General features: G+C 37.5%; 67 protein-coding genes, 1 long non-coding RNA gene, 4 other non-coding genes and 8 pseudogenes across 96 annotated transcripts; 39 read left to right on the top strand and 41 right to left on the bottom strand.

Annotated features, from left to right (window-relative positions):
* The first annotated feature begins 8,050 nt into the window (after positions 1-8,050).
* LOC147288665 (Gibberellin-regulated family protein) lies at positions 8,051-9,348 on the top strand. The gene is made up of 4 exons (XM_086242038.1): positions 8,051-8,161; positions 8,290-8,334; positions 8,589-8,916; positions 8,987-9,348. Exons 1-4 carry the CDS (start codon positions 8,105-8,107, stop codon positions 9,169-9,171), a joined length of 615 nt encoding a protein of 204 aa, XP_086098164.1. The 5' UTR covers positions 8,051-8,104; the 3' UTR covers positions 9,172-9,348.
* A 7,932-nt stretch (positions 9,349-17,280) lies between these two features.
* LOC147288664 (uncharacterized) lies at positions 17,281-19,117 on the bottom strand. The gene is made up of 3 exons (XR_015122058.1): positions 18,903-19,117; positions 18,002-18,092; positions 17,281-17,374 (listed from the first exon to the last, which is right to left on the bottom strand). It is a non-coding gene; the product is annotated as an uncharacterized LOC147288664 (long non-coding RNA).
* A 4,286-nt stretch (positions 19,118-23,403) lies between these two features.
* LOC147288663 (sulfatase and phosphatidylinositolglycan class N domain-containing protein) lies at positions 23,404-30,148 on the top strand. The gene is made up of 18 exons (XM_086240247.1): positions 23,404-23,718; positions 23,806-23,997; positions 24,076-24,231; positions 24,461-24,754; positions 24,867-25,084; positions 25,176-25,250; positions 25,440-25,506; positions 26,142-26,467; positions 26,674-26,907; positions 26,992-27,179; positions 27,464-27,605; positions 27,718-27,826; positions 28,113-28,215; positions 28,335-28,518; positions 28,725-28,823; positions 28,913-28,971; positions 29,313-29,418; positions 29,697-30,148. Exons 1-18 carry the CDS (start codon positions 23,463-23,465, stop codon positions 29,859-29,861), a joined length of 2,973 nt encoding a protein of 990 aa, XP_086096373.1. The 5' UTR covers positions 23,404-23,462; the 3' UTR covers positions 29,862-30,148.
* A 3,127-nt stretch (positions 30,149-33,275) lies between these two features.
* LOC147288662 (uncharacterized) lies at positions 33,276-36,791 on the bottom strand. Its single transcript, XM_086241031.1, has 4 exons — positions 36,764-36,791; positions 34,210-36,491; positions 34,065-34,124; positions 33,276-33,977 (listed from the first exon to the last, which is right to left on the bottom strand). Exons 1-4 carry the CDS (start codon positions 36,789-36,791, stop codon positions 33,771-33,773), a joined length of 2,577 nt encoding a protein of 858 aa, XP_086097157.1. The 3' UTR covers positions 33,276-33,770.
* An 877-nt stretch (positions 36,792-37,668) lies between these two features.
* Positions 37,669-40,454, top strand: SAG101 (senescence-associated gene 101). The gene is made up of 4 exons (XM_086241440.1): positions 37,669-37,857; positions 37,982-38,321; positions 38,422-38,979; positions 39,235-40,454. The coding sequence occupies exons 1-4, from the start codon at positions 37,847-37,849 to the stop codon at positions 40,042-40,044; spliced, it is 1,719 nt and encodes a 572-aa protein (XP_086097566.1). The 5' UTR covers positions 37,669-37,846; the 3' UTR covers positions 40,045-40,454.
* Positions 40,455-42,412: 1,958 nt separating this feature from the next.
* LOC147288660 (peroxidase 31-like) lies at positions 42,413-43,876 on the top strand. Its single transcript, XM_086240394.1, has one exon. The coding sequence runs from the start codon at positions 42,524-42,526 to the stop codon at positions 43,499-43,501; it is 978 nt and encodes a 325-aa protein (XP_086096520.1). The 5' UTR covers positions 42,413-42,523; the 3' UTR covers positions 43,502-43,876.
* Positions 43,877-45,608: 1,732 nt separating this feature from the next.
* On the bottom strand, positions 45,609-48,094 carry LOC147288659 (RING/U-box superfamily protein with ARM repeat domain-containing protein). Its single transcript, XM_086241114.1, has one exon. The coding sequence runs from the start codon at positions 47,443-47,445 to the stop codon at positions 45,739-45,741; it is 1,707 nt and encodes a 568-aa protein (XP_086097240.1). The 5' UTR covers positions 47,446-48,094; the 3' UTR covers positions 45,609-45,738.
* A 501-nt stretch (positions 48,095-48,595) lies between these two features.
* LOC147288658 (uncharacterized) lies at positions 48,596-50,149 on the top strand. Its single transcript, XM_086241030.1, has one exon. It carries the CDS (start codon positions 48,596-48,598, stop codon positions 50,147-50,149), a length of 1,554 nt encoding a protein of 517 aa, XP_086097156.1.
* Positions 50,150-55,355: 5,206 nt separating this feature from the next.
* On the bottom strand, positions 55,356-56,256 carry LOC147288657 (TATA-box-binding protein 1 pseudogene; annotated as a pseudogene).
* Positions 56,257-56,712: 456 nt separating this feature from the next.
* On the top strand, positions 56,713-57,695 carry PMZ (zinc finger (AN1-like) family protein). The gene is made up of 2 exons (XM_086240051.1): positions 56,713-57,001; positions 57,108-57,695. Exons 1-2 carry the CDS (start codon positions 56,897-56,899, stop codon positions 57,573-57,575), a joined length of 573 nt encoding a protein of 190 aa, XP_086096177.1. The 5' UTR covers positions 56,713-56,896; the 3' UTR covers positions 57,576-57,695.
* A 43-nt stretch (positions 57,696-57,738) lies between these two features.
* LOC147288655 (uncharacterized) lies at positions 57,739-61,023 on the bottom strand. Of its 2 annotated transcripts, none has more exons than XR_015121741.1 (7): positions 60,536-61,023; positions 60,019-60,155; positions 59,447-59,496; positions 58,811-59,343; positions 58,623-58,665; positions 58,274-58,336; positions 57,739-58,047 (listed from the first exon to the last, which is right to left on the bottom strand). XR_015121741.1 is itself a non-coding variant. In XM_086240050.1 (7 exons), exons 1-7 carry the CDS (start codon positions 60,578-60,580, stop codon positions 57,988-57,990), a joined length of 969 nt encoding a protein of 322 aa, XP_086096176.1. In that variant the 5' UTR covers positions 60,581-61,019; the 3' UTR covers positions 57,739-57,987. The 2 variants fall into 2 exon arrangements, 1 of the variants encoding a protein (XP_086096176.1); XM_086240050.1 differs by having other exon boundaries at positions 58,623-58,703; positions 60,536-61,019.
* Positions 61,024-61,356: 333 nt separating this feature from the next.
* LOC147288654 (ferredoxin thioredoxin reductase catalytic beta chain family protein) lies at positions 61,357-64,068 on the bottom strand. Of its 2 annotated transcripts, none has more exons than XM_086240054.1 (6): positions 63,782-64,068; positions 63,439-63,551; positions 62,920-62,969; positions 62,713-62,794; positions 61,786-61,846; positions 61,357-61,492 (listed from the first exon to the last, which is right to left on the bottom strand). In XM_086240054.1, exons 2-6 carry the CDS (start codon positions 63,498-63,500, stop codon positions 61,448-61,450), a joined length of 300 nt encoding a protein of 99 aa, XP_086096180.1. In that variant the 5' UTR covers positions 63,501-63,551; positions 63,782-64,068; the 3' UTR covers positions 61,357-61,447. The 2 variants fall into 2 exon arrangements, with proteins under 2 accessions (XP_086096180.1, XP_086096179.1); XM_086240053.1 differs by having other exon boundaries at positions 62,713-62,784; positions 63,782-64,053.
* A 5,949-nt stretch (positions 64,069-70,017) lies between these two features.
* CFM2 (CRM family member 2) lies at positions 70,018-76,051 on the bottom strand. Its single transcript, XM_086241108.1, has 13 exons — positions 75,313-76,051; positions 74,598-75,129; positions 74,393-74,523; positions 73,942-74,238; positions 73,697-73,853; positions 73,254-73,546; positions 72,719-72,778; positions 72,551-72,607; positions 72,332-72,448; positions 71,686-72,162; positions 71,372-71,603; positions 70,996-71,126; positions 70,018-70,834 (listed from the first exon to the last, which is right to left on the bottom strand). The coding sequence occupies exons 1-13, from the start codon at positions 76,000-76,002 to the stop codon at positions 70,616-70,618; spliced, it is 3,393 nt and encodes a 1,130-aa protein (XP_086097234.1). The 5' UTR covers positions 76,003-76,051; the 3' UTR covers positions 70,018-70,615.
* A 518-nt stretch (positions 76,052-76,569) lies between these two features.
* On the bottom strand, positions 76,570-78,908 carry LOC147288652 (Pyridoxamine 5'-phosphate oxidase family protein). The gene is made up of 6 exons (XM_086241354.1): positions 78,626-78,908; positions 78,085-78,120; positions 77,465-77,666; positions 77,298-77,376; positions 77,081-77,198; positions 76,570-76,903 (listed from the first exon to the last, which is right to left on the bottom strand). The coding sequence occupies exons 1-6, from the start codon at positions 78,796-78,798 to the stop codon at positions 76,867-76,869; spliced, it is 645 nt and encodes a 214-aa protein (XP_086097480.1). The 5' UTR covers positions 78,799-78,908; the 3' UTR covers positions 76,570-76,866.
* Positions 78,909-80,286: 1,378 nt separating this feature from the next.
* Positions 80,287-82,061, top strand: LOC147288651 (plant viral-response family protein (DUF716)). The gene is made up of 2 exons (XM_086241758.1): positions 80,287-81,581; positions 81,928-82,061. The coding sequence occupies exon 1, from the start codon at positions 80,573-80,575 to the stop codon at positions 81,578-81,580; it is 1,008 nt and encodes a 335-aa protein (XP_086097884.1). The 5' UTR covers positions 80,287-80,572; the 3' UTR covers position 81,581; positions 81,928-82,061.
* Positions 82,062-84,979: 2,918 nt separating this feature from the next.
* Positions 84,980-85,985, top strand: LOC147288650 (metalloendoproteinase 3-MMP pseudogene; annotated as a pseudogene).
* Positions 85,986-89,938: 3,953 nt separating this feature from the next.
* LOC147288649 (metalloendoproteinase 3-MMP pseudogene) lies at positions 89,939-90,895 on the top strand (annotated as a pseudogene).
* Positions 90,896-96,848: 5,953 nt separating this feature from the next.
* Positions 96,849-97,820, top strand: LOC147288648 (metalloendoproteinase 3-MMP pseudogene; annotated as a pseudogene).
* Positions 97,821-98,280: 460 nt separating this feature from the next.
* LOC147288647 (protein NRT1/ PTR FAMILY 5.9-like) lies at positions 98,281-100,648 on the bottom strand. The gene is made up of 4 exons (XM_086242140.1): positions 100,523-100,648; positions 99,990-100,207; positions 99,254-99,774; positions 98,281-99,127 (listed from the first exon to the last, which is right to left on the bottom strand). The coding sequence occupies exons 1-4, from the start codon at positions 100,572-100,574 to the stop codon at positions 98,281-98,283; spliced, it is 1,638 nt and encodes a 545-aa protein (XP_086098266.1). The 5' UTR covers positions 100,575-100,648.
* A 4,497-nt stretch (positions 100,649-105,145) lies between these two features.
* LOC147288646 (zinc transporter-like protein) lies at positions 105,146-108,801 on the top strand. Its single transcript, XM_086242444.1, has one exon. The coding sequence runs from the start codon at positions 105,356-105,358 to the stop codon at positions 108,374-108,376; it is 3,021 nt and encodes a 1,006-aa protein (XP_086098570.1). The 5' UTR covers positions 105,146-105,355; the 3' UTR covers positions 108,377-108,801.
* A 550-nt stretch (positions 108,802-109,351) lies between these two features.
* Positions 109,352-112,932, top strand: LOC147288645 (aminoaldehyde dehydrogenase 2, peroxisomal-like). The gene is made up of 15 exons (XM_086242627.1): positions 109,352-109,507; positions 109,608-109,750; positions 109,872-109,952; positions 110,080-110,228; positions 110,450-110,542; positions 110,628-110,751; positions 110,895-110,960; positions 111,050-111,116; positions 111,318-111,394; positions 111,493-111,606; positions 111,700-111,777; positions 111,871-112,022; positions 112,128-112,188; positions 112,371-112,477; positions 112,563-112,932. Exons 1-15 carry the CDS (start codon positions 109,396-109,398, stop codon positions 112,651-112,653), a joined length of 1,515 nt encoding a protein of 504 aa, XP_086098753.1. The 5' UTR covers positions 109,352-109,395; the 3' UTR covers positions 112,654-112,932.
* A 288-nt stretch (positions 112,933-113,220) lies between these two features.
* LOC147288644 (ADP-glucose pyrophosphorylase family protein) lies at positions 113,221-117,073 on the top strand. Its single transcript, XM_086239143.1, has 14 exons — positions 113,221-113,486; positions 113,581-113,678; positions 113,781-113,960; positions 114,056-114,116; positions 114,234-114,280; positions 114,388-114,480; positions 114,614-114,704; positions 115,165-115,213; positions 115,330-115,446; positions 115,545-115,692; positions 115,873-115,965; positions 116,061-116,129; positions 116,562-116,604; positions 116,714-117,073. Exons 1-14 carry the CDS (start codon positions 113,429-113,431, stop codon positions 116,812-116,814), a joined length of 1,248 nt encoding a protein of 415 aa, XP_086095269.1. The 5' UTR covers positions 113,221-113,428; the 3' UTR covers positions 116,815-117,073.
* Positions 117,074-117,235: 162 nt separating this feature from the next.
* Positions 117,236-122,077, bottom strand: GMII (golgi alpha-mannosidase II). Its single transcript, XM_086239142.1, has 4 exons — positions 121,419-122,077; positions 120,937-121,086; positions 120,644-120,676; positions 117,236-120,543 (listed from the first exon to the last, which is right to left on the bottom strand). The coding sequence occupies exons 1-4, from the start codon at positions 121,962-121,964 to the stop codon at positions 117,805-117,807; spliced, it is 3,468 nt and encodes a 1,155-aa protein (XP_086095268.1). The 5' UTR covers positions 121,965-122,077; the 3' UTR covers positions 117,236-117,804.
* Positions 122,078-123,656: 1,579 nt separating this feature from the next.
* Positions 123,657-125,522, top strand: LOC147288642 (Transducin/WD40 repeat-like superfamily protein). Its single transcript, XM_086240019.1, has 2 exons — positions 123,657-123,809; positions 124,348-125,522. Exon 2 carries the CDS (start codon positions 124,427-124,429, stop codon positions 125,330-125,332), a length of 906 nt encoding a protein of 301 aa, XP_086096145.1. The 5' UTR covers positions 123,657-123,809; positions 124,348-124,426; the 3' UTR covers positions 125,333-125,522.
* A 1,298-nt stretch (positions 125,523-126,820) lies between these two features.
* LOC147288641 (seed maturation-like protein) lies at positions 126,821-129,059 on the top strand. Its single transcript, XM_086239807.1, has 5 exons — positions 126,821-127,404; positions 127,493-127,754; positions 128,245-128,343; positions 128,453-128,667; positions 128,848-129,059. Exons 1-5 carry the CDS (start codon positions 126,956-126,958, stop codon positions 128,921-128,923), a joined length of 1,101 nt encoding a protein of 366 aa, XP_086095933.1. The 5' UTR covers positions 126,821-126,955; the 3' UTR covers positions 128,924-129,059.
* A 232-nt stretch (positions 129,060-129,291) lies between these two features.
* Positions 129,292-130,702, bottom strand: GATL10 (galacturonosyltransferase-like 10). The gene has a single exon (XM_086239805.1). The coding sequence runs from the start codon at positions 130,614-130,616 to the stop codon at positions 129,477-129,479; it is 1,140 nt and encodes a 379-aa protein (XP_086095931.1). The 5' UTR covers positions 130,617-130,702; the 3' UTR covers positions 129,292-129,476.
* Positions 130,703-131,451: 749 nt separating this feature from the next.
* On the bottom strand, positions 131,452-133,814 carry LOC147288639 (uncharacterized). Its single transcript, XM_086239808.1, has 3 exons — positions 133,525-133,814; positions 133,247-133,313; positions 131,452-132,469 (listed from the first exon to the last, which is right to left on the bottom strand). The coding sequence occupies exons 1-3, from the start codon at positions 133,585-133,587 to the stop codon at positions 131,649-131,651; spliced, it is 951 nt and encodes a 316-aa protein (XP_086095934.1). The 5' UTR covers positions 133,588-133,814; the 3' UTR covers positions 131,452-131,648.
* A 747-nt stretch (positions 133,815-134,561) lies between these two features.
* Positions 134,562-136,193, bottom strand: LOC147288638 (zinc finger BED domain-containing protein DAYSLEEPER-like). Its single transcript, XM_086242414.1, has 4 exons — positions 135,776-136,193; positions 135,357-135,666; positions 135,148-135,272; positions 134,562-134,695 (listed from the first exon to the last, which is right to left on the bottom strand). Exons 1-3 carry the CDS (start codon positions 136,082-136,084, stop codon positions 135,154-135,156), a joined length of 738 nt encoding a protein of 245 aa, XP_086098540.1. The 5' UTR covers positions 136,085-136,193; the 3' UTR covers positions 134,562-134,695; positions 135,148-135,153.
* Positions 136,194-140,313: 4,120 nt separating this feature from the next.
* On the bottom strand, positions 140,314-149,928 carry LOC147288637 (paired amphipathic helix protein Sin3-like 2). 2 transcript variants are annotated; one of them, XM_086239803.1, is made up of 24 exons: positions 149,591-149,928; positions 149,423-149,498; positions 148,564-148,749; positions 148,282-148,462; positions 148,034-148,132; positions 147,736-147,909; positions 147,355-147,652; positions 146,583-146,719; positions 146,280-146,355; positions 146,165-146,194; positions 145,799-145,989; positions 145,563-145,717; positions 145,150-145,277; positions 144,788-145,042; positions 143,974-144,654; positions 143,747-143,838; positions 143,031-143,651; positions 142,840-142,940; positions 142,613-142,751; positions 142,359-142,508; positions 142,064-142,227; positions 141,493-141,604; positions 140,859-141,028; positions 140,314-140,745 (listed from the first exon to the last, which is right to left on the bottom strand). In XM_086239803.1, the coding sequence occupies exons 2-23, from the start codon at positions 149,494-149,496 to the stop codon at positions 140,894-140,896; spliced, it is 4,179 nt and encodes a 1,392-aa protein (XP_086095929.1). In that variant the 5' UTR covers positions 149,497-149,498; positions 149,591-149,928; the 3' UTR covers positions 140,314-140,745; positions 140,859-140,893. The 2 variants fall into 2 exon arrangements, with proteins under 2 accessions (XP_086095929.1, XP_086095930.1); XM_086239804.1 differs by having other exon boundaries at positions 142,849-142,940.
* Positions 149,929-152,940: 3,012 nt separating this feature from the next.
* On the bottom strand, positions 152,941-158,925 carry LOC147288636 (ABC transporter B family member 15-like). Its single transcript, XM_086241152.1, has 7 exons — positions 158,595-158,925; positions 158,442-158,496; positions 158,163-158,341; positions 157,596-158,053; positions 156,945-157,485; positions 154,664-155,563; positions 152,941-154,588 (listed from the first exon to the last, which is right to left on the bottom strand). Exons 1-7 carry the CDS (start codon positions 158,829-158,831, stop codon positions 153,203-153,205), a joined length of 3,756 nt encoding a protein of 1,251 aa, XP_086097278.1. The 5' UTR covers positions 158,832-158,925; the 3' UTR covers positions 152,941-153,202.
* A 15,031-nt stretch (positions 158,926-173,956) lies between these two features.
* LOC147288635 (ABC transporter B family member 15-like) lies at positions 173,957-179,826 on the bottom strand. Its single transcript, XM_086241028.1, has 7 exons — positions 179,605-179,826; positions 179,442-179,499; positions 179,172-179,350; positions 178,636-179,093; positions 177,994-178,534; positions 176,874-177,758; positions 173,957-175,449 (listed from the first exon to the last, which is right to left on the bottom strand). Exons 1-7 carry the CDS (start codon positions 179,824-179,826, stop codon positions 174,064-174,066), a joined length of 3,729 nt encoding a protein of 1,242 aa, XP_086097154.1. The 3' UTR covers positions 173,957-174,063.
* Positions 179,827-180,676: 850 nt separating this feature from the next.
* Positions 180,677-182,974, top strand: LOC147288634 (spindle assembly checkpoint component). The gene is made up of 8 exons (XM_086242279.1): positions 180,677-180,767; positions 180,997-181,166; positions 181,246-181,308; positions 181,440-181,459; positions 181,572-181,616; positions 181,999-182,060; positions 182,263-182,396; positions 182,537-182,974. The coding sequence occupies exons 1-8, from the start codon at positions 180,695-180,697 to the stop codon at positions 182,639-182,641; spliced, it is 672 nt and encodes a 223-aa protein (XP_086098405.1). The 5' UTR covers positions 180,677-180,694; the 3' UTR covers positions 182,642-182,974.
* A 120-nt stretch (positions 182,975-183,094) lies between these two features.
* On the bottom strand, positions 183,095-186,728 carry LOC147288633 (type I inositol polyphosphate 5-phosphatase 8-like). Its single transcript, XM_086242278.1, has 8 exons — positions 186,362-186,728; positions 186,183-186,273; positions 185,981-186,091; positions 185,237-185,845; positions 184,534-184,797; positions 184,073-184,265; positions 183,855-183,954; positions 183,095-183,299 (listed from the first exon to the last, which is right to left on the bottom strand). The coding sequence occupies exons 1-8, from the start codon at positions 186,462-186,464 to the stop codon at positions 183,232-183,234; spliced, it is 1,539 nt and encodes a 512-aa protein (XP_086098404.1). The 5' UTR covers positions 186,465-186,728; the 3' UTR covers positions 183,095-183,231.
* A 3,880-nt stretch (positions 186,729-190,608) lies between these two features.
* On the bottom strand, positions 190,609-192,198 carry LOC147288632 (Putative membrane lipoprotein). The gene has a single exon (XM_086242225.1). It carries the CDS (start codon positions 191,306-191,308, stop codon positions 190,814-190,816), a length of 495 nt encoding a protein of 164 aa, XP_086098351.1. The 5' UTR covers positions 191,309-192,198; the 3' UTR covers positions 190,609-190,813.
* Positions 192,199-193,382: 1,184 nt separating this feature from the next.
* On the bottom strand, positions 193,383-196,833 carry LOC147288631 (uncharacterized). Its single transcript, XM_086241469.1, has 4 exons — positions 196,548-196,833; positions 196,202-196,378; positions 193,985-195,505; positions 193,383-193,567 (listed from the first exon to the last, which is right to left on the bottom strand). The coding sequence occupies exons 1-4, from the start codon at positions 196,563-196,565 to the stop codon at positions 193,535-193,537; spliced, it is 1,749 nt and encodes a 582-aa protein (XP_086097595.1). The 5' UTR covers positions 196,566-196,833; the 3' UTR covers positions 193,383-193,534.
* A 2,206-nt stretch (positions 196,834-199,039) lies between these two features.
* Positions 199,040-201,376, top strand: LOC147288630 (Leucine-rich repeat protein kinase family protein). Its single transcript, XM_086242178.1, has one exon. The coding sequence runs from the start codon at positions 199,222-199,224 to the stop codon at positions 201,037-201,039; it is 1,818 nt and encodes a 605-aa protein (XP_086098304.1). The 5' UTR covers positions 199,040-199,221; the 3' UTR covers positions 201,040-201,376.
* Positions 201,377-203,848: 2,472 nt separating this feature from the next.
* Positions 203,849-208,062, bottom strand: CLE25 (CLAVATA3/ESR-RELATED 25). The gene is made up of 2 exons (XM_086240180.1): positions 205,259-208,062; positions 203,849-204,218 (listed from the first exon to the last, which is right to left on the bottom strand). The coding sequence occupies exons 1-2, from the start codon at positions 205,507-205,509 to the stop codon at positions 204,179-204,181; spliced, it is 291 nt and encodes a 96-aa protein (XP_086096306.1). The 5' UTR covers positions 205,510-208,062; the 3' UTR covers positions 203,849-204,178.
* A 143-nt stretch (positions 208,063-208,205) lies between these two features.
* LOC147288628 (methyltransferase) lies at positions 208,206-211,868 on the bottom strand. Of its 11 annotated transcripts, none has more exons than XR_015121751.1 (11): positions 211,523-211,866; positions 211,328-211,425; positions 211,113-211,214; positions 210,901-211,005; positions 210,589-210,693; positions 210,257-210,395; positions 209,968-210,095; positions 209,835-209,891; positions 209,247-209,416; positions 208,935-209,034; positions 208,206-208,796 (listed from the first exon to the last, which is right to left on the bottom strand). XR_015121751.1 is itself a non-coding variant. In XM_086240177.1 (9 exons), the coding sequence occupies exons 1-9, from the start codon at positions 211,671-211,673 to the stop codon at positions 209,306-209,308; spliced, it is 936 nt and encodes a 311-aa protein (XP_086096303.1). In that variant the 5' UTR covers positions 211,674-211,866; the 3' UTR covers positions 208,876-209,305. The 11 variants fall into 11 exon arrangements, 4 of the variants coding, with proteins under 4 accessions (XP_086096303.1, XP_086096301.1, XP_086096302.1 ...); XR_015121752.1 differs by having other exon boundaries at positions 208,206-208,431; XR_015121749.1 differs by having other exon boundaries at positions 208,206-208,431; positions 209,154-209,416; positions 211,523-211,865.
* Positions 211,869-212,199: 331 nt separating this feature from the next.
* LOC147288627 (uncharacterized) lies at positions 212,200-215,167 on the top strand. The gene is made up of 9 exons (XM_086239026.1): positions 212,200-212,483; positions 212,584-212,664; positions 212,762-213,142; positions 213,286-213,421; positions 213,577-213,739; positions 214,012-214,140; positions 214,313-214,507; positions 214,617-214,739; positions 214,835-215,167. Exons 1-9 carry the CDS (start codon positions 212,348-212,350, stop codon positions 214,925-214,927), a joined length of 1,437 nt encoding a protein of 478 aa, XP_086095152.1. The 5' UTR covers positions 212,200-212,347; the 3' UTR covers positions 214,928-215,167.
* A 1,752-nt stretch (positions 215,168-216,919) lies between these two features.
* Positions 216,920-218,764, bottom strand: TDF1 (Duplicated homeodomain-like superfamily protein). The gene is made up of 3 exons (XM_086239027.1): positions 218,632-218,764; positions 218,372-218,501; positions 216,920-217,808 (listed from the first exon to the last, which is right to left on the bottom strand). Exons 1-3 carry the CDS (start codon positions 218,762-218,764, stop codon positions 216,920-216,922), a joined length of 1,152 nt encoding a protein of 383 aa, XP_086095153.1.
* Positions 218,765-221,235: 2,471 nt separating this feature from the next.
* Positions 221,236-224,160, bottom strand: LOC147288625 (putative prolyl 4-hydroxylase 7). The gene is made up of 8 exons (XM_086239782.1): positions 223,925-224,160; positions 223,745-223,831; positions 223,553-223,610; positions 223,302-223,406; positions 222,598-222,655; positions 222,324-222,499; positions 222,159-222,219; positions 221,236-221,732 (listed from the first exon to the last, which is right to left on the bottom strand). Exons 1-8 carry the CDS (start codon positions 224,029-224,031, stop codon positions 221,425-221,427), a joined length of 960 nt encoding a protein of 319 aa, XP_086095908.1. The 5' UTR covers positions 224,032-224,160; the 3' UTR covers positions 221,236-221,424.
* Positions 224,161-229,600: 5,440 nt separating this feature from the next.
* On the bottom strand, positions 229,601-231,136 carry LOC147288624 (glycerol-3-phosphate acyltransferase RAM2-like). Its single transcript, XM_086239778.1, has one exon. It carries the CDS (start codon positions 231,134-231,136, stop codon positions 229,601-229,603), a length of 1,536 nt encoding a protein of 511 aa, XP_086095904.1.
* A 2,381-nt stretch (positions 231,137-233,517) lies between these two features.
* On the bottom strand, positions 233,518-236,641 carry LOC147288623 (Protein kinase superfamily protein). Its single transcript, XM_086239779.1, has 2 exons — positions 235,114-236,641; positions 233,518-234,391 (listed from the first exon to the last, which is right to left on the bottom strand). Exons 1-2 carry the CDS (start codon positions 235,779-235,781, stop codon positions 233,518-233,520), a joined length of 1,542 nt encoding a protein of 513 aa, XP_086095905.1. The 5' UTR covers positions 235,782-236,641.
* A 607-nt stretch (positions 236,642-237,248) lies between these two features.
* On the top strand, positions 237,249-238,301 carry LOC147288622 (Pathogenesis-related thaumatin superfamily protein). Its single transcript, XM_086239783.1, has 2 exons — positions 237,249-237,314; positions 237,428-238,301. The coding sequence occupies exons 1-2, from the start codon at positions 237,251-237,253 to the stop codon at positions 238,141-238,143; spliced, it is 780 nt and encodes a 259-aa protein (XP_086095909.1). The 5' UTR covers positions 237,249-237,250; the 3' UTR covers positions 238,144-238,301.
* A 618-nt stretch (positions 238,302-238,919) lies between these two features.
* LOC147288621 (small nucleolar RNA Z199) lies at positions 238,920-239,004 on the top strand. Its single transcript, XR_015122179.1, has one exon. It is a non-coding gene; the product is annotated as a small nucleolar RNA Z199 (small nucleolar RNA).
* A 241-nt stretch (positions 239,005-239,245) lies between these two features.
* LOC147288620 (small nucleolar RNA U54) lies at positions 239,246-239,335 on the top strand. The gene has a single exon (XR_015122177.1). It is a non-coding gene; the product is annotated as a small nucleolar RNA U54 (small nucleolar RNA).
* An 80-nt stretch (positions 239,336-239,415) lies between these two features.
* On the top strand, positions 239,416-239,510 carry LOC147288619 (small nucleolar RNA R64/Z200 family). The gene has a single exon (XR_015122188.1). It is a non-coding gene; the product is annotated as a small nucleolar RNA R64/Z200 family (small nucleolar RNA).
* A 694-nt stretch (positions 239,511-240,204) lies between these two features.
* On the top strand, positions 240,205-242,269 carry LOC147288618 (AAA-ATPase At3g28580-like). Its single transcript, XM_086239780.1, has one exon. It carries the CDS (start codon positions 240,555-240,557, stop codon positions 242,070-242,072), a length of 1,518 nt encoding a protein of 505 aa, XP_086095906.1. The 5' UTR covers positions 240,205-240,554; the 3' UTR covers positions 242,073-242,269.
* A 2,352-nt stretch (positions 242,270-244,621) lies between these two features.
* LOC147288617 (AAA-ATPase ASD, mitochondrial pseudogene) lies at positions 244,622-246,456 on the top strand (annotated as a pseudogene).
* Positions 246,457-249,314: 2,858 nt separating this feature from the next.
* LOC147288616 (AAA-ATPase ASD, mitochondrial pseudogene) lies at positions 249,315-251,859 on the top strand (annotated as a pseudogene).
* A 14,219-nt stretch (positions 251,860-266,078) lies between these two features.
* Positions 266,079-269,837, bottom strand: LOC147288615 (Core-2/I-branching beta-1,6-N-acetylglucosaminyltransferase family protein). Its single transcript, XM_086240268.1, has 4 exons — positions 269,019-269,837; positions 268,825-268,900; positions 268,604-268,719; positions 266,079-267,069 (listed from the first exon to the last, which is right to left on the bottom strand). Exons 1-4 carry the CDS (start codon positions 269,596-269,598, stop codon positions 266,555-266,557), a joined length of 1,287 nt encoding a protein of 428 aa, XP_086096394.1. The 5' UTR covers positions 269,599-269,837; the 3' UTR covers positions 266,079-266,554.
* A 2,860-nt stretch (positions 269,838-272,697) lies between these two features.
* Positions 272,698-275,806, bottom strand: LOC147288614 (Tetratricopeptide repeat (TPR)-like superfamily protein). The gene has a single exon (XM_086240649.1). The coding sequence runs from the start codon at positions 275,649-275,651 to the stop codon at positions 273,582-273,584; it is 2,070 nt and encodes a 689-aa protein (XP_086096775.1). The 5' UTR covers positions 275,652-275,806; the 3' UTR covers positions 272,698-273,581.
* A 324-nt stretch (positions 275,807-276,130) lies between these two features.
* LOC147288613 (HIPL1 protein) lies at positions 276,131-277,345 on the bottom strand. Its single transcript, XM_086239875.1, has 4 exons — positions 277,318-277,345; positions 277,048-277,226; positions 276,700-276,941; positions 276,131-276,593 (listed from the first exon to the last, which is right to left on the bottom strand). Exons 1-4 carry the CDS (start codon positions 277,343-277,345, stop codon positions 276,185-276,187), a joined length of 858 nt encoding a protein of 285 aa, XP_086096001.1. The 3' UTR covers positions 276,131-276,184.
* Positions 277,346-277,711: 366 nt separating this feature from the next.
* On the top strand, positions 277,712-283,278 carry LOC147288612 (pleiotropic drug resistance protein 3-like). The gene is made up of 14 exons (XM_086241027.1): positions 277,712-277,812; positions 277,860-278,126; positions 278,219-278,379; positions 278,465-278,568; positions 278,664-278,817; positions 278,938-279,078; positions 279,202-279,272; positions 279,353-279,685; positions 280,012-280,299; positions 280,542-280,625; positions 280,717-280,850; positions 281,209-281,436; positions 282,953-283,124; positions 283,231-283,278. Exons 1-14 carry the CDS (start codon positions 277,712-277,714, stop codon positions 283,276-283,278), a joined length of 2,286 nt encoding a protein of 761 aa, XP_086097153.1.
* Positions 283,279-293,822: 10,544 nt separating this feature from the next.
* Positions 293,823-295,063, bottom strand: LOC147288611 (LOB domain-containing protein 27-like). The gene is made up of 2 exons (XM_086242573.1): positions 294,243-295,063; positions 293,823-293,925 (listed from the first exon to the last, which is right to left on the bottom strand). The coding sequence occupies exons 1-2, from the start codon at positions 295,061-295,063 to the stop codon at positions 293,823-293,825; spliced, it is 924 nt and encodes a 307-aa protein (XP_086098699.1).
* Positions 295,064-299,168: 4,105 nt separating this feature from the next.
* On the top strand, positions 299,169-300,378 carry LOC147288610 (actin cross-linking protein, putative (DUF569)). The gene is made up of 3 exons (XM_086241999.1): positions 299,169-299,786; positions 299,913-300,204; positions 300,334-300,378. The coding sequence occupies exons 1-3, from the start codon at positions 299,169-299,171 to the stop codon at positions 300,348-300,350; spliced, it is 927 nt and encodes a 308-aa protein (XP_086098125.1). The 3' UTR covers positions 300,351-300,378.
* Positions 300,379-300,784: 406 nt separating this feature from the next.
* Positions 300,785-302,449, bottom strand: LOC147288609 (pentatricopeptide repeat-containing protein At3g28660-like; annotated as a pseudogene).
* A 1,135-nt stretch (positions 302,450-303,584) lies between these two features.
* On the top strand, positions 303,585-308,130 carry LOC147288608 (FAD/NAD(P)-binding oxidoreductase family protein). The gene is made up of 16 exons (XM_086240202.1): positions 303,585-303,742; positions 303,848-303,973; positions 304,075-304,134; positions 304,227-304,340; positions 304,422-304,509; positions 304,821-304,963; positions 305,042-305,143; positions 305,288-305,359; positions 305,434-305,533; positions 305,642-305,724; positions 306,249-306,326; positions 306,420-306,518; positions 306,620-306,670; positions 306,770-306,826; positions 306,959-307,000; positions 307,459-308,130. The coding sequence occupies exons 1-16, from the start codon at positions 303,599-303,601 to the stop codon at positions 307,519-307,521; spliced, it is 1,422 nt and encodes a 473-aa protein (XP_086096328.1). The 5' UTR covers positions 303,585-303,598; the 3' UTR covers positions 307,522-308,130.
* A 1,840-nt stretch (positions 308,131-309,970) lies between these two features.
* Positions 309,971-324,194, top strand: LOC147288607 (inositol hexakisphosphate and diphosphoinositol-pentakisphosphate kinase VIP1-like). Of its 4 annotated transcripts, none has more exons than XM_086239429.1 (30): positions 309,971-310,324; positions 310,451-310,510; positions 310,792-310,838; positions 311,037-311,120; positions 311,771-311,834; positions 312,048-312,201; positions 312,638-312,708; positions 314,514-314,618; positions 315,225-315,317; positions 315,723-315,797; positions 316,307-316,392; positions 316,768-316,974; positions 317,055-317,154; positions 317,242-317,312; positions 317,519-317,600; positions 318,203-318,361; positions 318,564-318,606; positions 319,261-319,343; positions 319,521-319,583; positions 319,660-319,734; positions 319,880-319,999; positions 320,584-320,825; positions 321,113-321,157; positions 321,848-321,914; positions 322,229-322,300; positions 322,565-322,869; positions 322,954-323,011; positions 323,093-323,260; positions 323,450-323,524; positions 323,694-324,194. In XM_086239429.1, the coding sequence occupies exons 1-30, from the start codon at positions 310,256-310,258 to the stop codon at positions 323,955-323,957; spliced, it is 3,207 nt and encodes a 1,068-aa protein (XP_086095555.1). In that variant the 5' UTR covers positions 309,971-310,255; the 3' UTR covers positions 323,958-324,194. The 4 variants fall into 4 exon arrangements, with proteins under 4 accessions (XP_086095555.1, XP_086095554.1, XP_086095553.1 ...); XM_086239428.1 differs by having other exon boundaries at positions 309,971-310,342; positions 323,697-324,194; XM_086239427.1 differs by having other exon boundaries at positions 309,971-310,342.
* Positions 324,195-327,030: 2,836 nt separating this feature from the next.
* Positions 327,031-334,704, top strand: LOC147288606 (plasma membrane ATPase 1-like). Of its 2 annotated transcripts, XM_086239136.1 has the most exons (22): positions 327,031-327,110; positions 328,098-328,159; positions 328,264-328,383; positions 328,510-328,608; positions 328,799-328,936; positions 329,101-329,235; positions 329,332-329,511; positions 329,628-329,834; positions 329,943-330,062; positions 330,142-330,261; positions 330,369-330,491; positions 331,995-332,099; positions 332,206-332,350; positions 332,455-332,619; positions 332,774-333,012; positions 333,131-333,163; positions 333,271-333,352; positions 333,457-333,617; positions 333,712-333,897; positions 333,984-334,166; positions 334,252-334,430; positions 334,523-334,704. In XM_086239136.1, the coding sequence occupies exons 2-22, from the start codon at positions 328,106-328,108 to the stop codon at positions 334,617-334,619; spliced, it is 2,871 nt and encodes a 956-aa protein (XP_086095262.1). In that variant the 5' UTR covers positions 327,031-327,110; positions 328,098-328,105; the 3' UTR covers positions 334,620-334,704. The 2 variants fall into 2 exon arrangements, with proteins under 2 accessions (XP_086095262.1, XP_086095263.1); XM_086239137.1 differs by lacking the exon at positions 327,031-327,110 and having other exon boundaries at positions 327,784-328,159; positions 333,457-333,647.
* Positions 334,705-334,841: 137 nt separating this feature from the next.
* On the bottom strand, positions 334,842-335,624 carry TRX2 (thioredoxin 2). Its single transcript, XM_086239138.1, has 3 exons — positions 335,420-335,624; positions 335,197-335,319; positions 334,842-335,104 (listed from the first exon to the last, which is right to left on the bottom strand). Exons 1-3 carry the CDS (start codon positions 335,561-335,563, stop codon positions 334,970-334,972), a joined length of 402 nt encoding a protein of 133 aa, XP_086095264.1. The 5' UTR covers positions 335,564-335,624; the 3' UTR covers positions 334,842-334,969.
* Positions 335,625-336,857: 1,233 nt separating this feature from the next.
* LOC147288604 (NADH dehydrogenase ubiquinone complex I, assembly factor-like protein (DUF185)) lies at positions 336,858-339,839 on the bottom strand. Its single transcript, XM_086240295.1, has 10 exons — positions 339,519-339,839; positions 339,369-339,430; positions 339,135-339,278; positions 338,913-339,023; positions 338,610-338,805; positions 338,056-338,114; positions 337,909-337,961; positions 337,592-337,814; positions 337,380-337,488; positions 336,858-337,278 (listed from the first exon to the last, which is right to left on the bottom strand). Exons 1-10 carry the CDS (start codon positions 339,739-339,741, stop codon positions 337,019-337,021), a joined length of 1,440 nt encoding a protein of 479 aa, XP_086096421.1. The 5' UTR covers positions 339,742-339,839; the 3' UTR covers positions 336,858-337,018.
* Positions 339,840-339,914: 75 nt separating this feature from the next.
* TRNAA-AGC (transfer RNA alanine (anticodon AGC)) lies at positions 339,915-339,987 on the top strand. Its single transcript has one exon. It is a non-coding gene; the product is annotated as a tRNA-Ala (tRNA).
* A 1,685-nt stretch (positions 339,988-341,672) lies between these two features.
* On the top strand, positions 341,673-344,925 carry LOC147288602 (protein CLP1 homolog). The gene is made up of 10 exons (XM_086241256.1): positions 341,673-341,904; positions 342,043-342,111; positions 342,206-342,301; positions 342,637-342,878; positions 343,071-343,209; positions 343,336-343,392; positions 343,664-343,798; positions 343,904-344,139; positions 344,416-344,460; positions 344,551-344,925. Exons 1-10 carry the CDS (start codon positions 341,728-341,730, stop codon positions 344,636-344,638), a joined length of 1,284 nt encoding a protein of 427 aa, XP_086097382.1. The 5' UTR covers positions 341,673-341,727; the 3' UTR covers positions 344,639-344,925.
* A 5,487-nt stretch (positions 344,926-350,412) lies between these two features.
* Positions 350,413-353,804, top strand: LOC147288601 (serine/threonine-protein kinase PBL34-like). Of its 2 annotated transcripts, none has more exons than XM_086239323.1 (6): positions 350,413-350,908; positions 351,385-351,806; positions 351,951-352,086; positions 352,252-352,388; positions 352,471-352,594; positions 353,015-353,804. In XM_086239323.1, the coding sequence occupies exons 1-6, from the start codon at positions 350,734-350,736 to the stop codon at positions 353,527-353,529; spliced, it is 1,509 nt and encodes a 502-aa protein (XP_086095449.1). In that variant the 5' UTR covers positions 350,413-350,733; the 3' UTR covers positions 353,530-353,804. The 2 variants fall into 2 exon arrangements, with proteins under 2 accessions (XP_086095449.1, XP_086095450.1); XM_086239324.1 differs by having other exon boundaries at positions 350,419-350,908; positions 351,472-351,806.
* A 2,159-nt stretch (positions 353,805-355,963) lies between these two features.
* On the top strand, positions 355,964-357,618 carry LOC147288600 (hypersensitive-induced response protein 1-like; annotated as a pseudogene).
* A 956-nt stretch (positions 357,619-358,574) lies between these two features.
* Positions 358,575-360,960, bottom strand: LOC147288599 (mitochondrial outer membrane protein porin of 34 kDa-like). The gene is made up of 6 exons (XM_086239415.1): positions 360,801-360,960; positions 360,638-360,705; positions 359,865-359,975; positions 359,639-359,725; positions 359,329-359,537; positions 358,575-359,143 (listed from the first exon to the last, which is right to left on the bottom strand). Exons 1-6 carry the CDS (start codon positions 360,844-360,846, stop codon positions 358,837-358,839), a joined length of 828 nt encoding a protein of 275 aa, XP_086095541.1. The 5' UTR covers positions 360,847-360,960; the 3' UTR covers positions 358,575-358,836.
* Positions 360,961-361,739: 779 nt separating this feature from the next.
* PIN8 (Auxin efflux carrier family protein) lies at positions 361,740-363,993 on the bottom strand. The gene is made up of 6 exons (XM_086242723.1): positions 363,384-363,993; positions 362,748-362,922; positions 362,549-362,634; positions 362,308-362,465; positions 362,155-362,231; positions 361,740-362,065 (listed from the first exon to the last, which is right to left on the bottom strand). The coding sequence occupies exons 1-6, from the start codon at positions 363,892-363,894 to the stop codon at positions 361,999-362,001; spliced, it is 1,074 nt and encodes a 357-aa protein (XP_086098849.1). The 5' UTR covers positions 363,895-363,993; the 3' UTR covers positions 361,740-361,998.
* A 2,463-nt stretch (positions 363,994-366,456) lies between these two features.
* Positions 366,457-367,987, top strand: LOC147288597 (pectate lyase-like). 5 transcript variants are annotated; one of them, XM_086242718.1, is made up of 3 exons: positions 366,457-366,671; positions 366,753-367,419; positions 367,520-367,987. In XM_086242718.1, the coding sequence occupies exons 1-3, from the start codon at positions 366,457-366,459 to the stop codon at positions 367,985-367,987; spliced, it is 1,350 nt and encodes a 449-aa protein (XP_086098844.1). The 5 variants fall into 5 exon arrangements, with proteins under 5 accessions (XP_086098844.1, XP_086098843.1, XP_086098847.1 ...); XM_086242717.1 differs by having other exon boundaries at positions 366,457-366,692; XM_086242721.1 differs by having other exon boundaries at positions 366,580-366,675; positions 366,778-367,419.
* A 1,374-nt stretch (positions 367,988-369,361) lies between these two features.
* On the bottom strand, positions 369,362-375,138 carry HMG (high mobility group). Its single transcript, XM_086239958.1, has 16 exons — positions 374,978-375,138; positions 373,927-374,112; positions 373,486-373,591; positions 372,874-373,010; positions 372,570-372,653; positions 372,381-372,475; positions 372,107-372,215; positions 371,797-371,883; positions 371,581-371,673; positions 371,266-371,463; positions 371,023-371,168; positions 370,786-370,939; positions 370,203-370,301; positions 369,919-370,101; positions 369,731-369,809; positions 369,362-369,619 (listed from the first exon to the last, which is right to left on the bottom strand). The coding sequence occupies exons 1-16, from the start codon at positions 375,029-375,031 to the stop codon at positions 369,492-369,494; spliced, it is 1,938 nt and encodes a 645-aa protein (XP_086096084.1). The 5' UTR covers positions 375,032-375,138; the 3' UTR covers positions 369,362-369,491.
* A 1,989-nt stretch (positions 375,139-377,127) lies between these two features.
* On the top strand, positions 377,128-379,192 carry LOC147288595 (AP2-like ethylene-responsive transcription factor SMOS1). The gene is made up of 8 exons (XM_086240610.1): positions 377,128-377,363; positions 377,481-377,563; positions 377,697-377,705; positions 377,831-377,919; positions 378,040-378,113; positions 378,216-378,266; positions 378,364-378,440; positions 378,558-379,192. The coding sequence occupies exons 1-8, from the start codon at positions 377,128-377,130 to the stop codon at positions 379,190-379,192; spliced, it is 1,254 nt and encodes a 417-aa protein (XP_086096736.1).
* Positions 379,193-381,363: 2,171 nt separating this feature from the next.
* LOC147288594 (uncharacterized) lies at positions 381,364-382,059 on the bottom strand. Its single transcript, XM_086241072.1, has one exon. It carries the CDS (start codon positions 382,057-382,059, stop codon positions 381,502-381,504), a length of 558 nt encoding a protein of 185 aa, XP_086097198.1. The 3' UTR covers positions 381,364-381,501.
* An 83-nt stretch (positions 382,060-382,142) lies between these two features.
* Positions 382,143-383,537, bottom strand: LOC147288593 (uncharacterized). Its single transcript, XM_086241073.1, has one exon. It carries the CDS (start codon positions 383,535-383,537, stop codon positions 382,143-382,145), a length of 1,395 nt encoding a protein of 464 aa, XP_086097199.1.
* A 933-nt stretch (positions 383,538-384,470) lies between these two features.
* On the bottom strand, positions 384,471-387,697 carry LOC147288592 (uncharacterized). Of its 2 annotated transcripts, XM_086240615.1 has the most exons (9): positions 387,460-387,697; positions 387,131-387,364; positions 386,844-387,030; positions 386,619-386,716; positions 386,367-386,472; positions 385,865-386,082; positions 385,647-385,689; positions 385,289-385,539; positions 384,471-385,140 (listed from the first exon to the last, which is right to left on the bottom strand). In XM_086240615.1, exons 2-9 carry the CDS (start codon positions 387,343-387,345, stop codon positions 384,720-384,722), a joined length of 1,539 nt encoding a protein of 512 aa, XP_086096741.1. In that variant the 5' UTR covers positions 387,346-387,364; positions 387,460-387,697; the 3' UTR covers positions 384,471-384,719. The 2 variants fall into 2 exon arrangements, with proteins under 2 accessions (XP_086096741.1, XP_086096740.1); XM_086240614.1 differs by having other exon boundaries at positions 387,131-387,697.
* A 120-nt stretch (positions 387,698-387,817) lies between these two features.
* LOC147288591 (V-type proton ATPase subunit d2) lies at positions 387,818-391,452 on the bottom strand. Of its 2 annotated transcripts, none has more exons than XM_086240616.1 (11): positions 391,360-391,452; positions 391,019-391,237; positions 390,206-390,326; positions 389,825-389,932; positions 389,618-389,720; positions 389,371-389,451; positions 389,177-389,262; positions 389,013-389,072; positions 388,870-388,918; positions 388,391-388,525; positions 387,818-388,259 (listed from the first exon to the last, which is right to left on the bottom strand). In XM_086240616.1, the coding sequence occupies exons 2-11, from the start codon at positions 391,197-391,199 to the stop codon at positions 388,128-388,130; spliced, it is 1,056 nt and encodes a 351-aa protein (XP_086096742.1). In that variant the 5' UTR covers positions 391,200-391,237; positions 391,360-391,452; the 3' UTR covers positions 387,818-388,127. The 2 variants fall into 2 exon arrangements, with proteins under 2 accessions (XP_086096742.1, XP_086096743.1); XM_086240617.1 differs by having other exon boundaries at positions 391,338-391,430.
* Positions 391,453-400,659: 9,207 nt separating this feature from the next.
* LOC147288590 (2-aminoethanethiol dioxygenase, putative (DUF1637)) lies at positions 400,660-404,038 on the top strand. The gene is made up of 5 exons (XM_086239104.1): positions 400,660-401,287; positions 402,129-402,247; positions 402,342-402,504; positions 403,261-403,479; positions 403,602-404,038. The coding sequence occupies exons 1-5, from the start codon at positions 401,065-401,067 to the stop codon at positions 403,724-403,726; spliced, it is 849 nt and encodes a 282-aa protein (XP_086095230.1). The 5' UTR covers positions 400,660-401,064; the 3' UTR covers positions 403,727-404,038.
* Positions 404,039-406,379: 2,341 nt separating this feature from the next.
* Positions 406,380-407,348, top strand: LOC147288589 (uncharacterized). The gene has a single exon (XM_086241750.1). The coding sequence runs from the start codon at positions 406,482-406,484 to the stop codon at positions 406,974-406,976; it is 495 nt and encodes a 164-aa protein (XP_086097876.1). The 5' UTR covers positions 406,380-406,481; the 3' UTR covers positions 406,977-407,348.
* Positions 407,349-410,914: 3,566 nt separating this feature from the next.
* Positions 410,915-414,036, top strand: WRKY72 (WRKY DNA-binding protein 72). The gene is made up of 4 exons (XM_086239103.1): positions 410,915-411,479; positions 412,252-412,800; positions 412,909-413,022; positions 413,119-414,036. The coding sequence occupies exons 1-4, from the start codon at positions 411,396-411,398 to the stop codon at positions 413,944-413,946; spliced, it is 1,575 nt and encodes a 524-aa protein (XP_086095229.1). The 5' UTR covers positions 410,915-411,395; the 3' UTR covers positions 413,947-414,036.
* A 148-nt stretch (positions 414,037-414,184) lies between these two features.
* Positions 414,185-418,982, bottom strand: LOC147288587 (Small GTP-binding protein). The gene is made up of 12 exons (XM_086239101.1): positions 418,628-418,982; positions 417,603-418,353; positions 417,369-417,525; positions 417,189-417,243; positions 416,838-416,905; positions 416,658-416,762; positions 416,487-416,558; positions 416,040-416,153; positions 415,430-415,570; positions 415,282-415,341; positions 414,988-415,197; positions 414,185-414,628 (listed from the first exon to the last, which is right to left on the bottom strand). Exons 1-11 carry the CDS (start codon positions 418,976-418,978, stop codon positions 415,032-415,034), a joined length of 2,040 nt encoding a protein of 679 aa, XP_086095227.1. The 5' UTR covers positions 418,979-418,982; the 3' UTR covers positions 414,185-414,628; positions 414,988-415,031.
* A 5,553-nt stretch (positions 418,983-424,535) lies between these two features.
* LOC147288586 (uncharacterized) lies at positions 424,536-425,486 on the bottom strand. The gene is made up of 2 exons (XM_086242356.1): positions 425,118-425,486; positions 424,536-424,991 (listed from the first exon to the last, which is right to left on the bottom strand). The coding sequence occupies exons 1-2, from the start codon at positions 425,229-425,231 to the stop codon at positions 424,536-424,538; spliced, it is 570 nt and encodes a 189-aa protein (XP_086098482.1). The 5' UTR covers positions 425,232-425,486.
* Positions 425,487-428,036: the final 2,550 nt, after the last annotated feature.

Below are 428,036 nucleotides of genomic sequence, written 5' to 3'. Positions count from 1 at the left end.
TTAGAGCAGAAATTATCAAGACAACCCTTAACAATTACAGCCTGCTGCATAGTAGCTTCACTGAAAAGAATAATATCATCAGCAAACATAAGATGAGATATAGCAGGCCCAACCTGACTGACTTTAACAGGCTTCCACTGCTTCAATCTAACAGCCTCCAAAATTATATGACTAAGCTTTTCAACACAAAGGACAAAAAGATAAGGAGATAAAGGATCCCCTTGCCTAACACCTCTACCAGGAGTGAACTGATCAGATAACTCACCATTAACAATAATCCTATAATCCACAAGAGTCACACAAGCCATAATAAGTTGAAGGAGAGTACCTGAGATTCCAACTTCCATAAGCACAGTCCTAATAAAACTCCAGCTAAGCCTGTCATAGGCTTTAGCTAAGTCAATTTTCCAGGCCATCATACCTTTCTTAGCTTTAGACTTCTTAAAAGTGTGAAGCACCTCCTGAGCAATAATAATATTGTCTGTGATATGCCTACCAGGGATGAAACTTACCTGATTAGGACTAATCCAACACTTCATAAGAGGTCGAAGTCTAGAAACAATGACTTTAGTGACCACTTTATAAAGAGTGTTACATAGGCTAATAGGCCTGAATTGGGAAATCAACTGAGGCCCTTCAATCTTAGGCACAAGAGTAAGAAGAGTACTCCCAAGACCAGGAGGAATAGAGCCTTGAGAGAAGCACACTTTAACTAACTGAACAACATCAGAACAACAAAGGTCCCAGTGTTTCTGAAAAAAACCTGCAGGAAAACCATCAGGGCCCGGGGCCTTAGAAGCACCAATTGCAAACAGACTTTCCCTAACTTCTTCTTCAGAAACCACACAAGACAAAGAATCAAGCTCCTGAGTAGAGACTGAAGGAAAAAGAGATGGGAGGCCAGTAGTAGCGGCTTCATTTTCATCAGCCCCAAATAACTTCTTGAAATGACTCACAGCAATATGATGAATCACCCCTTTATCAGTTATCCAAGAACCATTATCATCCTTGAGCCCAACAATTTTATTTTTCCTCCTACGGATAATTGTGGAAAGATGGAAAAAACTAGTATTACGATCACCATCTTGGAGCCACTTGACCCGAGATTTTTGCTTCCAAAAACTATCTTCCTGATCTAAAATTGAATTATAGTCAGCTTGCAGCTTTTGCTCTAGATCCAATAAAAAATCAGAATGATTGGCACATAAGGCCCTTTGAACTCCACTGAGTCTAGCCAGAATTGTTTTCTTCCTGCGAAACAACTGACCAAAAACCTCAGCATTCCATTTCTTGAGATCCAAAGTAACTGAAGCAATTTTATTTAAAACCCCTAAATTAGCAGCAGACCATGACTCAGAAATAAAAGCCTTAAAATTCTCATGTAACATCCACATATTCTCAAAACGGAAAGGCTTCTTATTATGGTCCATCCTCCACGTACTATCCAGGCAAATTAGAATAGAACAGTGGTCAGAAGAAGTCTTAGGTAAATGCTTAACAAAAGCCTCAGGAAAATAATGTCTCCAGGAAGTATTACATATAGCTCGATCAAGTCTCTCCCAGACTAAACGCCCCAAATTATCTCGGCCCTTCCAAGTGAATTGAGGACCAGTGAATCCTAAATCAATGAATTGCCATTGTTGGATCCAATTTCTGAAGTTACCAGTTTTAAACCTCACTGAACCACCCTTTTTCTCACTACTGCAAGTTAATTCATTAAAATCACCAGCGATGAGCCAAGGAAACTGATGATTAGAAGCAATTATGGACAAAGCTTTCCAAAGAAACTCACGCTTGCTAATTTTAGGACTACCATACACAGCTGAAAAAAGCCAAGGAGTTCCACGAGGACTTTTAAAAGCTACAGTAATAACCTGATCCATCATATGTATAACTTCAACATCAACAACATTTTGACTCCAAAGGAGCCAAATTCCCCCAAAGAATCCATGCGCCTCAACCACCTTGAAATTAGGTAAACCAAGACCCTTAATAATCTTCAAAGCTCGATTACCACTAACTCGAGGTTCAATCACAGCAGCAACATCAACTTTATGAATACTAATTAGCTCCCTAAAGGAACTCTTGAAAATAGACCTTCCAGCACCTCTCACATTCCAACATATAACATTCATCATAAAAATAACAAGAGGGGAAGGAGAAAGAGGAAAAACCTCAACAGTTAGCAGCACCACCCTCCAAACATGGAGAGTGATCCACATACATGTCAGAAACAACATCATCTGCAGCCCCATGGGCAGCCTCAATGCTATCAGGAACACAAGAGAGAAAAGGATCTCCAGTATCCATGTTAGCATTAGAATCTACTCTTTTAGAGCTCCCAACATTAGAAGATTGATGGCCAAAAGAGAAAGCACCTTGTACAGAATTAGGGCCATCAAAATCCTCAACAGGCACCAAGGGATTAGACTTCCTAGTCCCATGTCCCAAAAAGCCAGTAAAGGCTGCATTCATAGTATCCCTGAGCTTTTGAACCTCAGTAGAATAAAGATCAACAGTCCCAATTCCAGCAGGACCAGTCCTCTTAACGCTAGTCTGCCCCACAACACCACCATGGTTTGAGATATCTGAAAGAGGAGGGCGCCCTCCAGGATTACTAGTCTTCTCCTTAGCAATCCAATTCTTTTTCCCCGTAGGACCTTTGCCCTTACTTCCAACAGAACTAAAGATAGCTCCCTTACCATTATTACCACCCTCAACACCATCGTGATTCTGCAAAACTGAAAACCTGGACCCTTGGCCATTACCCATAAACGGGGAACCCGACTCCTTACCTTTGGATGTAGTATTAGACTGCAGACCAGGACCCTTGTTCACTAAACCCTGATCCTTAGTCGCAGAATCAGTGCCCTCAACCACATTCTTGGGTTTCCTAAACTTTCTAACCTTAGCTTGCATCCAGGTACCAAGAATAGGCCCAGAACTCTTAGTCACATCCTGTAACTTAACTGTAGCTTCCTCTCTAATTACCTCCAACCCAGGGTTAACAGCATCCACCCCAACCTCCATATTTTCATCAGTCTTATCCTTCTTCCAGGTACAAGCCTCCTGTTTATGACCATAACGACCACAAGAGAAACAAATTTGAGGCATACCCTCATACTCCAGGTTATACCAAATCCCATTAATCTGAATAAAAGCTTCCAAAGGCTGAGAGAGGTCCAATTCAACACAAATTCGGGCAAACTTACCACGAGAGCAGCTATTAGTGAGGATATCAATTTTCAGAAGACGACCTAAGGCATTTCCAATTTTCTTCATAGCCCATGTGTTAAAAAATTCAATCTGAGCACCTGATACTCTGATCCAAACTGCCATACGGGTGATGGTATCAGTGAAGGGACAAAAACCAGTCCTCCACTTCTGAATTGTCAGATAATTACCTGCAATAATCCAAGGCCCCCCAGTCAAGACAAATTCCCGATCCTCTTCCAATTGGAATTGCACAATGTAATACCCATTTTGTATGTCAATCAATTGGAACGCCCCTTTGAGCTCCCACTTCTGCTTCAGCCTAGCCACCAGAAAATTAAAGGTATGAGACCTTCCAAGTAGCTTGATAATGAGAGCATGGCGCCAAGGTTGACTCATCTGATCTAGAGCCTTGTCTGAGAACCGAAAACTCAACCCCTTATCACCCCGAGAAATGACGCAGTCAGAATCATCTAGCCCCATGCCCACAAAGTCAGATCTACCTCCCAAAATTGGAGTCACAGAGTTCATGAGCTTGGATTTAAAGCTTGAAGGTGAACCACCCTTGCTCGCATTAGCTATTGGAGGAGTAATATAACTCCCAAAATCAGGATCGTCAGGACCTCGAACACGCTTCCCCGCTCGAGCATTCACAAAGTCAGGCACAGAAACGTTCACCGCCACATGATCCGGCCCCCCGCCACCCATACTAGGTTGGAGAGCCGAAAAAACTGGTCCCTCCGCCGTCTGCGCCACCACAGATCGAGAAGAAACCACTAGGAAACCAGAAGAAACCACTAGGAAGCCAAAAATACAGGAGCACTACAGGCGCGTCAAGCGCGTGTCTCAGATCTCAATTTTTTAGCTTTAGATTTGGATGAACATTCAATTCCTTAGATTTCTATTTCTATTGATGTATGAGTTCTTCCATGCTTTGAATAAGTTCAATAATATTTTTCTTATTGTTTAGATGAATTTCTCATATTTTTAATTAGAAATCAGATTTGAAAATGAATGGGTTTTTCTGAAAACTATCTAGCGGCATTGTTAATCCAATGAGTTCTTAAATTATTTCAGTTCAACTGGATCATAGGTTTTTCATTTTTAGAACAATTAAATACAAATTATTTTTAAGAATATGATTTTCAATTGGAATCGCAATGAATTACATAATAATGTAGGAAACACCCCGACGCCTTGGTGTCTCCATCTCTGATTCAAACAAGAAGTTTTTAATTCCTTGCTTTGCTTGAGGCCCGGTAGACCTGGGAGGTGATGATGAATGTAGGCTGTGCTGTGGAAAGGGGAAGGCCAGCCCTTTTCCTTAGCCTGCTTTCTTTTTTGGACAATGGGATCTACCCCAAAAACAATCAGATCCCTACACCTTGGGCTGCTCAATCTTGTTGGCTTTCTTTTCTGCCAAGTGGCGGTTTCCTTTTGAGTATTTTGCCAAACCAAGAAAGTCCTTGTCTTTTAAAAATTATTACTAGTGATTGTAATATTAAGTGATATGGTATAATAATATGATGTTATTAATTTATTATAATTATAATATATGTGTAATAATTAATTTTTAAAATCTTAAAATTTAGTAAAAAACTCTTAAAATCATACATTACATAAAATAATTTTTCGTTATCGTGCTTTTGTCTCTCTTTGTTGTTGTTAGAGATATGAAAAAGAGTATTATCACTCTTTTTCTTTCTCTGAAAAAGGATTTTAAATTCTATACTAGTTTTTTACGTTTTGGGCAAGTTTCATTTTTTTTTTTTTTCAGGTGAATGTTAAAAATTAGGTCCCTTGTATTTTATCATACAATTTGAATGAAATCTATAGTGTTGGAAATTTTTGTGAACAATTTGGTTATCAGCCAATAAAATTACCTCCTAGTTAAAGTTCAAAACAAATTTCCAAAAAATATCATGGTTTACAGTTAGTGAGGGTCAAAGGTTTTATTAGAGATGGGCTGGCTGCCTCTACTAGGTTTGTTGAGATTGTTTTTAGAAGAGTAAATTATGTGTTTGGTCCACTTATTATTTTATAAATTTTATTTTTGTCTACAAATTTTTTTAAGTTTCATACTGATTCACGAATTGTCTAAAGTGTTCTATTTTGGTCCAAATTGGACAATTTTGTTCCTCAATTTTGTACCAATGAATTAATTTTGAGAGACAAAATTATCTATTTGAAACTAAAATAGAACACATCAAATAATTCATGAACTAATATAAAACTTAAAAAAAATTATAAATCAAACAAGATTTATAAAATAATAAATTGACCAAACACATAATTTTCTCTTTTTAGAATGCAATTCTTGGTTTCTTTGTGAGGTGACTCATGAGTCATGGCACACACAACTGTCATTCAATATTAGCTATTGCTGAGTTTTTTTTTTTTTTTTTTTTCTCTCTCTTCTGGGTCTGATAGCTATAGCTATTTAGGTGTAGCCGTAGGTACCATATGGATAGCTTGGTGTAGAAGCATGATATCTACTACCGAGTACTGAGTGTACTGACCCATGTAAGCATGGGGGCGAAAGGCTGTAAAGCATGAACACGCTTATTGATACTGGCCCATGGGCCAGGGACATAATAATTTCATCCGTACACCTTTGTAGTATCAGTGTGTTAATAGTAGGTGGGCCTAAACCCTAATCATGCATTCACTCTGTGCTGCAGAGATCTGAAATCATATCCCCCAATCCACAAATGCAGGATGGGTCTTTTGGCGTTTCTCCTTGGAATGGACATGACTCAAAGGCCAAGCAAGAAGGGGGAATCCGTATGATTCTGATTCCAAATTGATGAATGAATTTCTTTTGACAAAAATCAAAATGATCCCACTATTCCAAATTGTGTGAGGAATCGGGATATAAACTTATCCTTATCCCCTTGGTCAAATGAAAATGGAAAGTGTTGAATTTAATTGGATATATCTACGTTTTACTAGGTCAAATTCAAATGGACCGTTTGTTTACTGTTTTGTTCTAACTAGGAGGATTCATTTCACTTATGCCAGTTCCTATATACACACAAATCACAATTGCACATTCATCAAAATACAATTTTCATGGCTTGGAGTGTATAATACAATATGTATTTAATTAAATAAATGCAACTTGGGTAACACTTGGTAGAATCTAGACCTCATATAAAATGGCAATAGTAATAATTTAACATACATCAAAGCGTGCGTATTATATGAGTTGAGTTGTTAAGGGCCCTAGGTGACACTGGAAGGCAGATATTGAAATTAATAGGATCTTTGTCTGACATATATCTATACCAAACACGTTACATATGTCATGTCCCGGTGGGTGGGTGGGTGATATTAAATTTGAAATTTTATTTCCTTTTAAGCTTTGATCAGATGACTGATTAGACATTAATAAGAGGTGCATTGTTAATGGTTTAGACTCTAATTCTCATGTTCCAGATACTATTGTATAATATTATGGGATCTGCATATACCTTTTATATCTAGTTTGGCGATATTTGGATCTATATACAAATATAGTTCGAGTGAGTGCCGGTGCAAATGGCTTTGAATTTTCATAATATATATTGAAATCATATGCTAGTTTCGAAATTGCACCTAGTACGAACATAAATGTATGGATCTTTTTAGGTCCATACATTAATTTATATATTATTATTATATATGGAACCAGCTAGCACTATAATCTAAGCTTTTCCTTGCTTTGCTCAAATGTAGTGTTATGGGTCGATACTCAATAAGATTGCTTGTTGGATCCTTAGCAGGAACCAGCTGTCTGTACTGTGAATAATGCCAAAATGTTCACCGCTACATGAATCGACTCATGTTTCGAGTGAGACAAACTGGGAATGGAAGGTCGATGAGATATACCTACAGGCTACAGATAGGCATTATTCGAAAAGCAATGAGATTTACGAGAGAGTTGGGATTCTGGGAAACGTAGCTAAGCTTGCAAGCTTTGGTTACAAGTCTAATTAGTTTTGAATTTTTCATGAGACACATAGACAGACCTCGTGTGAAGGATCTTTAATTTATTTTTTGGTACAGAGGAGGGCCTGAAGTATCTTTAATTTATTGGTGACACATATTTTGATGAAAAGTAGATATAATTGTTTAGTCAACTGAGGACACTGTACTCCTTGGGTTGGGGCAGGTGGGTCGTACTCTCAAATCACTCAGATTTTTCGGACACCAAGCTTTTTACTTATATATGTCTCTCGCTCTCTGCAGCCTGCAGTATCTGCTATAGCTGGCTGGCATTCACCTCTAGTTCTCATAATCTCATCTACTGGCATGCACCTCTAGTTTAATTGCATCACATTTATAATAAATAGTGGAATGGTATTCACGTTTTTCAATTTTTATTATTATTTATTATTCTTATTGGCAATATAAATTTTTTGATCAAAATTATTTATTTTTTAAATTTAATTATAAAATTTTTTTTATAAAAATTTAATAAAATAAGAAATTATTTATTTTGTAACTATAATAAAATAAATAAATAATTTTGATAACAATTTAATTCACTATTAACGATTATATAATTAAATAATATTTGATTTAATTGATTTTTGACAAATATAATCTTTAAATAATTATTTAAAAAATAAATAATTTAATTCATAAAAAAATATTGTGAAATGACAATAATAAAAAAAAAAAGTCGGTGAAAAAAATAAATTAAAAAAGCCGGATAACATTCCCTAATAAATATACATAATATATTTATCAGCGTGTGAAAATTTGTCTCCCCTAGTTCCCTATACGGCTATACCCACTTTTCAACAATATTTATACCACACTCTGCTTCTGCTAGAGTCATCCATCTGACTTCACTTCTTTAGCTCTTTGACTCTTCTAGTGTTCTTGGTATTCTAGCATTTGTAGGATGGCTTCCAAAGCCATGCTCCTCCTGTTTGCGACTCTTCTCTTAGTTACTTCAAGGGTAATTATATTTCTCTCTCTCAATATACACACTAGCATTGTCTTTCTTCTTTTTGTTAATATTACTAGCTAGTTTTCGTATATCTAGTTTGGGTTTGTCTAAATGTGTTGATATCCCTCTCCTTGTAGGCTTCATCTTATGACCTTCAACTTCAAGAGGAACTTGAGATAAAGGTATGGTGTTTGCTGTTTACTTAGTACTACATATTTTATATCTGGCACCAATTAATCAAAAACTTTAGCTAATTTACCAAAACCTCAAATCTTGAAAGAACTTGGTCTCCAGCTAGTTTGTTAATGAACTTTTAGATAGTTACATACTTTCATTAATTGAATTCATGACACAGGCTAAGTGTTACCTTACTGATTTAATAATAGGTTGAGATCAGTAAACTCCCTAGTTGACTTTTGTGTGGTTAATGCTGCAGGCTGCTTATGCTAAAGGCATAGTACCTGTACCAGCTCCTTACAAGGCTCCAATAGTGGCTCCAACAAACCCAGTGGTGAAGCCACCAGCTCCACCAAACCCAGTGGTGAAGCCCCCAGCTCCTCCAACCCCAGTGGTGAAGCCACCAGCTCCTCCAACCCCAGTGGTCAAGCCACCAGCTCCACCAACCCCAGTGGTGAAGCCACCTCCTCCAACAGCACCTCCAGTGAAAGCACCCACTCCACCCCTGGTGAAGCCACCAGCTCCTCTGCCCCCAGTGAAGCCACCCCCTTATTTACCACCAATGACCCCTGTTCGGTCCAAAAAGGGTAAATATCGAAATTACCCTTTTGTAAATTTTGTGTTTGTTGATTAATTTTAGTTTGTGTTTATGGGCAGATTGCATCCCATTGTGTGATAAGAGGTGCCAATTACATTCAAGGAAGAGGGTGTGCATGAGAGCCTGCATGACATGCTGTGACCGCTGCAGATGTGTTCCTCCGGGAACTTTTGGCAACCGAGAAAGATGTGGCAAGTGCTACACTGATATGCTCACCCACGGAAACAGATCCAAGTGCCCTTAGGACAAGTTTCAAATATTTCAAATATTTTATTTTTGAGGCCACCTAAAGTTATGTGTGCTAAGCAATTAAGCGTATGTAATTAATAAGTGTTATGAGAGAGGCGAGAAAATAAATGGTTTTCCACTGTCCTTTCTAGCTTGTAGCCTTGTAGTACTACTTCCTGCATCTATTAATTAAATGGACAACTATTATTTCAATCGGTTTCAATTTTAAAGTTTCATTTTTTTTTTTTACATTAGAAAAGATCAAGCAATTAACCATGCGATCCTTTTGAGCGTGAGATTTCACATTTAAGTTTAGTTTTAAAAAGTGTGAGATTTTATATTTAAGTTTATTTATAAAATGTAGCAAATAAGTTTATTTTATGTAGTTTTTTAACAATTTGAATTGTTTTATAAAATGGGCCTTGAGCCAGGAGGTCCAGGACATTATAATTTCATCTTACATTTTTGTATAACTGTGACATGTGTTTAAAGGTAGGCCCAAATCCTCAATGCAGTGGGCCTTTTGGTATTAATGATAGTTATCCTAATTTTTTGTTATTTTTCACAATCTCATTCAATGATTGGTGTCAAATTTTGGTATAAATATGTATATGATTAACTATTATAGGGTATATACTATATAGTACTAATATAGGTAATAGGTATAGAGTATATTATTATAGAGTTTAGGGTATTTTTAATCTTAAAACAAATATAACATATGTAATCAATCTCCCTAAAAATTCATAAAAATAAAAATTAAAACACAACATAGTTTATACTAGTATAAGGATTTCAATTAAACTAGTTTATATGTGTTTTAACTTTTAATTTATTTAATTAAAATTTTAATACTCTAAATTGCTAAAACTCTACAAATTAAAAATAAAAGTAAAAAAAAGAAATCTGGCCTTGCGATGGTTCGACCACAAGACCACAAGAAAGACAGGTGCCTTATCCACCAGACTGCAAATTTTCATTGAACTTGTTCTTCCAATATATTTATTGATATATATTTTAGATAATAAAATTAATATACAATTCACATATTATGTGCAAGTGGTTTAACCTACTGTTGTCTTCTTCTCTTTCACATAGCCTCCGTTATTACTCCCTCTCTCTCTATCTTCCTCTCCTTCTCTCTCTTTCTTTCACTTATCTCTCCCTCTCTCTCTTTCTCCTCTGCAACCCCTCTACTTCGCCAATCTCCAAACACTCTCTCAAGTTTCAACCCATTTGCAGATACTCAAACCCAAATCCATTCCCCATCCCGCCCGACACAAAAGCCACGGAAATGCGATCTTCAACGATCGGTTTGGCCACGGACGACGTCGTGCTCCGGCAGAAGCTTTTGATCTGCAAGGCCCATCTTGTGATAACCTGCAAAAAGGTATTGACCGACAAAAATAAATTGAAATTACAGCCGTCTAGGTTATTTTTAATTTATTACCTCTGTTCTGCAAGTGAAGCCGCCCAGAGAAAGAAGGGTAAATTGCTCTTTCAACTACCAATTTACTCCTTATATATACGTGTATATATAAATCTGTTTGTGCTTGCTTGGACTTCTTCATCTATGCTGCTTCTCACCGATAAACATAATAGATTATTTCTTTTTTAAAATTGAAATATGCAAAGACGAATACAATACTAAATTTAAAACCTGTAAGAGAACAAAATTTGCTTGATGATTTACATAACCATAGCATAGATTGTTAGATTGCTTTGCTGTGAGGGTATATACATATATAGTTAGATACCAGCCTGCAATGTATATCAAATGCTTTGCATTCTCAATGGCTTTTCTGAAAAGTAGAGCGATGGTGAGCACCTTGATAAAGTGGATCGCTGTGAAAATATAGTATTCCTAAGGCCCTGGAATTCACCATTATTAAGTATTTTTGGTTGAGTACTTTCTATTGTATTTGTTGTCTCTATTGTTTGTGTTGCATAAAAATTGCTAAGTGTTGTTTTATGCCTTGCATAAAAACTGTTGTGCCAAATAATTCATTTTTTGTTTCTTTATGTCAATTACAGGCTTCTTCCGATAGTGTTGATAGTGTTGATAATTGGAGATCAAGGAAAGTGCAGTAAGTATACAACCATATTTACTATATTTTTTCAATTATTAAGAATACCAATCTTAAATAAGATAAAATATTCAACATAAGGGTCTAGAAAATGGGTTTTGGTTACAATCATTAGTAGAAATGATCATTAAAGTATTTTTTTTGGTATTTTATATGATAAGACTGGTGCTGGGCAATGGCTCAACTGCGTCAATATAGGCTTAGTATGTTTGCATCAGTATCTCGTGCAATTATTTGTACAACAATTAATCAATTGTGTGAACCATGTAAAAAAAGAATAAGATAGTGTGGTAACTTATACACTATCGATCAACAATGCGTATGCGATGCTGATGACACAATGTCGCATCTGTATAAAAGTTGAGTATCTATTTGAAAGGAGAAGGGTGAAATGTCGATCAAAAGTAAAAGTAATATATGTAAATACTAATTAAATTTTTTTCTTATATATTTGTACTATTAAATACTATTAAATATATGACTTTGTGTTAGTTCTTTGATTTTAACCCTTTATTGATCAAAACTATTTAGGGTTGGAATAGAACAAATAATTGACACAAACTTATATATTTAATAGTATTTAATAGTCTAAATATATAAGAAAAAAATTAATTAGTATTTACATATATTACCTCTATTTCTGATCTACATTCCCCCCTCCTTCAAATGGATACTCTGCTTCTATGCATATGTGACCTTGCGTCATCAGTCACGCATATGCCTAGTTGATCGATAATGTATAATGTACAGCAGCCCACACTATCTTGTTTTTCTTTTCCAGGGTTTACGCAATCGATTAATTGTTGTATAGATAATTGCACGAGATTCTCATGCAAACATACTATTTTGGTACAAGCCTCTATTGCCGCAGTTGAGGCCATTGCCCAGCAGCAATCCTATCATATAAGATACAAAAAAAAATGTTTTAATGACCGTTTGTACTAATGATTGTAAACAAAACCTATTTTTTTGACCCTTTTGTTGAATATTTTATCTTATTTAAGATAGTGTTTTTAATGATTGAAAAAATATAGTAGAATAGGGTTGTATCCTTACTGCACTTTCCTTAATATCTCCATTGAGTTTAGAAAGGGTATTGTCTACTGTTTTCCTAACCCGAAGAACAAAACAACCACTCACGATTCTTCTTCAAATGATCAAAGCAAACTCAATTTAATTTTAGCCTTGCTAACTGCCAAGTTTTCAAGCTGTCCCACCAAAATACGCGAAGGATTGGAAACTTGTTCTCACGTGAATGATTGATACTTGTTTTAGATATAATCACTCCAATGTGATTAGCATATATAGTATTGCATTAGAAGATACAAACCTATCATTTTGTATGGGGCAGGTTTACTTATATGCCTTTTTCAACTCTTTTAAGCACTAGAAAGAATTAGCTGCCTTTATCACTATTTACTGCAAGTGATTAATTTGGCATCATTTCAGAGGAATAAGAATCATAATTAGGGTTTGTTATTTTGCTAAATTACTGTTGATGGGATGCCATAAAGCACCAATCTGATTTCCCTACACCACAGCATCTCGGGTTAAAATATTCTGGAAATAATTCAATAATATTAATGCGACGCATTGCTTGCAAGAACCAGGGATTGTCTTCATAAATTGTCAAACTTTACATTCTAAATTTTTCCATAAAAAGTGAAAAAAATAATACTTCTACTCGTCAAACAAATAAAATTACATTTGAATGCATCTGGTTTACACAGGCCTATATTGATGTTACACTGGAGGTAACACGCTAAAATGTAATAAGGGTTCAGGGCAGTGTAGCGTGAACTGAGTCACTTTGATTAGTATCAGTGCACACAGAATATACATTATTGGATAAATTGATATTGAACAATTCTACTTGAGTGGTAAATGTTGTCCTATATTGTCCACTCGTTCAAAGAGAATTTGATTAGTAGCAGTTGGCAGTAGTCTGTGTCATCTTGCTCTTGTACAGGCTGTGCCTTTGGGGGTCCAAAGGTTCTTGGATATCTTCCAGAAGCACTGCCCCCAGGTCTTCTAGGTTCTACATAAATCACCCAGCCATCAAAACTGTGATAGAAAAAGGGCAAAATGATTTCCAAGGTTAAAGTATCATGAAAAACAAGAGCAAGGTGACAATGTAGAACCTTTTGATCCATGTTTTCCAGACTTTAACCTTTTAGTGGCTTCGTCCTTGACAAGCCTCAGTGCCACGAATGGTAAATATAGTTAGAAAACCATGAAGCATGAATTAAATAAATATATCCAAATTGGTTAATGCCAGTTTAAGGACCAATGAGGATAGACATGGTATTTACCTTCAGCTATCTAGCCAAAGTTTGAAAATTCCTTTTACAAACAGCTTTCGCCAGTAGAATATGGCAAATCTGCATTTCAATATGCACAGTCATAACTCGGACGATCTTAGACAAAATTCCATACGGTTCTAAAAAAAGTGGGGTTTTCAGCATGTAAACAAAATAAGTCAATTGGCAGTATGAAGGCATTTAATTACGAGTCTACTGCTTTCTGAAAACATTAAAATGAGCATTCGGGATCATGAGGGTGTTTCCTTAGATGTCCTATGCTGGCAATGTGGGATGAGATGGGCTTAAAAGTCTTTTGGAGGGCCTTAGGGTGGTGGATGAGATGGGCTTCGACAAAGTGGAAATTGAAGGTGATGCTAAGGTAGTGATTGAGTGGATGAGGAGTGGGAGAGGAGGGTGGAAGTATCATAATATTTTGGCTCATATCCGTAGGCTTTTGGAAGGAAAGATTTTTGTTTTTAGGTGGATTAGGAGGAGTGGTAATTATAGGGCTGATTTTTTGGCTAATATTGGAAAAATCATTGGGGGCCAAATGGTCTTTGAAAGTCAAACACAAGTGAACGGTCAATACTGTAAGACAAGGTTTTCGTTTAAAAGCTTTCATGTTTCTCATCTTCACCAAGAGATCAGTTACTGCCATTGAACTTGGACTACTGAACTATATGGTCAAGGTATTGTTTTTCAGTACATTGAATTATCATCATCATCATCAATCACCAGATCATCACAATAATAGCTTCTTGTTCTTCTTATTCTTATACTGTTGTTGTTAATTTATCACTGTCTCTAAAATGACTATTGACACAACTCCAACAGAAATTTAAAAAGGAAGTTCAATAAAACAGTATTGTTTCTTCAAAATTATCTTCTTTTTTAAGAGTCTTTTTAGGTATTTCTATTGGTGAGGTTGACAAAACAAACTTCACATTGAAGGGAGGATGCAAGACAGTGGACAAACTTGGTTCGTCCACACTAACTAGTTATAGAGATTGGAACTTATCAACACCCACCCCCACCCCCCTCCAACACAACAAAAACACACACAAGCTATAGAGAATGGCACAATACAGACAAGATAACAAATTTCCCCAGAGATTCCAGAGTCATACACCAAGAGCAATATGATTTTTCTCAACACTCGTTTGTTGTCGTAATATTTGCTCAATCATTCCACGTTGTACCATTTGCTTAGTTTTCAATTAACGACTTATGATATCCTAAGAAACGACTGGAGATGCCCTAAAGAACGATTTGAGAAACTCAAGGTATGACTTGAGAAACGTCACAACATAACTTGAAATATCACTAGTACAATTTGAAATGCACTTAGGCCATAAACTTTTAAAATCTCTCGAGTTACGAATTGAAATTCTCAAGAAACGACTTGGGATGTCATAATGAACGACTTGAAAAATATTAAAGTATGACTTGGGAACCGTCAAAATATAACTTGGAATGTCACTAAGTACAATTTAAAATACTCCTAGGGTATAAATATTTAAAATCCTTTGAGTTACGAACTGAAATTCTCAAGAAACGACTTGAGATGCCTTAAGGAATGACTTAAGAAACTCTTGGGTATGACTTGGAAACTTTCAAAACATGATTTGGAAAGTCACTAGGTACAATTTGAAATGCACCTAGGTTATAAATTTTTAAAATCCCTCGAGTTACGAACTGACATTCTCAAGGAACGACTTGAGATACCTTAAGGAACGACTTGAGAAACTTTAAAGTATGACTTGAGAAACATCAAAACATAACTTGTAATGTCACTAGATACAATTTGAAATCCAACAAAGGTATAAACATTTAAAATCTCTTGAGTTACGAACTGAAATTTTAAATTAACGACTTGGGATGCCGTAAGAAACAACTGGAGATGCCTTAAGTAACGACTTGAGAAACTCAAGGGTATGACTTGAAAAACATCAAAACATGACTTGAAATGTCACTATGTATAATTTGAAATGCACCTATGCTATAAACTTTTAAAATCCCTCGAGTTACGAACTAAAATTCTCAAGGAACGACTTGGGATGTCCTAAGGAACGACTTGAAAAACTTTAGGGTATGACTTGGGAACCGTCAAAACATGACTTGGAATATCACTAAGTACAATTTGAAATGCTCCTAGGGTATAAACATTTAAAATCCCTCGAGTTACGAACTGAAATTCATAAGGAACAACTTGGGATGACCTAAGGAACGACTTCAAAAACTCTTGGATATGACTTGGGAAACGTCAAAACATGACTTGGAATGTCACTAGGTATAATTTGATATGCACCAAGGGTATAAACATGTAAAATCCCTCAAATTATGAACTGAAATTCTCAAGGAACGACTTCTGATGCCCTAAGGAACGACTTGAGAAACTCTTGGGTATGATTTTGAAATCGTCAAAACATGACTTGGAAAGTCACTAGGTACAATTTGAAATGCACCTACATTATAAACTTTTAAAATCTCTTGCATTATGAAATGAAATTCTAAAAGAACGATTTCAGATGCCTTAAGAAACGACTTCAGATGCCCTAAGGAACGACTTGAGAAACTCTAGGGTATGACTTGAGAAACATCAAAATATGACTTAGAATGTCACTAGGTACAATTTGAATTTCACCAAGGGTATAAACATTTAAAATCCTTCGAGTTACGAACTGAAATTCTCAAGGAACGACTTGGCACTACAAGAAAAATGTCGATAGATATCAGTCGTGGACTGATATCTATTTGGGTAGCCGTCTGATATAGCGCGTCGTGATATCTAATGTATGGTATTTTAGATATCAGTTTTAAACTGATATGTAAACATTGTTTATTATATCATTTTTCTTTTTCAACCTGATATCCTAAATACAAAATGGATATCAAATTTGATATTATTTCTGATATCTATAAAATCCAAGAACCAACAGGATTGGTCAATAGATATCGTATTGGATACTAATATTGACATATAACCCGATATCAATATCAGGTTTGAGGTAGAATACGATATAAAACTATGGTATCAATATCAGGTCTATGGTAGAATCTGATATATACACTTGATATCAATATCAGGTATGAAACATACCCTGATATCTAAACATTGTTTATATATCAAGTCAGAGAAAGAATCTAATATCAAAACGTTATAAAATATAAATTTTTAGTCCAAAACTGATATTGTTTAGTATGTCGGTTTCACAAAAGATAATTGGAATACAGCTTGCTATAAAATTTGGCCAGAAATTTGTGCAGCCATAAAATCTTTCATTCTCATTCCATATATTTCAATAATCACCAATAACAATATTCAAAGTTGCCTACAAATATATACCAAGATAACCATATATTTTTTGTTTTGTAGAGGTCTAAACATACCACCAGCCTAATAACTAAGGCAATATTGCCTAAACCTGCTTGTTAAGACCTTTACAAAACCAAAACAAGTTGTAATTAATGTATCAAACGCTGCCTACATGTACAAAATAGCATGACAGCACCTAGCCTAATTAATCTGTAAATCAGCACTATATCTAGCTAGCTAGTTCTAACTTCAATTCTTCCATCCTTTACAAAATATTCATGGCAGCATGTATGATCTAATTAAAAGCACCAAATCTTCAATCTTCTTCCATGCTTTGAAAAAAATGAGCATGCACGACAATTTTCTTCTATCCACAAAAAAGGCAAAACGTACGCCACCTACCAATTAACTCGTCGGTCTAAAGATAATTGTTCAGAAAATCTCCCCATTCCACCACACCTCATCTATTTGATCTTGTGCGTATCTGCTTCGCTTGGTCTTCATATTGGACCACTGAAAACATCAATGAAACATATATTCTTAAATTTAATCACAAACATCAAACATCAAATTTGTGTGTACTTTTAAGAAAATTGCTTATCCTTACAAAGAGACCACACTATAAGTGGATAAATACACTTACTCGGCATAAATACACTTCAAACACCAAAACTGCCTTAAGTACATTTCAAAACTGGATGAAATGTACTCCAGTCCTCAAAACTACCGAGAGTAAACGGCTTCAAATTGAATCTCCAAAACATTATTTCTAAGATCCCACTTTGTCCACTTTGTGGGAACTAGCACTAGTCTTGAACCTGTACGTACTAACACAGCACAAGAAATACGTATTTCCGGCACAAAGTTGAGAATGGTTTCTGAAAAAGAGTGCACAACAGTTACAAAATAGCACAAGAAAGCATACAATTCAATTGCAGTATTCAGAATACATATGTACACATATAGTGGGATAGAAGTTTTGGGTCAACAGTATTAAGAATACATATGTATAAATAATATAAGCATATTGAACTCATGTAAGCACATGCATGTGGGTATATAGGCCTAATATATGTACAATATACAGTAGGACTAACCAAGTAGATCAGAAATAATGTGACATAATGCAGCTGAACTTACTTTTTTCAATTCCTCTATGTTCTTGCCAGATTTCCTTATTATTGAGCAGATCCGAGCATGCAGCATAGAGCAAGCAAACAACAGTGTTTCCCTGCTCAAATAGTTTTGGAACAGTAGGACATATACAACATTAGTGCATACTTCAATGCATATAGGAAAATTAATTTGAACAAATAAATTTCTTAGAAAACCTTTGCTGATAGCTACAATATGCCGACCTTTGTTAATACATAATAACAACACCCATACAACAAGAATTTCCTCCTTTGGAACCATCAAATTTATTTTTAATTTGTCAATATTTAAAAGGCAAGAGAGGGAGGGAGGGAGGGAGGGAGGGAGAGAGAGAGAGAGAGAGAGATGGCAACAAAAAAAATTTCTCTAGCAGTTTGTTGTGGTAACTAATCAAATAAAGCATCCATAATGCATAAGGCGTGGCATATGATTTGGAAAAATACCTAATCAATTTAGAAGTAATGTTCCTGCAATCTTTCAATTCCTATATGATATGACTATCCTGAAGGGGAGAACACATACCATTTCATTCAAAGCCTATGCAATCGTCATGAAGCAGTCTCCTTTATGATCATACAAACCAAAGAAATTGTAATAATTAACTTATTTTATAACTTTTAAAAGCACTCTCAAGGTTTATATTCTTTTCATAGATATTCTAGATTCATTGCATCTCTTTTCTTTTTACCTTTTCAAAATATTAGTACCCAATAGTCAATTCGGTTATCTAATTTAAATTTTTTAAAAAATAAGCAAATGACAATGGAGAGAAATCATCTAACACAAGATTGACTTAACAAATCAAAAGGTAAAGCCACAACATTGAGAAAGGACAATTCCCTGACACAACGCAAAAAGCATGATACAAAAAGAATGGTCACTTTACCATTGCTTTATCAACAACAAAATTCCCAAGCTATCCTTGTTCAAGATATGGCAACTCCAAGACTCCTGGCAGTTAATTCTAATCCTTGAAATGAAGAGAGTGGCTAAGAGAGCCAAGAACACTCCTATTTACAAATAGTCCATGAAAATTTCAGCAACTTTGGAGCACCAGAAACTTCCTACAAATAAGAAAAAGTATGAACTTAATATTAATAACAAACTGTGGTTAAACATATTTTTGTTTGCAGAAGGAATTAAAAATACATAATCCCTTCCTTACTAAGTAATTAAAGAAAAAAAAAGGATAAAAAGGGTCAGGATGTCTATCTCTTCAGTAGAGGAAGGGATCAGCAACAAAATTACTTGGGAAACCAGCATCAGTAACTGAAGCACAAGTCACAACAGGGTTGGCCACGGGCCAAGCCGCACTCCTGTCCCTCCATGCATTCATCTACACCAAATTCCATCCCATTTTCATAATTCAAATCACCCAAAATCAATAATTTAACAGGTACCCATCTCAGAACAATTAAAAAAAATTCAAAGCCCAAAAAAAAAAAAAAAAATTAAAGAACATACCCAGATAAGAGAAAAATAAATTAATGCTTAAACAACGGCGACGGCCAGAGACCTGGAGTGGAGAGAGGCTGGGGTGCAAAGCAACTGCGACGGCCAGAGAGATGCCGGGGTGCGATGCGACTACAAAGAAGTCGCAACCAAGTCGACAGGTTCAAAGCGGCGAGGTGGCAGCGACGGTGGACCTCTGGACTGAGGAGGGCGAGATGACGGCGAGACAGAGGGGCGAGATGACGATGGACCTCTGGGTTTCTGGCTTTCTGAGAGAATAGAGAGTGAGAGTCTGAGAGAGTGCGATTTTTGGGTGAGGTAGATCGAGAGTGAGGGTCTGGGTTGATTTTAGTAATCGATGGAGGCTGAGAGTCGACGACGAGAGAGGCGACTGAGGGAGACAGAGAGAGGGCAGCGCAAGAGCGTGAGTGTTTCTGTTTTAGGTTTTTGCCTTTTTGGTGAGGTAGATCGAGAGTGAAGGGTCTGGGAGTTTGGCTAAATTGGGGCTAGACCTAGGTTTTTAATTTTTAGTATATTTGTATATGTCTAAGTGTTGGGACTTGGGAGTAGGACAAAAAAATTTAAGTCAGAAAAAATACATTACATATCAGTGTTAGGATAAAAAATTATAAGTATTGTTTTAAGATATCAGTTAACAATTTATACTGATGTCTTTATAAGTTCTTAGAAAAATGAAAATATTATATATCAGTTGAAAAAAACCATGTGATATCTAATAGAGTTTAGAAATCAGCTAAAAAATTATCTGATATTATAAGTTTTATAATATCAGTCATATTCAAATCTGATATAAAATGGGTGATATCTATTGACAATATTCTTGTAGTGTGGGATGCCTTAAGGAACGACTTAAGAAACTCTTTGAGTATGACTTGGGAACCATCAAAACATGACTTGGAAAGTCACTAGGTACAATTTGAAATGCACCTAGGTTATAAACTTTTAAAATCTCTCAAGTTTCGAATTGAAATTCTCAAAATCCCTCAAAGAACGACTTGAGACATCTTAAGGAACGATTTGGGATATCTTAAGGAACGACTTGAGAAACTTTAGGGTATGACTTGGGAAACGTCAAAACATAACTTGTAATGTCACTAGATACAATTTGAAATCCAACAATGGTATAAACATTTAAAATCTCTCGAGTTACGAACTGAAATTTTAAATTAACGACTTGGGATGCCGTAAAAAAAGACTTGAGAAACTCTTTGAGTATGACTTGGGAACCATCAAAACATGACTTGAAAAGTCACTAGGTACAATTTGAAATGCACCTAGGTTATAAACTTTTAAAATCTCTCAAGTTCCGAATTGAAATTCTCAAAATCCCTCAAAGAACGACTTGAGATATCTTAAGGAACGACTTGAGATATCTTAAGGAACGACTTGAGAAACTTTAGGGTATGACTTGGGAAACGTCAAAACATAACTTGTAATGTCACTAAATACAATTTGAAATTCAACAAGGGTATAAACATTTAAAATCTCTCGAGTTACGAACTGAAATTTTAAATTAACGACTTGGGATGCCGTAAGAAAAGACTGGAGATGTCTTAAGTAACGATTTGAGAAATTCAAGGGTATGACTTGAAAAACGTCAAAACATGACTTGAAATGTCACTAGGTACAATTTAAAATGCACCTATGATATAAACTTTTAAAATCTCTCGAGTTACGAACTGAAATTCTCAAGGAACGACTTGAAAAACTCTAGGGTATGATTTGGGAACCGTCAAAACATGACTTGGAATGTCACTAAGTACAATTTAAAATGTTCTTAGGGTATAAACATTTAAATGTCCTTGAGTTACGAACTGAAATTCTTAAGGAACGACTTGGGATGCCTTAAGGAACGACTTGGGATGCCCTAAAGAACGACTTGAGAAACTTTTGGATATGACTTAGAATCTCACTAGGTACAATTTGAAATGCACCAAGGGTATAAACATTTAAAATACCTCAAGATACGAACTGAAATTCTCAAGGAACGACTTGGGATGCCCTAAGGAACGACTTCAGATGCCCTAAGGAACGACTTGAGAAGCTCTAGGGTATGACTTGGGAACCGTCAAAACATGACTTAGAATGTCACTAGGTACAATTTGAAATGCACCAAGGGTATCTTAAAATCTCTCGAATTACGAACTGAAATTCTCAAGGAACGACTTGGGATGCTCTAAGGAACCATTTCAGATGCCCTAAGGAAATACTTGAGAAACTCTTGGGTATGACTTGAGAACCATCAAAACATGACCTTGAAAGTCACTAGGTAAAGTTTGAAATGCACCTAGGTTATAAACTTTTAAAATCCCTTGAGTTACGAACTGAAATTCTCAAGGAACGACTTTAGATGCTCTAAGGAACTACTTCAGATGCCCTAAATAACGATTTGAGAAACTCTTGGGTATGACTTGGAATCTCACTAAGTACAATTTGAAATGCACATAGGTTATAAACTTTTAAAATCTCTCTTGTTACGAACTGAAATTCTCAAGGAACGACTTTAGATGCCCTAAGAAACGATTTCAGAAACTATTGAGTATTACTTGAGAAACGTTAAAACATGACTTAAAATGTCATTAGGTATAATTTGAAATGCACTAAGGGTATAAACATTTAAAATCACTCGAGTTACGAACTGAAATTCTTATGGAATGACTTTGGATGCCCTAAGGAACGACTTCAGATGCCCTAAGGAACGACTTGAGAAACTCTAAAATATGACTTGCGAAACGTCAAAACATGACTTGGAATCTCACTAGGTACAATTTGAAATGCACCAAGGGTATAAACATTTCAAATCCCTCGAGTTACGAACTGAAATTCTTAAAGAACGACTTGAGATGCCTTAAGGAACGACTTCAGATGCCCTAAGGAACGACTTGAGAAACTCTAGGGTATGACTTGAGAACCGTTTAAAGATGACTTAGAATGTCACTAAGTAAAATTTGAAATGAATTTAGGGTATAAACATATATTTAAAATCTCTCGAGTTACGAACTGAAATTCTAAAGGAACGACTTGAGATTCCATAAGGTACGACTTGAGAAAGTTTAGGGCATGACTTTGAAACCGTCCAAACATGAATTGGAATGACACTTGGTACAATTTGAAATGCACAAAAGGTATAAACATTTAAAATCTCTCAAGTTACAAACCGAAATTTGTAAAGAACGACTTTAGGGACCCTAAGTCGTTCCTTAGGGCATGAAATGTTTGAGTAGGGGGTTGATGACATGGAATGTGGTATCACATGCATTATTGGTATTGCTTTCTTGTCCCACTACTGCTTTGCCCTAGCTCTTGACTTTGAATTTTTAGTCTTATTGCTATTAATCCAGCTGTTGTACGTTATACAATGGCCTTCAAACCTATGGTCCTCCTCATTCTCACTCATCTCATCGATCTCCTAATTAGTACAATGGTAATTAAATATATACATATTTCGCACGCATGCACGTGCATTGCATTTATGATTTATTTTCATTTTTCATATGATTAATTTGTTGACATCCTTTATCTTTGAAGGTTTCATCTACTAATGATCACCTTGACGAGAACCTCAAGGCGAAGAAAACTAAGTTAACGTTAACTTTTTATTTTTGTATAATTTTGATGCATGCATGCGATGCAACCAGTCAAAAACTTTAGGTTATTAATGGACTACAAGTCTTGAAATTAAGACTTTGCTATACTTATAAGAATGAGTGGCATGCTGCGACCGCTGCAAATGTGCCCATATTCAGATTATGGGCCTTGGCCCATCATAAATAAAATCTCCCACACCAGAATCCAGGTCCAATAAGTGAATGGGCCCATAATTCTTTCTGAGTAGAGAGTACGAAAATTACAAGAGAGAGAGAGAGAGAGAGAGAGAGAGAGAGAGAGAGAGAGAGAGAGAGAGAAGAGTTGAACGACGTTTTTGAAGATCGCGAAGAAAGGCGACGGAGTGAAGAAAGCGCGCAGAGCAGACATGCGTGGTGGGAAAGAAGGAATATTGGGGGAGAGTGAGGTAGCAGAAGGAAGCAGAAGCAGCAGAGAAAACTTAAAGAGCAGAAGGAAATGGCTGAAGAGGAAAGAGAAATGGCTAGTGGTAGTGGGTGTTGTTCTTCACGCTGTTTATATGCTCAGCATCTTCGACATCTACTTCAAGTCCCCCATTGTTCACGGCATGGATCTCGTCACTCCTCGCTTCTCTGCCCCCGCAAAACGCCTCGTTTTACTCATCTGTACGTCCATCGTTTTCACTCTCAACTTTGCTCTCTCTGTCTTTTGAGTATATTATGCCTTAAACTTCAGAGTTTGTGCTGCTGCAGCTGATGGTCTGCGAGCTGACAAGTTCTTCGAGCCCGATTCCGAAGGGAAATTCAGAGCACCCTTTTTGAGAAGCGTGATCAAAGAGAAGGGTCGCTGGGGAGTTTCCCATGCCCGTCCCCCCACTGAATCAAGGCCTGGACATGTTGCTATTATTGCTGGCTTCTATGAAGATCCCAGTGCTGTCACAAAAGGTTGGTTCTTTTTTCTATTTTCTTCTTGCATACAGACGAAAATGGCTTTATTAAAGATACCCAATTCGATTTTTGCAGGCTGGAAAGCTAATCCTGTTGAATTCGATTCAGTATTTAACCGAAGCCGGCATACTTTCTCTTATGGTAGTCCAGATATAGTTCCAATTTTCTGTAGTGCCTTGCCTCACACCACCTGGAACAGTTATCCTCATGAATTTGAAGACTTTGCTACTGGTTTGCTTTCAGTATTTCAACTCATTCATTCAGTTACAAAATACTATCTCTGTTTTTGTTTTCGATTTGTAAAATTGAGTTGGATTAGTAATTGAGTTCTTTTACTCATAGATTTTAAATATTTAGTAATTACTATTGAAACAACTATTGAACTGATAACACTGCTTTGCACTCTGTTATGGGGTTTTCACTTCATTCAATGCTTTATCAATTATATATGTTAATGCAGATGCTTCCTTTCTGGATGAGTGGTCTTTCGATCAATTTCAAGGTCTTCTGAACAGGTCCAAAGAAGACCCAAAGCTGAGGGAGTTACTTTTACAGGACAATCTTGTCGTATTTTTGCACCTACTTGGCTGTGATTCAAATGGTCATGCACATAGGCCCTATTCGTCCATTTATCTCAATAATGTTGCGGTTGTTGACAGTATTGCGGAAAGGGTTTATAATCTTCTTGAAGATTATTACAAGGACAATCGTACAGCATACATATTTACTGCTGACCATGGAATGCATGACAAAGGTTGGAAGTTCTTGCTAGTTAATTTCTTTTACATGAGAATTCTTCCAGTCATTTCTTTGTGCTGGGTTTTTTTCCTCACAATCATTCATACGTGTTACTATTTTACTGATAGGAAGCCATGGAGATGGACATCCTTCAAACACTGATACTCCCCTTGTTGTTTGGGGAGCAGGTGTTAAACATCCCAAGCCAGTCTCCAGCAGCAACCATTCTGACTGTGGTTTTCGTTTTATTGATGATCATTTGCATGACACACCAACACCTACAGAATGGGGCCTTCATGGCATTGAAAGGGTGGATGTTAATCAAGCTGATATTGCACCTCTCATGGTTGTACAATTTATTTTCCTGTTATTTTTTTTTTCCTTAAAACTACTCTCAAGTTTTATCACTCTTATACTCTGATTGACTTCTCTGGCAGTCAACTCTTCTTGGTTTGCCATGTCCTGTAAACTCAGTTGGAAGTTTACCCCTTCATTACATAGACATGAAAAAGGTATAGTCCACCAGTTTGATGGAAGACTTTTTTGTATTTGTTGTAAAGGATAAAATATGTTATATCTTATATGTTTGCCAACGTAATGTTAATATCATACATTTCAGTGTCCTACTGGTAATTGGTTGGTCCAACAAGATTATAAATAAGCAGACGACTGCGATATTTTCTTTTTGTTTCGTTGTCCAGGCAGAAGAAGTTGAAGCTGTGCTAGCCAACACAAAGCAAGTTCTCAACCAGTTTCTTCGGAAATCGCGTATCCTTTTCTTATAAGTTCATATACATTAGTGATATAGATCGCAACAAGGTGTTGCTTTCTTGAAGCTCTGACCATAGCATATGTAGTTTGATTCTAGCCTAAATGATTATCGATTTTTTTTTTTTAACTGAAGTTTTTGTCTAATTTTTTGATTATCTCTTGCAAGAAAAAGGCATCATGCATGGTATTTGTGTTTTCTGAATTTTGATCAGTGAACAATATTCAAGTGCCACTTTGAACTGTTAAAAATCTTAAGAGACTTTAAGATCTCTTTATGTTCATATACATTAGTGATATAGATCGCAACAAGGTGTTGCTTTCTTGGAGCTCTGACCATAGCATTTGTAGTTTGATTCTAGCCTAAATGATTATCGATTTTTTTTTTTTTAACTGAAGTTTTTCTCTAATTTTTTGATTATCTCTTGAAAGAAAAAGGCATCTTGCATGGTGTTTATGTTTTCTGAATTTTGATCAGTGAACAATATTCAAGTGCCACTTTGAACTGTTAAAAATCTTAAGAGACTTTAAGATCTCTTTATCATTTACTGTATCTGATTCCACTAAAGATTTTTGGAAGGGAAAGGAGGTGTGGTCTTGATTTTTATTAATGTTGGATTTCTTGACAAAAGTAGAAACAAAGCAGTCAAATTCATTTTATTTCAAGCCTTTCAAACCACTGGGCCAATATTCCTCCCTCTTGGATCAGATTGAGGATCTAATATCTAGTGAAGACTATGAAGCTGCAAGGAAGCTATCTGAAAATCTCCGAGACTTGGCACTGCAAGGACTTCACTATTTTCAAACTTACGATTGGCTGATGCTCATGACTATTATTATTCTTGGGTATATTGGTTGGATGACCTATATTGTTCTCCATGTGCTGCAATCTTATACTTCATTGGCAGGGGATATATTTAGAAAGGAGCAAGCAGATCACCGGATGGATAATTCCAGAAAAGTAATTTTGTGTAAGCTTGACCTCTTGTAAGCTGTAACAATGGATATTAAATTGAAGGAAGGATTTCCAAGAAACAAAGATGTTTTTTTTTTTTTTTTTAAAGAATCTAAAGACGTTTTGGAATAAATGAAATTTGAACGTGTATAAATTTTTCATTCTCTAAGTATGCAAGTAACTCACAAATCTCTTTTTATTTTTTATTATAGGTACAACTTTGTGGATGCCTGTTGCTGGGACTGTTTAGTACTGTACTGTTTCTGGAGCATTCTCCTCCTCTTTACCATGCATACACAACAATGACAGTATTTTTGTGGACACAAATATTAAGTGAATATCAGTTCATCAAAGCATTATGGAAGCAGTTATATGGAAGAAGAACCGATTATTTTGCTAAAATTCTAGCCACTTCTGCTGTCTCAGTATTCATTCTTGAAATGCTGGTACTGAAATCGAAATTACAAATTATCCTGCTGCAAGTCATGGTAGAATGGTTCTCTAAAAGCATAATTTGGTAATTTCTGCAGGTATTCAGCTTCTCTGAGAGGAAGCTCTACACTTGGTGTTTCCTGGTTTCCGGGGTCATAGCCTTTCTTTATCTCTTTAAGTCAATTCCATGGAGATCTGGGATACCATTCTATGTTTGTGCTGCATGTTGGTTCTTGTCTGTATTTACTTTGATGCCAGCAGAAATTCCCGATAATAATAATCTAGTGTAAGTCATCTTTTCTTTAATGCGTCCCTATGGGTGTGTGTGTGCGCACGTCCATGTTTATGGGTGTTAATTTTACAAACAGTTACAGAAATTTTATCGAAAATAACTTAAGGGTTGTTAACACAATCTCGAATTCAAACATTGTCTTTCTTGTACTCACATTAGTTATGGGAAACCTGGGCACAGTTAAAACAATATATTGTCTATCTTCTTTTTTGTGTCTATTAGTAACATTTGGGTTGGTGTTCAAATGATGTGTGTTTTGTGACAAATCATGTTTGCAGAATTGGGAGCGGAGTTATGATTATTTTGATAGGAGTGGCTGCTAGGTTGCTAGATCTGCGTACTGGAGGAAACAAGTATTGGCTAAGTATCTGTAATCATGACAGAAAGAAACCCAAATTACCCATGCTCTTTCAATTACAGGTGCTTAACCTGTTGCTGTCCTCTGTTTGTATGGATGCTTAATGCATAATGTAGCTTAACAGATCTGAAGATAAATTTTATTTTTGTGTTTTTTTTAATATTTGTGAATTAGGCTCTTTTGGTTGGATTATCGTCTGCGATGGTGTCAGTATCAACCTCTCATCGGACGCAGAAGCAAGAACTGCTTGGTTTGCACCAGATTATAAATTGGTCCATTGCTGGTATGCTTTCGGACTCTTCCCATTTAGGTTAATATATTTATACTGCTATTCAGGATTTCCAATAAGTCTGACTTCTACTTTTTTTCTTTTTTAATCTTTAATCTTTAATCTTTTAATCTTTTTTAAGTTCTCAAAAGATAGTTGTTCTTTTACGCTCTATGTGATACCAATCTTTATGGTTCTCTTTACAATTGGTATACCAGTGGATAGTTATTTAGTGCCTGAAAATTTAGAACTGCAAATTACATGTCGATTAATTTTCATCTATTAATTTGTCTTGTCATAGGTTTTTCGATGGTACTTCCATTATTTTCAGCAAATGGTCTCTTGTCCCGGCTTACTTCCATATTTCTCGGTTTTGCGCCCACATTCCTTCTATTATCTATTGGGTACAGGCCATTTATATGCTAATTGTCATGCTAGTCTTCATTTAACAGCTTTGTGAATGTGCAGAATGTTAGGATAATTTTTTTTTTAATCTATTTGTTTATTGTCAATACTTATGCAGATATGAAGCAGTCTTTTATGGTGCTCTTTCTCTTGTGCTCATGGCTTGGGTACTATTTGAAAACACACTTATTTACTCGAGTAAGGTGAAAAGGTTGTCAAGTTCCTTTAACAATATGGAGGATAATATCATACTTGATGGTAGATACTTGCAGCTGTCTGATGTGAGAATTCCTTTAATCTTTGTAAGTTTCTTTTCTTTATTATACTTCCTTAATATTTCTTCATCTATTTTGAACTTTTTGCAACTTTGCATTCTCAAATATTCAGCTTCATCACTGATCACGATTGTTAATCTGTTATATAAATTGAATGATTTACATTGCTCAGTCTTTTTAATAATTTAACTGGTAATGAGATAGTTATTATCTAATGGATTTTGTGTTTTTAGATGGTTTTATTTAATGTTGCCTTCTTTGGAACGGGAAATTTTGCAAGTATTGCAAGTTTCGAGATTTCATCTGTCTATCGATTCATTACTATCTTCAGCGTAAGTGAAGGTTGAACTTTCCTAGACAATTATAAGATTATTTGCCAGAATTCTGCTACTTATCTGATATGATTTGCTTTTAATTGCAGCCGTTTCTCATGGCAGCCTTACTTATCTTCAAGTTACTCATTCCATTCTTGCTTGTCATGTAAGTACGGCTGCAATTTTATGTGATAGGTGGTTACAAGCTGATTAAAATATACATCATTCTTCTTTCTGAAACTATGTTTGCGATTAATTATGGCATGAAAAAATGCAATTTTACTAGCATGTAGAGGCATCTCTCTCTCTCTCTCTCTCTCTCTCTCTCTCTTAAGCCATAAGAAATGTGAGCAAGGTATTATTGTTAGGGTTGTAATAATTTTAGTTATGTTTACTTATGGTGATTTAATGTTTCTTTATTCTTTCTGAGGAAGGTAAATTCAAAATTGGTCTTCTATAAATGGAAATTTGTGGTTCTCATACTATCTGTGTTGGACCGAAATGCAGATGTGTATTCAGTGCAATAACAAAACTTAACCGACTTCCGCGGCTGGGATGCTATTTTCTCGTCATATTTTTCTCGGATATAATGACTATACATTTCTTCTTCCTGGTATGGTTACTATATTATTCAGATGAAATTATGTTGACTTAATGTTAACTTTGTGTCATCGGTCTTCAGTTCCTTACACATGAAATTTCATTGCATTTTGCTAGAATTACCTTAACAAAGTCATGTTTAAATGATAGGTCTTAGTTAGAAATGTCTGATCCACACTGCATGCTGCTTTTACTATACATACTAGATGTGCATGGATTGACGCTTCTTATTATATACGCATCAGATCAATGTGTTCTGGCAAACCTACTGACCATTTTGATGGATGTCAGGTTCGGAATACAGGAAGTTGGATGGAAATTGGTAACAGCATCAGCCATTTTGGAATCATGAGTGCTCAAGTTGTCTTTGTGCTGTTGCTTTTTGCCCTCACAAATATATACACGAAAGATATCTACGTTGGTTCGGTGGACCGGTCCACCCGGAAAGCAATGTAAGTTATGTCAAATTGGGATATTGGGCATCAAAATAAATCCCCAATTCCCTGGAAGGTGAGCTTTAACGATGTTATGGCACCTCTGACGGATCTAAGAGCAGCTTCCCATTGTCTAATTTTGCCGTTTCTTCCTACCATTACTGATTGCTTGTATATGAGAGATTCAGAGCAATGGGATTTTCCTAGTGTTCCCCAAAGATTGTACAAGTTTAGATTGAAATTTTGGCACGCTTCTTACACAGCTTGATTCATTAATCCATTTTTACCAGCTATCCTGTTTACAGATCATTAGTCAATGTGTAATTAAATTTGCAAGCTGGGGTCTTCAGTTCTCAACCCAATACAATATAAAATAAAAATAAGATATATACACTCTGCTTTGGCTGTCTGAAATTTGACTGATTATAGAGTTAATTTTAGTTTGTACCCCTCAAAGTGTATAACAAATTTTGACCATCAAGTATTTACCATTTAGGCATTTACAGACCTTATCGTCAAATTAAGGCTCAAGTGCATTTATATCCACTAATTATATGATATATTTTAAATTGGTCTACGAATTATAAAATATTTTAAATTTTTTTATTAACTATAGGGTTCATTTCAAGTTGATCTACGAATTATAAAATATTTCAAATTTCCTCATTAACTATTGGGTTCATTTCAAGTTGGTCCACGAACTAATAAAAAACATATAGAATGATAGTCAAAATTAGGTTGACAAAAACAATCGAATCGAACTGGATTATTTATATTTATTTTTTTATTTATTATATAAACGTTCTATATTTTGAATAAAAAAGGTATAAGGTGTTTTTGGAACCCATGACTACTTGGGGAGAATAAAAGTGTGAATTCTCACTACATCATTTAGTCACTTATGATATTTAAGTACATGCAATATATTTATAGACATACTGATACTTAAAATATAATAATTTATAAAATTATAATTGGTATTCTACACCATAACCTTATACACTAAACCATAAAGTCTAAAAGCTTATACCTTAAAAATTAACCATATACTCTAATAATTTTAGTATATAAATTATAAATTATAGTTTTGGACTTTTAGTAATATGTTTACAATATAGAAACTATAAATTATATAAAATATAAACTAGTAAAATTTTTATACTTTTTGCAATGATAATATTTAAATAGAGATCTAAAATAATATCTTACAAAAAAAGAATAATATATAAAATATATTTAATTTTATAAATTATTATATTTCAAGTATAATATGCCTATAAATATATTGCATGTACTTGAATTTCATAAGTGGTTAAGTGGTGTAGTGAGAATTCATACTTTGACTCTCCTTACAAGGTTATGGGTTCAAACTCCAACATATGCAAAAAACACTTTGCATCTTTTTTATTCAATATATATAACTTTTATATAATATAAAATATATAAACATATAAAAATAATCCGGTTCGGTTCGGTTTTTTTGTCAACCTGATTTTGTCTATTAGTCTGTATATTTTTTGTTAGTCTGTGGATCAATTTGAAATGAACCCTATAGTTAATAGAGAAATTTGAAATGTTTTATAGTTCGTGGACCAACTTGAATGAATTCTATAGTTAATGGAAAATTTTGAAATATTTTATAATTTATGGACCAATTTGAAATGAACCATATAGTTGGTGATTGTAAATGTACTTTCGCCTCAAATTAATTACCTATCCATTTTTTTTAAAGAAAGATTATTGCGGAAAACAAAAAAGAAAAGAAAGGAAAAGAGAACCATATAGTATTTCTGGTCGCTGATGTGAGAAAAGATAAAAAATAGGCTTATTATGATTTTTGCCCCCTGAACTATGATTCCATTCCTAATGTGCCCCCTGACTTATTAATTTTATCAATTTACCCCCTAACAGTTACAACGTTAGTCTAATGTACCCCTTCGTCCAATTTCCGTCTCAACTTCCGTCTATTTTGCTGATGTGGCAGGGTATATTGGTCATTTCGACCTCCCTGGACCATTCAGCATCCCATTTTTTCCACCTAGACAGCCCCCAAATGCCACATACCCACATGTGGGACCCACCCGATGCCAGCTCAGCTGGCCCTCTTTATCTCCTCAAATCCCCATCTCTTTATCTCAGCTCGAGCTTACCTCTCTCCCTCATCAATTTTCTCTTCTCTTCAAAATGAGTCGAAGCAGCAGCCATCGAAGCTACCAGAGCAGGACGCACAACGAAGATGCTGATGGTGAATCATCACTGCGCTGCCACTGTGGATTGGTTGCACGAATATCCACCTCCTGGACAGATTTGAATCCAGGGAGGAGGTTTCATGGGTGTCCAAAGTGGAGTGGGGTGAGATTTATGGGTTGATTCTGGTTCATGGTTTATGTTTAATAATTTAGTTAGAGATAATAATGGTTGGGTTTGCAGAAAAACAACACGGGTTGTGGTTTTTTCGTGTGGCTGGATCCAAAGATGTGCGATCGTTCAAGGGATGTGATCAATGGGCTGCGGAGAAGGCTTAATGGTATTGAGGGTCCTAGAGTAATGGTTGAAAGAGAGAATGCTAGAGAAAAGCGCTTGTGGGTTGCCCTGGTTGTGTCCTGGGCAATTTTCTTGGCTATTATGCTATTAAGGGCATAAGTATGGAAAATATCCAACTGGGTTTGTAATGAAATGGACAATGTATGGTTGTCTCCTGGGGAATTTTGTTGGTTATTATGCTATTAAGGGTGTAAGAATTATTTATATCAATGCAGTAATTTACATTCCGTAATGTAACAGTTGACATCTCATATGGCAATTACGAAGCAGTCAAATGTCAATTGGAAATCAAATGCCAATTGGAAATCAAACTGCAGTTCAGATTACGTATGGAAAATATCCAACTGGGTTTGTAATGAAATTGACAATGTATGGTTGTCTCCTGGGGAATTTTGTTGGTTATTATGCTATTAAGGGTGTAAGAATTATTTATATCAATGCAGTAATTTACATTCCGTAATGTAACAGTTGACATCTCATATGGCAATTACTAAGCAGTCAAATGTCAATTGGAAATCAAATGCCAATTGGAAATCAAACTGCAGTTCAGATTACTTACTGTGCGGAAATCAAACTGCAGTTCAGATTACTTACTGTAACAAAGGGCATCAGTATGAGAAATTGTGATTGTAATGAAATTGACAATGTATATATTATTTAGATTTTCTTTCCATATTATGCAATGAATTTGATTAGGAATGGTATGAAAACGACATGAATATGATTATGAATAGTATGAAAAACTAAGGTGAATTGGCATGGGTTTGGACAGTAAATTGACATGAATTAATGGTTGATCCTATTTGAAATAAATTGACATAGATTTTCTGTGAAAATAAATTGACATGAATTTTGCAGTAATATGACATTATATATTGCAACCCCTGCATACCCTGCATACAATCATCCGAAAAGCAACACAAGCCTTCCAAGGTTCACAAAATGTGCCTAAAACCAAACATCCAAACATCTACACCTGCTTACAAAGTACACAAAACATGGCAATATGCAAGTTTTACAAAATGTGCCTAAAACCAACACAAGACATCCAAACATCTACACCTGCTTACAAAGTACACAAAACATGGCAATATGCAAGTTTTACAAAATGAGCCTAAAACCAACATCATCTTGACAATTGTCTGCCACCCATATCAAAGTTCTCAAAAAATGACTGGTTGTCTTAACATCATCAATCCAACCATCCAAATGTGGCCCTCTGCAAGTTCAAACACTTCTCCCTGAATAGCTGGTTTGCAGTCTTGGGCTTCTTATTCTTGCCCTTCTTGGTGCCAGGTTGGGCTTGCTGAGGCTGGGGGTCTCCATAAGGTTGGGCTTGTTGTTGGGGGTCTCCACAAGATTGGGATGGCTGAGGCTGGGATGGACCTTAAGTGGCTTGCTGAGATGGACCTTCAAAGTTGTCATATTCATATGGACCCTCAAAGTTGTCCTGCTGAGATGGCCCTTCTTTTTGGACATTATTTGAAGGCCCTTCACCCTCCTGATGGCTCATATGTGATACACATCTTGCCTTCCTCAATGGATTTGTTCTCTTTGATGGTCCCTCTCCATTGTTTTGGGTCTGTCTATTGAACTACATGAAACATACAAAAAAAACAGCCAAAGTTAAATGCTAAAGTGTCAAGTAACAGGACAACACTAAAGGGGCAAGTCCACTCACTGGTAGTTTGGTGGGCCTGCGTGCACTTCCATCTGTAGTGGTCCTTGCACTCTTAGCAGCCTGCATGTACACATGATAAAATGAGAACCAAAGCCCAACAATAGATTGCATATACATATGAAAAAATGAGAAGGCCATTATTTACCTGCTTTTTGCCCCGAGTCCCAACACTTGCTTTACAACTCCTAACATTATGCCCAATCTCTCCACAATTACCACACTTTGTGTGGAAGTTAAACTTTTGCAGCTTGTGAGCTTGACTTGGCCTTTTGGGGCTTTCATTTGGTGCTTTAACCCTTGACTTTTTAGGTCTACCTGGCTGCTTGTGGTAAAGTGGTGGTAGCATTGGGGCTTTTCCAGTCTTTTTCCACTGATCACTACTTGGCATTGGCTCAATCAGCTCCCTGTAGGTTCTTATGTAAGCATCTTTCTTGTAACAATTGTCCACATACTGAAGGGGATCCCCATTTAAGTAGCTTATAGCTGAGCAAGCATGAACACATGGCAGCCCACTTAGGTCCCAAGCTTTACATGAACAAGTATGCTGGACCAAATCAACCACAAAGCTCCTGTTGCCACCATGCTGGATAACCTGGTATTTGTGCTTGTCTGCTGGTCTTGGAATGCACCACCTTGCCTCATCTCTAATGTCATTCAATTTCTTAACCACCCTAGGACCTACCTCATGATGCCACCTCTCAACACCTGCCCTTCTAGTGGCTGTTAACAACATCAAGTACATTCTAATCCTTTCCAACAAAGTCAGAATGGGCTTATCTCTAGCCTCCAATATAGCCATGTTGAAGGCCTCACAGTAGTTGTTAAGCATCTTTTCACACTTGAATTGGGTACTGTAATGAGAAAGAGCCCAATTCTTAGGATCCTTTTCATGCAACCACTTAAAAGCAGCCTCATCCAATTCAAGCATCTTCTTCATTTCAGCATCAAACCACTCCAGTGTGGTGGCCCTTGCTATTTTCTCCATTTGCTTCTTCAATGCCAAACCTTTGTGCTTTTGACTGAAATTAGCATATAAATGCTTAAGGCAATGTCTATGCTCTGACTCGGGGTACTGATCCTTGATGGCATCTATAAGTCCCTTCTGCTTGTCACTTAAAAATGCCCAATGATGCGAATTTTCAATGTGCAAGTCACCCCCCAGCAGCTCCAGAAACCAGTACCATGTCTCATAATTCTCCACCTCAACCACAGCATATGCTATTGGGTACATGCCATTGTTGGCATCTATCCCAACAGCACTTAGAATCTGTCCAGGATGAGGTCCTTTGATGTGACACCCATCCAGCCCAACTACTTGCCTACATCCCTCTAAAAAACCTCTCTTCAAGGCACCAAGACAAATGTACACCCTCTGGAACCTAATAGCATCTTGCTCACCACCAGATGTCTTCAATATCACTGTGCTTCCCCTATTTCTCCTCAACAACTCAGCACAATAGTCCCACATTTGTCCATATTGTTGCATATATGTTCCCTCAAGTAACACAGTGGCCTTAGCCTTTGCTCTGTAGATCAATGAGGCTTGTGCATTTATCCCTGTCTCATTTAGGACCTGTTCCTTGAAAGAATTCAGCTCCCATCTCGGGTTGTAAGCAAGTTGAGTCATATACCTCTTTGCAAGCCAATCTGCAGTGAGATGCTTGCTCATTGTTTCCTTATTGCAAACATGATTGCCCACCAAGGTCTTCACATACAACTCAGAACTACCATTCTGTGAGGATGCAAACACAACAAACCCACACTTCTTCTTACAAACTGCCCTTACTGCATTTTTATCATTTTTCACAAAATCAATTTGTCTACCACATTTCAGTGAGAACTCTTTAACAGCCCTTCTAAACAAATTAGCAGTGGCAAACTTGTCTCCCAACTTAAAATGAGGGTCCTTTAGGTCTACATCCTCATTGAATTCATGAAACTTGGGCAGTCTCCTCTTTGGTCTTTTAACTGCAGTGCCCTGCTGAGGAAGATCTTCATCTGATGAGTTGTCTGGTGTCCTCACCTCATCATCAATTTCCTCATCCGAAACCACATTATCATCCAATTCAGCATTAGGGTCTCTGTCATCAGCAGTGGGGTCTATGTATCCCTCAAATAGCCTATCATCATCCCTCACTAGCCTAATCTCTTCATCACTAACCCCATAAAATTCATCCTCAAACAAAGGATCAGCTGCATCATCTTCCTTATCATCTTCAGACTCACCCTCCTCAGCATTAGCATCTTCATCTTCAGACTCACCCTCCTCAGCATTATCATCTTCATCTTCAGGCTCACTCTCCTCAGCATTATAATCTTCAGACTCACCATCATCTGCATTATCATCTTCAGACTCACTTTCCACCTCAATCACATTCTCCCTTTCGCCATCAGCAGGTTCCACCACCCTCCTCTTAGTTTTTTTCACTGCAAGTATGTTTAATGAAATTTATTAGGTGTAAGTGTGTAACAACCCTTGGCAGCATGTAAGTGTGTAACAACCCTTGGCAGCATATATTAAGTTTTTTTCACTGCAAGTATGTTCCACCACCCTCCTCATTTATGCACTAAAAGACACGACACCAACCAATCTAAAACCATAAAGTTGCAACACCAGGTAAAAGACAAATTTTGTTTCCAATATTGAATGGTAGATAACAACCCCCAATTAAACCCCCAACCCACTATTACACAAGTACACGACACCACACCAACCATGGACCACATTCGTTGAAAACTGGGGTCTAAAGCAATAAACAATTCCTAACACTTCCAAAAGTTCAAAAAAGCTTTAAAATGCAAAGAATCTTGCACATGGCACACCACTCATCGATACACAATAAAACAAACCAAACAGTTCCAAAAGTTCCAAAAGTCGAAAACCCTAACAGTTCCAAAAGTTCAAAAAAACTTACTTTTGTCTGGCAAACGAATCTTCAGACCTCACTTCACCAAATCACCTCAAAATCCCACAGAGAATCTCGGCTTCACTTCTGAAGAAAGGAGGCGATGGGCGATGCGATGATGGAACCCTAATTGCAGAGAATCTTCTGAAAACGGAGGGGATGCGATGAGTTGTTTGATGGAGATCGATCCAGTTGACCCAATAAGACTGGGTCCCTACGTGAGCTGAGCTGGCATCGGGTGGGTCCCACATGTGGGTATGTGGCATTTGGGGGCTGTCTAGGTGGAAAAAATGGGATGCTGAATGGTCCAGGGAGGTCGAAATGACCAATATACCCTGCCACATCAGCAAAATAGACGGAAGTTGAGACGGAAATTGGACGAAGGGGTACATTAGACTAACGTTGTAACTGTTAGGGGGTAAATTGATAAAATTAATAAGTCAGGGGGCACATTAGGAATGGGATCATAGTTCAGGGGGCAAAAATCATAATAAGCCTAAAAAATATGGTCAATGGCCATTTGCGTATGAAGAAGTAGGGACCACTGGACTATAGAATATGTTTACGCGTTAGAGAAGAAGACAGCATCTAGCAAAGGCCGTCGGAGAAACTTCCAAAAAGTTACTTGTGATCTAGTTGTGGACGTTGGAGAAGACTTGCTATTAATCGTCTTTGGGTGAATTTCGTACAGGTTAAGCTTCAAAGTATTTTGGCCAAAAAAAAAAGAAGAAGAAGAAGCTTTAAAGTATTTGGTGGGTTAAGCTTTAAAGTTGACGTTGATCTCATTATTCAGACTTTAAAAAGACCTCAGCATTCTGCTTTTCCATCATTCATTTTCTTGTGTTTCTAAGCAGATAGATCGGACAAAGCTTGAAGATGAGCTACCAGTAAGTTAACTCCAATGCTATTCTTCTTTCCTCACTGGCTCTTGTTTTTGTAAATTTCAGTTAGTTTTTAGCTTACCATCACCATGTCTTACTTTGTACATTGGTTTTTGTTGTTGATTGACAGATACTATGGTGGGATAGAATTAGCAAACTTGCTGGTGACCTCTGATCCTCTAAACCAGTCATGGGATGCGATTGCGAAGCAAAAGCGAGACATTAGTCCAAATGCAGAAGATCCTGATTTCTTATATATTAATGGAACTCAAGAATCAAATTGTACCACCATCATAACTTTTGGCACTTCATCCATGTGTCTTCAAGAACCACAAGGCTTGGTTTCTTCATCAACTCTTAAGGACTTTGAATTTCTGTGCAGCAAAAAGAATCCATCTTTCTCCATCAATGAAGCTGTAGTCAGCCTCTTTGACAGGCACCGTGAAAAGCTCTTTCTTCTGAAACAGGAAGTGTGTACCTCTCTAACTCTTCTTTGCTTTCTCATCAAACCCCTTTTGCTTCATTTAACAGCTTGTAAATTTGAATATGTAACTTTTTATAATGTTTCAGCTGGTACAAATGGCTGAAAGGAAAGATTCCCCTTCATTAATAATTATCACTGGACACTCTATGGGAGGTTGTGTGGCTACCCTCTTCACCTTATGGCTATTGGAGGGCCTCAATTTATCAAAAGCCAAACGGCCCCTTTGCATTACTTTCGGTTCACCCTTTATTGGCGATGAAGTCCTTCGACAATCTGTATTACAATTCTCAATTTGGGATTCTTGCTTCTTGCATGTAGCCTCTACCCAAGATCCTGTAGCCTATAAACTCTTCCTATCTCAAGCTACTAATGTTTATAAGTCTTTTGGAACATTCTTATTATGCTCTGCTTCAGGCTGTGCTTGTTTTGAGGAAGCAGATTCCATTTTGCAACTGTTGGTGGCAACCAACTCCCAAAGTGCAGCTCAAAACCTAGATCCTAGTTTTGATTATGGAGAAACTTTGAAACATCTCAAGCTTAAGGCACTTTGCAAAGAGATCTCCGAGTTGGATAAACCGGGAATAGATCCAATTAAAGCCGCCGTTAGCACACTTCTGATAGCAGTTGGAGTTGTCTGCACACAGGTACCACAATTTCAGTACATTGACCATATATTTTCAGTGTTTCATTCATGCTATAACTAATGCATACTTGTGCAACAACTATAAAAAGGAAGTAGCGTTCTCCTTTCTTTTTTGGGAAATGATATTTCTTGTAAGGCTAACAATTCCCCCTTTAGAAAGAAACAGAAAAAAAAAACTATTCCTTTGTTTTTTCTTTTGAGGATATTTTTGTTTCCAACTTCTTCCTGAACTCATTTCTAAATGTCATTGTAACAGGAACAACCCAAAAAAGACATCGAGAAAAGGATGGAAAAATATCACACCAAAATAGCAATTCAAAAGAAGAAGGCTTCCGAAACCTCAAGGAAATTGAATGACATGAAAATATACATGGCCTACATGGAGTGGTACAAGAAGGAGTCCAAATATTTTAAGATTGGATATTATGACAGGTACAAAAAGCAGCTTTATCCGAGTGACATTAAAGTTAACGAGTATACGAAGAAGCTGTCTAATTACTGGGAGGACACAGTTGCAGAAGTAGAGAACAATCCCCAAAAAGATGGAGCCACCTTTCGGACTCGCTGGCTTATGGCGGGCACAAACTACAGAAGGATGGTTGAACCACTTCACATTGCGGAGTACTACAGGGACAATGGCGCCAACAATTACCAGACTAAAAAAAGACACAGGCATTTCAAGCTGTTAGAGCGATGGCTGAAGGAAGAACCTGAAAAGAAACCTAAACCTGAAGCCAGAAAACAGGATGTGACTTCTTGTCTAACTGATGATTCTTGTTTTTGGGAACATGTTGAGGAGGCTCTCATCTCATGCAATGTGCTGAAGAATCAGGGGTCAAGTAATGAAGAGAAAGAAAGTTCCAAGCTGAAGTTGAAGGAGTTTGAGGGTTATGTGTTGGATGCCATCAAGAATTATGCAGTGACCCCTGACATTTTCTTGAGGGACAGCACCTTTATGACATGGTGGAAGGAGTATCAGGGAATTGGTGGAGGCTCATGTAATTCATCACTCACCCAACTCATGAAGCCTGACACTTACCCCTTGTATGAGATGGGGCGTCTATAAGGAGGTTTATGCTCGCAGCTATAATAAAATTTGTGCTTTCTTTTCTGTCTTTCCCGGTCTTGTGGTGATTCAATAAAATTGCTGCTGCTGATGTGCTAAGGGACTGCAATGGTACTTGGAAATTGGGTTTTTCTGCCAATCTGGGAATTGAAATGCAGCAGCTGAAGAGCCTTGTCACTGGTTGTGTTCAGCATGGCTAGGCTTTGGGCTCCTTCAGGGGTTAGCTAGGCCCATTTTGGTCACTTTGTTGGTGACACTAGGCCCGTTTGACTTGTTTGTAGTTTGTTAATTTATATTTTACCCATAAGAAAATAAGATTTTCAATCTACATTAGCTAATTATACGAAAAGTCAAAAGAGAAATGAAGAGATGAATCTAGAAATGACATTACATGTGAGTTTGGGATTCAATTAATACTTGGTAAAATTTGCAAACTGAAAAAAGACTCAAACATTTCATTCTTTTGGAGAAATGGCTCAAGGAAGTAGAGAAACCTGAAAACAGAACGTGGGGGTCTTGCCTGACTGATGATTCTGGAGGAGGCTCTCATCTGATCATCTCATGCAAGTTGCTGAGGAATCAGGAGTCGAGTTATGAAGAGAAAGAAGGAGCCAAACTGGAGTTGAACAAGTTTGAGGGTTATGTGTTGGATGGCATCAACAATTATGCAGTGTCCCCTGAGATTTTCTTAAAGAAGAGCAGCTTTATGAGTATAAGGGAATTGTCGGAGACTCATATAGCTCACCACTCACCCAACGAATAAGGAGGTTTATGCTTTTTGGTTTTTCCCTTGTCAGTTTTTCGGTGTTTGAATAAAATCCAGCACTGCTGTTTGTGTTAAAGCCTTTAAGTAATGACTCGTGGGAAACAAATGCTAGGAAAAAAAGTTAGGACTCTTACCATCTTCCAATTACACGAAAAGTTAAAAGAGAAAATGGAGATGAATCTAGAAATGCCATTACATGTGGGGTTGGGATTCAATTAATGCTTAGTAAAGATGTAGCTGTAAGCTGTGTGCATGATGCATGCCTGGAGTAATAAGGATGAGCTGTTGATTTAGACATAGCCGTACAAATATGATCACTACCGAAAATTAGGAAAATAGACTAAATAAATATGGGAACAACTCCAGCTTAGGTGGGACCAGCATGCACATGCTTCTGTAATTGTACAGCAACCAAGCTAACTCTGTAATTTCACCAACCTTTTTGTTTTGATTCAACATTTCAACCTTTTCTTCCTTCTTTCCCTGCTGTGCACTGGCATTGTGTTTTTTTTGTTGAAAATGACTCAAAAATTTCCACTTTATGAATTTACTGTCTGATAAAGAATGTAGAGGCCTAGAGGGTGAAACAAAAACCAAAAAGAAAGTAGAAAAAGTTGATGCCCCATGCAATTGAAGCATTGTGAGCATTTGATTCGGTGACTGACCAAGTCCACGTCTAATAAGTCCAGCACATAATTCGCCCCTGGATCCATTCATTCATAAATACAACAAGATCACCGCGATTTATGAACAGAACAGAACAGAGCATGGCATGGGACCCATTTGAACAGCCGTGCGATGCTGTTGTGTCGTTAAGGTACTGGCCATGTTGAGTTTTATCAATGCATGCTCCGTCATGTGACTCATGAAATTTGCGCCAAAAACAAAACCTACTCCCCTTCAGCTTTCTACCCAGTGGACCCTCCTGCTAGCTATTAATGGTATGTTTATTAATTCGTAATAAAAATTAAAATATAAAATTAAATTTTAATTATGAATTATTTTTTTATTTATTAATTATATAAAAATATAAATATAAATAGAGTCCACATGAAATTATGAATTCAACTTCTTAATTTTGGAGGAATTAGACTTTTGATGAAAGGTGATAATCTAATTCCTTATTTTGGAGGAATTCAATTTTTTATATATTTCCTATTATACATTTTCATTATTTACTAACATATAAAATAATTTATTAGAAAAAAGGCATTTTAGTAATCAAATATTCATGTGATATCATGATTTCAAATAATTTAGTAAACAACTTCAATGTAAATTCAATTCCTTCTCAATCTAATTCCTATTCAATTTAACTCCTTCTCAGCCTAATTCTTTGTCAATTCAATTTTTTGTGATAATGGGATTAGTAAACATAGATAAGTTACTAACTCAAATGAATTTATGGCAAATCAGCAAGGACATTTCCGTAATTCCAGTGAGCTTAAATATCCATCGATATGCGTAATCCACGCGCCCAAAAGCACGCTTCCCGTGATTGGTGGTGCATGGAAACGCGCGTGTACGCGCTCTGTCCCTCTCTCTCCCGTAAAACCCTCTTTAATCGCCAAAGCCATCGACCACACTCGCTCTCCGTCTCTCTTACATACACAGACAGACAGACACACACACACACTCTCTCTCTCTCTCTCTCACTGCCTGAAGCCTCTCTTCTCCAAAAGCTTAAAGCGAGCTACGCCAGCAACAACAGCAATGGCAGCGATCCTCATTGTCCTGCTCACATCTGTATTACTCGCTCTGAGTGAACCCACCGAGTCTCGACTCTACAGCAACTATTACCGCAAAAGCTGTCCTCGATTCAACCAAATCGTCCAAGACACGGTGACGAACAAGCAGATCAACAGCCCCACGACGGCCGCCGCCGCGCTCCGGCTGTTCTTCCACGACTGCCTCCACAACGGGTGCGACGGCTCCATCCTGGTATCGTCCACGCCTTTCAACAAGGCGGAGCGCGACGCCGACATCAACCTCTCCCTCCCCGGCGACGCCTTCGACGTGGTGGTCCGCGCCAAGACCGCCCTGGAGCTCGCCTGCCCCAACACCGTCTCCTGCGCCGACATTCTGGCCGTGGCCACACGCGACCTCGTCACCATGATGGGTGGGCCCTACTACAACGTCCCCCTCGGCCGCAAGGACGGCCGCCTCTCCAAGGCTTCCGCCGTCGAGGGCACCCTGCCCCGACCCGAAATGCCCGTTTCCCAGCTCATTCGGATCTTCGGGTCGAGGGGTTTCTCCGTACAGGAAATGGTGGCCCTCACCGGGGCCCACACCATCGGTTTCTCGCACTGTAATGAATTCAGCTCCGGGATCTACAACTACAGCAAGGCGTCGCAGTACGACCCGCAGTACAACCCGAGATTCGCAGCCGGGTTGCAGAAGGCGTGCGCGGACTACCGGAAGAACCCCACCATTTCGGTTTTCAACGACATTATGACGCCCAACAAGTTCGACAACAACTACTTCCTCAACCTCCCCAAGGGTTTGGGGGTTTTGAAGTCGGACCACGCTTTGTACAACGACGAGAGAACGAGGCCGTTTGTGGAATTGTACGCCAAAGATCAGAACACCTTCTTCCAGGCATTTGCTCGAGCCATGGAGAAGCTCAGCGTGTACGGGATCAAGACCAGTAGGAGAGGAGAGATTAGGCACAGATGCGATGAGTTTAATTAATTAATCAATTCGTTCGTTCAAATAATTAAAGGAAAATCAAAGGACTTGTTTTCGTTGTTGCTTTTGTGCTTTTCAAGTCACATTCAGTTGAATATGTATACATGTTTTGTATTAAGGTGGGGGTATTTGTTGAGCTTAAATATACATATTTATACATTCTGTGAAATCTGCGTTTTGGGTTTCAATTTTTCTTCATTCTTCTTGTTTGTTTCATCGCAACATTTTTGAATATTTGAATTTTGCAATTGAATTGATCTTCATGGCTCCTCGTATTGTGTTGTTTGTTTGTGTTTTATGTTAAGGTAATGGACAAATACTTGTGTTTACCGTTTGTTAATTTACTGTGATTGAATAATACAGATTTGTTTTAGGAAAGTGTGTTTGTGGAAACACGAAAGAGGTTCATTCAAGTAATGGCATGGATTGAATAAAATCAAGATTAAAATAATGTAACAAGTTAATTAAAGTAGGGAGCTTGCTGAAGTTTTCAGTTGAATTTTGTCTCTTGTTTATGTCTTTCCTCAAGAAATTGTTTAAGCGTTACATATTTTGGTAAAACAAACAAGTATAATTGGCTGGAGCCTATTTGCATGTGCCTTGCATATTTTATGGATATTATGCCAGACTTGCCTTTTATATATTGCTGGAACAGCTTCTCAAGTTCTAGGAAGGCTACAGTCAAACCAGCAACATCTGACACTCATGTGGGTTTTGATTATATTATGGCAATAACATTGTCCCTTCGATTATAAGACAACATATGGAAAAGAAAATCTCTATAATAATACGTAATTTTGGAGAGTTCATTTATAATAGAAACATTGCAGATTTAACCATAAAAAGATTTATATTTGAGTAGTGGAAATATCTGAAAAAATCTATATTCTTTTTTTTTTTTTGGCCAAAGAAAAAAAAATCTATATTCAAGTAGTGGAAAGACGTAGTTTATATGGCAAAATTCTCAAATTTGGGAAGACCTTGGATGCCATTCACCCAAGAAATCATTGCCCCAATCATGTCGAACTTAGTTAACTAATAATGTTATTAACAAGTATCCTAGATTTCTGGTCTTTATTAATCTATTTAAATCTTAAACAAGCTAATAAATAATAAATTGCCATATAAAATAGAAGATAGTATTAGAAATTAGCCTATGAATTTTAGTCCACTTAGCTTGTTTGCTGCAATTCAATTAAAGACTTGGTAGAATAGTTTTTTCTCAACATGGTTCCCATTACTCTTTTAATATATACTTATATCAATCTTTTATCCAAAAAAACAAAAAGACAAGGGCTATCAGTCCTTACTCTTTTTCTATCTGCGTGTATCATTGGATGTTGAAAGTTTGAAACCCAAAAGCCAGCTAAGGGAAAGTCAATGAAGGTTGGGCCTGCAACTATTAAGAAGCTGCAGGTGGACAGGCTTCGGCACTCGGCCTCATATGAGTTTGGACTCTTTAGCCCTATAATATCTCGTTGGGCAGTTTTTTTTTTTTAATTAATCAATTACCATTTGTTCATGAAATTTAAATTCATAACTTCTTGCAATAATAGGAGATTAGGTGCTATCTACTCAATTATTAGTTATATCCCAAAATTCAGATCAAAAGAAATACCATGTTGTAGTTAACATCATTTCATGTTCATTTAGAATCTAGAGGAGCAAGGCCACAAGGGGGATACAGGTCTTGTGCAGCTACAAATCCCACAAGTCCATTTTTTTTTTCCCGACCAAAAAAAATAATCAACTCTTTGATAAATGAAAATTCACGACTCACTTTTTGGCAAAAGCAAAAAGCAAGAGTCCTATACAGTGCTAGAAAGTAGAAAGTAGAAACGAGTAAGCTAACAAAGCTTTTATACAGTGCTAAAAAGCCCTTTTATTTACACTTTCACCATCTATAAACTTAGGTGAAACAAGTCATCAAGTTCAAGCCATTACTGCAAGATAAACCCATTCCGTAAAACCTCTCCAATAATCACAACAACCTGTAAAAGCCAAACCTAAAAAAATTTGTTTTTTTCAATTTAATGTTTTTATCTAGTCCCGTATTTACAACTGAACAATGTAAATGTTTAATTTTCAAATGGTTCAAAACAATGTGGTTCACAGTTTTTGTGATATAAACTTAAGTTTGAAACTATACATTGTTCAAAGGGGAAACATAAGGACTAAATTAAAACATTTCAAAAATTATAATGTTTAAAAATGTACTCTAAAAAACTAGAACTCTGTACTCAAAACTCGGACGAGTTGACTACAGACCCACCCAATCCACCACCGAGTTGACGCCGAGTTCGACTTCCCGATCTCGAGTCAAGCAATTCCTCCCAATCTACCTCCTCTTCTTCTTCCTTCTCTCTCAATCTCATCATCTCTGATATTCTCCTCGCCTTCTCCCTTGCCCGAACAGTCCCCGTTTTCTCCACCTCCCTTAATACATCCGTCACCCCGGCCGCCTTTGCCAACCCTTTAAACCTCAAACCCCCATGACTCAGTCCATACAATGTGGCCACACAACTCTCCTGAGTCAACCTCGAGTCAAACTCATTCCCTCTCAAAATACCCACCAAACATTCTACCCCACCTGAATCCAACATTGCGGCCCACCCGTCCGCACATGAACTCAAGTTGCTCAATATGAGCAATATCCGACCCGTCATATGACTCGACTTAACCATTCTCAATAGAACCGGAATGCACCCGAGTTTAACTAACTTAGAACGGTTACTCTGAACGAGTGAGAGATGGTACAAAGCAAGTGCCGAGTCATGCCGAGTCCGCTCACCCTCGGATCGGAGTAAGTGAAGCAAAGGTGGCAAAGCACCCAAAACGCCAATAGCGGTCTTACAATCGTCGTCAAGCGCCAAACTAAAGAGTGCACCGGAAGCGTGTTCCTGCGCCTCAGGGGATCCAGCCTTAAGCACATCAATCAGAGGAGGGAGAATTCCTGACCGTACGATCTTAATCTTGTTTGACTTTTCCAATGAAAGATTGACCAACGCTGCGACCGAGTTCACCTGAACACCGGTGTACCTGGACACGATCAGAGGTTTTAAGGAGGAAAGAATGCGAGGGGTGCAGAGGTGGGCCCGGGTGTCCTCTCTGGTCCGTGTGATCTTTCTCAGCGAAGCCAGAGCCTCCTCGATTTCGAACACGTGTGTGCTTTTGAGCTTGGCCAAGAGTTCGTCTTCCTCAGTGTTAGGGTTTAGGGTTTCGATTTCTGAGCAGGAAGACGACGGGGAAGAGTAGCAACTCGGCTGAGTCGAGAACGGCAGAGGTGGATTCAACAAGGTTGCGGCGGTCACCGATTCTTCCGAGCTCGAGTGGAAGTGAGTCGGACGCCGAGTCAACTCGGTGGCCGCGTGATTGAGATTCACTGTGGGTTTTTCCTTAACACCCTGGATCAACAACTCGTTCTCAGAAATCACGAGCTTCTGAAGTTTGGGTTTGCTTTTCATTTTGATTTCGTTCTGGGACGCCATGGACGCCCGGACAAGCTTCTCGGCGGAGTTGAAATCGAGTGGTTTGGGAGGGTCTACTGAGGAATTGCGGCACCAGTTGAGAATGGTGGATTTGAGGGCAAGATTGGGGATGACGGAGGAGAAATCGGGTGGGGGAGAGTCCATGAGAGTGGGTGTAAAGTTTAGAGCTTTGCAGGCTTGGACGCAGGCACGTTCGAAGGTGTGGCCTGAGGAGACGATGACTGGGTCAGCCATTAGAGAGCCAGAGATGGGACAAAGGAACTCTTTTGGGGGTTGGGGCTTTGTGGGTTTTGATGGTTTTGATGGAATTGCAGATGAGGACCTGTGGAAGAGCTTCCATTTCCGCCTGGGGCTCGAAGTGGTGGTTATCTCTGTCACTCTGTCTGTGTTCTCAAAAACCCATTCGTTTTCTATGGATTTGTGGACCATCAACTTCATCAAACCCTCTTGAAACTCCATATGTGAACACGTAACACAATCCCTTGTTCAACTTTGTAGGGAAGTACCAATGAAAGACCTGAGCTTTAAGCTCAAGTAATGATGATGATGATGCTGCTTAATCCCCATGATCTTTAATCCTTTGGGAAAGAAGCGGATTTTAAGACGCCAAAGACGAAGAGATTATGTTTCCGATAAGCAGAAATATCGAGGTTGCAGATATTGTGGACAGATTCAACAGAAAGAGAAGAGAAAAGAAGAGAAGCAGAAGGAGATTGGTAGGCTTTAGAGATAGAGTTTGTTGGGGATACGGTGGATGTGGGTTTGAATGAGAGAGAAACAATTGAATTGGAATTTGGGGTTGTATGCGGGTGTCTGCTGGAGCCTGGGAATGAAGGGAATGGGATTCAGATTCCTCTGCTTTCGGAAAATTAGCCCAACCAGATTCAGACCTATAAAACTCAACCGCTTGTTTCCTTCCTTCTTCAGCTTCACTTTCAACTTTCAGGTATTTACGTAAGTAATTTCCCCTTCATTTTTCTCTTTCCTGTTGGACTTTGGAGGTGGGAAAGTGAAATGTTACCATATTATGCTCTTGCTGTTCATTTGTACTCTTTCATTTGTTTAATGGAAGTTTCAAGTTTCTCATAAAAAAAATATTATGCTGTTGCTGTTGATTCAAGTACAAATTTACAATAATGGAACACGATGTTTTATATGAGTTTCACAGGAACTCAACAACTTATAGGTGTTACTTGTTAGTCCAAAAAAGAAAAAAAAAAAAAAAAACTTATTGGTGGACCCATTTCTTCTTCCCTTGCAGACCATGAATCAAAAACATTAATTTTCTCTGGTTTTTACATATATTTTTCCATGAATAATTTGTAAGCATGTCTGCTATTGAGGAAGAAGATTCTAAGTGATTGACATTCCTTGAATATAGGGATTTTATGTATATGGGATAGAAAATATAGAGAATGCTTTCCTATTCTAAGTAGACGTGTTGTACAAGAATAGGGTTGCTATTGTATATAAGGATGTAACCTTCTTTGAATTAATTGAATAGAAAATCACTTTCAACCATAAACTTTACATGGTATCAGAGCGGCTACGCTCTTGAGACCTGAAATTCTAAAAACCCTAGAGAAACACAAACACAAACCTTACCCCAATGGCTGAAGAGGATGCATCCAAAGCCGTGATTCAATCCGAGCCGCAGGGATCAAAGTCCAAAACGCCTTGGGAGAATTCGAATCATCCACTCTGTATCCTTCCTTCGGATCAGCCAGGGACTGTTCTTGCTGAAATTCTGGAAGGAGATAACTATGTGACATGGGAGAGTTCGATGCAGATGGCTCTCGTGATTAAGAACAAGATGGGGTTCATTGATGGATCCCAAGAGAAACCAACTCACAACCCTCCCGAGCAGCTGCAATGGGAGAGATGTAACACACTGGTGAAATCGTGGCTTATAGCTGCGATGTCGAAGGAAATTTCAAAAAGTGTGATTCACTGCAAGACTGCTAAAGCTGTTTGGGATGACTTAAAGGAGAGATTTGCTCAAGTCAATACAGTCTCTCTTTATGAACTGGAATCTTCCATATATACTTGTGAACAGGGGACGAGCTCCGTAACCACATTCTTTACGAAGCTTAAAGGCCTTTGGGATCAAAAGGAGGCGCTCTGTAAACTTCCAGCTTGTACTTGTGATGCGAATGAAGCTGTGAAGAGTTATGTAGACACTCAGATGACATTGAAGTTCCTAATGGGTTTAAATGATAATTTTGCTCATACCAGAAGCAACATTATAGGAATGGAACCTTTTCCCAATTTGAACAAGGCGTATTCTTTAGCACTGCGACATGAGAAGCAACTGGAGGTATCAAGTACCAAGCCAACTGCTGCAACTGAGAGTGCTGCGTTTGCAGTCAAGAAGTCTGGAGGAGAAGGGAATCGGTTCACTCGAGAAGGCACAAGGGCAAGAAGATGGTGTGAAAAGTGCAAAGTGGACAACCATGATACTCAATACTGTAGAGCACACCTAACGTGTACCTTCTGTGAAGGTACTGGCCATTCTTACAATTTTTGTAGGCGGAGGAAGAAGCTGATGGGGGAAACCACAAATAATGGGAAGCGAGAAGGACAGAACTCCAAGTCCAGGGCCAATTTCGTTGGTGAAGGAAAAGAAGGAGACATGACCGACTTTCCTCTTTCACAAGGGGAGTGTCAACAAATGATTGGGCTATTAAACAAGATCAAGAATGGGGCTGGTAATTCCAATGAAGGCAGACACCTATTGGAGATGCTGAATTCATCATCTTCTTCTTCCACAAATCTTGTCGGTAACATTCCAAATTATGAGGAGATGTCAGGTACAATTTGTGCTGTTTCACAAAATAATAAGCAAGTAGTATGGATATTGGATAGTGGTGCCAGTGATCATGTGGTATGCAATTTTGATTTACTCACCCATGCTAAAGCGGTACATAATCGCAGCGTGCGTCTACCTAATAACACCAGGTTGCACGTGTCACATGTTGGGACATGCAGTTCGTTTTTCACCCAACTTCACACTCCACAATGTCCTATGTGTTCCCCTATTTTACTTGAATCTCATATCTGTGAGCAAGCTAGTATTGGATTCTTTTTACGTGACTATATTCATTCGACGAGTTTGTTTTGTACAGGACCTTCGCTCGGGCGCGGTGATTGGGACGGGAGCTGAACGGGAAGGGCTTTACTGTCTGACAATGCCTAAGGAAGGAACATGCAACGTCGTCCACACCAAACAACAAGAACCTTGGCATGAAAGATTAGGCCATCCCTCTCGCAAAGTTTCATCGTTATTTCCCTTCTTGCACAATAAAGCTAGTGATTCAAGCCGTTGTTCCATTTGTCCTCTAGCCAAACAAACTCGCAATCCATTTCCTTTGAGTACATCTATTAGTAATGGTTGTTTTGAATTAATTCATGTTGATATTTGGGGTGGGTACCATGTTCCCACTATTTCTGGTGCTAAGTATTTCCTCACTATAGTTGATGATCACACAAGATGCACTTGGGTTTATCTTATGCATCACAAATCAGAAGCTAGGCAGTTACTCATTTCTTTCATTTGCATGGTTGAAACACAATTTGATATCAAAGTCAAAATTGTTAGGAGTGATAATGGTCCGGAATTTCAATGTGTTGATTTTTATTCTTCAAAGGGAATTTTGCATCAAACAAGTTGTGTTAACACACCACAACAAAATGGTATCGCTGAACGCAAACATCGTCATCTTCTCAATGTAGCTCGAGCACTCCTCTTCCAATCCAATCTTCCTAAAGAATTTTGGGGTGATGCCATACTCACTGCTGCCTATTTAATTAACCGTACCCCATCGTCTGTTTTACAAGGACAAACTCCATTCGAAAAACTCTTCCACAAAGCACCCACCTATACTCATTTGCGAGTTTTTGGATGTCGCTGCTTTGTTTCCTCTCATCCACTCAAACCGAGCAAATTTGATCCTCGCTCAAGGGAGTGCATTTTTCTAGGATATCCTAGTAATCAAAAGGGGTACAAAGTCTATTGCATTGAAGAACAGAAAACACTAGTTTCTCGGGATGTCATATTTTTTGAGCATGAGTTTCCCAGTCCAACTCCAAGTCTATCTTCTGAATCAGTTCCACCTCGGTTTACTCCTCTCTCCTTGCCCATCAGTTCCCACAACCTTCCTATTTGTGAGGATGATACTTCTGAGCCCATCCCTGAGCCAACTCCACTCCAGGCCGATCTCTCTACACCTTTTTCTCCTACTCCACACGCACCCACCCCTGCCGACACCCCATCTCCAGACATATCTCCATCCCTAGTCATCTCTCCACATCCTCTTGTGCCACCACCACATACTTCCGCGCCTGCTCCGCCTCCCCGACGGTCTAGCCGCGCCACCACAGTACCCACTACGTTGCAGGACTTCCATATTGAGGCCAAGCTTCCTTCCCGCTCCCCATCGTCACCGTCTCCGAGCACCGAAGGTTCCTCTGGTACGCCTCATTCTCTTGCTCAAGTTCTTTCATATACACAGCTTTCACAGGATCATAGAAACTTTGTGGCTAACATTTCCCTTGTCAAAGAGCCTCACACTTTTTCTCAGGCTGCCACTGACCCAAAATGGCGTGAGGCCATGAACAATGAGATTGCTGCTCTCCAACTCAACAAGACTTGGAGTATAGTTCCTCTTCCACCCGGGAAGAAGGCTATTGGATGTAAGTGGGTATACAAGGTGAAGTACAACCCTGATGGCACTGTTGAACGGTATAAAGCAAGACTCGTTGCGAAGGGCTATAGTCAGGTGGAAGGGATTGATTACCACGAGACATTTGCACCCGTCGCAAAATTGACTACAGTCCGGGTTCTTCTCAGCTTGGCTGCCATGCAAAATTGGCATGTTCATCAACTAGACGTTAACAATGCTTTCCTGCAAGGTGATCTTTCTGAAGAAGTCTACATGGACATTCCTCCTGGTTTTGGACGAAAGGGGGAGAACAATGTCTGCCGTCTGCACAAGTCGCTGTATGGACTCAAGCAGGCTTCCCGCCAGTGGTTCTTGAAGCTTTCCGCTGCTCTTCACACCGGCGGCTTTCATCAATCTTGGGCAGACTACTCTTTGTTCGTCCGCAACCAGCAGGGAAGGTGTACAGTTTTGTTAGTATATGTGGACGATGTGATTGTGGCAGGAAACAATTTAGAGGACTTGTTGAAGACAAAGCATTTTCTTGCAAAGTGCTTCAAGTTAAAGGACTTGGGCAAACTTCGATACTTCCTTGGCATAGAAGTGGCACGGTCGGACAGGGGGATGGTACTCAGCCAACGCAAATATGCATTGGAAATCCTAGAAGACTCTGGTTTCTTGGGAGCTAAAACTTCGAAAGCTCCTTTTGATCAAAATTTGCAACTGACACATGAAGAAGGAGCTGAGCTTGCTGATGCGTCTCAATACCGTAGGCTCGTAGGTAGGCTTATATATCTAACCATAACCAGGCCCGACCTTGCATATTCGGTGCATGTCTTAAGTCAGTACATGCATAAACCTCGAAAGCCGCACCTAGAAGCTGCATACAAGGTATTACGGTATGTCAAGCATACCCCAGGGCAAGGAATTCTCTTGCCTTCTTATGGACGGTTGGAACTAGAAGCCTTTTGTGATGCTGATTGGGCACGTTGCAAAGATACTCGAAGATCCACCACGGGCTATTGTATTTTCTTTGGTAATTCCCTTGTTTCGTGGAAGTCAAAGAAGCAGAGCACGGTGTCTAGGTCCAGCGCTGAAGCAGAATACAGATCGATGGCCACCACAAGCTGTGAAGTAACTTGGCTTCGCAGCTTACTTCAAGATCTATATGTTCCACAGAGCAAACCCACCAGGTTATTTTGTGACAACAAAGCAGCAATTCATATCTCATCAAATCCGGTTTTCCATGAGAGGACTAAACACATCGAAATTGATTGTCATGTTGTAAGAGAGAAGGTGCAACGTGGAGTAATCAAAACGCAGTACATTCGAAGTAGTGAGCAACCAGCAGATCTTTTCACCAAACCACTGGTTTTGAAACAGTTCAAAATGCTATTACACAAGTTGGGTGTCATCAATATCCACTCCAACTTGAGGGGGAGTATTGAGGAAGAAGATTCTAAGTGATTGACATTCCTTGAATATAGGGATTTTATGTATATGGGATAGAAAATATAGAGAATGCTTTCCTATTCTAAGTAGACGTGTTGTACAAGAATAGGGTTGCTATTGTATATAAGGATGTAACCTTCTTTGAATTAATTGAATAGAAAATCACTTTCAACCATAAACTTTACATCTGCATAAGTAAGTAATCTTTACTGTTTCCTCCCATTGATAAAATAATATTCATATTCCTAATTTACTTAGATTTAGAGTAAAGCATTGCATGCAGTGTTACACATGCCTCTATTGTAGTATGTCTAATGACTTTGGCCTTTGTAGAGTCAACAGTGAACTATGAAATGAAAGCAATAGCAGTCAAAACAATTGACTAATTTCTTAGACATAAGAAAAAAAAAAAAAAACTGTGGAGAAGAATATCCATGAAGTTTATTCTTTGATTTAGTACCAAGCCTAGCCTGCCACAAGCCAATCCAATTTTCCTCCATATTTTGTTACATGGAAAGGCCAAAAGCTAAAATACTTTATTTCTTAGGCTAAATAGATAGCCAATTTTTTGTTCTTTTCTCTTCTATACATCATTTTCGAAAATAGAAGACAATGTGAGAACTATTGATGGTGTTTAGGGAATAATGATATGGCAGTTCTGCAATGAATAATATGTTTTCAAAATTTTGGAGGTGACTAGAAGCTTTGAGAAGAACTGATGTGGCATTTTCTGGACCATCCATCTCATAGATTAACCTTCTCATTGCCAACTTTCTAGACAAAATACATGCTGCTCCAGCCGCTTGATCCCACCACTGAAAGCTTAAAGAAAAGGTGCTCTTCACCCCCCCTTTTCTTCAAAAATTTTAATTTTGTGGGCATACGTCTCTGACTACTTTGCATGGAGATATCCAACTAAATCACGAGAAACGGCACCACTTTCATCATTATTGGTTATACTTAATTGTTAAGTTTCTGTAGCCTTTGATAGTTACTTTATCAGTGTTCTAGGCTGGATAGTATCTCCCTTTCTTTACCAAAGTGATTGATTCCTTTTCCATGGCCCACCCTTGACATAAACCAAGTTCTTTTTCTTTTTTGTTTTTATTTCTCCTTCCTTTTTGCCAGATCTAAAACAAGTTCTTAATTTGAAGATTTATTTAATAATTTTATAGTATTTTTTCGAAGTTATAGTGGAACTCTCTCCATTTTAATTGGTTGAAGCCAACTTTCATATTCGCATGATGAGAGAGCCATCATTTGAGTATTGTTGTCGATAATAATCAGTTTTTAGGGTTGTCAAATTTGCATTGCATTTTTTAACAAAGTTTTGTTTCCAAAATGGTTTTTCTGTTAAACAAATAAGAAAAATTAATTATCTTCTTAGTTGGCATCTAACTTTGTAACTTGCTTAATTCTACCTTGGTTGCAGTCATAAATTACCTGCACTTTTCACGTGAGGTTATGTTAATATTTAAGCCGTGAGAGGGCCCAAGGTCAATGAGCTTTGTCTTTTAGAATAACATAACCTGAAAAAGGCTTGAATAAAAATTATAAAATGGACATTTGAGACTTTTGAGTTGTAAGCATGTATGATTGATTGTATGCTTTAATAAGTAGGACCCCTTCCCCGCAGCAAGTTCCAACCGTGTCTTTTGCTCTAATGAAAATTCCATTACCATCCAATTACAGCATCTGGAGGGATCTTGGTGGCAGTCTAATTGTGTACTATATTGCGCTTTAAGAATTTTGGTTCTTTCGTCTTCTTTTGATATCATGCATAGGGTAGATTGATAAGGATTTAAACTTTATGAAAGTGTGTTGTACCTTTACAAATTGGCATCAACCTTTTTGTTTGCTAATAATAGTCCATGATCTTGCCCTTGTGAATTGTGATTCCATGGCCATGGGTAGGTTACATCTGAATGGTAAAGGGCATTATTTTTGGCTTGCCCCATCCCCCTCTGGTCCTTCATTTTGCTAGCTAGGCCCTTATAATGGATCCCTACTATCAGTTCCTAGTTACCAACTTAGCCTTGGTGTTTATGAGAGTGCCAAAACAGAATAGTTATTATAAACAATTGGAAAGCAGCACAAAAATTAGTATATGTGTAATTCAACAGTTCACTTTGAGAAAGGAACGGTTCAACAGTTCACCTGTTTCAACACTTCTTATCCTCTTCCCAGTTCTCAACCTGGGTAATTGTATAGTTCACATTAGAGAGTAAAAGAGGACTTTTTTGTGGGGTCTTTGCAAGTTTGTGGAGCAGGGTATTGGATTCTCGGACTGCAGCAATTTGAAAAAAGGAAAAAGGGAGCACCTTTGCTCCTCCAATTTCTCTCTTTGACAAGTAGTGCTATTTTTTGAAAGTGATGATTCCTGTGTTTGTATCGCTGTAGTTTGTGTGTTTGTATGGCTTATTACTAGGTGAAACAAACCATCACCATGAATTTACTCCAAAAAAAAAAAATGAAAATCTTCATTGACACTGTTATTTACAATCTCCACCAATGAACAATCTCCGTTGTTTGTTATTTACAATTCAATCCAGACCCAACTGTTACACAAGAGTACCATGCATTCCACCTCAAAACCATCTAGTAACACAGTTGCTTGCTGTGCTTCAATTCCCAAATTGTGTATAAAGTGGGTATTAATGTTCTCGAAGGCCGTGCATGTTTGTTCTCTTAGCTTGGCTTCTGTAAGAATAAGTTTTCCAGACCCAAAGATACGCAGCACAATGTTTGGTTGCTTCATCCGGGAAGAGTTTGAATTCAGAACTTGAGAAAGCACGAGCACCAATGAATATGCCAGAGCTTCAAGTCTTATGGGGAATTTAACATCACAAGAAGCAACTATGTTGCGGATTAGAAGTACTTGAACTTGACTTGGAACCCAAGTTGCTGGATGATTCGAGCATACTTGCGTGCTCTGCGGATTGTTGTTTGCTCTTAGCTCCTGTACAAACCAGGTTACCAGATGCAAATACCAATATAGTGGTCTCGGGGTCTCTTAGTCTCATAACCACAGCTGCTGCAAAACACTGGGGATTGTATTCTGCATTGGGACCTCGCAATGCAACGCCCTAGGATCCAATTTGCAGTCCAACTTGGCTGTGGAGAAGGGACAATCAAGGGTTTCTTGAAGCTGCCATTGCCATTAGTAGAACTGTAGAAGTAGCTTGGAGAACAAGAGGGGAATGTATGCGCTATAGTGACAAATGATCATTAAGACATACTATATTAACCCCCTTGGTTTATATAGCGTTGAGGATCGATGTCTTTTTCCTTGTCCTACAAGGAAAAGAAAAGGAGTTTTGAAGTGAATGTATATCTTTCTTCTCATCTAAGTTTTGAATTATCAAGTGGCCAAAAAAAAAGTTTGAATTATCAACATCATGGTCGGTTAGCAATAAAAGTTATTATTTTTCTTTATTTTAATTTTTTTTTTTAAAATTGCTTGAATAATCAAGTGGGGCCTGGCCTATTTTTGCACGGATGGTCAAATAGGGTCGGGTCCTTCGCAGCGTTTGTAATGACGTGTACAAACAAACCCATCCATTATAAGGAGCGAAAAAGCATCGAAAGAGAGCGTGTGAAAACTAGAAACATCCAAATAGAAGATTAATTAGAAGTCTGGGTTTGGCAATCCGTCAAGGCTGGCCTTGGCTTTTGCTCCAAGCCAACCCCAAACCCTCTTCTCTATATATATCACTAACATAGAGGCCCTTCTTGTTTAAGTTTGGCCTCAAAATTGAAAATTGGAAATTATTGAAGCAGATCAAAGACGCATTAAGAAGATGACAGGAGGAACAGAAGCTTTTCCTGATTTGGGAAAACACTGCCAGCTCTCCCATTGCAACCAACTCGATTTCCTCCCTTTTCAATGTGACGGTTGTCATAAGGTAAGGTACCCCATAAATATATACGATTTCAATGTGACGGTTGTGTTATATATGTATGAATCAATCAATCGATGATTGATACATGCACAATTTGCACATGATGCAGGTGTTTTGTGTTGAGCATCGGTCATACAAGTCCCACGAGTGCCCCAAATCCGACCACAACAGCAGGAAGGTTGTGGTTTGCGAAATCTGCTCATCCTCCATAGAGACCACCGGCCACGACAGAGAAGAAGACCAGAAGGTGTTGTTGGAGAGGCACCACAAATCTAGAAATTGTGACCCCAAAAAGAAGAAGAAACCCACCTGCCCTGTTAGGCGCTGCAAGGAGATTCTGACTTTTTCGAATACCAGCACATGCAAGACATGCCAGGTGAAGGTGTGCCTCAAGCACCGCTTCCCGGCCGACCACGCATGCAGGAAGCAAATGAAGTCATCCTCATCGTCCGCGGTGGGTAATCACTGGACCGATAACTTCATGGCTGCTTTTGCTTCAAGAAATGGCAAAGAATGTGGGAAGAGCGAGCGTGGCTCCAAGTCTCCTTCCAGTACTCCATCTGTTAGAGCTTTTTGAGATTGCTCGTCAACTCAATTTCTGTGTGCTTTTTATTTCTTTTGTTTCATGTTTGTTTTGTTTCGACCATAACCCTAATGTTGTATTTGTGTTGTTCAAGCTAATTCAAATTTCCATGAATCAAGTCTATCCAAACGCACAAAACCAGAAGACTCATGTGCAATGTACAAAATAACTAAAGATTAATATGTTGGAACACTTGAGACATCGTACATTCATTTGCTCATGTCCTGCTTCTATATATGATATAAACCAGTACACAACTATTTTTCAAATCAAGAACCCTCAAATTATTCAACTAATGATCAACCCTCTCAAATCTCAAATTCAACATATAGTACACTAAATTTCTTCAACTATATGTATGAGAAGTACAAGCAACATAAGTGCTCTTCACATTGCAGCGTAAAGATTATGGTGGTTGCCGTTTAGTCCGGGCCAAAAGAGCAAGAAGAATCTTTTTTCTCGGTCCCTGCACATCAACCAACCTTTATGAGAACATTTTCATTTCCAATTGGAATTCACATGAAAAGGATGCTACTACACAAGTCAGCTAATGAAATTGGAACAGCAGTGAAGGATAAGTTTCCAATAACATGCTTGACAGGATGGACAAATTATCACCATATGGATCACAACAATTTTTTTTTTTTTTTTTTCAAATGAAGTCGAACAAGTTGTAGAGTTTATAAAAATACCATTGGTATACCCAACTCTTTGAGGTCCTTATCCCCCATCTGCTTCAAGGCAGCCATGTCTACCTGCAAATCAGATAATCAAGCAATAAGAAACCTGAAGTCCAACACCAAAAGAAAAAGAGAACCTAAAGTCACTTCTTTGTTCATACTAATATTCCTCATTGAATTTATCAGACTCCCCATTTGAAATACAAATAGTTGATATGAATTTTTTCATTTTGTGCTGTCTCAGAAATCAGAAAATGACAGTCTATAGTTTGTATTCCAATTATGATCAAATGCAGGAAAGCACACCTATATGAAAAATCTCATTCTAAATGTTTGTAAGACTTAAGAGTAGGTAGCTTACTTCTTCAGCCTGGAAAGTAATGGCATATTTTCCCAAACCAAGCCTATTCAACAAACCAGCAACAGTTAGAGGTTCCTCCCCCTGTACAAATGCAGAGAGAGAGAGAGAGAGAGAATACAAAACCATTAAAACTAAATCAGATTTCCTAAAAGGAAAGCTGAAGTGGTGCAAGAGCCAGAAAGTAGTACCATATGTGAACTTCTCTGCATGCTGGAACTTGCTGGTGCAAACTGTGCAACTGGCCTCACAGTTTGAGCGGTGGCTTTCGTTGTGAAAGGTAAGGAGTCCGTTGGCTGAGAAGCATCAACCATGCCATTTCTCAGGAACCGACCAGCTCTAGAAGCATCAACTGCCCTAAATGATGATGTTGGCTGCAGCTCATCAAATTTTCTTGGTGGTGAGAGCCCCGAAGAAGTTTTCAGAAAGATATTGGGGGATCTATCTCTGAACCCATCTATTGTTCGAGAAGAGTAGAAGTTCCTTGGTGGATTCACCTGGAATAAAGCTGTACTTTCCTGGGGAGGAATTTGCCTTGAGAAGCTAGTTCCATTTGTTTCTGACTTGTGTTGAGGCATCTGATATCTCAGTGAAGGATGAACAGGTTTTGACAGCTTTAAACGTGGGTCCATCTGTTCACGCTCTTCAACAACTCCCTCAATTTTCTTAGATGATCTTTTGCGCATCAATTTCAATCTGAGGTCATTTCGACTGATTCGTGAATCTTCACTTGTTTTAATGCACCAGAGTCAATAGTATCCAAAGAAAACATATAAAGAACAATAAATGATATAGAAAGGTTGGTAATATCACAGAAGATGGTTTACCATGCACTGTATTGTTATCCCCACTCCATTTTATAACATCTCCTCTTTGCCTGCAGGTTGATATTCAACACATCATGATAGAACTAAAGACCCATCTTCTGACATAACGAAAATAGCATCAACAACCAATTCTCATAATGGCACAAACAAAAACATATTACCGTCCTCATAAACAAAGGATGGTTTTTGTAAATTCGAGAAACATAGTTCTCTTGCTGTCAGTTTTATGCACCTAATTAAGAAACAAAATGCACCAGCCTACTTCCAAATTCCAATCCTTTGTGGTCAGCTTGCCATTTCGACCATTTACAAAATGAAAATGCTTCCAGAGTTGGTGGTGGCAGGGGTGGTGGTTTACACGGTACAAGAAGTGGTTGGTTGGGGGAGTGGCGCTAAAATAATTATAGCCATGGATAATATGGGTTCTTAGTAATAAGTAATAACAACAAAAGAAGGAACCAAACTATTGCAAAATCATAAACATTCTCAACATAAAGCATCTGAACAACTTCCCAAACAAATACTAAGTTGATAAGCCAGGTAAAAGTTAAAAGAGAGGCAGGGCAAGGTACCGCTTGTTCGCAGAAAACGAAAAACCATGAGCATTACTTCCAAGTCTGTCTCCCATGGATCGTTTACTTCCAGAAACCAGCCCACTATCACCACGCACTTTCGCAGACTCTGATACCGATCCTCCCCTCTCCACAACCTATGCAACATTTCCACAAATAAGCAACTAAGTGCACACACAACCACAAAAATTCGCATTCAAATCGGTCAGCCTAAGATATAAGCCACCCAAAAATTCATCAAAATTATCACAGCAAACATAAAATTTATTTCAGCTTCACAACAAACAGCTAAATAAGACGAGGAATTTCAAGCTCATTCATTTCAAAAACAGAAAAAGAAAGAAGAAAAAAAAAATTAAACCTAACACCACACCATAAAATGCTCAATTTCGGAGCTGAATCATGTGGAAAATTACAAAATGCTCACTTTCCCCTTCCCCTCAGATTCTATGCAAACAAACAACCGGCAATTCGTGCAGAAACAATAGAAAATGTAAGAATGTAAGAAGCAAAGTACCTGACCAGAGCGACCAAGTGTGATGGTGACCCTGGGATTCGACATATCCGAGACCGAAACTTGTAATTGAGTAAAGTGGTTTCGGAGATCTAAGAAGAACAAGAAAAACAAAGTAAAACCCTATCTATCTATCTATTAATCTATTAATCTATCAATCTATCAATCTATGATTCTATGCTGTGTGTTACAGAAAGGTATCCATGCGTGGCATTTCCATCTTCCAGGTTCTGTCGTTGCAAGGAGTTGCCGCCTGTTCAAGTCAATCTAATGGGCTACTTGACCCAAAAAAAAATCTAATGGGCTGGGCCAAAACTCAACTTCCTCTGAAGCCCATTGTTGTAGAATTGTTGAGGCCCATGTAGTTGAAGCACATTCTAATAGAAACTTTATTTTCTTATTTTACTGGTAAAAAAAAAAAATATTCTTTTGGATAGAAAATTAGAGACTATTTAAGCCATTGGGGTTGACCAAGTAGACCCATAAACCCATTTTATAATACATAGATTGATTACATTACACATGAAATTTGTTAGGACTAAGTTAGATCAATCCATGATTCCCTATGATGAAATTTGTTATTTTAATTTTAACCTTATGCAAATTAACTATAAAGAATGAACTCTTTTTTTGTTGAAAAAAAAAAAACCCTCACGAAAAAGTACACGCGCATCAAATCCTTATCAAAGTCAGATATTTGTTATGGGTGTTGCTTTAGACACAGCTATGTCTATGGGTACCACAGATCGCAAGAAATTTGTTATGTGAATAAAGACAGAGAAAAAGCATAGCCAGGTCTGTTTCAGACTAGAAAATACGTAAGACAATCAAAAGATGAACTTTTCTTCTTTTTTTTCTTTCAACAAATACAGAAGCGCAATGTTTACACATAATTTTCAATACACACTAAGCTTATTACATGTTTTCTGTAGATTCTCTGATCTCTTCCAAGGAGATGGTCTGCATCGCACACGAGTAACAGGGACAAACAATTAGATATACATGGAAAAAGCTAAATAGAAGGAACAAATGAACAATGACTACGATTAATAAATCAACAGCTTCGACAGCATAACATAAAGGGAGACGGAAGATGACAGCTTTGACAGCCATTTGAACTACATACATCTTGTTCCCAACAAAATTATAGAAATATAGGATAATCATAAAAATGCCATATTATGTTCTACCTAGCGTTAAGAGTACCCAAACAAACTACAATCGATGAACTAAAAGAATGGTATGTAAATTACCTGTTCCTGTCCGGCAAAATCATTATCAGGGGTGAGAAAGAGCATGCAGTGGCACTCCTTCCTGCCAAGACAATCTTACAATTTTAATATGAACCAGGTTTGCATATTTTTGAACTGTTTCCATATGATGATGGTTTGTCAAAGTTCAAATGTTAGAGTTAAAATGAGTTGATAAGCTTGTGATTCTCAAGCTGGATTTGAGCAGAATACACACATTACATAAAAATAATCCAAAACACATAAGGAGTATTCCCCAAATTTTGACTCAAGCATTCTGTTTTTATGCATTTCTCACACAATCCAATCTTTCTAATGCTATAAATAGTAAAATACTGATGATCAAGTCTTTATATTTGTACAACTCCACTTTTTTAACAGCATATCATTATATCTCAAAATAATATTACAATGATAACATAACAATACCATACTGCCTTATTTTGTGAACCAAAAAAATTATGCTTCCTAAATGCTTATTTAATAACTTTCCACCAAAACTTTTCATATGACCCATGCAACTATTTGCTACAATGGGTATCAAGAACACATCTTGGCATACCCAGGGCCATCGGGTTGCAACACAAGTATTTGTGCTTTACTGGAAATTTCTAAAGGCTTTCTCTTTCTTATTATATTTTTAGCCACAGTAAGCAATTTGCCATGAAGGCTATATAACATATTTAGCTTTGACTTCAATGACTGAGTGCCAAAAGTCTAATGCTCATAAGATTATATCACAATATCATAATTATAATCTAGTACTTTCCAGGTTTCAAGCTAAATTTGCTTCAGGTCTACAAATCTATAAAGTAATTAAAATGGCGTGCGAAACAAAAACCTTGTTGGTATTAACTTAAAAAATATACATCTATTTTCACAAGAAGGCCAAAAGGAAATGTTCTGCATAAATAATAAAATGATATCTACCTCTCTCTCATGGGAACACATGGGCAGTTCCAAAATCCTTGGCCAGCCTCGGCAGCTTTGTCATCATAATGCCTGCAACACACTGAGTTAAGCATGACACAACATGAACATGAATCAATTTTGACACTAGTATTTGGGCTATGAACTGGTTAGGAGTTTGAAGTACAGGACAAAGTAAAAACATCCTAGCCAAGAACAGATATTTACCGACAAGGGCAAAGTGGTGCGCCCAATGCATCTTTATGGTCTGCCAATCCCTGTTGAAATTCCAAGATAAGTTTCTTTTACATATATTATTGAATAAATACAGCTCAATCAGATGCAGTGGTTAAGAATTAAAGAATCCAAGTATATAATCTCAGGATGCCATATCCAAAAGGGATCGTTTCTCCCTAATAAAACTTCTCATGTGATATAAAATTAAAAGAACTACAGCAGCAAGATATTGAACTGAAGAATTATGCTTATGGGGGGTCAATTTGAGGAAGCAACTTAAGCATGATGGAAGCTTATAATAATTACCCAGGTTTTGCAGGCCCACCACCCCAAAGATCATCAAAAACAAAACAAAATCCAGAAAAAACAGAAAAAAGAAAAAGAAAAGGAAAAGGAAAAGGAAAAGGAAAATAAACACAAATGTAAGTAAAGGGTTTTGAAGCGATACAGTGAAAATAACTACGCAGTTCTTATTGAGCATACAGTGAATTACATACAGACATACAGTACCTTGATAACAACAGAAGTGACTCCCTTATCAACACAGAAATATGTCCCAGACTTACGAGCATACTGCTCAGAGAACTTCCTCATAATTTCAACAGACTTCTCTGATGGTTCCGCTGCCAGAACAAAATATTTATACTCTAAATTAATGCAACGTTCACATTTTAAAATCAAAAAAATATGGTTTCCTAATTCAAGCTGGTTATGCCGTTCAATATGGCATTACAGGAACGTTAAATTAGGGTTCTGAATCTGAAAACCCAAAAATTATAAATGATAATACAGTGAAAATATGAAGAAACAAAAAAAGAAACAAAAAAGAAAAGGATGTTGAAGAATTGCTAACCTTTAGCTCGGATTACAGGGCGACGAGTGGAGCGTCTGAGAGGAGAAACAAATGACGAAATGCTGAGGCGGAAGGACGGAGCTTGGAGTTGGAGAGTCATGGCCTGCGAACTCTGTAACTCTGTGTCTCTGTGTGTGCCTGAGAGTGAGCACTGCGAGAGTGAAATTAATTATTTTTGAGCCTAATAATCTGTTTGTTTATATAATCTTTGGGTTTGTATTTTTGGAATTTTGCGATTTCTGAAATGGGTAATTGGCATTCAATCAGGCTGTGACTGCCCGCCACTCGTTGCGAATATCGGTTGAGGAAACACTCCAACCACTCGGTCTGCTGCAAATGAATCCGTCCCTCTCTATTCGGGCTTTGGGCCTGTTTTCGGGTAATGAGCCCAACCCATCCATATCTGGACCCAATTTTAACCCAAATAATTGACAGGGTTGGGTCTACTTGCCCAGCCCACGAAATTAACTTTTATATTAGCTTGATTCTCAGATTCCGGTGGGTGAATTTTCTCTAAAAAATTGATTAGACAGTCCAAATTCCATGTGTAATTTCCTATTTTGAAATTCATATACTATTTATTTTTCTTCCTTTTTCACCTGAAATAATACTTGTCTCAAAAACATCCGTGATCGATATGTATAAATGTCTGAAGACTCTGAACCTGAACGTACTAGATCTGAATCATGCATTTTGGCTCACACGGAACATGCATGCATGTCTGTCTTGCATTTATGAAAACTAGACAGTCACAATGACCCAAGAGCGTAATAATGTGGACTTTGGATTTCACTATCACTGTATATTTATTGTGTATGCCGAATCGCCGATTGCCGAAAGCAGAAGCACACTGGTGTTCATGACATGAATGACATGAAATCATGATTCATCATGAGACCACCAAAAGTAGATGAAATTAAGCTAGCTAGCTAAGCTCCAAGCGCATATTCACACCAATTATTAAAATTTTAAAAAATTAGTTTCATATATATATATATATATTATAACAGGTGATTTGGTTGATTTTTTATAAAAATAATTCTTTAAAAGAAGCCTAAAACATAAAAAATTTCGATTATCAAACTACATTATCGTTTACACAGAGAGGATGTTCGAACTGCATTGACATCCTTACTTGAAATTTTTTCTATATCATGGGCATTCATATATCCACGATCGCTAGCTAGCTAGCTAGGGTAAGCTCATGTCATGTCACATATGTGTATTATATATTATGTGATATATATATATGCTTAATTACATCATTATCGATCCGTCTAATTACATGAGTGTCAAAAAGGAGATCATGCTCTTTTTAGTCACTGGGTTCGAAATAAAAGGGAATACATATTATATAAGAGATTCTCAGCAAGTGCAGTACATGCAGCTGCATATATCTGACTGCCCCAGAATATATGAAGGGCGCGCACCAGCACCACTGGAGTCTGGATCCATATGTAGCAAAACCAAGACTACAACATTATCCGAGTGCCTATATTAATTAATCCAGACAAATTAAATACAACACATATACATTTAGGAAAAACTCTGGAATTAATTAATTACTACTGCTCAAATAGGACAGATGCCCGGGTAGTAGTGCTATGTTTAATAAAATTTAATTATATATGCATGTAATAAAGATGTTGAAGCATGTAACAAATTAAATACTCTACATCCTAAAATTAATGTTCAATCATGTTAAAAATGACTTAAAAAAATGTGATAAAAAAACCAATGTCCATTTTTTAACGTACTATAAATATATATATATATATATATATATGCATACTCTTTCTATTAAGATATATTACAGTTTATTTAAGTTGAAGTATATTTTTGTTGAAGCTCACACGAGTCGTTTTGTGTCGATCGAACCATTCGCAAGAATCATCTTCATTAATTAATAGATCATCCTTACAAAAAATTAGTCAAATCAAAAATTATTTGACTATCTAATTTTGATAAAACATTGATATATATATATAGGTGCAAATCATGATGGATATATATGCAATTAATATATACTTACAGCAATACATGGTATAATTAATTTCCTTTTGCTACAAATTAAGAGCATATATACTTTTATTTATGTGTGGAAAATACTTTCAGAATTTATAATGCTAACAGGTCGATTGAAAATTAAGACGGTGTCAATACCTGCATCTTCAAAGTTTAATTAATTTTATTTATATAAGGAAAAGGGTATACTTATTTCATCTTTTTAAATTCCCATATGAAAATCTCGATCTTAATTAATTATATGCAAGCCCTAATAATGTGGATCCTATAGGTAGATGATCAAGTACTTAGAAATCAAGTAGGAAGCCTTAAGAACATATATAACAATCTTTATGTTCTCTGGTTGGCAATAAAATCAAGTTTTTTCAGCAGTGAAATTAAGTAGAAATCAATACTTAGGAATCAACCATATACTAATTATCAATTGGATAAGACATATCAATTTCCATTTCATCATGACATTAATTTGAACCATACAAATCCGATATCTTCAAAAGCATATATATATAGTAAGCTAGAGAGAGAGAGATAGCAAAAGACTTCCTAGCTACCAGCTGATCAGAGATGAGAGAAGAAAATATCTTACCAAACAGGTGACTTGTTCTTAAATAACCTAGCTTAATTTTAACACAAAACCAGGAACAATATATATAAATCCTTACACCTACCTAAGAAGATCCAAAGTAGTAGTACGAACTTAACATAATCAAAACAAATTAATTAAGAAACCCATCTATAAATATATATATAATATATGGAATAATAGAAAAAGGTGCAGGCAAGAACTTGATAAATCGATTTACTTTGATCTAAACACTAGATACGGCAAATCGTCGTCGGACCAAGATGCTTGATTCCCCAAAAGCGCATCAAAGACTAGTTGAAAATCTTTGAAACACGTACGTAGAAGTCGATCTTTGTTATGTTGTTGACTCACTAGCTAGTTAGGCTAGGGTTCCTTCTGAGCAAAAGCTTTCTTTTCGTTTCCTCTTCCTTTTCTTCTTCTTTGTTGGTGATAATGATGATGCTTTGGGTATTGAGGTGGGGTGGTTGAGGGTGAAGCAGAAGATGGTGTGGGAACAATGATGGCGATAAAGAAGGTAAGGGGAGGACATCATCATTGCTCTTGCCTTCTGGCGTTGAAAGATAGAAAGGCAGCAAATTCTAGGTTTTTTGTTCTCTCTCTCACTCACTCTCTCTCTGACATCTATAGTGAGAGAAAAAGAGAGAAAGTTTATGTGTGTGTGTGATGATGAGAGAGAGAAAGAGTATGTGGTGTGTGTGATGATGATATTCATTCATGAAGCCCGAGACTCTTCAATAAAATAGGTCACTTATTAGCTAGCTAGGGAGAGATCATGGCCATCTTCATCTGCAATCAAGGCGCGTGTGAAACAACAACACTGTCATTTTCATTTGTTTCGGATCGAGCTGAGCCACTCATGTCTTTAACAGTATAAATGCAACATGTTGTGCATACAACAATTGGTCACACGTTTTGCTAATCAATGTTAAGCTAGTTCTTAGTTAGTGTTTGTGGATAAAAACACGTAGATTCAATGGCCAATCACATACCAACACGTGGCATGACAGGTTTCACTTTTGTTCTAACTTTTCAACAGTCAACTTGGTCAGACCAGTCATCTATGTCATCATGTCAGCTCAGCAATGCCAACAAACATGCACATTTGAGATCGGCTCTTACTTTCGGGTTACTCATGTCCAATCTGAACCAACATTGGGATCCACCAAGAATTCGAGGGACCATCTTTTTCGGACACCATCATTTTGACTCGGATCTGGGGATCATCTTTCTCCAGTCACAGCTCAACCATCAAACATTCTATTAGAACCTGGAACATCACTTCCATGTCTTCAGCTCGGATCGGTTCGGCCAGACGAGACCATGATTGTACATCTTGGTTCGACTTGGCCAGATGAGATGACGATTGTACAACTTACTTTAGCTTGGCTCAGCTCTGGCCAGATCATCATTTTGTTGATCAAACTAGACAAGATGATCATTGTACACGAGTCATTTACAAAGTCATATGTTCGGCTTGGATGTTCCAGTCCACCGCCTCAGAGATCCTACATGGTACCTTGACCAGTCAACGGTTGACCTGGTCAGCCACCCCAGTTGCCTTATCACTTCGGCTTGGCCCCCGAATCAATTATGATCGAACTGGCTTGGACAATCTTGCCACCATCGGATCACCTTGACCATTTGGTTCGGCTCGGCCCGGCCCAATGAACGATTATGATCAGACTTGCTTTGACAATCTTGCCACCATCGGATCACCTCGACCATTTGGCTCAGCCCGGCCCAATGACCTACCTTTCAAATCCGGCACATCTGATTGCATTATACATGGAAGATTCACGAATGACATGTGTTCGGCTCAGCTTAAGGACTGCCTCCCGCCGATCCGAACCGATCAACACTGTTGCTTTACACTTAGAGAAATCCATCATGAAGTGGACACCCAGTTCGGCTCGGCATTTGGTGATAATTCTCTCAAATTCCAGTCACAGTCGGTTTACACTTGAAGGGCTCACTACACTATCTACCTGATTGGCTCAGCCCGACTTGTCCACATCCGATCCGATTACACATGGGGACATATGTGTTCGGCTCGGCCTCCCACTACCATTCTAAGAAGATCACGATTAGGATGAACCGCTATACTCAAGTGCACTTGACATGACTTCTGATAGATGAGACATCTCAGCTCACAACCATGACTATTAGGGCATTCCACTTGATCTTCCATATTTGCATTCAATGCAGTATTGAATGCAGAGATAGGGGCAGCTGTGCATGCTACTGTTCATGACCGAATGCGTGGCCTCTTCTTAGCCATTCATCCTCATGCAGGTAACTTAACATTTACCACTTCCTTTGTCTATATAAACTCACTTATATGCACAAAGGAATGGGTTCACAATTTGTTTACAATCTCTTACACGCTACACACAACCAACTGAGAATATCCCAGAAGATCTTGCATTGTTCTTCCATATTTTCTCAAGTTCATCACTTGTTCTTCCTTGTTTTTGCTTGTTCTTACCTAAACACTATCAAATACATATCACTGACTTCATCATCGGCGCATATTTGGCTGGTACCACATCAGTCCATCTTATTTGATCTTGTGTTCATGCAGGAAGATCTCATCAGCAACAACCAATAATCCAACAAGTCTTGATTATCACAAGTTATCATCCGAATCATCATCCAACAAGGCTTCTCCATCAGTCAGATCATCCATTTAAGTTGTTGCACCTCTCTCTTATGAATTTTTGCATCAATAGTTAGTACTCCAACAAACTAGTCACACGCTTTGCTAATTTAGCATGTAGATCTAATTAATGTTAAGCATATATATATATATATATATAGTTCTTACTTAGTATGTGATGAGATAATTAATTAATTGTTCTTCACATTCTATAATTTTCACACAAAGTAAAAGCTAAAGCATATGTTAAGTAGTATCTTTCATTTAATTAAATACAGAGAAGAATGTGAGAGGAGAAAAATGAGAAAAAAAAAAAAAAAAAAAACTCTCTTTCAATTCCTTGCTCTCATCCATCTTTCATTTATTTATTCATTGTTTGCAAGAACAAACCAAAGGTTATGAAACAAGCCTTAATATGGATGAACCAATGGGCATGGCGTGGTGGTAGGTAGCTTCGACAAATTACAATCATGGGATTCTGAATTTGTCCTTCCCACAACAAGAACTTGCAAACGAGAACCACATGGTTCAATTCGTAATATTGGACGTATTGGTGGTCCATTCATTCAAAGGACCAGGTCAGGTAGAAACCGTACAAATATGTATATTACCTTCTTACCAGCGCCAGTTTGTGTAGTACTTAAAACTAGTAATTGACTAATTTGGGGGCGGACAGTAAAAGAACATGCTCTAGTCATGGGACTAATTAATCAAAAAGTTGCTTTGGGACTAACCAATCAAAATAACATACCGAAGGGCAATGCGGATTAGACAATTCTAAAGCGTTAAAGGTCAAAAAGAATGAGGAAGAAAAAAGTTTTGAATATTCTACAACAGCAAAAAGAAGGAAAAAAGGCAAGCAGGCTTGCAGCAATGGCGGGGCCTGTAAGGTCATATAGTCCATATCTAGGCTGGATGGGTCCACACAAACCGAAATGAAAGACTTCTTGTCGGATGTACCTGAAGAGATGAAATTGAAATCAGGCGGTTTTGGCCTCCACCAGGCTCCAAATAAACACCTTACTCACCAATTTCAGAGCTAGCATTACCCACACCTTTACATTAACATTTTTCTTTCTTTCATGTATGTTTATAAATGTTACAAAAATTCAAAGCTACAGAGGCTGGATATGCTGGATTTACAACAATTCAATTTTAGTCTAATCTGAACCTCAACTCAACCCAAAACCAGCTCTCTGGATTTCCAATGTAACAATATCAGCCATTGGATGTCATGTCAACAGAGCGCCTGTATTTCTCTTCTTGCAGCAAACGATCAATGTATATACAGAGGGTACCATCATCAATTTAGCATACAAGCAATAACTAAAGAGCTAACATGCTTGTTGATTCTTCCAAAATTATCCCCTCAAAATATCCTGGATTACCGAAAAGAAGTAAGCATGGAGGAGTTTCCGGATATCTTCACGCTCTACAGATGATCATCAGCTTTGGTGACTGCTAACTAAGCATTATGGTGAGTGTATGTGCATGCTCTTTACAGTAGACAATGATCAAGGGAGGGATGATTGCAGTGCTACCTTCTGGCACAAGCTTATGTTCCAACCTAAGCACTTCCATCTTCTTTTTTGTGACACTGCAAACCACACTCAAGTCTTATTGCCGCCAAGAGTTCAGGTGACACAGCACCCTTAGTAGCAACCTTTCTCCCCATGTTACCTGCATTCTTCTTATCATTATTGCCAGGATTATCTCCAGCACCCCAACCCCTGTAAAGTATAACTTTGCTAGGCTCCTGGGAGACTAAAACTGCACCTGTTGCTTGCTATATGAGAGAGAGAGAGAGAGAGAGAGAGAGAGAGAGAGAGAGAGAGAGAGAGAGAGAGAGAGAGAGAGAGAGAGAGAGAGAGAGAGAGAATCAGCCAATTTATAATGTAAATGCATAATGGGGAGGAAAAGAAAGAGGAGGAACTTGGGCGTGCTCACCTCCAGTTTAAAAACCACTTCCCTGACTGAGGTTCCTTTTGCTCTGCCTTTGACATTCACTATGGCAAGAGGATGCTTCTCAAAGTGCGCCTTGATTGCTTTTGCAACACCAGTTACAATATTGTTTCTCCCTACAAAATGTTGAGGTCTCATAAGGGGTAGCAGTATATATAATTGCTGTATAAAAATGTAAGGTTCCAAACTTTTCTGTCGTTACAATTAACTTATATTAACTACTAATGTAGCAGTATTAAGCATATACAAATAATGGGAAAAAACAGTGGTGCCAAAGTTGTAGAAGTTTCCTACCAAATAAACAACCGTTTTAGCATGATAGACTAACAATAAGAGGGAGGGAAAATGGAAATAAAATTACCAACTGCAAGCACAGGCCGTTTTTTCATCTTGAGGGCTTGCTTTCTCAGAAGAAGCCTCTCGTTGTTGGAAAGAGGCACAGCTCTTGAAGGCAACTCATTTAAAATATTTCTTACCATTATTGGGACTGACGGTTCTGATTCACTATTGCCAGACCTACCCGATGAGTCCATGACCTCATTATCAGAAACATGATGCTGCTCAACAAATGGAGAATTGCTCAAACCATATGACTGAAACATAAATCATACACCATCAGGAGTTGCCAAATGAAAAAAGATCATGAATACAAACACACATAGGACTTCATATTACCGTAACATCTTCAGGGTAAGATGTAGAGACGAAAGCTCCAACTTCTCCATTTATATCCTTGAACAAATTTGCATGGGTTTCATTTGTAACTGGTTCATTTGAAGATCCTGGCTCATCTTTACCAGTCTCATCTTCATCGCAGGTTGAAGAGCAACTAATCACCTTATCTTGTTGTGTGGCTAATTCGTTCACCACAGCACTCATTCCATCATTTGAATTCATAGGAGTCACATGAGCTTCTTGTTTATCTCTAGCTCCAACTTCTCCATTTATATCCTTGAACAAATTTGCATCGGTTTCATTTGTAACTGATTCATTTGAAGATCCTGGCTCAACTTTTCCAGTCTCATCTTCATCACAGATGGAAGAGAAACTAGTCAAGCTATCCTGTTGTGTGGCTAATTGACCATTCACCACAGCACCCATTCCATCATTTAAATTCATGGGAGTTGCATGAGCTCCATGTTTTTCTCTAGCCTTGAAAAATAAAACATGCACTATTTCAGACGCCAATTTTGAAGAAGATACTAAGAAGGATGTACTAAATATTTAAACAGAATGAACACCAAGTCTCACATATTAGCACATATCACTAAATATTTATACAGAATGAACACCAAGTCTCACATATTAGCATACTCTTTACCTCAACATTCTCTTCATGAAAAGCAGGTTCAACAGAATGAGAGAAAGAACCATATTTATGTTCAGCATCTGATCTCAAACATTCTTCTGATTGGACATAGTTCACCTCCTCTGCGACCTAATTTTTATGCCAAAACTGTTAATTTTATCTCAGCTTATAACATTTAATTTGGTTTGAAGGGCATAGAAGTACATACACAAGAGATAGCTCACCACTCACCAGTTGATTTCCTGATTCATTAAGGGAGTGCAAATTGTCTGCCTCTTTGTCTTTACCCTGGTTCGAGAAAATAATGCATAATTTTCCCCATTTCAAATGGGCACAACTGGAATAGGATTTTGAAAGAGAAAAGGATAAATAGAAATATAGAAACACAGGACAACTCACCACCAGAAGCTTCAATTCATCTATGTTTTTGTCAAGCCTTAAAACATGAAGTTTCAAGGACTGCAGGTCAAAACGGGAAAAAAAGAAAGAAAGGAGGAATCAGATGCTGAAGTAGATATGAAAATGGAGAGAACATAAAATGGGAAATAAACAAATAAATATGTCAATAGTTTGTCTTCAAAATATAGAAGTCTAGATTGAGCAAAGATCCTTATAATAAATTTTACATGTCAGTGTAACTAAGTACTTCACTTGACAGGTCCACCGTAACCTTTTAAAGCAGAGTTCCAACCAAAAAGGCCAACCCTTGTCATCAGTTTATAGGGGGGGATCACCTTGTATGTGTTTAAGTCTTTAACTTGGCCATGGAAAATTATGGAATTAGATCACTTGGCCATCAATCCATTCTCTTTGAGGCAGGGTGTGTGGGGGAATTTGTATTTAAAATTTTTTTAAACAGTTTAAGCTGGAGGAGACGGGTTGATAATGGAAAATAGCTGAAATGCACATGAGAAGCTGGAAAAGCAAAGTTTACCTCACGGCGCTGTGCCTCAATAGAACGCTTCATTGCTTGTCTTTTACTCAGAAGTGTCTGAGGTCTCAAACTAGCAGGCCGGCTATAATTTTTTCCACGATACACAATGATTGCATAACCCTTATTCACTCTCTCCACTGCCACTAGAACCCCACCACTTTCTGCCTCTAAGGTTTGTGCTACTTGGTGAACAGCTGCAATGCTTTTCTCATTAGCTATTATCTTAACAAGTTCCCTATACTTCCAATGAAGATGCATGTTTTCAATTGTCCCATCAAATACTCCTCGTCTACCTGAGCAATAAAAGAGAATACTTATCAGAACCACTTCGAAAGGAGCCACATATTTTGATGGATTTTCAGTATGACCTGTGATTTAATCCTAAAAGAGGAAATAATCATGTAACAACTGCTGAGTTAAAGTAAGAAAATGGCATAACTCACCTAACAGTAGGAAAGGCTTCATTCTCAAGCCAACCTTCCTTAGCATATATCTTTCTTCTTCAGTTATACCTTCTTTATCTATTTCAGGTTGTTGGGGGGTCTCTGCTTTTTCCAGTTCTGCTAGAAGTTTCTCTGCCTTTGCTCTCTTTTCTAAAGCCTGTTCATTTAACATATGCCATTTGTAAAACAAAAATGAGCTGACCCAGAAATCACCTAACTGTAGCATCTAAAAAAAAAAAACATACCATGGACAATTTAATGCTAGTCCTATTGACAGCTGCCTCAGTAGACTTTAGCTCTCTTTTTTCAGATGGAAGGCCTATTTTATGATCATAGGTCCGGTCATGTTTATTTTCTGGGCCAGTCCTGGGTTCAAGCTCCTGTACAGTTGTAGCTGACGTACTAAACTTTTTCTCAGTATGTATTCCAACCTTCCTCCGCTCTTCTATGGCAGACGAAACTGCAGGCGGAAGAAAATCCTTTCCCCTGTACAAAACAATAAATTCTCTATCCCGAGCAATCAGAGTTCCTCCAGTCAGCCTCTGCAACAGAGTACATTAATTAAAAGTAGCATTACGAAATAGGAGTCCCAAGCCAACTCAGTTAATTATAAAACGACAAGACTACAAGCAATGATGTATTAGAGTTATAATAGATAGGTAACATTGATGAGATATTCCCAAGCTTATCTCCAACCTTTAACTCTTCAGCCATCATCTCGCTATTAGTATTCTGTACCCCCCTTTTAACAGCTATTTTGGCAATCTCACATCTTTCCCAGAGCTTGACAATGGAAGCAGCCAAACCTTGAAGATTCCTATTTCTGCCTGTAAAAAACAAAAAGCTAGTAACCAAATGTTGGCGAGAGAACAAGAGTTGAAACATTATAAGCCAAACTCACCCAATGCAAAATGACATGGTAATGGTCGACCAAGTCTCCTCAATATGGTCATTTCGTCATCTGTTAGTTTAGGTTGTACAGCATATGGAAGAAGGCGGAAAGGTCTCCTGTATCCAGGAACAATGGCAGGTAGAAGGTCAGCATCAACAGGTAGTGGTTCATAACCCCACCAATCAGTAAATCGCGGCCCCAGTCCCTCTAACAAGCGGTCAGCTTCTTCTGCAAGTTGTGCCTCGCCTGGCAGTTGAAACCTATATCTATTTGGCAAACCGACACCTTGTACTAAGGATGGGTGAGCTCTTTCATTGGTTGGACTTGGTATGGAGGAAGAAGTTACTTCATTTCTGTTGGATGAACGGCTCATATCTTCTCCATCGTCGATGTGTGCATCAGGCAGTTCGTTACGGGAAGTATCATTCGCCAAATCTTCATGCACTTTATCAGACAAAAAGTAAGGATACTTATAGTTCGCTCCCCTATACAATACTATCTTACTTCCAGACCTCCAAACAACCAACCCTCCAGTTTTTCTCTGAGAAAGTCAGAACAACTAAAATTCAAAACCATAATTCAACAAGTGGGTTGCTTTTATACTGTATAAAGAATGAATATCCAATTAAGTGATCATATTACAATGTGAAAGCGAAAGCATTGCAAAGGCCAAACCATGAAATTCAAAAGAATGGTGACTTAAATAGCCAAAATGAAGCCTAACCTCCAACAAATCATGAGTCCTCTTCATGTTCATCCTACACAAATCCTCACACACAATCTTGACAACCTCGGACCGCCGCCAGTTCTCGTGAATTCCATTCACAATTCCTTCAGTAATCCCAGCCTTTCCAACCTTCAGCTTCTTCTTCAGTCCAATCCCAACAGTCCTCAGCCTCCTCAACTCGTCCTCCGCCAAACTCAGCTCCGCCAATGTTGGCACTCTCTCCTCCCTTTTGCCCTTACTCTCCTTCTTCTCCAATTCCCTCTGCTTCTTCACCTCCCTCCTCAACTCATGAAACCTCGAAATCGCTCTGCCCGTGCCCGGTTCCGGGACAGGGTTCTCGGGCGTGCTCCAGCTGGAATCGAGGGTGTGCCCGACCCGGTACTTGGGCAATTTCTCCGGCAGGGGAACAAAAATTTCTCCGGCAGAGTTGGTAGCAGGTTGGGGTTTGGGTTTTTGGTTATTTTCGGCGAACCCGAGGCTCCGGAGCTTTTCGGCGATACGCTGGATGGCGGACTTGGGTGCAAGGGTTTGAGAATCGGTGGTGGAGCTCCGGATTGTGAATTTGGGGGGTTTAGGATTTTGGGAGAGATGGGTTTTTGGGAATAAAAAGAAGGGAGAAAGTGATTGGTCTGTTAAAGAATTTGGCGGGAGTGAGGAAGTGGGAAAGTGAGTTAGACGAAGCAACATTTCATGGGGTAGACGAAGATGAAGAGTGCTCTGTTCCAAGACTTCAAGTTGAAGCGGGTGAACGTTAACGAGCCAATTGTAAGTTGTAACGACTATCTATCCCTATCTTTAATCACGTGATTCGCGCATGGCCTCCTTCGCAGGAGTGTAGGTCTATTTGTACCCACCTTTTTGCTCAGTATACCCATCTAAAAAGTTGTCAATAATGTGACTTTTTTACCCTTTTGAGCAGGCAGTACATATTTTCATGAGTAATGGTTCATCTCTTTCACTGTCCATGTCCTTCCCATAGCCACCATGGTGGACTACTTTTAAAAAAAAAAAACAAAAAACCTTATTTTGCAGTCTTAATTTTTGGGTCTAATGTTTCACTGGTATTCAACCAACTTCTCATCTCATCGACATTCAAACATTATGTCATTGTGATGACATTCCCCAAAGCCTTCAAAGATTATATATAAATGTAATTACACTGATAGCATAGAGGGTTGCAATGTATTTCATCTGAAATACTAAGGGTGACTTTAAGAAAGTCATAATCTTGATTTGAATCGACCAAATGAAACATACACACTGATCAAGCGATAAGTGAAATAAGCCTTTTACAAGACATCGAAAACATCTCTGAGAATACAGTGTCAATTTACCTTTTCAGCTTGTAACAGAGAAGATTAATTAAGGTCCATTGTACAAACAAATTATTATCTCCTATCATTCTACCAGATAATAGGATATTAGGATGGCACATTTTTGTGACCATTTACAGAAAATACAGACTATACAGTTGTCTCTTTTAGTTTACAATAGTCATTATACACAATTCAAATGCAGATCCAACTTATAAACATGCAAGAGGGATCACAATCAGATGAGTAATCCCAGAATGAAGGCCTGTTCTGTCCTGTAGATGGCAGATACCCATTTTCAGGAAGTAGAAAAAGGATCAGCAAATTTAAAATAAGCACTTGAGACATGAAACTAAACTTCTTCATTCAGATATGAATATATGACAGTACATTTATTTTTAGTATGCTTTTGCTATATGTTAGCTACTGTCTATTACTGCTTTGACACTCACATTTTGGGATGAAGGTATTGATCCACAGTGAGAGGTTTCGGACCACCAAACCAATCAATCAAAAAGATATCCTCAATCTCTAATTTGAAGAACTCGAAGTTGTGATCCTTGGGCCAGCCTGAAACCATCCAACAGAAACAAGAGTCACTTTAGTTTGTGAGCAAAAGCTGAATGGACAAATTATGCTCTGGCCACATATCAAGTGTTGTGTAATTACCCTTCATCTCTGGATGCTTGGAGAACAAGGCAGTTTTAGCAAATTCTGTTTCTTTGGGATCTTTATCAGCATACTTCAACTAAAATGTCATATATTCAAGGTTAGTTTTCCTTTTATCTCTTCTTTCCTCAGCATATATAATAAATAAAGTTTCTGTTTCAACACACCTTTCCTGTAAGTGTAATCTTTGCGCAGGTTGGATTCTCAGGGTCTATCTTGCCACAAGTTCCAATAGGATGCTCACTAATTGTCAATGAAGCCCTGTGGTCTTTCAGTGCATTTCTTGCAGTGGGATCAAGAGTTGTCAAGTAGAAGTATGGGATACCACTACCTTTCCCAGGTTTCCCATCGCTGAATGAAACCACATTCCTGCATTGTATTTTGATAATTATTTTGACTGAGAAACAAGAATTTGAGGCAAACATATTTAGAGCCTTATCGTGACTCTGTGAGGCAAGGCACAATGAATGAATCTATTCAAACTTAGAATCACAGAGGGAAGAAAATGGTAATATACATGACGGACACACTGTCATGTAAATAAGAATAGAAAGGAAGAATGGAAACTAAGAAATAGGAGTTTATGTCATGCCTTGAGCCAACAAGCAAGATATCGTTTGTTTTGGGATAAAATTGGCTCATGAGTCATGAGTGTGAACACAAGACACACAGAAACTAGCACTCAGAATTATATCCAAATAAAGCAATTGAAAGTTTAAAGACATTGACAAAGTAACACAATAATATTGTTAAGAATAAGAAATTCAGAATAAAAAATAAAACTTACCCAAAGGGTGCTCCTCCCAAGTCACTTGAGATGGTGCTGTGAAAACAAAGGGACAGGTAAGCTTCAAATTTCCAGTCTAAGTTTTCCAAACACATGAATTATATTTGGATCTTAATGATCCAATGATGTTCAGTTAAATTCAAGAACAAAAGAACACTTGTCTATCTTTTTGCTTTACAGAAACCATTATACAGCAATAAGTCAACCAAAATTTTGGATGTATCTGAAAGCAATCAACCCCTTGTTTTCATTTATGCACAAATGAAAGCAAGGAATCCTTCAAAAACCCAACCATGTTTCACACACCCATTTGAGGTTGGCAATCACATAGCCAAATAGACCAATAAAAACCAAATCAAATCATACTAATGGGTTCTTAATCAGTAATCAAAAAATAAAAGAGCAGATAATCAACCCAGCAGCCAATTATTCTAACAAATTGAGCCCCTAATTAGCAAGAAAACATGTCTTCATACTTGTAGGGTGTAGAGCAACAGTAACAATATGAAAGAGAGAGAGAGAGAGAGCAAGAGAGATTTACTTTAAGACACCCCAGGAATTCTGAGAGACCAACCAACGAGCAGTGGCAGCAGCATTATCTGGGTCGGGTTTCTTAAGTGAGAGCAAGCGTCCATGTACGGGTTCTTGGATACCCAACAAAACAGTGACCAGGTAGATTGCATAAACAAAGTGAACAAGCCCTTTGATCTTCATGTCTCTTCTTTTACCGTGGTGTTTGAGTAGAGGGAAGGTCAAGCAGTAGATTAAGATATTGTGTATAGGACTTGTGCATTTATACACGATAGCTTAAAGGCTCACGGTCCAGCTACCATTGTGTGTTCCTTCAGTTTAACAAAACGGATAGGCCAATCACAAAAACAAAAATAAAATAAAAGAAAAAGAATACGCGGAGGTTATATCTTCTGCAAGCGGGTGTAGGGTATGAGCGGATTCATGTCCCTTTTGGACCTTTGGTTGTATAAAAGGCTAATCGGTCTATCAATTTTTTTTTTCTTTTTAATGGTTCATACAACGTTCAAACACTCCAATTAAATTGTTATAGTCATTGGTATGTAGTGACATAGAGCGTTCAAATACGAATTATATTGTTATATTTTTTAAAGAATAAAGTAATTTTTGTATGAACTTTCTTTATTTTAAATGTATTTGTATTGGCTCATAAGCTCATGTGTTGCCGGAGAAGAAGGTAATACAATTGTTTTTTCTAGTTAAAGAGTAAATTGGTTGTTAAAATATATTTTTCTAAAACACCACATATATATTGATAAAATGCTTATGACATTCCCAAAAGAGCCTAATCCCTTGTACAAACTTAAAGCCAAGATAAAGTAGCCATGATCCTTGCATAGAAATACATCTTTTTTTTTTAGTGAAACGTAGGAAGAACCAAAGAAAACCATCATGCCAAAAAAAGGGCAACAAAAGTAAAAATGTTCGGAAAAAAAAAAAATGAAAAGTTGCAGAGATGGTTAAAGAGTTTGCAGAGGGTCCCGCTTATTGGATTGGGCCTATCAGTTATCACTTTAATCCGGATAACGCCTTTATCCTATCCGGCCCACGTTTTTCTTCCTCTGTCTTTTTCCTTTAATTTTTAATTTTTGGCTTTTTTGTAAACTTTTAAATTTTTGTTCGACTTTATTTTCGATTTCATAGAATTGTCGAGGTGCAGCTTGTAGAATAATCAACTCAAAAGTCACAACCAAAAAAGCACAAATAAATAAAAGGAAAAAATATATTAAAAATGGGCTAAGAAGATCCCAATCAATTATGTTGGGCTTCACAATAGGAGATTTTGATCGGGTCCAAACAACTTTATTTTGGACTTAATTCCTCTTTCTTTTTATTTTTTATTTTATTTTCTGTTTTGATTTTTGATTTTTGCTTTTTGGGTCTAAATGGTTTCAATAATTTTCAATGTTGAAACTCAAAAAAGCCTTCAATTCCTCTGAAATAGTGAGGGTGGCTTCACAATAACCACACAAATGTTTCTCTCATAAAAAGTACTAATCTTTACAACTCATTATTACAGAGAGCATGACAATTTACCTTTACAACTTATAACAGAGAAAATTAAGGTCTGTTGTACAGAAAAGTAAGAGAAGTGTAATAGAAAAAAAAAAAAAAAAAAGATTTTGAATTGGGCTAAGGAGATGGAGGAATGAACAGGCCCAGGCCCATAGATAGTGCACAAGAACCCAGTTTATTGTGCTTCACAATTGGAGAAATTATAGGGTCCAAAATTGAACAGCTTACTACGTACCGGAGACAGATTCACGGAAGCACCAATGCGAATCAACCAACCCAAAAGTCAAACTTCTCCATCTTACAATTGTCAATGGAAACAGACAAACAAAAACAGAGTCGGACTCTGACAATTGACGCAATTATCGACAACAACAAGAACCCGACCGTCTCAGAAAACGAACGCCATTGGAGACCTTCAAGATCTCCGTACTGAAGATCAAGAATGGGGTTTCTCACTTTTGCAGCCGCCGCCGGCGGTCTGATTCTGATGGGTGCGTACGAAACCATTTCTTCATCAACCCAAAAGAACCCAAACCAAGATTCAACTCCTTCGTCACCTCTAGCTTCGATTCAGACCAACCAGTCTTCACAATCTTCAACCTCAAGAAAGCAAACGACGCAGTCTCATGCGTCGTCTATCTATTTCCTCCTTGCTTCTGTTATGTCCTTATTGTTCATCCTCAATTCTTTATATTCATTCTTTGACGCGCTCGACTCACGCGATCGAGTCGGCTCGGCTTTACAATTACAATTACTAGCAATCGCCTCGCTCTTCTTGCTCTACGCAATCATGGGTCTCCTGGTAAACTTCACAAATTCCACTTTGCTTTGTCCATTGCTCAGTTTGGTTGGTCTTTTCGCTTTTGTTGAAGAGTTTATGTTGTTTTACCTCCAAAGGAAAGACACAAGTGGGATTGAGAATCGGTACTTTGATCTATTGCTTGTGCCAATCGCTGTTTGTATATTCTCCACCATGCTTGAACTCAATCACCCAAAATTGAATTACCCAAAATTGGCTCGTGGGGTGGGGTTGGTTCTGCAAGGAACGTGGTTTTTGCAAATGGGTATTTCGTTTTACACCAATTTGATAGCTCATGGGTGCTCATTGCACGAAAAGAGTAGAGGGAATTACACGATCAAGTGTAAGGGACACCCTGAGTATCACAGGGCTAGAGCCATTGCCACGCTTCAGTTCAATTGCCATCTTGCTTTTCTTGTGGTTTTGGTTGCGGGAGTGTACTCAATTATGGCTAGGAGAAATGGAGACCATGGTGATTTTTCGAGCTATAAGCCACTTGGCGTGGAAACGCACCAATTTGATAATCATGGCCAGTTTACTTTGGATTCTGAAGATGATGATGATGAAGAGATTAAAGAAGAGAGCAATGTGGCAAAGTACAAGGCAGGTGAATTAGAATTGGCTGTGAATGGTAATGGTTCTCATAAGTGAGGTAAACCTAACCAATTTTGATATGGTGAAATTGGTTACTCTTCAATTTACTTTGTATAAGTGAGCTGGGATACTCTTCTTCTAGTTTTCAGTTATGTAGATTTGATCTTAGTTCTATGTGATACATCGTGTTGCGCATTCAGTTTCATCCATTGACTTGCTGAACTTCATTTCCATTGTTGTTTTATGGGTTAGATACTGATATTGAGTAGTCCTTTGAGACTCGGCGTATTTTTTATAGCTAGATATTCTTTATGGACGAGCCTATTTGGATGCCTGTGTAAGGAGTTGGAAAAATGATTCACACATTTGAACAGATTTTGTGGTTTTCAATCTTTGGTTTTAAGGTTCTTCAATCTTTGCTCTGGAATATTGATGTCCTGATTCTATGCGAGACAGGGAAGAAGATTTATGTAATTCATTAATATCTTTGATGTTTAAGCTGGAAGATTATATAGGAGCAAATTCAATATCTAACTTCCTTTTTTATTTAAACAAGTTTCCCAATTCCTAATTCAGTAATAAAGTCTATATGAAGTGCCATTACTTATCTAATGGAAGCTATTCTTTGGAAAGATACCAAAACTCGATAGTGAAACCGATAAGAAAGGAATGAAATTAAAAAAAATAGGTTGTGCTGATTCTGCTGAATACTTGGACTTTAGTTGGAAAATCCCCTGTTTTATACTTTCAGAGAAACCAAGAAAATAAGAAAACTTGACAACTCAAAAAACAACAAATTACCTGCAAAATGACTCGGTTCCTAAGTGGTGATGAATGTTCAGCCTAAGAATTCAGTCACTCAACAACAATGAGTCTCAGCCTAAGAGCAGAGGTAAATGTTCATACTCATGCAACTCATGGTTGAAACCTCGGCTTCAACCATGAGCTATCCATGAGTTGCATGAGTATGAACATTCATCTATGTTTTCTTAGGCTGAGCCTCATTGTTGTCAAGTGACCTGTTGTAGAAAGAGGCTGAGCCTCATTTTGTTGTTGAATGACCTGCAGGAGAGGCACGTACCAAAGAAGATCTCTATATCAATATCATTTTGGTACATAATCTCCTTGCAGTGTTTTGCCTCCTCCTGGTACTCCCTGCCTCTTCAGTACACGTCTGTCCAAACTACGGTAGGGAGCATAAGGAGAAGGCAAAACACTGCAAGGAGCTTATGATGTTGAAGTATGTTCACTGTGAAAAATATAAGGGGGTTGATCATTAGAGTGAGTGAGAGAGAATGTGAAAGGGTAATACTGAGTCTGCTGGTACTACTTTTATAGAATAAAGAGTAAATTTTAGTTGGAGTCTTCTTTCTACTTAACTGCAAATTGTTTTTGATAGTTAGTTTAACCAAAAGGGGTGGATCATGACAAAGATATGGAAGAGTTTAAAATGGCTCAAACAATAGCATGCCAATGGTCTGACTTGAGTTTGCCATGCCAAGCAATAGCATCGCAATGATGTGGCCTTTAGAACTTTACCATGCGAATATGGTGTGCCTTAAATTGGTGGACCAAGTCAATACCAAAACCTCTACCTGAGTTTGAAGGCTGACACAGAGACCAGACAGTGAAAGAGGGCGTGCACTGATGAGCAATTGATGAGGTGAAATGCTACTTTCAAAAAGCAATTGATTACCTTAACCTCCATGATTCAAGTATATATGTATGAACAATCTCACTGATGAGCCTGCACTGAAAGTGTGTGTGCCAAAAAGTTTACCATTTGATGGTAACGAGTTTAGCAAAATGGTTTCACATCATTCCTTCAAATTTCATTACTGATGGGAAGGGAAAACGAGATAACCAAGAGATAAAAGCTAGTGTTCAATTCTGGGTTTGCATACTTATAGCGGCATAGGCTGGGCTATAGCCTGGCCTGGCCCACAAAAATATAAAATTTCTACACAAATTTAGAGCTCACAAGTTCCAGCCCACCTGGGCGTCCATCTCCAGCCAATCCCCTACCCTCAGGCCCAGTATCGCACCCCACTCATTCATAGAGTGTGATTTTTGAGAATTTTGAGAGGTGTTTTTATTTTTTCTGATACCAGTTAATATAAATATTAGGCTTCAGACAAATATATATATATTTATTAGGCTCTGAATATATTCATTTATTTTTATTATACTTAGGTCCCCCAGCCCCATTTTTCCAACTACGCACCTAACTGAATTCATGCACTCCATTCTATGTAGTATGTACATGTATGATATTACCTCCATATTTTCGACTTCATTTCTAGGAAATTACGTACCTCCAAAAAATAAGAAAACGCACGTTTAATTCTCCATTAAGAATTCACATGACTGGAGCTAGCTAGCTAGTCCCAGAAGCAGGCATAATTGGGATGATGGCTTCAACTTACTATATATTTTTCTTTTCCCTCTTACAAACTACGTACCAGTTAAAATACGTTGGCCCGCCAGCCCAAATTTCCCAACTCTTCCCCTAACTATTGGACTAATTTTTGTGTGGGACACAGTTCTATGGCCTCCTCCCACAGTAATATGGATTCACAATCGACATGTCTTGTGAGGAATTCTTTTTCCAGTAATATTGATAGCTGATGTGGCATCACCAATATATAGGACGATTATTGGTCCCAAACCTTCTTTCCTCTGTGTTGATGATTTCACCTATGTTGATGATTTCATATGCATTAATAACTATCTTTCTTATAGAAAAGTTTTTCTCCTCTCATAATAATATGAATTTTATATTATGAGTTCTATATCATTGTAAGAGAAAATCCAATAGTACTATAATATGGAATTGTGAATTCCACATCATATATTGTCCCATTGTATACAATACGTACATATATGTATTACGATATGTTAGTACCTAATTCATCTTTTCTAGGATGTTATATGTAGGGACAATATCGATGTCTATACCTCCATTACCTTGACGCAAGTTTGGAATTTAGGTCTTGTTTCATCCATATGTTGATGCTAATTAGTCCTTAATAATATGTATATATTCCAGTTAAGTATACTTAATTAAGTTGTAAGGCAATTTACAAGAGTCTTCCTACAGTCTCCCTTGGAATGACTTGACTTAATTAATGTAATACATACCGTATACTCCGAGTTAAGAATTAGTCTCTTAGGTGCATGTGTACTTCACATTTTTCTTCTTCGATTCAAATGATCATCTAGAACCTCGAGACCAAGCTATGGCAGACGCTATTCAAAGTCATTCTATTACTGTGCAATATGCATGGAAGACTCAGCTCAATGTCGAAAACGATCCCAATGATTAATTAACATTGCATCACCAACTTTTATTATATTATATATTCTCATTACAGGCCTATAAATAGCTCCAAAATATTAATGTTCTGCACATCCAACAATCAAGTATTAATTCTTAGTACGTACGTAGTACAAGAAATGGCATCAAAAAGCACCCTTTCTCTCTTCACATGCACTCTCCTTCTCATCCTCCTTTCTCTCTTTTCTCATGCAACTTCATCATCATCACATTCCCACAACAAAAAATCATCCTCATTTGAGTTCCTAGAGCATCTCAAGGATTGTCACAAGGGTGACAAGGTCAAAGGCATCCAAGACCTCAAAAAATACCTTGAAATGTTTGGTTACTTGAGCTATACCAACCACCCCAACAATACCCATTATTCCATTAATGATGATGATTTTGATGACTTGTTGGAGTCGGCCATTAAAACATACCAGCTCAATTATCACCTCAAGGCCACTGGAACTTTGGATGCCAAAACACTCTCAACAATGATGAAGCCTCGCTGTGGCATGGCGGATATCGTCAACGGTACCACGTGGATGCGATCGGGGAAGAAGAAGCACCACCATGGCAACCATGGTTCCGTTCACACAGTAGCTCACTATGATTTCTTCCCTGGAGCCCCAAAATGGCCTTCCACTAAGTACCACCTCACCTATGGTTTTCTTGCTGGCACCCCAGATGGGGCCAAGGGCCCTGTTTCACAGGCTTTTAAAACGTGGGCCGCCAACACCCACTTCACATTTAGCCAGGCCCAAAGCCCTGAGAACGCCGACTTGAAGATTAGTTTTCACAGTGGTGATCACGGAGATGGGAGCTCGTTTGATGGCCCAGGTGGGATCCTGGCCCATGCTTTTTCACCGTCAGATGGAAGATTCCACTACGATGGTGATGAGTCCTGGTCTGCGGGGCCTTTGCAAGGTTATTTTGACTTGGAAACGGTGGCGTTGCATGAGATTGGGCACCTTTTGGGACTTCATCATAGCTCGGTTGAGGGAGCTATCATGTTCGCCTCCATCCCAAGTGGCATGACCAAGGGTTTGCATGGAGATGATATTCAAGGAATTAAAGCTCTATACAACTCTTGATTGGGAAGAAAATTTTCATGTTACGAGTATATATATTTATTGTCTCTATCTCTCTTATTACGTGATATATTATGTGATAAAAGTTATAGACACTTAAAGAAGTATACATTCCGTAATATGTAAGTTTCTTTTCTTGGTCATGATTTAAGAGTACTGAATTTGAGATTTGTAGTTTTCACTTTATTATACATTTTCCATTTATCAATAACGTACCTCACATGGAGTGTACTGAGATTTAATTTTTTGCAAAATAAATAAAAGCTGTACCAGTTTATATGTATATGCCTACTCAATTAGTCATTTCCCTTCCCTCAATTAGTATAAAACATGGAAAACCATTTTTCTACTTTCAAAGAAACCAAGAAAATAAGAAAACTTGACAACTCAAAAAACAAAAAATTACCTGCGAAATGACTCGATCGGTGCCTAAGAAGTAAGAAGTGGTGATGAATGTTCAGCCTAAGAACTCAGTCACTCAATAACAATGAGTCTCAGCCTAAGAACAGAGATAAGTGTTCATACTCACGCAACTCATGGTTGAAACTTCGTCTCCAACCATGAGCTATCCATGAGTTCCATATATGAGTATGAACATTCATTTATGTTTTCTTAGGCTGAGCCTCATTGTTGTCAAGTGACCTGTTGTAGAAGGAGGTTGAGACTCATTTTGTTGTTGAATGACCTGCTGGAGAGGCACGTACCAAAGAAGATCTCTTGATCAATAATTCAATATCATCTTGGTACATAATCTCCTTGCAGTGTTTTGTCTCCTCCTGGTACTCCCTGCCTCTTCAGTACGCGCCTGTCCAAACTAAGGTAGGGAGCATAAGGAGAAGGCAAAACACTGCAAGGAGCTTATGTTGTTGAAGTATGTTCACTGTGAAAATATAAGGGAGTTGATCATTAGAGTGAGTGAGAGAGGATGTGAAAGGGTAATAATGAGTCTGCTGGTACTACTTTTATGGAATAAAGAGTCTAAATTTTAGTTGGAGTCTTCTTTCTACTTAACTGCAAATTGTTTTTGATTAGTTAGTTTAACCAAAAGGGGTAGATCATGACAAAGATATGTAAGAGTTTAAAATGGCTCAAAAAATAGCATGCCAATGGTCTGACTTGAGTTTGCCATGCCAAGCAATAGCATCTCAATGATGTGGCCTTTAGAACTTTACCATGCCAATATTGTGTGCCTTAAATTGGTGGACCAAGTCAATAATACCAAAATCTCTACCTGAGTTTGAAGGCTGACACAGAGACCAGACAGTGAAAGAGGGCTTTCATGAGGTGAAATGCTACTTTCAAAAAGCAATTGATTACCTTAACCTCCATGATTCAAGTATATATGTATGAACAATTTCACTGATGAGCCTGCACTGAAAGAGTGTGTGCCAAAAAGTTTACCATTTGATGGTCACGAGTTTAGCAAAATGGTTTCACATCATTCCTTCAAATTTCATTGCTGATGGAAAGGGAAAACGAGATAACCAAGATAAAAGCTAGTGTCCAATTCTGGGTTTGCATACTTTCAGTGGCATAAGCTGGGCTATAGCCTGGCCTGGCCCAAAAAATAAAAAATCTCTACACAAATTTTAGAGCTCACAAGTTCCAGCCCACCTGGGCGTCCATCTCCAGCCAATCCCCTACCCTCAGGCCCAGTATCGCACCCCCCCAACTCATTCATAGAGTGTGATTTTGAAGAATTTTGAGAGAAGTGTTTTTTTTTTTTTTTTTTTTTTCTGATACCAGTTAATATTAGGCTTCAGACAAAAAATATATATACATATATATATATATATATATATATTAGGCTATGAATACTTAGGTCCCCCAGCCCCATTTTTCCAACTACGCACCTAACTAGAGTTCATGTAGTCCATTCTATATTTCTATGTACATGTATGATATTACATTATTACCTCCGTATTTTCGACTTAATTTCTAGGAAATTAGGTACCTCCAATTTTTCTATGATGATTCATTATTTCCTTGCTATAAAACATTAACTTTGACCAACGAACTTTAAACTTTTGACACATATTTGGAATTTTGGTCTTGTTTTCTTGCGTTTCAGTCAGTCAGTATGTCTTATAAGTTATAATCAACGACTAATATCTCTCCTTAATTGAAGGAGTGGGGCAACTGATGAAAGAGTCTTCCCACAGTCTGCCTTATAAAGAATGACTATTGATTCCTTTAATACTTGACGTGTGTATATATATATATATATATATATATATATATATATATATATATATATATAGGCTCCTTCTGTTGAGGTATACCTCAACTTAAATAAGTTGAGGTATGACCTTGTTGGGGCCTACACGAGTCCTTTTGTGTCGATCCGAACCGTTCGCAAGAATCATCTTCATTGATAGATCATCTTTGTAAAAAATTAGCCAAATCGGAAATCATTTGCCTATCTAACTTTGATAAAACAAATTGACGGTTTCATCGAAACTCCCGGCCAGTTAAGAATTTAGTCTCTTAATTAATTGTTGCTTGTTCTGATTTGTTTTTCTTCCCATGCATATATGAACTCAACTCAAGACCTAGCTAGTAGTCAAAGTCATGATCGATCATATGATTCATATATATTACTGTGGAAGACCTAGCTCAGTGGTGGAAAAAGATATGATCATTAATTCTATATAAAAGTTCATAAAGGAAGGACAAATATTTGATAATTAATTGTATCAATTATGTTATCTATTACACGCTAAAAAAAATATTAAAAATATTTATCAATATCAAAAATAAATAATTAACTTTGGGTCAATTGAGACATCTCACCTCCACATTTGATTAATGTAGTGTCCCATTGTTGTTTTACAAGTGATAATATGGTCAGCCTGTCTGCAAATTCAATGCCTTCAAAAAATGGAAAAAGGCACCTTTCATTCTCCATTAATAATTCACATGACTGGAGCTAGCTAGCTAGCTAGTCCCAGAAGAGGGCATAATTGGGTTGACGGCTTCAACTTACTATTTTTCTTTTCCCTCTAACAAACTACCAGTTAAAATACGTTGGCCAGCCAGCCCAAATTTTCCAAATGTTCCCCTAACTATTGGACTAATTTTTGTGTGGGACATAGTTCTATGGGCCCCCTCCCACAATAATATGGACTCACAATCGACATGTCTTGTGAGGGAAATTTTTTCCTGTAATATGGATAGCTGATGTGGCATTACCAATATAGAGAACGATTGATCCGAACTTCCTTTCTCTAAGTTAATAACTATTTTTGTTACAGAAAATTTTTTCTCATTGTTTGAGATCTCTCTCACAATAGTATGAAATTCATAATTGTGAGTTCTACATTATTGTAAGAGCAAATCCAATAATATAATATGGAATTCATAATTTGTGAATTCCCGTCATTGATTGTCTCATTGTATACAATACGTACATATATGTATTACAATACGTTAGTACCTTCATTTTTTCTAAAATGTTATGTAGGGATGTCGATGTCTGTACCTTCATCACCTTGACGTAAGTTTTAAATTTAGGTCTTGTTTCATTCATGTGTTGATGTTAATTAGTCCCTTTTCTGACCAAGATGTTAATTAGTCCTTATTAATAATATGTATTCCAGTTAATTATACTTAATTAAGTTGTAAGGCAATTTACAAGAGTTTTCCTACAAACTCCCTTAGAATGAGTTGACTTAATTAAGTTAATACTTACCGTATACTCCGAGTTAAGAATTAGTCTCTTAATAATTGTGTTCTTCACATTTTTCTTCTTCGATCCAAATGATCATCGGGAACCTCGAGACCAAGCTATGGCAGACGCTATTCAAAGTCATTATATTACTGTGCATGCAATATTGAAGACCCAGCTCAATTAATAATGAAAACGATCCCAATGATTAACGTATACTGCATCACCAACTTTTATTATATTATATATTCTCATTACAGGCCTATAAATAGCTCCAAAATATTAATGTTCTGCACATCCAACAATCAAGTATTCTTAGTACGTACGTAGTACAAGAAATGGCATCAAAAAGCACTCTTTCTCTCTTCACATGCACTCTCCTTCTCATCCTCCTTTCTCTCTTTTCTCATGCAACTTCATCATCATCACATTCCCACAACAAAAAATCATTCTCATTTGAGTTCCTAGAGCATCTCAAGGATTGTCACAAAGGTGACAAGGTCAAAGGCATCCAAGACCTCAAAAAATACCTTGAAATGTTTGGTTACTTGAGCTATACCAACCACCCCAACAATACCCATTATTCCATTAATGATGATGATTTTGATGACTTGTTGGAGTCCGCCATTAAAACATACCAGCTCAATTACCACCTCAAGGCCACTGGAACTTTGGATGCCAAAACACTCTCAACAATGATGAAGCCTCGCTGTGGCATGGCGGATATCGTCAACGGTACCACGTGGATGCGATCGGGGAAGAAGAAGCATCACCATAGCAACCATGGTTCCGTTCACACAGTAGCTCACTATGATTTCTTCCCTGGAGCCCCAAAATGGCCTTCCACTAAGTACCACCTCACCTATGGTTTTCTTGCTGGCACCCCAGATGGGGCCAAGGGCCCTGTTTCGCAGGCTTTTAAAACTTGGGCCGCCAACACCCACTTCACATTTAGCCAGGCCCAAAGCCCTGAGAACGCCGACTTGAAGATCAGTTTTCACAGTGGTGATCACGGAGATGGGAGCTCGTTTGATGGCCCAGGTGGGATCCTGGCCCATGCTTTTTCACCGTCAGATGGAAGATTCCACTACGATGGTGATGAGTCCTGGTCTGCGGGGCCTTTGCAAGGTTATTTTGACTTGGAAACGGTGGCGTTGCATGAGATTGGGCACCTTTTGGGACTTCAGCATAGCTCGGTTGAGGGAGCTATCATGTTCGCCTCCATCCCAAGTGGCATGACCAAGGGTTTGCATGGAGATGATATTCAAGGAATCAAAGCTCTATACAACTCTTGATCGGGAAATTTTTATATTACTTATATTACGGGTGTATATATTTATTGTCTCTATTTCTCTTATTATGTGACATATCATATAATACAAGTTATAGATACTTAAGAAATATACACTCCATAATATGTAAGTTTATTTTCTTGATTATAATTTAAGAGTGTTCAATTTGAGATTTGTAGTTTTCACTTTATTATACATTTTCATTTATCAATAAGTTACCTCACATGGAGTGTACTGAGATTTTAATTTTTTGCAAAACAATAAATAAAAGCTGTACCAGTTTATATATGTATATGTCTACTCAATTAGTCATTTCCCTTCCCTCAATTAGTATAAAACATGGAAAATCCCATGTTTTATACTTTCAGAGAAACCAAGAAAATTAATAAGAAAACTTGACAACTCAAAAAACAAAAAATTACCTGCGAAATGACTGGTGATGAATGTTCAGCCTAAGAACTCAGTCACTCAATAACAACGAGTCTCAGCCTAAGAACAGAGATAAGTGTTCATACTCACGCAACTAATGGTTGAAACTTCGTCTCTAGCCATGAGCTATCCATGAGTTGCATGAGTATGAACATTCATTTATGTTTTCTTAGGCTAAGCCTCATTGTTGTCAAGTGACCTGTTGTAGAAAGAGGCTGAGCCTCATTTTGTTCTTGATGAATAATTCAATATCATCTTGGTACATAATCTCCTTGCAGTGTTTTGTCTCCTCCTGGTACTCCCTGCCTCTTCAGTACGCGCCTGTCCAAACTAAGGTAGGGAGCAGAAGGAGAAGGCAAAACACTGCAAGGAGCTTATGTTGTTGAAGTATGTTCACTGTGAAAATATAAGGGAGTTAATCGTTAGAGTGAGTGAGAGAAGATGTGAAAGAGTAATAATGAGTCTGCTGGTACTACTTTTATGGAATAAAGAATCTAAATTTTAGTTGGAGTCTTCTTTCTACTTAACTGCAAATTGTTTTTGATTAGTTAGTTTAACTAAAAGGGGTAGATCATGACAAAGATATGTAAGAGTTTAAAATGGCTCAAAAAATAGCATGCCAATGGTCTGACTTGAGTTTGCCATGCCAAGCAATAGCATCCCAATGATGTGGCCTTTAGAACTTTACCATGCCAATATTGTGTGCCTTAAATTGGTGGACCAAGTCAATAATACCAAAATCTCTACCTGAGTTTGAAGGCTGACACAGAGACCAGACAGTGAAAGAGGGCTTTCATGAGGTGAAATGCTACTTTCAAAAAGCAATTGATTACCTTAACCTCCATGATTCAAGTATATATGTATGAACAATCTCACTGATGAGCCTGCACTGAAAGTGTGTGCCAAAAAGTTTACCATTTGAAGGTCACAAGTTTAGCAAATTGGTTTCACATCATTCCTTCAAATTTCATTACTGATGGGAAGGGAAAACGAGATAACCAAGAGATAAAAGCTAGTGTTCAATTCTGGGTTTGCATACTTACAGTGGCATAAGCTGGGTATAGCCTGGCCGGCCTGGCCCTAAAAAATTTCTACACAAATTTTAGAGCTCACAAGTTCCAGCCCATGGCGTCCATCTCCAGCCTATGCCCTACTCTCAGGCCCAGTATCGCACCCCCTCCCAACTCATTCATAGAGTGATTTTGAAGAATTTTGAGAGAAGTGTTTTTTTTTTTTTTTTAATTTCTGATACCAGTTAATATTAGGCTTCAGACAAAAAAAAAAAAATATATATATATATATATAGATGAGTGTTTTAAAACTAACTAGTTAGCAAGTTAATACGAAGCTAACTATGCTTTTGGGACCACCACATAACTAATCTCATAATTCGAACCGTCAATTATTTAGGTTATACTTCAAAGATCATCATTACAAAAAATCAACTAAATCATAAATCAGTTAGTCATTTAATTGAGATCAAATAAATAGACGATCAGTGTTTTCGATAAAAGCATATAAATAGTTGTTGTTATAATCAAATGACTAAATGATTTCCGAATTTGGAGATTTTTTACATGGATGATCTTTGAAGTAGGGCCTAAAAAATAAACGGTTTGGATTTTGAGATTACATTGTGCGGTGGGCCCAACATGATGGTTAGCTTTATATTAACTTACTAATTAATTAGTTTTAGAGCATTCTTTTATATATATATATATATATATATTAGGCTATGAATACTTAGGTCCCCCACCCCCATTTTTCCAACTAGGCACCTAACTAGAGTTCATGTAGTCCATTTTATGTACATGTATGATATTACATTATTACTCCGTATTTTCGACTTAATTTCTTGGAAATTAGGTACCTCCAATTTTTCTATGATGGTTCATTATTTCCTTGCTATAAAACATTAACTTTGACCAACGAACTTTAAACTTTTGGCATATTAATTTGGAATTTTTGTCTTGTTTTTTTGCGTTTAGGTCAGCACTACACCATTTTCCTCTTAAATCCACTATTGGTTTATGTTATCTATTGATGCATTAGCAACTAAAAATTGGTTTGAAGGGTAAATAGCTACCATGCAGTCACTCTTAGGCTGCTGGTTGCAGAGAAAGGGGTGGCAATGTGGCTACCCAAACCAAATTTTTGGAATGGTGGAGTTTGGAGACCAGCACTGCTGACAATTTCTGCCTCCACCAATGTTGCAGGCAGTTGCAAATAGAGGCTCACCATTTTGCAGATAGTTGCTGTATTGGTGAAGAGCAACTTGGATTAAAAGAATGCCTCCATGGACTTTGGTGACTAAATAATTAATGGATTCAAAAAGCATTTTCCCACCAAATTAAAATTGCAGCTATTTGAATTGCACTTTTTCAGTTCTGTGCTATTTGCAGATCATTTTAACCCTATTATTTTCAAATGGTGTTTGCTGAAATTTGTATTGCAGCAAGAATTATGCAAAAAGTCCGACCACATAACAATAAGTCATTTGAATCTTACATTACAGAAAATAAACAGAAAGGTACATATTTATATATTTAACCTTAATCTTTACATAGTAGGAATTTCACAAGTGTTCCAAACACTGATTTAACAAAGATCATTACAGGAATATAGGTCAGCTATCTAGATTACATCACACATTCCCTAATATATTCTACTGATCTCAAAAGACTGGAAGTAGCTTACTCGAACTCAAATCACCTTGCTCATGGATTAGCTGACCTCTAATAATGAGCATATAACAAATACATAAATCTACAAGAGAATCAAAAAATCATATTTCAGAGTGAGAAACATGCCATTATCGAAGTCAAAAGAGTTGCTCAGCAAACATTAAACCAAATCAAAATGTTTATATAAAAAATCATAAATGAAAATTAAGAAAACTAAATAGAGAAACTCAAACTTTAAAAACAAAAAACAAAAGACAAAGAAACCTGTTAGTTTTTGGGCTTAGATTGAGTAGATCTTGCAGATTGATGTCGCCAAAAATGGAGGAGGAGAGTCGCGGTTGTTAGGGTTTCGAACCGCCGCCTAGGGTGGTCGTCAAGATGATCTGAAAGCACCCATCAACTCAGAGCGACGAGCAGGTGAAGATGAGAGTGGTTTGACATACCTCCATCGCCGGAATAATGTAATCGCCGGCAAAAAGGAGGTTTATGTGTGACTTTAAATCATGTCGATGGCTGGGTGTTCGGGTCGACGAAGACCAGAGGAGGAAAGATGAGAGGGAGATGAGCATTTTGGTGGTGGTCCCGTCACCATTGGAGGCCGGACGGAGGTGGAGTCTCCGGAGAAGACTCACGGCAGAGAAGAGAGAAGTGAGAAAGAGAGGTGCGGCTGTGTTGAGGAGGAAAAGAGAAAGTAATTGTTGTAGATGGGTTTTTAACATTTTATAATAAAACCCTAGGTTGCAAATTACAATTATAACTTATCACAAAAAATTTTAATAAAATATGCAGTAGGATACTATGAAATAAATTTATAATTTTCTAAATAGATTTTCAAAAGTTTTGAAATTCCACTATTTTTCCAACGTTTAAGTATAGGTGCAATTGCAAATTCCTGTATAGGTGCAAATTCTAACTAAATTTGGTGAACGTTCTATTACCTACTCCCACTAATTTTCTATTTTGGTTACCATTTTTGTTTAGCCACTTATTAGTCAACCATTGTACAAATTAGTGGATGCTAAGACAACTATTAACTCCACCAAAAATTTTAAAAACAACTAAAATATTAATTGGTGACTCAAAAAAATGTCATTTGTCACTAACTTCAATCTAGTTTCAATTTAAAGTGGCTTTAAGCCATATTTGTTGTAGTGCAGTCAGTATGTCTTACAACGACTAATATCTCTCCTTAATTGAAGGAGTGGGGCAACTGATGAAAGAGTCTTCCCACTGTCTGCCTTATAAAGAATGACTACTGATTCATTTAATACTTGATGTATATATATATATATATATATACTCAGTTAAGAATTTAGTCTCTTAATTAATTGTTGCTTGTTCTGATTTGTTTTTCTTCCCATGCATATATGAACTCAACTCAAGACCTAGCTAGTAGTCAAAGTCATGATCGATCATATGATTCATATATAAAATTATATATTACTGTGGAAGACCTAGCTGAGTTGTGGAAAAAGTTATGATCATCAATTCTATATAAAAGTTCATAAAGGAAGGACAAATATTTGATAATTAATTGTATCAATTATGTTATCGATTACTCGCAAAAAAAATATTAAAAATATTATCAATATAAAAAATAAAAAATTAACTTTGGGTCAATTGAGACATCTCACCCACCTCCATATTTGATTAATGTAGTGTCCATTGTTGTTTTACAAGTGATAATATGGTCAGCCTGTCTGCAAATTCAATGCCGGCCTTCAAAAAATAGGAAAACGCACGTTTAATTCTCCATTAATAATTCACATGACTGGAGCTAGCTAGCTAGTCCCAGAAGCAGGCCGGCATAATTGGGTTGATGGCTTCAACTTACTATTTTTCTTTTCCCTCTAACAAACTACCAGTTAAAATAGGTTGGCCAGCCAGCCCAAATTTTCCAAATGTTCCCCTAACTATTGGACTAATTTTTGTGTGGGACATAGTTCTATGGGCCCCCTCCCACAATAATATGGACTCACAATCGACATGTCTTGTGAGGAAAATTTTTTCCTGTAATATGGATAGCTGATGTGGCATTACCAATATAGAGAACGATTGATCCGAACTTCCTTTATGTGTGTTGATGATTTCACATTAATAAGTTAATAACTATTTTTGTTACAGAAAAATTTTTCTCGTTATTTGAGATCTCTCTCACAATAGTATGAAATTCATAATTGTGAGTTCTACATTATTGTAAGAGAAAATCCAATAGTATACTATGGAATTCATAGTTTGTGAATTTCCATCATTGATTGTCCCATTATACATAATACGTTAGTACCTTCATCTTTTTTAGAATGTTATGTAGGGATATCGATGTTTGTACCTCCATTACCTTGACGCAAGTTTGGAATTTAGGTCTTGTTTCATCCATGTGTTGATGTTAATTAGTCCCTTTTCTGACCAAGATGTTAATTAGTCCTTAATAATATGTATTCCAGTTAATTATACTTAATTAAGTTTTAAGGCAATTTACAAGAGTCTTCCTACAATCTCCCTTAGAATGAGTTGACTTAATTAAGTTAATACTTAATTACCGTATACTCCGAGTTAATTAAGAATTAGTCTCTTAATAATTGTGTTCTTCACATTTTTCTTCTTCGATCGATCCAAATGATCATCTGGAACTTCGAAACCAAGCTATGACAAACGCTATTCAAAGTCATTATATTACCGTGCAATATGCATGGAAGACCCAGCTCAATGTTGAAAACGATCCCAATGATTAATTAACATTGCATCACCAACTTTTATTATATTATTCTGATTACAGGCCTATAAATAGCTCCAAAATATTAATGTTCTGCACATCCAGCAATCAAGTATTAATTCTTAGTACGTACGTAGTACAAGAAATGGCATCAAAAAGCACTCTTTCTCTCTTCACAAGCACTCTCCTTCTCATCCTCCTTTCTCTCTTTTCTCATGCAACTTCATCATCATCACATTCCCACAACAAAAAATCATCCTCATTTGAGTTCCTAGAGCATCTCAAGGATTGTCACAAGGGTGACAAGGTCAAAGGCATCCAAGACCTCAAAAAATACCTTGAAATGTTTGGTTACTTGAGCTATACCAACCACCCCAACAATACCCATTATTCCATTAATGATGATGATTTTGATGACTTGTTGGAGTCCGCCATTAAAACATACCAGCTCAATTATCACCTCAAGGCCACTGGAACTTTGGATGCCAAAACACTCTCAACAATGATGAAGCCTCGCTGTGGCCTGCCGGATATCGTCAACGGTACCACGTGGATGCGATCGGGGAAGAAGAAGCACCACCATAGCAACCATGGTTCCGTTCACACAGTAGCTCACTATGATTTCTTCCCTGGAGCCCCAAAATGGCCTTCCACTAAGTTCCACCTCACCTATGGTTTTCTTGCTGGCACCCCAGATGGGGCCAAGGGCCCTGTTTCGCAGGCTTTTAAAACTTGGGCCGCCAACACCCACTTCACATTTAGCCAGGCCCAAAGCCCTGAGAACGCCGACTTGAAGATCAGTTTTCACAGTGGTGATCACGGAGATGGGAGCTCGTTTGATGGCCCAGGTGGGATCCTGGCCCATGCTTTTGCACCGTCAAATGGAAGATTCCACTACGATGGTGATGAGCCGTGGTCTGCAGGGCCTTTGCAAGGTTATTATGACTTGGAAACGGTGGCGTTGCATGAGATTGGGCACCTTTTGGGACTTCGGCATAGCTCGGTTGAGGGAGCTATCATGTTCCCCTCCATCCCAAGTGGCATGACCAAGGGTTTGCATGGAGATGATATTCAAGGAATTAAAGCTCTATACAACTCTTGATCGGGAAAAAAAATTTCATATAACGGGTGTATATATTTGTTGTCTCAATTTCTCTTATTACGTGACATAACATGTGATAAAAATTATAGGGACTTAAAGAAATATACACTCCGTAATATGTAAGTTTATTTTCTTGATCATGATTTAGGAGTGTTGAATTTGAGATTTGTAGTTTTCACTTTGTTATACATTGTCCATTTATCAATAAGGTACCTCACATGGAGTGTACTGAGATTTTAATTTTTTGCAAAATAAATAAAAGCTGTACCAGTTTATATGTATATGCCTACTCAATTAGTCATTTCCCTTCCCTCTGTTGTGCATTCAGTTTAAGCCAAGTTATATTCATATGGGCTGGGTTCTATTAGAGCAAAAATCATAAAATATACCATTAAATACATAAAGCAAATGACCATAAAATTTACTTCTTCTGAACTGTATCATACTCAAAACAAAGAGCTTATTTACAGTTTTCATTGTCCAAATCCAAATCCCTCCTACTTGTGTAACATGAAGATAAAATTACATAGAATAGAAAGCTCAATGCACTTAACAAGGCCAAAAACCAGTAGTATTTGTCAAGCCGAGCTTCACTCATGTCATCAGAGAACCAGCTGTGGCTTCCATTTGAACTTGTAATTACTTCAACTGTTGAGATCAAAAGGGCACTCAGGTAACTTCCCACCCCAAAAACACTATTGTACAGTGCAAAGGCCATTGTTCTCATTCTAATGGGAACTTCAGAGTAAAAGAACTCTTGCATCCCAACCACAGTGAAAATGTCTGAAATGCCCAAGAGAATGTATTGGGGTAGCAACCAAAAGATGCTAAATGGAACTGTTTCAGATTGGGTTCCTAGCATTACCATTTTTCTGCTGATTGTAAGCCTTCTTGTTTCCACAACTGCTGCAATCGCCATTGCTATGATTGAAATGAACATGCCAATGCCCATTCTCTGCATTACACTGATACCCTTTTCATTACTAATCAGCCGCCGCGTAATCGGGATTAAGACTTTGTCATAAAGAGGCATCAAGAGGATTATGGAAAGTGTAATGGCACTCTGTAGTGTTGCTGGTGGAATCTGAAACTTACTTCCAATGTTCCTCTTCATTGTCATGCCTTGTTTGGTAAAAAAGGTAGGTGGTTGCTGGAAAATGACTGCAAACATTAGAAGCATCATCCATATGGGCAAAAGCCTCAGCAACACTTTTGCATTTTCAAGCATATAAAAGCCACTTTTGGGACTCTCAACCAAGCCCTCATTGCTACTAAAATTTTGCTGACAAAGTGGTTTCTCTTGCAGCCTAAACAGATAGCATCAGAAACAGCCAAAACAGCCAAAACAGATAGCATCAGAAACATTCATGCACATTAAATTGCAAACTGGATGACCTTTCTTAAAGTTAGAAATAGGAATTAACTAAACTTACTCTAGCTCAGTAACATCATTTTCATTTGGTAATGTGATTCTGCTATTCATTAATTTTGATGCAGTGGCCTTGATAACTTGAACCATGTTATTGACAACAGGCTTATAACCCATGGCCTGATCACTCTGTCTATATGCATAGATTCGGGTTCCACACGAGAACACAACAACCGAAGTAACCATTGATATCATGGGGATGGCAAAACCCAGAATCCAACCAAAAGTGTCTTGAATGTAGGACATGACAGTGACACCCAAGAGGCTGCCACTGCACACCCCAAAATACCACCATTGAAAGAACAAGCTCTTCTTGTTAGGCTTGTTGTGGTCATCTTTGCTGCTTGGCAATTCCTCTTCACTGTCCAGTTGGTCTGCTCCAAATGCTTGCAGAGATGGGTTATATCCACCTTGGCCAAGAGAAATCAAATACAGAGACCAAAACAGAAATGAAGATGAAGTTGCATTGTTGGCATGATCAGAAGATGCCCTTGTCAATGCTGTTGATGTCAATGCCACAAGCCCCTAAAAAACAAAATAAATTAAAAACAAAAAGCTTGAAAAAGCAGAAGAGATATCAAATTCTAGGCCCTTCTTAATTTTCACAACAGAGTGCATTAATTGATCCAAAAATCCCCAAATTCCAGGAAACAAAGTAACCACCCAGAACATATTTGTGGAAATTTGAGCAAAAGAAGGCACAGAATTAAGAAGAAAAAGTAGAGAAAGTGACTGCTTACTCCAACATAGAGGAAAGAGGAGACCAATATGGTGGGATATCTATCCCAGTATGAGTCAACAAGGGGTGCAACTAAGAGTGGAAGCATGGATGTGAACCCACACCAACTGTTGACCGTCTTGGCCGCAGCAGAGTTGCTCATCTTTACAACATCTGTCAGATAAGTTACTAGATTTGATGCCACTCCTTTGTATGCAAACCTCTCCATCCCAGCAATCACTATAAATTATTATGAACAAACAGACATCACTTTCTTTTAGCAAAGACATTAATTTTCTTTTAGCTTCATCATTTAAAGCTAAAAATGAACAAGCTAGCCAGTACTACAAAGTACAAACAAAGCTCCCTGGTCAATGGAGGACCATTTATGTGGGAAACCCATACGGCTGGTAAAACTGGTGAGGTAATTATTAATTGGGTCCCTTCCCCTCTGTTAATCATAGCCAGCAGCCTATTAAATTACAAAAAGGCTACTGCTGGAGCATATGGATATATGATAATTAATGTGATCAGAGCAAATATGAATATGATTACCTATGAGGAGAATGCATGAGTTTCCAAGTCTTTTTTCTCCTGATCCAGCCATGAGAAGGAGATTTGGGTTGGTGAGAGCCCAAAGAATTGAACAAGGAAAGCTGAAAGCCACAAAATAGCTTGGGAGCTCTTATTCTGTCATCTACTGCCGACTGTTGTTTTTATCAATCTCTCTCTCTCTCTCTCTCTCTCTCTCTCATCAGGCCAGGCCATCACCAACAAACAATAGTGCCAACTTCATAATTGTTGGTTCCTTTTACCAACACACATCAAAAGGTTCTGTATTTATGGCTTTAATGGTACACTCGGCAAATCACTAATCTCCCCCACAACATTAGTATTGCTCTCACTATTTATAAGAAAAAATAATGACTTGAAAAAAGCTAAATCATGCGATATCCCACTTTATTTCAGTTTCGGACGTGTTGTTTGTCATTATGGCGAGGTAACCGAGAAAAAAAAATATTCTGATTTATGCAACAAATAAGCCCCCTGCGTCAGTACTCTGATTCCATTGTTGGATATTGAATCATCTGGATGTGCCACACTGCCACTTCATGGAACACGTGGAGCCTTTGACACGTAGGATGGCCCTGCTTGTTCCAAGTAAGGATTACAAACCAAGATTAATCCCAAACTTCATTAATTAAACTAGGAATAATATATTGAATAAATGGGTTTCATGAAGGCAATTACTTGCTCAGTTGTGAGAAATGAAGATTAATTAAGATTAGAAAAAACATATCTATTTAATTTTCAATGCATATATATTGGTCTAGTAGTATTTCTCTAGATTTCAAGTTGAATTTCCCATCCCAAATATAAAAAAAATAAAAAAATGAATTAATTTGTCATAGATAGTTCACAAACAAGATTCAATTAATCAGTTAACGATATTATATATTGATACATGATGTCGATATCTTACCACAAGATAATTAAAAGCAGCAAACATCTTTATCTTACGCACAAAACCACTTTGATTTTGACTGAGTGTGCAAGCTCCATTGAGCTTAGACCTGATTGGAACATGCGAACTTTCAGTAATTTTAATTAACTAATTAAAGCTTTTCGTTTTATTTTATTTTTTCTTTCTTTCACTGCTACAGTATTAGTTTTCTCAGTTTGTTACAATTTGGGTTGATCTTTTCGTGTGCAAAAAAAGCAATAAAGTTATAGTGCGGTTTTGGATGCGTTACGTTTAGGAGATGAGGTAACTGCTACGTGACAGAGCCATATATGAACATGCGTTACGGTGCAGGGCAGAGCATGCATAGGACACACAGCTACACGCAATCTACATATGCAGGCACACACTGCACACACAGCAATTCAGACACACATGTAAAGATGTTAATTAGATGGAGATCAAAGAGAGAGTAGTTGCAGTGCTAGCTGACGAGGATATATGGCTGCTACGTATGAAGCTAGAAAGAAAAACCAGCTCTGATGAATAGTACTCTGTGGAAATTAATGGACAGAGAGAGTATGAAGCTAGCTTTGTTGGGTGGTCTCAAGAGTAATTTATGGCATATATGCATTAATTTTCAGTTGGGTGGCTTGCTACGATGGACAGCACCATGCCACTAGTGGTGACTGATGAGTAGTGAAAGATGTATAAGAAAATCCAAAATAAACAAACCGTCATCACTAGCTAGGCCCTAGATAGATGGATAGATAGATAGATAGATAGATAGATAGCTAGGGAGTCAAGTGCATGAGTAAAGGACCTGATAATGAAACTAAATAAATAGGATCGATATGATCAGTGGCTCTTAATATATAGTTGTCTACTTTTGAATTGAATTTCAAACGTTCCTAGTTCATTGGGTCCTCTACACGTACTGCATGTACACCTTTCCAAGAGGGACAGAGACTTCAATTAATGGTGTTCTGCTTTTTAAAATAGTTGAGGTGGGTTGACACGTATGCAAGCAACATCGAGACAATATATGAGTGCGCACGTACACTTGCTTAATTGGATATTCCTCCAAATTAATTCCTATATGCACACAACCACAAACATTTTATATTTAATCTTATGGGTACTTATCCATCCATCAAAATTGTAAACCACAAACATTAGCTAATGTGATATTGGAATAGTGGGATCATGACTATTGTTAGTTCAACTCAAAACTTTAACCAGCTAGGCAGCTAGCTTAATAACATGAGATAAACATCAACACCTACGCTACAATAACTGGTAGTGTTGTAAACCAAACTAAGAAAGAAAGGATAAATATATAACATGATAAAATTACAAGAAGACGACAATGTATCATGTATTTTGGTCGGACAAATTTGGCATGACACGATTGTTTAGCCAATATTAATTAAGTGATTGCCGCCATCAAACATAGAAGATGATAATGTAATCAACCATGTATCTTGTTCGAATTAATTTGACATGACACAATTATTAATTAGTCAATACCAATTAAATGATTGCCGGTTTGATAGCAGACGACAATGTATTCTTATACCTTATTCGAACTAGTTTGATACAATACAAATGTTTGATCAATATTAATTAAGTGATTGCACCTTGTCTGGACTAGTCTTGACGCAGCGTAACACGCAATTAAAGTAGATTAGAAAAAATCAGTATTAACCCTAAGAAAGAATCTGAAATTCACCAGAGAAATAAGAGAAACTTCAAATATTTTCTGATTGAAAATAATAATAATTGAATCTTACAAACAGCCAAAAAGGTTGTTTAAATACGTTCAGAACCCTAGACGTTCGAAATACAAAACGAAAATAAAAATAGAAATAAAGTGCAATTTATGAAACTTATTCAAAAACATTAAATTGCTTATTTGAAGCCCTAAACGAAGGAATTTGGCCAAAATAGGCCCTTGATCATCGCCCATGGCGATGACTTGAATTTTTCTCGTCATTCCCTTCGAATCGGTATATCATAGGCCCATTTTTGACACTGAATCGGGTTGAAGCTTGTTTTTTTTTTTGGCCTTCTGACGATTGAGTTGTTACATGAACCATTCTGCCATTTGTTCTACATCAGTCTAACTCATGTTATATCGATCTATTGACCAAAGAACCTAATGTTATATCTAAAGATTTCATCTCAAAAGGAAGCTGCTCATGATTTAGTTTTTGGCTAATAAGGAAAATATTGAAAGATATTTATAGTGTCCATATATTAATTTGGGGTTTCTTTGATTTAATTAGCTTGACTTGTCGCTTAGGTATCCTTTTTCGCATACGTTAATTAACTCGATCTAGCTAGTGACCAGTCAGTAGTCTACTCAGTAGTCTATATTGGGAATTTATGCGGCAGATATTTAAGTAATTAATAACGTAAACTGGTTACATAAAAAAAAAAAAAAGGTTTGTAGTGCCTTTCTCTTTCATGATCAGCTCATCAAGATCATATATATGGCTCTTCATGTCCTCTTTACGTCAATCGATCGAACATATGCATGTCAGTTATCATGATTTCTTTACGACTTTACGTCAATCAAATGGACATAATCGAAATGTTTTTTGGCTACCAATTCTCTAAGAACATCTAAATTAAGTTTCGGTCAAAAAGGAGAAATAAGAGTATAAAGATTAAGAAATTGAGATTATAATAAATTAAGAGTTCGATCATTTTTAATGTAACAAAAAAAGCTATTATAACGCATTATTAAAAAGACAAAAGTTTGAACATTAAGTACGCACATGCGTACACAACTACACACATAATTTATTTCGTAAATATTAATTTGTTTCAAGGATACTCAAAAACGTAAATTCAAAAATGCTAACTAGGTAAGTGAATTAAGTAACAGAGGATGAAATTAACAAAATATTCAACCACAACATATATATAGCAAGTAAGTGAAGAACTTCTGTTTAAGAACACAGCTACATACCGTATGTTGAAGCTGATGATCGACCAAGAAGCCTTTACAAGAAATTCTAGTTTCTATGAAAATGCAGCTACTTCATGATTCTTCAATATGTCTATGGCCTGGAGCTCCTTCAATGGCAACAAGTACAATTGAATGTTGATGGGTATGTTTAATGGAGACACGACGGTGCAAATGAGACTACTGTAGGCTTTAAGGTGACTCTCCATCGAAGCATGTTGGAATAGTTTTTTGTCAATTAGCTCCATTCGCCTCAAATAAGAGTCTAATGCTTCCCATTCTTGTGAAATTAAATTAAATTTGTTGCCACATTTTTGTTAGGGAATATAATTAATTGGGTAAACATGCATTATTGCCGTTGAAATCACAGTTTTGACCCAATCTTAATTTGCTCTCTTCGACCTCTGAAAGGTTTTCTTTTTAAATATATATAGTTTTTACAAATCGCTGTACGCATTGCTCTTTTCATGTTACTCATATAGCCATATCATATAAATAAGAGTACGTTTTAATTGGGAGAAAAGTAGATAAATCAGAGGAGGTGCCATTGAAGAAAATGTTGGGCTTTAGATCCATGTCTGGCAAGAGCGGCTCAGCCCATAATCTAGTTTATAGTGAACCTAGTGTCCAAAACAGTGGGAAGGCCCAGACCCAAAACAAGAGCATTCTAACAAGTCAAAGCCCCACGTCTTTCTGGTCAAAGAGCCAATTCATTCATTCCAGAAAGTAGAAACATTGACCATTCCAGAGAAAATTTAATGGACTCATTAATGGTCCATAGACCCTCCGCCGAGAAAAGTCTTCTCCTTCGGAATCGGACCCTTTATTGGGTCCGAGACTCCATTCGGATCTATCAGACCCATCTTCAGTCATCAGTTCATCACTGACTTCGGAAAATTCTTGGAAGTCCCTAACCAGACCCCCGAACCGTCTCGAACCAGCAACAACCAACATGGCCGATAACCACCACCACCACCACCACCAGCACAGGCCTCACCGGCTCTCGCTCCCTCAACGACCCCCCACCGCCACCACCTTCGCCACCACACCCACCGCCTTCGTCACCACACCCACCACCACCACCACATCGAGATCATACCCAGTTTACCCTTTCTCTTCTTCAACCCCATCCGCAACTCCATCCAAATATCGCCTCTCTTCTCTCAACCCCAAACCCTTCAACGCCACAAACAACAAATCCTCTCTCTCATTCCTCTTCCTCCTCTTCTCTCTCCGCTCCCTCTACTCCCTCCTCCCCTTCCTTCGCTCCTCCCCTTCTTTCTCTCTCTTCCCCTTCTCCTTCCTCGTCTCTCTCCTCTCCTTCCTCCTCACCATCTCGTTCTCTCTCTTCACCTCCTACACCTCTTCCTCCAAAGACCCTTTTCGCCAAAAACAAAACCAACCCATCTTCTCTCTCACCTTGATCACACAGTCCCAGCACAGACTCTTAGTCGCCAAGTCCATTCTTCTCGCCGTCGTCTTCCTCCTCCGCTTCCAAGCGCTTCGATATTGTGGCACCGCCGCCATGATCCTCGCCGAAATGTCCGGAAATGTTGCGGCACGGTTCTTGGCAGAGGCCCGGAACCAGAATCTTGGTGGCGCGATGCATCGGTCCTCCAAGGTTCGTGGGTTTCTCGCTCTCATTTCCGGATTACTTTTGCTATCTATGAGTTGGGATCGGATTGAATGCTTCCCATTTTCTGCTAAGTTTGAAAAATTGGGACTTTATGTGTTTCCAAGAGTGGATTGCGTGAGAATTTGGCCAATGTTGCTTCCGTTTCTATCTGGGTTTTTGGGGTGTTACGAGCGCGTTTCAATGAATTGGGGAACAATTAGGCAATTGGGTCGGAAGCGGGTTCGGGTTCTTTCTTTGTTTTTTACAACTGTTGTGCTCTTCATTCCTGCTGTTGTTAGTCTTTTCATGTTTGAAGCTGAGGATGATGAAGTATCCATTGGAAATTTGGTTTGGCCTCTGGCAAACACTGTTGTTTTTGGGGTACTTCTGAGTGAAAATTATAGTGATGACAAGTCAGTGAGTTCTAAAGATTTTCGGAGAGAGTATTTGGTTACCTTTTTATGTACTCTCGTTTTGGAGTTGTTCTATTTTCCTGAATTATCACTCTGGGGACTACTGCTTTGTGGTATGTTACTCTACATTGCTGTTAGAGAATTGGATCCTTATTATTCAAACTATCTTGAACTGGGGATGGGGTCTTCAGAATCATTTACTGCCTCCATTATGAAGCCGATTAGGCACATTTTGAGTGAGAGGAAGTCCCGCAAGATTGCACTTTTCCTTCTGATCAACACTGGATACATGTTTGTGGAATTTATTGCTGGGTTCATGAGCAATAGTCTAGGGCTGATATCAGATGCCTGTCACATGTTGTTTGATTGTGCTGCCCTGGCAATTGGGCTATATGCTTCATATATTTCACGTCTGCCTGCGAATAATCAGTATAATTACGGTCGTGGGAGATTTGAAGTTCTTTCGGGATATACAAATGCTGTTTTCCTAGTTTTGGTTGGAGCACTAATAGTGTTGGAGTCGTTTGAGAGGATTTTGGACCCTCAGGAGATTTCAACTAGCAGTATATTAGTTGTTTCAGTTGGAGGGCTGCTTGTCAATGTGGTTGGTTTAATCTTCTTTCATGAGGAGCATCATCATGCCCATGGTGGATCTGGATCATGCTCCCACTCCCATCATCACCAACATTCCCATGACTCTGTTGGACATGGTCATGGAAAGTCTGAGGAGTGTATACATGTTTCCCATAATGACCATCATGAACATCAACATGTCAGTTATGTCGGTTGTAAGGATCAAACTTTCGAGAGCAACAAGTGCCATGGTCATCAGCATGACCACCATGGCCATGGTGGTCACCACCATGATCATAGTCAGAAGCACGACCACCATGATCATAGTCAGAAGCATGACCACCATGATCATAGTCACCAGCATGACCACCATGATCATAGTCACCAGCATGACCACCTTGGCCATGGTGGTCACCAACATGATCATAGTCAGAAACACGACCACCATGATCATAGTCATCAGCACGACCACCATGATCATAGTCATCAGCACGACCACCATGATCATAGTCAGAAGCACGACCAGCATGACCATGCCTGCCAGCATGACCAGCATGACCACCATGATCATAGTCAGAAGCACGACCAGCATGATCATAGTCAGAAGCACGACAAGCATGACCAGCATGACCATCATAGCAAGCATGACCACCGTGATCATCATAGCCAGCATGACCACCGTGATCATCATAGCCAGCATGATCATCAACATGCGAACCACAATGTTCACGGAAGCTTACCCCATGGTTCTTCAACAAGCCCACACACTCATTTCTCTGAAGGCCATAAAGTGGCAGAATCCCAAATTCAAGGAGCAGGTTCCCACACCCATGTGCAGTTTTCAGATTCTGAAAGGCATTCTACCTTTGAATCCCAGCTGAAAATACTGCCAACTGATGGAGAAAAATCAGCTAAGCATCACCATCACCACATTGACCACAACATGGAAGGAATATTTTTGCATGTTTTGGCTGACACCTTGGGTAGTGTCGGAGTTGTCATATCAACCCTTTTAATTAAGTACAAGGGATGGCTTGTTGCTGATCCTGCCTGCTCAATATTCATTTCTGTCTTGATCATATCTTCAGTTATCCCATTACTCAGAAATTCTGCAGAAATTTTGCTCCAAAGAGTTCCCAGGGCACACGAGCAGGATTTGAGAAAAGCTCTTAATGCTGTTAGAAAGATGAGGGGGGTTTCTGGCATTCAGAACTTGCATGTATGGAGTCTCACAAACTCAGACATAGTGGGGACACTCCATCTTCACGTTTCAACAGATATTGACAAGGCTTCTGCAAAGACACAGGTGTCACACGTACTACATGAAGCTGGAATCAAGGATTTAACATTGCAGTTGGAATGTGTTGGGTAAATAGCATAATGCCATTTGATGACTTTCATCACCTTTTGTCAGAATTTACAAGTGAGAGAGTAGCCCATTTGGTGTGGACTCCAAAGTGATTTTCTGAAAATTGGCTGCTGATCAACTCCTTCGATGAGCCTGTCAGCGGCAGATTGGTTCTCCAGTACTATTTTGTCATGGTTATGGAACTTCTTCAGATACGTCTTGGAGCTCAGAAAAACATGAGATGATTTTGTCAAACACTACCAGGTTTATGATACTAATCTTTTCTGCTTGAAGATCAGCAATCAGCATGCATCTTTTGCTCCAGTCATGAAGCCTGATAGTTGATGTTTGTGGTTAATGTAATTGAGTGGACATGTAAAGAAACAAAGGGCGTTAGTTTTATTGAGTATTTAACTTTTTGGCAAGCAATACATGTACTTTGTGGTTCATGTCCATGAGTAATTTGGGTTTTATTCTTCATTGGTTGTCGGTTTAAAAGATTAGCTGTACTTGCATTAATTCATAGTGTACCCAGTTGTGGAAATTTACAGAATGGATGACATGATTAGATTTTTAGATCTGGATAAAAAGATATTTAGATTTTAGATTAAGTAGTCACATCACATCTCCCAGCAAATATTGAGCAAGTGTTTTTACTGTGTTCATGGTTAATGGAAATTTCAACTTACAAGCAACAAAAAAAGAGGTGCAAGGCGAGAGTAATGAATTTTGACAACCCCAAAATCCAAAATATTGTATCGTTGGTAGACTTGAAATGGGGCGTGAATGCGTGATTGAGTGATTAACCAAAAAACACCACGAGGCGACAACCGAAAAAGAGAAAACGATAGTAACTAAAAGTTTGAACTTGGAATTAAAAAAGCTTTATGAAAAAGAGAAGAAAATATAAAAATAATATGACAAAGACCCGCAGGAGAGGACGATAGAGAAAAGTCCACTGAAGAAGAAATGATCATAATGCATGCATGGTGAGTCATCCTTTCCTTTGTGCGACAATTGACAAACATATTGATCAATTATTGATGGCCGTTCCACCAGTTCCTTCCCGTCAGTTGTTCATCGCCGGCGAATGGAGAGAACCACTTCTCAAGACACGGATTCCAATCATCAACCCCGCCACTGAAGACATTGTAGGTAAGTTACTAAGTTACTAGTTTCACAGTTTGTTCTTTGTTCTTTGTTCTTTGTTCTCTTTCAATTCAAAATCAATATTCATTTGGTCCCAATATTCCAGGGGACATACCAGCTGCCACTGCTGAAGATGTGCATATGGCAGTGGATGCTGCTCGCAGGGCCTTCTTCAGTAATAGAGGAAAGGATTGGGCCTCTACTTCTGGTGCTTATCGTGCTAAGTTTCTCCGTGCCATCTCTGACATGGTATAAGTTACAGATTTCAGCTCTGCTACTATTGAAAAGCTGTTTTTTTTTTTTTTTTTTTGACTGAAAAGGTTAATCTCATAATCTGCGTGTTCTTGATTTTCTTCATATTTCCATGCAGATTTTGGAGAGGAAGACTCTACTGGCCACACTTGAAACCATCGACACTGGGAAGCCACTAGATGAAGCAGTATCTGATATGGTATTGTCTATATACACTCCTTGTTGTATAGTATGGTTAATTTGTCGACACCAATTTAATTTCTTGGGCCAAGAAATTTTGATATGTAATTTTATGAAAATTAAATTGGCTTAATTATGTCCTTCAGGAAAGTGCTGCTTCTTGTTTCAAGTACTATGCAGAACTTGCAGAGGCACTGGATTTGAAGAAAAGGACTCCAATCTCTATACAGCAGCAGTCATTTAAGACCCATATCCTTAAGGAACCCATTGGAGTTGTTGCCCTTATTACTCCTTGGTTGGTATCTGTTAATTCCGTTTTCTTTGTTCATCTATATTTGGTTTCCTTTTTTGTTTTACCTTCTTATTCTGAAATTTGTGCATGTTAGAATTGAAAAATAGAAAGTAAAAGAGAAAGGAAAGAACAGTTGGTATATCATATGACTGATGATTACTAGAATAGTGTTGATCTTCAAGATCTCCAAGTAAAATAATACCAAATTCTTCTGTGTGATGAAGGAACTACCCTCTTTTGATGGCTTCATGGAAGGTCGCTCCTGCTCTGGCTGCTGGATGTACTGCTATACTCAAGCCATCGGAGTTGGCATCTGTGTGAGAGTTTCATCTATTTTCTTTGTTAATTATTAATTATGCTTCTTTAACTAGATGCTGTGCCTATCATCCTCATTATTTGCAGGACTTGTTTGGAGTTGGCTGAAATTTGCAGACAGGTGGAACTTCCTTCTGGTGTCCTTAACATAGTGACTGGGTTAGGCTCAGTAGCTGGTGCCCCTCTGTCATCTCATCCTCATGTTGACAAGGTCCAACTTTAATCTGTTTCAAATTGTTGAAAAACTACTATATAATATTACATCCTGCATAATAACTAAGTCACTTATGCAGTTCCCTTCATCTTGTAACTTCACCTAAATAGTGAATTAAGTTGTGTTTGTTCTTTAATCAGATAGCATTTACTGGAAGTACAGCAACAGGAATCAAGGTCATGACAGCTGCAGCTCAAAGGGTCAAGGTATTGTCTTACATTTTGTGAATATAAAATCACAAATATCAATTCTCTTATCAATTTGTCTTTTGATCCAGTATATTGATGCTTTGTAGCCTGTATCATTGGAACTTGGTGGAAAGAGTCCAATCATTGTGTTTGAGGATGCAGACCTTGATAATGGTAAGCGGCCTTGAGGAGGGAAGATTTTACTGTCTAATAAGATCCTGGAACCTGTGTCACACTGAAATTTGGTTACTACTAGTAAAACTTTTCCCATCCTTTGTGACTCTAAGCCTGAAATACCTGAATGTGCAATGAAAGTACAAATATACTTTTCTGTTGATATATCCATCAACATCTACCCTTCCTTTGTTTCAACAGCTGCAGAATGGACTATCTTTGGCTGCTTTTTGACAAATGGTCAAATCTGTAGTGCAACATCTCGCCTTCTTGTTCACGTAAGTTTGAGAATCAGACCAGTTTGTTGTCTCTCTCAAATTTTTTCTAGTTAAGCATCAATAATTGTAATAATAATTATAATATGCCCTGATATCAGGAAAGCATTGCAGCTGAGTTCCTGGAAAAACTTATTGACTGGAGTAAAAACATCAAAATCTCTGATCCCATGGAAAAAGGTTGCAGGCTTGGTGCCATTATAAGTAAAGGACAGGTATTAATATTGGCTTAGCTGATTTTTAGTTCTGTCAAACAATCTTTTTGGCTAATTTGGACCCTACTAAATAAAATGTTCTGTTTTCTTCAGTATGAAAAGATAATGAATATCATTTCAACAGCCAAGAGTGAAGGTGCAACCATTCTATACGGAGGTGTCTGTCCTCAAGTAAAAACCAGCTTGTTTCTCGCTTTCTTAGTATAATGATCATGTCAGCATCTTCTCTTGTAATCTTAACCACATTGTATGGATGAATGGCAGCATATGAAGAAAGGATTTTTCATTGAACCAACAATCATAACAGATGTTACCACCTCAATGTCGATTTGGAGGGAGGAGGTTTTTGGACCTGTTTTATGCGTCAAAACATTTTCTACAGAGAATGAAGCCATTGAACTAGCAAATGACACTGAGTGAGCCAAATTCTTTTCCTCTAATACTTTCCGACACTTGTTTTGTCTTTATAGTGGCTTGACAAGCAAGTAATATTTAATGCCTTTGCCTCTGGTCTTTCATAGTTATGGCTTGGGCGCTGCTGTGATTTCAAAGGATCTGGAAAGATGTGAACGCTTGACCAAGGTAAGATGATCGAACGGAACATTTTTTGATGTCTGCGTGTGCATATACTGGAACACCAAACTCTGCGAATAAAATCTGAGAAAGGAACTGATCAGTCCTTATAATTCATGCATAGCATCTGAAGCTGAGGTCTATATCCTGCATATTTCCAGAAACATTTGATTTCCGTTAATGTTTTACAGGCTGTTCAGTCAGGGATTGTATGGATTAACTGCTCACAGCCCTGCTTTAATCAAGCCCCTTGGGGAGGCAACAAGCGCAGTGGAATTGGGCGCGAATTAGGCGAATGGTATGACACATTAATTTGTAGCCACAGTACAAGTTTCAAACAAGACCTTGGATCATTTGTTTATCTGATGGTGCTGCACTTGCAGGGGCCTGGAAAACTACTTGAGCATAAAGCAGGTCACAGAGTACATCTCTGATGAGCCATGGGGATGGTATTCTGCCCCCCAAAAGCAATGAAAACAGAAATAATCCAAAATCAAATTCAGGGAAATAAAATAAAGATGAAAGTTATGAGTCCTATGACTGAATCTCATGTAATGCACTGTTGTGTATATTAGAAAACAAAACAGGATGTAAATAAATTAAAAATGATTTGTGGGATCTGCTTGTATGTTGTAACTTGTAAGCCATTGTATGCCATATATGCTCTAGCAGACTAGTACCTTACCCACAAATCTCAATGAACTATCTCAATGTTGATAAAATATTTATGTGATTTCTCTCACCAATATGTTGGAGGAGATGTTATTAACTTGATTTACCAATTAGTCCTTAGTCTAATGACATTTTTCCCCCAATAAAAGAAGTCCCAAGTTCGAATCCCTTTTCTAATAAAAAAAAAAAAATTGATTCAAAAAAGAAGAAGAGATGTTATTGACAAAATGGTCCACTTGTCCATCAACTTATAATTTAAAGCCCGTGCGCTTATATAACCGAACCGTGAGCCCAACGACGTCGTTTGGGTGATTGGTTTCATATAATATTCTCCTCTGAGATCCGGTTGGCAAAGTTGTGATTAGAAGCAAAAAGTCGTAAAGAGGCATTAAAGGCTTGGAGTTTGGACAATGAGTCACTAACGAACTTCTCTCTTTCTTCGAAGTTTCAACTTGTCTCCCTCCCCTGCACACACACTCACTCGCTCGTAGAATCATCTGAATCACTTTGGCCTATGAGGAGGAGTTGAGGACCTACTAAATTCTCCAGCTCAAGATCTAGGGTTTCCGTTTCCGACATGGAGAGCTCGGAGGAGAAGGTCGTCGCTGTGATCATGGTGGGCGGTCCTACCAAAGGTACTATTTTAGAATTCTACAATTTTTTTCTTCTCAAAATTTTCTTCTTTTACGCTTTTTTGATTTGATTTGATTTTTTTGGTTTTTCTGGCAGGGACAAGATTTCGGCCTCTCTCATTCAACACTCCGAAACCGCTCTTCCCATTGGCTGGGCAGGCTATGGTGCACCACCCCATTTCAGCTTGTAAAAGGGTTGGCTTTGCCTTTCTTTTAATCTTTAACCAAAATCCCAATAAAGAATTTCGCTTTTAGATTTAAAGTAATGAATTCTGAATGCTTGATATTATGTTTTAGATACCCAATTTGGCTCAAATCTTTCTAATTGGATTCTACGAGGAGCGCGAATTCACACTCTATGTGTCTTCCATTTCCAATGAGCTCAAAGTGCCAGTGAGGTACTTGAGAGAGGACAAGCCGCATGGCTCCGCTGGTGGCCTTTATTACTTCAGAGATTTTATCATGGAAGACAGCCCGGTTTCAATTCTCTGCTCAACTCTTCTTAGTTTCTTTCTATTCTTGTGTATATCATAATTTCCTACTTATATATTGTGTTTGTATTTGTTGGGCAGTCACATATCTTTTTGCTGAATTGTGATGTTTGCTGCAGTTTTCCACTTCCAGATATGCTTGGTGTGTTTTGTCTTTCTTATTCTGTTTGTTAACTAGAGTTTTATTGGTTTCAATTATGGATAAGACTTGGGAAAAGTAATTGCTTCTGTTGCTTGCTGTTCTTGTTCATTCTTGCAGAGACTCATAAAAGATATGGTGGGATGGGTACAATGTTAGTAATCAAGGTTGGTGTGTCGACAAACTGCTTTCTTTTCACACAAAAAATATTCAATATTGTTGCTACTCCGCTCCATATTGATGAAGTTCTTTCCTTTTTTCGCTGCGTCTGTAGGTTTCTGCTGAATCTGCTAACCAGTTTGGTGAGTTGGTTGCTGATCCAATCACCAAAGAAGTTTTGCATTACACCGAGAAACCTGAGACATTCGTATGTACATGATGCAGTTAATGTCTAGATTTTGTTAATTCAATTTGTGCTTGATGACCTTAATCGTTCTTTTTTATTTTTTTGTTAATTCCAAGCCACATCTTGTAAGGTTAACTATTTTTGAAAAATGCAGGTGAGTGATTTGATAAACTGTGGTGTTTATGTATTTACTCCAGATATTTTTACTGCCATTCAAGATGTCTCCACTCACCGAGAAGGCAGAGGTTGGTCTTTTTCTTTACATACATTATTAGTTGTGGGTTGGTTTGTACCTTGGATTAGCTTCTGGCTCTACAAACATTATATTATTTGATGCGTAACAACTGAGAAGAAATTTGGCCTCAACATGTATTCCTTTTCTTTTTCTCTTTTACCTATATAAAATAGATATAGGTTCATCTGCAGAAAAATTTCCACTGCTAGTGAATCAATTATTTGTTATTTCCTTGATATTATACGAGACACTACACTTCAGCAGATGTTAGTATATCAGCAAACCTGTTATAGATTTTTATTTATGTTATGTTTAATGTCTATAAATGCATATATGTTGGAACTTCATTGAATACTCAAAATCATCTCATGAAGTTTGAATTATGATGCAATATGATTGTTTAATTCAATTTGCAATATGCAAGAAAATTTCTCCTTGAGGGAGTGTGACTTGTGTTTCGTCAATTGCAGCCAATTTGCGTCGTATTTCCAGCTTTGAAGCCCTCCAGTCTGCAACAAGGTTGGCTTCTTACACAATGATATTGTATTTTTGGGGCATTTTACTTTTTACATCTTTTGATCGTTGAAAGCCTAAGTTTGTGTAAGTTTTCATATAAATATACATCCTTTCAACAGGAATCTACCTACAGATTTTGTCAGATTGGATCAAGATATTTTGTCACCTCTTGCTGGAAAGAAGCAATTGTATACATATGAGACCATGGATTTCTGGGAACAGATCAAGACTCCAGGGTAGAGTAATTTTGCCTAATAACTTCATGTCTTGTTCCTTTTTTCCTTTTTTGTTCTACCATCATTTTCCTTATAATAATCTTTGTTTAACATTACAGAATGTCTTTGAAATGTTCGGCGTTGTATCTTTCTCAATTCCGATTTAACTCTGCACATCTTTTGGCTAGTGGAGATGGTATCAAGAATGCCACAATTGTTGGTGATGTTTATGTTCATCCATCGGCAAAAGTACATCCTACTGCGAAGGTAGTTCCATTTCATCTTTTGTGAATATACATTTTGTTCTGTCCTTGTTTGTGAATGGACATGATTCAATAAAGTACATGATTCAATGAAGTAGGAAAGTGAATATAGTGGATGCAGCACAATCATTACTGATATTCTGCATTAATGCTTCCTTCTAAAGTGAGTCTCTTTTGTGCACAGATTGGTCCCAATGTGTCGGTTTCAGCTAATGTTCGTGTAGGTGCAGGAGTAAGGCTTATAAGTTGCATCATCTTGGATGATGTGGAAATTAAGGTATTAAAGTGGTACCTATCAAAAAACTAGAACTACAATCTAATGTTAATGTTTTATTCAATTTATTCAAAATTAAATGTTCTTTTTGATGACAGGAAAATGCAGTTGTTATACATTCTATTGTTGGATGGAAGTCATCTATTGGGAAATGGTCACGTGTCCAGGCAAGTCTAGTGATGTAGTTGCATCATGTCATATTATAATTTGTTAGGTGATGTCAAATTCAGAGAGAGTTAACCTCTCAACTACTATAGGATAAGGAAAACTCTGACCTACAGAAACTATTTAAAATAAAAATCCAAGGGAAATGCCAGATATATGGAACTCCATTCTTAAGCTAGGAAATAAAGTTTATGTCCAGGATGATCTTAAGACTGATTAAAAAAGAAGGTACAGAAGGTAATACTGAATGAAAAAAGAAGGCAAAGAAGGTAATACTGAATAAAGAATAGAAGGCTCATTGATTGAGACTAGTAACTTACTAATCCCTTTTAGATCTTTGTTGAAACCAAACTTGTGGGCAGTATTCCTTATTGCTGACTAAAACTTAATTGACTTATTCTTGTGGGTGACTAAACTTTAATTGACTGGTTCAGGCTGATGGAGACTACAATGCAAAGCTTGGAATTACCATCCTTGGTACGCATGCTTGGCTTCTCATTTCTTTCTTCTATGATTCGATTTTGTTGATGCACAAAGAAATTCCAATGCAGTTGAACAATTTTGAGATCTCTTTTTTTTTTTTTAGGAGAAGCAGTGACTGTTGAAGACGAAGTTGTGGTGATTAACAGCATTGTTCTCCCAAATAAGACTCTTAATGTTAGCGTACAGGAGGAAATCATTTTATAACGACGAAGAGAGATTACAAAGGCTTTCTAGTTTTGTTTGCTGCCCGTATGCTTGCCAGCATCCTCTTCTTAAATAATTTTGGTTAACCGTGATATTTTGTATGATTGAACTACAAGCACAACTGGGCAACATTTTCTATGTATTAACAGAAAGGAAAAACTTTGATATGGTTTCTTCCAAGTTCTATCCCATTCATTTGTTTGTATGATGGCTAATAGTTAATATTTTAAATAAGAATGAAATGTTTTTTATTATTTTATTGCCAATTTTGGTTCTGATTACAGTTATCACATTAATACTTATAATTCAAGAAGGGCTGGAGTACAGTCTCATATAGATTGTATTGAACTACAACTGTTCATAATCTTTAAAGACTCGTAATAAAGCATGGCTTTCTTTAAAACCTCAAAAGCAGCACATAGATCTGAATTGGTCACAACAGTACCAGTACAAACTTCATATATTGCCTCTGTAACCATTACAAAAATGCAAACTCATATATTAAATGAAATCTAAACATCGTCCTTGGTCTCACTATCGTTAAACACAAATCAATGCTAGTCCCTAAAAGCTCATACAAAGGGTCGCAAATTGAGCTTAAGAGCAGTTTTACAACAAAAAAATTCCGAGCTCATTCATGTCTTTCAATTGACTTGCTCAAGAAGAGCAACCCTGGATCTTTGACACTGTATCACCACTCGTATGAATTGCCTTGCTGACATTTGGCCAGATGTATTGAAAATATAGCAGCAAACATATAATCCTGCTTTGATCATGTTGATAGTAGGATATGAAAAATCACTCTTATTTGCTACTAATCCCATTGAAGCTGCATCCATGATAATACCGTAGTGAAATCAGTCACTAGAACATCCACTGGTGTGGCGGTAATTCCAACTTATAAGCCTGTGGCATGTCATTACCTTAGCCATGAACCCCATTGAAGCAGCATCCATGAGAATACAGAAATGAAATCAGTGTCTGGTACATTCATTTGTGCGGCCGTAATTCAAACTTGTAAGCCTGTATATCCATTGGAGAGATAAGGACCTGTCCATCTTGAGCAACATCTCCAAAATGCTCAGCATACCCAAGCATTTCTGTGTCTTCGTGCAAAAGATTTAAGGAAGTGGCTCTCGCATTCGACACTGCAAGCTCCTTGAACATGGAAAACAGATTCACAGGCTCATCAGCAACACGGGTGCACCCGGATCTGCCCTTCCGACAATATGAAGAGTCCCAGTTTCGTCTCTGTAAAATTAGGACGAACCTAGAATGCTCACGCGGTTGCTGAGAGTATTTTAAAGGTTGGGGAACCTTAAAACTTACAATATGCAGATCACATGGTAAGGGAGCAGCTAAGGGAGAGAAATATATTGGGGGTGGCTGCACTGATAATTCCTCTGGCTTCTTGGCAATGAATGCGTGTAACGGATAATTTAGGTGAGCACCAACACAGTGAGAAAGAAGAGAGGGGCTTAGGGGCAATGGGTTGGAAATTGGGTTTGATGTGGAAGAAATGTTAGACTCCACTAGGATGTGGAAGACTACATTCATTGCACGGTTATCCATCACTCCTTGTCCAAGACCACGTCCATCATCTCTTAACAAACGACGGTCAAGCATAATCTCCAACCATCCATTTTTAAGGCTTGCCACACCCAATGACTGCCGGGAATGGACAGAAAACCGCTGACCATTGGATCCTTGCATGAATGCAAGAGACGGCATAGGGTAGTAGTTGCCCTGAATTGGGATTTTATCATAGGTTTCTCTCCGGCTCATCTGAAAGCCATTTAAATCAGAAAAAAATATTCTTTTGTTCTCAATATCTGTTTTGTATCTAACTATCAATTCCTTGTCATTGAATTGCTTGTCGAGAAGTTCAACATGATACTCCTTCTCAATCAGAAACTCCTGTATAGTATTCTCTCCATTGTAGATACGGGTGCTATGAGAAATGGGGCTCTTCTCCCAAGATGTCCTTGGAATAGAATATACTTCCTGCACCAAAGGGCCTTCCGAGATCACCATTTGGCCACCTGCTTCAATGATGGGCTCGGCATCACCATTGGGTTTAAATAGGTAGGCTCCACTTCCCCAGCTAGAGTACATAGCTACTTCTTCACCCACAACAATTTGGGAACCATTTTTATAGCTTATTTTCTGCAACAAACCATGCTCAACATCAAAGGTGAGTGTTTGGTGCCTGTTCTGGATTTCAACCACATCATCTTTTGCTTTTGAGCAAGCATATGGAGTGGGGCAAGATAAAGGACTAGACTTTGAGAAGACTTTTAGTTTTGCTGGTTTGGCCTTTTCACATCCAACAAACCCATTAGTGATATAATACGTTTGCAACCCCAGAGCAGGAACAGAAGCTTTCCAGTAGACGCGATGCCTTCCAGTAAAAATTTTGCTTTCATCATGCTGCAATTCAGGAGATATTTGGCTTTGAACGCATGTCCAGTTTGAGTCCAGAACAGTAACATCTGGCCGGTTAACAATAACCATCACAACCTCTTCTCTTGTCTGCTCCAAAGGATTAAAAAAGACCACTGACTGTTGAGTTCCTTCACGAGCCATGATTGATCTATGAACAGGCTGAACATCATATTTAGATCTCACCTGTTCTGGCTCAAACTGAGAAGGATTATTATCATTTTTATCATGACGTATTCCAAGCAGTACTTCAATAGCTTTAGACATGAAAAGTTGCAAGTCCTGCAAAGAAGTATGCATCCGAGTCCCATAGTCCAGGACCACATGATCTTTAGCAGTACCAGTTACACCATCATGATGCTGAAAAAGAGCTAAGTTCCTTCTAGCAGCTGCCAACTTGTAGGAAAAGACCATGGGCAACTTTTCACATTGCACTCTCTGACAGTACCCAAACAGTAAAGCGATCATCATATCTGTGGCACGAAGTGTATGCTCTAGTACTCGATCAACAGCCTTGAAGAAAGGCCTTGAAACATAATAGCCACTCCAATAGTCCTGTTGCCTATCAGCATAAGTAAAGAAGTCACCTGACAAAGAAGGAAAACCTCCAACCTGACCGGAACCAACCTCACCAGGAAGTGAGTAATTTATTCTTTCAGCCTCCTCACGAAGGGTTTGAAAGTAGTCTTCCAAAGTTCCAAACTTGGCTTCTGCATTTAAACTGGGATTTGAATTAATATAATCAAATAACATCTGATAATTCCTAAACTGAGATTCAGCCTCATCAATGCTGATGTAGCGGAAATCATCTCCAAGAGGAATAAGAAGTGTATTTGTCCTGTACAGTGTTGATTTCTTCCTATATTGATCTAGTAGTGTAAATGCCCGCTCCTTAACATTTTCTTGATCAGTTTCTACTGGATCGTCTCCCCACGGGCAAAGTTCATAAACAGAGCCACGAGTTCGAGCAAAGTCAAACTGACAACAAATACCAGGCTCTGGCCCACAAGTATGTGGAATATCATAAGAATAGAAGGGCATCATGTGGACAAAAATATCAGTAGTTTCATCCACATCCCAGCTCTGACGCCATATATACTCCAAATTTTTATGCAGTGCAAGTTCCTTCTTCAGCTCATAATGGGTCCTCTGAATAAGCATATTTTCAAAACCCATACGGCGGAGAAGATAGGCCATGGTAGGTGAGTAACCAAATGGATCTATCGCCCAAGAATTTTTAGGAATAACACCTATGGTGTCATTCAACCACAGATTTCCTTCTGTTATCTGATGCATTTGCACAAAAATCAAAGAAGCAATTCAGTGGCATAAGAGATGTACACAATTGTAAGAAATACAATTAAAAAATAAAAAACTTTTAATGTACCTGCTCAATTATGGCATAATAATGTGAATTAGCCTGCACCAAGAAGAGCAACAGATGTATTAAGCTTCAACAATATAAAAGGCATCGGTTACACAATCACTTCATGTACTAGGAGTAGTCTAAGCAGGGCTAAATTCTGACCAGGGAAGAAAAGACTTGTATTCTAGATGTAGAGGGGAAGTTGCTATAACAGAATTTCTCAGATAAAACTAGTCAGTGATAAACCAATAGGGCAAGCATGTGGTTTAAGTTTTGACATTAGATAAGCTTATATAAAAGCCTATGAACATTACCTCATCATTCATTACCCAGCCACCTCCAACAATTTCAAGCTGACCATTCTTCACCAAATTGATGAATGCATCCCTCTTGAGAGGAGAAGAGTCCCTCCACCACCTTTCCAGATAAGACATCTCTTCCCATATAAATTTGCGCCGGGGGTCCTACACATCCAAGCCCACTTTAGTACTTTACTGAATCTCACAGAAACTCAAGACAATTACTAGAACAAAAAAACAAAAGACAAAAGGGGTCTTTTTTTTTAATAACAAAAATGAAATTGTTGTAACTTGTGCTCCCTTCAAACTATAAAACTAAAACACAGAGTTTATCAGAAACTTGAACTCATTTGTACATTAAAAAGCTTAGTACCAAGAACAGAGCCCTTTAATCATTCAAAACAAGACAACCCATGATAAAATTAATTCACAAATCAACAAAATTTAAGCTCAAGCTGAAAACAAACACATGGAGAAGAAGAAACCTAGTTGCTCACCTTGGAAAGCGTGTCGACAATGGTGTCAAGTATATGCCTAGACTGCCTATCATAGTACTCTTCCACAGTGAGCTTCCAACCCGGATCGTTATGCGAATGGGGCACCACAAAGACCTTCAATTTCTCGTAGTCCCACTCGTCCCCTTTATACCCGACCCGCCAGCCCTGCTTCCACGGCCCGCCATCCACATCCGAGAACTGAATCTTGTCGTACAAGTCCTTGGTGGTGATGTCGACCTGGGCGCCGCTGCCGCCCGAATCGGTCGAAACGGGTTTCCGGGTGACGGGCTTTCGGGGCTTGTAGAAGCGGACGGGGCCCCTGGATTTGAAGTGGGAGGCGATCGGGTGCGGGATGCCGTAGCGGAGGACGATGAGGAGGAAGAAGAAGAGGGAGATCGAGAGGCCGATGGTGAAGAAGTTGGCGAAGATGAAGTCGCGGAGGAGTAATCGCCTGCGAGGCTTTCGGGTGAGCTTGGGTTTCGGGTTGGAAGAGGAGGAGGGTAGGAGGGAGTGGGCCCACCCTCCTCGACGCGACGAGAAGGCCATTCTTGTTGTTGTAGGTTAAATTGTCGCCGCTGAGGTTGTCTGTCTGATGTTTTATTTATTTTAATTTTTCTTTTCTTTTTTTCTGAGTGATATGATCTATGCTGATGGTGGAGAACTCAACTGGGAAAAGAAGGAGAGGAGAGGACCAACTCTGTTGATGGTGCGGGGTGGGGCCCGCAACCGAGTCCTCTTCAGTTTTTTCAAGTCAATACTCGAATCGGACCGTTGGATTCATTTGCAGAATAACAACTAGAACTTGTTTCATTTTGTTCCAACCTGGAATAGTAAAAGGATCTGACCTATGATACCTATTACAAATTTACAATGATGATATCGACTCAAGTAGTAAAGTAGATTCCTTTGCCAAGCACAACACATGTTATGCAGCATATCAAGCAATTACAATTTACGTCATTGAACTGTAGTAAATTTGGTAATAACAAATAGGATTTGGATTATTTTATGATCTTGTGTTTACTTCATACCGATACATTGGTTAGGATTAAATCAAGTTAATAACTAATACAGATACAATAGTTAAAAGTTTATTTCGGAATAGGTCAGAAACCAATAGTAATAAATCATACTCTATTGGTTAAAAACTTATTACTATTGGTTAGGGTCATACTCTATTGGTTATTACTATTGGTTTCTCACCTATTAGTAAACAATAAAGTGTATAAAAAACAAAGGTGCTTTAATTATAAATTTAAAATGAGAAAAAAAGATAAACTAAATTGCAGCCGGTTTTAAAGTAGAAATTCAAACTATCTATCGAGTGCTCAACAAGTACATCTGTAATATAAAACATGTATCTATAACTTAAAACATGTTTTATGCAACCTAAAAAAAGCATCTGCAAATTAAAAAAATGCATCTACAACCTAAAGATATGTAGATATAGTGCATCCACCGAGCACTCTCATTAACCTGTAAAAACAATGGAGAACTGGTAACTAGATGTACTTGGCTAAGCACATCTCATTCCTGAAGGATTTGGATCATACTCATTGACCTGTAGCAATCGTTGTTTATTACTCATTACCGAAAAAGAAAATTCATTTTACTTTGTGGGTGTAAAATAGTGAAGTATGATAACTAAATACAATAGAATATGATAATATTAAAAAGATGCTATTCGGTTTGTTTTGGTATAGGTGGTTTACAAATGATTTAAACCGCTTATTAAATTGCAAGTTTAATTTATGAACCAATAAACCTATAAACCTATCTTACATGTAAAAATCAAACCAAATCCCTCGAATAATTTTAGTTTAGGATTTATTTGGAAGTGCTTATGTAGGAAGTGTTTTACTACACAAAAGCACTTTATATGGTAGGGGCTTAGTTTGGTCGGTGCATTTATAAACCAAAAATTTTGTTTTTGTGAAACACAAGTAAAATCGCTTTTAAGGTTTCTAAAAATACAGCCAAACAAGTTCTTAGTTTGGTCGGTTTAATGGTTAAATGTGGACCCCTACTTGGCTACTTGAAACTACAGTCCGTTAAACCAATTTGTTGTCCAAGGCCACCACCAATTGGGTTTAAAAGATGTGAATATCGAAGCCCGGATAAGAAAAAATTGAGGCCGATTGGGCTGGACGGGCTTGAAGGCCCATATCCAAATTGACGGTGATTATTCAAGCCCGGTCCTATGTTGTCCTGGCTTATCCTACGTCTGGATTGGATAGGATGATATCAGAGCTCCCGTGCCCAAACACGCCCTAAGAAGCACGCGGTGAGCTGAAGCCTGGAATTTAGGGACTCCCTCCCTCCCTCTTACAACTTAACTTGGTTTCCGATCAGATAAACAACGTGTCCTCTCTCTACCTCTCCCTCTCAGAGGTAAGTCGTTCCTCTCTTCTCTTCTGATTCGAAACCATGATATGAAATCAGTTTCAGTTTCTAACACCAAATTTTCAGATCTACTACACTTCGTTTCTAGATCTTCCTTTAAAGAGCTTCTAAAATTACAATTGCTGAGTACAACTTTTTTTGCTGCAATTAACCTGAAATAAATAATTTTCAGTTCATTTGTGAGCTTATATGGTTTGGAATTTGGATGCATATACTCTGTCTCTCTATTATTGGTTGATTTGGGGTTATAATATATGAAAATTAGTTGTGAATTTTTCAGTGAATAAATTTTTTCCTGTGATCTATTAGATCTTTAGTGTGCTATAAGTGAATTTTCTCGGGAAAGTAATAGACTAATAGATTTATTGCATCCTTATTTATTTGTATGAGTTGTGCTTTGGAAGTCTTGGTTGTTTGTGGAATGAATTATCACTGTTTATTAACTGAATTGCAAATTTGCAAGAATGTGGGAAAATAGTAATGAATATTAGCCATGAATTTTGATTTGCAAAACATTGGAATCCAGAGGAAACATAAAGGAGACAGCCAAGAAATTGAAGGAAAGCGGATTTGGGGACTTACATCAAGAGAAGAAATCAGTAACGATGCCTGCGCAGAAGATTGAAACGGGTCACCAGGATACTGTCCATGATGTAGCTATGGATTATTATGGAAAGCGTGTAGCAACCGCTTCATCGGATGCCACCATTAAGATAATTGGCGTCAGCAATTCTGGTTCACAGCACCTTGCTACCTTGTCTGGTCATAGTGGTCCTGTCTGGGAGGTTGCTTGGGCGCATCCCAAGTTTGGCTCTCTCCTTGCTTCTTGTTCGTATGATGGCCAAGTGATAATTTGGAAGGAGGGTAATCCAAATGAGTGGCAACAGGCTCATGTTTTTAATGATCACAAGTCATCTGTAAATTCCATTGCTTGGGCACCTCATGAACTCGGCCTCAGCTTAGCTTGTGGTTCTTCTGATGGGAATATCTCAGTGTTTACTGCCAGGGCAGATGGTGGTTGGGACACCACTAGGATAGACCAACCCCACCCTGTTGGAGTAACCTCAGTTTCATGGGCCCCATCGATGGCTCCTGGTGCTCTAGTTGGATCCGGTCTGCTTGATCCTGTCCATAAGCTGGCTTCTGGTGGCTGTGATAATACCGTGAAGGTGTGGAAGTTGTACAATGGGACCTGGAAGATGGATTGCTTCCCAGCCCTCAAAATGCACAGTGATTGGGTGAGAGATGTAGCCTGGGCACCCAACTTGGGACTTCCAAAGTCCACAATTGCAAGTGCTTCACAGGATGGAACAGTGGTTATTTGGACTGTGGGCAAGGAAGGTGAGCAATGGGAGGGCAAGGTTTTGAAGGATTTTAAGACCCCAGTTTGGAGGGTGTCATGGTCGCTAACCGGAAACATACTGGCTGTAGCCGATGGAAATAACAATGTGACGTTGTGGAAAGAATCTGTAGATGGTGAGTGGCAACAAGTAAGCACAGTCGAGCCGTAGGTTTTTTCTTTTCGACTCCAATTAATGTGTTTTGGTCTTGTGATGAACTAGACTGCCAGTATTGTAGAACAGATTTCAGTTAGTTTTATTTTGAATACTTTGATTGTATTGGTTAGTGTTCAGTTGAATTGCTTTTACCGAATGTGTGATGATTGAGGTTTCATTTTCTTAATTAGTTGGAGTTGATCAATCCTATGCGTTCTCCGTCCTTATTTTTCCTGGTGCAACTACAATAGTTTTGAGTTGGTGTATTTGTTTGGTTTCACTTAGATGGAAATGCCTAAAAGTTATGACCACACCAAATGTCTTTCGAAATATTGTGAAAGACTCGGTTCTTTTTGCATCTCCTTAGCAAGAGTTGTTTTTAAATCCGGAAATGCACAATCTCAGTTGGATCCTGCCAATTTTCTCTTCAAGAAACGATATAAAAGGTTGAAAAGGAGGGTATCAGCCGGGAATGAGTTGCAGTTGGAACGCGCGCACCTACACTAAATGCGCCAAGAAAAAGAGAGACCTGCATAAATAGTTTATGGAGGTAGCAAATATGGCAGGCATATATAGGCCTTATCCATTAGTGATGTTCCAAATCAGCTTGCCAACGAAACGGCATCGTTTGCCGTCTAGTAAACTGGGGGCAAATCACTCCGTTTGTGGTCTTAAAAGGAGCGTGTGGAGGTGGCATTTGAGCCATAGAGGCTAGGAGCCAGGAGGCCAGTACCCACCAAATATTGGTCCACTTTGAATTTCTGTTTTATTGAAGCATTTCATGCTTGGTTCTCCTCTTCAATTATCCATCATTCTCCGATTTTTGTGTTGTTTTCTAAATAAAAACTTCTCCAATTTCTGCTTGGCATCTTGGTGTAGTGTATTCGATTAAAATTTTAAATACCTTAGCCAGCTACAATGACGAGGCCTTACGTATTTATCTATGCAATAATGCCCCCCACCAACTTCTTTCTACTAAACCAAATCCCTTAACATTTTGTTTTTATTTTTTTTTAATTAAATATTTTACCATATAATGCTCAATTCTCTCCTTATTGGTCCAATCTAAAAATTGTTACTCCATCTCCATGGACGCACTCGATTATATTAATTGAAATGCACTTAAACTTTAATTAGTTGTTAAAGTTATTCACAATGTAAAGTCATGTATGCAAAATTTGTTTCCAGTGGTCAGTGATAAATTATTCAGTATAACATTGGTGGTCAGTGACTAAATTAATCTATTTCGAGTCCGAACTCCGAACCCACTACCCACAATCACATGAAGAAAATAAAAATAGACAATAGAAGAAAAAAAATCAAAACAAATTGGACTTGCCTGCCTCTGGGTTTGTTTGTACAGTTGACAGTTGTACTTGTTTAAATTAGTCAAGGACGTATAGACAATGGCCGATAAAATCATAAAAGCGTTGGATTGGGTGATCCCAGTGGTGAATCTGTAATTTGGTTGGAAAAGCAGGGGAATCTTAGTAGTTACAAAAGCAAACAAAACGTAAGGGCAAGATAAAGATTCGAGGAGGTACAGACCACAAAGGCAGGAATCACAAATTCACAACTCAGAGGAGGGAGGGACTGAGAGAGAGCTTCCCAGCTCACTCCAATTCTTCTTCTTCTTTCATGGCGGCCACTGCTCGAGCTTTCATTCTCTCCCGCCTCACCGACCTGTCTCTCAAGCCCTCCCAACCACCACCACCCCCAATTTCCCGCCACCTTCTCGCGCCCCGCCCTATACTCCCCTCCCTCCGACGCCGTCGTTTCCCCAGCTCACCCGCCACCGTCAGCTGCCTCATATCCGGCGTCGACGGCGGCGGCGTCTCCGACGAGTTCGTCTCCACCCGCAAGTCCGGCTTCGACCGCGGCTTCTCCGTCATCGCCAACATGCTCAAGCGAATTGAACCCCTCGACACCTCCGTTATCTCCAAGGGCGTTTCTGATTCCGCCAAGGACTCCATGAAGCAGACCATCTCTACTATGCTGGGCTTGCTCCCATCCGATCAGTTCTCCGTCACTGTTAGGGTTTGCAAAGCCCCTCTCGATCGCCTCCTCGCCTCTTCCATAATCACCGGGTAAATTCACATTTTTATTCCCTTCCAAATTTCAATAAATTCAGTGCTTAATTGTCTCAATTAAGAGTGGTTTGGAATTATCGATTAGGTATACGCTTTGGAACGCCGAGTATCGGATATCGCTGATGAGGAATTTTCACATATCTACGGAAAATTCTATGCCGTTGGATCGTTCGACGATGGATGGGGTTTCGGAGATTGCGGAGAGTGAGGAAGGGGATAGTGGAAATGGCGTTGGGATGAGTATTCAACACTTGGAATCAACAACTCCTAAGGTTTTTGGGGATTTGCCTCCTGAGGCTTTGAATTACATCCAGAGGTTGCAATCGGAGTTGACCAATGTAAAGGAGGTGAGCATTTGCACTCAAATATTTCTACTTTTTTTTTTCACTTCCACATCTATACTGCATTTCTTCAAAAAAATAGTGAAATTTTGTATTCAAGTTTGGTGTTTATTAGTAGCAGTTTCTAGTTTTGAAAGCAAGATTAAAAGCTTTTTTTCCCTTCTTCGTCTGTGTGTGTTTTTCTTCCTCTATGTAACTCCCCCATTTTGGTGCTTTTGATTTGGACCAAATCAGCGAATTTGCCCTCTTTGATTTGCACCCAGATGCCTCTCGGATGCATACAGTTGAAACTACAACACTGCCGTTTTGTTTAGACTCTGATATTTTTATAGGCTTGATTTTAAAATATTGTCAGAAAGGCATTGTTGAAATTGATTGTTGTGGAGCTTTATTCATGGAGCTAGCTGGGATTTAGTATTTGATCTTTCTTCAAAATGATTAAAGTATTGTGCATATTTTAAGCAGAAAGTGACAATTATTTCTTATGCTGTGTCAGGAACTGAAAGCTCGAAAGCAGGAAAATATGCAATTAGAATATGACAGAGGACATAGGAATGATTTGTTGGAGTATTTACGGTCCTTGGATTCTAATATGGTAATAAGCGAAAATCTCTGTCTGGACTTTTTTGTTACTCAGCTTTTGGATTTGAATTTTGTCTAAACTCCAGTCTTTCTTATGGTACTATGATTATTCATTTTAACAGGTGACTGAACTATCTCGGCCGTCATCATTAGAGGTGGAGGAAATTATACACCAACTTGTTGAAAACATATTGCAGAGATTCTTCAAAGATGGTACTTCGTCAGATTTTGTGGAAGATTTGGTTGCAGGGAATAGAGAGAATGGCCTAGACGCCGATGGCGAACTTTGTGATACTGTAGGAACTTCACGGGATTACCTAGCAAAGCTGCTTTTCTGGTTAGAACTTGTTCTCTTGCTTCTCTAAGTTTGCCTGTAACTTCTGGGTATTGTCCATCTGCAGATAGGTAGATGCACATGCTTCACATTCTCACCGTGTGCATTTTCCTGATAATACAACTAATTAAACCAATTTCCATAAGGGATTGCACTCTAAAGGTTGACTCTTTATGCTTGCAGGTGTATGTTATTGGGTCATCATTTGAGAGGCTTGGAGAACAGATTGCATTTGAGTTGTGTTGTTGGATTGTTGTAAAAAAGTGGAAAGTAGGAGCGTGTATATTCTTCATGTTCATCTGTATTAGCCTCTTTTGTTTTCATGTTCATCTATATCACTATTCTTCTTTCAAATGAAACACTCTTTACGGAATACTACATTACTTCTTGCTTCATGTTCCAACCTCTTTCATCTTAATCTATAAAGGAACCTCACACGTACATTTCATAATTCTAAACCTCTGTAAGAGGGTGTATAGCTGAAATTGTTGCAACCAACACTCCTTGTGGCATAATTCTTTACAGCAATTTGACTTCCTAATCCTCTTGTGTTCCATTTTAGGCATTCAATCGTACTTCTCATTGATGGGATTATATTATTTTATGATAGCAACGAGACATGCCAAATGACAGGACAACATAGCAGATCGTTCAGAAAATGTTAACAAGGTTGAATGAAACAATGTATTCCGCAGTTTTCTCTCTGTTCAAAGTCTCTCTATGTACATATCTAAAATGATGTCCTGTATAATAATGAATTGAAGAGAAAAAAAGAATTGAATAAATGAAACAAATAATCCTGTGCTAGAAGCCTATAATATTGGCCATTGTTGTTGTCTTTGGTGGTGGTGGTGGTGGTGGTGATGATGGTGATGGTGCTCGTAGAGATCATAAGGCGCCCAGAGAAAGTCAACGGCGCAGGGCTTCCCCAAATCGAGCCTTGACCATGGCTTCCCTCTACCACTCCAATGCAACAAACTAACAGGACCCGGATGCAAAGACCTGCAACTACTCACCACATTGTCTCCACCAAGCCCATGTTGGTTCCATCTATGCTCAATCGCCTCTACCTCTCCCCCAAAAACCAACAAAAATGGTGGAAGAGAACCCAGCTCGTAAATCCTCCTCTCCTTCTGAATCTCCATCCATTTCTCAATCTTTCTCGTGTACTCACCCTCTCTCCACCTCACCAAGTCCATCACCATCACCCCCGTATTGAAATAACAAGGTCTTTTCCCTGCAAAAACCTTGGAGAGCTCAAAGTCTGCCCAAAATTGAACAGAGAAATACTTGGTGAAGTTGGCATGACAATACTCTGGTGCCCCAATCACTCTCGACCCAGATAAAGAAATCTTCCATAACTTGTGTATATCATCGACCACTATGATATCAGAGTCTAAATAAATCACTCGCTCAACACAGGGGTCGAGTAAATCAGCCAAGTAGCTCCTCGCGTAGTTTAATGGGTTCTCAAGAGCTTCACGAATCGAAGACGAGATTAGATTGTTGACGAGGCTTTCCTTGAACACATAAACTCTGAAACTCAGTGAAGGGAACGTGGACTGAACGATGCGAGTGAGGTCCTCTGAATTAACCAAACTTGAATCGGAGGCAATGAAGTGGAAGAAGGTGTTTTCTGGGCAAGAAGCGTGTTTGAGAACAGAGTGGACTGCCGCTATGGTGCCTCTCAAATACTCCGAATCAATGGTCATTGCGATGTGAACAAGTGAGGGGTCACAAGCCAATGCCACACCACCAGCTACTCTGTTAAAGCCCACAACAGGGCAACTGATTCCATTTGTGTACTCGGGGGCCTCTGAGAATTGAGTAAAAATGGAAGTGCCCAATTGGGTTTGTGTGTCGGGAAACGATCGGATTGCATTTGTAGGAATGGGAATCAAAGAAACGAGGAAGAGAAACACAAAAATGGGTCTAAGAACAAACATGATCATGGGAATGGAGATGCAAGAAGAGAGAGAGAGAGAGAGAGAGAGAGAGAGAGAGAGAGAGAGAGAGGTGTGTATTTGTAGTGAAATGGTCAAAGAACAAGATTAGAAGATTATGGGAACAAAAACCCAACGCGTCTTATAATATGGGCATAACAGAAACGCGTCTGTCTAATGTGAACGTCTCTGTGAGCTGTGAGAGCTTCGCAGGTTTGAATAATTGAATGTTTGGGGTCGAGGAATTTTCCACTTGCTTTCGGTTTTGGAATTTTTAATTTAATCTTTGGCTGTGGAAAGCTTCGAGGGGAGTCTACCACTACGACTAAGTTCATCCTCCGTTTGAAGTTAAAGCTCATGTGCACACGTGGTTTGAACAGGTTGTATTTGTTAGGCTCTCTCTCTCGTAGTTATTGACCATGTGACCACATGCTATGAACGTAAGAGAAAATTTATTCAGGTTTGGTGCAAAAAGACACGAGTAATTACTTTTTAATTTACTTTTGGACCAACAAAAAAACACAGTTTTAACTGGTACGTTTTACCTAGCTACCTTCCAAAATGTTCTACGCTTCAATCTTCTCAAAAGTGATTTGCCACAAATCTCATCCGAGGTTTTTCAGAATCTGAAGTGAAATCGGAACTTAGATTGAACCTCCAGGCACAACAACAAAAAGAGTAAAAAAGGAAAAAAGGAAAAAATCCTGAGTTGACCCTGCATAGAAGTAACTAATAATTCGCCAGTGGAGAGATGTTTCCAACTTTCGAACCCTTTGTACGCAGATCAAAAGAAAGCAGACATACTTTGAATTTCAAAATTTAAAAGCACACACCACCCCATGTATTCACATAACTGCATCAGATTCCTGCACCATCATATGCAAAACATTACAAAGAATTGGACTCAAAAAAGTTCCCAGCTCAGTTACAAGGCTGCTTCCCACCTCTATCACTATACTCACCTTTCTGTTAATGATGATAAACATAAACTTTTAAGAAATAGAAACTCTCTTTCTAGGATCTAGTGCTCATACTGTAAGATCAAGCTACTCTAAAAGTTGTAGCTCCTCCATTAAATCCCATAACCCCATTTACGCGATCATATTGCTTCCTGCAGCCTGGGCATCGCCCATCTGCCTCTAGAATCCTCTTGTGACAAAAAAGGCAAAGCCGAAACCCACATGTACATGGAAGAAAGCTCGAGTCTGTGACATCTAAATCCTCATAGCATATAGGACACGAAGAAGGCTGGGGCACGATGCTTTGCCATGCCCATGCAATGGCTCCATGGCCACAATGCCAGTCTGATTGCACCAGGAAACTATGCTGCTTTGACACATTTGGCAAACTCTGAGGACGGGAAGCATCATCAGGTCTCCAAGCACAACAACTCACATGTGACCCAGGAACCATGTTTCCGTTCTCTGGTTTTGATAATTCAGCTCCAGGATTCTCACTAGATAGTTCAGGACCTGTGGATTCAACCCCGGTTTCGAATTTAGCAAGCAAATTAAAAACGGGGTTATGCTGACTGTCCTCTGCATTTAAAGCATCTGCAACAGCCTCCCAGTCATCCAGACACCCATCATCAGCGTCCTCGTTGCTGACATTTTCAGAGCAACCACTGCTGCTGCTCTCACTAAGAATCTTCATTGAATCATTACGATCCAAACTGCTTCCACCCGGGCTGTCCATCAGAGACTCCAAATCACTGTCATGGATGCTCGAATTATCATTCTCCGCTCCTGTTGAACTCGTTTCCAAATTTTCCAATGATCTATTCCGCTCATGATCTACTTGCATAGATGCTGTAGGAGATCCACCCCTCCCATCCAAGTTCACCTTGTGCCCTTTATTCTTCACTGCGTTACAAACCAAATCTATTATGATCAAATGTCCTTAAGAAAAATGCAATAAACTTTCAAAAATTTCCAAACCAATCGATAGAAAGTGGTTCATGTGAAGCTTTGTCTTTTTGAGAGGTCCAGTATTAGGGTCTGTGACCCAAAACAGAAGGGTATATGTGTCAGGTGCCATTTCAAAAGAGTTCATGTGGTGTTGACAGCCATATATCAATCCATGACATGCTCTTAGGTAATGCTAAAAAACAGACCCAGGTGCCTAAGAGACCAGCTTTCAATCCATGATATATGACCATCAACACCACATGAACTCTTGCCAAAGTGACCAGCTTTGATAATCAATTCACTATTGATATTCTACATTCATGCACAAACATGGACGATATAAGCATATATTTCCAGTATTCTACGTTCATAGACACAAACATACATCCACGTCCTGACTCTACATTTTGCTGATATCAATTTCTGCATCCAAATACAAACTGTATTTGAGCCGTTTATGTTTCACGAATCGTATCGCACCTCCACTAAGTAATATTAGCTTCATTATATGCTCAAATGAGCCCACCCTTTTTCTTAAAATAATAATAAATAGCGCAGGTGATGAAAGGTAATCCAAAAACTAATTAAAAATATTTCTGTTCCTAGTGAAAAATCAAACTTTAAACTCGTTTTTCACTAAAAATAGAAAAAATTTACAAAATTTGAGTTTGAATGTTCTTTATTCTCCAAAACCAAATTTTAGAGAGAGAGAGAGAGATATGGAAGAAATACCATGTGAAAGCCATTGTTCACGGCGAACATCGAGCTTGCTCTGCTTCAATTTCGCTAGCCTGTTTGTCTGAGAAAACAAATCGAATTAAGAACCGAGCTTATAATAACATAAAAACCAAATTCAATTCGGAGCCGGTTAAAGTTGTGAATTTGATAAATGGAGCAATCCTTGGTTCAAATTCAATCCTCATGTATTTCCCGCAAGTTTTGAGAGCAAGCAAAACGCAGACATGCAGGCAGAGATAAGAGCAGAGGAAGTGGAGATTAGAAGAGCTTACCCTCTTCTTCTTGGCCAAGTCTTTGGGAATAACAGGAGAGCAGGAGATAGAATCGGAACCCATTTGATAATCGAAATGAATTCGATAGGCAAAACCCTAACTTGGGAAAACCCAGGTAGAGAGAGAGAGAGAGAGAGAGAGAGAGAGAGAGAGGATTTTGATTGGAAGATTGAAGATAGAAAAATGCAATGCAATGGAAAATAGGGAATTAGGAATTATTAGGAATAGGATAGGGAGGGAGTGGATATTACGAATGCCCCTACTTTGCGTTCCTTCCTCACCTCTCCTCACCTCCTCTCTCTCTCTCTCTCTCTTCTCTTTCTTTACTATTACTAAGATTTCTACCACCGCCAAGTGCCAACACTTCTACCTGCCGATATATTTCTTTAATTCCCTTAATGCCCTTCACATCTACCTTATTTACCATATTTTATTTGTTTATTGTTACTTTTTAATAGTCTGATATTATTATTATTTCTTAAAAATTATCTTGGATTTTGGGTTGTTTTCAATTGTTTTTTCTTTTTTCGAGTTGAAGTAGAAAAAAAAAAAATTAAATAGAATATCATCTAAATATTCTTTGAATTTGGACTACATAAAACCTCTTTGTAGTGATTAGACCTGGCAAACGGGTCGTTTTTTGCAGGTTCGGGTCAAACACGACACGACCCGTTAAGTTTAACGGGTTAACACGACACGACCCATTAAGTAACGGGTGACAAAACCCCCAACACGAACACGACACGAATTAAAACGAATAAACACGACACGACCCGTTCTACCCGTTAAGAAAATTAATATTTTTTAAACAAAATTACAATTATTATATATCTTACAATACTTACAAAAATTACAGCCCAAAATTCCATTCATGCAATATTCCAAAATAAGTAACAGCCAATAATTACAGCCCAAAACAAAATTCAATACATATATACAATGTTCCAAAATGAATAAACAGCCAAAACCAAAATTTATCACAATGTTCCAAAATAAAACAGCCCAAAATTCTCTAATTCTCCCCAAAATAAACAACCCAAAATTTATCACAATCTTCCAGCCATAAACAGAACACCACTTCAATTAATGATTAATTCCACATTGCCACACCAAGAACTTCAATTAATGATTAATGCCACATTGCCACAGTGCCACACAAAGGGAGTGATACCTGCAAGACATTTGGTTCTTTAGACAAGGAAGAGTAGCATAAAAGAATTACAATACAGTATTCAGTGGCTGCGTAGCAAGACAATGTCTTAATGAGGTGGTGCAAATTATGTTGACACATAACAATGACACCTAATAACAATTTCCAGTTTTAGAAGAAAAGATTGGAATGAGATCAAAGAGATCTTAACTAACTTATTCACAGCAGCAACAAAGCTCACATAGCCTATAAGTAGAAGGGAACAAAACATTCATATAGATCAGCTCTCCAGAAAGACCAAACTTTTAATAGTTTTACTTACAATTACAGTGCCCTATAATAAGAACTAAGAATGTATGTTTCTATATTTTTTCATATAAACATTGTCAGTTACTCAGTTCCATTAATATTGTGCAATCAAATGCAAACAGAAATACATATAAATTACAGCTACAACAATAAAAATACAGCACCTTTCATCAATCATCAACAGAAATGGTATTAGAACACTGTTCAGATCTGCTTCCACTATCCTCAATGGTCAAATTGAAAACATCTTCACTAAGTACTTCCAAGTCAGCATGTTCTTTATCAAACACTAAGCATAAAAAAAAACACTAATTACAAATATAACTTTATGAGAATAAAAGAACATAACAGTATAATGGCATGTAAAATTTACCTCCCTTGCCAAAAATCCAATCTCGAGTACATAACAAAGCTTGAACAGTTTCAGGCAATAATGAACTGCGATATTGATCTAGTACTCTACCACCAATACTAAAGGCTGATTCGGATGCAACAGTGGAAATAGGAATTGTTAGCACATCACGAGCTAAATTAGAAAGAATAGGATAACGAAATTGCTCCATTTGCCACCAAGAAAGAACATCTAACTCTTGCTTTATGTCTAGCCTTTCTTCATCAAAATACTTATCCAATTCAGTTTTTGTACTTGAAGCTACACCACTGTTATAACTATTATCAAAATCCTACAAAGGATTATAAAAAACATGAAATTATCAAACAAGCACTTATAAAAAAAGATAAACAATTATCAAACAAGCAATTATGAATTATATAAAAAAAACCAGCAATTACCTCAAAGATGGTGTCTCCATCTTCCGTGTGACTAGCTGTCTCATTCCTTGTACGATTTGAATTAACAAGATGTGACAAATTTTCCATGTACAAATCAAAAAGAGAAGACAAGGTGTCACTAACACGTTTGAATTCATAAGAATCTTGACCATAAAGCTTGGTATAAGCCCATTCTACAAACTGCAATTTATAACGAGGATCCAAAATAATTGCAATTGCAAGAATTAAACTGTAATCTGACCAATACTTTTCAAACTTTAAGTTCATAGAAGTTCCCAGCCTTCTCATGAAATCATTCCTATCTTCCATGGCTGTTTTGATACTGTGTTGGATTATGAACACTTTAGGAAAGAACAAATTTGATGTGGGGTACTTTGTTCCAGAAAATAAGCAAGTAACTTCATAAAAATACCCCAAAAATTTTGAAATCTTTCCTATTTTATCCCACTCTTCTGTAGAAGGGCAAAAACTGAAACTTGAATCACTTAATCTTAGATTGATAAAAGCACGCTGATAAAAAAGTGCACTGTCAAGCATGGTATAGGTTGAGTTCCACCTAGTAGGCACATCTTGTCTTAAGCCTCTCCTATTACCTACTATCCCTACTTGTGCAACACATTCAAAGAACTTTTGTTTCCTCCCAGCTGAACCCCTTATGTATTTGATACATTCACGAATCTTTAAAACAGAGGGATCAATTTCTTTAAGTCCCTCTTGAACTATCAAGTTTAAAATGTGAGCACAGCAGCGAACATGAAAGAATTTACCATTCATTAATAGTAGACCTCTAAAGTTCAATTGATTTTTCAAATGATCAACAAAACAATCATTTGCAGAAGCATTATCCAAAGTAATAGAAAATAATTTCTTCTCAATCCCCCAATCAGTCAATAATGAATTAATTTTTTCACACAAAGCAACACCAGTATGTGGAGGGGGCATATGACAAAAGTTTAAAATTCTTTTATGCAATCTCCATTCTTGATCAACAAAATGGGCTGTAAGAGTTAGGTATCCATCAGTGGTCAAAGAGGTCCATAAATCAGATGTTAAGCAAATCCTTCCTGGAACCATACTTAACAAATTACCAAGTTTAAGTTTTTCCCTTTTGAACATCCTTAAAACACATGCCTTAACAGTATTTCTACAAGGCAGCTTGATATCAGGAGATATATATGCAAATAAAGCTCTAATGCCCTCATATTCAACAAAGCTAAAAGGTAAATCATGTTTGATAATTGCTTCTATCAATAAATCTCTAAATTTCTCATGATCAAATTTTGGGGAACGCAATCCAGACTGTGATAACATTAATTGCTGCAAATCACCATGTGTTTTCTTAGGACAATTTTTCATGTGACTCAACATATTACCCGTCCCACATTGACTATCACATATATATATCACACCACATTGTCTACATTTAGCACACTTCTTTTTATCTGGTTCCATAGGCAATGGTTCAAACAAAGTCCAAGCAGGAGATCTTAATTTACGCTTACCTACTGCCATGCCTCTTGCCCTTTTCTTTGTAGGGCTTTTATCTGCTGTATCTTCTACATGTTCAGCACTTTGACCCACATTGTTTCTCACTGAAACTTCACCAGACTCCTCAACAATATTACTTGTAGGACTAGGATTCATCTGCATTGAACATTTAATAAGCTAGTTATATATAAAAACAAAGAGCCAGATTAACAAATTCCATCAAATATTGAACTAGTAAAAACCAGGTGGCTAGCTAGAAATACTCCAATCAATTCCATTCAAATATTGAAATGCTTATATATAAACTCTGCTCTGCATATAAATATATTCATCATAAGCTAGGTAATATTCCCAATAGTAGATAATGTTCATACTCTCCATACAAATTACACAAAGAAAATAACCCTATTTTCAAAATCGTTAAAAATTAAAACTCCAAAAATGAACTCGAAAAAAGTTTGATTTGAACATTTCTTAGGGTTTCAGAGTACAAATACAAATTAAAAATAATCATCTCATCATTAGAAAATATAAAATATAAAATATCAAACAAAAAAGAGGGTTTCGGAAATCGGAGTACCTTTGAGGCTTTGAGTCGAGCTGAGGGTCGATGGAGGCTGAGGGTCGAGACTCGAGAGGGAGAGAGAGAGAGACTCTGTGTGAGATCACAAAGACTAACTGACTAAGGGTCGATTGCAGACTTGCAGAGTGAGATCGCAGAGGGAGGGACAAGAGAAAGAGAGAGATGGCAGCTGGGTTGATGAGGCTAAGATCGCAGAGGGAGAAGCTGGGTCGATGAGGCTAAGATCGCAGAGGGAGAAGCTGGATCGATGAGGCTAAGATCGCAGAGGGAGAAGCTGGGTCGATGAGGCTAAGATCGCAGAGGGAGAAGCTGGATCGATGAGGCTAAGATCGCAGAGGGAGAAGCTGGGTCGATGAGGCTAAGATCGCAGAGGGAGAAGCTGGGTCGATGAGGCTAAGATCGCAGAGGGAGAAGCTGGGTCGATGAGGCTAAGATCGCAGCTGGGTTGTGTGGGACTGTGGGACTGTGGGGTCGATTGCAGAATGCAGAGCAGAGTTTATACTTTATATATTTGCATCATAAGAGAGAGATGTTGATTGTTGGCAGCTGGGTTGATGAGGCTAAGGCTGAGGGAGAGAATCTAAGAGGCAAAGAGGCTGATGGATCACGGAGGCTAAGGCTGAGGGAGAGATCGGCGATCGCATTTCGCAGAGATAAGGTGAGGGACTGAGGGGTGGCGGCTGAGTGTGAGTGTCGAGTGAAAAAGTGAAAGTGTGAAAGTGAATTAGATTAGGGTTAGCCATTTAGCATTTTAGCCGGTTAGGAACTTAGGATATTTTGACTTTTTGTTAAGTGTAGAAAATGACTTAAATGCCCTTATTCTTAACGGGTCTTAATGGGTTTCGCGGGTTGACACGAACACGACCCGTTATCTAAACGGGTTGTTATCGGGTCTACACGATTTGAACACGACCCAATTAGCTCAAACCCAAACCCGCAAATTTGCGGGTCGTTCCGGGTCGTGATAAATTTTGCCAGGTCTAGTAGTGATACTCTATATAGTAATAACTTTCATCTAGTCATAAAAAAATTTCGGTCCCAATTTGGGCCAGTTATAACCTCTAAAATATAATAAAAAAATTTTAGGTCCCATATTAAGAAATTTGCTTCCACATAATAATAATTATCAATAAGACCAAAAATATGCAATGTCACAATTGGTTGAAGATTGCATTGGTTGTACTGTATGTATTTATAGAATTTACTTAGAGAGAGAAACATTAAATAGAGCAATGCAAAATTGTACACTTTCAAGATTATTCTTTTAAGTATCTTCCTAACCATTACATACATACACTAGGTGTCTCTCTTTCCCAATGTCTACATCTTGAAAATTGACACGCTCCACTATTAATGCAGTACTTTGTATCCATACAACTTTCATTAAGGATAGCTAAGTCAAAAAATAATTTTTGTAAATACACCTCTATTAACTAATAAGCTCCTTATAGTAATGAAATTGGTTTGGTCTCAACATTATTACTATAAAGAGGTTTTAATGTATCTTCTTTTAATTCATTTTGAAAACCAATTTCAAAATTCACTTTGGTTTTTCCTTTTTCCCCTTTGTGTTGAAGGTGAAAAGGTCAGCCTTAAAAAGTTATAATGTTTTGGTTTTGATTGAGGGTTTCTCTCTTTTTGGTTCAAGTTCTTTTTTTGATGGATTTTTTTTTTCAAATTTTTTTTTTGTTTAAGTGACATAAGATTATATGGTGCCTTCATCATGCTAACCTTTTATCAACTTCACTTTTCTTTAGAGTGCTTATATACTCAAACCTTTTATTTTATTCAAATATTTTAAAGTAAATAACAATAATACACCCAAAAAAAAAAAAACTAATCACAAGATTTTTGTTTGTCTCACGAGTCAAAGGTTTTTCCCAAAATTCTGGTTATCAAAACTCAAAAGTGATATAGCAGATGACATAGTAGTAATTTTTTTTTCCAACATAGAAGTATATTGTGAGAAATATCAAATATGTGAGAGTCATGGAGAAAAATAGTTTTGTTTCAAAATAAGTTGGACGAAATTTTTTGAGCATCCACAAATAAAACTTTTCAGCGACTCAAGGGTATTTTAGTAAGAATGGTTACGACTGTTAAGTGGGTGAGAAAGTGAGCAACTAAGCATGCAGAAAGTGGATCTTTAATCGAGGAGTCCGTTGCATATACGAGGACACGTGGACAACCCGATATCTGTTTGCTGGGTTTAATTAAAGTTCGGAACACCTTCCTTGTGATTCTAACCAATTTTTGTGGGCTCATGTAACGTAAGTGGTTGTTGTGATTTCAGCTTTTATTTGTCCTCGAAATTTTCCCCTTAAAAAAAAATGTCCATACATAGTACAGCTTTGATGTATGAGTGGATGACATACAAAATTCGGCAAATATAAAATACCATCTGCCACATCGCTTTTCCAGAAAACAAAATTCTTGATGAAGAATGAACAAAGTAGCAAGCTACTACTGAGAAAATAATTTCACACTATTTTACATTGAAATTTAAGGAACCTGTTCTACAAATCAATAATGATGCAGTAATGCCTGCAAATTGCTGGTATGAATCAACGAGTCGTATTTAGAGGAAGAGAGCATGGGGTTTGTTAAAAACTCGGTACTTAACTGCTCTTTGACCAATTTGTTACACTTACATTGTGTTTATGAAGGTGGGGGGAAATGGAAGAAAAGATACTATCTACGACAAGATCAGAACGATAACTTTAATACCTTTCTACGAAATTATCATACACCAACCTTATATACACAACAATGGCTCATTGGGCCACTCTTCCGACATTGGCACGGTGCGTGTCCAGGCCATTCTTTTTCTCCAGTCTGTCAGAAATCGAGTAGATATCGCCTCAAGAAAACCTTTTCGGTTTCACTGCAACAATGGTTTCTACAGACATACGAAAAGCAATGGTTGAATCTCACTCTAATTACTTGTATAGCAAATGAAGATAACAAAAGACATCCCTGCAAGAGTTTCAACAACGATTATCTCAGGTCTACCTTGAGCTTCCCAATCTCAAAGGAATTCTAAGCTATTATGAGACTGACAAGAATTTGTGGAACCGCTGTACTCTCGTCTGATCACAATACGGTGATCTGCTCCCTGATGGATTTCTCCTTTTCCTTCTCATACGGAAGAAGTAATCTTCTGTGTCGAGAACATAAGAGATCTGCCACACGATACTTTGATGAATAGAGCTCCGTGGACACAAAACATGCATGTAAATATGTGGCAATCATTTCCCTAGTTGTGCTTAGACTATCTTTCAAACCCCACCCAAAAAAATAGAAAACCAGTTCCACGGTTTTCCCAACACAAAGAGAGATGACAGAAGATGATATGTTGAATATAAAGCATCACTAAGATGACCAATTGCATAAACAGAGCACAACAAAAAATTTCATCTAGGATCCATGGAATGATGCTGACATTTGAAAAGACCTTTTTTTAGAATTTTTTTAAAAAATTTTGACATGTAGCAAGGAGGTACTCAGTGCAAACAGAAATTCAAAAAATAAAACATGAACTAATTAAAGTCAAACACTAAGCAAATGATAGGTTGTATTGAAAATAAAATACAACTGATGTTGGTGCTAAAGATATGAAAGACATGACCATGAAAAGGCAAGATACCTTGGATGAGTTGCAAGCTATCTTACACTCCAACCCATTGACTAATTGAACACCTTCCATGGCCCTGCAGAAGGCAGAGGATTCATCTTCCTCTGAATATTTGCGCTTGTTTCTGCAAAAATATATTAAAGCAGCAAGTTAGGCATTAGCTAACAAAGACCTTCCAGAAACTTTTAGCTCAAAATTATACCACAAGGCATCCTGAACTTCTGTTATCTAATATTAACGTATAGTGACATTGAAACTACGAGAGAATTAACATTTAACTTTTCCTTCCCAACATCCGTTGGATGATCATTTCTGAGCCTATCATGTTTCTTCAGAGAAGTATATTGACTCAAGCATATAAGTATATAACAAAGCTTTTAAGATCTATTTTAGCTATTATTTTGGTTAGGGAGGGAGAGAAGGTTAAAACATGCAAATATGTTATGTAGTTAAACCATGAGAACACTTTTAGGCAGAGAAACAGGACCTAAACTATGTAAGATGCCAAGTGCTCACTGTGTGAAGAGCTAGACTCCTACTGTTATCCTCTAATGCAATGTAAAATATGAAGACCAATTATCACCTCTGCAGGGTTATTCCATGCGGCTCCTTTTTGCCAGGAAAAACCGACAGAAAATCATTGTGCAGATAAGATGCAAAATTAGGTTCCATAGAAACTGCAAACACTTCAGGCTTTTCACTCATACTGTCCATCAGCTGGATGGACAGCCGGGAGGGGGCAGAGGACTGCATAAAGGAGTCAGCAAAAACAATCACAAAATCAGACAGAATATTCAAAAAAAGTAATAATTTACAGGCAATTAAATTTTTTTTTAGGGGGGGGGGGTTGGGGAATGGATAAGTGTCAAAGGACTTACAAATTCTAATCTATAAATGTTCTCCTCATGAAGGACACGTGAATTTTCATAATAAACAGAATCAATTAACTTCCCAGTTTTCCTGGATTTTTCATATTCATATAATTGAAGAAGCTTATTATCCATCTCATCAGTTGCAACGGTTTGAAGCTGCAAAAGAACCACAATTCAGAACCTTGGCAGAAAAAGCAAATACACAGAAATTATTTTTTAAATTTTTTGGTCAGAACCCAGGAAAATACGAGTGAGCAAACCTGTTTAACAAATTTATAGATCAATTTGTCCAAAGTGAATAATACATATGACTGATTTCCAATAATTGCTCGGCATTCATCCTCAAATTTTGCATTATCAGCAGATCCATCAAGCAAATTGTATAGTGCACTCATATATCTGCACAATAAATAGATAAAAATGATGCACCCAAAAAAAAAAAATGCTTCAAGCAGTTGCTAATCTATATAAAATGCCGACAAAACACCTGGCATACAGGTCTGGAGAACTGCCATCCTTTGAAGTTCTCCACTTCATTTCTGCACCTGTTGAGTTTGTTTTTGCGTATAAGATCCTTTCGTATAGAATCTGGCAAATTCAAGAAGTCAAACTTTGAGTATATCTAGTAGTAAATAAAGATGTAAACTAATTCAAACAATAAAAAAAGGGTCTCTTTACTTGATGGAGCCTATAAAGAACGTAGAAATTATCATTTCCGTAGAAAACATGAGTGTCTTTCCTTTCTTCAACTACAGCAGCTGGTACATACTTTGCGAGAGGCTTCACAGACAAAAGAAAACGTTCTGACGGTTGCAAGGACATGCCATCTCCTCCAACAAGGTGCCCATCAGCCATCCCTTCAGCCTCACCTTCACTCTCAACCTTACCATCAATCTCATCATGTTCGACATCCTCCTCCTCTCCATGCTCTTCTCGGGAACACTCATCACCAGCTGTCTCACTGCCAGAGACATCTTCACCAGCCTCAGAAACATTTTCACTGTTCTCATCATCAGCATCTGCATCATTTTCTCCAGCATCCTGACAGCAAATGTCTTCCCCATTCCCAGATTGATATTGCCTACTTTCAACGCTATGGTTTGACTTAGGCATAGCCTGCACCCCAGCATCTCCAGAGACAACAAAGTTATCCTCCCCAAAATCACCAATAGGTGATAATTCACCCTCTTCTTTTTCAATTTTGGAGGGCCCAACAGACTCTTCGTGATGATTGTTAACTTTAGAGCTTTCTGAAAACACGCCATTAGCAAATGAAGAAGGCTTTGCAATATCACCGCCCTGAAACACCAAAAAGAATATCAGTATGCAATACCAAAATCAATTGGTGATATCGACTAAGAGACCTCAAAGATGCCAATATTCCAGACTCATACCTCTGATGAAGGAACAGCATCAGCATTTCCTTTCTGTAAATGGTCATCTTCACTGATAGAGTCACCAGGTCTTGACGTAGTTGCAACTGACCCTTGAATTCAAAAAAATCCCAGAATTAAAGCATTATTCAACTCCACAAAGTAGAATAAATCATAAGAGTAACTGGCTCCAGAACAATCAAATAAGAAAACTTCAGGGAAAATGGAACAAATTCAGATGACCATACCTGATGCCACTTCCAAGCTGGTTCTAGCATGATTATCTGTAACTGATGCATTGGAATTGGCTACTCGATCAATGGAGGCAATCTGTTTATTAAGTCCACTCATTTTATCAGAGACATCTATATTCTTCTGGTCTTTCTCTGGTCGAATATTATTACAGATTGAACCATCCCTATGGGCATGATCTGCATCACAACTGCCATCTTCTTTAGCTAAAGGATCGCCATTAGCCAAACTAGTCCTAGAACTTGCCACTTCTGCTAAAGTATTTTCATCTTCATTACACAAAGATTTAGGCTGCTTAAAATTCACCATAGTAGTATCACCGCCAGGACTTCCATCACTTTCTCCTATGCTTGATGCAGTACAATTCACAGCCCGACTCCTAGTTTTGTCAACATCTTCATCATCCTCTGAACCATGAGGTCGAGAAGGAATACCCAGCATTGGCTCCAAAAAAGTAGTATAAAGACTCATAGCCTTATTTAATTGCTCTTTTGTTGAGCAAACCTCTTCACATGAATATTGGACAAGTTTATACAAATCCTCATGAATGCTGATATCAAGGTATTCATACTCCAGATGTGGAACTATAGATTGCCTGTTTCCAGCAGCAACAGCCAGAAGGATATCATCCTCTATCTGCTTTTTCTCTTTCAATTCCTTAATCTCAGAAACCAAAGCTGTTCCACCATAAACATAGAATTAGAATGGAGGTGCAATTATTAAAGAACCACAGAAAGATAAGAACTTAAGAAAACTTAAAAAAAATTTACATTTGCAGCTGATCATAATCTTCAATGATAAAGAACTTACATTTGCTGCTCAAGTTCTTTGAATCTTGTTGTTTGAAATAGAAGCTCCGGTGATCAAGTGATTTGTAATGGTTTTTGGTATATATATCAGCCCAAACCTTGTTAAAATCTGATCTACACCTTGTCCATTCCTCTTGTTTCTGCTTCAGGCGAGTTAATATGACAGGCAAAGCCAGAGTTGGATTTTTCCGCAATATGTCCATCACATCAAGACCATGATCACCATATAAACGTTCAATGCACCTTAAGTTTAGAGCTGCAATAAAAAATCAAATGATAAAACCAAAGCAATTTGGAAAAAGAAAATACCAGAACTAAATGCTTGAAATTTAATTGCTTCTTAAACAGCTTATAGATACAAACCAGTGAAGTGGTCTTCAATATGGATTGCAGTTTCCATACTGATCTTATTTTCATTAATGCTGTTCAAGAGTTCCTCTGCTCGCTTAGCAGTTGAGCTCACCGACTCTAACAACATATCCAGCTCAAACCTAAAATCCAAATATCAAAACCAACATGAAAAAAATTCTCAAAATTATCAAGTTGAACCTTGTTGCATAGCCCACAGGCCTAATGGCAACCTCCTGTCCCATCAAAAATAAGTTGCAAAAACAACTTATAATGTGCTATGAAGGAAATACTATTACAAGATCAAAGCAAAAGTACATAAGATCCTAAACTCTACCAATCTATATGATTATGCAAGCATGCTCAAATACCAAAATATATAGTTTTGAAAAACTATATATTGGTTAGTAATTTATACCAAAAATTACCTATCATCTTCACATCTGAACAGACTTTCTTCATATTGATTTCTGCGCATATGTTTAAAAGAGTAATCTTCACTTCCTGAAGTCACAGACACCCAATGGTCATTCAAAACCTGAGCACCAAGTTCAGATCTCTGGCTAGCTGAAGGTATCGGATACTGCAAAGTGACAAACACCAATGAGTTGCAAATCAGAATATGTTATATAGTCCTATATGAAATACAGCATCTAAGTCATACATCTTCTGGCAGAAGCCGATAGCTTGGGGTACAACGTTGACAGTTAGAGAGGTCAAGCTCTTGAATGGACTTTGCCCAATACTTCTCCCTGTATCTTTCCTTTTCTTTAGCTCCCTCCATTTCACGTTTTTGCTCTTTATCTTTGTCCTCTACCTTCACCGATCTGGATATATGACCATCACTGAGAGATTCTGCAATCAACAGGTTCTCAAATTACAGAAAAAACAAAAATTCCTGAAGAAATCTTATGTCAGCTCAAACTGTTCCATTTAGAAGATAAAATATTCTTCCAAATAAAATAATGAAGGAGTTCATAAGTTAAATTATCCTATGAGAAAGAGACCAAGGAAGAATTAACACACATACTTCTACTCATAACACCAGCAAGGAACCCATCTGCAAGAATAAATCCAATCAGATACAATCTAAAGGATCAAGAGCCAAAAGAAAACAACTTAACTAATGGTATTTTGACAGTTACCGATATTCTCACAACGCTCCAAGAAATCATTAAACTCCTCCATAAGATCTGGATACTTTCCCAATAAATCAGTCACCTGTGATGGGCAGAGTTTACCAAAACAAACAAAAGAAATTCTCAAACCAGCATCACGTAGTCACTTTAAAAAAGAAAAAAAGAAAAAAAAAAGAATAAAAGTAGAAAGATGAAATATGTGGTCATTATGAAGTGCCCTTTATTCAATTTCCCCTAGCTCAAAGAGTAAGCAGCCAATGCAGGAATTTAGAAGTGTGGGATAACTATTGAACATGCTGTAACACATACCAAATTTTGTAAATCATTCCTTTTAATTATTCCATTGCTATAAATGTGAAGGCACTTCAAAAATGCTTGATAGTCATCTTGACTGCACAACCTCTCCTTAACTTTCTCACAGAAAACGAATCCCTGGTTGTACATGCCTGAAATAAAAATAAGAGATTATAAGCAAAACACAATTCATGACATAAAAACTGGAAATGTTGAACTTTGAAAAACCACCATGCAATAGTCTACTGAAGAATAATAAAGGTAAGAAAATCACTTTCCAAGGGTTTGAAAATCAGATAATGTGATAGCAAAAGTTCTGGTTTCCCAACATCAATGGGAAAAAAATTACAAGGCTCATTATGGATTATTAAAGCATATTCAAACAAGATACGCCTAAAAATGAACGACTTCAGACCAAGTACCAATTTCACATAAATCATCAGATAATATGTCTTTTTCCCAGTAGAATTTTACCCTTGCACCAAAAATCATCAAACAATTGCCTTTTTGTTAGTTTTATTGCAGATTTTTTCATCATCCAATTATCATCAATGTTGGCACACAAACATTGTGTAACCTAATGATATGGCAACACAACAAACAAACAAAATGGCCATTAATATGAGAGACATGTATTGCAATTTGAAACAAAATTACAACAGCTCTTCCAACCGAAAAGCCAGAAAATGAAACCAAACTACCTACATGCAACAATATAAAAGAAAAAAAAAAGATCCATGAATGCATGTAACTGAAACTGTTCTATCATATAGCATGAATAACTCACTCTTCAAGGTGTCTTTGTCATCATAAGAAGCAAAGTTAGCATTCCCTCCAAATCCTTCAACCTTCCTGGAAGATTTTCTTTTCTCAGGAAAACGCTGCAAACTGTAGTCCCTATTGTTATCATTCTCTACTTCTCTATCATCATGGTCCCGATTTCTCCTATCCCTATTCTCCTTTTCACAACGCTTTCTCTGCTCCTTCTGCACTTTCATGACTCCATTGTCATCGTCCAGCTCAGGACGATCAACACTAAGATCACGATCAGCATGGGAAGAAATGATCCTATCCCGCCTGCGTTGCTGTAAAAAGAGGCCAGCATCCCATTAAAAATCACTAGATAAAACAGAAAACATCTATATATATATATATATATATATCTTACCTTGTCCATATGCATTGGCCTCAATGTGGGTGTAGCAGAGCTCCGCTCAATGAAACGCGGGAATGAATTGCGACCATATTGAATGTGATGCGTTGAAGGTGTTGCTGATGTATCTGGTAAAAATCTAGTGAACTCATCAAGCAAATCTGGATGGTCATCAAATAGAGCAGCAACCTGAAAATTGATATAAACTACTAAGAACATGGGAGGAATATTTTCTGAGGAAAAAAGAAAAAGCAGTGTAACAAGAGACCCATTATACCATCAAGCGCAACATGCGAAAATTACATATATTTACCTCAGCGTAAACCTCACTTATGTCCTTGTGCTCCTTCCGATACATGTTCAGTATGTCTAGGAATGATTTATAAACATGGTCATCATTTTGGAAACGTTTCTGTAGAAAAGAAGTCCATCAATAAAACAAAAATAAAGAAAAAATGGTACTTCATTAATAAAAATGAAAGAAAACCTATTAACCTTTATTATATTGAAATAAGGAAACAATGGTACTTCATTAAAAAAATAAAAGAAAAACCTATTCACCTTTATCTTGCTTACAAAACTGATAGCTTCTTCAAACTCAACTGTCTTTTTTGGTGGAGTCTCATCTTCGTCGAGGGTTATTTCATACCCCTTTGGCAAGAAGGTATTAAATCCCAAAATTAAGTTGTTATGCCCTTTAAATAACTCCTTTACTCTTGCAATGACACCAGTGGTGTCAGTTCTGAAAGAAACGAGAATAATGGCAGGAATCCATCAGCAGCTAAATCAAGAAGACATCCATTACAGGGGGAAATAAATGATAGGTAAGGTACATTGAGATACCTTTGAGCCTTGAAATCTTTCATGACCTCAAGAAACATATCATATTTTTCTCTTTGGTCTTCAAACATGTCCTTCACTTCTTTGAGATATGTTAAAGCATCATTGGTTGTCAATTTCTGTGCAGCACCTCCTCCTCCAATGCCCCCTCCTCCACCTCCTCCCCCCGGTACTTGGGGCTGCCCATTGCTTCACAGCCAAAAAAAAGAATTTCGCAATCAATATATAATCATAAAAGAATACACCGCAATTCGTGGAACACCAAAAACTACAGCACAATTACTCTACAGATACGACTTCTTTCGATTACCCATATGCTCTTGATACATTTTTTGCTAAAGCAAATCAGCTACAACAACAACCAAAAAGAATACATATAATCTAAGAAGGACAAAACACACATTTTCAGAAACCGAATATGGAATATTATCTTTCTCTCGTACTATTATCCTCAACATTCTGTCCACCAAATTAAACTATAGTAATATTCTGTATGTGATTTCATCTTTCTAAAAGCAAATCTGTTTGAAACAATATACCTAACGAGTTTTAGAAAGTTCTCCAATTTAACCTCTTAAAACCAATTTATCACTCAATTGAACTGAAATAAATAACAACCCCCAAATAAATTTATTGAAGAAATTCCATAATCGAGCATAACCAATCAAATCCACTATTGGTAAAAAGTACAGAATACGAGTACCGAATGATCAAGTACACATATTCATAAACATGGGAACAAAACCAAAATCTTACACAATACACTGACATGAGGAATAGATTCCAAGAAACCAAACAAAACTTAAGCAATCATGCAATTCACGAGTGAAAAATCATGCAGAGAGAAAAGAGAGAGACTTACGAGTCCCCACGCGAAGAACCAAGGGGCCGATTTAATTGAGAGCCAACGTAAACATCATCTCGTATTCTCTTCATCCCTGCCAAACAAAAATCACAAATGAACAGATTAGAGGAAATGAAGAAAACAGCCAAAAGCATTTGCCATTAAAATGAATTGTTGAAGAGTTACTTTTCTACTGTCCTCCGGATTTTCCCGGGAAAATAAGCACGAAAATAGTGAGTAGATCTCTTCGGTGAAGAAAGGGAAACTAGCAAATGGTTTTGATCGCTCACAAAGGAAGGGAGGGAGAGAAAGAAAATAAGAGAAAAAAAGAGAGAGAAATAAGAGGAATGGTTTTGATATCGTCTTCTTCTTCTTCTCTTACGTTAGAAAGTGAATTTTGTAAGACGAGGCGAGACGAAATTTTTCGTTTTTATTTTAGAAGCGAAAAATTGAAAAAGGAAACTTTGGTACGTGTATAACTGCGGAACTAATCCGAGAATTCGAAATGGTGAAGGGATGGCTTGTGTTTTGGGGTTTTGTATTAGCTTTAGAGAGAAAGAGAGAGGCTACACTGCTCCGGAGATGTTTTGTGCTTGCATTTCCGATTTCGTTTTTGGGCCCATTGGTGGGCCGGGTTTGGACTATATCACTGACTCTAGGCCCAATGTCTTTTTCTTATAACATTGACCTTAGCTAATAGCCATCTGTGCCAAGTGTGCTTCTCACCATTTCCAAAACCCATTTATGTAATGTTCCTCACTTACTAATTAAAATTAAAGGACAGTGCTTGGGTCACCTCACTCCCTAAAATTGCAATTTCGATAATGCTACTGCATGATTAGAATCGTTCACTTTTTAAATCATCTATTATAGATTATTTCTGCAAAATATCAACTCAATTGAAAATTATTTGGTTATATAACTGTTGTCGATTAAATAGAAAAAATCAACGATTTGGTCAAAAAATCATTCTTTAATCGGAAATCATGGGTTTTTTTACTTAATTGACAACAGTTATATAACTAAACGATTTTCGATTAATTTAATTTTTTTACATAAATGATCTTTAATAGGTTATTTAAAAAGTGAACGATTCTGATCATACACCGTTATTTTCGAAATCGAAATTTGAGGGGTGGGGTGACCCAAGTACAGTCCTTAATTAAACATGAATAATAGGAAAAAGTATGCAAATTTGAAGCCAGAATTGTGCATTATAGCTTGTGGGTTGGGCTGAAATTGGGAGCAAGATAAATTGGGCTGAACTTCTGATAATTTGAAGTCAGAATTGGGAGCATTAGAGCCTGTTTCTTTTTTGACATTTTGTTGGTTTTGTTGGTTTTTTAAAATATTTTTTTTATCCCTGAGTGACTGAGTTCCTGACTTGGTAAAGCACAAGTCTTAAAGTTTGCTTCATTGCTTCAAACTCGGCACCCAAGCAAGTAGTACGCAACTGGAGCCTTCCTTCTGGAAATGGTATTATAGTTGTACAGTCAGTCAACTGGATGTATAAAAGTAAATTTAAAAGTACTGAAATTTTTTTTTGAAAAAAGCAAGGGAAGAAAAAGACAAAAGAGAACGATAAATGGTGAGCGTGAGAATAACTGTATACATGTTGACATATATGTGTGTACAGTTTTAATTTTTAAACCATTAAAATAAAATTTTTATTTTGAACATTGCCCTACCAAAATCAAAATTTTGAACCATTGCCCAGCCTAAAATAGTAAAATCATGTTGGGATTGTAATAGGTATGAACAAACTTAATTCCATATAGGAAAAGTAAATTAACAAGATATACAAGTTGATTGATCTACTACTAATAACGCAAAACTTTTTATAATGAAACTCTATAATTGACTGGTTCATTGAACTTGGTCAAATTTTTCCCAACTCCCAAATATTATATTAAATGAAAAAGTGATTAGAACGAAAAGAGAAATTCTCATATTAACCTTTGCGTGAATAGAATGAATTTTAATATGAAAAATGCTACTTATCTCATTGTATTTCTCGATTTATATTACATATAATAAAACACGTCGCATAAAATAAATTGCATAGTATTGATGCAAATTTCTGTAAGATAGATGCAACAACTTAAAAATGGTGACTTGGATGATCCGAAGCCTTGCTGGATGATGACGTGAGACCTTCCTGTAAGAGAAACAAGATCAAAAGAGATGGACCGGTGTGATACCAGCCAAACATGCTCTGATGATGAAGTCAATGATGTGTGTTCGATGGTGTTTGAAAGTAGGTGAGGAAGAACAAGGGATGAACTTGGGAGAATGGGAAGAACAAGGTAAATGTTATGGGTTTATTCTCAAAAAGTTAGGTATGCTCTTGGGGTGAGTGAAAGTTTTGTGTAGGCGTTTTTCTGGTGAAGGATTGATAGCTAGATCTTTGATTTTGTGCATATAAGTTGGTTTATATAGGCAAAAGAGATTGTGATGAGTAAGTTACCTGCATGTGGTTGGCTGGTTGAGAAAGATCCACGCGTTCGGTCATGAACAGTGGCATGCACAGCTACCCACCTCCTTTGCATTCAATGCTGCATTGAATGCAAGTATGGAAGATTCAGGTGAACTGCCTCAGTAGTCATGAATGTGAGCTGGGAAGTCCCTTTTGTCAGAAGATCTTGTCAGGTGCATTTAAGTGTGACGGTTCGTCCCAACGTGATCTTCCTTTGGAATGGCGGCGAGAATCCGAGCCGACTCGAACACACGTCCTTATGCGCACACATGAAGTCCATGTGTGATCGGATCGGAAATAGACTTTTCAACCGAACTGATCCAATAGGTAGTGATCCCTTCGAGTCGTAGTTAATTGTGACTAGGGTCCGAAAGGATGTTCCCTCAGTGCCGAGCTGAACCGGGATGACTAAGGAAAGATGAGCACTCAACCCTTTGGAAGATCCTCAGTTCGGGTCGGACCGGGCACGAAGGGCTAGTCGTGGTATTCCGATCTGAGCTGACAGAAAAAGTGCCGAGCTGCGTAATGATGTGGAGGTCAAAGTTTGACTATTGAAAAGTTAAACTCTGAAGTCGAATCTGACCAGCCACGTGTCCAGCCATGATTGGCTGTTAAATCGGTGTGAGTCTATCCACAAACACATAGCATTGTCCTTTTAATACTATGAAGAGCATATTTTATCTTGGGAGAATACACTCTAAATCCCCAACAAATTCTATGAGGTATTTTTATTTGTTTTCCATGGAATCCTCATCAATTAAAAAGTATATTTTAATGTCATATTTGAGATTTTTAAATCTCATACAACACTAAATTTCATATTGAAGTTCTACATCCAAATATAAAGAAAGAAAAACAAAATCCACAAAGAATAATACTAATTTTTTTTTTCTACTTAATACGATTACTATAAGGTTAAGATAGGCCTGAAAATGGATGAACTTATCTTTGTTGCCATAATAAACTTACGCCTACTTGACTAAACATTCAAAATTTATTTCCTAGAAGAAAAAAAAAGACATTCAAAAATTAGTGTGTAATAAAAACAAAAAAGAAAAAGAAGAGAAAATATATATATATATATATGCACATCAATTTCTGAAAAGAAAAAAACAAAAAATTAGAAAATGTCGTAGAATGTTTTCTACTACACTTGTTGTACATGCTTACACGTAGAGACCATTAACACGGAGAGAGACTCGGAGACTCGGAGCTGTCGCAACATCAACTGCCATTAACACTCCTACTTAACATTTTGATGGAGAATAAACAAAATTAAAAAAAGAAAAAATAAATAAAAGGTTAATTTCATGACTACAAGTCTACAACTTAGTAGATTCAGTGGTTGGTGTCCTTTGGAGGCTGACCAGTGAGTAATAAGCACCTGTGGGCCCCTTGGCCAAAAGCGACGAGTGGGTCCCTTTCTCCACCACCTTGCCTTTATCTAGCACAGTGATAAGATCACAGTTCTGTATGGTACTTAACCTGTGCGCCACCACCACACTAGTCCTCCCCACCATCACGCGCTCGAGCGCGTCTTGCACCACCTTCTCTGACTGACTATCAAGCGCGCTGGTGGCCTCGTCCAACAGCAACACCACCGGATTCCTAAGTATCGCACGCGCTATAGCAATGCGTTGCTTCTGGCCCCCAGATAGCTGCACTCCTCTATCCCCACACCATGTGTCGTATCCATCTTTCAGTCCCGCGATGAAATCGTGAGCGTTGGCTGCCCTTGCAGCTTCGACAACCTCCAATTCATCGACTTTATCCGACACGCCGTATACGATGTTCTCTCTTATGGTGCCGGCAAACAACGTTGGCTCTTGGCTGACCAACGCTATGTGTTTCCTCAACGACCTGAGGTGGTACGACTTTACATCTCGACCGTCGATTTTCACCACCCCTTTGACTGGATCATAGAATCTCTCGATTAATCCGATGATGGTTGATTTACCCGACCCGCTTTGGCCCACCAGCGCCGTGGATTTACCTGCTTCAATTTTGATTGAGAAACCTCGAAAGATCATAACGTCGGGCCTAGCGGGGTACGCAAAATGTACATTACGAAGTTCTATGTCACCCGTTATTCTTGTCGGCTCACAGCCTTCCGAGTCTTCGGGTTCTATTTTTGTGTACCGGTCCAATACAGCAAATACGGACCCAACAGCATCCGACCCTTTGGCAAGGTCCGTGGTCATACTACCCGCATCTGCAATGACCCGACCCGTGCTAACCAAGATCATAAAGGTCTCAAATAGGGCTTTAGCCGTGACGTAGCCCTTGGAAACAAGCTTGCCTCCGTACCAAAAGTCAAAGGCCCATGTTAATGTGGTGAGGCTTTGTGAGCAACCAAGCCCAATACCCGCAAACCAAGATTGTCGGATGCTCTCCCTACGTGGGCCTTCTTGGGCCCTTTCGAGCATTTTCAAAAGGCGGTCTTGGGATGAGAAGGCAGTGATGGTCCTGAGGTTGGACACTGCTTCAGCTGCGAGCTTGCTGCTTTCGTCTTGGGATTTGATGGCTTTGCTGGACATGCTTTTGAGCAGGACACGCCGTGTGTAGAAGCAGATTATGATGAGGGGTTGCACGGCTATCATAACCAAGGCGAGCCTCCATGCAATGACCAAACCCATTGTGCACGCTACTGTTACTGCTGAGAAAGTTTGTACAACAAGAGCCACCCGATCACCCACCAAAGATCTCACCTGCAATTAAGGACTTAATTATAAATTTGGACATGTTCGTTATCGATATTAATTCAACATGTACGTTATACGTACCACATTGGCGTCTTTGGCGAGTCTAGAGCAAATGGCACCACTCGAATTTTCATCCTGATCAAACCAACCCACTTCAAACGTGAGTATCTTGGAAAGCATTCGCTCTCTAACTCTCTTAGTCAAGTACTCTCCCATGTACGCAAAGTTATAATGCTGGCAAACGTTAATCAGCAACGAGAAAATTGCCAACCCAAGAAAGCACAGCGAGTAAGTCCTCGTCTTCTTCTTGATCTCATCGTGATCCGTCAAGAAATAGACCGAAACCATGGACCCCATGGCGAATGCGTAAGCCGGCTGGACCGCTCCGAACAGCGTGGCGCTCAAGCACCCCAAAATCGCTTGCTTCCACTCCGGAAGGTTCAAAGCCAACAATCTCCGAAAAGACGGTACAGGCACTTTATTCTCTTCCACAATCATCTCTTGATCCCCTGCAAGTGAGGAAGCTCGACCCTGCGCGAATGAGTTGGCAGAGCTCGACCGGCTCACCAACGAAAGTCTTCGACTGCTCGTATTGTGAATGTCGTTTGAAATATTAGGCGACGAGGCGTAATGTGCTTGATCCTCTGGACCCTCTGTTTGTTGGAGACGAACCAGCGAGGCGTAGAGCCCATGCTCGCGTTCGATCAGCTCGTCGTGGGACCCCGTCTCCATCACCTGCCCGTTTTGAACGACGGCGATTTCGTCGGCGTTTCGGATGGTGGAGAGCCGGTGCGCGATGATGATTGTCGTACGACCCACGGCGGCTTTGTCGAGAGCTTCTTGGACGACACGCTCGGATTCGGAGTCTAATGCGCTCGTGGCCTCGTCTAGAAGGAGGATACGAGGTTTCTTAATGATTGCTCGTGCAATGGCGATTCTCTGCTTCTGTCCTCCCGACATTTGAACACCTCTCTCTCCAACCTGTTCAAAACAAACAAACGTATTAGTACTTTTAGGTTTTGTCAAAATATTTTGGGCATTTTTTACCAAGTGGAATCAAAATTTGTGCATGTAATAGCTAAGTAGCAAGTAACATTAATTAGTTTGACTTGCCCTAAAAACAGGTTGCTGGAATATTAGGGGAAGTCTTGATCTAGTGTGAAAGATTGAAATTGTCGCATGTGGGTTGTCTCACATAATGGTAAAGTTTGAGTTTTTACATTTTATTCCCTTTACTATTTTTGTAATACTTTCTTTATAGACCTATGCACCATTCAATACTTTACCCCGTTTCTTAACCCAAAAAAAATAACAAGTTTTGCTGTAACTAAGTGACAATTAAAAGAATTTGTAACTTTTTTAATGAAATGAAGTAAAGTATTAAACGATGCATAATCTAAGGAGTTAAGTACCACACAAAAAAATTAGAGGATAAAGTGCAAAATCGATCATATTGGAAGGAATTTTTGTAATTAGCCCTTTCTTAAACATTCTTAGCGGAAAAAAAAAAATTGCAAATTGACAGTAAGACTCGCATCTTATCTTGGTAGTGACTGGTGTCTGGTGATCATTTATAAAATAAGATGGCAGGTAAGTTTGTCTACGTAAACGTCATACATAAGCAAAGAAGGCCATAAACTAAGAATCAATTTGCGTAAACTAGTTAAAGACCACTTTACGACCTTATTTTAATTTGCTGGTGTCTGGTGATCATTTATACAATAAGATGGCAGGTAAGTTTGTCTACGTAAACGTCATACATAAGCAAAGAAGGCCATAAACTAAGAATCAATTTGCGTAAACTAGTTAAAGACCACTTTACGACCTTATTTTAATTTGCGGCTGGTAATTTAGGACGTGCTATTTAACATGTTAAATAATCATAATCCAGTCGTATTACAATACATTATTCTTAAAATTCTCTGGATTCCCGGCTTTACCCCTTTTTTAAAAATCTCTGTCCTGAAATAATCTAATTTCTCTGGACAGCACTCCTGTTCTGTACTTCTGTTCATATACCCTTTTATACTCTATTTAATTAACAGTAATAATATTGACCATAACAAATTAATAATAGTATTATTATTAATATTTAATATGAATCACATGGTGACGACGATGAAAAGAAGTATTTGACTGCAAATAGTGATGCGCATGCAGTTGGATTTGTTATGTTTAAAAATTGGAAGAGTGAATGGGACACCTTTGTAGCCAAGTGGGAGACGAAATCATTAATTGTTTGGATCACCAGTACAGCCGTACAGGACACAGACTAAATGGCACAGGCCATTGGAGATTAATGTGATAAAATTAATATGCAAAGCAATAAGTTGTGATTTGGTATATAGCAGGGTACACAAACCTGGGTATCATATCCCTGAGGCAGCTGAGAGATGAAATTGTGAGCATTAGAAGCTTTACCAGCCTCAATAACCTCTTCTTCATCAGCATCTTCCTTCCCAAAAAGTATGTTCTCTTTAATACTTGTTGCAAACAGTGCAGGCTCTTGGCTCACCAAACCCATTTGGGACCTCAGCCACTTGAGCTGAAGCTTATTTATGGCCACCCCATCAACACATATCTCACCCCCAAGTGGGTCATAAAATCTCTGAAGTAGTGCGATCACTGTGGACTTCCCAGACCCACTACCACCCACCAAGGCCACAGCTTTCCCAGCTGGGATTGTGAAGTTAAAGTCTTTGAAGATTATGCTTTCTGGTCTTGATGGGTATGCAAACTCCACGTGCTTGAATTCAACTTCACCCGAAACATTCTCCAAAATCTCACCTTCCATGTTGTCTGAATCGATTTTTGGGACCCTTGTTATCACCTCCATTATACGCTCTCCTGCTGAACATGCCTCTGAAAAGTACTTCAAGTTTGACAGACCAGCACCCAATGCCCTGTTCACAAAGAACAAGAATTATAATCAATTAATCATGCATTCTATAGTTACCCATTACGGATTTTTTGTTAAATTTTGAAAATTAAAGGCAGAGATTGTGATTCGTACAATCCACCAACGGCTATGGCAGCACCAACTGCAAAAACAGTGCCTCCTCGGGCACCATGGTACATGACCATTCTGCTACCATAATATGACATGAAGGACCAAATAGCAAACACCACGCCATTGCTTCCAATGGCCAAGCCTTTAGCCAAGCCTTGACTCAATCCCAACTTGACAGAGCCTTGAAGAGCAGCAGAGAATTCTGAGATGGTCTTGTTCTCTCCAACAAAGGCATAAACGGTTCTGATAGAAGATATTGCCTGCTCTGCTATTGCACCAGCCCTGTTGTACTCTTCTCTAATCTTCCTAGCTAACCCCATTAAAGTCCTTCCATATATCAACCCAGGAATCACCAGAAGCACCACAAAGGGAAACCCCACAATTGCTAGTCTCCACAGCATTATAAAGGCCGCCACATAGCTTCCCAGGAACATAGAGGCATTCATCAAAAAGTTTGGTAGCTGGTGTGTGGAATTTGAAAGATGCATGCAGTCAAATTAATTAGTACCATAGATAAAAACAAGTAAATTGCTCATCAAAAATCATGGTATAATTCAAAAAATTAAGTACCTTTTCACTGAGAACATCTTGAATCACTAGGCTGTCATTGGAGACGCTTGTGATAACCTCTGAGGTGCTTGTCACATGCAAATCAAAGTAGCCCACATCTTGCCTTAGCACTGCTTTCAAGTATCTGACTCTCATTCTAGCTGCTTGTCTCTCACCTGTTCTTGTCCAACAATACCCCTCTACATATTTAAAGAAAATTAAAGATTCATATCAATTCATCTATCATTGATTCTTATTTCTTGCTAACAAAAAAACAATGATCTTGGTGATGAGACCTACCTAGGAAACAACAAACCCATGATCCACAAGCCAAGTAACACAGAGCCACTGCATTCTGTCAACCATAAAACCATTGAGATTTTTGTGCGTTTGTGTTAATTTCTGTGTTTGTGTGAAAGAGACAAAGGAGAGATATAGAGTACTGCATGCTACCTTATTGATGTTATGCAAGAAAGCATCTTGAACCGAAGTTGATGAACCGCCAATGTTGTTCATCAAACGGCTGGTGATCAATAACACCAAGGGTGTAGAGAACCCATCACCAAGGGCTCCGAAGAGCCCAAAGATCATCAGGCATTTATCAACACCATCGGCATGCATGAAAATTGAGCGCATAGACCCAACCTTCTTCTTATTGTCCATACTATGATCATCACTTTTCTGTCCCATAATATTTTTCTCGGACTTTTTTTCCGAGAAATCAAACAAATTGTAAGATTCTCAGACCACGTCCTTACGTGGTTGTTATGCCTCTGCTTGCTTCCAAAACGATAATAAGGCCTTGGCAAGGTTAGATCACTACTGAGAAGAAACACATATATATAGATGCCATGTATATATAGCTAGGTGTGTACGTGGTGTGTCTGTCGGGACAAATGTCAAATCAGAATATTTTCAACTTGAATTTTAATAAATTTTATAAATCTAACAAATTTTAAATGTTTTCGATCAAGATTTTAATAGATTATGTAAAAATTTAAGTGTTTTTAATTCAAATTTTAATAAATCTTAAAAATTCAATTGTTCTCAAAATTTATAAATTTTATTAAGTGGTAAATTTAGAAGAGATTTGAATGAATTTTGTTCAAATAACAAAAGGCATAAGAATTTCAATTTTTTTTCTTAAATTTTAATAAATTTTATGAAAATAAATAAAAATTATAAAATCTGTAAACTCTTTTAAAATTCAATAAAATTCCAATTGAAAACACTTTTCGAAGGCAGAGTTGTCAGCTAGCTGATCGCATGTGGACAGGTCTATTGTATTCAAATAAAGTTGGGTGAATGAACATGTGGTGAGGGAAGAAGATCACGGTTGACTTTAATGCTCTCAGCCTCTCTCTCTCTCTGTTCAAAAGCGTCATTAATGACGATCAGTGGGTTAGTGGGACCCGCCGTAGGACTATATACACCACCTAATAAGCATCTGTTGCAAATTAAACAATTAAAAATAAAATAATAAAGGGATAGCCTTTATTACTCGGTTAAATTAGGATACTACTTGAGTCACCCTAAGGGTATCCCAAGGTCACCTCTTTCTCAAAATCATAATTTTGTAATGTTAGAGCATAATCGAAATCGTTCACTTTTTAAATCACCTATTATAGATCATCTCTGTAAAAAATTAACTCAATCGGAAATCGTTTTGTTATATAACTGTTGTTGATTAAATATAAAAAATCAACGGTTTGATCAAAAAATCACTTTTTAATTGAAAACTATCAAATTTTTCTACTTAATTGACAACTATTATATAACCAAACGATTTCCGATTGATTTGATTTTTTACAAAGATGATCTTTAATTGGTTATCTAAAAAGTGAACGGTTCCGATCATACACCAGTAGTGCCGAAATCGAAATATGAGGGGACGGGATGACCTTGGAATACCCCATGAGAGTGACCCAAATATTATACGTTAAATTAACATCAATTATAAGGATAATACTTGGGTCACCAGCGGTGACCTCCATATACACCCAACCCCCTAAAAATTAGTATTATGTGTAATTTTTTTTTTTGTAGGTGATTTAGAATATTCCTCATATGTGAGTGAGCACGATTATAAAACTAATACAAAATTGAAGTAAATACATTCATTAGATATACATGTTATCTTTTACTTTTCTCTCATATTATGTTACTCATATTAGCCCCATATATTAGTTTTTACATATATAAACACTTTAAGTGCAAACGTTTGCACACATAAATTTATGAGAATGTTCAAATGTTTGTTGATGAAGGTTTAAACGCTCTGTCACATGCATATATGCATGTGAATGTTTGCACATGAAACTGCCTGCATATAAATAATATACATGCTTGTATATATATGCAGGGGGGAGCCACTATTGGGCGTAAAGAAGCAACGGCCCTCCTAAGATGTCTACACACTCCATTAAGGTTTCGTTTGTTTCACAGGACTGTCTTGGCATGGATTATCTATAGGGACTGGCATGGACTAGCTTGGCATGAACTAAGTTAGCTAAGAACTGCCTTTATGTTTGGTGTAGTGCGGGACTAACAAGGTGGAGATACAGATTTGAATCCATCTCATACGCAAACCAGAAATGAAATTCCAGATAACAAAAAAGATAGAAAATTTAACACCCACTTCATAAAATTACAACAACCAAATGAAATCTCAGATAACCAAACTGCACAATCAGGAAAAACCAAGTAAGTAGACAATACCCACTTCGCAAATCTCACAGAAAAGACAGAAAACACAAAGACCGACTTCACCGGAGAGCTGCGCTGCGAGCGGGTGGCTGGGCTGGGGTGGTCTGCGCGCGGGTGGCTGGGCAAGACGCCGGAGAGCTGGGCTGCGAGCGGGTGGTTGGGCTGGGCTGGGCAAGCAGCCGGAGAGCTGGGCTGCGAGCTGGTGGCTGAGATGGGCTGGGCTGGGCTGCGCGCGGGTGGCTGGGCAAGCCGCCGGAGAGCTGGAGTTGCGGAGGTGACTGGTGGCCGATAGTGGAAGGCGTCACAGGGAAGAGGTCCGGTGATGATGGTGAGGCTCCATGTGACGATGGTGAGGCAAGTCAAGAGGTTCTTAGCTAATCCTCCACTTTTTCATGGGTTTCACTAAGCCCATCTAAGAAGGTTCATTTAAGTTGGAGGGGATTCACTAAACCCCATTTTTTTTAATCCCAAGCTCACCAAACATGAGCTTAAGATCTTAACTAAGCAAATCCCTATTAAGAAGGTAAAACAAACGGGCCCTAATATGTATATTATAGTATATAAATTGTAATTAAAATTTCCCTCTAACACATTATACAAACATAAGTTAAAAAGATTTTATCTCAGACATATAAGTTTTGTTTTATATTTAATTCGACCCCTCCAATTTTCAAAGTCTAGTTCCGCCATTATATATATATGATGGACATACTTTCTTATAAGACTGTAAATATATATCATTGATAAATTAAATTAGTTTACATGAATGTAAGGGTGGGTTCGGATCGGTAACCGAACCGAAACCCTAAACCGAAGACCGAACCGAACCCCTCCGGTAAGCCTCCACGGCAATCGAGACCGAGACCGAAAAGCCGGTAAACTGATGTTCGGTCAAACGAAGAATCCGGTCGGCTCGGCTCGGTTATGGGCCTAGACCGAACACATGTTGGGCCATGTTTTGGGCCACATTTTGGGCCATTTTTGGGCCTTGACTCCATTCACTAATTTAGTATAATATATTAATATTATGGTTTAGTGTATTTTTAATTAGTTTATATATATTAAAAAACATATAAATTAAAATTATAGGAGTTTATAAATTTATATATGTTTTATATAAATTATAGAAATGTATTATATAAAATTATAAATTATTTATTAGAAATGTATAAGAAATGTATAAAAATGAATTATGTAAATGATTTATTAAATATATTCGGTTCGGTTCGGTTTACCGACGGTTTAAGGATATGGAAACCGGGACCGAGTCCGAACCTCCCGGTTCGGTAGTCAAACCGAACTTTCGGTACGGTTTTATTTCGGTACGGTTGTTTTCGGTATCGGTTGGGCCGGTTTCGGACTTGACCTCAGTTTTTCGGTCAACCCGACCCAGCCCTACATGAATGCGTGGTTGATATTCATTATATATGTTAAGCTATATTGATGTTCGTATTGAACATAATAAAACAGTTAATTATAAAATGAAAATAATTCGGGACTTAACTTTCAATCGATCACAGTCTAAAGCAAGAGTAGTTTGTCTTATCGTTCGCAATACTTCCAATCATGTCGTATAAGTAATATGTTTAACTACCACTTGTGAGTTGTGAGTTGTACTAGCTTGACTTGTCACTAGTGCATATATTATTATAGCAAATTTGTGTACACATGGTTCTATATATATATATATATAGTTATTGCGGCCATCCATATACTAAACATTCAAAATTAAATTGGTGGGTTCAGGTTACTGTCTGCTAACTCATGGCCATAGCTAGCTATCGCATCCAAAAGGGTCAACTGACATCCCACTCCCGGCCCCCTCAAGAAAAAATATAGCAAATTAAATAACTTGTATTATGATTATATCCTGATTCCTGATCAATCCAAAACCATTTGTACTCGAATCCAGTGATGTTAGATACTTAGAATTATTAAATTTATTTATTGAATAACGTACATTATGTTGCTAATATTTTCTTTGTTAAAAAGCTTAAAATTCAAAATATATGCAAAGACTTTTAATCGTGGTTTTAATTTCCTGGCCTCCTGAGCTCATGTCGTACACGTGGCTTGCATAGTAACCAATCAACTTTTTTTATATAGCAACCCTAAACATGCATGCATTTGCTTCCCGTTCTTTCTATTCATTTGATTTCAATATATTTCTTTTATGTAAGACTTGCATTAAGTATGGCTTTTATTATAACTTGGTTCTTAAATGTTCTCACGATCCCAATTTCCATAAAAAATTTATTATCAGAAAATTTAGCATTGAAAAACAGTCGCTACTCGCAAGAATGAATTGATGCTGTAGAAATTGTGCTCATATATGTATGTGTATGATCAACTCCAAGGCCACCACGTGTTGGTGTTGGTTCACTTCCGAGAGATTGAGAGAATAAGAGATCATAGAGGGTCATTCAGTGAGTAATTAATATTCCGCAAAAAAGGACTCGCTCATCTTATAAAAAATAAAATAAAATCCTGAAAGGGCTCATCATTTAATTGATAGTAATTAGTTGGATGCATTGTAATTTTGTCTATGTGAAGTTAAAAAAAAATCAGTAGCTGTTTTGATCACCTTTTAATTAAGAGAAATACGAGATGTGTCATGGATGATTATGTTGATGATACGATATGTACCATATATATGACAGATGATTATATAATTAATTAGACAAATTCGGTATGATCGATCTTTATTAATAGCAAATTACAAAAAAGTCAATAAAAAGCTTTAATATTAAAAATAAATCAATATAAATTTTTTTTTTTATCTCATATTAGTCAATGGTATATTTTGAAAAATTACATTTTATTTAATGGCCCAGCCCATTTTGGTCACTAAACTCAATCCACTTGATGATGTCATGTATTTTGGTGCATTTGAAAATATCAATTTGCTTATCCATTTTTTTCATTACTTATGGGCGTAAGATGATGACGTTGCTCTTAATCTAGTTTAGGGTATAAAAATATAGTACATAATATATAAAAAGAAAAAAGGGTTTAGAAATAGAATTTAGGGTTTAGAATTAAGGCTCCATAGCTTATGGCTTAGAATTTAGATCTTTGTCCAAAATCCGGGAGTTAGTTCCTAAACTATTTTGTTGCGTAACAGTCAAATACAAACATAATATAAATCTAAGTATGAATAGTAATATATAGGGCTGGACATTAAAACCGGAATACCGAACCCATACCGATTCCATCATGTACCATATCGTTAAGGTCTCATCTCGTTTAAGTCCCGTGAATTTTGGGATGATCTCGTACCGGTCCCGAATATAATGGGATGGAAATGGTATCAACATTTCAATCTCATCCCGTCTCGTACCAAATATATAAAATTAATTTTTTTTATATATATTTTTATTACGTGTCACACTTTAGTTGGTTATTTGGGCAAGTCTATACTAGAAAGTATAAACTTGACCACACCCAATAACACACATTCCTATAATCCACTTCCAGCGCCCCCTTTTTTTTATTTTTTATTTTTTCCTTTTTTCCCTCATTGTTCTTTCTCTCTCTTCCTTTTTTATTTATTTTTCCAACGACACACACAGACCTTCCTTCCAGTCTTCCTTTTCTCTCTGGATAGCCACCATCTTCGGTGGGAACCTCCTTGTCTGGCGACTAATGATGATGAGAACACCACCATTATCTCCCTCTCTTCCTCCTCTATCTCCTCATAGCCTTTGATTTTCCAAAAACTCAACCAAAACTGACACCCATCCCCGAACCCAATTGTGCAGTCGCAGCGGCGATCGGCGTTCTCAGCCGAGTTGAGACGCCGGATCACCTAGGTTTTGTTCCCCAAGTCACGACGAGTTCAACCATGCCCTTCCATTGCCCGAATTCTCACCCATGAAGGAGGATCGAAGAGATGGAAGCTGACAAGTTCAACCATGCCCTTCCCTGCAACTGGTCTCGAACCCATCCCGACTCATCCCGTACCATATAGTTTGGTTTTGAAACAGTGCCATGGTCATCTCGTCCTAATCCCTTTCCCGAAACTAATTCTGGTATTGGGATCGGGATGAGGAAGGTCTCGTTCCCCCGTACCGTGCCCACCCTTAGTAATATATATATGTTTATTAATTTATTGTAATTCATATTTTTTTATTTTAATTAATAATGATTAAAATAAAATTATAAAAAAATACACTAATTAAAATATAATTATATATTTTTTTATTAATTTTTTTGTAATTAATCCTTTTATTAATCAAAGTAAAAAAATCCAAGCTCGATCATTCTTTTCTTTTTTGTTTGTTTTTGTTTTCGAAAGTCATATATATATGTTGGTTAATGGTTACGTAGTTTACCAGAAAACAAAACACAAACATATCCACGACATCGTTGAGTGGGTCATTGATTGACACTGATCAAGACAGTGAGCATTAATTTTCAACTTTGCAAATAGCAAGGGGGGTGTACTTTGAACTACGCACATGCATCTTTTTCCTCCCACTACTCACTAATAAAGGCCAGGACTCTGAACAGTCCAGAACATTAACCAGAAAGTGACAGGTGAGATTTTCATTTCATGCAGATGAAGCAGTACTGGCTTTTTCTCGCCGCTGTAGAGGAAGCTTTAATGCACTTCATAAAGAGACCAGTTCCCGATCGCATATGGTGCTTGCTTTTTTTCTTTCTTATTTCTTTTGACTAGATAGAGCCTTAGAGGTACAGGTGACCAGAGAGAATTTCAAGGAAACCAAATTAATGACGTATTTGCCTACGACTGCTACATAACACAAATCAAGAATGCATCACTTTGATTAATTCTATATTCTTTTTTCTTTTTATTTGGGTCATTTTTATATTGAAGATACATTGATTGTGAGGCATGTTAATTTGTTAAATACGATATAGATAAGGACTGTGCTAGGTTTTACTAATAATTAGTGTCCTAATGACATGTAATTTTCATGTCAACTAAAATATTTAATATTCTTAATACATCTCATAATTTATTTTGCCACATAAATTTTTAGAAAGTCTCAATTAAAATTTCTTAAGATCTTGCAAATCAAATTAAAAAGATTTGATTACCAAATTAAAAAAACATAACCAAAGCACATTATCTCTTAAAAAAAATTTAGCCTCAATCTTAGAACCCTAAAAGCTATTACCTTGCCACTGATGATGCTACTGCCCAGGGGATTTGGCTTGGGTTTTCGAGACCTGGGTTTGCTGATTTGGGCGAATAGCTAGTACGTGAGAGGAATAAGGAGTTGATTGGTTTAGGGTTTTCATTTGTTGGGGTTTGAGTTGGATCCGCCATTACTAGTGAGTCAAACTGATTGGTGGAGAAGAAATAATGAAATATGGATTGGAGTGTCAAGTGTGCTCGACACGGCCGGGCTCGAGGGGAATCGAATCAGAATCTATCTTCTAATGGCCTTGATCAAATTGTTCAGAAAATAGGACTTCAACTTTTTTATGATAATGGCCAAGAAATTCTGGTATTTCAATTTATTAGGCTTATTCGTCTAGGTTGAATTTTGAAAAGTAGATTCTGGAATATAAGATTAGATGAAGGGTATTTGTAGAAATACAAAAAAAATTTATAGGGCAGTTCTATACGTTTATTCAGTTCTCTCTTGTCATGTGACATCCATATATATTATTTTCAAGTATTATTTTTTTCACGAGGAAATTACAGATTTGGTCCACTTATTTTATACCTAATTCAATTTTGGTCCACAATCTTTTTTAAGTTCTGTTTTGGTCCACTAATTGTTTCATTTGTTCAATAAAGGTCCAGATTTGTGACTTTAAATCTTTTGGGTTGTGTTTTCTTCAATTATAATTGAAGTATAAGTTATATTTCATCATTTCTTAGTCATAAAAACAAATTTGGAGTATTATAATCTAAGAGAATTGAGATTTGGTGAAATTTGAAAAATTGGCAGTTTTGGGTACCCTACTTTAGGGTCAATTATCTTGAGTTTTAGAACTCCAATTTGAATGATCTTTATATGGTTGTAAAGAAGAAATGCATAGCTTTAAAACAAGTATATATTTGCTGAATTTGGGTGAGATTTGATAGGGTAAAAAGCATGTCAAATTTGAGAAAACAAATCTGGACCTTTATTGAACAAGTGAAACAATTAGTGGACCAAAACAGAACTTAAAAAAGATTGTGGACCAAAATTGAACTAGGTATAAAATAACTGGACTAAATCTGTAATTTCCTCTTTTTTTCACCATTAACGCATGTAGTGGACGTTATTGTATGATGTGATGCCCATGGTTTTCTCTTAAATTAACTATTAATTTAAGTGAATTAAAAATTAATTTGTACCAAGCAAAACAATATGGTCAGTTTTTTAATTAAGGTGGAAAATAGAATTGTATTACAGCGTGGATTAAGGAATAAGTTGGCTCCAACTAGAGGTGTCAAACGGGCCGGCCCGGCCCGGCCCGACCCGTTTAAGTTGAGTCCATCGTGCTTTCGTGCCGTGCTCGGGCCGGCCCATATAGTTAAGATCTAAGCCCAGCACAGCCCATGGCCCGCGGGCCATTCGTGCTCGTGCCGTGCCTTAAACGGGCCGGCCCACGGACCTATTTTTATTTTTATTTTTTATGGTGATAAAACTAATCTTATGATATTTTTTCTTATTTATAATTAAATATTAACATTATTTTTCATGAAAATTGAATATTTTTGTTGAAAAGTTCTTTAAAAATAGAAAAAACAATGTTAAAATAGTCGTGCCTAATTCGGGCCCATTTCGTGCCCGTGCTCGTGCCGTGCTTGGCCCGTGTCGTGCTCGTGCCGTGCCGTGCCCGATGGGCTAAAAACTTCGGCCCAGCCCAGCCCATTTAATCGTGCCGTGCCGTGCCGTGCCTATTTTAATCGTGCCGTGCCGTGTCGTGCTCGGGCCGGCCCGACCCGTTTGACACCTCTAGCTCCAACTTGGTCCAACGTGGTAATATAAGATTAGAATTGATCGATGTTAATGCATTTACAATGAAGTCGGTTGCAAATGATGAAGTGAAAATCATCAAAACGATACGTTTTGCAGGTTTATGCATAGATAAATGGTACGAATTAAGGCAGTGATTTCTTTCTGATTTTGGGAAAAATTCTGTTATACAGTCACTTATATGATATATAAATATATTTTTAATTCTTGAATCTTGAAGGGTTGATATTTCATTACTAAAATATAGTTTTTTCTACTATTACGTATGCTTATATGCCAGGCAGTGTTTGTACGTATACGAACTGGTGATTAGATTGCAATGCTTTTCAACGTACCGTATACGAACTTGTACCATATAAATATGTTTGTACCGTACACCATACACGCATGCTTGAAAAGAAAAGAAAGTAGCATCCTATTCACATTCGCAAATGGGCATGGGAGATAGTTCAGCGAGGCTTATTAATGATCAGTAGCTTTGAAAATTTGATGAAAAGCATGCACAGCATAAATCAAAAACACGTATATATACCTACCTATCGGAAGCGCTTGACGATCATGTTTGTCACGTCCTTGGGATTCAACTCCCTGTGATTTGGGCTTTTTGGCTTGCCAATTTCGACCCGTTTACCCCATAAACTCAGCACACCGCACTTGACGTCTTAATCCACCAGCTTCGCAAGTCTGGATCTCCATCCAACTTTTATCACTACTCCCTTGTAAAGACTTTTATGGATGTTCATCATGAAAAAGTGACTAGCTCATGTACTTCGTCCCAAGGTTTTTGCCTTAATGCTTTTCAAATATTAGAGGTTCCAGCAAGCCACGGCTTAAAATTAGTGGGGCTGCGTGTGATTGATGTGGTAATGTCGTTGTTATATATCTAAAGCTTAGTTTGAGATTGCTGTGAGAAAAATCAGCTACGAAGTAAAGCAGCTGTGAAGTAAAGTCAGCTGTGAAGTAAAACAGTTGAGTGTTTGGTAAACTATATTTTTCATCAGCTGTGAAGTAAAGTCAGCTGTGAAGTAAAACAGTTGAGTGTTTGGTAAACTATATTTTTCAAAAGTGCTGTGAGTACAAAAAGCAGTATGAAAGTGTTTGGTAAAGCGTAATGTAAAACTGATGTGTCTATTTATAATTACTAAAATAAGGATATTATGGGTAAAATAAAATTTTCATTGTTGTTGTGATTCACTGCAGCTTTCAAAAGCACCTATGAACTTGTTTTCTATTTTTGTTGTGGGGAGTTGAGAATTGTGGGGCAAAACACTTTTTCATTTTCTTACCAAACACCAAAACTGTTGTGGGTGATTAAAAATTATTATCCACAGCAGCATTTAGGTCTTTCACAACAATCCCAAACGGGACCTAAGTAACGCTAGTTATGTGACTTATGTCACATTTTTTCTTTAATATTACATTTCTACTTTGTCCTACTTTGTCTAATAGACCATGATACAAATACGTACTTTTATCGATTTTATTTTCATATCGTTCAATGTGCTACTTTGTCTTACTTCCTTCTTTCCTTGTAGTAGCTTACTAGGCACATCAACTAGGATCCAATTTAATTTGAGGCATTCAAATATTACTATCTTAGCTTTGATTGTGAACATAAAAGAAAAATTATAGGTCTCGAACAAAAAATAAACTACATAATAATATACAATATTTACACACATTAGCCCTTAGGACGGAAAGGTGAAAGTCAAAGAAAAAGACTAAAGTAAGTGTCACATTCTAATTATTCATGAGTAGCACTGAAAAAAATTTGTTGGTGACAAATAAAGCAAAAGTGAACAGCTTACTAAATTAGAGGGGAAAAAAAAGAACAGATTACTAAATTAGAGGACCAAAAAAAAAAAGAACAGATTTATAAATTAAGTTCTTGGTGGCACAAGCCGGTTTAATTTCCCCTTAAATAAATAAGGATCTCATATTTAATTGCCTTCAATTTGAACCACTCAATTTTTAACAGTAAAGTTTCCAAGTTACAAGGATCGGTACATATGAATTGGGAAAAGAACATAATTGGAGCCCAGTTATATACGGACTAGGAATCACCAGCTTCAAACAATCCTTGTACGTTTTATTTGTTGTACTGGTGACTGGTGAGTGGTGAGCATATTGCAAACAAAATTAAGTAAGAATAAAGGCAAAAGTTACAAGAATAAGTAGATCAAGGACACCCATATCTAGATCCCCACCTAAAATATCTTAATTGTGTTAATTTCAGGACCACATCAATCATAATAGCTAGCTACTTATAATTGTCTTTAAGGTCCACCACCCAATTTTCTAACAAAAAAGGTTGTTTCTTGTGACAATGATTTGCATATTCAAAATGGAAGCAGATTATACAGTTTTACTGAGAATGTGAAATTTGAAGCATATTGTGTGTAAGAATTGATTACATGAAAATTTGAGTCATCTACCTAAATATATCCTTGGTTGTGCTGAGTCTTGTATATTGTACAATATTCATGGTTATGGGATATACAGTAGCTAAGAGTAATGGCAAGTTACTAGTGCCATTTTCTTCAGCTGTGCTTGTGGGTGGCCATCTGCAGTAGAATAGATTCTGTGTGTATTTATAACAGTATCTGCTGCATTGTGCGCATCGATGCTCAACCATTCCAAGTCCATAACAAGACCTACTCATGGTTGTAAATGCTTGGGGTTGTGGTCGTAATCGATATTATATAACCAACGGCTATGTAAAAGCAGGGGACACACTCCAATGCTAGCTAATTCTTATGTCCACCATCCCCAACACCCTTTTGGATATTGTATTTTAGTGTGTTATTGCTGCAAGAGGAGGCACTTTATTTTCAATTTGGTTGGAGGTCTTGTGGTAAATGCTTGTGGTGTATGCATTACTATATATCTAAGAGGGTGCATAATAGGGTTCTAATTAGTCTCCCTAGAACCCCAACTAGCGATTGGTCCATGGTATTTCTCTCCAATTTATTGGAAGATGTCTCAACTTCGAATCGTTCTTCGTCATATCAAAAGATATTGAACCCCAATAAGAAAGGATCCTATAGAACTTTAGGCCTGATCAGCATCCCAAGTAAACTATAGAAAAGAGTGAAGGAGATGCTACAATATAATTCAGTTAAAGTGGTTACTTAGGGCTTTTGTCTTCCTGCTATACCCGAAGAAGGGAACAATACTATTATTGCAATGGAGGACCAAAGAGGGTCCATTCCCTCCACCATTGAATTTTGATGGCATCCCAGTTTGGAAGAACAGCTCCCTCATCAGTCATCACCCATCTGCAGAAGCAGAATTTTTCAGATACAGAAATAAGCATATCATTTTTCCTCATATGGGAAAAGCTAGCTTTTCAAGTCATATATCCAACCACCTCCATCCCTCTACCATCCACACCACCACCATCAATCACCAACAGTTGCCAAAATAGCCGTACATAGCAGCTCTAATTATTTGAACAGTCTTTCCATTTCTCCAACTCTAGCTCATTTAATTGCTTAGGTGATCCTTAACTTTAGGGATTCTCTACAAGACTCTCCTAAATGGATAAGACAATGAGGTAAAAGTAAAACAAGTTCTGTAGCATATTGATGTGCACTGAAAGCAATTGCCAAAAACTTAATACACTGGATGTGGAAAACATGTGGCTTTGTCATAAATATTACTCCTGTAGAAATTCCACTACTTCACCAGTGAGTAAGAAATATCCAAACTCAGATTTAAGAGTGAATTAAAGGGATTTACCTTTTCATTTTGGCTTTATATATATATATATACCATCCATTGTTTTGCCATTGCCTACTAACACTTCACATCAAGGAATCTGAAGTTGATGGTTTCCATTGTCCTTCAGCCCATTTGCCTATTGGGTTCCTGCTATAACCAACTAATATAAGTTTTGATAACTAGGAAAACCACTCATAATCTACTACCATCATTGCCTTGCTCAATTTGTGCTTGTGTTCTGAGAGAGAGAGGCTGGCCAATCAATCCTCTATTAATTTATATAGTTGATGTCACACTGATGATAGATATATCCCTTATTGTCAACCATTTGATCATATATGTAGGTGTTCTGTAATCATCAACTGCTCCAATAATCCAATTAATTAGTAAACTATACAAAACAAAGTTAATTTCATTAATTATCATCACAAACTACATGCATATGCTTGTTATTAAATAAAGAACCTGTTTTCTGTCAGCATAAGACTATAAGCCATTAAAAGTGGATAAAAATTAGTATATGATAGTTATGTGCCAACACCCATCTACCGTTCCAAATGACTTTGATCATGCAGCACATCTCTGTTTTCTCTCATTGATCCTTACTTTTCACACAGTACTCATGACTCAACCCCCCCCCATATCTCACCATCTCTCACCTCCACAGACCACAACGGTGCATGATGCACCACTTTTATCTCCACCTTCCCACTATAGAGGGTGCATGTAGGTCATGAGACTCATGACCTACAGTGTCCATTTTAATAAAATGGCAACCTTAAGGTACCAAATGAATATCGTTGTTCAATGGTTAGTTCCAAACATAATGTATGATATACAAATATATTTAATTACGAGAAAATTTAACTCAAATAATAAAATAGTGAACTCGTCAAAATTTAAGAGTTAAAAAATATATTTATATGTGATATCAAAGTGATACAATTTTTCTAAGTTGATATATAGGGTTTCAAAGGTGGTTGTCTAGTCACTTAGACTCATAGAGTGGGGAATTAATTGATTCTCAGATCGATCACATCTTCAGAACAGGTAGAGATCTTTAGGGGGCAGGCAAGCAACATATACCCATATGACTATAGCTACTGCACAAGCAAATAGATAGGGAGCATAATGTGATGTCCACTTAAGCCATCCCTAATAATTATCTCCTCTTTGTAGTCAAAATTTTCGACAGATCACTAGCCAAGAATTATAAGATAATAGGATAGTCCATCAATTATCACATAATTGGAGACCCTTCGCCTTCAATTTGTTGGACTTCCGCATCAGCATGAAGTAGAACTTTGATGATTAATATCCAAATGGGCCAATTCGTTCGTTCTGTCATATCGGTAAAAGTCATAAACGTTAGAAGGAGTACCTCTTTAATTCGAAATTATTGGTATGGGCTTTCTATAAACGTTCACATCATTGATAGACAAGATGCGTAATTGAAGGATGAACGGTCGCCACTTCACCACCCTTTGCCACAAAAGAGAGAATACATCTTCTTCTACTTCAAAAAGAAAATCAAAAAAGACTAATCGGCTTTATATGAAAAGAATCGACCCAACTTCCAGCAGACCTTTTAGTTGAAATGGGCCCAAGGCCGAGAAAACAACAAAACCCAACAACTTACAAAACAGGCCCTAGCAAGCCCAACTTCTATTCTTTTCGCAGAATTCACTTACTTTTTAATTGGATTAAAAAACAAAATGATAGACAATTTTGAATAATGGGTAATTTTTTTTTTTTTGAGAATTAAATAATGGGTAATATACACATTCTTAGAGCATCCCCATCTATTTTTCTATATTTCATTCACATATGAGGATAAGTTTGGAGAGAAAGTTAAATTTGAAGAAGGACATGAATGGTGAAGTTAAAAATTTTCAAATTATATAAAATTTAACCGTTAAAGGTTTGGAGAGAGTTTGATGAGTCTCATTTATTCAAATTGATTTGAGAAAATTTCAAATTTAGAAAGATTTGGAGTTATGTTTTGTGTCATTTTTTTTTTCGGATTAAAATTTTGGGAGAGATTTAGGGAAATGTTGAAGATAGTCTAAGAATAAATTATTTTTTTTCTTAAATAATTGTACCCAATAGTAGAAAACAAAAAGTTGGGTTAGATTTAGGAAAACAGTAGTGCTAGATATACCACATTTTTATACCATAATTTCATACCACCTTATGTGGCAACTTACATGGCATTCATACATTGGATACTAAAAAATAAAAATAAAAACCCAAAAAGAAAAAGAAAAATTATGTCCAATAAAATAATGACACGTGAGATGGTATAAGAATGTGGTATAAGAAATGTGGTAAGTATAGCATTATTCTTAGGAAAATGTTGAAGATAGTCTAAGAATAAATTATTTTTTTTTCTTAAATAATTGTACCCAATAGTAGAAAACAAAAAGTTGGGTTTACTTTTATTCTTAGATTTGATAGTGCACCACAAACTCAATTGGATAATACACGTACAAATACATTAATCAATAATTATCAAGATTAATCCATAAGGTGGTTGCCCAAGACATTGCTTAATTCAAATCATTCGAAGCGCGTGTGTCGTTGGGAGGCTGAACCAGTGAGTAATAAGCACCTGTAGGCCCCTTAGCCAATAGCGACGAGTGGGTTCCTTTCTCCACCACCTTCCCTTTATCAAGCACAGTGATTAGATCACAGTTCTGTATGGTACTTAACCTGTGGGCAACCACCATACTAGTCCTCCCCACCATCATGCGCTCGAGCGCGTCTTGCACCACCTTCTCCGACTGACTATCGAGCGCGCTGGTGGCCTCGTCTAATAGCAACATTGTTGGATTTCTCAGTATCGCTCGAGCTATTGCTATGCGTTGCTTTTGGCCCCCAGATAGCTGCACGCCATTATCCCCACACGACGTGTCGTATCCGTCCTTTAACCCGCTGATAAAATTGTGAGCATTGGCTGCCCTTGCAGCCTCGATGATCTCCATTTCATCAATCTCATCGGACGCTCCATATACAATGTTCTCTCTTATAGAGCCAGAGAATAAAGTAGGCTCTTGGCTGACTAGTGCTATGTGTTTCCTTAATGACCTAAGGTTGTATGATTTTAAATCTTGACCGTCCATTTCTACCACACCTTTGATTGGATCGTAGAATCTCTGAATTAATCCAATTATGGTTGATTTTCCGGACCCACTTTGTCCCACCAATGCCGTTGATCGTCCTGCTTCAATGTTGATTGAGAAGCCTCGGAAGATCATCACATTGGGCCTAGTTGGGTACGCAAAATAAACTTCACAAAATTGTATGTGGCCCATTATCTTTTGTACCTGGGAGCCTTCTGGAGCTTTGGGCTCAATTCTTGTGGTCCGGTCCAAGATGCTAAAAATGGACCCAATAGCATCGAAACCCTTGGCAAGTTCCGATGTCATACTTCCAGCATCGGCTATTTCCCGACCCGTGGCAACCAAAATGATGATGGTCGAAATGGCTTCCCTTGTTGTGAGGTAGCCCTCAAAGACGAGCTTGCCGCCATACCAATAACTCACTCCCCAGTTGAGAGTTGTAATGCTCAGGGCACACCCAAGCCCGATACCCGCGAACCATGATTGTCGGATGCTCTCTTTATGTGGGCCTTGTTGGGCCTTTTCTAGCATCCACATAATGGTGTTTTGGGCTGAGAACGTTGTAATGGTCCGGATGTGGGACACAGCTTCAGCGGCTAGCTTGCTACTTTTCTCTTGGGCTTTAATGGCTTTCCTGGACATTCTTTTAAGAAGGACACGCTTAGAATAGAAGCAGATAATGACTATGGGCTGGACGGCTATGAAAATGAGGGCAAGCCTCCATGCAATTATTAGGCCCATTGTCCATGCTACGGCTACAGATGACAAGGTTTGTACAAAAAGACCCATTCTGTCACCCACTAAAGATCTCACCTGCAAATCACATTAATAGATATAATTAGTTGATGTTATATTTAGAGCAAATAATTATTTAGTATCTCAACTTTACATGTTGTTTCAATTTAGTATCCCAACTTTGAAAACTTACAAAAAAGTACCTCAACTTTCATTTTGTGACAAAATAGTACCTCCGTTAGTTTTTCTGTTAAATAAACCGTTATCTGCAAACGTGGCAGAATTATTTTCGTCTTTTCCTTAAATTTAAAAAATAATAATATTTTTTTAATAAAAAAATTTCATAAAATAAAAAAATCATTTCCCCCATCCCCAGCTATGCCCCACGCAGAACCACCCCCATCCCCGGCCCACCCAGCCCTTTTCCTTCTCTCCTCCTCCCCCACCCAGCCAGCCCCTCCCTAGCCCGCCCACACCCCCTCACCCCCAAGCTCAGCGTCATAGCACCCTCCACCCCCTCCCCCAAGCCCCAGCCCCGTCGCACCCCACAGCCCTAGCCCTAGCCCCTCCCTTCCCCTTCCCGCCCCCACCCAACCTCAGTCCCACCCCGCACACCCCATTCTTCAACCCAGTGCCGACCCACCCCATCCCTCTCACCCAAGCCCGACCCAACTCCTCCCTATCACCCAGCCCCGACCCACCTCCCTCCTTCCCCCTACCAGCCCCCCGCCCTACCCAGCACCGCCTCGCCCTGCCCTGCCCCTCATAGCCCCAGGTAGCCCCTCTTTCTCTACGCGCTGCCGCAACCTTCCCCTGCACTGACCTCTCCTCTACCACATCTCTCTCTTCCTCTCTTTCTCTTTCTCTCTCTCACACTCCTTATCTTTCTCACTCAGCGTCGACACACTGCCAATTGCTCAATACCCAGAGACGAATAGCCTCCGATTGCTCAATAGATTTGCGCAGCCTCGGCCACGACATCAGCGAACAGAGCAGCCCAGTTGGGGGGAGAAGGTTGACGACACAAAGGGATGGGTCGCCGGAGTTTTGCCAGTGGCCGGAGAGGGGAAGGAGGTGGGGAGGGTTGGGGTGGGGTTTTCCCAGCCATCCTCCCCTCTCTTCCTGCCCGACCCACCCCCAGTCTCGTCGCCCCTCCCCCCCTCACCCCTTACCCAACCCCGACCCTCCCCTGCCCATCTCCTTCCCATTTTTTATTTTTTATTTTTAGAAGTTTTAATTTTTTTATTCAAAAGTTTTTAAAAATATTATTATTTTTTAAATTTAAGAAAAAGACGAAAATATTCCCGCCACGTTAGCAGATAACGGTTTATTTGACAGAAAAACTAACGGAGGTACTATTTTGACACAAAATGAAAGTTAAAGTACTTTTTGTAAGTTTTCAAAGTTGGGGTACTAAGTTGAAACAATATTTAAAGTTGAGGTATTAAATTGTAATTTGCTCTTATATTTATTATTTTGAACATATGGAAATGTTGACTTACTCCTTGAGCATCATTGGTGAGTCTAGAGCAAATGGCACCGCTAGAGTTTTGATCCCCATCGAACCATCCAACTTCAAAAGTGAGTATCTTTGAAAGCAGCCTCTCTGTGATCCGATTGGTTAAGCGCTCCCCCATATATGCAAAACTATAATGCTGGACAACATTAACCAGCAATGAATAAACAGACAACCCAATAAAACACAAGGCCAAAGTCCTGATTTTGTCTTTAATCTCGTCATGATTTGTCAAGAAAAACACCGATATCGTGTTCCCCATGGTGAATCCGTACATGGGTTGAACTGCTCCAGATAGAATCGCACTCAAACACCCTAAAATTCCATGCTTCCACTCTGGAAGACTCATAGATGACACTCTCCAAAATGACCATGTGGGAGCACTAGTGGTCATGTTGTTTGGATTTTCTTTAACAGTAGTACTCTCAAATGTGTCACCATTGTTGGAATGAGTCACCATTGTCGGAAGAGTACTAGTACTTCTGTTCAATTTGATGATGGTGTTGGATATGGAAGATTGATCATGATGTGGAGTTTCTTTTTCTATCTGTTGGAGACGGACGAATGAGGTGTAAAGGCCATTTTCTTGTTGCATTAATTCATGGTGTGAGCCAATTTCTGCAACAGAACCGTTTTGCATGACGGCAATGACATCAGCGTTTCGAATGGTGGACAAACGGTGTGCAATGATTATGGTAGTTCTGCCCATGGCTGCTTTGTGGAGGGCTTCTTGAACAAGCCTTTCGGATTCTGAGTCCAATGCGCTGGTGGCTTCATCAAGAAGAAGGATTCGGGATTTTTTTATTACTGCTCTTGCAATTGCTATTCTCTGCTTCTGTCCTCCAGATACTTGAATGCCTCTCTCACCAACCTACAATTATGTATGAGTAGTCACCAAATTTATTTACTAAATTGGAGTTGTACAGGTTGGATCTACTTGAAATTGATCTATCGACCCATTATTTGGTGAACAAATTTGATGAGTTTATAAATGAAATTCAGAATGGATCCAAATTTGAATAAATGAAACACTAAATCTTTGTCTACTACCATGCATTCTTGTTTGAATTGGCAACATTAATTGCTAGTAGGGAGCCAGAATTAACCTGAGTATCATACCCATGAGGCAACTGAGATATGAAATCATGTGCATTGCTAGCTTTGGCAGCCTCAACTACTTCCTCCATTGCAACATCCTCCTTGCCAAGAAGTATGTTCTCTTTAATGGTGGTTGAGAACAATGAAGGCTCTTGGCTCACTGATGCCATCAGTGACCTTAGCCATTTAAGTTGCAGCTTGTCAATGGCAACCCCATCAAGAAGAATCTCTCCCTCAAGTGGGTCATAAAACCTTTGCAACAAAGCTATCACTGTGGATTTTCCTGAGCCACTAGCACCCACCAAGGCAACAGTTTTTCCTGCCGGGATGGTCACACAAAATTTGTTGAGGATAATGCTGTCAGGTCTTGATGGGTATGCAAACTTAACATGCTTAAATTCCACTTGGCTTGAAACATCCTCCAAAATTTTGCCATCCATATTGTCTGAATCGATCTTCGGAACTCGTTCTATAATTTCCATTATTCGCTCACCAACTGCACATGCTTCCGCTATGTACTTGAGGTTGGACAGAGCAGCACCCATTGCTCTGTTCACCAAGAACAAAAAATTAATTAACAAATCAATTCATTAATAATAAAATGCTTCATAGGATGGTAAAACTAGAAAATTGAAGAAGAAATTGTTTACAATCCTCCATTGACTATTGAGATGCCAACTGCAAAAACAGTCCCTCCCAAGGCACCATGGTACATAACCAATTTGGTAGAACAGTAAGACATAACAGCCCAAATGGCAAAGACAGTGCCAGTGCTGCCAATGGCCAAGCCTTTGACCAATCCTTGCCTCAACCCCAACTTTATGGTCCCATGTAGAGCTGCAGAGAATTTTGCTATTGTGTTGTTCTCTCCAACAAAGGCATAAACCGTTCGAACCGAAGAGATTGCCTGCTCTGCTATTGACCCAGCCTTTATGTATTCTTCCCTTCTCTTCCTTGCTAATCCCGTTAAAGTTGTTCCGCAAATCCAACCAGGAACTACCAGAAGCAATGCCAAGGGGAGTCCCACTATAGCCAGTTCCCACATCAGTACAAATGCAATCATGTAACCCCCAATGAACATTGAGAGTTTACTTAAAAAGTCTGGCACCTGATGATTCAAATTGGATTACAATTAGTAATTTAATTCTCTCATAGAGTGAAGTGAATGAGGGAATTAATTAATTACCTTTTCGCTGAGAACATCTTGAATGATCTGAATGTCATTTGAAATGCTTGTGACCACCTCAGAGGTGCTTGTTACATGCAAATCAAAGTAACCCACGTCTTGCCTCAATACTGCTTTCAAATATCGGCTTCTCATTCTTGCAGCTTGTCTCTCCGCTGTTCGTGTCCAACAATACCCCTCTAAGATCACAAACACACAATGAAGAATCAATTATCAAACACTTTCAGCTGATATGTATAACTTCTTATGTAGTGAGATACTGAGATTCACCTAAGAAACAAGCAATCCATGACGCAGAAGCTAAGTACAAGAAAGCCATTATTCCATTCTGCAGCCATATAAAACCGAATGCAATTAGCAATTTAGCATTTCTGTGTTTCGTACTTTGAGTTTCAGTGTTTGTGTGTGTGAGACTGAGAATAGAGCTAGAGACCTTATTGACGTTTAGACGCAGATCGGATGGTCCAGCTCTGCCCATATTGTTGACCAACCGGCCAACAAAAACCACCCCCAGCCGCGAAGAAAATCCATCACCAACGGCTCCAAGCAACCCCAGAGTCATCAACCACTTGTCCACTCCATCCGCATGCATGAAAATGGAGCGTAGAGACCCGTTTTTCTTCTTCTTTAGCACCCCATTAACGTTACTCTTCATTGTCACTCTTTCTGGTTCTACCTCTGTGATTCTCTTTGCTTGCTTATAATGGGCGAGTGCATTCTGATCACTGTCATGGCCACTCGGATAGCATTCATGCTTCTAGAGCTCCATTGGTCGTTTGCTTATTGTGACTATCAATCAATGTTTCCACAAACAATTTTATATTGCATTCGGGTACAAAGTAGAAAATACTTGTACTAGTGCCCATAGAATTGCAAAAATTCTTAAGATTTTTAATGGACTATTAAGATTAAAAAGGAAAAGGAATTTTTTTAATTTTTAAATCAAATTAAAGAATCTTATCTTGAAAGGGTAACCATTTCCATTTATATTATAAAAACATAATTCGGTAGATAACTGTCGAATAACTTTTTTATTTCTATTTAGTAGTTATCTACCGAATAATTCACCAATATTCAGTAGATCACTGTTGAATAACCATAAATATTTCGATAGATAACTGTCGAATAACCCAACAAAAAAAATTGAAATTTTTTATTTTAAGAGTAAAGTTGGAATTTTGAAATAGGATGGTCAACTCAGCAGTTTGGGATAGTCGGAATAGCACTGGACAACATAATATTACATTTTTTATTTTATGTATATATTTTTTTTTCTGGGATGCATTTTGGGCCAGACCAGTATTCCATATGAGGGTCTAGATAAATCCCAAGACCAAGAGTGTATACGATGTACAATGGGCCTATTATTGGGCTCAATGGGCCGGAGAGAGCATTAGAGAGCATTATAGTCGCCAACAATCGGTGAACATATATAAATAAGGCCGTTGTGGCTATATAGTCTGTTACTGACTTACTGGCGATCAGCTTTGCAGAAGAAGCGCGAAACAGAAAGGACACAAGGCATGGCGGGAAGTGACGCGCGGAAGCAGCTTTTGACATTGATTCACGATTTCGCCTCCGAAAAGTCGCAGGGAGGTACGTTTCGCATACACCTTTTCGTATTCGGCATTTGCTAATCTGTTTGGTTCGCGAGAAAATGTAGAAGAAAAGGCAAAATAGAAAATAATTTTCCCGTGAAACGTAGAATTAGGCACGGATAATCAAGTTCTATGAGAAAGCAAACGAATAGTTTTTTCTTCGATTTTCCAAATTTCGCTGAAATTGAACTAGTGAACTTTGGCTATACATGCTTTGAGATGTGCAGAGCGAAGAGTAGTATGTCTGAAGAAACGAATTGAGGAGCTTCGATCTGAGCTAGATGTCGCAAATGCTGAGCTCGAAGTAGCCAAGCGCACCAAGGAAACCACTGAGCAAGAGCTTAAAGGCTACGAACTTGAATTGGCGTTCAACGAAGCTACGATTCAAACGCTAGAGGTTTGTTATTTTTTCTACTTTTTGAATTGAATGATTTTGTTCTTAATTTGATTATGTTTTCATCGAATCCTAAATTCAGTCCAGGATTTCTCTGACTCAAGACAAGGTTTCCTCAGTTGGATCTGATTTAGAAGCTCTTAAGGTATTTTTACCTTCGGTTTCTGGTCATTAATTAATTAAAATCGAGAATGCTTTTGACGATTATTTCAGTCCATTTTCATATTTCTCTCTACTGAACCTCATTTTATGGTATTTGCTTGGATCTTGCAATAGAACAAAGAAGGGGCTTCACGGTACTAAGTTCTAATCTCAAATGTTATTTAATTATTTTCAGTGTCTGATTTTGTTTTTAAAAAAAGTTCTAATAGCTCGCAGTTTAATTATTTGCCATAATTGTCCACGCAGGGATGAGTTTATCAGCCAAATGATCGACCTCAACACTAAGATAAGGTTGGCCTAATCTTAAAAGCAAAAGTATTTTGGATGCTCACAGGAAGCATTTGCCTAGTTTCTTGATAGATATATAATTGTATTTTGCTTTGATCAATATTGACAATTATGTGACTGTAGATCCTATTTTACTATATATGAGCGATTCACAAAAAAAAAAAAAAAAAAACAGTAAAAGTCAAATATCTACAAAAATAATTTGCTGTGCATCTGTTATTAAATCACGAAATATCATGTTCTTGATTTATGATTTTAAAATATGTGATGTTCTCTGCCCCGTTTATGGACTAATTTCACATGATAGGGCTATTTCAAAACTGTCTAGTGCCTTCATGTAGTTACTAAGTTATTATTATGTTTGTTTAAAAATTTATAAATGCAGGAAATTCCAAGAGTCAATTGTTGACAATTTTTATGAGGTTAATGGCATTGGAAGTGCAGCAGGTGATGGTCTGTGTACAGTTAGCTACTAACCTAGTATTGACTTCTCAACGTGTGTTGTTCCAACTTCATCTATTGCATTTATTGAAGATTCTTCATTATGAACTGGACTCCTCCATCTCGCTTTTAGCATTCAAAAGAAAACTTTCTCACAAGTGGAATCTAGTTTGGATAGAAAGTAAAGAACATTGCAATTTTGTTTCAGTAGGTCACAAACTAGTCAATGAGGAGGTTACTGAAGTCACTTTAAGAGAACTTGAGGATATGCTTGCTCGTGTAACATCTCAGACAACTAAAGTGGAAGAAGAATACGAATCAGAACAGAACCATCAAAAACAGGTGAGAAATCGGTCCTTGGAACATTGTGAATGGCTAATATTTCAATGTCCTAAAAGCTTAGCATAAGTCTTCATGTCAGTATTTTTTCTGGAAAGCAATATGAAAAATGAATGAATTTTCTGGGACTTCTGCTTCTGCAGGTCCAGCAGGAGTTGATTGATTGTGAAAGGAAGGTGTTCCTGATGGAGATGATTTTCGAAGCAACAACAGAATTGCAGGACTCGACAAGATATCCTTTTCCATAATGCATTGGTTACTGAAATGACTTAAAGGTTAAGCACACTATACATGATTCCTCTGGTCCATGGAGAAAAAATTACAATCCAAAGGAAACTATCCATCCTGTTTGGTAATTACTGATTCATGGGTGTGATTTCAGTGCAGTCCCACACATACAAACAATCCATAAGAATGTTCAAATGCACTTCATAACAATTGATTGCTTTAATTTGTCATCATTTGAAAGTTACCATAATCAAATGCAATCCATATGGATTGTTTGTACAAGCTTCATGCCCTGCTTTCGTCCTAGTGGATGCCTGTTTGGTTATGAAAAAATGGAGAAAAGAAAAGAACACTTGGACGTTTGCAACTAATTTTCATTAAAATTATTGCTGATAATTTGAAATTTCTTTTCCCAGTTTTCTGGCAGTTCAAAGAAAAAGAAAGTTCATGTTATTCTTAAAAAGAAAAAAAATAAAAATTGAGAGAATTTAATAGCTATGATGCCTTTTGTGGTCTGTTTTGCTTTAAGTACTATACTTTATGACCACAACCCTACATAAATTGTCTTTGACTAGAAATAAGCAGACTTCTGAGTTGGAACAGATTTGTGCTATCCTTGGGGAGAAGTTGCAGAGCAGATGCGTATGTCCCAGTTGTCATTCAGACAATGTGGAGGTCCTGGGTGGAATGATCCAGTCAAATGAGACAAATTAATTTTTTGTAAGTAATCTACTTGATTTCACTACATTGTATGTATTCGTTTTTAAACATTTACTGAAATTGAGAACTTGAGGAACTTCAAATCTATCATATATGGCACTTCAGTTCAATACTCTACCCCAGCTGGCCTTGGAAGTCAAGGACCTATTTTGGACACTAGGTGAGAGAGAATATGCTATTGTTCTGTACTGAATTTTAAACCTTTCTACGGTTATTTCAACTTATCTCCATAAACGTTTTAAAATAAATATCAGTGCTTACCATTTTAGATAATCACTTATTATACTAAATTGGAGATAACATTGCATGTTAATCACATTTAGTAGTTATCACCAGCTTGCATAATTTATAGGATCTAACACATGCCTTGGTCATAAGAAAGATAAAAAAAAAAAACCCTAGGAAGAAGATTAGAATAAGATAAAAAGGGTATTGGAAAAGAAGATTAAAAATTTCTTGAAAAAATACGGAGCTGCATAATGCGCTAAAGGCTAGCTGCAATCACTGACTCACTGTCATCTATTTGTTCAATCCATTTTGCATCATGTGTTGGTGATGTTTCTATTTCCTTCAACAATGTAGATTTGGCCTCTTCATCATGGTTGCTCTGCCCCTGTATTATAATTATTCTTACTATCCTGATAAGAACTGCTTCATCTATTTCATAAAATTCAACAAATTGAATGTACATAATGGTGTACCAATATTTTGAAATTATTTAGAGAACTTACAGTTGCTTTAGGAGGTGGTATGGTGGGAAGAATTGTATACATTGAAACCACTCTTGGATTAGTGGACTTCACTACAATCTCTACCTGTGTTGAGAATAGGGCAGAGACAGGCCGATGATCAGAGAACTTACTCTCACTACGGAGATAGGAGAGCTGCGTCACCCCTTTTCCATACCATAGAATTCTATCGCACCTGCCACCATGGTCAAATTAGCTATTTTTATGTACCAAAAGAAAGAAAGTTATCTTTTCATTCATTATTTTTGCAAAGCCATTTGTAGATCAAGACGCATTCATACGGGGGTGTCTTAGTCTCTATGCCTATCACTTAGAACTTAGGCCAGTGCAGGGCCTCATGGATCTGTAAGTTGTAAACTAAAAGGGTCCAAATACTTCGTTTTAAGGTAAAACTTGTGGCTCTATGTCAACTGAAAATCTAGTGCCATAGAGGTAACTTGTACCATGCTGGAGTTCTTTGCTTCTCTCCTGATCTGCTTGGAAGCCCACCTGAGTACCGATTGCAATTTGATGAAGAATACTTATAGGTAGGTGCAAATTCTATAGCTCCCTCTTTCCAACCCTGAAAAACCCCACCATATTCTCGTTCCCTACGAAGCTGATCAAACTCTTGCAACGCTCTCCAGTCTAGTTTCTTTATCAGCTGCCTGGCTAGATTGTCCTCCAGGTATAGCCTATAGTTGAGATCCCCGAACCAGAATATCCGACTGTTTCACAACACAAGAGTAAAATTAGCTTGATAAGGATGTGTTCTTCCTTTTCTTTGATAATTTACTCATCTTAGTCACTTAGGTCAGCCAGATATCTTATAGGTTCTGAAATGTGGTCACCACTTATATAGAATCCTAATACTCCATTAATGTATAAACATACATGTATATGTTGAATTCTGAATCCTGCTTGGTAAAGGATATTTTAATACTATTGCATACAAATTTGGACTAGTATTCGTCAAATTTGTCCTGTTATTGTGAATTTATGGAACTGTTATAACAGTTGGGGTCAATAATACTCAAGTGTCAACTGTTCTTGCATAAAAAATTTTAAAAGCCTTTTATGATTATTGAAATAATGAACACTGAAAACTACAATACTCTAAATCAGTGGAAACTTTTACTTCTACATTCTATCAGGAGGAAGACGTACTCATGTCCTAAGATGGTGAGAGGTTGAGGAACATCATCGTCTGTAGCAGATCGAGGGAAAGATGTCCGCTTAAAAATCTCAGAGACTTGGTGATTCCTTCGGCCTTCATCTCCTTTCTTCTCGCCAGAAGCTAAATGGGCAACAACAAAGCAAAAACTAGTTCCTTCGATTGTCATGCTAACTGAAACTGAACCTTTGTTACCCAAATAACCCATGATGCCACAGGCCACTGAACAAACTTTAACATTCGAAATGCAATACTTGCCTAGCAATTCACTTTTTATCCATACACTAATGAACACTCCAACCATCTTCTTGCTTGCCATTAGCTTGTACTTACTCCCACCCTTTGGATTTTCATGTTGGTTTCTTGATTGGTCTTCCATTGGGGGCCCAGTGTGGCTACTAACGCTCATACTGCTTTCAGGATCTTGAATTTTCACATAGTGGTAGTTGTCACTTGAAATTGGATTCAATATGGGTGTCAACCAAGGGCACCCATATTTGTCGTTCAGTGTTTGTCCTATCAACATGTTCCAATTTCTTGCTTCAGTTGGGTCTTCTGCCCCTATCACAGTTCGGGTGTTCAAAGGTACAATCTCTTGAAATCTGCAATTGAAATTTGCTTAAGGTATGACATGCATTGGCGCATTGCATACTACTTTTTTGATATCGATTTAGATCCATTTAACTAAGAAATTATGAACAATGTAATATTATTTGAAATCCACGTCTGTAACATACCCAAGAACATACAAGTCTGCCGCATCCTTAAGATTCAACCACTCATCCAAATCTACTGCCAAGCTCTCTATGGGAGACCTTCCAGCCACATTCCAAGTTCCCACAAAGATTCTAAAATATGCGAATATGGTTATCAGAAACAATTGTACAATTATTTCTTGTTTTTATTATTTCCTTGGGAAAAAGAAAAAGAAATTGTTACCTCAACTCATTAGTTGAAGTGCATGGATCCATCTCCATGGACCGACTGAGAATATCATCCAAGTAATCATCACTTTCATCTTCACCCCCATCTGAAGAAAAATTCATTAATCAAATACTTAAATCTCAACCCGGATTGAAAGCTGTGGACATGATAAGGAGAATAAGAAAGAAGAAAACCTGAAACTTGACTGAGTTGATAGGGGTCAGCTCTCTTGTGCTCTCTCTTGAACCACTTTCTAAACCTTCTTCTTCTTGACTCATGGCTATTCTCGCCGTCCATGGCTAACAAGCGGGATCTTTGTAATCCATGCAACAATTACAAAAAGGTAGGAAGTAGTAGTATTTGTGAATAGGCTTTCTTCAACTTATTGTACCTTGTTGTTGCTTAGACGTTGATTAGCTGTAAGACCCTTGTATCAACCGCCCTATACCAAAGAAATTGAAATCTAGATAGAGACAAACACATGAAGGCTAAAGCTTAGAGAAAATATAGCTCGAGCGGCAACCCCAAGAGAGAAAACATATCATATACACACTACGTGCAAAGTCAAAGGTGGTTATGATATCATGGTGTAATTTAAATGATTGTACTGGGTTTGAAAGGATATCAAAGTATGATATTGGCCTCACAAGCATCTATCATTAATTTGCTTGATTATTGGGGTTGTTAGGTTGGTGCTAGCCACGTTCGTCTTGTGGATTTTACGTGACATGTTCACTACATGTCCAAGTTAAACAATTTATATCCAGCTTTGCATAATATAGGGTACACCTACGATATCGCCCAATGAGACCGTCAAGCTCAAGCTAGCCATACCATATATAGGTCTCTTAAAGCATGTACATTGCTAAAAATGCAAGGCTAAATGCAACATTTAGCTATTGCCTTTGGCTAAATGCACAAATTTGTACATTGCTAAAGGCTAAAAGCAAAAGGCAAAATATTAATTTAGAGATAATTAGATTTAAATTCTTTAGAAAAACAGTTTTTAGATAGAGATCGAGAATGTTTTAAAATTTATAAAAAAATTCTTTTAATTCATAATAATTTATAAGAAAATTCTTTTAATTTATAAGAAAAATATTTTAATTTATAAGAAAAATATTTTAATTTATAATAAAGTCATTTTAATTTATAAAAAAATTCTTTTAATTCATAATAAAGTCATTCCCTGATTTGAAGGGTATTTCCCTCTATTTAAAAGGTATTTTCCCTCCTAGGGTGTAAAGTGGGTTTTGTAGAGATTGCATGTTAGGTTTTAACTCCGAGATTTTGGGCAGAGCAAAAAATATTAGAGTTAAAACCTAATATAAAGCCGTCAAAAAATAAAAATAAAAGGATTTAATTAAAAATCTTAAATCACTACCGGTGTTAGTCTAAAAAAGACTCATAAAATGTACTGGACTCTAAGTCTACTTTTAATTTATTAAGTATATTTATATATATTTATAAATTAAAATTTATAAATGTATATAGTTTAATAATTATATCATTGGCCTCCACAAGAAGATAACATATTCTCTTTTTTCCAATCGCGCGCCGACACGTGGACTCCACTATCTCACAATCACCTACTTTTCTCTCTTGTGGGCTCCACTTGTCGTGACAAAGCAAAATATAATAGCAAAATTTTAGGTCAAATTTAGCCAAAAATCTTGCTATGGCAAGAATTACCTTGCATTTAGCCCAATAATGTAGAGGTTTTTTCACATTTTAGGCTAAATCTTTTCTTTAGCCTTGTATTTAGCCTAGCAATACACAAGCTCTATATTTCACCAATGCTGCATTTTATGAGTGACCCTAGCTAGTTATGTACCAATTACCAAAACTGTAACCTCAAGCAACCAATTTTTTAGTGTCTTAGATTAATAATTTGTTCTATTTCACCGTTGGGTATGATAAGTTGCTGTCCTATCTCCTAATAAGATCATCTCACTATCAGTCCTCGTGTCATGGCCCACAGCAGTAATGACATAGCTACTTGTAGGTTTGGATTTATTAGACGTGCATATGGATTATGGAGTATATATATCGTGAATTCGATTAAAAAAAAAAATAAAAAAACTGGAAAATACTATTATATATAGTCTGCTTTTTAGATTGGGATCCTTTTGTGCAGGATCTCTCACCCATGTGAACGATAGGTCAAATTTTGGTTTTTTTCTTGCGAAGTCACGAATCAGTCTACAAGAATAGGCAAAATTTCGTTTGTCGTTCGGACAATGAACCTCAGCCTCGCCGTTCAAATGGTGAGGGATCGACCCGTTTATTTAGCTCTATATAAAGGCAAGAGATTAATACTATTTTGCTCTCTACACTATTACAGTTGTATCAGTTTGTTACATAGACTTTTAATTTGGAAAATTAAAAACTCTGATTTTTTCAATTTTGTCAATTGAGGTTCTTCCGATAATTTACACATTTTTTATCCAAATCTTTGAGGGCAAAATGATCCATTCCATTTAGATCTTATCATTTTTTCCTCATGCATCATTTTTCCTCATTTATTTTTCGCTAAATTCTGGTTGATTATCTCGACATTTTAGATGAAAAATGTATAAATTGACGGAATAACCTTAATTGGCAAAATTGAAAAAGTCAGGATTCTTAATTTTCCAAATTAGAAGTATGGGGAGCAAACTGATACATGTGTAATAGTCTGGGGATCAAAATGACATTAATCCCTAAGGGCAACTATTTTTTATCAAACAATTGACTTTTTTTTGACAAAAAAATAAAACAATTTGACTTTTTATTTTGTCAAATTATCAATCTAAACTATTGACTAGGTTGTTTTCACCCAAAAAAAAAAAAACTATTGATCAGGATTACTTTTGTTAAATTGTGTGATCCAAAAGTTCACATTTCAACAACATAATGTCATAATGTACTAGAAATCTGACAAGAAAATGTTTTCGTATGTGTATGTATTTATTATATAAAAAGCCTCAACCATGCATAATGATGAAAAACAAAGTATATTCTATATTAAGGTAAATATATTCTTTTGTACATAGACCAAGAGGCCCCCTTTTCTTTGTGGGCTGGTTCTGGACTGCGAAGGACCCTGTCATACTCGTATGAATTAAATTATGTTGCTTTCATAGGATGAGACATTCTAGCGAGAGAAGTAGATGCGATTCTTGTCTTTACAGATACCTTTCAGCCTCAACCGTGATGAGATGTATAAGCCTCAGCCAACCTTCCTTCGTGCCTTCTTGGGGACCATTGCTTCAATTTCTAATCGTTAAGCATATAATTAGGGATGGACACGGGTCGGTTTGGTTCGGTTTAGCCCCCAAATCGTAGACCAAACCAATGCCTTCGGGTTAGTGATTTTTCAAACCAAACCAACCCAATGAAGGTGAAACAACCGAACCAAACCAATTAAAGTCGGGTTGGGTTGGTCGGTTTGATCGGTTTGGACATGTCTCAAAATACAATTAAAATTTAGGCCCAAATTATAAATGAATGAAACTCCCTTTAAGTTATAAAATTAATGTTTCTATTTTCTACACATGAACCCAATTCAGTACATGTCTGCTTTTACAGTGGAATAATTACAGTCACATGTAAAACAAGAAAGCCATATATGTGAAACATTAATATTAATATATTAAATAATAAAGCCATGTGAAAGATTAATATTAATTTATTATAATATTAAAGAACATAGGCTATGAAACTAGGGAATGTGAGATGAGTTCTCATTGCTTTGAACCTTTGACTATTCTAAACAAGGTGAGATGAGAAACTAGACATGTGAATATTTAATTAATTTATTTATTTATTTTTTAGGTCGGGTTGGGTCGGGTTTGATCGGTTATTTAGAACGTCAACCCGCTAACCAACCCATTTAAGATCGGGTTGGTCGGGTTATGAACCGACTTCTCTAAATTGGGTGTCAAAAACTGAACCAACCCAACCCAAATGGGTTGGGTTGGTCGGGTTGCATCGGGTTTTGTCCACCCCTACATATAATGTCGACCTTGCCCTCCTCCTCCCGTACCCCACATCAATTATTAGAATCTATGATAGAATACCTTGTTACACATAGTGGGTTATTAGTTATTACATAAAATTTTATATCTCAAACATGTAATAAAAGACTCAAAGTCACAAACACAATAAATATATGTTATATAAAAGTTTACTTTTACGAAGGTGCACGGATTACAAGTCTTGTAACCTGCCTGTAGGAAAGGTTCAAGCCTTCAAGGTAATCCTCCAACGCTTCAATGTCATTTCCAACCCAAAGGCCCCATCTTTTTGTCTTTTAAACTGTGCTTATGGTAGAATCGAGTAACCAGTTAAGATTGGGAAACTTTTATCAAATGGTCTAATTTATTTATTTGTCTTCATCCAAATATGTGAAATTTTAAGAATGGGACCAAGAGACCATGGAATTGCTCAGTTTGTAAAACATTCCGATACAACTTACAAGATTAAGACTAAAATTATGGATACTTGGGCATCAAAATGAAATTTTAACGCCAAATTTTGAATACATAGATCAAACACTTGGCCCCTAAGACTAAATAGAGCCAATCATTTTGGACAGGTTTGAAAATCAGAATGCTGATCAACCCGTTTGGGACTGTCAAACTAAAAACTTGTGATTTCCTCCTTTAATTTCTTGCATCCGATATCAAATGCTGCCTGAACATAACAATGAAAGCCTCCACTCTCTCATTCAGAGCCTCCTTCGACAGCTTAGGAACCTCCTCCGTACTGTCTTCAAAGCATTCTTGGTCTTGCTCATTCCCTCCACTTGTTGATTTCTTATACACATCACATTCTTTAAGTTCTTCAACTTGTGCTGCTGGCCACCTACTCTGCCTTATCTTCTTCTCCCTTTCAATCTTCACCACTTCTGCATTGTTCTTCTCTTCGATGCCGTCGTCGTTGTTGTTGCATTCTTGATTTTCATTTTGGGTGGAAGAAAAGGAAGTGAAGAGAATGGCTAAGAGGATGAGGTTGAGTACAAGGAAGACCCATGAACGTTTCAAACACGCCATTAACACAGCTGCTCCTGCGGTGAACAAAACTGTGTGCACAATATAATCTTGAAGTTGAAGCTCTCTTTCCCTTGTTACTCTCCCACTCTGTTTTCTAATCTCCATATTGTGTTTGTGTTTGATCTCTAAATAACATGCCTAAATCGTGATTGGTCTGTTGGGGTTTTTATAAAGAAATGAAATGGGTTTGCACCCAAAAGAAAAAAGAATGGAATTTGTGACTTGTGAGTGCGCTCCAGTTTTGAGGGACCAGCTGTGATGATCAGAGGAGTAGGCTTGGGGAGACAGGTAGACATAAATTCACTAAAGCCTGCAGACACTGCACCAGCAGTCCTACTTCATCAGCAACCAAGTCTGCAACCATATGATTTCTCCAACTTAAGATTTAGTCCTGCAACTATTAGCGTGAAAACCAAACAAAAGTCATTACTTTGGGATTGTGAAGGTGTATCTTAGTGGATTGGTTACATGTTTTAATTTATCATACTATGATTTTTCTGAAATCTAATCAACGAACAATGTTTTTTTTTTTCCTTCAATAAAATGAGATTTAAACTTGGGAGCTCTTTTAACAAAATGACGAAAAATATCACAAGATCGATATGTAGTCGGTCAATAAACAATGTTATTGTTTACTCACAAAAGAATTCCAATCCCCAAAGATAAAAGAATTAAGTATCGTATAATGGAGTGCTACGTAATTCAGGGAAAATAAAGATTAACTGGACGCGATTTGAGGCAACAATTTTTGCATTAGGAAAAATGGAATCCGGTACCAAAGTAAAGGTGCATGCCTTTTTTCTCGAACAGAAAGAAAGAAGAGAAGAGACGGTAGGAAAAGCAGGATTTGCCGCATAAAAGAGAGCAATGAAATTAGACGTGAAGGTCGAAAAGCACGCCTGTTGCTGTTTGATGCCACTCCATCATCAGAAAATGACCCCACATGCCGCAATCGGCAATTACATCACCGGCAGGCAGAGCAGGCTTCACCAGTCGACCAGAGAATCATTCTCTTGTGATGTGACCAGACCCTATTGGAATCAAACGACATCGCTTCAGGTTGCAGCTTGCAACCCCTTTTTTTAGGCTAAAGAATAAAAAAAATAAAAAACTAAAAAATAAAAAAGTTTTAGGGCACAGAATAAGAAATTAAAAGCTCACTACCAAAATTTACTCATATTTTCAAAATTTAGAAACTAACCACTTTTGAATATAGAAAGACGATTATACCCTCCTTTTTTGACTAATCTCACAATAAATATAAAAAGGGTCTTACTGGTTTTTCCATTTTTTTTTCATATAAAAATGGTTGGTTTTCTAAAATCCAAGAAAATGAGTTACTTTTGCCATCTATTTGATACGCGGCTACGCCTCCCCCCTCTCTGTTTGTCATGTGAGAAAAATTTGTACGTAATAGGAATATACATTCTTTGTGAGGTGATCTTATGAGAGTAAGGAAGTATATTTCCGTTGCATACAAATTTGTCTCCTATTATGTACTTACTAGATGATGATATCGTTGATGCAAGTTCTGGTCGGGCTATCCTATTGTAGTTGGATTGTTATGTTTTGGACTTCGTCCCCCATTTTACCAGAAAAAAAAAAAAAAGGAATCATTTTTGCATAATTATTTTCATTTCGAGTCATTTCATCATAAAAACCCTTGATAATAAAACCTTAAAAGCCCTTGAAAGATCAAAACGGTACCGATTGATTTAAAGTACACTCGCTGGTCAACTAGTTCATTGGTTCATCCCGTCCACAATAAATAAACGTCACAAATCCTTTCCAAATCAAAACCGTAGGATTTTGCATTACGCGTAAATTTGTATGTAGAACTGTTTTATTCTGTAAGCATGATTTGTCTTACATGGTGACTTGTTCCACCCGTTTCCTGTGCTATATGAAAGAGAAACAACAAGATTCTAAGCATCAACTTGAGATAGTTCAACATGATCAAAGTATGCATATGATTCATGACAAAAAAAAAGTATGCATATGATCAATGGGACTACGGGAGTTTTTCTATTCAATAAGTGAAATTTTGACAGGATCAGATTGTGAAATAGAATTTCAAATGAAAAATAAAAAACTAACAGAAAATGGATGGACATCACTGCAGATTATAAATCTCTCTCTCTCTCTCTCTCTCTCTCTCTCTCTCTCTCTCTCTCTCTCTCTCTCTCTCTCTCTCTCTCCTCATTCTATGCAGCTAGCTGTTTGTCAAATTTCTGTGAAACCATTCCTCAGGAACCACCACTGGACGTGATTGTTAATGGGATGGTCCATCATATCCAACTTACCAGTTGTTGGATTTAGAAGTCACCGTTGTTAACACCATCTTTTCCCAGACAATGATATGAGCTGCCAACAAATGAAAGATTAAGAGAGATCAACCATCCTGTAATCGTAACTTAACATACATAAGCATGCTTCAAGCATGTTCTGAAAACCAAAAGTTAATAAACCAGTCACACAAGCATGTTTATATTTTTTAGTGGCAATAACCCCGTCTTCAGCAATCCTGTTATAGTTTAGTCCTGGGAAACATTACGATATCTTTTATATTTCTTTTGCTCTTTGAGACTTAATAAGTATGTGTAACACACATTTGTCACGATTTCCTTCCCAGCCTAAGTTTACTTTTTCAACACACAGTGCAAAGGGGCCGTCGCCCTTGCGGGCTAAAGCAATTCATGGATATACAAAATAAGGTCAAGTTATCTCACTTTTCTAGGCACACTTGAGGGAGTGGAAGAAAGGGAATTGTTGGGAACAAACCTGTCGAGCAACCTGAGCCAGTCGCCGACTGTCCCTGGATGATTCATCTATCATCTGTGGCTGTGGTGCAATACATTCTTTCTCCTCCATCCTCCTCTTACCACAGGGAGTTTCACCAGGGCTGCTTGAGGAATTCTTGCGCTTCCTCTGGAATGTGTACTTGAGAAGTCTACTGTTGTCCACATGACTAGGAGATCCATTTGATTGTTCTGATGCTGTCACATCTTTTATTTCAGAATTCATCGATGATAAATTAGCAGTATCAAGGATGAATTCAGAACTAGGAGCTTCTGAATTCTCCACAGCATCACTTTCCAATTTCTGCTTTATCAATGCAGGCTCACTTATCAACTCCATGTCCTTGTCTGCAGCATTCTGGACAGCTGCACATTTATTAATTCCCTTCATGCTCACAGTAACACTAGTTGAACCTGATATAGGATCCACATCACTTCTAATTAATGTCAACCCTGGATCCAGACGGGGCAATGGCTTCATCTTAGCCTCATTTTCAGTTGTGTTTGGTCGATCTTCACAAGATTTAACACCACCATTAACTAAATATGCAAAAGTCCTGCAGCGGGAAAGAACAGAGGACGGCTGATCAGTACTTGTGAATGAGGAAGTAATGCCATCCTTACTGTTTATTTTCCTTTTTCTTTTTCCCTTCTGAATGATCTGAACTTTGTCCGTATAATAGCAGCTATTATGCTGCAACTCTTCTTCCAACCCACTGGAACTTCTTGTCATGTCTACATTCTCAGCCTTGATAGAGGGCTGGATACATGCATCATCTTGGGATCTAGGATGACATTTGCGTGAGGCTTTGGCTTTCCCAAAGCGAGACTTTTTTCTTCTTAGTCTGCGGAATTTAAGAGGCTTTTGGGTTTCTCCCACAGATGGGTTTTTAACCTTGTCCATGCTATTGTTCCTAAAAGAGGGTGAATTACATTTTCCTTCCTCCTTGTCACCTGCTTTGATGATGAACTCATTCTTCCCGTTGGAATTGGGATTGTAAACATATCCAGAAGGCAGCAATTTTTCATCAAGTAAGTGTCTTTCAAAAGCACGAATTCTCTGTGTACATCCATTTCTGAGTAGCTCAGGCTCTTTGGTTCTCATGATTATTGATGCAAGGTCAGAGTCAGGGGCATCAAATTTATCCAAATCAGAAACACTGAACTGATCAATTTGTTTCAGTGCATTACAGCACTTATGGCCCATACCTTTCTTCACTGGGATGCTCTTCATGCCAGAAGTTGGAACCGTTACATGTCCTGAGCCTGAAGGAGGGGATATGATGGGTTCAAGTGTTGGATTTTCAGAAAATGATGCATCTTCCCTCGTGATTTGTTCATTCAAAGGCTGCACTTGGTTGTTCTTCGCCCTCTCCAATTCACTCCATACTCCTTTCAAGTCTGATCTTAGATCAGTTATGATATCCTCTGCCTCTTGGAGCTGTGCTTCAAGCTCATCAATCCTTCTTTGTTGGCTCAAGGATGTTATCTGTGCTTCACTTGTCTGTATCAATTGAAATGTTGATCAATGCTTTATTAAACTTTTCAGAACATCTAAAAATAAATATACATAAGAGCAGGCACTTGTAGGAAAAGATAGCCTCAAGTGCGGGATCTCACACCTGAAGTGGCCTGCTTAAAGTAAAACAAAGAGTGAGTACAAAGGGGTATGGTGCAAGACTAAGTAACCAGATATATGCAGAAAGCACTAGAGCATAGAGAGCGGCCTGTTTCTTCTTTTAATTTCAAATTGATTTGTGAAAACAAAGAGCAGTTTCTTACAAAGTCATTATAATTAAAATGAAGATTAACATACAAAGCCAGTAGGAATTCCATAAATCATGTAAAAGTAAAACCATAAGTTCTATAAATCTAAAATGTATATGAGACATAACAGATACATCACATAACCTCAAAATGTGTATGATAAAGGAAATCAAGACAATGTAGACAAGTAGTTAGCATTTGGGAAGCACGTTCTTGCTTTTGAGAAAGAGACTTAATTTAACAGCAGACGAATCACCACCAATTTAAAAATTGAAGCTTTGCGAGCCGATTTAACTGAATTATCATGATTCATGAATTCAAGAAAATGCTAAAGACAACAACAAAGCCCTCTTTCGAAACAAGACCAAGAATCGGGTCCATCAAAACCAGTAAAAAGAACAAACTTTCGAGGAAGCAAGAATAAAAAAGAAACCTTGGAGTCGACCATTTTCTTCAAGCGAACGAGCATTCGAAGCGCCTCGTCTTTGGTGGAACGCAGATCGTGCTGAAAGCGAAGGGCTTTGCTCTCCGACGCCATTACTCTCGCCGCGGCCTCTTTCGCCGTGTTGAGAATTATGTCCGCGTACGCCTTCTTCAGAGCCACCATTTTCTGCATCGTCAACAAAAGAGAAAAATCGGTAAGCAAATCAAGATTGGATTTTTGAAAGTGAAAACAAAGACTTCAAAATTACAAAATTAGACGCGTGAAAGTGGCGGCGATTGTGGTGGCACCGCCACTGATAGTGGTGGTTAGGTAAAGGTCGTTTTTGGAATTTCACCTGTGCTTCGTCTTCCATTGTGGGAGTTCTTCAGATATTAGGCTAGAGGAGGGAGAAGACTGAAGAAGCGAAGAGGAGGTTATTGGTTAGCTTTGTGGAGTGTGCCTGTGTCTGTTATGAACCAGAAAGTCCGTTCCTCTCTCAATTTTACGTAATTGCCCCTGGGTTTGGCCTTGAATTACGATACTCGGACTGTGTCTTCTGTCAAGTGACTCAGTGACTCAAGTCCGTTGTGGACTGATCTGGCATTACGAAGTCCGCTCGAGGACAAGGAAGGGAGTCTAGGAGAAAGGTTTAGCAAAACGACATTGGAATTGCAATTCAACTCTTTCAGAGATGATGTCGTTTCTGCGCGCTATTTATCAACGATTTGGGGATGCTTTCGTCATTTACAACTGAAGGCGCGCAAAGAAAAGATGGGGGCCCACGTTGAACATAAAGCCACGTAGTTTATACGACCCAGGTCGCGTTTGTTTTTTAAACGCGCGGTCACAGAAGGATGTTCAATTTTTAAAATTCGAACTGACGCCGTAGCGTTGTCGTCATGTCTCGTGTGTGTGCGGCGTGTCTTTCGTGATCCGGTGATCCCAAAGTAGACAAACGAGTATCGTTTATTGGGCTTGGGGGGTCTGTGTTATTTATTGGGCTTTTCATGTCGGATTTGAGCCTTGGTCATGGTCTAATGGGCTGAGTTTTGATGAGGTTATAATAATGTTCAAAGCTATTGCTAATTTGCTCGTGATCGTTTTATGTACGTAGAGAGCTTAGATTCACCAAGAACCAGTAGGGGACCAAACATTTGAAATCAACCTTGTGAGTCTTCACTTCGCAATAGTTGAAGATTTGCTTTGCCAATGGAATATGTCAATTTAGGCGGAGAGAATCCTACAAAACCGCCCATTCTTTAGCTCATTATGCTTTATCTAACCATGGTTGCAATGCATGACTGGATGTGTTACCTCTTAACTTGGGCCGATGTTGTATGAGGATTATCATCTTTGAATAAAAATTCTCAACTCTAAAAAAAAAAAAAAAAAAAATTACATGAAGGTGTTTGTATCTACTATCTAGCATTATTTGTTCATCTGATTGTTCTGATGAGTACTGCTAGAATCCCTAATTTGAATCCCACAACGGAGTATTAGTTGCTGCCTGAGTTATTTACTGGGCTTTACCTTTCTCAGTGTTTTGGATAAAATCCAAGTTATTTATTGGGCTTTTGGTGTTGGAATTAAGCCTTAATTATGGATTTATGGGCCAATGGGATAGACTGAGCAAGCTTAGTATTGGGTCAGGAAAAACCAGCCTGTTCTAGTGTCGTATTCAATGGTAAGGAGTCAATTCGTGTCCTCTGTCGAGTGACTGACCTACTAATTCCAATCCAATCCAAACCTCTCTAAAGCTTTGGCTCGGGAGACAAATACATTTTGACATTTAGGATAAGCTTATATTCTAATATTCTTGCAAGTTTAATAAAAGAACAAAATCCAACCCAATTCAAAAGCAAAGTGGCAGTCAAAGATGCATATTCTCAAAGCCTCATTGGCTGGGCACAAAGGACAATTCGTTATAGATAAAAATATAAAATACCAATTAATTAATTATAAATTAAAGGAACCCAATAAATAAGGAGAGAATTAAGATTAAATACGTAGTTAACAAAAATTAGACAAAAATTAGTTAAAGTATTAAATAGATGCAACGAATTCGTTAAAGTATTAAGTAGATGCAACGAATTCGTTTGGCTCCTCGTTCAACTTTGAATACACATTATATATATCCTTATAAACTAAATAGTAACTATTATATTATTGTGACTGCATAATAATTACAATTTATTTTATTGGTTATTTTTTAATGTATGAATTCTATTTACGACTTTAGTGTGAAAAGATCTTAAGCTTTAAATTATTATAAACAACGTATTTTTTGTGTGATGAGAAAGACTTTCATGTAACATATATATATTTACACTCTCATAATATTTTTTCACACGTTAGTTATATAATCACTTATTGTGAGAGTGAAGATATATACACTTATAACATGTAAGTTTTTCTCTTACATGATTATTGAGCAATTACAACTAGAGTTTGAACATTCGACCAACAGTTGAAATGATTATAAAAGAATTCTGACTCCTATTTTGATTTTAAACTCACACTAACAGTTTGCCATTTGTTTAATTCCTAACCTAAACAAAAATTTCACTTAATATTTAATTCAAATTTTCACTAAGAGTCTAAGAGTATAGTATTCATTTATAGTGGACCCACTCAAAAAGCATCTGGACAAATAAACCCCTAATTAAAAACACCCTTCTCAACCATTACATAAGTTTAATCTCACTTTAGTGAAACAACCCGCAAATGCGATTGCCAATCACACGCTCAGAATTGAATTCTTTTTTTACTTTTCTTTACTTTTGGGAATACTCTCTATTGAATTCATAACTGAGCAAAAAACACATTCAACCAAATTTCCAAGCAGCTGTCTGGTAAGTGGTAATGTCTTACCCCAAACAGAGAAGTCAATGGCCCTCTTCTCCTGGTCACCTTCCCCAAACACAAAACGCGCAAAAAATTTGACAATTCATTAGAGCCTTTTAGACCCCAACAAGCAAAACCCATAATTTCTCTCATAGTGAATTGCTTGGATATCATATTGTTTCACTATGTTAGGCTCAACCTCCAGCATAATTGTTTGGACATGGGTTGCCATATTGGTCTTGAGCTGTATCACTTGTTCTTCATATGGGGCTGTGGTTGAAGACGATGTGAGGTGCCTTCAGAGCCTGAAGAAATCACTCAAAGATCCTCTGGGGAAGTTGGCCTCATGGAATTTCGCAAACTCGTCCGTGGGGTTCATATGCAAGTTTGTGGGTGTGTCGTGCTGGAACGATCGCGAGAACCGCATATTCAACCTTGAACTCAGAGACATGAAGCTGTCTGGTGCGGTTCCCAAGGACATAGAGTACTGTTACAGCCTACAGAATCTGGATCTAGGAGGTAACGAACTTTCTGGTATGATCCCACCTGCTATATGTACTTGGTTGCCATTTTTAGTAACCTTGGACTTGTCCAACAATGATTTCTCGGGTTCAATACCACCTGATCTGCAACACTGTACGTACCTGAACAATCTGATCCTTTCGGATAATAAGCTTTCGGGTACTATCCCTAATGAGTTTTCTAGTTTTAGTAGGCTCAAGAAGTTTTCAGTGTCCAATAATCAATTGACTGGTACTATACCTTCATTTTTAAACCATTTTGATAAGGCTGATTTTTCTGGGAATAAAGGGCTCTGTGGAGGGCCTCTTGGATCGAAGTGTGGTGGGTTGAGTAAGAAGAATCTTGCTATTATAATTGCTGCTGGGGTATTTGGTGCCGTGGCTTCGTTGCTGTTGGCTTTGGGGCTCTGGTGGTGGTACCATTTGAGGTTGAGTAAGAGGAGGAAGAGGGGTTATGGTCTTGGAAGAGAAGACAGTTGGGCTGAGAAGTTGAGGGCTCATAAGCTTACTCAAGTTTCATTGTTTCAGAAACCGCTTGTGAAGGTCAAGTTGGCTGATTTGATGGCGGCTACCAACAATTTCAGTCCCGAAAATGTGATCATTTCGAGTAGAACGGGGACTACTTACAAGGCTCTACTTCCTGATGGGTCGGCGCTGGCAATTAAGCGGCTTAGTGCTTGTAAACTTGATGAGAAGCAATTTCGGTTGGAGGTGAACCGGTTAGGACAGCTTAGGCATCCAAATTTGGCGCCCCTTTTGGGGTTTTGTGTTGTGGAGGAGGAAAAGCTTCTGGTTTATAAGCACTTGTCAAATGGGACTTTGTTTTCTTTGTTGCATGGAAGTGGTACTGGATTGGATTGGCCAACTAGATTTATGATTGGTTTGGGTGCTGCAAGGGGACTTGCTTGGCTTCACCATGGTTGCCAGCCTCCAATTATGCACCAGAACATATCCTCCAATGTGATCCTCATCGATGAGGATTTTGATGCTAGGATAATGGATTTTGGATTGGCAATGCTTATGACTTCTGATTCTAATGAGAGCAGTTATGTTAATGGAGACTTGGGAGAGCTTGGTTATGTAGCTCCAGAGTATTCAAGTACTATGGTTGCTTCACTGAAAGGGGATGTTTATGGATTTGGAGTAGTGCTTCTGGAGCTGGTGACTGGGCAAAAGCCTCTTGAAGTCAGCACTGTTGAGGAAGGTTTCAAGGGTAATGTAGTGGATTGGGTAAATCATCTATCTAGTACTGGTCGAACCAAGGATGTTATTGATAAGGCTCTATGTGGACAAGGGCATGACGAGGAAATTTTGCAGTTCCTGAAAGTTGCTAGTAATTGTGTGGTTTCTCGGCCTAGGGACAGGTGGTCTATGTACCAGGTTTACCAGTCATTGAAGAGTATGAGCAAAGACCACAATTTCTCTGAACAAGATGATGAGTTTCCACTGATATTTCGCAAGCTAGATAGTGATCCAGTTTAGGTTTGAATCAAAGAGGGGAGAGGGATGAGCAATGGCTACAGAATTTTATCTTGAGGTAAGTTCTCAAAGGTTCATATGTAAATGGTGTGATCTCTATTCAGCTGGTTTTCTCTATTTATTAGTTTAGCTGTATAATACAATAAACTACCGAAACACTAGGGTCCTGCATCTGAAGAAATTATTTGTTTGCCCTTTATTATATGAAACAATACTCAACTGAGGTTCAGTGATATTTGTAATATGCTTCCTTGTTTCTGGCCATTAAGGTTTGGAATGAAAGATGACAAATGGAACATCTAATACAACATTATATGCAACCAGAAGAATCCTTGATTCATTTAGGACCTTTCTCAGTCTATCTGTTTGAAAGTGCTACTTTTCTACTTTACAAGCTGAAATTTTTTCAAAACGTCATGTTCCAGAATTGTCAAGATTCGGGATACACAAAGTGCCATGACTTTCAAATTCTCATTCTACAGACTTCAAAAAGATCTGTGTATTTTTTGTGTGTCATGCTAGTTCTGCAGTTCTACTGTGTTCTTACAACCTCCTCTACACATTAGGGAAACATTTACATATTGTTTGTTTTGTTTTCTAGTGAGCTGGTTCCATTGATTCTTCAAGAATCATGGTTTATGATCAATTGATGTCTTGGCTAAAAGAACTAATGGATAGCTTATAGGGCTGAACTGAATATCTGATAGAACTGAGCCTGACCTATTCAATAGGCCAGACTGAGCTTTTCTACTTAATGTTAGACCTTCTTATTAGGTATAGTGGCATTTGACCTTATTTTTTTGCCATTTCCGGGCTGCTAATATACCACTTATCTTATATATCAACGGTTAGGAGAGCAACTTGGGGTTTTGCAGATAGGTGATTTCATTTACTCTTTTCAAACAAATTTCTCAAGGAAAATTATTCTTTTTGGATGTGCTTTGTAACATGTTAGACTGATTTCTTCCTTTATACTTCCACTTAAGAGTCTACTATTAAGAATTCATAGAACCATTTCCCAGGTATATCAATTTGTGCATTTCCTTATTCTCTGTAAATTTTTATTTGACTGAATCTGGGGATGACTGAATCTGGGGAAGAGAAAAGAAGTTACAGCATCTGTTAAGTTGTTAATATCAAACTTGATTGTATTGAAGTTTACTATTTGACCTCAACAATGAACGGTGTACTTAAAATCACTGAAAAATAGTGCACACAAACAACTCATTGATATGACAATGAACTGAGTAGCAAGAATTAGTTCATGATGTGGAGGTACCTTGTTAGTTATTAGTTTTAGTGGCTAGTTTGCTCCCTCCTGAAGAGCGTAGGGAGTTCCAGTAAAGCCCACTCACAAACCAGAAAAACTTTTGATCCTTGTCGAGTCTCCAGACGCATCTATTTCAGCCACACATCAAATCCATACCTTGTAAGAAATAGTTTGAGCCACTGAATACAGTTAATTCCCTGTGGTTGACTAGTTGTGTAGCCCTTAATCACTAGAATGTAAGTGGGATTCAGCATGACGAGCTCAAGAGAGGTTTGTGCCACTACACATTCTACACCCCATCAGCAGATTCAGCATGGCACTCCTAAATTTTCATTACTGATAGCATGAAATGAGATGGGCCATTATGTTTAGAAATGGGTCATTAATATTTACAAATAAGGATTGGTTGGTTGTTTTGTATGGGATATTTCTAGAGTCGTGGCATGATGGGTTAATTTATCCATAGCTTGTATAAATTCATCATCTTTAATAAGCCAATAATAAAAAGCTAGGGTTTGGCTTTCTTGTAGCTTTGGTCGCTATAATTGAAAGCTTGAAGTGATGGTGTTTTGATAGAGGCCACAGCATAAAGGCTGAAAGGGCATGGCCTTCTGATTAATTGACATAAAATTCAGATTTAATTATTGATATGAAAACCATTTTTTATTTATTTAGGAGAGGGAGATTTGAACTTGAATTTGATCGAATGAGCTTTGTAAACCATGTAGTGTGGCACAAATTCACAAAGTAATTTGGGTGGAATAGTTTGAAGGGTAAAAATCTTACTTCCTTGATTCTATCAATCAAAGGAACTGCACGGGAGGGGAATCTGTCTCCCATGCAACAAAAAGGACTGTAATTTTGAATCTCAGTTGTTACTTTGGACCGAGTCTTTCTTTGATTCTTTCCCTCTCGAATCAATCAAAATCAAACCAGAAAAGGAAGCAAAAGAAAAAGCAATGAGCAGGGTTAGCTCCTTCGTTTTCACTTTGGATATTCATTATATGTACCTACTTTGAATTCAATGCCTTTCTGCTTTTTCTTTTTCCTTTTTTTGTTTACATAAAAAAAAACAATCAAATATTTTCTTTTCTTTAAGTTGGTGCGTTTTGTTAAAAGAATCTCCTGGCTTTTGAAAGAATAATAAAATTAAAAATAAATTAAATGGCAACATTATCAGCAACAAAGCACCATTCAAGGATTGTTTGATAATAGAACACCTTTATTGGAAGGGAATTGCTTTATATGGGGAACACAAACAACAAAAGCCACTTGAAGAAAGCCTAACAATTAGAAAGACAGAGAGAGAGAGGGGAGAGATGAATTATACAAGTTACAAGCCCTGCCCATTCCATGTATGGTGTGTATCGTTTGCTCGGACTAAAGTAGAACCTTTCTTGGGTGTTGTTCCAATTTTCTAATGGTAGTATCTACTTGGTCTGGTTTTTTCAAGGCAAAGCAAAATCCAAAACATGTAAGAAGGGACAAGCAAGTGAAATACCATCGAAATACATACATCCGAAAGTTTCTTTCTCATCTCAAGGTTCTAATCTTGAAGGTGTATATTTTGTTTGAGAGAAGCTTGGGTTCTTTCCATGCCCACGTAAAAGCTTTACAGTGAGGTTTCAATTCATTCAGTAGTCACCAATCACATTACAAAATGCTCAGGACTAGGACATCAAACTAGTGAGCTTAATTTTAACCTACATTCTCCAAAATTTTCAATAATTAATCACTCCACAAATCCTAATTCCTAAGGGCGGCGAAAATGATAAATTACTGCACGAATTGCAGAAATATCGTAGATATAATAGTTTATTGTACATGCATGCCTCCTCGTCAACTTTTGATGCTTCAAAATCCTGTTCACAGTTAGGCTCGAATAGGTGGTTGTCTAGTCTTCGCTGCTCTCCTGAATACACATATTAGAAGGCACCAAAAAGATGAGAGGCAATGAATTTTGGTACTCTTTATTTTTCTTTTCCTAAAGGATGAAATGAACTACTTAATAACTTTTATGTCCATGGCACATTTTATATTTGTGCTTACATTGTGGCTTAATTTATTATTTGGAAGTCATCTTATCAGAGTTTTGACCTGAAAATTTGGAGAGTTTTAATACTGTACATGGCGAGGAGCCTAGTTCAGTGGGTTGGTGGATCTTCAATCATGTTAAAGACAAAAATTAATTGGGATTATAATTCGACTTCTAATGAGGCAAAAGAGTTTATAAGCTTTCAATAAATTAACAAAACTATTAGAAGAAAAAGGAGGAGCTAGCTCTACATGTTCCCTCCTGTAACAAAAGTTGTGTGTTGTGACAAGTTCTTTCTCCAAGGTCTTTAGGTGTTCCTTATAAAAATAAGAGAAAGTTTGATATATAAAGAAGCTTTTAATAAAGAGGCAGACAAAATATATAAAATATATTTAACCACCTGGACAATGGGTTAGGAGAAAGTTTCTTTAACTCAAGCTGGTATTATAAAATATATCCCACCTGGACAATGGGTTAGGAAGCAACTGGGCCAAGTTTGATTCTTCATCTTCTTGTTATGTACCCACTACCCAATCAAAAATGAAAAATACTAACATACAGAGAAAGAAACAAGGATGCATTTCTTTTTAACCAAAGAAGATAGAAAACCAATATTCCAGGAAGATGGCAGAGCCACTTGTATGTAAAAAGTTTACCATCATGTCTCTGAAAACCAGAGAGCAAACAAATGACATGGAATTATAATTATGGAAACAAATTCAACAATGTATTCTCTTTCTAGCTACTGTGATCTGGCTTCTTTTAAATTGGTTTTCTTTTGGGCCTGTGTCTCTGTGTCTCAGGAGGCTTGTCCAGTCATAATTCAGCAGCTTTAAGCATGCACCAATTATGCTAGAGATCATATATACCACTACTAATACTACAATCTACAAATTGATGAAGGAAAAGAAATGTACCTGTTGTGAATGGGATCAGGTCCATTTGGTACTCTTCTTTTGCTCACGTAAATGAAGGTAGAGTCCCAAAGAACAGCATGCTTCTCTCTTCCAATCAATTTCCAATGCTTGAAGATTTCGGTGGATGAAACTGTAACAGTCGGCTTTTCGGAACTGCGGTTTACAAGAATTCCAGCAAGGAAAAACCAGAAGACACCCAGAAGTAGAAGAGCTCCAAAAAGAGCCCTTAAAACCTTGCTGCCAATCTCCATATATGTCTCTGTAACCCCCTCTGGCTCTGTTTTTACCTACTGGCTTTCCACCCGAGCATTATGGCTGGCCATTTTAAGAGGGGATCATACAGAGCGAGTCACCAAAAGACCAATGCTTGTGGGAGAGGACAAAGATGAACTCTCAGACAAGCAAGCAGAAGAGAGAACAAAAAGGAGAGAATACAAGTAGAACAAATGATTAGGTGATCTTTAACTTGGCGGGTAGAGTTTGTTGGTTCTATTTAAAGGCTCATACAGGGAGATACTGTTTGAAATGTGTATCTGAGTGAGTGAGTGAAAGAGAGAGAGAGAGAGAGAGAGAGAGAGAGAGAGAGAGAGAATATAAACGAGACTAATAAACAGAAAAGTTGGTTATTCTAATACTGTTTGAAATGTGTATCTGAGTGAGTGAGTGAGTGAAAAAGAGAGAGAGAGAGAGAATATAAACGAGACTAATAAACAGAAAAGTTGGTTATTCTAATGCTTTTGTGTGTTGAATGGGTCCATTTGAGCCCTCTTTCTCTGCTGTGGTTTGTGCATTTTCATGCAGCTAATAGGGGACCTCACTACCCTCCTAACCCTTACGTACTCCAAGTTTGTAAAAGACATAGAGCCTGGAGCTAGCCTATATAACAATGAGGATAACAACGAGGACTGAGGAACCACCTATATATTCTTCATTTCTGGTTGCTTATCCCCTCCCCACCTATGATGGATACTTGGTTTCAGACTACAAGATAACCACTTACTTCTTACCCAAATTCATCTCTCTCACTCTCACACATTGTAAGTGACCTCACCCAACCAAACAACATCAACCAAATAATAATAAGTTAAAAAACAAAAAGGTGTCTGGCTAAAACTTTGGCAGAGTTAAAGAGTTTTCTTGCTTAGTAAGGATCTAGATATAATCAGATAAAAAACAAAGATCTTGTTATTAACTTGATCTGTAATAAAGTAATAATTGAAAATAAAAAGAAGGGTCTGATGCAACTTTTCATTCAAATTTAACAATAGTTCATTGGATTGGCACTAAGTTTCAGATCAGCATACGTTCGACTTCATAATATACTTGTCTTAAGTTGTCTAAGCGAAATTTCCAATATGCCCTCAAATTATGTGAAATTTCCAAACAGGATTTAAAAGCCCCAATAAAGGGGTCAAAGAAATGAAAAGAAAAGAAGGCAATGCTTTAAGAGAACTAGCAATTAAACCATCAAATAAGCAATTATTTTGATGCAATCAATTCATTACTGGACTAGAGGCTTTTCTGTCCGCTATCAGTTGCATCACTGCTAGGCATCAGTCACATGAAATATGGGATAGACCATTTATCACAAAAGCATGCGCTATCCACTCTACAGGAAAATATGATCTTATAGAAAAATAAGAGTTTAATAAGGTGATGTGAGTACAGAAAAATCCACTAAATTCAGTAAAATAGAGGAAAAATATACAAACTGGAACAGGAAGCAAAAAAGATAAGTACATTATTTAGCAACTGCCTTGGCCAGAAGATGAGTTGCTTTACGTCTTCTATAGATAAAATATGTTATCTATTAAAATCTACCCTCTTATCATAACACAAGAAGAGTATCATAGGGCGTTTCCCATTAAACCAGACTCATAAATATCAATAGCACCCCTAGCATTATAAGAATACACCCTGATAGTGACAGTTAAAGAAGATGCCATTGCAATCCAAGTGGGGGACCATGCCACAGGTCCTACAACATAACACCAAGTGTACAAAATAATTCTGGAATCAGAAACATCAAAACCCGAAAAGAACTAGTAGTGTTCTAGTACAAACCTGCAAACTGTTATGTGTCTCATATGATTGAAAAAAATATCCAGTCCATAGTGACTATTTACAAAACTGATATGTATTAGAGTGTGCCCAAATGAAATTATATTTGGTGATAGAGACATAAAGAAATGCTACCAGAATTGTTTCCTGCTTAATGGTACTTTAAAATCAGCTTTAACTACTTCGATTTAAAGGAATTCTCCTTGTTACTTTCAAGGCTAGGGACAATTAATTACATCAACAAATCCTTAATCTTTAATGCATGACTCCCTTGAAAGAACCATGGTTCAATGATACATGTCGGGCAACTCTTTCAATTATAGAAGATATAAGGTCCACTAAAGGTCCCAACTCTTTCTTAAAAAATAGGTACATGTGGAGACTGGAGTCTATCAATTGACTGGTGTCCATCAATAGCAATTTACCTTAGGGGTCCCAACTTCCAATAATCCCAATTGGTTTCTCAAAGGTTGAAAGAGGGAGGGAAGAGGTAAAACAAGGCAAACATTAGCTATGGAAAGATCGTGACTAAAAGATATGCAGATAGTTCCTGATATGAAGAAAAAATGCAATTCATAATACATCAAAATCATTTTAAAATAAGTTGGACATCTCACAGATCATGTGAGATGCCACTCAATCATAACTGCCATTTCAATGACAAAGATAGGAGAATAAGTAGCAATACCTAGAACTTGAAACATATAACCCCCAATCCCAAACCAAAAAGAATTAAAATTATCCTGCCAGGGAGTAAAAGGGGAAAAAAGAACCAGTCTTTGAATATTAGACAATGCTTTAGTTTCCCCAGATTCTTCTACCCAATTATAAATATATTTGAGAAAATGCTAACACTTCTATTTCATGCACTATATGTCTGTGTGAGTGTGCAAATCAAAAGTAAATACAAATAAGATTAAAAATTCACAGTGAATCCAAACATCAATCCCTCTTCCCACAATGAAGGCTTGAACCAAGTTCAAAGAAGATTTCTGTCCAAAATGAGCATACTCTACCAAAGTCTTCATATAATGCATGGAAGATTCCTACTAGTCCTTCCCACTCCATATGCAAGCTCTTTGCACTTTGAGAAACAGAAAAGCACACTCCACCTACAAAACTCAAAGTATTGATTAAGGAGTCCCACCATCCTCCATTTGATCAAAATTCACCTCTCTTTATGAAATTTGTACTTTTGGATACTATCACCTCTATTAGGTGAACATATATTATGCTTTCAAGGGCCCAGTGTTGATTCTGTGCTACAGAAACCAACAGATTCTAGGTCAAAAGTATTTGCTTCACCAAGCATAAATGTTCAGTTAGTGGGGTCAATCAATTTGATGCTAAATGCTATGGGCCCTTCTATGACTTCCATTGCCGACCTTGAATGAAGTAACACCACACAGCAACATGAATCAAATAATGTTGCAGCATCAAATCAGCAGCGATTCCACAAAAAGAAGAAGAAGAAGACCTAACAAGTAATAATTTTAGCAACTCAATTATTGCGAGATGATAAATACTTAGATAGTCCACCAACTAACTCTTAACTAAAGAATTAGTTTTCCAACCAAAGAGTATATATTCACAAAATTAGTTTCAGATTCCTTACATTTTTGACAAAACTCAGCTTTAACATAAAAAAGTTCGACTCAGCTTCTAACAATTGTTGATCAGCCAGGAAACTCTAATATACCAGATAAGTCTTTGACCTGCAATATATAAATACAAGAATCAGGGAGATGTACACTGATATTGAATATACACCGCCCACGACTGGACCATGTGACAACACAAAAGTATACACTGCCCACAAAACAGAATACCGTACAAATCCATTAGAGCTGATGCAGCAAGACTCAAAGTTACTGGGGGTAAATATTTAATTGCCTCAACATAGCATTAGAGGATGTGCAATTGCAACCTTAGCAAAATCATCATAATTTCAGATTTCAATTTCCCCATCCCATTTGAAGACTTCTATCAAACTTCTACTGCTACTCTCCGAAGTGACTTTTCTGACTTCTTCTTCTTCTGGGCCCACTTGGGTCCATAAATAGCCAAGTGTGTCCTGCCAAACCGTCGATCGGTTATCTGCAGTTGCATATAAGCAATTAAAACCCAAAACCACACAGCTACCAAGATACTCAAACATACACACACAATGAGATTATCTGGCACAATAAAACCAACAACTCTATTAATTGGACAAATAGCATGTAGTTCAATTCCATCACAGGGAAAAAGCAAAGAAAAATTATAGTTGAAGGTCTTTCTTTTTTGGCTGCATTGAAGCATAATTGAAGAAGATTAACAATGGACATGCATGAAGCCACTTTGGCATAATGATGTTCTCATAAGTTCTTAATGTACTTCTACCTGGCTTGCACCTTCAAATTTAAACCCATCCCGAACATTTTATAGTTATGTGGTCGGGATAGTTATCTATTATCTGTATTTCATTATGCTTCATCCATAGACAATATGCTGATACTCTGATAGTTTGCATTACCTTCACAAGGCATCCACATGAATCCAGCATGTCAGTCCTTAGTGGGTACTCAACTACCTAGACCATGAAATTCAGAAGATTAAGAACTAGCAAAATATAAGCACATAGCTGAAACTAGATAACCACGACTTACTATAAAGGTATCTTCTCCAACTAAGGCCGAATTTGATATTTGATGCATCAATACTGCATAGTCCACTTCTGTATACGGAGGGGTAACACTAATGTAGTCAAATAGTTCTTTACCTACAGGCAATTGAACTTTATTTTGTAATGAGTGGATGCAAAAGGAAACCAAATGTAGTTACATATGTTTGATGTAATATGAAATTTCTGAATCTAAAATCACAATAATTGGTGAAAAGCCACTAAACTGAATCTTGAGAGAGAGCGAGAGAGATAGACCGAAAACCAGCACATACCTGCAAGTTTCTCTGCACGTTCTATGAATTTTTCAACACGAACAGTATGTATAACTGAAGCATCGAGAAACCCAGTCCATTCCAAGTTTGGACGTAAAACCTCTGAAACAACCCATGGATCCATCTCAACAAAATGTACCTGGAAATTTGTAATTGTAAAAAGCAGGAATTTCCTAAAGATGTAAGTTCCTCAATTCAAAGGCACAAAGATATAACATGCAAGGGAATATAACAAAAACAAAAAAGAAAATGCAATGTATTCAAAATTTTGTTGGACTAAAAATATAACAGTTTGTAGCAACAATAGATATGATATAGTTTTTCAATAGTACCTCAGAACATCCTCGGCTAATGGCTTCAATTCCAACAGATCCCGTACCACTGTACAAGTCCAACCATCGGCCAGGCCTTAAAGATGCAGGACAGCCACCAGCAGCCTAAGATTTACAGAACAAATATTAATTTACAAGCACATACACTTTTGAGTATTCACAAGTAAATTTTCCAAATCCGATTAAAAATTAAAAGAAAATACCAAACATTAGAATCTCCGTATTATAATATGACAATCTTCAATTGCTTGCAGAAGAATGTGGATGGCGGATGGCCTCTAGACCCTCTACAGATACGTACAGAAGAATTACCTGCAGGATATCAAAGGCTGCACCTTTCACGACCTCCATCATTGGGCGTACATCCATGCCCTTTGGAGAGAGCAACTTCATTCTTCGAGCCTTTCCTCCAAGCACCTGCAGTGGCCAAAAACATTGGCTGCAATTTTACATTCATGAATTCTTAATATAATTGGTATTACTGGCTTCTCAATTTCCACCCTTTAGCTAATTAACCAGTAGACCTGAAGCAACTTATGGGTAGCTCGAGGGGGTTTAGGCTCATTTTGTGAGATTTGCTTGCCCTTTCCTGTCTCTTGTAGCTCCTTCTTCCTCTTGCTCTTGCTCTGCCATCCCAATTTCCAAATACAAAAATATAACCAAAAGTAGTCAATGGACAAACAAGAGAGAGAGAGAGAGAGAGAGAGAGAGAGAGAGAGAGAGAGAGAGAGAGAGAGACCTTCTTTGGAGAGGGCTCAGATAAGGCCTGGTCGGGGTCGAAACCGTACTGCTCCAGCAAAACTTTCTTGGCCTCGCCCCACTGTTCATTCACCGATTCTGCAACCATTAAAACGAAGCAGAAGTTAGATTTTCTAGGAAAGGAGCGAAATTTGAATCGAATAAAATGATTTATTTATATGAGTGATAAGGTTACTGGAAGAGAGCACGATGACAGGTGACGGTCGTCGATTGTTGCTTGGTCTGGAGCAGAAATTGATGCGAGAAAGACTGGTAGATGATGAGCCAAAGTCCGCAATTACATTCACTCTGAATGGAGAGAGAATTGGAGATGATGAAACCGCCATTGCCACTTGCCTGAGCTTCACCTTCAGCTACAGAGTGAATTCGTTTGTCAGCAGATACTGAGAAAAATATCAAAAACAAAAAGATCGGGCTGAGAATGGGCGTAAAAATTGAAAGGCCCAATCTTGGCTAAGATTGTGAGTCCATTTTAAGGCCCAAGTAGCGCCTTCGTTGTAGAGGGTGCGAGTTGCAGAAAGAAACACGTGCAAACTCATCCACTAAAGATCTTGAAAACTGAGACACATGACTCATGAGCAATGAACAGAAAGTCGCGGATGCATTAGACGAACAACACAACGTTACTGTCCATAGTACCACGGAGGATAGCATTATAGTCCAAAGCCACGTGGCAGAACCTGGACCATGGATACATGGCGTGGAAAGAGCGCGTCTAAACTCTCTCTCACATCCGGTTGCGACTGTCGTGAATTACTGCGTCGTTAACTCGTTATTGACTTTTCAAAAGAGCGGACTTTGCCCAGTTCCGAAGCCGATAGAGTCGATAGACACCGAATCTAATAGTAACTAATTAATTAACTAAGCAATCACAGACTGAAAAATATTGTAGCAATAAAAAAACGGAGAGAAATTTACAGAGTGAATAAGAATAAGAGAGTGTGTGAGAAGGGCCGAATCGAGTGCGATCGTGTGAGCTAGAAAAGTAGCTGATTCGGCAATGGGAGCTTGTGCTTCGAGGCCAAAGGGCTGCGTTTTGCGTTTGTCCAAGAAGAAGAATGGCCGCCGACAAAGAAGAATCATTCGGAGGCGCGTTTCGTCTTCGGATCGGTGTCGCTCTAACCCTACACTCCAAGGTTCTTAATCAATTTTGTTACTTTTTGTTTGGTGATTTTGTTTTTAAATTTTAATTTTAATTTCCATTTCATTTAATTGACCGACTCGACTGATGAACAGGAAGTATGGATGGGGCTTGGTTCGATTGTACTTCGATGATCGAGTCTGAGAGAGAGGACGAGTTTTACAGTGTTCACGATGGTATGCAGTTTTCTTTATTTACTTACAATTTATTGACTTTTTGTAAACATTTTGAATGGAATGATGGAGTTGGAAATGGGTTTCCTTTGATTTGCAGATGTTGTGTCTCTAAATGGCTCGGAAAGTGCATCCACGTTGAGTGTTTCGTCGCCAAAAGGCTTTGGCTTTTCTCGGCAACCGCAGAAGCCAAGGGAGCCATTGCATTCCAACACTGAAGTTATAAAGAATACGCCCACATCCAGCTCTGTTTTCGCAGAGGAAGGTTTGGATGAAAGTGATGGAGGAGACAAAATGCAAGGGTTGGATCATTGTAAAGTTCTTCAAAATGCTTGCTTGCCTTGCCTTAATTCCACTAGTCCCTCAGGTGACAAAAGAAGAGCTTTGAGCCCAAGCCCACCAAGTTTGAGGAGGAAATTACCTTCAAGACTTTCCTTTAAATGGAGGGAAGGGCATGCTGCAGCAGCTGATCCCACATTGTGTGAGTATTGCCTGTGATTTCTGCTGCTTCGGGAGCTTCAATGCACTTTAGACTTACCCTTTTGTTCTTAGTAGTATGAAATTTATGATACAGGTTTATAAAGTGGACTGGCATCTGATCTTTGTCTTCTCTCTTTGTCTTAGTTTCGCCCAAGGCGCTTGTGAAAAGACCCATAGCAGGTTCTACAATTCCATGCTGCCCCATAGAGAAGAGAATGCCAGATTGTTGGTCACCTCTTGAGCCAAGCACTTTCAAAGTCAGGGGAAAAAATTATCTTAGGTGAGAGCATAGGATGATGGTTTTTTTTCTTGTGCTGAGCAATTTAGCTTCTTGTAAGCAGTAATATGGATGGAGTGAACCTATTTTTCTTTGTTCTCTGGTTTGTGTTCTCTTTAATCTGTCTGATTCATTGGTGCATCAACTCTTTTTTACAGGGATAAAAAGAAAGAATTAGCATCTAATTGCGCTGCGTATCATCCTTTTGCTGCCGATATTTTCTTATCTACAAGGAAGATTGATCATATTGCTCGTTTTGTGGAACTTCCTGTTGTGAATATTGCTGGAGATATCCCTTCTATTCTTGTTGTAAATGCTCAGGTGTCTATCCCTATGAATTTAATTTTCCTGAACTTTGTACCTCTTTTTTCATTTCACTTTTCTTGCTGGAAGTTGAAAGATGCTGCAAAACTGTTATGATTTTTGTTGTTTCTTATGATATTGTCCAACTATAATCACTGCCAGCATTTGAAATGTATGATCATAATGTTCATGTACATTCAAAATCTGTTGTTCTCTAGGAAATAATTTCTCTTATGCTAAAGGTTTCTAAATAATTTCTCATATTCTGTGTGCATTTTTCTATACTGCAGATACCATTGTATCCTGCCACCTTCTTTCAAGGTGAATGTGATGGAGAAGGAATGAATTTGGTTATGTACTATAAGCTTTCTGAAAATTATTCAACAGAGCTTCCACCTTATTTTCGAGAAAGTATCAGTGTAAGATGCATGAAATACCTGTCTGATTCCTGATTTTCAATTATGTATAAAAAATATTGTTCTTGATGTTTGTTGTCGTGAAAACATACTGCATCACCTGGTAGACTCATGACTATATCGTTGTGTTGATGTAGTATTAATTATGTTGTAACCGTGTTTCTTTCCTTGACAGAAATTTATAAATGATGAAGTGGAGAGAGTTAGAGGATTCCCTGTTGATTCAATTGCACCCTTCAGGGAAAGATTGAAAATCTTGGGCCGAGTGGCAAATACAGAGGATCTTCATTTAAGCACAGCTGAGAAGAAGCTAATGAATGCTTACAATGAAAAACCTGTTCTTTCACGTCCTCAACATGAATTTTACCTGGTAAATCTTGGTTCAAAACATGTCTTTTAGTACGTATAAGTAGTTAATCAGATTTTACATCACAAATTCTTACTTAGGTACTTTTTTTCCCCAATCATACTCTTTACAGGGAGAAAACTACTTTGAGATTGATTTGGATTTGCACAGATTCAGCTACATCTCTAGAAAAGGTATTGACGCATTTCACGACAGAATGAAGATAAGCATATTGGATTTTGGTCTGACAATTCAGGTAAGCAATATATTTTATGATTGTGGGCATGGCCTTTTTACCTCCTACTTAAGACCCATAACTGATTTGTGCTATGTATTGCAATTTTCGAATAGGGGAACAAGGCAGAAGACTTGCCGGAGCATCTGTTATGCTGCATACGGTTGAATGAAGTTGACTACAGTCATCATCAACATCTGGGGATTTGAGTCAAAAGCCTTTGCAATCCCAACAAGTGCTTAAATACTGAAGGTTTTCAAATCAATGAAGAACCAATAAACAAGTTAACTTATGCCATACCATGGGTTTCTTGTAGGTTAAAATTTATCTTCTGAAGTCTCCAATTGTGACTTTTGAGCATCTTGGATTATTTTGTATATATCTTCTTAAATGTACAGTTTCGGCCGGAAGAGAAAAATAAAAAGAAGAAAAATTTTATTTGCGTATAATCCCGTTTGCATGATGCTTGTGCTTTCTCTATGAAGGTTGAGACCGCTGATTGATCAGCTTTTCTGCCATTATGTTACTGATTGTCTGTGACAAGGTTCATGATGGCATCTTCTTGCTGTCAAATGTCAATAATTAAACAGAACTTGTTAGATATCACATTTCTCACTCAGTCAATTTCCATACTGATGTTTGAAATTTCATGTTGACCCAATTAGTATTCATACATGCAACACGATGCGAACTCCAATTGCCACCTCTACAGAGCATTTGCTACAACACAGGTACGTGGCCCTGCATTTGCGAGATCTTTTGAGGGTACATATACATGGAATTTCAGCCTTTTCACATAAGATTAGAACAGGAGTGACCACATCAATAAGAGAAATGTTCCCAGCTATAACACATGGTCATGCTTTTACTACCTCCTTCACTCCTCTCGTCAGGCATTTCTGCTCAGAAGCTGTGTAGACAAGCTTGAGGGTTCAAATCACAAAGTTGAGTAGCTAATATAATAGAATGAGGAAAATTTAAAGAGAGATCCAAACTAGTCTGTTTTAAATTTCATACATCGCCCAAAGAGAAAAGAAATAGAGCACCCTTGAACCTTTTCTTCTGGCTTAGAACTAGAAGGTGAAGACGATGACTCTGCTAGGGAACATGAATCAACAACAGCCTTTCTTTCTTGAAATCCTTGGCCAAGATTTGCATGGACTTTGTTGTTAATGGACAAAGTACAGAGTCTACCGACACGAGCAGGCTTGTGTTCGACTACATGAAACCCATCCTCCCAAATGCGGCCGGACGAGCCTTGCCTCCTAAATGACATGGATGATCTCTGCAATGCAGTCATTATGATCAATATTTTCTCTCTCTTTCTCTCTGCTTTGTCTTTGTTTCCTGTCTCAGAATCATATTAAAACTCTTTCCCTTTTAACAAACAAAAAAACTGTTTTCGTTTTGAGGTTATTTTGCTATTTGAGTTGGTGGTGCGTTACTCATTAAGATTTCACAATTCTGTTGGAGAGCGACTGAGGAGTCATTGTTAGTGGCAGCTTGGCAATATCGATAGCGTTCCAAGTCCACCAGATCAAAGTGGTTTTTCGAAGTGGTTAATAATATTCTAGAATCAGGCCAGATCTAATTACATTGATTTTGCCTGTTCCTTGGACCTGTTCATTTGTTTTGGATGTTGTTATGGAGGTTTGTGATACAATATTTCTATAGTACACACACTTTTGATATGCAAATCCATTCTCAATTCTTAAACGAGTTCATTTTTCCATACTAGGATATAGGTTTTTGTCAACCGTTAGATTTGTACCATAGACGAACTCTAGTTAGAAATCAACCAACCATTTGGCTGAGCTGCTCGCCTACTAGAGCTATTGTGTGTGAATTCTTTTTTTCTTTTGTTCTTTCTTTCGAAAGGGATGGTTAAGTGACTAAAAAAGTGCTGTTAACTTGTTAAGTGTTGATAGCAATAAACTGTTTGGTCCAAAAAATTTCATTTTTATCATAAAACTTTTTCATATGATTTTTAGTCATAATTCAAAATGTAAATACATAAAAGTCACTTAATTCTTTGAAAGCATTGAATTATTACTGGAAGATTGCTCATTAATCTCATCCCTGGCGGCAGGTGGCAATAGAAATAATGGTTTTAGGATATAAGATTATTCGAAATGAAAATTAAAGCTTCATAATGTAATTAATGTAACAGCAAAATTGTGATACATGCAAGCACTGATTAATTAATAATCGAAAGAACCATCTAAAAGTTCAGGGAATGTTGCCCGGATCTCATTATCTTGACCCAAGATAGTATCCACAAACGAATTCACGGAGGATGAAGAAGCTTGATCAGACAAGTCGTAATTCCTCTGACCTTCATTAATGGCTGATGACCCAATATCACATGCCTGAATTGCATTAGAGTTGTGCATTTCGCTTTGCAGCACTCCAAGTGTGGGATTGGCTGATGATGACAACATTCCATGGAGATCTTGTCCTTGCTTGAGTTGATGATCTGTGGATGAAAAAGGGTCATGCAGGAGAAACTCACTCCAATTGAATGAAGAAGAAGATGGTGTAATATTTTGAGCCTGATGAGATTGTTGGGAGGAGTAACTTGGGTGTGAGCTCAATTGATGATGATCAGTGGCATGAGGAGAAGATGATGATGAACAAGAGGAGGTTACTTCATTTAAAAAGTAAGATTGTGATTGCACAGTGTCTTGATTGATTGCTTGGAACTGAGCCAAGAAGCCCAAAGAAAGAGTGCTGGTAGAGGAATGGTCTTGCCCTTGTCCAATATGGACTCTCTCCACCATAGGATTCATCATAATCATATTGGTGTATGGAAGCCCTGTGATGCCTGAAGAAGGCTCTGGTTCGGGTACGAATAATGGGTGGTTGTTGTTGTTGTTCAGGTTGTTAACAAAGGACCCAAATTGATTACTACCATTAATGTTGCTTGGAAGGCCACTGATGTTTCCATAGTCAGAGAGGATCTGAGTGTAGGGTTTGTGGGTTATAGGGTCAATTCCCATTTTGGAAAGCTTCTTTTTCAACTTGGTATTCCAGTAGTTTTTGACATCATTATCTGTTCTTCCAGGTAGTTGCTTTGCAATCAGAGACCACCTGCACTACATAAGCATTGGGGTTAGATCAGTACAATTAGAGTGAGAGAGAGAGAGAGAGAGAGAGAGAGAGAGAGAGAGAGAGAGAGAGAGAGAGAGAGAGAGAGAGAGAGAGAGAGTCATGGTATATACATACTATCTAACAGAATACTGGCTGTTAAACAATTGTATATGGATCTTCTAGAAGTTCAGTAACACTAAGTTCTTTCACATCAACAAATTTGGGAAATTCATGAAATACGCAAAATCATCATCATCATCCTTACTTTTCTTCCAATTATACAGGTAATTACATGAAGTCCCATCTTCCATTCTTTTATATATATGCAGTATCTCTTGTTATATCTAGTTTTTTAGATCTTTTCATTTTACATCTTCTCTTGTTAATCACTTATCTTGGTTGACCTCTTGGGTTTTTATCAACTGTAACTAGTTGCTTTGGTTATAGGTGCATCTAGTAGTCTACTTTATATAATATTCATACCACTTTAGCCTAATTTCTCTTACGTTAAGCCAAAGTTATATTATTCTCATATGAAAAAAAAGAGTATAAGAAAAGTCCACCTGCTTCCTATAGCCTTGTGAAGGTTAATAATGTGCTCTTCTTCTTGAGGAGTGAAGCTGTCATGTTTGAGGTCAGGCCTCAGGTAATTAGTCCACCTAAGCCTGCAGCTCTTCCCGCATCTATTGAGTCCTGCAAACAAACTCATGCAAACACAAAGTTCATAAACCTGTATCTCTGAAAAATATCTAAAGAATAGTTTAGGCTAGAATTAAAAAAAAAAAAAAAGAAAAAAAAAAAGGTGAAAGGTCAAAACTTGAACCTGCTTTGTTAGGAACCAGCGTCCAATTCCCAACTCCATGTTTGGATACGTATGCAAGAATTTTTGCATCCTCTGCTGCAGTCCAGAGGCCCTTTTTCACATTTGATTTATCGCAGCAAGGGGGCCTTCCCATTGAGAGAGAGAGAGAGGTGTGTGTGTGAAGATGAATTATGTAATGGTGATGCAAGTTCCAAACTTTGCTAGTACATTTAAAAAGAGCAAAGGGAAGGATTAATTAGCAACGAGAAGAGGCAAGAAATGCATGCCATTTGGCTCCCAATTAACCAGAATTGCATGAACATTTTCATCTCTTAGAAAACGGTTTAACATGACATCACAAAATTATGCATTCATCTCTCTCTCTCTCTCTCTCTCTCTCTCTCTCTCTCTCTCTCACACACACACACACACACACACACACATATGTTCGGCTCCTGGGTCATTCTATCCAGGTTCAAATTGGGTGAATTATTTGGTTAAGACTCAGGCAGAGTAAAATTAACTGTTATCGGTAGTTAAAGAAGGGCTTTTTTAAGCTCAAGAACAATGAAACTATTGTAAACAGCTTATATTTCTCCCCACGGCTACGGTCCATGTCGAATAAAGGCAGCATTTTTAACATCATTCAAACCCACTGTGTAAATAATATGAATAATAATACAAATAGCTGGATAACAAACTTGTTTAATTAATTGGTTTTATATGAACAAAAAAAAAAGGCATTTATTTTTTCATTTCTATCAGAATTGTAAGATTCATTTTTCTTGGTAGCGAGAGACAACCAGTATACATCTGACCTCATTTAGCACGCACCTATTGTACTCAGAAAATGAATTGAGAATTTAGCACATACAAGGAAGAAGCTGGTTCGCTGTCATTGGCCCCTAACTTCTCACCTCATAATAAAAAACTAGCGATACTTCAATAGATAGCTGTTTCGGTTATTTATTTCAATGCAATGCCCATGCATACCCAAATGTCATAACAACAAAAGTTACTGGTCAAAAAAGGGAAAAGGAAAAGAAATCCCTTTCTTTTACCTATATTTGTTTGAGTTAATTACACTTACACCCCCTGACGTTTATCGACTTTTCACATACACCCCCTGGGGTTTCAATAATTACACATACACCCCCTGAGGTTTTAAAACTGTTGCATATAACCCCTACAAGAAAAATAAATAAATAAATAAAAAAGAAAATATTTGTATTCAGGTTGGACCTTATACCTTGAATAATCTTATTAGGCTATTTAATCCTTTAGCATGCTTTTTTGTATAATTTCTCATCATTTTCGTCTCACTATAGGGGGTTATATGTAACAGTTTTAAAACCTCAGGGGGTGTATGTGTAATTATTGAAACCCCAGAGGGTGTATGTGAAAAGCCGATAAACTTCAGGGGGTGTAAATGTAATTAACTCATATTTGTTTATAGTAATCTCATCCTTTAAGCCAATAAGAATAGAGTGCTGCTATTTGTGCACCTTTTTTTTTTCTTTTTGCACACCATTTTTCCCATTTTTTTTCATTTCACACTCTCACACCTTTTCCATAATTAAATTTTCTCATACACACATCTCTCCCAATTACCATAATATCCCCATTTTATCCAACACACCCCATCAACTCAGAAAAAAAAAAAAAAAAAAACACACCCCTTCACCAACCCACCCAGCTCCTTCTCCTTCATCGGACAACCCAGACCAAAAAAATAAAAACACCTCATCCCTCCTCACTGGACCACCTCTCTCCCTCCCTCTCCCCCTCCCCCTCCCCCTCCCTCTCTCTCCTCCCCGGCATGCAGCACCACCCTCCTCCCTTTCTCTCCTCCCCGGCATGCAGCACCACCCTCCTCCCTCTCTCTCATCCCCGCAGGCAGCACCACCCTCATCCCTCTCTCTCCTCCCCGCATACAGCACCACGTCCCTCCCTCCCCCTGTTTCAACCGACCCACCCACCCAGCCCCTCACCCAAACACCTCCTTCCTTCCCGCACCCTCCCCGCACCACTCTCCTCTCTCTCTCTCTTTCTCTCTCTCTCTCTCTCTCTCTCTCTCTCTCTCTCTCTCTCTCTCTCTCTCTCTCTCTCTCTCCTCCCGCGCGCAGCATCCGTTCGACACTGATCCGCCGAAAATGTCACACTCGTTCGGCAGTCATCCGCCGAACAATGTGAGTGTTGTTCGACAGGTACCCATCAAACATCAAGGACTCGTTCAGCAAGTACTCGCCGAACCAGCTACTCGGAGGGAGAGAGAGAGAGAGAGAGAGAGAGAGAGAGAGAGAGAGAGAAGGGCACGCCGGGTGAGCACGCCGGGAGAGTGAGCTTCGACAGTGCTGCACGCGATGGCTGGAAGGCGCTGCGCGCGTTGGTGCTGCAAGCAGAAGGAGCGGGGCTGGGGTGGTCGGGGTTGGGTTGGGCTATGACGGGGAGAGATGGGTAGAGAGAAGGAAGGAGAGATATAGGGGATGAGGTTTTTGGTAATTTTGTTTTAGGTGTTTTTTGTCATTTCACAAATTAAAATTCTGGGGTGTGCAAAAAGAAAAAATAGGGTGTGCAAATAGCAGCCCTCTAAGAATAATGGAGGGGAATGGGAGGCAAAATGAGAATTAAAGTTTCAGTTTTGTAATAGTAAACTGTGCAAATACCTGAATATACTACAAAAGTTTTATATGGACACAGCTCCAACATGTCTCAATATGGCAGAGCTCAAATGCTCAATGTTATATACAACTAAAGGCTTAACCACATTCTGTATAGAACAAGGAAGCAAAATTTCTGGAAATTATGGCTTCCCTAGGATGAACAAGCCTTGCAACTCTTCCTACAAAATCCAGGAAGATCCTCTGAACCCATCATATATCTAGGGTTCTTTTTGCATTCACCAGCTTGAGCCCACAAGGGGCAGTTTGAATTCTCATCCGCACAGTCCCCGCTACTTGCACGCCTTACTGGCTTTTCAAAGGACCTCACATGAATCCACTTGGTTGCAGACCACTTCTCACCCTCAATGACAGGACAGCTCCCATGCAAACTGGTTGGATCAGTTGTTGCATCAGGAAGAAGACTGAAGAACAGCAAGGCATCACCCTTGTATGGTTTCACTATCAGGATGCAAAGAGGAACTTTTCAAAGTCAAAAACAAAAAATATGATAGGACACATATAACGGAGTAAATAAATGATTATAACATAAAATAAAATAGTATAACAGTGAAAAGGATGTTCGGAAGAACTGAATTACAATGGCTAGGCGAGCGACTCTCTGATTCAAATTGAATTAGGGTTAACAGTGCTGCCTATATGAACTACAAATGCAGAAAGAAAGAATATTCTAACCACCCCCCCCCCCCCCCCTCTTTTACATAGGACATGCAATTAGTTAACAAACAGAACAAAAGAGATATACATTTGTGAATTTTTTTAGTGGAGGATACACATTTGTGAATTAATTAAAAGAGAAATTTCAAATACATTTAAAGAAACACTGAATAGAGCAGCAGTTTATGTGACCACATCATAAAGTAATACCTGAATAGCCATTTTTAGCACAATCAGATGAGTTATCATCCTTAGGTTGAGACATTTTCGCCTGTCACCACAATAAAAGAAGACCATTGAAATTCAGCAGGTAATTTGGAAAAAAAGAAAAAGAAAAAAGGCAGGGGAATTCTCTGTTGCAAGGTAATCATTCACCTCCGAATTGGGAAATACTGTTTCCCCACCCTTCTCAACATCAGAGAGATACATCAATACAGTGGCAACGCGGTGGCCACCCAATTCTTGATTAGCCTTGTCATGAAAATAATCAAAATGTGGTTCATACTTTTGACCATGTTCATAGTGCAGTATCTGCATAGACTCCCCATTCTCTGATTAGAAAGGAAGAAAAAACAAGATAAAATAAAGATGAAATAACTTTATTAACAGTTTAAGAAATCATAAATCAAAAGCACATGAAAAAATTTACCAATTGGAAGGAAGGTCCATGCCGCAATCCTGGCCTCAATGTTGGCAATTACTTCATCCTTTAAGATGAAACAAAGAACACCAAGTAAGCCTTCCAAGTTCAAAAATCTAAAACAGAACAAGGATTGCATTTTCAAGCCAGCATCATACATGGCTACATTCACCACACATAATTTCCCATACGATGTAATGCATTTATCATGCAAAACACCTAAATGAGCATAATGAGTTTGGAGCTCGGAGCATAAGAAGAAGGATCAACAGTTGACAGCTAAACAGAACTCAAAACTTCCATTCTTCCCAACACAAAAGGTTTGATCGATAAAGCTTTCTGTCAATTAATCCAATTCGAACATTATACTATGAAGAACTAAAAGTTAAGTTGAGTTCAATACGATGCAAGAAGATGATCTATCTTGACCCTTGCACGTGCACTGGGTTTAATGTCCACCCCGTAAATATGTTACAGAATTGTCTATTAAAAATAGAGGAAAACCCATTTCTTATTAACAGGATAAATTTTAGACTTTTTAGTTATAATTCCACAAAACTTGGACAACACCAAAGAAAGTTTAACAATTCTGCTGAATTAGTGGGTTCAAAACTACCTAGAAGAACTAGTATGAGTTGTTGAAACTTCAATGTGCAACATGGTAAGATGCACTACAAGGTCATTGATTCAAGAAAGCAGAGAAATTTACACACCTGAGCTTTCCGGAGGAACATTCCAGAGCTTGTCCGAACTTCGCTCATTATACTCTTACCAGACTCATTATCAGCCACCATCGACATCTCTAGCTTGTCCCTTGCCTACTCCCCAAAATTCACACAAACCAAATTCAAACTTAAAAGCACATTATTAATCAAGATTCAAGACCCTAATTTTAAAATATAACCAATGGATCGTAAAGTGAAAACACAAAATTCAATGAAAATATGTGGAAAAAATCATATACCAGAGTGATTAGATGATCACATTCCTCCTCAGAAAGAAAACCCTTATAAAGAAAGGCCCTGCAGATTGTTAATTTCACGAAAAATTGGCACAAACAAAGATTAACACAAACAATAGAAATAATTAAAGAAATAATGAAAAGATAAATTCAGCACAAAAAAAAAGTAATGGGAATGCAATTGAGAAAGAAAACCTGGGACGCCATGAGAGCTGATGGACACGAGTTGGATCGAAGGTAGCAGAAGAAGCATCTGTTTTTAATCTAAGCAACGATCCCTCCCTGGAAATGCACACAATATTGAAATCAAAAAAAGAAAAAGAAAATGCAAACAACATTCATACAAAAGCATTCGATGAAATTATATATACATACGTTTTCTTCTCGCCGAGCCATGTTGGGACGCGAACTCTGGAATAGGAGACCTGAGGGAAAACGCAGAGGAAACAAAGAGAAAGTGCGAGAAAATGTCGAGAATCCATGAGAAAATCTAGGGTTTGATAAGGTGTAAAAATGTGCAGAGTCGGAGAGAGGAGAGGAAAAACGTGGGGTTTATATGGTAGAGAGAAAATTGAATGAGATGTCAAATGAGTTTTTAGCTTTTTTGAGTTTTTCCTACTTAAGACAGACTAAATGGGCGCCCACTGAATATCGTTGGTTTTGTTGGTTATTGGCTAACGTATCATCACCAGTCAACCCCATTGTTATTTTCTGGAAGCTTCTTTTTAGACTTTCAGTAAAATAGGGGAATAGATAATCACAAGTGTCTCATAAAAAACTTGGGCCTAGGAAACTTTTGGGTATTCCGAGTCCCGAGCTATGTTTTGCCCAACTTATGCATTGTTGGGCCAGTTAAAGTTCTCTGCTGACTACACATTTAACTGGGCCACGTTTTATCAACTTTTTCAAAAGGGTATCATGAGGTACTACAAGTCTACAATTATGAATTCTTGTACGTGTGTGAATAATTTTTGTTGTTACGGAAATCGAAGATTTAATTTATTATCATTCTAACATATTTTTTTACTTTTCTTCATCACTTGAGCAAATTTAAAGATTTTTTGTGTGAATCATTTTAATTTGGCGACTAGGGTATTTTGGAAAAGAAAGAGAGGAACCTAAAGAAAGAAATTAAGGTAGCTAGGATTAAAATGAAATTTTTTATTTTACATGTTATGATCAACTATGCAAGTTGTTGCAATGTGTATCGTACACACTAATAAAATTTACATAAAGTCACTAGCTACATAGTAGTAAACTAGTAATTAAGTTTCACTTATTTTACTTAGAGTCCAATAATATATGCACAATGTGTTAGCTAGAAATAGATAATACATATAGTGAGTCAAAATTAAACTTCAAAGTATGTGTACACCAAATTTTTATTTTTATTTTTTATTTTGGGAGAGGGGTATTCGAACTTGAAACATCATTAGACCACAAGCTAGTTGGTATGAGTAGACTATATATTTGACATATTAACATGTTAAACCAAATCTTTAGATTGATTGATGTATTATAACTTGTAGCACAAAATTGTAGAGTTCATATATATGTGACACAATATTTATATATATGACATACAAATGAGTGGAAAATCTAAATTCTAATAATAAAAATATGTCTTCTAAATAATAATAATAATAATATGAATTTGTCAATATTTAATGATGGAAAAAGTTCACAAGTCACACATGTGATGGCTGCATTGTAAAAGTACTTCAACTGGTATGAACTTGTTGTGAATGCGTAGGGAGACCATTGAGTTGAATGGCCCTAGAGATGAGAACCTTGATTGATATCAAGGGAGAAAAGGGTGCAGCCCGTGTTCATGCTATTTTGTTGTTCCTTGTTTAATTCCATAATTACTCTCATTTTTAAGTTCTATCTCAATCTACTTGGCTTTATGAACTAGTTGGAGTGTTGATAACTTAATTAATTGGTTAGTTTTTAAGTAAAAGAACTCGAGTGTTGGACCCTTGATTTACATGCTTATTTGTTACTTGTGAACCCTAGCCTAGCTTATAGGATACATAATCGGCTAGTTTAAAGATTTAATCACCTAGACAATTAAGACAAGGTGTTGTTATTTGACTAAAATGAGTAGAATCCTTGGACTAGAGCTAGGCAGCTAGCTAGTGGCTTTACTTGTACTTACGGCGTGCAATGCGCGCCGTAAATGGTCAATTTTAGTGTAGTGACTTCCACATATATGAACTTGTTGTGAATGCCTAGGGAGACCATTGAGTTGAATGGCCCTAGAGATGAAAACCTTAATTGATATCAAGGAAGAGAAGGGTGCAGCCCGTGTTTCTGCTCTTTTGTTGTTCCTTGTTTAATTCCATAATTACTCTCATTTTTAAGTTATATCTCAATCTACTTGGCTTTATGAACTAGTTGGAGTGTTAATAACTTAATTGGTTAGTTTTTAAGTAAAAGAACCTGAGTGTTGGACCATTGACTTACATGCTAATTTGTTACTTGTGAACCCCAGCCTAGCTTATAGGATACATAATCGGCTAGTTTAAAGGTTTAATCACCTAGACAATTAAGACAAGCTAGGTGTTGTTATTTGACTAAAATGAGTAGAATCCTTGGACTAGAGCTAGGCACAGCTAGCTAGTGGCTTTACTTGTTTTACGGCGCGCATTGCGTGTCGTAAATGGTCAATTTTGGTGTAGTGACTTCAACAGGTATGAACTTGTTGTGAATGCCTAGAGAGACCATTGAGTTGAATGGCCCTAGAGATGAAAACCTTGATTGATATCAAGGGAGAGAAGTGTGCAGCCCGTGTGTATGCTCTTTTGTTGTTCCTTGTTTAATTCCATAATTACTCTCATTTTTAACTTATATCTCAATCAACTTGGCTTTATGAACTAGTTGGAGTGTTAATAACTTAATTGGTTAGTTTTTAAGTAAAAGAACCTGAGTGTTGGACCACTGACTTACATGCTTATTTGTTACTTGTGAACCCTAGCCTAGCTTATAGGATACATAATCGGCTAGTTTAAAGGTTTAATCACGTAGACAATTAAGACAAGGTGTTGTTATTTGACTAAAATGATCAGTAGAATCCTTGGACGTACTAGAGCAAGGTAGCTAGCTAGTGGCTTTACTTGTACCTATCCATGATGTGTTGTTTTCGGCTACCTTATCCATAATTTACCATTCATAATTTGACCTAATTGAATATGGTAATGAGACCTATAACTCTCTTTGAATAACTTGAGTGATTATCTATCTTTGTGCCTATCTCTATGATTGTGATTATATGATGAAATTTTTTGTAAAGTATGGACAATGAGCAATTATATTTTTATCCCACCCTCTATAAGTCTCTTTCCTTGCAAATTTCTTTAATTAATCTCATAAATTGTCTTATTTATTTAATTGCAGGAGTGTCATGCTACAATGAGTCACTTTAGAAGCACTAGAAGAAGTATGATATTGATCTATCATGAGCTTAATTAATGTAGTGCTTGGATTTTGATTATTTTTTATTTTTTTCATTGTAACCAACTATATTTATTGCAATGAATTAATATTGATTTTCTCCCTTTAATTTTGCAGAAAGAGTGTTAGACTTCGTTTAATTTTGTTGTTAGACATGATGGTGAACTGGTATGGAATTAAAAAAAGAGATAATTAGTTTAAGTTCTTTAGAAAAACAGTTTTTAGATGAAGACTAGCAGTGTTTTAAAAAAACTTTGGGTTAAATATAAAAATGGTCCACAAACTTTACAGTGAATCTCAATTTAGTCCACTAACTATAAAAAGTGTCAGTTTAGTCCACGAACTTTTCAAGTTGTATCAAAGTAGTACAAACGTTAACTTCTATCAAAAAATTTAACGAAAAGTGATCATGTGCACAGCAAGTGACCACATTTTCAGAGGTCTTTCAGTCCGTTCATCATATTTTTATGTGACCAATTCCGTTAATTTTTGGATGAAAGTTAGCATTTGAACTGCTTTGGTACAAATTGAAAAGTTTGTAGACCAAATTGACAATTTTTATAATTAATGAACCAAATTGAGATTCACTGTAAAGTTCGTGAATCTTTTTTGTATTTAACCCAAAAACTTTATTATGAATTAAAAGGATCCGCCCAAAATCTCGAAGTTAAAACCTAACATAAAGCCGTCAAAGAAGAAAAATAAAATGACTTAATTAAAAACCATAAATCACTACCGGTCTTAGTCTAAAAAATACTCATAAAATAAACTGAACTCTAAATCTCATTTAAAATAATAAACTATATGACTATAGTATACATAATAATTTTTTTAAAAAATTAATGTGACAAAAACGGCATGCAAATTGTATCGTAAAAATGAGCATAAATATCTTTTACGGCATACAAATTATGCCTTAAAAAATAACATTTATGGCGTGCATATATACCATTTACGACGTGCAATATTGCGTGTCGTAATTGTTTAGGATCTTTTACGGCATGGCTTTTCACCGTTGAGCACGCCTTAAATGGTCAATTTTGGTGTAGTAATTATATATAAAAAATAATATTAATTGTTTTCTACAAAATGATCATACTCGATCTGCCGCAATTTTTTTTGAATTTAATTATAACCACTCGATCTACCATGAATCATATACGTTCGAGAGCGGATTCCTTACCCGGCATGATGGTACCAGACTTTGGATCTTAGCCCTTGAATGAATCCAATGGTTTCATATTTATTCTCATCAAAAAAAAAAATAATATATATAGATTTTTTTGTAACCCACCACCCACCCTCTCTTTCTTTGCTCTCTTTTCCCCCTCCTTCTCTTTCCCCTTTGTCGCCCCGCCTCAACTCGGCCCACCCGCACCTGAGCCTCACCAGGACCCCACTCCGGCCGGCAACGATCCCCCTCCCGGCGCCGGCGACCCCCCTCCATTTCTCTTTACCCGTGACCCCCCTCCTTCAAATGCAGTAAAACAATGATTACCCACAACCCCATAACCATTAACCAATCAAAATTGTGAATTGGTGATATGGATATTTCTGATTTTCAGAGAATAATCAAAGGCAAACCAGTGTAAAAGAGTGAGGGATTTGTAACTTACTGAGTAGAACAGTCAAATCCAAGAAAATAAGAATCCTGGGGGAGAGAGTAATCTGCTATTGGAACAAGTAAAACCCAACTATTACTGATTCTACTCTGCTGCTTTCAGCAACACCACCAATCCAAAATGAGGTTGAAGAAGATTGGTCTTGCTCTTCCACTGCCTTGCTTATATATCAGAGCTCTTTGAGGTTGGAACGAGAATTAGTTTTTGTATCAAATTAAAGATTGGATATTGGATAAGGATGTAAAAGAATTTTTGATGAATTTGGAAAGGTATCAAATGTGTATATATTTGTATTTGACAAATGGATTGATTTGACATGTGGAATGCATTGATATGTTGACGTAAAATCCTGAAACCGGTCGCTCACCAAAACGAAATCCAGATAAGGTTGAAGTTTCGGAGACTTGGAGAGGGGGTCACGGGTAAGGGGAAAGAAAGAAAGGGGGGTCACGGGTAAAGAGAAATGGAGGGCGGTCGCCGGCGCCGGGAGTGGGGTCCTAGTGAGGCTCGGGTGCGGGTGGGCCGAGTTGGGGCTGGGCGACAAAGGGGAAAGTGAAGGAGAGGGAAAAACATAGCATGGAAAGAGAGGGTGGGTGGTGGGTTACCAAATTTTGGATGAGAATAAATATGAAACCATTAGATTCATTCAAAGGCTAAGATCCAAAGTCTGGTACTAGTCTGGTACCATCATGCCGGGTAAGGAATCCCCTCTCGATCATATATGTACCTTGGGTTCTTAAGACACGTACCTAGTTTGAAACTCCTCTAGATTTTGTTGTCATGCTATTGCTAGCACTAGCAAGGTAGCCGTATCTTAAGCTTGTCAAATTACAAGTGACATGATACATAAATCCAATCATCAACGCAAAAATACAGATGGAGAAACGAAGTACTACCACCATCAGCATGCATACATTGTTATGCAGTGCATGTGATAAATCAACATTAACTAAAGCATACATTATATATTTAATTTCTAGCATCCCATAATTTTGTTAGCTGCAGCTGGTTTCTCCACCACCGTGCCATCATTTCCAGCCAAAGCTCGGTACTTGTCCTTCCTCGTAAAGTTGGTGCACTCATACGACAAGCTCGCAGCGATGATCCTCTGTATATAATTGGCCACGTCATGGCTTGACTTCCCAGCCCCACTAGTCAATTCGCACGGCAACTTATTCAAAAACGTTACTTCATACGCAGGGCTAGGGTTCATGAAGAAGTAAAACGGGTCCATCCCTTTCCACCCTCTCGCGGTGGTCCCGTGGAACATGCTCATTCGGTTCGCCATCGCCACCGGCACCAGCTCGTCGGTCAGCTCCGCAAAAAGAGCTGAAAATCTAAGCAAAAATGGTTCTCGACAGGTCGTGCCTTCGGGGCATATAACTAGGTCGCCTTCTTCGAGAAGTTTCTTTATCATGTTGGCGTCAGTGACCCGGTCCCGGCTGAGTCGGACGGTTTTTATGGGGGAGATTAACTCGGAGAGACGGGAAAGAGAGTATGTGACTGCCGGGATGGGCCGGCCCAGAGCAGTGGAGAGAAAAATCGGGTCCAGGAGGGTCCGGTGGGAGCAAATGAAAAGAACACCGCTTTGACCCGTCGACTTCTTAGCCGGAGGTGGTGGGTTTCCTTTGATATAAACCCTCACTCCCAAAGCCCAAAACGCGTAGTATACGACCGGCATAGGAAGCAGTGAACCAGCTGCTATACGCAAGCAAGCCAAAACGAAGCCGACTGGAATCCACAGAATAGTGAGTAAAGCCATCAGCGGAGTCGGCTTCTGAGCAAGCCGTCCATCATGGAATACTATTGGCTTCGGCAACTTGTCGTGGCTTACCGGCTCGACTTCCGGCCTAGCCGGAACCATGTAGCTCTCTTTGCAAAGCTTCATGAATGGATAGTCCGTTTTCCGGTCGCCAAGTCCGATATCAGGAGCTGATGACGCGTCGGTACCAAACGTTTTGGTGAGCGCGTCGGCCTTGTTTTTCCCAACGAGAATCCCAGGACTGAGGACCAAACCGGTGGCTCGACCCTTGTACGTAGCAATCTCAGTCCCGAGAACCATGTCGGTACCTAAAAATTCTTTCAAGAAGGACTCGACCATGATTCTTGGGTTTGCCGTCAAAACGCAGCGTTTTCCACAGGAGGAGAACACCCTCCACGTCTCGGTGTGCAAGTCGGCGGAGTAAAATTTGGGCAAAACAGCGCGTGCCACGGACTCAATGTCCGAGACTCTCATGCCAGCAAAAGTTGCGAAAACAAGGACGCGAATGCCGGCGGACTCCGAGACGCCGTAGTACAAAAGGCCGGCGAGTGGAGACGCCAAGAGCAAGAAGAGAAGCCTCAGTATGCCACCGACCTCGAAGGCCACGAGGGCAAAATAGGGAAAGGAGCTGCGTCCCCTAAGCAAGGTTCCGTCCATGTCTGCCACCACGGTGTGTTTTTCGCGCCCGATTGATGGGCATTTGTCGATTCTTGGGAAGCTGGGAACATACCGTTCCTTTGCCATGGCCATTTCGGCAATTTCGTACCAGAATTGTTAGTGGTGTTAATTATTTAGCACAGGATAATTGGGTTGAGTTGTGCATATTTATAAGGAGGGCAAGGGAGGTGGATTAATTAATTTTGTAGTGGGACAAATCACAAATGTTTTGGCTTATGGGACCAATGGGAGTGGCGCCGAGATTTCCGAAAACAACGGTGTAATGGTGACAAAGTCTTCTTTGGAATCACCGATATATTGTACGGTTGTACCTAATAATACCTTGGTGTTTTATATGGGTTATGCTTATTGAACGAGAAGGTCGTAATATTATAAGCCATGCATGACAGCATGACTGACTAATCAATCATGTTAATTAATTAATTAATTAGTCGCCAATGATGAATTTAGTTTCTTTTCAGTGAAGTCAAAAGATTCAAAACCCAAAATGCTTCGACAGAAAAAAAAAAAAAAAAAAAAAAAAATTTCTCAAAAGGCATGGACATTGCGAGTAGCTTTGTATTATACATGCATCCATTTTTTTTTGGCCATATACATGCATCCATTTGTTTTGGCCATATACATGCATCCATTTTTGATATTATTCTAATCAAATTTTCTAGTAAGATCTTTATACGAAGGTTTTCATCTTTTTAAAAAGAAAGAAATACACGCTTCTAATGCGTTTGGGTGACGCACTTAAAAATTGGGCTAAGCATCTTCGTTTAGCCCGTCGTTTTTCGTCGTGTTCTTCCCTCGTCTTTGTCTCAATCATAGGATGCTGGAATGTTGTTTTCATATCATTGTTTTAATTTGCTCGGCCCAGTAGTGGCCCATGATCATATAACTTTCAAACCTGCATTGATGATGATGGAGAGAGAGCTGAAGATTAGAGGACTTAAAATTATAGAAAAAACTTAGTTATAACAAGAATAGGGACTGAATTTTTATGAGATATGTTTTATCTTGAAATTTGAAAAAGTTTGATGTGATAAAGTATAAAAGTATATGTGTCATTATGTTATTTGGTTGAGATACCAAATAAGCCATATTACTATTACAAACTTACATAGAAGTTTCTCTCTAACATTATAAGGAGAATGATATCATTAATATAATATTATGATGAGTTTTCATTATTTATTGTCATATTACTCCAATTAGTGATATGACAATTAACACATTTCAATTATATTTTTGATAACTGAAGGTGTCCTGTACTAGTTTTCGCGCACTAGACTAATTATTTCAATCATATTCAATTACTATTAATTTATATATAGTCGTAAATATTTATTATTAAATAATTTTATCTGAATGTGTGATCTAATTCATAATTTGATTATATAAATATATTGTGTGAAAAGACTTTCAATGGATGCCAATACCCACAGCCATTATGTACAATGATTATGTTGTGTGTGTATGTGAGTATTTCTTGATAAGTTAATGCATTTCAAGACATTTTAGATATGGGAATTCGAGCTGAGAATTTCTTTATTTAGAGGAGAGGTGAAGCTACAATTAACAAATAAGGATGCATGTGGGTTAAAAACACATGTAATTGATGAAGCATTTTAGAGCTGGGTTTGGATTGGTTAATTTGGCACAATGCTGTGTACAAGTGAGTCCATGGTGGAAATGCAATTGAAGCATGCAGCAGAAGAAAATTTGCAGACGAATCTATGCCATTTTTATTTGTTTTTCTTCATATTTTGGAGGAGTATCATTCTCACTGTCTAGTAATGACAACCGAGCTTCAATTGGAGAGCGAGTAACAAGGAAAAGGACACAGTTATAAAGTATAAACTTAAAAGAAAGCCTGGGTGCACAGGAATAAAGAAGTAAAGAAGCACATGGAACAATTCAACAAAAGCAGAATCCCACAAGGATAAAGGGAAGTACAAAAGAACAAAGATATCAATGTGGCAGGGAGACAACATCACTGTTCATTTTTTCTGTGTTGTCTTGTTCAAGATTTTCTTTTGCAAAAGTGCATTTCTGGGTAAAGTTTCAGACATTTAACTGGTCAATTTAGACCGCAGCATATGGTGAACATACAAAACAATACAAAAGGACAATCTGAAAAGCTTTTAATTTTGAGACCACTCTACCAGTAGAGGGCCACCTTAAGAAACTCCCATGACAGAACAGAGGACAACTAGAGTATGAGCCTCAATTCATTTTCCTGGTAATTTTTAATTGTTGAATCATTGGAAGACGTAGGTTCCAATTTCAAATCCATACCAATTGGTGCTAGACAATGTAAAGAGACATGAACCCCACAGCCATTATGCAATGGGTTGAATGCAATAATTATGTGAACAAAAAAAATTCATTGATGACATGAATAAGCGCCAAGAATGTTCACAAGAATGATTGCTAGAATCCTTTTTCTTTTCCATCAAAATTCATCAGAAAAATTCAAAATCTAAGTATGGACCTGATAGCCGATTTGAGTCAGTAGCTCCCTTGTCGCTTTGAGGCACTGCTGACTTGAATGTGTGATCTAAAATAGAGAGATCAACTGGTTTTGGGATTTCTGGAGGGTGTGTGCTGCGAATGAGAGCCCAATTAACATTTGCAAAGAAGGGATGCTGTTTGATTTCTGTAGCACCTCTTTTGAATCCAAGTCTCTTTTGCGGGTTCTTTACAAGAAGACCTCGGATCAAATCCTTAGCAGCAAAACTGACATTCGACCCATCTGGAAACTTCAGTGATTGACCAACCACATTGAATAATGTCTCCCTGTTTCCATTCCCTTTGAATGGTGTCCTCCCATGCAGCAGCTCATACAAGAAAATACCAAACGTCCACCAATCCACAGCACTCCCATGACCATCACCTCTTATTATTTCAGGAGCTAAGTATTCATGGGTTCCGACAAATGACATAGAGCGGGCATTAGTTGGTTCAGCAATAAGTACAGGCAATGAATCTGAATTTCCCAAACTTGTTCTTTCACTTTTCTCCTTGGTTGTTTTGGAGCTTAGAAATCGCGGCTTAAAGCAAGAGGGTTGCAAGCACGAAGGTTGAATGCAAACCGGTAATTTGCAGGCTGGATCGATGCATGATGGCTGAATACAGTATGAAGAGATTCTACAAGATGGCTCAGTACTGGAGTGAACAAGAGTAGGACTCACAAAACATCTTAATGACAAATCAAAATCAGAAAGCATGATATGGCCATCCTCCCTCACCAGTACATTTTCAGGTTTTAAGTCCCTGTACACCACTCCCATCATGTGGAGATACTCGAGGGCAAGAAGCACTTCTGAAGCATAAAACCTGCAAAGGAAAATGAAACTATCATAAATCTAAGTCCACAATGATGGTACTAATAATATTGGATGGGGCAAAATGAATTGACTAGTTTACACCAAAACTAACTATAAAATAGTTACCAATCCTCTCTATATATTTTTGAAGTACTATTACAGGACATGAGGTAGAGGAATTAGCAGAACCATAAAAGAGTCTTGAATTGACAAGGGTAAAACCAAAACTAACTGTAAATGTTTACCAAATCCTTTCTATATGTTTTTCAAGTACTATTACAGGACAGGAAGTAGAGAAATTAATGGAACCATAAAAGGGTGTTGTGGCTACAAATTCAAAGAGAGAGTTCAAAAGTGAAAGAATTAGGGAATATTAAGAACTCTACCCATAAAAGTTTCAACCAAAAAGGGTTAAATGAAACTTCTAAACTGTTGCATGCAAAAATCAAAATACAGGTTCAGAATGGATTGATCTTCCATGTACCAACAAAACAGAGTCCATCTCCATCATCAAGTAGAAAATATATAATAAAATTCCCTAAACACCCTCCTTCTCATACCTCAGCTGGAATTGCTGAACTAAAAAAGATTTCACTTTACTTTATAAGATTTGGCTGAGACTTAAATGTTACAACACCCTTAATAACATCACCCCCAATAGATTGTTGGTCAATTTACACACACGCACATACAAGAAAAAGAAGGTAATGTGAGCGAGCAATTGGGACCAACCTCGCTGCTTGTTCTGTAAAATGCTTCCCCGGTTGGCGCTGCCGAAGCGTATGAAGATCCCCACCACTGCAAAACTCCATTAACAAGCAAGAGAACTTCTCAGTCTCAAAATTCGAATAGAGGGTTGGAAGAAACGGATGGTCCAACAAACCCAATATGTCTCTCTCGGTCTGAGCTCTCATCAGCTTCTTCCTCCCAGCCAACATGCACTTGTCCATTACTTTCATAGCGAAAAGGCAACCCATCCCTCTCAACTCAGCCAGGTACACGCTCCCTATGTCTCCACACCCGAGCTTCTTCAAAAGCCTGAAATGGCCGAGACCCAAGTCCCCATCTTTGCCTTTCACGCATTGTATCGCATCCCATCGGATATCGTTGCCTTTGTGCGGCTTCGACGGGCAAAAGCTTCGGAAACTGGCCTCATTTGGATCAGAAATGTTGGAATTACTTGTGTGAAAATCTAGGACGGACACAGCATTTTCAGCAGTTTTTTTCTCCTCCACAGTGCCATTGCTAATGTTGGTGCTGCTATTCACACTGTTATCGGACCCAGAAACAGTGCTGCTACACATGCTAATACTGAAGCTGGTTTTGAAACTAAGATCTTGGAGGCTACTAGTGACTGATTCACTGTCGTTGGTTTCGACGTTAAGGGCTGGTTTGTCCATGGTTGAGAGAATGCGGGGGAAGTGTTTGATGAAAGTTCGGAGAGAAAAGGATGAGGTTAAAAATGGGGGTTGGTTGGTGGTCAAGGTGGGGGATGGGGTGTGACCGAGGTGGTCAAAGAGAGGGCGAGAGAGACGCGGGCGCGAAGAAGAGAGCTGAGCATAGGGACCCAAAAGAGGATGAATAAAATCGGTATTCAAATTTGAAATGCGAGTGTGACTGTGAGTGTGTGAACGGGGTGAGAGACCCAATGACTGAGTTGGGGTTTGAGTCCATTTCTTACTCTCTGTCCCAGAAAATGTTACAGCTTAGGGACAAAACAAACACAGAGAGAGAGGATGAGAGAGAAACTGAGAAAGAGGGAGAGAATCCCTGTTTACGAGGACGACAAAAGCCTTTCAGATTTTCTTAATAACCAAACATATTTTAAAGTACATACAAGCCTCAGCCAATACCGTTAAGGCGTTACTCTGGTTGGTTTGAGTGTTTGGTGTAATCTGATAAGAAATCAAAGTCTGGGTTGGTGGGCATCAACTGCGAAACTTGACAACTCTCATTACTGTGAATTTAGATGGAGTATGAACAGGTGCAATGTACTATGTAGTCTATGTCCATTGTTTGGTGCATAGTAATTTTGGAAAGTGTAATTGGTGCAATGTGGATTCCATTGGATATTCCCAACATCTAAATTTGGCTGAAGAAAGAGCACATAAGGAAAACCCGAGCTGGCCAATAATGACTCTTTCTGTGCAGATTGACTTAAAGAAGGCAACTTTTGATTTGTGAATTCCTGAGACACACTGCAGAGACCAAAGTAAGCAACTCATTGAATTGCTGAAATCTATTTGTTGTGAAAAGGGAAGGAAAGATCACCATTTGTTATGGGCATATATTATCTGGTAAGAATAAACAATGCACAAAAACTATGAGCTCTGACCCCTGGTTTGAATTTTTTTATTGTCACATTAATTGCACTGATGATCATGTGGAAAGTTTGTATTATCTCAACCATGAAAAAAAAAAAAAGTTTATTTTACACTAGTATTTCATCATTATTGACTCATTTGCCTTTCTGCTTTCTAGAAAAGGGTGACCCGAAAACTGAGAACTCAGTGCTACAAACTTATAGAATATCTTTTCTGCTTAATTAGTAATTACCATGCTGATAGTTACTGCCCATCTGATGTTTTACACGTGGCCTGTTATTTGTGATTTACATTGTGCTGATTCTAATGGTTGTCAACAGATGTCAATTCCCAAATCAATCAAATGACATTTCAATTTTAAAGTTTGTTGGTTATGTTTTAAGATATGGTAATATGCTTAAAGACCAACAAACCATGTTCCTAACTTGTCTCCAAAGATTGTACGCATCAAACCTTGAAGTACAATCCAAGAAGATACACCATCTAACCTTCAACTATAAATGTAACATCTAAACCTTGTATTTCACCTGAATGCATCCAAAACCATGAAGCTATCAGAGTTTGTTGCTGCTGTCTATCTGTTCCTAATATGGAATTTCATGTTATTTGGTAATTTCATAGGGATTTTTGCTTTTGTTTTTTAATAGTTTTGTTTGCGATGTTATTAAAGTAGCTAGATTCCTGTTTATTAATATGAAAGGTGTTCCTGAACTTGATTGCAGGACATGGAGTAACACATACAGTGACATTTTACATACATAACAAGTGCCCCTTCCCCATATGGCCTGCAACTGCTCCCAACACTGGACATTCTGTCATAGCTGATGGCGGCTTCTACCTCCCCTCCGGCCAGACTCAACGCGTTTCTGCCCCTTGGTCATGGAATGGTCGGATTTGGGCCCGAACAGGATGCAACTTTGCCTCAAACTGGAAGCCTGCCTGTGAAACAGGAGACTGTGATGGACGATTAGCATGCAATGGACTAATAGGCACTCCACCAGTGACATTAGTGCAAGTTTCACTTCAGGGTGACAAAGGCAAACCAAATTTTTATGATGTAAGCTTGGTTGATGGGTATAATCTTCCTGTTGCAGTTTTGACAAGGCCCACAGCATCTAATTGTGCTATTGGAGGGTGCTTGAAAGATTTGAAAAGTTGGTGCCCAGATGAGCTAAAGGTCTTAAACAAAACTGGGGAAGTGGTGGCCTGCAAAAGTGCTTGCTTGGCCTTTGATAAAGACTCATTTTGTTGCAGGAATGAGTATGGAAGCCCAGCAAAATGCAAGCCAAGCCTGTACTCAAAGATATTCAAGGATGCTTGTCCTTCTTATTATAGTTATGCTTATGATTCACCCCCTCCATTGGTGAGCTGCAAATCAAATGAGTATGTGATTACCTTTTGTCCTTCAGGATGGGGTGGTGCATCTAACTCTATATAGACTGATGTATCTTGTTTGTGGTCAGAGTACTAAAGCTTGCCGCAAACTCTTATCCCAATTTCATAGTACCAGAAAATATATCATATCATATAACAGTTTCGTACTTGTTACCAATAAATGAGTTATAGAAACAGATTTAGTTGGGAATTGGGTTTTGTACTATTATTTATGATACTCTAAGCAATGGTCATTGTATATATATATATTATTTTTTCTGGAATAGTATTTATGAAAAATAAAATAAAAGGAAGGCTAGTGTATACAATATGGTAATGATCAAACTTGATTTAGTTTGTTGGAGCTTTAATTGCTTTAAATGGTGTGTTTATTTTCATTTAATGCTTAGTTTCTCCAAATATTTTACCAAAAAAAATCTACAAATATTTGGCGGAAGAACCAGGCCCAAAAGTTCAGAAAAAAAAAAAAAAAAAAGAACCAGGCTCAAAGTCGTTATTTGGATTTTGGGGTCCACTTCTGGACCATTCAACAGAGACGGGCCTTTAAAGGATTAATATCTTTAAAAAAATATGAGGCCCATATTAGCCCACAGCCATATCATTATCGAGAACCTTCTCATTAGGCCATTAGGGTTTCTATTCCTCAGCATTAGACCTATAAATATGCGTTTCTAGTGTCCCGAATTATCGTCTTCTTCTCCAGATCTAGGGCTTCACTGTAACATCGATCACTCATTATCTCTCTCGTTTGCTCGTTATGTGTGTTTTCTTTTGTAGGTTAGGCTTGCTCTGGTTTTCTTGTTTTGAGAAGCGAATTTGAAATCATTTGATGAGAAAATACTGCAACAATATGATGGATACGCTCCAATTTCCATGATTCTTAGTATTTAAGTCTCTGATGATTTGTTTCGATTCTTCATCTTCATCGATTCTTGTTTTATTTTATTTATCTTCTCAAAAATCTCACCATGAAACAATTATTTTCCAAAATCAATTTTCAGTTGATATGATGAGTAATTTATTGGTCCGTGTTTCTGATTTAACCGTGACCGACAACCCTTAACCAACTCTGATCTCCTCTTAAATTTTTTTTTGTTTTTGGTTTTTTTTTTTTAATCTTTTCACTTTTAATTGTTTGATTTAATTGCTCTGTGATTATGAGCCTGCAATGGGCAATATACGCTATTCCGATTTAAAAAATGACCGGACAAATCTCGAGAGAGAGTATGAGAGCTATTGCAAATGTTCTCCATTTGAAGCTAGCATTTAGTTTTAATTTTTTGTTGAATTATTTATTTTCTGCTTTGTTTTAATTCTTCTGCTGTGATGAATTATGGATAAAATTCACATGTCAGACTTCAGAGATTTTTAAAATCAATGAGAAAGAAAACCTTATTATCTGAGCAGAAAGAAATTTGTTGCATTGATTAAATTATTTTTGTTCTAATTTTGTTGTTGATAACATGCCTGGGTGGGCATTTATTTGTGGAAATGTGACGTGAGATTTTCGCTCTGGAAATCTCAAGCTTTAAAAAGGGGGCAAACTGTGTAAATGTTTGTAGATTCCCAAGTAAACGTCACAAAGAAAGCCCTGCAACGTTGAAGGTCCTTCCATTCGTGGGAGCTCCTCCGTGGCGGGGCGGTCTCATATTCCATCATCTTGTGGAGCGGCGTTGCTGCCTTTACCATTTGGGTTTGGCCATGAGACATACATTTCTTCTCCGTTTTTCTTGTAATGGCAAATGCTTTAAAGTTTAAAAAGGGATATTTATTATTTTGGTCCAATTTTTAAATATATAATTAAATATAAATTAAAATTTTAAATTACTGTTTTGAGATGAAATTGTCATTTGTTTGTTTTAATACTTTACTTATAATATTTAATATCCAAAACACTTATTTATTAAATTGTTCTAATTTGTATTTTGTTGTAGATGGATCTAATTATCTAAATTATAGTAACGTATTGGAAAAATTGAATTGTAGGGAGTCAGCGACTTGAAAAATAGTATATACTAATAATATAGTATAGCAACATGAGCCACAATGGTCATGATGACCACATAAGCATATCTTCGACAAAAGGACCATAGGTCCATAAGCATATCAAAAGAACCAATCGGACTACAATGTGACTGGACACATTGAGAAGATATTTTTGAATTTGAACCCGTTGCTAAGGCCCAATGCGTTCGAGTGGTCGACATTGACCATAAGCATGGAATCTGGATGATGGTCAAACGTAGTAGGTTGTGAAAAATATGCAAATAGAGTAGTTAAGACATCATGTGGTAGTTGGGAAATTGGAATTCGCGTTCACACTCGTCAGTGGAAGCTGCAAGGAAACAGAGTGTTGTAGTAATCTATCTTGATTAGCAAGAAAAAATAGCATCTTTTCTCCTTTATATTATAAACACATTTTTGTATCTGTAAAAATCCAACCTATCAATTGAGATGAAGATGATGGGGGAAATGTTTGCTCAACTGGGATCAGCGATTGCTAGCTTGATGTTTGTTTATGCTATTGTTCAACAATATTTTCCCTATCATCTCCAAGGCCATTTTGAAAGATACACCCAGAAATTGGTTGGGTTTGTGTACCCATACATCCAGATCACATTTGATGAGTACACCAACGAGTTTCACAAGCGCAGTGAGGTCTTCTGTGCCATCCAGAGCTACCTCAGCACCAAGTCCTCTACACGAGCAAAGCGACTCAAAGCTCATGATGTCAAGGACAGCAAGTCTCTGGTCCTTGGCATGGACGACAATGAAGAAGTTACTGATGAATTTGAGGGTGTTAAAGTTTGGTGGGCTTCGATGAAACGAGACTCTAAAAAACAATCTTTTTCTTTCTTTCCTGAGTATGATGAGAAGAAGCATTACAAGCTGACCTTCCACAGACGACATAGGGATATCATCATGGGGTCTTATCTTGACTTTGTGAGGCAAGAAGGGAGAACAATATCAGTGACCAATAGACAGCGGAAGCTTTACATCAACAACACAGGCAAAGGGGCCAAGTGGAGCCATGTGGTGTTTGAGCACCCAGCAACATTTGAAACCATAGCCATGGACCCAAAAAAGAAAGAGGAGATCGTCAACGACCTTGTTAAGTTCAGAAAGGGGAAAGAGTACTATGCCAAAATTGGCAAGCCTTGGAAACGTGGGTATCTTCTTTATGGGCCTCCGGGGACTGGTAAGTCCACCATGATTGCTGCCATTTCCAACTTCATGAATTATGATGTCTATGATCTTGAATTGACCGCGGTCAAGGACAACACCGAGCTGAGGAAGCTTTTGATTGACATTACTGGCAAGTCTATTATTGTCATTGAGGACATTGATTGCTCGCTGGATCTCACGGGTCAACGAAAGAAGAAGAAAGAGAAGGATGAGGAAGATGGTGAGAAGGACCCAATTCGTAAAATGACTGAAGGAGAAGATCAAAGCAGTGCGAGCAAGGTTACACTGTCTGGGCTATTGAATTTCATTGATGGGATTTGGTCAGCTTGTGGAGGAGAAAGGCTGATTGTGTTTACCACTAATTATGTGGACAAACTTGATCCTGCTCTCATAAGAAGAGGAAGGATGGACAAGCATATTGAACTGTCTTATTGTTGTTATGAAGCATTCAAAGTGCTTGCCAACAACTATTTGGATTTAGACTCGCATGAATTGTATGGAAGCATTGAACGTTTGTTGGGGGAGACCAATATGACTCCTGCTGATGTTGCCGAGAATTTGATGCCTAAGTCTGTTTTTGAGGATGCTGATTCCTGTTTGAACAACTTGATTGAAGCTCTTGAGGCTGCAAAGGAGGAGGCAAGAATGAAAGCAGAGGAAGAAGCAAAATTGAAGGCCGAGAATGAAGCAAAGTTGAAGGTAGAGAAAGAAGAGAAGGAGAAAGGTGAGTCTACTAAAGATGAAGTGAAATGTAACGGAACATCAGCTAAAGAAGATGTGAAATGAAATGAACATCAGTTGAAAGAAGTGAAAGCAAATGGTGTCACCCTTTGAAGCCTTGAAAGTGGAGAAAAAGCGTCATGTATGAAAATTCAGCTACTACTATTAAGAATTTTAACTAGCAAGCCACTGCCCAACCTTTGTATGTGTTTTTTCCTAATCATTTGCATGAATAAAGATGTTTTACAAGTGTTTCGAAGTTTTAGGATATTCTTATTATTAAAGAAAGAATAATGCTATACTTACCACATTCTTATACCACATTTTTATTTTTTAGTATCCAATATATGAATGCCATGTAAGTTGCCACATAAGGTGGTATGAAATTATGGTATAAAAATGTGGTATATGTAGCACTACTGTTAAAGAAATAAAGATGAGGCACTTGTTATTTTGTATTTCTCAATTAACAAATAAAATTCTCTCAAGATTAGTATATAGATAATAAATCTAAAATTAAGAATTATATGGTAATTTCTTAGAAAAAATTCATTTCTAACCTACCTACTTTCATTTCTTAACCATTCATATATTTTTTTCTCTAAAGTGATAATAAGGTGTTCGATAAAATGACTCAGAGAAGATGGGTAAGCAGCTTATTGTATTAAGGTGCTCGATGACATGACTCAAAGAAGTTGGAGTAGACAGCTTCTTGTATTCTCCCACCCTCTAGGAAGGAAAACACATGGATCGGTCACTGATCCCCCGTTCCTTGTCCTCTCTCTTCTCTTTTTATAGTTAAGACTCTTTTGGAGGGCATTATCCATCTTCTCAACGTTGTACAACTCCTGCTAATGGGTGCACCCTGGACCAGTCTGTCAAAAGAGTCTACAGTGGAAGAGCTCTATCATTCCAAGCAAAAGAAAAGAGAACTTAAATTGAGCTCTATATTTCCAATTACAAATTGAGTTTTTTATTAATAAGCCTGAACATCAATCTTAAAAACAAAAGATCAACGTTTCAGATTTTGGTGATATTATCATATGATCGTTTTGGAGATTTTATCAAACATTAATTATGCAGTTTACTTGGAGATCAAGGAAAATCAAGAATATCTTCAGACATATGATGCAATAAGGAAAGATTCTAGAACCAAGGAAGTCAAGTGAGGTCCTACTCGAACAAGGAAACCTACCCTATAAATACCCATCTCCAAGAACAAAGACCTATGCTCAACACAGCAATCAATCAATAAGTTAACAACCAAAAAGAACTTGATGCTGCAGAGAATTTGATGCCTAAGTCTGCTTTTGAGAATGTTGATTCCTGTTTGAAGAACTTGATTGCAGCTCTTGAGGCTGCAAAAGAGGAGGCAAGAATGAAGGCCGAGGAAGAAGCAAAACTGAAGGCAGATGAAGAAGCAGAGAAAGAAGGAGAAGATGAGTCTGCTGCAGATGAAGTGGAATGTAATGGGACATCGACTAAAGAAGACTTGAAATGAATGGAACATTAGTTCAAACAAGTGAAAGAAAACGGAGTAAACCCTTTAAGGTGTGGAAGGAGAGTAAGAGTACATTTTTTATCTAGTTTTGTTAGGTTCTTCTTTCATAGGTCGGTTTTGATGAAGGATTCCAAAGACCAAATAGTTATAAAGCTGAATCCTTCTTTTATCTGGCTTTTCGGAGGAGCTTTCCAAACATTTTGATTCTTGTATTTAGAGTTTGCAATCAAAGAGGTATTTCTTTTCCAATGACTATAATTCAAGCTGAAAGAAAGGTAGAAATTAAGAATGTGTATGATGTTGAGTTGAAGGATCATGATATCATAGTTATGATGTCATGGTCCTAACAATTTCCATTTGGTTTACTTAACCCGTTTAACAAGAAAGAAAACAAGTCCACAGAGCATCTGCCGACTAAGGGACATAGAGACAAATCCACCAGTCAATTCTGGGCCAAGAATGCTTAATGTATTCACCATAGAATAATCAATACCAATTTACCCCCACCCTTTTTCCAACAAAATATATAAATATATATAACCTCCACCTAAGGAGAAATATTTGTCTGCTAAAGATGAAGTGAAATGCAATAGAACATCAGCTAAGGAAGTGTGAAATGAAATGAGAATCCGTTAAAGAAGTGAAAGAAATTATATCACTCCTTGAAGGTGGAGAGGTGTCATATATGAAAGTTTTTCAACTTTGTTTCTATTACCAACTTTTCAAAAGATTTTAAGTACTTCTATTAGTACAATCTCTGCCCCATGTTTTGTATCATCTCTTTAATAGATTTGTCCCACATGTAACCAATCCGATTCTTTCCATGCTCACTCTCAATGACATCAGCAGTATTACATCATGAGGGGTCAAAAAATATATAATATTTGTCAGCAAGCTTTCCTGTTAGTTTCCTTGTAATTACTAATGGTATATAATTTTAGACAACCATGGGAGGCGCGCATAACATCCAATAAGCGAGCTTTCCTGTTAGTTTCCTTGTAATTACGGAAAATGACTAAAATACTGAGTCAGCTGGGTCCGGGAGGTTAAGTAAGAACTTGATTACCAAGAAAAGGGTTTCTTCTCTTCCCTATATAATATAACCATCTCTTGAATTGCATTAAGAAGAAATCTATACTTGGCCAAACAAAAAAAGAAGAATAAATCTATACCACAAGAAGATCCAGAAATGGTGCAGGCAAACATGATGAATATGTTGATGATGGGAGAAAAATGGGCTCAACTGGGTTCATTGATTGCCACTGTGATGTTTGTGCATGCTATGTTTCAGCAATATTTTCCCGACCATCTCCGAAACCTTATTGAAAAATACACCAAAAGATACACCCACAAATTAGCGAGCTTTGTGTACCCTTACATCCAAATTACCTTTGATGAGTTGACCAATGAGTTTCGCAGGCGCAGTGAAGTCTATGCTGCAATCCAAAGCTACCTGAGCACCAAGTCCTCTACAGCAGCCAACCGGCTAAAAGCTCATGATGTCAAGGGCAGCAAGTCTCTAGTCCTTGGCATGGATGATAATCAAGAGGTCACTGATGAATTTCAAGGCATTAAACTTTGGTGGACTTTAGTAAAACAGGCGCCTAAACAGAATTCATTTTCTTTTTATCCTGAGTATGATGAGAAGAAGCATTACAAGCTGACCTTCCACAAACGCTATCGAGATGTTATCACAGGATCTTATCTTGATCATGTGATAAAAGAGGGGAAGGCAATAGCAGTGAAGAACAGGCAGCGAAAGCTCTACATCAACAATCCCAAACAGAATTGGTATTCATACAGAGGGACAAAGTGGAGCCATGTAGTGTTTGAGCACCCTGCAACATTTGAAACCATAGCCATGGACCCAAAAAAGAAAGAGGAAATTGTCAATGACCTCATTAAGTTCAGCACTGGAAAAGAGTACTATGCCAAAATTGGGAAGGCTTGGAAGCGAGGTTATCTCCTTTACGGGCCACCCGGCACTGGTAAGTCAACCATGATTGCTGCCATGTCCAACCTCATGGACTATGATGTCTATGATCTTGAATTGACCGGGGTTAAGGATAACACGGAGCTGAGGAAGCTATTGATTGACACTTCTAATAAGTCTATTATTGTGATCGAGGACATTGATTGCTCGCTTGATCTTACGGGTCAACGAAAGAAGAAAACGGAGAAGGATGAGGAAGACAAAGAAACAAAGGACCCAATTCGTAAAATGGCTGAAGGAGAAGAAAGCAGTATGAGCAAGGTCACTCTGTCTGGGCTATTGAACGTCATTGATGGTATTTGGTCAGCTTGTGGAGGAGAAAGGGTGATTGTGTTTACCACTAATTATGTGGACAAACTTGATCCTGCTCTCATAAGAAGAGGAAGGATGGACAAGCATATTGAACTGTCTTATTGTTGTTATGAAGCATTCAAAGTGCTTGCCAACAACTATTTGGATTTAGACTCGCATGAGTTGTATGGAACCATTGAACGTTTGTTGGGGGAGACCAACATGACTCCTGCTGATGTTGCCGAGAATTTGATGCCAAAGTCTGTTTTTGAGGATGCTGATTCCTGTTTGAACAACTTGATTAAAGCTCTTGAGGCTGCAAAGGAGGAGGCAAGAGTGAAAGCTGAGGAAGCAAAATTGAAGGCAGAGGAAGAAGCAAAACTGAAGGCAGAGGAAGAAGCAAAACTGAAGGCAGTGGAAGAAGAGAAGGAGAAAGATCAGTCTGCTAAGGATGAAGTGAAATGTAACGGAACATCAGCCAAAGAAGATGTGAAATGAATCATGAATGGAACATCAGGCTCAAACAAGTGAAAAATAAATAAGTCATATTCATTTTCTTAGGGTGTGGAAAGAGAGTGAAATAATCTGTATAATTAGAACGCTTTCTTACATTGTATATCCTGATCACTGTGTGTTTTTCTTATTGTGCAAAAAGAATTATTTGATGTAGTTGTTCCACATTTTGCATAGCCACAAAGATTTTCAATTATATGCTAGCAACACTTCAATAAGAATCAAATAGTTAAAAGCTGAATCCCTTCTTGATTTAATTTCATTAGGTCCTTTAGTTTGGCTATAAGGAGGACCTTGCCAAACATTTTGATTCATGTTTCTAGACTTTGGGATAAAGATGACAATTTCTTTTTCAATGACTGTAATTCCTTTTTTTTTTTCTTGCCAAATTTTCAATGACTGTAATTCAAGTTGAAAGAAAAATAGAAAGAATGTGTATGATGTTGAGAGAAAGATCTCATATTGAAAATGTGAGGCATTGCATAGTGATTTATAAAAATTTTAAACTACTTCTATTGCCAATTAATTTTGAAATAGATGCCTAAATTTCTTAATATGATGTTGAGTTAAAGGATTATTAATAATATCAATTTGGTTACCTAATTCCTTTAGCGAGCTCAACTCCACCAGTCAATTTTGGACCACATAAGTCCACACAGCCTCTGCCAACCTTAGGGCATAGAGATATATCCACCAGTCAATTCTGGACCAAGACTTGAATTTTAATGTGTTTTAGCATAATCATCTTTTTTTTTTTGGTGGTAATTTAGCATAATTAATCATCTTCACTTATTAAAGTTGTTCTAGAAGTGTTTTAAAGTTATAGGATATGCTTCTAATCAAATATTAAAAATCAATAAAGAAGTGAGAGTAAGGTGCTCGAAAAAATGAATCAAAGAACCTGGATAAGCAGTTTAAGATGTTCGATGAAATGCCTCAAAGAAGTTGGAGTAAGGATCTTGTTGTATTTTCCCATCCTGTACAAAGAAAAACACATGGATCCGCCATTGATCCCACGTACTATGTCTTCTCTCCTCTCTTTTTACTGCAATCCCAATCACATTGCGTGATAAAATATAGTTGAAAACTTTTTTAGGGGGCATTATCCATTATCTAAATTTTTTGTGAAACATGGCAAGCTAGCTTCATAATATCCATTACGCAAACTTTCCTGTTGGTTTCCTTATAATTAGCCAATGAAATATGGAGTAATGAAACTATGAAAGCATTGAGCTTTCTAAAGATCTTCTACTCTTCCCAATATTATAATTATGTCTTTAATTGCATTAAGAAGAATTTACCCCTCGAGAATTCCCAGAAACAGTTGTTTACACCCGTTTTTGACAATATAGTGCGCTAATTTTTGCACCCGAGCCTAATTGATTTTTGGCCATTTGATGGAGATTTGGTAGATTTTTCGGTAGGGGAGTTGTGCCACGTCTATGGTGCATAAAATGACATGTGTGTTTATTTAAAGGAAAGTTAACAGTTTTTTTTTTTTTTTTTTGAAAGGAAAGTTTACAATTTTTTAAAGTAAAATATTAAAAATATGTTACAAGATACGGTGCAATTAAGAAAAGATTCAAAAAAACCGGATGACAAGTAAGCCAAGCACTAGTTGAACAAGGAAAACTAGCATATAAATAGCCATCTCCAAACAGAACAAAGAGATGATGATATTTTGAGAGGGAACACAAACATGATGACGATGATGAGAGATCAAATGTCGACTCAAGTGGGTTCAGTGATTGGCAGTGTGATGTTTGTGTACGCTGTGTTTCATCAATATTTTCCATATCATCTTCGTTACGGTGCCCAAAAGTTAGTGAGCTGTGTGTACCCTTACGGTGCCAGTGTGATGAATACAGCAGTGAAGTGTATGCTGCAATCCGAAGCTACCTCAGCACAAAGTCCTCTATACGAGCCAAAAGGCTAAAAACTCACGATGTCAAGGACAGCAAGTCTCTACTCCTTGGCATGGATGATAACCAACAAGTCTATTATGGAGGATGCTGGCTCTTGTTTGAAAAATTTGATTGCAGCTCTTGAGACTGCGAAGGAGGAGGCCAGAATGAAAGCTGAAGAAGAAACAAACCTGAAGGCAGGGGAAGAAACAAAATTGAAGGCAGAGAATGATCTTTCTGCTAAAGATGAAGTGAATTGTAATGGAACATCAGCTAAAGAAAATGTGAAATGAATGGAACTTCAGTTCAGCAAGTCAAAGAAAATGGAGTCATCCCTTGAAGGTGTGGAACGAAAAGTGAAAAATTGAACCTTTTCTTTCAGTCTACTTCCTGATCCTCGTGTGTGTTTTTGTTTCTATAATAAGAATCATTTGATGGAGTTGTTTCAAATTTTGCATAGCCACATGAGCATTTTCAATTATATGCTACCAACAGTTTAAGTTGCAAAACATTTTTCTTTACTCGATCCATACTAATCAAGTTTAGACTTTAGGGACTGGATTAATTCAGATTGCTTAATAATTGTCCTCCTTGTTTCATGTGTACTGTGGTTTCATGAAATAATCATGTGGAATTACAAAGTCACAAATCTGTATGTACAAAAGAGCTGTTGATCCAGTGAAATTCTCACTGTGCATTTCATGTTTTGTTTTCTGCTAGAAAGTTTTCCTTGTATTCTAAACATTAAATAACATATTTCCCATACAATGCCTTTTATTAGTACCAAAGACGCGAAAAACTTATGTGGAGTAGAAGCATGATAAGAGCATGAGCCAGAGACTGAAAAACCCAACAAGGGACTGGTGAACCCACAATGATTGTTTGTCATTGCTAATCTTTGAAACGTGATCTCAAATGGCTGTCAAAGAGTTTTGATCTAGTTTTGTTAGGCTCTTTTTTATAGCTTGCCTTTGATCTAGGACTCCAAGACCCAATAGTTAAAAGCTTCATCCTTTACCAAACATTTTGATTCATGATTTTAGACTTCCAGGATCAAAAGGCATTTTCAATTCTTTCCCATTGACTATAATTCAAGCTGAAAGAATTGTAGGATCAATGATGCTGAGTTGATGAATCATGATGTCATGGTCCTAATAATTTCCATTTGGTTTACTTAACCCCTTAAGCAAGAAATAAAAACATGTCCACGCAGCCTCTGCCGACCTTGGGCATAGAGACAAATCCACCAGTCAATTCTAGACCAGAAGAAGGCTTAATGTCTTCCACAGACTAATCAATACCGACTCATCCCCACCCTTTTCCAACAAAATATATTAATATATATATATAACCTTCACCAGTTCACACTTCACCTCAGAATACAAATTGTAAAATACATCATTTCTGAACAAGACACAGAGGAGGCCAAGAAGAAGGAAAGTTCAAACATGAATCCAGGAGACGTGTTTGGTCATCTGGGTTCAACAATGGGTGGTTTGATGTTCGTGTGGGCTATCATCCGCCAATTCTTTCCTCACGAAATTCGAGGCCCCATCGAGAAGTACTCACAAAGATTGGTGGGTTTGGTCTATCCTTTCATCCAAATCACATTCAATGAATTTACAGGAGAGCGTCTGATGCGCAGTGAAGCTTTCACTGCCATTGAGAACTACCTGAGCTCCAAATCTTCCACCCAAGCAAAGCGGCTAAAGGGTGATATCAAGAACAACCAGTCCCTTGTTCTTAGCATGGATGATCATGAAGAGGTTGCTGATGAATTCAAAGGAGTCAAGGTATGGTGGGCTTCTGGTAAAAATGTTACCAAATCACAAACTTTCTCTTACCACCCTGTCAATGATGAGAAGAGGTACTACAAACTCACTTTCCACAAAAGGCAGAGGGATCTCATAATTGGGCCATACCTAGCTCATGTATTGAAAGAGGGCAATGCTATCAAGGTGAGAAACAGGCAAAGGAAGCTTTATACCAACAATGGGTCACATTGGAGCCATGTGGTGTTTGAGCACCCAGCAACATTTCAGACACTAGCCTTGGAGCCAGAGAAGAAGAAGGACATCATTGATGATCTAATGGCATTCAGCAAAGCAGAAGACTTTTATGCAAGAATTGGGAGGGCTTGGAAGAGAGGGTACCTCCTTTATGGCCCTCCAGGAACTGGGAAGTCCACCATGATTGCTGCCATGGCCAATCTCTTGAGCTATGATCTTTATGATCTTGAACTGACTGCAGTGAAGGACAACACTGAGCTGAGGAAACTGCTGATTGAAACATCAAGCAAGTCCATTATTGTGATTGAAGATATTGATTGCTCACTTGATCTCACAGGCCAAAGAAGGAAGAGAAAAGAGAAAGGGGAATATGAGGAAGAGAGAGATCCAAGGGAAAAGCTTGGGAAAGAAGAAAGAGAAAGCAAACCCAGCCAGGTTACTCTTTCTGGGCTTTTGAATTTCATTGATGGGCTCTGGTCAGCTTGTAGAGGAGAAAGGCTCATAGTTTTCACCACTAACTATGTGGAGAAACTTGATGCGGCACTCATAAGGAAAGGAAGGATGGACAAGCACATAGAATTGTCATACTGTAACTTTGAATCATTCAAAGTGCTGGCTAGGAACTACCTGAAGCTTGAATCACACCATTTGTTTCCCACAATTCAAAGCTTGTTGGAGCAGATTAATATGACTCCAGCTGATGTTGCAGAGCATTTGATGCCCAAGACCCTTTCTGGGGCTGTTGAAATCTGCATAGAGAATCTGATCCAAGCTCTTGAAGAGGAAAAAGAGAATGGGAGGATGAAAGCTGAGGAAGACAGGAAAGAGAAGAAAATGAAATCATCAGCTGAAGAGGAAGAGAAAGATCAAGAAACAGAATCATCTGATAAGAAATAAAGGGAGAGAAAAAGAAGATGGGATACAGGATTGGACAAAAGGGGTTTTGTCTCTTGGGTAAAGAAGAGTTGTATCATTCTTCTCCACATAAGTTTTCATAAGCAACCAAATTCATCTCCTTCCTCAGGTAAAACTGTAAAAGTTAGGTCTTGCATCCCCATTTATGTATCCATGTTCGAGAATCAACAAATTCAACTCCACACTGTTCACAAAATCTCGGGTCTTTTTTTTCATCTCCGATTACTTGATAATTTCCACAAGCACAAATCCACTTTTTATAGGCCCAAAAATTCTTTCACAAAATAATCCATCTTTTTCAGACTTATTGGTTTTGTAACGAAAAGTATAGGGTTGACCCACTAAGTTTATGCCTACATATTACATATATGTTTCCAAAAAAGACCAATAATGGTGTGAAGGTTTGAGCAAGGCCAATATACAAGGCTCCCTATCTTCAAAAAATTTAGAATTGGAATTTCAACAAAAACTTGACACTCGGTTACTAAAATTGCACCCTAAATGAGAGACGAATTTGCATTTTTTGGCCAGACATGTGGTAAGAGTTTGGTGTTGTAATTTTGTTGTCGTTTTCCTTTAGTTGGTGCCGCTTTCCCCTTTGTTCGTTATGGGCCTCTCAGCCCTCTCCTTTCTGTAATTAGATTTGGGCTTTATTAATGGACTTTCTGTTGAACAAAAAGAGCCTGGAGTAGCGATGGCCTTGGTTTGTGGTCCAACAATGGATCTCATTTTGTAAAGTGAAATTGGGTTCTGAAATGTTACCAAAACAAATTGGGTTCTGAAAGCGACGTCGGTTTGTGGCCCAACTATGGGCCCAAACAAGGATTACTACCACGAGTTTGCAGAAATAATGTTTATTCTAATAAAAGAAAAAGGCTGATGCATGGGGTCCAATCTATGGATGTCTCATATCTGCTTGTGAAGAATAAAAAATTGTAAATTGATTTGATTGGTTGTTTTTTTTTTGGCCAAGATTTGATTGGTTGTTGAATACATGTAAATAGAAGGGTTTATGTGAAAGGGCGACTGGGAGACTGGGACTACATAGTCTATTGACCTAAAAGAAAACGAAAAGTCTAATGTAAAGTGAGCCAGTAAACGTACACATGGCTAGCTATAGCCTATACTGCATACCTTTAGGGTTGAGATCAATATGAAATTTTGGAACTTTGAAATTTCATCTTTAACCCAATTGGTGAAGATAGGTGGCCGGATTACTAGATTATGATTATGGTAGGTGTTAGGTTTAAAATTCAATTTCCTATAATGTAACTAAAAAGTAAATTTATTGAGCGCATGATCCAAGTCTATTAAGACATTTGGAAGACTTTCTTAATTGATGAATTATGCATGCATTTAATTATTTAATTTGTAGTTTGTTTATTGTATAAACAATATGCAAGCATTAATAAAATTCCAGCTAGCTAGCGAACTTTATTGCTATACTCTTGTTTAATTAGCACACTTCTAGCGACAAACATGCTACCTTACTAATAGTGTTGATCGCTTGGTTCTGTGTCTAGTAAAGATGGTTTGGCCGGTTAACTAAGAGAAGTACCATTGCATTACCAAAACCTATAGTTTATATATTATTCGTTCTTTAATTTAATTCAATTAGTGAGATTGCTTAGATTCTATAAAAATTAATGAGGGAATTCTAAGATACAAGAAACATTTTTTATAACGGCCGGCAAAAGATGAGAATTAATCTATTAGATGTAGGGATTGAGTGATTGACCTTATTCGAGGGTACCTAAACATACCACTTCATTTATTGCGATTATTTTTTGATATATGATAATCAAACAGTACTCGATCGATCGATCTCCATGTCTAATTGTGATTTTTGCTACTCTGATAGGATAATGAGATTCATTAGGAATTTTTTCATTCATAAGTGCTTAACCAAGCTTACAGATCATGTTTTTTTTACATTCGAGTGAGCTATAAGCTCTATAGCAAACTGATCTTTTTTTCGCCTAACTAAATTCGACCTCTTCTAACTAGCTACTAGCTTAATTGCCAACCCGATCCCTTCTGTTAATGAGTGACGCTAATTAATCAATTGACTTGAGTTGAGCTGGCAATCTTGGAATCTTCTAGATAACTTCTCTTCAGGCATTGGCATTTGGCTGTGCTATGGCAATGCCAAAAGAATCAACGGGAGGACAAATAACTACGTGTACTATCACACAATATTAATTAAGAGAAGAATATAATTAAGTAGAAAAATGAAGATGGTAAATGAATATGACTAGATATGGATGCAAATTTATATATATTGAAGATAGAGTTGATAGCCTGGCCACACCAAAAAAAAAAAAAAAAAAAAGATAGAGTTGATAGGTGTACCATTTTCTCATTTGGATAATTAGGTATTGTTAGATACACATGTGCGCGCATAGAGAAAGAAAGTTATTTTAGGGATTGTTGTCACAGGAAGATGACACAAGCACAAACTGTTGGATCATATGCAATATATTACCCCTTACAATTATCAGAGCCCGTGCCATCTCTCCTGAGACAACTATCCCTCAACCTCTTTATATAGTCTCGATCTCTTCCTTAAAAATTTCTCTAGCTGTTCATGGCTTCAATCCCTATACATACTCACATATTTATAGATAGCTAGGCCTTCTCTCTCGAGATCTCTAGTTCTCTGGAATTTGGAGAATGTTGACTACTTTTTCTACAATATTATTACCAGGAGGTTGCCTATCCAATACCGTGACGTTACTTTTAATTTGCAAGGGCTAGCTTTACTTTGCATGAAGCTAGTAAGAAATTGATCGATGGGAATATATATATATATATATATATATATATATATATATAGTCCAATGACGATCTTTATTCAGATGTTCAATGTTAATTCGACCTCACCTAACATTAGAAACTTACTTGTAATTTACATATATGCTTCAATGCTTCTTCCAATTCCATTAATTGGTAGAAACTATTCATTAGAAAGACAATTTCCTCGAGACCTCCTTCATAAATTCCACGATTTCGTTCAATATAATTATATACTAATATATATGTCCTTTAGTCAAAAGCGAAAAGGGGGCTGAGGTTAAACCCTAGCTAGATAATTACTATACACCCGTTATATCCTAATATGCAATTTAAGCACACAAACATTTGTTGAAAGTAATGTGGAGCAATGTCTCACATTGAAAAACTAGAACTTAACATATGTGCTTATAAGTCTTGGACCTCTCTACCCATTGTCAATTGCTTTTAGGTTGGATGCTCTAATTTTATCATGGTATCAGAGCCAGGTTATTCGCATGTAAGGCCCAACGACCACACATGCTCTCACGTCACTCAATACAATTTATTCACATGTGCCTCATTAATATTCTTCAAAGTTAATGTTAATTATGAAGGTGGTGAGTTTTCCTAATATATATTCTGTTTAAAAAATCTATATCATGAAATAATTTTTACTTTTTTTTTATTTCTAAGTTTTTGGCAGCTTGTTAATTGGAAGAGTTATGGTGGTACAAGCTGGTAATTTCCTCGTATTGTGGAAAAACCAATATACAAAGCAACCAAGAAATTGACGCAAAAACTAGTCCAAGCCAGAACGACTCACATGGAGGGTCAGCAATTAATCATGCACCCTGGACTGCACACAGACACTCTTAACATCTTTATTCCTTTGCTTTTGATGGGAGGATATATGCATCATGACATGCAATTATATATATATATATATATTATATATATGAAGGCTTCCAGGAAATTGTCTTTCTAACTTTTAATTATCATTTTCCAATAGAATAAGAAATGAGCCATTTAATTAAATTACTAGTAAGTTTCTAGCTATATGGTGGAACTTTGGACATTAATTAATTAATTAATTGAGCAATTAGCTAGGATTCATTAGATCATATATTCCCAATATCTCACTCTAAAAGCAACTTCATGGTATTGAATAGGTAATTTCCTCAGTGTGGAAAAACCTAACAATATTCTCTGGCCGAATACAGAGAAAAGCCTGGCCTTCCTAGCTATATAAATAGGTGGGTATGTATGGGGTCTTGAAGCCATGAAGAGAAATTAAGAAAGATAGAAAAGATCATAGATAAAAGAGGTTTGGGGGATTCATGTCGCAGGAGAGATGGTGCGAGCTACCTGTGTTATAAATATGTATAACTAACGGCAGCATGTCCCATCCTCCTGTGACATGAAACCCCCTATTTCTTTATGCAAGTGGAATAATATCTCCTCATATTGAAGAAAAACCTAACATTCTGATTCAAAATTGAGAGAAAAGTGGCCTATGTGTGTATGTACGTATGAGGTCTTGAAATCATGAAGAAAAAAAAAATAAAAAGGTTGGGGGATTTATGTTCACAGGAGAGATGACACTAACTGGGTGCTATTGCTAGCAGCTGGTGTCATCCCTCCTGTGACATAAAACCCTACAACCTCTTTTCTGATCTTAATGCGTATCTAGCTAACAAGCTACAAAAGAGAAGATCGAAAATGGTATGCCAACTACTTTCAACATATAATTGCATACATATATATTTATATATAATTGATCTAGTATATTCATTCATTTTCTTAATTTTCATACTTTCATTCTTCTTACAATTTTCTTTATCCTACCTCCCATATTCCCAATGCTTTCTGTATGTGCTAAAGTGTGAGTGCGGGTTTGTGTTTGCATATATATCACAACAAATTAAGTTCTTTTGATAATTAAAGTTTGATAACACACACACACACACACTACAGTTGCACAAGGTTGCATTTAACTAATCAGTCACAGGAAATTAAAAAGAGGTGGGGGAGAAAAAACCTGGTCATTTCAAATTTAATTTTCAGGAAAATGATGTGAAAGCCTCAAATTGTGTCTAGTTTGTTTATAAATTAATTAACGTTGTGTGTACAACTAGTGATAGATAGACTTCACTAAGTATGAATCCTACAGTACAGGGAAATAATTGAGACCCCACATCATATGATTTAATAATTTATTAACACTAATTAACAGCTAGCGAATACGCAGTACTGCAACTTGTATCCAAAATATATGAAGAAACAAATAAATTCCCTGAACATTTTATAGATCAATTGATTTGAATATCTGAATTAAATGTCAAACTAAGGTGACCGTTAAAATGTCCAGCGCAAGCAGCCCACTTGCTAATTATGCGATGACAACGACCTATATATTATTGGATCGGCTCAACTCCTTCTAGCCTTGTAGGTTGGGCTCCAATTGGATCCTGAACCTTTTTATAGGTCCCAGCTGCAGTAGTTTTACATTATACACATTTTAAAATTTATTATTAGAATAATATTTCTTGATCAATAGTAATTGTTCAACAAAAAAAAAAAACAAAGAGGCCGGATTTTAATTTTTGAGCAAATTATAATTTAGTACTTCAACTTTACATGTTGTTTCAACTTAGTACCTCAACTTTGAAAACTTGTAAAAAAGTACCTCAACTTTCATTTTGTATCAACTTAGTACTCCAACTTTGAAAACTTGCAAAAAAGTACCTCAACTTTTATTTTGTGTCAAAATAGTACCTCCGTTAGTTTTTCTGTCAAAGTGGCAAGGGTATTTTCGTCTTTTCCTTAAATTTTAAAAATAATAATTTTTTTTTAATAAAAAAATTTCTTAAAATAAAAAAAAATTTCATAAAATTTGTAAAAAAAATTTTATGAAATTTTGTTATGAAATTTTAAGAAATTTTTTATTAAAAAGAATTATTATTTTTAAAATTTAATTTTACGAAAAAATTTCATAAAATAAAAAAAAAATTTATGAAATTTTTTTTATAAAATTTTTTTTATTTTATGAATTTTTTTTAATTTTAAGAAATTTTTTTATTAAAAAAATTATTATTTTTAAAATTTAAGGAAAAGACGAAAATACCCCTGTCATTTTGACAGAAAAACTAACGAAGATACTATTTTGACACAAAATGAAAGTTGAGGTACTTTTTTGCAAGTTTTCAAAGTTGGGATACTAAGTTGATACAAAATGAAAGTTGAGGTACTGTTTTGCAAGTTTTCAAAATTGGAGTACTAAGTTGAAACAACATATAAAATTGAAGTACTAAATTGTAATTTGCTCTTAATTTTTTATCATCCTCGTTGCTCCAGTTCCATAATTTCTCCTACTTTCCTTTTTTGTCACCACCAATTAAGTGTCAAACGAAAATTGACATGTCAGGTAGGGGTGGGCATAATAACCGACGCACCGAAAAACCGAACCAAACCCACCGTAAAAAAACCGAAAAAAAACCGAGTTGACCGAAAAGTCAACACCGTAAGAGAAAACTGAACCAAACCGTATATGGACAGTTTCGGTTTTGGTTTTATGCTCATTTAACCCGAACCAAACCGAACCAAACCGAGTAATTTTTTTAAAAATATAATTATATATTTTTATGCACATTTTATACATTTTTGTTCACATTTTATACATTTTTATACACATTTTTATTTTAGACCCTAAAATATATTTTATATAACCCTATGAGTTTAATATTATATATAATAATGTTTTAGTATATAATTTTAGTTATATCTTATATAATAAAATTAGTGTATTATATTTTTATATACTCTATAGTCTATAGTCTATATAATAATGTTTTATACATATAGAGTTATATATAAACTTAGTATATAACTATATAGTTAGTAACTTAGTATATAGTTGTATACATACTACAATAGTTATATATAACTATATAAGTAATCTATAATTATAGTAGTATACTAGTATATATATACTATACTAATTACTCTATAGTAGTTATATACTTATATATAGTTATAACTTATAACCCAAATTTGCCCAAACCCCAAACGAAATCTCAATCTTCCCAAACCCCAAACGAAACTCCAAATAAAATAAATTAAAAAAACCAAACAAATAGATTATATAATATATATAGTTACAAATTATAATCTTATATTAGATATAACTTATAACTTATAACCCCAATTTGCCAAAACTCCAAATGAAACCCCTACTACCCAAACCCCAAACGAAACCCCAATCTCCCCAAACCCCAAACGAAATGCCAAATAAAATAAATTAAAAAAACCAAACAAATAGACTAACAAATAGATTATATAATATATATATATATATAGTTACAGATTATAATCTTATATTAGATATAACCCCAATTTGCCAAAACTCCAAATGAAACCCCAATCTACCCAAATCCCAAACGAAACCCCAAATAACTAAAACAGAAAAAATAAAAAAAACCAAACAAATAGAGTAATACATAAATACTGTAATAGACCAAAAACAAAAGAACAAATTAAAAATCACAAAATCACTTAGAAATCACTCATCACTCATCAGACAGTGGCATACCTAAATTAAACTAATTAAATAATTAATAGTGTAAAGTCTGTAATATTAGAATAGAGTCAATAGAGTCAATACTCAATAAGTCAATAGACCAAAAACAAAAATAAAAAATGACAAAATCAGTAAATCACATATTCATTCAGACATTCACTCTCCAACCAAAAAAAAAGAAGACATTCACTCATCAAGTGATTCAAGTCATCAGACAAACCTAAAGAAATTAAGAAAGCAGGTTCTTAACTTTGTTTGGTTGGCTTGTAATGCCTAAAGAAATTAAGAAAGCAGGTTCTTAACTTTGTTTGGTTGTAGACTTGTAGTTATTTTTGTTGTTGTAGTAAACTAGTAACTTTTAAGTGTTAAGCATGTTGTATTTATTTTAACTTTTAAGTAGGTTCTTAATTTTGTTTTAAGTAGGTTGTATTTATTTTAAAACCGTGCATGCACCGAACCAAACCGTCTTTGCAATGGTTTGGTTTGGTTTGGTTTTTCTCTAATTTGTTCGGTTTACAACACCGAACCACACCGAGAAAACATTTATGGCGCGGTGCATGGTTCTCGGGGTGAAGTGAGCCGAACCACACCGTGCCCACCCCTAATGTCAGGGATGAATAATAAGGTGAATTGCAAGCTGGCGTTGTCTGGATCATAAGTCATTTCTAATTTTCTAGACCATATATATTGTAGCTCAAAGTAATTTTTGGCATTCCCATATGATCTGAATTTGAGTAACTTTCACGTGGTACTCATCGTAGTCATGGACCCATGGTCGTGGACCTCTGATTTTATTTTTTATTTTTTGGTACAAGTGGACTAGCTCTGAGCCTCTTGACTGTTCGCACTTAGCTTCTCTAGATCTTTAGGGCTGGTCGTGGTCTTCAGAAAAGTAGTACCAACTCATATTATCGATACAATAAATGTACTATTTTTACTCTTTATTAGAATCAAAGAGACGACTTTTTGGTCTTATAAATATAAGTGAAATGAGAGAATACGAAGAACATGTGGAATTGGAAGGCATCAATGTCAGACTTCCAAAGAAGGAAAGAAAAGAAGATATGCATGTACAGGAGTTGAGGGACTCTTGTCGCAGGAGGCAATAACGGATGGCACTTCAGCAATGTTCACAGCTTTGGCGTACTGTTTTTAGAGGCCGGTAATAACGCAATTATTACATGAAAAAAATGTATAAACAAGACACATATTCATGATTGTTTTCTTTTAGGATATTAATTTTGATTCGTATTAATAAATAACACATATTTTTATTTTGTATCAATTAAAGATCTTGTTTTATCTCAATTTTGACTCAATATTTGACCTATCAAAACTCCACCAAATTTAATAAACTTATACTTGATTTAAAGCTATGCATCTCCTCTTTATAACCATATAAAAATCACTCAAATCGGACATCTACAACTCCAAATAATTGGCCCAAAAGTAAGGTACCTGAAACTGTCCAGTCAGACCTTTGAAAAATCGGATAGTTTCGAATACCCTATTTTGGGATCGATTATTTGGAGTTGTAAAGATCCGATTTAGATTATCTTTATATGGTTGTAAAGAGGAGATGCATATCATTGGACTCAGTATAATTTTTTTGAATTTGGTAGAGTTTTGATGGGTCCAACGTCAGGCCAAAGTTGAGATAAAAACTAAAAAAAAACATGGTCCTTAATCGACACAAAATGAAAGTATGTGTTCTTTATAAACATAAAACAAAATTAATGTATTGAAATAAAACAACCATCAAAGTGTGTGTCCTGTTTATAAATTTTTCCCTTATTACAATCTAGACGGTCTAGACGGTTGGATGAAAATCTAAACAATTAACATGTCATTTTCTCTTGAAATAATTAATTAATCATATATCTATTGTAATTATTTCTTTCCCCAAATTATATAATATTATATATAAATATGTGTATGCCCGTCCTCCATCTTGAAAGAAATATATATAATGTAGCAAAATAATAAAGAAATATATATAAGCTATAAGTTTATAACCTAATAATTGTCCCTAAAGTTTCACCAATATAAAGGCAGTAAATTAATTTGTATCATCTTCTCTTTTTTAAAAATTGAACGTACTTATCTGAGAGATATAGTATCAAAGCTTGACTTTATCCAAATATAATTGTTTTAGCTAAGCATATGTAGCAGATGCTACATTGTTAATTAAATAGGCCCTATCAAGATGGTCGCGATCATTGATCAGATCATTTAACCACAAAAAAATGCGGATTTAAAAAACTGAATTTGGAGCTATGCATATAGAAGTTCAATTTAGATGATAACGAAATGACAGAACCGACGGTCTAGCTCGCTCACTCACACAGTCACACACATAATAGAATTTAAGTTTCATTAATTATTTCATCACCCAGATGACATCACAAGGTATGACCGTATGACACATAAGCGATTAATTAAGAAAGTAAATATATATATATATATGTATTAGTGATTAATAATAATAGCTAGTTCGGTAGCCTAGGTTTCGTAGATGATGTCCGGCCAGCTGTTTTGCGTTGACAAATTTGGTGGACAAATAAATCATGGCCTCGTGGATCGAAGAGAAATATATACAATTGCTGAGATTTTATCACATGATGCACATATATAGTTTATTTCGTTGCATTTATTAATTAATGCTCTGCTACAACCTACATATATATTATTCGGTGCGTCCCTTAGGCCTTAACCCTTTTCCATGAGGCTTTAACTGCATACATATGTATATTGATATATATAGTACTAAACTAACTAGTAGTTCCCTTCCTCAAATATTACCTACCTAAGCTACGTAGATAATAAGTTTTTGGGAAACTTAGAATACATTTTATTTTATAAGTTTTTTTTAGACTAAAATTGATAATTATTTAGAGTTTTAATTAAATTTTTTTATTTTTCTTCTTTGACGATTTTATGTTAGTTTTTAATTCCGAAATTTTGGATAGAGTTAAAAACTAACATGTAGCCTCTATAAAGCTTACTCTACACTTTAAAAAGGGAAATACCCTTCAAATAGGAAAAAATACCCTTTAAATCGAAGAAGAATTTTATTATAAATTAAATGACTTTATTATGAATTAAAAAAATATAAATTATTATAAATTAAAAAGATCTCTTTATAAATTTTAAAATACTCCCGATGTTCATCTAAAAATTGTTTTTCTAAAAAATCTAAGTGTAATTATTTCTAAGTTTTTTAAGAGAGAGAAATTTGGAGATTATGTTTGTCCTTGTAATCGCATATACAGTTAATTAGTAGTTTATGATTTAATTAGTACGTATATTACTACTTCTACAGTTCTACTACTATATAATATGTAAAAATAAAAAAATAAAAAATAAAGAAAGAGAAGAGAGTGTGGGTTTCATTTCATGCCTATATATAACGCTTCCAATACCCAAAACCCAATACCCAATTCTTGAGGGTGACTGAGGATTAATTGAGGAGAAGAAGAGCAGCTGGAGAAAAAGTAGTAGAAGAGTATATAATTAGAGAAGCGTAGGAACTTCTGTCGTTGGAGAGATGGCGCCAAATGCATGCAATTAATAAATGCCAATTGGGGCATATAAATAAATATGCAGTGGGCTTCATCTCTCCTCGACTGAAGCCCCTCAGCTTGATTCCATCCCAACACAAACATACGCCGACTGCCTTCTACAGGATCGATCGAAACAACCCAGCATCCTTCCAAGCTTCACAAAATTAGAGGTCAAGTAATTTTTTTTTAATAAATTTTGTTGTGTCTCAGTCTTAGGAATTGGATTATTAATCATACTATATATATATATATATATCTCTAATGTATTTATTAGTTAAGATTTTGTTTGTGGAAGGAATTAGAAAATATGTATGTAAACAAGTGTTCCAAATGCAGCTTAATTACTTGGTTTTTTTTCTCCTTTTTAGCTAGCTAGCTACTGATTAGTGATTGCTGTACGTATGGAAAAACGCATGGTGAGGGGTTCATTTCATCTTATGAAGACTCTTCAAGTTGAGGACTCAACCCGCCGCCGCCGGCCGGATTTCTTAAATCGATTGATCTACAGAGAAATTAACTACTTGTCCAGAGTTGGGAGGTTGACGACGAGATCGAGAGGATCTTCTCTTCACATGATTTATGTTATGAATTATTTAAACAAGCTTTTTTTGAAGAAAAAATATTCTAGCTGCAAACATATTTAAGCCAGCTATTGTTTGGGAATTAAATTTCTTAATTACGACTGTTCATCAAGAGAAATATTTCTTATTAGGGTACTTATATTAGTACTAATCCCACTTTGTCTTAATTAATTAAGAGAAAAAAAGATTTATGTGTACCATGTATATGGATAATTCCAAATAATTGTCGGCTGTCATTTCTCTTATCTTGTGGATGGTGTATGCTCCATTCAGCTCCAATATTGTCAAGGCAATTTTTCTTGCATTATACAATGATTTTGGAGGTATCAGATCTTATCATTCAATAAGATAGGAAACAGTAGCTAGGCTTTTTGGAGTTTTCTTTTCTAAGGTTGAGAGATTCTCTTTCTCAGGGTAGATTCTTTTTCCAGCACGAACCATTTGGTGTTTTTGTTTCGATCATTCTTTATGTGTAGACCGTAGGTGACAAATTTATATATATACATGATTAATGTCATTTTAGTCTCAACCCCTATTATATTTGTATCAGTTTGAACTTTATACTTTTAATTTGAAAAATTAAGAATTTTGACTGTTCGTATGACTAATCATCTCGGCATAACGACAAGTCACACAAGGCTTAACATCATGTCGTTTGGGCCTAGACCCAAAAGCTACGCCCCCGCTAGGCTCCGGCCTCCTAGGCCTTGACCTTCTAGGCTCCGGCCCCATAGGCTCCGGCCTCCTAAGCTCCGGCCCCATAGGCTCCGGCCTCTTAGGCTCCGGCCTCCCAAGCTCAAGCCTCCCGGGCCCCCGGCCCGTGTCAACTCACTCGGATCCTCGAGACCGGTGCCACGTGGCGCTCCTACAGTGCAAGTCACCACAAAGGACACATGTCGTCACCGGATTGGTTGACACTCTTCCAAAGGTACTATAAAAGAGGTACCTTCTTGTCACAAAAGGACAACTGAAATCATTATTATACTATTCACTCACTCTGCTCTCAGATCTCTCTGAACACTGACTTGAGCGTCGGAGGAGCTTTGGCCGGCACCACACCGGTGCCCTTCCCGCTCACTTTTGTGTACCTGTGCAGGGTGCTCTGGATATCATACTCTCTCATTACTCACCAGTCGGACCCAGCTACCCGTTCCTGCCCCACTTCGACGTGTCATCCGCTCAGTGGTGGGTCAACGGGCCTACGTGGTTCGACTCGACGTTGACTGCTCTACCATTTTTAGGCATCAACATTGACTTTTTTTTTAATTTTACCAATTGAGTTTATTCAGTCAATTTATATATATTTCATTTAAATTTAACAGAAAATTAAGAAAAAAAAATAGTACATAAGGAAAAAATGGTAAAATCAAAATGAAATGGACCATTTTTTTCTCAAAAAAGACCCTACGTGATTGGCACATAATTCTATGCAAATGAAAATTTAGATAAAAATAAGTAAATTAATTGACAAAATTAAAAAAATCAAAATTTTTAATTTTTTAAATTAAAAATTTAAAAATTAAATTGATACAAATATAATCTTCTAAAAATTAAAATGACATTAATTCTTATATATATATTATCCAAAGCTAATCATGGAGGGTAGGTGGGAACTGTCAAATAGCTAGGAGCCTAGGAGTGTAGTACTGATGGAAACATACCCCAGCAAGCTTGAATATTATCGAAAAAGGCAAAGCTTTTTAGATTTTTGCTGTAAAATGTGGAGGCATTGGGAGAATACTTGCAAAGAAAAGGGGAAAAAAAGGACACATGATAGCACGCCCAAATGTGGACCAAGAGCTAACCAAGCTACGTTGGAAACCATTGGACAGAAACATTTAATATTCGTAATTTGTATATCCAAAACATTCCGAGGGTGGTCACTGGTCAGTTTGTTCTTTTTTTGGCTGAGTCATTCATTTGGTTTTTTATTTTGGGTTAATTTCAGTTTAGTATCTCAAGTTTATTTTAAATTTCAATTTAGTACTTTATATTTAAAATTTTGTAATATCATACTTCATCTTTCCAATTTGTTGCAATGTCATACCTCCGTCAGTATAACTGTTAAGAGATCTGTTAAATGTTGATGTGACACTAACATGGTACTTTCACAATGTTGACTAGATGTCACATAGTCTGACAACAGGCTATGTCATGTCATGTGGCATAAAAATAATTAAAAACCTAAAAACGTGGTACATCATACCACATAATTATTTTTAAATTTTTGGATTTTAAATTATTTTTTATATCACTTGGCATGATGTGTCATATTGTCAGACCACGTGACATCTAGTCAACATGGTGGGAGTGCCACGTAAGTGCTACATTAGCATTTAACAAATTTCTTAACAGTCATACTGACGGATGTATGATATTGTAACAAATTAGAAAAATGAGGTATGACATTGCAAGATTTTAAATATGAACTACTAAATTGAAATTTAAAGCAAATTTGTTATTTTTAATTCTGGTATGACATTGCAAATTAACCCTGTTATTTTTTTAATTTTAAGAATAGAATGCCACGATCTGCTATTCCGCTCCATATATATATATATTTTGAAAGTTAATCATGAGGGTGGGTGGGGAACTGTCAAATAGCTAGGAGACTAGGAGTGTAGTACTAATGGAAACATACCCCCCCCAACAAGCTTGAATATTATCGAAAAAGTGAAAGCTTTTTAGATTTTTGCTATAAAATGTGGAGGCATTGGGAGAATACTTGCAAAGAAAAGAAAAAAGGACACATGACGTGATGCACACCGAAATGTGTACCAAGAGCTAAGCAAGCTTCTTAATTTGTATATCCAAAACATTTTTGGACGGTCAGTTTGTACTTTTTTTGGTTGAGTCATTCATTTGGTTTTTTTTTTTTTGTAAGAAAAAAATATTCCAAAGGGCCGAAACCCAAACCCGAATTGGGGCATGAAACCCAACTTTAAAGCAGAGCCCAATATCCGTACATAGAAACGCCAATCACGTTGTATAAGAATATTTTGGGATCCGCAAGTTGATGATTGTTTCGCTTTGATAAAACTTGTACGATTTCTGTCTCCATTACACATGCACGCGTGCATTTGAATTATTCTGATGCTTAGAATCAAAATGGAACAGCTAAAAACTTACAATCAAGTTGCTCCAGGAACTAGTAAAAAATGGAATGGCAATATGGCATCGTGGGGGGGCAAGCAAACGATTTCCAGCCAAATATAATAAACCTTTTTTTTGGTAACATGGAGGGCCCGAGCCCAAAAAAAACAAAAACTACACAGGCCACGAGCTAGGAGATCATTATATAAAATAAAATGGTCACTTTCCAGAACGTTTTTGAAGCAGACCCCCAGTATGGCTATGACTATGAGTAGTTTAAAAAGTCGAAAATAAAGGCTTAGAAATGTAGGAGCAGATTGATCGATCTCGAGGTGAAGAAAATCACTAGCTCTTGTTCTAAACTGAAAGATTCACAAGTTCATTAACAAAAGCATAACATGGATAGAATCAGACAAGTTTTCTTTGGATTTCCCCCTTGAAATATACATCTTGCAGTACTCCTTACAGTTACACCCAATCATCAGTCTCAATACACGTTTCAAATTGCTGGACCATGGCAAATACAGTATCAACAAATTTAAAAGAAAAAATATAAGTAAAAGGGAAATGGTGGGCTAACCTACAAATCAGCTAATTGGTACATACCATGTCATCATACCAGGAAGAAATCTAGCTCAGTGAGTGATATAATTCCACCGAATCCATCACAGCCTTGCCTCTCTATAAATCAGAGGTATGTGCATACTTTCAGCTATTTTCTATTCCAACCATAAGAAATACCATTTCCCTGATCATGCTGTGTATTCCATCATCAAGTATAAACTAACCGAACTGGAACCGGGAAGCACTTCCACAAACAGTTTCGAATTCTCGTCATTTGCACTGTTTTGATCGGAAATTCTCGTTTGACAGTAGAGAGCTGATCAAAATTTCTAGTCTTTTTGCTCCAGGACTAGGCCTGAGGACTGTAGTATTACCAATAGCAGAGCATGGATCAGACCCATTTTCCCTTCTTCCTGTGCACCAACCACCAGGAACAAGCATGTCTGGACCCCTAAACAACAGCTCAGAATCAATTTTGTCAAGTACTGGATCATCTTGGTGAAACTTTCTTGCAAAGGGAGCATTGCTGTCAATCATCCTTTGCATGTCTGCAAGGTTGAGGTGGTGAGGATGTTGCTTGGGAGGGTTGTCCCATGTTATGAAATGTAGGTCAGTATTCACAGTTGTGTTGCGGAACTCTTGAGCATTACAAATGACAGTGTGGAAGTATCCTTCAGGGGACGATATAAAGTTTGCATAATACATGAGAACAGTTCGAGGTAGGTTGTCCCATCCCCATATGCAGTAATCAATAAAAGGCTTTGAAAGTGCCATCCAAGCAGAACCTATGAGAGAAAGCAGACATCTGGTTAAAACAACACTCATTGCATTAGCATGGTTCTGAATGGTACAATCTATGAATAATTTTCAAGGGATTCTGTAAGGGTGGGTGGGAGTTGGAAAGGAGAAACCACTGGAAAATTGACGGGAAATTGGAAAATTTCATTAAGAAACTACATTTTTGAATATCCAAAACCTACAAAGGCAAAGGTCAGGGAAGTGTACCATGATGCTAAAAGGAACTATAATCGGGTGGTTGGTGAACTCTTTATAAAATCTGCAGAATCGGGACTCAGTCAGGTGATTAGCTCCCTAGAGGACTTTTAGAATTCAATGCTCCTAAGGAGAGGTGAGGATATATTTTCTTTAAATCAGGGGCCATTCCTCAAGTTATTAATATGTTTCCTGATTGTAGGCAGGCATATTGATAACATCCTAATTGCAGACAACATGAACTTTTGATATCTAGAATATAAGAAAATCTCCAGTGTTTGTAAAGATATTAACTTAGTAAGTGAAAATAACAAGCATATCATAGGTAAGAGACCGGAGTTTAATAATCAAGCAACACATAATCAGATTACACAACTAAATGCACTTATGTACCATTGCCAATACATTGATCAAGGTACATGAGCTATTTTTATTGCCTAATACAGAAGAATGGCTTTAAATGCACATACGTATTATAAGTTCAAAACAGGGGTAAAGGAAAAGAAAATTTCTTCTAAAGAATAATCAGTTCCTTAACAATATTATATTCTGATTGACAAACCCATTTACCCTCTAAATTCACATCCTAAATTATGCTTTGAAAATAATGGCAATTAATAATGTCAAAAGATATGAGGCTATGTCTTTACATGAAGAAGAGGCATGAAACACCTAGGTAAGATCGCATGACATGTAAGAAGGTATAGCCCTAGACCCCATATTCTTCATGACTAGAGTTTCACAAAAGAATCCCAGATCAATTCATTTTAACTAGTTACGGAGAAAATAGAAGGCCAGGACTCATAGCACCTTTGGCCCCAGAAAAATATCTAAATCTTTAGAGCCACAAAAGACAGCAGATCAACACACAACCACCAAAGCTGAACTTAGGATGCAAAATCACAAACCAAAGGCTGTCATAAGTTGACAAAAACTCATTATCATACTGCATTGCATTTGAACACACAACAAGCAACTTTCTGTAATGACCAAATAACCGTTTATTTCAGTACCGAGTCTCAAATCTATAGAATACTAAACAAGTTCATCAAGTGAAAATCCAAACAGAAAAAGACAATAGTTTCCATTCCTAAAGATATATGTATATTGTATACATTTAGGTATTTTTCTAATGTTATGGGCTTTTAGTTCCTCAATTTGGTTTATTAACATAAAAGGAACTTCTGCTTATTTTTCTAACACATGATATTCTATCTTTGCTCTGATGTCCTCAAACTAAGTCCTAAATGATTTGTTATCCCATCAAAGGAGTAAAACATAACCTGATTACAAAATAAGTATAAGCATGTATATCAAATTTTGCACCTGTAAATAGTTTGAAAGCTGTCGGCACACTCCTCCTCTGTGTAACCCAAAAAACATCAGTTTTCTTTGTCATATACAACCCCGGATCCACAATTATGGGTTTCGCCCTTTGATACCTATAAACACAAAGCATTACAAAAGCAATGAGACAACTTTGAGTCACTCAAAAAGGAAAAAAAAGGAAAATATACACAACAAATAAAATGGGAAGTTATACATACTCTTTCCACCCAATGTTGCTCGTGTGATCGATGAAATTGAGATCGCGCGGCAAGTAGGAGAACGTGTGCAGTAGATCTAATCAACAACAACAATGAAAACCCAGTAAGCAATTAATCGAATTCGAAACAAAACCAACCAAAACAGACCAAAATCCCAAATCAGGTTCCAAAAATCAAAACCCAAATAGACCCACCATCCTGAGTAATAAGTGGGTAATCGGAAGCACTGAGATTGATAAACCAATCCCAATCGCCGCCTTCCCTCAACAAAATGGCCGCAGCGTGAAGCGTGTTGGCCACCATAGTCGGACCCCTGTAAGTGACGAGATTGGCCTTGGTGATCATCTTAACATTCCCGAACTTAACAAAAACGGGGTGGGTAGAAACGTAATTTTGCAGATCCAACCGCTCCTCGGGCGGCGACTCGAGGTCCAAGTGGACCACGTAGCGGTTGTGGGGGTGATAGAGGGCTTGGAGGGTCCGTTTGAGCATTTTGCCGTCGCCGTTCGAGCCGGAGATGAAGTAAGCGAAGCGCGGTGGGGGTGGGAGGTAGGAAACGGGTAGTGGGTGGAGCTTGGATTCGATGAAAACGGAGCTGGAGATGGAAAAGGAGCGGTAGAATGGAAGCAAAGGTGTACCGTCGGGTGAGGTTAAGGTGGTGAGGAAGAGGAGGAAGAGAGAGACAATAGAGCCTATCGCTAATGGGAAGATCCATTTGAGCTCCATGCTTTGGTGGTGCCTCAGATGCATGTAATAGCTCTTCAGCTTCTTCATTTTTTTCAGCAGCTCCAAATCTGAATCTCGAGCTCTGACTCTCTCTTGTGAACTCAATTGAGCAGTTTTCCTGAGTTTGTGTTATTGGGAAGGAAAGTGAGGGAAAGTGAAAGGGTCTATTTTTGGTGGGTAGGAGCCAGGAGGAGTTGATTAAAAGGGTGACTTGGTTCTTTAACTTCTCTCTCAGCTTGAGGTGTAAAATACTAAAATTTGAGCTTCAGTTTGAGTTTGAGTGAGTGAGTTTGTGTTAAAAGGGGTTTATAAATAAATTGGGGTTGGGAGGCGTGAGAAATTGAGAATTGAGATGGGATTGGATTCGATTAATGGTTTTGTACGTATAGTACTGGAGAAGGGTCACAACTCACAAGGGACAAGGAACCATGAAGTCTACACAACATTCGTACGTCTACACTCATCTCGCCGTAACTGCAGGGGTAGGCCGTAGGTGGACTACAAAGTTACAAATTACAGCATATTTGCTTTTTCTAGAATAGATTTCAAAGGTTTCAATTCTAACATGAATTTAGGAAAGAATTTAGAGCTAGATTACCAGATTAAGGTTTTAGTGTTCCATTTTTTGGGTTTTCTTGTTGGCATTAATTGTTGTTTTTTCTTTTGTTTACTTTTTACTATATATTTAGTGTAGATTTTAGCTTTGACCAAAAGGAAAATGCAAAAATCAAGATATGTAATCAAAAAGGTAATTTTCAACTTTTACTATGATCATCGGGTCTTTTGCATCAAGCTCAGGGTCAACCAATACCATAACTTCAAGTGCAAACCCTCTTCAAGTAAGTTGATCTCTTATAATCTTGTTTATTCAGTAGAAAAAGGGGATTTGTTCAAGTTGTGTATTTAAGTAACAAGTATGTTCTGCCAAGAAAGATGAGTATCTCATTTTATATGTCAAGAGTTTGAATCATAATGTTCACATTGATTAATTAACAATCTAGTATAAACTATATATATGCAGCACGTACAGTATAAAAAGAGTTCACAATAGTTGGAAAATACCGTTGAATACTTGAATCCATTGGCAATATAATATTGGTGCTTGGAATGGTGCATAATTTACCAAAAGAAACAAAAAAGATTAATTTATACAGTATAATGATCATTGAATTCAAGAGGCTGCTTCGAATACTTTTTTTACTACATTTTGTTGTGAACGTATTTCAGTGTATTATTGTATTTTCACTTCTCTTAGAAAAAAACTCCAAATTAATATGCATAATCTTTTTCTTAATCGAAAATTTATATATAAAATATATAGGGTTTTTTTTTTTTCATATTTAGTACCTAAACTTTGATCATTGTCTTAATGTGGTACATAAACTTTTATTTGTTCCAATTAACTACTTAAACTTTTATTTTGTGTCTAATAGGTACCAAAATGAATTTTTGTTAAAATTGTTAACAAAAATTAGGGGCAATATTGTCACAATATTAAAGAAAAATGAAATATTTATGTTTCATGTCAAGGCAATCTAGTGCAGACTTTTTAAAGGGTTTGTCATGAGTTTAATTTCAATGGTGTCTGAGTGTCTCCTAAATTACCTAAAAAATTATGTAATTAAAATGGTTAGTGAGCTAACTTTTAGTATTCACAACATTTCGAATAAGGAGGTCGGACCTGCAGGAGAAAACTCCTCTAAAAGAGTAAGGAGTGAGTTCGAACATTATTTTAATAAACTACTTTGATTGCTTGTAACATTCTTACTCACATACTATAATGCCAAAATAACTATCAACGCATGTTCATGTGAGAATAGTTAAAAAAAAATTAAATTAAATTTTCTTTTAATGTTGAAGCGAACAATTTTCTCTTCATTTTTTTTTTCTTTTTAATTTTTCTAATCTGTTGCCGTGACTGACTTACCACAAAAAGAAAAGGAAAAAGGGCCTTTCTTTCAGTTTCAGATATAATAAAGAAAGGTAGAAGCGTTTAGCTTGCTGATTGTGAGCTTGCGATGATTAGTAAGTTAAGTTCCACGCGTTTAGCACCCACATCACATGATTAGGAATTTAGTTTTCACATTTCTCATTCCATGGCCCAATTATGTGGACCCATAAAGTACATCTTTCCCCACAAAAAAAAAAAAAAAAAAAAAATTGTGGACCCCAACCGTGGGGTCCTCTCAAGTCTCAACTACCACCTACCAATCAATATTATCCCAAATATTAAAAATGTTTATGATAGACTAATTCCAGCATTAGAAGGAAAGTAGGCCATCGTCCACAATGAAGGGCTAGGCATAACCTCTTCAATACTAAGACTTGTTGGTTCATTTACATCATCTAAGAAAGTGACATGTACACAGAGGCATGAACCAGATAAGATGATCACTATGCGCCAAGTTGAAATTTGGACTCTTAGGGTCCGTTTAGTTTACGAAATTGATTTCTAATTCCTTTACATTTTTCAGGGAGAAGGGAATATAAAATTTTATTTCTTGTGTTTGGTAAGTTTGGGAAAGTAAACTAAGAATTGGAAGCAATAAATACTGTGTTTAATCAGTTTTCCAATTGTACCATAATCTATTATTTATTTTGAAATAATAACAGAGTTAGTTTTGTCTAAAAAAAAGCAATAAATGCTTTCACAAGAGGGGGGAAAATCAATTCCATTACTCCAGCAAGAGTTTTATTTTTCTCCCAATAAGGACATCAAATTCCCTTGGGGCAGGAATTGATTTCATACTTTCCAAACATGGGTTAGTTTTGAAATAATAACATGGTTAGTTTTGTCTAAAAAAAAGCAATAAATGCTTTCCTAAGAGGGGGAAAATCAATTCCATTGCTCCAGCAAGGATTTCATTTTCCCCCCAATAAGGGCATCAGATTCCCTTGGGCCAGAAATTGATTTCATACTTACCAAACATGAGAATAGAATTGATTTCTCATTCCCAAGCCTCCAAAACTTGAACTAAACGGGCCCTTAGAGCATCAATCTTATTCAGCAATGATATAGAAATGTAGCAGACATGAAATTTTAATGCAGATAAGATTCTTGGTTTTCCACAATAAAAGACATGAATCAGTTTATGGACATTAGTCAGCAAGACAGCAACTGTAATGATAAAATAAAGGGTCAAAGAGTTCGGTATAATGCATGTTTAAGCATGTATGATGGAAAACTTCAAATATCGAGCAAGGTATCTCTCGGAAGTTACATGCAATAAAAGAATTCAGAAGGTTTAACTATGTCTATTTGCAAAAAGAGAGAAAGAATCAGTGGAAGGAAAGAATTGAGTTCATGCGTTTTTCACACAATCATGATTTACCAACCTTGAATTACCAGTGTAACATGTGATGGGAGTAGAAGCTGAACCAGGACACTTTTAACTTGCTTCGACAGAAACATGCCTTTCATTGTGCAGATGAAAAGTCAATCCCCAGTTCTTTAGTTTGTCCACAGATGCTCCAAGTCCAAAGTCTTCTCAGAGGCTTACTTACAAAAACATCATTCTTGATCAGTTCAACCCAAACAAAATTTACCATAGAATTCATTATTGAAGAAGACAGATCTCAAATGAAATAGTAAGTGGAGCTAAAGTTCAGAATTAGATGACCACTCTCGATCTGATATTCTGATTTCCACTATGTATCAGCAGCGAAAGTCTAAATTGATTGTATAGAGGCCAGGTTCCAATCAAAAGGGGGGAAAGATAGTGTGGAGCCAGTTCATTTCCCGGATTACATGAATGAGCACCATTGCAAATGTGCAATTTCTGAGAAGAAACGGATCAGCCCAACAGCCATCAGAGTTCCCAGGTCCTTCGGAGAGAAATTGGAGAAAACAAACTTACATTTCTGCATGTATATATAGATAGAAAATACATTCATGTCCAAAATGTGAATACTGGTAGTTTCACTATGCCAAAGACAATACACATGGTCAGTACAATATCTACAGAATAACCAGCAGAACAATGTATTCCCTGTTAATTTATCAAACACAGGCTATGGACTTCTAAAGAGGGTCATGATTTCAAAATTCCTCTTTCATTCATCCTGTTCATGATCCGGTATGAATCATTAAGTCTGTTTGATCTTTCATAGATACTGGCAACGACGAGATGCAACTCCTTCTTGTTGATGTTGGGATCAGAGACTAGCCTCTCAAACAGTGCCTCTACCATCTTAAAATCCTTTCTTGCACCATAAAGACTAAGCATCTGGAAGTGAACTTCATCAGAGAAAACACACCCTTCTTCCTGCATCTCCCTATACACAGCTTCTGCCTTCTCAAATTGCCGTAACTTCCCATAAGCATTGAGAACTAGATCAATCACATTGGAACCAGGAAAGTATCCTGCCACTCTCATCTTCTCAAATACCTCAATGCAATTTGCATACTTCCGGTTTCTTGAGAAAAGATCAATCATGCAGCCAAAGACAGATATATCCTTCACCTCCCCAGCATCAAAAGCCTGACGGAAAACCCATGTAGCCTCTTCTATGCGACCAGCTCCAGCAAGAATGGTAATTGCAGTCTCCCTAGGGATATTGTCTGGGCGCTTGAGCTCATGAAGCAAACGCTTAGCATGAGCAACCAAACCTACTCTCTCATAAGCCACAATCATTGTCTGATAAAGAACCTGATCAATCTCAACCCCAGAGCTCCTCAGCTTTTGAAACAGCATTGCTGCCCGATCCAGTTTCCCTGCCTTACCCCATATAGATATTATTGTAGAGTATGTAATGGCATTTGGTTGAATCCCTCTCTTCTGCATTTCCTGCACAAGATTTGTAGCTTTTTCGTGCTCAAGTGACTTCCCATAAATCTTAATCATCGTATTGTATGTGACAACATTCTGCTCAATATCCATTCGCTGCATCAATCGAAAAAGATGGATGGCTTCCCCAAAAAGCTCAGCATCACCGTAAACCCTCAAAAGAGTATTGTAACTAACAACATTGGGTTCAAGTCCCATCTTCCTCATGCTCCAAAACAGCCTGTCAGCTTCCTTAGCCATATCCAGCTGCCCGTAAACATCAATCATAACATTGCACGTCGTGAGATCAAGCGGACACTTAACCTCATTCATCTCAGAGAACACAGACAATGCCTCAACAAACTTTTGGCTCTCAATATACATACTCAAAAGCGTCGAGTAGCTAACCGTATCTGGCAACACACCCACTGCCCTCATCTCTTTAAGCAGAAGCCGAGCCTCTCTAAACAACTTAGCTTTCCCAAACACATTAATCATCGAATTGTAAGCAACAAGGTCAGGCATAATACCCAACCTCTTCAACCTCGAGAAAATTGATATTGCCTTTGAATAATCACACAATTTACGCGAAAGCTCAATCAAGTTGCTATACAAAACAAGATCACCAGACACATGGTCCTGTTCCATCTTCTGGAGCCAAGAAAGCGCAGAATCAAACATACCCGCTTTCCCAAATGAAGTTATAAGCGTAGAATAAGTGTACCTATCTGGTGCCAGAGCTCTTTGGCGCATTTCTTCAAACAGGCCGTGTGCAATCTCCCACTGCTTGGCTCGAAGCACATTGCGTATAACAACGTTGTAAGCGAACACAGAGGGAGTGTACAAAGCTACCTCGTTAATCCAGTCGAGGATAGCCAGCGATCGTTGCCAATCAGGCTCGCGCGAGAGCAGCGACACCATGAACCTTATTGAAAGCTGCCTACCTTTGTAGGTCGACATTAGAGAATACAGTTCCTGCTCGTTTTGGGTCTCACCAATTGAGGCCAAGAGCTCGTCCATGTCAATGCTGTGGTCCAAAAAGGTCGGACCTTGCTGTTTTCTGGGGTGGCGTTTCTGGTGAAGTTGGTGGGATGGTGAGGACGGCGTCGTTTCGGGCTGCGGTGTCCTCCTCCAGACATATTTGGCTGCTGAAGAAGCTGAGAATGCAATAGGTGGGAACCGGGTTCTGGGTTTTGTTTGGCGGTTGTTGAAGGTGAACGGTATGATGGTGTAATTATGGGTTTTGTTGTGGGACAGAAATGGAAGTTGAGAGAAGGAAGAAGATGGAGTTGGAGCTACTTGAATGGAAGTTGCAGATGGTGAGAAGGTACACATCGTTTTTAACTGAATTATTACAGTCGCAGTCTCGCAGATTTTATTGAACAGGCCCGATTTTGTTAAATCAATAACAATTTCAGCGAGCCTTTCTGTCGCAAATGATATAGATTTTTTACATTTGCTCTAAGCCTCTAACCCATGTGATCCCAAAGGCCCAGACATTGTAGCAGCCGTTCGTTACTTCATATGAATCATATCCTTTTGGGCCAGTCTTGAAATAAGCAGATATTTTATGTTTTTGTCTTTTTTTTTTTTTGAAAGGTAGTCTTTTGTTTTTTGGTATGATTTTAATTCATTAATGTTAGATATTAATATTACATTATATTATTTGTTTCAAATGTGGCAAAAGCAAAGGGTCTAACTCTAATCTCATTGAAAAGCAACCTGGTTTTAAGCCCTACAAATTTTTGCCAAAAATGTGCACTTAATTCATTTTTTTATTTTTTTAATATATGCAAACAAATCAAGTACAAGAATCAAGAATCAAGAATCAATTACAATAACAATTTTCTTTCGTAGCTTACAAGAAATTAAAAACCAAACGAAAGCAAAAATGATGAACAGAAAACAAGCAACAGGTCCAGTAATGTAATGTTCAACCACCTAGTGCTTGAAGCTGAAGGAGAAGGAGAGGGAGCAGAGCCAGGATGGGCAAAGGATGTAACATTCTCTTTGGAGCAAGTGTAGTTGCAGCGACTCGGCCTAACAACTCTATACAAACCAGAACTGGCCAAGATAAAGATATCCTTCCTGTTATCCTGACCAAAGGACAATATGAACCCCAGTGCAGGCAGAGAGCTTCCTGCCTCAGCACTGCACTGGATAGGAGAGTCCAGAGCACAGCTGACAGGAATTTTAGTACTCGTGAAGTTTCCGCTACCCTCTGGTGTTTCTGTACCTGCCCATATACCACCAGCATACAAATCTGCATAGAGATACCTGTAAACATAATTTATAGATACTGTCAAGTTAGAGCTAATTCTATGAAGGGTCAGAATTGAAAGGTGTTATTGGTCATAAAAAATGGAAACAGTTGGCTAATTACCTTCCATACATGCATGGATCTGTCATGGACCGGTAAAAGTAGCCACCTGTGATAGATGCAGAACCTTCAGCCTTGTTGACATCAGAGTGGTTGTATCCCATTACAGGGAAAATTGGGTTTATGGAGGTGGCAGATGTGTTTCCTCCAGGAGATTTTGGGGGATTGTATGGAAAAGGGCCCTCATAAACGCGCCATCCGTAGTTTCCACCCTTGGTGACTATATTAACCTCTTCATATTGGTCCTATAAGATCAATAGAAGTTGAGCATTGATGATACTAGACAAGGCCACAAATGTAAAAAAGAGGAAGAATAAATGTGGAAAATTAATCCCAGTTGCTGTCTCTAACCTGACCAACATCTGCACAAAGGAAGTAGGAAGGCCTTTCTAGATCAAAACTACATCTCCAAGGATTTCTAAAACCTAAAGCCCAAATTTCAGGCTGCAATTCCTTATCCTCAGAAAATGGATTATCTCCAGGAGCAGAATAATTTCCCCATAGGGCAAGGTTAGTAATTTCTGTTGCACCTGCAAACGTACAAGTACTGAAAAGTATGAGGAAAACATTTACAAAGAATATGGTGTCCTGAAGCCTTGTAAATTTTATGCCATTACTCACTTGGTAAGTTATCTATGTCAAGCCTCATAATCTTTCCAAGCAAGGATTTCTTGTTTTGTGAAAAATTGTAAGGGTCACCTTTGCTTCCACCATCTCCCATCATGAAGTACAAAAACCCATCTTTAGGTCCAAACAGAATTTGACCTCCATGATGGGAAGTAAATGGGAGTCCCATAGTGAATATTCTTCTTACTTCCAGTGGTTTAACACTAGTGGCCTGAAATTCAGACCAAAACAGTATCAATTAGGACCATTCAGTGACATTTACAAGAAATAACTCTTTAAAATCATGTAGAAATTTACCGAGGAAGGTTGTGACGTGGTACCATTAGCAGTGAACTCTGCTATGACACTGTGATACTGACATGGCTGGGCACCATTATCAGAGCCCAGCATGGAAGGATCACATCCCACATCTGAGTTACATGAACATCTTCCTGAACATTCTGACCATTTAACCTTATCACAGTTGAATGAAGCAAAGAAACGGCCATTGTGAAGATAGTTAGGATGAAATGCTAATCCCATCATTCCAAACACAGTGTCAGCATATACTTGGTCCATGCAAAGTACTACATGAGTTGCTTGTTTTATGCTCTTATTAGACTGATGTGCAATGGACTTGTAGAGTTATCTCTGACTGTCTCCAGACTTGCAGTCTTCTACAAGCAAAGAGATTTCTACTTCTATCCTGCATGGGCATATTCCATTCCAGCTGCCATCCTGAAGATTCCATTTTCATTGCTTGATGCTTTTCTTTGGACAGCCCTTACTTATTATGTCATTGGTTACAGTCCTGAACCTGAAAGGTACATTAATTCTTTGAGGATAAATCCCTTAGTTTTTCAGACAAAACTAATTATTTCACTTTCTAAGCGCCTTTGTTATCAATGAATATCAGGTTCTTCAGGCAATTCTTCCTTTTATTCCTTGTGCATCAAGTATCAATATCGTTGTTTCGTTTGGTTGCATCCTTGGTTCGAAATCCTTCTGTAGCAGCAACCTTTGGTCTTTTCTCTTTAATAGTAATGTTTCTATTTGGTGGTTTCGTAATTCCAAAATGTAAGGAAGGTCATATGTGAATTCAGTATAAATTTGAAGAATATTTACCACTTCAGCCAATCTAATAAGCATTTCCCTAATGCAGCTTCTCTACCTGCTTGGTTGGAGTGGGGCTTTTGGCTTTCTCCATTGGCATTTGCAGAAATAGGTGCTTCAGCAAATGAATTCCATGCTCCAAGGTGGCAAAAGGTGAAGCAGAAACTACTACTTTCAGTTAAATGAAATCATATCAATGTAGCTTAATTTGTTGAGAGTTAATATTCACTAGTCATTGTTCCTTGCAGGTTTTATCTTCAAATGTCACTATAGGCCAGCAAGTTCTAGAAGATCGTGGTCTAAATTTCAGCGACTACTTTTATTGGATATCAATAGGAGCCTTACTTGGATTTTGGATGGTTTTCAACCTTGGGTTCACCTTTGCACTCAGTTACTTAAAGTGTAACTCTCTCTACCAATGCATATACTAGGAAACATATGAGAAATTTAATTAATAGCTAAAAAACCATGAATTCTTTGATCAGTACTAACTTATACCTATTGAAATTTGAAATTGTGCAGCTCCAGGGAGTTCTCGAACTATCATTTCCCAAGAAAGATTTTCCCATCTGAAGGAAAAAGAAAATGTAAATAATTTTTGTGAAGAAAAGGAATTAACTTGTGCAGATACTCACACAACTACTGCAGAATCTACAAATATAGGTGAGACTTTTATTTTATTATCGTACTTGTCATCATTACAGAATTACTGCACTAAATTAGTGTGTGTGTCAAAAAGTATGCTATATATATCACAATATTACATAGTGGTTTTTAAAACCGCAGGCATGGTCTTACCTTTTGAGCCCATAACTATATCATTTGAGAAAGTGCAGTATTTTGTTGACACACCCAAGGTAACCACATTATCTATGAATTTCTTTAAGAATGTTGGATATGAATCAAACTGATCAGATTTCACCCTCATATCTCCCAGAAAATGAGAGAGCAAGGTTTTCCACCTAAACGACTACAGCTTCTTCAAGATATAACTGGTGCATTTAGGCCAGGAATTCTTACAGCTTTAATGGGCGTTAGTGGAGCTGGAAAAACAACACTGATGGATGTTCTTTCTGGAAGAAAAACTGGTGGAGTTATTGAAGGAGAAATCAGAATTGGAGGGTACCCAAAAGTCCAAGAGACATATGCCAGAATATCAGGGTACTGTGAGCAAAGTGACATCCATTCTGCACAGATCACTGTAGAGGAATCAGTAACATACTCAGCTTGGTTACGTTTGCCTGCCCAGATAGATAGACATACTAGATCTGTAAGATTTCTTTAAACCTACTAGGTGCATGTAGTATGAATGTCAAACATCATACTTAGAACCAAGAAGTTGGCATAGAGTGAACAACATAGCTTCTAGGAACTGAATACATTATCATAAAAAGTAATTGTATTCCTAAAACTATCGTATTATTTATGACAAGAAGGATATTCATACACATGAAAAATGAAAAGATAAAGTAATAATACAGGAGAAAGTACATAGAAACCTTCTTCGAATGCCTAGAAACTAGAGACAAAAAATGTCCTATGATTATATAACTGCTGCTCATTATGATGTTTTCAACTGACCCATCTATTTATCAGGAATTTGTAAAAGAAGTTCTTCAAATGATAGAGCTTGATGAAATCAGGGACCAATTAGTTGGCATACCTGGTAGTGGTATATCGACAGAGCAGCGTAAACGACTAACAATAGCAGTAGAGCTTGTTTCAAATCCATCCATAATATTCATGGATGAACCCACCTCTGGTTTAGATGCAAGAGCAGCTGCAATAGTTATGCGAGTTGTCAAAAATATTGTCAGTACAAGGAGGACTGTTGTATGCACCATTCACCAGCCAAGTATCGACATATTTGAAGCATTTGATGAGGTAATTGACCAATGTAATTCTATGGCTAGCTGGTTCACAAACCACTAGTTTACTACTTTATGGCTAGCTAGTTCACAAACCACTAGTTTGCTACTTTACGGCTAGCTCATTAATTAGCTGTTACTAGAATATGTATTGGTCCCTTTTCTGATTCTACAAAACCAAGGCATATTATGACTGGAAATTAAGTGATTTAATAGTGGAAGTATGATTTAATGTACACCAGTTGATACTTTGTACAGCTTATTTTAATGAAAAGAGGAGGACAAATAATTTACTCTGGAGAGCTGGGTCAAAATTCAAGTAAGCTTGTTGAATACTTTGAGGTAAATTCTATGACAATATTCCTCTATTTTCATAATCTTTTCTTCCATGTCAATTCTGTTAACTCTGCTTTTAAATCCTTTTCTGTTGCAGGGTTTCCCTGGGGTTCCAAAAATCAAAGAGAATTACAACCCAGCAACATGGATGTTAGAGGTCACCAATCCTTCTGCAGAAGCCCAACTTGACTTAGATTTTGCTCATCTCTATAGAGAATCACATCTATGCAGGTGAGCATTACTGGATTAGCATATTAACATCCGAGTTTATAGCTAGGCACTGTAAAAATGCCAAAATTTTTGCTTGTATTAATATCTCATAAACCTAACCCTTCTCTTCACATATATAGCAACAGTTTCTTTAGCCCCTTAAATTCAAATCTTCTTCAAAATTCCAGTACTACTAGCTACTGTGATTGGATGAACTCGAATTTTGACAGATGGTTTATGAGACCGATCTAGGAGTGATTTCTAGAGAAAGAGAAGCAATATGTCGTCCTCCCACACCCACAGCATTAATTAACTTTCAATATTCTTGAATGATAGATCTTATTGAATCAAACCCAACATTTCTTGCTCTATTAATTAGGAAGAACAACGATCTAGTTAGAGAACTCAGCTTTCCAGAACAAGGCTCCAAGGAACTACACTTTTCTACACGCTTCCCACAAAATGGATGGGAGCAATTTAAAGCGTGCCTATGGAAGCGACATCTGTCCTACTGGAGAAGTCCAAGGTATAACCTGGGCCGACTGACATTTACAGTTGCATGTTCTTTGTTATTTGGAGCACTTCTTTGGCAGAAAGGACAGAGAATGTAAGTCCATCTAACAGCAGTGTTTTCAAAGGCGTTCTTCAGGCGCGCCTCAAGGCGCGAGTCATGGCGAGGCGGCGGCCGATTGCGCACGACGTCGCCGGAATCTGCAAAAGGACTGAAAGGCGACGGCAAGGCGTTGAAGGCGTACGCCTCGCGACGGCAAGCGTTGAAGGCGGACGCCCAGCGACCACCTCTGCGACATTTTTTTTTTCAAAAACTCAGTCCCAAAACGATGTCGTTTTGGGCTGAGAGTTTAATAAACCCCTTCAGTGTTTTCAGACCTTGCCCTATCAGCGATTCTCTCAACTTCTCTGGGTTCTCTCTTCACGACGACAAGGCGGCTGCGGCTGGGTGGTCTCGGACGGCGGCCGATCAAGCAAGGGTGGTCATCTCTGTTCTGCGCAGCTAGCCAGCAAGGACGGTGGTCATCTCTGTTCTGCGCAGCCGGCGACAGAGCCTGTATGACCCACCCAGGCCTGACAGCAGCCCATCCATGAAGATGTGAAGAGTTGTTCTTCCATCTCTCACTGTGACTCTGTCCGACTCTCTCTCACTCCCTCAGTCCCAATCTCGGACCCTTGTTTTGCTGATTTGCTACCAGAGAAAGAAAAGGTATTTGTTGTTTTGTTGCTCTAAATTTCAACAATTTGGAAATGAGACTATAAACATTGCAGTTTGGATCCAATACATTGTTTTGCTGTTTGAACAGAATATTAACCACTGGTCTAGCATAGCGGTTTCAAAATGATTAATTAGATCTAAATTTTTCTGTGATGACTAATTTTGATGGGTTTACAATTGTGGGTAATTTGTATATTCGTCAAATTCTTACCTCATTTATGTGCTAGTTTGCTATGCTAATTGCATTATTACTCTCTGATATTGCTCTATGTGCAAGCTATTTAAGCTAGAATTGCAATTTTCCTTGGGGCAACAAAGGGAGTGATGACTGGTAAACTCACAAGGAAGAGTTGTATAGCTTGGATGATTGACAGCACACACGATTTTAGATTATTGAAAAACCAGATTCTTGAATAAAAATATATATTCAGTTTGAAGGTTTAGTCCACCCCAACAAACAATCCTATCCCCCCACCCTGTTCAACTCCAATGCCATTTCACATATTGTGAATTGTTGTGAATAATGAATATTGGGAATTTTTGCTGGTATTATATTTGTGATCTGTGAATATTGTGTGTATTGTGCATTGTTGTGACTTGTGAGTATTATGAATGACAATTAATGCTATTTTTAGCTATATAATTGTTTTTATAATTGTTTTATTATTATATTTTTTTATGCCCGAAAGGCTTACGCTATACGCGTCAAGGCTTACGCCTCGCCTTGCGAGACTGCAAACGCCTCGCGTGACGCTTTTGCGTCTGAAAACACTGTCTAACAGAGATAATAATGTTCTTTGTTGGCTTCATTGTATTTGATACTGTCATGAAGTCATGTGTAGAACCAGAGTTTGATATATTTACCATCTAATCACTTTTTATCTTTGTTATGAAGAGATGGTGAACAGGATTTTTTCAACATTCTGGGATCATTGTTTATTTTACTGCAAATGATGGGAATTTGCAATTGTTCTTCCGTATTGCCATTTGTAGCTACTGAGCGCTCTGTTGTATATCGAGAAAGATTTGCTGGAATGTATTCCTCGTGGGCATATTCATTTTCTCAAGTGAGATTCTAAATATTGTCTTATAGCGTATTTTAGAAATTCCAAAGTTTCATACGAGATCTTAAAATTTTTTAAGGTTTTAATTAAACTCTTTCGTATGGTACAGGTGATCATTGAACTTCCATATATATTTCTACATGCAGAGGTTGATTAAAAAGTTTAGTTAGCTTGAAGTGCTTCCAATTAAGTTACACCTGGAATCAAATGATCAAAGGAGATCAGAAAAAGCAGAATTGGTAGCTTCTAGCAAGCATTGGTGTACGTATATAGAACTTTCAACCAGTAGACCCGTGAAAAGCAGTATATGGAACTTTCAACCAGCCGCCAGCTTAATTTCTTCTTCCATGGGGCACCACCTCCACCTGTTCCTATATATGGAACCTCCCTTCACGAGAATGCTGACCCACCATCTAAGCCTAAACCAAATGCTCCTACCATCATTGCCAAGCTTCATAAACCTTAGAAAGAAGCAGAAGACAAGCCAAGAAAGCAGCAAGACAAGCGTGGCTTGCAAGAATCTTGATGGAGTCAAAGGAGAAGATGGTCTCCGGGAAGCTTATGGCGTAGGTGTCGATGCTAGAGTCAATGGATATGGTGGAATTGGCTGCAAAGAGAAATCTAGTGACTTTCGGTAGAAACAAGAAAGTAAGAGTAAGATAAATAGAAATCATGTTACACCACTAAAACAAAAATGAATATGCTTCAGTGGTTCGGCATCTCCTCCTAATCCAACAGGTCTAAGGTTCGACAAGGCATAGATGTTTTGCAAAATTCTAGCCCACTTGCGCCACGTGTCAGCCCAGCGTTGGAAGCCCGCGGGCCCACTTACGTCACGTGTCAGCCCACCGTAGCCCGCAGGCCCACTTGCGCCACGTGTCCGCGCACCGTTGGAAGCCTGCGGGCCCACTTGCGCCATGTGGCAGCCCACCGTTGGAAGCCCGCGGGCCCCACTTGCGCCACGTGTCAGCCCACCGTTGGAAGCTTGCGGACCCACTTGCGCCACGTGTCAGCCCACCGTTGGAAGCCCGCGGGCCCACTTGCGCCACGCGGCAGCCCACCGTTGGAAGCCTGCGGGCCCACTTGCGCCATGTGGCAGCCCACCGTTGGAAGCCCGCGGGCCCCACTTGCGCCACGTGTCAGCCCACCGTTGGAAGCCCGCGGGCCCCACTTGCGCCACGTGGCAGCCCGCGGGCCGACTTGCGCCACGTGGCAGCCCCACGGGCCCACTTGCGCCACGTGTCAGCCCACCCTTGGAAGCCCGCGGGCCCACTTGCGCCACGTGTCAGCCCACCGTTAGAAGCCCGCGGGACCACTTGTGCCACGTGTCAGCCCACCGTTGATGCCCGCGGGCCCACTTGCGCCACGTGTCAGCCCACCGTTGGAAGCCCGCGGGCCCACTTATGCCATGTGGCAGCCCCACAGTTGAAAGCCCAAGGGCCCACTTGTGCCACGTGGCAGCCCACGATTGGAAGCCCGCGGGCCCTTGCGCCACGTGTCAACCCATGGTTGGAAGCCCGCGGGCCCACTGCGCCACGTGTCAGCCCACCGTTGGAAGCCCGCGGGCCCCACTTGCGCCACGCGGCAGCCCACCGTTGGAAGCCCGCGGGCCCACTTACGCCATGTGGCAGCCCACCGTTGGAAGCCCGCGGGCCCCACTTGCGCCACGTGTCAGCCCACCGTTGGAAGCCCGCGGGCCCACTTGCGCCACGTGGCAGCCCCACCGTTGGAAGCCCGCGGGCCCACTTGCGTCACGTGTCAGCCCACCGTTGGAAGCCCGCGGGCCCACTTGTGCCATGTGGCTGCCCCACAGTTGAAAGCCCGCGGGCCCTTGCGCCACGTGTCAACCCATGGTTGGAAGCCCGCGGGCCCACTGCGCCACGTGTCAACCCACCGTTGGAAGCCCGCGGGCCCACTTGCGCCACGTGTCACCCCACCGTTGGAATCTGCGGGCCCACTTGCGCCATATGTCAGCCCACCGTTGATGCCCGCTGGCCCACTTGCGTCACGTGGCAGCCCACCGTTGGAAGCCCACGGGCCCACTTGTGCCACGTGTCAGCCCACGGATGGAAGCCCGCGGGCCCACATGGGCCACGTGTCAACGTGTCAGCCCAATGTTGGAAGCCCGCGGGCCCACTTACGCCACGTGGCCTCGCACTGTGTGCTTCCACGTGGCACAAGTGTCTTTTTGGCCATTTAAACTTTGCAAAACGTCTTTGCCTTCTGTCGAACCTGGGACCTATTAGATTAGAGGAAGATGCCGAACCACTGAAGCAATGTCATTTTTCTTTGAGTGGTGTAACATGATTTCTATTTATCTTAGTTTCTTGTTTCTACCGAAAGTCACTAAATTTCTCTTTGCAGCCAATTCCACCATATCCAATTATCCATTGACTCTAGCATCGACACCTACGCCATAAGCTTCCCGGAGACCATCTTCTCCTTTGACTCCATCAAGAAGTTCACGCAATCCCAAGCCGTCTTCTTGCAAGCCACGCTTGTCTTGCTGCTTTCTTGGCTTGTCTTCTGCTTCTTTCTAAGGTTTATGAAGCTTGGCAATGATGGTAGGAGCATTTGGTTTAGGCTTAGATGGTGGGTAAGCAGATTGGATGTTTGCTTCGCCACCAGGCATTGGCTGGTTAGTTAGCTTTAATTGTCTGTTCACCACAATCTTCGATGGAAGATGCTAAAAGCGATGCTTGTCTAAAAGCCATCGAAGAATTGCATAAACTGGGTGCCTTAAATGACTACCTCTTGATACAGAAAGACAACACAAATGTAGAGGAGCTGGTGCTAGACTCTTCTGATTCTGAAAGTATCGAAGGTTGAACAATGAAAACTTGCTATTCAAACTTGGGTTTCTCTTATTCCCATTATTAATTATCTATGATTCTATTTGTGCCAGATGAGGATTCACGAGGAGAACTACATGAGATGCTAGTTCCTGCTGCACTAAAAGGGCCATGGACTAACTTGGAGGATCTTGTTTCCCTCAGCTCTTACAATATAAAATTTATTCCTGATCCTAATGACAGGACCTTTAGAAGCTTTGGTGTATTTGTCAAGGCAGCTCTCCCAGTAGAGGCTGAAACAATGGAACTTGATCTCCATCTCGCTCATGGTAGATCTGTGATGACAAAGTTGGTCCCATCAGGATTTGCAGAGTTTGGCAAAGATGAGGTAGATAATTGCTTTCAAAATAATATTAATTTTTCTTTAGTCTATCCCAAATTCTCAATGTTCACCATTTCTGTTTGCAGATCTGTCTAAGCCAGTTGATATCTCATCCATAAAGAAAGCTCTTGCTGGACCAACCATCATTTCACCTAGGGAAGGAGGAGAAAATCAAGAAACTTTAGTATATGATAAAGAAAAACTTTCAAATGTATTAGAAAGGGTCCTACTGAAACCCAATTCTTGTTGTTTCAGCCAGCATAGGCCTCTTAAGATTGCTTTGGATTCCCATTGATGTTATGCAGAATTAACATCAATGTTGTACAGAATTAAGTGCAGTAGATTTATTATCAAGGTGCCGTTGGAAATTTACAGAACCTGTTGTTAGTCTTTTCTTTTGGCCACCCGATATTCCTCTTTGCATCGCATCCCCTATGATTGTATCAGCACACATGTCTAGCCCGAGGATCTAGAACAGGAACAGAAAATGGTAGCAAAGTTGCAGTTAATTAGAGCAAGGGTAGAACTTGGCCTTTATATTTTTCCTCTTGGTAATGAGAATTACCTTCATAATATAGTCCGTCTGGAGAGTTTTTTTCAACCCTTCAATTGAAATGGCCTGTTAGTCAAGTTGTTAGAATCACCAGCAAAAAATGGGGAAGCTACTGCTACTTTGGGAACATGACAGAAAATAAACTTCTATTCTCAAAAATCATCTACACCTTCATATAAATGTCAACATCTGGTTCTGGGACGATTCCTGATTGCTTCTCCCTTCTGATGACTTCTTTCATTATATCTTCAATGGAGAAAAGCTTTTAAGATAAAACTATTTTAAAGATGATGAATGTGGTTATAAGATGGAGAAAATGCTTACCTGCTCTGCTTCCAATACCCTGACAGCGTGCTGAGAAGTCAAGTGCTTCCCTCACAGTCATCTCAGAGATGTGCAGATCATATTGACTTATATAAGCTGATGTCTTCTGAGGAACAAACTCATTGAACTTATAACCATTGTAGGTTATTTCCCCTTGGACCTAAGAATTTATGAATACATTTATCTGTCGTTTTGGTGCTTGTTAAAATGAAATATGCATACTCAAGCTCATCATTTTGTTTCTGAGTCGCAAATATACATTGTAGAAGTTATTAAAATTTGCTAAATTTCCCATATATAAGCAATGCTAGCTTGTGCATATGTTCATGTTGTATTTTCCACAGAAATTTAGTAAATGATTAGAGAACCTTGAGAGAGTCGTTAATCTTCCCCGCAAGTTCCCGTAATAAAGTGGTCTTACCACATCCTGGAGGACCAAGCAATAGAGTCATCCTGCATCAAAGTGAATTTATTTAGACCAGCGAGTAAATACTACTCCATGAACCTTCTTGTCAAGAAATTAAAAGAGAAGAAATCTTATATATTAACCTTGATGGCTTGATGATGCCACTGACATCTTTGAGAATTTCTAATTTGTATGTTTGAGATTTGCAACCAAATATCTGTGTCATAGCCTGTTGAACAATGGACATTCATTACTCTTTAGGATTATAACTTTTAAATAAAGGGAAAGTGAAAGTAAAAATGCTTGGTGGTTTTGAAAATGCCTTTGTGTATGTAAGTGGAACCATTATATTGGAATGAAATGAAAATTCCAGTCATGTTATCAAATTCATAAACAGAAAATGTGATCATGAATTTGGGACTATTTATAAAGAGTAAGTGGAAGAAAAAGGACTATTTCAATGTAAAAGAACAGTTTAAGCAAATGATATATAGTCTATGTACCAGGACACAGAATGTAATAAAATTCCTAAGAAAAAATCCTTCTCCCTTAATCTATCTATCTGACCTTCACAATGGATGTTTGCCCAAATTAGTGAAACGTTTCAGCTGGAACCATTGCCAGATTAGCTTAAATATATATCACGTATGAAACTGAAACATGTACATTGATAATTGGGGAAATAAAAAATTAAGAAACACTTACAGAGAATACGCTTTTGAGTGCGGTCCATAATGTTGGGAGGGGTTTGCCTTGAACTACTTGGCATTCTGCCTCTATACACAGATTTTGGTATCGTACTTCCACAGTCGGCAATTGCAGTCCCACTCTGAAAACCAAATTGGTCAGTTAAATTAGTTTTACGAAAAAAGCTTCGGTAGCCTAAAAATATAGTTATATACAAAAAGGGAATAAGTGAGTATGATGGTAGTGTAATTACTGGCCTGTCTATTCTTTCTCTGAGTTTCTGTAAGAGGCGGTGGTTATCTCCTTGAATTTCCTTGAGAAGTTTGTCAATGAAGACATGGCGTTCTTGGGCTCCTAGCTTTGTAACATCAATCACGTCCCTATTACAACTAGTCTTACCAGCAGCTTCACCAACTGATTGCTGCTGCTCTTTGCTATGAACAAATAATGAGGTCCGAAGGCGTTGGAATGTGGGCAATCTTTCGATGGCAGCCCACTGCAACTCCACTTCGTCGTCGTTGTTGTTGTCGTTCATTGATCTCACATCTGAGGTGCTGCTACTGAAACTCGATGCATGCTCGTTAAAAGAGGACCTCACGCTCCTTCCTATCTCTGCTGCCAAATCCATTAACGACTCTATATGCAGCTTCACCGTATATATATATTGTGTGCAATGTTTAATGTTTTTGTTTTGCTGAATGCAATGTTTGATGTTGCATGTGGAAGGAATTTATATACGTTTGATGTTTGATGTTGAGGTAAGCATTGAGGTAATTGACTGAGATATATATGTCGATTTTTCTTTTCTTTCTTGAATGTTGAATATATGTCAGCAACATATTAGGCCTCGACCAAGCAAGTCATTAACCACATTTTTGAACAATATTAGCCATATCATGTTTACGCAGTTTCATATAGTCACGGTTGTACATTTGCAATGATAGTTACTGTCAAATAGTACGTGCCTATTTTTCAAAACGCGAAAAAATTAAAAACGCCCGAGCACTTAATGAACAATGTCAAGCGCTCGGCTCATTAAAATGAATTGGCCTATTAGTATGTTTTTGCAGATAAATCGTCATATCATGAGCTTTTGTTTTTTAGCTTAAAAACCCCAAAAAAACAATTAAATCGTCGGGAACATTTCATTATTGAAATTTAAAAAAATACAAATAAAAAAATACAAAATTTTTAATATTTTTATGGCTGGTCTTACCCAAAAAAAAACATTTATGGCTGGACCCGCCCACTAATTAATATAAACCATATCAGTTATTACCAAAATCTTTCTTTAATTTCCTTTCATCCATTTATAGCAAAACAATTACAATTTTGTTTCCTTGTTTAAAGGAGGTTTAAAATGAGGAAACAAGGAGAGAACATTTGGATCCTTTCCTAAACACTCTAATCTTAAAACTTTGCATATGTCACTTGTCTTTCATAACATTCTATGGTTTATAATCACCAAATCAAAATAATTAAAAATAAAAAATGTGTGTAATACAATCACTTAAACTTAAAAATTAATTACATGTTTAATTCAGCACCAAACATAACATGTTTAATTTGACGAAGTTTCAAGTAGAGGTGTCAAACGGGCCGGCCCGGCCCGGCCCGACCCGTTTAAGTTGAGTCCATCGTGCTTTCGTGCCGTGCTCGGGCCGGCCCATATAGTTAAGATCTAAGCCCAGCACGGCCCATGGCCCGCGGGCCATTCGTGCTCGTGCCGTGCCTTAAACGGGCCGGCCCACGGACCTATTTTTATTTTTATTTTTTATGGTGATAAAACTAATCTTATGATATTTTTTCTTATTTATAATTAAATATTAACATTATTTTTCATGAAAATTGAATATTTTTGTTGAAAAGTTCTTTAAAAATAGAAAAAACAATGTTAAAATAGTCGTGCCTAATTCGGGCCCATTTCGTGCCCGTGCTCGTGCCGTGCTTGGCCCGTATCGTGCTCGTGCCGTGCCGTGCCCGATGGGCTAAAAACTTCGGCCCAGCCCGGCCCATTTAATCGTGCCGTGCCGTGTCGTGCCTATTTTAATCGTGCCGTGCCGTGTCGTGCTCGGGCCGGCCCGACCCGTTTGACACCTCTAGTTTCAAGTTGAGTATCGTACGTTAAGTGTTGCTCATACGTGCTTGATTTTTTATTTATTTTATTATATCTTTAAATAAATTGGAATTGGAATAAATGACAATTGCTTTTTTGTTTTTTGGATTAGGTATTTGTGTCAATTTATTTTCAGAAAAAGTAAGACTTTCAGTTATTTCATAATAAATTTACAATTAAAAAATATTTAAAGTTAAAATAATAAAAGATTCTATAATAATTTTCACTCACCCACTACCTACGCTCACTTATTTAACTGAACTATCTCACTTCTCACAATATAACAAAATTAATTTTGAACTCTTCAAACCTCGAAGTCATTTTATATTTTATTTTCTTCTTTTTTTGTTTATATATGCGTAAATGTGGCCGTCAACTACAAGAGAAAACAAAATAGCTAAAAGCATTTTAATGTACCTTAGTACATAGCAGAGAAGACACTGAAGACAACAAACGAAGATTCCCTCATTTGGATGTATTTGAGGGTCTAGAAGGCTTCATTAACACATTTCACAATTATTATTATAATGGAACTTGTTTTAAATAGGCCTGAAAAGAATCATCGGTCATGCGACTCATGTTAGTTTGCTGATCACATTGTTATTATCTTTACGACTATCAATTGTACTTGGATTAATTCATAGTTAGTGTGGTTGTCTGGTTGATGACTGTTGCAAGCAATTCTCTTCTTTTTCGCTTTTCTAAAAAAAAAAAAAATCATTTTTTGGTTTTAAATGATATATTATTTATGTTGATCACATTGTTATTATTTATTTTTTCTTGCTGAATTTACTGATATTATATGGGTTTAGGGAAAAAAAAACAATAATACAATATAATTTGAAACGTAAATTTCTATTTTAGAGTCCTACGGATCCACTCCATTGTAGTTCAGATGATTGAACTAGGCCAGCTAAATCTGTAAAATAAATTTATAAAATATAAAATTACAACTATCAAGTGAGGAAAAAATTGAGTATTGAAGTAATGAAAGGTGATTTGGCCGGGCTAGTAAAATAGGCTTAAAAAAAAAAGTTTGTGTTCTTGAACTTCTTCCAAAGAGCTTATCTTTTTTGTTTTGGTCATGACCTCTCCAGCTTGTCTTAAGCAAGGTTGAAAATATCAGGGTATCTTAAATATCGGTATAAATCAACAAAAACACATAATTTTTTAATGGAACTCTAAGAAAGAGAGAGTGAGAGCAGAGAGCGAGACATGCAAACAAAATTTAAAGAGAGCATACCTCAAATCTCAATGAAGTATATATGAACAAATCAACTGGGTTTGAACTTTGAAGGCTGAATTGAAGAGAAGCCGACTTGAAGTGAAGTCTATCAAATATGGATAGAAAAGGATGGGAAAGTTATAAAGAACGGGAAAAAAAGGTTGGACAAAGTCAGATTGTGGAAGACAAGATAAATGCTTGTTTGAATATAATGGCCGATGGGAAATAAAGGCAAGTTAGATTTTGTTTTCTTCTTTTGATTGATTAATTTGCATTAGATGAATGTTTTTTAGTTGAATTAGGGTTGAGTTTGGGTTTAATCTATAAATTAGGTTGTTTTTTTATTATCTAAAACTACCAAATTTCAGTAATTATTCGACAAAATCAATGATAAATGGATGGAATTACCAATTTCTTGACGACATTTCCTATATATCGGCAACTTATATCTTACAGTGCATTTAAATATCGCTCCTCTAATTTCCCGATTTGCCAATATTTTCATCCATGGTCTTAAGTATGTAGGCATTGTATGTGTTACTTTGTGCTATATATTTATTAATTAATTTGTAAAAGAGGTGACCCTATGTGACACTTGCAATCCTCAAATTGTATTATATTTATTAATCCTATGTACACTCCTACATATTATATTCTACCCAAAAGTAACGGACAAAAATTTCATTTAGGGAAATTCCGTAAGCATTGATTATGATAAGTAATAAGACAAAATCCAACCATGCCTAAACATCGTCCATCAGCTCGATCTCTCTCTCTCTCATTGAAGTGGGTAAAGTGTTATTATCTACATAACAGAGAAAACAATATTTACGCTGCGTTTGAGCTTACTTTGAATTTGAATTTCATTTAACAGAAATCAATGATAAGATAGTCCTAAACAAGTGGCCCTCACTTTGAAGGTTTGACTTTGGCTAAAGACACAAAGAAAATGCTATCAATATATTAATTGCTGTATATTCGTCCGTACCAAGTCAAATAAGATTAAGGCAGGGTGAGGAAAGTACGTATAATTAAAACTTCAAATCTTGTTGTAAAATAATAATCAATAAACTTCATATGAGTCATGTTTCATAATTCATATAGCCAAAATATTGACTATACCTACCGATCATGAACGAATGAACTAACCTTAGGTGCAGCATACGGAGGGGTTGGATTTATTCCAAGTAGTGAGGAAATGTAGAATAATGAATATTAGAATTAGAATAGGTCTAGAATTTAATTTTCCTCCAATATTAATGTAATTAAGAAAAATACAAAAAAATTATTATTGATATAATATATATATAATCCAATCATGCATCCTTCATAATATCAAGAATAAGTCACTTTTTTCTTACACTTGTGATTGTTTGGTAGTGCTTATATTGCAGCTCCTTTTGATAATTTTGGGCTAATTAATGAGATATTAGCAAAAAACTTTACCCACTGTATCTCATGCAATATTAATTCAAGCTAGTGCGTATAGCTAATATATCGTCAAGTTTATGAAGGAGGATGCCTGTTAATTAAAGTGTGACGATTTTTACACTCTATTTTTGTATGTTGATCGATACTTATCTTCTTATTTTTATGTCTTGATAAATGGACAATAAAAAAGAAAAAGGTGCAAGTGTATAAAATAGAAGTGTGAAAATCACTACCTAATTAAAACATAAAGCTTTTATAAGCTATGTTTTAAATTAGGGCATATGTGCGCTTTAATATTGAATGTAACGGATCAATATAACTAATTAATAATATAAATGTTTATTTTAGTATCTCAAGTCTTGATGTGTAACCAGCTAATAGTTTTAATTGACAAAAAAAAAAAAAAAACCAGCCATTAGTTCAGTACGTATGTGATATTTCTCTTTACTTTCTTAAGTTCAGATCACCGGCCCCCTCCCATGTGCAAATTTTCTGCTTGTTTTAAATGTATACAATCTAGACTTAGAAGTCTTGTAGAAGATGATTGAAATGCAATAACAATATCGATCTGTAACATATTAATGTTACTCCAATTAATGATTGCGCATGGAAATGATATTAACAATATCTCCCACATCATCTCTTATTCATCTATGAATGTGCATGGAAACAAATTATATCAAAATTACGGAGGTGTTAACGCTAAATTATAATAACAAATTAGAATCAAGCAATTATATATCGTTTTGAAATTAACTAGAATTACTTCATCGCTTGTCTTCTAGCTATTTCACACTTGTTAGGCTGAAACATGCTGCCGCACTCTTGAGTTCATTCTTTGAGACATGTTCAATAGATTGCGTGGTACCCTTGAACGATGATTCAGCACTGCATACATATCAGTTTAAATAATTTAGTAGACATTAATAATTAGTAGCAAACTCTCAAATATATATACATATAGAAGATGTTTATGTATAAGTAATCTCAAGTGTACCATATTTTTTGTACCATGTGTACCGACTCATCTCTACAAGTAAATTTTATCTCTATTATAGAGATGGTCGGTACACATGTGGTAAAAAATGTGGTATAAATAATTCGATCCCTCCCTCCTCCCTCTAGGCCTCTTTCCTTGGCCTCCATTTGTAACCAAAAAAAAAAAATTGTATGTATAGCATAAATAATGTATCGTGTATATATACCTTGACTCACAGGCTTCTTTAGACTCGATATAAGATTGCCTGTCATCAGCAATTGTATCAAACGGGATGTCATCATAATCATGAGGAACATCCATTTCTTGGTGAATGGGAAAGACTTGTGATGAAACCAAATTAGGTTGGAGGGCCATGGGATCAACATTGTTATTACTATAATAAGGGTGATGTTGGACTCTTAGAGAGTTGACCATGTTATCATTGTCGTCAATATAAATCCCATTAATCCCATTTGCAAGATACTCATTAGCCATGAATGACATGCCGGCAGCACTGGCAACAGAGTTGTACTGATACTGGTGTTGGTACATAGTGAGAGCTGCAGCAGCCTCATTGTTTGATGGAATCCCTAGCTGCAACTGCGAGGAAGGACAAGAGTGATGTGGTGGGGATGAAGGGATTCGGTACTGGCACTGGTCTTTGCAAATTGCGAGATGGGTTGTGACATAGCGAAGCTCTTCGATGGCTTGTTGGAGCTGGAAATTCAACTGGTTTATGATCCCCATACAACCCGTGACAGGAAACTTTGCGCGCATATTTGACTCGTAGATGATTGATCGCATTGCCTCTTCTTTCTGTTCCGGATGGAGCAGCTGGCGGAGGATCTTGGTTATGTTGGAGACGCCGTAGAGGCGGTGTGCGTTTTGGAACATTTTGGGCTGATCGGCGGGGAAGTGCGGGGCGAGAGGGCATTCCTTAGAGCACCTTCTTCTTTGGTATTTGCATGCAGCACAGGCCTGGCTTGCGCCTCCTTTTATTGTCATTGTTGGGTAGAATGAGCATTCATCAATGCTTTTGATGATCATCAATTAATTAACAATGTCCAATATATATGAACAAGTTAAGAGATCGATCATGAGAGCTGCATATATATATATGCAATAATAAGATGAAGAAGAATTGTTGGAATATTGTGGGATATATTGATGCAAAGGAATATGCATTTATGGGTTTGATTCAGAGATCTATGATGATCAAAAGCTGAAAGGTTTGATTTCGCGAGATTGATGAGCATGAGGTGGATTAGAAGACCAAGTAAAACTTGAACGTTTCTATTTTCAAAAGTAGATCTTGTTGAACTAATCTTAAGTATCTCGGAAGTCATATTTATACACAGTTGCACAGTTAGATTGGGCTGTTTGGTAATTTTGTATTCAACTTCTGGTAAAATAAAAAAAGAAAGAAAAGAAAACATGCAAAAACTAACTAATTAAAATAGTGAACTATGTACTTTAAAGTGGCAGTATCGCAGAGCATCGACCGGTCAAAATATGTTTGGCTTGGGACTGAGATTATGTCCCAAAATCAATTAATTAACGGATAATGATAAAGTACACAAAAAAGTACTAACTAGTTTATCTGTTTATGAGATAAACAATTTTGAAATTTTGTGACCTGTCATAATTACCTCCACAAAAGTTTTGCTCCTGCAACATATATGTTTAACGTGGAGTAATTTTTCGAAAACATGATCAAAGAATGAAGATTAACCAAATCGTAAATTTCAAAACAATTTTAAGTTGATATGAAAAGTTAATTTCCATCATTAATTTGTACCTAATTTGAAAGAACGAACAAGAGAGATAAAGTACTCAAATTTGATCTTTAATAAAAAATAAATTTAAATTAAGTATATGTATGACCATGATTATTGTAATTCAATATTAATACATGCTATATATGCATGCATGATGAGAAGTAATTAGAAATTGCAGAGATAAAGTGAGTGGGTTAAAGTGGCATAATGTTAATTATATTGATCATAACATATATATAACTTTAATGTGAAGGAAGGAAGTTGGTGTCAATACCATGATTATTAATGCAATTCAATATTAGAAGCAACTTAATTACGTACTCTTGCAATAAAATCTATGTTTATACGTTGCATGTTGTAAATTTTAATCCTTTTGGTTTGGCTAAAGAATGTTGAACAATCCTCCTAGCTCCTTTTTGATGTGAGAAGCTTCTATTTGATGATCAATTGTTAGATCTCATGTTATTTTTATTTTATTTTTATTGAATCTTTAGCCTCTAAAGAATTTGTTTAGAGGTTGTTCACAACAATTAGAAGTCTAAAGAATTTCCGTCGTTAATTTGTTAAAAAACAAGTGATATGTGGATCATAATCGAAGAGGCTGGATTAACCTAGTGTTTATGCTCTTGATTAGTTCCCTGAGAACCACATGTTTAGGTTCTTAATTAGGTGTTACATACTCAATTAGCCAATACCCATGTACGAGGAAGGAACGTGCATGCATATGCTTAGCTTTTCACCTTGATTAATTTCAAGTCCCACATGGCCACATGAACTTTTCATTTCCATGTATATAGTTAGCTAGCTAGTCCTCATATATAGCCAATAGGCATCCCTATATTTCATAATTTCCTTACTTTTAACCAAGTTTCCTCAACCTCCTCATCAAAATCCTTCGCCACCTTCATTTGTCTCTTCCTTCCCATTCAACACATCCTAGATCCTCCTCACATGAGTTTCCAATTCTTAATTCATTGAGGCCTAAAATATGGAGCTTTTCGAAAAAGCGAATTGGTGGTTCGCTTTCGAAGCCACCACAACAAGTATCTAGTAGCCGATGAAAACGAGGAGTACGTTTATTCGTCAAGATAGAAACGGGCCCGTGAAGAAGGCTATATGGCTCGTGGGATCGAGTTTGGTGAAAAAAACGCAAAGACATTGCGTTTGAAAAGCTGTTTCGGGAAATACTTGACCCCTTCTACCATGCATGCCAGGCTTTATGGGAATGTGGGGCAAACCCTGCCGAGGACATTGGATTCTTCTGTGGAATGGAAACCCATAAAATCATCAGAAGACTACAAGGTGAAGCTCAAGACACCCAAAGGCCGGCCAATTCCTCCGGGCCAATGGGGGCTTGCCACCTTGGAGATCGAAATTCCATCACCCATGCATGATGTTTCAAATAGACCTTTTATGCAAGATTGGGTTTTGTGGGATGTACGTGGATGTTGTGGAGATGCATACGTCCTATTCGAAACATCCACCAGCGGTGCAAAACTACCGCCCCCGCCACTACTACTACGTACTCCACCACCGACTTTGCCTTTGGAATCTTTGACACCAGTCTCTCCGGCGGAGATTGATCTTACATCACCAGGATATATATAATAATAGTAGTACTGATAATGATAATGATACTATGACTTAAGCTAAAAGCAAATGAAATAATGAAATCAAATTTGATCATCGATATTTTATTAATAGGTACATGCATATAATACCATGAAGTTCATGTATATCGATACTTAAGGCTCAACAATTTCATGAGATTCCGATCATACTGAAAAATGAGACCATCGTATGCCTATTTCAGTTCATACCACGACATGATCGAGTAATGTATAGAAGAATTCATTTGGTGAAATGGAAAACTACATTGTAATTTGTGGGTGACTAGCCATATGGCCCATATTCAAGTATATACTTGTTAATTTGTTGATAAAAACTTATTTATCTCCCCATGTGATACTACATGGTATTTCTCATCTCTCATTGGCTCTCTCTCTTCTTTTACTCTCTTTCTCTCTCTCATTTCTTATATCTATCTCTCTCTTTAAGAAATGCCACATCACTACAATATGGGAATAGGTAAGTTTTTTCCTAATTTGTCAACAAATTAATTATTATTAATAAATATCAAACACTAGTATTGGAAGATCAGTATCAGATTTATTCTGTAGCATGACCAATTGATCATCTCATATAAAAGTACTTGTAAAATTAGGCTAAGCTCCATTAATTTTCACTTCAATGATCAACTTATACTCGTCAATGCGTGTGACTTTTTATCTCCTCCCTATATTTCTAAGTGCTTATCTTTTACCAGAAAAGAAAAAAATAAGGGACCGCATTGGGAAAAAGGAAAAAGTAAACAAACCTCTAGCATTTCTGAATTTGAATCTAATATGTTTTATACATTTATTTGTAGATATGATTTTTTTTTAAATCACCAAACGAAAGAAGCACTTCATTTAACAAAAAGTAGTCTATGTTCCGTATTATTTGTTCATATTATGTTGTACAAGAATGTGATACACATAGTTTTATCAAATATAACTTTTACAAATTAATTAATGGTATTATATATTCTCTTCAATGTTGGAGAGGTCCCAATATCAAATTCCTCATCCCCTAATAAAAAATTAAAAATGGAAATGCCTTTCTCACACAATCATCGTCTCGTTAACTACCCCTTTTTTTTTTTGGGTGAAGTGGCAGCCCAAAGGCCCAACAACAAAACATTACATGAGCAACAACCTCCCTAGACCTAAAAACTCCCAAAATATCATCAATCAGACAACCTAAACTAATTCCAGCATTTACGTTTTGATGAACTAATTTTTTTCATTTTGTCATTTAGTAATAACCATCCCTTAATATATCTTCCATCTTTCTTATCTCCACCGAAAAAAAAGGGGGAAAATTCCCTGATATATAGTTACCTCAAATTCCTCAACCCTTATTTACCAAAAAAAAACTAAAAAAAGCCCTTAGCTCTCGTGGCTTTGTTTTGTAGATTTTTCTTTCCTCAGGAAAAAAATAAATAAACTAAACTAAAAAACAAAAACAGAACAAAACTTCCTCAACCTTTGCCTTTTCCTTTCCATTAACAAATTAACACAGCCGCCTCAATTTGTAATTCTTCCATTAAGCACCATCGCATAAGGCGCGCATTTTCTTCCTCATATCATATCATTTGCTGTGTTAGTTCAAGGTACAAATCACATAGAAATTTTCAAACACAAATTAATCTAATTCTAATACAACGATCATTTTAATGTTTAACAATTAACGTTATACTTTTTTTATCAAACATATGATGTTTAATTTTGTGCTTAATTACGCAGTACTAGATCCATCTTAATTTTTTTGGCATGGAGTTTTTCGAAAAAGCCAAGGTGGTACGCTTACGAAGCAACCACGACAAGTATCTATTAGCCGAGGAAGACGAAGAGTCCGTTTGCCAAGATCGCGACGGAACGGTGAAGAATGCTAGATGGAGGGTGGAGTACGTGGGAAACACGAACAATATACGTTTGATAAGCTGTTACGGGAAATACTTGACAGCCTCTAACATGCCGTTCCGTCTTGGCTTGAGAGGCAAGAAAGTGATACAGACCATTCCAAAGAGATTGGACTCGTCTCTGGAATGGGAGCCTGTAAGAGAAGGAACTCAGGTCAGGCTGAGGACGCCCTACGGCCAATTCTTGCGCGCAAATGGGGGTATGCCGCCATGGAGAAACTCGATCACTCATGACGTCCCTCAAAGAAGTGCAACCCAAGAATGGATTCTGTGGGATATAGATGTTGTTGAGATTCGCATTCAATCTCCAGAACGCGTTCGATCTCCAGAAGGTGTTCGATCCCCAGAAAGCGTCCGGTCTCCAACAGCAGTGTTGCGACCACCTCCTCCTCCACCACCTGGAGTAATTCTGCCTCCAGAACCCAGCTCTCCATCCAAGATTGAACTCCGGTCGTCACCCAGATTAGAGGTTTGTTTTGATTATATAACAAGATTGACTCTATTTTTTTTTTTTTTTAATCTTTGGTGATCTTATATGAAAAGATTTTGAAGTTGTGTGCTTGTTGGCTTGTTGCTGTTTGTTGTTTAAATGCAGCCAATAAGTGAGTCATTTGATATTGAAATGTCGTCCCCGGCGAGAAGTGGAGGGAGAACGATCTACTACCATGTGGGTAATGAACAGGATGCAAGGGGGGAAGTGTTTTCCTTGATGTTCAAGGGTAGTGATGTAGAGGGGTTGAAGCAAAAGTTGAAGGAAGAGACAGGGCTAGAGAAATTTGATGTGTGTTCTCCCAATCCACTCAATGGCCAACTTTATCCCCTTCGCTTACATCTTCCTCCAAACAACCATGATATGCATGTTGTTGTGGTTCCCTTATCGTCCAAAGGTTGGTAGATTTTCGTGATTCCATAAAGCTATAGATCCCATATCTTTATAATGAAAATATATGTTTCTGCCTCAAGTTTCTGTTTTATTCTTGTTGGTTTAAGAATGCTCGTCTTGTGCCCTTCACCAGCAGGAAGTGGATTGTGAATAGACTGAATTTGCACCACCTGTTGACAACTTCAGATCAATACCCGCTTATTCTGTACAATCATCTCCAAATATGATCGTGTTTGCAAATATAGATAGGGAGGCTAGTGGATTAATAACTGTACTTCACCATATACAAACAGAAAGGAGGTAGCACATCTTGGATAAAAGCAAGGAAATGTCTTTGCCAGATGGTACTTTAAATTTTTCAGGGCTTGATGGAATCGCTTCCTTTTTCGATATTTTTAATGTATATGAGAACAAATAAGACAAGTCTCATTAGCACAGCTAATTGTATTTCAATTGTATGCTTCCTAATGCCACATTAAAGTTTATAATTGAGATCAGAATGTTTCCTATGATTAGTCATAATTGTTGAGGATTTACAATCCAGAAGTTGTTCGGCAGTAAGTATGCAGAGCCTTCAACATAATCTAGAAAGGGTCATGAACTGAGTCAGCAGATATCAAATCCAGCATTGCACATCTGCGCTCGATGTGAATGTGATACATCACCTGAAACAAACTCATTAAACATCCCATCGACCTCTATCATACTGCAGCCTGTTGTCTTCTTGATTCCCCTTTCATCAATCATCTTCCGTATCCTAAGTGCATCTTCACTTCTCCGTGCACCCAAATAAATGTTTGACAACTGAATGTAAGCACCGCTTTCTTCTCCCCTGTCATCATTTTCTAGCTGTACAAGTTCTTCAACAGCAAGCTCCGCAAGATCTACATTATCATGAGTTTGGCACCCACTCAGTAAAGCACCCCAGACAGAAGCAAGTGGCTTCATGGGCATTCTTCTAATAAGCTGAAGTGCTTCATTTAATCGACCTGCCCTACAGAGCAAGTCTATAACACAACTATAATGCTCGTGTTTGGGCACAAGCCCATATTGAGTTTTCATGTTGTCCAACAGAAGCTTACCCTTCTCCACGAGCCCTGCATGAGTACAAGCCATTAGTACTCCGAGAAGGACGATCCCATCAGGTCTGAGCCCATCATCCACTTGCATCCTCTCCAAGCAATGAATTGCTTCTTTCGCATAACCATGTGCTGCAAACCCAACCATGGCTGCCCATGAAAACACATTCCTTTTAGGCATTCCCTCAAAGGCTTCCACGGCCAAATCTATACAACCACACTTGGAATACATATCAACAAGCGCAGTCCCAATAAACACATCCGACTTCATCAATTTCCTCTTTTTCACGGTCATGAATCCACTTCCCCTGTCAAAGAGCCCCCAAATGAGCACAAGCAGCCAACCCAGTAGCCACACAAAAGTCATCAGGCTCAAATCCACACACCAACATATCCCGGAAAACCTTCAAAGCCTCAGAAGCCAAACCACATCTAACATACCCATTCATAAGAACATTCCACTTTATAAGATCCCTGTTAGGAATTTCATCAAACAACTTCCTGGAATCATCCAAAACCTTGCACTCCGCGTAAAATCTAACAAGGGCAGTCTGAACATGATTATCCAATAAAACCAACCCATTTTTAACTACCCAAATGTGAATTTGCTTGCCCGCAACTAGCTAAGAACAATTCACGCAAGCTAATATGACAAAATGAAACGTATAGTTATTGGGTCCTAAGTTGCTCTGTTTCAACATGAGTTGGAAGTAATGCATGGCCAAATGAGGCTGAGAACTGCGAGCGTAGGCTCTGATGAGGGTGTTGTATATGTATGAATTTGGGGTCTGGATTTGGTTAAATAGAAGAGACGCAAAATGGAGGTTACCGGAGTCTGATAGTGCGCAGAAGGCGATGAGTTTGCTGATGGCGTAGTTGTTGAGGTGAAGGCCGTGGGTGATGAAGATAGCGTGGAGGGCCTTGAGTTCGCGCATGTTGGTGCAGCGTTGTGCTAAAGACATGCACCGCTTCCATGCTTGTGTGCTGCTGCACAGTTACGGATACAATAATTAGAAATGGGTGCTAAAACAAATCTTGATACAGTAATGTGGAGTAATATGGAGTAATGTTCCACGTCAAAAAACTAGAATTTAGTATACATGCTTATAAGTTTTGGAACTCTTCACTCATTGCTAATTAGTTTTGGATTGGATACTCTACTTCTATCATGGTATCAAAGCTTGGTTATCCGCATGTAAGGCCCAACGGCTACATTACTCTCAACACACCCATGTACGTGTGACTAGCATATGTGTTTATAAGTCTTGAGCCTCTCCATCCATTGTCAATAAATTTTGGATTGGATGCTCTACTTCTATCAGATACTAGATAATTTTATTAATAAACATAAAAAATACAAATAGTCAGAAAGAGATAATAAAATTTATTTTCAAAATGCATATCTCTACTAAAATATAGATGAAAAAAAAATATCACAATAAGTAAACAATGAAACATGTAATATGTATACAAGATAAGTTTATGAAAATTGAACCTTTCACTTCTTCACAACATAAAAATCCTTAATTACAATTTGTATTTATATTATCATAAAGTTCTTTTTCAATGTTAAGAACTTACTTGATCTCACATCTACAACTTGATCTCACATCTACAAATTACGCTTTCAATATATATTACTGAATTTGTGGGAGAGAAAAAGGGCACGGGAGTGGGGTACGAGGATAAAGGAAAATTCTACTTTTTTTCATTGGGTGGGCTGTGCTAATTAGTAGGTGTATTTTTTTTTTTTTTTTTTTAAACATAGGGTGGGCTTTAGCCCTCCTAATCCACAATGTGGATCCATCCATGCTACTGCATAGGAGTTGGCTCATGTACGTCTACGTGTGTACGCACATTGAAGCATTTGCAGGGTGATCATGTGAGAAATTGAGTCTTGAGAGGAGTTGGGAGGGGTATGAGAAAAGCGACGTGTCGTTTTTTTCGTACAGTAAGCGACATATAGTTTGAATATATTACGATTTACTGTACAAAATTTTAGGAGATTTCCAACAGTTAGTAAACTTAACTTGATAATTAGGTAATAAGAAGAGATTTCCAACGGTCAATAAACTTAACTTGGGTGATTCCCAGTGCATGTAGGAAATCAAATCCCTTATAAATTAGGGTTTAAATTCTTTAACTTGGCATTAGAGGCGCATTTTACCTAGTAACATAGTCCGTCAATTGTTCCAATAGACTACTTCCACGTCATAATCCCCACTGTATCTTCCTGCTCCATCACACACATAATATAGTACCGTTGCTTTATCCGCAGCAACAACAGAATGCATTGTGAATCGAAAAGCGAGAGCGCCTATGAGCTTCACCTTGGCGCGCTTCGTTCTCCACTTTGGGGTCTTCTCAGTAGCTGCAAGTAGCAGAAAAAACAATGGTCGTCTTATTTCAACCCTCCATCAAAGGAAATTTACTTCAACTGCCATTCCCAGAGCTCAAAACAAGGTAACACTAGCACCCATGCCTCAATCTTTGTTTCTCAAAAGTTTTTCTGTTCTTTTTTTTTTTTTTAATTTGTGTACTTATTTATGCGAGTTCTTTGATGGGTAGTCAAGTGAAGAGCTATTGGTTGTAGTTGGGGGTGGAGCAGCTGGGGTTTATGGAGGAATTAGAGCTAAAACTGTGGCTCCTAATCTCAATGTGGTCGTCATTGAGCAAGCAAGGCCTCTGTCCAAGGTTTTTTCATTCCACAACTTTCACTGTGCCAATCATTGATGACTATACTAAGTTGTTTTACTATCCATTTATGTTTTATTTTTAATTTTTTTTATTCGCAGGTAAAAATTTCTGGGGGAGGCCGATGTAACGTGACAAATGGGCATTGTGTTGATAATATGGTAATACATAGATGGGTTTAAATTGCAATTATAGCATGTTTAATAAATATTAAATTCATGATGTTTAGAATGAATGATGATTTGGGTCATAGGTTTTGGCAGAAAATTATCCTAGGGGTCATAAAGAATTGAAAGGAGCATTTTTCAACATGCATGGGCCAGTGGATACCATGTCCTGGTTTTCTGATCATGGGGTTGAGCTGAAGGTTGTCTACAAAACTACATGTCAATTTCTTTTTTTGGATGTATTTATTGTGCATGTGTAATTTGTGCTCTACTGACCGTAGACTGAGGATGATGGAAGGGTATTTCCTGTCAGCAACAGTTCATCTACGATAATTGATTGTCTCATGTCTGAAATAATGCGGTTGGGAGGTATGTATTCCATTATATTCTTTTTCATTTGTGTTTTTTTGGCGCTTGTTACAGAGCTACATCTAACACGGTCTGCTACTTTTGACACCAACTATTAAGCCTTAATAGAATTGAATGGGAGTTTGTATAGCATAATATTATCGAAGATGTTAATTCCATTACTCAGAAGTATGGTGTCATTTCATAGACAACTGGTACTGTCTATTCATTCCTCAGTCATATATTAATTTCATAATATCAAAATCAGGATACTTGAGTCTAACATTGTGACTTGCAACTTGTTTGTGCTGAAATTTGAGTTCCTCAACCAGTTTCTCTGCAGACTGGAAAAGCTGTGAGAACTGCGTCTCCTGCTGGTGGGAAATTCCTTCTGGAGGTTGAAAACCGTACACTCAGTCCCATCGAATATGTTGAAGCTGATTATCTTTTGATTGCCAGTGGTAATAGCAGGCAGGTTGTGAATAGGTCGATGTTCCTTTGTGTTGTCATGTTAATGGATTAAGTTTTTTGAAATTCCCTGTTCTTGTCACAGGGTTACAGTCTTGCATCTCAGCTTGGCCATTCAATTGTAGATCCAGTACCAAGCTTATTTACTTTCAAGATTGAGGATTCAAAGCTGGCAGACTTGTCAGGGGTAATTTTCTTTCATAAGTATCAAAATCACTATTTACTACATATCAATTGTTAACAATCATTGGGCGTTGTTGCTTATGAAACATGTGACTCAAGAGAGAAACAAGCTTGTGTATGGTTCTTAACCCTCTGTTTTAACATTTAGATTACATTCCCTAAAGTTAAGGCAAAGCTGGAAATAGAGAATGCCCGAAGAAATATACCACAGCTTACACAGGCATGTTTTATTTGTTGCCATCATTTAGATTTTCAATAATGCAAGTGTCATACCCAAAATATTTGGAAATTTAGGTTGGACCTGTGTTAGTCACACACTGGGGATTCAGCGGGCCAACAATTCTTCGGTTATCTGCTTGGGGTGCCTGTGTTTTATCCAGTTCAGGTTACAAAGGCAAGGACATTTCTTCTTTTTATTTATTTATTTATTTTTGTGGCTACATATTTTCCTTGATTTTAAAATGATTTTGTCGTTTCTCAACTTCTCAGCTTTTGGATGCAGGGACTCTTATTCTGGACTTTACACCTGATGTGCATATAGAAGATGTGGAATCAATCCTCACACAGCACAAGAATCAGTTTGCGGTACTCCTTGATCTTTTTTCTTGGTGAACCTATTCTTCTCTGTTTAATTGAATGTCATGGTAGAAGTGGAACTAGCTTCTTTATGGGTAATGATGGGGCAAGGTGGATTATATAATTTGAGTGTACCCAATCTGTATCTGGGTTGTTCCATATGAAGGTGGGCTAATAACATAAATTTAAGAGTCTATTAATATAAAACATCTCATTAATTTTAAATATACCCAGTATATAGAACTCAACATTTAAAAGTTTACAACCAAACACTTGATTTGCAAAATGTTGGTGTGTAATAGTAATGACCCAATGCCTTAAATCTAAAGTTTTGAAAAAGGTATAAGTTAGGTTAAGAAACATGATAAAATAAATATTGTATTTATATATTAATTTCTTTTTGTTAGGACTGTAGTCTGGAACACAAGGTGCTTATTTTCTTCAACTTTATGGTTCCTACTACTACCTTATACAATTACAATATGCTGTGCTTGAATTGACAATTCTGGTTTATGTTGCCTTTACCCCTGCAGAAGCAAAAGGTGTCCAATTCATATCCTTCAGAATTTGGCCTTGTGAAGAGATTTTGGAAATATATATTGGATCGTCAGGTTTGATGTTTGTTCTATGTTTAAACATGATATGTCTTTGTCTTAAAGAGAAATTATCCTTATATATTTATATTTCCAATTTGTCTTGTATAGGGTTTACTTGGTGATATCTTGTGGGCTTCCGTTTCAAAGAAATCATTAATTTCTGTTGCTTATATGTTAAAGCATTGTAAGTTTCGTGTTACAGGAAAGGTAGGATTCTGCAAACCTACTCTGCCACATCCCCCATTTTTTCCTTAAAAATAAATCTTTCATACTTTACTGAGAGATATATGTTTCTTTTTCTGGTGAAGAGTCAATATAAGGATGAATTTGTCACTGCTGGTGGGGTTCCACTTTCTGAGGTATCTCTCTCTCTCTCTCTCTCTCTCTCTCTCTCTTTCACACACACACACACACACACACATTGATTGGAATTACATCTGTTTCTTGTTTTCGTGAAGATATCATTGAATACGATGGAAAGCAAAATTCAGTCGCATCTATTCTTTGCAGGGGAGGTATTGTTTATTGACAATATTTGGGTTTCACTGAAAAAAAAAGTCCATACTGCATTTGTGCACACACACACATGGTAAAATCTGTTTCAAGTATTGAATGTTGATGGGATAACTGGTGCTTTCAATTTTCAGGTATTGGACGTTGATGGGATAACTGGTGGCTTCAATTTTCAGGTAAAACCCTATCATATAAAAGAAATGACGCAATATTATCCATCAATATTTTAATATATAACTCTAGTATGCTTGAATATTAACTTAAAGTTTCAGACATTTGGTGGTGGTTTTTTCATGTAATATCTAGTCCCCCATCATTAAAGTGGACCCTTTACCTTCTCCCCAAAATGTTTGACAGTTTCAAGCATTTCCTTTTGCTCAAAGAATGTCCAATGCATTTTTTCTTTGTTTTGTAACTAATGCATGATGCAATATCCGGAGAAAAAAGTTTATGTTTAACCATGTTATCATTTAGCATTTGAAAATGTTTTAATGTGCTACTTATAATCATGCATTTATAATTACAAAAGCAAAAATGGTTTATGAAATCAATCTAAGCAACCGAATCTTTCCCATCTGTCATCTTTTAGTAGTTTAATCATTACTCAGTTCTCCCTGGGCTGTTTTTGTTGCAGAATGCTTGGTCTGGTGGATATATTGCAGGAACTAGTATTGGTAATCAAGCGGTTGGTGCTTAAGTTACCTCTGTGAGAGAGTTTTTTTTTTTTTTTTGACAAACTTGGTAAGCAATTTCTTGGTAGTTAACTGCTATGCAGATGGTCCACATCAAGAGGCTGTCAATGATGGCTATTGAAAGACGTGATTAAAACGTAGAACTCTCCTTGTTTTCTTACTTAACAATTTTGTTAGTCAATGACTCAATAGGCAATCTGAGCCACAAACAAATATGTCCTTGTTCAAGGAACGAACAAAAATATGGCCGCTTTCAATGAACGAACAACAAAATAGTTCTAATTTTCTCTCTTTCCAGGAAAAACGAGAAAAAATAAAATAGTTTTAAATTTTCGTTAAATTTGTATTACTGTATTTTTCTTGATGTGTTTCTATGTTTCTGAAAGGTGCCACTAGGCTGAATGGCTGATTAGTGAATAGACAAGTAAACTTTCAATCAATTGTCTTTTGGTTGGGTATAGAGGGACATTTACTTGTTTACTATTAGTGGCATTTTCCTTATGTGTCGATTCCCCGGTTCTATCTGATCAGTCAATGATATAGCCATTTGTTATTCTTGGAGAATATACTACAACTATACGTGTTGATTTGAAAATATTCCATATTCGACCATCATGTTTAATAGATTTTTAGTATATTATTAATATTAATCTTCTTGGGATTATGAGTAAAATATCAATGGAACTTTGAATTTCATACTATGAAATAAAATAGAATTCATAGTACTGCCTGCTATTTAGCCGTCAATGCTACTGTGATATTAACTATGGTCGTCCAGTACCAGCGTCGATGGTGTGGTCCCCCCCTACATCTACTCCATCTGAGCGCCCGAGTTAACTCTTACGTTTTGACCACGGTGTACTTTGACTGTGCTTAATATAAAGGTTTAATTTCACTTTCGGTACATTTAATTTAGTTTAAGTTAGGTTGTATTTTGGTCCCTAGAGTTTTAATTGTTATAATTTTAGTTCATAGTTTACAAATCATTGTAATTCAAGGATACGATAATATTTTTTTTAATTAATTTGTTAAATAAGTCATTGAATCACTAACGGTATATAAAATAAATAATTAAAATCGAAATGGTTTATAAAGTAAATTATTAAAAAAGCACAATAAATTTGATGATTTGATAAATGAAAATGTTAAGATATCTTTGAATTGCAATAATTTATAAATTATAAGATCGAAATTATAACAATTGACAGAAACTAAAGTGAAACTTAACTTAAATTATAGGGACCTAAAGTGAACATTAGCCTAATATTAATTCAATATTGTGTCCTTATGAAATTTCATGGCATTGATTGTAAAATCTTAGTAGGTGATGGATTATATTACGTTCATATACAATAACGACCCATAGGTGCTTGACAAGCACACAAAATTCAAGTCGTTACAATGTTACATGGATACCACATAGACATGGAGTAGAAGGCGGCTCCACCCAAATATATTGCGTGGTTATGACTTGTGAATTGTCGACATCTTACCATCATATATGGCCAAAACTAGTTTCCATTTTCTGAATATAAGTGTTTTGAAATGTAAGAGTTTTTTCGTGAAAGTTACAAAAATAAGTCCCTCATTAAAAAAAGGTTATTGCGAGTCCACTTTGAAAATTGCCCATTAGAAAATACCCTCAGAACTTGGAAGTTATTGCGAGTCCACTTTGAAAATTAATTTCCCCCATAACCTTGAAGAATATCAAGTTTAATTAATTAGTGGGGAGTACCTAATATGTACGTAAAGGGAAAACAAATCAAGTCTTGGGAGAATATCGCCAGAGCCCAATGGATTTTGGTCAGAAGATCTGGAACGTTAGACCTGCAGATTCCATCAAATTAGTCATTATTTTATGAACAATATTAATTAAATAGAAAAAATTAATAGTTTCGTAAAAAAATTATTTTTTAATTGAAAATTATTTATTTTTTATATTTAATTGACAATAGTTATATAATCAAATAATCTCTGATTGATTTAATTTTTTATAAAAATAATTTTTAATATGTTATCAAAAAAGTGAATAATTCAAATTATGTGTCGACAATTTTGAAATCAAAATTTAGAGAGGTAGAGTGACCTGAGGTAACCCCAAAGGGTAATCTAAGTATTGTTCTTATTTTATTAAGTATTCAACAAATCAAATACCACAAATAGTCAAATACCACCGGTTGTCAAATAATACTAGTAATTTATTTGCAAAAGGCTTAAAGAAATGAACCACATCCACACCGAGTCCCAAGTTGGAGGTGGAGGAGTTGGACAATGACACTGACAGCAAACTTTGCATTTGGAGAGAATCCAAAATCCGTATAGACCTTTCCACGTCCTAATCCTCCCTTTTTGCTGCATATTCCAGAATCCAAGAATGCTTATCTCCAAACATCTCCCTTATAATTATTTATTTATTTATTTCCCTCTTTCTTTTATTTATAGGCAAAAATCAAATCTCCCACTCCTCCAGTGGTGGCTGTTAAAAGCAAAGCACCTCAACTTTTCTCTGTTCCCGACCCGTGAGTCTGACTCACCCGAGTGGGCGCCCCAAGTTTTCTTCGCGAGCTTTGCGTCCGTGCCAATCTTTAACGCCCGCATGCATAAACATACACATATATATATATATATATAGTTGCTTTCTCTGATCGAATGGCGGTGAGTCGCTGATGAGCTTGTTGTTTTGCTCTGTATTTGAGCTGCGAAAGTGAAACAGCTGAGTGCTCTGAGAGAAAGAGAGAGATGGAGGAGGAAGATGAGAGAGGAATTGGAGAGAAGATAAAGGTTGGAGTCTGTGTGATGGAAAAGAAGGTGAAATGCGGCTCCGAGGTTCTCCTTTTCCTTTTTGCTCATTTTTACATACACTCCAAAAAAAAAAAAAATGTAAATAAATTGAACAATGTATGCACACGATGAACCTGTTCATTTTTTATGTAGGTGTTTTCGGCGCCGATGGGACAGATTCTAGAGAGGTTACAAGCGTTTGGTGAATTTGAGGTACTGATTTTGTTTCCATTGAATTTGCGTTTCATATTTGTTCTTGTTGGTTGTTGGATCTGATTATAATTTTTATTTGAGAAGATGAATATGTATTGAATAGTTTTAGGGACTGTTGCATTGTTTTTTTTGGAGCATGGGAGTGTTGCTGAGCCTTTTGTTATGCAAACATATACGCAATATATTTTCCTATACTTTGTCTGTCTGGTGTTGATTAATTAGGAGTTTGTGCGGTGCCAATTTTCTCTTCTTTCTTATACATATTGTGAATCTTCTCGTAGATCACATATTTCGGGGACAAGGTCATTCTTGAAGATCCAATTGAGAGGTACTTTGATATGATTACCTTAACAGTATGTGTTTTTGTGATGATTTGAGAAGTGACTGCGACAACATGAAATGTGTGCGTTTGCATTTTGTGCCTGTGCTTGCGACATGAATGACTGCTGTAGACAGTTTCTGGTGTCATTGTTTCAATACATAAATTTTAGGTGACTAATTTTTTGCAGTGTTATTATCATTTCAGCTGGCCAATTTGTCATTGCTTGATTGCCTTCCATTCCTCTGGCTATCCTCTGGAAAAGGCTGAGGCATATGCTGCCTTAAGGAAGTAAGCTCTATCGTTCTTCATGTACAATCTATTTTGATTCATCTATCCTCTGGAAAATGTTGAGGCATATGTATCATATGTGTGTATATTACGGGGTTTGATTTGCTTCACCTATGAGAATTTCTACCAATTCCTCTTTGATTCATCTTGCCAATAACCATGTCTGCTGAATAGAAACATTAAACTAAAAGTCCATACAAAATGAGCACCTAGGGAAAAAGGGCCATATGCAGATAATGAAGATCCATAAGACTGAATTACCTGGGATGCCTGTGCCCATAAGAATTCGTGGAGCCACCCATTAATCGTAATGGAACTCTGCGCAAAGTTTCCTCCCGTGATATGGTATGCCGACGATTTACTACTGGGAATCGTGGGTGCCAAGAGCTTCTCATAGAAATACAAAAAGCCGGACGGCAGAAAGTGAAAGTTGTTAAAAGACTTCACCCGCTGCTAATGATGCTTCTCGTTTTGTGGGCCATGCCTGTTGGAAAATATTTTATCTTATTTTTGTGATTTTATTAATTTGTTATTTAATATATTTTATTTTTCCTATTCTTTGAAATCTTGGAGGGCAGTTTAATTCTATTTTGTTCTTATCTGTAATGGAAAGTAGTTAATTTCTCTAATTATCCGTTCTTTCCATCCAGACCGTTTCTAGTAAATGAGTTGGAGCCACAACACCTTCTTCATGACCGAAGGAAGGTATATGAGGTATGCTTATGAAACTTCATCTTATTTTGGGGTTTCCATTATAGCCCCTACCTCTCTTTTAATGTTCTCTGACAGCATTTGGTAGAGAATTATTATGTCAAAAATGCACGAGTTCATGCATGAACTTAATGTTTCATTTCTTTTCCCTCTAAAAATATTATGCTTATAAGAATAGAATTTCAAAAACTAAAGCATTACTTTGATGGATTCAAGCACCTTGAAATGTATGGAATCCCTATTCCAAGATATGCCCTTGTCAATAGAGACGTACCGTATCAAGAGCTGGATTATTTTGTTGAGGAAGAAGATTTTGTTGAGGTTCATGGTAATCGTTTCTGGAAGCCATTTGTGGAGAAGCCTGTTGATGGTCAGTTTGTTTCTTATGTCCATGAAGAATTTTTTTAATTTTTTAATTTTTTTTTATATAAGCTAATTTGTTTCTGGAAGCCATTTGTGGAGAAGCCTGTTGATGGTCAGCTTGTCTCTTACATCCATGAATATATATATATATATATTTTATATAAGCTGTTTTTTCTTCACTACATTTTGGCTGATGAATCTATTACTGTTCTTTCTTCATTTGAACCTTTTTTTTGCTAAGTTCTTAAACCTAGCCAGAAAGAGAATGTTACGAGTATCTCTTATTATTGCTATTTTTTCATAAGCTTTTATTGTGCACCTGTTGTTTACAGTTACTTTGTTCTTGCAACATCTCAATTTGACTACTTTTAAGACTCACATCAATATGCAGATGTTTCTTTTCACATCTACGATAATGACTCTTGTGTTTTGCTTCTATGAAGGGGATGATCATAGTATAATGATATACTACCCTAGTTCGGCAGGGGGAGGAATGAAGGAATTGTTTAGGAAGGTGAGTTTTTAACTGTCCATTGTATGATATGGCTCAGAAATAGAGTTTGTGTACATGTGCATGTGCATATGTGTGATACAGAAAGATATTTGAAGCCAAGGTACTTCATCTACGTGAATGGTTAGGAAGTCTTGGTTGATAGTCTGATTAAAATTGTTTTAACTTGTCTGCCTTTTGCTACCAAAACCAAACTTACTCTCTTTGTTGTCAAATTGAATTTGGGGTTAATTTTGACTATTCAAAATGAAAATCTGGTTTAAGTACTTGTGGATGGTTCAGTTTATTACTCAATAGTCATAAGTTCATAACATGGCTGTCAAAGCATTACTGCTATCATCCTACTGATAGGTAATTGTAGCATATCAATAGGTAGGTCCGTTGAAGCCTACCCCAAGCATGTAGCTCTCGCGAGTCTTTCGGTTATAGAACAATCAGTGCCGTCTTGTCTGCAATCTGGGGTTCCGTGAGTTGATCGCCAACGCAGTTAAGCGTCCGGAACTAATAAGCACCATGCAGGTTCACTGATTACTTATGATAAACTTCCCCTTACTTTTAGCTTGAATAGAACACAGAATGAGAGTGAGGCTCCCTCGAAAGGAGTCGAACGATATACTTCAATCTTTAATGGACACCGGGGAAAGGGGGTACTCCCCCACAAGCGATATAGCCTTCTAAAAAGAGAGTAGCTAACTTCTAAACAAAGGGAAAGAAAAAATCTTAATAGTCCTAAGGGGAGAGAGTGATCCACGGGTGTGGAGCACAAACGTAGGAAGAAAGAGTCTTTCTTACTCTAAAAAGTAACCAATGGATTACCATTGAATTGTCTTTATAGTGGGAGTGAGGGAATGGACTCATAGAGCTCTCCTGTTAGCCCAAAAAGCTATAGGGAGAGCGTATACGAGGGAGTGACCGAATGACCCAATGTGTCTTGCTTATATTCTTGATTGAAATCCTTGATTTCACGAGATGAAAATTGAAAGGGAGAGAGTGAGCCACAGGTGTGGCGCACGAACAGTCTCTCGATACTTCAAGGACTTTAATCTTATTTGTTTTTCTTGAATGCAATGTCAAAACAATTGGTTGTTTACCTAGCTTGCCATTCCGATAAGGAATGGAACAAGAGCCGACCTTACTATAATAAATGTAGTTCATAGATGTTACTCTAAGTAGTTAACCTAAGGAATAACCCTAAAGGGCTGCTAAAGACTATAGGCCAAAGGCCCCTTCTTAATAGCACTAAAATAGGGAGATACTTTAGGCTCCTTAAACTAATGTTTTTAGCCCTTCTATTATCCCCGTAGGACTTTATTAAGGATACGCTAACGCTCTCTTAACCTCATACGGAAAAGCGGGAGATACCCCCTCCCCCTTCGGCTGAGTCATCCGGTTGTCCATCGATAACGAGGGCTGCCTGCCTCTTCTAGTTCACCTCCCCTTGGCATGGGTAACCCAAGAAAAAGAAGCCTCGAAAGACCTGATTTCTTGAACTGCCCGACCATTAAGGGTATGGAGCCACCGTCGAGTTTAGTGTAGAAGTTGAGTGAAAGAGGCTTATAAGGGTCACCACTCCCTGTCCTACAATCAACTCGAACGTTCTAGGGAACCAAAAAGAAACAGGTAGGTCCATTGAAGCCTACCCCAAGCATGTAGCTCTCGCGAGTCTTTCGGCTATAGAACAATCAGTGCCGTCTTGTCTGCAGCTGATCCATGAATATGAGAAGTCTGATACTTTATTTATGAGATCTTAAGATTTCTATGTTCATTGTCCATTATTGTTCATATATGTTTTCATTATTTGCTTTTAGGTTGGTAACCGATCTAGTGAGTTCCATCCAGATGTTAGAAGAGTGAGACGTGAAGGCTCTTATATATATGAGGAATTCATGCCAACTGGAGGAACAGATGTCAAGGTTGTATGGCTTGGGTTTGAGATCTTTCATTCTTTTTAATTTTATAAGAAAATGAGGTTCAATGTTCTCTTAAAAGAAAAAAAGGTTAAATGCTCTTCCTGTTACTATTTGGCATGCCTATATCCTTTCAAATTTAATCTAATATATCGTAAACATTTGAAGTTCCATGTCATCATATTTAGTGACAGCAATGCCAGTCAGACAGTTCTATCAGCGTATATTTGCTATTTGAGGCCATTATTTTCTGCTCAAGATTTAAATGTTTCATAAGCCAAATGTAAAATTGATACTTGGAATTGTAAGGTGTGGCTGTCCTTCGTTCATCATATATATGTCTTTGTCATGTTCTTTCTAAATGAATATGGGATTTCTCTTGATCCTCAAAGGCATCAATCAGTCATTGCTTCGATTTTGTTTATTTCCAAGTATCTATTCTGTTGGTTTTAAAATAGCAACTTATCTGGAGTGATGTTGTTATGCACTTCTCTAATTAGTGCATTACTTTTTTCCATTCTAGTTTCTGCAGACACTACTATATTTATGCAATCAGTTATTTCACTTTCATTTTCATAACTAGATGTTTCCTCCTCTTGTCAAATGATATAGGTGTATACGGTGGGCCCCGAATATGCGCATGCGGAGGCAAGGAAGTCTCCTGTTGTTGATGGGGTTGTCATGAGAAATCATGATGGCAAGGAAGTAAGTACTACATATAAGATATGTATGGTTGACTTCTTCTTCTTCTTCATATTCCTCTCTCTCTCTCTCTCTCTCTCTCTCTCATATCTGAAATCTGCAATTCCAATTTCCTGTAATCTTGTTACTTCTTGGGGTATCTACGATAGCAGGCAAATAGTTTCACATGAATCAATCGGAATACCAATATTGGCAGGTTTTTTTTTATTTAGAATGAAAAAGTTATAATGTCTGGTCTAACCAGTGATGTAGTGACCCAATCCCTTAACTTGGTGGTGTCTAGGCCAGGTTTAGCAATTGTAAAGCAGATAGCATGCTGTTAGCAGGAAATACTGGGGTGAAATGATACATTGCTATTACAGAATGAGGGTTGAAAGAGTGATGTTTACTTGTTAATACATTTGACAGGTGAGGTATCCTGTTTTACTGACACCTAATGAGAAGCAAATGGCGAGGGAGGTCTGCATTGCATTTAGGCAAGCGGTATGTAATTGTTTACTGCAACAAGTCTAATTATTAATTTCAGTAAATGGTTTGACGTTGCTTTTAATATTCTTGTTTCTGCTGGTAAGCAAGTTTGTCTGCTGATACTATGGTGATACTGATAGTTGCATTAATCTTACATGTATTGGGATACATTTGTTTTATTTGTGGCCCTTCCCCCCACCTTCTCTTTCTTAAACTTTGTTTTTAATTAAATTTTTCTAGAGCAATGAGTTTTTCCTTAGTCATGCAGATTACTCTTGAGAGTTAACTTAAATTTACTTTCCAGTTCATGTGAGTTGGTTTCATAGATGCAATAGAACCTCTTTACGTGGTTGTTCTAACTTCTAGTGTAGTGTTAGATCGCTATTTATTGTAGAAAGATCATTGTTGCTGAGAATTGTATGGCTGAGTGCATATAAGTAAATTCTTTATATGTCATGCTTTTCTTATTAACTTTTTTTCTTTTTTTAAACTTTGGATTAGTTTTTAAATTCTTCTATTTGCAGGTCTGTGGGTTTGATCTTTTGCGATGTGAGGGACGTTCCTATGTCTGTGATGTGAATGGATGGAGTTTCGTAAAAAACTCCTACAAGTAATGGTCACTACTTTCTTTCTAATTATTTGATTAATCATGATGGTGCCCTAAAGCTGGATTTTCTAGTGTGGTTTCAAATTTCTTAAATACTTTTTCACTTTCAGCATAGCGTTTTCTTTCCAAACTTAAAAATCATTTGTAAAAATTGAAGTGGCTCTTGGTTTGGCTAATTTATATCAGATGTAAAGTTGTCTGTTTGTTTCATATCTCTTACCTATCTCATTAATTTAGAACTTTTCAAACTGGTTTGTATTTTTTCTTCTCTAATTCATTGTTGTGGTGGTTTTATTCAAAATTGAGTTCACAGGCTGAATGGTTGGACTGCAGCAATGGTAATTTTTTGCTGCTTTTAATCTTACTATTGCAATACAGGTATTATGATGATGCTGCTTGTGTGCTCAGGAAGATATTTTTAGATGCTAAAGCTCCTCATCTTTCTTCTACAATTCCACCAATTTTACCATGGAAAGTCAATGAACCAAGCCAACCTTCTGAGGGACTAACTCGTCAAGGAAGTGGAATCATTGGCACATTTGGGCAGTCTGAGGAGCTACGTTGTGTAATTGCTGTTATTCGTCAGTATGTTGTATTTCTCTCACTCTTTTTACTTCTTTTAGTTAAATCCCTTAGGTTCCCTTATCTCTGTTTTGCATTGGCAGTGGTGATAGAACTCCCAAACAGAAGGTAAAGCTGAAGGTTACTGAGGAAAAGCTACTAAACTTGATGCTAAAGTATAATGGGGGACGACCTAGAGCTGAGGTGATCGATTTCTCCTTTTAGACCTTTTTCTGTATCTCACTCGACACATCATATAAACTGATCAGTGTGTTGGTTCTTATTTTGCAGACAAAACTGAAAAGTGCTGTCCAATTGCAAGATCTGTTAGACGCCACACGAATGCTTGTACCTCGTATTAGGTATCGATTTTAACAAAATAAAAATGTCACTATTTTAATGGTTGATGTATGTCATTCATATGAAACTCACCTTCTATCCCTTTTCCCATTCTTTGTAATTCATGTTTAAAGTCATAACAGGAAATGCTAATTCTATTTGCTAGCTGGTTCTCATATTAAGACACTGGTGAGGGTTCTAATTGGTGATTACTCTTTACAATGTCTAGACCAGGTCGAGAAAGTGACAGTGAGGCAGAAGACATTGAGCATGCTGAAAAGCTTCGTCAAGTTAAAGCTGTGCTCGAGGAGGTTACCTCGTTTTGCTTGAACTTTTCTTTATGTAATAATATATGCCCAGTTGTAATATGTTCTTATTGTTCTTTCCTTTATTTATTCAACAGTTGGATTCACCTTCTGTGGTTCTAGGGGTCATGAGTGATTTCTAGTGTATTTTTATTTTTAAAATGAAGTTATTACTTACGTGTCTGTGTTGCTCATTTCATAATGCAATTGGCAACAAAGGTCAAATGTTTTCTAGCCTAACCCTTTTATGACTTACACCAACAATAAGAGGAATGCTCACTTTTTTTTGTGGACTTTGACATTCTTTTCACAGGAAAGCAATCTGTTTTTCTTTTTATAAGATTACTTATGATATATGATGTGAGTTAATCATTAATAAATTAATACCCAAAATTAGGCTGAAAAGATGTGTTAGAGTGAAGCCAATAGTGCTGGAACAATGCCATATAAAGATTGGCTAGTTGTAAAAATGTCTCAATGCACACACACACATATTTATATATTATTTTAATTGAGATTGACACATTTCTTCAAAATTATTTTTGATACACTGTTATACTGACTTATGGTTATAATCATGTGCTGTTTTCATGGATATATTTGTCAAGGGGGGACATTTCTCTGGCATTTATAGGAAGGTTCAACTAAAGCCACTAAAGTGGGTTAAAGTGGCAAAAAGTAACGGAGAAGGTGAGGAGGAACGCCCTGTTGAAGCCCTAATGGTTCTTAAATATGGGGGTGTCCTTACACATGCTGGCAGAAAGCAGGTATTGATCAATTTATGTATCATTCATGTGCTTCTGGATTCTAATTTGTATTCGCATATTTGATCAATTCTCTAACAGCTAGTATACTTTTGGAAAGTCATTGTGTCTAATACATTTAAGAACCCTCATAATCATAAGCTCATATTATTATAATATTTCATTTTTCTTTGTTTTAATCTTTTCTTCTTTCACTTGTTTGCAGGCTGAGGAACTGGGTAGATATTTTCGGAATAATATGTATCCAGGTTATAGCTCAGTTCTTTTCATTTTATTTTCTGTAATATCAACTTGTTTGCCTGTTTAGTGGGAACATCTATGTTTAAAAGATTTTGGTTTCCCCTTTATTCTTTTCTTCCAATTTTTTCTGTGCGAAGACAGAGAGTTCAATACAATCAGATAGCTTTCTATTAGAATATCGTTGACTGACTAAAGTTGGATTATAGCTTATCTACTTTGGTTTTGCACCGTACGTTAAGTCTTTGTGCTTGTGTACATCCTTGAGATCATTATGTGAACATAAGAGTGTTAAATTTGTGCTTTATTAATAAGCAGCTTGCTGTATTTCATCCTGCCACAGTGTGTAGCAAAAATAAGATATCTATGTCTTTTCAACTCGAGCTAGATTTCGCACATTTATGGATGAAAACCTTAAGGAAACTATTTGCTTTGTTGGTGTAGCCATTATTTTCCTTAAGGTAGTTTAAAAATCCTAAAGTAAAATCTGGACCATTGTTTTCCTGTTGCTCATTACTTGTGTTTGGAGGAACATGTTTTTACTTGAAATCCATTTCAAGGAGTTTTCGAAGAAATAGCCAGCTTTGCAGGTCACTCACAATGCAACTTCATTTAACATTTATTTCTTTCGGCACTTCTGATGATGAATTTTGACACGATTTCAGGTGAAGGTACTGGCCTGCTTCGCCTCCATAGCACCTATCGTCATGATCTTAAAATCTACAGCTCTGATGAGGGCCGTGTGCAGGTATAACCTCATAAGTGCTCACAAGTTTATATAGTTTGAATATATTGTTCCCTTTATCTTTCTGTCTTGTTTGCTCTCTAAAATTTAGTGGAGTAAATTTCCTGATTTGTATGATCATTGACCCCTGAGTTTGCCATCATTAATGAGTTACATTATTTACATGGTATTTGTTTACAGATGTCTGCAGCTGCATTTGCCAAAGGCCTACTTGATCTAGAAGGGCAGCTAACACCAATCCTGGTCTGTAGTTTGTAACATAATTGTGACAGCTTTTGGAAGTTGAGTTTGCATGACTGACTTTATTCCCTTTTTTAAGGTTTCCCTTGTTAGCAAGGACTCCTCTATGCTGGATGGACTTGACAATGCAAGTGTTGAGATGGAAGAAGCAAAGGTTTGTCATGATTTTACACAGGCTAGGGGGAATTGGAAATCCCATAATTGAGAAGGCTTATTTAACAATAATGTAATGAATGTGATCATTTGATTCTTTCTTTGCTACATAATTGAGATCCTTTTTCCACATAATATATTTGCAGGCTAGGTTGAATGAGATCATAACTTCTGGTGTAAAGACAGTTCATAGTAGTGGAACATCTCCTTGGATGGCTGATGGAGGTGGACTGCCTTCAAATGCTTCTGAACTTCTTCCCAAACTGGTAATTGCATTCTGTTTGCTTATCTGCATGCTGTATCAGTCCTCATATCCTTTATTATTCTTCATTTAGTTGCATGGCAATAAAATTTTTCCAAAGTATAATAGACAAATTCAAATATTGGCAAATATAGATATCCAAAGTAATAAGAATGAAGGTGTTTAAGCTTTTTATCATCCCAGAATCAACCTAAATTTTTGCAGGTTTTCCTCCACAGCGATATCCTCCAAATTTGGAATGGATTGGCGTGGTTTCTCTATGCCTAGGACACTAGAATATGGAACCATGAATCAAATAGGGATTGGGATAAAAATGGTCCAATCATGCCTTAATCTGGTGGGTCAAAACGGGCCCTGCAATTCTCAAATGATATACCTTGGTTGGATCTGGTGGATCCACAAGTTCATTCTTATTTGAGCATTTGCACTCACTTCTAGTCGAGTGATGCAGTTATGACATATTACTTGCACTCTATTCTATTTCCTTTTGCTTATTCTAGTATTCAGTTCACCGCTATTGTCAGACTGCAATAGTTTTGTGCCTAAGCTTGCCAAATAATGCTTAAGCTGTTATCATTTAATGAATAGGTAGCATTGACTAAGAAGGTCACTGAACAAGTAAGAATGCTAGCTAAGGACGAAGATGAGGAACTTACAAAGACAAGCTCATATGATGTGATACCTCCTTATGACCAAGCAAAAGCCCTTGGTAAGACTAACATTGATGTTGATCGTATTGCTGCTGGATTACCATGTGGTAGTGAGGGATTCCTTCTGATGTATGCTCGTTGGAGAAAGCTTGTAAGGGACTTGTACAATGAGCGAAAAGAGTAAGTGCTACCATATTTTTTATTTGATTGTTGTGTTTGGATGTAAGTTGCTGTGGTTTCAACTTGCATCTATTTAAATTCTTTCCCGTGCAAGGCATACAAGGTGTAAGGATTTTTGAAGTTCTGGAATCTCTTTGGCATCAAACCATTTTAAATTTTTGATATTTCAGCTTTCAAATTCTTTTTAATTTCAACTTAATTGTGGCTGAAAATGATGTGATTGCTAAACATAAGATTCAAGTTCTTGAATATGACAGTTTTTTTTTACATTGTGGATTTACTGGCAGACGATTTGACATAACACAAATTCCAGATGTTTATGACTCCTGCAAGTAAGTTGTCAGTTTTCATCTCTTTTGGATAACCAAATTTATGCAATTAGCTATCACTCGTCTGTGATTATTTTGCTCCGTTATTGTTCTTGAAGTTTTATTCCTTGTATTCCCTTGGTGTTTTTCTAATAACATTGTGTTTCTTATAAAAAAAATATGTAATTGGATTCAAAACCCAATCTTACTATAAATAGAAAGCTGTTCATGGCCACATAGAGAAAGTAGCTCATTGTGCTTTCCCATACTTTATCACCTGATCTTGTCCAAAATAGCTCATGCGGGACTATGCAATTATCATAATTGTATAAGGGAAGTCAGTTGCAGGGGTATGCCATATTAATTGTGTTGTTCTGGACTGTTCAAGTGGTTGAACACATCAGTACATGTTAAATACATGCATGAATTTGTGCAGGCATGATATTCTCATACCAGAGATGGTAAATACAGAAGAGCTGAATTTATAATATATCAGAATCTGAGGAAAATTTGTTTAGCTTTCTATTAACTTAAGCCAAGCACTTTGAATTCTATAATTATCTTATGCTGCATCACAAAATAATTAAGTTAAAAACCATACTTATCAGTTTATCACAATTCAAAATTTATCACTGGATGCCACTATGGTCTTAAAATACTCTTGAGCTGTCGTTTTGCTGACTGTGATTTGTTCAATTTGTTATCACTTGACAGATATGATCTCCTGCACAATGCACATCTTAATCTAGAAGGTCTGAATGAGCTCTTCAAAGTTGCTCAGGTACAGACAATTAGGATGTGAGGATTCTTTTATTTTATGGTGAAGCATGTCTGTTGTACTCATTATCCCCCTTCAACTTATTTCCAGCTATCCTGCAACTTCTGTTTGGAGCATTGTGCCTTACTGTTTTAAAAGAGATTGTTCTCCTTTTCAATTGAAAAACTCAGAAGTTTCCATATGAATCTCTTATACCTATATATATATATATATATATATATATATAATCACCTCTTCTTGGTAGGCATGCCAAATGTTAATTTAGGTGGGTTTATCATCACAGTTAGCCTGAGTCCTATGTGATATTGTAATTGCAGTTACTTGCAGATGGTGTCATCCCAAATGAGTATGGCATTAATCCAGCACAGAAGCTCAAGATTGGTTCAAAGGTAACCTTTATGCTAGAAAAGTCTTGAATCCCCTATGGTTCAAGTAGTGGACAGAATATGCATATTCTTGGCTCCTTTAGACTTTTTGAAGTCACTTGATGGTCCTGTGACTGCAAAAATACACCAATCCATGCATTCGCCCCGATTTCTTGTTGGCCAATTGCATATTGTACACTGATCTGTTTAGATACCTTATATTCATTCCACATCATATTGTATCTTTACTCCCTACTGATATTCTATATTCTTTTCCTTTTTATTTAGATTGCTCGTCGTTTATTGGGTAAGATAATGATTGATCTGAGGAATACTCGTGAAGAAGCCATCAGCGTTGCTGAACCAAAGAGTAATCAGGATGAACATTCAAAGTTGACTAATTCTGAAAAGGAAGATAAGGAATACCAAACAAAGCTTCATGCTAAGAATGAGGACAGAAAATCTAGCCCAGGTGAAATGTCCAAGCTTTACATTAAGACTGACGAGGTGAGGAGATCTAGTACAACAAGTGATATATCAATGGAACAGGATGACGACGATGATAAAGAGACCCAATATCGTTTGGATCCAAAGTAATATAAGACCCTCCTCCCCCCTGTTATTGACCATTCGAATCATGAACTATTTATATTGAAAATTTATCTTTATTTTCTCAGCTATGCAAATGTCAGAACACCTGAACGCCACGTGCGAACGCGCCTTTACTTTACATCAGTGAGTATACATTTTTCTATGAGGTTTTATATTGAAAAACAGTAATTTATGTAAATTTAATTTAACTTTTTGGAATGACAGGAATCTCATATCCACTCTCTCATGAATGTTCTCCGTTATTGTAACCTGGATGAATCTCTTCAAGGAGAGGATAGCCTCATTTGCTATAGTGCTTTGGAGCGATTATACAATACTAAGGAGCTTGACTACATGAGTTATATAGTGCTGAGGATGTTTGAGAACACAGCGGTAAGTAAATAGGATTCCCAGGGTACTGGTTATTTAGTAGTTTTAATGTGACAGTCAATTCTCAGAGCTAATGTTATGAGACCCCATTTATGTTTATTGTTATAATCAGCCACTCGGCCACTCGTTGTCATTAGTATTACTATGGAGACTTAAGCTGAGACGAATATATTTTTGAAACTGAAATTGCAGGTAGCTTTAGAAGACCCAAAAAAATTTCGTGTAGAATTGACCTTTAGTCGTGGTGCAGATCTTTCACCATTGGAGGTAATGCATCTTCAATTATAGTAAACTGTTATCATTGAATGAATCAAAAAGTGTTCCTAACAAAGAGATACACAGGAATATCAATAAAGTGCAAAGGAATGGAATCAACTATGCGAGTTGTCTGTACTTGTTCAAAAACCTAAGCTGTGTATTTTCTATTGATTGGCAGAAGAATGACAGTGAGGCTGCTTCATTGCATCAAGAGCACACACTACCAATTATGGGTCCGGAGAGGCTGCAAGATATGGGATCATATCTCACACTGGATAAAATGGAGAAAATGATTCGCTCATTTGCAATGCCTGCAGAAGATTTTCCTCCACCATCAACCCCGGCAGGATTCTCGGGGTATTTCTCAAAAAGTGCAGCAGTGCTTGAGCGCCTGGTAAATCTCTGGCCTTTCCATAAGCATGCTAATTGTAATGGAAAGTAGCAAGTACCTTCCTCCCCACCCTTTTACTTCTCACATTCTTTGGCTTTTTCAATCTTGATTCACATGAACTTTGGTTGGTTGAACAACCGAGGTCAGTTTTGACTACTTCTAGAGAAATTTTGGAAGACTGACAAGTGATGATTACAAATAAATGTTAGGTAACCCTGTTAGTTGTTACCAAGAAAAAAAGAAGGTAACCTGTTAGTTGAAATTGAGAGCCTGCATCTCTCTTTTATCTCTTTTATCTCTATCTCTCTTTATCTCCCTCACCCTTTCTTTTTCTTATATATATTATTTTCTTCTATTAATTTGAATTACAATATCAAATGACTTCTCCGCAAGTTCTCACTGTTGCCTATTTTGGAAATGGGCACCTCAAGAAGCTTTACTGTATGGTCTGATCATGCGCTTGAGGAAGAACTGCTGTAATATTCCTGTGCCAAGATCACAAGAAAATCATTTAAATTCACCTTTATAACTTAGTTGTATCTATTCGCACGTGTTGGAACTCGAATTCAAGAAAATGCTCGCCTGGTGTTTCAAAGACCCTTATCTTATAAATGTAAGCAATTATATAATATCTCTTTATCAAAAACAAAAAAGTGGTAACCACGATTTAAAGGTGGGGAGCAGCATGTTCCTCATTGTTCATCCTAATTTAATCTCACCAACCTCAGCAATGCAGGTGTAATGTGGAATTATATGAGAGGAAAAAGGTGGGCCAGAGTGGGGAGAAAGATGGGGATAAGCCCATAAAGGGTTTCAGATGATGCCAGCCCTACCAAAATACCCTATCTAACCAGAATAATCTCAGCCCTTAAATTAAAGTATGTTTATATGTATCAATAATATAAAAGAGAGCTGCTATTTGCATACCTTTTTTTTTTTTTTTTCTTTTTGCACATCCCTATAATTTAATTTGTGAATTTACTTAATTAACACAAAAGGAAAAGACATTAAAGGACAACCCTTACACACCTATCAACTTAGACAAAAAAAAAAAAAACACACACACACACACACCACCTCTACCCGACCCACACCTTCCTCCTTCCCCCTCCATCACCGGACCACCTCCCTCCGAATGGCTTGTGCCGAATGGCCTGTGATGAGGAGGTGGTGCTACGGGGGAAGAGAGAGAAAAGGAGGAGGGTGGTGTGGGGAGGGAAGGAGGTGGTGAGTGAAGGGAAGATGGGCTGGGTGGGTCGGGTGAAACGAGGGGAGGGAGGGAGGTGGTGCTGCATGCGGGGAGGAGAGAGAGAGATGGAGGTGGTCTGGTGAGGGGGGATTGGGTGTTTTTATTTTTTTGGTCTGAGGTTGTCCAGAGAGGGAAGGGGAGGGAGCTGGGTGGGTTGGTGAAGGGGTGTATTTTTTATTTTTTGTCTGAGTTGATTGGGGGTGTGTTGGGTGATGAGTTGTGGTGAAAAATTTTGTGAAAATAAATAAAATAAGGATATTATGGTAATTGAGAGGGGTGTGTATTTGAAAAAATTTAATTGTGAGAGGAGTGTGAGGGTGTAAAATGAGAAAAAGTGTGAAAATTGTATGCAAAAAAAAAAAAAAAAGTGTGCAAATAGCAGCTCTCATATAAAATTATCTCACTCATAGAATTGAGGGAAAAGGCTCCGGCCAAAAACAAAAGATTCGGGGAAAGGGAGAAACAAAAAATCACGTACAAATTAGACTAACTAGCCTTTTAGCATGCGCCTAGCACGTGTCAATTGTAACTTCTCACCACTCTTTCCACATTTTAAGGTGGTAGAGTGTCTTTTTTATTTTTTAAATTTATTTTAATGATTGCATTTTACAATTATACTCTTATTTATTAGGTTTTTTTTATGTAACTGTCTTGTTGAACGAATGATATTTTAGACAATTCCATTTTTGGTGAAGTCTGTAACATCAAACCTCTTCTTTTGGCTTTATAATAGTAAAAATTAATTATTAGTTTAGTGATATTTTTCTCTGCAATGTTAGAGAAGTCTCAAGTTTAAATATTCTTTCTCCGAATAAGAAAAAAAATCACACCCTCTTACTTTCCCTTATGAAGACAATTTAGTTCTTCTTTATGCTAGGCATAATTTGTTGAATTAATTCTATAATTTCTTCAGTGGCAATCATCGGATGGCAAGTATTTGCCATCATCACCATGGTCCTGGTCGTGGTAATCTTATCTGTAACATATGGAGTGGGTTGCATTGCATTGCACGATGATTTCTTTCACGTATTTACCAGTTCATTCCTTAATATGGTATTCCTGGAAATTAGGTCTTTATCTATATTCCATAGATTGGTATTGAATTACCCTTTTTATGATTTATCTACCGAATCGAATATTCGTGAAAAAGAGATTGGTTACACTTTTTTTTGGTCGAAAGAGATTGGTTACACAAATTGTGAAATAAAGTGTTGTGACAAATTAAGGTGGGGGAAGAATGGATAGAGCACTAATTTACGGTATAAGAATCCTTGACTAGAGCTTAACTATTATGCATTTCACAACCAGGTGCGAACAATGGTATCGTATCTGATTTTCTTTTCTTTCTTTTTTCTGTAACTTCCACTGATTTATTACTAACTTTTCATCAATTTATGCTTTATCTTAAGAATATGGATGAAGAGAGTGAAATCAATTTTCAATCCCCAGTTTACACGTGTCATACTTTTAATTGTTTACTCTTTTAAAAGATTACTGAAAGAAACTTGTATGTGAAGGGAAGGTTACAAGAAAAATAAGCAAATATGTAGTGGGTACTTTGAGTGGAAGTGTGAATAAAATTTCCTTGCGTCTCTTAGATGGCTACATGTTGGTCAAAACACGTGTAAATGCTGGAGAGGAAGGTACGAGGTAGCAATAACAAGTAGATACATACATGTAGTTTTTGTTAAGCCACTCTTCAACTACTTCCAAGCTAACAAACAAGTTGGATAAGGGAATTAAACGTCACCGTCTGATGGTTTCTTGGAAGAAACATTTTCCTATACAAACATCACCTACCTAATGTAATGTTACCCAAATAGGAAAAACAGAAGGGTAATTACACAATTTTCTGCACAAAACGAAGAGGATGAAGTAGAAAGAAGAAGAGAGGAGAAAGACAAAGAAGATGGCACAATTTTCTCACTGACTCCTCTTTCATCGTCTTGTAGAGGGTAGGATTCTCATCCCCTACTTTGAATTCAAATCGAAATATAATATTAGCATAAAAAGAAAAGCGGTCAGAAAAATACAACATTTATATAGAACGTCACAAAATGCTAGAAGCTTCTCTCACGTCTCGTATTATGATTTATACAATTGCATCTCAATGACTCTCCAATTGACATCCACCAAAAATGCATAAATGACTTCTTCTTTTTTTAGTTTTTCTTATGTGCTATTAGAACACAGTCTTCTGATCATTTGAGAAGATTATACTTGGTCATACCCACCACTTCATTCAAAAGTTAAATCAACAAATTGAAAAAGAACAATGGTGGAAAGATTTTTCTAGAATGGTTTAGAGGTCTCTTCCATGTTCCATCCTTTCTTTGTTTCTTTCTTTCTCTGGCATATCAATGGTAGTAGGATTACGTCAACATCAAACAGGTTTTAGTGACTACAAGCTTTACCATTCAGCAAAGACTACAATGGAAATAGACGGTAGCAGAGAGTATTGTTTGAATTTACCTAAAAAAAGAGAAAAACAAAAATTCCATGGAGCCAAACATTCCATTAGAATAATTAAAAGGAGTGCCCCAATCACGAGATACACAACAACATTAAAAACCTGTACTATGCACCTGTACCACTGTACGGTAATTTTCTCTTAAATAAAATGAAAAAATTAATAATAACCAAAAAAAATTAACAATTTGGAAGTCCTTTATAGAAGCTAGTCAGCCAAGTACATGATATCTTCTTCGAGCTGTTAATCCGCACTAAGGGACAATTCCTACAAACAGATGCCGCTTCAAATATCTTAAGAGAGAGAGAGAGAGAGAGAGAGAGAGTGAAAAAATCAGGGCATGATTATAAACAGAGTTGCAGTTACTGAGAAAGAGAGTTCTCTGTTTTCTCTTTGATTTCTCTGTCTTCTGTTTTATGGTTGTGTGATATCTACTTCTACTCCATCTTTTATATGATCTGAAAATCAATAGGTTGAGAGATGGATGGCAAAGCTGAGGCTTTAGATGCTGTGTTGAAGGAAGCTGTGGATTTGGTACCAAAACAGAGCAACCCATCACTCTGTTTTTCAAATTCGAATATTTTTACTGAGAATTACTTTTGGGTTTGGTTTGAATTCTTTTAACTCTTCAATTGCAGGAGAACGTGCCTCTTGAAGAGGTTTTTCAGACCTTGAGGTGTAACAAACATGGGCTCACATCTGAGGCTGCTCAGCAAAGGTTGGCCATTTTTGGGTACAACAAGCTTGAGGAGAAGAAGGTACTACTTTTTTTCATTTTCTGGAATTATTTTCCATGGTAACGAAGAGAGCTGAAGTCTAAACTGCTTGTTAATATTTTTCCCTTTTCGGGATTTTGGTTGTTTGTGTATTGTTGGGTTATACAGGAAAGTAAGGTTTTGAAGTTTCTGGGATTTATGTGGAACCCTCTCTCATGGGTGATGGAAGCTGCAGCTATCATGGCCATTGCACTTGCCAATGGAGGAGTGAGTACCCTTTTTTTTTTAATTTCAATAACTTCTTGGGTTTTTCTCTGTCTAGTTGTTGAGCAAAATTGGTAAAGAAAGAAACTGAAAAGGAAATTCTGGCTATGTTTTCCATCACCTGCATATTGGAAAAGATTTATTGACTGTTTTTTAAAAAACAGAACTAACCAGTTTAGTTTTGGTTTTGCAGGGAAAGCCCCCTGATTGGCAAGATTTTGTTGGGATCATTACTCTGCTTATTATCAATTCAACTATAAGTTTTATAGAAGAGAACAACGCGGGAAATGCTGCCGCTGCTCTCATGGCCCATCTCGCCCCCAAAGCCAAGGTATTTAGCAGAATAGCCTATGCTTGTGTTAGCTTTGATCTTTTAAGTGTATCTATTTAGAGTTGTTTATAGTTTCTATAACATAGGGTGTTGATTTTGTATGTAAATATATCAGTGTAATACAATGGTTGTCTTAGTACCATTCTTGTTTCATGTGATTTCAGGTCTTTCGAGATGGGAGGTGGATTGAGGAGGATGCATCCATTCTTGTTCCTGGTGATATAATCAGTATTAAGCTTGGGGACATTATTCCAGCAGATGCTCGTCTCCTTGACGGCGATCCATTGAAAATTGATCAGGTGCTTTGGCAACCCCATTGTTCACTTTGCTGATTTAAGGTTGATTTGATCGAGTGGAGCTAATTTTACTTAATTCTTTGTATTTGGTCTTTGCAGTCTGCACTTACCGGCGAGTCACTTCCTGTGACAAAAGGCACTGGTGACAGTGTGTATTCCGGTTCTACATGCAAACAGGGAGAGATTGAAGCAGTAGTAATTGCCACGGGTGTTCATACCTTTTTCGGTAAGGCTGCTCACCTTGTTGATACCACGAATCAACAGGGCCACTTTCAAAAGGTAAGCATATGCTAACATGGATTTCTTTGTCCAAACATGAAACTGAAGAAATAAAAATGATTGAAGATAAAAGAATGGGAAAGAAAACTAAAGAGTTTAATGCATATGCTATGTAGGTCTTGACTGCTATTGGGAATTTCTGTATATGCTCTATTGCCGTGGGAATGATTGTAGAGATCATAGTCATGTACCCAATTCAACGCCGGAAATACCGCCCAGGAATTGACAATCTGCTGGTGCTACTTATCGGAGGAATTCCCATTGCTATGCCCACAGTTTTATCTGTGACAATGGCTATTGGTTCTCATCGCTTATCTCAGCAGGTCAGTTATAATAAGTTTTCAATGTCATTGGCGTGCCAATTAAACTTATCAAGGTTCGATAGGAGCTGGTATTCTGCATATCTCAAAGAAAATAGTTAAATACTGCAGGGTGCTATAACTAAAAGAATGACAGCAATTGAAGAAATGGCAGGCATGGATGTCCTTTGCAGTGACAAAACTGGAACTCTGACATTGAATAAGCTTTCAGTTGACAAGAACCTTTTAGAGGTTGGTTGCTGTTGTTGGCTTCTTAACTTGCTGTATTGTAATACCTGTTCCAACTCCTTTCCTGGATTTATATGTTTAGGTCTTTGCTAAAGGGGTGGATGCAGATACTGTTGTTCTAATGGCAGCTCGAGCCTCCCGAGTGGAAAATCAAGATGCAATAGATGCCGCTATTGTGGGAATGTTGGCTGATCCAAAGGAGGTATATATATATATTAATACAATTATACAAATGCAAAAGTAACAAATGTTGGTATTTGTTTTTCCATGTGTTACGCTTACTTGTTTCTTCTTTGGCCTGCAAAATAGGCGAGAGCCAGCATTCAAGAGGTGCACTTCCTTCCATTCAACCCAACAGATAAGCGAACAGCTCTAACATATATTGACAGTCAAGGTAAGATGCATCGCGTCAGCAAAGGTGCACCAGAGCAGGTATGATCATCAGCTATTATCTGTCTATTTTAATGGTTTTGGTTAGGGGTGGGCATTAGGACCGAAAATACCGAAACCATCCCATTCCGTGCCATTCCGTATCATTTGGTCCCATCCCGTTTTTTTTTTTTCAATCCCGTACCGATCCCGTCCCGTACCGATCTTAAACGGGATGGGATCGGTCCTGAAGGTTCAATACCGGGATGATCCCGTCCCGTACCGAAGAATTAAAAATTTAATTATTTAATAATTTAATGGGCCCAAATAGGCAAATATCACTAAACCTATTTTATTTTTTAACTTTCAGTCTTTCACCCAAAAACCCAACCCACACCCGCTCACGGCCCAATGGCCCAAGACTCCCAAATGGCCTAACAGGCTAACAATCCTAATTCAGTAACCTATTTCCTAAATGCCTGAAATGAAATCTGAATCACCTCACCTGATCCCTAAAATTCGAAAACACTCAAACAGACTACAGTAATCCACTAATCCCCAATTCTGAAATCTGAATCACTCTCACAGTTTCACTCTCTCAGACTTCAGAGACTCCTCCCAGCGGCCACTCGCCCTCGCAGCTCGACCCTCTCCCAGCAGCCACTCTCCCTCAGTCCCTCGCATCCCACTTCAGATTCAGACGAAGTGCCTCTCGACGAAGTGTCTCTCGCATCCCAACCCTCGAAGCCGTCGCCGTCTCTCGTCGTTGCCGTCGACACAGCCTCTCTCCCCTCGCCGTCGCCACAGCCTCTGGTCATCGAGTCGCATCGCACCACTGCGCGTCGCACCACTGGCAGCCTCTCTCCCCTCGCCGTTGCCATAGCCTCTGGTCATCGAGGCACCAGCTTCTGTCGCCGTCGCCATAGCCTCTGGCCATCGCACCAGGCACGAGCTTCCGTCGCCGTCGCACCAATTCAGTTTTTTTTTTTAGTTTGGGATGTAATAAGTCATAAGGCTTAATTATGTTTTTTAGTTTGGATTTGGTAAATAAGCCATGAGACTTAATTGTGATTTACTGATTTATGAGTTTATGTTTGAACTTTGAAACTTTGAATATTTGAATTGTTGAAGTTTATGTTGTATTGTTGTTTTTTTGAATTGTTGAATAATTGGTTGAATTGTTGAAGTCTTGAAGATGAATTTTCAATTTTGAATAAAAACAGTTTATTACTTGAATTCTTGTTTTGTTTGTATAGTTGAATAAAAATAGGTTATGTTTATTGTTTACAGGTTATTATTTGAAGATGAATTTTGAATAAAAATTGAATAATTAATTTTTTATTATTTTTTTGTTTGGGATCGGGATGGTACCGAACCCGTACCGAATCACTTTGGTACGGGACGAGATGGTACCATAATCCCAAACCTCCATCCCATCCCGTACCGATCCCGAACTCAAATCATGAGATGGGAACGGGATGAGGTAAGTCCCATCCCCCTCCATTCCGTGCCCACCCCTAGTTTTGGTGCTATTGTAGTAATTCATACCTGTGATTTGATTATTAGATTTTGAATCTTGTACACAATAAATCAGAGATAGAACGTAGAGTTCACACCGTGATTGATAAATTTGCGGAGCGAGGATTACGATCCCTAGCAGTAGCATACCAGGTAACATTAAGTGGGTTATCATGTCATCTTTCTTCTCATGTCTACCTTATATTATATAGTTAACGTTCTTATGGCTATTTTGGCCCTTTTACCATTTTATCCACAGGAAGTTCCAGATGGAAGGAAGGAGAGCCAAGGAGGGCCTTGGCAATTTATTGGCCTCATGCCTCTGTTTGACCCACCAAGACACGATAGTGCAGAGACAATTAGAAGAGCATTGAATCTCGGGGTAAATGTTAAGATGATTACAGGTGCATCTCCTTTAATCTTACTACAGTTTTTGTATTTTAATCTGACTTTTTTCTCATCAATTTGATTGGTATATGATCTGCTTTCCCCTTTCATTTGCAATCAGGTGATCAACTGGCAATAGCAAAGGAGACAGGTCGCCGTCTGGGTATGGGAACCAACATGTATCCTTCATCAACTCTGTTAGGCCAGAATAAAGATGAGTCAATTGCTGCTTTGCCAGTTGACGAACTTATTGAAAAAGCTGATGGATTTGCTGGTGTTTTCCCTGGTACTCTCTCCATTCCCTTTCGTTTCAGATTTGCTCAAGCAAATCTGCTTCAGCTGCTAATATATGCAGGACAAAGATGCTCTATTGCTTTGGTGGATTTTGGAGCCTATTTCTTCCATTCTTTGTGCTTAGTCATCTGGACTCTTTCCTGCAGAGCACAAGTATGAAATCGTGAAACGATTGCAAGCCAGAAAGCATATATGTGGAATGACTGGTGACGGAGTTAACGATGCTCCTGCTCTTAAAAAAGCTGATATCGGAATAGCAGTCGCCGATGCAACTGATGCAGCTCGTAGTGCTTCCGACATTGTCTTGACAGAACCTGGCCTAAGTGTCATCATAAGTGCTGTACTAACTAGTCGGGCAATTTTCCAGAGAATGAAAAATTACACGGTGAGCCTGTGTTCTGATTATGCCAATGCTCAAAATTAGCTAGTAATTGTTTTGGTCAAGCTGTTTCACCAACCCAAAACCCCAACCGCATGCATAATTGGTTTATTTCTTGTTGCAGATATATGCTGTTTCCATTACAATCCGTATTGTGGTAAGTTGTTTTGAAACAATCAATTTCTTTTCTTGCACATTTGGCATAGCGTCTTTATGGCTTCTACATTCAACTGAGTTGAGTCCACTTAATTTCTTCTGTCACAGCTTGGTTTCATGTTACTAGCACTCATATGGCAGTTCGACTTCCCACCCTTCATGGTGCTGATTATTGCTATTCTTAATGATGGTTAGTAGTATTCGTCTGATATAGTTTCAAAGTAATTTATGACTCAGAAAACAGCTTTGTTCAATTTACATCAACTCCTTCAACGTGTATGTATGGCATTGCAGGTACAATCATGACGATATCAAAGGATCGGGTGAAACCATCTCCTCTGCCAGATACCTGGAAACTAGCAGAGATCTTTGCGACTGGAATCATCCTTGGTGGTTACTTGGCTATGATGACAGTCATTTTCTTTTGGGCAGCATACAAGACAGACTTCTTCCCTGTAACTCTTTTTTTGGGTGCTTTTGGCGATGTGATTAGGGTATTCTCTGGTTGGAACTAGTAGCTGGGCTAACACTTATATTTGTTATTTTCAGCGTACATTTGGGGTTTCAAGCCTTCAGAGAAAGGATGAGGATGACCTCAGGAAGCTTGCCTCTGCAGTGTACCTGCAAGTGAGTACCATCAGTCAGGCCCTCATATTCGTCACACGAGCGCGGAGTTGGTCTTTTGTCGAGCGTCCTGGTCTGTTACTTGTAGCAGCTTTTGTTATTGCTCAGCTGGTGAGTGAAATATTTGCTTTTTGCTTGCAAATTCTGATTATATGGGTGCTTCAACATCCTTGGTTTTCAATCTTCTTGTTGAGCAGATTGCTACGCTAATCGCTGTGTATGCGAATTGGAGTTTTGCTGCAATTGAGGGAATTGGATGGGGGTGGGCTGGCGTGGTTTGGCTATACAACCTCATCTTCTATTTCCCACTTGATTTTATCAAGTTCATCACCCGATATGCCTTGAGTGGGAGAGCTTGGGATCTCATAATTGAGCAAAGGGTGTGTGATGATATTAATGGAGTAGAACTATTTGGTGAAGTTAGTTCCCCTCACACTTTTTGTTTTGGAACTCTGCGTTTTGCAGACTGCCTTCACAAGGAAGAAGGATTTCGGGAAGGAAGAACGGGAGCTTAAATGGGCACATGCACAAAGGACCCTCCATGGGCTGCACCCACCGGACGCCAAGATGTTCAGCGAGCGCACAAGTTATACAGAACTTAATCAGATGGCTGAAGAGGCAAAAAGACGAGCTGAAATTGCCAGGTACGACAAACTTTGTTTGACCCTTTATTTTCTCTATGAATTTATAATCAGATAGGTAGACAGATAAATTGATTGGTAAGGTTTTGTTGCAGACTGAGGGAATTGCAAACCCTGAAAGGGCATATGGAATCAGTGGTGAGACTAAAGGGCCTGGACATAGACACAATTCAGCAAGCATATACCGTCTGAGATTTGAATGAAAATGATTCCCCTTTTCAAATTTCAACTCCGCATGAATATTATGCATGAGTATTGGGTAGCATAGTTAGGCAGCTTTATAGTTTGTAATATATACTATCACAAAGATGAACAGCAAACTTGATTGTGATTTGGGGTTTTCAGTTTTACTACAGCTAGCTGTTTGATATATATATATATATATATATATATATATATATAACTAATGTTGAAAAAGATAAGGTTGTTTGATCAATCTATGAAATGAAAAGAAACAAAGTTGAAAGTTGAAACTGCAAATGTAAAACCCAAATTGAAAGACTGAAACAGCTAGCTAGCTAGCGAGAGAGCTCATCTTGGACTTAGAGTGAGTGGTACTTCTCAATCTTCTTCTGAAGCTCATCTTTTTTGGCACCAACCACCCGATCAACTTCCTTCCCCTTCTTCAAAAGCACAAAGGTCGGCATTGCCTGAACCCCAAATTCCTTTGCCACATCCTGTTTCAAAAGCCAATTAAAGAAGAAACAATAATGGATATCAATTAATCTGTCGCAAATTGAAATTGAGATTAACAAATGAAGGGACGTACAGATAACTCATCGACGTCGATCTTGGCGAAGTCGACGTCAGTGAACTTGGCGGCCATGGCGTGGATGGCCGGCTCTATGAACCTGCAGGGCCCGCACCAAGACGCCGAGAAATCTATCACCAGCTTCACAAATGTAATCCAAAAATCAGATCCCTAATCCAATCCAAGTAAATATTTGACAAATTAGAAAGAAAAAGAGGTTTCTTTGAAGTCAAACCAGTACCAGTTGGGAAGACTCTTTGGAGGAGTTGAAGTGAAGCTGCCATCTTGCCGATGAGTGAAACGACATCACCCGAGAATCCTCCGCCGCCGTAGACGACGCCTCCGCCGCCGATCCTCCAACCAGCTGTGACAGAATTGATCCCATTCTTTCTCTCTCTGTCTTTCGCTCGTCTCTACTCAACACCTACCAACTGCTGCCAAGTCCCTTTATTTATGTCAGTCAGTCACTCAATGTCAAACGACCGTCTATTGACGATGACGACACCGTCTATATTTATTCACGATCATGTTCTCTTGTCTCGGTGTCATTGATAACAAAGAATAATTTGTCAACAGCTCCTCTACCTCTATCCTAATTGCCAATTGAGCCACTCGTAACTCGTTGATGTGGGCTTCCTATGTACCCACAATGAATTTGTTTTTTTAAACCAAAACGGCAAAACTACTTAAAACTTCTAATAATTTTTATAAAAAAAAACCTCAGAAGTGCGTCTGTATTATTATTTTTTAACGTATAAAAACAAAAATACGTTGACAACTTGACAAACACACGTTTTTCTCTGATGGCAATGAAGTTACCGATCAATCGATCAGCTACTGCAAATCTGCAATGCAATGACACTTGCAAGTGCACTTTCAGTGCAAAATTTATTTTTCTTATTTCCTACTTTCTATGTGTTTTGGATTCTTTTGAAATGTATTTAAATGTCTGTGTGATTTAATAAAGAGTGCTACTATTCCCACTCTCATTTTTTATTTCTCCACCCACTTTATTTTATTACATTTTAATAAAAATTTAAAAATATGAATATTATTTTCCCACCCCTATAATCCCCATACTACCCTGATGTTGTAATCCAACCCGCTTATACTCACTAATAACATACAACCATTCAATCATTGTTCTTATCTTACCTTATCTTGAGGTGCGTTTTGTTGGTTGGCTTTGGATCTCAGATCTTCAGCACACTCACTCACACAAACTCTGTAATTACAAGCATTTAGTTAGTTTTTATCTCCAATTCAGTGAAAATGATGATACGCATAAAGCCAATACAATAGAGGGTGTAACATGGTTACAAATCCAACAGAAAATGTGGGAAGTCATCATGCCTTAAAAACTGAGGAAATTGCTTAAAGCTTTTGACAAATACTTTGACTGGAGAGAGTTCATGATATATAGAAGAGTATAGTATGGAATACTTAAAAGTGGGCAGCCTAAAATAAAGACCCTTTCAGGATTCTTAAAGCTCACATCCATTAGGACTAAAACTGAAGAGAATGCTGTTGATTGAGTTCTTCGTTTTTAATTCATGGATTAATTGAGTTGAGGACAAAAATCTAGGATTATTTTTTTTTTATCCTGGATCCTTAAATGTCAAATCTATGAGTTTTAACTTTTAAGAACTGGAGGCACCGCAAACAATATAAAACAAAAAAACTTGAAATTTCCACCCGGAAAATTAAATAACAATCCCTATCTATGGCACTTTAATTTTCAGAGTGAAAAAATACATGAACCTGAACCTTAAAGTTGGCTTATTCTACCATTAAATTCTAATGTACACGCAACAAATGTCATCCAAATGCTCCAGTTTCACTAAAATGGAACTGGAGCACCTTGTTTCTTCTTCACAATAGCCATTGCCAAATACCTTGTACCCATTCCAATGGGCACCTGTTCATCAGGCCCCTCCCAGAAGGGGGCCTCACCTTCGCCAACCAGACGCCAATATCCACTCCTTAGAGACTCGTATTGTTCCTCTGTACAGTTCTGTAATAATGCTTCCACTCGGAAATTTATCCCAAGAGAACCAAGGAACTGAGACTGAGTAATTGGGCCATGAACAGACACATCTCCTGTAAAAAATATTAAAATGAAGCTAAATATATCTTCACTATTCACTTTGACCCAATTTGTGGAAATATATTACTATAAAAAAAACACTGAGATGGTGCACCTGAAACTTCCTTAGCAGAGTGTTTGATGGAAGTAAAATCAACATATGCACTAAGATCAGCAGATCCTGGATCATCCAGAATGTCTACAAATTTATGTTTCCGAATGGCCTTCAACGAATGAACTATTGCCAAAGTTAGAAAGACAACCAACCGTTTGCATGACTCGCATCTTGAAAAGACTACTAAAACTAGCAATGGCAAGGCAACAGACCTGCAGACTATCTGAGACTACTCCATTCTGACCATAATCAATTATAAGAGCTCCACCTCCATCAGAAGCAATTCTTTCAGCAATAGTTTGAGTCAACTCCATTGCTTTGGGGCAAACCTCAATCTGCTCAAGCTTTGCTATTTCTTCATTTCCAGCCCATTTGCAGCGTTTTGCCAGATAAAGAGTTGCTGGTGTAGGCTGGGCAGAAAGAACAAAACGAAACCTAAACAATATATATGAGTATTTAATCATGCAAGTCTACTGTAAAAGAAATCTGCAATAGACTAATTCTGTAAGACTTGATATTGCATCCTTACGTTGAATCTTCTGCAACATCGACCATTTTCTCACACCAGCCGCGAGAAGCCCTCTGTACAAAAAAAATTAAGAAATGAGATTAAAAGCATAAGAGAATATTCATAGAATGAGCATTTAAAGTTATAGGTTATAAATGGACCAGACACCTGAAATTGATGAACTGGTAAAGCGTCATAAAACTCGTGAGCTATGATGATAGATGGCACTGGCATGACAATGAAGAAAATTAGATTAGAAAGCAACTGTACAGGGAAGAAAACAAGCTGTCACATTCCAGCTTCTAAGTTCAAAGATAGAATACAATAATTTACCATCCTAATAATACTGTACAAATATTAAAGAACTCTATTGTTTGGGGTCAGAATGACCACATCATAATAAGGGATTGACTACTATAAACTTATCAACATGATCATTATATTCAGCATTGCAATATTAAACATGATATATGTAAATCGGTGTCAATGCTAGGTAATTGAACAGAACGTGAAGGTGAAAAATCATGTCGTAAAAAGTAAAGAAACATAATGTATCTATGAGAATCTATAAAATGTCCTGTTTGCTTCTCATGCAAAGAAGTTGTTGCATAAACACAAATTAGAGATCTTTTCGTTCAATTGTTAACACACTGTCACACACACACACATAAAAGCAAGCTTGTATTTCTTGGAATATTATCAATAAGAACATAACCACATACATCCTGCAGGAACTTGCTCCAATGTGGCATGCCATGATACAGGAGTTTTAGCCAATGTGCTTACAGTCCTTTTGTCAGCCATAACCTCTTCATCTACACATTTCAGGGTCTGGTGCTGAAGCTTCTGCAACGTAGGACTGCACTCTACCATGTGTATATTCAACGATTTGGTGAAGTTGTTAAATTTTGAGGCACCCTACGCAACAAAGTAAGTAAAGAAAACAAAAAGAAAATGAAGGCATACTGTATTTCCATTTCTATAGCATTAAACAACAGATTCAAATAAGTAGAGCCTTTTCATACACGAAGAAGGTCAGCCATGAGAGTTCCTCTTCCTGGACCTAGCTCGACTAGGTTCACTCTTTCAGGCTGTCCCATTTGCTCCCAGAGAGACATTGCCCAAACACCAACCATCTAAATTCAAATCAGCAGTAGAAAAAATGACAAATTATTCTTCAAGAATCAATGTAAAGGAAATGCCAACTGAATTCAATAAATTAACAAGGAATTAAGAAAACTGGGTACCTCCCCAAACATCTGGCTCACTTCCGGAGAGGTTATGAAATCACCTTCTGCTCCAAACACATCTCGATTCATGTAGAACCCAGCTTTTGGGTTCGTCAAAACTTCCTCCATATACTCAGCAACTGAGATTGGCCCGCCACGGAACTGACCCAAAAAAGCACATTCACAACGCATTGTCACTCCGATAGCAATATTTTCTGTCATGCATATGAGAAAAGAAGAGAAGAAAGAGACCTTGATGATGTCTTTGAGGTGCTTGACGAGCTCAGAGTCCGAAGAAGGTTCATGGGAATGCTCTGCCATTAAAATAAAAACATAAAAAATAAAAACCCATTACTGAAAGCTAATTAGGGATGGAATATAAAATGGGGAAGTGGTTGTTACCAGGTGGGTTGTATAGGCCGGAGCGGTCGATGGTAATTGTGGCAGTGGGTTGAGTAGTGGCTTGGTCAGGGTCGTTCTCCAAGTGTTCGACGAAAGAACTGTGTGGGATTTGGGATGAAGAAAGTGAGCGATTGTGAAGCAAAGGAGCTGAAGATTGTGGGAAGACGTAGCCATTGGAAAGACGACGAGTCGTGGAAGCTTGTAGCAGAAGTCGTCTCAACATTTTGGGACGCTGGTCTCTGCGCAACTGGCGTGGAACTGGAACCAACAACTGAAGTTTTGAACTAGCTCAGCTCACCACGGCTCACGACGAGGTATGCAATGTGCAGCCTATGGCTAGAAATCAGACCGAATCTACAGAAACAAGTAATAATTTCAAGCTAAAATAACATATTCGGGGATGTAGCTCAGATGGTAGAGCGCTCGCTTAGCATGCGAGAGGTACGGGGATCGATACCCCGCATCTCCAATTGTCTTCAATTCTTTTTTTTTTTTTTTTTTTTTGGGTAGACTGGGCCACTGGGGCCTAACGGCCCAAAACCAAAAACAAACCAAAAACAGACTAACTAGGAAGTAGGAACTAAGCGATCCTTATAACAGCCCACGAAAACAAAGTGTCTGTAGTATAGTACAGTGTATATAGATTTATAAAGACTTTTGTAAATTTTTTTTAAGTGGTAGATTTTTACAGAATTTATAGATTTTCACACAGTTCTATGGATAGAGTTTATAGAAATCTTTAGAAATTCGTATGAGAGATATCAGATTTATAATGACTTTGAAATACACATAAAAGTCTTTCAAAATCTATTAAAATTCATCATTAAATGAATTCTATAAAATCAATGACTTTTTAAATACACATAGACTTTACAGACTTTTTAAAAGTCTTAATTAAATACCGCATAACTTTTATAGACTCCTTAAAATTCTTGATTGAATACATATAAACTTTTTTTAACTTTTTAAAAAATTTTAAAAATCTTAATTGAATATTACGTAACTTTTAAACTCTACAAAAAATCTTTTAAAATTCATATTAAATACACCCCATTTATTTTCAGTTTTGATCACTAATAAGTAATAACATTGAAGATGCATGTGCCTCAAATGGTACATGGGAATAGCTATTTCCCCATCCAATTTCATTGAATTGCAATTTAATTAGGATGAGCCAGAGTACAAGCGCATAGACTATGATTGTAGTAGTAGTAGTAGTAGTAGTAGTAGTAGTATATATGCATTAACACTCAGGCTTATTTGGTATTGAATTAGACTTTATACATTGTCCCACATGGGTCCAGCATACTTGTTATTGTTTTCATCAACACAAGAAGAGGACATCTGATGGCTGCTGCGGCAAAGACTGCATCCATTTTGGTCATCATGGATGTAGTAAGAATAGAAGAGCAACGCAGTGCTGGCAATGGCAGAAGCATATATTAAGACCGTCGCAATGAGGTTCATAAACAACCCAAATTGATATGCAAACCCCAACAGGATGGCGCTGGACAACCCCCAAAGTGTGAATTTCAACACCTCTTTCCTGAGCGATTTCTCGCCTTTGGGCAATCCGTTGTACACTGCATGACACTTGTCCAAGACAAAGTATGCCACGTAAACGGCCAGCACGAAAGCTATGACGGGGGTATCGCTGTGCTCGTATGCACGGTACATGGTTGTGAGGCAACAAATTGTGAGGTTGAAATAAACAAAGCAGGGGGTGAGGGTTCGTGTATGATTATCAGAAGTTGGCAACATCTTGCAATTCACGCAAGTGGTTTGTTTCAGTCCCTCGAGCAGAGCACTTGGGAAAAATGGTGCTGGTTGAGGGTTTGGTCTTGTGGGTTTGTCTTTATACTCTTATTTCAGTGTAAACAATCAAACATCTTGGATGATGCCCAGAAGTTACCACGAAATTATCGTATGAAGAATCCAATGGTATTGAAAGAACAGAGAAGCATCCAAGAAAGAGATCAAAAGGGAAATGCTTTTTGACTTTTGACTTCTGACAAAAAAAGGAATTGTGAACAATGGGCCAAACTGGGCCGTGGCTTCGGACATTCAGCCCAGAAAGAGGGAAGAAACGAAAACGGTGTCGTATGGTAGTGACCATCCAACTTCAGCCGTTGTTGTTCTTGAGGGTTGAACCCTGATAAAGAGTTGAGTTGAAAGTTGAAACCCCAAATAGCAAGAGTGAGAGTGAGGTATGGCATATGGGGGTGGAATAAGGCAGGTGAAATTGGAGCGAGAGAGCGAACTCAGAGTCGAAGTCGGCAACGACTCGCCTCTCAAGCTCCGCCTACTCACCGGCACCGCCGAGATCTTCGGCACCGAGCTCCCCCCTCAAATCTGGCTCACCTTCCCTCCCAGGCTCAAATTTGCCGTAACCTTCCTTTTCTTTTCTATTCCTTTCTTTTCTTTTTCTACAATTACATTACAAAATTTCATCTACTTGTTGTTTTTCTCATATAAAGTTGATGTTTTTTTTTTATTGCATTGTGTTGTGGATTGATTGTTAAAGGTTTTCACTTGGTATGGAGCCACAATTGAGATGGATGGCAGTACAGAAACTGATTACACTGCTGATGAGGTATTTAATTGGTTATCTGCTTTTGCTTTTTTGCTTGCAATATATCTGTAACAAATGAGAATGATGATGGTCTTTGCAATCTTTGACCTTTTAGACGCCAAATATCAGTTATGTAAATGTCCATGCCGTACTGGAAGTACGGCGAAACCGCGCCAAAACATCTTCGTCGGATGACTCCTCTCAGCCTCAGGTACTACTAGTTCACTTGGTTTTTTCTCTTACTTTGGCATATAAATGCAAAGGTTTCAATATTTGTGCTAATCAGTGTCTTTCTTTATTGAAAATAAGTATTGGGTCTTCAAGTGTGTGACACCTTAAATTTTCTATGAATAATTGGAATAAACTTATGGCACAAGTGCATTATTACAAGTGCATAATAATGCAAGTCCATTCAATAAAAATGCCTCTGTTGGTGTATGTTCAACTTGAAAGTTGAATCTTTGTGGCTCAGAAGTCAGCGCCAAGAATTATCGTAATCCTTTTGCTATGTGCATATTTGTTGCTTATAAGCGTCTTTGTGGTCAGGGCCCAAGGGTGATTGTTGTGGGACCTACAGATTCTGGGAAAAGTACCTTGTCAAAAATGCTTCTTAGTTGGGCAGCTAAACAGGGATGGAAACCTACTTTTGTCGACTTGGATATTGGACAAGGAGCTATAACAATTCCCGGATGCATTGCTGCTACTCCTATTGAAATGCCTATTGATCCAGTGGAAGGAGTTCCTCTCGAAATGCCCCTCGTTTATTTCTATGGGCACACAACTCCCAGGTAATTGATTGAGCATTTCCTGTCATTTGTATGGTTATTTCTAGACCTATCCTTTCATATCTTGCATTGATATACCTACGCAGTACCGTTAGAATAATTCTTGTATTGCCAATTTCTTTGGCTCTGATTAAACCTTGCATCAGTCATCAATGTTATTACTTGTTAAATCCTTTGAGATTTGTTGTTTTGCAGTAATAATGTAGATTTATACAAAGTGCTTGTAAAGGAGCTTGCTCAAATGCTAGAGAGACAATTTTCTGGCACTGCCGACTCTCGAGCTGCTGGAATGGTGATCAACACTATGGGATGGATAGAAGGTGCAGGCTATGAGGTATTTTAGGCTGTTTGTAACTTTGTACTACAGGGATGACCGTTGATTGATTTAGAAATGCTTTGGTTAATGTCATATATTTGAAATTTGTTTTTGATAGTTTCTTGTGTTGTATCTTTCTTGCAGTTGCTTCTTCATGCAATTGATACATTCAATGCCAATGTTGTCCTGGTTTTGGGTCAGGTATATCACTCAAGCTCGAATTTTATTTTCATGATTATATATCTTAGTGAATTATGCAAGCTTTTTTTTTTTTTTTTTTTTTTTTTTTTGTGAATCCGGAGCATCCTTGTTCTGTTCTCTTTGCTCTTTTTGATTGAGTCTATCACGAAGATTTCAAGTCTATGTTAGCTTTTAATAGATTATTGTTCCTAAAACATTTATAGTTTTTACAAATTGGTTTTATATCTAGGAATCCATGACATTACAGATATTTCTTTTAATTTCTGTGCAGGAAAAGCTTTGCAGCATGCTTAGAGATGTACTAAAGAACAAGCCCAATGTGGATGTTGTTAAACTTCAAAGATCGGGGGGAGTTGTATCTAGGAACAGCAAATTTCGTCAAAAATCCAGGAGTTTTAGGATAAGGGTAAATAGCACCTTTTAGGGTTAATTAGAAATATGTTGCCATTTTAATCCTTGTTTTATTTGCTCTCCTGATGACAAGGCTCATATACGCTGATATTTATGACAGGAATATTTTTATGGCCTTGCAAATGATCTCAGCCCACATTCAAATATCGCAAATTACAGCGATTTATCTGTCTTTCGAATTGGTGGTGGGCCACAGGCCCCACGTTCAGCTTTGCCAATTGGTGCAGAGCCTGCTGCAGACCCTACAAGATTGGTGCCTGTGAATATTAACCGGGATTTGCTCCATATGGTTCTCGCTGTTTCATTCGCCAAGGAGCCTGATCAAATTATTTCTAGGTAATCTCATAGCAATCTATCTGATTAAAAAAAGAATTGTAATGAATCAATAAGGTCAGTTTTGTTCATTGAACTTCACGTGAAATGGTGGATGCTTTTAATTCACCCCCTCACTCCCATGAGAATGAAAATATTGTGGTATATCTAGCTGGCTTTTCAATCTGTGAAGATGCGAATTTGACCATGACATAATGTATTTCAGAGTAGAATCCTTGGAGTCTTGAAAAACTAGAATGGGCACTCTTGTGGTTGCTGACCAATTTATTTTTTGTGCAGTAATGTTGCTGGGTTTATCTATGTCACAGACATTGACATTCAGAGGTTTGAATTCTGAGCTATACTGACTTGCTAGAAACACTAGTTGAATTCTGGTTTTGTTTGATCAAATCTAATTAAGTATATACATTTCAGGAAGACAATTACATACCTTGCACCATCTGCGGGTGAACTTCCAAGCAAATATTTGATTATGGGAACCTTGACATGGCTTGAAACATGAAGTTTTCAAACACTAAGTTCATGACTGAAAACCCCCCAATAGTTTATTAGGTCGATGGCTAGGGCTACTGATGAATGTACATTACTGAGTTATGTAAGGAGTATAAGACGTGAACTACCTAGCCTGGTCATTATTAGTTGATGAAAGAAAAAGGTCTGCAAGCATGTTCTAGTTTAATGATGTACTCACCTCTCGCAACCCAAATTAATGGGTTTTGTAATTCTGTATAGCTTACTCTTTTTGTTAATGAAATTTCAATGCAAACTGCATGCTTCCTGCCGGTGGAATTATTCATTATTGTGGTTTTGGAATTTCGATTTTGTGTACAGTGGTTCTGTTGCACCAAATATGAATGGTATTATATTATGCTAAATATATGGCACACGTGGTGACCGGTGAGAACTCCAAATTATTTAGGTTGTCTTCATCTTTCGTATTCCTTAATCTAAAACCTCTTCTCTGTCCTCAAAGGGGAAAAAGGAATAGTCCAAGTAGAGGTATCAACTTCAGTTAAATATACACAGAATTAGTAAAAACTAAAAAGGAATGCTATCCTATTCCTATCCGCGAGAGAGAGAGTAATTCTTTTAGAGCCTGTTTGGAAACTTGAATTTCATGGGGTGGATTTGGATTTGGAATCATTTTCAAATCCTCGTGTTAATTGGATTCAATTTAAGGAATGAATTTGGATTTGACCCAAATTCATAGTGAATTTTAGAGGCCTAAATCCATACATTTTAAATACCTTCTCAAATTAGGTATTTGAAATCCTACCACTCCACACTCTCTCACTCTCTCATCATCTCCGGCCACCATTATTGGCGACCACCACTGGCCACATTTCGGGCGACCTCTCCGGCCAACTTTCCGGCGACCCCTACGACCAACTTTTTCGGCAACCATACCGGCGAACTTTCTAGTATTAATTTCAATTCATTGGGTTTTCGTTTAGGTTTATTTTTTAAGTCCACATCTAGTCTTCCAACAATATTCTATGACTAGTCTATTGGAAGAGAAAAAAAATTCATGAATATAGTGTCTACACATCATTAATCTCCTATTGATGTTGAGATTACTTTAACTATTTTGACGAGGACGATTATATGCAAATGTGATTATGAAGGATGACAGAATATGGTAATTAAATCGAGCATAAAAAAAATCATTGGATTTCAGATGGATAAGATTATCTTTCAACAAAAATAATATTAATATTAATTTAACAAATAAATAATGATGTGTGCAAAATAATTTTGGCAAATTAAATTAGGACACATAGATCTGGTGTCCTAATATGGGCACAAAATTTTTTTCCATATGATATATCCTCCCATTCCGAAACGAAGGTGCAGTGCAATTGTTGTTGAGAGTTGAGGGCATGATGTCATGATGACTTGATAATGAGAGTTGAGGGCATGATGTCATGATGACCTGATAATGAATCACGCCTTTACATGAATTGATCATCATATAATATTGCTTACGTCCGAAACGCGTCTAAGACTCAAATCAGTCAATATAAATGTAGCCATCATAGTCTCTCAACGGACTCTCATTCCATTATTCCAAGTGTTCTATAATTTTGCTCCATCTCATAATTTTCTTATTTTGGTAGGTAATTCCAAGTGATCCATATTTATATATGGCTCCCATGTTCAAGCTCATAGCTCAGTGCTATAGTACCAGGCATGATATTCATGGTGATGGTCATGAATATGATATTTATGCCTCAGCAGTACTATGCATTCTTGACCAAGTTGATGATCATGGTGATGATGATGACGATCCAGACTATGACTATGCTCCAGCAGCATGCATTGATTGGGATGGTGATGATGATGACGATGATTTTGCTCCAGCAGCATGACCATCATGGCTACTCCATGATGTTCAAGGCGTGTGTACGTTAGTGGCCAAGCCTGTGTATGTACGGCTAGCTAATATCAAATGGTGTTTTGATTTATAGACGCGCGTTCTTTTGTTTTGGAAAAAAGAAAAAGAAACATATGTATTAGTTTTAAGTACGTGCTGCAACCAGTACGTGAATTCATGTTGATGTTGATCATGATTGATGGCTATTGCTTTTCATGATGAATACATAATAAGAGATCAAGTAATATTGTTAATTTATACAGACAGTGCAGTGGCGGATCTTAATTATATATATGGCTTAATTAAAACAAAGTTGCCTCTATTAATAAATTTTAAAATTTTCCTAAACTCTCGGATGAATTCTAAAAAATATTCTAGAAATTACCAAAAACCTGTTTTAGAGAATTATTTTGAGATTTTACAGAAATTCTAAAATTTTTTTAGAATTTATTTTATAGAGGAAAATCTAAGACCGAGAGGTCTTTTGGGTAGCAAGTATTCACGAGAAATGTATTATTAGTTTTTAGAAGACTAACAGTGTAGATCTCGTATTTTTTGAAGTTCGGGAGATTATCCTATGAATTTCTAAAAATTTTAGAGTATTTTAATTTTTAAGAAATAAATTTGGGCTTCCCAAATTTTTTGGAATTTTTTAGAGGAAAAATTGGTATTTTAACCCCATAGTAAATTAATACTAGTCAAGACGAGTCCATAAGAATTTTTCATATATTTTTCTGAGTTCGGAGCTATTTGTAATTAATTTTTAAAGTTTATAAAAATTAGAAAATACAAAAAAAAAATGTGACACGTGGTTCACATCAGCATTAACGACCAAGTCAACATTTTTAACGGTTTGAATAAGGTAAAATAGGACACAGATGTAAGTTACAGGTGGTAATCTGGAACAAAACAACTTTCAGGTGTCAATATAGGAATGAGTTACAATTTTGGGTGGTAAATCGATAATTAAGCCTTATATATGATGAGTGCTCTAAAGCTAACTAGTTAGTAAGTTAATATGAAACTAATTATATTTTTTGGCCCACCATATAACTAATCTCATAATCCGAACTGTCCATTTTTTAGGTCATATTTAAAAACTCATCATTGTAAAAAACAACTACATTAGAAATTATTTAGTCAACTAATTGTGATCAAATAAATAAACGATCAATGTTTTCGATAAAAGCATATAAATAATTGTTATCATAATCAAATGGTTATGATTTTCGATTTTGGAGATTTTTTGTTTAAATGATCTTTGAAGTAGGACCTAAAAAATGAATGGTTCGGATTTTGAAATTACATTGTGCAGTGAGCCCAACATGATGGTTAGCTTTGTATTAACTTGCTAATCAATTAGTTTTGGAGCATTTTTCTGTATGTATTATATATATATATTGTACATTTTAATTAATTAAGCACTCTTTTCATTAGCAAACCATGTATATATATATACAGGCTCCTTCTATTGAGGTATACCTCAACTTATTTATGTTGAGGTATGACCTTGTTGGGGCCCACACGAGTCGTTTTGTGGCGATCCGAACCGTTCGCAAGGATCATCTTTATTGATAGATCATCCTTGCAAAATATTAGTCAAATCCGAAATCATTTGTCTATCTAACTTTGATAAAACAAATGAACGGTTTCATCGAAACTATTTGGTTCGTCCATTTATTTGATCAAAGTTAGATAGGTAAATGATTTCCGATTTGGCTAATTTTTTGCAATGATGATCTATCAATGGAGATGTAAAAAATGAATGGTTCGGATTGACACAAAACGACTCGTGTGGACCCCAATAGGGTATACCTCAACATAAATAAGTTGAGGTATACCTCGATAGAAGGAGCCTGTATATATATATATATATATATATATGAAATTTTTTAACAAAAGTACTTTATTTATATCTCGTTTTGCAGTTGAGGATGTAACTTTCATTTTGTTCTAATTGATGATTTCAAATTATTGTTTGTCTCAATTAAGAATTTTTCGTCAAATTCGTAAAAAAAGTATACACATGCGGAGATCACGTAATATAAGGGCAAATTTGTCATCTCCATCATTATTAAAAAATAGGGTTAATTTCAATTCAGTGCCTCAAGTTTGCTTCAAATTTCAATTTAATATTTCATGTTTAAAATCTTGCAATATCATACCTCATTTTTTCAATTTGTTACAATGTCATATTTCTGTCAGTATGACTGTTAAGAAATCTATTAAATGCTGATGTGGCACTCCCACAATGCTGACTAGATGTCACATGGTCTGACAACATGACACGTCATGCCTAGTGGCATAAAAAATAATTTAAAAATAATTATGTGCCATGTTTCTAGATTTTTAATTATTTTTATGTCACGTGACATAACATGGCCTATTATTAGACCACGTGGAATCTAGTCATCATTGTGGGAGTGTCATGTAAGTGGCACATCAACTTTTAACAGATCTCTTAATAGTCATACTGACGGAGGTATGACATTGCAACAAATTGAAAAGATAAAGTATGACATTGCAACAAATTAGAAAGATAAGGTATGATCTTGCAAGATTTTAAACATGAGATACTAAATTGAAATTTGAAGTAAACTTGAGATATTGAACTGAAATTAACCCTAAAAAATAATTCAAAAAAAAAAGAAAAAGAAAAAAAGAATAGTTTAAAAGCCCAAATCCATGGATTTCAAATACCTTCTTAAACTAGATATTTGAAATCTCACCACTCCACACTCTCTCACTCTCTCATCATCTCCACCCACCATTGCTGGCGACCACGGCCGGCCACCTTTCCAGTGTCCCCTCAGGTCAACTTTCCGACGACCACCGTCGACCAACTTTTCCAACGACCTCTCAGACCAAATTTTTCGACAACCTTCCGGCTAACTTTTTTGGCGACCTCTCCCACCAACTTTTCTGGCAACCATCGGCGACCCTTCTAGTCACCTTTTCCAATGAACCCTCTGGCCACTTTTTCGATGATCTCCTCCGATTACTTTTTCAGCCAATGTATATTTATCATATATTACAATATATATAAAAATTAAAAATTAAAAATTCTTAAATTGAAATCCTTATATTTTTTTTAATCTAAACAATAGGATTTAAAATCCAAATCCCTAGTCCACACGGGCCCTTAGTTAAACCAAAAAAAGAAAAATGCTCTTGGACATATTGAAAGAATCAATTGGCCTATATAATATTTTAAAATGTGTACTTGGCCGCCTATATAATAATTTCAAATGTGTTGTAGACTTATAGTATAATATTGATTTGGAGGGTCGAGCATACAGGGAGCATGTGCAACATAAGACAAGTGAGGTGAACCGAAAGAGTTGAGAACTTGAGATGTATGTGAGATTGTGAGGTGACTGTTAGTTGAAAGAGTGAAGATGAGAACAAAATAGTACATATCATACTATTTTTTTTTTTGGCCAACATATCATACTATTATTAAGTTGTTTAAAAATGATTTGATGTGCATTCATCCACAATTAATCTTTTAATAATAGTATATAAAATTTCATCAAAATAATAATAATAGTATATAAAATAAATATTATATTATAGACTACTTGTTATCTAAAGTACAATTCAACAATATTAAACAAAAAAATAGAAGAAAACAAGTAATAAACCAATATGACTCCAGTTGCATTATTGCATAAATGTGCAGTGATTGTGCGATTTGGCTATGCTCATAAAATTGTTGATTATTCCAAATAAGTAAAGTAGAAAACAAAATGGGCAAAAAATTCTCAAGTGCTGAAGTGCCATACTTTGATTTGATGTTCGGAATATGCCAAAGTTACTGTTCTGGAGCACTGTGAAAGCTTTCTCCTTCTCTCTCATGCCCGTCCTGCCCGCCTACTCTGTTTCAAACCGCTCGACCTGCCCCATTAGCGAAAAACTTTCCCTCTTTCTTAAGCAGCCTCTATTTCCACGCCTCTTCCTCTCTCTCTCTCTCTCTCTCTCTCTCTCTCTCTCTATCACTCTCTGACCTTTTTGACCAACTGGGTCGGATCCAATTTCAGTTATTGAACATATGACTGCTCGATCTTTGTTGTAACACACATTTCTGTGAGCTTTCAGAGTTTTTGTAATGTTTTTGGTTGGTCTTGGCTTGCATACAGGTGGTTTGAAATGGGTTCTATGTGGTATGTGAAATTTTTGGGTGTTTGAGCCATGGGAATCTGAACCTAAAAGAGTTTGGGAAGATGGGGTTGGTCCTTAATGCTAGTAAGGTGGAGACTTGGGATGTGAACAAATCAAAAGGAAGGAAGAAGAAAGATGGGGCAGTGGAGGAAACTGGGTGTTGGGTTAAGTTCACTTTTGGGACCTGCATGCCATCAAGATCCAAAGTTGATAGCACCATGACTACCATTTCTTATGGTAATTCTTTATTTTCCCTTTGTTATTTTGTCAAATTCTTGTTGAGCACATTAATTTCGAGGGGGTGGGGATTTTTGTTTTTTGATGCTGTTTTTTTCTTCTTGGCTGGTAAATTGTTTGGTCAGCTAAAGAAGTAAAGGAGAGGCATGTTAACATCATAGGATTTTTAGAAAATTATGTAAACGGTTTTAACTCGCGCACGTTTGGTGTCTAAAATTTTATTATTAGTAAGCAACGTTTTTAAGTTACCAAAAGTACATCTTTTGCAAGCCGTTTTCATTCTAAAACTGTACAATGTTATTTAGGTCGAACAACCCTTTTATGCAATGATCATTTACTGTTTATGCATGTTGAACTTTGTTACATATGGTTGATTGATTGCAATTAGTTAGGCTATCAGTTCGAAATCGATTTACTAGCTATAAACTTGCATAGCTAGTGTCTGTGGCATTCATTATGAGATTCCCAACAAACAGGGGACAACAAATACCAACATCATTCGTTCAAGTACATACTAGTATATGTATCATTCACTGAAGTGAGTCGGACCTTGTGTAAATCAGAAACTAAATCTTCGAATGAGAAAAGTAGAGATCGAGAACTTGCTCGTGGAGGGTCCTCTACAACTACTAGTAATGCTGGAAGTACTTTATCCACACCCTATTTCAGTGAGGAACTGAAGGTTGCATCTCAGCTCCGAAAATTCACATTTAATGAGCTCAAGCAAGCGACTAGAAACTTCAGACCTGAGAGTCTTCTTGGCGAGGGTGGATTTGGTTGTGTATTCAAAGGTTGGATCGAGGAGAATGGAACTGCTCCTGTGAAACCTGGTACTGGGCTTACGGTTGCAGTTAAGACCCTCAACCATGATGGACTTCAGGGTCACAAAGAATGGCTCGTATGACTTCTCTATTCTTTCTTTCTACTATATTCTACTTCCAACTTAAGGTTTATAATTTTTTTTTAACGGCATTCCTATACTACATACTAGTCTCCTTTTCCATTCAGTTTGTATCCTAATCTTCATTTCTTTGTATTTCAGGCTGAAATTTATTTTCTTGGTGATCTCATCCATCCTAATTTGGTAAAATTGATTGGTTACTCCATTGAAGATGATCAGAGGTTGTTGGTTTATGAGTTTTTGCCTAGGGGAAGCTTGGAAAACCACCTCTTCAGAAGTAAGCAACTGGTCCTTTCAACTTCTTTAATTTGACTGCTTGTATACGGGAAGCACTTGTTTTAGTGAAATGCATGTGGGCAAGGTAGCTATTGAATTTGTACTGTTAGTGTGTTTTTATTGTTTGTTTAATGTTCTTTGGTAACAACCATTTTGCATGAAGAAGGGTCCCTGCCTCTTCCTTGGTCCATTAGAATGAAAATTGCTCTCGGTGCTGCAAAGGGTCTTGCCTTTCTTCATGAAGATGTTCAAAGACCGGTCATATATCGTGACTTTAAAACATCTAATATCCTATTAGATGCGGTAAGTGACTATAACTGAGCAATGACTTCCTTTTCTTTTAAGTATTCCTATTCATTTCTACAAATGAAAATTGTTAATTTAGGATTACAATGCCAAGCTTTCCGATTTTGGACTTGCCAAAGATGGTCCTGAGGGTGATAAAACTCATGTGTCCACACGAGTTATGGGAACTTATGGTTATGCAGCCCCAGAGTATGTGATGACTGGTGAGTTTGATAATAATCATCTTTTGGCATTTAGTAGTTTTGGTAATTCTATGTTTACTCTAACTATGAGAACTACCAGCTAGTGGTAGAAAAAATCTATTTATTTGAGCTATTTTTTACTTTCAACTGTCAAACAAGTTGGACAAGTGAATGCCCAATTGTGACTCCTCCCTCTCTCTTACAATCCATTTCTTATGAACATAGCAGGCTTAAATAGTTTTTGTAAAGTTGCAACTCCATCAAATATGCAAAAAGATAGGTTAAAAGATCAGTACTTAGTGTTGTATCCAGGATCTTCAGCTTCTGATGAATAATCACATACTAAGGCCATATACTCTAACAGTTTTGTTATGTACATGTAGTTTTTATATACTTAATCATCAGCTGGCATTACTTAATTCTAACATCTTTTGGGTTCAGGACATCTGTCTTCAAAGAGTGATGTGTACAGTTTTGGAGTAGTCCTACTTGAAATGCTAAATGGGAGAAGATCTATGGATAAGAATAGACCAAATGGGGAGCATAATCTTGTGGAATGGGCGAGACAACTTTTTGGAGACAAGAGGAGTTTATTCCAGTTAATTGACTCCCGTCTTGAAGGTCATTTTTCAATCAAAGGTGCGCAAAAATCTGTTCAGCTGGCCGCCCACTGCCTTAGCCGTGACCCAAAAGCTAGACCAACGATGAGTGAAGTCGTTGAAGCCCTAAAGCCTCTACAAAACCTGAAGGATATGGCCAGTTCTTCCTATCACTTCCAAACTATGCAAGCAGCTCGTACCACTAGGTCCAACTCAAATGCTAAGAATGGCATTAGAACGCAGGCAGTATTTGTACCAAGGAATGGACAACCGGTAAGAAGCTTGCAAAGCCCAAATGGTCCTCCTGCTTCTCCATATTATCCTCACAAATCACCAAAACCTAACTTCAAAGAATGATGGGATTGATTTTTCTGTATGCTTATTATCTTAGATTTGACTCTCATATGGTGCCAACTTCTTCGGATTGTTCTGTCATTTATAGGCTTTATAGCACAAAAGAAGAATCCTTTTTTCTTTCCGAAGAGTTATATTGCTTAGTGTTTGCCACCATCTCACTGTTTCTGTAAAATGATGGAACAAGCCTCCTTTGCACCTCATGTATGTATGCTCAGGTTTGGTAATTTACCAACTCCCTAAGGTCTGTTACTTGTTTGTTGGAATATGTTTTGTCAGTGACCGAGAAAGGTGTTCCTGTGAAAGGGATTGGTAATTTTTTTATTTATTATTTTGATATTAGGGGATGGGACCTAAACTCGGAACTTCGAGTATATGAATAAATGCTCTTAACCATTAGAGCACATGTGATGGATGAACTGATGAATGGTGTAATGGCTCATTAGAGCACATGACAACCGCACATGTAATGGCTCATAGAAATGTCCCAAAACAAAGTAACAAACAAGAGCATATGGACTTTGCCTAATTTATAACTTTGAATAGTTGGAGTTGGAGACCACTTTTAATTCTCATCCAAAAGCAATAATGCCATTTCTTAATAGAAACTATTCTACTATTCTCAGCCAACCCTGTATCACTTGCCTCTATTTCTGGAAGCTTGTTTTCTATCACAATCATTTCATTATTACTTCCTACCCAACCATAACCAGTCATTTTCGAGCCCTCTATTTTCACAGTTTGTTTTTAACTCATGATATGAGTTATACTTGAAACAAAGACCATTAAGTTTTTTTCTCAAAAAAAAAAAAAGGTTCTTTATCCTGGCAATAAGTGACTATTTTTCTTGCTGTAGGAACAACATAACAAAGTCTCCCTGACTTTTGGTTAGCTCTACATTGTAGTAACTTTCCAGAATTAAAATGTACAATGTTGTATTTTACTTTTTTGAAAGTTCCTACGCAATCAATACCTTAATTCTTCTTCACAAAATCGAAAAGGTGGTATCTTTGTTCACACTTCAAAATAATAGAAACATTTCCCTCTAGTGACATAATCTTCCTTTTGTTGTGTTTAATATTTTATATTTTGGTGGTTGAGATATTTGGGAATTTGCAACCTTGGTCCTTGGCATTAACCAAACCACTAAAGTCCAGATTTGATGTTTCTCTCTGACTCTGCAATTTAACCTTTGTGAAAGACTGATAGTCTACTTAAAATTCCATGGAACTGCAATAAAGAATTGGAAAAAAAAAAAAAAAAAAAAGAAGGCTTGATGCATGCATGTTGGTACTTGGTAGAAACTAGAGCTGGACTGCTGGAGAGAGATGAGAGACCGGAAGTCATGGGACATAGATGGAGGTTTAATTTTTGTTTTTGTTTTTTAAATTATATAAATAAAAATGGGAAAGCATACTTTTTCGCTTGTTTTTTTGGTACATATAATTTTTCTCTTATTAGTACAAGTGTACAACTGTACAAGTATGAAAGTGAGAGGAAACTGAACAAGGGTACTATTGACTTTTTACTCATATTGAGGGAGTCATATTGTATCAGACTATCAGGGATCCTTGTAAACTGTCCATGTCACATACTCACATACCCACTGAACCCTGCTGCTCCTATATCTCAGCAATTTTGGCTTGGATTACAAGGAACAGATCCATCAAAACAATTTACAAGAAACAGTAGCAGTGTTTAGTTTGCAAGGTATGGCCATACAACTCTGTCTTCTTGTTTGGTTTCTCAGAAAATTTGAAACATGAAAACAAAAAGAAGTCTGTTTTGGATTTGACCCCCTCCTCTGTGACCCATCTTCTGTTTGAAGATCAGCGCAGGGTTTGTAGACCCAGATTAATAGCTAGTTAGTTTTGTGGTTTTGGGCTTCGGCCCGCCAATGTACCCACAAAAAAAAAAAAAAGTTTGTTTGAGCCTTTGATACTCCTAATTTTATTTTTGTGTAAATTGAAATATGACTTTTGTGTTCTCTGAAGTCAATGTGGCCTTGAGTGATGGGTATTATTATTTTCTTTTGTGTTCATGAGGGAAAATATGTGTTTTGAGAAATGAGGATATTGTTCTTTTGGCACAAAAGAGAAAAGTAAAAGTAAATAACAGAAGTAGTGAGTCTATCACGTGAGCATGCACTTGACGTGGGTTTCTGTTTGGTTGCTGAGAAAACAGACGAAGTGAAAGGATTATGTTATTTAAGTCTTATGTTTTCTGTGCTTTAATATATATTTCTTGATTATTTTATTTTTGTTTTGACTCGCTTTAAGTTGTTGTTTATAAAATAGAAACTGCTTTGATTTTCAATTTATGCTTTTTATTGAATTTATGATGTTGGATAGCAGAAAGTTTCTTTATACTAGTCTTGCTATAATGTAAAGAAATTTGTTTTCTAGTCTCATACTATTAATGGTTGCAGGATTGAAGTATGGGCCAAGCATTTTGTTGCATTCAAGTGAAGCAGTCACAAGTTGCTGTGAGGGAACATTTTGGGAAGTTTGATGATGTGCTTCTGGGTGTCACTGCTTGCCTTGGTGTGTTGGATACCAGATAGCTGGTGAGCTATCTCTGCGGGTGAAAGAACTTGAAGTTCGATGCGAAACCAAGACTAAGGTTAATTCTCAGCTTCTTTAACATTAATGAGAAGTACATTAATGTGATAAACAATGATGAGCTTACCTAGTCTATTTAACATTGGATTTTCAGATAATGTGTTTGTCAATGTGGTTGCATCGATACAATATCGTGCCTTACCTAGAGAATGTGATTGGTAGACATTGTTGCTTGTACTAGTTTATTAGCAGCTAATGTTTTGCTATTCTTCAGTTATCAGGGCAAGTGTACCCAAATTGGAGTTGGATGCTGTCTTTGAGCAGAAGAGTGACATAGCAAAAGCTGTTGAAGAGGAGCTTGAAAAGGTGACACAATTATTTAACAAAATGAAAAGCTTATAGCTTTGCATAAAATATTTTAGGAACTAAAAATCTAACCAGTTTTATTACAGGCAATGTCTGCTTATGGTTTTGAAATTGTCGAGACCCTTATTGTGGATATTGTGCCTGACATTCATGTGAAGAGAGCAATGAATGATATCAATGCAGGTAACATTCCAAAGAACATGCTGCACTTCTCCCTGTAATCCTGCATATAGGGTCCATGTGCCAAATTACCTTTGTGTTGGCTCCCAATTAAAAGTAGAAGCAATTACTTGTGTAGCACTTTTGTGTTAATGTATGTCACTGTTAAAAGACCATATGGACAATGGAGCATGTAGTTTTCAGTAAAATCATACACCCTTTGTTTGAGATTGTTTTGGGGTAACAGTTAGTCAGTTACATACAATCTGCAGTATAATTTCACTATTTATTTTGTCTATTTATATAATTTGACAATTACTTGTTCTCTTTTTTATATTCCTAACAATTTGTTACAAATACATAGAGAGAAAAAATGTCTCACATACATTGTTCTGAATTTTCAATTTGTGATTTGGAATTGCTGAGTCTATGTGTTTTACTATTTGTCATGACAGCTGCAAGACAGAGGGTGGCAGCAAATGAAAAGGCTGAAGCGGAGAAAATATTACAGATCAAGCGAGCTGGAGTGGCAGAGTCCAAGTACTTGGCAGGGCTTGGCATAGCTCGTCAGCGCCAGGCCATTGTTGATGGGTTGAGGGACAGTGTTCTTGTCTTCTCTGAGAATGTTCCTGGAACATCGGCCAAGGAGGTCATGGACATGGTGCTGATGACTCAATACTTTGACACTATGAAGGATATTGGAGCATCCTCAAAGTCATCATCCGTTTTCATCCCACATGGACCAGGTGCAGTGAGGGATGTTGCTTCGCAGATTCGGGCAGGTCTCCTTCAAGCTGATTCTGCTCAAAAACTAGAAGCCTAGAGGGGATATAACTTCTAAAGAGTAACTATTTGGATGTCTGACTGTTTAGGTTTTACTTTTAGCATTGCTGCTCATATGCAAGACTTATTATGCTTTTCATGCTTTGCTTTACTCTATGGTGATAGAACAGAAAAGTTCCATTTCGTAGTAGATGTACGTGTTACAAACATTTCTGGGTGAAAACAAAGTTGCTTGCATGAACAGCACACTGCTAAACGTGTAATCAGCTCTCAATTTAATATCTGGCAAAACCTTTATTTGTGCTTTTTTCAGTCACTTGTTCCTTTTTGACAGCGGAGAGATTTGAAACCTAGCCCATCCCACAACTTTCCATTTGAACTAAAACCAATTCACCCAGGCATATCACTGATTTTTCTTTTTACTGCTAGGAGATGACTGATTCTTATCACTTATTCATTGGTTTTTGTTAGTATTAACCATACAAAATTCCTCTCTTTCTTCTCAGAATGAGTAAGCAGAGAAAGTCTTGCCTCCTCGTGACCATATCATAGTATATGTGAACTTGGAATGTGTCTGGTCTCATGTATAGTCCCATTTTGTAATTCAGTATGCTTAACAATGACAAGTAATTAAATCAGAAAATAATGTTTAATTGATATGGAATTTAAGTGTCATTCCCTGAGCATAGGAAAAGGACACATTTCTAAAGTCAAAATCCCACCTAAACGGATTTCATCCACCCTAGAGAGGACCCAGAAAAAGGTGACTAGCTTCCAATTGTTCACAGGCTCAACCAACCCGATGAAACAATTGTATTCAAATATCGAACTGTTCCACTGATTAAACTATTCAGCGATTGTCAACAACCCTAACCCTGTTTAGACATCCAACTGTCTAAAAATCATCACATAGAATAATAAGAACAGCTGACATTCCAGATGTTCCTCATTCATACGCGTCAGTAGCCCAATAATACATGCTTCTCCAATTCAATACACTTTTGGGGAAGAGGAGCATTCACAATCAAGTAAAACACAGAAACCAGCAAGAGCATTCACGCATTTACCATCCATGAATGACAAACCACGGCGAGACCAATGAAACAAAATTCTGTAAAACAAGGCTGCAAATATCATTATGGGAGAAAAAGGGAACAGCTACCAAAAGTGGGAACAAAGTTGAAAATCAAATCTCTCCACTAACAAACTTCATCATCCTCTGTTAACAGCCATAAAAAACACCAAGTACCAAAATATGTCTTGACACATGAAATTTTTATTTTTACAACTCAAACCCACCAAAATGGAATGACGCCTAGCATATAGACTTGCTCCAAGAAACAGGGAAACCAACCTTAAGAACCAAAAAAAGTCAGTCTAGAGAGACCACTATGCTATGCTCTACCTCAATGCTCCCTGCCATAGTGAGCAACATGCTCCCTCATGGCTTGAGAACCAGAGACAGTCCAACCTTGGCACTCTTCTCAATAGCTTTGGTGTCCACCTCTCCTGAAATGGTGACAAATGATTTTGGACGCCACTCATGCTGGATAAGAGCGCTTGCCTTGCCAAAGTTGTTCACTCTTGTCTTGACAGTGGTCAAAGGATCGAGTGCATGCTGGGCACCAACAGTGACGGTATTCTCATTGGTTGGAAATCTATGGGTAACCTCGCCACCAACAGCTGTGTTAGTAAGGGGATTGACAATGTGATAGTAGGATGCACTCAGGATGTCACCTTTGTCATTCCTGTATCATTAAGAAAATCTTTATCACACCATGCATGTAAGCCATAACAACAAAAAATAGATTTCACCTGATAAGATGAATTTTAATAATATTATAGAGGACAAAATAATGTAAGAACAAGCTACCACTATACTATGTGGCAATTAAATTCCTCTTATCAGATGTACAACCAAAAGAATACTTACAGTGCCAATGAAGCAATTAAGTCTTCATTTGAGAAGCTCAATCCAGCATTGTATTTGGTGAAATTCCCAATTTTTGTGTCAAATGAGACATCAGTACCAAGTGCAACAAGATTAGATCCAAAAACACCAGAAAAGTTAACAACAGGATTTGCTGTCAACCCAATGCTGGTGCTTATCCCTGCAAAGTCATGCAAATACTGGAGTTCCACCTGTTCATGATCAAATTTTACAACAGAGTGAACTGTAGCCACATAAAGAAACAAAAAAGCAAAAAAACATGAAAACAAAAAACCAGACATAACATTCCTACCTTGCCAGACCTCTGATCAGGAACTTTGCAGCTAAGGATTGCCTTCACGCCAGGGGCAGGTTGATCAATCGTAACAGTGGTCAAAAGCTGATAACAATACAAACATCTGGTAAGATTGAAGAATTAAGAAAAAAAAACAAAGGCAATAAAATGGAATCGTAGAGGAGTAAGGTATAAGCAAAAAAAAAAAAAGAGTGAAATGGAAAAGAAAAATAGTGGGGATTACATTGGAATCGGTGTCGACTTTGATATCAGTTGTGATATTTTTGTTCTTCAACTGAGTGTTAACATCAGCAAGAAACAGTTCACCCTTCTTTGTTCCTGAGGATGTGATAACCTGCAGATATGAAGCAGTTAGTACTAATAGAAACACATGATTAATTTACGGCATACAAAGCTTAAAGCCTTAAACTAAAGGGAAATTATAATTAAAACTTTTGTAAAAGTGAGTCAGCTGCTACAAGGCTACATGAGTTGTTGGCTAGCAATTTTACTAAATTTATTAAAAATTCAACAAAAATCTAGTAAAATGTGCAAAATTTGTATGGAAGGCCCCTTACTCATTAAACTTGCAGTTTGCTAGCATTATCGAAAATAGAAATTACCACAGAACATAATATCATTCAACTCCCTGGAAGAATCGCAAAAATTAAAAGAAACAGAAAAAAACTACGAAAATAATTGATGCAAGGTCTAGCTACTCATAGCCATTTTGACTTACAGGCAGCAACAAAAACAATAAGCAACACTTATCATTGAGATTCACCAAGATCAAGACCTTACCCAAATATTTATAATGCAAACTCATCACTCTATACTTATAAGTTTTACTTACAGGCCAATGGTTCATCCGCGAGTGGAATATAATTATAAATTACAAACTATAAAAAAGAGCTAAAATACACACCGAGAAACGAAACCCAAACTTCAACAAGAGAATATATATGCACAAATGGAGATCTCAAAGCACAACGAAAGAGAGAGAGAGAAAGAACTGACCACTCCAGTGGGAGAGTAGGTGGTGAGGGTGAACTTCTGGTCGCTCTGGTAATCCTTGTAGAGAAGATCTGCCACAGCCACAATAACATAAGATAAAATTCAAACACATCAATCAATGAGTTTAGGGTTTAGAGTTTAGATCCAAGAATTGAAGGAGATATACCTCTGGCTTTCTTGCCGATGTCAGTGTAGAGACCAGGACCGACCATTCTGTCGAGCAAAGATTGCAATCTGAGTACACAAACAATGAAAGCTCTCTGTAGCTCGAAGAAGCGATAATGAAAGATGGCAAAGGCTGTGAGCCGTATATAGGGGACCAAAAAGCCCTAATTTCAATTTCGCCTTTCTTTTCGGTGAGTTTTTACTCTCTCTTTTTGTTTCCCCATTTATACCAGCCGTCGGATCTCGCTTTTTTCGCCGTTGATTTCAATTTTTATATTTATTTTGGGTTTTATAAAATTAGTCACGTGATGCTTGGCGTTTCGGCCAAGCTAGTTTTACTTGGTAGTTGGTTCATACTTCATAGGCTCTTTTTCGACCAAAAGAAAAGTAAAGGAATTTAAAATTTTTTATTTTTCTTGATTTTTACTTTTTATTTTTATTTTTTATGAAGTCTATCCTGTCCCTTTGTCATCGAAAGGGGAATCATCTGTATATGTTATTTCTGACAAAACAATGAAAAAATTTATTAAATACAAAATTTTCCGTTCGGGGTGAATGTCTCATATTCTCATGTTGGCAATCCACATTAATTTCAGACCAAGAAAAAAATTCAAATATTAATAGAAATTGTTGCAAAGATCATTATTATAATAACAAAATAGGATAACGGAAAGTAACCTCACGAGCTTGGAACTACTAGAAGATTGGACTTATTGATGGCTATTAATCTTATTGATTTTTTCGTTTTTTTTTTTTTTGTTCTGGAACTATTATTCTTATTGATGATTAATAATGTTATCCATAAAAAATAAAACAAGATTTTAAGAAGCTATTGGTCATGCTAGCATTGGCAAAGCTGCAGAGGTATAACTCATCCACCCACTGCTTCTTGATCAATATTTCTCATAAAATGTATCCATTTTCCTTTACTATTCTTGAATGAACAAGGTGAATTTACATGACTCTAATTTCACTATTCAAGCACTTACTAGCTTGCTAATTTTCTTAATAAATACATTCATGTGTAGGAAGCATATCAGCCATATATTATTACATTACCTGTCAAACAAATTCTAACAAATTGAATGAGACTTCCATAACCTATATCCTCAACAAATTGACCACCATTTCATGGTCCTCAAATTGTGCTGCACAAACCTTCTGTTTTGGTATCAGGTTCCATGCTGAAATAGAATTTTTTAAAGTCCAAGTAGGAAGTAGTAGGCCAATGCTATTGGCAAGGCAATGAGCATGCCAAAAATGACCCTGCAGCAAAAGAAAAACCAGATCTCAGAACCTCATTTGAGTCATATGCAGGAATTATTAATACACAGATGGACAAAATCAATGGTTACCCTGTGCTCAAGATGTCTGGATGTACATTATATTCTTTGGCGAAAACGAAAGGAACGATTCCTGGAGGAAGAGCAGCCTGCAGTAAACAGGAAAGTAAATGTTAAGCCTTGTATTGTATCTACCATAGACTAAAGAAAACAAAATGTATGCACCTGCACAATTGCCACTTTGAGAATTCTTCCCCGTAGTCCAACTGCAAAGGAAGACGTCCCCATTAGGGCAGGCCCGGCAATGAACCTCATTCCCATGGCTAACATTGTCATTCGTGTCCCGCATGCTATTATGCTAGTCCGCGATGCCATGAAAAGGCCTATTAAGGAACACAAATTAATTCATGGTCCAAAGGGTTGTGGTTCAAATTCATGGCAGGTAATTTCTGAGGTTTCTTCTTACCTAAGCTGAACATGGCCATACCAAGTCCTCCATTTGACAGTATTGAAATTGATTGTGCAACAATTTCTGGCAATTTCACACCCCACCTGCAACAGATTCAACCCATTGCTCTTGCTAAGTAAGAAACATATAAATGAACCATCCAAAGTGAAGAAAGTTATGTCTAGCTAATTGCCTATATAAACCTCCTTACGGCTACCTGAACTGTATGCTTGCCCAAATAAGACCCAACCATGTTGCATGGGTGTTGGGGTTGGTAATAAGCTTCCTCCCAACTGTCAAGAGTATAGATTTGATTTTCTTAGGACTTCTGGCTCTTGCTTCATCCTCTGCTTCCTCTTTTGATTGTGCTTCATGAGGGTCCTCCATCTCCTCTTTAAAAAGAAAACAGACCAAAAATTTTGTTGATGTGAGAATATAGACAATTTGGAATTAAGAAGTAATGCATTTGTATGCTATACATAAAGAGTTCATATGGGAGTGTAGTTTTCCAATTAATAATGCAGCTATTAACATTATATTGACATTGTTTATAGGTAAAACTTTTTGCTGGAAGTAGGGTCATATCAAACATTTGTTCATATCATAATAGTATTTGAGACACAACATATATTGCTAAGACCCCAGTTGTACAGTACAATGGAAATCAAGAAGAAACCTGAATTCTCTTCAGGACACATAAAAGTCATCTTAGGTTAGTAAAGTAGGAGGAACAAAATGGAAATTGACTCAACCACTTGCGTTTAAGGAGTTCAAATCACAATTCAGGAAAGAGAGGTTTATGCTTTTACAACACATGTCACTCACATGCACCATACTGGTGCTGCTTTTTTACCTGCAGTGGCTTCTGATGATGGTGTCACAGAGGCTGCCTTAGCGGCTTTGAACTCGAACAGAAACAGTAATAAATTGTACCAGATTAAGCTCTGCAAGACAACTATCTGGGTAACAAGCTGAGCTGCTTCATTCCCATACATGGCCTTCAACAGAGGAATCCCCAGGATCAATGTGTTAGGCAAGGTTGAGAGAGAGAGACCGGTTATGATCGAATTCAAGCCTCCACGGGAGCTGAATTTAGTGATTGCTGCCAATGCTAAAAAAGCAATTACTTTCTGTAAAAAGTCTGAGAAAATGAGTTTCAGGTTCATTTTGTAGGGGTTGTTGTCAGAGATCACTAGAAATGACAGCAGTGGGATTGAGAATTTTGCCACAAACTTGTTGATGCCAGAACATTGATCTGGTGTGAAGAGCTTCCACCATTTCACAGAAACATAGGCTAATATCATGGCAACATATAGGGGCACAGTGGCTGCCACAACATGGTAGACATCAGCTAGAGAAATCATGGTGACTTTTTGTGCTTCTTGAAGAATTGAAAATATCTAAAACTGTTTATGCATTCTTGGTAATGACATATGAACTCTTTATATGCTCTGCTGATGAAAAAAAATAACAACTCTTATATGCTTTGTTTGTTGCTTTGTCAGATATGAAAAGTTAAGGAGAGAATGCCTGTTTTTGTAGAAGCTTTATTAAAAGTTTTCCTTAATCCCCAGAATGACCTTAAGCGCTGATTGTTTGTAGTTAAATAGAAAACATTGCCTCCATGCTAATGTAGATTAATTAACTTTTAGTTTATGCTTTATTCCCTTTTCTGATGATTAAGTATCAACTATATATCAACAGTAGACAAGGTCAGTTTATAATTATAAGAAGGTTATTCATAAATGAAAAGTCAGGGTATTTTTGTCATAAAAAATCAAAAGGAAAGATTCCAGTTTAATTTCTTGTGGCCATGTTCTTTAGGCAAAGCAGAGCTATATAGGTAGGCTGACATGGTAGCTCTACAACTAATTTCTTGGTAGGTTTTTCCTTTTAAATTTATAATTTTTTTTATTCACTATTTTGGGGAGAAAAAATGTTCTTACATCATTTTGACAGTTTATATATGCCTCTGTTCCCTACCAAAAACAAAAATAAATAACAAAAATTGTGATAGTTTAGTCATTAAACCCCGATAATTTTGATTTTACTTTGGAGGATTATCTTTCAATTGTAGGAAGGAAGAAGAATAAAGGAGTGAATTGCAAGGGAAGTAACAGAACCGCTGAGTTTAACAGTTTGAAGGAAGAATTTTTGCTAAATATGGTCAAAAGTGTTAGAATAAGTGTTGTGGGGGAATTTGCTTTTATATATATATGTGTGTGTGTTTTTTTTTTTCTATAAATGACGACTTGATCATATCTCTTTCTTCAACTTGTCTTTGAATATTGTATTCCAATTTGTTCGATCCATTGTTATCAATGTTCATCACATGAATGCACAATGCCAAAACCACTTTTTATATCTCTCAATTCAAAAGTGGGTGAATATATATATCTCTCTCTGCTGTAGTGCGTGTATAACATATATATTCCTTCCAACAGCATATTATGGCAAACAACAAGCATATGGCTTATGCAGGCAATTGGTTGGATAGCCTAATGCATTAATGTCATCTTAATTAAATCTTAATTTATGATATATATATATATATACAACTCTTGTGTATATCCTGGTGCCTGCATAATTTAACCTTAATTATGCAGTGTCAAGCTAAACTGATCCTTAACATATATTAATTCCATATAAAATATGCAGGCATTAGAAAGCCATTAAGCCATTTCTTTTTTGGAGTTTTGGCCCATTTTCAGTTTTATCCTCTTCAGGCAAAGTTAAGGCCAAACAGTATTTATCACAGTGAAAAATGGAATGCAATACTGATTTGTCTGAAATATATATGTAGAGCTAATCTCTGCAAGTGCATTTATAGTAGCTTATGCATTGATAATTGGAAGTGCATTTTATAATTGAATGTGATGAATGATAAGTAAGTATCCAAGGAATAAATTTGAGTACCCATCAATGTTCTGTTCAGCGTTCATTGAAGGAAGGAATGTCTAACATGCTCTTTATATGTATATCTTAGAAAAGCATGCAATTTAATATTTATTAAACTACATTTGTTGCTAGCTACACGGTCAAACGAATTTGACGTACTAGACCAACTTTCTGATTTGAAAACCCTTTTCAATCATCTATTCTCTTATATTAGTTATATATATATATACCTGTAACCTAGCTTAATATATTACTCTGTCTTTTCCTTCACTTAATTATCTTGCACTAAACAATGAAAAGGTGAAATATATCGGAGCTAGCTCAAGACCAAAGTTGTATCTTTCTCAGCTGAAAGGCTACTTAATATATATGTTCTACATGCAAGTTATGTGTCTCTTGAGGTGGGGAGCTGGTATTAAAACATGCATTGGCCCTCAAAATCAAATCTAGAGCTAGCAGACCAACTTTTTTCTCACTCTACGGTTGTTCCAGTTTTATCGGAGGTGAGGCAAAAAAGGATGGTTATTGTAACGAACGAATAAGCAATATATATAATAATAACCCGGGCATATAGGCTAATTAAGGATATATATGCAAAGTAATTATGTACTAGTATTTGACTGAGTAGTTGATTAATTTGTTATTATATAAATTGAGTGAAAATTCTGTTAGCCCATATGAAGCTAAACCAGTTGAAATGAGTGGTATCTAACTAATTAAGGAGATGGTTGACCACGTTGTACGCTCCTAATATTAGACACATACCGGGCATGGATTGCTGTATAAAAAACCCCACTGATTGATTGCTTAAGCCAAGGCAAACGATTCGTATCGATCGCTAATTACTTAGGCCGGACTTTTGCCTATCAATCGTTTGTCTGGCAAGGTCTAGCTGGACTCAATCTGATCCCGCTGCAAGCAGCTGGGGATCAATCACATAGACCTTGACCACATATCCCTTGTAAAATATAAAAGAAAACAAAAAAAAAAAAAGAGAGAGAAAAGGTCGAAATTATAGCGAGTCAGCAATGACGTCGAAGCTGAATTTAGTCCTTTTCGTGATCTCCTTCTGCGTACTAGTTCCAAGCCTGAGAGCAGCAGCCGCAAATGAAAGCAGTGAGCTTGTGTTTCAGATGGACACGGTATGGCAGGAACGAGCCAAGGAGGCCGAGGTAGAGGCCCAGAAGGCCTATGTGTCCAACCCGGAACAAGTCACGGATGAGTTAGACCAAAGTGTTGAGGAGTAAGTAAATTCGATCTTCAAGTCACGTTGTTTAATTTAATTGGTGAATTGAACGTTTAATTATATTATATATATATGCAGCACCCTGGTTGATATTGTTGGGAAGAATAGCACAAGGAGGGGTCTTAGGGGCCAAAGATTCAAAGGGCTCTGCAGGGCCACAAATCCAATTGACCGGTGCTGGAGGTGCAGGAAGAACTGGGCCGACGACCGCAAGCTCCTGGCCCGCTGCGTCCAGGGTTTCGGGCGAAGGACCCGCGGAGGAATACGCGGGCGGTTCTACGTGGTCACCGATGCTTCGGATGACGCCGTGGCAAACCCGAAACCCGGGACTCTCCGCCACGCGGTGATCCAAAAGGAGCCACTGTGGATCATATTCGGACGCAGCATGATCATCAAGTTGAGCCAGGAGCTGATTATAACCAGCGACAAGACCATCGACGCTCGCGGGGCCAACGTCCACATTGCTTATGGTGCTGGGCTTATGATGCAGTTCGTTCAGAATGTGATCATTCATGGGCTTCACATACATGACACTGTGGCCACCCCCGGTGGCATGATCAGGGACTCTGTGGACCACATTGGGATCCGGACCCAGAGTGAAGGAGATGGGATTACTGTCTTTGGTTCCTCTAACATTTGGCTCGACCATCTCTCCATGTGGAACTGCGCCGATGGCCTCATCGACGTCGTTCAAGGCTCTACTGCCGTCACCATAAGCAACTGCCACTTCACCCACCATAACGATGTAAGGAATTTCACTGGTATTTGATTTGTATCGTCGAATTTCACTGTTATTTGTGAAACTCATCATATATCTAATGCTGCACATGCATGCATGCATGCAGGTGATGCTTCTTGGTGCAAGCGACTCATTTCAAGGGGATAAGATCATGCAAGTAACGATTGCATTCAACCACTTCGGGAAGGGGCTGATTCAGAGGATGCCAAGAGTGAGGTGGGGGTTCGTGCATGTGGTGAACAATGACTACACCCACTGGCTCATGTACGCCATTGGAGGGAGCTCAAACCCAACAATCATAAGCCAGGGCAACCGCTACATAGCCCCACCAAACCCGGCTGCCAAGGAGATTGCCCACAGGAACTACGCGCCCGAGAGCGAGTGGAAGAACTGGCAATGGAGGTCAGAAGGAGATCTCATGATCAACGGAGCATACTTTATCCAATCCGGATCGCCCAACAAGTTCCATGGCTTTGGGAGATTGGACGTCATCAAAGCAAAGCCAGGGACATTTGTCAGAAGGCTTACACGTTTTTCTGGTTCGCTCACTTGCTTTGTTGGCAAAGAATGCTAGACACTCGATACACAAATGAATACTCATATATATATATATGGATTCATCCAATTCAATTCGTGTTCATCTCTTTCTTCTTGTTCATTATAAATGGAGAACATTATATGTCATATCAGAAAGATGGATGCCGGACGAGGAAGATCGAAGAGTGCATGATAGTGAAAACAAAATAGAAAACCCAAGATATGCTGGTGGAGTTGGGTGCGAGTAAGGAAGGAAGGTTGTATTTGTTTTTTTTTTTTTTTTTTAATAATACAGTTGGATCCATCTCCTTCAAGATGGCTGTCATAAAAACAGTTTTATTGTTTTTTTATTTATATAAATATGAAAAATAATAAAAAGAAAATATAATTAAGAGTGCCACTTACTATAGCCACCTCTAATCCTCGTCTCTTCTATAATTTTTTATTGCGAATTTCTGCTTGTAGAAAATTGATTTAAATTAATTACCAAATTTTAACAATCTTAAAAAAAACAATAGAGAAATGCGTTTTTTTTTTTTTTGAGAGAGAGAAGGTTGAAAACAAAAGGATTTGGAGTAAATTATGTGCATTTTCTTCACTAAAAGAAAATTATATGTTTCTAACAAAAGTAACACTAAGCAAAAAACTTCCTGTAAAAAACCAAATATATCTTTAAATAAGTATAGAATTATCAACATTTTTAAAAAATGTCAATTCATCTAAAAAATAGACACGCAAATTATCAAATGAGACACCTAATCCTAAATAAAAGAAAATAATTAGACTTTTAAGCCTTTTCCAAAGAAAATGTTAATAAGGAACATATATCTAATTTTCAATTTTTTAGGACGTTGCACCAAAAAGGCATTTATAGGAATAATGAGTATATTAATAATTTTTAAAAATTCGACGGGAATGGAAAAATAGACCAAAAAAGGAATAAAAGTGACTATATAGACTATAGAGCGCCAGTCAAAATTTAAAAGACGTTAAAGCGACTGTTTCAGGTTTTTTATTTTATTAGTAAAAATGTCAGAGTTGAGGAGTTTCCAGGTAAGATTTAAGCAGGTAAGATTTTTTTTTATTAGTAAACGCCGGGGGTGGGGTTGCGCCAGCGGCAGGAAGAGGTGGCCGGCCAAAATTGAAGGGGTGAATTTTTTTTTTATGCAGGGACAAAATGGACAAAAAGGAACAAAATATTAATGAGGTGGTCAACTAAGTGAATTTGGGTGGTCTAAATAGCCCCCTCTTTCAATAAAGTCCTAGTGCAAAACATGATCGCATTCATGGAAGTCACCGTATTGGACCAACAGGGCCATGCTCAAAGTATCTAAAACATGATCACACTGAGCAAGTGGAATTTATGCCCTAATTAGCTCAGCAAGAGAAAAAAGAAGAAAAAAGGAGAAAAGATGTCAACCAAACACGGTATAATTAAAATACAAGGTGCCAAAAAATATCTAGTATAGATTCTACAAATGAGGCCAAATGAAAGTAGACTTGAAAAGATAAAGTGTATGTTCCACATTCTAGTTTTTAATCTATCCGCTGTCAGATTCATTCCCTGAATCTACATTCATGGGTTGGGGATTCTTGTAGCCACTAATTTCATCCTTGTAGCGTAATTTATCTTGACGAGCCTTTGCTTCATATGGTTCTTTCTCCTCCACTGCAAGATGGAAAAATTATGACAAAGTTATGATGTAATTGGCAGATTTTATCAAGATGATGATGTGGAAGCACAAGAAGATGTAATCTACTCAAATCAAATCATGCATACCTGTCATCTTTTTCCACTTATCTCCAAGTGCTCTCCCCACTTCCGTAAACGCAATTCCAGGGTTACTTTTCTTGACATTCTATGGTCAACACAAATAAGGTTAACAAATTCTCTCTGTGACTATGTCCCATGTAACAGAGATAAATTAACACAAACCCAAATATTTGAAATATAAATTACGAACCCACCTCTCTCTCCATTTGTGAGAAGAACATGAAACCAGACATCGCTCTTTTTGGTGCATTTGGATCCTTTTTCTTTTTCTGTTTCTTCTTCTTTGAACCGTCTTCACCTGCATCTCTGGCTTTTTTCTTGGAAGATGATACCTTTGAAGTTGGAGGTTCTTTTCTAGACTCCTTTTTAGGAGGCTTCTGGAATTGGTCATTCATGTTAAATTGATATACAACGTATAGATTGTATAACAACCTTCTTAAAAGATTTAAGCAAATAAAATCTAATAAAAATGACTTGCCTCTTTCTCAGCTCCACTTTCACTAGCATCAGAATCATCCTCCCCAGAATCATCAGTTGGAGAACCTTCATCATCCTTGTCAAGAACAAAATCTTCATCCTGCCAAAGATCACCATGTTTAGCACACTTGGACTGGAATATCACAAGACACTCAAAAATGGTGGTGACGGCACCAGAGTGACATGTGAACACAAAAGTGTACTTGCAGACACAGATGTATAAAACAACTAGGACTAACCCCACACACAATGTACTTAAGGATGCAAAAAACAGTCATGAAAATACTTACTCTGCAAAACTTTCTTCATAAAAATACATAATAACCGGTTCTACTTTTATACACACTTAATTCACATAAAGGAAAATACCAACTCAAGTGTGAAAACAAGTATCAACCACAGGTAGAGACGAGTGACCTTTCCACGAGCGTCTGAGTTGGCAAACTATAATAGTAACATTTTGAAACTCAAAAACATAGCTTGACGAAGTGAACCCTACCAAATATTTTCACTCACAGAAAACCCATGGCACCAACCCAAAGAGAAAATTTAGTAAATAAAATAGTATAAGATAGAAGTTCCACCTCTTCATCACTCTCATCACCACCAGCTTCATTCTTCACGCGAACAAGGTGTGGGTCAACAACAGCATCATCATCTGGATCATCAAGAAGGGGAGCAACACCACCATCTGCTGTTTGGCCAGCTCCTAAGTTCATGATTTTGAGACCCTTTAAACTGCATGTGTAGTCAAAATGTCAAAAATTGAATACCAACAACTCATCGACCAACTAATGAAAATAATTGGTACTGATACTTACTTGATGAAGTCAAAAAGATTATGGTATTCATTCCTCTGAATGTTTCGAAACAGATGCTCTTGCTCACTTTTGAGTCTGATAAGAAGATCAAAATAATGCATATTTGAGCCTCCAGCACCATGCCTCTCAAATTCCACATAGTCGATCTAGTATTAAGAAAAAGAAAAAGTGAGATTCCAAGCATGATCAACCAGGTTCCTGTTAGACCAGCGATATAATCTGTCATATGAATGCAAATTCTACCTGATCATGAAGTATAAGGGTGGGAGGTTTGGGCAGGAAAAAGAAGCTCTTTTCAAGAGGATATAGAACTCCATCTTCAGCTTTCAGTGAAGACTTCACAGCATAACCATCTTGACAACTGCGGAATTTTCCCGGTTTTGTAACTTTGGCACCAGACAAGCCACGTAGTATTGTGGTGAACACTTCATGAATTAGTCCCTGTTTATTTGAGAAAAATTAACGATAGTTCCTGTTAATTATAACACTCTGTATCAAACAAATGAAACAATGGTCTGTAACATTCCAACCATTGGGGGAGGGGAAGGAACTATCCACCTTGTAAGAAGGTTCTAACTTGTCCTTGTACTTGGTGTTCAAAAGTTCTTCACTCATTGACAGCTCGCTTTGTACCACAAAGTCGGTTTCAAACTTTACAAGATAGAGGTAGTCATTGAAAGGAAGCAATTATTATTATTTCTCTATAGGAATGAAAGGAAACAATCATGGAAACACTTAAACTGGTGACCATTAAGACAATGAAACAAACAATACCTGCAAAACAATATGCGGGTACAATGTTTGCCCTTTACGGATAGGTGGATCAAGAGTAACAACAACAAAGGTATGTGGCTGGTTAGACTGCACAAACAAAGAATAAGCATTATGAAATCTGATCAAGGCCACGTTAACTGGTTCCAAGAATGGAACGATTATTATGTTGATAGTCCTATCAGCCATTGAAGAGAGAACTAAATAATGTGCATGGAGCAATGTCATAGGTGCTTATATAAATATCTATACAAAAACCTCTGGAAGCAAAAACAGGTGAACAAAATATTAGTGCCCAAGATAAGAATAAAACCTTAGGAAGTAGAAACAGGCGAACAACACTGCTGTACTGAATTTTGAAATCATTAGCCTGTCCTTGTAGCCGCAAGAATGAAAGATGAAGTTCGACGCTGTAGCGACCCCTACATTAAGCAAGTACTTCCATTAGCCTGGCATTACATATGGAAAGAAAGACAAGCACCGGCATATGACATAAATGCACAATCTAATAATTAGATGGAGCATTTTCCTGTGCCACTGAGGATGCAAGCAGGTGCAGTATCCTTATTATTCTCAAAAACATCTACCTTGGTGTGAGGATGGCAATACTTTCAAATGTGACAACAGCATCCTCACCTCCAGCACCAACATCAGCCATCGACATGATTTTGTCACGAAAAACCTACAAAATGTTGATTCAAGAGCAATCAGTAAATCATTCGAAGATCAATAACCAAGACCTTCAAAATTCTATTACATAACACGAACAATCTCACCTGAGCAGGAGGATGATTCTCATCACCAACAAATTGAGTGTTGGTGTTCGGAATGTGAAAACTAATCTCCATCAATGAATCTTTCTGTGATTGTAACAGAAATGTAGACCAAAAAAAAATTCATAAGCAAGTAGCCTAGAATAAACCGATTAGTTTCAGAATTGTAACTGAAACATCTAAATCTGATGCCGAGCAGAGCTTATAATTTAATTCTGGGTATCTGTAGTACCATGAGGATCAATGTAGAAAGCTCCTAATGTCTTTAGAAGAAAGATAAACAAAAACACAAATATAAGCAACAAACCTCATTCGCTCCAGTGGTATCATCCACATGGAACTCTAAGATGACATCATTTTTCCCCTGAAGCTGTGTTTGTGAGACATCAGCCAAAGATACCTCAAATGCTTGCTTAGAGTCAACCAAGAAAGTTAGCATATTCCCTGCAAGAAGCAAAAGAAGATCTGGAAATCACTTGTACTGCCTTGAAGGAACCCATCATACAATCAAGACAGCCATATCATCACAGAACAAACCATACATGGAAGAAAGGCAATGAATATTTCAAAAACAGAATTGCACTAAACCATTCATTAGGATAATGAACAGGTGTAAAAAGAAAAATCCAGGCTCTGTGAGACTCCATAAATAGCATAACTGATAAATTGAAAAAAGAAACAAACAAAATGAACCAACTTCAAGCAGTCTCGACAAAACATTGTGCTTAAAGTTGTGCTTTGTAGCAAGCTAGAAGCATTTTCCAAACTTCCATGCTATAAGAACAAATCCACATACCAAAAACCATGGAAGAAATTACATAAAACAAGTGCATCATAACCAAGAAATGTAAGAAAGATAAAAAAAGTGAGAATAAATTAGTAGAGATCAGCAACTTGAATAAAAGATAACAGCACTGACCACTTAAATCCACTTCTCCCCAATTACGTCCACTAACAGAAAGCTGCTTGTCCTCTGGTGTTATTCCACAAGTATTTTGGAAATAATTGGTCAAATTAGTGACATCCTACAAGGCAAACATAGAAGAAACAAGAAAAGATTATCAAGTTGTTCTTATTCTGGGACAACATTATTAATCAAAAGTTAGTTTTTATTGTATTTAATTTAAAATTTCCATCAACAAACATCAGGTGCATGGAACAATAAACTCAGTTTGACCATCAACTTGTGAGCAGCAAGTTCTTTTGCAATTACATGCGTCAAGTTATCACAAAAAGTCCTTTTAGTAACTATTAAAAAAAATTTACAGCAGTGACAAACTCTGCAAATGCTCAATTCAATTCACCTAATAAATGTAAACAGTAAAGCATACAAGAGAGTGAGGGTGGGTGGAATGTTAACCTGGTCACGGAATCCAATGAACTTGTAGTACAATCCATCTTTAATTCGAACACCAAGTTGATTTGTCCTCGGGACCTTCATCCATGTCACCCCCACAATGTCACTTTTATCAACCTCAATTGCTTTACCACCTCCCTGTTTTTTCCATAAAATCCCTCCTGAATGTACTTTTAGCTGCCCCGGATTCTGCATTCCACATGTGACACAATGAGGAACATTACAACACTCTAACTTATAAGTGTCCATTTCCTCACTTACAATATGCCCATAGCTCATTCACCAAAGAAAATCTCTTTTATAAATGAATTTACCAAATTATGTATAGTCACAAAATTGATATATTCATCTCTGGTCACACTTTTTTCAGAAATTACAGAGACCATTACAAAATCTTGACAAAAGAAGAAGACGTTAAAAATAAGGAAAATTATCATATTCAAAGAATTAGGGCTTTTTAAGATGGACACAGAGAGTGGACCTATGTCATAATGTAGGATTTTACCCTTTCCAACAAAATTACAGCTTCCAACAATGGGAAAATCTGAATGCGAAGTAAGAAACTTCTATCAAATGCAATGGAATTAGGGTTTTACAAAGAAGGAAATACGGGAAAGATTACACACTTCTTCCTCCCATTTCATGGCAACCAAGCAGAGCAAAATCATATTTCTCGTCACCTCAAAAAATGAAAGATTTTACCAAAAATTTGATGAATGATGTTTCAAGATGACAAATCAAAGATGAACCCTATTTCCGTATCCCCAACCCTACGCTATGGCCAAAACTAAAAACTATGAATTTGTCCGCAACCAAACACACCAAAGTTCCAAGACCACAAACAGCTCCAGGAAAGAACAAATTAGGGTTTCAAGACGAGCAATCGAAAGAAACCATAGCTATCAGAATCCCCAAAATCCTCAAAACGACACCATATCCGACCGAACCAAAGAGTTAGGGTTTCATTAGCATTGAAAAAAAAAATCGAAAAACGAAAAACGAAATCTCAAAAATTAAGCCTTGACTAATCAAACTGCGTAAGAGAAAAACTCACAGTGCCTCCACGGCCTCCGAGAGAGATATTATTGAAGAGGTGGCCGTCCGTCATGGCTGGAATGAAAGTTAAAGTATGAAAGTAAAAAACAGTGAAGGAATGTGAGGGAGTGTGAGTTTGTGAATGCGAGTGTGAAATGGTAGAGAGCGAATTATATATTAGTTCGAGGACGGTGCGCAATGCGCAATCCCCTAATGCGCGCCAATTGAGTAGCGATACGGTACTGCCGTGTCCACTTTAGGCTAACCTGCGCCACCGTTTGTCCCCTTCTTTTGATTTCTTTTTTTTTTTTTTTTTTGCGTAAAGTTACTGCACTCCGTCATTTCAATTTGTATGTTTGTATGACACTATTTTTATTAGTCTCGCAATGAGGTCAAATCGTTAAAACCGAGATGAAAAAGGGTGTTATATTTCATTTGCAGGGCTTGGGTTCAAATCTCGACAAGTACACAAACCAAAATTATAGTATAAGTGAATATATCGATCGAATCTCGATTCACCAAATATGCATGGCTTGGTTTTGAGTTTTGACGGATTGTTCCTTTCACCAGATAAGCTTAGCCAGTTCATGCATGGCCTTCAGCAACAAATAAACGGAGATGATCACGTTGACCAGAATGGATCATCATGATCATATTGCATGAAAATGTTGCTTCTCATCATTGATGATTGGCTTTCACAGTTGATTTGACTCCATGACCATGATCATAGATTCATAATACCCTGCAGCATGGCGCATAAAGCTAGCTATGTGCCACTGATTTCAGACCACAAAAGATGAGTTTGAGTTTGTGTGTGGATGTTGCAGCAAGTGGTTCTCTGTTTTCTTAAAACAATGGCCACCTCTGTTTTTGGGGTGGGTATGTCAAATATATACTACAACTCAATTAAGAAATAGGAATATGATGATATGATTATGTCAAAGAATATTAGTTTATACAAGAATATAAGAGCATCTGATTCCTAGGAAGCACCGTCGGGTACAGATCCATAGGAGCAACAAACTCCATAACAGACCCAAAAAAGCACCCACAAACATCAGAATCTGAATAGTTTTATACTAAACATAAACCGTCCAAACTCTGCGATGAATCCTATGAATTTCAGCAACCCCAACTGTTTGAATAATGATTATTATTGATTGACAAACATTCCATATTCCATTTCTTTATTTGTGGAGACAACAAAATGCAAGGGCATTCTGGAGTGTTCTTAATTATACAAAGATAAACATGGTTTGTTTTGTTTTGTCTTGTCTTGTTTAATTGGCATAAATTAAACTAGCTAGCTAACCACTCGGTATCAATGACCAAAAGTCAGAACATGCATTGTTTTTTATCTTTTATGTTTGTTGAGCTTAATCAATTTCATGCCAGCTGCCGGAAATTTGTTCTGCATGGACCAAAGTTGTAACTAAAATCGTTTACTACTTCTGGGGTAGAGGGGTAGTTTCCTCCTACAACAAAGTTGCAGAAAGAGATACCTTTCTATCTTAATTTGAAGAATAAGAGTAAAATGGGGTTTCAAAAATCTATGGAAAAAGCTTCAGACACCAAACGTTTTCTTAAATTTTAGACAGTTTGGATGTCATGACATTATCTTAATTGTCGAAAATAAACGAGGTTCAAAATGAAATCAAACAAAATTTTGGGATTTATTTTCATGTTAGTATATTATTACTCGCAGTAAACATGGACACTATTATGCATTATGATGACTATATGCATTATGTGTGTACGGAACAGAAAATATCACTGAATGGACCAGAAAGCCCTTCTTGCTATGCATTGAAACTGGCATAAGCTTCATAGCCTCACACATGTTATGCACTGGCAGAACTAAACCGCGCGGCCATATGAGCAAATCCAAAACCACATGGAACCATATGAATTTGGGATCTTTGGGCTTACCAAACAGGGTACGGACCATGGAATTTGTCTCAGTCTCTCAAATACTTCGGTTTCATCGTCTCCTTTGTTTACTAATATAATAACAGTTGTAGCAACAAAAAACAAAACAGCATAAAGCCAAAACAAGCACACTAGTTATATATACTCAAGCACTCTTCTTTTCCAAGCAACCACAGCAAGTAAGTACGACCACAGAAAGAAAGAAGAGAAGTTAAGAATCCAAGTAAGGACACATAAGAGATGGAGTTGATGATGGTGAAGAACGAAGAGAACCCTGGGAGGCGTCGCCTGTCCACAGCTGACCGTGAGACTCAGGCATCGCGGTGTGTCAAGAGAAGGCGAAGAGACCCAGTTGCAGCAGTAGTTGCAGTTACTTGTGACAATAGCCAGAGTCAGCAGCAGTTGACACAAAAGCCAGCTGATCAAACTTCTGCTACAACAACGAAGAGAAGTTCAAGATTCCGCGGTGTCAGCAGGTTTGAACATAAACAAAATCCAGTGGTTTATATATGATTGTTTAATAGGCAGAACTTTCTTTCTTGATTCTTTCCTTTGTAAAAATATTAAGGCAAACTGATTATGTTTGTTAACAGACATAGATGGACTGGTCGATTTGAAGCCCACTTGTGGGATAAGCTCTCCTGGAATGTAACACAGAAGAAGAAAGGAAAACAAGGTAGCTAACTGTTATTGTTGCATTTCACTTCACTCTCTTCATCTATTGCTTTTCCTCTGGATACTGACATCTTCTTTGGAATTTTGTGTTCTCTTTGTGTTGCGCTTTGAAATGGATTTTCCGGACTGAGCAGTTTACCTTGGTGAGTACCTTTTTTTTTTTTTTTTTTTTAGATTGAGTTAGTGTTCAGTTTTTCGATTATATTGCTCATTCTGTTATGGAATTATAGAGAAATGAAACATATTAATCTTATTCTTTGTTTCTCAGGAGCTTATGATGAAGAAGAATCTGCTGCAAGAGCATATGATTTAGCTGCACTTAAGTACTGGGGAACTTCCACTTTCACCAACTTCCCAGTATGAATATCATCACCTACATAATATGGAGTGTTTAAAACTCAAAACAAAGCTTTTTTCCATGCCCTTAGAAGTTTAGCATGAAAAAATCTGATCTGACTTTGATGCTGCTATTTACAGATATCTGACTATCAGAAAGAAATTGAGATCATGCAAACTGTGACAAAAGAAGAGTATCTGGCCTCATTAAGAAGGTAGGACTGCATACATCTTTTTGGTGAAAAGACTTCCACACTCAGAAATTTCTTTGGCTACAGTTTCCTTGATAATTAAAACTATATGTTTCTTTGTTCCAGAAAAAGCAGTGGCTTTTCAAGAGGTGTATCCAAGTACAGGGGAGTTGCAAGGTGACATTCTTAACATTTTGATGATCAAACCAAATCCTTTAAAAACTTACAAATGAAAAAACAGTATCTAAATATTAGTTTGGCACATATTTTGCAGGCACCATCATAATGGTAGATGGGAAGCAAGAATAGGGAGAGTTTTCGGGAACAAGTACCTTTACCTTGGCACTTACAGTAAGTTATTGCCATATTTGAATATTTGTGAGATAAGCTTTGTCATAAAAGAGGAAATTGAAAATCATAATGAAGAGAATTTACACTTACTGAGAAATGTGTGTTTTCTCATTGCAGGTACCCAAGAGGAAGCTGCTCGTGCTTACGACATTGCAGCGATTGAGTACAGAGGGATCAATGCTGTGACCAACTTCGACTTGAGTTCTTATATAAGATGGTTAAAGCCAAAAGCTGACATCCCACTTGCCACTCAAGAATCAGAGAAAATCACTGAGATTCAGAGCATGCCATTCATGGCCAACAACTACACCCCAACAGAGGAATCCTCCTTCTCCCACACAAACCCTTTTGCCTCTGATTACTTGCACTCTCCTCAAAAGCAAGAAGTATCCTGCAGCAACATCCCTCTTAACGCTGGTAGCAAGTCATCCTCTCCCACCGCGCTTGGCCTCCTCCTTCAATCTTCAATATTCAGAGAAATGGTTGAGAAGAACTCGAATTTCTCGGAGGATGACAGTAGTACTGATGGCGAAGAACAAAAGAACCAACCGCAGGTTGGCAGTGACGACGAGTATGGAGGAATTTTCTTTGAAGGAATTGGCGACAACCCATTTGTTTGCTCTTCCAACAGAGATAGCTTAGAGCTTCAAGAAAGAGAGCTCCTTCACTCCCCATGGAACACCATTACAAGCACCATTTTGCTCAATCAACCAACAAAAGTAGATGCCTCGGACTCTCTATTTTTCTTCTAAACGCATGCAAAACACTGAGAACAGAACTTGTTCACAGGGAAGAATTTTGCTTCACTTGTAAATAATCAGAACTAGCGCATCAATTTATAGAGCATGAGATTGATGCTGCATACCGATGTAAATTAAATCACTGTCAACCTTTACATTATGCATTGCTTGCATGTAAACTTCGAGTATATAGTTTGGGGAATGTAATGCTTTTCCAACTCTTTTGGATTTTCCATCTCAGCTTGATTTAATTTATGCCTATTCGATTGGGATTAATAACAAGAAAAAGAAAGAGGGCTGCTATTTGCACACACTTTTTTTTCTTTTTGCACACCCTTTTTTTTTTTTTTTCTCCTACACACCTCACACATTTACCTCAAATTCAAAACCTCTCAACACACACCCAACCCATTACCAAAATACCCTCATTTCATTACACACCCTATCCTTCTCTGTCAACACACACCAGCACACACACCCCCATCATCTCTCACAAGCTCTCCCTTTCTCTGTCAACACACACGCACCACCACCTTGCACCCCGCAGCACCAACTGGCACCTCCCTTTCTCTTTCTCTCTCTCTCATCTTCTCTGAATGGCGCACAACCACCACCACCATCACCTTCTTCTTCCCCCTACCTGAGCCAAAACAGCTGCCACCACCACCACCACTTCTTTTTTCTCTCTCTCTCTCTCTCTCTCTCTCTCTCTCTCTCTCTCTCTCTCTCTCTCTCTCATTTCCTCTCACCTCTCGCCCAAGCAGACAAAAAAAAAAAAGGTGGCAGGTGGTTCGGCACTGGTCTGCCGAACCACCTGCCACCCTTTTTTTTCTTGCTATTTGCTTGGGCGAGAGGAGAGAGAGAGAGAGAGAAGAATGTGGTAGTGGTGGTGGCTGTTTTGGTGGTGCAGGGGTTGGGGGGGTCGGTGCAGGGGCTGAAGGGCTAGGTGGGTTGGGTGGAGGGGGGAGGCTGGAGGGGGAGGGAGGGGTGGGTGGGTTGGGTGAGGGGGTTGAGGGGCTAGGTGGGTTGGGTGGAGGGGCTGGCTGGGAGAGGGTTGGAGAAGAAGAAGAAGAAGAAAAAAAAATCAGGGGAAGGAAAAAGGTGTGCAAATAGTAGCACATCCATACGTTCATACCCTCATTTTTTTTTCATACTGAGATAATCCATCCAAAAGATCTCTGAATTGCTCATCCATACGTTCTCAATTACTGAGATGGAAATTTGCACTTCACTCCGAGATGTGCAATTCAAAGGTAAAATGATGGTTCTTGTCTAATAAGGAGCACAATTTTTCTTTAGTAATTTGAACTCTGTTTTCTATTTCATTTTTATTCCTATGGTATGGTCAATTTCTGCACCAAAAACTTCCTTTCCAATTATTTCAACTCTACTTATTATTTATTCTCTTTGATCGGCGAAAACCCAGTGTTCATATTAGGCTTTAATTCTAGTGGATAGAAGCGCTGTTGGACATTCAAGGAAGGAAGAAGAGCTTCTTAGGCTAGAAGGCGGGGTTGCTCATTCTTGCTGGGCATCGGAGTTTAAAGCCGAAGGGGGCGAGAAAGAACTCTTACTATTGGAAAATGGCATTGTTGCATTGAATGAGCTAAGAAAGTTACATCAACTCTATTTATGTACGACATGAAGAAAAACATGAACATGGACCAAAAACAAACTCATTGTTACATGAAAAACAAAATTGGGATATCACAACTTACCCAACTCAAATAGATAACATCATGGTAGAGGCTTTAAACCATAGAATATATGTTGGCGACATTAATATGACAACCCCCCTAAAGAATCAGTCACAAAGAAGACTCATCATAATTACTTAAAACAGCCTAAATGGACTCAACATACAATCAATGTATAATTAATACACATTCGCACAATCTATACACAAACATGACTGGAGCACCACAAATTGCATGATGCCACATAAGTTGTTCACAAGGTAATAACAGCTGCAAGTTAAACTTTCAAGTTAAGAAAGAACATACATGAACAATTTTAGTCAGGATAAAGATGGTTCCCATGGAAATCAATCTAAAAAACAATTAAGAAATAACCTCTTAAAAGTAACACAGACCATAGAAGTCCTCTGAACTGCATACCATTAGTGGTCAGTGATGAGATCACAGGTTGCAATTGGCAAATATTACGAACTTGAGAGATAAACGGGAAAAATAACAACTCAAAATGCAGTAAAGTTATGAGAAAATTGAATACTAGTTCCTGGCCTCTGACTCATGTCCATTACAGAAATACAAGTGTAGTATTGCATTCAAAGGATACAAAATCATTTCCTCTAAAGAGCTTCAAAATTGCTTACTTTTATTTCTGAAGAGTTTGTCTCGTTTAGAATTAATATAAAAGAGAGCAACTAAAACTACTGCAGACATCGAAATTGTTGCCCATGGAAATGGTGGATCCTTGAAACACACAAGGGATGCCTCCAATTCTTGGGAGGCATGATAGACAAGAGAGTGGATGGCATATAGGTCGTGATCTGAGGACCTCAAATAATACAAAGCCATCTCAAAATCCAAATGTGACAGTGCAGAGACTGCTTTGTCCAGCTTGTACTTGAACAAGTTCCACCTTTGTACGAACTCAACATATCGATTACGCTTAAGCAGCTTTCTTTCCCCACCATGTGCAGCTATGGATTCGAGAACATCAATAGCACTTGATATGCTGTGATTTAGTGATGTCAAAAGAACATTTCTCCGAGCAGCATCCTTCTGCACAAACGATAATGATGAAATCTCAGAGAACGGCCCAAATGGAGTCTGTCCAACACTCCATGTGTAATCCACCAAGGTAGTATTGTGCCTAGGGCTCCACAACATATGGGTTGGCGACACTCCCCACATACTCTGTAAAATCGAACCAACCAGAGGACGCTCAAGCTCCCTTGTCTGTGTAAACACATGACGACCATTACAGCTATAATCACTCACAGTCTGGTGTTTCTCGTCCTCACTGCAATAACCATATCTCTAAAAGCAACAGTTTGGTGATACCTATCGAGCAGCAACAGCATATTGTAGTCCAAATCAAACACATAAACAGGAAGAACCCTACCATACTCCTCCTCAGGTAACCCCGCCACCCTTCTAAACTCCTCAGCCGAGTCAGACAATATCTGATGCAATCGCTTCGAGTCCAAATACTCACTCGCAATCAAAGTATAATTATCAAACAAGAACCTGGACGTAAACGAATTAATAGACCTAGAAATTGCAAACGAACAGAGCGAACACTCAGAATAACTTACCCTATAAGTCTTGAAACTCAAAGACTGATCACCCAACAACAAACCATTCTCATTGGCCTCGTCCATAAACGTCCTCTCAATGGATTTCCAATCCAAACTACTCGAATCCTTACCGCTCTCGGAACCAGAAACATGTATAAACTGAACAATCAATGAATCCTCAAACTGAACAGGAATTCTCAAAGAGGGCACAAGAAGAACCTGGTAAGCACTCCAAACCAAGGAAGCCAATTCGGCAAGCAACCCCTTCTGGGACTTGGGGCGACCGTGCAACGCCGCCAGAGGATGAAACTCGCCTCTGGGCAAAACCCCATCACCCGAAAGAGCCGGGCCGTAATCAACAGGGCCAGCACCCAAATCAATCCATATGTACCTGTCTTTCCCGGTCCAAATGGACCCCAAACACTTGGTGAAAGCAGGGGAGGAGTCCCCAGATCCATAGCTATAAGCATAAGGCTTGGATTGGGGACCCAAATCTAGAAAATACAAGTAAACTCCATGAACGGGTTTCTCTTTCTCGAAGTCCTGCTTGATGATTTGGTCAATAGTGTCGTAGGGGATGGAGAGGAGTGGGGATCGGAGACTGGAGGTGGTTTTGGCGAGTTCGGAATTGAGGGTTTTGGAGAGGTGGGAGGCTAGAGAGGGAGAGTGGGAGACGTCAAGGTGGAGCGTGTGTTTCACGGAGAGGCGGTGAGAGTGGGAGGAGTCGAAGGGGGTGATGACGTGGAAGTGGTTGGAGGGTTGAGAGGCGGAGAGGAAGGAGGAGAGGAGGGAGGCGGAGGAGGAGGGGAAGGAGGAGCCGACGAGGCGGACGTGGAGGGCGAGAGGGACGGAGAGGGAGAGAAGAGAGGAGATGAGGGAGGGAGGGGAGTGAGAGAAAGGGGTGGAGTGAGAAGAGAGGGAGTTTTTGAGGGTGTAGGAGAGAGAGAGGAAGGAGTCGTTGGAGGCTTGCCGGTCGACCCGGGATTGCTGGGTCAGGAAGGTGTCTAGGCCGAGGAGTGGGGCTGAGTTGCTGGTGGCGATGGTGGTGATTAGGATCAGGAGGAGGAGAGTGGTGGTGGTGGTGGTGCCCATGGTGGTTTTCGAGGTCTCTACTCTCTAGTGTGGACTGCTTGGGGACTAAAATGGGGAGAGTGGGGTTTGGTGGACTAATTGGCAAATGGGCTTTTGGCCAGTGGACAACGGATACTCAACCCAAGTCTCAACTCTCAAGTGCTGTGGCCTGTGGGGTGGAAAAAGTAAAAACCAAACTAGATGACTTGCTGATCAATAAAACAAAGGGGGACTATTCAGATCACCCAAAATCACTGTGTTGATCACCTTCTCATTTATTTGCCTATTTTTTCCTATTTTGCCCCTGCATTAAAAAAAAACTCATTTTTCTAATTTTGGCTGGCCACCCATCCCCACCCTCTCCCCACTGACGGCGCGACCCCACCCCTCCCCTTCGCCGGTCGACCCCACTTCTCCCCATCGCCGGTGCAACCCCACCCACCCCGATCTCCTTTCTCTCTCTCTCTCTTCCCTCTCTCTGCCTCCTTACCTCACTGGACCACCATAGGTGGCCGGCGCGACCCCCGATCTGGAGGTCTATGGGGTCGCGCCAACCACCTATGGTGGTCCGATGAGGGAGGGAGGCAGAGAGAAGGGAGATCGTGGGTGGGTGGGATTACGCCAATGATGGGGAAAGGTAGGGTCAACCAGCGATGGGAGGGGTGGGGTCACGCCGGTGGCGGGGAGGGATGGGGTTGCACCGATGGTGGGGATGAGGATGGGTGGCCGGCCAAATTGGAAAAATAAGTTTTTCTTTTAATATAGGGGCAAAATAGAAAAAAAAAATAGGCAAAAAAATTGAAGGAGTGGTCAACTCAATGATTTTGAGTGGTCTGAATAGTCCCATAAACAAAAAAAGTCTATTTTTCTATTTCTCCAAAGCCTTTGGTGTTAGCTAAATGGTGAGGAATGGTAGAGAAATGGGTTAATAATATGGTGGATTAAGGGTTGATCACTTCTAAGGTAACAAAAAACACTATAATTTTCTCTTTGCGCTGTCTAAATGGAGCTTAATTTCGCAGTTGGATTATGGATTACAAAACAGACTAGAAAATAGACGTATCATAGGCTGCCTGTTCAGTGAAGGAGGAAAAAGAAATGTTAACAGTAATAAGACACTTTTTAGTTTTTTTGGTTCCATAGATGATGTAAAAGATCCCACTCGAAAATGACAATATAATCAAATGGGAAAAGGAAAAGGATTTACTGATAACTCTGTACAACATACGCATTCTCTGAGCTATCAGTATCACTGAAAGATTGTGCATTCCAAAACTTTGCAAGATGGTCATCTTCACGATTAATGGCAGGAAGAGAAGCATTGGTGAAGTCCCTAAAGCATATTAGTCCCTCATAAACATTGTTGGCACTGGCAGTAGCAATTCGACACCCATTTACAGCCATGGCATAACACCCAATGTTGGTTTTTGCTCCACAACCACAATCCAAGGAATTAGTTAGCGAACCAGTGTTGGCCTCCCAAACATTAACATAAAAATCGTCTGTGCTTCCTGTAACTATTTTGTATGGATCCATGTGCAAGAAAGTCACCGGCGCTGTGTGTCCGTCTAACTCAGCTATTGGTTCTGAAATCAGGTTCCTCCTGATATCATAAAGCATCGCTCTGCAGCATTATCAAAATTATGATTACAACATGTAGATTGAATTTGGTTGTCTCAAAATTCCAACTAGAAGACTAGCTTGGCCTATTCTTAGACATGCCACACTAGGTTCATGAACTCAAGTGAAACCAAGTAATTTGCCTGTCATACCTGCCATTACTGCCTATGCAGAATAAAGATTTTGAAGGCGTAGCCTCAAAAGAATACAGCTTTGCGCCTGTTGCAGCAGTGATAACTTTTTGCATTGTCCTCAAATCAATTGCAACAATGGAGGAACCAGCAGCAACATAGAGCAACTGTTCATGGCACTTCATGTTTATAGGGGCACCAGGAATAGAAGTCATTCCCACACAGCATCTAGAACGAACAGAGGATGATGTAGTTGTATCCCACACCCTCACCTGCTAGGAACTACAAACATGAGAAACCCAATGACAAAATGACAAAACAGTCAAGAGGATGAACATATCTTATAAGAGGGAAGCATTGAATGGATGATTGAGAATACCTTAGAATCTTTTGAAATGGTTACCAAAAGAGAGGTTTTGTGCCTACCAGGTAAGCAAAAACACATAGATCATTTAACATATTAGACTGTGAACTCAAGAAGTTTTGAGTACCAAAAATTTAAAAAGATATTAAACAAACAATGAAGACACCATGTTTATCTAGTTTTACTGAAAGTAAATATAACTACATTAAACTCCTCAAGGGACCAACACATACCCAGCAACTGACATCAATTTGATGGGCTTTTCGTGCCCATAGAAAGTAGCCTTTAAAGCTTGTTGGCCCCGTTTACCACTGGAGTTAAGAGACCAAAGGCGAACAGTGCCATCTTCCCCTCCACTTGCCAATACTTTTCCAGTACCATTGCCCAACAATTTATCTGACAAGGCAGAAACTGGGCCAGTGTGACCTCTAAAACATCGTTGGCAAGAACCCTGTGAAGAAAGAATGAGATTAGAAGCTTTGGGAGTTTACAAAAGAAGCAAACAAGTGAAACAGAAACTAGTGATAATCCTAATACAGAAAAATAATAGCCGACAAATCACATAGAGAATCATATATTACAAATTCTAGGTGTTTGTTATATTGGTTGAGAGCAAAATATTAGGAGCCAAAGTCAAGTCTGAATTAGATTAACAATGAAAAAACCAAGAATGAAGGTCAGGAAAAGCCAAAAAATATAAGCTTATACTTAAAAGCTTCTTAATTCATCCAATACCTTCCACCATAGCCGAATGGAATGATCAGAGCTTGATGTTACCAAAACATTCTCTTTTGTTTGTGTTTCGCTTCGATATAAAGACGTTTCATTAAGTGGAAACAGCCTGCAGTTAGTGTCAAAATTCTAGAATTGAGAAAACACAGTAACAAAGTGAATAAACAGGAACAACAAACTTAAAAATGAGAAAGAAATTCCAAACAGAACACGCATATAATAAGCGGAACAAGAAAAACCACACGGGATGCCCACCTCATACAAGTAATTCTTGCGGTGTGACCACTGAGCGAGTCAGGTAAATGTCTTTGAGTTAACCCGTTATCAATCGGTATCACTTGTATTCGTGAACCCTAAGTAACATACAAAAATACAATGTCACGGTGGACATAAAAGAAAGTTAAAAATGCCCAACTATTCAAACTCAAGAATTCATGGAAGAAAATGTTGGCATTGCATATAGTCATATTATATACATACCTCACAGAAGATTATATCATTCTCGTCCAGTAATATGTCGTAAGGCTTTGAAAATGTACAGATATTCGCGAGAAAGGGATCGACAAACTTGAATTGCAGCAATGCCGTACGCCTACATAAATACGCATCCCTCACCCCCGACGTTTGTGAGGCAGAGGTGGAAGGTGTTTGCTGCGGCCAACACTCCCTGTAGCAAATGAATTTGGAAAAAAAAAAAAAAAAAAAAAATCAGTGCACAAATAGATATAGAAGTGGAGGTAAGGAATTGTTATGAAGATGAAAAGGACCTGAACCAACGTTGCCAGATAGAGTCGGAATAGGCCACTTTTTTGAGGTATTTGCAGGTCATGGCCATGTTGGAGAGGTCCTGGAGGCTTAGGTAGCTCGCGCACTGAGCCAGAGAGTCCACGTCCAGGTCCGTCATGCTTGTTGCCGCCGACGACGAACTCTGATTCTGGTTCTGACTCATTGGCGGTGATGATGATGGTGATGGCTCTTCCATCGGAAACGACAATCAAACCCTAAAATTTGGAGCGAAGGTGAGAACTGATCAACGGAAACTGTATAAACGACTATTAGATGAAGGAAAAGAAGCGGTAAACCCCATATGTCATACAGTTCGTTCCGTTAACAAAACTCCATGTCGTTTTCACCATGTATTTCCATGTAAAATTGGTTGGCTTTACACAGGGGTCTAAGCTCTTTTGGGGTTTATGATACCCAAACTCATGCAGTTAGCATGCGAATAGTGGTAGAAAACTTATGTCTTGTTTCGTTGTTAATTTTCATTTTCATGTTCTTCAATGTGACTCTGTCTTCACTCTACAGCCTCCAAGAGTTTACAATAGTCAATAGGCCACCAACAGAAAGTGATTTACCTTATAAAAGCAGGACGCAAAATACTAATTAAGTTTTCAAATTCACCATTGTTACCCTCACTTTCAACCCAACCTGTTAACGTTATATTGTTAGAATTAAATTAATCATCTATTCAAAGAAAAGAATAGCTACTGCTACCATATTAGATCTTCAATTACAATATATGAATTCAATTCAACCCAAACAACATAAACACATTCGATTCAGAATTTAAGACATCTTCCCTCTAAAAGACCATTGGAATATATTCCAAAGTACTTATTTGGACGGCCCGATATTGCAAACAATGCAACTGAACCCACCTCTACAATTCATTTTGTGGACAAGATGGGGGAGGAGATATGCAGAAGATTATGCAAAAGAACAAATGATTATCTCTAATGAACTGTTTAAGTCCCAATCCCACTAAAATATGAAGACCACACTGTCATGAACTCTGGACTTCTGGTTCTGAGCCACACACTCAGATATCCACATCAAATTTCTGATCTCTTGCTCCCTCAACCTCATGTATGCAAAGAAAACACCATAATGAAACTGCAGGTCAGGGAAAAAAAATGTTCAATGACTGAGGATAAGTGAACTAGAAAATGAAGATAAAACTACCCTTAATAGAATGTGAAGAGCTATGACATAGGATATCGCTGCACAGAAACTGAAAAACAGACCTGTTGCTCAAATGCTAAACAAAGCCTTTTCACCTCCTCTTCATAAAATGCCTTGTCAAGCATCTGGCTCTCACCATAGGATAGTTTTGAAAAAATAGACTGATAAGGAGGATATTTTTCCATGACACCACGAACCTACAACACCACCCAAGAAGATGGCTTAGACAAAAACACTGCTATAACTTGAGAATATTAAGGAAACATGAAGGAGTGAAGATATACATAATAAGCTGATGTTGGTATTCCAAAGAATTCCTAAACTAAATATAAGGAATTTAAGTATGGGCAGAAATTTCTTCAGACTTCTGATATCATGCAAAGAATGCAAACAATGTTGTAGAATTTCAACTTTCATTGCTCTTTTCCTTGAAGCATATCATAATGGAACAGCAAATAACAAAAGGCCTTCAAGAGAAGATGGACCAAGAGCTGGAGCACCTTTGAGGCAAGTACTAAACCAATTGAAACTCACAGCATACCTGATCAATGTCCTCACAGACAGCAAGTTCCTCATGTCCATAAGGATAACTGTACAACATAGGCAAAAAGTTGTCAGAGATAGTAAGCTAGAATAGAACATACTCTACAAAGTCAAACAAATCAGGATGATCGAAGAGCTTACAGTAAACCAAAGCTAGAATACAGTTTCCTGCGATCATCTCGAGTAAGCTCAGTTCCAATGCTGCATGGAGTGAACATCAATAGCATGAGGCCATGAAAAGAATGTTAAAACCATAAGAAACTACGACGTCACAAATGCTTGTCAACAACTCAACAATAACATACCTATTTATGGAAATATTGACAGCCCTTCTGTCTGCCTCAAAAGCAAGCAAGTCAGACATGATCTCTGCTGTGGCACCACCTAGTTTCTGTCCATAAAATCAAAAGCAAATTGATGAGAAAATACAAAATATTTAAAAAGAAAAACTTCACAGATGAAAATAAATAAATATCTTCATTTAGAAATCAACAATTACCTGACAAAACCTGTAAAAGTCTTCAAGGTATGCCTTGTAAAGAGTGTTCCTCATTATTTCAATATTCATGTCATCCAGGTCCTGAAAAATGAAACAAGGAACATAACAAAATCAAAACACATTCGAACGTCAGAAACCTTCAACAGGAATCCACAATACTGATGCTCCATTATTGTTAACGATGATTTGAAAAATCTTATCCATCGAGGCCAAAATGACAGAGAAAATAAACATCACTAATTTGTACCTCAGATGTAATACATTCAGAAAAGTAAGGAGCAAGTGGTGTGTCAACAAGCACCAGTCTGTAAAGCTCCCGCATATTCTGTGCTACTGCCAAGGTAGCAATACTGAGGAGACAAAAACAAAGAATCAGAGAATATTTTACAAGACTTATGGAGAAAAATGGGGTGAATAAATCAAAGAAAATGAAATAACTATACGAGGATGATACCTGTCAAACATGCCCAAAGGGTGGCATTTTTCCAATAGTTCCTGAACATCTCTCTCATGCAACGTTCCAGTTACAATCAGGACAACATTGTCTATCATGTGACCATATCTGGATGAAGCATAGGAAACAATATATTTTCAATTACAACTCAAATTTTAGTAACAAATGATCATAAAGTTCACAAAAGCCTATAATTTCACACTTCATAGTGCTCCTCCTCCTCCAGCCTTGAATAACTTTGAACAACATATTTTCTCATATTCTAATGAATACCAAATAAATTACAAAAATCTAGCCAATACTAGTGCGGTAACTAGAAACTCCAAATAACTTTGAACAAAAATAAAAATAATGAGGCCATAAAGAGACAGAGCTACATACGTAATATATTCCAAAAAGGTTGACAAGGGCTCTGTGGCTTGGCATAGCATGTGCTTATACTCATCAACCAATTTAAGAGTGCACTTTTCCACAATTGTAGTTGTATGCAATGGGGAAGGTTCTGCAAGCAAATTATCAAATAAGCTAAGAAGAATTGGTGACTTCAAACACACATACGCAGAGAGAGAGAGAGAGAGCAATCAATATATGTGCTTAAAGTGAGAGATTTCAAATCTAGAATTATCTAACTTTTTTCCAATAAGTTGATCGTTCTCCCTTCAGTTTCACACAGTCCAAATCACACATGTAGTATTGGAACACCTTAATTGTCAAGCTCTAATATACTATGTTTATTCTGCATTTGCAAATGAAATTATACAATGTGTCATTTTAAATTCACTCTCTAAATCACTTCAATCCATAACAGAAGTATCAAAGTCTTTTATTTTATGTTTTTATAGCATTTGATGCAAACAATTCAAACTAAGCAGTCAAATCCAGATCCCTCATATTAAAACATGTCCAAATGCAACCTAATATATTTAAATACTGGCATAATTTGCGAATTCAAAGGCATACCGACACCAAGCTAGAATACAAGCATTGCTCTTACTAGTTCTAAATCAACAACACCGACACCGAATCAAAGCCTAATTTAACCTAAAATTCAGATCAATATCCAAAATTCAATTTTCAATTCTGTTCAATTTCCACAAGTAAGAAACAGATGACTCAACGAAATGAACAAATTAAGAAGACAAAAAAAAGGAGGAAAGGGAGCAATAAAGGAGAGAGATAGAGAGCAAAACACACCGTTTTGGAGGTAGGGGCCGTACTCGGTGGCAGAGAGGTGCATCTTAATATCGTCGAGGGTCTCGCACTGGCACAAATTGTTGTAATCAGCGGCGGTAAGAAGGCCGGCGCGGTGTCCGCGCACGATAGCCTCTAAGTAGCCTCCATGAATGTTGAAGGTCATCGCTTCGAACCCGTACATTTTCTTGATCGAATTTACGCGATCTGCCACTTGCCGATCTGAAATTGGAGAGATTTATGAGAGAGAAAGGGGATGATCAAGCACCAAAAACCCCTTCTACAGAAAAATAATTGAAAGAAAAAAATTGAAAACCCTAACGATGCAGACGGAGCTTAATTACAGGGTTGAAGAAGGTGATGACGAAGAGAGACAATGCTTGGTAATAGGAAGCTTCAATATGGGACAATTCAGATTCAGAAAAAACCGATCTGGTTCATTATTAACGGGTCTAAATTACATGATTGCCCTTTTGATTGGTGGCCCGTGGCGGGAGATAGTTTGGGCTGGTGGTTCCATTTTAGGCTACAAGTTAGGCTCTGTGGGGCTTCATATAATGGACTCAGGCCTAAGTAGGCACAACTGCTCAAGCCCATTAGCAATGACCCATCACTGGGCCCAAGTAGCTGCTTTTCAGGGCAATGAGAGGTTAGTTGGACCGACAGGGTTCAAGGTAGGAGATAGTCTCTCTCTACAAATTTTGATTGGGGTTTTGAGGTTTCTATTGGTAGCTCTACAGATATGATATAAGAATTGTACAAATATAATATAAGAAGGCTACCAATATAATTTAAGAATGGTACAAACATAATATAAGATGGGTACAAATATGATATAAAAATGATATAAGAAGTATGGCTAATATGAGAGACAACACATCTAAGAGTTTAATTTAAAACTAATACATGATTGAAGTAAATTCAACCCTTCAATGTGTTGTTCCTCATATTTTTTCCCTCATGTTAGTTGTAATGATGATATACAAAGAGAACAAAATGAAATGCCTTAAGGTATAAATATAGTATAAGAATGATACAAAATCAAATGTACTTGTACGAATATGTATTTTTAGGTATATCATGTTTGTACCTTTAGACATATCACAAGAGTATACTCTTTTTTTTTTTTTTAACAATCAACTGTTTGAACTCATAACTTTTTCTTAACGAAAAAATAATTGAATGTCGTCTACTATATCAAACAGTTATTGATTTTTTTTTCTTTTCTTCACTTTGAAATGCCGAAATAAATTGGTCTTTTTTTTCTCCATATCAATTTATTGAAAAGAAGTTAAGGGATTACAAGATGGTCCTGATGAACATGGGTCTCCAGCCACGAGGGGATCCATGAAACCACTAAATAATGCATTAGAAGAAAGAGCAAAATGGGTGAGCAGATTGGTTTATTTTCTCTATATATATAGCAATAATGAAAATAATTAATTTGGAATCCTTAAATTAAGCATAATAATTTTTTGGCACGCGCTCCGCACAGGGACGGATCCACTTTATAGCTTGGGGGGTCAAGCGACCCCCCAAATGGCAGAGCAAGAAGGCGACGAGTCCTGACTGAGCAAGAAGGCGACCCCCAGCGAGAAGAACGGTGACCCCCCTACCTGCTCGACGACCCCCCCACCTGCTCAATGAAAGTCTTGGGCGAGATGCTGCAGCTACAAGCTTGCAAGTCTGCAACTGCTGAGCTTTTTTTTTTTTTTTTTTTTTTTTTTTCTGTTTGTTGCCTAATCAAAACTACGTCGTTTAGGCCAGTTAATTAAATTTTTTCTAAGCTTCCTACTCAAAACGGCATCGTTTGGATCTAGGAATTAAAAACAAAACACACACCTGCTAAGTAAATCCTCAGCCCGTGTGCCCCTCACATACCCAACCCCAAGTCCCCAACTCTTCTTCTTGAACCAAATTTCCCAAATCCACACAGACCTAACCCACCCCCCACTACCTGCCGCCGATCCCTGGTGCCCGCCTCCCCCACCACCGCAACCGGTCACCTGCTCGGTCCCTAAAAAATTTCGCTGCCGCTTTGCGGCGCCAAACTCCACCTAACAATGACCCCCCAGGATTTGGATCCTGGATCCGCACGTGTTAATTGACATTTTTATTGTGTTTTTTTTTTATTTTGTATTTTGTTCTTAGTTTTTATAATTTTTTATTATTTTCTTCACATTTTAAGGTGGTTGAATATTTTTTTAATTTATTAAATTTTATTTTAATATTTATATTTTATAATTATATTCTTATTTATTATGTTATTTTTATGAGATTATTTATTGAACGAAAAATAATTTAGACAATTCAATTTTTAGTAAAAGCTGTAACATCAAACTCCTTTAGGGCCATGTGTATAATCATATCAACTAATGGACGAATTTGTAGGGCTGGGTTTATTTGCCAACTTACCGAAAAATACCGACTTCCGACCCGATCCGATACCGACGGTTCGGTATTTGTTCTTCCATTTTCGGTTTCGGCCACCGACCGATCTGTGCCGGCAATATTCGGAGTCGGAGCTGGTATTGAAATACCCACACCGGTGGTATTCCGATACCGAAACAATACCGAGCACATCTCCATTCTCCTCTACAATCTCCTCGTCGGTGGCCTCTCTCCTCTGCAATCTCCTTGCCGGCCTCTCACCTCTGCACATCTCTTCGCCGGCTTGAGAGGAAATGAAGAGATGTTTACAAACGTTTACATCCCGTTTTGTTTATGTGGCTCAATAGTCAAGGCAATTTTCTAGTACAGTAGGAAGATAAGGATTGAGTGAAATAAATGTTAAACTTAAAGTTTCTTTTGGGAAACATAAACAGGATGTGGCTCAAGATTGAAGGCCCTATATTATTTAGTTTTATTTATTGTCTTTCTAGAAAATTGGTCCAGTTGTTGGGAACTTGGGATAGTGTTTTAGTGTTTAGGCGTGCACTGTGTATTGTGTTTTTTTATATTCTGCAACTTTACTGTCCTCTTTGTAACCTCTGCAACTTTACTTTCCTCTTTGTACTGTGTTTTTTCTTATTCTGCTATTTTGCTATTTTCTTTCTGTTTGGTCTTCTTCATATTTTGGTTTTGTGATCTCCCTCTTCGATCCACTTCCTCCAGAAACCAGCTACCCAGCACCTCTCTCTCTAGTGCTTAGTTGCTTACTGTCGAGAGATTGAGAGTGAAGCTGGCTGCTTACTGTTCGGTATTACCAATACCATCCGAAACCGTATGATACCGTACCGCACCAATAATTGCGGTTACCACATTCCGGTGGTACGGCATCGGAGCTGAAAAGAGAGGTTCCGATCTCCGTCGGTTGGCAGGCGGTATTAAAGGTTCGGTACGGTTACCGTACCGTTCCCACCCCTACGAATTTGTATCCTGGCGTTGAGTGTGTGAGTATCTTGGGGTGAAGGATTCGTCGCGGGCCTTCTTGAAGTTGGCAAGACAGGATATATATAATTCAAAGTTCAAAACCTATCTCCTTAAGATTCTCGAAAATCATTAGTTAAATGCTCAACAATACCTTTAATTTATTCTTCCATTAGTAAAATTTTACTACCCCATATTAAAGGACTTAAATAAAATAAGAATAGCGATTATGCAAATAATTTCCACGTACCGGCCTTGGAATTAAAGTTGCCAACTGTACTCCAACTATGGTGCTGGTATGATTATAATAAATACCATAATCGTAGTACTGATCGAATTCGAATCTCTTGTTCTGGGAAACCAAATATTATAAGAAGCGTAGCACTGTCTCATTCTCATCTTACACAACATCAATTTTGAGATCATATTAAAATTAAGGCCAACAATATATATGTATATAGCTAGTGGGGTGGTCTTAATCTCTTAATTAATCTCAACCTTTCTTTGTTTGCCACGTAAAATTAAACGAATTAATAGATCACGTGACGAAGGAGGTTTACCATGTGGGAGTCGTAAGCCAGATTTCATTGGCCACGCGACCAGAAGAAGGTTTGAAGCTTTGGGCTGTTGGAAAGAGGGGGCTGAATGTAATTATATAAATTAACTGAGGCATTATACAAAATTTGCAAATTGCAATGGGGTTGAATTGTTATTTGAGAAAGTAGGAGACCAAAATTGTTGTTAATCTTATCCATTTGTTTTTATAGAAAATTATGATTAAATATCAAATCTTAATAATTTTTTGATATATATAACATAAAAATCATCTAATATTTCAATTGAACTATTAAATTTAAATCTAGTTTTTAAATTAGATCACAAACATGTTGGCCCTTTTGATGTGAGCTTTTTTCATTTAACATTTTTGTCATTTGCCCCACATATGATGGATGTTAGTTAAAATTTATAAGGTTTTGACAAAATTGCCCTTAGCTTTTATATTATCTTAAAAATTTGCTAATGTAGTCTCAATTTCACATTTAGTTGTGACTGTACGACACTCACATTTAGTTGTGACTAAACGACAGTCACATTTAAGTTGTGAGACAATCACAGTTAAATTGTGACTCGATTGATTTTTTTTTTAAATACAATATAGTATAAATTAATGTAGTATTTGTGATGTAATATTATTTTTATTTTTTTATTATAGTGGCATGTAATGTACTATTTGTAAATTATAATACATTTTACTTTATTATTTTGTTTAACTTTTCAACTTGTATCTAATTTAAAATATTATTTAATTTTGATATCTAAACTAAAATGTTATTGAAATTTAGTAGTTAAAATCAATAAATTTTTATTTTTAATGTCCACGTCAGAATCCAACTATTGAAACCTACGTGATGTCATGAGAAACTGCCACGTTGCAGCACCCCCACCCTGGGTGACGTCTAGAAGGTCTACCGGAAGTGGTCACCATCAGGATCAACTGCCACACGGCCGGCGGCCCACCTCACACCACTCGAGCCCATATCGCCTTGTCCATCAGAACCAAAATAGATAATAGATCAGATCGAAAAAACTGAAAAAGCTCAAAGATGAGAGACCCAAGACTCGTTAATATGTGCATGTTCAATTAGATCTATCGAGATTCGAGGACCTTATAAAGCAAGAAAACGAAAGCACATATAAAGCTTGTAATTTGTTTGGAGTAGCCTAATTCTGGAAAGAAATATATATGGAATTAATGGCCAAATGGGCACCTTCACTTTACGTGTTTGTGTGTATATATATACAGTACTATGATTACTATCTCATTTCAACTCCATCATCATGCATGCATGCATTGGGATTAATGATGGTGACCTCATGCATGCACAGACTTACTTATATAGTTATATATGCTACTCCCATTGCTTACCCCATACATACGGATATATAACAGACCCCCAACAACCTATGGCCAAAAAAAAAACAGACCCCCAACTACCTACGTAGCCACGGGTTCTTTTAACGGTCTCAACATTTATATATATATATATACTATGTGGTTATTAGATGGTTAGGTCAGCGTTGAAATTGTATTTATATATATACTAATCTTTTTACACAATTTCTATGAGTCCGTTTATCGGCCTTTTTACTATATATTATTATATTGAGTCTTTGTGATAAAATAACTTTTGATTTCTCTACATTTTAAGATGGTTGGGTGTTTTTTTTTTTTTTTATATATTTTAGTGAAGTATGTAACACTAAAGGTGTTTTCTAACTTTATAATAATAGAAATATCCTTAATTTCAAGGTGCAACCGACTAAAACATACAGTAGTGCTAGACATTCCACATTTTTATATCATAATTTCATACCATCTTATATGGCAACTTACATAGCATTCATGCATTAGATACTAAAAAATAAAAACAAAAATCCAAAAAGAAAAAAGAAAAACTTTGTCCAGTAAAATAATGACACGTAAGATGGTATAAAAATATAGTATAAGAATATGGTAAATATAGCATTATGTTTTATATACCAAAACATATATAGTATATAACGGTTTATGTTTCCAATATATGTTTCTAGAAAGTTATTACATATATATAAATATATAAAACTTCAAATGCGAATTTAAAATATGTAAGTTTATTAAATTCCTGAGTGAGCATTCTTAATTAGTCACATGAAACCACCTAATGACGACACCATATGCAACCCTCAGAATCAGATGCGTTATATTTCAAAGCTTAATTAAGGATTAATAATATTTGACTATTCGTGGCAAAAAAAATAATAATAATAATAATATTTGACTATTTTAGATTTTTGAAGAATAGATTTGACTTGTCTTTCTATAACAAAACAAATTTGGGAAGCAATTTATTTTTCTGTTGATTTTGTTCTCTTTATACATGCACTTCATGCAAACGGGTTAACTGAATGGAAACGTCCGTATTTAATAAGATGAACTCATAGCATTTGTTCTTTTGTTTGTGAGTTTTTTTTTTGGGCCCGGATTTGTGTTTGAGTTAAAGAACCAACCTTTGTAAGTCCCGGTATTGATAAAATATTCCAGTTAATTAAAACAAATGTTAATGACAAAGACCACACACACTCGGTCCCCTTCTAACAATGGTATTCCATGACACATTCCATTTGTTCATACTTCTATCTTACATTCTTACATGATTTAGCCATATATACCCATTGTTCATGCGCAAAGCGTTCCGCATGCACCCATGACCCAATGCACAACATCACTAATTATTATATATAAACGACAATTTTCTCGATCTCAATATTAATGATAAACGACAATTTTTTCGATCTCAATATTAATGACAAACGATAACGTTTCTTTTAATATCAATATCAGTGACAAACAAGACACACTTGGTCGCGCTTCTATAACAGTATTGCATGACACACATTTGTCCGTAAGTTTGTCTTACTTGATTTAACAATATCCAATGTTCATATGCAAAGCGTTTCACATGCATGACACAAATCCACAATGTTTCTCAACATTATTAATTACAAATTAACGACAACATTTTCAATTTCAATGTTAATGGCTAACGAAAACGTTTCTTTCAAAGTCAATGTCAGTGACAAATAGGACACTTGGTTAATAACATTGCATGACACACATTTGTTCATAATTATGTCTTGCTAGCTTGATTTAACCATATCCAATGTTTATATGCAAAACGTTCAACATGCATGACACAAATCCGCGATATTTCTCAACATCATTAATTACAAATAACAACATTTCTCAACTTCAACGTCAATGAAAAATGAAAACGTACATTTCTCTCAATGCCAGTGACAAACAAGACACACTTTATCTTGATTCTATTATAGTATTGCATGAAATGAAATATTCCATCTGTCTATAATCATATCGTACTTGGTTTAACAACGTCCAATGCTTATATATATGCATGACACAAATGTACAATGTTTCTTAATTAACGTCAATAATTTGGTCAATGATATTATGGTAATTTCATCTAACCCACTTCACTCTATGTTTAACATGATTTTCCCTTTCTTTAATTCATCTAGTGTTAATTATATTTTCCTTTTAATTAGATCCATAATCGAATTTTATGACCTAAATTTTTATATTTGATCCTTAATCCTCGTATCTCTTAACTTTTGATTGGCATTTTTTCATTTTAATATTCTTTTTTCGTTCAAAATTAACGACCCAAAAAAGAGCACGTGTAAAAAGTGAACTCTAAAAAAGTCATACCACGTCAGCTCCTTAATCTAACGGTTGAGTGGGATAACTTAGTCAAGCTTAATTTAGTGGCCAAAAAAAAAAAAGACTTAGTCAAGCTTTACTTAACTAACAAGCCTGAAATAGTCAATACCCATTAATTAGGGTTAGAATACATTTTTGTCACAATGCAACGGTAATTTAAGAAATATTTTTCCCTTTTGTCAAAATCAAGGAAGAAATAGACTTTTATCCTGGAGATATATGGAATGGTCCTTTGAAACCGTCATAAAAGGTGGTAAATTACTTTTCTCTAGCTCTACATCCATCCAAATCCAACTATATATCTTCATTAAAAAAAAAAAATCCAATTATCTTGTGGTTGAAAATTGAAATGTTTTTTTTGCTCAAAATGACAATATTGAGCAAAAGACCAAAATATAAGATAGTTTCATGGTCATAATCAAGAATTTCTTGTTATTTATACAGGTATATGTCTGCCAATTTTTGTAGGCCTAAAAGGCTAAAACTAACTCAATTCCTCTAATAATTATAAAACGAAATAGAAACTACCTAATTTAGCATCATATACAACTGAGGAAAAACTTTTCCCTACTTAATATCAATGATTGGGGATTAACAAAAGTGTGAATGGTTTTGTGGTTGAGTGGCCTAGGATAAGCCGCATGACACCAAAATCGAATGTTAATATTTTAAATGAAGATATTTTTGGAAAATTTATAAATTAAATGGCGACTGACTGACTGGTGGGGAAGGGCTTAAATAAAATAATTGACTGCGCGCGGGAACCCCTCTAATTTTATGATTATTTGATGCATATGGATAATTTTGGGTAAATTGCACATTTGCACTCATTGTTGGTCTTAATAGTTAATAGGCTTTGGTATTAAAAAAAAAAAAAAATTTGGGTTATTAAATCAAAAATGTGGAAGGTTCTATCCGTGATATTTAGCTTTTCCATATATCATTCAAGCTATAGACTATTCTATCCCCTTGAGAAAGTTTAGAAGAAGTGACTAAATTAACTGAATGGATGAGAGCATCTGCTACGGATCGAAAAACCTCTTTTCCTTTCTCTCTCTGTCTTTTGTTTTTTTTTGTTTTTTTCTATAAAACAATTGCTGAGAAAATTCAATTATGTGATTGCGTTGCCCTTCAATAATATAGCCAATTCTACTTTTTACATAATTATCAATTACCAATTTACCACACAACAAAATACAAGCATAACAATTTATATGATTATCTATATCAAGAACTATTTGACATATAAAAAATATATGAAAAATATGCATGCGTTATACGATTTTGTTAAGACTTATCACAAGACAAAGATTAGTATGTATGTTTGACAATTTATGTTAGGTTCATATATACTATAAATAGGATATAGTACTATTATGTGTTGTGTCACATTGTTATTAGAGTTTGGCCGTAGTGTTTTGAATATATGTAAAAATTACTCCATTAGAAAATTGTGTACGAATTCTTACAAGGGTAAATTGTGTACAAATTATTTTAGTTAATCATTAATTACTTCCTGAGAAAAAATGTCATCGGGATACGGAAGTAGATTTTGCTTACTAAAATTAAAGAAGTTGATTTTGTTCTCCTGCAACTGAGAATCAGAGATGGATTCTTTGAAAATCGGAAATGAATTCTTTGAAAACCAGAATTTGATTTTTGAAAACTAAAACTGGATTCTCTGAAAACTAAAATTAGATTATCTGCTATAAGTTGTGAATTATTTGATGTAAACTCACACGCATTAAGAAAATATTATAAATCCACTACTATTTTGTTTACATACTCTTAAGTTAATAATTCAAGATTATGAATAAAAGTTAAGTGAAAAATAGATAATTGAAAAACAAAGCAAAATTGTAGCAAAGAATAATTCATAAATATGGGGCGAAGTGTAAAAATTGCAAAAATGAGGGTCAAACATAGGAAGTTGAAAGAGGGGGGAAGTGGATAAAAATCCGCTGTTGGAACAGCCCATTGGAAAGCCAAGCATGGCCCCTGGTTTTCACTCCCTCAAACCAAAACCAACTGTCTTTCTCTTTCAGCTAACCCTAAGACCCTTTGTCCCCATTTATACCCATTCAGTCCTCACCCACCTTCTCCTCCTTCAACAGAGGTGCCAATTTTCACATCTCTCTCCTCCTTTTACCACTCAACCTGTACAAACTAACCGTTCCAAAAACCGTACCTTTTCTCACTCTCTCTCCTCTTCCCCTGTTTCCTCTGCTCTGTTTTCCTCGGTTTCTGCTTGTTTCTTGCTTCTTTTCTCGATTGGGTCGGTACCCAGATCGAAGTTTTGCATTTTATTGGTTTTTTCGAAATACCCAGATCGAAAATTTTCTTTCTTTTAAAGGTCTTTCTTGTTGTTGGTGTTGATTAACGCTGGGAATTTTGAGTGTGAATGGGGATTGAGACGACTTTGTCTAATCGTAAAGGAACTAAGGCGTTCTACGAACTGCCGGAGGAGACGAATTCGCATAGCAAGAACAGGAAGTGCCGGCGACGTCATCGGAAGATGTTGCCGGTTCAGAAGCTATTCGAGACGTGCAAGGAAGTTTTTTCCTTCAGTGAGGCTGGGATTGTTCCCTCCCCTGAAGATATCCAACGGCTACGCTCTGTTTTGGGTACGTTATGTTTGGCTTTTGCATCATTGGATTTCAAATTTAGTCCTGTAAATGTCCTTCATGTGGGTATGTCTCAGAGTTTGATTATTGGATTAAACTGAAGCTCAATATTGGTTTTTTTTTTTTTTTTGGTGACAATTTGTTTGGTCGTTGAACTTTTTTCTTTAACCATTGTTATTTTAAGATTGCATTAAGCACTATTTGTTTTGTTTAATATGCCAATTTTCTGTACCGAGCTCTTTATTATAGACAATGCAGTAGATAGATTATAGCCATTTTCCATTCAGTCATTTAGTTGTGCTATGTGGGTCTCAATTTGGAATTTTGGATGGTAATGAAGGCGTGGGTCATCATTTTTTTTTTTTTTTTTTTGAAAAGAGACACAATGTCGCTTGTTTGTACCAAACTTTGAATGGAAGTAGACAGTCAGTTAACAGCAGGTGGCTCCAATTTTATAATCATATTTCTGTCCTTGGCTATGGTACATGCATTTCAGTTTTGCGGCTGTATACATGCACATTGGGGTTGGGGCTAAAGTTACCGTATAAAAAAATATTTGTGGCAGTACATGTGTTTTTTATGTAGAGGAGCTAGGCATTCGTATTGCATGGTTTCATTTTTTAACAACTGGAGTCTGTTCTGGTTACACAAGTGGATTTTAAATATGAAGAGGTCTAAATACGTATAATCAAGTACTGTTCGAATTCAACCTATCAACTCATGACTATGAGTTTGTGATTCAGAGCACCAAGTGGGTTACCTGGGACATCCTGTAATAGTGTTATGTAAAATCGTACTATCTACACAATGTGGCTTATAGGCATGGCTTGCTTTGATGCAGATGCCATGCAACCTGCTGATGTTGGCCTGAATCCTGAGATGCCGTACTTCCGGATGACAATAGCTAGACGAACCCCGGCAATAACATACCTCCACCTGTATGAGTGTGAAAAGTTTTCAGTAAGTAAGCTTCTTTAAGGTGTTGTCATGCAATGTATGATGTAAAATCAGACGACCATTGTTTGTGTTCTTATATTTTCTTATCTATACGCAGATGGGGATATTTTGCTTGCCACCATCAGGTGTCCTTCCACTTCATAATCACCCTGGAATGACGGTTTTTAGTAAGCTTCTCTTTGGGACCATGCACATCAAGTCATATGACTGGGTGGCTGATGCCCCCCAGAACACATCCACGAGTGTGAATCCTTCACAAGGTAGGTTCCCTTCAAAAGTTGTACTATGCGTTTCTGTTTGGTGTTTAGTATTTGCTGCAAGAGTTAGGAAGCCTTGAACAAAGAGAGAGAAATTAAGACATAAAGTGATCTTTCTTAAACAGTGTTCTGCATATTATTTAATGTTATCTTGTAAAACCAAGGAGCAGGTATCTGTTTGCACCATTTGTGGCACATAGTGATCTGAACAAATGGGAGAAGATCAGGCCCGTGATATTAGCAAGGAGTCCTGAATTTACTAGAAAATTTGAATGGGCTTTTTTCTCTTAAAGCAGTGCCTCATTTCAGGCACATTTGATGGTCATAAACCACATGTATTGAAACAGAATAGCATCTTCTTCATAGTTCATACGATGCTGATTTCGCCTCCATGAAATGATTTGGCACTGCGTGTTTATTCATTATATAAAAAATATAAAACAATAATCACATCTTGTCTTTTTGACCCTTTATCTGTTAGCTAAAGAGTACTTGCTTGTGCCATCCCTAACTTAGACTATAAATTTAAAATAACAACTTATTGACTGCTTAAATTTTTGTTGTAAAATTAAGTCATGAGGGTCGCCTACTTAAATGGCTTATCATCTTAATGGGTTAAAAATATAATGCAGAATGCTGTGCTAGGAATCATATTCAGACACTTGAACAATCTACCAATTCAGTTGTCATTTGAGTACTATCTTTCAGTATTTTTATTTTTCAAAGCTTTTACCTTTCCATGTTCTTTCATTAATGCAGGTACACCTCCAGCTGTTCGTTTGGCCAAGGTTAAGGTTGACGCGGACTTTACTGCTCCTTGCAACACTTCCATCCTATATCCAGCTGATGGAGGCAACATGCATTGCTTCACAGCAGTGACAGCATGTGCGGTGCTTGATGTACTTGGTCCCCCATATAATGATCCTGATGGTCGGCATTGCCAATACTACCTTGATTACCCAATTACTCATTTCCCAGGTACGAAATTGCTACTCCATGTCCAATTTCACTGAGATTTTCCTCTTCAACTCAAATGAGAGCAGACCCTTTTGTAACTAATTTGATAATCTTGATTATATGCTTCTCCTTTGGAATTTCAGTGGATGGAGTATCAGTGCCTGAAGATGAGAGGGAGGGTTATGCATGGCTTGAAGAGAGAGAGAAACCTGAGGACTTAGCTGTAGTTGGAGCGATGTACAGTGGCCCAAAAATACTGGAGAATTGATCTCTCACTTGTCTACATAAATCATTCCATTTCACTTGTCTGCATCAGAATTCCATATTTCACCCATCCATCCATCCATCTACATCGAATTCCATTGTTTCCACCCATCCATCATGTTAGTGGCTGCTGCTGAATTCAGTGCAGTAGTAGTACTTTTGTTTGGCTCTGTTTTTGGTTCCTTTTTTAATTTTTCTGTATGTTTTTCTTCTTCTGGTTTGCGGGACATGAGGCACTTGGTGCTTTTTTCTTTCTACACTTGATCAATGTACATACTCAAAAAGGAAAAGCAACAAAGAAGAGAAGTGTTTCTAAGTGCACCGGAAATGAGGATGAAATTGCTTGGCTTTGGCTGCATGCATCCCTCCAAAATTCATCTGCTTTCTGATGATATAATTTATTATTTTTCTTGGTCATAAGTGATGGCATAAAAATGACAGGCGGCTAAAACGATCTTTGCATTGTTTTCATGAATATACTACATAATAACATATTTACGGAACTTGCACAGCTGCACTAACATAATAACATATTCACGATCTTTGCATTGTATTCATAATAACATGTTGGAAAATAGAAAATAGAACAGAATGGAGACTTTGGTGGGATTTGTTTTATGTCAGAGGACAATGATGACGTGTCATCCGTCCTAGGAATAAAGGACTAGGGGCTACTTCACTAGCTGTGACGTGGATCTATATAATATATTATGGGGTCAACAGACAAGAAAGAGGTCAATGTCTGATGGTGAGAAGCTCTAAAAGCTGACATGGATGGTGATCTGATGGGGCTGGTTTGTCTTACACTCTTACTTGCTCTTGGAGACTTGGACATTCGATGTCTGTCTGTGCCTTTGGAGACAACTTGAAAGGAAAGTGGCGGGTGATGCAGCACATCGATCCAACGCTAAAGATCCATAGTCTGGTTTTTTCTGATCATCGATCATGAGGTGTTAATAACACAGTGGAAGAGTAATTCGGTACCACAAGAGTACAAGTTGTTTGATTTCTACATGCATTTACAGAAATGTGAAAATGGATCGTATATTCGTATACATATGGATGCTGGATGCATGTCTTGGTTGGCTTAGAACTAACTTGAAGTAAAAAAGGTGGTACATTGGGGTTGAATGATCTCTGTTTCAGGAAAAAGAAAAGGGACTAACCACTTACTACTGATCAATTTGCTGGTAATCACGAAGGTGTTTCCGAAAAGATGATATATCTATTATATTTAACGACAGCAAGTTTGCTCATGACCTTAATTTGGTAGTGGTGAGCATCACCACTACATTGATTGGTTGCCTATACAGTAATTATAGTTACTAAAAACTAAATGATTAGATTAATATTTTAAAATATTATTATGATTGGAGATAAAAAATAATTTTAGAATAAAAAAAATATTTTAACCCATTATGTTATATCATATATGAACCAAGAATCCATACATCATATATAGCTAGAAACTGCCACCCCGACACTTCATGTGTATGCAACCTTGTTTGAACCGACAGAAATAAAAGGTAGTAAATCGCTTTATATATGCAACCAATGCCAATGCCATCACAATCTAGCTCTCTCGCATTCTGTCTATATATGGCTATGATCTGGTGATTCTTTGCTTCAGTTGTCAATCTTGTGCTCAGCTAATAACAGCACTCACAGAGTCGCAGGACAGCTGTCAACCAATCTTCATTCTATTACATAGTACGTATAATTGTGGAATTTCATTTTTGTTCTTGTTCACATGGACCATGGTATATAACGAGTCTAGTGGCTAGCTAATGCATGCATGGTGCTATATATATAAATTTATGTAAGATCGGATGCAACGTTAATGTTGAAGAAGGACTGTCTTGCAATTAACATTGACTCCAAGTTTCTTCGAGAATATATATGTCCATCACAAATGGTCCAAAGGATGTGACGGTGAGTTCAGAGCTAGGAAATAAAAAATGTATAGTGATATGATGATGACCTCTTATGTGATGCCTAAATGATATCACCCCTAATTTGCATATAGGGAGATTCCTGTACGTATCAGTATTATGTGCTTTAGATTAAAGGTTGGCAATGCATGCTTTGAAAAGATTATACTTCATTAATTTACATCTACATTAATTAATCAAACTTGGGTGCCTCTTTTTGACCATGAACAAGGGGAAGCAGCTGATCCACGCCTGAAACTCAAAGCAACCTATCCCAACAAGCCTCAACTTCAAAACCACTTCATTCCCATGAGCTTTATGCTTTAGTGCTTTACAGGCATTGATTAGACGGACAAATTCGGGACAATTAATATCGAAAGCAAGAAAAGTGTTTCCAAAATGTTGAAAGTAGCTAGTTGGGCACATTTTGGAAGCACTTCTCTTGCTATAAATGAACAAGAATTGGGAAAAAGCACTTGTCCGAAAAGTAAAAGTTGGGCCTTTGAAGCCTGTATTTGGATCCAATCATCAACCCACATATATAATAGTAATGGGGAGGATCACAAGATTATTTGGCATTCATAATAGTAAAAAGGATCTCACATTGTTCTGTTCCGGACCTTTGGTCAATTTTGGGTGGATTCCCTCATACTAGGCCCAGTAAACATTGACGGCCGAAGACCCAACTGTAGCCCACAAATAAAATCTACTTCCCCATTTTCAATTCCCTGTGAAATTGTGGTTCCAATTTCCAACTTTCCCAATTGCCTCAACAAATTAGAGAGAGAAATATCAAGCTGGACACAGAGAAAAAGGCAAGCTGTTCTCATGGCAGGTAACACGGAAGAAGAACAAGAAACAACAACAGCGCCGCCACCATCATATTACACGTTATTCTTAAGAATTATGAGCAAAAGGAGAACATGGGTATGTATCTTTGTGCTAGTCTATGCCATCATCTTAACTTCCTCATGGAATTTCCTCATATCCATACTCTCTTGGTACAATTTACAAGCCCAATCTGGGTGGCCTGCCCTTTATGCCTCAGTGCTTCTTGGGGCAGTTTTTGGGTTGCTTTCAATGTTTGCAGCTCTGGCAGTGATGCTGCCAGCCACTTTGGTCACATGGATCACTGTGGTGGTTCTGCTGGCCTTCTTTGGGAAGCCCAAGAGCGATTTGGTGGTGGAGGGGAGGAAGATTACCAGAGAGATTGTTGTGATTGTGGTCAAGATTTTGTTGAAGGAGGGCAATTTGGTGGCTGCTGTTTGTGCTGTTTTGGGGTATTTTGCACTTTTTAGGAGGAATACTGAGGTGATTGACTGACTTTGGCTCATGGGTTCTTGCTAATTTTTGGTGGGGATCAAATGGATGTGTTTAGTTTTGGTAAAGTTTCCCTATCTCCCTGAGACATTGTCTGCTTTTTCTTTGTTCTTAAATGGATAAAGCTTGACCTCTGTTGTAGGGTTCTGTAACATTACTTGTTTTCATTTTAGTGTGTGTCAAAAAAAGAAAAAAAGAAAAAATTGCCAGAAGAAATTGAGCAGGGTTCAGATCCTCCTTATGTTTATACCTCCTATCATGGCATTATTATTATATTAGCATTTTAAGCAAACCAGATGATATGCAAAGCTCCCCCTCTTATGTAATCGATTTTTGCAAAGGGTGTATAAATGGGTATTACTGTTTTTTGAGATATTTTGCTAGGGGTTTTGAATTGTTGTGACTCTGGGTATTCATATATTCTTTTATTTTTTTCTTTTTGAATTCTTGGGGATGTGCTTTTGTTAAGATCTCAGAGTGTATATACTTTTTCTTTCTTTCTTTATGTCTTCCCTCTGTGCAAACCATATGCTCTGCAGCAACCCATTTTAAGGGTATGAATTGATATGACAGTGAGTTTTGAGGCTTTTCTAAATGCATATAATAAGAATCTAGAGGACCACATAAGCATTGCATAAATTCTCATACTGTCTTTAAGCAAATGTAAAGAGGTGTACTGGCCTACTGGGAATTAAACCATAAGCCCTCTGAAAGGGTGCTATTGAAGCTCAAATTCTTCAAACCAAAGTAACCAGATTACAAAGCTTTATCATTAAATGAGGGAGGAAAACATGCAAAATTCAAGAAATATTTTCAAAAGCACTTTGAAAGCACTTCTCTTGCCATTGTGAAAAAACACTGAAAACTCTTCCTGTGTCCACTGTCCACCGTCCACAATGCATGATGAAAATTGGGCCAAGGGTTCACGGATCATCAATCCACTTAAGGCCCATGAGGTTCCAGTTGCATTCTCATTACAGACTCCTCAGATTGTTCCGGGCCTGTGGTCCATTTTGAGTGGACTCTCTCATACTAGGCTCAGTAAATATTGACGGTCCAAGACCGCAACTACAGCCCATAAATACAACCTAGTTGGAATAATATAGGGGGAACTAGGGAAGTAACACCTACAATTTTGATTGATTAGGCAATGCATATGAAATAAATATTAAATTTGAAATTGGTGTATTAATTCAATAGGTAGCTAATTAAGAGCATTGACCTAGTTGAGTATATAATAGGTACCACATGGCCTTTAAGTCTCTCCCTTTAGCAACTAGTAAGACTAAAATATCTCATGTCTTGACAACGTATTAATGCATTTGTGGACCACCCTAATCTATATCTGATATCTCTCTCTCTCTCTCTTCTTTCAGTCTTCAGTTTATATTTATATATATGTAACCATCACTCACAAGTCACATATATGATATATGAGAGTCAATAATGCAAGTGCCAGTAAACTTCATGTTTGGCTACGCACAAGACTAGGGAGAGTATATATGGGGCCTTATAGAGACTAGAGGATTATCATTTTCACTAATTATTAATTACTAATTAATTTCAGTCTTTCAGAGACATATATGTTGACGCCCTCCATTAATTTCTACTTCTTTAATGGCTGAAGGGTTGCTCAATATTGCTGTATAGTTATGGTAAATGTATAAATGTATAATTATCATTGAGCATGAAAACTACTTTTTACCTTGAAGAGGTAATTGTGACTTGTTTTAAGGGGTGGGTTGATGGCTCTTTCCGTTATATCAAAGTTCATGACATCATGCCATGTATGCTATGACGACCTCGTAATTCAAAAGCTATCATGCATGTATATATGTATATATTAATATATGTTTTAAGTTTAAATATAATGGTGTGTTGTCCCAATAAATTAAGACCGATCATTCCAATTATATAAAACTCTCTCACAAACTATGCATTAAATTACTTAGCTGTACCATTTAAAAATCGATCTTCTCACTGTAACTGATGAATTTGTCCCTACAAGAGTACAAAAGGACAACCTTCAAATATTAGTGGGTACCAATAAATCCCTTTCATTTTGAGAATTCTCCAATGGTCAAGTTAATATATAAACTAAACAATTAACTTCAGACGTGTAAGAGCTAGGGTTTTAATTACTGAATTAGTTGGGATTGCATACTAATTAATCATTGGCGGATGGATTCATTAGAAGAGAGTGATCATGATCTTAGCTTACGATCGACCTAGAGCAGAACGAAAACTAGGATTAAAATGGATAAAACTATTTGTATCACATATTGTGACTTGCCTCTATTAAAATGTGGTTCTCTTAACATTACTATACTATATTAGTTAGGTTTGTATCTTTGTTTGGTATTCATGTTGTACTTAATTAGATATAAATATATGTGTTACAGTTCTTTTGGAAGATGAAGTATGTGTTTAGAAGAGAATAACTTTTAATATCTTAGGAGGTAAGAGAATCACAAATTAACCAGTGACAGACCTTATCCTTGCTTTATATACAGGAATTTGTATTCTTAATTTGGACAGGCCGACATGGAATGGAAATTATTAAGTCAAATTTAGCTTCTTCGAAAAGAGACGTATATGTCTATTTTTGAGTTTTGACATATATATATGCCCCGGGGATTTGACAAGGTTTTTTTGTAGTCTTCATTGGACTCAAGGGTTTGATCGTAATCATCAATTCTATGCATGTTTCTGCTTAGAAATTTGAAATGGCCTGCCAGGTTACCTAGATCGATGACGGGGTCAGAGACTCAGAGCCTCAGAGGTCTATATATATATATATATATGTGTGTATGTATTAGTTCTCGTTAGTTAGGGGAACTACTAGAATATTTAGACACCCATCCTCATAATTTGACCTAGCTCTAGTAATTTTTGGGCTTAACGTGAATGTATGCAATTAATTAAGAGTCATACATATATTATTCAACAGTTATATATAGTGGGAATGGGTTCGATCTGTTTTTCTATTTTATTAAAAGCTCTTGGGTAACCAAGATGGTTACTGTACATTTATAATAGATACAAACCATCAAAGTCATGTGTACGTCCGTCCAAGACAATTTAATTAGTTTCAGATATGTTTAATTAATAATTTCATTGTTTTAAGAGTCATCATGATATCATGGTGATCGATGATCACCTGTTTAAAAATACGACAGTCATATATCTCATAGTTTCAAAATTAAGATGAATATTTTTCTTTGGGGGGTTATAGTTTCAAAAGATCAGGTATATATAATATTCAGTGCATGTTATATATATTTCAATGTTAAATGGATGAGATTTGCATGCGTAGACCCAAACCAATTATTAGAAGACCTGGTACTCAGATCCCGAGATAATTATATTAATTAATTAAATTTCGTCGACTAAAAGAGTTATAGCTTGAGGTGGACTTAGTTTAACTTCAAAATTATGAAAACATCCATTATAAATGGTGGTACGCTCCATAAAAGTAATTCAATTATAAGCTACAATATATTTCCTGACAGTAAGTCATACAGGGTTTGCGATATATGTGATATATGTGGTAGCTAATAAACTGTAACAACTGCAACTTATATTGGAGCCTTTGTGGTCATATCATAAAGAACAAACTATACAATAGCATATATGGTGGCTAATCAACTCTTGTTAAGATGATTATGTTGTTAGAATGTAAATTTGAATCAGCAAAATTTAATACAATCAACAATATAGAGTTTTAATTTAGTAATATAAACATTTTATATTGTCAGATTATTGGTCAATAAAATAAAAAGAAGAGTGAAGTCTCACCTCGTGTATGACGAGACGAGCATAGTGACTGCTGACAATGATATGTTATGAAAGCTAGGCTGTCCCTGTGGTCTTAGCCATTAATACATGGTGTTGATCGATCCCAACCCAAGTGGCGGCCAACTCCAACTCCTAGAAGGTCATCCCAGACAGACTCTTAAACGTAGCTTGACTCTTGGCCTGGCCATGTGACGTCTCCCTTGTACGAAGCTTCAAAGACTGTATTGTACTACACAGTCTACATATATATATAATACACACTCATGTGTTCCTCAACTGTGGAAATGTTGAAACTTCATTAATATCTTGTTTAATTATTTATTAGTTTAATGTCCAAAAATATTAGAAAAAACTAGCTTGCAGTTGCAGAGTTGACATTTTTTGTGTGCCCGCGTAATGGGCGATCAATGATATATCGATCACCGGATTCATATTTGTTTTATATATACCAAAGTCATGATCTGAAAGTAATGTCTTAACCCCATCTGCTAGCTAGCTACATATATTTATAATTAAGTTGTCTTAGGGACTGTGTTATATGGATATGTGAAAGATATTGATATATCGATCAAGTTAGAGCAAACCACATCTGCTACGGCAACAGTACTGGAGAGCGCATTGAGAATGCCAAACACGAGTACTAGAACAGCTGCTATACAAAACAAAGTTGAATATTCTTATCATCATCAAGAGGGTCACATTCAGGAGGTAAGAAATTAAGCTATATATATGTGTGTGTCTTAATTACCTTCGTCAATCTAGCTCTTCTTTGCAAATTGATGATTTTGATTTAATTAATTTCTTCCCATCCTCATAAGATTATCAGCTTAATTAATTACCAAATCTAGCATCATGGTTGAGGGTGTTCTATTAATATGTAATACTGATCGATCAATATGAATCTGCGATGAACATCATCATTTTCTATATATGAAAGTCATGATGCACATATATTAATTAATTGTGTGTACCATTTTTTCTTTTTCATTTTTTTCTATTCCTGGAGCTAGATGTGGTCCTGCTTTTGAAAATTCTACTTGTCGCAATACAATTCTCAGTTTTCTAATTAACTTCATTTTTTTTTTCTCTTTTTATGAAGTTTCAAAAAATTTGGCATGGTTTTGGTGTGTTATATTGATCTTCAGAAGAACTAACAATTAAAACAAGTTATGATACTTCTCGATCGTTGTAAGGTTAAGTAAGTTATGAATTCTGATCTGGTTTAATTTGGTTTGACAGCCGTTATCATATTCTAGATAAGAGATCGATGCATATATAATTGTATGGGAACCCGTTCTTTTACTAATGCTATATATACACACACGCCCATACATATATGTTTCTGATGATATGACAAAGAACAAACCTTTGAACGTAAAACTTTAGTTAGTGTAATATTGTTGAATATATACCATGTATATATATATCCATCTTGATTATATATTTTTAATTTTTTCATGCTATTTTTTGTTAAATTAAGGAGAAAGAACTTGAAAGTGCAAAAGCCGAAATGGGTGAGGTGAGAGAAGAAAATGCAAGATTAAAAATGACACTAGAGCATATGGAGAAGGATTACCAGTCTCTCCAACTGCGCTTTCTTGACATCCTTAGAAGACAAGAGGCTTCCAAGAAATCTACAATTGATTCGCCTAACCCTATCCTCCATGTTGAAAATGAAGATCCTCCAGATCAGCTCTTGTCTCTTTGCCTTGGAAGAAGTACTCCAAGGGACTCTAAAATTGATGAAATCAATACCAGCAACTTGAGCAAAATGGTGCCAGTTGATGAGGACTTGAAGGCCAACCTTACTCTTGGGTTGGGTACCAAATTGCAGTTGCCTAAGGAGCTTGTGTGTGGTCCAAATATTCCTGAGAATAGTTTGGAGGAGCCTAAGGATTCAGAAGCATCACCATCGTCAAGTAAAACACCAAAGACAGTGAGAAATCAAGATGATGAAGTTTCACAGGCGCAGGCCAATAATGCAAAAAGAGCTAGGGTTTCCGTCAGAGCTAAATGTGATACCCCAACGGTAATTACACTCCATATCTCTCATTAAAAATAAAAATGAATTTGAAGATATTTGGATTAATTTATCTAATATTTATGCTTTTTTTTTTTTTTCTTCGATCTCCTACAGATGAATGATGGATGCCAATGGAGAAAATATGGACAGAAGATTGCGAAAGGAAATCCATGCCCACGAGCTTACTATCGCTGCACAGTTGCACCAGCATGCCCAGTCAGAAAACAGGTGTAGTGTATATGCATGCATGCTTATTGCGTAGATGCGATTTCATGTTTTTGAAAGAATATTAATATGTTACTCTTTTTACATGATTTCTTTCAGGTGCAAAGATGTGCCGAGGACATGTCCATCTTAATCACCACCTATGAAGGAACCCACAACCACCCACTTCCAGTTACAGCCACTCCCATGGCTTCCACCACCTCTGCCGCCGCTTCCATGCTACTGTCTGGCTCTTCAACATCTCAGCCAGGTCTTGGTCTCTTTGATAATTCAACAAGATGCCTCTACCTGCCTAATTCTTCCTCCCCTTTGTTCCCCACAATCACTTTGGACCTCACTGCCTCTCCATCCGCTTCATCATCGTATTTGAGTAGGTCATCTTCTGGCTGCACATTTCCTTCAAGTCTAAGCTTTTGTTCCCCAGAATCGAACATTTTACCGACGAGTTGGGGCAATGGATACCTTAAATATGGCACTCGGCAGCCGTTTGACAAAACCCAAGTTGGGTCCTTGAGTCTTGGAAACTCCCAGGAGTATTTCCATCAACCTTGTGCAGAAAAGAACAACCAAGCTTCTTCTCAGGTGTCTTTAACGGAAACACTAACCAAGGCAATCACATCCGACCCAAATTTCAAATCAGTCATTGCTGTAGCACTTTCATCTATGGTTGGAAGTGATGCAACTTACGGGAACCAAGGCAGAGTTGAAAGATTAGGCCACCACTTGAAGTGGGGTGAAGCTGGTCAGTTTATTTCTCACAATCCATTGACACAGAATGGGAATGGATGCGCATCAAGCATTTTCAACAGATTTCCATCCTCGGATTCTCAAAAGGGAAACTTGATGCTTCTCCAACCGCCACTGCCATTTCCTGACTCCAAGAGTAGTGCAACATCTACCTCTGCTATCACAGATAAAAATCTATAAATTACATTATCAGCAACTTTGAAAATTCTCCTACAAGACATGTTATCTTGTTAGTATGTCAATCTGGACTATTGGTATGGCATAATCTTATTTAAATGTGCAGTCCAAAACTCCATATTGACAGTCCAACAAAATAATGTCAGATATCTAGCAAAATTACCTTCAGCCATTCTAATGAAGATTTAGGTGTTTATTTACAGGCCCACAGTTCTCTGAAACCATGATCAAGATTAGTTGGAAATTAATAATATCACAGCACATTACCAGCTTTTCCTAGATATAAAAGATTTGATTGTAGCAAAACACAAATTTATAAAAGAATGTGATTGTTCATTAAGGTGATTCCTGCAGCTACAGGATTACAGAGCATACAACGGCTCACCATCTATGGGGGTTGGAACTTGAAAGTTCATTACCAACAAATAACCACAAAGACTTTGTTATTTGACCAACATCTTTAAGATAAATATATTACAATTCAATTCTGTGTGATCTATAAGGAAGAAAAAAATATCATCACCGATCACAAATTTGATCTTTTCTCTACACCAAACCTTTGGTAACTCGTGAAAAGGGCTTCTTGAAGCCAATGCACCACAGTCCTTTCATTTTTACTGTTCCAACAGCTTCCTCTGACCTAGTTATGCTCTCACCGTGAAGGTTAGCCAAAATAATCTTTCATCTGAAAACCCAAAACCAAGGAGTGGATTAGCCACTGAGCAACGGTTGAAGAGTGGCTTCTACATTAAGCCAAATAAACTCTTTTAAGTCTATAAAGATTATTGGGTGTCATATGAAACACAAAAACCAAAAGGAAAACCCTATCACTAATTTCCATAACCTTCTTTTTTTTTTGGCCAAACACAAATTTCCATAACCTAACAAACTAGAAATATTTGAAAACTTTCCTCTAATTTGAACTATGTGTGAAACTAACAACATTACATATGACACAAAAAATCATATAATGTTTCTGTTGCAATGGATAAATTTGACAACATACTAATGGCAAAGAAACATAAAAGGAGAAACAGTCATTACCATTTAGGCAGTTACAAATATGGGCTAGTATTTTGGACTGTTTTCTATGAACCCTTCAGTAGTTCATGAAATGCCTCTTGAGGTATATCAACAGAACCAACACGCTTCATTCGCTTCTTTCCTTCCTTTTGCTTTTCTAACAGCTTCTTCTTTCGAGTAACATCTCCACCATAACACTTTGCAAGAACATTTTTTCTCATAGCGGAAATCCTAACACAAAAACAGAGAAGCTAAGCTAACAGAAAATGTTAAGAGTTACAACCTGAAAAACAACAAAACTTAAACAGTACTTACGTCTCCCTTGCAATAATTTTTGATCCAATTGCAGCTTGTATTGTTATCTCAAACATTTGCCTGCTCAGAATCAAAGATCTTGGGATACTGAAAAAAGAACCAAAAAATAAAAGGAGCAGAAATTAAAATTTAGTATAGATAAACAGACCTGTCTATGTGTTTCTTCAGCTTCTCTACAAGTTCACGACCAACACGTTGCGCCTTCAAGTTATGAACAATGGTTGCCATTGCATCGACCGGTTGTCCATTTAAAAGGATATCAAGTTTGACCATATCCGATTGTTGATAGCTGTCATATCACATTCAATGAACATATCAGAATGGCAGGAAAAGGAATTTGCAATTACCATCAAATCATAGAAAATAACAGTTGTCTCTTGTCTATTAGACCTAATGACTCATGAAATAAACAAAGGCAGCAAGGTATGAGCCTTGAAAGAAATTACTCTAACAATATAAATGCAAAACGGCTCTGGTCTTTTCTTTGAGTTAAACCATCAAGTACAAGAGGAATTGTTCCTACCTAAGCTTTTATGCTAGTCAAACTTTCTACCAAAAGCAGCATACCAGTCAATTCTGTTCACCGATTAGCATATATTAAATCCCTTTTCTGGTGCCAGGATTCACAGTAAATGGGTGCCGTGGAGCATTATAGGTATCCAGGGGTGGGAGTAGATGTGTGTGTGTGTCAGAGACAGAGACAGAGACACAGAGAGAGAGAGGGGGGGGGGGGGGGGGGAGAGAGAGCTGAAACTTACTCTGCATCCTCATAATCAAATGAGGCATATCCTGATGTAATACTCTTCAATTCATTGTAAAAGTCAACAACAATTTCCCTCAAAGGCAAGCGATATTTCATAAAAGCTCGTTGACTGCATGATACAAAGAATCAACATCTCAATTACAGATGAGTTCATAATAAGCAAATACACTATCGCAACAAAGACACTAATTAACTTTAATGAAATATAGTAGCAAAGAAAACATCCCAGGAATTACTTATCTATTGGAACCAACCCCCCAACCCACACACACATATAATCCATGCTAGTGAGTAGGATAGATAGAGAGGAGGGGTGTTGGGGAGTGGGGGAGGGTAAGGAGGGCAAAAATAAACAAGATGCTTGCTAAATGCTTAAAAAAAATAGGGCCCATAAGGCCCAATGATTTGCATTTTAAAATTTGACATTTCATTGAAGAATTACCTGTCAATGAATGAATACTCCAACTGCTGCCCTCTCCGCTCAGAGCACAGGGTGATAACAGCACCCACATACCTTCAATTAGACAACAAATTAACTCTGGACTATGGATGAATAAATGCCTCTCAACATGGAGAGCAGAAAAAAGAATGCTAAGGGTGTGCGAGAGCTTACTCACTAGGAATAATGATGGTAGCTAGAACTGTAGGTTCCCAACAAGCTGTTACTCGTTTCTTGGGGTTTGAGGGTAATAAGGCAGGATTCTGCACTTCTACTTTGCTAGAACAGAACCAACATTATGTTTGGTAAACCATACGAGAAGACAATCTTACAACGATAACATTGAACACATACCTCCCATCAGAATACTCATAAATATAAGGAACAGTTGGAATGGTAGAAATAATGTGAGCTCCATGCTCCTATTATCAATAAAAGAGACATGAATTTTTATTTTGCCAGTCAGTATAAGCAAATTGTGAAATATGCAGATGAAGAAGTTCTTAATGTTGATTTTTATTTTTTTTTTCTGATGAAAAATATCATAATACTTTCATTCTGATGTACTAAGAAAAGTATCTTATTGTTTTTCTAAATGAAGAAAAAGAAAAAAAAAGAAATCCATATTGTGCCATTTTTGCACAGAAGCAATACCTCCATTAAGAAAAGTTCTTTAAAATATACCTAAAATCACTATTTAGTTACCTGTTCAAGCCGCTGGTGAAAAACATCCATGTGAAGTAATCCTAAGAAACCACACCTGTAGTTGGACATGGTAAGTGTATATTGACTGCTTCATAAGAAGCTTATTGAATATCCAATCATGGTAGAAGCAAAATCCTTTATTTTTGGAGTTAAAAAGAATTGTGGTAGCAAATGCCATACCTAAAACCCATACCTAGGGCTGTGCTACTCTCTTTGGCAACAGACACACTAGCATCATTGCAGGTCAGTCTCTCAATTGCATGGTTGAGTGCTTCAAAATCAGATCCATCAGCAGGGTAAAGACCAGAGAACACCATATGTTTTGCAGGCTTGAACCCTAGAGTTTGACCACCATCAGTGACAATAAAATACAATAACTATGTACGACAGTGCAAAAAAAGGTGATAAATGTACCTGGAAGGGGATCAACGACGGTTCGACTATGATACAGAGTATCCCCAACGCGTGCCTCTTTGGTCGAACGCATGCCACTCACAACATACCCAACTTGCCCAGTATGAAGGACTCCTGTAGAAGTAAGCTCTGGATGCATGATCCCAACATCCAAAACTTCATAAGCTTGGCCAGTTGCTGCAGATAGAATTTTGTCCCCTTTGCGCAGCATGCCATCAACAACTGCAACATGGCATATGACTCCTTTATACTCATCATAGTATGAATCCAATAAAAGCATACGCAAAGGTGAATTGCTCTTCCCAGGAGGAGGTGGTATGCGTTCTATGACTGCCGGAAGGACTTGCTCAAGACCCTGGCCTGTTTTGGCAGATGTTAAAAGAGCATCACTGGCGTCGAGATCAAACATTGATTTTAGTTGAGCCTTAACACGATCGGGATCAGCAGTTGGCTGGTCAATTTTGTTAATGACAGGTATTATTGCCAGGTTAGACTCAAAGGCAAGATAAAAGTTTGCAACAGTTTGTGCTTGAACACCCTGGGCAGCATCAACAACCAAAAGGGCACCCTGGCAAGCAGCTAAGGATCTCGATACTTCATAGCTAAAATCTACATGACCCGGTGTATCAATCAGATTTAATAAAAAACTTGGTCCTTCGTGGGCACCATTGCTTTCCGCACCATGAAAATTGTGCTTGTAGAACATGGTAGCTGTCTGCGCTTTTACAGTAATTCCCCTTTCTCTCTCCACCTATGTAAGACAACCCAAATAAAATAACCAAGCATAAAAAGTACAAATACAACCAAAACAGAGCTTCAAATGCAACCAAAACAGATAGTTGCACAAAATAGCAAGTAAACCAAACTATCGTGCTCATAGAGACAAGAAAACCAATCCCATATACCAAACTACTAAAACAGAGCTATATCCTAAATGTAGTAATTCAAAGCAACACAATATTCCAAAGAATACCCATTTTCTCTCTATGAATGACAAATAAAACAATCATAAAAGATTAACATACCTGCAATTTGTCGAGGTACTGAGGTTGACCATGGCCTCTCTTAATAGTCCCAGTGAGCTCCAAAAGCCTATCAGCGAGAGTGGATTTGCCATGATCAACATGTGCAATTATGGAGAAGTTCCTAATCCTTTCGGTAGGGTACTCGCTCAAATCTATGCCATTCTCTTTGCTGTTTTGGCGAGAATGGGAACAAAACGCTTGGCTCAATCCAAAATGGGCATAAATGAATTTGTTGCAAACTGGGTTGCGTCTGAAAATAGTAGAAAATGGGCTTAATTTAGAGTGGTTCTGTAAGAGAGACAAGTGCTTGGGCGATTTCAGGGTTTTTGAAGCTCTGCTAAGAAAACCCATCTGGGGGTTTAACGAACTGAGGAGCAGAGACGAGTCCACTGCGGCGAAGCTAAATTCAGAATTTTCCGGATGGCCGATAGTGTTGCTACTAAAACGGCGACGTTTGGTTTAGATTGAGCGGGCTGGGCCAGTTAAGTTAAATCCCGTTTAAGGTTAAATTTAACGGGCTGGGCCGGATTGATTTGTTCTTAATTGCTTGGGCTTTTGGGTCCCCATTTAACAAAAAAAGAAAAAGTAAAAATTAGAAGCTTTTATTTGCATCCAACAAAATGCTATACATGTCATTGTGTCCTAACTCCTAACTTCTGTTTCATTAAATTTTGATTTGTAGTTGATTAAACCTAGGGGTGGCATTTCTGACCGAGCAACCAAAAAAAATTGACACCGCCATCAATTAGTTCAATTATTTTTAGGCCTTGTCAGTTTCGGTTGGCAGAAAGAACAAAAATACCACCATCAGTAGTCGGAAGTAGCATGGAAAACTCTCTCGAAAAAACACCAAAATACCAAACTGTCCCACCAAATACCGCCTACCGACTCCTACCAACACCAAATTTTCGATAACTAACCCATGTCGGTTCGGCATTGATTTGCTTTTGCCCTTGTGATTCGATCGCGATTTCATTGTTACCGAACTGATTCCAACGGTAAATTTAAATCTGCTCTTAAACATGAAAAGACATTCTAGTATTAATAAATGTCAAAATATACAACAATTTCCAAATACATAACCACATTTCTTTTTTCCATGACAAAAACATCATTATCTTTGCCCACAGAGTGTGATGTTCTATGGACAAGTGCAGTATCAGTCCTACAACATAAATCAAACAATATAAAAAATTCATTATCAAGTCAATTTCATTAATAATATACGAACAATAATATAATATAACTCAATTTCTACCTCGTTCATGTCCGCATTGTCAAATATATGTGACGCATCTTTATGAAATGTTGATCATCATAAGTACCAAGTTGGAATGATGACCCATCAGTGTTTTTGTTTTTTGCTTGTAGGAGCTTCGTCGTCAACAGGTGCTGGTGCTTATCAACAAAATAAAATATATAAAACAGAGAACTTATCGATTTTTTTTTAATAAAAAGTATAAAAAGAAAAAAGAGGTTACCTCTGGTCATAGTCACAGTCACAGTCACAGTTACAGTGGAAAGGATGAGCTGATCAGTCGATATTAAGTTATTAACACTAAAAGCTTTTATGCCGTTCTGACTCTGGGCACAAAATTGTCTCTTTTGGGAAGCAATTGTCAAAATCTAGTTCTCAAAAAAAGGTACTCAGTACGGTCAATCATTGTTCCATTGTTCATGGTTGTGATATGATTTCTGCCTCTCTGAGTCTCTGTGTATGTGTTGCTTTTGTTTTGCCCAAATTTTTCTTCCATATCAAAGGGTTAGCTAGTTCTGGTGATTGTAGTTCAACAGTATAAGATGCCAGATATGAATGACCAAATGTTATAACTAATGAAAAATTTATTCTCTTTGTTGGTTGATGTTTGAATTATATAGTTTGCCTGTCAAATGTTATTCAGTTGCTGTTCAATTTCAGCTAAAACTATGCTGATACTTTAATAATATGTTTATTGATACTTTGTGAGTGTTAAGTATGATTGAGCTGAGCATCCTTTAATTTTAATGTCATATGATGTCAAGAAAGCTGCAATGGAGAAAGAGGCACTCATCACCTCTATGACATTAGATGTTTTCGTTATGAATGTTTCTGTAAATTCAGAAAAGGTGACGAGTGGTCTGTGCCAAAAACCACCTGGTTGGATCTATTTGGTACTTCTTTCTAGCTTGAAATTTAGTAGTTCAATATGGTACATACAAATTTTTTCTTACCCTCTAATGTTCTCAAGGCTCACTGCCAATTTGGTAATCACAAGGGCATCATAAGGCTGCAAGTGCTTATCCGTGGGCATCCAGGGGATTGTTAAGTTACAGGCATTGTATCGTGGTGGAAAGGTACGTAAGCGACTCAGACTCTCATATGCAGGGTGTGAAGTGCATAAAAGATATGCAGTCTGGTATATTTTTGAAGGGTGCCTTAATTAGTTTCCATATATAATCCTCTACTTGTCTTTCATTTCAAATTTTAAGTAATCTGAAAATCAGAATCACTGAATTTTTTTATAGAAACTAATTTTGCAACCATGACTGACTAATCATCTATTCAGACTATTTGTTATCCATAGTTTAGCGGTTCTCCATCTGTAAACATTTCACCTGAGAGAAAAGATACATATTACATTGTGGGGATATTGGTAGTTGTCAGACACAGAAGGCATAGAGCGAGGTTCCTGCAGTATAATTGGGGTTAACAAATCCGTTAAAGACCTTGTAACCATTTCCAAGGTAAATGCATCCGTTGCTCACTGTAATGCCACCATACACAGTGGCTCCTGTATCATATGACCACAAAATTTTTCCTGTCTTAGCATTCATTGCATATATTGGTCCTAGTCGGTGAGTGGAGCCACCAAAAACAACACCATTAGCCACAGTAACAGGGGCAGGGGCAGTAGCATCATTAACATTGGGTGTGGACCATAGGATATTGCCGCTGCGAGCCTCCATTGCCACCCATCCACCAGCAATTGTAGTGTTTTGGGATGGTTTTAGAGTGAAGTTCTTGTGCTGGCTGTTTGCAATGTTAGTATAGACCCTCTTTTCGTCAGTGGCAGCACCCCACATGGCTCCTCCTCCTAGTCCTCCTGGTCCGGCTTCCTATATCAAAGAATTTTGTTCAGCAATTCACAAAGAAATAAGGTCAATTCCATTAAATACTAGTGCAGTTAGCAAACTAACCGTAGACCATACTAAGTCACCATTATCGCGATCCAGAGCCCATGCAAACCCACTTTTCTGAACAGCAACCACAAGATCCCTCTTAGTCCCATTAATCTTTGTGGTTAACATCATTGGTGCTTCACCAAAATCAGCATCTGGGCTTGGACCGGGTGGGCACCTAGGGTCCAAATGTCGATGGCATGCACCAAACCATATATCATAGCCTCCCAGCTGCTTATACCATTTAATTTTGCCAGTGTCTAAATCAAGAGCTACCATGGACTCAGAGTGGTCCTCAGGCTCAATGCAGGCTTCTGGCTGAGAAGGTATTGTTTGATTATTTTCCCTCTCCTGGCATTCAATTATACGCGGAGGAGCTGAGTACAGGTTTGATGTGGCAATGTAGACAAGGTTCCGCGGGACGTCAATAGAAGGGCTGCTTCCCCATATTGCTGCTCCAGCATACTCTCCAAACTTGCCAAAGTTGTCAGGTAGCATGAAGGTCTGCCACAAGATTGCTCCTGTTCGGACGTCTAATTTAGAGAAGCTCCCACGAAAGGTGCAGCATAGTTCAATGGTCAGGCCTTCTTCTAGAGAGGATGTTCCAACATAGAAACCCCTTTCAAAAGTACATACGTACAATAAGTTTGTGGAAGTTTAAATAGGGTGCCAGATTTTCCTATTATTATGGGGCACTCTAGCTAGCTCATATAAAGTTAGAATTCAACCATCTGCATCACTGTAGACTACATCTATGACAGAGTAGATCGAGGTACATGTTGTATTACTTAATTATAAAATTAGGTAGGGTTACAGGTAACGTGACTTTTTCAGTTTTCACACAAAACAAAAAGAGTGTCTTGAAAGCATTTAAACATTGTCGATCATAAACTTATACACAAACATTGTCATAGTGTGACTTCTTCTGTCAAGATGCCAACAAGTCTAACACATATCTATTATCTTTAAACATGTACAGAAACTACAATATAAATAAACAAAGACTTGGACTATTAGCAATCTGGCACATTACTTAAAATATCAAGTGGGATTAAAAAAAAAATCTCATGTTTCTACCGAAGCAGGTCCTAAATAGCATGAACCACATGGTGTTGCTTCTCTTGTCCCTAACTTCAACTAGTTTTCAAGTAACACCATTGACTGACTTATAAATTAATTAATATTATAATGTCAAGGGTGAAGAGTTACACCACCCCCCCCCACCAAAAAAAAGAAAAAAAAAAAAGAAAAAAAAAGAAGAAGATGGATTTAAGCTAGTTTGAGTACTAACCCCTTGTAATAGGTGCCAGACATGGTGACAAAGCTTCTGGTGTGGTTATCAAGCTTGGTAGACCAGACAAGCTTCCCATTGGACCTTTTGACAGCAATGACATATGCAGGGCCATAGATGCCAACAATGAGCAGGTCACCAGCAATTGTTGGGGTGGATCTTGTTACAGTGGAGTTGACATTAAGAATGAAACCTGTGTTATTGAAGCCGGTCAACTCCTGCACGTTCTTCTTCCAAACAAGGGATCCATCGGAGGCTTTAACAGCGTAGAGGTATCCATTCCAGCTTGGGAAATAGAGATTGCCATCGGACAATGCTGGGTTTACAGTTATGTCACCTCCTGCATAGAACTTCCACTTCAAAGTGAGATTGGAAACTGTTTCTGGGCTTATCTTCTTCTCCTTGTTGGCATATCTTCTGTTGTACAAGTCTCCGCCATGGTTTAGCCAACCTTGCGGCGGAGCCTTGAATTTCTCTGCAGAATGGCGCCACTGCAATCAACCACCAACCACCAATTTGTGAAACCAGGTTAATTACTAAACCCTTAATTAGTAACCATTGTTTGTGTGTGTGTGTGTGTGTGTGTGAGTGAGAGAGAGAGAGAGAGAGAGAGAGAGAGAGAGAGAGAGAGAGAGAGAGAGAGAGAGAGAGAGAGAGAGAGAGGCTTACAATATTGAAACCTGCACGTGTTTGTGGTGTCATTGCTAGACAACACATACATAGAGAAAGAAAGAAAAGATTGTTGGAGAATCCTGCAGTACCCATCGAAGTGATCGAAAGCTTGAACTGCTCACAGAGGATGCGGTAAGGTACTTATCCTGCCTTGCCTATCGCTATTTATATAATTATAAATTTTGGAGTAATACTAAATGCAACATTTATTAACCACTAATCATGTGATTCATGTAGTTCACAGAAAAAAAAAAATCATATAAATCATATTTTTCATGTAGATGGGACCCATGTAGAGCTCTCTACATTTTGTTATATAGTGAATTCAGCATTTTCTCACTATTATAACATATATGATCGATCATTATGTAATACAAATGAAATAAATAAATGATAATATTGCACGCGGTTAATATAATGAAGAAAACCATTTTGGATGCGGGCCTAGACTTTCACTCCATGCATGGCTAGAACACCCAATTCCTTAGCCCAATGTTTTCGTACATGAACATCAACAAGGTTTTTTTTTTTTTTTTGCAATATGAACATCAACAGGTATAGGATGCTATTCTATGATATAGGGATCATCAACTTGTTCACAAAATATACCCATCATCTTAAACACATGTATATAATCAAGCACTTAGATAATCCTTAATTATTATAAATAATAGTCCAAGTTTATTTCGTTTTTACCTCAAATGGGTTTGATGTAATGTAGACTTGATTTTGCATTTATTATAAATATATGCTTAAATAATATTGTTATTTAATGGAGGAGGAGGTTCAGGTGACACAGAAGGCGAAGAGTGAGGTTCCACCGGTAAACCCACTTATAGCTCCAAGACTAACAGAATATCCACTCCCAACGTAAATGCATCCATTGCTTATTGACATCCCACCGTACACGGTTGCTCCGGTCTCATACGACCACAGTATTTCTCCAGTTCTGGTATTCATGGCGTATACGGGCCCTTGCAGGCTTGCAGATCCAGCAAATAAGACCCCATTGGCCACACTAACTGGGCCAGGACTCGTTGCATTGCTGGGGTTCGCCGTTGACCATAGGATTTCGCCACTGCCAGGATCCATAGCCACCCATCCACCAGCAGTTGTTATGTTGTTGGATGGTTTAAGAGTGAAGTTTTTGGCATCAGAGTTGGCAAGGTTGGTGTATACCCTTTTCTTGTCGGTAGCTGCTCCCCATGTTCCTCCTCCTCCAATGCCGCCAGGCCCAGCTTCCTATATATATATCACATATTGATATATTAATTAAGTTGATTCTTAACTGAATGTAGTCTCGCACAGTACAATGTACAACAAAAGTCCGAGTTTGATAAAATGTGAACAAGTTCAAAGCCAACTTACCGTAGACCACACAAGGCTGCCATTATTCCGATCCAAAGCCCATGCAAACCCACTTTTCTGAACAGCAACAACTACATCTCGCTTGGTTCCATTGACATAAGTTCTTAGCATCATTGGTGCTTCCCCAAAATCAGCATCCACATTTGGTCCAGGGGGGCAGTTTGAAGCGTTAAGAAGACATGCAACAAACCATACATCGTAGCCACCCAACTGACGATACCATTCGATATTGCCAGTGTCCAAATCAAGGGATAGGATTGAGTTGCCGTGGTTATCAGGCTCAACACATGCATCTGGATGAGTGGGCAAGGTTGAATTGTTCTGATTTTCTTGACATTCGCTTACATTTTCCGGGACTGAATAGCTAGACGTTCCCTGTAGCAATATATACGTGTCTTCTATGGACATCGATGGATGGACTACTGCCCCAGATAGCAGCTCCGGAATATAGTCCCCTGCTTCCATGATTGTCCGGCAACATGAAGCTTTGCCATAAGACGGCACCGGATTGGACATCTAATTTCGCAAAGCTGCCACGGAATGTACAACATTCCTCAACGCTGGCGCCTTCTTCTAGTGACGACGTTCCAATGTAAATACTCCTATAAAAATAATAAAACTCAAATGATGAACATACATAGACTGATTTAATACCCACATGCTACTCTTGTATCAATATTAACACTATATACTTAATATTAAGAGAAATTGTAATACAAAGAAATAAATGTTTTTTTTTTTGGTTATATTGGAAGGAATCAAACCGCTTATTCTAATTATTATCTCACCCAACTTTATCACTTGAGCTAACCTTAATTAAGGGCTTAATTTATGCATGTTAACAATATGACAAATGTATCAAAATCAAACTTTAAGTTATACGCAAATTATAATAAAGATATTCAGTAGAATCTGAACTACATATATACATCGTGTAGTCAACAACTTGGACACCAAGTTACCGATTCTAGTTTGACTTTTGATTTTCTTAAATTATTTGAGATAGCGGTGCTTTTTCCCCATGTAAGAATCACATATATATATTTACTAATAAAATAAAGAAAATAGTTTTTCCTGATTAATTTATTTACAGAAACACCATATATTGACGAATTGCTCATAAAATTTATAAAATCAAATTGAGGATCATGTTCAGTAATAAGATAAGATCAGAACAATAAGGTAAAGTCAACCATATCTTGCAATCGATGGGTAACGGTCAACCTGTTCAAGACTTTGGCCTCATATATAGTATATATATAAAATCAAAAAGATTTTTTACTATTAATTTTTAAATTACTAAATGGCCGGATTAATATTCCACATCCACATAACATATATATATATATGTATGAAGTATCTCACACGTACAATGATATTGATCATGATTGTAATGGACTAATGTATATATTGATCGAAATTCAAAAGAAATTGGGTGAAATTAATGAGAATTAATTATCCTAGACTACATACTAGTTATTGTTTTTAACTTGTAATACCATAATCATTAAAATGTAACAAATAAGTCACTTTATTAAGAATCAGGTTATTGCATTTGATTTCAAGTTGACTCCAAACCATTGCCTACTTGCCAACTGGCAGGTACTAAGAGTTGCAATTTTACAAATTTTTCAATTTCGTTTTTTTCAGTTTGCTCTCACTTCTCTCGCTTGTTTCTCGATCTCGCTTCTCTAAATTCGATTTTGGTTTTGGATTTGGTTAGATCTTCTTGTTGTTTATCAATTGTTGGTTTCAAAGTTCGTTTGCATTTGATTTGATGTTTATTTTTCTTTGTTTTTAAATTTTTCTTTTAGATTTGATATATATTTTTTTATGTTTGAAGTCACATCTCTAGGTCTGATTTTCAATTTTTATTGATTTTAGCTTGTTTTTGTGCTATGATTTGTAGATATAGTTTTTTTGAGATCGATCATCAATGTAAGTGAAGTCTATATATTGTTGATTTTATCGATATATATCTTATCAATGTAGGTGAGGTTTTTTTTTTGGTTGCTTATTATTTGATTTAATTTTTTTAATTTTGGTTTGTTTTTGTGTTGCGATTTGTAAATCTGGTTTTTTTTTTTTTTTGGATCGATGTAGATGTTTTTTCGATTTGTGATTTAGTTGGTGCTCGATTTGAAATTGACAATATTGAAAATTGGTTTTAGTATTAATTTTTGGCATTCTATGGAAATCATGTATGTTGCTTTATTGTTTTGATTGTATTTTTATGGTTTATATATGCAGTTTCAGTTTGTATTCATGGTTGTAGTTTGCATTTGCATTTGTAGCTATAACATTCATTTACATTTATTAGCTTGCTGCCGCTTGTAGATCTAAGTGTAAATGCATGTGAAAAACTAGTATGTAGTCTAAGATAATTGCAATTTTAGTTGTAATTGTAGTTTCAGTTTCAATTAACATTTTTTAGCTGTCAAATACATATATGCTTATTAATTTGCTACTACTTGCAGATCATGTGTAGATACAAATGAAACTGCAGATCAAGTGTAGATGCAGGTGAAATTGCAGATCATGTGTAGATGCAGGTGAAACTACATATCAGGTGTAGATGCAGGTGAAACTGCAGATTATGTGCAAATGGAGATGATCAAGTAGTGAAACTACAAATGCAGTAGTTACACATTCATTAGTTTGTTGCTGTAAATGCAGTAGGGAACATGCATAGTTGTTGTTGTGAATTTTGGCAAAGTTAAATAATGGTGAATAATAATTTTGGAGTAGCAGTGTTTTAAGTTTTTGGGCCCAGTAGTTTTTTGGTTTTTTTTTTTTTTTGTCCTGTTGCAGTTGTGAGGAGTGAGGACATGGTTGATATTTTTGTGAGATAAGCGATGTGCTGGGATCTAGCAAAGTTGTAGCATGTGGCCCACAAAAAAAAAAATGAATTATTGAATT

This window comes from Dryas octopetala, chromosome 4 (assembly GCF_963921425.1).
Source record: "Dryas octopetala chromosome 4, drDryOcto1.1, whole genome shotgun sequence".
Classification (NCBI taxonomy): domain Eukaryota; kingdom Viridiplantae; phylum Streptophyta; class Magnoliopsida; order Rosales; family Rosaceae; genus Dryas; species Dryas octopetala.
The sequence above is the reverse complement of the archived record's forward strand: the minus strand, read 5'-3'. Positions and strand labels throughout refer to the sequence as shown.

Coding starts and splice junctions, on each gene's coding strand:
- LOC147288665 (XM_086242038.1), top strand. CDS start 8,105: ATGGCTTCCAAAGCCATGCTCCTCCTGTTTGCGACTCTTCTCTTAGTT. Junction 8,162..8,289: donor TTCTCTTAGTTACTTCAAGG/GTAATTATATTT, acceptor CTCTCCTTGTAG/GCTTCATCTTATGACCTTCA. Junction 8,917..8,986: donor CCCTGTTCGGTCCAAAAAGG/GTAAATATCGAA, acceptor GTTTATGGGCAG/ATTGCATCCCATTGTGTGAT.
- LOC147288663 (XM_086240247.1), top strand. CDS start 23,463: ATGCGTGGTGGGAAAGAAGGAATATTGGGGGAGAGTGAGGTAGCAGAA. Junction 24,755..24,866: donor CCATGGAATGCATGACAAAG/GTTGGAAGTTCT, acceptor TTTTACTGATAG/GAAGCCATGGAGATGGACAT. Junction 25,251..25,439: donor ATTACATAGACATGAAAAAG/GTATAGTCCACC, acceptor TTCGTTGTCCAG/GCAGAAGAAGTTGAAGCTGT.
- LOC147288662 (XM_086241031.1), bottom strand. CDS start 36,791: ATGTGGTCCATGGTTGGTGTGGTGTCGT. Junction 36,492..36,763: donor CATGGTTGGTGTGGTGTCGT/GTACTTGTGTAA, acceptor ACATACTTGCAG/TGAAAAAAACTAAGAGGAGG. Junction 33,978..34,064: donor GCAGGCCCACCAAACTACCA/GTGAGTGGACTT, acceptor TGTTTCATGTAG/TTCAATAGACAGACCCAAAA.
- SAG101 (XM_086241440.1), top strand. Junction 38,322..38,421: donor TCTTTCTTCTGAAACAGGAA/GTGTGTACCTCT, acceptor ATAATGTTTCAG/CTGGTACAAATGGCTGAAAG. Junction 38,980..39,234: donor TTGGAGTTGTCTGCACACAG/GTACCACAATTT, acceptor TCATTGTAACAG/GAACAACCCAAAAAAGACAT.
- LOC147288660 (XM_086240394.1), top strand. CDS start 42,524: ATGGCAGCGATCCTCATTGTCCTGCTCACATCTGTATTACTCGCTCTG.
- LOC147288659 (XM_086241114.1), bottom strand. CDS start 47,445: ATGGAGTTTCAAGAGGGTTTGATGAAGTTGATGGTCCACAAATCCATA.
- LOC147288658 (XM_086241030.1), top strand. CDS start 48,596: ATGGCTGAAGAGGATGCATCCAAAGCCGTGATTCAATCCGAGCCGCAG.
- PMZ (XM_086240051.1), top strand. CDS start 56,897: ATGACAGGAGGAACAGAAGCTTTTCCTGATTTGGGAAAACACTGCCAG. Junction 57,002..57,107: donor AATGTGACGGTTGTCATAAG/GTAAGGTACCCC, acceptor CACATGATGCAG/GTGTTTTGTGTTGAGCATCG.
- LOC147288655 (XM_086240050.1), bottom strand. CDS start 60,580: ATGTCGAATCCCAGGGTCACCATCACACTTGGTCGCTCTGGTCAG. Junction 60,156..60,535: donor CACTTGGTCGCTCTGGTCAG/GTACTTTGCTTC, acceptor AATGTTGCATAG/GTTGTGGAGAGGGGAGGATC. Junction 59,497..60,018: donor TCGTTTTCTGCGAACAAGCG/GTACCTTGCCCT, acceptor ATCAACCTGCAG/GCAAAGAGGAGATGTTATAA.
- LOC147288654 (XM_086240053.1), bottom strand. CDS start 63,881: ATGACTCTCCAACTCCAAGCTCCGTCCTTCCGCCTCAGCATTTCGTCA. Junction 62,970..63,438: donor TCACTTCTGTTGTTATCAAG/GTACTGTATGTC, acceptor GAATTTCAACAG/GGATTGGCAGACCATAAAGA. Junction 61,493..61,785: donor ATTTTGCCGGACAGGAACAG/GTAATTTACATA, acceptor TGTGCGATGCAG/ACCATCTCCTTGGAAGAGAT.
- CFM2 (XM_086241108.1), bottom strand. CDS start 76,002: ATGTTGCTTCGTCTAACTCACTTTCCCACTTCCTCACTCCCGCCAAAT. Junction 74,239..74,392: donor TGATGGCTGAAGAGTTAAAG/GTTGGAGATAAG, acceptor ACTCTGTTGCAG/AGGCTGACTGGAGGAACTCT. Junction 71,127..71,371: donor ACGGCCTGTGCTTGCAGTTG/GTAATTTTATTT, acceptor AACATTTTGTAG/GGAGAAACAATATTGTAACT.
- LOC147288652 (XM_086241354.1), bottom strand. CDS start 78,798: ATGAAGATCAAAGGGCTTGTTCACTTTGTTTATGCAATCTACCTGGTC. Junction 78,121..78,625: donor AATTCCTGGGGTGTCTTAAA/GTAAATCTCTCT, acceptor TTGTTTTCACAG/CACCATCTCAAGTGACTTGG. Junction 77,377..77,464: donor AGATTACACTTACAGGAAAG/GTGTGTTGAAAC, acceptor ATGACATTTTAG/TTGAAGTATGCTGATAAAGA.
- LOC147288651 (XM_086241758.1), top strand. CDS start 80,573: ATGGGGTTTCTCACTTTTGCAGCCGCCGCCGGCGGTCTGATTCTGATG.
- LOC147288647 (XM_086242140.1), bottom strand. CDS start 100,574: ATGGCTGGATCAGGAGAAAAAAGACTTGGAAACTCATGCATTCTCCTC. Junction 100,208..100,522: donor CTCATGCATTCTCCTCATAG/GTAATCATATTC, acceptor AATAATTTATAG/TGATTGCTGGGATGGAGAGG. Junction 99,128..99,253: donor AATGATGTTACTGAGCTAGA/GTAAGTTTAGTT, acceptor CTATCTGTTTAG/GCTGCAAGAGAAACCACTTT.
- LOC147288646 (XM_086242444.1), top strand. CDS start 105,356: ATGGCCGATAACCACCACCACCACCACCACCAGCACAGGCCTCACCGG.
- LOC147288645 (XM_086242627.1), top strand. CDS start 109,396: ATGGCCGTTCCACCAGTTCCTTCCCGTCAGTTGTTCATCGCCGGCGAA. Junction 110,961..111,049: donor CTGCAGCTCAAAGGGTCAAG/GTATTGTCTTAC, acceptor GATGCTTTGTAG/CCTGTATCATTGGAACTTGG. Junction 112,023..112,127: donor GAACTAGCAAATGACACTGA/GTGAGCCAAATT, acceptor GGTCTTTCATAG/TTATGGCTTGGGCGCTGCTG.
- LOC147288644 (XM_086239143.1), top strand. CDS start 113,429: ATGGAGAGCTCGGAGGAGAAGGTCGTCGCTGTGATCATGGTGGGCGGT. Junction 113,679..113,780: donor CCATTTCAGCTTGTAAAAGG/GTTGGCTTTGCC, acceptor ATTATGTTTTAG/ATACCCAATTTGGCTCAAAT. Junction 115,214..115,329: donor GCCCTCCAGTCTGCAACAAG/GTTGGCTTCTTA, acceptor TCCTTTCAACAG/GAATCTACCTACAGATTTTG.
- GMII (XM_086239142.1), bottom strand. CDS start 121,964: ATGGCCTTCTCGTCGCGTCGAGGAGGGTGGGCCCACTCCCTCCTACCC. Junction 121,087..121,418: donor TTGTCGACACGCTTTCCAAG/GTGAGCAACTAG, acceptor TTGGATGTGTAG/GACCCCCGGCGCAAATTTAT. Junction 120,677..120,936: donor GCTGGGTAATGAATGATGAG/GTAATGTTCATA, acceptor TTCTTGGTGCAG/GCTAATTCACATTATTATGC.
- LOC147288642 (XM_086240019.1), top strand. CDS start 124,427: ATGCCTGCGCAGAAGATTGAAACGGGTCACCAGGATACTGTCCATGAT.
- LOC147288641 (XM_086239807.1), top strand. CDS start 126,956: ATGGCGGCCACTGCTCGAGCTTTCATTCTCTCCCGCCTCACCGACCTG. Junction 127,405..127,492: donor GCCTCTTCCATAATCACCGG/GTAAATTCACAT, acceptor ATTATCGATTAG/GTATACGCTTTGGAACGCCG. Junction 128,668..128,847: donor CTAGCAAAGCTGCTTTTCTG/GTTAGAACTTGT, acceptor TTATGCTTGCAG/GTGTATGTTATTGGGTCATC.
- GATL10 (XM_086239805.1), bottom strand. CDS start 130,616: ATGATCATGTTTGTTCTTAGACCCATTTTTGTGTTTCTCTTCCTCGTT.
- LOC147288639 (XM_086239808.1), bottom strand. CDS start 133,587: ATGGGTTCCGATTCTATCTCCTGCTCTCCTGTTATTCCCAAAGACTTG. Junction 133,314..133,524: donor ACTTGGCCAAGAAGAAGAGG/GTAAGCTCTTCT, acceptor TTGTTTTCTCAG/ACAAACAGGCTAGCGAAATT. Junction 132,470..133,246: donor TGAACAATGGCTTTCACATG/GTATTTCTTCCA, acceptor TTTGTAACGCAG/TGAAGAATAAAGGGCACAAG.
- LOC147288638 (XM_086242414.1), bottom strand. CDS start 136,084: ATGGAAGATAGGAATGATTTCATGAGAAGGCTGGGAACTTCTATGAAC. Junction 135,667..135,775: donor ATGGAGACACCATCTTTGAG/GTAATTGCTGGT, acceptor AATCCTTTGTAG/GATTTTGATAATAGTTATAA. Junction 135,273..135,356: donor TTGGATTTTTGGCAAGGGAG/GTAAATTTTACA, acceptor TTTTATGCTTAG/TGTTTGATAAAGAACATGCT.
- LOC147288637 (XM_086239803.1), bottom strand. CDS start 149,496: ATGAAGAGAATACGAGATGATGTTTACGTTGGCTCTCAATTAAATCGG. Junction 142,228..142,358: donor ACATTTATAGATTAGAATTT/GTAAGTCCTTTG, acceptor TCCTTTATGCAG/TCCTCTGCCCCCTCCCGGCT. Junction 141,029..141,492: donor TAGCTTGCAACTCATCCAAG/GTATCTTGCCTT, acceptor ATCGTGTGGCAG/ATCTCTTATGTTCTCGACAC.
- LOC147288636 (XM_086241152.1), bottom strand. CDS start 158,831: ATGGGACAGAAAAGTGATGATCATAGTATGGACAATAAGAAGAAGGTT. Junction 158,497..158,594: donor TCTTGCATAACATCAATAAG/GTAGCATGCAGT, acceptor TATGGTTGACAG/AATGCAGTGGCTCTGTGTTA. Junction 158,342..158,441: donor ATGGGTTTGTTGTTTCCTAG/GTAGGTCTCATC, acceptor TTAAATATGTAG/AGGGGTATTGTTGGACAAGA.
- LOC147288635 (XM_086241028.1), bottom strand. CDS start 179,826: ATGAAGAGTAACGTTAATGGGGTGCTAAAGAAGAAGAAAAACGGGTCT. Junction 179,094..179,171: donor AAGATGTTCTCAGCGAAAAG/GTAATTAATTAA, acceptor TTGAATCATCAG/GTGCCAGACTTTTTAAGTAA. Junction 177,759..177,993: donor CTCATGGGTATGATACTCAG/GTTAATTCTGGC, acceptor ACATAATTGTAG/GTTGGTGAGAGAGGCATTCA.
- LOC147288634 (XM_086242279.1), top strand. CDS start 180,695: ATGGCGGGAAGTGACGCGCGGAAGCAGCTTTTGACATTGATTCACGAT. Junction 181,617..181,998: donor GACCTCAACACTAAGATAAG/GTTGGCCTAATC, acceptor TTATAAATGCAG/GAAATTCCAAGAGTCAATTG. Junction 182,397..182,536: donor AACAGAACCATCAAAAACAG/GTGAGAAATCGG, acceptor CTGCTTCTGCAG/GTCCAGCAGGAGTTGATTGA.
- LOC147288633 (XM_086242278.1), bottom strand. CDS start 186,464: ATGGACGGCGAGAATAGCCATGAGTCAAGAAGAAGAAGGTTTAGAAAG. Junction 186,092..186,182: donor ACTTCAACTAATGAGTTGAG/GTAACAATTTCT, acceptor CGCATATTTTAG/AATCTTTGTGGGAACTTGGA. Junction 185,846..185,980: donor GCAGACTTGTATGTTCTTGG/GTATGTTACAGA, acceptor TTTCAATTGCAG/ATTTCAAGAGATTGTACCTT.
- LOC147288632 (XM_086242225.1), bottom strand. CDS start 191,308: ATGGAGATTAGAAAACAGAGTGGGAGAGTAACAAGGGAAAGAGAGCTT.
- LOC147288631 (XM_086241469.1), bottom strand. Junction 195,506..196,201: donor AGAAAATGGTCGACTCCAAG/GTTTCTTTTTTA, acceptor CAATTGATACAG/ACAAGTGAAGCACAGATAAC. Junction 193,568..193,984: donor TGGCTCAGGTTGCTCGACAG/GTTTGTTCCCAA, acceptor ATTTGTTGGCAG/CTCATATCATTGTCTGGGAA.
- LOC147288630 (XM_086242178.1), top strand. CDS start 199,222: ATGTTAGGCTCAACCTCCAGCATAATTGTTTGGACATGGGTTGCCATA.
- CLE25 (XM_086240180.1), bottom strand. CDS start 205,509: ATGGAGATTGGCAGCAAGGTTTTAAGGGCTCTTTTTGGAGCTCTTCTA. Junction 204,219..205,258: donor CCTGATCCCATTCACAACAG/GTACATTTCTTT, acceptor ATGTGTATTCAG/GAGAGCAGCGAAGACTAGAC.
- LOC147288628 (XM_086240175.1), bottom strand. CDS start 211,673: ATGGCGGTTTCATCATCTCCAATTCTCTCTCCATTCAGAGTGAATGTA. Junction 211,006..211,112: donor CTACCCATAAGTTGCTTCAG/GTCTACTGGTTA, acceptor TGGCCACTGCAG/GTGCTTGGAGGAAAGGCTCG. Junction 209,417..209,834: donor CATGTGGATGCCTTGTGAAG/GTAATGCAAACT, acceptor ATGCAACTGCAG/ATAACCGATCGACGGTTTGG.
- LOC147288627 (XM_086239026.1), top strand. CDS start 212,348: ATGGGAGCTTGTGCTTCGAGGCCAAAGGGCTGCGTTTTGCGTTTGTCC. Junction 212,665..212,761: donor GTTTTACAGTGTTCACGATG/GTATGCAGTTTT, acceptor TTTGATTTGCAG/ATGTTGTGTCTCTAAATGGC. Junction 213,740..214,011: donor TTCTTGTTGTAAATGCTCAG/GTGTCTATCCCT, acceptor TCTATACTGCAG/ATACCATTGTATCCTGCCAC.
- TDF1 (XM_086239027.1), bottom strand. CDS start 218,764: ATGGGAAGGCCCCCTTGCTGCGATAAATCAAATGTGAAAAAGGGCCTC. Junction 218,502..218,631: donor GCTGGTTCCTAACAAAGCAG/GTTCAAGTTTTG, acceptor GTTTGTTTGCAG/GACTCAATAGATGCGGGAAG. Junction 217,809..218,371: donor CACAAGGCTATAGGAAGCAG/GTGGACTTTTCT, acceptor TATGTAGTGCAG/GTGGTCTCTGATTGCAAAGC.
- LOC147288625 (XM_086239782.1), bottom strand. CDS start 224,031: ATGGATTCTCGACATTTTCTCGCACTTTCTCTTTGTTTCCTCTGCGTT. Junction 222,656..223,301: donor TGTTCCTCCGGAAAGCTCAG/GTGTGTAAATTT, acceptor TTCATCTTAAAG/GATGAAGTAATTGCCAACAT. Junction 222,220..222,323: donor CAGTATTTCCCAATTCGGAG/GTGAATGATTAC, acceptor TTGTGGTGACAG/GCGAAAATGTCTCAACCTAA.
- LOC147288624 (XM_086239778.1), bottom strand. CDS start 231,136: ATGGCCATGGCAAAGGAACGGTATGTTCCCAGCTTCCCAAGAATCGAC.
- LOC147288623 (XM_086239779.1), bottom strand. CDS start 235,781: ATGGACAAACCAGCCCTTAACGTCGAAACCAACGACAGTGAATCAGTC. Junction 234,392..235,113: donor TTTACAGAACAAGCAGCGAG/GTTGGTCCCAAT, acceptor TTTCCTTTGCAG/GTTTTATGCTTCAGAAGTGC.
- LOC147288622 (XM_086239783.1), top strand. CDS start 237,251: ATGAAGCTATCAGAGTTTGTTGCTGCTGTCTATCTGTTCCTAATATGG. Junction 237,315..237,427: donor ATGGAATTTCATGTTATTTG/GTAATTTCATAG, acceptor ACTTGATTGCAG/GACATGGAGTAACACATACA.
- LOC147288618 (XM_086239780.1), top strand. CDS start 240,555: ATGAAGATGATGGGGGAAATGTTTGCTCAACTGGGATCAGCGATTGCT.
- LOC147288615 (XM_086240268.1), bottom strand. CDS start 269,598: ATGAAGAAGCTGAAGAGCTATTACATGCATCTGAGGCACCACCAAAGC. Junction 268,720..268,824: donor AGCAACATTGGGTGGAAAGA/GTATGTATAACT, acceptor TTGTGTTTATAG/GTATCAAAGGGCGAAACCCA. Junction 267,070..268,603: donor AGCTTTCAAACTATTTACAG/GTGCAAAATTTG, acceptor TTTCTCTCATAG/GTTCTGCTTGGATGGCACTT.
- LOC147288614 (XM_086240649.1), bottom strand. CDS start 275,651: ATGTGTACCTTCTCACCATCTGCAACTTCCATTCAAGTAGCTCCAACT.
- LOC147288613 (XM_086239875.1), bottom strand. CDS start 277,345: ATGAGGCTTGACATAGATAACTTACCAA. Junction 276,942..277,047: donor TTTGTGCAGATGTTGGTCAG/GTTAGAGACAGC, acceptor TTGATCTTATAG/GACCAATATGAAGAGGTTAA. Junction 276,594..276,699: donor GATCCATGCATGTATGGAAG/GTAATTAGCCAA, acceptor TTATGTTTACAG/GTATCTCTATGCAGATTTGT.
- LOC147288612 (XM_086241027.1), top strand. CDS start 277,712: ATGGAAGGATCACATCCCACATCTGAGTTACATGAACATCTTCCTGAA. Junction 278,380..278,464: donor TGGTTTCGTAATTCCAAAAT/GTAAGGAAGGTC, acceptor TCCCTAATGCAG/CTTCTCTACCTGCTTGGTTG. Junction 279,273..279,352: donor ATTTTGTTGACACACCCAAG/GTAACCACATTA, acceptor CATATCTCCCAG/AAAATGAGAGAGCAAGGTTT.
- LOC147288611 (XM_086242573.1), bottom strand. CDS start 295,063: ATGATCATCAAAAGCATTGATGAATGCTCATTCTACCCAACAATGACA. Junction 293,926..294,242: donor AAAGAAGCCTGTGAGTCAAG/GTATATATACAC, acceptor ATATGTATGCAG/TGCTGAATCATCGTTCAAGG.
- LOC147288610 (XM_086241999.1), top strand. CDS start 299,169: ATGGAGTTTTTCGAAAAAGCCAAGGTGGTACGCTTACGAAGCAACCAC. Junction 299,787..299,912: donor GGTCGTCACCCAGATTAGAG/GTTTGTTTTGAT, acceptor GTTTAAATGCAG/CCAATAAGTGAGTCATTTGA.
- LOC147288608 (XM_086240202.1), top strand. CDS start 303,599: ATGAGCTTCACCTTGGCGCGCTTCGTTCTCCACTTTGGGGTCTTCTCA. Junction 304,341..304,421: donor ATCATGGGGTTGAGCTGAAG/GTTGTCTACAAA, acceptor TACTGACCGTAG/ACTGAGGATGATGGAAGGGT. Junction 306,327..306,419: donor AATATATATTGGATCGTCAG/GTTTGATGTTTG, acceptor TGTCTTGTATAG/GGTTTACTTGGTGATATCTT.
- LOC147288607 (XM_086239427.1), top strand. CDS start 310,256: ATGGAGGAGGAAGATGAGAGAGGAATTGGAGAGAAGATAAAGGTTGGA. Junction 312,709..314,513: donor TGAAGGAATTGTTTAGGAAG/GTGAGTTTTTAA, acceptor ATTTGCTTTTAG/GTTGGTAACCGATCTAGTGA. Junction 318,607..319,260: donor TCGGAATAATATGTATCCAG/GTTATAGCTCAG, acceptor ACACGATTTCAG/GTGAAGGTACTGGCCTGCTT.
- LOC147288606 (XM_086239137.1), top strand. CDS start 328,106: ATGGATGGCAAAGCTGAGGCTTTAGATGCTGTGTTGAAGGAAGCTGTG. Junction 328,609..328,798: donor TTGCACTTGCCAATGGAGGA/GTGAGTACCCTT, acceptor TTGGTTTTGCAG/GGAAAGCCCCCTGATTGGCA. Junction 333,648..333,711: donor TTTTGGGTGCTTTTGGCGAT/GTGATTAGGGTA, acceptor TGTTATTTTCAG/CGTACATTTGGGGTTTCAAG.
- TRX2 (XM_086239138.1), bottom strand. CDS start 335,563: ATGGGATCAATTCTGTCACAGCTGGTTGGAGGATCGGCGGCGGAGGCG. Junction 335,320..335,419: donor CCAAAGAGTCTTCCCAACTG/GTACTGGTTTGA, acceptor ACATTTGTGAAG/CTGGTGATAGATTTCTCGGC. Junction 335,105..335,196: donor TCGACGTCGATGAGTTATCT/GTACGTCCCTTC, acceptor CTTTTGAAACAG/GATGTGGCAAAGGAATTTGG.
- LOC147288604 (XM_086240295.1), bottom strand. CDS start 339,741: ATGTTGAGACGACTTCTGCTACAAGCTTCCACGACTCGTCGTCTTTCC. Junction 338,806..338,912: donor TCATGGCTGACCTTCTTCGT/GTATGAAAAGGC, acceptor TTTGTTGCGTAG/GGTGCCTCAAAATTTAACAA. Junction 337,815..337,908: donor GATGTTGCAGAAGATTCAAC/GTAAGGATGCAA, acceptor TATATTGTTTAG/GTTTCGTTTTGTTCTTTCTG.
- LOC147288602 (XM_086241256.1), top strand. CDS start 341,728: ATGGCATATGGGGGTGGAATAAGGCAGGTGAAATTGGAGCGAGAGAGC. Junction 344,140..344,415: donor CCTGATCAAATTATTTCTAG/GTAATCTCATAG, acceptor TTTTTTGTGCAG/TAATGTTGCTGGGTTTATCT. Junction 344,461..344,550: donor ACAGACATTGACATTCAGAG/GTTTGAATTCTG, acceptor TATACATTTCAG/GAAGACAATTACATACCTTG.
- LOC147288601 (XM_086239323.1), top strand. CDS start 350,734: ATGGGGTTGGTCCTTAATGCTAGTAAGGTGGAGACTTGGGATGTGAAC. Junction 350,909..351,384: donor CATGACTACCATTTCTTATG/GTAATTCTTTAT, acceptor CCCAACAAACAG/GGGACAACAAATACCAACAT. Junction 352,595..353,014: donor CCCAGAGTATGTGATGACTG/GTGAGTTTGATA, acceptor TTTTGGGTTCAG/GACATCTGTCTTCAAAGAGT.
- LOC147288599 (XM_086239415.1), bottom strand. CDS start 360,846: ATGGTCGGTCCTGGTCTCTACACTGACATCGGCAAGAAAGCCAGAG. Junction 359,976..360,637: donor CCTACTCTCCCACTGGAGTG/GTCAGTTCTTTC, acceptor TCATATCTGCAG/GTTATCACATCCTCAGGAAC. Junction 359,144..359,328: donor TTAATTGCTTCATTGGCACT/GTAAGTATTCTT, acceptor TTAATGATACAG/GAATGACAAAGGTGACATCC.
- PIN8 (XM_086242723.1), bottom strand. CDS start 363,894: ATGATTTCTCTAGCTGATGTCTACCATGTTGTGGCAGCCACTGTGCCC. Junction 362,466..362,548: donor TATGGCCATGTTCAGCTTAG/GTAAGAAGAAAC, acceptor GTTCCTTAATAG/GCCTTTTCATGGCATCGCGG. Junction 362,232..362,307: donor TCAAAGTGGCAATTGTGCAG/GTGCATACATTT, acceptor TGTTTACTGCAG/GCTGCTCTTCCTCCAGGAAT.
- LOC147288597 (XM_086242718.1), top strand. CDS start 366,457: ATGACGTCGAAGCTGAATTTAGTCCTTTTCGTGATCTCCTTCTGCGTA. Junction 366,672..366,752: donor TTAGACCAAAGTGTTGAGGA/GTAAGTAAATTC, acceptor ATATATATGCAG/CACCCTGGTTGATATTGTTG. Junction 367,420..367,519: donor ACTTCACCCACCATAACGAT/GTAAGGAATTTC, acceptor GCATGCATGCAG/GTGATGCTTCTTGGTGCAAG.
- HMG (XM_086239958.1), bottom strand. CDS start 375,031: ATGACGGACGGCCACCTCTTCAATAATATCTCTCTCGGAGGCCGTGGA. Junction 371,884..372,106: donor GCCTGTTTCTACTTCCTAAG/GTTTTATTCTTA, acceptor TTGTTTGTGCAG/TCTAACCAGCCACATACCTT. Junction 369,620..369,730: donor TAAGTGGAAAAAGATGACAG/GTATGCATGATT, acceptor TCCATCTTGCAG/TGGAGGAGAAAGAACCATAT.
- LOC147288595 (XM_086240610.1), top strand. CDS start 377,128: ATGGAGTTGATGATGGTGAAGAACGAAGAGAACCCTGGGAGGCGTCGC. Junction 377,364..377,480: donor AGATTCCGCGGTGTCAGCAG/GTTTGAACATAA, acceptor GTTTGTTAACAG/ACATAGATGGACTGGTCGAT. Junction 377,920..378,039: donor CCACTTTCACCAACTTCCCA/GTATGAATATCA, acceptor TGCTATTTACAG/ATATCTGACTATCAGAAAGA.
- LOC147288594 (XM_086241072.1), bottom strand. CDS start 382,059: ATGTGGGGAGTGTCGCCAACCCATATGTTGTGGAGCCCTAGGCACAAT.
- LOC147288593 (XM_086241073.1), bottom strand. CDS start 383,537: ATGGGCACCACCACCACCACCACTCTCCTCCTCCTGATCCTAATCACC.
- LOC147288592 (XM_086240614.1), bottom strand. CDS start 387,345: ATGGAAGAGCCATCACCATCATCATCACCGCCAATGAGTCAGAACCAG. Junction 386,473..386,618: donor GCAAGAATTACTTGTATGAG/GTGGGCATCCCG, acceptor CACTAACTGCAG/GCTGTTTCCACTTAATGAAA. Junction 385,141..385,288: donor TGCATAGGCAGTAATGGCAG/GTATGACAGGCA, acceptor ATAATGCTGCAG/AGCGATGCTTTATGATATCA.
- LOC147288591 (XM_086240616.1), bottom strand. CDS start 391,199: ATGTACGGGTTCGAAGCGATGACCTTCAACATTCATGGAGGCTACTTA. Junction 390,327..391,018: donor CGGCCCCTACCTCCAAAACG/GTGTGTTTTGCT, acceptor ATTTGCTTGCAG/AACCTTCCCCATTGCATACA. Junction 388,260..388,390: donor GTTTAGCATTTGAGCAACAG/GTCTGTTTTTCA, acceptor CCTGACCTGCAG/TTTCATTATGGTGTTTTCTT.
- LOC147288590 (XM_086239104.1), top strand. CDS start 401,065: ATGGGGATTGAGACGACTTTGTCTAATCGTAAAGGAACTAAGGCGTTC. Junction 401,288..402,128: donor ACGGCTACGCTCTGTTTTGG/GTACGTTATGTT, acceptor GCTTTGATGCAG/ATGCCATGCAACCTGCTGAT. Junction 402,248..402,341: donor ATGAGTGTGAAAAGTTTTCA/GTAAGTAAGCTT, acceptor ATCTATACGCAG/ATGGGGATATTTTGCTTGCC.
- LOC147288589 (XM_086241750.1), top strand. CDS start 406,482: ATGGCAGGTAACACGGAAGAAGAACAAGAAACAACAACAGCGCCGCCA.
- WRKY72 (XM_086239103.1), top strand. CDS start 411,396: ATGCCAAACACGAGTACTAGAACAGCTGCTATACAAAACAAAGTTGAA. Junction 411,480..412,251: donor AAGAGGGTCACATTCAGGAG/GTAAGAAATTAA, acceptor TGTTAAATTAAG/GAGAAAGAACTTGAAAGTGC. Junction 412,801..412,908: donor CTAAATGTGATACCCCAACG/GTAATTACACTC, acceptor GATCTCCTACAG/ATGAATGATGGATGCCAATG.
- LOC147288587 (XM_086239101.1), bottom strand. CDS start 418,978: ATGGGTTTTCTTAGCAGAGCTTCAAAAACCCTGAAATCGCCCAAGCAC. Junction 417,526..417,602: donor CGTCGTTGATCCCCTTCCAG/GTACATTTATCA, acceptor GTCAAACTCTAG/GGTTCAAGCCTGCAAAACAT. Junction 415,571..416,039: donor TTTGATTATGAGGATGCAGA/GTAAGTTTCAGC, acceptor GTGATATGACAG/CTATCAACAATCGGATATGG.
- LOC147288586 (XM_086242356.1), bottom strand. CDS start 425,231: ATGATGCTAAGAACTTATGTCAATGGAACCAAGCGAGATGTAGTTGTT. Junction 424,992..425,117: donor GCAGCCTTGTGTGGTCTACG/GTAAGTTGGCTT, acceptor ATATATATATAG/GAAGCTGGGCCTGGCGGCAT.